Source organism: Semicossyphus pulcher, unplaced genomic scaffold, assembly GCF_022749685.1.
Source record: "Semicossyphus pulcher isolate SPU_LCO1_2020_fin unplaced genomic scaffold, fSemPul1.0.p SCAF_5, whole genome shotgun sequence".
Lineage (NCBI taxonomy): Eukaryota > Metazoa > Chordata > Actinopteri > Labriformes > Labridae > Semicossyphus > Semicossyphus pulcher.
In genome coordinates this window covers 6,262,387-6,832,523 of record NW_027211726.1, presented here as the reverse complement: position 1 = coordinate 6,832,523, position 570,137 = coordinate 6,262,387, and the positions used below count along the sequence as shown (strand labels likewise).

At 43.3% G+C, this 570,137-nt stretch overlaps 12 protein-coding genes across 25 annotated transcripts; 5 read left to right on the top strand and 7 right to left on the bottom strand.

Annotated features, from left to right (window-relative positions):
• Positions 1 to 2,019: 2,019 nt before the first annotated feature.
• LOC138608773 (C-type lectin domain family 4 member E-like) lies at positions 2,020 to 9,940 on the bottom strand. 2 transcript variants are annotated; one of them, XM_069681335.1, is made up of 8 exons: positions 9,877 to 9,940; positions 9,541 to 9,630; positions 7,208 to 7,321; positions 5,297 to 5,374; positions 5,042 to 5,095; positions 4,705 to 4,856; positions 4,471 to 4,595; positions 2,020 to 4,379 (listed from the first exon to the last, which is right to left on the bottom strand). In XM_069681335.1, exons 1-8 carry the CDS (start codon positions 9,938 to 9,940, stop codon positions 4,190 to 4,192), a joined length of 867 nt encoding a protein of 288 aa, XP_069537436.1. In that variant the 3' UTR covers positions 2,020 to 4,189. The 2 variants fall into 2 exon arrangements, with proteins under 2 accessions (XP_069537436.1, XP_069537437.1); XM_069681336.1 differs by lacking the exon at positions 7,208 to 7,321.
• A 1,043-nt stretch (positions 9,941 to 10,983) lies between these two features.
• On the top strand, positions 10,984 to 25,867 carry ak2 (adenylate kinase 2). Of its 2 annotated transcripts, XM_069681906.1 has the most exons (7): positions 10,984 to 11,156; positions 13,135 to 13,260; positions 13,995 to 14,105; positions 15,877 to 15,971; positions 19,163 to 19,235; positions 22,047 to 22,266; positions 25,656 to 25,867. In XM_069681906.1, the coding sequence occupies exons 1-7, from the start codon at positions 11,058 to 11,060 to the stop codon at positions 25,661 to 25,663; spliced, it is 732 nt and encodes a 243-aa protein (XP_069538007.1). In that variant the 5' UTR covers positions 10,984 to 11,057; the 3' UTR covers positions 25,664 to 25,867. The 2 variants fall into 2 exon arrangements, with proteins under 2 accessions (XP_069538007.1, XP_069538006.1); XM_069681905.1 differs by lacking the exon at positions 25,656 to 25,867 and having other exon boundaries at positions 22,047 to 22,307.
• A 1,145-nt stretch (positions 25,868 to 27,012) lies between these two features.
• Positions 27,013 to 71,787, top strand: rnf19b (ring finger protein 19B). Its single transcript, XM_069681238.1, has 10 exons — positions 27,013 to 27,267; positions 47,080 to 48,372; positions 59,873 to 60,072; positions 63,670 to 63,814; positions 63,932 to 64,094; positions 66,268 to 66,382; positions 66,813 to 66,953; positions 67,174 to 67,363; positions 67,684 to 67,818; positions 68,360 to 71,787. Exons 2-10 carry the CDS (start codon positions 47,708 to 47,710, stop codon positions 68,802 to 68,804), a joined length of 2,199 nt encoding a protein of 732 aa, XP_069537339.1. The 5' UTR covers positions 27,013 to 27,267; positions 47,080 to 47,707; the 3' UTR covers positions 68,805 to 71,787.
• A 1,176-nt stretch (positions 71,788 to 72,963) lies between these two features.
• On the top strand, positions 72,964 to 77,010 carry ndufs5 (NADH:ubiquinone oxidoreductase subunit S5). Its single transcript, XM_069681769.1, has 3 exons — positions 72,964 to 73,048; positions 74,287 to 74,506; positions 76,808 to 77,010. Exons 2-3 carry the CDS (start codon positions 74,291 to 74,293, stop codon positions 76,910 to 76,912), a joined length of 321 nt encoding a protein of 106 aa, XP_069537870.1. The 5' UTR covers positions 72,964 to 73,048; positions 74,287 to 74,290; the 3' UTR covers positions 76,913 to 77,010.
• A 15,071-nt stretch (positions 77,011 to 92,081) lies between these two features.
• Positions 92,082 to 320,662, top strand: macf1a (microtubule actin crosslinking factor 1a). Of its 8 annotated transcripts, XM_069681889.1 has the most exons (101): positions 92,082 to 92,304; positions 183,816 to 183,877; positions 190,324 to 190,413; positions 191,026 to 191,127; positions 193,207 to 193,284; positions 194,851 to 194,943; positions 210,889 to 211,055; positions 211,478 to 211,590; positions 212,920 to 213,026; positions 214,346 to 214,465; positions 215,180 to 215,275; positions 215,738 to 215,865; positions 217,056 to 217,149; positions 217,611 to 217,765; positions 218,971 to 219,274; positions 219,409 to 219,537; positions 219,649 to 219,726; positions 220,655 to 220,816; positions 221,111 to 221,215; positions 221,615 to 221,710; positions 222,109 to 222,234; positions 223,916 to 224,068; positions 227,796 to 227,950; positions 228,058 to 228,184; positions 228,272 to 228,455; positions 228,666 to 228,832; positions 229,035 to 229,213; positions 229,303 to 229,441; positions 229,547 to 229,740; positions 229,878 to 230,037; positions 230,161 to 230,244; positions 230,517 to 230,624; positions 230,746 to 230,844; positions 230,986 to 231,108; positions 231,299 to 231,390; positions 231,615 to 231,750; positions 242,490 to 242,639; positions 242,753 to 242,986; positions 243,091 to 243,270; positions 243,367 to 243,540; positions 243,636 to 243,803; positions 244,750 to 244,941; positions 245,051 to 245,224; positions 245,506 to 245,629; positions 245,721 to 245,920; positions 246,069 to 246,386; positions 246,498 to 246,664; positions 247,853 to 248,009; positions 248,158 to 248,269; positions 249,690 to 249,752; positions 250,184 to 250,422; positions 250,627 to 250,756; positions 252,659 to 252,858; positions 253,184 to 253,411; positions 253,537 to 253,813; positions 254,029 to 254,627; positions 254,790 to 254,978; positions 255,097 to 255,303; positions 257,107 to 257,424; positions 257,547 to 257,729; positions 286,903 to 287,064; positions 287,702 to 287,872; positions 289,264 to 289,430; positions 290,378 to 290,537; positions 291,270 to 291,596; positions 291,934 to 292,018; positions 293,137 to 293,363; positions 294,194 to 294,400; positions 294,929 to 295,156; positions 295,290 to 295,508; positions 295,599 to 295,802; positions 297,650 to 297,875; positions 299,528 to 299,754; positions 299,898 to 300,020; positions 300,161 to 300,262; positions 300,381 to 300,482; positions 301,669 to 301,842; positions 302,088 to 302,243; positions 302,439 to 302,636; positions 302,979 to 303,107; positions 303,550 to 303,732; positions 303,826 to 303,981; positions 304,083 to 304,289; positions 304,446 to 304,565; positions 304,656 to 304,825; positions 304,930 to 305,089; positions 305,186 to 305,380; positions 305,500 to 305,772; positions 306,014 to 306,202; positions 306,322 to 306,433; positions 306,593 to 306,747; positions 306,878 to 307,040; positions 307,127 to 307,281; positions 307,380 to 307,454; positions 309,363 to 309,380; positions 310,125 to 310,242; positions 311,829 to 311,891; positions 314,829 to 315,046; positions 316,643 to 316,765; positions 317,636 to 317,741; positions 318,393 to 320,662. In XM_069681889.1, exons 1-101 carry the CDS (start codon positions 92,082 to 92,084, stop codon positions 318,638 to 318,640), a joined length of 16,512 nt encoding a protein of 5,503 aa, XP_069537990.1. In that variant the 3' UTR covers positions 318,641 to 320,662. The 8 variants fall into 8 exon arrangements, with proteins under 8 accessions (XP_069537990.1, XP_069537992.1, XP_069537985.1 ...); XM_069681891.1 differs by lacking the exons at positions 314,829 to 315,046; positions 316,643 to 316,765; positions 317,636 to 317,741; positions 318,393 to 320,662 and adding an exon at positions 312,352 to 313,023; XM_069681884.1 differs by lacking the exons at positions 92,082 to 92,304; positions 183,816 to 183,877; positions 190,324 to 190,413; ... (1 more) ...; positions 193,207 to 193,284; positions 194,851 to 194,943 and adding an exon at positions 203,162 to 204,411.
• A 4,020-nt stretch (positions 320,663 to 324,682) lies between these two features.
• On the top strand, positions 324,683 to 335,322 carry bmp8a (bone morphogenetic protein 8a). The gene is made up of 7 exons (XM_069681375.1): positions 324,683 to 326,088; positions 330,732 to 330,924; positions 331,845 to 331,993; positions 332,518 to 332,697; positions 333,143 to 333,222; positions 333,357 to 333,467; positions 334,507 to 335,322. The coding sequence occupies exons 1-7, from the start codon at positions 325,560 to 325,562 to the stop codon at positions 334,654 to 334,656; spliced, it is 1,392 nt and encodes a 463-aa protein (XP_069537476.1). The 5' UTR covers positions 324,683 to 325,559; the 3' UTR covers positions 334,657 to 335,322.
• A 1,033-nt stretch (positions 335,323 to 336,355) lies between these two features.
• LOC138608755 (zinc finger protein 706) lies at positions 336,356 to 340,573 on the bottom strand. Its single transcript, XM_069681318.1, has 4 exons — positions 340,542 to 340,573; positions 338,880 to 339,030; positions 338,146 to 338,279; positions 336,356 to 337,966 (listed from the first exon to the last, which is right to left on the bottom strand). Exons 2-3 carry the CDS (start codon positions 339,012 to 339,014, stop codon positions 338,184 to 338,186), a joined length of 231 nt encoding a protein of 76 aa, XP_069537419.1. The 5' UTR covers positions 339,015 to 339,030; positions 340,542 to 340,573; the 3' UTR covers positions 336,356 to 337,966; positions 338,146 to 338,183.
• Positions 340,574 to 341,253: 680 nt separating this feature from the next.
• LOC138609550 (snaclec purpureotin subunit beta-like) lies at positions 341,254 to 343,526 on the bottom strand. The gene is made up of 6 exons (XM_069682178.1): positions 343,465 to 343,526; positions 342,498 to 342,563; positions 342,217 to 342,368; positions 341,831 to 341,950; positions 341,550 to 341,664; positions 341,254 to 341,463 (listed from the first exon to the last, which is right to left on the bottom strand). Exons 1-6 carry the CDS (start codon positions 343,496 to 343,498, stop codon positions 341,390 to 341,392), a joined length of 561 nt encoding a protein of 186 aa, XP_069538279.1. The 5' UTR covers positions 343,499 to 343,526; the 3' UTR covers positions 341,254 to 341,389.
• Positions 343,527 to 346,258: 2,732 nt separating this feature from the next.
• On the bottom strand, positions 346,259 to 363,775 carry gsk3aa (glycogen synthase kinase 3 alpha a). Its single transcript, XM_069681567.1, has 11 exons — positions 363,481 to 363,775; positions 358,270 to 358,355; positions 356,434 to 356,535; positions 355,777 to 355,860; positions 355,268 to 355,378; positions 355,012 to 355,142; positions 354,574 to 354,778; positions 354,294 to 354,389; positions 352,565 to 352,751; positions 352,181 to 352,258; positions 346,259 to 350,245 (listed from the first exon to the last, which is right to left on the bottom strand). Exons 1-11 carry the CDS (start codon positions 363,653 to 363,655, stop codon positions 350,184 to 350,186), a joined length of 1,317 nt encoding a protein of 438 aa, XP_069537668.1. The 5' UTR covers positions 363,656 to 363,775; the 3' UTR covers positions 346,259 to 350,183.
• A 960-nt stretch (positions 363,776 to 364,735) lies between these two features.
• cica (capicua transcriptional repressor a) lies at positions 364,736 to 410,452 on the bottom strand. Of its 5 annotated transcripts, none has more exons than XM_069681562.1 (22): positions 410,284 to 410,452; positions 401,909 to 405,598; positions 400,978 to 401,254; positions 392,163 to 392,294; positions 389,319 to 389,472; positions 383,399 to 383,498; positions 383,117 to 383,299; positions 382,796 to 382,922; positions 382,314 to 382,486; positions 381,427 to 381,559; positions 380,906 to 380,988; positions 378,434 to 379,322; positions 377,819 to 377,961; positions 376,135 to 376,295; positions 375,482 to 375,725; positions 373,801 to 374,107; positions 372,067 to 372,236; positions 371,508 to 371,650; positions 370,029 to 370,180; positions 368,330 to 368,473; positions 368,124 to 368,249; positions 364,736 to 367,978 (listed from the first exon to the last, which is right to left on the bottom strand). In XM_069681562.1, exons 2-22 carry the CDS (start codon positions 405,386 to 405,388, stop codon positions 367,716 to 367,718), a joined length of 7,584 nt encoding a protein of 2,527 aa, XP_069537663.1. In that variant the 5' UTR covers positions 405,389 to 405,598; positions 410,284 to 410,452; the 3' UTR covers positions 364,736 to 367,715. The 5 variants fall into 5 exon arrangements, with proteins under 5 accessions (XP_069537663.1, XP_069537666.1, XP_069537667.1 ...); XM_069681565.1 differs by having other exon boundaries at positions 368,339 to 368,473; XM_069681566.1 differs by having other exon boundaries at positions 378,827 to 379,322.
• Positions 410,453 to 426,785: 16,333 nt separating this feature from the next.
• Positions 426,786 to 463,141, bottom strand: erf (Ets2 repressor factor). The gene is made up of 5 exons (XM_069681557.1): positions 462,494 to 463,141; positions 438,285 to 438,519; positions 430,693 to 430,805; positions 428,020 to 428,903; positions 426,786 to 427,762 (listed from the first exon to the last, which is right to left on the bottom strand). Exons 1-5 carry the CDS (start codon positions 462,513 to 462,515, stop codon positions 427,160 to 427,162), a joined length of 1,857 nt encoding a protein of 618 aa, XP_069537658.1. The 5' UTR covers positions 462,516 to 463,141; the 3' UTR covers positions 426,786 to 427,159.
• A 32,675-nt stretch (positions 463,142 to 495,816) lies between these two features.
• Positions 495,817 to 556,259, bottom strand: pou2f2a (POU class 2 homeobox 2a). The gene is made up of 16 exons (XM_069681458.1): positions 554,900 to 556,259; positions 508,642 to 508,704; positions 508,448 to 508,476; positions 508,119 to 508,178; positions 506,855 to 506,989; positions 505,661 to 505,927; positions 505,430 to 505,544; positions 505,168 to 505,259; positions 503,406 to 503,660; positions 503,165 to 503,306; positions 502,840 to 502,988; positions 501,531 to 501,728; positions 501,372 to 501,420; positions 500,670 to 500,817; positions 499,367 to 499,440; positions 495,817 to 497,068 (listed from the first exon to the last, which is right to left on the bottom strand). The coding sequence occupies exons 1-16, from the start codon at positions 554,997 to 554,999 to the stop codon at positions 496,686 to 496,688; spliced, it is 2,259 nt and encodes a 752-aa protein (XP_069537559.1). The 5' UTR covers positions 555,000 to 556,259; the 3' UTR covers positions 495,817 to 496,685.
• Positions 556,260 to 570,137: the final 13,878 nt, after the last annotated feature.

Here is a 570,137-nt window from a genome sequence, read left to right as displayed (position 1 = left end):
GCTTTCCTTTTCAGACTGTTTGTCTTCATCTGAGCATCGAGTTTGTTTCTTTTTCTTTGGATTTTGACTTATTGTTGAAGTTGTATCTGTAGTCATCCATCTTTTCTTTGTTTGTTCAGCCATAGTAGATTACTGTTTACTCGCAACACTTGCAGAGAGCGGAAAAGCAGCCGCTTAGCTCCGCCTACCCTCTCTGGCAGACCAACCACTGCTGGGTGATGGAAAACGCGTCACTAACTTGGCGCCGCTTGTGATTTTTTTTCCGGGAATTTTGCCGCAGACACCCAGTCCGGTTATTACTATAAGAAGGAGGTTCAAATCTAGAGGTCTACTATGGGCACAGAATCAACCAGGAAACTTCAGGTAAGTTTAACAAGGTTTATTTCTTGAAATTAAAGTAATGGAGATCAATAAAGGAGGAACCAAACCCTCGTGATGTCGTATATCTGGGCTTTGACTTTCTATCTTTTACTTTCTGATTTTCTGTTGCATTACTAAAAACATGGGGATGGCGTCAAATGTTGACGTTGGGATGACATCATAGCCTGACATTAGGATGACGGCAAATCTCGACGTTGGGATGACGGCAAATCTCGACGTTGGGCTGACGTCATAGCCTGATGGGATGACGTCATAACAAAACAACAGAATGAACCTTGTTATTTTTTAAACTTTAGCCAGCCGCCCAGTTTTGCATTTTGCTGTGTGTGTTGCATAAAGTTTGCCATTGCAGTTTTGTTATCTCCTAAAGACAGGAAGTGGTTTTCTCGCCTCAAGTTCCTGCTACAGATAACAAGAGTTATGACCATTTTTAACTCGTCATCATCCATTGATTTTCACTTTACCTTGACTTGACTTCTTGACTTAACTTGAACTTTACTCTTGTATCTCTCCTTGGTGACTGAGCAGTAGCAGTTATGAGACAGAATAAAAAGCTTAAATAACAATCAAACATGAGGTATCTCATACCAAGTTTAAAACCAACGATATGCACACATGCAGTGTACAAATAATAATTAATATGTAAATCATTTGATAAACACAACTGTCGTGTTTTCCCCTCATTTGTCACTAATTTAAACTTCAATTTATTTTTGATGAAAGAATCGTGTTTGTAGATGCTCACCCAAAGTATTCCTGTCCCAGATGTCAAGACTTAAGAGCTTCAGAACAATCTTTTTTCATTTTTCATACCAGATTAAGTCTTTTGGCAGAAATGCATTCGTGTCAACATAAATATGTTTTTGTGCCGTGATAAAGTAAGAAACTGCACCCTGATGAAAGTCGCTGATACCCTCGAGGGAGTCATGGAAACATACGTCATAAAAATATATGACACCTTCTTTCTTACAGAGTCTTAAATTTAAAAGATCCTGAACCATTTAAAACAGGGGTTTTATTTTGTCTTTGTAGCTGCTCAAACAATATGGAGGTATAAAATGCTTGAAGGGTCCTTTAAACCCTTCGGACAATCGTCACATATTGGATTAAAGGTATTTGGTGGTTTATATTCTCACAGATTTTAAGTGCATTTTATGTACTTCATTAAGTCCTAGATTAAAATAACTCAGTTCCACTGCATCACTGGTTTGCATCAACTGTGGACGGCTCATTATGCAGCCTTTCAAGATCCTGACTCCAGAAGAAGTTGTTTCAGTTAATTAGGAAACTTTCTCTGTAACAAAAAAACAAAACCAAAATGCAAAGCGTGCATATTCTCTTCCAGATAATAAACATTTTATAGTTAAAACAAATAAAAACAACTTGTGGATGTATAAGATAACTACACTGAAACATTGAGCATATTAAAAACTCACCGCTGCTCTTTTAGGCTTTGAATAACAGCTTTAACTAGAAAGTGACGCTTTGATGTGGGACTTGAAGTTGAGGAGGAGACTTGTATATCTATATATATGTATTGATCATTATCTTATTCTCTGAAATCATTTGTCAGGTATTTCCTGAATTCTTACCTTTAAATTAGATTTAAAAAATATGAGACCGCAGACGAGAGGATGCCACATCTGATCATCTATTTGAGGAAATACGTCAACAGGTGCAGACAAGTCTTACTCAAATTCAAATTAACCAACATCAGTTTGATTCTTTGGAGTTCACATTAAAACATAACACAGGAAAAATGGGCCCACAAGTGAAGCCAAACCCTCTCTATCGCCCCCTGCTGACTGGCTGCAGTATCGGTCATAAAGCCCGCCTCCTCCATGTTAACAGATGGGACATGAGTCAAACTATAAAATCAAAATACACATCAAATACATTTTTCTCAAACATGGTTTCTGTCATTATAGTTAATTCTTATCATGCTGATTTATGTCCAAGTGTAAATTTTTCTGACAAGTTTATTTTGAATTAGTAATTTGATGCTATAAAAAGGGGGTGTGACCTCATGATTGACAGCTCTGTTGACAAATCAGTAGAGGAGTAGAGGAGGAAGGGCACTAACACGACAGTCATTGAACCTTCCATAACTGTGAATATCTGAATATCTGCTTCAGACCAACACAAGAAGCTGTTCTGCTGCAGACTGAGCCCACCGGAGGGATCTTTGGAAATGTTTTCAAGTAACAACAAAAATGTAGAGCACAAAAGACAGAAACCAGTTTGATACTTTTTTACAGATGATTGTAGCACAAATTAACAAGAGCAGGAAAAGGTTACAAACATTTGTGACTGAATAAAATAACATTCATAGAACTCTGATGTACACGTGCTACGCTCTGCTTCGACTGGAGTACATTTCAGATGGAAATATTCTACAATTTACTACACTGCAATTATTTCACACGCTAAACCTGTAAAGAACTTAAAGAATATGATGTGTTGTTATACATTACACTTTCAGACAGTATATACAAGGACAGCTCGCACCATATGTAAACAGTCTTTTAAACAGTCACAGGGTTTGTCACACATATTTCTGCATGACTGAAGTTTTTCTTAGAAACTTTTACACATACAACTTATTAGAATGTGAAATGGAGAAGAAGTTAAAGAGGAACTGACCATGAAGAATAGTTATAATCACAAAGAAAGTGTCAAACTTCTCGTTTACTGTATGAACTGTACTGATGAAGAGAAAACCCAAACAGTTTTCTTTGTTGTAAATAGAAGTCTGGTTTTATGTCATCTCTATTTACAGATTCTACATAGAAATGTAGGACGGGGATTTTAGGGAAAGCGGGTGTTCTGGTTTCCGTTTGTAGTACGCTTGTCGTCCGAGTAATGGTGCGTTCCATTTGTACTCGGAAGTAGGAATTTCCGAGTTCCCAGTCGGAAATTTCAACTGGAAAGCCCCCTGAGGTCGGATTTCCAACATGGAAAGTGGGGGGACCTCACCAACCTCGACCTCATATCTCCGTACATCAACAGTAAATGAAAGCTGTAGTATGAACTGTTTATTATCACTTCTCTCTTATTTGTGTCTCATAAAATCAGCCGTACTCACAGTACTGTCCAACTTCTATCTGTGGACATGTTGTTAACTCATATTTGCTCTGTAGTTGACTTGTTGTATTAGACTGTACTGAAACGCGGTCAACTCGGGTGTGACGTCATTCGCAGTTCCGATTTCCAAGGTAAATGGAACGCACCATGATATTGGCCAATCACGTGTCAGCAGGCTGCGGCGTATGCAGGAAAAACTGTCCGTGTGGAGAGCAAAAGCAGGCGGCATGTAATGCGTCGTAATGACATGCCGGCTCCCATCAGGGGTGGCCTGACAACGATTTAGCTTCTTATTAATCTCTATGAAAAGACATCTGCATGCTAACAGCTAACAATCCGTTCTAGATCTAAAATTCAACTTGAGATACATTCCCTTGACGCTGTGTTGCGAAAGTCGTTCAGATTTCCTGACTTCCTCGAATGCATCAGAAACAATCGATCCCCTCCGTTCAACAAACGAGCATTTTTAAAGTTTTCTTCTCCTCTTGAGGACAGACCTGACAAAGCTTCATTTTTACATTTTAATAATCTGCATCACGATATTGAAATTTCAGCAAAGGTAAAACCCGTTAGTTAAAGTCAATCACAAGAAAAAACCTTTATTTTTTCTGTAAACAACGCAGCACGCGGAAAAGGAAGTGATATTCAGCTGTATTAATAAGTAACATTGCTTTTCATTCTGCACTGAGATGTTTAACAAGCTGAGCGAGACTTAAGCTGCACGTCAGGCACACTTTGTTTGTCCAATGTCTGCGTCTCTCTCACAAATATGTTTGTGACGTATTTTACAGGATTTAGTAAACCAATTCTTCAAGTCCTTTGCGCCTCCTTTCTCCCCCATCCTCACACAGTCCTCTCCATCATCATCTTCACCCGTCCAGTCGTCCGGCTCGTTGCCCGACCAAAATGTCAAACTATGGGACAGAGAAGAGAAAGAGCCTCGTCTATAACTCTGTTAACTTTGATTTGGGTTATTTACAAACAAAACATGTACAACAGTCAAACCTTTTATTTAGTGGAGATCCGTCTGCCCACAACCATGTGCCCTCGTCCTTTGCATCTGTCAGTCCGATCCAGAACTTGTCCTCAGCGTTATCCATTTTGTCTCTCAGCTTCAGCTCCAGGAATGCCTGAACAGATAAAAAACACAGTTTAAATCGTGAGGAGCCCAGCAGCACATGTGAGGGAACAAATGAGAACAAAGCCAGAGAGCTTCATGAACCCACAGCAGTGTTATACCTGCTCATTTCTGCTGTCTATCTTTACCAGGTGTCCTCCTTGATGTTCACATTCAGCTCGGCTTTGACTCCAGAGAAACTTTTTGGTGGAGAAATTATAACACTTTGTTTCAAATTTCTCCCATCCTGTCTCACACTTCAGACACGTCTTACCTTTGGAGAGATCACAGAAAGAGACTTCAGTCAGATTCAACAAACACTGTTTATGTTTGTGTGATAAGGAGGCAGGTAGATTTCATCTGAGAGTAGCTGAGGCGATCAGAGAGGGGCGAGTGCTTTTCACAGGTACAGTTTGTTTAGAATGCAAACGTGTAAGAAAAGCAGAAACCATCACTCACCGTCGGAGTAGCATGATTGATTCAGGATGATTGGGTTTGCATGACAATTTCTTTCTGTTATAAAGGTGAATACAATTATTTCACTTTCACGCCTGAACAGAGTAAAATATTACAGTCTTTTAAGTGGGAACATAAAGAGGTTATAATTGTAAAAGTGTGATATCAATAAATAAATGGAATCTGAATGAAACTAAGTGTAATCATGAACCATAACTTCCAGACAGTTTCCCCAAATCAAACTCGTGACGAGCTTACCTGTGAGGTTTTTTTTCACAGCTTCGTACTTGGCTGTCAGCTTTCGAAGGTCTTCTGTGGTTTGAACGTTTTTATAAGCTGTTTGAAGAAAAGGAAAGTTTAAAGATGGAACACCCATTAACAAAAGTCTGTTTATCAGAAGAGAATAGAGATGAACTTTGAATGATGATTATTAATACATCAAAATCTCTCCTCCTCTCTCCTCTAGATATTTATCAAGCCCATTTTTATTCACTCCTTTGTCCGGTTGTCCTAGAGACCTTGTTTGTTTCTTGTTTTGTACTTTTTTGTTCAAAAGGGTGTGTCCACTACAACGTTTTTTGCGCTGGCAGAGCCTATTTTCTGTACGAATCCACTGCAGTTCAGCGTCCTCAGCCCAAAAGAACGCCTGCAGTGCTCTCAGTTGAAAATAACTTTTGGAACACCGCTGCACTCGTCAGTGTCACTTCTCCCTCACCGACCAATCAAAATCAAGAAGGGGCGGGACTTCAGATTTCAACAACTATAGCAGCTGTGTCCCAATCCACGGGCTGCAGCCTTCAAAGGAGGCGGTCCACGGAGGATGCTCCATTCATAGCCTGCGTAGAGCGTTAAAGCCGGATTGAAATGAGCCGGTCTGGTCTACACTTGCGTCACCAAACGCCACTCCTGTCGCCTAGCAGGTCTGCTAGCTAGCAGGCTAACTAGCTAGCATAACTAACGTTGCCTAAGGTAACTATTATTTTAAAGATAATTTGTTTCAAGGGCCCTTTAGTTTTCTTAAACATGTGTGACACTAGCTATTCGACCTAGTTGAAACCGAAAACGTTTACATTTTAAAGTGTATTCCTCGGCCATTTAAAAGTCCGCCATCTCGTTTGAATTGCCGCGCAATGCATCTCAGGATACGATGGGCCACGAAGGATGCACCCGATGTGTCCTTCACGGCCGGGGTTAATGGAGGACGCATTTGTCGGCCACATCTGAAGGAGCCTTCGAATTGGGACAGCCTTCGACGCGCGACGAGCCCCTGGATTGGGACACAGCTAATGGCAGAGATGAGGCTAATCCTTATGTTTTTTCGAGGGTACAATTTCCAGGTGTAGAGCTAATGCTAATGCTCGAACACGATTCCTTTACATTGTTTTTATGTTTTCTTTGTACATTTTTTGTGAGTATAAGCAAATATTAAGCATAAAGAGCAATTTAAAACAGACTCAAGGATTATACCAAGGGACACGGAATTACAGCCAGAATACTTTCGTAACCTAGCAACAGTGAGTGTCGATGAGCAGTGCAATAAAATTGAGGTTAACGGACACAGGCCCTTAAACAACTGAAATCCTCCTGCCATCTCAACTGTCTGCATTATGGTCCTAATTTTCTAGAATCCTGTGCATCTCTTATTGTTCATGTTGCTAAATAACAAAGGGAGACGGGGGTTTAAAATGCAGTTTGAAGTGTAAGAATCAGTACAGCCAATGTGCAGATATTAACGTCCAAAGTCAAGAAAATGTCTTTGAGGGCACAAGTTTTAAGGAGAATACTGTTAGCAGGCTAATGTAAATGTGTGGTTTTTATATATTGACCACAGCAAACTGCATTTAACATTTGACATAGGGAAAAAACATTTCAAGGAAAAGGGCCCCTAGATTTGATAAAATGAGACTACAAGTTGGGGGAACAAAGGACATTAGGAGGGACTTAAATACACTCATCCCATCTGCATTTGGGTCCTTCCCCTTTTGCAACTCTCCTGCAAGCTTCATATTTAGATCAAATCTGGATTGCTAAAAGTCTGAAATTGTGAGGTCACATTTGTCTGTCAGTGTAAAGTGAAAGCCCTGCATTGGTTGATATGATACAACAACTCTGAGAACCATTAAGTCTTAAGTTCACAAATTAACTTTTAAAACAATCGTACAAACTCACTGGTATATGCCAGAGCGACGACAGCAACTGCGAGAAGAACAGAAAGAACTGCCATCGCCACTTTCTCTGATGTGTTCGTCGAGCGTCCATTTGACACCACTTGTTGCTGGGGAACTGTCGAACAGCAGCAGACAGAGAGGAGACGTAACAAACGCTAATACCAAGTCACTGAAGGAATATCTGCTTCAGACCAACACAAGAAGCTGTTCTGCTGCTGACTGAGCTAGCTGGGAAATTAGCCTCCGTGTGCACAGACTCTGGCTCCAAATGACGTCACCAGTGAGTCGGATAGCACATAGATATAATCTTCAGCAACTTTTTTCATTTAACTCATAACAGCCTGGGGAATGATTTTTTTATGTAAAGAACTTGTGACAATTTAGTTTCTGAAGGTGCTTTTCTTTCGTCAGCTAACCTGCAGCCCCAACAGTGTGCACAACAAGCTAATGTTAGCTTAAACCAGAAATTTTGTCAAAAAGTAAATGCAATCCACCACTACAAATCTGAAGAAGTTTTATCTTGTAAGCCTCACTGGCCAAACAAAAAAATGTGACCGGTGTGTTAGGTCTAGGTTCAACTGGGTACTCAACTTAAGGGAGCACTTTTGTTTAGTTCTGTTAGCTACTGTTAGCTTTCGTGCCAATGTGATGTTGATATTAACTAGCTAACAAAGAAAAAACTGTGTTGAGTGGATGTCAGTTAATTCATGTAGACTCCCGGGCTGGTTAAATTAACTAGCTTGCTGTTTCTAAATTAGCCTACTTATGTGGCTAACATTACGATCAATGTAGCGAGGCTAAGTTACAGCTAGTTAGCTACTCTTGGCTTTCTTTCTAGCCAACGTTATTAACAGCAAACTACTATCTAAGTTGATATGTTCCATGGCTAACTGGCAAATTAACTTAATTTTAAGTTTTCCATTATACTAATTTATTTATGATTAAAAACAAGCATTAATTCAAGGCAATAGATAATGTAGCTAACGGTAAAAAGCAAATTTGTTAGGCTAAGCTAACATTATGTCAATGCAGGAAAATGTCTCCTAACTGTTTTATACATTCAATTATTAGACTAGTATCATGCATTTAAACAAAAGTAGGATTTTACTGTCAGAATTGGTTGAGGTGAAGCTCATGAGCTATTTTCATATAGGACTGCAACTAATGATTATTTTCATTATGGATAAATGTGCTGGTTTTTCTTCATTGTTATTTAATTTAATGTTTTTTAAATAATCTCAAAATGGTGAGAAGAGCTGTTATAAAGACCCAGAGCGCAAAATGTTCTTGCTGTGGTAAGCCTTTTTGCCTTTTTAAGGAACATATGAAAACACTCGTGCAATGGAACATGCATTTCACACTTCAGACACATTGCAGCATTTCCTCACACACTTGCTAAGCTGTGCTGTTCCTGTCTATCGCATAACGATCAGCAAGTCTCTTCACACCTCACCAATAAGATGTAGCATCTGAAACACAAAATCCTCACACATACACGTACATATGCAAACTGTTAAACTGGTTGAGTGTTTACACAGCCAGTGAAGAAAGGGAAGGGCCACAGCAGATATAAAAAAGACTAAGAGGAAACATGAAGCATGATTAAGGAGGACTAAAAGTTAACTTTTATGGTCAGTTCCTTATTTTCTCGTCCTTGACTTCTCCCTCCGTTTTTTTCTTTTTGCAGACAAAAGCCAACAAATCTTCACACTATGGTTGCTGTTAACAGTTGGGAGACATAGACACAGACATTATTTAAAGCTTTGGATGCTGTCATAACTTTATTTACACCAGTAATGTTTGCAATTGTATGAGATTTTCAGAGAAAAACACATAAATTACCTCAAATCTCTCAATATACCTTAAAATTACATCTAAGGGTTTTTAAAGTGTCGGCTTTGGCCTTTTAATTAACATTTAAAATGTTACTTTCCTTTTTGTTTGAACTATAAGTATTACATCATATTTTTAGTTGGGTATCTGTAGTTGCATCAGGTTACAGCACTTCAAAGGAAAAACACACATCTTTTTAGTTTAGGTACAAGAAGTTAAAGGGATTAATTCTCTTTATTTAGGATACTTAAATCAATGTTGTCATACACAATATACATTTAACTGTGTAAAGTTCACTCAATAAGATTTAAAGCGGCTGTTGTGAACTTTTTGTGTTTAAATAAAGTTCTGTTCTTCATCTGTTAAGGAAAGCTCAGTATGTTTGAAGAATGCACCTTTTTACTCTGTAAAAACGCTGATAAATACTAAGACTGGTGTCTGATTGTGCCATAATGAGGTAAAAGTTCCTCCCTATGTTGATTTGACACAGTTTTTGCTCACCTGGGAGCTCTGTGGACGGCGTTGGAAGCTTCGCAGTCTTTGCACTCTTCACTTCAGAGTATGTGGTGTCATCCGAATGGGTAGCTGTACCTGCAACTCAAAACCAGAAACCAAACTGCGGCTAAATGTGTCAAAAAGATGCGATAACCACACTGGTAATTTTAGAGATTCAACAAATGTAACTTTTTTACACTTTGGTAAGCCAAAAAAAATCAGAGGAATTTCTTCAAATGTCTGGTAGTAAGAAGATGGCACAGAAAACTGAAAGATTGATAAATATAAATACACAGATAAACAGATGCAGATGGAAAGATGAAGTATATTTTTAGGACTTACCATTGGCTTCATCTCTTGATTTTGTGAACTTCACATCAGAGTACAACACATCAGCTTCAGGCATTTTGTCTTAGTGACAATCAGCGAGTTTGAAACAGAACTGAAGTGAGGTTTCACCACATGCGTTTAAAAAAAATCCTTCCTGTTGGACGTGACTGGTGGGGAGGGCTTGATGAAATATTTTGTTCTGCAAATCAACCCTAATTTACTCTTGAGTTCAGTTGAGTACAGTTTTACTTCCCTTTTGTTTCGACAAAATCAATGTTATATATTTTATAACAGTGAGGTGACAGACAGGTGATGTTGTGGCAGTGGTGAGATTTCCTTTACAACTCAAAACTGACTGGGTCAGAAAAAGTTTGTTTCAGTGAAAAACTATTAATTATGCTAAAAAAAACTAATTCCCCTCTGTCCTCATCTGCATCTTCCCTGACTGAATTTGCACTGTCACTACAAAACTAAGATAATTTTAAAATGAACAAAATACATTTTCATTCACTTTAGATATTTACATTTATTTTTTTTAATGTCTGTATTTATTTTGTTTTATTGAAAACTTTTAAGTTTAAATGCATCTCATCGGTTTCACCAGTGGATGGAGATTGTTTCGATGATAAGTGACCCTTGAGTTAGGATTTTTTTTTTCTTTTTCTTATTTCCTGCATCAAGAATACACTTTTTTGCTCAAAAAATACTTTAATTTTAAACTTTGAAGCCATGATGTGATGACCTCTATATTTTTTTATTTGTGACTTTTTTTTTTGTTCTTCACCCCAAAATCCCCTGGGATAGTAAAACAATACAGGTAATAAATAAGCCAAAGGGAAAATAATAATAAAGTAACATAAAAAGCGAAAAGCTTATGTTCAAAAACACCAAAACAGATTTTTAAAAAGTGTGTGCATTTCTTTACCTACTCAGTCTTCCGGGTTGAAACCTTTTACGGATGTTACACAATAAGGCGTTGTAGAATTTTATCCAATCAACGCACGTAATAGTTGATGGAAAAGTTTGGCGACCAATCAAACGGCGTATTTTCCAGTAGTGGGTGGGGCTTAATCGTCATAGCAAAAAAGGGGGCGGTGGCTTTTCCTTTCCTGGCCAACTTGGCTGAAGTGTCACCAAGACGACGCAGACAGACTTTATTAAAGTTTCTGCCCTGCTGGTGTCCCGGTCTAGAAATGGCCCCCAGCACGCAACTCAAGGAGGCTATAGCCGATGTGCAAGATGGTATCCGTGCCATTCTGCTCGGACCCCCCGGAGCCGGGAAGGGCACTCAGGTGAGTGAGAGAAACCCTGGAGAGCTAACTCAGCTAGCTGTTAGCCGTTAGCTTAGTCAAACAGTAGCGTTCACAGCGCATGGTCGGTACAAGTGCTAGCTAATGCTAACGCTAACCTACCTGGATACATCTCTCAGAAAAACAAAGCATATCTCTTTGAACATCAAGGTTGTATTGTTCTTAAAAATGTTCAGTTTTATGATGAAGTTAACTGCTTTTATCAGAAATATTAAGACATTTGTATGCAGCATGGACGCATTATTTTCTTATTTGATAGTGAAGTTATTATTAAAACCCCTGTTTAAAAAAAGTTAGCATTTGTAGCCTATTTCCATTATACCATTGTGCCACCTACAGAGATATAGATTTAAAGGTAATTTGCTAGCCTGTTTGTACTTTCGATTTTATTTATTGCCAATTTCTAAACGGATTTCATCAGTATATAAAAATGTAACGTCACATGTTTATAAAGATTATAACTATTTTCTAATTTGGCAAACTACCAGAAAAACCCCATCCCAAGTGTGCAAATACTCAACAACAACAAGGTTTCACTGGAAATCTTTTTGTGTGTGTGTTTTGCATCACACGTCGATTAATTATCAATCAAAAGAAAATCAGGCTACAATTTTTATAATCTGTTATTTTTCCATATGATTTATATCAATATCCTGCTGAAGAAACACGAGGATTTGCTAGTTTCTTTCATTCTGTCTATCATTGGAAATTAACATGTTAGGGTTAAAGATTGTTGGTCTCAACAGAAAACCACTTAAAGATCCTTTCAAATTGTAATGGGTGTTTTTATGGATGCACGATATTAGATTTTTTGCCGATATTTTCCAACCCTTTTTGCTGATTGCCGATTTCAATACTGATATATTCGGTACATGTATTTTTCCAACTAATTGCAGAGAACATCATGTCTCCCCTGTTATGGAATTGATATCATGCCTACTCTTATAGTAGTGGCCAGAAACTGCCATACCGCAGACATCTTGCACCCTTCTTCATGCTTGACAGAGAGGCGTGGTGCAGGCTTGCGCCGAGTTAATATTGTAGCATTACGTCGAGCTTTTAAGGAATCATCGCGCATCACCAACACCACATGTAACATCAACAGCATCAAACAGCAACCATAGGTGTTTTCACAATTTTTGACATTTGATCGACTGTATGATTTATGAGTATTAGGAAAGGTAAATTATCATCAATTGCTCCCATGTTCATCATAATGAGGTATTTCTAGGCTGATGATCATTTAAGGGTGATGTTATGAAGGATTTATTCTCGTCAAGCCAGTGGGTCAGCTAGTCGTCTTCTGTGGGCCAAAGGGGATTCACTAGTATGTGTTTTTAATGCTGGTAAACATGTAGTGTAATTTTCTGAATATTGCCTAATTTTTGGATGATCTTTTCAACTAATAATCTATCCAGAAATCTGGGAGAACAGTTGCAGTGTAGTTGTAAAGATGAGTTTAGACTGCAAGCGTTTAAGGTGATCGAATCCTTCTTAAAAGAACAGATTTTTTGTTGTCTGTAAAAACACTGTTGCACAATTATTCAGATAATCAGACCCACTCAAGTTTGACAGTTCAAGAGCAGGCATTCAGGGTGAAGAGTGTGGATAAAAGAGGCACCATTCTCCTTATGTCCATATTGTTTCTTTAAGGTAAGGGCTGATGAAACCAATGAAAGTTTGTACCTGACTTTCTGTGAGTTTTGTGTATAACTGCAACCTAATAATAATCTCTTCCTCTGAAAAGTCTTTGGTCTCACCGACAAAATAAACAAAGCTCTTTCATGCTTTTAGCAGTCAGCTGTGCAGGTGGTTGGCTCTCTGACAGAGCAGTGGGTAGAATACAGTTACAATCCACAGCCAAACTTTATCTTCATCTGTCTGGTAGGAGGTGATAATGTTACACTTTATTAATCTATTAATGACTTTTAACAGCAGTGAGCTCTCCTTCTCCCTGCAGGCCCCTCGGCTAGCAGAGAAGTACTGCGTTTGCCACCTGGCCACCGGAGACATGCTGAGGGCCATGGTGGCTTCAGGCTCAGAGCTCGGGAAGAGGCTCAAAGAGACCATGGATGCTGGCAAACTGGTAACGTTTAACGCTCATCTTCTGCTTCTCAAGATCTCAGTGTGTGATTTTCTTCCTCTGACCCTCTGTCTTCTCTGAGGCTCCATGTTGACATTACAGGCATTCATGTTCACTCACACATGACTACATGTCTTATGTTTCTTTGTCTTCAATGACATTCACTGCTCAAATGACTCCCATTCATGCTGTGAAGGTTTTTCACTTACAACTTTCCATTCTGTCTTTAACCATATATAGAGAAAAGTAAACTATGTTAAGGAGGGAACATGAGATGTTAAATATTCAAACTAATGTTAGCTCTAGCTTGTTTATTGACTCGTACTCTTGGCAGCAAAGAATGTTTCCTTCTGCACCACTTGATTCTTAAATTGAGTGTGTCGCTCTGTATCATAGTGTGAACATACAGTGCTGTGTGTGTTTATGCACCTGTTGCATAACCTTTTAGCTCTGCAGTCTTGTCAGGCTCTCAGCATGTGACTGATTTCTCCTTGAGATTCCCCCACAGCTATTTGCTGTTGTTGTAGCCGATACTTAAGATCCGCTGTATTATCGAACCTGTTTTCAGTCCCTTAGACATTCCTCCGTTTACTGTGTATTTAATGTTTCAGAATCACCTGAGCTCTACCGACATGTTTCTCTTCATGTGGCTCGTTAACAGAGCCTTGCTGTGCAGGATGTAGCAGATTACAGATTGTGAATAGCTGGATTAGAGAATTATCTCCGTTTACCTGCAGGTCAGTGATGAGATGGTCGTGGAGCTCATAGAGAAGAATCTGGACACGTCGGCCTGCAGGAACGGCTTCCTGTTGGACGGATTCCCTCGCACAGTCAGACAAGCAGAGATGGTGAGGATTACATTGTGTTCTGTTGCTTTTTGCTTAGTTTTTCTGACAGATTAAATAAAGTTAAACTGTACAGGAATAACGTGTAGCTCACAATAGAAATTAACAGAATAGTAAGTTAGCAGGAGAGCTTTCACTCTACTTTACTGTTTCTTGTCTGTGTGCTAAGCTAAGTCCTGACTCTTCAAACTTCATCCCCATTAGTGTCTTACTAAATGACCCTATTACCCAAACATATCAAACTATTCCTTTTGGTTTATTGGTGGAAGGTGTAGTTTTGATGAATCACAATCCACTTGAAATCGTGAATCCAATGTGCAGAGGCCACAGTCCACGATGCAGGCATGGGCTCGACTACCACCCTCAGCCCTTTGCCACATTTCATCCCCAACACTCTCTTCCCCTGTTTCCAGCACTGTCCACTGTCCTCTCTTTCTCAACAAAGGGATAAAAAGGCCAAAATAATCCTTAGAAAAGTACACGTTATAGAAAGAAAGGCTGTAAAACTAGCTGTACACACTGTTGACATTTCAGTTTGTATATTCTTGCTGTTATTTTAATTAAAAAGAGGGTCAAAGAGTCTTTGCATAACATAACCGACTCTTGACTAATAAAATGCATGAAGGTAAAATTATGTTACTTCTCAAACAAAAGTGGAGCTCAAATTAATTTCCAAGACAGAATGAATACATCTACAAATAATGTGTAAAAATGTGAAAACAAAGCTCCATGAAATATAATTAAAGGAGTGGTGAAGTATAATCAAATGTACTTACTGAAACAGGAAATTAGCATGGGGAAAACCATGGCTCCAATAGTAAGTTGCCTATTCAATCATATACAAATAAAATGTATTATTATTATTATTATTATTATTATTATTATGATATGCCATGTCTACACGTATGCAGGTATTCCAAAAAAACCGTCTGCACAAGCATTGTTATTAAAAAAAAAAAAAAAAAATCCTGTCCAAACAAAAACACAACAGAGCCGCTGTCATGAGACTGCCACACCAACAGGCGGTGATATAACCCAGTCATGCAAAGAAGAAAAAGAAAATCACAGCCAATCAAAAGTCTGAAAAAAATCTATTGCCATAAGACTACCTGGTGGGCTGCAATGGCGCATTGCGGAAGGGGGGGCGATATATCAATATAGTGGATGAGTAACTGTAGGCATATGTGTAAACATGTTAAAAGTCCTGTTAGCAAGGTCAGAAGCATCACTGTTTTTGTTACGTCCGTCATTTTGCAAGGAATGTCGCCTCTTTTGTGACGCATCGCAAAAGAGATCTAACGTCTTCCCCGTGGCTGGAGTTTCTAAAGGATCCGTTTTCTAAACTAAAATGGCGTTCGTGTGTGGACCAAAGACCAAAACGCAGAGAGAAAGCTACATTTTGAAAAATATCCGTGTACGTGAAGACACGGCCATTTTATTTCAATCGAGAAAGTAAAGAGAGCTCCTGTCACCGTCATGTGAGGGCCGCTGTAGCTCAGGTGGTGGAGTGGGTTCTTGCTCCTGAAGGTCAGGTCAGCACAAGAAGCACAGGGTTAAGTGCTTATGAGGAAAGTCCTTTATAAATGCAGCTATTTACTACTTGAGACTTTACATAAAAACATCAGCTGAAGGTCTAAAATGTTATAAGACATAAAAAAAGAATTGCTGAAATGTAGTTTGAGTCGTCATACTGGAGAAAGATGGTCGAGAGGTTTCTTTACAGGACGATAGAGTCGGGTGTTGTTGTTTGAGCCTATCTGTGTTTCTCTTCCAGCTGGACAACTTGTTGGACAAGAGACACGAGAAGCTGGACTCTGTGATCGAGTTTGCTGTTGACGATTCCCTGTTGGTGCGCAGGATCTGTGGCAGGTAGGAGAGAGGATTAATTATTCAAGACCAGAGAGAAAGTATTCCACCTGTTGTATTCCCCTGTGGTTTAAGGTTTCCTAGGACGCTGTGTTTCCTTTTGTCAGAGATTCTCCTCATTCTGTCTGCGCGTTGAATCCGCCCGTGCAGGTAGATTGATTCATGTGAACAGAAGAGTCTGGGACAGTGAGATAATGCTGGAGAGAAGTGGAGCGTGAAAGCATGCGGCGAAGAGAGATTGTGGCCTGAAGGGGCTTGAGAGCGTCGTGCAGCTCGAAGGTCGCAGGTTGAGTCCTTAAAGAAGTCTGCTTGTTAGGCCCTGATGAAAAGTACCAGAGCTGCTCAGAGCACCAGTAGATGGAGCTCAAAAGGGACAAGGGAGTTTGAACATCAGGATCAGGCTACAGCTCATCAGTGATACTAAATTTACAAGTGAAAACACATGATTTTATAGTGGTAAACTAACAACTGTAGCTTTTGAGTAGGGCTGCACGATATATCGTTTAACAATCGCAATTGTGATGTGCACATGTGCAATAATCACCGTGCAGGACGTGCAATAGTGAAGCAAATTAAGTGAAACGCGTCAAGCTGTTACTTTGTTGCTCGGTGCAAAACTAAAACTCACCAGTTTCATGTTTTCCATCACTAATCTACAACAAGAGTCTGTCTGATATCACAGCTCTTCAGCAGAGCACAGAGTGAACTGACCGCTGTGCTGCAGAGTCTGTAGCCCTTTTCCCACTGGTCAAAAAACCCGCCAACACCCGGCTTTTTTGCTTAATGAGAACGGTTACAATCGGCATTCAGACACGGGTCAAATGACTTTGCAGTAGACCCGGGTAATTATCGCCTCGGCTCTGATCGTCATTGATGAGAACAAGGGATAGACCGATTATCGGCGCCGATAACTTTGTTTTATTTACTTAATAAAACTTCAGGAGGCTATTTATTTAAATTTTCAGTTAACTTTATAAGAGATGCTGCTGACCCTGGGAACTCCCTGTGCTTTTTGTTTGTTTGTTTAATAAACATATGCTTAAAGGCATTTAAACAAAGTTAAGTGTTGGAGTTTGTATTATTCAAAATTTTGACGCCAATATTTTCACTTTTACTGCAAATGAATATCGGCTCCAAATATCGGTTATCGGCCTCCTTGACTACTAATAATCGGTATCGGTATCGGCCCTGAAAAAACCATATCGGTCTATCTCTCATGAGAACACATAACTCGGATCGACACTCTAATCTCCGCCCTCTTTCCTGACGCGATGCTATGCTCCGTCGGTAACTTCGGTGACTCCTTGTCATCTCAGCTACAAATTCTGCCCGTCTCCATCCGAGCAGCGCTCGAACATCCTTACAAATTTGTCGGCACCGAGTTTCATACACAGACTGAATGCGTAACAGATACAATAAAGACCTAACCACCACATCATCTTCACTGTTTACTAACCCTGTTTTGGGTGCATTTGTGACATCAGAAGACACCAACAGGCGTATACTCCACTGGCAATGAAAGAGACAATCGGCATCTATAAGCAGGTCTTCCCGGGTCTGAAAAACCTGCATCATTGCGCTAGTTTTTGGGGGGCAAAGGGATATGTGAATCGCCTACCTGTAAACTGTAAACGAGCATGCGCTGCTGCTGCCTTCACAGATCCTGTCGGTGGGATGATCGTGGCTGACGCCCCGCTACGTGCGGTGGCTTATAAGTGAGAGTGGTCTCGTTAACAGCGGCGCCTCGTCCCAGTGCTGGTTAACACTGTGGCCACATACACGGACCGTTCACAGAGCGGACGTGCTGCAGAGCGTTTACTTTTAGGAACTACGCCTGCAGCGCTCACACGGCGTGAGGATGTGTGTGTCGACAGGAAGGAGACGCGAGCTGTCGTTTCAAAAAGTTACCCTCACCGAGCTGATCACACTGATTAAACATACATGTAAACACTGTGAGAAAAGGTAGATGACATATCCTTTCAGTAGGCTAACACAGCTGCAGCCCACAGGTCTGTTTATATTTACTTTATTAAGAAACGTGTCGCTCCTCCTGAACTCTGTATACTTTTTCTTAAGGCTCTCAGAATCGCTAACCCTCGTGTGGTGAAAGAAGGAGGGGTTGTTTTGTTAGAAGAAAGGAGACTTAAGTGTTAATTGTTTAGGTGTACATGAAAACAGACAGCATTTATCCTTTCCTGTATTTCAAATCACAATAAATATCACAGAACAAAATGTAATCGCTTTTTTCCAACATCTTGCAGCCCTGTGTTTTAAAAGCTGTCCTGTGTGAGGTTTTCGTAAAGCAGTCACATGTTTTATGGCTGATGTGCAGGTTTGACAACATGACGCCTCTTCAGCTACGTGGTTGGTTAACTTCTGCCTTTACGTGGTTTTCAGCCTTAATAAAGCTCTGCTGAATGAGAAGTAAATCCACCTTCCTCTTTGTTTCTACTTAAAAACGATTTCTGCCTAAAAACGAGCCACAACCAACAGTTGCCTCTGCACCACCTGTAGGTAGTCACAACATCCGTAAGCTCTGATCATTTCTCTGTTCCACTTTTTGTGACCTGGCACTGGTTCTCTTATGTAAGCTCTGCAGGTTGAGATTAAAGCGAGAACTGAAGAGAAAGTTAAAAACCTTATAACAACTTAATTGGCAGCGTCTGGTTGTTTTCTGGTCCATTTCCATGTTCCCAGTTCTTCTGCCCCCACTGTGCACCAAATCATTATTTACATAACTGTTTTGAAACCGTTAAATGTAACACGCTGTGCTCTCATTTTGAGCTGACCCACACATAAAACAGGCGGACCTGAACCATCTGAACACACTGCAGCTCTTTTAGAAAATGTGTGTTTGTTGGTGTTTGTCATTTCAGCACGGTGCCTCTCCTCTTTCTTCACAATAAACACGACATTATTCGTACGCCACGCCGCATGAAAGGCACGGTTAGGTTGGAAAGAGCCATCTCTCTGTTCACAGGGGTCCTTTGTGAGGAGGAGGAGGCCTGCTGCTGCCTTTTCAGGCCCAAGTAGGACAAGGGCAGCGTGTGGGATGTGAAAAAGGACAGTTAAGTAGTTAGTGAGTCACCGCGGCTGTCTAACCCTCATCTGTCCTCCTCCTCTCATGCTCTCACTCCTGATTTCTTTTCCGTCCTTGTCCCGCCCCCCTCACCGTCTCCCCTTCGTTTCCCCAGACTAATTCATCAGCCGAGTGGCCGCTCCTACCACGAGGAGTTCAACCCCCCCAAAGAGCCCATGAAGGATGACGTAAGTAGTTTCACTATCAACCCACTTAGAAACCACTTCTGGCTAAACCGCCTCCTACCTAAAATCGTTTCCAGGCTGGAAATCGGTGACAATCAGCCGTTTCAGACAAAGTGCTCTGACGCATTCTGGAAGTATAAAATATCTGGGACATTAACTCTTAATGAAACACTTGGAGATATTTCTGCTTAAAGACGTCATTCTTTGATTCATCTCATTAAATGGAGAGTAGATGTGCTCGACGGGACTCGGAGAGAGAAGAGGTTTTAATTTTCAATCCGAGAAAACATCTTTGGAAAACATCTAGAAGATTTCTGCGTTCTGGTGGCACCCAGCAGAGTTAATTTGGCCTCAAAGTGGAAGGGTCATTAATTTATTGATGTGGCTAACAGAGGAAATCAGTGCACTTGTATTAAATAAAGAGTGAGGCCATTGTGTAGATGATCATCAGCTGGATTTATAGCTGAATGCGTCTATCACTAATGGCACTGTGTTCTGGTGCGCTACGTCACCAATCACCGGCTGCAGATTTATCAGCGTGTGTGTCTGCTGCTTTCAGATTTAATTGGAAGCAGAAGCTTTTCATGCAGCATGAAGCCACTATGAAAGACAGATGCTCTGAGAATTGCCCATTTTAGATGCATGTAGATAGACGGTTCTGCTTTAATGTTATAATCTCATTCGATCACCAGTTAATATAATGTCTGTTAAGAGTTAAAACTGATTTAGCGTTTAGCCTACTGATCAAAGACCTTGCATTTGCAGTCTTCTTTGTTTTAAAGAGATGGGTGTCGAGTAAAAACAATCAGAAGCAGTGGGTTGTCTGCTAGAGAGAGTGGGCGGAGGTGGTTTACTTTTTCGGTTACGGTTACTATGGCCAAACAAACAAAGAAAAGTTGCATGACTGAAGACGATTAACTTTTAAGCTGCTGTGAGGAGCTTTTCGTTTGTGTCGATTTTGGCGCCCCCTGTGGACAAAGCCGTACCTCTTATCTCTTTGCTGATTTTGTCCTGTTCATGCTTAAGTGGTGCTTTTTAACCAAAATCTCATCCTGCATTCTTTAACAGTCACATGTATCACTCACTTTAAATTTTAAAGCTGGAAAGTATAAACAAAGGCAGCGTGCAGTTAATCGCTTCGTCTGACGCCTTCCATCCCACCGGCAGTTCAAGGCATTAAAAATAACTATATAGAAATAATTTTGTCGCTGATGGATTGGTTTGCTTTTGTCGGCCGTAAAAGTTCAATTTAAACATGAACAGATTTGACCTTCAGATGATGATAAACAGTCAAAGTCAGCGAGGAAGCTGTTAAAATGTATCAAAAAGTGAAGTCCAAAAACCCCTTGCCATGTGTTCTCAACAGAGAGAGATTGCTTCTCTAATTACTGTAAACATCATTGTTTGATGTTAAAGCACATCTATTTGATGGAGAGAGATTAATTAAAATGTATCTACATTTGGTAAATATCTTTTTTTCTTTGCATTATCAGACTTGCAGCATAATGACGTTGCAACAGATGGGCATTTATTCTTAGTGCCAAATGTGTTCGACACCAAAATACCACAGTGTGCAGAGTTTATTGTTGGGGATAAAAAAAACCTATCAGTGCTGCTTACGCCTTTTGGTGGGCGAAACTATGGCCTTATATTTTAAAGAGCAGCTCCAGTCATGTTTTCAGACTTATAAATGCTCTGCTTGAAATAATAAATTGTGTCTGATCTGCAAAATCCGTTAATTACCTTCTAAAAATCCTCCCAAGGCATCTCCTTCTTCTTCCTCATTAAAAATTCATGAATCTGCATAGGCCCCGCCCACTATGTGCCACGTTTCTACTTTCAGAAAATTATATCCAAAAACAAAAAACACGTCTCTGCCATCGTTTAGTGCAATTTGTTTGAGCTTAGCTAGCTTGAAATTTAGTAATCGGAAAATTAATAGTCGGTAGTGAGTTTGCAAATATTAGGTTACAGCTGGCTCTCGCATCACCGAAGTGGTTGCCATAGGTTACACCTAATGATATGCATAGCGTCACCCCGTCCATTAACGCGATTGGCTCCTTAGGTTTGTGACGTCTCAAACCTGCCAATCTGAAAACGTGTTGTTCAGCCTGTCCTTGGTACACTGCAGTTTAAAAGCAGACAGGCCCAGCCATGGAGATGAATGCTGCATGAAGAACACCACATGGAGATGTTCACAAGGTTAAACACTTCATTTACACTGGAGGGACTCTTTAAGGAGATCTAACTCGTACACTACCCTCGGGGTAATTGTAATAACACCAGTAGCATGACACCAGGTTTTGCTGTGGTGCTGTCGTGACTAAATGAACAAAAATCATGGCAAATACACCTGATGTTTCAGTAATAATGAGGAGTAAATTGTATTTAATGTGAATGTTGTCTCATGTATACCAATACCTGATCTCCTGTAATCTAAAGTCTGGGTTTCCCTACCTAATGGGCTTCACTCTTCAGATGCACGTTTAACATATGAAGCCATGTTGTTCTTCTCCAAACAAAGCAACAAAAAAACGGCAACAAAAATCTCCTCCTTCAGAGAGAGGCTTTTATTGCCTGTTTTGTTGTCCAGTACAAAGACTGATCTCAGTAAAACACATGGAAAATGAAAGTGAGAGGGATACTGTGACAGCTGATCAGGTTGCAGTACGACAATAGGATGAGATCAGTGTGCAGAACTTGAAGAGGAGTACCCATTGTTGTTCAGGTTTAACCTTCTTATTCAGTTTCTTTTGTCCTTCGTTCTCTTTGTCCCCCTCCTCATGTGTTCTCTCCGCGCGTGTCTCCTCTCAGTTGACAGGTGAGCCGCTCATCCGCCGCAGCGACGACAACGAGAAGACTCTGCACTCCCGCCTGGACTCCTACCACCGTCAGACCCTCCCTCTGGTGGAGTACTACAAAGCTCAGGGCCTGCACATGGCCATCGACGCCGCCAAGAAGCCGGGTGTCGTCTTTGCCTCCATCGTTGCTGCCTTCACTGCCGCCACGGAAATCCCAGCACGCGCCACCGCCTGTAAAGACCAAGTGTTCTTCATTTAAAACCTTTCTCATCCTTCCTGTATCCCCTCCACCGGGTTCTTCCTCCTCTCAAGGGTGGAGATTATACAAGAGTTGATCGAGTCTCCCAGTGGCAACAAAATGTAACTTTGCGAGGTGTAAACGTGGAAGATGGAGCCTCAATGTTCCACCTGTGTGATCCCTGTTGTAGAAACAGAAAGGATTCAAAGTCGCATTTTTGTTCCTCTTCATCACAAAAGTCTGACAGACAACAAGCCGAAGTAGAACTGATCAATAACCACAGAACAAACTGGCTCTTAGCACCCTGCGGCTGCTTCTGCCTTTTGTGTTTATAGAAAAATGACATTTAAGGTTCTGACATTTAGAGGAGCAGAATGCCGCGCACGTTTTTATAGAGAAGCTTTTCGAAATATTGACATTTGTTGCATATTGTTTGCCTTCGCTGGACAGGTTTGCTCTTGTTTAATCGATGACTTTACCCTTTTCTCTTCCTGATTCACATTCACATACAGCAGATCTCCTGTTTGTTCTTTCAGCTTCATTTCTTCTACCGTTTCACCCTTTTAAAGGTAGAATCACATTAGAAGCATAAGACGAGCATCATCCAACCTGACTGTCACTTTCAGTAGGCTTTAACATTTTCAACTTGGTTTCTATTTGTAGCTTTGAGAAGGAAGCAAAGCTGTTGGTCTTCATTAGACGTCATATATGGAAGCCCTAAGCGGACATGCATCCATACATTTTATCCTAGTTTCCCCGTGATAACGAGTTATTTCCGGTTGTTTTCTCGAGATTTCGACTTATTAATCTCGATAACAACACTGCACCACTGTAACATCAGATGATCATAACTGATCCCCAAAACAAACATAGAAACAGGCTTAACTTGCCTCACTAGTGTGTTAATACTAGTTAATACTAGTGTATCAAAGTGACCGGTCTGTTCTGTTTTCTAGATCACCAGAAAACTATTGTGTTATCACGAGAAAACCAGCTTTATGATCTTGAGAAAACAACCAGAAATTACTCATCATCACGGGAAAACTGTGTCCCAATCCAGGAGCTGCAACCTTCGAAGGAAGCGGACTACGGAGGATGAGTCATTCATAGCCTGTGTCGACAGTTGAAGCCGAACTTTAATGAGACGGTCTGGTCTACAGAGGTTTGCGTCACCAGCTGTTCCTGGCCCTACCCTTGCGTCACCAAGCACCAATCCTGTCGCCTAGCAACAGGTTGCTAGCGGGCTAATTAGCTAGCATAACCAATCACCAAAGATGATTTGTTTCAAGGGCCCTTTGGTTTTTTTAAACGTGTAACGCTAGCTATTCGACTGAGTTGTAACCAAAAACGTATATTTATAAGTGAATTATTTCGCGTAAGAGTCGGCCATCTTGTTTGAATTGGTGCGCTATGAATTTTAGGATACGTTGGGACGTGAAGGATGAACCCAATGGATCCTTCATGGCCCGGGAAAAGAAGGATGCATTTGTTGGCTGCATCTGAAGGAGCCTTTGTATTAGGACAGCCTTCGACGCGAGCGACGCTGTGACACAATCGGCCTTGGAAGGCTGCAGCCCCTGGAATGGGACACAGCTATAAAGTATTGATGCATCTCCGTCTGCTTAGGGCTTCCGTAGTCATGGAACTGCTCTTACCATTTATGTTTTGAGGAGTAAGAAAATGATGCTTAATGTTATTGGAGAAAGGTTATTTGTTGAAAGGACACATCATGTGTTTCATGAAACAGGTGAATAGGAAAGGGTAGTGTGGATCAAAAGTAGCAAAAAATATCCTGCACACTTTATGTCTTGCATGCACTAATACATTTATTTGCATATATAAAAGTTAGCTAAAAGATCCGACCAGAACCCAAAATGTATCATTCCAGTGGCATTTAATTATTTAGAAATCTGGAATGTGACTTTTTTAATTGTAGTTTTCAAACTGTGAGAGAGTTGGGTTAGAAACAGACATTTCATGAAATGCTTTGGACATGAAAACAATGGGCTGTTAGTGATCATAGTTTGGCAGTAGTAGTCGCCTTCATCGCAGAGACGCAGAACTTGTGGAGCAATATGGTACTTAATCCCACCTTAATAACACCTTAATAGCACCTTAATACTACTCTTAGTGCCCTTAGGCTGCATTTTGCACTAAATACATAACACTTTGTTTCAGTGTCATAACTCACTGAATTCTGAACACACAGACATGATAGACACATTTTTAAACTCGGTGTGGCTTACAGTATCACACGGTGTTGTTTAAGAAAGAGGGCATGCTGGTAATTGTAGTCTTATGTGTAAATGTTGAGCACCTTTTTTGAAGCACTTTTGAAGTCTCCTGTATCTAATGTGAAGTTTGTGTTTCTGTAAAATAATAAGATGTGTTCACATCAGTGTCCAGTGTTCAGTGGCCGGTTGGATAAACATCCTTCAGACAGGAGTAAATAACGGTTTCTTTAATCTGTGACATTGAAAGTTAAAGATGGAGTCTCTCAGCAGCAACACAGACGTCACAGACTGTGTGAAGTGAGCTGGATCAAAGAGACGAGCTGAAGGATGTTGGTCTCCCAAACCTGCAGAAAAATTCCCCCTCGGAAATGTTGTTCTTTGAGGCTTTTGTCTCTGCAGCTCCCAAAGGTGTCCTCTTGTGACCTTGACCTAATTTCCCCTTTTTATATATTCCTTATTTATACTCACAAGCACCATGGGAGTCATGTGAAACAATCTTAAATTACCAACATAAGTCATGCTTATTTCCTCCTGTACTTAACCGACATACTGGAGATGTTAAACTCCACCTCTGATCGATGTGTGACATCGATCTTTGAATGTTTGTCCTTGAATCCTTTCTTCCTCCTCGACCTGTTATTTCCCCCTCAGCTCGGCAGTCACCTGGTGTTTGTGTTTAGTGGGAACATCTTGCATGCAGACTGTGTCACCTGCACGTTTCCCTGAATACTGATGTGTTTCTATGCTCTCGGGGGTTGTTGTGATGAAAAACAATAGCAGATGTTCAGCAGTCCCAGTAGGCAGATTTCAGTCTTTTATTCAGCTCAACTGGAGGATTTCATGCTACATGTCCTTTAATGTTCTCTCCTGTGTTCGATGGTGCATGTGTTCCTTTTTTATTTCTCTTTTTGAATGTAAAGAACTCGACTTGAATCCTGTTTGTTTTATTGACAACTAAATGAATGTAACTGTTGAATGTGCACTTTAAAATGAACGCTGGCTCTGGCCTAATTGCACTCAGATGGACAGGAAAATGTTCGTGTCCATCGCTCTTGACATTTCCAGCATTTAAATCACCAAATGAGCATTATCAGTCACTGCTGCTTGTTCACACGAAACCTTTCTTTCCCCTCTCTCCCTTCTCTTCCAGCTGGTTGAATCCTGAGCTGCTCTGTTCCGACCGGGGCGAAGGATAGGAGCTGGGGGAAAGATCTCGGGTGGGTGGACAGATGGAGGGGAGGGGGATCAGAAAACCTTAACTATAAGTTGAGGTTAATTTTGCGGAGCTGTGGGGCTCTTAATTGTCAGCACTTACTGTCATATGTTTCCCCTTCTAATAAATCCCCTGCTTTCTTACAGTCATCTTCTTGTGCACATTGTGGGTTTTTTTGTTGGCGATTTTGATGTTTTCGGCATCTAGATGAGATGTATGCAGAGATCCTGTAATGTTAAGAAGAAAGGAAGTCAAGAGGAATCTTAATACAGTTTGGGCAAATCATCTTGGATTGGTAAAGAAAGTGTTTGTATATCAAAGCCTGACTGGTGTGGTACTTCTGAGACTGATACTAATATTAAAGGCCACAAATTATAACGTTAACTGATTTGATGACGGATAAAGTGATTTTTTTTTTTGTTGCTAAAATTAAATGAGAATTGTAATTAAGCAATATCACATGAGAGGGAGTGATGTTTTACTGAATATAGGCCTCGTGCCGCAGATAATCTCAGCAGTGCTGATATTCACAGTACAACATCACGCCCTAGAGTTTGATATATTTTTTATGCAACAGTGACACAATAGAATTAAAAAGGAACAATCAACACAATTACTTTTTCCTCCACCATCTCAACTACTTCCACAACTTAACTGAAACTGGACTGTTGTTGCCAAGCAACCCAAACATTCTCCTGCACTCTTTGTCTACAGGTTATCACAGATTAGCTGTTTTAAATGATGTACAAATATCTATGTTTTAATTTATCATCAATACATTTGTCATGTAAATAAAGTGTGTAATCTATAGTTACCATTGACTTATAACAGATTTTTAAATTATAATTCAAAATGAAGCCGTTTTCTATTACTATTTCTACAGTAGCTTATGTAATGTTTCAAATGTTATTATTATTTTGATACTAAAAAACAGAAATGTGACCAAAAAATGTAGAGACTTTCAGATGTTTGAAGATGCAGGTTATAGGAGCTAACTTCCTGGTGTTCCATTTTTGTTCTGTGACCTTTTAAAGTAGCCGTTTGACCTCAATTTTGAGCGTTCACTGTGTTTATTTCACCACACGTCGCAGTTGGTTTCATTTTGACTCTTATGCAAACACACGTTCACTTGGTTTTTACAGTAAACCCTTGTTGAAGTTGCTGAGGGGAGGAGGTGTAGCCGTTGGGGTGGGGTTTACCGTACTGTTGACGGCGTGACATCACCAAACCGGGGCTTTCCTCAATGACGTCAGAGGGCAGCAGCGACGGCGGCGGCGGTGGAGCGGCAGTTGGAGAAGCGGAGCGAGCTGCGGAGATTACACAGAGTTTCAGCGCTGCCTTCCCGGGCAGCAGAAAGACCAGAGGCCGTCTGTCAGTCAACTGGAGAGGAAGATAGAGGCGGGCTCGGTAACGGAGGACTGTCTCTACCGAGCAGCTTATCGGTAAATAGCAAGGCGACAGACCGAGGGAGGGAGCCAGGATTTGAGCCGAAGCTGCCGCCGCATCGCTCCCCAGCCTCTCCTGTCGAAGAAATCCGCTCCTGAGCAGGGTGAGTGCTGTGTGAGCTGCTTGTTTCATATAGCCTTAACATTTATACAGCTGTCCTGGATATAACGAAAAAGAGGATGTAGCATTTTGCCACTATTTACCCTAAAATTGCTGCTTTTTTGTGTGATTATTCACAGTATGAAAGGAACATTGCGCATCTGCCAGTCAGGAGGGTCAACTCAAACCAAAACCACCCAAAATGTAATGACAGGGGGGAAAATCTCCCTAAAAAATAGAAGCTATAGGAGGTTTTTACAGTTAAAAATCAGTGTCCAGTCTCAGAGCTGCTGCAGGTCTTGATTTAATCTTAAACTATGGAAACAAAATGTCTTCAGCTTCAGTACAGTCATTGTCCAATTCCTCCAGGATGCCTGAGACTTAAAGTGCTCCCTGGTTTCCCTTCAAAACATTCCTCTCTGCTCCGCCACTCCCTGCTCGCTGTTCAGGCTGAGGACATGCTGTGGACATGCTGTATGTTCCTGTGAGGCGAACAAAATAATACAGGATACTAAATGTCATTTTTAAAAAGAGAGCTCAGGACAGAAGAGATGTGACAAAGCAGGCTGTTAGAGGAGGTGTTATAAAGACCCAGAGCTGCACAAACACTCCTCACAGGAATATTATATGAATATTTTAGGGGTTTATGGGTCTTGGAGGACGAATTTTATGATCCTACTTACTCAGGATGGAAAAGGTGAGGGGAAATTTTCCGGTAATGTAACATTTTGGTTACCCTGTTGAAAGAACTGGCTTTGTGTGCCTAAAATTATTGACTTTCTGGGTAAAAGCCATTAAACTCTGAATCCAAAGGCAAACTAAATCAGCCAACATTTGTCTACTGAGCTGAGGCTGTTGTATGTCTTTAATAAGGTTATTAGATGTAATCAGCTTTGTGATCTTTTGGATAAGGGTATAATGAGCTATTCTTTGTGTCAGTGTGTACAGTTTACTGTTGTTGCATAGATATTTGGCAGTCAGTCTGAAGTGGTGGGTTTGTTCAGGTTTGACAGATGACAGGTGTGTAATTTTCCAGCAGAAGCAAATAATTATAACGTTTGTTTTGGGTGGAAATGAGCTGCACAAAGAGGCAGGAAGTCTCAACTACAAGAGAAAAGAAAAAGCAAATGCTGCGTCTTACATCTCGATCAGTCTGAAGAGTTGGACGCCGTAAAATCCATCCAGCTGGTGATGATTTTGGGTTACAATAATGGCAGCTAGGGTTTAAGTCACATGTATAGCTCTAATGATATATTGATATTTCTTAAAACAATGCCCAACATGAAGCCCAGATTAATGATATTGCCGTCTTTTACTTATCTTTATTCTAGCTGTGTTGTCATTTTTATAATTTTTCTGCACCTAAACACCAAGTCAAATTCCTTGTATGTGTACTTGGCAATAAACCAGAAAATATTCAAGTTTGATTTGCCTGAATCAGAGAATTCTGACTTTTTTAAATTGTCCTTTTTGCCGTACAGCACATTGGCTAATGAGAAAGAAACTGCGCAACAGGAAGTAATTAAGTTATTTTAGTTAGTTAGAAATTAAGTGAGATCACTCACATGCAGGGGCAGAGCCAGAGGGGGGTGGACACGGGTAGCCTGGGGCCCCCTTGAAACCGGCTCAGCAACCCCAAAATAATTAACTATGATTGGCTGTTTGCCTGGTCAGATGGGGGAATTATTTTAAAATCAACAATTTGAGCTGTGTTGCAACAGGCTGCTCGCAGCTTTCAGTGTGCTACATTTCCTTTTGTTTGTACTTAAATTGTAACTCTGGACAAACATCTTTTTGAGTCCTTACAGAATTGAGCTTAGAACATTCATATGTTGCCACTCTGTTGTGTTCCTTTGAAAGTTAAACATTATGTAAAGAATAAAACAACTTTAGATACTTAACGTTGGTAGTCAAAGTAGATATGATTAGTGGGGATAGAAAGAGTTCGTGTGTGTGTATGCGTGTGTGTCTGCATAACTCAGTGCCCCAGTTGGGCCACCACAGTCGAAAAAATTCAGTATCCGCCCCTGCTCACATGTGGTTGGTTTCACATCTGTTTCATAAGGTCGGTATTGCTGCTTATTCAACCTTTGTGTTAGTACATCACTGAAAATGTAGGCAATGTTGAATGTCTGAAAAAGTTACTTAGAGGAGCTCTAGTTTACCAGCAGCACTCTCATGTAGGCTTGAACTCTGGACATCTTTATCTAAACCCTGTTTCCTTTTATTGGTTCAATTCTGCCTTAAAGTGCAGTTAAATATAATTGTAGAGGAAACCAAAAAAAGCTGGTTCCAGACTGGTACAGCAATTGTCGTGGCTTGTACCATGCATAACTTTTGGAATCAATTATAGCGATAGAGCTGCAACTTTTAGACAGCTAATTGTATATTCAAAAAATAGGAAAATAACTGGCAGGAAATAACAGCAAATTCTTATTACAGCATCTAAATATTGAGATTGTTGTTAATCATAATAAACTGCACATCTTTGGGTTTTTGGACTGACAAAACAAGACATCTAAAGACACCACTTTGGACATTTTACAGATCAAACGACTTAACAATAAAGCTAGAAAATTGATAATTAAAGTATTCATTAGTTGCAGCCTTAAATAGCCCAATACATGGCAGTACTCTATTCAGTGAACCAGCCATCTTAACAGGCTTATTCCAAGTAATTAATTTACAAACTCCTAACTTTTAACTTATTTTATTTTGTGTGTTATCCTTAAGACGGTTGTTGTAAAACGTGCACTTTATTGCAAAGTAACCCCAACCAGACGACATTTAAAAAACAGCTATTTTAAGAGCGATGTCAGTTCAGACTGTGCTCTCATTCCATGTTGGGAGCAGTCCCTCTTCCCGGTCTGATGTGTTGGACCATTACCTCACCCAGAGGAGGTTTGGGTTCCCAGGTCATTACGTAGTTCAGGTTACAGACAATAGCTGGGAAATTACACGCTCAGTTGTCACGTGTGCTGTGTTTCTGTGTCCGTGTATTGTGCTGCTCTTTCCTCTCTGAAATCTGAATCCAGTCATCCCGCTTACTACTGTTACTGCTGCTCGCCTCATTGTGTGTGTGTGTGTAAAAGTGGTGGTGTAAAGAGGCTCAGAGGTTTGCTCTTTGCGACTCTAACGCCTGCAGGCCCGACATTAAACATTCAGCAACTCAGCAGTACGGCTCCTGAACGCTCCTCTAATTATAGAAGCTCCCTGCCTGACTCTCTCTACCTCCACCTTCCAGTGCAGCGCTCTGGACTCTGGATCTACGATATGTTAATATATGTGTGTTTCTGTGTGTGTGTTTGTAGGAGGGATAGAAATGTGTTAATGAGAGTCAGTGGGAAGGAGAGAAACTGCTCGAACGCTCCATTTGTGTACCCATCTGCCTACCACTGCATTTATTCCTCAAAATTATAAAGTTCGCTTTCTACACTTTTTGAAAATCATACAACCTATTAATCGGTTAACAGATAAGGCAATTAATATATTTATAATAAAATGTATTAAAGAATGAGGGAAGCATCTTCCTAAGTTACAAGACAGAAAATAATTGATGATAATGTCAACTAGCGGCACAAGTGTTCAAGTTCAGATATTGTCACGTTATAAAGATGATAAGGCTAAACTTTAGGCGAAGTAGTTAATCAAAATTGTGCTTATTGCTCTCGGCACAGAGAAGACATTGAACAAATTGGTATTCATTTGGAGTCATAGTTCTTTCCACATTATTAACGCCACTCCAGCATTCACTTTTTTAAGCTCTGTTTTTGGTCTCCACCATCTCCTGATGGAGTATCTGTCTCTTTAAATGCTAAATGTTCCACTGTTTCCACCAGCTAATAGCTAACTTCTCTGTTTGGTGAAGGGGCGGGTGGTTTACAGTGAGTTTAAGAGCTTTTTTCGACTGATTAAACTAAACTAAAACAATAAAGTTTTGGGTGAGACGAGATATAGAGTCCAATCATTCCCATCTTTTGAGCCATATAAAAATATTTAATATAGCAGCTTTATTGTAGCGACAAATGCTACGTTTGTTGTCTGAAAACTTATCTTGAAAGGGCAGATTCTCAGTTGTTCCTGACTTGTTGTAACTGATCTGCCCGGTTAATGGAAAACACATGGCAGAACAATGCTGTGAATCATCTGGTATAACTGCTTAAATTGTTTATCTTGTTCTGTTCAAGTTTCTGTTTTATTCTTATGTTTTGTTCAATCTCTGTAAATGTAACTCAACAGAGTTTGAGTCAAATCAAAGTTCACGTCAGTTAGAGTCTTAACAGATACACAGGAAGAACAGTCACGTCTGCAACAGCGAAGTGCTGATGTGGAAACTGGCCAGCTATGAAGTCAGTTTCCACTGAAAACGGGGTGTGTTTACATCAGCAGATAACACATAGTCTACCACACAATATTTTATTCTATTCAAATACATTTGCACTTCACTGTAGGGCATTAAGAAAAGCGCAAATGTTAGGGTGAGGCTCGTTTTGCCAGATGTTTGGCTGGTTTTCTAGGGGAGAGGGTTATGCTCTGTCACACAAGTGTGTGTGAGCTGAATTCCATAGAACAGGCCGTTGTGTGGTTGTCAGGGAGTTTTTTTCCACAGAAGGGAGAACTGCTTCCATTATCGCTCATGTAACTCCATCAACTCGCCCCCACGTGAACACGCCAAAAAAAAACCTGATCACTTTGCTTATAAAATAACACGGTGTGTGCGGCTTTGTTATGTGGGTGTGTGGCCCTGCTGTTTCTGTGGAAAGTGTTTGTTGTAGACAAGTGAAACATTGACAGTAAACAATTAGTACTTTCAGGCTGTATTCTTAGTGCCTTAAAATCGTTTACTGGAAGTGATAATTTTCTCATGAACGTAAACCGTTAATGATAGTGAAACAGCTTCCTTTGTGTGTTTGTAGAAGTCCACACTGACTTTAAAATGACCAGGAAATAACAAGGTGTAAATTTATCCACATCATTCAATCTTTTTGATGACAGATCTGTTCCAACAGGAGACATTTCTTCTTCTATATAGAGATACAATTGATTAGTGATCCTTTAGTATTTTGCCCAAATTGAATTAAACTAGCTTTGAAGTTGCGTCGTTTTTTGACACTATCTTTAAGATTAAGTTGAACATTTGTTGTGTAATCATGGAAAAATATAGTCACAAAGAGACACGTTGTAGGCTTGTGGCTGTACATGTGTTTATTAATGTTTAAATTCAAAGTGAGGTGAGGTTATTGTGTTAACTTTAGCCATAACACTTGATCCAACCAGCTAGCTAGCTCACCAAGCTAAGACGCTAATAAATTTGACATGCTAACAGTATAAACATTATCAAAGTGTCCTTCAACAAGACCCTCTGGTGACCTGTTCTTTTAAGAAATAGTTTTGGGATAGTTTTTTTCTTACTTGCAGAGAGTCGGATGGGAAAATTGATAGCCCTCTTATGTCCTACAGATATGAAGCTAGAGCCTGTAGCCGTCTGTCGGCTTCTTTTAGCATAAACACTGGACTGTTTACACTTTGTTCTTTTATGGATTCAACAAAAGAGATGTAACGTGTTAATCAATTAGTTTTAGATCTGCTTGTAGGTTGTTTTTAATACTTCTGGACATAGCTTGGCTAGCTGTTTCCCACTGTTCAAAGTCTTTGTGCTAAACTAAGCTAGCCGCCTACTAGCTGTAGCTTCATTGTTGGCATATAGACATGAGAGTAGTATCTTCTTATTCAACTCTTGGCAAGAAAGCAAATAAATATCAAAATCATGAAACAAGATATGAGGATGTCAGCTTGTGATTTATGTGATGTTTTTGCTTGTCTGTTTGGGTTTGAATGTCGGTTTTGTGTGTTAATAAATACTCAAGACTTCAGCAACTGGCAACTCTGAGAACCCAATTTTCTGCTTACTCATAGTTCTTTCAGGGATAGCTAAGTTACTCCTTTGAGGGTGAGAAATAGAACAGTTTTTGGTGAAGCTTAGTGAGTGAGCCTTTTTGTCCTATCTGCTATATTTAATATTTGATGTATGCCAATTAATGTCCTTTGGGTTTTGTGCTTTTTGGAAAATGTTAGCATGCTAACACGCTACATTTTTCATTGTCATGATGAAATGCTAGCTATAGCATTTATCAAAGAGGTTAAACACTGTAAAAAAAAAAAAAACAACAACAACTAGTTGGTAAAAAATCTATTTTTTTTAAAAATTAGATGAACCAGGGTTGTTTCAGTTTTTACCTTACACAGTTTCCAACCAGGTCCCATGAACAGTAGAGGATTGCAGGTGTTCAAAGCAGGTCTTAGGGGTCAGTGTAAATGCATCTGTGTATGACTGGTCTGTTGTAAGAGGGCACGGCCTTTCTGAATCATTAATTAAATAACGATAAGGTCTCCTTTTTTTGGTCTTGTGGTGAAAGCAGCTGTGTAGGAGGAGGCTGCAGTGAGGTCACACGGTGCATCGTGAATCAACTCTGAGGTCTGCACTTTCGTCTTTCTGCTCTAATGTGTCATTATAACCTCGTTAATCAGCCGTGATATCTAATCTGCGTGACTCAGCCGCTCTTTCTGCTCACTGGAAGTCGCCCTGACTTATGTGTGACTGATTTTTTTTTCCTATGTGGACCGAATGTTCCCACAAAGATGCAGAAATCCTGTAAAGTGAGGACGTTTCGCTTGACCTCGCTGCTTTAAAAGGAACACTTAGCCTCTAATAATGAGGATGTGCAGTCTGTGCCCGGGGATCTATGAGGTCCATAAAACTACCAAAAGGCTGGACGATGCCTAACAACGGAACAACGGCTACTTTACTGCTGTTAGGTTAAGTGCAGCTGAAACAATATAATAACTCTGCTCACCAGCTTTTATTAGCGACACTAACCTTTCACATGTGGGTCCCACTTTAGTTACAGTCCGTCTCAACTTTTTCAGCTAGCTTACTTTTGCTTTTGCTTATGTTACTAAAATAGAAGAGTGATAAATGGATTGTCACTTCATAGTTGAGTTGTTAGCGTTAAGAAGTATCCCACAGTGTCAAACAGTAGGATGTATGTTACATCTTGAGACATCCAGCTTGGATTTTCACATTGTCAAAACAGTTTAAAGTTATGATCACAAGAGTTTGATTGAATCAATATTTGTTCATATAACCTTTCATTTATTTAACCTCAAATGTAAAATGTTGATGGGATTAATTTACAAAGCGGGAAACAAATGTTAAGAACAGGTGAGAGGTGTATCCGTGGGGCTCGAGCGTGGGAACCCGACAGATCTTTGAGCTTATGTTTTATTTGCTTTGGCAGATTTCCTTCAGGCCACATTTAGGTTGTGCCAATCACATCTCTGTATCTAATTTGGAGCAGGTTCAAGCAGCATGAAGATTTCTTTAAAAACCAAGATGACTGCCGCTGATTTGGAACATTCTGAATCTGCTATTGCATTAGGGCGCTAAGTTCGTGTGTTTGAGCCAAATCAAAGACCAAAGTTTTAATGTGCGAGGAAACTGCTCTCTGATTGGTCGGAATTTCCACGTCAGAAAATTCCCTGAAGTACACAAAGAGAGAAGAGAGAGAATCGCAGATTTAAATGTTTTTTTCTTTTAACTGACAGTGCTCCACAGTTCGATCAATTCCACTCTCCTTTAGTTTTTCACTGAACAGTTTGAATACCTCCGTGTTCCTGTGCATATGGCTGCCTGGCTGTGTGGCTGTCTCTGCAAGTGTCAACATCCGATAACAACCCACAAAGCACTGTTTTTAGTTTGCATCCTTTTTTAGGCCCTACTTTAAGTCTGATATGTTCTCACCTGAATCGAACCGGACAGTTTGTTCATTGATCTGCAGCAGAGTTCGAGTGCACCTGTCCAAACGAACCGGACTGTCGGAGTAAAGTCAAACCTGTCAGGTCTGAGTGCACCTTTAGTTTTTAGCTTACTGGATGGCAGTTCATGTAAAAATTATGCAGTGGCAAATGTCTGTATATGATGTTGAACTAGATCCATGTGAATTTGATGCTGGAACTAGCTACCTAGCCTAGCAGCCCATCGCTACATCCCAAGTCTTATGGCTCTGGCTGGTTGTAGTGTTTAGGGGCATTTTGGTCTGAGGCATTAATAACACCCCCCTTATAAAGTAAGTCATAGGCAGTAATCTTGATCATTCTCTTAACTACCACAATGTTGAATCTTTATTTGCAACAGATTATATTGTGGTATTGTTAATATGAATCAGAATACTCCTTAGACTACTGGTTGCTAACTAAGCAGCCTGTTAGCACAAGTTAGCTATTGGTTGATATTTCCCTGCAGAAACATAAGAAGCAGACAAAGATGCGTCTTTACAGCAGGTAAGCTAGTGAGGGTTTACTTTGTTACTCCAGAGTCGTCTAGCTGATGCTCTCTAATTAGCTGTCCTCACACACAAAGACGCACATTCACATAATGCATTATTAGCTCCTGGTTGAGAAGAGGGCCTCCTGTTCTGTTCGGAGACTGTGAACCCCCAGCTCTCAGATTAGCGGGGTTTTAGTCAGTATCACTGCTAACAGGCTGAGCTGAGCCGTCTGCGGATCTGTCCGCTCATGTTAAAAACAATGTCATCAGTCACTTTAGACTCCAGGCTTTTAGCTCAGGCTCTTATCCTAAGTGATAAAACGCTCACTGAGTGCAACAACAGGATCATCAGTTCAGGGAACCATTCGAAACAGAAACGCTCCCAGATCCGTGTTTGTGCTTTTGATTGAGGAATTAAAAAGTTCAATATTATTTTGCGACAAATAGACTCGGTTAAACTAGTTTTTCTGAGGCATGTTTTGTTTGTTGCTACTGGTTACATGAGATCACAAATGCACTGTATACGAGCCAAGTATGTGCATGTTTGTTTACAGTAGGTCAGGGTGGAGCTGCATGTTTCTGCTTCAGTGTGGGTGAACAATATACACTTTAGATTTTGAGATGATGCACTCGTAAGATTTCTGGCAGACGTTCAGCTTCGCGAGTATTAAAAGTAGCTTCAGCAGTGAAAGTTCAGAGGTGCAGCGGCCTCATACATTTCCTGGGAATCAGCAGAGACAATAAACAGCACAGAGGTTCTTTGGAAAAACACACCACATGACATTTAATGATAATGCGTTTGGCAGAAATACAGATGAGGGAGAAGCAAAGTATGCCATCGTGATGTGATTATGTGTCCGTAAAAGGCACGGTAAAAGCAAGTACGAAATCAAGAACTGCACTTATGCTCAACATCGAGGTGCTTGTGTTGTTCTTTTCAGTCCAGTAATGGCAGATTTATTTTAATGAATGTACTTTTTTTTAAGTATAAACATGTGATTAGCTTATGAAATAGGATGTATTGTTAAACTACCTAAGTAAGAAGTAGTTAATTATTTCCTCCTCGATCAGTTACAGCAATTAAATGCTTCTTAGATGATAATGTATCAGTAGTAATAATCCAATACTGCAATATGACTACAAAGGGATATTAGTCATAAGGGAAATTTATAGGATATTGTGCAGCTTTTGATCGCATGACTTAATCTTTATGAGTTTGCACAAGGTAATCAAACCCATTACCGTGTCCTCAGATTGTTTTCTCAACTAATATTAAAAAATATATTCACATTATAGGATTTTGGACATTATAAAAAGGAAAAAATGCTGATACACATTTTGCCAAGGTACTTTAAATCAAGACTTTTACTTATAAGCTCTTAGTATTAAACATTGTTATTAGCCTGCCATCACCAGACCTATAGGCAAATGAAAATGAGTCTGGAACGTCTCAGTTGATCCTGAATTTCAAACATTATGAAAAGACGCAAGCCAAAATGCCTCTGGATGCCTCGGGCGCCTGTGGCTGGTCTTTCAGTCGGAAGGTCGGAGGTTCGATCCCCAGCTCCCTCAGGCTACATGTCAAAGTGTCCTTGGGTAAGACACTGAACCCCAAGTTGCTCCCGGTGGCATAGCCAACAGGTATGAATGTGATAACTGATTGACAGTTGGGCACTTTATGTACCAGCCTCTGCCATCAGTGTGTGAATGGGTGAATGTGACATGTAGAGTAAAAGCAGCTTTGAGTGGTCGCAGACTAGAAAAGCGCTGTATAAGTACAGTCCATTTACCATTTAGTCCATTTACCACCAATAAAACCTATGATAAGTGTGACGTAGTATGAGGCTACTAAGCTAGTTCCAACATCGAGTACATATGACATCTACTTCAGCCTAATACACAGACATTTTGAGTGACATGATTCAGTAGCCAGAGTAGCTTAGCAAAAACACTGGTGCTCTGTGCAGGCCCTCATATGAGGGAAACCCCGCCCCTGTCAGTCCACTTTCTTCTGATTGGCCAGCTCTCCGAAGCCTGCTTTGGCTGCACTTTGTGACGTCACAAAATGCAGTGTGTAGAAAAAACTGTGAAACCTGGTGTTCACAGCAGCCTGCAGACTGAGCTGAGAAGCCTGGGGATTACTCCAACATACTTTGACCTTCAGATCTGAAACTTAACCCACGTTTAGTCTGAACATCCAACATTGTAACAATATATATATGTGTTAAAATGTGAAACAGCATAATACCCCCTCTGACGTAATTGTGAATTCAAAACGTTTCATATCAGCAGCAGCCATCTTGGTTAGCTACAAAATGTGCCCACAGCAACACCACTCAAACCTGCCCTGTAATGGCTTATTGGTTGTGATTGGCCCGACTTCAATCAGGTAGGATGTAAATCTGTCTAAACTGCAGGGGGAACAGGTGCGCCTGCCAGAGCAAATAAAACAACAGCGTGCAAATCAAATTGCTGCCTAACCTGAAGCAAACTATTTACTGAAACTTAGATGTTTCAGAACATAAAGACGTTAACAGGTTGAGTATCTGTCATCGTCACATAAATTAAATTTGTTATGTTAACATGTTGAAACCTCTGACGTGTGTTTGATGTGAATCCTGTGCAGACGTGTGAGCACTGAATCATGTTCTTGCATAACAGCAATCAGCTCACTGCAGCACACCTGAAGTAGCAGATGATTACTCTGAAGCCTGTGTATTGTGTGTGTGTGTGTGTGTGTGTGTGTGTGTGTGTGTGTGTGTGTGTGTCTGTGTGTGTGTGTGTGTGTGTGTGTGTGTGTGTGTGGCCAATCATGCTTAATTACAGCCTCTCTAATGTAGATGAACCTGCCAGAGGAGACCATGCAAGCTGAATCGCTTTAGTCTTATAAACAGCTTTATTAATGTGATATATTTTATAGCATAAACTTTGTATTATTATTATTATTTATGTTGTATACGTCCAATAGTAAGAGGTTTCATCAACTCCCATGATCCCACACAACTTCACAGCATCATCAAAACTATCCATCCATCCATCCATCCATTTTCTTCTGCTTATCCGGGGTCCGGTCTTGGTGTCAGCAGGCTAAGCAAGTTCGCCCAGACGTCCCTCTCCATAGCAACGCTATCCAGCTCCTCCTGGAGGATCCCGAGGTGTTCTCGGGCCAGGTGGGATATATAATCCCGCCAGCAAGCTCTGGGTCCACCCAGGGGTCTCCTCCCAGTTGGAAGCACCCGGACACCTCCATATGGAGGCAACCTAATGAGATGCCCATCATGAAAACTCATCTTTTATTATTTTGTCAATTGAGACACTTAACTGCAAGAGTTTGCATGTTCTCACCGTGCATGTGTGTGTTCCCTCCGGGTACTCCGGCTGCCTCCCACAGTCCAAAGACATGCTCATTAGGTTCATCGCTGACTCTAAATTGCCCGTAGGTGTGAGTGTGAGTGTGAAAGGTTGTCGGTCTCTGTGTGTCAGCCCTGTGATTGACTGGAGATCAGTCCAGGGTGTGACCCCGCCTCTCGCCAAATGACAGCTGGGATCGGCTCCAGCAACCCCAGCCAACCCTGAACAGAATGAGCGGTATAGATAATGGATGGATGGTTTATTGTTTTATGTAATATAAAATAATCCATCATATTCTATAATTTCATCACATGGTGTGTAAAACTACAGCAGTCACATAAATAAAGTGGAGTGAAAAGTTAAAGTAGCCTCTGAGTCACATGTTAGTAAAGATGTGTTTGATTTGTAATCTGTAACTACTTAAATATAACCTGTTATTACTAAGTTTGTTTCTGAGAACACAGAGCAGCTTCTCTGTCCTGAGAACCAGTCTGAGAACTGGAGTTCTAACACAAGATAATCTGTGCATCATGGCGTTCACACGGACCAGATGACAGCAGCTCTGACGTCTTCAGTCACCAGTTTAATAATCTGGATCTCTGTGAGCGGTTGCATAACGTTTATCTCCAAACCACAGAGCACAGAGTCATGCACACGATCATGAACGTCAGGATGTTTTTATTGAACTTTCGGTCTGCCAAGCTCAAAACAAAAACATCATGTTCTACATTTAATTAAGTAACAAACCCGCAATTTTTTCATGTATTACTGCTATATATTTCTCCTCTACTACAAATAAAAACTTCAGATACTCATTGAATAGAGATTAATATAAAAAAAGTATAATTATAGGCTTATAACATAAGATTAGACTTTGTTAAACACAAGGGGAAGATTTACAAGCTACTTAAGAGTATGTAATGTAGTTAAAATTAGCTCCAACTTTAGCAGCTGCAACATTAAAGTGATGAACGCATTGATGCATTTCTACTTATACTATAAAAACATGCAGTAACATTATGAATGCATGACTTGCAACAGAGTATTTTTCCCTGCAGTATTACTACTTTTATTGAGGTAAACGTCGGAGGATTCCTCCACTGATGTGAGTTTCCTGAAGCCTTGATGTTAAAAGAAGTAGGAGAGAAAAAGATGATGTACTGCACGAGGGCAGCCCGAAAAAAAGAGAGCAGAGGAAAGAAAAGGAATCAAAGACTGAAACAACAAGTGAAACCATAGAAGAAGAAAGAGAGAGAGGCTTTGTCGGTGCAGCGAGAGTGTGAGAAGAGGAGGTTTTACTGTGTGCGTGTGTGTGTGTGTGTGTGTGTGTGATAGCTGAATTGAGCAGCAGTGGAGTAGGAGGACAAGTGTGGTACAAAGTGTGTGTGAGCATGTTGATAACAAATCAGGTCCAGATTGTGAAGTTCTCAGGCTGTTCAGACCGATCTGCCAAACTACCACACACACACACACACACGCACACACACACACACACACACACACACACACTGAGAGCATAAGCATCATTATTTAATCATCGGTTCACATTTTGTGAACATGTGAACGTCTTTACAGAACAAATCAAATCTCTTGTTATCTAACAGGAACACTGACATAATTTCTCTACAAATGTCTGAATTTGATTCACTTTTGTTCCTTCGACATATTTTTGCAATTTTCCAAATGACAGATGTAAACAAAGGAGAGCTTTCACAAGAAAACGAAGAGAAATCAAAACTTAAATAGTGTCAGGTGCATAAAAGGTTGAGGAATGACACCTCTTATAAGTACTTTGTTTCACTCTCTTAAAGGGACAGTTTGGGTTTTTTGCAGTGGGGTTGTTTGTAATGTATAGTGAGCAGGTTGTTATAGCGGAGTGGAACCCCAACATTTCTTTTTGCAACGGTCTGTTCTTCATAATCAATGGTCTGTTCTTCATGGCATCGGTCTGTTCTCCATAGCAACAGTCTGTTCTTCATAGCAATGGTCTGTTCTTCATAATCAATGGTCTGTTCTTCATAGCAACGGTCTGCTATGAAGAAATAGCAGACCTCGGAATGCCATGATTAACCAATCAAAATCAAGTATTTAACAAAGCAGCGTAATAAATATATAAATGAATAAATGAACTTATCAATAGTGAGTATATTACATACAGTAGATAACGGTCAGCCCGGCCTTCGTTTGAGAAAGCTGGCCAGAGTGCCAACATGGAAGCTAAGCTATGTACTGCTGTAGACGGGGTCATGAGAAGCACGTATTTTAGCCACTCTAAAAACCAAGTTGGCGCTGTGTTAGGTGGCAGCCTGTTGCAGTAGCTCCCGCCGTGTCTGTCTATCTATCTATCTATCTATCTATCTATGACTTTACTCTATGTATAATTTTATAAGTACCTCATACAACCCCACTTAAAAAAAACCTGAACTATCCCTTTAAAGTGCTCATAATTTTCATTCTAATTTTGTGAGGCTGTTAGCGCTGGTGTCTCTAAATTGCGCTGCAAAGCATAGAAAAGAACCAGAGCACAGAAACACAGAGCGCTAGCTTGGCAGTTGATGGTTTGTTGTTGTTTAATTTCTGCAGGATAAAAAGCTGCCCAGTGCTTTAGTGAAAGTCCCCCTGGGATTCCTATGAGAAAATAATCAAACTACAACAGGAAATCAGAAGTGAGTGTTCAATTAGAAATGTGAGAGACGAGTGTGAAGAGATCCGACACAAGAAGAAGAAATCGGCTCCGTCTGATCTCCCGTCCTTTGATGGGAGCTCCTCGGAAAAGCAGGAAATCTTTTCAGCGCTACTCGAGAATCTCGCCTCCACGTTCTCTGAAAACAAACAAAAGCAAGTTTGTGGAGGACTGTGTATGTGTGTGTATGTGTGTGTTTGTGGGCCGCTATCAGAGACGTCTGCGAGAGAGAAAAAGGTGTTTGTTCATCAGGTAACTTGTTGTTGGGAAGCAACATCAGAGAATTGACGCACAAAGAAAGGTTTCACCAGTTTGATTCCAGTACAAGGATCACTGGGCCAAATGGGAGTCCTGTGTGGTACAAGGATGAAAGCTGTTCACACACACACACAAGCATACAAGCACACACAAGCACAGATCTGCTGTTCAAGTTTCTAAAATGGTGTCGAAATCAAACATCTAATCCCACAAAGCATTGAGCGCTCAGGGCTCTATCACAAACACACACAAACACACAAGCTGCCATCTGTGACTGTGTGTGTGTGTGCATGCGTGCGTGTGATGCTCAGGGTGCAGCAGAGGAGAGGGCTATTACACACTCGGCCTGTGGGAGGGTATATTTAGGAGCTGCGGGCTTTTTATACACTTACACACATTTCAGAGGAGACCCAGTTTGACCCTGAGAGGAAGGCGAGTGCTGGCTGCCATGGCAACCGATGGATGGATGTATGAGTATGTGTTGGTATAGAGTGAAGTTGTGTGTAAAACGGTTTCACCATTTTCTGTTTAACTGTGGAAATCCTCCTCCTTTATTGATTTGTGACTGAGGCTCTGAAGTGTTTTTTCCTTCCTCTTCCTGCTACATGTTCGCACTGAAGTGTAGGTTATCAATAACTCACATCTGGTATCAAGCACGACAGAGAGTTTCTACTTTCTGGTGTCTCTTCTTTGTTTCATAATGAACTGTTTAGGAGAATTAAGTTAACCAACAAGAGGGATAGAGGCTTCTTAGACGGCAAATGCATGCATGTTAATCAAAGACTGTATGTAAGAAGTGGATGTAGCCTCCTGGAATGCAGAAGTGCCTTAAACCTGCATTCTTTCTAATGGCCAGCAGGGGGCGACTCAACTGCTTGCATAATTCTCACTTGATTTATTACCTCAGTAAACATTTCCCTGATAGTTTTATGGTCTCAGTCTCTAGTTTTGAGTTGTCTTTATTACAGCATGATGTACATTAAGTAAATTCTGCTCCCATTAAGAGTAAAAATGTCGATAAAGCAGGGGATGCTTTAGGGCGTGGCTACCTGTGATCGACAGGACGCAACCTGAGAAATGCCTTGTTCAACTATCTGTGTACTAAAGACTAAATTCCTGTGCATCTATTTAATAGATACATTTTTTAAGCCTATTTTTTTGCTGGCCAAAACTTTGCTAGCATCCCAGATACTTGCAGAGGTTATCTGAATTACGCTTGCGCCTTACCAATCTCGGATACCATCAGTTTTGGTCTGACGACAACATAGCCTCTGGGAACATGCCGGTCGAGTAGCCAATGGTTGGCGATAAACGACTTCAAGTCTAGACTTCTTCCTTCCTCCACGTGCTGCATTGTTTACAGAAAAAAACCCTGTTTTTCTTGTGATTGACTTTGATTAGCGGGTCTTACCTTTGTCGAAATGTTAACATCATGCAGATTAGTAAAAGGTCAAAATGAAGCTTTCTCAGGTCTGTCCTCAAGAGGAGAAGAAATCTACTTTTAATGCTCATTTGTTGAACGGAGGTCAGGTCGATCATATCTGATACATTCAAGGAAGTCGGGAAATCTGAATGCTGAACGGCTTTCCTGTCACGGCATCAGGGGAATTTATCTCAAGTTGAATTTTAGATCTAGAACAGATTGTTAGCTGTTAGCATGCAGGTGTCTGTTTATAGAGACTGATAAGAAGAGAAATCATCGTCAGATCAGCCACAGCCGGCTGATACGTGATTGGCCAATACTACTCGGACGACAAGCATACTTCAAATGGAAACCAGAACACTTGCCGTTCCTTAAAATCCACACCCCATTTCTATGTAGAATCTGTAAATGGAGATTAGCGCCTTACTAACCAAGCTTGTGCTAGCATTAGCTGATAACTTAGTGTTTGCTAACTCCTTGCTGCTCTCCAGCTCCATCCTCTTCTCCAAACATGGTCACTTCTGGCCTTAAAAAACAACAACAAGCAACAAGATGGCTTTGACCAAAATAACAAAAGTACTTTTACTTAGTGAAGGATCTGAATAACTTTGCCGACACTGCTTTTCATGATACTACCACTAGGGGGCGCAGACGACAGACATTTTTAAATTGTAGTCATTAAAGCACTGTATATTGATTAAAGCACATTGGAATAGACCACAAACACACCAAAATAATGTTTGTTCTGCTTCTGTTATGACCTGGAAATTATAACTGTGACTGTTCAGACTGAAGCCCACCCTGTCTGCCTGCTCCTCACTGATTGGTCAGCTAACCTGTCAATCATCATAAGACTCCCCAGACAAACGCACAGACGGGATCACAATTTCCTGAATGGCCTGACGTTTGCTGAGTCAACACTACCCGTGTATGTGTGTTTGCTTGTGTGTGTGTGTGTGTGTGTGTGGCCTTTAGACTTCAGCTATAATCAGATTTGTGAACAGGAGGCCGGTCAGTGTTTTGTTGGTCAGAGAGACGAAACCAGGAAAATGTTTGATTTTTAAATCTCTTTTAATTCAGTTGATTTATTTTAATTTCTCTTTTTTGAAATAATGTCAGAAATGACTCGTGAGACTGTTTTTTCAACCTTTAAAGCATTTAATCCTTCGGATGAATTTTAAACTCACAATGACCCAAAGTAGCCGTGTAGACTTAACACACAACATGTAACTTATAACACAGGAAAGCTTCACACACGTTCCTTAACACAGCTCACACAGCCTGTAATCGTAGTGGGAACACAGGATGTAATTATCAGGCACACGTGTGAGTGTGTGGCTATCACTTTCCAGCTTATGTGTGTGTGTGTGTGTGTGTGTGTGTATATGTAGCTGATGATTTTCACCATGTGTATGTGTGAGAGTATATTTCCATGTATAATAAACAATAGACATATGTGTGTAAGTATGAGTGTATACTTGTCAGTGTATGGAGTGTGTGTGTGTGTGGCTGAGTTATATGTGTTAAATCTTTTTTTTTTGTGTGTCTGTGTTTTAAAAGTGTGTTCACCTTTCTGTAATATATATATATGCTTTTGTGTGTGTGTGTGTGTGTGTGTGTGTGTGTGTGTGTGTGTGTGTGTGTGTGTTGTGTATGTGTGTGCATGTCTGTGCAATTGGGACATGTATCCGTGTGTGTTCATTCACTTTGGCAAAATGTGCATGTGTGTAATCGTGCATGGATAATTATCCCTTTCCACATCTGTGTGTTTGTTCAGAGATCTGCGTGTGTGTGCACACATATGGTGCGAGTGTGTGTGTGTTTTTGTGTGTGTGTGTGTGTGTCTGATGATTTTCAGCTTTGAACACCCCTGTGAGTGTATTTATGATTGTTAGTGGAGTCTGCGTGTATATTTTTGTGTGTCTGAGGTTAGCAAGTCTTTCTTATGTTATATGTCTGTGTGTATTTTTATGTGTAGTAATTTCCATACAATTATAACATGCTTTTGTGTGTATGTGTGAGCATGTTTGTGCAATACGGACATGTATCTGTGTGTATTCATTTACCCGTGTGTAATTGTGCATACTTTACAAACTTTACTTTGCACTTGTGTGTTTTTGTTCAGAGATGTGTGTGTGTGTGTGTGTTTGTTTGTGTGTGTCTGTGTGTGTGTGCGTGTGTGTGGCTGATGATTTTCAGCTTGTGTTTTTTATTAAGAAGTTTGAACGTGTCTATGTGAGTGAATATATGTGTGTTTTTATGTAGTTTACATGTGTGTGTAAATGAAGTGTGTGTGTGTGTGTGTGTGTGTGTGTGTGTCTGAGGTTTGAGCTGGTTAACTGGTTGGCGTTTGTGTGCAAAATGGACACGTATCGCTGCTTGGTTATTTACCCATGTTACTCAGGCAAAATGTGCTTCTGTGTGTAAGTGTAATTGTGCATACATAATCATCCCTTTCCACATCTTTCTGTTTGTTCAGAGATGTGCGTATGTTTGCACACATATTAAACCTGTGTGTGTGTGTGTGTGTTTATTTAGATGATTATTGTTAGCTTGTGTGTTTCTATTAACAGGTTTGAACTTGACTTCTTATGAGTGTGAGTCTTAGTCTACACTTCTCTGGAGTGTGTGTGCTTGAAGTTTGAACATGTTTTTGTGTGTTTTGTCTATTTTTTATTTATTTATTTTGAGGCGAGCAGATCGTGTCAGAAACAGGGGAAGAGAGTTGGGATGTCATGTGGCAAAGGGCGGAGGGCGGGAGTTGAACCGCCGCATCGAGGACGACAGCTTCTGCATATGTCCGCCGATTTAACCGCTGAGCTAAACCGATGCCCTTTGCAAAAAATCACTTCTGTGATTCTGTGTGCGAGTGTGTTGTTTGTGTGTATGAGCAGGTTTGTGCAGTTTGAATGAGTGTGTATTCCTGCACCACTGCGCGGCCAAATGTGCATGTGTGTGTATGAGTAAATGTGCATGCATAATTACAGCTTTCCACAGCTTCAGCAGTGTGTGTGTGCACATGTAAGGATGTGTGTGTGTCTAGTCGCGTTGCTGACAATTGTGTGTTCAATTACAGGTATTAACGTGTTGTTTTAAGTGGGTGTGTTTCGTATGCCTGTGCATTTAGATATGTGTGTATTTCTTAGTATATATAAGTATGTGTGTATACTTGTGTGCGCGTGTGTGTGTGCATTTAAGGAGTGTATATTTACATGCATATAATTGTTTATTCATGTACTGGTATATGTTTAACCGTGGTCATGGCTGTGTGTGTGTGTGTGTGTAGAGTCACAGAGTGGGTCGCTGTTTGCCTCGCTCATAGTGAGCGTCACCATGGCAACGGCACTAGCAGCGCAGTGTGAAGTGGAGGAAGAGCTCAGCGTGATGGAGAGAGAGAGAGAGAGAGAGAGACAGAGAGAGAGAGAGGGAGACTGGTTTCTCATGAACACACCATTGGTCAGACTGGTTGATGATGTCATCATTTGATAGATGGCTTAAACATGTTGTCGTGTATTAACCTTTTAATTATGGTCAGTTAACACCTATGATGTAACATTTTCCTGCATGTCTGAGTCTGCGTGTGTGTTTAAATGTAATTAGCAGATACAGATCAGCAGTTCAGGGTCACAAGAGTTAATGATTGAATTAAAACTCAGGAAGAGAAAAGCAGAGTGAGAGAGAGACAGAGAGAGAGAGAGCGAGAGAGGGGAAGAGAGGTGTGTGTCATACTGAGCATGCTCTTTGTGCTGACTTCCTGCTCTCTTCTTCCTGACAGAAAAGACCGTTCAGAGAGACCGGCGCTCAACAAGAAGGAGAGGAAGGCGAGCAGAGGAGAGGCTCTGAATGCAGCCGAGGAGAATCAACCCGAACTGAGGATTTATAACTGCTCCGTGGATCTTTCAGCCGCTCTGTTTTTTAAAGCAGGACTGACAGAAATCTTTTTGTTTGACAGAGAGAAAGAGAGAGAGAGAGAGTCACAGAAATGTTTGACCTCGACATCTGCCTGCTAGATGAAAGACTTGGTATTTTTTCTTCTTTGTAAACCTTTTGACCGCCGAGTTTGAGAGGAACTTGAAAGGCCGAAGGGGAATTCAGTTTCTCCTTTGAATTTGCACAATCGCTTTCATTTCAGTCGTTTTCAGTTTTGCCTCTCTGTTATCTCTCTCTGCCTTTTCCTGATAACGTTTTTGTTTCTCATAAAAGGAAGAAGAGGAGGTGACTCACTCAAGTTTCTCTAACAGGAACTTGAGAAGCATTTGCATTCCACTTTGGCTCTCACAAAGGGACAAGTCCTCCCTTGTGTGTGCGACAGAGTGTGTGTTTGTGTAGCTGATTGTCCCTCTGCGATACATTGACGTGTATCAGGGGACAGTTATCGGCCCTGTTTGTGTCTTCTTGGAAAAATGGGATCAGAGAAGGACTCAGAGTCGCCTCACTCCTCGGTGAGTGGCGTCCCAAACCCTAAGTGCCGTGCGGCAGGCAAACGCCAGGGCCGCATCTCCTTTCACAGCCTGTTCCACAGCAAGCGAGGCTCCAGGGGCACCAGGGGCCCCAAAGGAGGAGGGGCGGCCCCCCCTTTAGCCCATCATCACCACACACAGCAACAGCTGCTCCCTTCTGCCTTGAGCTCAGCGCCCGCCGCAGCCTCTGCTACACCAACGACCACCACCACCACAGCCGCCACGACGCCCCAGGACGCCGCGTCCAGCACGCCCTCAAAGCCCCTCTCGTCCAGCCAGGCGTCCCTGGGTGGAGCCCCTTCCTCCGGGGAGAACAACCTCCTGGAGTGCCCCCTGTGCCTGGTGCGCCAGCCGCCCGAGCAGCTCCCCGAGCTGCTAGGCTGCAGCCACCGCTCCTGCCTGTGCTGCCTGCGACAGTACCTCCGCATCGAGATCACAGAGAGCCGAGTCCAGCTCAGCTGCCCCGAGTGCGCCGAGAGACTCGCCCCCCAACAGGTGGCGGATATCTTGGATGATGTGGCTCTGCTGGAGAAGTACGAGGAGTTCCTGCTGCGGAGGTGCCTCGCCTCCGATCCAGACTGCCGATGGTGCCCGGCGCCGGACTGCGGGTAAGAAACCTGATCATGATGTTTACAGGCCTGCCATCACTGCTGAGCTCTGTGTTTAAGCCGCTGAGGTTTCATCCTCAGCCGGCTCGTCTGTGCTCCCTTCTTTTTGTTTCCATCTTCATGTTAACATAATATCATCTGGTGTATTTAAATGATTTTCAGTGTAGTATAAGCAGTGTAATAAGTGTTACGAATATTTCTCTGATCTGTTTGTAGTCTTAAAAAATCACTTGACAAGCTCTGAAGGCCTCAGCTGACATCTTGAATTGCTTGTTTTAAAGGTCTGACAATGAAATGTACCAAATCTGATCTGATCTGAGAAGCTGTTTACAATTTCTTGGATCTATTTAATGTTTCAGCTCGAGGTCAGTGGACTGTGTATGTTCGCTGAGGACATTTTCGCCAGTACTTATGGGGAAAAAAAGGCTAATTTAAGGGATGGTAGTTATGTGGCGAGTGAACGCTATAGAAGTTAAGTAAGTAAACTCTTAAGGCACAGGTCTGAGCGGTTTGTTTCCAACTTCCTGTTTCTGTGATATTATCAGATCACAGATTAGGATGACTAATTCAAAAAAAAGCTGTAGAGCACTTATCCCTCAAAGGTTTGTCCGGATGTCCAATTTTGCTCTGCAATCTTGCTCTTGTGAAACACCGTGTGCACTTACTAGAAAAACTGAGTGAGAAAAATAGAAACTGAAAGAAAAGAATGAAGCTAAACTTTAGGTACTATTAGTTTTATGCGAAGTGTTTTTGAGTTGTTGGACGTAGTTTAAAACGAGCCTGGACTGGTTTAGAGTAAGATCAAAATGGAGATTGGTTATTAGCTCACAGTCATGCTAGCTTTGCTAATAAGAGCATGGCTCTTATATCTACCTCTTTTCTCTCCTTCTGTCTTCCTGCAGCTTCCTATTTCTCTGTGTGGTTGTCTTATTTCAGAGGAACACTGTTGCTGCAGATTCCACTTAAATGGCTGTAGTCAGGGTGAGAGGAAACAGGTTTGATCTGCTCTGTAGGAGAAAGAAAGAAGAGGTGTGAAAGTTGTGAAACTGTAGGCTGCAGAGAGACTGTAAGTGGGTCAGAGGGCCATAAAGTCACCCCGCGGTCGGAGGAGGGGAGAGTCAGATGGGTTTGGAGGTGCAGCAGCTCTCGACAGGTTTCTGGAACAAATGAGAGGCGTTTGTTTCATCACAGAAAGCAGGAGTGATTCATTGTGTTTGTGTTTGGGTGTTTTTGTGAGTGTGTGGGAAGGAGGAGCACAGATTTTAGTGATATGTTTCTGCTGCGGTTTGGTAAGTACAGGTACTGTTATAGGGGAAGGCCGTAGAGTCTGTGCGGTATCTCTGCATAAATCTGTATTCATGTGCGTGTGTTCGTTGATGTGTGCGTCATATACCTACATGAAAGCTCTATTGTCTTGACACATTTCATGGCAAAGATACTTACAGATTGTTAGATATGGTGTCTTGCTCTGAAAGTGTGTCAAATGGGAGTATTTCATCGTATAAGGAGGTTTAAATTGAGATTAACGAGGCACATTCGTGTATTCATAAAGGCTGGCACACACTAAAAAAATCTTAACAGATGTTGAAATGAGACCCCACACATGACGACTGATAGATTCAGAACAGATTCATTCATAGGAGTCTGACTCGCACAGCTGGAAATCTCGTGAAATCTCTCGCTGTCAAAACAAGACTTCAGAGTAAACAAACATGGCGGACGACGGGCGGGAAGAATTAGCGATAATAGTTTTTAGACTTTTTACTGAAGAAAGAAGAACAAACTGTGGATGAAGTGGTGGAGACGGCGTGACCATGGCTGCGGTTGTTGTGCTTCCTTCTTCAGCCAGCTTGCTTCCCCGTTGGCTAATGTTTGGTTCCATGTGACGATCCACAGAGCGCGTGCTCGGCTGTCATCGGGGTTCCCCCCACACAACAGGATATAAGATTATAAATATACAGATAAAGGATACAAGATTATAAAACTTTCCCGCAGATCGGAGGAAGTAAAATCACTCGCTCACACCACAGGCTCAATCACCATTGTGTTACCTCATTCGGCGATAGATAGTGACTTAACAGACATTTATTTACATGGAAATGTTCCAGATTAAATCTTTAAGTCATAAACACCCTTCAGTCAGTGCAACTACAGCCGACTGTTACAGCCGCAGACGTTCTTGAGCGGCCGGTAGCTAATGATGGCTAATGTTAGCAACTGTTAGCAAACTTACAACAACAACTACTGTGGCTGAAAATCAATCTGATGTGACTCAGGCAGGAATCATTTTCACAGACATTTTATGAACAATAAGTTTAGTCACCTTTACTCATGTTTTGTCAAAATAGTAATGATCTATAATTCTCTAAAAAGTAATGTTCGCTAACACATCATCACTTTCTGGCTTATCACCTGGTGATTCCCCGGAAGAAAAGCCCAAACGAGATGCATCGTTACCTTAAATCAATAATAATGACTTTATTTATATAGCACCTTTAAAAACAAAAGTTTACAAAGTGCTTTGACAACCAAGCAAAACAAGCAAATCATAAAACCAGCAAATGATCACAAAAAGAAGCAAGCGCAAAACCAGCAGATCAGAAAACAAGCTCGGCGCAAAAACAGGCAAAGCACAAGAACCATCAGGAGAACCCACACGACATGGTCGGACACAAGACCGAGGGGACAAAGCAGGAAGAAGGGGAGACGGTAAATAGAAGTAAAATAACTGAGAGATAAAAGTGATAAGAGAACTAGTGAAGGCAACACAAGCAATAAAAGAGCTAAAGCAATAAAAGCAATAGAAGGAAGTAAAGGCACTAAAGCAACGGAGATTAAAGTAATAGAAGCAATAAAATGACATAAAGGAATTAAAAGCAATAAAAGATGGAAAAGTAAGAATAAAGTGGAATAAACATTTTTTTAGAAAGACTCTCAACTTTCTCAACTCAACTTTATTTATATAGCAAACAAAGTGCTGAACACAAATAGACAAAATAAAATGAAATAAAACAAGAATAAACACTAAAATAGTCGTTTCATTGTTTTTAAAACAATCAAAAACAATAAAACAATAAATAAAAACAAACCATAAAACAATAAAACAAGAGCAGAGTCTCATGCGGGGTTGAAAGCCAAGGAGTAAAAAAGGGTTTTAAGACGAGTTTTAAAAATGGACAGTGAGGAGGCTTAAGACAATTAATAGCCAATAAGAAGACGCCGAGAAGATGACATCACATAAAAGCAAGTCTATAAAGGTGAGTTTTAAGAAGAGATTTAAAAATACAATACAAGACTTTAAATACAATTGTGGATTTCCCCGGTTTTAGACATTTTAATGATACGATATAAAAACACCTTAGTTCATTCATAAATAATCTAACTCTTCTCTACTTGTGCTACAGTAATATACTGTAGATCACAGATAAAACTTTGAATGGGTTTTTTTTAAAGTAAAACAGGAAGTAGCAAACTTAAGCTCACAGTTACAAAGTCTGTGGCCGTCTCGTAGAAGTTGACATTTTGGCTTTCTGGCAATCGCCCGGGGAAACAGCAGCGGTGACCAAAATCCTTCCTTCTATGATAATCTGGCGTCTGTACATTTCACAAACTGTTGCTTTTCATATGAATTTCAGTCTTCCTTATTTCAGTGTTACTAGATCTGGTGTTTTACTGTATGTCCTCAACACACTCGACCACAGAGTTACAGTGAGCATCCATTTCTGTTTTTACAGTTCCTTGTTTTCTGTACGAGAGTGTTCAGCTGAAGACTGAGAATAAATGTGTGAGTGGGATCCTCTTAACTCCCAGTGGGGCTGAAAATCTACATCTAGAGGGGTGTTTAAGTTGTATTATAACTATTGTTTTAAGAGGTTTAGCGTGATTTCATGTCTTTGTGTTACTTCCTGTCTGCACTGAGGGGACAGTGTGATCCTGCTCTGTACATCCGGACCAAACCCCACTGACAAAAGGAAGGATTTAAGGGTTAGAGTTCAAGCAACGGTTGCAGATGAATGTAGGTCAATACGTTTCCCTTACAAAATATAACCCCTACGGAAAGTGTGTGCGTGTGTGTGTCTGTGTGTTTATGTGTGTTTACATCAGCGGTGTCAGAGGAGGAGAGGTTGACCACCGCCGCTGACCTACATTTTCACCGGGAATGATCCTTTTGTCTGACGCCAGCAGCAGTGACTCACCTCCTCTTTAAATCACACAAGTCGACTAAGTCCAAATTATTATTCACCACAAACAGCTTGGCCCCCGCACACACACACACACACACACACACACACACACACGCACACACACACCTGGCAGCTACAGCTTCAGACAGTTGGTCACTCTCCTTCGCAGAGGTGACTTTTCCACAGAAACAGTTTAATAGGTGTGAATTTTTCTTCTATATAACTGTGAATTGAGTGTTTAAAGCCGAGAATAGTCCCACTGTCTGTCTGTCTGTCTGTCTGCGTGTGTGTGTGTGCGTGCGTGTGTCTGTCTGAGTGCTTCGTATTGACCCATTTGTGGGAAACTTATGTAAATGTGACCTGGTTCCTGTGTCTTATCCATATAACAGTAACTGACAAATGAAGCGTAAGCATGAAAAGAGTAGTCACGTATTTACATCCTAGTTATACATCCTGTTAGATCAATGACATAACTATACATAAAAACAAGCCTTTTTCTCAATAAACAGGGATTTATCTGAATCATATTGTAAAAGTACAATCTTCCCTTCATGCAGACGTCGTGCACATTGTGAAAAATAAAGGATAAATGCTTTTTAAAGGGAACAAACACCGGTGAATCTCAGAATTATGATTAAAAGACGTCTACTAAAGAGGTAACGCAGATTTAACTTGCCTTAACTTAGTAAAGTTATAAAAATAAGCATTTCATGGGTTTAAAACGGCTCGACACGTTGTCTCCTGTTCTTAGCGCTGAACTTTTGCCAGGCCAGTGCTGACGCAGACTCGACCAGTTGGGACCTGTCTTTGTCATGAAATTTGCAGCAAAAAACACCAAATGTTACGCACTCTAATCAATGTCTCTGAGTTACTCCTGAACATAGCGGAGCCTTTAGCTGCTAAAGAGGAGCTGAGGGGCTAAAAGCAGACTATATGTTGGACTTAAAGCCCCCCTCCAGTGAAATCCAGTGTTTAACCTTGTGAACATCTCCATGTGGTGTTCTTCATGTTCTACAAGACATATCAGGGACAACATCAGCAGTCATCTCCATGGCTGGGCCTGTCTGCTTTTAAACTGCAGTGCACCAAGGACAGGCTGAACAACACGTTTTCAGATTGGCAGGTTTGAGGCGTCACAAACTTAAGGAGCCAATCCCGTTAATGGACGGGGTGACGCTGCGCATATCATTATGCGTAACCTGTGGCAACCACTTCAGGGATGCGCGAGCCAGCTGCAACTGTCGTTGTTTTAATGAGGGAGAAGGAGGAGATGCCTCGGGAGGTCGGCTAATTAAAAATACTTTGCAGAAAGAACACATCAGACACAGTTTCTTATTTCAAGCAGAGCATTCTAAAAACATGACTGGTGCTCAGCTTTAAGATTCATGTCAGTAAATAGAAACACGCCCCGAATGACTGCTCATGTTTGCATTGTGTCTGCTGGATATGTCAATAACTACTGTGTGCTTACTTATTTCCTACATCAAATCTATAAGGAGATAATATATTAATGTTTCTTTTTATTTAAAAGATAATTTTTTAAACCGTTTTGCCGTCATGAGATAGCACAGCTCCCCACATTTCCTGTCTCTCTTCAGCTGTCCTGTAAATAAAGGCAAAAAGCCAAATAAATAAGTAAAAATAACAAAACAAAAATATATAAAATCTTGAAAAAAGTAGTTTTCTTAAGGCTACCAAACAATTCCTCGTTTATTTGTCAGACCTCATAAAAGATGTTCATGTTATCCAGAGCTTTCCTCAAAACAAGCCCTTCAAATATACAAATATAACCTAATATAACCTTTAAATATAATTACCTACAAACCCTGATAGGCATCAGAAAAGCTCAAACTGCAAAATACAATCAATGTGAAAGCTTTTGTTTTCTGGGCGGCTCAGCTTCAGATGGATATCTACAACCAACACAGTGACGCATTACACTAAACAGACAAACAGTGAGGTCCTCTGTCTTCCTGTTTCAATGTTTTTTCCACTGCTAAAATAATAAATAATCCACTTTGGCTCTGGAAAAGCTACACAGCTGTTTACCTTTCACCTGCCCAGCCAATCAGCTCTCATCCTGTGTGATTGTCACGTCTGAGCATCCACACAGTGCCTCCCCTCTGCCTGTCAGTTGCCGCTTAATTAAACAGATCGATGCGTGTTTGCTGGACTCGCTGTGTGTGTGTACGTGTGTGTTGTCCTGGATTTTGTGCCTTTGTTCCTGACTGACTCGTAATGTTTGCTTGTGGCTGTGTGTGAGTCAGTCTGGTTCGTCCTGGTGTTAGAAACCAGCTGCTGTTGTGTGCGTCTGTGTCGTAACGTTGCATTTAGAGGCTCAGCAGGAATCCCAGGTGGCTGCCGGCGGAGCTGAACACTGACAGGACTGTCTGTGCATGTTCCCCCTGCACACGCAGCATGTCAGCGCTCATAAAACTCCTCCGCCTCTTCTCCCCTGACTCTTGTCTCGTTGTACTGCACATTTACATCTTCATTATCACACCGTCCTTGTATTTCCGTCACTCTCTGTTTGTCTCTCCGTTTCCTCTCTCATCCTGGAAATTTCTGCACAAATTGCTCTCGGCGCCGCATCAAAACCCACCAATCGTGAGACAGCGCTGACGTGTGATGCTCTCCCAGGGAAAAGCTGTCGTGGCAACCTGCGCTTTGTTTTGCAACAAGATGAAGAGGAGAAACACACACATATACTCCATCTCTGTCTCCTTCTCATGTTGTTTTTTTGGTATGCTAGCAGCACGGCTGTAGGGAAGGCAGTACCTGTGTCTGACTAGAATATCTCAGCAACTATTGGATAGATTGCCATTAAATGTTGTACAAATATCCACAGCTGCGAGAAGATCACTGCAAATGTCGTTGGTGATTCCATGTTTTCTCCTTTTTTGAATGAAAAGTCTGGACAACTTTAGGACACATTAGCAACACATCAACTGATCGTTTAGTCGTAATAATTTATTTCCTTTCAAACACTTGTGCTGTGTTTTTGAGCAGTTGCTGCTGCAAGTATTTTGTTTCCTCTGGTGAACGAAATCCTAAAGTTAACAGCAGATGGATCATTTAAATAATACTTATAATACCTATTTCTCTATATTTCATAAAACATGATGCTCATCTCCCAAACAGTTTACAGAGGTTGCAGATCCTCTGATTTCACTTTATATCTTCCAGTGACCTCAAGAGACCTGCTCTTGTTCAGAGTAAAATTACAAATTACCTGGCTAGACGTTCGAGGCTGGACAAAGAACGGGAGACCACACTTGAGTTTAAGTAATTGCGGAAGCACACTTCCCAGATATCCAGACAGTGCTGCATGTGTGACGTCCACGGTTGGCTCCAGTTGTAACTCTTGATTTTCCTCGCTGACGGTCGCTTTCCTTTTTAGACTGTTTGCCTTCATCTGAGCGTCGAGTTTGTTTCTTTTTATTGTTGAAGTTGTATCTGTAGTCATCCATCTTTTCTTTGTTTGTTCAGCCATAGTAGATTACAGTTTACTCGCAACACTCACAGAGACCGGAAAGGCAGCCGCTTAGCTCCGCCTACCCTCTCTGGCAGACCAACCACTGCTGGGTGATGAGAAACGCGTCACTAACTGGGCGCCGTTTGTGATGTTTTCCACAGACATCCAGTCATACTGCAAATGCAAAGGCTTTCATCAGTGGGCCACAGGCTCAATCACCATTGTGTTACCTCATTCAGCGATAGATAGAGACTTAACAGACATTTATTTATATGAAAATCTTTGAGATTATTACTTTAAGTTCAACTAGATTCAGTATCTCTTCTGTCAGTGAATCCAGGGCAGCAAACACATCATTAGGTATCATAAAGGTACAGATAGGAATACATCACTTTGAAATACCACACAGGGGAGCAAAACCACCTACAAGTTAGGGGAAATACCAAACAATGACCAACATGGGTTTTTTTGAACATGGGAAAGTTGGGTTTTCACATGGTGGTCAGAGTCCGTTATAAAAAAGGAAATGGTTGAGAAGTCGGCTTTCATTACTCATCTGAAGCTCTGCTGCTCTGTTTCTGTTTAGGCGAGCTCGAAGCAGAGCGCTGACGCTGCAGGAAAAAATGCCAAACTGGCATCTCTGTGTTTTTGTTTCCCTCAGTCCAATTGAAAGTTTGTAATTTAAAAGTTGAGTCAGTTTGGTGACCAGTTGACCTCCGAGGATCACATTTGCTTCATCATTAGAGAAAAAGCTGCTCTCTGCAGATGTTCAGCGACAGAGTGTAAACCCTCACAGAGGAATGTCGGGTCGTGTCTCATCTTGTCCTGAGAGAGCGACCTCGCGTCTCTTCTGATTTCTGTTAATTTATTCCGTCCTGACAGCGGGCCGTCACTCTGTTTGAAGAGGTGGAAATGAGGGACGTGTTGGTGGCGGCGTGTTGGAGGCGCGGCAAAACAATTACAAGTTTACTAAATCACTTTTTCCACGCTCTTGTTGCTTTATAATGTAACTTGAGCATCCGACTAATGCGCCGAAAACTGGCATCGCCTTTTTTGTGAGCAAAAAAAAGAAGTAAATCCCTGCCAGCTTTTGTTTCCTCTCCTCCACACTAAGACAATATTTGATGACTGGCATCCTTTGTGATTTCTGCAGTGACTGACAGCCCTCTCTCCCTCTTTTTAATTGCCTTTTTTGTCCTTATTGTTGTAAAACGCCACAGTTTTTGCTATATTTAACTTTATTTATGTTTGATGGCCTCACTTCAATAGAAGACAAAAGAGTGTTTAGTTTGTTTTAGCTGCATTAAGAAGCTGCCAGACAAAAAAAGTCCACAGAGGAAGTTGTGTCTGTTTTATTGTTAACAGGATTTTTTAAAATCATCAGAAATTTCCCTGTAATTTGGTGGAAACCAAACCAAACCAGAGGCCACAGAAACACCGGCTATTTCTGCTTTCTGACGATTTATGGAAATGTTTTCTTCTGATTCATTCACTTCCTGTGTTACAAAAGGAACCATAATCGTCATGTTTTGTTTCCTCTCTGTGACACGGTCCTCGGTTAGTTTCACTTTAACCTGCTGGCTCGACCTTTCTAATGTATCATCTCTAAACACAGCGTTTGTGTCAGGCGGCTCAGAATAACTCACCTCTGCTTTATTTACCCTCCTCGCCGCAGTGAACACTCTGCTCCCGTCTCCTCTCTCAGTATTGGACTTTGTGAATCCACATTGATTGACCTCATCCCGTCTCCTCTCTCAATGTTGTTACTAAGTGATTACTCCATTGATCACATCTCTCCTCTCTCCTCTCAGAGTACAGGGAGCTCTCAGGCTTTGTAAAGTGTCCATTAGTGTCCATATTGGAGATCTTTACTTCTTAGGAGCTGATGGAGTTCACAGTTAGCTGTTTTTCTAAAGTTACAGCTCAGTTTGTATGTCGTCTGACGTGGTGACTTGGGCTTGAATATCTCTCTCTTGATATGGTGTGGAAAATGGTTAAAGTAAACGATATCAGCACAGCACTGAGCCATATCATCAGTAAATCATCAAACTAGCATGCTAACATGCTAAATTAAGATGGTAAATATGGTAACTGTTAAATATCATCTTGAACAATTATTGTACTTAAGCTAGCAGCCGTTTTAGCATTAGCATTTTCCTCAAAGCAAGTCTCACACAGCAGTTAGCATTAGCATAGCTCTTTGTTAGGAAACTGTGGACCAGAGAGACTCTCTAGAAAAACTGTGGGCAGCAGACCATAACATTTTATATTATATTGTCACGTTCTTGTTGCTAACTTGGTAGCAAAAGATGCTAGCAAAGTGCCTGGTCATGTTTGTTGTAATATTTGAACCACTGACTCATGACTACTACTTTGATGTATCTCTTGTTTGTTTTGGGAGAGTTCATACTATGGCAAGTAATTTTAATTTTGTTTCTGCGATATAGCAAATACATCAGCCTTCCTTTTTTAAATCTGAAAGTCAAGATTAGCACGGTCATGACTGTTTGCAATTAGTCAGTGGTTAGTCGGTCATCATTTGTGGTCATGATTCATTTTGAATCTTCTGCTTGTGGCTGTTAAACTGAAGTGCTTTTAGTTTGGTCCAAAATGTTGCTGTTATAAATTCAGATGTGATGAGGCTTTCCTCATCCTTTAAAATCATTTTACCACCCACTAAATGTCAGCCAAGAATTTACAAACTGTAATATCTTTGGCTTGCTAGAGATTTTCATTCTCAATGGGCGGGCTTTTTGCGCGCTGCTTTTGCTTTGAAGAGCGCCTCGCATTTTCCCGCTCAGTGCGCTCCTCACGTTTTTGAGGAAACGCTCTGAGCGCCTCGAGTTGAACTTCAAACTCAAAGTTCAACTCAAATCAGAAAAGCGGCGGAGGTCATTTTTTTCTGATTATCCAATCAGATGAAAGGAGAGGCGGGCCTTTCGTCAGTTTACAATATAATGGTTAGACAGCTATGAGTCGGTGGTTGCCTTAACAACAGTAGAAAAAAAGGCGCAGTTTGTTGCTGTTTTTAATCTGTTGTTTGTGTGTAACTTTTTATACCGTCGTCTTGGCCAGGACTCCCTTGCAAAAGAGGTCTTGTATCTCAATGGGATTATTTCCTGGTAAAATAAAAAAATTAATTATTGCCAAGTAGGTTTACACTTACAAGGAATTTGTTTTGGCACAGAGCAGAACAGTTATAACAGCTAGAATAAAAATAAGTAAAAGATTTTTTTAACTTTTACTTATTTTTGTTGTAGACTTAGAATATGCTAGTTGCATTTTTCTCCGTTTCCGAATTTCACAGCGCTACACCCGCTTTATCGGCACCTTGTGCTAACGCTTTCTTCTTCTTTTATTATTTGATAGCGGCTAGCAATCAGCGCTACAGCCACCGTCCGCGGTAGTACCGCATTACAACCAGGCGCCGGTAAAAACAATGGAAGAAAAATATTTTAATAATCACTTGAACTTTGTGATTTTTTATAAATAACAGACGGTTTGAATATTCCAAATTCATGACCCATCCCTAGCCGTTAGTGTAGCAGCAACTTAGTGAAGCTCGCATGCTTTTGGATGTTGGCGTCTGGCAGATGTTTGGACTCAAAACTATGAAGAAGCCAACTGCTTATTGTTGATTGTTGTCAAATTATACTGTCTTTTCATTCAATGTCAGTGTCAAACATTCTGCTCAATGAGGCTTTAATGAGCTGGATGATTGTCAATTATATCCTCATAATAATCAACATATGTTCTCTTTGTTCTGACTTTATAATTTGACTTCCTCAGTCACCACATTGTAAATTATTAACTCTTCTCTGTGTCTGTCTCTTCCTGTCAGATTTGCCGTCATCGCCTCGGGCTGTGCCAGCTGTCCCAGGTTGGTGTGCCGCAGAGAAGGCTGCGGCGCTGAGTTCTGCTACCACTGCAAACAGGCCTGGCATCCCAACCAGACCTGCGACTCGGCCCGCCAGCAGAGGGCGCAATCCCTGCACACACACAGCAACCACTCGCCCAGCTACACACAGGAGCAGGGACCCGGTGAGTGCCCTGAAAACACACACACATACACACCTCTCAGCCTCTCTCAGCCTCCCCGGAGAGCTACAACATCAAAAGTAACCACAGTCTGACACAAATACCACACTGTCTAACACACACACACATTGCGCAGGTGTGTGTGTGTGCTCTGTGCAGACAGATAAAACCGTCTCCCCCAGCATTTCCTTCTTGAAAGTATTTTCACACCTCTGAGAGCTCTGTGCCGCTCCGTCTCTGTGTCTCTGTCCGTCTTCATCACATGTCAGTCACCTCGGTCTGTCGGAGCGCTGACTCACACTCGTCTGTGTCTGTCGAAGCGGCTCCCTGGTGTTCTCACTGCTGGGTGATGCATGAAGCATTCAGCCGAGCACGAGACACTATTTATATCACAGTTTGTCCTCCCGATAGTTTTATGACATCTTGTCATACTGCTTTTTACAATGTCACTCTTACAGTTATACAATCACACTGAGTTACCGGTAAGTCATATAGATGAAAGTGTTTTTTGTTTCCACCTCAGCAGATCAACCTCAGAATAACATTTAGAAAACAATGGTGCCCCTGTGTCTGTGCAGACCACATTATAACACCCAAATCTGCCCCCTCTTTTTGGGTTTTTATTAAATGTTTTCTGCAGTTTTCTGAGTAATCAGATAAAGATATGCTCCTAAAACTCTCACCAACTTGTGACCCGCTCAAGCTGCTCTGTTTTCCTCTCAGAAAATCAACCCGGACCTAAAGGAAATATTGTTTTTGATAAGTGCATTTTACATATTTATAGTGAACAGATTTTGGGATGTGGTGCAGTGGTCTGTCGCCCTGGTTCAAACCCCGGTTTGGATGTAGTGGGCCTTTCTGTGTGGAGTTTGCATGTTCTCCCCGTGCATGCGTGGGTTCCCTCTGGCTTCTTCCCACAGTCCAAAGACATGCTCGTTAGCTTCATTGGCGACTCTAAAATTGCCCGTAGGTGTGAGCGTGAAAGGTTGACAGACAACCTGTGATTGGCTGGCGACCAGTCCAGGGTGTAACCCCGCCTCTCGCCCAATGACAGCTGGGATAGACTCCAGCCCCTCCGCGACCCTGAACAGGATAAGCGGTTAAGATGATGGATGGACAGTTGTTTTTTTACTGCAGGGAAACAAATTTATGCAACTTTATTCTTCTCAGCTTAATTTTAGAGGTAAATATTGAACATTTTACGAGACACAAGATTTAATCAACAAATATATTCTGATATTTTAATATAAACTGAGCTACCTTGCTTGCATCAATAATTCTATTCATTAAATCTATTTAAACAATACAGTATTATCACGTAATTTGACTCTTTAGGTGCATTTTGCTGCTGGTGGTTTGTATTTATACTCAAGAACGTACTTGTAACAGAGGAATTTGCGGTGTTGCACTGTGCAGCCAGGATATGGTTAGCTTAGCATAAAGACTGAAAGCATAAACAAATAAACATTTAACATGTTGATTAGAGTGCTTGAGAGGAGCTGGTGGGTGGATTTAGTTACATTTAGACAGTCTGGCTCTTTCCCCCTGTATACAGTCTTTAAGCTAAGCTAAGCTAAGCTAACTGGCTGTTGGACATAGCCTCATATTTGACTAAAGACGTGAGACTTTTATCAGTCTTCACATTTAATGCTCTGCAAGAAAACAACACAGTATATTCCCCGACATTTTAGAGTCGTACTATAGTCATGAGAGAAACAAACATGCATCCTCGTGCGTGCAAACATCCTCTCATGTGTGTGCGCGTCTTTAATTCCATTTTGATTAAAAATCTATTAGCTAAATCCCTGCAGCTGTCCCCCGTCACTCTGTCTGTCTTTGCCTTAATTCACCACTTCCATTCTGCGCCTCTCTGCCAAGACTTCTGAAGAACTGACATCAATCCAGGAGACCGAAAGTGACTCATAAAAACATGCCAGCCGCTCCCTCTTTATCTGTCTGTCTGAATGTTTAACACCTGCTGCTTAGTCAACTGTTTGTAGACAGAGGAAGAAACAGGAGGCAAGGGAAGATGAGAGGAGGGATGGAAAAAATGAGAGGAGAGGAAGAGAGCGAGGGCGAAAGTGAGACAAGAGTTGAGTCGTGTCAGCAGAATAGCAAACAATAACAAGTACTCCTACACACACACACACACACACACAAACATCTGCCAGAGTCTCTTCAAGTTGAAATGCCAAAATGCCCTTTAAAGAGCAGAGACTGTTCGCAGAATCCAGATATCAAACACACAGTAAACTGACTGTTTTTGTGCTTCCTGGATTTCTCTCCTTTAAAATGCATCAGAGGACACACTGCTGCATGTGTCTGATCCATTACGCTGATGAGCTTTGATTTCTTTGCCAACAGAAGGGAAACTTAATAGGAGCATGTAGTACTTTTAATTCAACAGTTTTTTGACTTATTCTCTTATTTTTTTAAATTGATTTTGCAGCTACTTTTAGTTTTGACTACGTTAAAACGTGTAAAATCAGATGAAGTTTAAATTGTGTTTGCATTTTGACGAGCCCCAGGTAAGAACACAACAAAAAGCTTGGTGTTCTGAGAGTCTGATATTACTTTTGGATCACCCGAGGGATTTAGAGAAATGCTATTATTTTGAAGTTGAAGCTGTAAAACCCAAATTTCTGAGTTTCTGAGTCATTGCTCGGGGTTTAAAAATGCAGCTGAATTTCAAAACAAAACCGAGCTGGAACAAAACTCTGGCATTTGAGGGGGATGTTTGAGGCTTTTAGGGGCTTTTGAAAATTTGGGAAACACTCTCTTTTACTTTTTTTCTGTGCGTTTGAAGCAATGAGAAGGGAAATACCACAATTATATATTTGTCTGATAAATATGAAGCCTCAGCCTGCAGCTGGTTAGCTTAGCTTAGACTGGAAATAGAGGGGGAAAGAGATAGCCTGGGTGACCTCTGAAGCTCCTTTATTAGCACATTATATCTGGAGAGAACTATATTACTTTAAAAGGTATAATAAGTAGGATTTTTCTTTGCATTTTGTCAACAACACATTCAAACTGGGCCCCTCCTCCTGGGCTCTTCGTCACCAGAAGCTCACCCTCACTCTCTCTCTCCCAGAACACGCCCACCCAGCCGAGCCAACACCGACAGCATCGGGGTTACCTTTGCGCTAGCATGCTAACCGCCGCTTAGCTTGTCCTACCCGGTTTGAGGCACCTACCTGCCCAACAGAAAGAAGGCCAACTCTGCATTGCTCTTTCGCTATGTATGCCGGTCTGAATGGGGCCCAGTTGCTAATTCGAACCACTCTCACACTCACCTATACCCTGTGATGGGCTCAGGGAACCACAACAGCGCCCCTCCTGAAAATGTCCCGTGCAAAGCGAAACAACAGAATAGATGCAGAGGGAAGGGTGTCACAAGGGTCTGCACACACACTCACTAACACACATGTATAGAGGCCCATAAGTGATGATTTATAATTGTAAAAGTCTATATTTTATTTTTCTAGGAAAATCCTACTTATTATACTTTAACAACTTTTTATACACATGCAATAAAAAGGAGATAAAAGAAAACATATTGCTTAAACCAATGAGCTAAGCTTTTCCTTCCTCTGTCCCCAGCTGATGACATCAAGCCGTGCCCTCGCTGTGGTGCTTACATCATCAAGATGAACGATGGGAGCTGCAATCACATGACCTGCGCCGTGTGCGGCTGTGAGTTCTGCTGGCTCTGCATGAAGGAGATCTCTGACCTGCACTACCTCAGGTACAGACAGTTTTTATTTCACCGTTTATATCAGCTGGATGTTTTCAGATTCTTCAGACGTGTAGCTGTCAATACTAACTTTTCCCTTCTTCCCTCCCTCTGTGTTCCCTCCATCAGTCCATCCGGCTGCACGTTCTGGGGGAAGAAGCCATGGAGCAGGAAGAAGAAGATTTTGTGGCAGCTGGGCACTCTGATCGGAGCTCCGGTCGGCATCACCCTCATCGCAGGCATCGCCGTCCCCGCCATGGTCATCGGTATCCCCGTCTACGTCGGCCGCAAGGTGAGAAACCTGCAGAGAGGAAGTGCTTTAGCTTTCAACAAGATAACGACCTGAACCTGTCTTTTCTTCTCTAAGTGGTTGTTGTTTGCTTTTTTTGTTTTCCTCCTAGTTTGTGCTAAACTCTGCTGTAAAGTGACTTTATTAGCAAACATTAAGTACATAGTGATTAAGGTCCACAGCTGAAAGCAAAATAGCCCAAAGAAACATTTTAAATCTCGCCTACATGCAACTCCATGTTTGAACCTAACCTGATCAAGGGTTTTAAGCTTCGGTAACTTAATCGTTTTATACTAATGTATATATTATATTATATTAATGTTTGTGAAAGAGTTATTTTAGAGTGCGACGGCCATTTCCAGACAAATATTCACAAACACTCACCTTCAAAATAAAAGCAGGATTGAGGTTGAAAAAGCTGTGAAGATAAAATAAGAGACTCTGAGAGGATTTATTTTTTTTATCAGTGTTCATTATTATTTCATCATTATCACTTAATTTGACACTTTATCTTTACACAATCCTATAAGCACTCGAAGATCACGTCTAGATCAAACATTCACTTTCATTTTCCCCCTGTTTGCTAAGCGAGACGTCTTTCACTCTGTGTAACACTTTTTTTAATCTTGACGTCCGTTCACGTCCGACGTGTCTCTGAGTCCGCTCTGCTGCTGAAACCAGACGCGGAAACCACAGAGTTGACAGTTAAGCCACGGCCTTATGAAATCCTCCTCAGTGGTGATTATCTGGAAATTACAACACTGCAGAACAAAATTATTCGTCCTCATTTTGAGGTGGGTTTTACTAGAAATGTCAGAAAGTACTTTCACTTCTTTTGAGCTCCGCAGAGTTTCCAGCCACGTCACAAAGACGGGTCAGAATTAGATGCAGGATGGACTTTTGGTAAAGTTTGGGTGCTTACAGATTCTTGAAGATATTTTACTGTGTTACATTATTAAATGTATATATAATGTATGAAGAGAAAGTTTTAAGTGTTATGTTGAAGTTCCTATAAAAGAGTAAGTTCGGGTGCCGGTTTGGCTTAGTGGTTAAATCGGCGACCATATACAGAGGCTATCATCCCCAATGCGGCGGCCCCAGGCTCAACCCCTGCCCCCTGCCCCTGCTGCGTGTCATCCCCACTCTCTCTTCCCCTGCCTCCGGCTCTATCCGCTATCCTCAAATAAAGGCATAAAAAGCCAAAAAAATTATCAAAAAAAAAAAAAAGTTCAGTTTAGAGGATTCTGCTTTGGGTTTTTTTGAGCACATCACGATAAACAGAGTCAGAAAAGAAAAGTAAACAAAGTACCGCAAGTTAAGAATGTTAAATAAATAATTTCAAAGAAACTAAAATAAGAAAAACTTCCAGTAACAAAATATGGACAATATAGCTGTTAAAACAATTAAAAAGCTGTATGAACAAAGAAGATGAAATGATTGAAAATCTGACGGAGCGAGCAAATGTTTACACGATAAAGAAAATATGCAATAATGTAACCAGAGACACTGAGAGCTGTTTAAGTGTCACTGACATTAAATTGAGGCAAAGCTGGAGTTTAAAAGCAGCTGAAATAAAGCAAATTATATTAATTTATTGACATGATTTGAGTGTCTATTTTTGCTCATCTCCTATTTGTTTAATGCATTATTTGTTTGGGTCAAATATATCGATCTAATGCTACTACAGAAAGATTTTTCAGATCTGATAGCGGGGCTTTCAACCTGCAGATGTATTTAAATGACTCGTCGTGGCTTCGTAATGTTTCTACAGTGAATTCTGCTGTTGTCTTGTTACAGACAGAACAACTAGTGACACAACAGTGTGTTCTAAAGGCCACTGGTCTTTGACATAACTACAAGAGGAAGGAAATTATGTGACAATAGGTGGTTGGAAGATCTGCACATTTAGATGCTGCAGCACCCCCTAATGGAGAACAGCAACACTGCACATTTGAGTTTAAGACCGTTGCAGCCCCTGCAAACTCTGAAGTGGTTACTCACTGTGAATTAACTGGAGCTTTAAATATCATTTGTAATTCAAATAAAGTCTGATCAGCCTAAAACTGTACCAACCTTTAACCTCCGCCTTAACCCTCCACCCCTGCCCACGCCCAGCTTTAATCAGAAGCCTTCTCGACTGTGTGTTAACCGTCTCTCTCCCGCTCCTCTGCTGCAGATCCACGCCCACTACGAGCTGAAGAAGTCGTCTCGTCACAGGAGGAACCTGGCCATCACGGGAGGCGTGGCCCTGTCCATCGTCACCGCCCCGGTCATCGCAGCTGTCAGCGTGGGTAAGAAACCCGTCAGGATGATCAGCGATTATTATTCACCGTGAATCTGTCAGGCTGCAGGCCAAGAACAAACCCAGCACAGTGTGTTAATCAGCATTTAGACGCTGCTGTTCGTCACGTAGACGAGACGAAGGAAGAAAAATACATCATGTTTTTGTTTATCTTTTCATGCACTGAGGAGACATTAGAGATTCATTAGGGATGGAATAGTCTCATATTTTATCTCTTACAAATGTGTCTGCAGATTAATTTCTCTGCTCTGTCTTGCATACTTTGTTACTTAATTCCTGAAATTAACTGCAGAAAAAGAAAGGACCATTATTCACTCTTAGTTCTGCTTATAGTTCCCTCCAAAGCTCCCAAAAAAATTGTACAAATAGACGTGAAATTTGTCTCATTTGATTTGTATTTCTGTTTCTGTCTCTTCCAGGTATCGGCGTTCCCATCATGCTGGCCTACGTGTACGGTGTGGTGCCCATCTCTCTGTGTCGAGGAGGAGGCTGCGGTGTCAGCAGAGGGAAGGGACGAGGAGTGCGGATTGACTTTGACGAGGACGATGGTCCGATCACAGGTGAGAAGATCAGCACATCAGATCTTTAAATTACACCTTCTCTGCGGCAGTTTAGCTCAGCAGTTGAATCAGTGGCCCATGTACAAAGCTATAGTCTTCGATGGGGCGGCCCCGAGTTCATCCCCCATTCTCTCTTCCCAACACTATCCTCTCTATAAATAAAAAATCATCTTAAACTACACCTCCTCATGTAAAGGATATTCTTGATCTTATTCTGCAGTGGCAGACGCGTGGCGAGCCCTGAAGTCCCCGAGCCTGGGTGAGAGCAGTCTGGACGGAGCGGTCAGCGGTATGAGCACCACCTCCCCCAGCGAGGGCCTCTCTGTGGCCCCGGGGACTCTGGGGGACACTCCACACTTTAACACGCTGGCAGGCGGCGCCCTGGGAACTCGCACCGGAAAGTACAGCAGGTGAGGAAGAGCTCAGGACAGAGGGCGCGTGCTACTGCTTTTAAGTTCTTCCTGTTCTGCTCTGTCCTGTCTGTTCTGAGCAAAGTTATCTAAAGACAATTACTTTTGATTTGTTCCATAAAGGTATTTAAGGGTTTTACCTTGTTTAAGAAATGGATTGAACTTTGGTATAGGCATGTTTCTCTTCTGACTATGTTCCGTCTGCAGACATTTTAATTATCCAGCCAGCTTTTTCACTCAAAACACATTTACATTTAAATCAAATTATAGGTTGTCTTTAATGTCATAGCTTTTTACTGATGCTGTTCGTTATCCTTCAGGTTGGAGGTGCAGGCGGGCGAACTGGCTAAAGAATCAGCCCAGAGGGAGACAGGCAGCCTGGGAGCGGGGAGCGACTGCGCCAGCACCAGAGGCATGGCCGGATCCATCATCTCCTCCTACACACTACCTGACAGGTGAGAGAGAAGGCCTCTTATTTCATCATACACTCTTCGTGAGAGTCTCATGAGCTGTCAGGCTGCTGATTCGTCTGTCGCTCTGTCAGATTTGATGTGATGTGAGATTACAGAATTAGTAAAAATCTGATGATTGGCAGGATGATGCTCTGATTTGTCTCATTTGTAGCAAAGCCTAAAGCTGCATAAATCCCTCTCTACATTACTGGCAGCTTTACGAACCAGATACATTATAAACCACATAACAACGCTGGATCAGAGCTAGATGTACGGTGCTTTTTTAACCGATAAATATGGTATTGGTTACAGACATGAGGATATTTATTTCTTACCTTCGTCAGTATGCTGTCTGAGGTTTCAAGTTCCATTCACTACAACCAAAATATTCTTTAGCAAATCTAAGCTCAGTCTAAGCATGCCTTTTTAAAATTGTGCCTTAAAAGTTATAAGAACAAAATAATAACAATAAAGTTTTAGGAAATGCAGAACATTCAAATCATCTCTCTGTGACTGACTTGCTGTGATTCTCGTGTTCCTACAGGGACTGCACCAACCTGGAGATCCAGGTGGACATCGAGACCAAACCCAGCCATCTCTGCCTGACCAGTGAAGAGGACCTAACCCCGCCCCCTGGCTCTGCCGCCATGGCGACCGTCTCAGGAGGGGAGGAGCCTCAGGACTGCAGCTCCAGAAGGGGCGGGGCTTTGTGTGGCTCTGCGTTGGGACTGTCGCCGGGCGCGTCAATCAGGGAGGGGCTCCGAGACGTCACGCTGGCTCAGCCGGAGAGCATCCGCAGCGACCTGGAGATGTCGGACACTCAGTCAGACGACATCGCGGAGCTGACGTCCGACGACTGTGACTCCCCTCACCCGAAAAGCTGCCACCTGGCAGCCGGCCAGCAGCCACAGCCCCCCTCCTGCCGAGCCCTGAACCCCCCCGAAGGCCTTCACTGTCCCGCAGACAGCAACGTCATCCTCTACGTCTGAGAGAAGCCGCTCTCAGGATTGCACAAAAGAACTAACTAATCCCTCCAACAGTTACATTTTTTCTCTCTGTTCTTCACAGCTTTTTCATTTCTGTTTTCATCCCTCGTTTGCTGCTTCTGCGACTCACAGACACCGTCTTAAACACGGACACTTTGTTTACTTTTCTCCGTCTGTCTTATCTTTCTACCTGTCAATCTCCTCACTGAGTAAATTGTCAGGGTTCTACCTCTGAGATTTCTAACATGATGATTTATGTTTACTCCTCGGTGCAAAATGCCTTGGCTACTTAAGCAAAAAAAGAAAAGACAAAAGAGGTACAAATTTTCCATGAGAAATATTGAAATCAAAAACACGGTGAAAAGTCACCAAGCACAGCAGAAGGAGAAGGATTGTCTGCAGGGGACAGATGGGATGTTTTCAACAACGTGCGGATGAATGTGGACTCGACTATTGTGGCTTTATTTTCTTCTTTTTTCTTCTATTTATATTCAGATGAGATTGTATCATTTGCTGTGTGCATGAGTCTGCATGAGCCATGCCTTGTGTGAGAGGATGAAAACGACAGCGATGTTTTGTTACACTGGCGGTGAAAGCTAAAGTTTACTGAAGAGGATGAAGCTGCACTTGATGTTACTTTCCCTGCACAGAAGAAGAGGAGGAGGAGGAGGAGGACTGGGAGGCGGCACACGGGGACAAATAGGAGTTACAGATATAAGGGATCGAGTTCTGACAATGACGAGCAGTTTTATTCTGTTAGTCTAATCTATGGGACTCACTCTGGATAGGTTTGTCCTTCTGCACTGAGATGATTGAACAGACATCTGTCTGGTTTAGAGCCCTCGATTATTCAGATCTGTTTGTAGGTATCAGTTCCTCTAAAATGACATATTTTTACCTCAAACTTTTTACGTGATTTCTTCAGAAGTCGTAGTTTGTGGCACTAAAAGAAAGGCAAAGACTGGTCACTGAATATCTAAATATTAGGGATGCACGATATTGGATTTTATGCCGATATTTTCCAACCCTTTCTGCCGATTGTCGATTTTGATACTGATATATTAGGCACTTTTTTTTCCACCTCTTTGCAGAGAACATCAAGTCTCCCCTGTAGTAGAGTCGATATCATGCCTACTCTCATTGCACTGGCCCACGAGCAGATGCAGAAACATAATAATAATACAGTGCTTTTTAAAATGTACACAATCACTGGGCAATATAAGAAAACTACTTAAACTTAGGTCATCCACAAAATGCCATATTTATTTGTATGCAATATTTCAAATCAAACTGTAATATTCATCAAGCTTTTTAAGGAATCATTGAGCACTTAGGCAGAATTAAAGCGTTGTTTTATCGGCGAAACATATCGGCAGAAAAATGACATCTCTGCTGATGCTGAGATGTCATTTTCAAGCCATAATCTGCAGATATTGATAACGTGCCGGTAATATCGTGCATCCCTACTAAATATATATTTTTTCTCTGGTAGGAATGTAACGCAGTGGTTAGCGCTGTTTCCTCACAGCTAGAAGGTTCCTAGTTCGACCCCCAGTTCGGACGTTGGGGGCCTTTCTGTGTGGAGTTTGCATCTTCTCCCCGTGCATGCGTGGGTTCCCTGCGGGTTCTTCCCACAGTCCAAAGACATGCTCGTTAGGTTCATTGGTGACTCTAAATTGCCCGTAGGTGTGGAAGAATGAAAGGTTGTCCGTCTGTGTGTGTCAGCCCTCAGTCCATCTATCAGTCCAGGGTGTAACCCCGCCTCTTGCTAAACGACAGCTGAGATAGGCTCCATCCCCTCGACCCTGAGATAATGGATGGATGAACGGATAGGAATGTAACCATTAGACGTTGAATGTTTGAGTTTTACCTTCCTCTAACTCCTTAACCCGCTACTGCTCCCTGATCATTGTCAGAACTCTCTCTCTCTGATTGGTTCTGGTGTGTGTCATGTGACTTCACCTGGAGCCACGCTGGTTTCGGTCCCTTACGTGTTACCTGGCTCGACCCACTTGAATGTTGTGTGTGTGTCTATATGTGTGTGTGTGTGTGTGTGCGTGTGTATGAACTCCTGATGAATGTATTTGTTTGTCCCACTGTGTTTCTGAATGAGCACTCGTGCACTTTATCTGAATTGATCTTATTTATCTTTTTGTTATGCTTTTCATTATCTGTTGCTCTGAGTGAGTTTGCTTCAGTTGCATACTAAAGTCTGTGGTACAACCAAAATAAATCACCTACCAGAAGGCCTTTTATGTTGGATGTAACTCAAGAAGAGTTTGGCTCTAAAATCTTATATAATCATGTTTTACAAGAAACGCTTTGTCATGTTAATCATTCAGTATTTTAAAGATCAACCAGCTTGTTTTTTATATTTGTGATCTGAGGATGGTAATTATCCTGTTTTTTTATCTCTATCTTTATCAGTTTATGTTTTACTAATCATCTTTATAAGTCAGTTTCACTTTTGGAGCCAAACTCTTCAACTATCGATGCCGAAAAAGCTCTTTTAATCATACTCACCTGCCTGAACTGTTTCTTAGCTTTGTATCACCTCTGTGCTTCAGTTTAAAAAAGGTTTCCTGCAGGTTTTCCTTTCATCAGAAAAGGAATCGACTCAGAACCTTTTTCATCTCAGAGTAGCTTTATGGATTTAGCTGCTTATATAACTTGGCAGTGCTTTGTTTGGTCTGCACTTATCACTTGTTTCCGCCTGCCTGCCTGTGAGAAAACACACGAATGTACCACGGACGGAGCGTGAGTGTTAATGGAGATCTTCCATTAAGCCCACAGGTGGTCCTGTCCTTATTTGAAAAGGTTTTAGAGTATATAGATAGCAATATTTAAGTGTTATTATATTGTTTGTGTATTTCCTGTCACTGTTAAAGCCCCGCCCACTGTGGGGTTCTACATGCAGGACTGTGAAAGACGACTTGTGGACCTTTGGGGAAAAAATAAATAAACACAATCTGATGTTGCACCAAAACACTGAGTGTTTGTTGCTTTTGCTGTGGAGGAGAAACACTTGTTAAAACTCTGTCAGACACACTTTGAATAAGTGTGTTGTAAGCAAAACATGTAACTAAATATTAGTCTTTTACTTATCGAATAGAAGTCATGAAAATGTGCTTATAATTTGTAAGAAAATTAAACTGATTCCATAAAATCATCATTTTGAGTTGCTTTGCATTGATTTTCATTCAAATGTACGGTTTGTTGAGGGAAAAATAAATGTCATTAATGGTTGTTTTTTTTGGTGTTAACATGAATCTCAAATGTGCACACATTTCTCCACAAAACACACATACCTAGTAAGATATCTCTCTCATGGCTTAAGTTTGAGCAGAACTCAATCAATAAATGCTGATTAAGATAAAGATGAAGATAATATAACAATTGGTTCTGATAGTTTATCTTATTAGCAACATCTCTGGAAAAACATTCTGTACAGAAAACATTTTATTTGAAATATTTCACATATTATACATAATAAAGGTTTGAATCTTTTCTTTTATTGTGAAAAGCAGCACAGAGGTGAATATAAGAGACAACCAGTCATGAAATTCCATGTCATTGACTTAAAAGTCCAAATAAGTACAGCTAAGGGTAAGAGTTTCATTTAAAAAATAGGCAAAAATTATGGAGACTATTATTATATGTTTTATATATATTAATATAGATAATAAAATTAAAATAAACACCCAGCAGGGCTGTGTGCATCTTGTAATCAGTACGAATCAGATATACTTCATTGAATTCTTGGGGGAAATTTGGCTGTGTTACAGTTTCCAAGTTACAGTTTAAGTTAAGAAATAAGAAGCATGTAAAACAAATCAATGTATTATACTCCAATACACAACAATCATAAGTGTAGAAAAGACATAAAATACTAGACCTACATATGTTAAAAGATGTGCATCATTTGATCTATAAATGGTATAAAACATATCACAGTTAAAATACTGCATTAAAAACCTAACTCTAACTAAGAAGGATCATCTCAACATGTGTTACATTAGAGAATATTATTGGGGGGGAAACAAAACACTAACAATGTTAATGTTAATGAACTCTTTTGGTTATCCTCACAGCCAGCTCCAGTAGGCGGCGGTAATGCAGCAGAACTCTTTACTGTACTGTTGCGTCTCTTTACGACACATCCCGTCATTTTACGGCCGTGTTGTGATCAGCCGTAAAGCGAAACGCGTGGAGTCGGAGGAAGGTTAAAGCAAGACCTGCAAAACTCGGTAAATACGGATGTTATGTGTATTTTTTTGGCCCGTAAACGACTCTGTATTTAGTATGAAACCATTCAGGGTTAAATTATTGTCTGAAAAAAAGGACACGTTTGTAAATTGTGTGAAATGACAGCGGCCTGTGGTTAGCATGAACGGGCTGTCATTGAAGGAGACTTTTAACGGTGCATGATAACAAAGATATGACCAGGGAGCACGTTTAGTTAATGTGCACTTATATTGACCTAAATGTAAAATACAAAGCTTTAATATTGTGGTATTTTTACACAGAAGGTAGGCCAGTTAGCTGTTGTAGTTTGCTAAGCTTTGGCTAGCTATCTACGGTTAGCTAGCTGGCTAATCTTATAGTGTTCTTTATTGTACCGTCCTCCCTTATAACTTTATTTCGGATATTATTTACTCCGTTCACAGTGGATCAAGATCTGTAGAAGGAAAAAAAATGAAATTCCAACAATACAGTAAAATTAATTTACTCCCATTTAAGTCTGAATGTGGCAGAGACCGGCCATCTTCTTGGCATGCCAGGACACCTATCATAATGATGCATGTTAGGATTTAGTTTCTGGGTTTTCACAAGTTATGAATATACAAGTTTTATACCTCTTGATGTGATTAAATAAGCCAGAGTCAGATTATCGTGAAGGGTGGAACTGTTTTGCTTCTTCTGTTTTATTTGTAATAGTTGACAATAATTGCTATGCTAGTTAATTGTTTTGATATGCATACACCTCTATCTGCTAAAACTGTTTGGCTGCCAGACCTTCCTATATTTGTCTCTCTTACAAATAATAACAGATTTCAGAGCAGTGGTTTTCAACGTGGATTCAGCATTTGGTAGTTACCCATTACATGTTGTCTTTCCTATCAACAAAGACCAGTCTTGAAAACAATCAAGACTTTGAGGATAGTTATTCTAAAGTAAATAAAGTCTAAATACTGACAGATAAAATTTCCTAAAAACATTTAAACTGCAGTTCGTGTTTTCCGTCGTCTAAAACTACATTATTGATGAAGGCTGTGTCTAAGGCACTCACTGGTCATATATAACAACTATGCAGTGCTGGCATTTATTCTGCAAAAAATGTTGAAGGAGAATACAATATTTTTCTCAACTGTTTCCTTTTACATCTCTGGTGTTAGTTTTATTGTTGTGGCTAATGTGTCTCTATTCCACTTCCCTCTTATCTGTGTGTTTTCCTCTCTGTCCCTTCCTGCTCCTCCTCCGTCAGCATCATGCCATTTGTGGACGTTCAGTCGCGGCTCGGCATCGACGTTGACCGCTGGCTGCTGCTGCAGAGCGGACCGCAGCCCAACAATAGGGCGGCGCGCTGCCACGCCTTTGAGAAGGAGTGGGTTGAATGTTCTCACGGCATCGGGCAGACCCGCGCTAAGAGGGAGTGCAAGCTGGAGTTTGAGGACTTCTACGAGTGCATGCACAGGCAGAAGACCGTAAGTGTGAAAACTCCATCACTACTATGTGTACATAGTGTCTAATGTGCATTTGAGGTTTAGTGTTGTCTACTGGGTCTGCTCAGGGTGCATATATTGCAGAGCCATGATCATATTAGGTTTGGTATCATTTATCACGACTGTAGAAAATAGAATCAGTACTGCAGTGGACACGCACGTACTGTGAACACAAGGATGGCAGCAGCCTGGAGCTTAGAAAAATGAACACTATGACTTTTTGCCTCAGCTGTTCTTAGCAGCATTTACTAATGAATATTATTCATTAGGTATATTAGGTAATGAAACAGACTGAAATTAATAGTGATGCCTCGAAATGACCTACGAAAGCAAACAAGACCACCAGGAAGAAAACTGATTATTTCTATACAGTAAATTTGAGGTGCCTGTCACCGCTGCCACCAGGTCGGTGTCAGACGAGGGGATTTACCCTCTCCACAGCAAAGATTCACAGTAGCCCTTTCTACACTGCAGTTCTGCCTCAGCGCCTAACGAAGCTCTGCCGTCATGCCGTCTCTGCCATTTTACACTGAACCAAGCAACGCCGGCAGTTTGTGTTTTTACAAAGCGTTCCGTTGTTGTGGAAGCAAAACGTGTGCGAGGTGTAAACAAACAGCATGTGCTTAAGATACACACACGGCGCTGTTCTGCCCTGCCGTATCGCCTCTGTTACTACCTCCAATGCCGGCTCAGAGGTGTAACGGCTGCGCTCCACCATTCAGCCTCAGTGCATTTTATATAGATGACGGAACGTAACAGAGGCGTTATAATCCCACCTTGAACTGGCAGTGTAAAAAGGGGCCAGTGAGTGATGTGTTTGACAGTTAAAGGACAGCGGGAGGATTTATTCTGTTACAGATTACTACTTACACAAGGTCAGCAAAAGGATAAGATGTACTTCTTTGTCCACAGGGGGTCCCCAAGATTGTCATAATTTTGTTCTGTTTTTGTGATCAAGTTTTGCCCCTCTATCTGCCAGCACATTTAATAATTTATTTTTTTTGCAAGTTTCTCCAAAAACTCAAAAACAAAGTCTAAGCTGTAGTTGTCTCCCAATGGCCTCAAGGTTTTATTTGGCCTTAACATCTAACATATAAGCAGTCCTGTTTTCCTACGCATTAAACACGTGAATTAAACTGATTCTTGTATAGTTGTATAGAGTTTGGTGTGATGGACAGGATGGATGTATAAAGCAGGAATAAAAACCAGTTGAAAATGACTTGAAATTAATAACAAAAGTGTATTCAGACAGATAAAACTGCACCCACATCTAATCCTTTAAATAGTGTCGGAGTTATCTGAGGTCAGGCTGGGTGGCTGCGTGAGTCAGCAGAGCAGAGATTGACAGATGCTCTGCCGGCTCTCTGTGAATGTGCTGCAGCAGCACAAACTTTTTGCCTGCATCCAGACATTCAGATTTGCTCGTTAGCCACGTCTCAATCTTTCACAACATGATGGAGATGATGCAGGATGACGCGCTGGTTTTAGATGATAGAAAGTTAAGGCAGCTTTAATGTCTGACATGACTCTCACATCATGTTTATCTGCAGACTCGTGCTCCAGAATTTAGAAGCTTGATTTATTTAGCCTGGATTTTTCAAATATATAATTATCTTTACAGTGTGTGACTGCCCATGCCTTTAACTTAAAATACCTTTTAAGACATCAGCAAAACCAAATAGTCAGTCCTCTTTTCCAGTAAAGGCCCGCAGGTTTAGAATACCCTGCCCTCAGAAATACAACCATAAACTGATTTTAAAGCTTTCAATACTAATGTAAAATTATGGTCAAACAGAAGCAACTGTGAACACTGAGGATCAGGTCTTTTTTATAGGAAAATACACACTTTCTTTTCCCTCTGTTGTTTGTAATTTTTGTTTTTGACATGTCCTAAATGTTTGTATTACCGGTAGTTGTTTCAGTTTCTATTGGTAGTGTTTTTTATGTCTGTTATATTCTTCGTCTTTAGAGTATTTCTGTGTTTTATCACATAAAAGCCTTAACAGGGAAAAGGACTGCAAGTTATCTCTGCTACGACTTCATCTCTGCTGGATTAATCATCATTGTCAGCTATGCCTAAATGATCTTGATGAAAGTCTGGAGTAAAAAGGCAATTTAAAATCTCTGACTTTTTCTCCCTGTGTTCGCAAAGAGAAGCATAACGGTGGGGAGGGCTGTAGAACATGACTTTCTTTGCCCATTCCCTCTGTGTCTCTGCATCCTGTTCTGCCTCAGCACTAACCTCCTCTCCTCCTCCTCCTCCTCCTCCTCCTCCTCCTGCAGCACGAGAGGCTGTATGCGATCCGTAAGCAGCGAGACAAGATGGTGAAGGAGGGGACCTACACACCACCGGCCTGCCACACAGGCAAGGGAGAGCAGTCACCCTGAGGGAACACACAACTGCTGTTCTTGTTTATAGTAAATGAGAGATCAATATTTCCTGTTCACCTGTACAAGTTTGCAAATAAATGTTATCATCCACTGTCTTCTTCTTCTCTTGTCTTTTCTACGCAGTTGTCTTTTTTTCTCTCTTTTTAGTGTGAAACTATTTAAAGGTATAATAAGTAGGATATTTCCTTTCATTCTGTCAACGACACATTCAAACTGGGAACCTCCTCCTGGGCTCTTCGTCACCAGAAGCTCGCTCTCACTCTCTCGTGTGAGAACACGCCACCCCGCCGAGCTAACACCGGCAGCATCACAGTTACCTTTGCGCTAGCATGCTAACCGCCGGTTAGCTTGTCCTACCCGCTAGGTGCACCTGTCCAACAGAAAGAAGGCCAACTCCGCATCGCTCTGTCACCATGTTCGCCGCTCTGAACGGGTCCCAGTCGCTAATTTAAACCACTCCCACACTCACCTATACGCTGTGATGGGCTCAGGGAACCACAACAGCGCCCCTCCTGAAAACGTCCTGTGCAAAGCAAAACAACAGAATAGATGCAGAGGGAAGGGTCTCACAAGGGTCTGCTCACAAACTCACTAACACACTCACTCACTTTTATTATTTTAATTTGTCTATATTTTCGTCCTACTTATTATACCTTTAAAAATAATTGATTAAAACTATTGTTTGTTGCAGTCAGCTGTTAGTAATCGGCCTGATTCATGAAGCAGTACATTTAAAAAGCCACAAAATGCTTCATGCTTTGATTATTAAAAGGCAGCAAATAATTCAAACCAGTGATGTGAGTGATGACATACAGTTAACCAACAGTTTTACTCCATAGCTTCACCACAGCTGCCTGAGAATGATTTAATGTGACTCCTCCAGCTGTGGTCATCTTATCTTGTGTTGAGCTGCTGTAAGTAGAAGTTTAACTGCAGTCCATTTTCTTAACCCACACTGACCCAATTGTAGAAAATCATTGAATGGATTAGCGAGTAAGCGCTCTGTTGGGACCTCTCCGGTGACGGGCTGATATGAATGGATGTTGTTTGACGTCCTAATTCAATTTGGAGAGTTTAACTCTGACTGATGGGATTAGGAGGGACCGAGGGCCGCCACAAGATGGAGCCAAGAGCACAGATAACACAGGAGGGTAAACTCAGCATGAAAACGCTCTGGAGCTGACAAAGTTTCTTCTTCTTCTAGTTCTTCTAGTCTTTATCTGCAGCTCAACAATTTTACAGTTTCAGGGCTGCAATTATTTTTGTCATAAGTCCTTATGTTTGCAGGTTCTTTTATTTCCAGAGACCTCAGCCTGAGATTAATTGGCACGCCCAGAGCTACCATTGAGGCCTTAGAGGTAATTACACTCTACAATACACATATTTTACATATCTTGTCCACCAGAATTACATGATGGCAGGTTTGTGTGTAAGGTTTTCTAAGCTAGATTGAGGGCACAACTTTTTTCTGTTCTGCTTAGCATTTGGTGTAAACCAATTGCGGCTGAGAATGACCATGTAAACCTTATTTTTCACAACTACAATTACATAGGGCTGCACAGGGTGCAGTGGTTAGTGCCGTTTCCTCATATCTAGAAGGTTCCTGGTTCGAAACCCGGTTAGAACGTAGCGGGCCTTTCTGTGTGGAGTCTGCATGTTCTCCCCGTGCACGCGAGGGTACCCTCTGGGTACTCTTTGTCTCTCTCGATGTGTCCGCCCTGTGATTGACTGGTGATCAGCCCAGGGTGTAGCCCGCCTCTCGCCCAATGACAGCTGGGATTGGCTCCAGCCCCCCCTGCGACCCTGAACAGGGTAAGTGTTATAGATGATGGATGAATGGACATATATAGTTACAAATTGGTACCTTGAAATTGCAAAGCAGCTCTTAAAAAGTTAGCAGAGTTTGTTTGCACTAAATTGCCTTGGTTTGATGAGGTCTTAAAGCCTCCAGATTTATATCATCCTTGTTACGAACTTGTTTATCTATGACATTAATTTGAGCGGTAATTATTTGATAAGACTTGGAAGCTGAAAACTAATTATTAATAAGTAATTTATTTCTACGCATTTTGTACAAAACAAAGAAGTGTTTTACTGCGACAGAAACCATATTGTAACCTTACATGTTCCTCCAGATCCCTCGAAGAACAAGTACTGAACAGCAGGTTCTTCCCTTCAGCTCACACAGGTGCAAATAGCAGCTAAATGCCCAGACTGTTAACACCAGGCCAAACTGGAGGTTAAAGATGTTTGACTGTCAGAAACTGGTGATAAAGTAGCCTCACAATCTAAACTGTCATTGCATGTCTCATCCATTAAACACAATAGAGCTTAGTGTCTTTATGCCCTTGTGGAAATGAAGAAGTGTTTCCCTGAAAAACAACAGATAATCACGGCTGCATAGAAGAACACAGCGCAGCACCTGGAGCCACGACTCTCTGCATCACAAGGTTTCAATTGTGTAAATTGAATTTAGTCTGAGATTACAGCCAGAGACATCAGATTCATGTCAGGAGCTTCAGGTTTACAGCCCGGATAGTACTGAAGGATAATCAGTGCAGCATTGTTCAATAATTAACTGATAATGAAAACTGAGCAGTGGTAGTGGTGAACTTTACCCTTTGTTTGTGGTCACAGCGGCCCTCGGATCATGTGGCCGCTCGGTCCATTAGCTGCTGTTTGATTAAAGCGGCAGCAGCTCAGATAATCCAGCACGACTTCTCTCCCTCTGACCGGCTCCGATGGAGGATGAGAGAGTCTGGATTATCGTGCAACAGAGACGTGCGCCGCCACCCCCAACAAACACAAAGCAATCCCAGTGATAGCTTCCAGTTTGACCCAGTGTCTTATCAATCAAAGAGCCAGACAGGCAGACACATCTAATACAAGGACGTTTACATGAATCACTCTAATCCTGACGACTAAAACCGTCTCGCCTGCATAGTCAGACTCTGGTGTGGTGTTCTGCACAGCACACTTCACCCCCCCATAATGTGGTATGACAGGAAGCCACTTTTTTGGTCACTAGGTGGCAGTGTGGATAAACCTTTTCACATAATAAGACAGAGTTATGGATGGCTGTAGCATACTGTTTCTGTTCTGTGGAGCACTAACATCCTCACCTCATCGTGTTCGGTTGACACTTTATCAGCTATCAACGTTCGTGAACCCACCAACATACATTGTTTGGGAACACCCCAGCTAACACGTCCAGGTGGGGCAGAATTAGCTGAAATATTTTGCTCATGTAGGATACAAAACAAGGGTTCAGCTAATGTCCTCAGTTTTTATAGAGGCTGCACGTTGGTTAGCCCAGGTGGTTGCTTAAAGTTTCCGTGTTTTTCTCCATGAAGGCCAAATTCAAGTTTGGACCCCTCCAGTACCCATGTTTGCTGTCTTAATATAATCATTAACCACACTTGGACATGTTGAATTGGACCTCTAAAAATCATGGACTGTGTAAAAGAAGTATAAGTAGCTACTGTAACATCACCAGTTGGTTTGTGAACCTTCTTTATGAAGCCTCAAATCTGTCATTTTGGCAGTCGCCATCTTTGTTTTTTTTGATCCAGAAGTGACCATATTTGGATGATGGGAGTGGATACGCATGACGACATCTTTATCCAGTGTTGTGGTACTTGAGTTCAGGACTTGGACTCGACTTGGACTCGAGCACTGATGACTAGGATTCAGACTCGGGTAATGGGGACTCTACTTGGACTCAACTTGGATTCTTCTTTCTTGGCTCGGACTCGGGCTTGGACTTGAAAACAGGGGACTCGAGACTCGACTTGGACTTTTAAGTTTAGTGACTCGACTACAACACTGTCACTATCCTGGTTGATAAACCAAAATTCAATAAGATTTATTGTTTCATACAAGCAGACTTCTGCAGACATTGCCCCCTGCTGGCCATTAGAAAGAATGCAGGTTTAAGGTGCTAGCATTGTTCTAGCAAGTCTTTTTCTTATATATAGTCTATGGTGACAAAACAGCATGTGATGTTTGTTTTTTTAGAACATCGGAGGTGGCAATATAGCTGAAATTCCTTATTAGGTTTCACTGGCAGAAAACCAAACTATGAGTTTGTAGTTTTTGTCACTAAAATTGATTTAATCCATTGGTTAATAAATTGACTTTGCAGACAAGATATGCAAATTTTTCACATCCAGGGTTTGCCAGTGTTTCCGTTTCGGCCCCCAAAACACCAAATCAGTTTAATCAAACTGCAACAATGCCTTGGAGTTAAATGATTAAGGATTGCAAGAAGAACATGGATTCCGCATTAGAATTACATGCGGATTCTAAAGTCTAGTCTATGAACCCTCAGTGGTTTGGGAGGTTACATACTCAAGGTCAACCCAAACTGTGAGGACATTTCCCCTGCAGCCCAAACACAGCTCCCAACCACTCCTCTCCATCTGTAATCAATCGCTTTGGAGCTACTCCCTTTCTTCCTCCAGCTGTTTGGAGAGGGAGGAGGGAGCTAGTGTGTGTATTTGTGTGTGTGTGTGTGTGTGTAGGGATTATAAAAACCCAGATTAATGCTATCTCATGTGATGTGAAAGTTCCAGCAGGCAGCTCCACTTCCACTCTGTAATCCTGAAATACATATGAATGGAAATGCCAAAGTGAACGCCCTTTTTCCCTCTGTGTCCACCCTAAATTGGGAGAAAGTGTGTGTGGGTGCGTGTGTGAGTGTGTGTGTGTGTTTCGGCCTGGGTTTGGCGGTGCTGCCGAGCCACAGATGACGCAGGACTACAATCCAAATTTCAATTTCCGCGACACTTAACGGACTCAATAGACATGGGTTAAGTGTCAGAGCCGTGAAAACAGGCTATTGAAGAGAAAGAGAGAGAGAGAGTGTGTGAGTGACCAGAAGAGGAGGGCTGGTGGGGGGTTGTGGAGAGGAGACAGAGGAGAGAGAGAGAGGGGGAAAGCCAGGAGGAGGAATCGGACAGCCATTTCTATCAGGATTACGTTGCCTGCTCCTCTTCCTCACAGCCTCTTCCTCCCGTGGCTGTGTGTCGGCTCGGTTCAGGAGGAAGCGTTGGTAACAGGACGCCCGATAATCGGAGCGGAAAACGTCCAATCTTTCATACATTATTCCATCCATACTCCCGGGGAGGAGAGCGGAGCAGCGGCGGCAGCATCCCCGGCCTCCCTCGCTCTGTGCTCGGATTCGAGGAGCGCTGCTGCCCGGTGAAGGTAAGCGGCTCCGGAGCTCTCGTGGAGCATGCTGGTTTTTCGATTCCTGCTAACCCGTGAATCATTACATCATCAAAATCATGTGTTTTCAGGAGCTGTCGAGTCTGGTGATGATATAAAATGATCATTAATATTGATACCAATCAACGCTATCAGCTCAAGAGGCTATATTATGGCCACGACAGCCTGAAAACAAACGATTTATGGCATTTTATTGGGTTGTAACCTGATTCTAAACCGTGTATATTGAAATATATGGCTTGATAAGGTGTTGTCCTCATGCTCTTCTCGCTCCTTTATCAATAACGTGTTGATCACCTCTATAATGATGCACACTCATTAAAATAGGTGTTTTGTGTGTATTTTCATCACAATAACCACACAATAACAGCCAGCCAGTGCCTGAAACGGTGCATTTTCTAACCACGCTGCTCGTGATGTGTGCTCTGTTGGGCTGGGGCTGAAAGAACCAGCGGACAGTCAGTCTGAGAGGGTTTCTGGGTCGTGAGAAGCCTACCGAGGTTGTTCCCATAATGACAGACTCAGCAGCACACGGCACACAAGCAGCCACAAATGGATAAATGTAATTAGTTGGTGTTATGGACGCAAACAGAGGCGGTGTGTTGGACAAAGAGGCTTCCAGTCTGCAGCCCTGCGTGCATGGTCTCCATGTCTGATGTCCATTCATGCAAACACATTCCCCTCTTCACATCCACAGACAGAGAGACAGGGAGAGGACGGCATGCGTGCAGAACTGGTGACACCAGCTGCAGCAATGACTCTCTTCTATATGCAGAAGAGGCTGCTTGTATTGATCCATCTTCTAGAGAAACCCTCATTATCACACCTCCACCTCCACCTGCTGTAGGACTCCCATAGGACTCCACCACTGCAGGCAGTCTGTCTGTCTGGAAACGCTCAGTGATATTATGGAAGGTGCAGTCAGAGAGAGAAGGAGAGGAGATAAATAGAAAAAGCAGCATTCAGGGCTTTCCCTCCTGCAGCTTTGTAGCAGATGGTCACTCGCTGCCTTCTGCTGGACCCTCAATAGCAGGCGACTGTTCTCTTCAGCCAGATCGGAGAGGACAAGCAAGAAACAACATATCCCATTGTATTCAGGTGAAATTATATAAATAACTCTGTCTTTTCCATCCATTTTGTCCTCTGCGCTAGCCGTAGACACACCCCCTTACTACTGTGTGTTAGGGGAAAGCAGCAATATGTCTGTGAGGCAGGGGATAACGAGGTGCACTTCTTTAGTATGTGACATGAATGTAGTTCAGGTAGCATCATGACTCATTCGTCACTAGGAAAGAGACATACAGTGGATCTGTCTTTATTGTTTTCAAGTATGGTGGAAACTAATGATCTGATTCGGCTGCCCATCACACATTCAGAGCTCACTGTGGCATCTTCAAATGGCTTGTTTTCAATTCAGTTCACTTTATTTGTCACAAAGGAGTTATTGTAGGAACATGGAGAGTAGTACAATAACCAAGAAACATGATATATAAGAAGAAAATCCAAAAATGTATGTAAAAAAAGCACCGTATTGTATTATAAGGGCAGCAAATTGGCCTTATTATAATGTTATTGCCTAGAATACTGATAATTTCTACAGTAATATTGTCGTGCAGTCGAAGTATTGATGGGTAATCACAGTGACACTAAACAAAAACATATTCAGTTTGGAATAAAATTAAAGAGAAAATAAGTTTACATTAAATTTAAATAATTGTGAAAAGTGGAAACTGTAAGAAGAAGTACTTGAACAACACAGGTCCAGGGTGTCACATCCATATTCCTTCTTTCACCAACTGACAGCCCAAAAGTTGACAAGACTAGTTGACTTAACTTGAGAAGATGAGCTAAGATACATTTGTATCACCTCAAAACAAAAACACATTCCTAGTTAAATCCACGTGTTATCTTTCAGTTAACTCAACTTTAACTACAGTTTAGTTGTTTTGTCGTCACAGTCTTTCATATTCACTCGGCCACACCGGGGTGCGAAGCGGTAACCTTCTGGCTGTGAGGCAACGGCACTAACCTCTCAAATGATATGAACTTAATTATGTTTTTATAGTGAGTTAAATTTATTGTGAGGTTAATCCTTTTCACTTACATTCTTAAGTTCAATTAAATCATTTTTGTAAGTTGGAAAACTTAACTTCAATTTAATGACATAAACACAACATATTTAAACTAACTGCTAGTTAAACTGACTGATTGTTTTTACAGTGTCTGAACATACTCAGTGTACATCGATCTAAAACAAAGACCCTCATATTTGAGACAGTTATGACAGCAAAGGTTTGATATCTTTGCTTGATAAATGATAAACTGCTTATTAAAATCAATCATCAGTTTTTCTTCTCACGTGTAACTCCCAACCGCTGCAGCTTTTTGGTCAGTTCGACAAATGAGTGATTTTTTATTCTTAGATTTAGAGAACGTGCAAGTTCTGTGCTTTACTCTGTAATTGTTTTGTCAGCCATCAGATGTGTCTCGACATCTAGTTTGGGAATTAATCTGTGAACATAATTGACACCATATATCATCCTTCTTCTGTTTGTTAAATGCTTCACTGGCACTCCCTCAGTCTCTCTGTCTGTCCGTGTGTCTATTAGTCTAAGTGACAGTCTCTGTTGTGGTTTGCAGCTCTTTGCTTTGCACAGAGCATCTCAGCATGAGTGAAAGAAGAAGAGAATGATAGTGATAATAAAGACAAAGAGAAACAGAAAGAGTTTCGTCTTAATGATGCTCATGAAGCTGTAAATATTGATCTGTGTGTACGACGGCAGTAAAGGGAAGATCCATACCTCATTCTGCCTGTTTCTCTTTCTATATTCGTCGCTTGTTAACCTCCACACACGTTTCACTCTGCTGTTCGATGGTCCTTCTTTCACTTTCATGAACTCTCTCTGTCCAGTCATGCTGAGTAGTAAGCTACAGCATCGTACGCTTATGTACGCTTCACTGTGATGCACGTGTATCAATGTATGTATGTGTGTGTGTGTGTGTGTGTACGTGTGTGTGTGTGGGAGCTGAGTCTAGACGCTCATTTATCCTCTCAGTCAGTGTGTTACTCATCATGGCCGGCGGCTGTGTTTTAAGGGGAACTGTTGCTCATTCATCCTCTTACTCAACTTAAAAACACGCGTGCTTTAATGTGTCGTTAAAGATGAGAAAACAAATGTGATGAGGCAGGAAAGTTTAGAGTTTAAAGTCAAAGAGAAGGTGTTGTGGAATCATTCTGAAGCAGCTACGAGCAGCTTTAATGTGGACTACAGGACACCTGTGGATGGAAAGATGAGTGAGGGCTTTTGTTTTGAAAGTTAGTGAACTTATTTAGTGAAAAACTTTAAACTTTAGCTGTTTGCAGGTTGCATAGTGATGAAGTCATGTATCTATTTTTGTATAAGACTAATAATTATAGTATGACGATTGTTGACCAAAGTTTGTTTTTGTACCGCTCATATGCCACTTTTAGCATCAAGCTAACAGATTAGTTTGCTCTGTAATAGTTATTTTGTTGAGAAAGCTAAATGTTTTTAGGACTCATGTTGAAATAATCAGAATCCAACAGCAAGATAAAGCTCGGTCTCCACCAACATGAATGTAACATTATAATCCTGTTGTCCACTGTGACCTCCATGCACTGTACACAGCACATCTTACAATATATTTCATACATTAAATAGACGTACAAAAGACCGAAAAGCCGTGCAGAAGGAAGGACACATGAAGAATAAGTTATGGATCCTTTCTAATCCCGCAATTCTCTCCATCTGTTAATGACCAACCAGGATTGACTTGTGTTTTCACCCGTGATCTTAAACTGTCCCTTTAAACTTTTTTCTTCTTCAGTATGTCGAGTCGAGTCTCGAGTCCGCAGTGTTCGAGTCCGAGTCTCAGTCTACAGAAGAATGTGAGACTGAGTCCTCAAGGTTGAGTTTGAGCCGAGTTCTAAGATGGGTTTCAGTCCTCCACTTTAGCCCAGCCTAAGAGATGACAAACAAACAACAAACAAACAAATCAAAAAGGTCTACATTTAACAAAAAGGACACGGCACACTTTATCAATAAATAAGTCCCAGACCTCCTGTCCATCTTCCAAGTCTGGATGTAGTTAAAGGAGCAGTTCGCCCCTGGAAAAGCCACTGTCAGTCAAAGCTGGTGTTCTCTGTAATCGATAGAAGCAATGATATTTGAAATTGGCTCCATAGCTGTGGAGAAAGTTGTACAAACAGCTCGTGGTTTTACCCATTCTACATTCCTACAACACCCAGCGTGCATTGCGCCCCTCCCTCTGAAAGGAACGGCCCAGCGAGAGACGCTGGAGTGAAATACTACCGTTTTCACTGCAGGCAACGGCTCAGAGCGGCACAGAATCCGAAATACGACGAGAATATACCGGTGGAACATCTAAAACATCTTCAGGTCTGCAGTCTACATGTCAAACCTGACGATTTTGAACGAGACATGACATCAGAGGCGGGCGTCCTAGATTCAGGAAGTGTAGTTTAGCTAGCTCCCTGGCCTCCGTCAGAGGTTTCCAGGGCCCGTTGGAGAAGCGGATAGCGTCCTCCAGAGGCACAGAGCGTAATTGCATTTTTTTCCTACTATAATGACATTAGCTCCCCATGATAGCACGATAGGTGATTGAAAATCAGCAAACTGGCCCTTTAATGCTCAAGTCCAAGTCAAGCCACCGGTCCTGAAAAGTCTGAAGGGTCACTGAGTTCACTGTAACATTTGCTTTTCAGCAAAAACTTCAATGAATGATTGGTAACACTCCCATAACTGTATTAAGTATTGAACTCCTGCAGCTCCGTGTGCGCACTATAAATCACATGTGTAGGTCAGATGTGTTTCTGCTCAGGTGGCTCTGTGTTTGAGAGTCTGTCAGGCAGAATGGAGCAGCATGTCCGTCTGTTGAACATTAATGTGAGTGAAAGTCCTTCAGTGACGGTTAGAGAGGAATGCTGTCTGGAGGACGAGCAGTGACCGTTACAGCCGTTACTCCGCTCATCTGCTTTTCTTTCTCAGTCTCCCTCTTTCTTCTCTCTGTCTCCCTCTTTTCTTTCTCAGTCTCCCTCTTTCCTCTCTCTGTCTCAGTCTCCCTCTTTTCTCTCTCAGTCTCCCTCTTTTCCCTCTTTATCTCCCTCTATTCTCTCTCAGTCTCCCTCTTTCCTCTCTCTGTCTCCCTCTTTCCTCTCTCAGTCTCCCTTTTTTCTCTCTCAGTCTCCCTTTTTTCTCAGATTCCAACCGCTACTTTTTACATCTCCCTCCCTCCAGAGTCTCCCTCATCTCTGTTTTATGTCACCTCTGCTCTATTTCAATGTCTTTTTTTCATGCACACACACACAAACACTCATACACACACACAGACACACACAAACACTCACAGGGCTGAGCTGTGGGAACAGAGCGTGTCCATGTAAATCCTGGTCGTGGTTATAAATCAGACGAGTCAGACGTCCAGCATCTCTGCTCGCTCTGATTCAGCTGCTGCTCGCTGTCACAGGAAGAGACACGATCTCTGCATGCACACGTGTGTCAAACTTTAGTGCATGTATACTTACACTATGTGTCTGTACAGTTTTACTGTAAGTACACTAGTTTTTAGAGGATAAGTATATTATTGACTGACAGAAAATCACATCAACAAGACTTTTGTTAGTTGTTTAATCCTCCGATTCTTGATCAGGTCAAAAGGTCAAACGGTCACTGGTGTTGAGCGTTTACATGAATGTTCATGGAATATATCTGAGTTTAGGAGTGTTGATTACATAACAATATAAAAAAGATGTGACTTTAGTTTGAGGGAACTTTAATCCACATTATGTGATTTTATCACACAGTATAGAATAAATAATCAGTGGATTTATGGTAAAACACCAGCTGACAATGAAGAAGTCTGTTTTCAGGACACTTCAGAAGTTCAGAGTTTTTCTTTGTTTTGTTTCTAAACCCCAAAGAGTCTGACAAATGTATAACACCAAAATAGAACAGATTAATGAAGAACTGAAACAATGAGCCAAATAAATAATGGCAGAAAATCTGCCTCAATTTAATCTTTTACTTTTCATGGCAGAAAATAAAAACTCAAATTCACCTTCTCATTTCTGTAAACACTCACGAGTCTCCTTTGTTTGTGATAATAAGCTGGACTGAATACGTCATGGGCTGCACGGTGGTGCAGTGGTTGTCCCTTCATATCTAGAAGGTTCCTGGTTTGAATCCCAGTTCGGACGAAGGGGGCCTTTCTGTGTGGAGTTCGCATGTTCTCCACGTCCATGCGTGGGTTTCCTCCGGGTACTCCGGCTTCCTCCCACAGTCCAAAGACATGCTGGTCAGGTTCATCGCTGACTCTAAAGCTGCCTGTAGACTGTAAAAACTAACAGTCGATCTTAATTAACTCAATCCTCAAAGAATCTTGTCGTAACTCATCCTAATGAATTAGTAGTAAGATTATTGTGGTGCTCATTCATTTTGAGTGATACTAATTTTTGGAACACTTTAAGTTGTAATAATTGATCACATTTTGTTACATTAATTTATTCAGTCTAACGAGTGCGGTAGCTAGCGGCAGCCTAGGGTAATGTTGATTGTTGTAAGGGTGGCTGCAATGGCAAGATGATGAAAAAACATTTTACATAAAAATATAAGCAGCAATAAAATCCAATGTAACCAGGTGTGTCTTATTTGTCCAAGTGAGTGTTAACATCTGACATTGATTTGAGGACACTGGGTCACATGACCTGGAAGCTATGGAACAAAAACTACAAATGTTTTTATAAATAGATGAAAAAAAAGTGTGTCTTATACACCAGATTTTACGGTATTTATTTTGTGTTAATGCAACTTAAAAGGTTTAGGGTAATCGGTAGTCGACACAGGAGAGTTTTAAGTTGAGATAAAGTACTTCACTAAGTTCATCTTACATCACTGATAAGTTCAAAATACTCACTCATGTTAAGTTCAGTCACTGAATGGAATAGGTATTGTTTACTTAATTTATTTAACTTACTTTAACATTAAATAAAAGAGTTGAGTGATTTCCTCAAATGGTTTGAGATGAACTAACTCATCATGTTTTACAGTGTACTTGGAGACATTGAGTTCTCACATTTTTGAAACAGTACAGCTTCTTTTACTTACTTTTCCAAAGGTAATCAGTGTCCTAATTTGTTTTAAGTAAACTTGACTTGTTAGAGATTACAGTAGGAGTGACTGCGAGTGTGAAAGGTCGTATGTGTCAGCGCTGTGACTGATATCACTTCCTGATTTTCACATCTTTGACATGTTTCACTTTGTTTTAAGACAATTTTAAAAAGACAGTTCAGCGAAAGATATAAAATCTGTTTCAGTCATAATGTAAAGCTGTGAAACATCTGCGTGTGTGTGTGTGTGTGTGATAGTAAATGCCTCACTGGGGTTTCATCAGGCAGGAAGCAATCTCTCTCCCTCTCTCTCTCTCCCTCCCTCCCTCCCTCCCTCCCTCTCTCTCTCTCTCTCTCCCTCTCTCTCTCTCGTCCAGAGTTTCTCTCTTTCCTCCTCAAACATCTTTTTCATTTCACGGAGCTCTAATGACACGTTTTGGCTTTGAAGCTCCATTCTGCTCTATTTATAAAACCACTAGTTTCAGTGGCACTGACTCACTGTCAGCAGGCGGCAGGGAAGCTGACTTTACACACACACACACACACACACACACACACACACACACACACACACACACACACAAAGAAACAGCAGCACCAGTACTGAGAGACTCTCAACCATACACCAGAGAACTGCAGGGGATTCTGGGAAGGTTTTAACCTCTTCCTGGCTGTGTTACCGTGGAGACGGGGGTTCAGGAAGTGGGGTTTTGCCAGCGGTCCAGCCAGGGGCCAGCAGCGGGAGGAGGAGGAGGAGGAGGGATTTTGGCAGCAGCAGCTCAGATGGAAATCGCAGCCGTTGTGTTGGACTCACACGTCGCTCACAGAAACATTCCCACCCTGTGACCAGCGCTTGGGTCACCACGCTGTTAATCTGCTGTCAGGGAGGCAGCAGAAGTTAGTCGGTCTGGGTAAATGCTCACAGTTCGGGGAGTTAAACTGGACGTTTGTTGACAGAAGTTTCTGAGATGCTGGAGAGACCGTTTTATAACGGTTAAAGCAAACTGGACCACTTGTGAGACTTTTATTTTGAAAGACTAACATCCCTTTTGAGGAAACAAAGACGGATAGAAAGATTATTAAAGAATTCTTCATATATGTTTTTTTTTTCATTTTAACTTGTACATGGTTTCATCTTATTTTCAACTTGCTTAGCAAAGAGTAAAACCACCTAACCTGTTGTTTATGGACACCAGAGGGTGAGACAGGTGAAGAGGTAGTGAGCAAAGTTACATAATAACAGTTTTATTGCAGGGGAAACTCTTGCAGAATGTTTTTGCTCCTTATTTTAAAAATGCATTTATATTACTACCGGCCATTAAAAACAGATGATTTGTCTTTAAGCTGTAATCAAACTTAAATGTGCGACCGAACTCCCAGCAGACGATCGCTAACCTGTCTGAACGGCCCACAGCCTCTGAATGTAAGAGCAGTAACAGCCAATTCATCCTGTCTGGACTCATATTGATTCAATGAAGCAGTGATGGACAGATCAGAACATCAGGTCCCCAGAGTCCACACACACACACACACACACACTCATACAGCCAGGATCTACCATCACAAAGCTCCCTTCATCATAATAAATATGATATTAACATCAGTGCAATTAACAGTGATAGTGCAGAGAGGGGCGAGCAACAGATAGAGAGAATGAAAAGAGAGAAAGGACAGAGAGTGAGAAAGAGATGAAGAAGCTCCCTCCTGTCTTCACAGAGTATTGACTTTTCTTTAAAAATAGCATCACTAGACGAGCTTTGAAACCTCTTCTCTCGCTCTCTCTCTCTCTCAGTCGCTCCTTGTCTCAGTCTGCTGAATAGCCTCTGCTAAAGAATTCACTCTTTTCCATCCCTCCATCGAAGAGAGGACAGCGTCAGAAACAGGGGGAGGGAAAGTGACGGGCGGCAGGGGGCAGAGGGTGGGAGCCGGACCTGAGGCTACCCGGCGCCTCATGTTGTGCGTCATCAGTCATGTTAGCGTCCCTATGAATTAGGCACAGCGATGCTTTAAGCTACATGCTAATTACAGCATGCTAATATGCTTGAGAGCAAAGTGTAATCATGGCGATGATTAGCAGGTGTTTTGACCTCGTGATGGTGCAACAGGAAAAGTCAGAGACTCTGAGCAAGAAGAATGTCAATGTGCAAAATGTCGCGACACTTGGGGTATTTCAGTCGTCATTCATTTGCGCACATGGAGTCACAACGCTGGCATGGCTAAAAATGAGGTCAGGAGGAAAAGGAGGTCTGCACATACAACTGATTGATTAAGTGCAGAGATGGGAAGAAATGGAAGTAAGGAAGATCAGTGATGCTAAAATATTCATAAATCACTCATATTTTTTGGCATGAATCTCCCTTAATGTTCTTCATCTGAAAGTGACTCCACGCCCGCTGCTCCTCCGCTCCTCCGCTCAGGCCTCAGTGATCTGTCTCATCATCTCTGCTGTCATGTGCTTTCCTCCTCTTTCATCACCTCCCTGGAACCCTTCGGTCGCTTCTCGTAGGTCTGCAGCCTCAGCCGTCCAGACCCGATGACTAACCCTGCTGTTTCTGATTATTGCATTATGACTGCTGCGCTTTTACTTCGAAACTTTGCATCATTCATGCCTCTGTGTGATCCCACTGAACGAGGCAATGAATTATACAGTCTCCTTCTTCTCTCTTTCCTCCTCCCTTCTTCTGACCTTCTTTCTCTCCCCTCCCCCTTTGCTCTACATCTTTTTCTCCTCCCTCCATCTATCCTAACTTCCTCGCTCCTCTCCTCTCCTCCCTGCAGCCCTGAATAAGGATGGAGTCGTCGGATGATGATACTCTGAGCGAGCGCTCCTGCGTCAGCGAGCCGTCCTTCCGTAGCGAGCGTTCAGGGGGGTCGCTGTCCCCTTGCCCGTCGGGACCTGTGGGGCCTCCGGGGGACACTTTACCCTGGAACCTGTCCAAACACGAGAGGAGGAAGAGGAAGAGTCAGGACTCGGTGCTGGACCCGGCGGAGAGGGCGGTGGTCCGTGTCGCAGGTAAGGAAACACTCACACTGGTAATGCTGTCTGTTTGTATGTTGCTGTTTGTTGTGTTTGGTGAGCAGATTTACAACCCTGTGGACAATAAGGACTCTATTCTTTTCTATTCTATCAGTCTGCCTTAAGAGTCTCAGTGTGCCTTTACAGCAAGCAGCTGATCCTGCATCTGCGGATTGTTAAGAGGTCAAACTTTAGAAGACCGTGGTTGTTGTGGGAAGCTTTCAGTGGAGGATGTGTTTAAAAGTTTGCATCGTGAAGCAGGAAGTTGCAGTAAGACTGAGCATGCTCAGTTGAAAACACATGAGGTAATGAATAAACGACTTTAAATCCACTGTGGGGAGAAAAAAACTGGCAAGCGCCGAGAAAAGTAACGTCTGCTGAACTTCTCCTGTAAAACGAAGGAAAGGAATTTGAACCCCCTCCCTGTGATTTACAGAAGACTTGTTGCTGATAATGAATGTGAGATGTGCAACAAAGTATGCTTTATGTATCGATAGAGAGGACAGTGTCAGGCAAAGAGAGTGGGGATGAGGGGCCGAGGGTGGAAGTCGAACCTGGAACCACCACATGGAGGACTGTGTGTGGCCTCTGTATGTGGGACGGACGATTTAACCTCTGAGCTAAACCGGCGCCCACCTTTTGTTTGGTTGTTTTAATTATGTATTTTTCAGTATCTGGGCATCATTGCAAATAAGAGAAACTTCAATGATTTTTGAGGCTTAAATAGAGCTTTGAATGAATGAAGTGATAAGAGATGAAGAGGAGGTGCACGTCCTGCCTAAATGTACAAAAATCTACAGTAACCTTTCCTGTAACTAAAATAAAGCACATTTCAAAAACAAGGCTGCACGGTGGTGCAGAGGTTAGCGCTGTTGCCTCACACCGAGAAGGTTCCCGTGGATTTTGCATGTTCTCCCCGTGCATTCGTGGGTTCCCTCCGGGGTCTCCGGCTTCCTCCCACAGTCCAAAGACATGCTCGTAAGGTTCATTGCTGACTCTGAATTGCCCGTAGGTGTGAATGTGAGGTTGTTTCTGTGTGTCAGCCCTGTGATTCGCTGGCGGTCAGTCCAGGGTATACACCACCTCTTGCCCAATGACAGCTGGGATAAGCTCCAGCCCCAAGCTACATGCGACAAAGTGCTTTACTGAGACATAAAAACAAGATAAATCACAAGAATTCATTGCAGTAAATATGACACAGTAAAACCATTCAAACAAAACAGCTTCCTGATAGTTCTGCCTCCTCGGTTTGTAGCCTCGACCTTTGAACTAACAGACCTCTGCTGGAGGATCTCAGGCTGCATGCAGGATGGTTAAGGATTGTTAAAACAGTGATATAACGATGAGCCATAGTTATGAAGTCTAGTTACAGAACAGACATTAGTAGGCTTTTTATCATCGGATGACTGGGTAGAAAAGTTTGCTTCCTGCACTGAGGCAAAGCTGCAGGATGCGTCTGCTTTATTCTCATTTGCATGCTAACATTTCTTGGACGGTCATGTCTGATCGCCGGGCTTCCTCTTGGCTTTGATTTAAGGCCCACACACTTCGTAAAAGCCCCGTCTCCTGAGAAATCCAAGGTCATTAAATGTCACACAGATGGAAGGATAATCATGATGCTATCTTGCATTTACACTCAGGATAAAAGCATCTACAGGATGATATAAGACATGTGATCTTGCTCTTATTGAGATTCTTTTAGTGATGTTTGTTCAGCATGCAGGGATGATTTGTGTTTCCTCTCTTTGTTCCACCTTCAGGGCTCACATGAGAGCCAGCAAATGCCATGCAAATGTTTTAATTACATAACACATGCTTGTCATTTAAACAGACAGTGGAGCTTTTATTGTCTGAATCCTTGATCCTTCAGATGTCAAAGGTAAAGGTCAGACATGCTGTTTTATCACCTCCCTGACTCGTCTGTGCAGCTCTCCTGCCACATATACAAGTGTCCTCCCTCATTCTTTATCTCTCTCCTCCCCTGTTACTCGCTGTAACAGAAGATGGAGGAGAGATGTAGGTTACTCAGTCCTCTGGAGAAGCCCGGGTTCCCCTGCTCGTGTAATGAGACACTGCTCGCAGGCTAATGGCTTCCCCGCTTTCCCTCCCTCTGGTAGTGGAGCGAGGGAAGACTTGCAGAGCTGCTCCTTTTGTGGCATTTTCCCACTAATGTCATCTCAGAATCGTGCTGATTATTTACTGTGAGGCTCACATGTATGTTAGCGGCTGGACGTCTCTGTCTGCAGGCCCCTCAGTGTGTCTGTTTGAGAGCAGCTACACTGTAAAACAGGCTATGTTAATAAAAGAAGTAAGTATAAACACTCAATCCTCAAAGAAATTTGATGTAACTCATCCCAATCAATTAGCGAAACTCCAAAATGTTACAGTGCGGTAGCTAAATCTAAATTAAATGGCTGTACTGTGATGAAACACATCAATGGTGATGTAGAGTCACGGAATCATGAAATTTATATTTAAAAAAAGAATGTTAACGCCTGTCAATCACAAACTCCCTCTGCTGCGGTGAGCGGGCCGCCCGATTGGCCGCTGTCCTCTTCCTTGCTGCTGCCCCAGGCCAGCCCCGCCCGCCCCCTGACTGCCTGAGGAGAGAGAACAGAGAGCAACTCAGAGCTGTTGGCAGAGGAGCCGTGAGCTGCGATCACTCTGAGCAAGAAACATGGGAATGAATTACAATACGATATATTTCACTGCTCACTAAATTTGTCGCAAGTCGCTTTTTAGAAATAAAGTCGCCAAGCGGGTCTGAAAAATCTAACAAGAAAGTTCTGGTCAGACCTGGAGGTGAAGATACGCTTTAAAAATGTGTCTTATAGTTTCCTCAAATGGTTTGAGTTGAACGAACTGATCATATTTTACAGTGTACTTGGAGACATTAAGCGCTCACAGCTTTAAAAAAGTACAGCTTACTCAAGTAACGCATGTTCATTCTAAACACAATCATTTCACATGACTCGACACAGTTAAGTTCTTTTACTTACTTTTCCAAAGGTAATCGGTTTTAAGTAAACTTAACTTGTTAGAGTTTACAGTGTAACAGTCGATGCACTAGTCGACTGAAGTCACCACTTTTACTGACGTTACAGCAGAAAACCCCTCATGGTGATGTAGGGTCTTAAATACAGGACAATCATCATCTAAAACATATTGTTGTACAGCGACAGGTGTGAGGAGAAAGAGATAAAACTCACCTGCTTTAGAATAAATGCACTGCAGAGAAATTAAATCTGATATGTTTTTGGTTGTATTATCAGGATTGTTGCATCAATATTATAACTTTCACGTTGTTTTTTTAACAAAAAGAGACATGCAGATAATTAGTTTCAACACAAAAGACAAGATGCAAAAACAAAAGGCTCACTGTAAGGATCTGGGCGAACAAATATCCAAAGGCAGAACAGCGACAAGGTCCGGAAGAAGCTGAAGACTCGGGGAGCCATGAGAGAACAAGGAGCAGGGTTAAATGTTGGACGAACTGGCACAGAAAGGAAGGAACAGAGATATACTTAGATATTTTGATATAATATTACATTTATCGATAGAAGAGATTTGAGCCGTAATATGAGACTACATGCAGAAAATATCCGTATCAGGAAGCAGCCATGGAAATGATCCGTTACTGGCAAAGCATTCAGTATCATGCATCCTTAACTCCTCCTGTCCTGGAGTGTTTTTGTCCTGCTCTGACTCTTCTCCCTTTTTTATGTGAGAAATAAACTGTTACAAACTGGCAGCCTTGTAAAAGGCTCTTTGATGGGAAGTGAGGGGGGTGTAGAGTATAAGGAGTGAAAGGAGGCGATGACGAGACAGTAAAGGCCGACACGGAAAGAGCATGTAGGTCAGGCGTGAAGGGATGATGTCATCGCCTACATCACGGTGAGGAGAGTTTCTTTCAGAGGGTGTCTGGGCTCAGCCTTAGAGAGAGGGTAAGGAGCTCGGAGATCCAGGGGGAGCTCGGAGTAGAGCCGCTTCTCCTTCACGTTGAAAGGAGCCAGTTGAGGTGGTTTGGGCATCTGGTTAGGATGCCTCCTTGGCGCCTCCCTTTTGAGGTTTTCCAGACACGTCCGACTGGGAGAAGACCCCTTGCTAATGCCTCGGAATCCCCCAGGAGGAACTGGAAAATGTTGCCGGGGAGAGGGACGCCTGGGTCAACCTGCTGAGCCTGCTGCCACCGCGACCCGGCCGATGGATGGATGGACATAAAAACAATGGAAAGGAAATTTTACTCTCGAAAAAAACATTTGTTTTACTGTCAAAACTTAAATCTGACAATGAAATCTAAAATTATATGAATTTCTCTCACCCAGGGGATCTAAAAGGAAACTTTGGTTGCTAAAAAAACTTGTCAATGTTTTAGAAATAAAACTACAACATAAAAACGACGTTAAAAAGGCTTCAAGCTGACTAAATTGCCTTCAACTCTCTTGCCTACACCAACAAGGGATGGCTCGTTACTGTTTAGATGTGGAAAAGTAATTACTTCCAGCGCTGAGCAGAGATGTTGCTGCACTGCTGCAACACTCTTATGTCCTGTGGTCGTCTTTTCCAGACAGCACAAGTTCAACCTGTGTGGACCAAGTCAGTCTCTCTAAGCAGAGACGGGGAATAAATAAACCAGAAATGTTTAGTTTCAATATGATCTATTGCCGCTGAAATAATGATTAATTTCTGCTTATTTTTGTGTTGAATTAAAATTTCAAGGCCTTCCTCAGTTGATCCTAACGTGCTGCCGGCAGATGTGAGAAGGTAAACACGGATGATCTCATACGACATGTTTTTAATGAAAGCTCAGCGTCGTGTAAGGCTGATTTTTTTTTTCCACTCGTCTGCTGGATGAACATGCGGCATGTCGTGGAAACTTGCAGCTGCGCTAAAGTTTCAACGCCAACAGTTTGTGTGCGTGAGAGTGTGTGGGAGGGAAACACATAATAAAGGACAGTTCTGAGGGAGGGAGAAGTCATTGAAGGCGTGTTGCGTAAGACTCGGGCAGAGTCAGCGGGTCCGACTTGTTTGTGTGTGGATCATCCGGCTGACAGCAGCAGCGGAGTCACAAACCAGCCAAGGGTTTCAAATCAAACGACACCTTTGCCACAAGTGCTCATACTCTGCAGCGTGACTTCTCCTCTCCCCCTGCAAACATCTGTTAAAGCTGCATGATGCTGCTTAAGTAGATACATGATGCAACAAGACCCACAACTCCACTTCAGTAACATGACTTTTTCCCAGACTGAATTTGGGTTACTGTTCAAGGTTAATATGGAATACTGGGTTTTCCGACCTGATAATGTGACCCTCGTAAATCCAAGAATCCACGAGGATGTTAACCTGTGTTCACTTTGAGCTCGACCTGCCTATTTCAAAGTGCAACGTCTTTGGCGATTAGACTCCATCGCTACGTCTTCATGAATTCAAAAGCGGTAGTAAGGTCGAGAGCAGGATAAGACCCCCCCAGGATGAAGTCTAGATGCTGGTAGTGGTGATGAAGGAAGGATGGATGCAGCATGTCCTGAAGAGCTGAACCTTGCCATTAAAGAACTGGATTGGAGGTGTGGGATGGAGGAGGGTCGCCGTGGTCCACAATAAAATGACAAACTGACGGCAGCAGAGAGGAGAATAGAGAGTGATGAGAGATAGAGAGTGATACGAATGATGAGTGAATGAATGAATGGATGATCTGACGCTGAGCTTCATTTGAAAGTGTTTCTTGTCTGTTTGGGCTCCACACTACAAGAAGCCGTAGGTCACCACTTTAAACACCTTCTTGGCATTGATTTGTGTTTGTATCCTGTGGTAAATATATTCAACAGATTAATTAAGGACTATGAACCATGTGAACACATTATCATATAAATAAAGTGTGTAAAATCAGGTGATCTTAGAGGCTACAGTCTTCGATTGATCCCCATTCTCTCTTCCCCTATGCACTGTCCTTTCTCTCTCAATAAAGTTGTAAAAGACCAACAAATAAATAACTTGTGTGATCCGGTTTCAGGCTCTTGTCAGTTCAGATAATATTGTTATTAGGATTTGCATTTGGAATTCATAATATATCTAAACAAGACGAGATCAAAACCTAGTATGTGGCTGACCGCATCAGGTCAGTGTGCGCTTTTGTGGGCAATGTGTTACAAGGACTGTCCTTAAGAGGCCGATGACAGCGTGCTTGAAAGCAGGTGCGCGCTGCGGACGTTGGTGAAGACAGCGGAGGAGCAGCGGAGAAGCAGCCCATTGTGATGTTGCGACTCTCTCTCTCTATGGCTCTGAAAGTACTGTCACTCACTCACTCAGTCAGTCAGTCACATACGGACCCATGTGTAGGGCTAACCTCGGCGGTCAGCCAAAAAGTCGACCTACCAACACTGCTAAAACTCACAAGTTATATGTTCTTTGTTAAATCTGTTTAAAATCTAAAGTATAAAAATGACAAGTTGTGGTTTTCTTGGAGGTTTTGTGGTGGAATATTTCCTGGCAGGGATCAATGATGTCCTAAAGTCTGTGCCTGTTACTTTTGGACAGAGCCAAGTCAGCAGTTCTGCAGGACAGACTCTCATATAAAGAGTCACCTGAGCAGAAACACATCTGTTCTACACATGTGATTTACATCTACCATGCAGATCTGCACAGCTTGAACACCAACGTTAGCTAGCTGTTTCCCCTATCTTCCAGTCTTTACGCTAAGCTAAGCTAACCAGCTGCACGGTTTGTTTGGTTTGACTGTTTTGAGAGCATCTTTCCACCAGTGAAACCAGTAAAGCAGCAGGAGTCTCTCTGTGACCGTGATGTTGCTCTGTGAGCTCGCAGTGACCTGAGCTCGTGTTTCTGGTGACGTCCAGCGTTTCCCAGGCGAGTCCGCAGCGCTCACTCGGGCGTGAGGAGCTATTGTGATGATATTACATTTTACATAATGTGAGACTGTGTGTTTACATTGACCCCGATTTCCATTCAGGCAGAGGCTGGAATGTGGAAACGAATACATTAGCCTGCTTGTACCAACACGATGCCATGTTTACTGTCCTGTTAGCAGTGTTGAAAGTTTATTGAGTGTTTATTGAACGTTTGTACAAGGCGGAGAAACTTAGGAAGTACATGTACGTGAAGAGGAAAGAAAGTGGAGGCTGCAGTAATAGAAGGAGAGAGTACAAACACAGGGTCTTTGTGAACACATGAGTTTGAGTCCACACTGGAGGGGATAAAGAGACTCTGCTGTCCTGGCTGGACTCTGTTATTCAGCCTCTCTGCAGCTCTGCCTGCTGAGCATGAATGTCAATGAAACCTCCCAACAGCTGCTCCTTCTTCTGTTTATGTGAAGGAGAGTTTGACGATTTAACTCTTGGTTTGCAAATTATTGCAGAGTCAGAGTGAGCACGAGATGTACGGAAAGAAACAAAAGTGTCAAAATTGGTGACTTATTGTGAGTGATTTATAGTGACAGCATTTTTCAAACCATGAAACAAATACAGCTCTCAACAAATTTGAAAAAAGTAACAATGTTACAACTTATACAACCCAACATTAAATATCACTGATGTATTTCTAACTAAAAGTTCAAACACTTTTTAAAGTGCTTTAATGTCTGCAGATCGATTCCTTTGCTTTGATTTACAGATCGATGAATGTTGTTGCACGGATCATCTTACAAGTGTGGACGAGATAATGTGCTGAGACTCGTTCACAGCCTCAAATCCACTTATGCATGGTGCGTTTAAGTGCTGGTGGAAAGTATTTGTTTTTATATTATATTACATTAGCTCCACTGGCTTATATTTAAAATGATCACTGAGTTTATTAGATTTACATACTTAAAGATGGAAATATAAAAGGATACTGATGTTTATTCAAGCAGGATTCTTTATTTTTATTTTTATTTAACCAGGAAAAGAATCTCTTTTTCAAGAGTGTCCTGGTCGAGACAGGCAGCAGCACATGAACAAACAGTGAGCAGCCGTACATACAAAGATAACACGTGATACATGTCTATAATACATAAAAGACATGAAATAACGAGACCAGTCAAACTGTGTCCAAACAACCACAATCATAAATACATGAAGCAGAACATCTGCAGCCGGGTGTGTCTGCCTCCAAGTTTTTCAAGATCACCTCAAAAGCGTCCAATGAAGTTCCAGGTCTTTTGTAATTCGTTCCAGGTAAAGGGAGCAGCAAACATCTTTTCCCCCAGTTTAGTTCTGACCTTTGGGACACACATTAAGAAAAGGTCCTGGGATTGTACTCGTCTGATGTAGGATAGAAGGTACGAGGGAAGCATACCGAAAATAAAAATAAATAAATAAGAATAAGCCAGTGTTTTAGTCTACATGTGGACACGGCAGAACATCCAACACGTGCATCATCATCAGTATGACTCTGTTTTCTTTCCATTCATTGACACTGATATTGACACTTATTTATATATATTGACACTAATTTCTTTCCATACAAGGGCTCACTCTTATTTAGTATCTATAAATCTTTTTATTATTGGATCATGAAACACATTTGTCACAAGTACTGAGACTAATTTTGCTTTATAAAGATGATCTGTAAGTAAAGACGTTGACTTTTAAAGCACATTAAGACATTTATGTCGTGTTTTGGACGTGTGACTATATTTTTATGTTTGTGTGTATATATTTTGGTCGGTGTAGTTTTGGTAAAAAACGAGCAGGAAAACTGAAAAATATGATATAAATTATTAAAAGTGACCACAAAGATATTTTGCTAATCCATTTCACTTGGAAAATGAAACAATACATGACACATAAAGTGTGTGTGATGCATCATCCCCGTCTGTGCGTGGCAGCAGTGTAAATCTCTGCATGTGAACATCAGGACCCCACACGCCTCTGCCTGCATGTAACTTAGGCGTCCTCCGTCCCGCCTGCTGCTCCTCTTTCCACATTTCTTTCTCCGCAGGCGGCCGAGAGGAAGCCTCAGCCCAGGCTATTCCCCTGTTGCCATGGTGACGTGGTCTCCTCTGTTTCCATGGCTATAAAAGGCGAGGAGAAGCAATGGCGACGGGGGTGAGAGAGACTGACATGGAGCATAAAAGGAGGGGAAAACAAATAGTGAAAGAGGGAGAGAGTGTACGAATTTTAATTTGGAGCGGGAGAAAAGAGGCAAGAGTTCGTGAAAGAGAAGAGAGAGAGAGAGGGAGGAGTGAATGATGGAGTCAGTGTAAAAGGTAATGAAGAGAGGAAAGAAAGAGAGGGAGGAGGCGTAGAGATAGAGGGAGTGGAGGAAAAAGAGGGCAAAGTTTAAAGAGGAGAAAGAAATGACTTTTGAATAAAGACAGGGGTGAGCGAGGTTGTTCAACAGAAAGAAGAAAGAATTTTTAAGAGAAAGAGGGATTGAGATGAAGAAAGAAAAAGAAAAGAAAAGTCTGCCTCAGAGGAAAATAACAGGAGAAGGAGAATTAAAAAGGATAAAATAAGATGGATGAAAAGAAGATTAAAAAATGTTTTAAATGTGAGGAAAAAAGGCAAAAAGAGAGGTGAGAGACTGTGAACCACTCAAACAAAGGGAGAGACAAGATGTAGAGGAAGAGAGAGAGCGACCTCGAGTGAACTTTAAAAAAGAGAAACAGGAAGTGAGACAAAGAAAGGTGTGTTATTTAGGCGTCAACTTTAGGTCAATTATATTTGATATTTTAACAGAACAACCAACAAAGAGTTCAAAACTTCTTCAGGATGTGCAAAGAAGTGACAAGTGAATACCTACATCAGTGTTTAAGGCACATATGATTTCTTTATAGAGATTTGTAAGTGCACATCCATTTCACTAACAAGACTGCTCCATTAGACGGTTTCAAAGTATTTGATTTGTAATATGTTGAAAAGAGAGAGGGGGTCGGGGTGATTCAAGATCAAAGATCTTTATTTGTCACATGCTCATACAGATGGGCAGTGAAATGCAAAGACTGCACCGCAAGTCCATGCAATAAGAATAAAAAATAAGCACTTAAGCATATAAAGACACATGAATTTAATAAGAATATAAAAATAAAAGTGTGCCAAAGTGCAATGTGCAGTGTGTGTGTGTGCATGAGAGGGGATAGCGGGGAGGACGAGGTAGCTGGAGCTATTGGAAACCTGGGGGTCAAGATTTCAGGTGGGGGCGCTTTCTCATTCAGTATCTCCGGTGGTTCCTGACAGGAGAGGACTGAGGTTTGGCAGGGAGGGTCTTGAATGAATGAGACCATACTCCCTATACAGATGTTTTATTGTACTTCACATCTTCTATCAGCAGTTCTGAATCATTATTCTGCAGCATTTGAATCTACATTGAGTTTACAGTTATTTAAGGTGAAGGTCCGACTTTGCTAAAAATAAACCGACACATAATCCAAGTCACACACATTTTACAGTCACTGCATTCAATCTCCTGCTCATGCCTGCTTATTTGGAGCACTGAGCTGCTTTGTTGGCCTGTAATTCAAAGAAAAATGCAGGATAATCCGACCATGTTGCTTTATGTTAAAGATATGTCCCGTTTTTTTTGGTTGTTGAAGTGATTCCGGCAACATCTGTGGCAGCAACAGAAAGGGTACACCGGATGTTAAAAGTTTTGAGGTGACCGCCAAGGAGGTTCTTGTTTTGAAGCTGATGTCAGAAGTCATGTTGAAGCTCTGATGCTGAGGCGTTGCTCACGCTGATGTGATGAGGACTGTTTGTCCTTTTGGCTCAAAGAGCAACATTCATTGTGCAGCTGGACTCTGCATGACAGCACAGGCACACAACAACACACACGCATATACGTGCACACAAACAGGAGGACACAATGGGAGTGACGGATAGAGGCAGAGACAAGAGGAGGAGATGAGTCAAAACGCTCTCTGCTTTGCTTTATTGTTTACAGCCTCTTTAATAATACACATGGACACACATCTTACTGCTTTGAGGATTTTATTTACCATTAATACTTATTATAAGGTGGCTAAAACAAAAGAAACCACACAAATGGAAGAACATAAATAAAAAATGACCCACATTTTTACTGTGACTTCCATTGTTGACCACTAGGGGGGGTATAAAGGTCTCATACATTTTCTCAGAGGGACCTTGTGCCCTGAATCTAAACCGTGTGCTGCGTAATTATAGAAGTTAACTAATGAAAGGCGTTTAAAATCTCAGTCTTAACTGCAGTCTTAAGGTGCATGTTTATACAGAATAAAAAAGTGTTTTTATCCAAATGTTGCATGGGCTGCATTTTACTGGAAATTAAATGTTGCTGGGACCTCGAGACCAAGGTCCCAGCAACCTCCTTGTTGACTTGTGCGTTTGTGTCTGGAGGTTGCAGATCGACAACAACCCTCATCCACCGGCTTGTTTTATTTTCATTATATGTGTGTGTATATGGACTGCTCTTGATTTTTTACATCTGTAAATAATGTGGCCACTGACTGTTTAAAGAACTGTTTTAAACTTGACGTGTGGCTTTCATTGTCGAAAAACAGATGAGCAGGAAGTGTTGGAAGCAGGGGACAAACCCCAGCCACACAGACAGGATCCAAAAGTCAACGCATTGATTTGAAAGTTGTGGAGCCGGTCATTAATCTTTTATTTGTATTTCAATCCAATATTGATTTCAACCTGACTGAAATACACAACTGATTCAATCCTTGTCAAAAAGGGTGCAGACAAGAAGTTTCCTGCTCCTTCGTCTCTATAGTCTCAGTCTATAGTAATCCAGTACATCTGCTGGAAGCCTTATGGGCCTGACATTGTGCTTCACTTTAAGGTCATCTTTATGTCTCTATGGAATTAAATGAGGTAATCTCTAGACCATTTCAATGAGGCTGCTTTGTGGGCTTTGACCTCAGGATGATCGCACGCTGAGATTATCCACTGATGGCTCTGTTTTACCCAGTGTGATAGGACAGACTTCGGCAGATCTCCGGAGTCAAACACAGAGACCAACTTGACCTTTGGCAGGGAGTATATTTTTTAGTCACTGGTCAGAAGAATTAGCATATTCTTTTTAGTAAATTAAACATATTGCCGGTACTTTGCCTGTGTTCTTTTGGTTGAACTCATTCAGGTTCCAGGTCTGTGGGATTGCAAGCCTGTTACCAACGTTTCACTTGGATTTAAACAATTTAGAATTTACATCCTTTTTCCTTTTTGGTCTTTAGTTTTACCCTTTCTATGCTGAGTTTTTCCTTATCTCAATTGAGGCTCAATTGAGAGTGTTGTATATTGTGGATTGTAAAGTGTTATTTTTAAGCTGCACAAAAACACTGGTAATATTTCACTTGATTTTTGCTACAGTTCTCTGTATTACAGATGCAGGTAGCCTTTAGATGGCAGTGTAGGCTACTCCATATATTCTGTTGTACCACAGCAAAAACATCCTACAAAGACAGTGTTGAACAAATTCCAGTTGTAAAGATCCCTGTTAGGTTTTTATCAGGTATAATTTATGTAAGGCATGAAATTAATTGCTCTGTTGTTTTCAATTTGCATCGATATTTCTTAAGTAGTAGGTTAAGATGTTTGTATACTACTTTTTGGTGATATGCTGCGTTTTTTTAGTTGTATATGGCAACTTTAGTTCCAAACACAGTTAACCTGGTTTTAAGGAGGTACCTGCTATTAGCTACGTAATCATGGTATATTTTGAACACTGAGAATACTATATTCCTTTGAAGTCACTCTCTTTTTGATTAAACAAGTGGACCCAAACTCAAAATAAAAATGCTACACATTTTTATATATATTTATTTAGTCAGCTTTTCCTGTAATATTCACATGTAATTTATTGTGTACTCGTTTCAACAAATAGGCTACAGACATGAAGTCGCAACTAACTGTCATCACCTCCACCTTAAACAATTCCAAATGTAACCGTTACATCCGCCATGTTGCTTTTCAACGTCATTTATCAACTTTCTCTGCAACTGTTTTGGTGACTAAATGATTTATAGCAGCCTTTATGAAAACTTTCCTCGAAATATTATTTAAAAGCTAAATACAATGAAGTCAAAAAGATTAAAAGACAGATTTCAGTCAACGACAGTCAACCAGAGGAATGATGAAATTACACTTTTGGATGTCTGAGCTGGATTCCAACCGCCATTTTTGGAAATGTCAGCTAACGGAAATCGTTATTTTAAATGTAGCATAAATTAACGATTAGTTTTGTGACTAATAGGTTGCAGGTGTACTGATTTAGTTAATTGCCTGCCTGAACAAATTGACACCACTGTTAATAGCCTTTTTTGGGGGCCTTGTGAGGGGTCTGTCACCGAGCTGTGCCAACCATCAGGGGGCGCCCCAGCTCCATTTTAGCCATGTAACGTTAAGCTAGCTAGCTCTTCCCCACCGGCTCCTCAGATTCCTGTGGCGGAGCTTCCTGGCGTGGCCGGTAGAGAGGGATGGAAGACAGCCACTGCAGGAAGAGTCGAGAAACCTGAGCAGAGGAGGGTGCGAGAGGGAGAGAAACATACACATACACATTCACACGGTGACATATACCTCAAAGCCTTGGATAGAAGCGGCCATTACGGCTGGGAAGCATGCTGGGAGCTCGGGCGGCTCGCCTCAGATCCACAGGACGCCGACACAGCCTGGGATAGGAAGCCCGAGCCCGGATACGGTTTCGCCTAGAGCTCCAGCGATTTGAGGACGGAAACGGACACCCTAGCCCCCCTTTGCGGACACTCATCTGGGGTGTGTAGGATATACTCCCTCCCTCACACACTCACAGGAGGCACAAAAAGCACCAGTCGCCGGGTGGAAGCCGATATCCAAGGAGGGACTGGTCGGAGACAACACACCGAGCGATGCGCCTGTGTGTTCCCGCACACATACACAGACGGCGATAATGGATAGATAGCGTTTATGTAACCTTCATTCAAGAGGATACTCGCATCTTTACCGTCCTATATTTTCACAAGTACTCGTTAACTAGAGGCTTTTGTTGTCCTTTTTTATTCTCTTAAGTATCCCTAAGGATTATCTAACCCTGCTTGGAAGTGAGCTGCTGGGCTTTTCAGTGTGCGCCAATGCATCAGATCCACTAGTTTCACACAGGCTGGTGTTGAACAGGACGTGGACAAGAAGAAGGAGGCAGAGCTGGGGGCTTGACGCGCAGCAGCGGACCGGGTCACTGCGGTAGTCTGCAGGCCGACCCCTCTGTTCTCTCTAGCGGGGTTGCAGAGCCACAATGGCCGGGTTTATACCGGGTCTGCTGCCGACAAACCATTCCCAGGAAAAGGAATTCGCCCAGGCGTACGAGGATGTGCTGGAGAGATATAAAGGTAAAGAAAAATGGATCCATGATGCACTCAAATGTGACAGTGAAGTATCAGATATCATAGCTAAACCCAGAATAAACATATCTACTAAAATAACAGGATGAGCATTTTCTGTTGCGACACACTGATATGTCCCAGTGGGAATAATGTAGGAATGTTGGTGTTTTTTGTCAGGGGATGAAAGGAATCAGGGGAAAAGACCTCAAACATGGGACACACTGTGTGTCTGAAAGTTGATCTTGTGGGCAGACAGCCAGCCAAGTCTGCCAGTTTCATAATCTGGGTTGTTTCATTGTTTATATTTTGGATAAACAACGCAGGGTTTCTTGTTCTGCCATCATTGCACTTGGTATGGGGCACATTGCCTCCCTTGTAATCACTTTTGGGCTTTAAGAGGAAGCACTGTTATGAAGTCCCCTTGCCTGCCAGCTTCAGGGAATTTTCCCCTTATGGCTTCATGTTTCGCCTTGTGTTTGCCTGTTTGTTCTGTAAATATCAAAGCTGCTGCCCTGCCAGTCAGTGGAAAGGTTGAGTGTGTCTTGGATGTGGCTTTAAAACAAACTAAGATGAGAACACAAACCGTTTAAAACACAGTTATGCTTGTTGGGCTGCTGCAGATCTCTTTCTATGTCTGTGTTGCTCTTATTGTTACCCCCTGCAGCAGTGGCGGTACCACCAGCATTGAGACTAGCTGTTTTATAATCCCAGTGACAGGGGTGCTTTAAAAATGAATGCCTCCACTGAAATTGACTGGTAGGGAGGGGGGAGGAGTGTGTGTGTGTGTTTGTGTGTGAGGGAGAGGATGGGGGTGCTGACAGCTAGTAGACTCAGGTCACATCTGTGACGCTGGCACTGATGAAAAGGAGGTGGGTTTTAATTATTGATTATTATAATGAAACTAAACTCCTTGGGGTTAGAACTTAGCTTGTGTGTGTTGCAAGTCAACATGTGCATGTGTGTGTGTTGGGGAGACAGGTGGAGAAAGAGAAGGTGGTTTATGACGCGCTTTATATTGTCAACAGTTCTTTAGTAATCCTCCAACATTTAATGTTTGTACAAAACAACAGTCTAACCACAGAAGAAGAAGCCCCTTGGGAGATGCTTTCAGTGACAGTTTGTAGCATCTTTGCTATGGCAACGCTTTGCCCGGCTCATGTGATTTTCAGAATAAGCTCTCTGTTATAGGAAAGTGAAAACAAGTGGCTTTGAATCGTATCAGTTATATCTGGATTAGATCTGTGCCAAAGTATGCAGACGTTTTCTAAGTAGCTCCAGCATAGCACATCAGTCAAGTCTTTTTGGTCTGAATATAAGTCGCCTTTTGCTGCATGAGCCGGTTTGCTTGGGGTTAGCAAGGTATAAATAAAAGGAAAAATGTGTTAAATGTAGTTTTGCGACACGATGATATAAGTATAAACACTTAGTTTATTGTTTCATGTAAAAAAAATCCCCATCATCTGACATCAGTCTCGCCTGGCATCAATTGCTCGTCTGATATAAATAATATAGATATAATATAAATAAATCTCTCTATCTCTCTAACACACTTCAGACAGAGCACAGTAAATTCAGCATGGCTTTCCTTCAGCGCACAGGCAGAGATGCAGTCCATCTCTCAGCGTGTAGCGAGTGATTGCTCTCCATTAAAGTGCCATTTGTCGATCGCAATCACGGTGCAATTTTATCTGCGAGCTTTACTTTGATAAATAAAACGAGGCATTACATGTGGTGTTCCCCGTGAGAGGCGCGATTAAAGGAAGGGAACATAAGCACATTGATTTAACTAGAGCTGGACATGGCTCTCTTGGGCCTTTTGGACTATTTGGAATTTCAACACGTAACAGCTTCAAAGTCCCAAACTGATCATAGGTCAGTGATTAAACTCTGGCCTTGTTGATGGAAACACACCCACTGCTCGTCTCATTATTTGACAGGTGCATCGGTTAACCTATGGAGCAATAGACTCACTTTGTAGCTGGTTCAGTCATACACAGGGCCTCTATATTCTTTATGCATTCAACTTCTGTAAAACATTAGTTGTATATTGTATATCTACTTAAAAATGTCTTTTTTTTGGTACATTTAATAGGACAAGTGGTGTTTATAAGTACCGTAAAATCCGGAATATAAATCACACCGGATTATACGTCTGTTTTTGGGGGTATCCCAGAGGGAAAAAGGTTTTCTATAGCTATTTATGAATAAAAACGTGTATACAAGTTATTTCAACACTATTTCAATTTATTTTTATTTAAAGCACATTCAGAACACACACAAATTACAGCCTACCATCTGTTTTTCACCATGTCCAGTTTGCAATCCTGCTAGCTACCGGTGCTGTAGCTGGCAGCCTACGGTAACGTTGATTGTTGTGAGGGTGGCGGCTGCATTGACGGTACATGTCTGGGATGAAGCGCTGAAACAGTGAGGAAAACAGCACTGGGGCACATTGTAAATAGGAAATGTTGTAGCGGCTGCGACCTGGAAAATGCGAAGATGTACCGTAACACAATAAAATACCTCTCTCTGCATTTTATGCTGGTATATTGGTCGCACTGGTATTTAGGACGCAGTCCACTTTTTAGATGGAAAACAAAGTATTAAAAGTGCGTCGTATACACCGAATTTTACGGTCGGTACATTTTTTATTTGTAGAGTTGAAACATATTGGACATATTCCTGTTCTCCAACAGTTGCAGAGAGGGAATGTGTCAGTTACTTGACCTACTAACTTAAATCCTCCAGCTGTGTCTGTTACAGTATGATGTCCTCAGATTGATGCGTGTTTTCAGGCTCTGTAAGGCTGGACAGTTCAGACGTGTCCCTCCATGATCTCCCAACATCACACCGGCTGTAACCCTATAGGACCTGTCCTGTGTCCTCTGGAGTCACACCACTACAAAAGGACTTGTGCTGCTGTGTGTCACTGTCTAATCGCGTTTTGAGGAGTGTTAGCGACAATCGCACGCCTTCTGTCTTGGGTGATATCAAGTTCGCTCCTGTCATTCTGTCATCCATTATTCCAAATCCTTCTTTCCCTGCCTCCCCCGTTAGTCCGGATTGCAGCTATTTTCATGCTGCAGTGAACTCGACCCCATAAACCACAATCCTGTGTGTATTTGTGTGTGATTTTTCACTACTCTGTCAGCTGTGTGTAAGTCACTTGTAGCAGTTGTCAGGAAGAAAAGCCGGAGAAATGTGAACTTGGCGTCCTGCTTGCGGCGTCACTTGACTGAAACCGGAGCGGGGACATTGGATACGGCTTAAATCATTCACAAGGGTGGTGGGCTGTTTGTCTGTGTTCCCGCTTGTGTGTGTGTTTGTGCGTGTGTGTAACTGCTGCGTAACAATGACAGGATGTCCAAAGCTATAGAGACAGGGTCATTTGTGGAAAAACACTGGGACCTGACTCAGAAAACACACACACACACACTCTGAGTCAGTGGAAAACCAGATGGTTGAGGGCAGATTGACAGCAGCATTCACATTAACATTTTCTTTACTCAAGTAGCTCCGTAATTAGTTTGCGTTAGATCAGCTCAAGAGCAGCTTAAAAGTTCAGCATCTTCCTTTAAACATGACAGACACACAAGAGTCCATGAAAATCTTTTGAGAGCTAAAAATAAGTCCGGAAACGTGAGGAGGAAACGGAACAGTGGGACATTTAGAAGAACAAGACGGTCAGGAAACCACTGGCCTTTGCCCTATACAGATATACAGTAGATACCAGTAACTGTGTGCATCTGTGCTCTTCAGATGCAGGCAAGCAGTATTAATCACTGGTAAAATGTCAGAGTACGTTTATTTTGTTTTTGCACAGCTAAAATCTCTTCAATAATTTGATTCAGATTTGCGATACGTAATCTTTATCTCAGTCTGGATGAAGTCGATTTGTTGGGGAAACTCTGTACGAGTGTGTGTGTGTGCTCTTGATTGAGTGTGTGTGTGTGTGTAGTGAGCAGGGTTAAAATTATGGTGGATCTTTGGCTGAGGATGGCATCACGCCGTCCTCTCTGTATACTTAACACCTCTAACTCATCAGTCTGCAGGCAGAGGCAGCTGCTGGCTGCTCTGTCCTCCTGCTGCCGTGTGTGTGTGTGTGTGTGTGTGTGTGTGTGTGTGTGTGTGTGTGTGTGTGTGTGTGTGTGTGTGTGTGTGTGTGTGTGTGTGTGTGTGTGTGTGTGTGTGTGTGTGTGTGTGTGTGTGTTGACCCTCTAAGCTGGTATGCAGCAGAAATATTTTCTGTAGCTCTTTCCTGTCTATCAAGATTAATGTTTTACTGTACTGTCTGTAAGTCACACAAAGTCACACATTAGTTCACACTTACTCTTTTAACGTGAATCGGCAGCGACGTGCACAGTCACACATGCTCACGCAGATGCTGTAACACTGACAGACACAGTTGGGCTTATGATCACAAAATATGCAACCGGCAAATGCTTGTCTTTTGTACTTGAAGAGTAGGCACTTAGGGCTGGGCCATTTTCCAATATAGGTATTTAGTAGGGCTAAATCACAAGTGTCATTGCGATACAATATTGTATAGATTCTTTGGACAACGATACAATATTTGCTGATATCACAAAGTTTGCCATGACAGGATTTACTTTTGGCTTCGGCTTGTGATCGATGTTGGAATGTATCACATGCACATTTTATACAATAAGCTAATTGTATATCTACTGACAAAAAAACAACTTAAACTGTATGGTTGATAAGCTATCACTAGGCATGACCATATGACCCATATACAGTTAAAAGTACTGAACTCGCAGAGGTCAGTGACCCGGCAGGAGAGACAGGAAGTGCATTGAGCATCAGGAAGGGTTTGCTGACGTTCTGCATTTTCATGGGATACAGGAAGTGTCAGAAGCAGTGCTGGACAGCTGTTCTTGTCTCTGTAGATCGTCTGTGTTTGTAGCTGCCTCTCTGATTGTCCACACTCTGTGGACGTACAGTGAAAAGGACGCCTGTTCTTTTCTGTCTACCTCATGAATCCTGTTAAAGTTTGCTGCTTTGAATATGCCATCTTTATGTGAGCCTCTCTGTTATGTTTCCTGTCTTTGTGCCTCTGCCTGAGATGTGTCACGCTGGACTAATGTGACCCCATTAGAGTTAAAATTAGACCTTGAAATGTCGAGATTAGATGATGGGCCAGGCGTTCCATAACTGCTTATTGGTATAGTGATCTCTGATGCTGGAGGAAATAAGCGGGGGAGGATGAAGAGATGAAAATACAAAACTGCTTAACTGAATATTAGAAAGAAGCAAAGATGCGGAGGGAAAGATATGAAGACATGCGAGCTATCGCCCGGTCTATGAGTCGGATCATTACAGCTGGATTTTTCCACGTGGCCTACTTTTTCTCTCCCAACTCCCTTGCTCCTGCTCTCCTCTCACGGTAGATTTCTTCCCGCAAGAACACAACCACCTCCTCCACCTCCTCCTCCTCCTCCTCCTCCTGCTTCTCTTCCAGCACAATCCCTCTGTGTTTCACAGATCACGCCCTTGTCTAACCTTTGTCACTTTTTTTCATCTGCAGATGTTATGCTGTCACTCGCAGATCTGCAAAGGAAGCTTTATAATGCCTTTTTACTATTATGTGGAAAGCAGCTGTTACAACATGTTGGGCAAAAGTTGCTTATAGCTCAGAAGTATTTCTGATGCTCATCATGTAGCAAAATAACTGTTTTTCATAAGGTGGATGTTGCTAATGAAACTCTCGATATAAACGGTCTCATTGTTGGCAGCTGATTCAATTGCTGTTCTCTCTTCGCTCTTGCCATGGCCCAGTTTTCCCTCTTAGTATCGATTCCTCCATTGCCTCCCTCCCTCCCTCCCTCACGTCTGCATTTTCCTCACATTCTCACCTGCTTATTTTATTATCTCTTAATTCTTTCTCTCCCTCTCTTTATCTCTCTCTCTCTCTTTGCCTGCTCCCTCCTCCTCTCCCTGGTTGCTTCCTGGTTAGTCACATTCTCCGGCAGCACCTGACTGTGTCGGCAGGAAAACCAAACGCTGTCAGAGAGCTGCGGCAGGGAAAACCAAATGCTGACCGAGCTTGAAGACTTGCACTGACGTTCACAGCAGAAGAGGGAAAGAGAGGGGGAAGCCTTTAGGGAAATCAAACGCTTGGGGCTCTGCTGGGAGGCATCTCCACCCTTATGGGACACAGTGCTTGTTATAGATGCATTCGAAATGTATATTCGAAGCCTCTTTAACACAAGATATATACCAAGATAGAAATGAAACAATTTCAACAGCCTTTCGAAAGCTTTTCAAGAGGAAAATATGGAGAAGGATGATTAAAAGGATCCTGTCATTGAGGGCATGAAAGCATTTCTTTCTTTAAATGAACAAACAAAAAACAGAAGGACATGTTTAATGCTGATCAGATGTATTTACAGTGAATGCATGTAAAATAGTAAACAGAGAAAGAACTCTGCTGTCAGCTGGTAAGAAAACCCATCCTGCAGCATCCGAACGAGCTCCCTCTGTCTCTCTTGCATTCCCCACATTTCTTCTCCAGAATGCAGTAAATCTGTCACTGTGACGTCTTTCCTCCCAGCCCCCCCTTTTCCTCCCCTTTCTCCCCCCTCCAACTGTTCGCAGCAGTTCTCCCCGCTTTAACCCTCAGGGTCCTTACATAACCAGCACCCAGCTGATTTTGAGTAAAATAATCAATGAGCTGCATTGTGTGTGTGCGTGTGTTTGTGTGTCGGAGGAGTTGAATGGTGGAGCGGGCTGCAGCCAGGCAGCGAGTGTGAAATATTTGCTCCAGTGTATAAATGTGGCCCTCTCTTCTGTCAGCAGCACACAGGGCCTGTATTCACGACAGACTGTAACAGTGGAGGCTGTGTGGTCGACCCACATCTTTTCAAACCTCTCTCCAGTGTTGCGTGGCGGTTGTCAGAGCTCCCAGAGTTCTGCACCGATACAGCAGAGGGACGTTTGTCCCGGCTCTGTTGGTGCATCCTGCATGTTTAATGTAATCACTGGAAAGAGGGGGGAGGAAGCTCCGGCTGTGTGTTTGTGTGTCAGTGTCTGCATTCATTTGAGAGAAATAGAAATAGGTCAAGAAAATGAGTAGATGTTGCCATGCATTATATCACTGTGCATGTGTGTGTGTGTGTGTGCACCCTCTGCAGGGTCTGTGGGAGCTGCGCCACGGCTTGAATCGATAATAAGGCTCCACATGAGGAATGCACCGCTGCTGCTGTGACCTCTGTGACATAAAAACACACACAGTCACTGTGGCTGGGTACCAATACCAGTACTTCATTACATCCCTCTCATGAGAATGGAAGCTATCAGTTATGTAAAATACTATAGCGCCAACTCTTTCAAATGCACCATGCTGGACGTTACCTCACCACCGACTGCAGGGGTTGTAGCTCCTGCAGTGGCGGGCAAATCAAATGTTACTCACAGTAATTAACCTCTCAGTGATTTGCTGCGATAAAAACCTACAAATAGAAAGTTATTTTAGATGTGGGTACAGAAAGGAGTGAATGCAAGCATTGTTTGACTTCAGCCGCTTTAGTACGACTTGGAACTGTGTTATTTGGGTTGATTCCCCGAACGGTCACATCCTCAGGCTCAGATCGTGTCCAAACTACATATATTGTTTTAAACTCTTTAACCTTTATTTATCTCGGATGTCCCTTAATAAAGTCACACATTTCCTCGCCGCCTGTCCACACTAAGCCTGGATTTTAAAATGATGCCGTCCACAGTGGTTACGTTTGAAAACGCTGCCACTGCTTTGTTCAGATTGGAGAGTAAAACTGAGCTTTTGGAAAATAATGACATGAGCCTGCTTGGATCTGAGTAGGAGGGGTAATGTAGCAGTAAAGTGAATGAGCCAACTTTCTGCTGCCGCTAACCCGCTTTGTGAAATGTCAATAAAGCCAATTACATCACATTGTAGGTGATCAAAGAGAGCCGGAACATCGGTTTAACCAGCTTAGACTGAGCAGAAGTACTGGGCGGCGTGTGTCCCACTTCATACCAGATGTTTTGTTGTTTACCCGGCGAAGAGGCCGAAAGAGAAGACGATTCAGCTGTGTCTCAGTCTTTCTGGATGCATGTTATTTTCCGCTATTAACTTGAGTTTTCAATTTTAGCAGGCTTATTGTGAACGGCGTGTTGACAATTAGACTTGCCATCTCTCACATCTCTGTTGCAGAATGTTAGCTGTGTGTGTGTGTGTGTGTGTGTGTGTGTGTGTGTGTGTGTGTGTGTGTGTGTGTGTGTGTGTGTGCGTGTGTGTGTGCGTGTATGTGTGTGTGAGGGGTGTAAAATGCAATAGAGTAGAGCTGTCAAGATAGAGTAGGATAGGGGAGAAGGATGGTTAATGAATTAATCATGGACGCTGCTGTAAAAGCAATATAGGAGACAGTGGTTAGTCTGCAGAGAGCATCGATTGCACACTGCTGGAATGGCACACACACACACACACACACACACACACACACACACACACACACCCAGTGTCCCCTATAGGGCATCGTCTGTCTGAAGGGTATACTGCACCCTCTCTCCCTCTTTTTTCCCCCTCTGTAATCCTTTGCTCGCTCTCCCATTTTTCTTTCCTCCGCCTCCACAATGAGAAATTCTCAAAGATTCTTTCATTGCTAATTCACAGATTAGCTCATTTTCTCTTCTGTCTCGTTGGCCTTCACTGTGAGGGGAGGTTAAGCTGCTGATGCCGAATCTATCTTTCAGGATTGATGATGCTCTCTGACTTTTCTTCATGTCTGGCATTCTCGCTTGCTGGAATCTCCCTTTCTGTCTTCCTACCTCTGCTTGTTCATATCCTTTATCCTGAATAGAAGAGCTTTTTCTCCTTTATACTCTCCTTGTTAATTTCCTCATGAAGGCAGGAAGCTGAGGAAGGTACATTTATACCCCTCTTGCCTCACCACCATCCTGATCCTGATAGATGTTATTGAATCAGCCTCTATCCCAAAGAGATTGAAGGCCGAGGGATGGGATGCTCTTACAGGGGGAGAGTGATGTGATTCACACCTCCTTAGATGCTGGACTATTCTTTAAATGTGCATCAAAGCTATTCCACATTGCTGGAAACCTGATATTCTAATGTCTCCAGATTTATTCAGGGGTTAAAACAATCGTGACAAATCCTGACAGAGAAGGAAAGAATACACAAACAAGAACATAACAAAGATGGTAAAGACAACAGCACATTTTAAAGCTCAATAGAAGAAAAAGGGATGAACTAGATCCTATAATATCTTATTTTGCTCTGCTTCTGTCTCTTTTCTTCATGGAAGAATTGCCTGTTGACGCCCGGGGCACCTGATGCTGCAGTTTTGGCTTCTTTTGAGTCTCGCTGAGTTGTGTAAAAAGTTAGAACACATCCGACTTTTAGCAAGAAAAAGCAGAGGAGCGGAGAGCAGTCATTGATCATTGCAGGTGCAAGAATTGATACTGTAAAGAGCCAAGCCTCAGATGCTCACTCAGAGGCTCGATGAACGTTATATTTGCTTTGTTAACCATTTAAGTCGCAGCATAAAGAGGGTAGGGGGTGCACATACTATGTTCAAAAGCCCCTCTTTGTGCGGGCCCCCTAATAACTGTGTGAACTGTCAGTCCCATCTGATCGGACGTGTGTTCCACCTTTAAATCCCGTCAGATGAAAGGACGTGCTGAGTGGCTGTGAGTGTCGACCCCGGCTTGTGACTGTGCGGAGGCAGGGTGACTTTTAATCTGCTCCAATTCCTTCAGCCTGTGACTCTCAGCTGACTGCACACTCACTGTAGGTCACACACCAGAGCCGGGCCACCGGCAGGTACACAGACGCGGGAGAGACACAACAAGGAAGCTGTGTGTGTAATAGAAATACATGTGTGTATAAACGGTAAACATGGCTTTCTTCCCTAATCAAATTTCTAGCATTAAAATTTGTGCTGAACATCTGAAGTGGTCACAAGATAAATCTGAGTGGTCACAAGAAACTTGTAGGAAAGCTAAAATCAGCCCCTTTGATCTTTGCTTCTTGTCATGATTAGCTTCATAATACGGCCTATAAAAAATGACTCCAACAAAAGCTGCCTTCAAATACAAATTGTTAGCTTGTGGTCCTGACATTGTGGATAATGCATGCCATATCCTTCGAGGTGACATTTTGGGAACACTGCTGCTAAGTAAGGACAACATGGACGCCGAAAGAGTCAGTAGCGAAATGTTAACATAATGCAGGATTACTCTGTAAAAACAGGCAGCAAACTTGTCACAGCTTGTGAAATTGATGCTTTTGGAATATTTCTTACGCATAACGTTAGTTTGGTTAGTTTAGATGGTTTAAAGTAATGTATTTAATGTAAGCCAGATTGCCAAGCATTCACTTATTGTTGTGTTTTCAAATTTGCTGCTCTTTTCTATTTCCTGGCATTTTCGCTTAAACATAGGTTTTCACCTTTTTGTAGGAATAAACATCAATTTGAAGAATTTTTCGGCTTAACCGGCACGTTGAGCTGAGCACTTTTTTAGACAAAGTTTTCTATTAGAATGAACAGTTTAAAGCCCCCCTGTGTTTAAACCTGAAAACATCTCCATGTGGTGTTTTTCATGTCGTCTGGGACAACATCAGCAGTCATCTCCATGGCTGGGCCTGTCTGCTTTTAAACTGCAGTGTACCAAGGACAGGCTGAACAACACGTTTTCAGATTGGCAGGTTTGAGACGTCACAAACCTAAGGAGCCAATCCCGTTAATGGACAGGATGACGCTATGCGCATCATTATGTGTAACCTATGGCAACCACTTCGGCGATGCGCGAGCCAGCTGTAACCAAACTCACTACTGACTACTAACGTTAACGTTACTACTACTAATTACTACATTTCAAGCTAGCTAAGTTTCAACAAGTTGCCACTAAACGATGACAGAGACGTGTTTTGTTTTCAGCTGTAATTTTACGAAGGAGAAACGTAGCACATAGTGGGCGGGGCCAATGCAGATTTATGAATTTTTAATGAGGGAGAAGGAGGAGATGCCTCGGGAGGATTTTTACAAGGTAATTAACGGATTTTGCAGAAAAACATATCAGACACAAATTATTATTTCAAGCAGAGCACTTTATAAGTCTTAAAACATGACTGGAGCTGCTCTTTAACAACCCTTGAATTGAACATTTATTTAGCAATGGTTTGAAGTCGTTTATTCCAGCAAGCGAGAATGGCAAGCATTCACTTCTTTGTGTTTTTTCAAATATGATTTGCTGCTCTTTTCTATATTTCATAACATTTTTTGCTTTTTGATTAGAAAGAACAATTTAAAAAATACTCATTGATTGGTAATAGGCATATAGTTATAAACCCTAACTGTCATATAATCTGTGCTGAGTGCGTCTGCTGTCATGCCCTTTCCACTGTTATTGCCTACACTCCAGACTGCATAAGCCTTGTGGGTTATTGTGTTTATTTGCACGTGTGCGTGCGTGCTCGTGCGTGCTCGTGCGTGTGAGGATTTGCCATTCAAATCAGGCTGTGAGGGTAATCTGGTCTATCCTGGCAGGACGTCACACAGACAGACCCCCAGCAGGGGCCGAGCCCTAATCCCATTCATCCACTTTACTACACCAACGCCATCGTGGCGAGGAGCCGGGACACCCCCGTCAGAATGGACCGGTCCGTTCTCTGTTACATGTCTGCGGTGTGGGGCCTGTACCACTGATGCTTCTACTACAGGGATTTACTGTGGCTCTTATGTAATTCAGCGTGGCTCTGATGACATGGAGTAGTAGGAAGCATGGCCTCTGGCTGAGTGTGAAGCTGATTGTACTTTAGAGAAATAAAGTTAAATAGATATAAAAAGAAGTAAGTTGAGACATATTGCTAGAGTTGAATATATAGTTCATTATGTGCTGTTAGTCTCCTGACCTTACTGTAGTCACAGATCATTCTGCACCTGCAGCCATCGTTAAACAAACACTGCGCCGCTGTGCTACACTCCCTCACAACTGCTGCAATCAGGTTGCTGTATTTTTAATGTCTTTCTTTTTAGTGCGGAGCCCTTTAAACCCAACAATCCCCCCCTGTAAGCCTCTTGCCCTGTCGCTGTCAGCAATAATGTCCTCCTCCCACCTCCTCACAGAACATCAGGGGTTTTATTAGGTGGTCGATAACAACTTGGTGACAGGGAGGAAGGCCTCTCTTAAATCTTGGCTAAACAGACTCACTTAAAGGGATTTGAGTTTGTTTATTTATATATTGTGTATATATATTAATTAAATAGTCAAAGAATCCAAACAGTTACTGCAGTAGCATTACAAACAGACCACGAACAACAGTTTTTTAGACTTTGTTAGTGGTGTGATGCTAATATTGACTGTCCTCTTTGACCCTCTACAGTACCGCCTGTGTGCTCTTGTCTTCTGATTCATCCACCTACTTTTATCCGTCCTTGATGAAACCCCTATCATACCATTCTCATGAGATACATTCCTGCTTCTATCCTTCACTCCCTCTCTCTCTCTTTTTGTTTCATTCCCTCTGCTCATTCATGTGCTACTGTTTCTAAGACCAAATACGGTGAGCAGAGGCAGGTTTCTGTTGTGCATATTTGTCATATTTGATGATTTAAGTCATTCTTTAGTCTCCATATATGGTTACCATCATCTCGGCCTTGTGTTTTATATGAATCAGTCTTTTCTTGCTGTTTCTATTTCATTTTGTTCATTTTATCATCCTTTTTCTCATTTCCTCCTCCTCTCTATCTTTACTAGGTCAGTAGTCAGAGCTGCTGTTAATCTCGTACAGCTCCAGCTACTCCTCTTAACAGGATTTGTGCCTAATTGAGAAACTCTAAAATTACCATCCCGCAGGCAGCGCTGTCTGTATGAGCATGAATATCGCTCGGGGAGTCAGTGAATGTGTGTGTTGTCATTTTCTGTCTCTCTTCATTAGCACTAAAGTGAGCTAATATGCTGCTCTGCCGGTGAGGGACCCATCCCTGTTGAGATCAATCTGAAACATTCCTGTATATCATCATTTGCTTCGTCATCAGCCTGTGCAGGAGTTCAGAATGAATACAACTCTTATGCGCTTTGTTAGCATCGAGCAGAAGAACATTATCATCACGCTGACCCCGTTGACGCCATGCTGTAATTTGCTATTCACATCCAAGCTAGGATCAGATCACACGTGTATTGATTCTGCTGAGTGTGTGTGCCTCGCACAGTTTGAAGTCAGAGATCAGACCTGATTGCTCCAGGGCCTCGTGGAGTCTGATCAATATGCATGTCAAAGTGATGAGACGGCGGGTGAGAGGCTTGAATAATGTCAGGTTCATCAGGCTAACAGCTAACTCTTCTGATAGAAAAGAATGGGAATTCAATTGAGTTGGTAGCAATAAAAATGTAAGAATATTGATTTCTGCTTTGTTGGTCAGGATATTGATCGGGAGCGTCGCCTTAAATCAGTTAAAAACGCTGTTTCACCATGCTCCCAATATATCTCTTTTTCAGTACACCAAGGAAGTCACATCTTTCATATTATTAACCGTCATTTCAGCTAATACAGCCATCTCTTCTGTCTTCCACAAAACAGCCTTCTTTTTTAGCTGACATCCAATTAGTTCAAATATTTCAATAATCTTTTGCTTAGTCTTCCACCCTGGTCGAATAAAAGCTGTGTCCCAATCCAGGGCCGCAGCCTTCGAAGGTCTATTGTGTCACAGCGGCGCCTCAGAGGATGTCCCATTTCCAAGGCCGACAAATGCGTCCTCCTTTTCCCGGGCCATGAAGGATCCATCGGGTGCATCCTTAGCGGCCCAACATATCTTGAGATGCATTACACGCCAAATCAAACAAAGGAACACACTTTTAAATGTCAAAGTTTTTGGTTTCAACTCATTCAAATAGCTAGAGATACAAACGTTAAATAAACGATATGGGCCTTGAGACAAATGACCTTTAAAAATAATCGGTTAACTTGCGTGACGTTCATTATGCTAGCTAGTTAGCCTGCTAGCTACCTTTTGCTAGGCGACAGGAGTGGCGTTGGGTGATGCAAGGGTCGCGGCGGGAAAAGCTCATTTCAGTCCGGCTTTAGCGTTCATCCAAAATCATCAAATTTCAAGAAGGATATTACCGACACCCTGTATCTGTCTAGCATTGTATTACATTTCAACAGCATGTCTGTCAAAATAGGAAGACAAGGTGCCTAATAAATGCCATTTTAGTTTTAAGCCGATAGCAGTAACAGATGACTGTCTTCTTCTCTTAGCCAATACTGAAAAAAAGAACCAATAACTTTACATTTTTTGTACACTAAGAGAAAGTTCTAAACCTGTAGCTTATGCATAAATCAGGTTTAAGAAAGGCTAATTAAGGGGAATGCTAAGATGTGGTTAGTAAGGATGGATGATTTAATTATCCATAGCTCTCTTGTGAAACTTGTTGTGTTTTCTCCCTCTGAAATGATAAACATCCACACCATGACGACATGCTGTCCTTTGTAGACAGCCTGTAAGCTGACACTGATATATACCATTGTAACTGTGATGGGCTAACAATACTGCGCATCACTTGCATTTAAACACCAGATTTAGGAAGCTGATATCTGACATGTGATAGTTATCGTTTCTAAGGATTCAGAATAACCAGTTTGCCTGGAAATGTTTGTGATGGACTGAGAAAGCTAGCAGGACAAACACTGAGATGGATGGGTGACAGCGGGACACTGCACATCTGTTTATGATTCATAGACAAGTTTAAACCTTAACTGAAGGATCAGATGCAGATCTAAACTAGCTACCTTTGTGTGTCTGCGTTTCATAGTCTGACTTTATGACTGCCCTCGCTCACTGGTCATCTTGCCCTTGGTCTCCTGATTTTCACGCAGCCACCTGCTCACATACACATTACGTGTCTGCATGCATAAGTAGAGGATATACATTATGGCTGTGTCTGTGATTATGTATGTAAATGCACACATCATTTCGTGCTGTTGTAAAGCGTGTCAGTGTGTGCGTGTGTGTGCGTGTGTGTGTGTGTGTGTGTGTGTGAGAGACCTGGCACTCGCTGTGACCTGCTCCATCTGTCAGAAGGTCTTTGCACTCTATAATCACTCCAGAGCGCTGCGGCCTGCAAGGCTGGAGACCTCTGCTCTGCAAGACAGCCAGCTCTGAAATCTTAATCTCCTCTTTAATGTCCAGTTTATGTGTTTGCCAAAGTTATATCTCGGCTTCGTTGAGTTTTTCTCCCTTTTTTTCAGCACGTTTCAGGTATCATCATCAGCTCATGTCACAAAGATGCTCATGTGCTGTGTTTGGTAATTTAAGTCAAAGCGCTTACTCAGTCTTAAATCTTTTTACCACTATTATATTTATGTAGCATCACAAAACATGCCACCGTTCAGAGAGGAGGGATAATAGCACAAGAGCAGGAGGGGGGTGGTGCTCTCCTGCACGTTAGCAGGTCCCCCGGATTTCCCGTCTGTCACCCCTCTTTTGCTAATCCTCACCCCTCCCTCCCTCACTCCCAGCCTCACGTTCCCTCACTCTACCTCCTCTCCTCTTTTTTTTTTTTTTTAATCTAAGTCAGACAATGACATTCCTCGGGGGGATGGATGGATGGATGTATGGATGGATGACAGGGTGGAGTCGGGCAGGGATGATGGCGACCAGCTCTTAGAGGTGTGAAGGGGATTCAGAGGAGGGGGAGGGGAGAGAGAGGGGGAGGTAGATGGAGATTTGGAGCAGTCGTGGATATTATAGGTCATCTCTGTGCACATTGGAGGTGCTGAATTTGGCATTTTGTCAACATATTGAAAATGTATCTCGAACTATTTTATTCGGCAAAGTGAAAAAGAAAACATTCAGACGCCAGAGGTTGGAGGAGAAGCAATATCCTCTCTGCACCACAAAGTTAAAGTGTCGCTGGGAAACAGAAGTCATGGCAATAACACTGGTGTGACAGATGCTCCCAGTTATCTCCACCACAGCATTGTTTATTGTTTATAAGGAATGCACCGAGGCCTGAAAAACGTTATTGATTTTTGACGCTTAAAAATGCCGGCGATAGCGCTCCAAATTAGATTTTTGCGGCGCACGCCGTCAGTTGGACTTGTCACATTGTTGGCGAAAGATTTGTCGAGGCATTTGCGAGCTTGTCAGACATTTAGGTGAGCGAGTCGCGACTGGTTGCGGCCTGGCGAAGAAAAAAAATGTTTGTTAAGCCGGATTAGTTCTGCAGACAACACAAACAAAGGTTCTGTCGGTAGGAAGACGTCGCCTTGGGGGATAGAAAATATAACAGTTGACTAAAGGAATGATGCATTAATTAAGTATGAATTGAAATCACTGTAATGTAAGTGTGGTTGAGACTTTGGCTCATGAGTGAAATCCTTGAACAGCATTTGATAGTGAGTAAAACGTTATTTCCTAGTCTAACAAGTAAAACAGGATGAGGGAGAGAAAACGTGTTAACAGCCCTCATTGTTGCTGAATTACGGCCCGAGGAGACAACTGTTATCACTCGTCTGCTTTACATTATGGCTGAAGGCTGCTCTGTCTGCGTGTGTGTGTGTCGTAGAGCTTGAGGAGCCACTCTCCCTGAAGAGAGCACACAATTAGGTCATGATTTGTGTTTATTTTAGTGTAAACGCACCTCTACACACACTCACATAACACTAACTTACTTTCATACAACTTCCCGAGAGTGTATGGGGAGCTTGTCTGCGTGTGTGTGTGTGTGTGTGTGTGTAAGCCGGCAGTGACACAGCAGAACGGAGTGCGACCGAGGCTGCAGAACATTCCTGAAATAACAAACATGATGAAGGGAGGAGAGCGGAAGTAGGGGCTGTTTTCTTCTACCGTTCTTAAAGAGGCAGAACAAAGTCTGGGGCGGGAAAAGAGACACACACACTTTGCTATTGCATGCACATGTTTTATAAGAACACTTGTGAGGACATTCAGTGAACCTCTTACCTTAACCTTGACCAGAGGCATGGCCCCAAACTATCCCCTGGATGAGTTCAGACTGAGGACTTAACATTGCTTATACCTCAGTTTTCTGTTAACGCAAGGACATTTCGAACTCTTAAATTGAGCAGTGCACTCAAAAAGTCTGCCAAAGCTCTGCTTCTGTTTCTCATTTATGCTTAATGTTTCGAGACTCCAGTTGTTACCACACAGGCCCTGCTCTGCGTCTGTCTGCTGGCTGGAGCCCACGTCAACATACTGAAGCCTGTGTTGGTTTTTCCCGACGAGTTGACATTTGTGCTCCTGACATGCATCCCTTCCTTTTACATGTCAGTTAAATGAAGTCAAATAGCATCATCTGATTCCAGATTATTCCGTCAATGGTACTAAAAAAGCAGTAGAACTATAACTGCTGTGCATCTTACTTAACGCTCTACCTAGAAGGACAATTATCTTTTGATTTACATTTCTTTACCATTTTCCGCCACTTCCTGTCTTTTGTTCCTCCTTCGTCACAACATATGCATTCACATATACACATCTGTTTTATTCTCTCCTGCTTTGACCCACTTTCTAGTCTTCCCTCGGAAAGCGTGGTTTTCTTTTCATAATAATGATGTAGCTGTGCTTTATAGCAGCTGGAGCAGGCGGGAGCGTCTGTCAGTCATCAGCTCTTTCACAATTTTAACATCTGCTGACGCTGCTTTTTCCTGGTATCATGTACAGAAGAATTGTTATTGCTTTGGTAGGCAAAGAATACCAATTAAAACTGACTCGAGATTAAATATTATAAGTAGAATTTTGAATAATACAAACTCCAACACTTAACTTTGTTTAAATGCCTTTAAGCATATGTTTATTAAACAAACAAACAAAAAGCGCAGGGAGTTCCCAGGGTCAGCAGCATCTCTTATAAAGTTAACTGAAAATTTAAATAAATAAATAAATAACTTCCTGAAGTTTTATTAAGTAAATAAAACAAAGTTAAATAAAATTTGCAAAGAAATGAACTTTTTCTCCTCTCCGCCATGTGTGAGCACTCTGCACTCTTATCGGCCGTCGGATAAAATAAATAAATAAATAAATAAATACATTTAAAAAAAAAAAAAGGCAGATGCCGATATGCGTCAAAATGCCGATAATCGGTCGATCCCTAATTATAAGGATATTGAATGAGCTGTGGTCCCTGTGTTCATGTTGAGCTCTACACCTGTTCATCTATGATACTATAAATGTTTGGCCTTTCTTCACTAAATTACAAAAACAGTATTCAATGCAAATTTTGATGCAATTTAAAGTAAAATTTTTAAATTATGCAACTTTTTTGAAAATGACAGCACCGTCACGCCCAAGACTTTTGGAGAGCGTTGTGTACTTTGCACTGATGCTGAAACTGAGTCTGTAAATGAGCTACTTTAAATTTCTCTAAACATTTAGCGACAGATATTAAGCATTTTTTTAAGTCAAGCCTTGTAAACCTGATGTCAGAATTTGTTAGTATCCTGGTTAAAACGACTGGCTTTATGCTGCTATCAGGTGTACCAGTGGTCGGCCTTGCTGTTGTACTGGAGTGATTAATTTTGCATGTTGTCCACAAAAGATAAAGGAAGATAGAGTCACATGAGGACCAGTCAGGGCTAATGTCACCAGACTGGAAAAGGATGAGCTGAGTGTATTGAAAGTAAAAATCTATTTACGTTTGAGTTCGATCTCCACAATCTGGTTCCTTCCTTTTAAAATGATCGGCAGGTCATTTCTTCTGTTGCTGTTTGCTTGTCAGGAGCCAGATGGCAGTCGTCGTCCGTTTTCTTAAAGTGTGGATATTTTTAAATAAAGTTATGAATATTGAATAAGCGCGGCAGAAAGCACAGACTGTCCCTTTTTTTTTTATTGTGGGTGTCTGCACATCTTGTTGGTTCCTCCGAAATCAGGTCAGTCTGTGGGTGAATGGGTGCTCACATCCTGCAGCCTGCAGAGTTTATTCAGCCATAGATGCAGTTCATGTGTATTCGAGTGGCATCGATAGGCGGTTAGTCGCGTGACATCTTCAGTTTCTGCGGTTTCTCTCGGTAAGAGAGGCGACTTTGCCAGTTTGGGCTTCGTGAAGGTGTCAGGGTTTTTTCCCCAGAGTCGCACGCCAGCTGTGGCTAACACCAACACCTTAAAACCACAGGCTGTCACTGAATGAGAAATGATAACTATTTATTCTGTGGTATTTCATGGTAACGCTTAAACAGTTACTGACACCATAACAACACATTTGTTATTAAAACTAAAGAAAAGATGTGGCACTTTTATATTTATGAGCATAAGGCTGTTTGGTTTTAGCTTTAGGGTTACAATGACAGAGTCCTCAGAATTATACAAGTACAATTGTGGGTGTTAGTGAGTGATCATTACACTGTGTTGGTGCCACCTGCTTCTACCTGCAGCAGTAAGTCAGACATCCAGCGGGAGCACAGGTCCAGTTGTGGCACGTCTGTTTACATTTTTCTAACAGATAGGGCACGTCTGTGTTCTGAGAGCACATACCAGGATCCATAAGTACAACACACACTCACACATACTGCATGTTTAAGTGCTGCGTGTCTGTTCACAGCCACGTCTCTGTTTGACAATCTGCTTGTTCAGCTGAGAGGACATCTTCAGCAGTGTGAGCTGCTCACTTTGTCTACCTGCCGGTCCAATGATTTGATAACACGACATGTAAATCCAGCTTCCATATCTGCTCCACATTTACCTTCCAGGTACACAAACTGCCCTGCTGTGAGCAGTGAGACAGAAGGTAACACATTCACAGAACTGGGGCTTTAAGATACTCAAGAGATTACCTCTTATTTTGCTTTTTAACACCAACTATAGCATTCAATCCCACAATGCTGCCTCAGGCCAGGTCTTCATGTAGGCAATGTTTGGGTTTGTCCGACACTTAACTGAGGTCATTGAACTTCTCTGTCTTCCCCGGGGAGAGTGAGATAACATCTTAAAATGTTCTTAGGAAATGTCTCTTTAAGCATCAGATAACTCACATGACAGAGGCTGACAACTGATCTCTGTTTGTCCGTCTGTGACAGAGCCCGATGAAATCTGTTTTAACCTTTTCAGATTTCTTCTTATTCTTTCCAAACTTCTGAATTTTGTCTTTTAATTTTCTGACTTCTGTGTTTTTTGAGATTGTCTAATGCCCCTTTCCCACCGAATTTAGCGCGTTAACTCAGGTTTTTCCGACTCAGGAAGACCTGCTTATAGATTGTCTCTTTTCCCATTGCCAGTGAAGTATACTCCTGTCGGTCTCTTTTCTGCTGCGTCACCGTCTGACATCACAAACGCGCCCGAAACAGGGTTAGTAAATGCAGAGTCATTTGACCCGGGTCTGAATACCGATTGTAACCTTTCCCACTAAGCAAAAAAGGCGGGTGTTAGTGTGTGTTTTTGACCAGTATGAAAGGGGCTTCATTCTGTGGTGGATTAATCAAATTTTAACAATTCAACGAGAAAATGTTCAAAATTTTATGACTATGAATGATTTTTTTGTAGCACAATATCGCCCCATTGTTTTGTGTCAAATAAAGTAAATGTATAAAACAAAACATCATCATCATCTGCTGCTCACACTCGGAGTAAGTGGGTCTGATGGAGGCGGGCAGAAAGTTCTCCTTGTTTAAAATACTTGACCAGAAACGGATGTTGATGCTGCTCTTTCAGTTTTCTGCCTCCGCGCTGGCAACATCTGTGGCTGGAGGCATCATGCTTTATGTTTTTGGGTCATCCGTCCGTTGTCATGAACACGACATCTCAGGAACGCCAGGAACGCACAAATGTCCTCTTGGACTCGAGGATAGACTGATACGAATGTTGCTGTCAGAGATCAAAAGTCATTAAAAAATGATTGTGGTGCACCTCTCCTATTTTGTGTAGGCCTACGTGTGCCGTTGTTATTGCCGTTGCCGTTATGTAATCCTTCCAGTATTTTCAATGAACGACTGTATCCCCAATCCTGTCATTCCATGAGAAACTCTGAAATACTTCGCTGGAGATTTTGCTGCTTTTTCTTTTATTAAATTCCAGCATTCTGTCACTTTTTTCAGCATCTCCTGTTGGATATTTATCTCGGGCTTTTTAGCTTTCGTGCACCAACGCGTGCCCAGTGTGTCACTTCAGTATGTTTTGTGCTACTGTTCTTGGTGATGGTGGAAAGTCCTGATGTCTCTGTAGTTTCAGAAGTGCCAACCGGCACTTCTGTAATGAGCTGTCAGTGCCACACAAGTTTCCCTCTCTCTCTTCACCGTTTACATGCAATCTATTTAGCCTCTCTGTTACTCACCTTCCCTCTCTTGAGTTCTCTCGCTCTCCTTGAGGATTATATAATGCTCTCTCTGAATTTCTCCCCCAGTCATTACTCACTGCCTCCTCTCTGGTATTTCCCAGCAGACTCATCTCTCTCTCTCTCCCTCCCTTTTCCCCTCCAAAATGTTCTCCATCTACACATCCCATGCATCTCTCTGTGGTTGGCTTCATTCTATCTGATTGGTAATGGCTTCCCCTTTGGGAGCAGAAAATATTGTTAATTAGCATGATAGCATTTAATTGTGCAATACATTTTAAGAGCCTCTAAACATTTTAAACATTTGATTTGAGTCGTTTAAAAAATGAAGAGAATTTACAGCTGTGTGTAAAAATGATCTCTTATTCATTGAAATAAAACAGTTGTTAACATGTGGTGTTAATAATGACCACCTCTGCTAACTGAAGAAATTAATAACTATAATAAAATAATAATAATAAAAACTAATAAAAGATTTTTTTTTTTCTCACACACAGAAGCTAATGTTTACACCGTCGCTTAGTAACCAGATTGATCACAAAGATGAAACGCTGCAGATATGCTAACCACCTCGGCTACAAGCTTCCTGGGGGGAATCAGCGTCTCGTATGTATGTTGGCAGATTGTGGTTAGACATCTGCAGCAGAATAGTGTCTTAAACAAGAATGACTTTAGTCCATGTTGTGCCTTTTTTAAAAAAAACTTAAAATAACTCAAATATATGGAGCCGTTATGCAAAAACCTGGAACATTTCCGAGAGTGTTACTGTCATAAAATAATGTTTCGAAAAGCTTATTAAAATGTGAAATCATCTTCTTGTCATGCAGGTGTTGAGTAACCAGAACAGTTTGCACTGCAAGAAAACTCATTTCTAACATTGTTTTCTTAATTTCAATATGAAGCTCACAGAATGTAATATGCTGTAGGATTTCCCCCCCACAGCTGAGCCACATTGTGCTCAGTAGCGCCACTGCTGGTCAGAAACTAAATTACAAAACTGCAGGATAACAGAATTGTCCTTTTTGGGTACAACTTAAAGCTCCTGTGAGGAGTTTTTTGGTGGTTATTAAACACACTGAAATGAGTCCTGATGCATCTATATGACCTCCAAAAGTATGTAAGACCAATAGTGACAGGATTGATTGTTTCTTTGTGGATATTTTTAATGCCTGCAACTGCTGCGGCGTGTCTGTGTCATACGAGGAGATTGACAGCACGTTGGCGAAACAGCCTTTGTTTACATTTTTCACGGCAAAGATTCTCGATTAGTGACGTGTTTAAATGATAAAAGAAGGCAGGCGAAGATTTTTCAACAGAAAACACAGCTTACACATGTACAGGACAAGATCAGGAAAGAGATAATAGGTACTTCTTTGTCCACAGGGGGCGCCAAAATCGTCTTACAGGAGCTTTACCAAAGCTGCCTTGAAATCTCTGTTTACGTGTTCAGTTGTTGTAAAGGCTGCAGCTGTGACACACCACACGTTCTGTGGCGTGGAGGTTTATTTTGAGAGAAATACACACAAGATCTATTTTTGTCGGAGAAAACAGAAAAGGGTTTATTTGTAATCAGGGTTGCCCTTCCCGTCCTCTGACTGCTGCACCACAGCTCTGTAGGATCAACAGGGGCATTATGGGATAAAGAAAGCAGCAAGTACTTCAGTAGCAAAAGGGCTTCTGTCTATTTCCTTACACTAGAAAAGGAGATGATGATTAGAATGTGTTGATATAGAAATCTTCATACTTTTCAGGCCTGTATCAAAATGATACCTAATGCGCTATGCATTGAAAGTTACACTGACATTTCACCGAACTTCATGACGTGATTACGTCCTCAAACAAAAATGCTTTGTTCCAGATAATTTGCTCCACGGTGTTAAAATTGGCAGGACACTTATCTGTGTTTAGTTCACATGCCAGGCCTTATATTGTCAGATTAAGCTGAAGTAATGGATTGTTCGTATCCCGAGAAGCTCTGCTGACATCTTTAGATCAGGACAGCGTGACTCCATGAACCAACCGCTTTCAATATATGATAACACCATTACTACCGTTGCGTGCACATCACACACCCTTTCTATATGCATACCAGAGACACTATTTATATCAACACATAACTCCAATCTGTTTATGGATCCCTCTCTTCTGTTGCAGCCTGATGGGGAGGTCAGAGGTCAGACTCGGCTGCAGAACAGCTGGTAAAGATTCAGTGTAGAGCTTGAGGACGTTTCAGCAAAGCGGCAGCTCGATGAATCAGAGGCTTGAACATAAGTTGAGGGAGGTTGTCTCAGCTCGCCCTGCAATCCTGCTGTCACACCCACATACATGCAGAGCTCGCTCCTCTAAAAATGTTTCCCTGATTCATTCAGAAGTTTGGTGTCAGGTTTTCAGCAGTTCTTCGTTTCTACACATTGGCTTTAGTAGAGTGTCTTTTTTCCCCTGCTGACAGTGGAGTATTCTCGCTCCACTGGTCTCAGGGATGAGTGAGCACCAGTCCCTTATTCTGAATCAAGAGACTGGTCAGTGTGACGTTACGAGAGCCGTTTACATCACCCCGTGGCTCATCCAGAGACCCAGTTCTGCCAGTCAGAACCTTATCTGGTCTGCAGGTTGGCGCTGCAGGGATTATTTCACTCCCATTGGCTCTCTGAAGGAGAGGGGGGAGGGGAGGGGGGGGGGGGGACTGGTCTGGTCTGCATTCTGGCTCCAGTGTGGCTCTTCTCTCTCTCTGCTGGCTCCCTCTGAGCGCTTTGGAGTGGGTGGGTGTGAGCAGAGCTAGATCACAGCCCTTGCACCAGGCGATTTCCCCTTTCACTTTGTTCACATCAATAGGGGAGGCAAAGCAGGGCGAAAGAGAGAGAGGGAAGGAGAGAGAAAAGCGGGGAAGATGGGGAGGTGAGAGCAACAAAGGCCAAGAGAAAGGAACAGAGGGGAGAGGAGGAGGGGAGGAGGAGGGCACAGAGTGGTGGTGTTTGTCCGAGGCCAATGAATGAAATCTTTATCTGTGACGCAGAGGAGACAAGGCGGCTCTCACATAACTTCTCACTTTGCTTTTATTACTCTTTTACTCCTCTTTATTCTGCCCTGGCACTTTCTCTCTCTTTTAAGCCTTTACTGCATTTTCTCCCTCTCCTCCTACTCTCTTCCTGTATCTCTGTTCTCCTCCCCTCTTCTCTTTCTATGTTTCCATCCTCTCTGCATTCAGCCCCCTGGTGGAGGAAAGGAAATCTCTCTCTCCATCCTGCCTCTTTGCCTCAGGAGCGAACAGGAAATCACAATATAATAACTTCTTGTTTGTTTTTTGCGCGCGCAAAACTTCAGAGCTCAGCTGTTTTTATTTTAGAGCTGAATGTCGAGTTAAAGTGCTGCAAAAGAGATACACTGCTGCTGCTGCTGAAGTGTGAGGGCTAAAACAGCGTTTGCACCAGACGAGTTTCGACATTAAAGGATGCTTGAAAAATGGCAAAAAGTTAATCCTGCTTACGTCAGCACTCTTCTGATAAGATAAGCTTCACCTGAGGAAGTCCTGTCCTCAAGTGGCTAATTGCAGTGGGTGACTATGATCTGATAACAGTCCTGTTTTTCTTTTGTGTGTATGTTTCCTTCCTTTTGACAAAATCTTCATGGAATAGCAGCGGAAAGTGAGAGATTACAAGATTGACAGGTCCGCCAGATGAATGATGCATTCATGCGCTCTGAGGAAGCTTGTGAATTCATGTGTTTTCTTTTCTCGCAACTATTGCTGCTGAATGCAGTCTGCAGGGCGCCTCCGTCCTCGACGTGGACCTCTAAATACACTTTGACCCTGTGGGAACACTCGAACTGATGTCTGAATGACTCTTGGCATCAAGACCGCGTAAGAGCAAGTTAATTAGTGTTACATAATGCACACTCTACGCACTCCACTGTGTCTGAACCTGGGAAAAGAACAGTCTGGCTGTACTGAATGCAAGCAGGCCAGGTATGTGCCAAAGCTCTTTAGAATCAGTGTGCTTTCCTCTCTTTGTTTTGCAGCACACCTCTTCTGTACCTGTACCTCTGAAGGTGTTTAATCAGCCTGAAGACAAAGCTGTGCATTAGAGTTATTGCAGGAATGCTGGGAGGTGTATACGTTTGTGTAGTGAGAGCTGCTGACAGGAGGAGAAAGTAATGTAGAGGAATGCTGCTTTGCCAGAGGTATTCTGCCTAATCGCTTTACCTTGTACTGTAAATAAACTCTGTGATCCAGGGGAAATAGCTCGAGCAACTGGAATGAAAGAGGAAAAGGAGAGGATGAGAGCGGTGCAGAGATGAGACTGAAAGAGGATTTATGAACGAGGGGATAGAGAGAGTAAGAGATTGATTGACATTTAGAAAGAGGCCGTAGGGAAAGAAGGAGGCATGTAGGTGAAGTAGAAGAGGAGAAATATGGATAAGAAAAAGAGTACCAACAAGAGTGAGGCGGAGAAAATGGAGCGACAGGGAGGAGCAGATCAGAGGAGGGCGGCAGGGCGCAGGAAGGGCGCAGGGGACGAGCGAGGAGTTGAACAAAGGCCTATTTTTGTACCATCCGTTTGCAGCCACATGTAGATTCCTCCTCCAGCAGTCGTCTTTGTTATGTCTGAGTGTGTGAAAACCCTCCCTCATGACTTTACACAAATGTGTCTGCCTCACAGGCACGCTGACAGTGTGCTTATACATAACTTTAGCATGCTAGATTAGCATGGAATAAGTAGCTGTGTCACTGTTTCAGGTCACCTGACATGCTCGAATGTATGCTGACTTTCTCTCATTCGGTCTCCAGGCAGACTAGAATTCCTTGTACGCTCTGAAAGATGAAACCAAAGCGGCTGAAAGGCTCCCGAGGCGCTCCGCATATGAACACAATTTCCTGTATGCCACATACTGTATATTAATAGTGGCCTCTGCCTCTCCGAGCGTGGAGCTGCATACTGTTCATTCTCTAAACTGTACAGTGAAGAAATTACATGGACGGCGGGATGCTGCACATAAATATGACCACAGCAATTGCCATTTAAAACGCTGCAATTGTATCTTTAATGGAAGCACTAAAGACACATTTTATGGTCCAAATGGTTGCAGCACTTTAGATCACAGCTGGAGGCCCGTGTAGCATATGCTCTTTCAGACTCCATACCCCTACCCCTAAGGTTGTACAAACAGCTCGTGGTTTCTCCCATTCTATGCTTCCTTGTGCTTAAATCAATGATGACAACCTGTTTACTTATTTCCAAAGACATCAGACAGGGGAGCTGAAGTGAGAGAGGTTTAAACAGGTGTATGACGAGCCTTAATTCTCCCTCCCGCCTGGAACCAGGCCACCAGAACAACTGACGATGCTCAGCCCATCCTGAAACTGTGTCTGATAGCGCTGAGTGAAGGCCGCTGTGAAGGGGGAAAGATGGATGTGAATGATTGATGAAGAGGGTGTGAGGTGAATGTGATATGGATGTCATATGTTTCCCAGTTGTTGTGCCCTCTTGTAGCCCACCTGTCTCTCTTGGCACACCCAGTCTGGGTTATTCCTGCTGTGGGGGTTTCCTCCCAGAGGTCTCAGCCTTCAGACATTCTGTACGTCTGCTCTTAAACAACTCCTTTCAACAACCTTTTCCCTCGGTCTGACCAAAATGAGAAATGACAGCGTGTACTCCAGACAGCTTATCAGTGCAAATTAGGAAGTGGGCTTGCACTACAAATTGAGTTCCGCCCCCTTTAGTCGAGATGATTCACACATTTTACAGTTCAGTAAAGTATGCTGCCGGCATCTCCAACCACAGGAAGCGATGAATCAGGATGTAATCCAAAACTGCCCCCTGAACAGCAGCAAGTGTGTGATGAATTCATATCAAGCTGAGCCCACCAGTGAAGCATGTGCTTTTTTTTTGCTTGTTCCATTTTTCTGCGTCCACAAATAGGCAAGATGGCAGCTGTAGCTTTTAAGTAATGCAGTCTGCCTCTTTTCACTAACCCACATACTGATACACAGCCTGACTCCCTGCTGACACCCTCACACACCCCCGCACCCCCCAGCTGTTTGCGGTTACAGGGTGTGTCGGGGGGGTCCGCAGGGTGCAGTCACATCGGTATTTACATGTTGTGCTTTATGTCTGACTGCTGTCACATTGCAGGGTATGGACGCCTGCTGACGCCCAACTCATATAGAGAGGAATGACCTGATATAATGAATGTTATTGTTTTATATGAATAGATTTGGATTAAACAAAGAGATATACTGTAGCTAAATATAGAGTACCAGGTTTAAAATGCATCATGTTGCCCCCTTAAAGGAGCAATATGTAGCATTGACAGTTAGCGTCTAAAAAGGGTACTGCAGTCCAAATTCAACATAGTGGAGAGCGTTGTCTCCCCCTGCCCCCTTCTCCACGGATACAAATGTGAGCCTTTCCTGCTTCAGCGTTCCGACCGTGGTCAGAAGGCACAGGGGAGACTTATCTGTCTGCCCCAGGGCCGAAGCTGCCGCTAGCTTCGGGGCTAACTCCCGTCACTTTACGCCCACAGCAGCGAGCGGGAAGCAAGACGAGTACGTGGCTTTATTACACACACAGCCTTACTGTACAGTCGTTCTGTTACTTTCAGTTACCGATAACGCGCTCCGCCGATCCGCTCCGATCCTCGTTCACTTTCGTAAGTCAAGCGCACATACTCGCATCCTGTCTCTCTCACTCACTTGCTCCACCACCCACACTCACACACTCAGCCTTTCCCAAACAGAGCTACGCTTCCAGTACAACACGAAGCTCACGCGGGTTGCCAGGTTGAGGACACTGAATCTACTCGAGCACAAGACGTGACTACAGCAATTTGTTTCATATCTGGCAACCAGGGGTGACGAAATGGGCAGTGGGAAGGCCAAACACGCACAGACTTTCCGCACTGGATTGGAAATGTCAGGAGGAGAACATACCGGCATTGCTATCGGAGGAGCCAGTATTTCAACTTAGCATGTTTCCTTAATCTCTGATGACATACCATGGCCATTTTATGATACATTAAATATATTTCTTAATTTTCCACTAACACAGCTGGCTTTCTTTAACACAAAGGTGGGAGAGGAGAGTGGTGGTTGAAGCAAAGGTTAGTAGTTGCAGTTGCTCTGTGGAAGCTGCTAAATCAAACTGCATGATGACACAGTCTCTTTTTGTTCTCACACTCTGGAAATAGCTGCTTTTTAAGGCGACAAGTCAGAGACTTTTTTAACAGAGGGGACTTCCAGCCTGAGAATGACGAGATGCTATCACCATCCTGTAACTTGAATTTAAACACTGCTGCAGGGTGTGACCAGGGCGGCAGATTACAACCTACCAAATGTGGATATCTTATTGGCTGGTGGTAACTTTATCTTCTTGGCCAGCTACTCTCCTCTATTCTAGAGCCCAGCGTTTGGCAGTGGAAGAGTGAGAATGGCTGAATGTTGGCCAGTGGAACAAAAATGTTGGCTTTCTTTCCTGGGTGCGACTGGGCCGGTTTTGAAACGATAGTTTAGGGAAGGAGAGACAAATGGTGTAAAACAGACGGAGAGAGGAAAGGGAGGATATTTCAAAATAAAAGGTCAAGTTTAAAAGTGTCACACAGCTCTCCAGAATCTGGTGCTTCTCCTCTGTCATGCGTTTACTGTAAATGTGGCTCATCAAAGTGTGACTTCATAGATGATACATATTCTCATCCCTGGGGTCAGCTGCCATCCTCTCCTCCACAACCATCAAATCAATCCTCCTTCCATCCTGTCCATCCTGTCTTTTGTTCCTCGTCTCTAATCCTCGCGTCCTCCTGCCTTCGTTCGCTCCAGCTGCTTCGTCAGGCCTTTAAGCGAGTGCTTATTAATTACACTCTGTAATGAAATGAAGAGCTTACAGCTGGCCACTTGGTGACGGTGCAGGCTCCGTGTGTGTATTCATGTTGCAGAAATCCTCTTAAAGCATGACCACACTTGATGGCGTCTTTAGGAAGTCATGTTTTGAGCCTCCTGTCCGGTCCTGGCTCGTTCCATGATGTGAATCGAGCTGGTGTTTATTCCGTCACATGCAGTCACACTGACCTCCCAGCCGGATTAAAGGTGATGTTTAGACCATACCACCTCCATAACTGTACTAAAGAGGAATTGTTCTAAAGAGGAAACACTTGCAATTTCAGTTTGTTTACTATGAGCAGGTTCTTCCTGCAACTGTTTGATGTAAAGATCCCTGGTGCCTCCTTTGATCGTAACTAATAAATAGCTGGATGTGTGACAGACAAAATCTGTGAAAAAGTAGGCCCACACAGGTTTTATTATTCAGGCAACAGTTTTTTATTCATTATTGGATGAATGAGAAAATATTTGTCTAGCGTTTGTTTTCATTTAGGCTTTCAAATAAGTCTGTAAGGTTCTGCTCGGTGGTGCAGTGGTAAAGCGCTGTCGCCTCACAGCGAGAAGGTTCCTGATTCAAACCCCGGTTCAGACAAAGATGGGCCTTTCTGTGTGGAGTTGCATGTTCTCCCCGTGCATGCATGGGTTCCCTCCGGGTACTCTGCAGTCCAAAGACGTGCTCGTTAGGTTCATCGGTGACTCTAAAACTGCCCATGAATGTGAGCGTGAAAGGTTGTCTGTCTCTGTGTGTTAGCCCTGTGATTGACCGGCGATCAGTCCAGGATGTACTCCACCTCTCGCCCAATGACAGCTGGGATAGGCTCCAGCCCCCTGCGACCCCGAACAGGACAAGCGGTATAGATAATGGATGGATGACTGGATAAGTCTGTGAGGCATTAATGTTATAACAACAGGATTTATAGCTTTAGTACAAATGTGCTGCTCTGTTAGGAAACAGTGGCACTCTGAGTGTTCTTGGACTTCTAGTTCATGTTGCGTAGAAAAGCTCTTTCCCCATATTGCTGGCGTTTACCTTACCTCACCTTCATCATCACTTACATCCCCCCTCCCTGTCATAAACCATATTGATTTTTTTTTTAAACATAACCTTACATAATGCAACATCAAAGTGCACATCATGATTCCCCTCAGCGATCACTTTATGCTGACCATGCTCCTTTGAAGTGGACCCGTCTCTTCTAAATATGAATGTGTGAATATTTAATAACTCGGCTGTCACAGCTCGAGACCTCCCAGAGACGGGAGAGTCTCAGGACACAGCATCACTGCAGTTTAATCTCATGCACACTTAGGCTACTGTTACTGTACCTTTGTGTCAGACACGCGACCTGCTGTGTGCGATCAGCTCGTCAGATTATAATGCCAAGGAGTGTAGGTTTATCAACAAAACTTATAGCACTACTTCAGTGTACTGAAAGGTAAATTAGCAATTCAACATTTTGACCACAGTCATTTCTCACATTAGACATGATCACTGTCTCAGTTATGCTTGAGTGGGTTGTTTCTCTCTCAGGGGGGAATACAAGTGTTACTGCAGGTTTCTTTAGATACAAGAAGCTGTTTAATTGAATGCATTTAAGTGCAGTGGGGTTCTTAATTAGCTCACTACTCTTGGTATTAGCAGAATGCTGACTTAGACTCTTGTGGAAGGAGTCATCCCAGTGCAGTGTACTGATGATAGCGCGTCTCTTATTAGCAACGTGCTGCTCTTTATTAACACTATCAAAAGGAGAACGTGACAATGTGAGGCGGCATCATGGGTTCTGTGACGCACAAAGGCTTACTACTATATCGAGATGTGACTGATTGTGTTTAAATTAACGTGCGTGTGTGTGAAGGACAAGTTTGTCCGTTCTGTCTCCAAGTCTCTCAAACAGCTGTGTAATTTAATCTGAAGTGGGGCAGCTGAACTATGTACATCAGACAGGTGTTGGAACATGTGTGCATGTAGGTTTAGTGTAGTGTGTGTGTGTGTGTAGTAGCCATTTTATTATCATTTATTTTTTGATACATTTATTTAAAGAGGACTTTGTGAAACATCAAAGTCGAGCTGAAACGGCATTTCGAGAGTATCTAGCTTCCGTAACGTGACGTGTTTCCGAGTGAAACAGGACGTGCAGGCGGGACGTATCATTAGAGGGATTTGATTTGACCGTTGAGAAGTGGGCGTAGACAGACGTTCTCCACAGCGCAGTAGCTAGCTAACTGACCGAGCGTCCTTGGTGCTCTGCGGCTAAATGTGTCAGATTGATTGGTTGAAATTGGTTGGTGCTAACTTAAGTAAGCACGCGTGAAATTTAGTTTTACCAGAAGAAAAAATGATCAGATTTTGATATAAGAATACGAAGATATGGATTTTCTGTATTGTCAAATAGATGCACAATATTACTTGGGATGTGATTTAAAGGATTATAATGACTGAATGATTCACCTCGACTTTAAGCACATATATTATTAGCCATTTAACAAGTGTTTAGTGGGAGTGATCTTTCTTTGCATGTGTTTTACTTACACAGGAAGTTGTGACATTTGTTGGGGTCCTTACCGATCAAACATGTTCGTACATAGAGAAGAAGATTAGTCCTTTAGCACTGTGGTACTTCATGATCGAGCTGTTCTCGCACACATTTTACCTTTATCAAGAAATTGCAATTACTGTGCTTTGGATGTGGCTCTTGGCTACATTGGGATTTTGGTAATATTTCATTTTAATATGCAGTCCTAGTCTGATTAAATTAAGTACTATAATAATGCTTAGAATCAGGTTAGGGCTCTTTTCTCACCGCTGTCTCTGAGCAGGTAACAATTAAATACCTGCAGACATGAAACACGTCTGCACACGTCTGTTTTCTATTAAACGCTTCTTCAACCTTCTGTCCGTCTTCTGATGCCATTATCTCCTCTGTCGTTGCTTTTCCCTCCCACTCAGCCCTCCTCCTCATTCATTCCCGCTCTCTGTCTCTGGTCCACATTATCAGCTCCATTTTAACTCTCTCGCCCACCTTCTCATCTCTCCCGCTCTGCACTGATTCAGACCTGCATGTGTGTGTGTGTGTGTGTGTGTGTGTGTGTGTGGTTTTATTTTAGAGCCACCTCTGTTCTGCCGCCCACCTCTGGTCTGCTTGTCTGCACAGCTGCATCACACACAGCGCACTTCACAACAATATGGCCATGCTATTCTTACAGTTAGAGTGTGAAATCAAACGTTATTAATATTCTAACATTGGATGTAAGCAGTCAGATGGAAGACAGCAGCTTCGTTACCTCAGAAGAGTTTATGTTTCCTGCTTTTCCCTCATGTTTTTTCTCTTTGGCTTGAGTGGATATTTGAGCCTCTTTGGCGTTCTCTCATTTATGTGTTCAGTTATTTGTGGTTTGCTTCTCATGCTTGGTAGTCTATTTGTTCTGTTCGCAAACTGCTGTTGCTTTAAACCGCAAAGACGTGGATCAGTTACATTAACCCTTTCACTGGCCAAATATTGCATCCTGCCTTCTTCCTGTCTCCCCTCCAGTCTCCTCTGTTGTTGTTTTAGAGAAAAAACAATGGCCGGCAGCTGACCTGAAACAAGCTACAGGAAAATGATGGAAACCTTTGACTGCAGGTGATCGGCCAGGCACAAAATGTTCCTCCTTGATGTTTTGCCCCTGTGCTGTATGTATAAGAGCCTGGGGCAGTTTGGCACTGATCAATCTGATTGGTTAATAAATTCAAACAACCCACGGCTGCATCTAAGAAGTTTAACTAAATCAGAACGAGAAGCAGAAGTACTAAAACATTCGTTCTGATGAAATGTCAAAGTTCATCTCTGAGCACAGATTGCTTCAGCGTGCAGCTGCTGCCGCGTCGTCGCTCATGTAATGGTTTGTGGGTGGACGTGTTGAGGCGTGCAGCGAGCGTCCGGGTTATTATGGCTCTCACCTCCAGCCCCTCCCTGCCATTGTGTTCACGGCTCCACAGGCATTTGAGAAAATCAGGGAGTAGAGTTTAAGATGCACACAAACATTTACATTATATATCATTATATTACAGGAAAAGATTAAAGTACAACACAAATGTTAAAATTAGTTTAGTCTGCAGAACCTTAAAGGCAAACAAAGAGAGTAAAAGTGTTTCTAAAAGCTAGTTTGGGCAGGACTCGGTGTGAACTCTCATGAGAAGTTATGAGATTTCGAGCTCTGATTTCTTCCTTGTGACCCCTCCTCACCACTGTGACAGCTTATGTCTGTATTTCCCTCCCCTGTAAGTCCTCCACCTCGCTCTGCATCCCTTCGCTGCTTCCTGTCTTTTCATCTCTTCTGTCACAGATGCAGAAAATAAATCCCTTCTTTCTCTCACATAACGCTCTGCTACCTCTGTCTTTCTATGATTTTTGTTTTGAGGAGAATTAAGAATAAAAATGTGTCTCACACGTGATCTTGCGTCAGTGCTACAACAAGGAACTGATGTACTGTGATGCAGCAGAACAGTGGGAACGTTTTCTGCGTAGCACACCGTGAGAGCGTGCATATTAATGATACACAGGCAGCCTCTCCCACAGCGAGTGTTTCATAACAACCTTCCTGACTGGGCTCAATATGAGTTTGAATCTTACACCGGCGAATGGGCAACAGCATGCAGACAGGCCTGAGATATTATGTAAGCTGTCAGTCACAGAAATAAGAAGAAAAGGTGAGAATAATGTGAACTCAACCAGAAGTCAGAAACACTACACATGGTGAAACAAAGGCCTCCAGTGCTTGTTATGATTTGACAAATCAGGTGACATGGCTTGAAAACACACACACACACACACACACACACACACACACACTCTCTCACACACTTCGTAAGAGAGAGGGAGAGTGTAAGAGAGGGAGTCGGCTCAGCGTCAGACATGAAAGGGCAAGAAGTTCCTCTTAATTACCCTCAAAAGATTGCAGGAGATCAACAGGCTTGTAAGGGAGCCTGTGTGTGAGTGTGTGTGTTTATTTAGTGCAGCCTTTACATAATAAATATGTGTGATTATATGTCCCCCCTCACTATTCTGCTGCCAGTGATTCTAACATATTTATATATATATTTATTTTTTTTCAATTAATTTTGAACAACAAGACCCTGAGCAACTTTCTGTTTGTAGTTTCTTTCAGGCAGACACAAACAGGAACACAAATACTGACTGAAGTGTTCAAGGACTCTCATATTCTTGTTCTTATCATACACCAAACTCTGCACCGTGAATACTCTACACTTCATAATTTCTGCTTTACAGAACGCAAATTCTGTCTTTGTCCCTCTTCTGACTTCCCATTAGTCACACCTGTCCTTGCATATAATTATTAAGTCTATGTTTTTAACTTTATAGCATTATTTTGACCTTTTAAAAGTCAATTCACGCCACGATCGAGGGTCTGGATTGACTTTGCAGATATCCTGACTAAACCAGCCGAACTCCAAATTTGGTTTCGCGAGTCTTCCTTCTCTCCTGTTCATTTCCGTCTACTGTAAACACATTGTCTCTGCCCTAGCTGACCTCTGCAGATATCTGCGTCTCCTTCTCCCCCTCGGCCCCTTCATTCTCTGAAGAGATGAGATATGTCGAGCAGAAAGAACGCTGGTTAGCTTTGTAGGAGATTCTGGAATCTTCACCTTCTGACATGACTAGCTGTTTATTTCTCTCTCCTACTTCTCCCTCTCTCTCTGTTGTAACAGCGCTCAGAACAAACCCCACCAGTTGCTTATTTTTGGTTCCCCCCTCTGATGAATACTCCTTTGTTTCCTGTGTGCGTCTCTGTATACATCCAGCTACCTGAGGCCCAAAGTTGTTTCACCTCCTCACCCTCCGACACGTCACGCTGTCTACACTTCCATCCAAGCCACTTGCCAGACACGGACACTTTAAAGAGAGAAGAGAGACTATACTTAGATTGAGACTTCACCTCCCCCAGAGAGCCAATTTGTGTTTCTCAGAGCACATCAAACACTGATGTTTGTCCTCCTGCTGCTGCAACTCCTCCTGAGTTAGACAGAAAGAAAACACAGACCCAGAAATATGTGGGAAGAAAAAGCTCCATGACATTTGGTGTTACCATGAGTATGAGCTGAGTGCTCTCAAGAATATGTGCAGCGCTACACTGCTTTGACGGTCATCACACCATTGATGTGCATCTGCTCATCAACACTCTGCCTTTATGGGCTTATAGAGCTCTTGTTAAACTAGAACAACCCTTCTGTTTTAATTCTTTCAAAGGTCATTGTAACTGAAAATAATATGAATAATAATAATTGTGTAATACCATCTATGATACTTTCTTTTTTAAGGGTTTATATGGAGGTTGTAGCGTATGTGTCAAATGTCTTCAAAGTATTAATACAACCCTTAAAAAAATCATGCTTTTGTTTTTAACGTTGTTTTTTTAAGAAGTTCAAACACTGAAAGCTGATTGGTTGCAGCTCACACAGTCACAGTACATATAACATTGACTCTATTAGTTGCTACATTGCTGCGTTTTTTAATGTGCTGCGTTGGGTGAGAGTCATTCATCTTACAGACTCAGGAGCGACTTGTCTCACATCGTTTGGAGTGTGTGTGTGTGTTTGTGTGTGTGCGCCTCATCAGCCTCCAGACAGAGCTGACTGAACAGCCTGATTGGAGCTGCACGTGGTTTCACTTCAGCTGCAGAGACGGAAGAAAGAGAGAGCCTAACACAACATGCATGCACACAGGAAAATAATAACGACACACACATATTTACACACATTAACTTAAACTATACACAGCAGATACACATACAAAACTCACACAGATAATCAATTTCGATTCAGGTGCTGTAATAGACCTTATGTATCGGCTCCCAGACTTTCTCCTATAGCAGAGAGCTGCTGAATACTAAACAGCACAGAGAGACTGAGGCTGGGTACAGAACCCGTCTGTATCCATTTATTTTAACCACAAACCTGACAACATTAACCAGCTAGTGAGAGTTTGTAGCCGTGTCCCAATCCAGGAGCTGCAGCCTTCGAAGGTCATGTTTGAAGGCTGATTGTGTCGCATATAAACTTTAAATGTGTTTTGGTTTTAACTTCAATCAGATAGCTAGTGTTACACATATAAAAAAAAATCGAAAGGACCCTTGTAACAAATGTTTATCTTTAAACCAATAGTTAGGTTACGTTAGTTATACTAGCTAGTTAGCCCGCTAGCTACCGGTTGCTAAGCGGCAGGAGCGGCGTTTGGTGGCGCAAGGGTAAGGTGCGGGAACAGCTGGTGACGCAAACAGGAAATCCTCCGTAAACCTTTACTTTTACAGTCTACGCTGGCTATGAACGCCGCCTCCTCCGTAGACCGCCTCCTTCGAAGGCTGCAGCCCCTGGATTGGGACACAGCTTGTGTTTAACATTTATCGCACATGCTCCGTGTTGCTTGTGTATATATTTTGTCAGTGGAAGCTAGTTAATAGCTCTTAGGTGGAACTTGAGTTGAGATAACTTTGACATAAATAACTTTACTATGACGCACCAGTGACTTTTACTTTGTAGGGGCAGAACTTAGCATTTAGCAATGATTGGATCCTCTAATAACTGACTGCCTTTCCTCTTCGACAAGTAGCTCCCCATCTCTGTTATAGTTACATAATTACCTCAACCTTGACGTCAAGCTGACTTTATTACATGTGTATGTCTGAGTTTATTTGTATGCTTTTTTCCTGTGTTCCTGTACTTACAGTGTAACCAGATAATCTAACCAGACTCTCTTTTTCTTTTTTCTCTTCCATGTTGCTGCTGCTGTGTCCACTGAATTCCTCCAACAAAGGTAAATACATCTTCCTCTCACTGCATTCTTCTTTGCTGAAACCTTTGGCTGTTTGGCGTGTTGAGGCCACATGTCCTTCTTTATTTCCTCTGTAAAAATCTGTGTCCCTGTTGCTATTGTCCTCATTTTCCATGGGTCTATCTTTTGATTTAGAAGCGAGAATTTCTGTCGTCTTGAGTGGACACATTTACTTCTGTGTGATTTTAATGGACAACAGGGATTTTCCCTGTACCTCCGCAGTTGTGTTTCTCCAGTCTGGATGGTGTGTGGCAAATATTTGACTGAGAAACCGCAACAAGTGTGTGGTGGACAGTTTGTTTTAGTTGTTTGAGAGTAAACCGTTACCACCTCTGGACCAGTTTACAGCGTGTTGCTAGGCCCTGACCGTTTTAAATGCAGAGGAACGTGTGTGAAAAGGTGCATAAACACACAGCAGCTAGTGCTACGTCACTTTGGTTACCACTCGCCACCACCGTCCTGTGGCGCGGCCTGAGGAGAAGAGTGTGTGTGTGTGTGTGTCTCTGTGTGTGTTCAGTCCGTGTGTCCAGTTCTGCCTTTGATGAAGCGGGCTGCTGTTGACAGGGTCATGTGAAAGAGGAGAGTCCCAGGGGAGCGTTCAGGATCGCTGAACACTTTTCAACATTTCAGGATTTCTCTACTTAAAGAGTTTTTGAGCCGAGCGTGTCGGCTTTGAACTTCACCTTCTTTGTCTTCGGAGGATTTTTGAGGTGTGTGTGTGGAAGATGTTTTCATACGATGCAGTAGCTTTTATATAGAAGCTGTTTTCATATTGATTCGTGCAGTGAGACAACAAGAAACTGATTGCGTTTGTGTCCGTTGAATCCCCCTGGGTGTTTTTCTTTCCTCTACGATGTCATTGGCGCGTGAGGAAGCAAATTAATGGAGGCAAATTGGCAGCCATCGCCCTTTGAACTTTGTGGGTCAAGTCATTATCTGAGGTCATCTCAACCCCCCCTAGAAATCACACACACACTCACACACACGCGATGTATCTGTCATCCTATTGATCGGTAATTGCTCTCCTGTTAAACAGAGATGCTGTAAGCTCTCCTGGCCTCTTCTTCTGCATTTCTGGGTGTTTTTGTACCAGCACTGACTGAGACATGTTTGAATGTGTGCCAGGCTGTGTTTGGGTGTGAAACCGTGTTTGTTATGTCTGTGACAAAGAGCGAGAGAGAGGGAGAGATAAAATAGGAACAACTGAAATTTGAGAGCTTCACTTCGAGGAAAGCGACCTTCCATAACAACACGTTGATTCCCGTCACAGTTTGTATTTATGTAGCGTTTCAGATCTGCTCTAATCATTTTATGTTGAACACAAAACTGCAGCTTTATATAATAGAATAGAATGGAAGAAGAATGCATGGATTGAATGCATTGAAGATTAATTCCCAACTGTGCAGAACTGAGAGAAATCAGATGCCTTTATTGAGAGAGAGGACGGTGGACAGTGTGGGAAACAGGGGAGGAGAGAGTGAGGAGCTAACGGCGGAAGCCTGGGCAGCCGCATCGAGGACTGTAGCCTCTGTATGTGGGACGCATGATTCAACCAGTGAGCTAAACCGGCGCTCCTGGGTCATTTTAAAACTATATTTAAGAGCCAGTAAACAGCAGAGATGGTTTAGATGATATATAAATAATAAGCCTCAGGGGAAAAGTTGTACATCCTGCTTTTATTTGTTTTAAGACTGAATTAGTGTGAAAGTGATAATCTCAAAGATTTTCATCTAAATAAATCTTAAGTTAAGTCGCCGAATGAGGTAACACAATGGTGACTGAGCCTATGGCCCACTGATGAAAGCCTTCGCATCTGCAGTATTGCAGACTGGGTGTCTGTGGCGCCCAGTTAGAGACATGTTTTCCATCAGCCAGCAGTGGTTGGTCTGCCAGAGAGGGTAGGCGGAGCTAAGCGGCTGCTTTGCGAGTAAACAGTAATCTACTATGGCTGAACAAACAAAGAAAAGATGGATGATGACAGATACAACTTCAAAAATAAGAGAAAATCCAAAGAAACAGAAACAAACTCGACGCTCAGATGAAGCAAACAGTCTGAAAAGGAAAGCGACCGTCAGCCAGGAAAATCAAGAGTTACAACCGGAGCCGACCGTGGACGTCACACATGCAGCACTGTCTGGATATCTGGGAAGTGTGCTCCTGCAATTACTGTTTATCACCACAGGTGCCGCCAAAGAGAACGAAACTGAGATTATAACTTTAAGTAATATTGTTAAAGATTTTATAGTTTTCATTTAAGTTAAATTTGCAGTTTTTTAATCATCAAGTCATTTAAATGATTCAGCTATGAATACACTTCAGTTTACTGTATTTAAAAATGTGATGGGATGATGAAGAGCAGCAGATGTCGTGTCATCATAGAGACAGCCCTACATGATTCATCTTGGTTGCTTAGCTGGCAAATACTTTTAGTCGATTTCCTGTTTATCAGTTTCTGTCTCTCATGAACCACCTCAAGCTGAGACGCTGGTACAGGTCGGAAACACCCAGCTTCTCTTCTCTCAGATTTTAGCCACAGTTTCCTGATGTAACTCCAGCAGCAGTCTGTTTTAGTCTCCAAACCCTTCACCATCATTAGACTCCTGATGAAAGCACGCTTATTATATGGAGAGACACATTCGCTGTCACTGCCCTCCTTCCACATTTACTCTTACATTTCTCACAAGCGGCTCTGACGCCCTGAGATGAAGGAAGTCATTACAAGTATCTGGAGCCAACCTGCTGGTTGCCATGGTGCTAGACCTCATGTGGCCTAATCTGCCCTCTGTTCTGTGTGTTGTGTGTGTAGTTGTGTTGTGTGTCTCTGTGACATGTTTAAAGCAGGTAATTATTTACAAAGTTGTGTTCATCTTTGCTTCAGGTAGAATACAAGAGAGAGGACAGAGCTGATACAGACAGAGGGAGCGTAACAAATGTTACATTTGAATATGAAAAGTCTGACACGGTTATAACCAGTCAACATGAAACATAACCAACCTCTTTTACCACCTGAAGAATCATAACAAACCAAGAGAGCATTTAAATATTCAAATTTTTGCACTAAGTTTATTTATAGGTGAAGAAATTGTAGAATAAGGCCCTGTGTCCACATAGGGCCTGTTTCTGAGCGCCAGCGTCTTTTTTCAGTTGTTCCCAGTGAGGACAGAGCGTATGCAGCCACATGCAGCCGCCCAGAGAGGAAACGCTGCACCCAGCTCCTTTTTTAAGAGCGCTCCGCCTTTTTTGTGCGGCCGCTCCGAGCGCTTCGAGTTGAAAATCTCTGAACTTTTCAGAAAGGTGAACTTTTCAGCACAGCTGCTTTTTTCAGGCAAACAATCAGATGGGGCTCCACTCGTCACCCTGGTTACCACCAAACATGGAGGAGCAACTTGTTTTGCCCGTTTCTGTCTAGCTAGGGATGATATTATCGGCGCGTTATCGGTATTTGCCGATTATGGCTTGAAAATGACATATCGGTATCAGCAGATACACTACCAGTCAAAAGTTTGGACGCATTTTCTCATACAAGTGAATGGGAAAGTGCGTCCAAACTTTTGACTGGTCGTGTATGTCATTTTTCTGCTGATATTTCTGTTTTAATTTTGCCTAAATGCTCGATGATTCCCTTAAAAGCTGGACGTAATGCAGCGGAGCGAGTGTGCACGTGCACTGCCTGCACCACGCTTCTTCCGTCAAGCATGAAGGAGGGTGCAGGATGTCTGCTGTATGACAGTTTTTGGCCACTACAATAAGAGTAGGCATGACATCAATTCCACTACAGGGGAGACTTGATGTTCTCTGCAATTAGATGGAGAAAAACATGTGTCTAATATATCGTGTATTGAAATCGGCAAAAAGGGTTGGATAATATCGGATATGCATCCCTACACCACCACTAGATACCTTCTATACATAATAGGTGTACTTATCTATTTGATCTGATATTAAGCCGCTGCAGAAGTCTCATGATGATTAAATTGTCGATTGCAAAGGCGTACTGTCAGCCAGAATACTGACATCAGAGGAGGAACACGTGCACGAGCTGATGAGGAGAGGAAGACGCAGCTGTAGATTTAGAGAAAGAGAGGACAGTGCGTGTTGGAGAGGCCTCTTCTCGTCTGATCTGCTGCAGTGTGTGCGTCCAGCAGGCAGCTCAAAGTCACACATGAAGAAGGCAAAGAGAAGCTGCCTGAGTGACAAATGTGTGACAGTCAAACATTCATGCATAAACTCCTGCTTCGACATACCACGCGGCTTTGGAAAAGAAAAAAAAAGCACAGCTGAGCGATGAAAACACGCCCACTTTTTTTTCTTATTTCCTTCACACACACACACACACACACACACACACACACACACACACACACACACACACACACACACACCCTCTCGTCGCAAGTGAAACACATGCTTCTGGCTCCGGCAGTGACATCACCCGCCTTGTGGTCAAAGTCCAGTTCCTCTATCCGGCTTAGAGCTGCTAACACACACACACTGCCACACTTGGAGCTGCCGCAACCACCGACACACACACGCGCGCGCGCTCGGCACAGAGAAAACGAGAGTGTTAGAAGAAGAAAACAAGCGAGTAGGAGATGAGGGATTATCTCCGTGATTAAGGATGACTCTTCTTTGACAGCGTGGATCCTCCGGGCCGTACAGATCAACTGCTGCCTCCACGCTCTCCCCCCTCCTCTTCTTCTCCTCTTTCTCGTTTCTGTTCTGTTTTCACTCAACTTTTCTTAACACCTCACTAATATAAATTTCCTTAGAGTTTCACTCTCCGCCTCCTTTTTACCACCAGTTTCCTGTACTTACCCTCAGCTTTTTTTTAATCATTTATCCGTATTGTAGTTACTCCCTGCCCCTCTCTGCCTTCTCTCTTTCTGTCTTTACTCTGGGAGGGAGAGATGAGCTCCATGGCAGCTTACCGACAGTTCCTCCTGGATCTGGAGGAGAAAAGAGGTCGGTGTCCACTTCAACTCTGTCAGCTGCCATTTAAAAGCCACTGTTAAGCCTGTGAGATGATAAAAACAACAATTAGAGACTTTTATGGCGTCTTTTATTGATGTTGCATGTTTTATTGAAGCTATCATGTGGTTATAATGATCTAATGGGAGCAGTATGTTATCTTGTGTTATTGCTCGAGGAGTGACATGCACGAGGGGATTGCTCACCAGTGCTGTGAATCAGCGTGAACTGTGGGTTGGGCCTTAGATAGATGTCATACCTGCTTTTTCAGGGATACTTGTGCAACTAGAAAGACTGACGAGTGTCTCACAAAGTCCACAGATGAGGCAGTCTTTACTACGTTTTGTGGCTTCTGATGAAACACGTGCTTTATATTGTGCATAACTTTTATGGGAGGAAGTTGTTGTGTGGCCAGGCTCTGTACTTTCCTGTGTGCTTCTGTCTGTTTACACACTCAGCTTCTGAACCGCGTCCAGATAACATGTGGGTCAGTAGAAGGACAAGCTGACCCCTTTCATATCAGCTTAAACACACGGGTGCCTGCCATCTCTCGTAATGCATTATGAACACTCTTTTACCTGTTCGCTCGAAGCTCTTAATTAACATCAGCAGCTAAGTGTCAAATGTTGTTAATTGCTTATATTAGCGTGGGTTGTGGTGTCACTGGGCAAGACGCATCCCTGCTCTTGATCCTCATAGGTACATGCAAGAAATCTGACATGTGCATGAAACACACACAGAAGAGAGAAAAGACAACAGCAGGGTGGTTTGTCGAGGTGTCGGGTGACGTGCAGGAGCAGGGACGGATGCTTCGTTTCAGCAGCTGTTATCACAGCAGTTAGCCGAGCGTAGCAGAAACCGAGCACGAGCCAAGTTCCTTTTGAAATATTTATTCTTTTTATACTCTGAATAGGTTTTACATCCTCACACATGTTGTATGGACAGAGTGTTTTAGGTGTTCCAGTCATTTTCACAACCTGAGTTCTGCAGACACACTGGATATAGAGTGAAACCCCCAGAAGAAATAGCAGAGTGAGGCTAGACGATGGATGGTAACAACACTGCAATTTATGATTATTTCCTCATAATTGCTCAATTATGTTTTGTCATTGTGGCACCAGATTTCGTGTAGTAACATATTTGCTGAAGTAAAGGCTATTATCGAATCAATTGCCTCTTGCTGAAGTATTAGCAGAGTTTCAGACATGATTGAGAGCTTATCCTCTTTCACAGCCAACTCTGTCTGCGGGCCATTAGCTCCAAATTTAACAACAGCTGCTTAAGAAACTTAAGGATTTAGTTTTTAGGTAAGATGTTTGCAACTTGGAAGCACTGGTTTAACCTTTGTCATGGGCTGCATCCAAAACTGCGTACTGTAGACACCACAGGCCGAGCAAAGTGAAGGACAATTACTTTAAAGCATTTGAAGCACCTTGGTCATTTATAATGTTGTAGATGTTGTCTTTATAACAGCATTGCATTGTGGGATACTTCTGCTGTTGTTGCTGATGTTTCTTGTTGTGTTTCACGTACTCTTGGCTTTGACATTAAAGCTCTCAACCTGGATTTACAGCAGTCTACTTACATGCACAGTTATGGCGTCCTTCCATATCTGTCTCTTTAATCATAAGGACAGTGTTGGTCAGTTTCTTTTTAGGGTTCACTTCTACATCTGTTACAGGAAAGCTGGAGGGCACCTTTAAGGGAAAGCTGTCTACTTACTGTATTCCTTTGCTTTATAGTTTAAAGGAGCAGTTCGCCCCTGGAAAAAAACAGTCAAAGCTGGTGTTCTCTGTAAACGATAGGAGCAGTAATATTTGAAATTGGCGCCATAGCTGTGGAGAAAGTTGTACAAACAGCTTGTGGTTTCGCCCATTCTACATTCCTACAACACCCAGCATGCATTGCGCCCCTCCCTCTGAAAGGAACGGCCCAGCGAGAGACGCTGGAGTGAAATACCGTTTTCATTGAGACATTGATCGTCCTCCAGGCATAGAGCGCAGTTGCATTTTTTTCCTACCATAATGGCATTAGCTCGTAATAGCATGATAGGACTGAGGTTGAAAATTGGCAAACGGGCCCTTTGACTCTCTTTAACAAACAGCTGCTGCATCCGTCCGTCTTGCATTTGCGGCGCTGCCTGCTTTTCACCTGCCTTCACTCGTTATGCAAAGTGCATTGTTTTAGCATAAATGAGAAGGTGCACACGCAGCGAGTCGAGGTGGACGGCTTGATGCACTTAATGTAACAAGATGATTAAAACGTGGACACACAAAGCAGCTGAACCCGTATCATAGCACGCCGCCCGCTCCTGTAAGAGATGTTAAGAACATGAAACCTTTTGTCCGTGCTCCTCAACAACGCTTCTCTCAGATTGAGCGCCTCTCTGCAGTTGTCCCACTGTCAAGGCTACATTCACATTTAAAGCTGCTTCCCTCTCAGTCTTTTGTCTGTAGTTTTTTATGGCCATGGCCACACCTGCTGCTACTTGTGGTTCGGTGATATTATGTGGCACAGACCCCCCAGCAGCTGCTGCGTCTCAGGCCTTACAGCAGTAGGTGTCAGGCTGGGTTAGAATCACCTACAATCTCCTTTAACCCCTGTGCGTGAGTTTAACCTTCTTAACCACTTTTGAAGCCAGCGGGGGACTGCGATGATCACAAATGTAATTAATTTATTGAACACTGGATCGCACGAGCTTAGGTACAAACTTCCCTGCAAAGGCATTAAGCCACTTTTGTGATTTGACGTGTTGCATCAGCAGGTAGTGGAGGCTAAAAGGAAGGATTTCAAACGAAGAGTTGTGAAGTTTTCAAATTGGATTAATCCGATTTAGATTGTACAAAACGTTTAATCTTCCCAGGAATCGGGATAAACTTTTAAAGGTGTAATTGGCTTGAATATTGTTTCTCCTTTTTGTTTAGTTCCATCTGTATCCCCTCCTCTCTCCTCTTTAGTGCCCTTAACCTCAGCGAGAGCCCTGCGACCATGCTTAGATACGAGTGCTCTTCTCTGGGCCGCCCATTGTGCCCGACTGTGTTTATCTGCCGTCAGCTGCCAGCGGAGACTAATGGTGTGAGGAATATTTGTGTGACAGAGAAAGAGAGCGTGTGTGAATGGTTTGAAGCCGTGGCTTTCGGAGGAGTTTGGTCATAGTTTGTTTAAGGCGGAGTGGCTGTCAACTTCTAATCTTATCTCTCATACGGCGTCACTCTCCCTACCTGTTCACTGCGCTCACATGACGCGAGCTGCAGTGTTTACCTGCGTGTTTGGGCTTTCCCTCTTTTCTTCTCTCTCTGAGGTTTCTGACCAGATGTGTGTCACTGACCCCCGTGCTAACAGCAGGGTTGTGTTTTCAGGTTCATGAACTAAGGAGTAAGGAATAAAATCCCTCTGTTTCCTGCCTTTAAACACTCCTGAATAACCGCTGAGTCAATCACTAGAACGATGACGGTTATTTGATTGTTAAAAACTTGTTGATTAACTATCACAGCTCTTTTTGTAAGTGATTCATTTATTTGAGTAATTTTCTAAATAAAAACATTTAACTTCTTTGGTTCCAGGTCCTAAAATGTCTTATAAACATTTGTAAATATGACCTAAATATGTTCTGGTTTTCTTTCTCCTCTGTGACTGTTACCTGAATATATTTGGGTTGTGAACAAACAGGACTTGATGACGTCATTTAAGGCTTTTGGGAACACTTATCGACATTGCTCACATATTTCTGTTATTGTATACACCAGTGGTTCTCACCTGGTCTAGCCTCAGGACCCACCACCACCTCCATGATGACAAATCGCCACCCACAAATTTTCCAACCGCTTAAATGTATTTGATGAAAAATGGTGCAGTTTGGACCTGAGATGGAATGACATATCACAGTATGTCAACAAGAAAATGGTTCCTCTAAATTTCATTCAGTTAGCAGCCTTTTTCCAACAGACATGAACTAAAAACTAAAACTACTATACGTCTCATGAAGTTTCAAGAATGTACTACTACTGCAGGCACGGCATAGGAAAGCCATGCCCTTCAAACTAAAAGCGCAGCATCGACTTTTTACCACACCTTTTTTTTTTCCAAGCACACTTCTGCGATCCAGTGAAAACAGCTCCGGGACCCACTAGTTAAAAAAACCACGAGTATAGACCAACCATATAATCAATAAATCAAGAAAATGATTGACAGATGAATAAGCGATGAAAACAATTATTAGTTGCTGCCCTGTAGAAGAAAAATGTCAGTAAGTCACTGGTCGGCTTTTATATCATTATAAATGTTTGTTTTTGTTTTGGACTGTTGATTGGTCCAAACGAGATGTGTGAAGTGTCTCCTTCAATCTATGAACTACTTCTGAATGTTTATTTACACAATTCTTAAGCATTTTATAGACTAATCAATTAATCAAATGTGTAATTAATCCTTAAACACTGTTATTAAATTTATTCTTTGACTTTATGAATGGGGAAGATGGTGTGTATACATAGATGTGTGTTTACACTACGTCACGCACTAAGGAGTGTGTATTTGCATGTTATGTGCGTGTTTCCTTTGCGGCTCTGTGTTCCCCTTACTGCTTATAGCCACTGTGACAAAGTCCTGCTTTGGATCATTCCTCCCTTACTGACTCATACACTGACGTTAACTTGTGCAAATAAATAAGATATTTTAGTTTGAGTACAATACACCCACACATTTAAAGGGGAAGGTGTCTGTAGTAGAAAAGTTTGGGCCTTTTCTTCCTTAATGTTTTTTTTTCTTCCTCTTTTGTTTCTATTTCGGTGAATTCCAAACAGCCTGACTCAAGTTAACCGAAAACATACGGTCAATGTTTCCCTTTCTGGAGTGTAATTCGGCAGCCATGTGATTCAGGTGACTGACAAGAGGCTATTTGAGTCCACGCAGGAGTGTGTCTCTGGGAGGGGACTGAACCCTCGGCCATCCTCACAGTCACATACAAGAGAGCTTTGTTTCAGCTCGGCCGCTCCCAGGCGGGGAGAACGGTGCGAACAGTAAGCTGTCGTGTGCCTCAGTTTATATTAATCCAGTCATATGAGTGTTTTTGACTTTGTAGTGATCTTAACATTAGCTCCATTGTTGTCTCCGCTGTCATGAGTTGGTCTTTTGCCCACAAAGTCATGTAAAGTTGTTTTGGATTAACTTTGCTGGGATGAATGTGTGGATTATACAGATTCCTTATTGGCTGCGTCTTTATGCAAAACATCTCGAGGTCTGAAAACATGTTTGCCAAACGTCTGACGTGATCGTGGCGACTGAAGCGATGCCGTGCCGTGCTGTGAGAATCACCTTAATGAGAGGGGAGGTGTCTGTACATGTGTGTGTTTCTAGGGAGGGGACGAGTGTGTTTGGACGATTCAGACGTCGAGTGCAAAGTGTGTAGAGTAATTAGCCTGTTTGGATGGTGGGGTGCACCTGTGAGGCAGGGCGGGACAGCTGGCTGATGAGCAAATGTTTCTGGAGACGATCAAGAGCGGCACAGCAGGTAGATGAAGCCAGTGTGAGTGGGTGTAAGACCACTGTGTGTGTGTGTGTCTGAAAAGTTAATGTGGGTCACTTAGCCTTGACTTCTCCCGTTCCCCACAGACATTTTAATCCACAAGGCTAACCCTGCTCAGTGACAATCCCTAACAACAAACCCACGCTGTTACACAATGAGGCACCACATGCAGCATGGACGTGGATACGTGTTTTGTCTACAACCAAACGTTATGTCTTTCTTCCTGTTGCATAAACACACTAAACTGTTATTTTATGCGTGCCTTTGGGCTGTAACTACAAATGATTTTCATTAACGGCAGGTAGATTTGTAAGATTTCACTTCATTGTTTTGAACATAAAATCTCAGATAAAAATAGAACAATGGTTTCCAGTGCACTCGGGGAAGTCTTAGAGAAGCAGTTCACCTGGAAGAAGCCACTGTGAGTCAAAGCTGGTGTTCTTTGAAATCGATAGAAGCAAATGTATTTGAAATTGGTGCCATAGCTGTGGAGAAAGTTGTACTAACAGCTCGTGGTTTTGCCCATTCTACATTCCTACAACACCCAGCATGCCTTGCCTCTGCAAGAACGGCCCAGTGAGAGACGCTGGAGTGAAATACTAGTGTTTTCGCTGCAGGCAACGGGTCAGAGCGATAAAGAATCTAAAATAGAATTTACCTTGGGATTGTCTAAAACATCTTCAGGTCTGCAGTCTACATTTCAAACCTGACGATTTTGAACAAGGCATGACATCGGAGGTGGCGTCCTGGACTGAGGAAGTGTAGTTTAGCGAGCTCCCTGGCCAGGTTTTCCCGGGCCCACTGTGCCATAATGGCATGAGCTCCCCGTAATAGCATGATAGGACTGAGGTTGAAAATCGGCGAACTGGCCCTTTACGATTGCATCTTTGTTCCGCTGACAGTCTACAACAAAAACAAGATCAATTAATCATGATGTATACAGAGAAAAGAAGCAAATATTCACACTTTTTAGACTCTTGAACCAGCATGTTTGGCATTTTGCTTTCTAAATATTTTAAAACATTTTGATCACTTCATCAGCTCCTATGTCGGCCCGGGTTTAAGCCCTCCTACACACACACACACACACACACACACAAAGACACAGGAGGAACACACACAGCCAAACACTCACCTCCCACTCACACATCATGGACCTCGTCTGCCACCTCTTTCTGAGGCCGGCAGCATTTAAAGGTGATTTCCCCAAACGGCCTGAATGAGCTCATTTCAGACTTCCTCCTAAATAATCGGTCAAAGCTGACTGCTGGTCTGAGTGGTTACCGCCTGCATCTGATCCAATGTGTAACCACAACACCCTATAGTCTGAAATCACTCAAATCTGCCCGCTCTCTGTGTCTGACAGCACTCTGTGGTTTGTGTGGATCATCTGTCGGCTGCGTTCTGTGTTTTATATGAAGTCATTCATGCAGGAATAATATTATCTTAGCTTCAATGCTCCTCTTACGACTAATGTCTTTCCCAGACTGTAGAGGTGAAGCCACCGTACCCTGCTGGAGGCTCCAACGTCTCCAAAACTCTCATTGTATGTCTGAGTCAGCTTTTTGAAACCATTATTTAAGACACGGTCTTTCTGGGACCATGTGTTTGTGGTCGGGGAGGCCAAGCCGCGTCGAATGTCTCTTTCAATTATTATTAGGTAATTAAATCTGACTTAGTGTTGGCTTAAAGCTCCAAAAGTCAGTCGGATTTCACAGTTACGGAGCTTGACCACAAGCCACAACTTGTATTAGAGTAACTAAAACCCTTTAGTCACTGTGAGCTCTAAAGAACCATTTCACCTCAGATTTTTATAACTTACATTAACCTGTGAAATCAAACTTTTTACAATAAATCCAGACTTCCCGAATATTTGATTGTAAAAGGACAAACTGTTACTTAACCGTTCATTAGATCCTTTACGTTGTTTCGCGTTGCCAGCCAACACGTTGCCCGTTTGAACTTGAAAGCCCGTTGATCAGGTTACATAAACGTCTGGAGGCTGTTTGTTTCCTCGCCGATATCAGACCGGCCCAGGTGCCAGAATTAGTCGGAGGAAGAGTCTCTGTAGTAGCTGCAGCTTAACCTGAAAGGACAGCACACGTATAGCCTTTCACCTCTCTCATGGTGCCGCAGGCGGGGGTGATTAACAAACTGAAGAGGGTTAAAGTAATACATTTATTTAACTTACAAGTAACATCGTAGCCTTAAAATCAGTGGGACTCACCTGGATAAATGAAGGTGAAAATAATAGAAAAATATAGCAACCTTATTGTGTCTTACATTAGAGGAAGAGTAAGCTTGCTGTAAGGCAATAATATGGAAGTGCTGTCAGACCTGTGGAACATTATGTGTTATCAGGTGTTTAAGGTCGCATTAACCATCAATCATCGTGACAGATTTAAAGGTGACGTTGGGAGATGAGGCAGATCCTTTATGTGACACTAACACACCTGTTCTCATGCGTGTTAATGCTAAAGAAGCAGCAGTCACACACCCAGTCATCCAATCATATCCATCAACCAGTGACACTTGATTAGCCGTCCTTTACAATAGCTTTCAGTAGATGTGACCTGAATGACAATTAGAGGAATACTTCTGAATGAATAAAGCCGCTCTAATGATAATAACGTCTAGCTTAAGGGAGGTTATTATAGTGGCTGAGTGAAGTTATATCAGGAAGATAAATGGAGGAGAGGTGTCAGTGCAGAAGCATACAAAAGATTGAGGTTTTTCTAACATTATCTTTAAAACAGATAAACTTAAACTGTCCTTATTTTCTTATTCCCATTAAACTGTCCTCCAGGTTTGTGCAGCATAAACCTACTACTACTAAACTATTTGTAACTGTCAGAAACTGTGCAAGTAAACTCCCGCACATTGTCCAACTCACAGAAATACATTTATTTGCATGCAACGTTTCGGTGGTCGACCATCATCAGGTTTTTCCTGTTGGACAATGAGCTGGAGTTTACTTGCATGTTTGACGGATTTGTCCTATGAAACAGATGTGCAAAGTTTTTCTCTTCTTCGACTTCTAATTTTAAGATTTTTTGCACTTCCATGTGATTTTAGTTGCTATTTAAGGCTTATTTTTCTCACTTCTACGAACATGACGAATGACATGATGAAATGTCAGGTTCAGCTGTAGATAAGTGATGTGTTGTGATAATACTGCCAGAGCATACGAGCGTACATCTCCTCTGCTTTGCTTGATTTAATATCACGATAATTTCCCCCTTTAGCCGAGAGCCTCTCACAAAATCAGACACTGCGCCTCAAAGCTGGTAACAACAGCTTTACCAGGCCAGAAGCAGGTTGGAGGTTTTACTCGCTGTTGTCTTTAAATTCTTGGTCACCGTGTTTCCCCGATGTCGCAAACACCCGCGCTCTGTCATGTTTCCAGTAGCAGCACCCAGATGTGTTGAGGGTGATAAGCGTTTTTGCGTGTTTATCAGCTGCAGGTCAGCTGGGTGGGGCCCCACAGACGCCTCACTGAGAGCGCTGAAGTGGAGACCTGTGCAAGTACATTTGAGTCACACTCAGAGCCCCTGCATGATGCTGCTGTAGAGCTGTAGCACCCTCCATAACTGATCTGTTTTAGTGTTAGCCTTCAGATTAAAAGAGATGTAGCTCAACATATTCACATCTCTCAGGTTTTTATCAAAGGAGGCATTCATGGGGTTTTGTTGCTCCCTCATGTGGCTGTTGTACATTTTGTTCACACTTTAACACCACCTCTCTCCCCCATAACTTACATGCTCTATCCTTCCAGCTTTGAGTCTCTAACCGCCACCTCTCCTCCTGACTGACTGTGTGGGCTATAATCACACAGGATAGAGCACATTTTGTGCATGTAATTACAGCGTTGGGGTGGTATAGATACAAGCTGTGTGACGGTGTGACTGTGGGTGTAAGCGGGGGGACAAGGCGGGGAGAAGGCCGAGGTGGAAAAGGAGAGGAGGAGCAGAGGGGAGGAAGATGAAGTAGCACAGCAGTGTTGTTCTTTAAAGGAGACACAGAGTGAGAAGAGAAAATAGATGCCCCTCACTTCAGTTTGTGCAATGTAAAGTGAAACTACAGCCATGCCCTGGGTAGCTGTGCTTAGCATAAAGATTAGTGTCTGGGAGGAAAGGCCACCCAGGCTAACCCTCTGTGAAACCACAACCTGTAATTTTTGCACATAGATTTGTTTTCAAATTACACAAAATAAATAGAAATTAAAAATGTAAGTCAGGGACCCAAAATGAGCTGGTAGGCAGATTTTGTTATTTCCAGATGCAGGCTGTTTCCAATCTGTTTGCTGAGCTCAGCGAAGGTGCTGTCTGTTGCTCCATATTTACCTGAAAGATGTGAGAGTCGACAGATCTTCACATTTAACTCTCAAGAGAAGTGAATGAGTTTGCCTTAAAGGAGCAATTCACCTGGAAAAAGCCACTGTCAGTCAAAGCCGGTGTTCTCTGTAATCGATAGAAGCAATAATATTTGAAATTGGCGTTGTACAAACAGCTCGTGGTTTCGCCCATTCTACATTCCTACAACTCCCAGCATGCCTTGCGCCCCTCCCTCTGAAAGGAACGGCCCAGCGAGAGACGCTGGAGTGAAATACTACTGTTTTGCTGCAGGCGATGGCTCAGAGCGGTACAGAATCTAAAATACGACGAGAATATTCCGGTGGAATCGTCTAAAAAGTCTTCAGGTCTGCAGTCTACATTTCACGTTTTACGTAGTCTGGCGAAGGTTTTCCAGGGCGCATTGGAGGAGCGGATAGCGTCCTCCAGAGGCACAGAGCCGAATTGCATTTTTTCCTACCATAATGACATTAGCTCCCCGTAATAGCATGATAGGCAAACTGGCCCTTTTAAGTGTCAAACTATTCCTCAAGCCTAAGTAAAGCTACATCCCTGACATCCACTTTCCAGTTAAACTTTCTCCTCTTGTCTTTGAACTACATTACCTTTTTCTTTTTTTGCCCTGTTCGACTGAAGCTTGATTCTGGTGTTTTTCCACTTCGAGACTCGACGTGAGAGAACAATGTTCCTTAGTTTACCAGGACTCCATCAACACTTCCTACTTTCACCTGTTGTTCATTCATTGCCTGAAATCCCCCGGAGCGCTGCCACGATGGAGGACTTAAAGGTCAAGACACAATGGAGAGTGACTGGAAATGTCACAGCACTGCTGCACGGTTCACTGTGGCACTCGTGACTCTCAGGTTGTTCTCTCGCCGTGCTGTTTGCTGGCATCGCTGTGGCTCACAGTTTACATGTTTGTGTCCAACTCTAATATTCTAGCTCAGGGGTCAAATTGTTCCACTGATTAAGGATGGAAATTTCATTAGCTCAGGAGCCTGGAGTAAATAAGGTTTTTAGGTTGACTGCTGCCTCATTGTGTTGTCTTTTTTTCCCTGATTCAGATGCTTTTGGGAAGTGTTGCATAGGTCAGCGATTCTCTTTGGGTCTCTTGTCGGCAGTGATTGTGTTTACATACAGTTTGCTTCCCTGAATTAGCAGAGGCTGGATTTTATTTTTAAGTTCGATTCTCTGCGGCCATCCTTTGTCCTGCTTCACTGCAGGGCCCTTTACATTGACCTGTTACTTTTGTTGTAATCTCGAAAGTTTTGTTCTATTTGGCGACACCTTATGGTAATATAAGGCAATTGCAGGCGTATACGTCCCAGACGTCCATGGTTGGCTCCCTTTGTTACAGTTGAAACTCTTGATTTTCCTGGCTGATGGTCGCTTTCCTTTTCAGACTGTTTGCTTCATCTGAGCATCGAGTTTGTTTCTTCTTCTTTGGATTTTCACTTATTTTTGAAGTTGTATCTGTAGTCATCCGTCTTTTCTTTGTTTGTTCAGCCATAGTAGATTACTGTTTACTCGCAACACTTGCAGAGACCGGAAAAGCAGCCGCTTAGCTCCGCCTACCCTCTCTGGCAGACCAACCACTGCTGGCTGATGAAAAACGCGTCACTAAGTCGCCACAGACACCCAGTCCATGAAAATAATATATACTGCAAATGCAAAGGCTTTCATCAGTGGTCCATAGGCTCAATCACCAGTGTGTTACCTCATTCAGCGATAGATAGCGACTTAACAGACATTTATTTACATGAAAATCTTGCTGATTATATCTTTAACCAGCTTTAACAAAGTTTCCAGCCAGTACTGACCACCTGTCTGTTCTCCAGCCACTCACAGGGACATTTAAGTGCTGTTATGGCTCAATATTTGATTTGATTTTGAGGATACATGCATCTTAGCAGCACAAGTGTCAGATGATCTTACACATAATGACGTAAAGCAGCTGTAGGTCAAAGCTTTGAGGCATAAGATAAACTTTGTATTCCCTAAATGAACGGTCTAATATTTAGCGGGTCATTTTACTAATGTGCTGTGATTTCTGTCTGAACAACAGCAGCTTCTTTTGATCCTGCCCTCAGTGAGTGGACCGTCAGTCAGTGAACTTCTTGATAAGACTCACTTTTGCTCGTCACAACAGTTTGTCGTGTTAATGATTTACGACAGCTGGAATCAGAAACGAGAGGCGGAATAGATGAGGGTTTATTTTTAGATCCTGAGCCTAAAACAACCGGTGGACGTCTGAGGGCCAAAATGATTTGACTGCCATTAAATGAAATGGTAATTGGATGCTGTCTGTGTTCAGGAAGTCGTTATTTAAACAGACAATTCTAAACTAGTGTTACAAAGAAAACCGTTTAAAGTAGACAGATTTAGGTGCAGGAACGATCTGTTTTCTCTGATGGCCTGGATCCAGATTTGTGACTCTCGGGTCACTGATTGGGACAGAAGCATAATCGTTGCTTGTTAAAGCTTATAAAACTGTAATATTTGAATAAATTGGTATCCTTGTTTTCTCAGGGACCCCGAGGGGAAGTATTACTCAGCTTATCTGCCAACTCAGTTGTCAGAGCTAAAATCCTAATTGTAATGACACAGCTGGGATATTTTAACATCTCTCATGATTCACATTCAAATATTATGTTCCTTGAGGTCTGTCAGGATATAGAAATGTCTTAGATTATGTTTTGGTTTAAGACAAATGTTTAAACTTATAACCATCACAGAGGCTCAGAACTCCGCTGGTGTCTCTCCGTGTCATGGGAAGGATCTGCGTCTGCTTCCTGTTTGCTTCCTGTTGTCCCCAGGCTCCGTCAGGCCCCGCAGGCTCCACCTTGAAGAGCTCTACTGGTTCCACTTCCTGGAGACAGGGGGGCAGCGTGGGAAATGTAGTGTTATCTCTGTGTGAGACGGAGCCGTCTGCTCTGACGTCCGTAATTCACACCCTGTCAGCTTTAGGTATCCGTGTGTGCGCCGAGCAGAGAAAACGGGCTGTTTATTTGATGACGTTCTGTCTTACCGCCTGGAAGAATCCAAACCTTGTCTGCCATCGTTGCTTCGGCCCTCAGGTTTATTTCCAGAATGAAACGGTTTTATTTGGATTTATTTTAAGAGCTTTGAAGTTCGAGAAACATGCTGCGATGCTGCCAGGGCGGCATCGACACTGGAAATGGGACATGGGGATTTCTCTTCATCCTCTGTGTGTTTGTTTGGTTATGGACAAGCAGATAATCTTTACAGAGTTTACATAGGCTGTGTTTGTGTAGGGTGTGTGTGTGTGTATGGAGCGAGCTTTTGTTTGTGGTTGTGTGTGTGGATATAGGTAAATAACTGCGTGCATCTGTACATCATTATTGTTGACTTGACTCTGCATATGATCATTTCAGCTTCATGCCTGCACCAGCTGTGTGTTTCTTTTATTCACATTAATCTCACTCTCACAGACTGACTGCTTCGATCCCTGTTAGTCTTTTAAAGGTGTCGTCATGTTTATTCAAAGTGTTTATCGAAGGTCTTCGGTCCACTGTACAGTAGTTGTGTTGTTGAAGCCCAGAGGGGGAAGCCAGCAGTCAATAGAGACACTAACAGCAGGTGCAGATCTCTCAGCTCATCGATAGAGTCAGCTCTCCTCTGCTATTAAATCTTCCTCTCTCTTCTCTGACACCTTAATGGAATCTCTGCCGCCAAGTCAGTTCTGTGAACACAGATCATTTCATCTTAACACAGACAGAAAACTGTGAATATTTAGCTCCTATTAAAAAGAATACTGTCTTGTTTTGTTTTCGGAAAAAATAGTTTCTTTAAACAGTCAGTTTCATATCATAAAAATACACATAAAATGGTTACATTTCTAATGCACACAGGATCCGTGTGCCTCTTTCCGTGTGTGCTGCAGTTCTGGTCCGTCAGACGGCACGCGCCCTACCCCACAGAAGGCGTTTCTTGGCCGCAGGGAAGCGGAGCGCTGGCCCAAGCAGTTGGATTCACAAGATCACGAGAGAACTGCATTGTCGCGTGGGAATTGCAAAATCACGCGATAACATCGATGTTAAAACAGCGCAACACACAAACAGTTCAGTTTGCACATCCGAGATAAACTTCTCGTCTTCCATGGCGTAGAATAACCATAGTAACCGAGCCACCGGTTATGACATAATGTTGATAAGCTGACAGGATATAAAAACGGGAGTCTTTTATTTTGAAATGACCGGACGCTCTATGCTGTTTTCGTGTCTGACTTCCAGTTTTGAACGATCTGTTCAGCTTGATGCATTCTTGAAGTGGCCTCCGTCAAAAATTGACTTGGCGCGTATATTTAGCGGAGCTGAGCGGAGAGACGCTTCTGGGACGCGGCAATGCTGTGGAAACACGAGGAAGCCTAGAGTGGGCACGATGAGCTCTGGGGGCCGCAGCGCACACGGAACGCGGCGGACAATGATCCTGTGGAATTTAGTTTTTATCTTAAAAGTCGACTTGATCTCGTTTCTCTTTGGGGTTCAGGTCTTCTTCTTTCATCCTACCCTTCTTCCTTTTCCCACAGTCGTCTGACCTCCTGTCTTCTGTTTTTCATTCCCTCATCTCACACCTTAGCTCTCCTCACCCACCTCACCCCTCTGTCTGTTACGTGCCCAATAACTGAACCCCACTTTTCCACCGAATGCTCCCATGCCGGTCTTGAACTCATCTCCCTATGAGCTCATTAAAAAAGGATTACTGTCCCTCGATGTAACAGGACTAAGTCTTAACATACCTGACTTTCTAATGAACCTGTGCAATGTGGAGCAATTAACGCTGCCATTGATCACTTTCCAAGTTGTTTTGCCCGTCGGGCACAATTTTCATCCCCGCTGCCTCAGGGCTAACCGAGATACGCTCGTTCATTTCCTGCTCCGCCTCATAGTGAAGAGAGCTGTGGTATATGCGTGTGTGTGTGATGGTATGTGTGCGTGATTACAGAGTGTGAACACAATGAAAAAGGTGGTGGAGAACAGAGAGAGAGGCTTCCTCTGTGATGTACGATCAGTCCTCCCCTCTCCTCATGCTTTATGGTCGGCCTCGGTGGTCTTTGGCTCTCGCTCTGCCTTTTCATCACTCAGATTCACACACAAACACAATAGTCTCTCAATTACACTCTCTATTACACACATGAGCCTTAACTGGCTCCCTGACAGCTCCAGTGACTGTGAAACAGCCTGGCTTCCACACGCAGACTCACACCTGCCTGTGTACAACACACATAGTGCTGTTTTGTACGGACACACAAGTGTTAGAACTCGTAAAGCAAAAGTTCTTCCATGAGTGAGAGGGATGTTTTATAGCTCACAGAGGGAACCTGATACATTTAACAAGCTGCTCTCAGGACGGTTTTACCAGCAAACCCATGAAGACATCAGACTGAATCAAAGGCAGACCTGCTGACACACATGTAGGATTTATTAGAGGTTACATCCAGTAAAGAAGCTATACAGGATATGTCATTACTCATGGCCTATACATCAAGCTATGTATATGTCCTTACAGTATCTACAGTGTCTTATAAGGTAATTTGTTTCATGTCATATCCCTCTCTCTCTCCCCCCTAGTTTCTTGTCTGTCTCTTTACAATCAAAATGTCCAATAAAAGCAAAAAATGCCAAAAAAAGATGATTTAAAGCTCCTGTGAGGAGTTTTTTGGTGGTTATAAAACAGACTGAAATTAATAACGATGCATCTTTATGACCTCCAAACGTAAGCAAGACCAATAGTGACAGGATTGATTGTTTCTTTGTGGATATTTTTAATGCCTGCGGGGTAGGTGTCCGACAAGGAGATTGACAGCACGTTGGCGAAACAGCCTTTGTTTACATTTTTCACGGCAAAGATTAGTGACGTGTTTAAATGATACAAGAAAGCAGGAGAAGATTTTTCACCAGAAAACACAACTTACACATGTACAGGACAAGATCAGCAAAGAGATAATAGATACTTCTTTGTCCACAGGGGGCGCCAAAAGCCTTATAGTAGCTTTAAAAAGTTCATCTTTTGTTTTATTATTTACTTCATTAAATAATGGAAAACAGTTAAACGGTCTAACCAACAAAAGATTTATAACTTATGAGTCAATCATTATTTATGCATCTCTGGCTTTAGTCTTCATTTTAACAGTTTATATGTGTTTTCCATATTAAATACAATCCGAAAAAATCGTATACGTCCACTTTTTAATGCATCACATTTTTAAAAAAAAAGCTCTATAAATATATGAAAGTTTGGGCCATTTATACCAGACATGTTGATATTTATTGCTTAGATCTAGCGTTGTGTTCAAGTGCTGTAAAAATAGTGCTTCCTGCATTCTAGTCAAACAAACATGGACAAAAAATGACTGAATCTCTGAGTGGGCATGTGTCATCTTGAGCTGTCAGGTAAAGAAAAAGAAAGCTAAATAAAAAGAGGCCTTTGGTGCCGAGACCTTTGAGCACCCTGAATGTAAATGTTGACGTCATGGCAGCAGCGACAGCCTGATAATTACGGCTTTTTCAGGAGCTCAGGTCAAGTGGCTCAATGAAAGGCCAGAGGATGGGAGGGGTGAGGCTGCTAATTGAGAGGTGTCCATGGTAACGAGAACAGCTGGGGTTAAAATTAAGGGCCTGGTTACTGTGGTTATGTGTTGGGGTCCCCTGTATTTGTGTACACTCTTCACATTCTTCGCCCCTGCGCCTTTCACTGCCTCTCTCGCTCCCGGCCTCGTCTTTTCCCATCCACTGACCTCATCGTCTAAGTGTTTTTCTTCCTCTTCATCTTCGTCTCTCTCTCACGACCCTATACATGTCTGGCTCTTTCTCCCCGGCTCACACAAACACACCTCCTCCTTACCCTCTTTACCATCACGCATTCATTCTCTGCCCTGTACATGTGAAGCAAAGCTGGGCCTTAACACAGCCAGGGTTTGGGGCTCTGTGCCCTCAGAGGTGCACTCCAGGCAGGAAAAGTCAGTGAATTTGAGCCAATCACTCAATCACACAGCTATAAAATAGCACTTTTAGCCTTAGTAGCTGCTAATTGCCTCCTTTAAGGAGGTTATGTTTTAGGTGCCATTTGTCTCTTTACGAGCAGTTATAAGAAAAGTACTGGCCAGTTATTCGTGTTCCTTTTTAAAGGATGTAGTTCGGACTAAAGGAGGCTCCTATTAAATGTTGGAGCGGATTCAGATCAGACTCACAAACAGCAGTTAAACGCACATCCAGTTTGCTTGCATATTATACAAGACTAGACTAATGGCCTGAGTGGAGGTCAGCTCTCTCTGAGTCACCACCTCATTTTCTCTGTTTTTGACTGGCGATCAGTCCAGGGTGTAACCCCGCCTCTCGCCCAATGACAGCTGTGGTAGGCTCCAGCCACTCGCAACCCTGAACAGGATAAGCAGTGTAGATAATGGATTGGATTGATGGGTGGATATATTGACATGCAGAGGCTTTATTTAAGTAACTGGTAAACTGACTTATATAGCCGACCACTCCAAGCGCTTTTACACTACATGTCATGTCAAGTGCCAATCTCCAATCAGATCGATACACATTCATAACCGATGGCGACGCCTTCAGGAGCTATTTGGGGTTCATTGTCTTGCCCAAGGACACTTCGACATGTGACTGTAGCAGTCAGGGATCGAACCAGCAACCTTCCAGTTAAGAGACTCTACCAATAAGTCACAGCCGCTCCAAGTAGTAAACACTTAGACCCCACTTCGACACATTGCTCTGTGGACTTTCATTTTAAAGCCTTGAGTTTGGCATTTTGGCCGTCAGCATCTTGTTTTATTGGAACCAGAAGTGACCATATTTGGATGAGAGCGGATACACATTGCAGCGCATCTATCCTGGTTGAGAGGTTGCAAATGGTCAATAACAGGTAGCAACACCTCGAACTTACCATGATTTATTTGCACCACAATTATGAGGAAGTCTTGAAACAAGCCGATTTCTTTTCTCTATTCCTTTTTGCAAACTGTCGAGTCGCCTCCTGCTGGTCTGGAATGCAGCTTTTTGTCACTTCCCCATTGCCGTACTTTTACAAACCAAGAGGCTACATCCTCTTCTTATATACAGTTTATGGTCAATGCCGACTAGACAAATTTATTTCAATATTACTCTGAACCAAATGTCTGGTACTAAAAATTCAAGAAAACAGGAACGGAGGACGTCTCTATGTTCCTAAAGTTATGCAACACAGCTTCATTGGAAATTCTGTGTTCTTTTTTTTATGTCTTCTTCTCCTAATTGCTGTTTCCCTCGTCTCGACATGTTGTTATTCTTTCACTTTCATCTCTCATTTATCTCATGCTGTTGTTCCTCTTGCGCTTTGAACTTTTATCTCTTCCTTATCTCCCCCTCTTGTGCACTCACATGTAACCCTCACCTCAACTGCCTTTTGCCCCATTTGCTGTCCTTTAGTGTCAATCCATCTCAATTAAAATAAAACTTTTCTCCTCTCTCATTCATCCTCAAGTCCTTTTTTGTCTCTTTCTTCTGCTCTCTGTGTCCTTCCCTCTCCTGCCCATTAACTTGTGTTTAATGAAGGCCTGAAAACTAAAAGAGTTTGGATGAAGCTTCTGTTTCTCACGGGGTCATAAATCCATCGCTCTTTCTCCCTCTCTCTTTCTAAGTCCATCCCCTCCCTCCTTTCCCACCATCCATTAATGCAGAGCTTCCCTGTGCCATTCTGGGTGACTGCTCTTACACTCTCCTTCCTCTTTTTCTCCTCCTAGTTTCTGTGACGTATCAGGGAAACATTTGTTTGCTTAGATTTTCTGTTGGATCAAATTTAAGCAGCGATTTCAGGGTGACAACTTGAGAAGTGTGTCTTCAAATCGCAGGATAAGATTACCTAAGTGACCTCCTCGCGCTGATGTCAACACACACACACCAACATGACCTTTGCCCTTTACCCTGAGGAGGGCTCTGACCGGGCAGTTAATGCTCTAGAGGTCAACACCGCTGTTTTCATGCTGCTGTTGAGCCTGATGGCTCAGAGTGAGGGAGCGTCGGGGTCAGGTCACAGAGGTCATGGTTGTTTCCTGCCTCCAACCAGGCGTGGTGTGTTTATGCAGCATTCAGATGAAACCAAACTTCATCATCCATCATTAAATAAATTAGTTATGACAAGGAGCACGACAGCAATGTGGTGGTTTAAAGCATGTGACTTTGACATTGTCCTGTTAACAGTCAGTGTTTGTTTTCTTTAACCATGGGGGCGATATTTCTTCTTATCTTTATTGTGAAGTATATATTGCATAACTTAACTCTCACCTCACCTGTTTACTTGGAACTAAAACAAACACTTCCATTTAATAAATGTCATTGAATATAGGAGGGTCAAACTATACCATGATCTCTATTAGAGGTCTTTGCAGTGTTTTCACTTCACCCATTTAAACACTATTAAAGATCCCCTCCAGTGAAAATCAAGTGTTTGACCTTGTGAACATCTCCATGTGGTGTTCTTCATGTGCTCCAAGACATATCAGGGACAACATAAGCAGGCGTCTCTATGGCTGCTTTTAAACTGCAGTGTACCAAGGACAGGCTGAACAACACGTTTTCAGATTGGCAGGTTTGTGATGTCACAAACCTAAGGAGCCAATCCCGTTAATAAAGATGCATATCATTATGTGCAACCTACGGCAACCACTTCGGCGATGCGCGAGCCAGTTGCAACAGTCAGTGTAATTTTTGCAAACTCACTACTGACTACTAACGTTAACGTTACTACTACATTTCAAGCTAGCTAAGTTTCAACATGTTGCCGCTTAACATTGGCAGAGACGTGTTTTGTTTTCAGCTGTAATTTTACGAAAGGAAAAACGTAGCACATCGTGGGCGGGGCCTGTGCAGATTGGGAAGTTTTAAATGAGGGAGAAGGAGGAGATGCCTCGGGAGAATTTTGCAGAAAAAAAACCACATCAGACACAATTTATTATTTCAAGCAGAGCATTTTATGTCTTAAAACATGAGTGGAGCTGCTCTTTGAGCATAATATATAGTAAGATTGGCTAGAATGGTGTGTTGTGAGTGGGTCTTTAACTCTTAGCTTTCTTCTCTCAGACGTGCAACGGGTTGGATCTGATATCTCTGACCAATACAGTTTTGTTTGTTTTTTTGTTGGATTTGGGATCAAATTTCCCCAGAAGTTCCTTCACTTTGGTCACCGGGAGACCTCTGATCTGTATGCAAATGCACAGTATGTTACTTTCGATGCTATGGGTAACTCAATCAAAACAATAACAAGTAGTATAGTAGCATTCAAAAGCACTTGTGAGTATTCACAGCTGTTGTTGCGCTGTAACATCTCAAAGTATAAGGCATCTTTATGTAATGTGGAATGCCTAAGTAAATGGAGACACCCAGATGGAATAAAGCAGAGATGTTAACTCTTTGTCTTTCTTCCTCACTTTTCATTCTTGCAGGGTGAGAGAGAGGACAGGGGTAATTAGGCTTTGTTTCCTGAAAACAAAAGCTTTGCCACTGCTGTGCGTGCGTTTCTGTGGGCTCACAAACTTCTGCTGTTTTCTCAGCCAAGTGATTTAATTTCACAAAGCAGGAATTGAGGCTAACAGAGGCACAGCTTCTCTTTTGACATGACTGGACTCAGCTGCAGCAGCGGGGCAGCGTGACCCACTTTGACTCCCAACATTTAAAATGACTAGCCCGAAGAGTTTTTCCTCATCTCTATTATTTCTCTGTCACTGCTTCCTCCCTCTGCAACGCGGCTCACTAGAAAACAGCTTTGAATGCTGTTTGATGACTGTTTACGTGGTGAGAGCGACCGTAAATGTGACTTGTTTTCACACAGTCGACCTCTGTTTAATGTTTAATGAACACAGATTAGAGCTGTTGTTAGAGAAATATCATCTCTTTGAGCAACCAGTCGAAGCAGTGGGAAACAAAAGCTCCAAGCTGACCTCAAGTCTGTCTCCAGATGGGTCATCTTCCCGCTTTTCATCACTGGTATTAACATCTCCTAAGTAATTAGCTGGGGCTCTGTATTTTGTGTCTATATATGTGTGCGTATCCTCAAGTCAACTCCTGCTAATCCACTCTTGTATTTGGGGGCACAGGCCTCCTCCTCTCCCCTCGTCTCCTCTCCTTTAATCTCTTAATGGCATGTCGGGGTATCGTTGTCTGTGTGTCTGAGTCCTGGCTCTGTCTGCTCTCTGGAGCAGGTGTAGTGATCCACTTAGTTCTTCTGTCATAACATAACTTACTTCACTGTCAGCGGTTCGAGCAACGGGAGCTTTTAATGTGTTCATCATCGCACGGAGAGCTCACAGTGAGGAATAGAGTGGACGTGGTGTCTGCCAAACTGCCCAGAAAAGTTACCCACTTATTCCTGGAAATGTGTTCCCTCGAGGATTCACTTGATTTAAACAAATATGTAACAGAAATGACTCATATTTAAAAGTCTCATCCTTGTCTGATACAATTTCTGCTGCACCGTTAACTGGCTCGTCAGCGAAGCCTCGATCAGGTCCGCTGATCACGATGTCCAGCCCCTCGCTGTGCGATTAGCCATGCCTGAACAACCAACAGTCTGAGGTTGATTGCTTATGCGTGTTTGACCCGGCCATGCCAAATCCATTCGTCTTGATGGAGCTAAACTGTGCATGTGTGTAAATGTTTGACCGACTATCTTCTCATCTTATAATGAACACTACACAGCAGTTTAATCATTCTCACTCGCTTCGATGCTGGGAAAATCTCCTTCCTGTAGCTCCGGTTGCTTATAAAACCAGAAAAGTTAAGAGACTAAGAAGTCACAGAAAGCATTAAGGAAAGAGAGCTGGATCCAAGTCTGGGACTGAACTTTATTTGGGACTTTTAAGCTGAATAAGATGTTTTAAAATCAATGCTGCAGCACTGGAGCTCTTTGCTTCTGTGTATCTGGACCCAGTCTGCCCCCTAACTGCAGAGTCTGATACTGCAGGGGAACTCTCTCTCTGTGTCTCTGTGGCTCCATCTTTCCCTGCAGTGTTTGCTCCCTCTTAACTGTATCCACCTTCTGCATGTTGTGATGTGTCTGAAACATCCTGGCACTTTGGTCTGAATGCTTCAGCCACAGGATGTCAGGTCAGGACTCCGGCGGCCGGCTCGTTTTCCAGACAGGAAGTGTTTCTGCTGTATTTCACCGATGGGGAGGTCGGAGGTCACGCAGCTGCCGAGGGAACGGTGTGGGAGGCTGGCAGGCAGTAGTGATGCGTCACGGTCAGACACCACATGCAGCTGTGTGGTGACCGGAGTCTCAGAATAGCTGTTTTATTCACATACAAAAGCATCGAGTTACAGCATCACTGCAACTTAAAACCTCACGCTCCAATTCAGTGGACTTAAACTGTAGTATCCTTTCATCACGGCAGACAACATGAAATATTGAGGCATTAGGTATTTTCGATTGTGTACCTTTTCTCAACACAAAACTATCCCAGCTTTGTCAGTTTCTGTGCTTTGATAAAAAAACATGGTTGATACTTCCAGGTAAAGGCTGGTGTTACCATCAGAGGTGGCTGAGTTCAGTGTGACAGATGGGAACTGAAGAGAGGAGGAGGAGGAAAGGCCTAATTTGTGTTGTTGCTACGCGGACGTGACAGTCCAAGGTCGGAGGATTCATCACTCTGATGTTGCCGTCCTTTTCCTCATCCTGCTCTCGCTGCTCTTCCTCCCTTCTGCCCTTCATCAAGGGTTTTATGTGTTTCCTGCTGCAGGTCACATCCTTACACAGCTGCAGAACGTCTCATGCTAAAAAGAGCAAAGCATTGATGGAACACTTTTGATTCAGGGGCCAGCACGACGAAGCGAGTGTGAGCCAAAACAAGATACAAAATTGGCAAAAATTATTATTCAAATTGAGGAAATATCAGATACAAGAAGCTGAAAGTGCGAGCTTTAAGTTTAATTCACTGTTTTTCAATAACTTGCAATGATTATAGAAGTGATTTATCTGATAAATATAGAAGAAGAATATGAAGATATATGTTATTATTATTAGAAACATGCTACACACACACACACAGGCCCAAAATACACACATGCACAAACAGGATCCTATTGACATGCATAAATGGAGAGATGTCAGAGTGAGGGGGCTGCACATGGACTGGGACTTGAACAGGCCACCTTCTGGTTACCAAGTCACGTCCTCAAAGACTGAGCCACCGTCTACGCCAAATATTGTCTGAATTAAATGACTAATGGTTTGGTCTTTTCTTGCTCGACTTAAAGGACAAATTGAGAATCTGAAATACTGTCATGGTGTCATGATCATAAAGTGTCTGCAGCTTGTGTTCCTCCTTTGTGTGCACAGCCTGCAGTTTATTTCCATATGCTGATACAGTTTATGGCTCTGCCTGCAGTCATTTGTGTGTTACAGTAATATCATGAGAAAGCACAGGGCAGCAGTTCTGAATGTTCAAGTACAGTGTGTTTGTGTGTGTGTGTGTGTTGGCACACTTCTTTGTGTGTCAGGGTGACCTTGCTGGCTGTCTTTGTAAAGGATGCTGACCGGGAGCTTTACAAGGGGGAGGCAGAGACAGGAGACATGACACGCTGCTGCATTAAGCACACACGCAAATGAAAGCATGTCCTCCTCTGGCTATAGAGGCTAATTTAGTTGTTTTGTTAGCACTGGATTAATGATATTATGCTAATATAGTGTTAGCAGAGACACTGCTGAGACTGAGTCATATAACAGGCTGTGTGTGTTACTGTGTGAGTCTTTGTGTGTGTGTGTGGCAGTGAGTGTGAGATTTCTCCCTCTGATATCTGAATGAAAAGCGTCATTCACATCCGAACACAAGCAGCCGATACACCACCGATCCTAACAATAACTCCCTCTCTTCTTCTCCCGTGATGCTTCCCACAGTCTCGTCTTTTTCTCCATCTGTCTTCCTCTCCTCCCTCTCTTGTCGATCCCGTTCTGTAGTCTGACATCATCCCCAGGATCTGTTACACCACGGTTGCATGTTTATGTGTGTGTTTGTATGTGTGTTTGTGTGTGTGTTTGTGTGTGTGTGTGTGGCTAAAGTCAAGACGCAGCACTTTCTGCAGAGAGGGGGACATGAGAGTTAACCTCTGACCTCTTTACCCGGAAAGCTGACGTACACACACATGCGCCGGCACATACATGCACACTGTCTTTAATTAAACAAGTGCGCCATGCGAGGGTCAATAATGTAGGAGAATTAAACATATTATAAAACGTCCTCATGCTTTGAATAATGTGTGTTTTACTGAACATGTAAATTCAGAGTCAGCGCAGGTCATCTGAGTTCACTGATGTTTGTTAGCTACTGTTTGAGCTCGAAGGAGGAGTCTTATGTGCGAGAGGCGATGAAACACTCGATAATGATGTGACACACATGAGAAGCTGTTTTAGTTAGAGAGTAAACACGGATGTAACTGAAACCAGACAGTTATGAAAACATGCAAATTAAATGAATAATAATAAATTAATTATATTAAAACAGCTTCAAAAGTGCTAAAATAGATAATAAATGTTTGTGTTCTGTCAGTGTGAAATCAGTTATAACAAAAGGTGTCACTGTGGTCAGAGATGGTTGGTAAATTGGACGCCGGTCCTGCTGTCAGTGGTTACAGTGTGAAACACACACATGTTGGTCTCTTCTGCCCCACAGTGGCTGCTTCACACTCTTTACCACGAGACACACGTGGCTGCTAGATTTCCTCTTCAGCTCACTTCACTCCCCCTCCCACCTCCTCTCTCTCAATCAGTTTGTCATTCTGAGTTTCAGCTTTTTAAATGATCTTTTTATTGTCTTATTCTTATTTAATAGTGCAATAAAAGAAGGCCTACAGTAATCACAACTGTTGCAGATGCATCTTATGCAGATCACCATCTAGTTGTCATCAGAATCAGAATCAGGTTTATTGCCAAGAAGGTTCTCACATACAAGGAATTTGACTTCGTGTTTTGGTGCAAAAACAATAAAAAAGTAGGTAGCTAGAATAATATAAGAATATAAAAACTATATAATACAAAATATGTACAGTAAGTCATATGTATATTTGTTACCTGAATATAAAGTAATCATATAAACAACTTGTCATTGTAATGTAAGCACCTCCAGACTTTACCCTAACAAGAGCTCACTCAGGGGGACATTATGTACCGGGCATTATCGATTCCCTTTATGAAGGTGCCCTCAACCGCAGGTGCTTTCCCCCTTAAAGTTCGTTTTCTGTTTAAGTAACTAAATCAGCCGTGACTGTTTCTGGTTGTTTGAGTCAAACACACGAGGTAGCCTGAGAAACAAGAAGTCACGCTATACTGCATCTTGTTGGCACGCAGTTGGCAGTGGACCATAACCTGGAAGGACTTTTTCATAGAGAGAGAGAATGACGTTTATTCTAGTCGGGATTTTAGTTTGCAAGCAGACACGTTACAACAAGGCAAAGATATATTATTTTGAATTATTCATCATTTATAAAGAGGTTTAAAGATGCTTTCATATTTAAAAGACCAAATATGAAACAATAAACAGACTCTTTGATGACTGTAAGCTTATTATTTAAAGAGCCTTTGTATGTGAGTGATCCATGTAAGCGGATAATCACTGAATCCATGAGGTTGTTTCCATTTTACAGAGAAACACTGTTTTTGTTTGTGGAGATATTTGCTCATTTTAGGTCACACTGCACTCTGGGTAACGTAGTTCTGCCACCTGCTTCTCCAGGCGCTGTGACACCGTAGAATGCTCCCTTAAAATCCCTTAAAATTAGCTAATAAGTTTTGGGCAGAAAAGGACGCTGGGTAATGTAGTTATGTTGTCTATAAGTGAGCCTCAGTGTGTCTCAGCGATGGAAAGCACCGGACACACAGCTGGCATGAGGATCACGTCTCCATTACCTCATGTTATCTGGTGATTGCGGTGATTAGGAAGTGAGTAATAGGAAAGAAACACATTACTGCCCTCTCCATTTCCGCCATGATGACATTTATTAATTCTTATGCTTTTATTGTTGTTGTTCTCTGGTGAAAACCGGGCATTTATAAAATGACAAACTTGATTTTAGATAAACACATTAATGTTGTAAATGAACTCAAAACAAAGAAATGTTTTAAATTAAAATCTAACACAACGCTGAGCGAAATTCGGAGCCGAGTTTTTCCCCTGACGGATATGAAATGTCGCCAGGTTGATTGTGCTTGTGTATTGTTTGTTCTGGACGTTGCTAGGACTGAAATGTCAGCGGCTTTTCAGAGCGGAGTTGATAACTTGCCCACACATGCACACACACACACACACACACACACACACACACATGCACACACACACACACACACTCTGACTAACAACTGAGTACAAGGTGAGAATAACTCTACGACCCCCTGCCTTCCAGTCTGCAGCCTGAATCATGCTGAATCACATTGTAAAGTCTCTACTGTAATGTGTCTCACATGCACACACACACGCGCACACACACACACACACACACACACACACACACACACACACTGTGATCACCTTGGTTTGATTGCCCTCTCTGTCTGAAGCCTTTGAACGCGCCGTCACAGTCAGCAGACATCATTCAAAGATAGCCGTCAATAAATATCACAGCCAGGATGCATCGCTCACTCTTAGCAACGGAGGTAAACAAACACACACTCCTCCCTAACACACAAATACGCACACCCTCCACAAACCGCTGCCGACATGTGTGCAAATTGAGAGAAAGGACGATCACATGTGAATGCATTATGTGTGTAATACATGCATAAAAAGAAGTTTTGTTTTCGGCTCATATATATAATCATTTAACATGCTGGAATAGAGACAAAACAGGAAGACGAGCATGTGGGTATCTCCCATGTGGTTTCCTTCATAGAGTATGAGACAACCACACACACACACACACACACACACACACAAATACACGTTTCCGTCTGGTTAGTCCCATTTCATCTCTTTACCCGTTTTCTAACGGTGCACTGAGCAACAGCTTCAGTCTGGTCGCTTGTTTCAGGGGAATGGAATTCACTGTTAGAGTGTCAGAGGGCGAGCGAGATTGAGAGAGAGAGTGAGAAAAGAAGGGAGAGAGAGAGAGAGAGAGAGAGAGAGGCATTGGGAGTAGAGAGGGGAGGGCATCTGAATGGACAGAGGAGAAGTTATTAGCTGCAGTAGTTATGTGCTGAAAGATGCTGGAGGAGGACGGGAGAAGTTTGTCATGATTCTGACTGACTTTTAGAAAACTTTCATTTGGAGCTACCTTTAATTTTACTTACAAGTTTGGGAACCCGAGCGACTTTTGTGTGAAGATGGAATTCCTCACAGACCATACAGTCATTTTGCCCATCCTGGTGGTGACTTTTCACTTCCTCACAGCAGCTGGAGTTTGGTTTTACCGTCGCCTCTCTCGTCGTCCTCGGACTCCCACTTTTCAAGAAGGTAACGGTTTCACGGCTTCTGTCTTGCTGCTGCTGAACGGACGGATAAGCAAAACATTTTGCTTCCTGTTTGCCATTTTTTCACTGCTCATCTCTCCCTCTGCTCCAGCTATAATTTATCTCTTCTTTGGAGAGGGAGAGCTTCCTGTTTAGGCCCCACCCCTTTTGCTGTGTCATTTATTGTGATGGAGAACTTCACTTATCTGTCGGCGTGTCGGCGTCTTCATTCAAACCATTACCTATAGCATTTAGCTCAGGCTTTAAATAGGCTGTTGAAGTAGTTTGCACAGCAGTTAGCATGATGCTAAAGCTCTTCCAGCTTGCATGACACCTCATGTTTTCTATTTTAGTTGAGGACTGTAAAGCGGCTTGTGCTGTAAAGAGTACGAACGTTTCTCCTGCGAGACTGTTCTCATGCCTTTGTCTCTGCAGGACTCGGTCGCTGCATCTCATCTGCATGAGTCAGTGCAGCCGAGTCTTCCATATTTGGCTCTTTTTCGAGAGAGTCTGTGATATTTCATGGATTATTTAATCACAAAGTTATATCCGTGTAATTCAACTTGCAGACTGCTGTCCGTGTGTGTGTTTTTGGCCGCCTGCGTGGCGTGCAATGTTGTGTTCGACTGCATGCTCAACGGGGAACAAGGAGCTGCTGTGCTGCTGTAAGCTGCTCAGTCTCATTATGAGTCTAATTATTCATCACTAACAGTAAACACTGATGTAGCACCACGTGTCTGCAGCATTAAACACATTCCATCGGCTTTTGTAGTTCAGCCTTACAGCTAATGCTCAGTGAAGTCCCATACAAATATTTATTATATAAAAAGCCTTTTGTGTCTGAACTGTTTTCACCGGATGTTTGGGCCTTTTCTAAAAAGCTTTGGGTACCGTACTTTGTCCGAGTGAAAACTGAGCAGGACTGGAGGTTTGTCCTGACTGGTGGATGAGAAATCTTGTTAGCGAGACGCGTCTTATTTTGTCTGACCGCAACGAGTGGCTCGCATCCACCAGGGGAGAAATATGTTGCATGATGTAACTGGGCGGATCAATGAGGGTGATCAATTTTTAGAGGGCAGTCGATGCGATAAAATGCACAAGAGGTAAAGAGCCCCAAAGAAAATACAACAGCTTATTAGAGAGTGAAGCAAGGAGACGGGGTGGAGACGGGATTTATTTTTAAGGGAGAAAAATAAGAAACAAAAATTATTGAAATTGAATTACTTTTTTTCTGATACTTGGCCCCGAATAATTTCTCTGCACCGACTCGAGGCCTGATGACCCAATTACTCCTAAAACCACTTCTTCTGTTTAACTCTCTCACCATCTCTCAAGCACCAAACCTCTGCAGGAAGCAGCATTTAGCTAAATGTTGCTAATATTATTATAGCATTATATTGTGTGCGAATACTCAATAGGAGCCGTACATGTTGTCTAGTTTCTGTGTATGGTCAGATGAGGGTGCTGTGCTCATTAAGCTTCACTTACAGACTTATGAAGCTGCACCGCTGTGGCTGCCTGTCCAGCTGCCTGTTTCTGAGACAGTCTGTGTATGTTCCTAATTTTTTAATTGAAACTCTTTGACTTCTTTAATGTAAGGTAGATTTAGATAGACCTTCATACAGTTGATTAGAAAGAGTTTGTGTGTGTGTGTGTGTGTGTGTGTGTGTCATGAGTCATTACTATTATGACTAAAAGGTTTCAGGTTCTTGTCCATCTGAGTGAATCCAGACTTCAATCAACCGTCTAACTTAACTTTCATGTTTACTGGCTTGTTTGATCTCGTAACTATGTTCTAGATGAGCTGCTGAAGTGTGACAGAAGCAGTGTGTGTGTGTGTGTGTGTGTGTGTGTGTGTGTGTGTGTGTGTGTGTGTGTGTGTGTGTGTGTGTGTGTGTGTGTGTGTGTGTGTGTGTGTGTGTGTGTGTGTGGTCGGTCACATTGCGTTATGCTGTGGTCCCTACCTTATGTTCCTCATCACAGGAAACTGAGCCTGTCAGAGTGGTAGGCCAAGCGTAGTAGGGCGTGTGTGGCTGTGCAGAGTAGTGTATGCGGTTTGACAGTTTACGGTGGTTTACACTTTCTTCAATATTGCTAAACTTTCTACTCCTAACCGAGCCCACTGTGTTGAACAGTTATCCTTAATTCAACCCTGTAGGGTAAGATTTGTTCTCTGTGTTTAACCCATTGTAAGAATGAGGAGCAGTGGGGCAGCCGCTGTGCAGCACCTAGTGACCAACTCCGGTGTAAAGCTAGAGCCCTGATCAACATCCCTGACAGGAGGGATTAACCTGAAAGGTTTTTGGTGGCGGGAAAAAACCGGAGCACCTGTAGGGAACTGTTACGGCCGCATTAACTTCGGCTCGCACTTTGTGTAGAATATAAAAAAGAACATGCGTGCAAAACAAATGTTTGTTAACAAAACGATATCAGAATGCAAACAACTGAAGGAGACTGGAGTCTGTTAAGGATGAAAAGAAAAAGAAAAAGGAAGCCTGGGCCAACTAGCAATGGGCCGTCAGACCCAGAACAACCTTACCGAACTAATAAACAAATAAATCCATAACTAATAACATAACGAAAAGCTACCTTTCCTCCAGCCTCCATGAAGGAGACACAAAATAAACAAAGTGTGCCAGAGCACAAACAGTCAGAAACAGAGTCAGGTGGACAGAGAGCGAGAGACCTCCTCCTCCTCCTGAAGTACACCACCAGCTGATCACCCGACCGGCTGCACCTGCAGCGAGGAGGAGAGAGCACGAGAGAGGCCGCGTCACAGAAACCTACGAAAAGGTTGGCCTGGCTCCACACAGAAAGGCTCGGCCCCAGCTGAAAAAACACAAACCAGAGCAATCCGCTGATTAAGATAATAACCGGCTTATGAAACAGTGCACCTTTTAAGATGCATGTTGTAATAAACTTGTGGATTAAAAAAACCCACAAACGACCAAACTGGGCAGAAACATTGAGATGATTCTGTGGCTGTTAGATGCTGTTTGATTTAGGATCACTGAGCAGGATAGATGATGTCTTTATTTACATGTGGGTCAGCAATAAAACCCTGCTGACCCCCAGTCACTTTAAATCATTAACATGGACTTTGGATTTAGCAGCGTGAGTTTTTGTGTGTTATATTTTTATGTTGTGAGTGTCACTGTGACGTGCAGACTGGTGGAGTTTATGTGAGATAGTTTGCTTTATTTAAGCGCTCAGGTGTCTCTCGTCTGCGGCCACAGGAGGGCAGATTGCATCTGATGTTACTCTGGTGACAGGGCTTGTGGCTAACTGGCCAACTGTGAAGCTGGTGAGTGTGTAATTTGGATACATTAGTTTCAAAGCAGGGAGAGAAAAAGTTTGGATATTTAAGATTAGTTACCCTTGTTAATAAATCCTCCTAAAACCGCCTAAATCTTGCGCAAAAACTTTGTCTCCCTCGGTCAGCTGATTTGCAGATTTGCTTGTTCACAAACATTTAGCATTCAATGTTCGCTGCTCTGAGAGAGAGAAAAAAAGCAGGATAAATAGCGGAAGGAAAAGCAGAATGAAATGGAAAAAAAGGAGGAGTGGAGGCTGCTGCCAGCCTTTGAGTGTCTGGAGGAGGATAAATGAACCATGGGAGCCAGCCTGGCTGAGAAACACACGGAGTAGAGAAAGGGAAGGGTGAAAGAAGGGAACATAGCATGATGGACTAACAGAGGGAGACCACTTGGAAGCATCCCTCCCACTTTAAATGTTGATTGAATTACAAGAGGAGAAAGCCGGAAGACGAGGCAACAGCGATGGAGAGAGAGAGAGAGATTAGCGGTGATAACGGGAGAGAAGGAGGGAGCGAGGGATAAGCACGCTGCGTGGTATTAGAGGCGTAAGCTCCGTCTGGTATTTTTAGTGTGGACGGTCCCTTAGAGACAGAAAGAGGAGAGAGTCATGTGAAGGCACGGAGGAGTGGGAGAATCTGATGGCAGGAGGGAGCAAAGAAGAAGAGGACCTAAAAGAAGGAGGGATGGAGATTACTGATTGACGTCGCTGGAGGAGGATACAGAGGAGGAGGAGGAGGAGCTTGTGTTACTCTGTCTGAGCTTGTTGTGACTGTAAGAGTGTGTGAGTCACTGTCTCGCCTGCACAGGTGTGTGTGTGTCTGTACTCTGTGTACTGTCACTACACCTGCTTTAAGAGTCAGGCCCTGCTGCTATATCAGCCGTATGACGTACGTCTCTACTTCCTGACTCCTGGCCAGGTCACATGACCCACTGAGGGATGCTGTTGGACTGGAGGCCGCAGCAGAGCGTGTGCAGACTCATTGCTCCCACACTGCTGATTCTTGACTCTGCTCTGCTGTGTGTGGGTTTGTTTTCTAAACGTGACAGAGCAGAATTTATTCTGAACTGCGTCCGCGTTGCCTGAGATGACTGAGCTATTTTAAGAAGCAGCGCTGAAGAAGAAAGAAGGAATAAGAGGATGGTTTCATAAAGATGCGAGTCCAGGCTGTGAGCTGTGAGAGGAAGCAGATCTGGAGAGTGAATTGTTAGTGGATGTTCAGAAAGGCTGCCAGAGGCCTCTTGTTCTCTGCTTTTTGTGCACAAATCTGGACCAAGGCCAGAAACATAACCAAGGCCTCTTCTTCGTTATATTAAACCTCATCATCTCTGTTTTACACACACACAACACACCCGCTTCAATGAGCTGAACGACTGCTCGCTCTGGTTTTAATATTAAATTAAAAGACGTCACAAGGCCTCTCCTGAGACCAAAGTCCGTCTCAGCTCCAGCCTCTCCCACACCTTTCTTCCAAAAGCTGCACGGCTCACTGTGACGGGAGCAGGAAACACTCACAGCTGTTGATTATTCTACAAAAGGAAAGGAAACTTTCCTGAGAAATTAGGAAACGGAGCCGTCAGGGAGCTGCTGCATCTGGCATCCATCAGCTTCAACAAGAAGAGTGCATGTTTGCATAGTTTTGCAGAACAAGCCGTGCTTGTGTATTTTTGAGCTCCTTTTTGTTTCTCCGGCTTGAGTGGATTACATCATCTCAAATGGACTCGTCTTGGAAATAACATCTTTCAGAGTTGGCTTTTAAGACCCTTTCTGCAGGATAAAAAAACACTGCCTCCGTCAGTATACTTGCTTCAGTTCTGCTCTGTGACAACAACAGAAAAAAGCATATATAAGTTGAATTACGCAACATCTACAGTCCTTAACAGGCATGCATTGACTTCAAGAGAAATAGTCCCTTTGGATCGTACATGTCAGCAAAGAGAGCTGCTTACCTAAGCTGAGAGAAAACGCAGGAAAGACAAACATAGCGAGCACCCCTGCAGCTCTGCAGAGCCAGCGTCAGCTGCAGCCTGAGCACAGACCGTCTGTTGTGGCCTGGAAACAGAGGGCGAACGAGCAAGAGAACAAGTGAGAGGTGGAGAGAGAGAGAGCGAGAGAGAGTGCCACTGCCTGGTGAGGAAGTAGAAGTGAGTCGAGTGAGTAAACAGGGAGGGAGGGAGGGAGGGAGGGAGGCCGTCCTTTTCGAAGCGCAGGCGAGGAGCTGACTTTCAAACACACGTGTGAGAGCAACTGCTGCCGGGAAGAGGGAGCGAGGGACGGAGGGAGAAGGCCTGCAGAGAGAGGAGGACATGGCAGCTGCTTCAGGAGAGCAGGAGAGAGAGGGCGGCTGAACCACAGGGACATTTAAACCAGGAGGAGAGACTCGTGTGGAGAAAGTGGTGGCACCTTCCCGTGCTCTCCTGGTGGCTCAGCCGGTTGGCTTTCACTTTTGGATACGTGGCGGCAGCTTGTGGACGTTTTGCTGCTATAATTATCTGACTTGTATCTGGATTATGTACTGTTGGCATCCATGAGGCTCTGATTAGCAGAGGAGGGAGCTGTGGACAATGTGGCCCGACTACAGGAATGAATGTCATCTCAACGCTCACCTGTACTCGCTCATGTGCTGTGCAGGTCAGTGTGTCCCTGTGTGTGTGTGTGCGTGCGCACAGTGTAGCAGCACAGTGTTGGCAGTTGTTGTTTACATGCTGTCAGCTCGCTCAGCGGCTCCTGTCAGCACGTGTTTCACTGGGTGTTTGAACAGTTCCTATTTGTGCACACACCAATGACAACAGTAAGTCTGAATGTGGTCTCTATAGATCATTGTGTGTGTCAGGGCAAAGGGTGAGACATCAGTGTGTGTGTGTGAGTGTGAGTGTAAGGGGGTGTGTGCATCCTAACAAAGCCCTCCTCTGTGGATGAATGAGAGTCTCTCGGTGCTGTCACTCGCATACCTCGATTCTTCTCATGTCAGTTTTACGTGTATAAATCCAGTACTGTATTTATCACCCTGATTACCACACCTACATGAGCCTAATAGGTCTTTACAGGTGTGTGTTTAGCCGGTGTGTGTGTGTGTGTGTGTGTGACCTACTAACATGTAAAAGCCTGAGTGTTTCTCTGGGCTAACTAGCTCGGCTTCCCCAGCAGGTTTGGGGAGCGAGGGCGTGTTGCAGAGGCTGAAGCTATTTTGCAAGAGCATGTTGAAATATGTGTTATGTGCCGGCAGGCTAGCCCTCTTTGTAAACTCGTCAATGCATCACCCTGAGTGCATGTGTGTGTGTGAACAGTGTGTGTGTGTTTCGAAGGGTTGAGATTGACCCAGAGTTTTATCCAGCTGAGATATTTGACCTTCTAAATCAAATCAAATTTCCACTTGGGGAATCCTTTCTACTATCGGAGCTCAACGGTTGAAGGTGTCGGAGCTGTTAAGAGGCTCAGTGGATGTGTGTGCATGTGTGTGTGTTTATATAGGTGTGTGTGAGAAAGAGAGACATAAAGATAACAAGAGCTTTGAAGGAGGAAGTGATACCGTCTATCTCCTCTCATGGCTGATCCCCATGGTAGCTGATAAACAGCTGTGAGGAGGGGAAGTACCTGCAGCCGGCCGTCTTCTGATTGGCTGTCTGACTTGGAGGGAAATTCTCTCCTGTCACTGAGCTGTTGCATGTGTTCTTAGACTTGCATTCATTGCATTTTTACACCCTTTTTTGCCCTAAGCAGTTGTAAGAACATGCACCGTCGCTTTACAGGATGTTTTAGTATCTGTTAGCAGGAAGTCAGATATTTAGCTGAATGGCGGGAAGGGAAAAGGAGAGAGGGTCTGTGTTTTCTCCCAGACAGATTGATAGGATCAGAGAGCGGCTGGATAGGAAGACAGGCTCCGTTAGCATGGAGGACGAGGAGGTGGTGTTGGGTTGAGATAACACAGTTGTGGCTCAGCATCAGGCTCTATTCCTGGCCTGGCTGCCTCACTCCTCTGGGATGTGGAGGACGCAGTGCTGGAGCTCCGCCTGTCTGCAGATCACACTTCAGGGAGAGACAGAGGTTAGAGCTTTGGAGAGTTAACCGAACCGGAGAAGGAGGGATCGGACAGTCATAAACATGCAGGAAGATCTTTTCAAGTCAAGTGACAAGTGAAAAACAAGAAAACCAACATTTTGAGCTTCATTGCCGAACCCTCAGTCCACTCAGGACGATGTCATCTCAGTAAAACATGACAAAGACGGCTGTTAGCTGTCCGGGTTCTTATCAACACGACCCTGAGCTGTTCTCCATGAACTCAAGGAAACTTCAGAGTCATTTCTCTTTACATCAGCTCTGATGTTGCTTTACATTTTCTGTTAAGTAAGATAAGAAATGTGGAGTAACTGAGTCATCTTAGAGGTGTTGCTGAGCATTATCTTGTTTGAGTTTTAGAGTCTTTTATTGAAGTTTATGGACATAAATTATGGCTGGTAATAGTAAGTCTGTGCGTGCGTGTCTGTGTGTAAGAAAAGCTCCTTTTAATTATTCACAAATCAATATCAATCATCAATAACTCTCCTTTCCATCGGGGCTGTTAATCCCGGTGTATATGTGCATCGCTTCATCCTCCTCCTATGTGACTCAGAGGTTTTTTGCAGAAAGCATTATGTAATTAACCGCCCCCCTCCTCTCTCTGTGTTTCTTTCAGATGAGCGGGACAGAGTGCAGAAGAAAACCTTCACAAAATGGGTCAACAAGCATCTCATCAAGGTATGTGTCACTGAGCTCAGCTGCTTCGCAATGTCCTTTTTTATATGTGGAAATGCTTGTTGGGTTTTTTTAGAGATTAATTTTCCTGGCTGTTTCAGACTGTTTGCTTCATCAGAGCGTCGAGTTTGTTTCTTTTTCTTTGGATTTTCACTTCTTGTTGAAGTTGTATCTGTAGTCATCCATCTTTTCTTTGTTTGTTCAGCCATAGTAGATTACTGTTTACTCGCAACACTTGCAGAGACCGGAAAAGCAGCCGCTTAGCTCCGACTACCCTCTCTGGCAGACCAACCACTGCTGGCTGATGGAAAACGCGTCACTAACTGGGCGCCGCTTGTGATTTTGTCCTCCAAAGTCACAGCAGACAGCCAGTCTGTAACACTGCAAATGTGAAGGCTTTCATCAGTGGGCCATAGGCTCAATCACCTTTTTGTTACCTCATTTGGCGACAGATAGAGACTTTACAGACATCCATGTGTCAAGGGGCTCAAGCATGAAATAAAACTGACCCTTGATACCGTCTCTATAACAGCAATAAAGTGCAAACTCTCAGGTTGTAAAGGAGCTGGTCCTCGTGTATCACACGAGAATGTCTCACTGTGAATGTGTAACCAGATCATAATAATAGCTTCATAAAAAGACACTCTGGATCTCCTGTTAACCTGGTTATGAGTTATTACTCTTTTATTTCCCTACTGCTGCTAAATAATAAGGCAACAAACTGAGCCCCCCAAAAAATAATAATAACTTTGAGAAGATTACATTTTCTGCAACCCTCCATCTCCATCTGCCTCAGCTGTTTCTACAGGTAACGTTTAGCATCATTTTCAGCAGCACATTAGCTTCAATTGTGATATAAACCCCCGTCTGAATACCTCTCCTGCTTTCTGCTATAAATATGTAAACTCTGAGCTGTGACAGCGTCGCTTCATCAGTCACGTGTGTTAATGCGTGGTCGTCTGAGCAGCAGACTGTTGAATCTGTCAGGATCACTCTGCCTGTTAGCGCCTCTGAAGTTACAGCTATGTGTTAACTCTTTAGTCGTGTTTAGCAGTGAAAGCAAAGACATAAATGAAAGCCTTAAATTAAGTTTAGAGAAATGTTTACTCAAATGGAGACATTCAATTACTGATCTGCAGACTGTCTTTTGTGTGGCTGTGATCCTGACATGATTGATCAGCTCTAAATGTCTCAGATTCTCAGTGATGGAGATCAGGCCTGCACTCTAATCAAAACATTGTTTAAAATGCTGCAAGCTGACTCACTTGAAGAGACAGATTGTTTTTCCTGCAGGTGATGAATGAGAGGAGATATATTAGTTTATTATTCTGCTATAACCTTTAGCTGTTTGCAGACAGTGTCTCCTTTGTACGACACAGACAGCTGCCTTCGCTGCTTACATGTATGCATGCTGTCACATCTGCACACACACCATGTCCATCACGTCCATAAAGTACAGCATGTATACCATGTGTCGCACACACGGGCAGTTTGGACTGTCAATGGAGAGAATTTCTGTCACATGACCCGGGAACGAAGCGTCCGTCTGACCCCATAACTCTGGAGCGCCTGTCGTCACAGCTCCCCGCCTGTAGATGTAACTCTATATCAGCTGGCAGTGCCGACACAGCCACTGAGTGTGAATGTAGGTCAGAGATGGAGACTGAGGGCAGCAGCAGGAGACAAGGGAGGATTTTACACTGCTGGGAACGTAACGCCCATTATTTATAATGGGATGTAATTTGTTTTACTGCTTTTTTTGTGCTTTTTGTTACAGAACACGAGAGTAGAGGTTGAATAAGCTTAAAAAATTGTATAGATTTTTGATTATAGCGTGAATTATCAAGGACTTTCCTGTAATGAAACATGGCAAATATACGCCTTTATTACACGGCTGTGTTAAATACTTGATTTGGATTGGTTAATCACGGCATTCCCAGGTCTGCTATTTCTGTATAACAGACCGTTGCTATGAAGAACAGACCGTTGCTAGGGATGCGGCTCTGGCGGAGAAGTGCGGTATATTTGACGCCATTCTGTTTACAGAGGAAAAAAAGAAAAGAGATGAAAACAGTGGAGAGAAAGTGATAGCCTAAAGGTTAAAAGATGCAACAACTGAAGGCTACGACAAAAGATTTACAAAACTGAAGACGCAGAGGGTGACAAGACTGCTCACTAGACATTATCCTGGCACCTGCCTAAGCAGACCTGGCACTGCCATGTTCCTTTTTGTCAAGCATGTCTTACCTAGAAACAGTAACTTAGGAAGGCTGAAACGAGTGTGAAAAATATGATAGTTAAATCAGAAAATGTAAAAATAACACGCATGAAAGAGAGATTTAAAAAAAGCCCGAGAAATTGTGAACGAAGGACGGCTCGCACTCCGTCTCCAGGCAACATCATGTCCATGAATGACTGCTGTTTTCTTACACTCCGTCTCTTTTCCAATTCTGCAACCATACACTCATTCATTCACGCAGAGGCTCATGCATGAACACAGAGACCATCCAGAGATGTGGAGTTGTATTTATGAAAGAGAGGAAGTGAAGGTGATGAGAGGACAGATGGAGGATGACATGGACGGCATATGAAAGAGGACAAACCGTTCTTGTGTAGGCGGATAAAAAAGTGTGATTTAAAAAAAAAAAGAAAAAAAAAAGCAATTGTGTCCAAACATTTCTGCTCTTGAACAGGGAGTGGGGTGAAATAGTTCAGTGTTCTACATCATCTATTGACTGTTAGCCAGGACTGTTGATTGTGCAAACCTCCACCCTATCAGCTGGGGCTCATAGACAAACACAGACAGAGAGAGCAGGACTAAAGAGGGGAGAGACCGATTGAGACACAAAGATGGAAAAGAGTCAAAGAGGGGGACGTTAATGAAAAGAAAAGAGTCAGACAGGTGACCTCTGCCCTCAGCTTCCTTAATAGTGACATCATCCCTCCTTGTTTCCTGTTTCCTCTGTGTGTGTCATGCATGGGATGTGTTTGGCTGCTCAGGTGTGCAGGCTATTTGCAGGTATGAGGTTGTGGGTGTGCGTGTGTGTACAGTGTAAACACAGTCTAATATAAACAGTGGCCTCAGACCTGCTGGCATGCAGTGACACACGAGTGTTGACACAGTGAGCGCAAATCCGGTAGTGCGGATTAAGAAGTCAGGAGGAGGCTAGAGATGAAGAACTGTTAGCCGCGCTGTAGCTAGGTGGGCTAACACGATCTTTAAACTCATGCAGAGAAGGAATCTTAAACCTCCAAACTGTCAAACTAAAAGACTAAACAACGCTGCAAATCCTCACAACTGAGCGTCTGTAACCGTCCAACAAATGACTCAGCTTATCAATATTCTTGCTGATTAATCTTCTTCCTTTACTGCCAGATGGTTTCAGCTAAACTTGATCTTGGAATATTACATAAATGAAGAACATTTTAGCTGTGAACATGAAGGCTAATTTTGACCTCAGAAGTGGGTACCCTCATCCTGCTGTCAGAGCTTGATGAAATGTTGCATTAATCCTTCATGACTCCGTGTAGTACCTGATACAGTATGTGGAGTTTACCAGATCATGCATATCACATTACATTAAGCAGCATGTCAATCATGTATCTTAATTGGGATAAAAATACATGCCATAATTCACTTTGCTCCAGTGTTCAAACCCTGTTTATCTAATATGTGAATCATTTTGAAGCTATTTGAGCTGATACAAGGTGTTACATTTATCCCCATGTTCAGTCCAACCCGAGTCGGAGTTCGGAGTGTCCTTGCAGTGCTGTCAGCGAGCCTGCGCTCCTTAACATTTGCTGCACATGACAGTCTGCTTCAGAGCCAAAGGCATCTGACAGCTGCCGTCGATACACATCAGAGGCAGCTGGCTGTGTGAGCAACATCCCCTCAGACACGATAAAACAACAACCCAAAGATACATCTGGGTTTGTTGTTGTTTTTGAGCACGTTTGTGAAGATGTCCCGAGGCGGGACTTCAGTGAGCATCGTACACTAATGTCTACTGTAGACTTGGTTTTTGACATGCTGTGTGTCATGCAGGGGGATTTCTAATGAACCATCTTTGTATGGCAAAGACAAAATGAACACAAAATATCGTAAAACATTAAAATCTTTTATCTTTTTTATACTTAATGCAGCTTCAAGCATCATCATTAATTAAAATAAGTGTGCTTATGTTAAAGAAGGAAGTTGTTCACTCTGATGTTGTTCTTACTTCTGCAAAAAGAGAAGTTATTACAGCAAAATCTCACAATCAGTGGTGTCTAATGGGTCCAATAAAAGTTTAGAAATCAGCAGAGTAACTTTAGCAGCATTTGACATCACAGAATGGGCTTCCTGTAAACTGTAAACACGTCATGAACAGAGAGGCATCCGATCATTCCTGGACTGACTTGGAACCGCGAGCCGGCTCTGACACATTCAGGCGCAATAAGACAAAAGCAGCATCATTTCCAGTCAGTGTTTAACACACCCCTTCTTCCTGCAGTCTAATTAACACTTGTTCCATCAGCTCCCCTATAAAACAGCTGATGTCAACCTCCCATTGAGGGAACGAGTCAGTAACAGGAGGGTGAGAGGGTGACACAGACGAGAGAGGAGGAGGGAAAGAGATGGGGAAAGAAAGAGGGTTGATTGAGGACAAGTGAGGCAATGTTGTTGCTTTACAGCTGCAGTTTGAAGACTATTTTCGAGGCCTCGTGTCCGTCTTTAAAAAGAATGAAACTTCTTAAAAGAGGTGAGAGTTTCATTTAAGTTAGCACTTTGTAATGCATGACTCTCCTGGAGGATGAAGACCTTTCCACCTTATTCTTTCAGACTCTCGTGGCTGTCTTGCCCTCTTCTGGTGAAATGTGGTATTACACGTTCTTGTCCTGAGGCCAGGACTGCAGCAAAACAGTGCAGGTGCAGAGTGAAACAGCCAGCAAGATCACTGTAATGCAGGTAGACCTGTGCCCTTGGCGGCCTGGGAGGATCTGAATATCTAAAAGCAGCAGTTTTGAAGCACTTTGGGGAGAAATGTTTGACCTCCCTCCATCCATGAAGAAATATAAGTCTGAAAGGCTTTATTTACAGAAGCAAAGCTGTGCCTTTGCTGTTGACTGAAGTGCTTTTCTGCAACTATTTTCCGTCTTTATAGTTCTTCTTCCAACAACTGATGATTTGGGAAGTAGTCTAGATAGATAGGAGAAGCACTAGCGACCCAGAAACATGCTCCTTTCAGTCGTATCTTATGCAGTTGCTCTCAACTCTCTTACATTACTTTAACATATTTTCTTTCTTTCTAAACATGCAATCTTTTATTCAACTCTCCGTTCGTGTGTTTATGCTGTCAGTTCAGTATCCTGAGGCATAAATCATTTACATTGCCTCAACTTTTTAGATAATGTTTGGGGCATTTTTTCCTTTACTTATAGGGAATATTGGGAGTAGAGAGTGGGCGGTGACATGCAGCAAAGGGCCAAGGACGGGAGTCTAACCTGCGGCTGCTGCGCCGAGGACTGTAGCCTCTGTATATAAGGGAGCCTGCTCTACCAACTGAGCTAAACCAGCGCCTCTTATCACCCCATCTTTATATGCAAGAGAGCATGTCTTGAAGAAAATAAGATCTTATCAGCAAAATATAACCACCGCTCGCAGTAAATCTTTATGATCATGAGATTGTTATAAGATTAGAAAGGTTTTAAAAACTGAACACCAGTATTGGCCCCAACAGAAACCGACACGATGCTTTATTTATTCTTTCACGCACTTTGATATAGTAGGTGGTGTTATGCACCTATTGGTTGAAATAATTTTACACGTAACAGAAGTTGAACTTAATTTGTCCTGTGATTGTTTACACTTTAAAAAGCGTTGTATTCTATGTCAGCATCTGTCCGTTCTGTGCTGTTATCATTTGCATTCGGCTGAATCGGGTTGGAATATATCAGCATATTAGAAATCTGCAAACTCCAAATGTTGCACACCCCTTTAATAAATATAAATAAATCATAAGCAAAGTTATCTCAAGACACTAGAGAGCAGGTCTAGACCGTCTAGACCGTAGCACTTAACATTTGGCACAAAGTAAAACTTGGCTCTTCCGTCACAGCTCGACTCATGCTTTATTCCCCCACTTAGCCACGAGCAGTCTCTGTCTGTCTGTCCCACTTTCCAACACAAGCACTGAAGCTGACCGGGCTGCTGAGTCACCCTGCCACCAGCATCAACCAACCCCCCACGGCGCTCATTGTGGAGGCGGTGTCATGGCAACAGAGACAAGAGGCCACAGCTGGTGCCTGGTCTCTGTTGGCCCTGTCAGCTGAGCGGCAATCAGCCTGGCAGATGTCAATAGTGTTGAGTCAACAGAGAGATGATTGGATGCTGGTATTAACTTTTTTTTTTCTCTCCTCTTTTTCCTCCCTTTCCTTCCCTCATTCCCTTTCCTGCCTCCTTTTCCCAGGTGAGGAAGCACATCACAGACCTTTACGAGGACCTGCGGGATGGACACAACCTGATTTCCTTGCTGGAGGTCCTCTCTGGAGTCACCCTGGTATGGAAACGCGCCTGCACAGACGCATGATTATTTTCTCGTTTATTACCTCACTGCGATTTCTTCCATCACGTACTCCTCCTCCGCTTCATCACGCTGCACCCCGTCACCCCCCGTTAAACACATCACACTCCTTAAAGTCGTTAAATCACTATTGGAGTTCACCTTTCCAGCTCGAGGGTGACGTTCTGCTCCAGGCAGACACACTTTTAATGACACTGTTAGTTCATCAGTGTGTCACATAAACAGACATGCAGTGGCTTGAATATTTTTAGCACGATGATGTAAGAGCTTTGGTCCTAATGCTCACAGACAGACAGACCACAACATGGCTCATGCTGGGTAAGTAGCAGACAGGTAGGCTAACAGGAGGAGACTGCTGACTCTGGTCTGCTGAGGTGCACACACAAACACACAGAGGACACTCTGCTCCTCTCTGACACCTTTAGAAACATTTGTTTGTGTTGTTTATGTTGCAGTTTCCGTACTCCTGTCCCTTTTCCATTTGACCCTGCTGTCTTTCATTTTGTCCTCTTTCTCATACAACAACTCCTCTCTCTCTTTTTCTTTCTTTCTCCCATAATCCCCCTCTTCTGTTCTCTGTTACAATAGCAACCGAAAAGCGGCCCTCCATTGAAAAGGGCATATGCCTCACGGGCCCCCCCTCTCATCTTGCTCGGAGGGGAGGATGAGGAGGAGGAAGGAGCTCAGGGAGTATGTCACAATCAAACCCTCTTCTCCCTGCCCCCCTCCACTGCCACCGCTCACTCTTTCACTTATGACCTTTGACCCTTCAGCATCACCCTCCGCCCCACAGGTGGAGCTGTGAGGCTGCATGAGAGTGCTGTGCCACTGATTTCTGACCAACAAACCGGGCTGCACATGGCACCATTCAATGCTGTGTCACTGAATGACACATGTTGGCCATCATTTCTGTTGGGTGACAGCATCATAACGTGTATTTTGATGGTTTTAAGTATGTGTTCCTCTGCAGACAGAAAGATTAATCAGCCTCCAAAAACATGGCTGCTAGTTTTCTGAAGATGTGAAGTTTTCACCCAACAATGCTCTACAAGTTCTTTGCATGGATTTTGCACAATTATATGTAGAAAGGGTTTAGTAATATATATGTAGAAAGTTTTGTTTGAGGTATTAAGGGGACTTTCCTCCACTTTTTATGTAAAGAACCATTAGTGTTAATCAATGACTGCATATATAGATAGACGACATGTCTCCATCTGCTCTCATTGTATGGAATTGAAGCCAAAATAGCCCTCCGTGACGGGTGCTGCCATCTTGCGATGGTGACGTCATTTAGAGCCAGAGAGGTAGAGCAGTCGTAGCCACTTCTGCTAACCAAAACACACATTTAACTTACCCAAAAAAACCCAGCAAGGATCCCACACGTCAGCGTATTTACCCGGCAGAACAGCTTCTTGTGTTGGTCTGAGGTTAACGTTCACAGATATGGAAACTTCACTGACTGTAGTGATTGTTTTAGTTACGTCTCCTCTCGCTGTTCCTCCTCCACTCTGCTAATCCAGAACAGATAGCTGCTGGAGCCGTATTTGTCAACAGAGCTGTCAATCATGAGGTCACACCCCCTTTTTACAGCATCAAATAACTAATTAAGAGTAAACTTGTCAAAAAAATGAACACTTGGACGTAAATCAGCATTATAAGAACTAACTATAATGACAGAAACCATGTTTGATTTTGATTTTATAGTTTGACTCATGTCCCATCTGTTAACATGGAGGAGGCGGGCTTTATGACCTATACTGCAGCCAGTCAGCAGGGGGCGATAGAGAGGCTTTGGCTTCACTTTTAGGGAGCTGTCATGTCGTCCATCTTTTTATACAGTCTATGATGTTGACAGTGAATGCAGTCGGTTCAAGCAATACATTTCCCAATGCCAGCTACACTAACGGCCTAAACAGAGTTGTCCTGCTTGCAGAGCCATGCTAGCAATGCCTACACTTACCCGGATACATTGTGTGCAAGCAGCTGCAGCCTGCCTCAACTACATTTACTTGGCGTGAATAAATATGGCTGCATATCAGAGTCAGCCAAAGATGTTTATTACATCCAGTATAATGGAGCAGAAAGTAATTGACAATCACAGGAGAAAAACATGAGATGGCACCTTTGAGTTGACTTAATATAACCAAATTAAAAGCTTATACTTAAAAACACAAAAACCACCCTCCCTCTCCTCTCCTCTCCTCTCCTCTCCTCTCCTCTCCTCTCCTCTCCTCTCCTCTCTTCTCTTCTCTTCTCTTCTCTTCTCTTCTCTTCTCTTCTCTCCCCTCTTGTCCTCTCCTCCATTATCTCAGTTTTGCTGAAGTGATAACTAATCCTGAGTGAACCTTCTCTTTACCAGCACATTGTGAACCCACTGTGTGTTCGTCATGTTTGTGCGTGTGTGTGGTTTTCTATCTGTCTTTCTCTTAAACAAAATCTTTCCTCGCTCTAAACTGAAAGTCTGTTTGTGAAAGGTTTGATGTTGAAGGAGAAAAAGTTTGCATCGTTCATTTTGAAGCAGCATGGTTTGGGTCCTGAGCTCTGGCATGTCTTTAACAGCTCCTGTTGAAGACAGCGCCCCCCTGAGGACCATTTCATGTCAATATACCTCTGCTGAGTTTTTCCTTTTTACTCACTGCAATGTGGATTGTATTCAGCTTTATTTGCTCTCACAGCTGCCTGCTGCGTTTGTGTCACTAAAAGATAACTGAGTTAAAATGCATTTGTTCACCGTCCTCATTATTTTCTTCTCCTTTCTTTTCGTTCCAGCCGAGAGAAAAGGGGCGAATGAGATTTCATCGACTACAGAATGTCCAAATAGCGCTGGACTTCCTCAAACAGAGACAGGTATGTGCTCAAACAAACACTACATGGATATTCATATGATAGACCTTAGTGTGCAGTATGGTGTGTACAGTGTAAACAACAGAGTAGTAAGAGGCAGTGTTAGGTCCCAGCTCGAGTGGGAAAGGACATGACATCAAACCAGATGTTAAAGGGTTAAACAGAGTTGTTTTATTCAACAAAGGAGGTTTTTTTTAGGCAAACTATAACGGAAAGGGCGGGAAAAAAGAAACTCTCTAAAACAACTGAGAGCTATGCTACCTGGAGTAAAACCTCACTGTCTAATCTATCCTAACTAAGTTGCAGAGACCAAAAATCCACTTAAAACAGCACCCCTAAACCTGTTGTGTCTAAACATAACAGTCAAGCTACGTGGTGCAAATCTGTATTTTAAGTACTTCACCTAAAAGCCCGAACCGAGTATAGTCTACAGCCTCTGTATCGCTCACAAGAGAGCAGGTTGTCGAACCTGCACGCACACAGGCAAAGGGTCAAAGAAGAATTCCTCTCCCTGCTGATCGGAGGACGTAGATTCGTCGGGAGATCCAACGCCGCACCAATGAGACGAGCAGCAGCCGACGGCCAGCCAATCATAGAGCCGCACTGGCACCTGTATTTGCATAAATGCGTTTACACACAGACACAGCGACTGCATACAACAAAGTATATGTCAGTGGTATTTGTATTAGTCCAGTCTTGAGTGAGCCCAGGATTAAGTTCATACTGCTGACGAGGCAGTATCCTTTTTCGTGTAGCCATACAGTCTTGCATCATTTGTGTAAAAGTTAAACTTCTCCAAACACGCCGTGCCTGAATCAACAACTTTTACATTAAAGCTTAAAGTTCCTGATTATTACTTATTTGGAAGTTTGCTAAAGCAAGTGACTGCACATATTTTTATCCTGGGACTCTGCAGCGTAGGTCTTTTGGTGCAGAGCTGCATGTTATGCTTTAAAGTTTCTCCTCCAATCCCACAAAACTGCACATTCCACTGATACTGTTTAATATTAAGAGACAGCCGTGACTCTCACTTCACTCTTAATCCAGTCGGCATCTGCAGTTCAGGGCTTCATTATACAGCACCTCCGGGCTTATCTGCCCCTCTCTCATGCTGCGTCTCTCATTGCTCCCTCTCGCCCTCTCCTGCTATAATAAATCTGTTTCTCACTTACGCTGCATCTCGTCCTTTACTGTCAAACTGCAGCTCCTTCTCTCACGCTCTGAGTCCTCGTCTTTCTTAAATTGCATCTGTCTCGTTCCCTGGAGTCAGCAGCGGTGGAAGACTAACCTTTTACCTCTGAATCCTCTCTGAGTCTCACTGCGGGTCTAATTATACACCGGGGTGGCTTGACTTAGAGCGGAGACACACGATTTAACAAGGTCTCAGAGAGCCTGTTACACGTAATGGGCCTGATAGCTGGAGCAGAGCTCATTTTTATTCCATAACATGCAGAAACTAAGACGAGTTATGTGTCGGCTTCCTATTGGTCCAAAGTAGTGTATTTTTTCAGCAGATCTTCTCATTTTGACTTGTTTTACGAAACCAAACTTCTGTTCTCCCGTTTTCAGGTCAAACTTGTGAACATCAGGAACGACGACATCACCGATGGAAACCCCAAACTGACGCTAGGTCTCATCTGGACCATCATCCTTCACTTCCAGGTCTGTTTCCTGTGTTTCACTCAATTAACGGTTATTTCAGTTCAATCAGCTTCTTGAAATCTTCACTGGAGAAGCTTAATGGTTGGCTAAAGATTCTTATAGCCAACTGATAATGGAATAATGCTTCTAATTGATTATGTAATAATTGAGTTTCGGCCCACATCATTACTGCTGTGATTCAATCTGGATTTAAATGAAAGCAAATTGCTCCAAAAGTGGACTTTAGTTCTGTGCTGTCCAGCTGCCGGGATTTCACTTTTTATCAGTGCCAGGATGAGATTAGCTCAGTGTGTGTGTGTGTGTGTGTGTGTGTGTGTGTGTGTGCTGGCAAACCAGTGTCAACTTATGCAACAGAAGGGCTGTGTGCATGTTCATGCTCTGTTGAAGACGTGATCTTTGTCTTAAGTGTGTCCTGCTAATATTATGGTTCATTTCACCGTCATATTTAGAGCTGAATAGAAAAACTCAAGAGTGTACAGTGTGACTCTCAGGAAGTGGTTGTCAGCTGGTCTCGCCTCAGGACCCACCACCACCCCATTAATGACAAATCGCCACCCACATTTCTGAAATGTATTGAATGAAAAATTGTGCAGTTTGGACCTGAGACGGAACGAACCATCACAATATGTCAGCATCACAAAACACACAACAGTACAATGGTCTACCGAAATGACCAGCAGGTAGCAGTGCAAGGAAAATATTCCCTCTACAATTAATTCTGTTGGCAGCCTTTTTTCAACAGAAATAAACTAGAAAAGTGCAACATAAGTCCAACTACTGTCGGACTGTGTGAATAAACTACATTTCTACTGCACACAAGTCAGAGGAAACCCGTGTCTTTCAAAATAAAAGCGCAGCATCCACTTTTTTTTTTTTCAAGCACACTTCTGAACGGCTTTGCGACCCACCAGTTGAGAACCATGGCTCTAAGGCGTGATGGTGTTATATCTGAGTTTTATTTTAGTTGTTGTCCCGGTCTGCGTTATACATCCAGCTCTTCGCCAGCACTTGCAGGAAGTTGTCCTCCAAAACGTCACACAAGGACAGTTTTTGGCTTCAGCTTGGCTGCTGGACAGCTCCAGGCATAAAGGAAGAACAGAGTGTTCAGTCTGATCCAGGATTTACAGAGCGTCCCTGTAAACCAGACGTGCCATGTTTACTGTCACCAGCGGGCTTTTTTGTACTTCATCAGTGTGCAGAATAAACCTCTGTGATCCAATGATGCTGTTCAAGGAGTGGCTGTTCAGGAAATGAAAAATGAATGAGCCTCAGTATGTGACTGCACTTGTATACTCAGATTAAATATATACTGTACTGTGTTATTTACCTCGACAAGGCCCTGAACTCCACTTGTAAAGAGGTGAAGGCAGGTTTAAGGCCGGTTAGCTGTCTTACATGCAGTGTGTCACAAAATGTTCCTCCAGCTCTGCAGCCAGCAGACTGGGTTGTAAATCATTACAGCTGGACTCGCTCAAGACCCCAGGGTCCAAGTCATGCACGGCAACAGGACAAACAGAAGCTAATAAGAACAAGAGCTGATGAAACCGAATAAAATCATTTCCAGCAGCTGAAGTTTTTGTTGCTGGAACAGACGGCAGTTTTTTTGTCCTGTTGATGTTCAGACGAGGTGTTTCCTCCTTGTAGTTGCCACAGTTGACCACTAGTCTGTGCTGCGATGTGACCCTCAGCAAGGTGACACTGCAAGTCGGTTACCATGGAAACAGTAGTGCATGACACCCTGCAACTGTTTCAATGAGCATGAGCATGAGTCAGCAGAACATGGTGTAACAGAGGGAGAGGTAGAGGTGGAGGGATGAAGTAATGCAGGAGGAGGGCCGGAGGACTTACCCGGAGATGATGGACAGGCTGAAACAGGCTGCAAGAGTTCTGGAGGGGAAGTAATGAAAAAAAAGATAAGTGGAAAAAAAGGGAACTGGCCTGCAAAAGGGTTTCAGAGTTTCCAAAGTTCAGCGAGTTCAGGAGATGACGACAGATTTGCATTAGAGCGGCAGTGAGAAACTCCAGAGCTCTGAGTCCCCGCTGTGTGGTGTAGTTGGATGATTACATGCACGGTGTTAGTTAGCAAATAGTGTGTGTCATCCCTTCTTCATGTAAATGTCCTCATATCCACTTTATAATTACACTGGAAAAATACAATATAAAGAGGACAATCTGGACTTTTGATTGCTTTCAAATAGGGAACATCCTCCTCTTATTGCTCAAACTCTGCAAAAACATCCTTTTTGTCCAATGCACAAGTTATAAGTTGAACAGTCTATTACAGCAGACTACAGCCACTGCAGTTTCCTGCGTTACGCTCAGAGTCAACATCTTCCCTGTTACTAAGTTATGTGACCCAAATCAGGAGAGAAATCTATATTTTCCACTTGATTCCCACCGGCTGCTTTGGTCTGATGATGATGAAGGAGTAATTTCTGGAAACGAGCCTCCAGGTCTCTGTGACCAGGACGTGTATGTGCGAACGCGTGACTCAGCACACGAGCTAATTATAGGAACCCGCTCAGTGTGCTTTCATTTTTCATTTGGGTCATGACTGTTGTTTGTCATTATTTCATTCACACATCCAGTTACAGATGAGGTGGCGTCTCTGTCTTAGCTCAGTGTGTCAGCCGGCTCAAACGAGCCACTTCCTCAGCGTTCCTTCTGAAGTCAAACGCAGATGTTTTACATGACATCTTCTCCGTGTATCTGTCAGACACCCTGCAGAACAAAAGCATCAATCACTTCTGCACTACACTGGCAAAAGCTTCCACTTTAATGTTGCATGTGAAAGCTACTTTCAAGTATCATTTCCAAGATTCACAGATCACTATATAAAGATGTTAAAAAACATGAATAAAAACATTGTTTCATCGTCACAGGGAATCAAACCGGCTAACGAGGTGAAAGTCAAACACTGCCAGAACAATCTAGAATCAGTTTTCACCAACTACCTTTGAATGAAATCCATCAATCTTAGAACTTCATCTTTTTCAAACCACTCCCTTTTAAGCCTGGATGTAGCTCCCTTGTCAGACCACTAGGTGACACCAGTTAGCTCATTATTACCGGCTTGTAGAGAGTCCTCAACCAAACCGAGGCGGCCCTGTCTGTGGACCCTCCTCCTGCTGCACTGTGTCTGCCTGTGATTGGTTGAGCTACCCGCACTTTATGTCGACGCTTATTCCTGGAGAGTTAATTTCTGAGCCGGTGAAGAAATTCATCACTGTTTCTGTGAGCTGCTCCGAGGCAGAATCACTTTACTAGTGCTGTTCCTTGGTACTAATTTATGACTGTATTGCATCAATTAATCAGCGGTCTGTCAGGTTCAAACTGCCTTCACTGTACACTATTAAAGATGCCCACCCGAAGTAGCAGAAACCATTGAGCTGCTGTATGTAGCATGAAGTACAAAAGCAAAATGAATACTACCTTTGGACACATTAGGAGCAGACACAGAGGCAACACTAATCAAACAACACAAACTTAGTTAAAGGAATTAGTTGGAGGAGTCTATCCTTCTTCTATATAAATTGACATGTTAGTTGGGGGCAGTAATACTTTGACAAATATCTTGCATTCTGTAAAGTACTAGGACACAGCAATGCACATCTTAAGTGCTTGCAAAGACAGTAATAAATACATACAACAAATTAGTTTGGTGGCGTTTGTCAAAGTACATATTTCCTCACGTCGGTCGAGGTGTGTAGCTTAACTTACATTTCTCAAATTAGCTTTCCAGAGCAGCTTTGTGCTGTACGAACGTAAAGACTCAGCATTTCAAAGCTTCTCTAAGCGCACATGGAGCCTGCATTATGATAATTAAACTCTCGCAGATCAGTCACTCTGCTTCGGTGCACATTATTGACCAAAAAAACCTGCTAAATATATGATCACAGGAGCCTCTGAGAGTCCGACACGCGGCGGTTGTGTCTTGTTAGAAGCTGACAGTGGGTTCAGAGGAAGGTCTGATTGCGACAGCTCATGATGCCATGTAGCCGCAGAGAAGGGATGAATGCCTCGGGGACTTGATTAGTGCTCTTCTCCTATTGGTCCATGCCTTCTCCGTGTGTGTTGTTCTCCCATGCTTTCGGTGCTTTGGGTTAATGAGAGAAGATGAATTACCATCGCTTTCACCACTTGAGAGTACCGCCTGTTAGTGGCCTCCATCCATATCTGTCTCGGTGAAAACACTCACTAAGGCGCTCACTGTTTCTGCATTATGCGATCATACATGTGCCGTGCTGGTGCCAGTGTTTGCAGAATCTCCTGCTGTGTTTCTGCCATGCTGCACTGTGCAGGATCACATGCATGTAGGAGCTGTGCTATTCAGCTTACGTGCAGGGATGGTGGGTGGAGGCCTATAGAGGCTTAAAGACTGTACATGGCAACGGGCTATTTAATGTGATCAGGTGTAGGAGTGGAGTTAGATATGTGCCGTGTGTTATTAGGTGTTCCGCTCTAATTAGGATGCTACTTACTTTTTATTCTTGGATATATATTTCCTACTTCAACATCTGTGCTGCAACTAATGTTTGTATCCATTATTGATTCATCTTTGAATTCTTTTTTGGTGTTCACTAAACTGATAATAATCAAGATTTCCATTTGTTTTGTCTGCTGAACCCCAAAGATATAGCTTCAGATGCAGAAACTAGTCACATTTTTTAGCTGGAGCAAGAAAATGTTTGACATTTCTGCATCAAATAAATGTGTAAAAATGTAATCCATGCATTTATAGTAAATTCAGTGGAGCACAAACTATTCAGACGTCAAAAATCAGATTGAAAAGAGCTTTTTCTGCTAATCCAGTGGATTAAATGCCTATAAAATCCAGGTTACATCATCACTTTGATGCAAAAACCCTGCAAATTCCATGCTGTAATTTAACACTGCTTCTCACTGAATGCTTCCTGCAAACGCCTTCTGTAGTGTATTAAAGGCGTAGCTACTTCTGGGTAAAAAGTACAGAACAATATCGACTTTTTATTGACTCACAGGACATTTCCCAGACCCAATCACTATGATGTGTGCCCCCTGTTTCCCCCCGCCGTCTCAGCTTTGATCCTTTCGCAGCCTCCATCATCCCCTCCTGTTTTTCATCTGTCCTTTTCAACTTTCTCTTAATTCCCTCAAATCTCTTCCCTCACTCCCTCCGTCTCCCCGCGCCCCTCCTTTTCAACCCAGAGCCATTCATAACCTGTAGCTTGATGGACAGATTGAAGATTGAAGGGAGAAGATGGAAATGGAGTGAGAGGGAAACAGACTGAGGTGCTTACCCGCCTCTCATTATTGTCGCTGAGACGCAACAGTCTGACTTAGATTTGATTCCTCTCGGTCTCGCTGTTTTTTTTCTGTGTCCCTGTTGCAGCCTGTCATTCAGGAAAGCTTTTGGGTCAAGTGTGTGTGCATGTGTGTGTTTGTGGCATAGAAAACTGCTCACTAACAGCCAAGAGAGAGAGCTAGAGACAGCAGGAGAGAGAGGGAGAGAGAGAGAGAGAGGCAGGGGTAACGAGGAAGCGGATAGGAGGACGAGAGCCAAGGAGGGAGGGGTGGATTGTGAGAGTGAGAGATCGAGCAGAAGAGAGTGTGAAGCTGCAGCAGTCGGGAGATAAAAGCTTTCCTCTCCCTCTGCCGGCGTCTGCGAGCGAGGGATAAAGCAGGAGAGCGAAGCCAGCCGAGGGAGAGACAGATCCAGGCTGCCTGCTGTCACCGGAGCTCCTGGCTTCTCTCGATCAGCAGGCCTCAAACCACAAATTCACTGCCGGACAAGACACACTCGTGGACACGTATGCAGAAGGGCTCGCACAGCTGACCAGGGGACCGCCCAACCTCGCAGGCACAAACACACACTCGCACTCTCCCCAGGACTGCCACACACTTGCTGTTTTTCCACGAGCCTCCGCCGTATCAATCGGATCAGTCCAGCCATGCTTGTCAGACGGAGCCTCGGTTTGCTTTCAGCTGGAGACGCCCTGTGTTCCTGTTTTTGCTCCCTGCTCGTCTGGGTTTTTTAAGGGGACATGGAGTGCGGACCCTCATGTCCTAACCTTTGCTGCTGCGCTGCGTGGAGTTCGGGAATACCCTTCACTGGACACTGAATCCCTTTGACTCTGTTCCAGATACACATCTCTACCTGGCCAAGATAACTGGATCTTCCAAACACCTTAACTAATCAACAGGGGACCTGTTTCTTCCTCCTGCCTCAGCGTCCAGCTCCGGCTCTTACCCCAGATGCCTCCTCCTAATTAGATCCAATGAATGTGAGGAGTTATTAACAGACAAGAGGGCTTAAGAGAGGAGAACGAGAGCTTTTTTGTCCTAGCCCTCTCTTTTTATTTCTTGGAATAAGACATGGTCTGAATACCCCCCCTGCAAACTGTGGATTTTGTCAGGGCTGTTGCATCGTCGCACTGCACCACCTGATGAAGGGGGAAGCTTGCCTGAGTAACTGGCAGACTGACAGCAGGACACAGGAGGTTTATTATTGGACAGTACTGGAATAAAATTCCCAGCTCAGTCTGGTGCTCAGGGAGTTTGACATCGAGGTGTGTGGAATCTTAGACTGGTATCCAGGGGAGAAGCATGTGATGCTGTGTCTGTCTGGGGATCTTAAGGTGGAGTCTGTCTTCAGCTGGATTTGTACGCTGAGTTAATTCCACAGGTACCCAGATTATCATTGTACAAACTTTCCTGTCATTCTCGTCAATGGAAGAAAGTAATTGCAGCGATTCTGGATTCCAACATATTGACAACGACAGTCCCTTAAGAAGAGGAACACACACAAGCCAGAAGGATTGACAAGTCACATGGGACTCCAGCTCAATGAGGAGGATAAATCGTGGGAGGATGACGAGGAGACGCATCGGGGCGGGATGCCGATGCTCTGATTGAGTATTTAACAAGCTGTCAGGGTATTGGCTGAATCTCCCAGCAATCTGTGGCAGCATTGGCTGACTGCACACTATATCTCACCCACAACCAATCTGGAGACGGTGCTGCCTCTGCAGAATGGGACACCCAGTTCGCCTTTACTACAGGGGATATCAATACCATCACCATTAATGCGACTTCCACTACGAGTACAATGACGGATAGGATTCCAAAGGATTCCCGTTGTGTTGCTGGCTTGCGTTACAGGTTGTAGTTTTCCCTTCTTGCCCTGCAATAACATTACCTCAGTAGGAAAGACACATCATTAATTCATGACCTGAGATAGATGCTAGGTCTGAGTGTTGGTAGAGCTCTTGGATTACGTTGGCATCTGGAACAGACAACAAATCTCAACATCACTTTGTTTGGTGGTTTATCGAGGAGGGAATAAGGACATAGGGCGACGGTGTTGTTTTTCTCACTTCCCTGGGCAGCATTCACCTTCCATATTTCAAGGAATTAATCAAGAAGTGAGATAAGTCTACTACGGGTTCCATCACTCCCAGAAAAACCTGCCGTTGGACTTTCACACTTCGTTCTCTCGTCACAGAAAGACATGTGGTTTTTGTGAAGCAGCCGGAGCCTCATTAATGGGTTGAATAGCACTGGACTGCACTGCATCTTCCTCTCTCCCACACTCATCATCCTTCCTGACACCTGCCTTACTCCAGGTAACAGCCCACCTGTCAAAAGCCGGATGATAAATCCGAAGCCTGACCCTAACCAAATTTATTTTCCTCCCTCGTGTGGCTCTGCTGACATATCTGTGTTCTCATGTCCTTGACTGCGACCACAAGTCTTCTGGGATTGAGAAAACAGACCAAGTAAAGCAGCCGGCTGCCTGAGCACATACAGACATTCAGCAGCAGGGCCCTTATAGAGAGAGCAGGGCTGGCTACCGCATGAATCCAAGTCAGGTGAGGTGAAGGAAAAAGGAAGGACATGGGAGAGCTGGGACACGTCAGCCTGCAGCTGCTTGTCCGTGACTGAACCAATAAACTGCCTGAGGAAAAGACAGACTTTCCCTCTCTCCTTCAGTGACAGCTCATACCATCCATCCTCTCATTCACCAGGCTACATCTGAAATTGTGCCATGGAAAATTGAGCCAAACCTGCCCTTCCTAACTATCATTACTCACAGGTGTCAGATTATTGAGGAAGGTCGTTTGCCAACCTATCTGGACATTTACACCCCTTTCTGAGTTGGGGTTTTGCTCTCAAACAACTGGAATACATGTCCAAACCTAAATGAACAATAATTTGGGCACTCTGATGGATTAACTGCCTGTATTTGTTGTATTCATTTTTTTCTCTCTCGACTTAAAAGACATGGGGAACTCTATGGGTTGTGTCAGGCCTCCTCAGGAGGGGCAGATTGGTGGAGCACCCCCTCTTTCACCAAAGAAGCGTCGGCGTTTCAGACGTAAGCACAAGGGCAAGAAAAACAAGAAGGGAGAGTCGGGACCAGAGGGCTTTGAGCGACAAAGAACTCATGAGCCCGATGAAAGAGATGAAGATGACATGGATGATGACGAAAAGGCTTCCGTTGTAGAAACAGTGGACTCAGACTTCAGCAGCAGAGCTAGGACTCTTTTATCAGTGCCTGACACCCAGTCAACTCATTCCAAAACTAATCTGCACAGCAATACCCTTTCCCCTGGCTCTGTTAGTGCCAATATAGGGGGTGTTTTAGGAAACCGATTACTTGAAGTATCCCCCAAGCCAAGCCCTGCCTGGAGAGGAGTTTTCTGCTTTCCAGGGGAGGAAGACACTGTTAGCGCAATCATAGATGTCTCCAGCATCCCAAGCCAAACCACAACCACAACCCCAGTCAACACAGCCCCAGCCCTCGGAAGTACCACTCCAGGAGGAGGGAGGGTCTGTCGCGTAAAGGAGAAGGTCCAAGGGGTCTTGGAGAAACCTTGGATACTCCGCCAAAAGAGGGAGAAAAAAGATAAGGGGAGGGTGGAGGGAGAGGATAAGGACGATGTGGGGCTTAAAGGAGACCAAGAAGGAACACAAGGAGTGATTCGAACTCCTTCAGGGAGGGAGCACAAAGGTGTGGTCCATATACGTGAGGTGGATGGAAAACTGTGTGTGGTGAGGACAGTGTACCCCAGTGATTTTGGCTCTCCGGTATGGAGAGGCGATAGTGACAGTGGGGTAGATGTGCGCAAAGAGCCCCTTGCCTTGTCTCCAGACACAGGAAATGTCCTCAAAGTCCACTTGTTGGAGGAGGACGAACAGAGAGCCAGGATGTCTACAGGGGATCTCCCCATGCCCTCTTACCAAATTCGGATTCAGGAAAGTGTCAAGGGATTTAGCTTGGACACACCAGTTCGTGCACAGGAGCACTCCTCTCTGTTGGAGTCAGGCTACGCCAGCGACCTGCCGCTGACATCCCCAGAAACAGCGGGCACCACTCCTAGTCAGACGGACTGGGGAGGGCTGACCAGTAGCTCCTCAGAGAGACTGGACTCCATGATGGAGAGTCCTCTGTCACTTCAGCAACAGGCTGTGAAATCCCTACCACAGGTTTGCTTCTATGCATCTCTACTTTTAGATGAATTCATCTCTCTCTTGAAGAGTGCTTTGACATTTAGTTGATTTATCCAGTGGTTCCCAACCTGACCTGTGCGAGGCGTTAGTCATAAGCTACCTGGTTGTAGTTTTTATGTGTTTGTTCCCAGGTGTAAAGGGATGTTTCTGTTAACCAGAATGAAGCAATGAGAACTTAAATTCATCCACTCAACCAATTTGGTGAATTGCAGTGAATATAGCTTCAAGGACAAAGAGGTCCTCAGGGTTTTTGCGCAACCTGTTAACGAGGAGTCTCGGGATCCCATCTTTGGAAATCAGTAGCCTATAGTGCTAAATCCACAGGGCTTAACATGTATGACTTTTGGATTTTGAAAGCTGCCTTTGTTGTCATTTGTTCCCCATGTTTATGGCGATGACGAGCGTGTTTGTGTGTATGTGTTGTTATCAGCCCTTGAGAAACACGATGCCTCTTCCCATTCTTTCCACCTCTGTCCCCAGAGTCTAATCAACGCAGCACAGGCTGTCTCTCCGTCCCTCTCTCCCAGTATCCTTCCTCCCTCCCTCTCTTTCTTGCCCTTAGTCTCCTTCCATTGCTTGTTATCTTCCCAACACAACCCAAACTCGCCCACTACGGATGTCTGTCAGACCGTGTGAGAGGCAGACAGGGCGGGCTGTTGTCTTGTCTGAGAGAAGGGTCATTGCTTCAAATGACAGGGTTGCTCTTTCTCCTAACTGAGACTTGTTGTTTCCCGCCAGTTCAGTTTCACACAACATAGCTTTGTCTGCATGTCCGTCTCGCTGTGGTAGCTCTAGGTCAGATCAGTTCATATTCTCTTGGTGATTTGTATTGTTGTCTTTTTACACTGTCAGCCAGTAGAGCGATACTGGTGTGGTGTTTGATTTGTGATACCTGGGTTATGGTACTAATTTGGATACTTCAAAAACATATTTTATTAACATATTAAATGCCCCTGCTACATATAAACATTTTGAACGATAGAATAGTTGTATTTTAATGCCGTTTATCTTTATTTGCGTGCCACAGGAACGGGCACTTTGTTAGCTAACAAAAAGCACTGAATTCAAAAGCCCTTCCTGCAAGGACATAACTTCATCAAGTCTCAAAGAAATCTATCTTTAAACCTCTTTGTATTTTCAAGTAGCAGCTCTGGTGCAGTGCCTCATCCCGGCTCTGTTTGATAAAGACAGCTTCCTGATGATATCTGATGAATCACATGCACAATGTTCTTGGTCCTACATCTCTGTTAGGATCACTTTACAAAAAACTAACCATTGAGAAATTCATCAGTGCTAAGTCAAAGATGATTCACCCACAGAGTGTGATGTTAAGTTAAGGCTGTGTCTTTACATTAAGCTTGTAAAACACATTTGGGTCCCACTTGCAGGAATGATTTAAGAGTGAGAGTGTGTCTGTGTGAGCTTACAGCCGTTCAGCTCTCCTTCACCTTGAAAATGAAAAGGCTGCTGCAGCCACTGCAGTGTTAAAGCATGTGATGGGTGGTTTTCATACATAGTTTTCCTGCACAGTGCAACGGCACAACAGTATAGCTGTGGAGCATGTCAGCCTGTGTTTAGTGCACAGTTGCTGAGTCATGAGAAGCTTCCACAGTGTTGCCTCTTTAAGAGGGTTTTTTCACTGGCCAGCAATAATCAATACGCCTGTCTTGTGTGTGTTCCTGTGTCATGGAGAGAGTGTGTGGATATGTCAGGATGCCTCTGTGCTCAAGTGCAGCTGCCCTTTGTATGGGGGTTTGTGTGACGCCCTTTTCTGCATAAAAAGGGATTTGAAATGCGCATTCATCAGAGACGCTGCTTTGTCGAAGCTCCAGGGGATTCTTACCATGCATTAAAACCACCACTAAAATGTATCCCTACTGTGTCTGAAGCTATCCAGCCATCCATCCATCATCTGTCTGTCTATCCTTCATCAACCCATCCATCCATCCTTTCTTCCTAAGAATTTAAAGCCAGGGTTTTAAAGAGGCACTTACTATCTAAGTGCCAATAAAACAATGAAACCCTCTCTTCCTGTCCACCCTCCACTTACCCCTCGTTGTTATCTCCTCCCTCCATCCCTCTCTCCCTCCTCCTCCCCCCACAAACTTCAAAGAGAACATGTTTCAAAAAGAGGGCTGGCCCTGAGCCCCGGGGGGCTTCTGGTGGATCTTTGGTGTATGTGATGGATCATGGCTGCACTGTACGCTGCTGCAACCTTTAATCTTAAACTCAGACCGTGCAGAAGTGGATGAGACTGAAGCCTTAACACCAGGACATGCCACACAGCTGCTCTCATTCATTCACTCCTTGTGATGATAGAACGCACACAGAGTCTTAAAGATGTATGTTAACTCCAGCATATCATGTGACCAGTGCTGAGATCTAGTATAGCATGTGTAGCCTCTACTTACTGTAAACTATACTTGGTAGAAATTAGCATGCATCATGTTTACATGTATATTATTATTGTAGTGTTTTATGTCTGAACGGCCTCCCCTTAATCGTTTTGGTGTGAGGCATTTTACCTCAAATATAGGTGTAAGTAAATGCTCTACAGGTGAAGGTGGTTATAGGAAGAGTGGGTTACTGTTATAGGGGGTAGTCTTGTCATTAGCATTTCAGCTAAACATTAGCGCTTTAGAGGAGTCAATTAAGTTAAACAGTTGCTTTTCTCACGTTTCTCGGCTGATTACCCAGTTGGCAAAATTAGCAAAGCCACCAGGCACGTTGGGGTGCAGGTGGTGCGACAGCACTCATCTATCGACATCACCTGTTTGTCCGGGATTGTCCCAGTTTCAAGCTGGGTGTCCAGAGTCCTAGCAAATATTTGTAAAACACTAAATTGTCCCAGTTTTCACCACAATTAAAATAATAATAATAATATACTAGTTTTCATACTTTGAATCCTTCAGTGCTTACAGAAGGGTTTATCATGTTCTGTCCTTCTCATTATTACCTAACCCAATCAAAAAACACCACACGTCATAGTTTAACACGGATTTGTCTGTGTAAACGCTTTTAATGCTCCTTTAATGGGAGTGGAAGTATTTTTGCCAACACGTGAAAGTGCAATGCGGGGTGTTTGCCAGCAAGGCCTCATAGTGTCTGTGCAGTACTGCATTTGAGTTACATAAACCGTGCGCACACGTGACAGCTCATTTTGGTCAATGCAGGCAAAAGGCATAGTATAACAGAGTACTTGTCGAGTGCGAGATGTGCGTGTGCATACAGTTGATCGGGCAGTGACAGTGTGTACAGTTTAGGCTATTTGTCAGATGATTTTAATTGTTTACAAAAGCACAAAGTTCTTCATAATCTTAATTTTGCAGTCAGAGTGCACCACATCGATGCGTTTAACACAGCACCCCCTCCCAGGAAATAGTATCAACGTCCCTGAAAGCCACCGACGTGATCCAATGCCTGCACAGATTATCTTAACAAACTGTTCCTGTAAGATGTGTTTACAACAAGGCAGTGATAGTTAGCATTCTAACAGCATAGCTTTCTCGCTAACAGCTTCTCAATGTGTCTCTGCATCAATGGCTGACATGTACACATGGATGAAGTATTAAAGACTCAAGGTTCACTTACTTTTTCAGGAGCTTTTGACCATCCATCACAGCCCGCTTCTTCCCAAAAAGTTCAGTACTTCAGTCACTTATAAAACGAGTGTCAATCTTTGAAGGAGGCAGTGAAATACAGTCAGAAGATCCTGAGAAAGCCAGCGAACCTTGACTATTTTGCTGCAGTTCTTTGCTCTCTGTATAAATCACCAAAGAAGAAACTCTCTTCATATATATATATATCATGAATAAAAGCATGGCTGACATGCACATCAGTAAGTGGTGGATGAAATGCTGTTGCAGTGGGAGTGCAGGCTCTCTGTGCAGATGCAGCCCTCACACAGAGTGCTGTATCAATATTCAGATGGAGGATTAGATGCTCTGTGTTTCTCTGCACAGGAGCTTCTGGTTGCATACAGAGAGACGGAGCTCTGCAGGAAAACACAGAGCAGGATCCACATTTGTCGATTACCATTCAAGTCACAAATTCCATTATGTGTTTTTTATTTGCTTGTCGTGTATACTTAAGGAGTTGGGCGAGCTGAGCTAACACGTTTTTGGTGGATGGATGTATAGATTAAAGGCTGTTTAACTTCTTCACGTCTGTGCAGATAAATGTATTTTCCTTACAAAGAGCACATATTGTACTTTATGTGAAACTATATGCAGTGTGCAAGTCTCCCCTCTTCTCCATCGCTGGCCTTGCAGCTCTTCCTCATCCCTCTCATCCCCCCCTCCCTCCCTCCATGTCTTTTTGGCTGTTGCTGCTGCAGTCTCCTGGCACACACTGAACTTTCATACTGCTCTATATGAGCAGCGGGGAGGGAGACAGTGAGACAGTGAGGGAGGGAGGAGTGCAGGACAATGACTGAGGCAGGGAGGGATGACAGAAGAATACTGATGATAGTAACAGCAGCCAGGCTCTGACAGTAACTGCATATACATCACTCTGCTTTTGTCATCGCGGACAGTTGGACATAAAGAGAGCAAATTGAGAGAAAGGGACGACTAAAAGGGAAAATGGCTGATATGTTCGTGGAGCTCAGTGGGCAGAAACACAGATAAAGAAGCTGTCTGTCTCCATGGAAGCCTAGCTTCTCTCCAGGCCGTTAGTAAACATGTCTTATGTCCTTAAAGTGCTCTTGTGAGCTGCTGTGCAAAATAGCGTGTACCAAAATGCATCTTTCAAGTTTTTGTCCTGTTTGAAATTGTTGAGTTGGATTTATGAAGCGAAATCAAAACAAAGTTAAAGTTGGAATCTTGAAGATCTCAGTTTCGTTCTCTTTGGCGGCACCTGTGGCGATAAACGTAATTGCAGGAGCACACTTCCCAGACAGTGCTGCATGTGAGACGTCCACGGTTGGCTCCGGTTGTGACTCTTGATTTTCCTCGCTGACGGTGGCTTTCCTTTTCAGACCGTTTGCTTCATCTGAGCGTCGAGTTTACTTTTGGATTTTCACTTCTTGTTGAAGTTGTATCTGTAGTCATCCATCTTTTCTTTTTTTGTTCAGCCATAGTAGATTACATTTTACTCGCAACGCTTGCAGAGACCGGAAAAGCAGCCGCTTAGCTCCGCCTACCCTCTCTGGCAGACCAACCACTGCTGGCTGATGGAAAACGTGTCACTAACTGGGCGCCGCTTGTGATATTACAGACACCCAGTCTGTAATACTGCTTTCATCAGTGGACCATAGGTTCAATCACCACTGTGTTACCCCATTCAGCGATAGCTGGAGACTTAACCGACATTTTTTTAAATGAAAATCTTCGAGGTTATTACTTTAAGGATGGCTGATTAATCCAGTTCTATTTCCACACACAATTTTGGCTTCCATCAATTATTAACACAAGACAAAGGAGATAAAACAATCATTATGCCCCACTCCATTTACAAAGATACTCTCGTTTCGTCTTATACACATCCAGCACACCTCATTCTTTAACAGCAAGGCGCTTTAAACCCTTCAGTCAGACAGACAACAACTTCTTGACCACAAAGGGAAACAAACAAACAGCCCGATAGAATAACAGAAGTCTCCATATGTGAGACCTATACAACATCAGATTGTAACTTCTGTGGCTGTGAGGACAACAAATTGTTAACCCATTGTTGCCGGTTTTCTCTGCCAGCTCCACCTAATTTTACCGTCCTGCTCTCATCCACTAAAATGGATTTGTGCATATGGATCCTGTATATCTGACTCGGTCTCTATTTGATAAAACATGAGTGAAAAAAACAAAGTAGAAATTATCGCGTGTAGAAGAGGCAGAGGACGAGACGGCTGAGCAGATTGATCGGCAGCATCTGATGCAGAACAGATGAAAGAACATGACAATCTGAAGAGACAGATCGAGGCTGGGGAGGAGGAGGAGGAGGAGGCACGAGACAGAAGGAGACGAAGGAGAGGAGGCAAAGTGTTGGCTGTGTGCTGGGAAGGAGCTGATAAGCAGACTAGATGAAGTTAAATTAATGCAGAAATATATGAAACTCATTCAGATACGAGTTCTCTAAGACGCTGAAGGTTGTTGATTATCAGAAAGATGAAAGAGGGTTTTAACAGGAGACGACCCACAGGTGTTGGTTGTTTCCGCTGACTCATTGTGTCTGTGTGTTATGGGAAGTTATGTCAACATAATGCTCACTATGTCGACTGTTTCATGCTGCAGTGCGAGCCCGCTTCAGAGTCAGTGCTTCAAGATAGAACATAAAAAATGCAGCTTGATCTTGAAAGCACGCGCTGACTTCCTCTGATTTTTCTCACATGGGCGTGTCGTGTTTCTTTTCCTGCAAAATTACCATTTTGTGTGTGTGATCTCATTTCTGCAGACAGACAAACGGTGGATCCCAGTAGTAACCGTCAATCTGTCCTTTCTCCTCCTTTCCCTCCAGATTTCAGAGATCTATGTGAGCGGCGAGTCCGGCGACCTCACAGCCAAAGAGAAGCTGTTATTATGGAGCCAGCAGGCGACGGAAGGCTACCCCGGCCTCCGCTGCGTCAACTTCACCTCATCCTGGAGCGACGGACGCATGTTCAACGCTCTGCTGCACAGATACAGGTAAGAGGGCGGACCGCAAGATAGTGTTTCTTTCCTTTTGTAGCAGTTAGTGGTTGCAAATTGTCTGACTACAGAGCGGATTGAAGACACCTGCATGTTGTAAGATGTTTCACAAGTTCACCCAGACATAATTCAACTCAAGATACTTTAAAAATATTGGCTGTTTTATATGTTTCAAAAGGGATATTTAAGACAATCATTGTCTCTAAATTTGCACATAAATGAATGGATGAAATGTGTCTCTGAATTCAGCAAAATACATAAAAGTTTAGTGTGTACAAAACTTTCTGTAAGCACTGTAGGCACACTATAAACAACTAGAGATACTTGTGTTTAACAGGCGTATAAACAGATTAGAGGTTCGGGTAGACAGGCATAAACATAAAGACCACTAACACGCCCCCTTTGCGTCCGCTTTCCAGGCCAGACCTGATCGACATGGAGGTGGTGTCGCGGCAGAGCAACCGGGAGAACCTCGAGCAGGCCTTCGAGATCGCTGAGTCGCTAGGGGTGACCAGACTGCTGGACGCTGAGGGTAAGACCGTTAATCTGAAGGAATAAACTCACCCACTGACTCCCTGCGCCTGCAGGGAAGAACACAGGCTGATTTCCTGACCACATTTTTAGAGTCTTTTCCAAGAAGCTCATGTTCAGAGACGTATCACAAAAAGCCCAAACAGTAGAGAACTATAACTTCACTGGTAAATACTTCTGTCTTTGTTTCTTCCCTGCTTTTATTTTTGAAGTATGTCAACATTAAAGAATTGATTCCAGCCCTTACAAAGACTAACCAGTAAACATCTGTATGTTTACATCTCTAGCCTCCATATATTCCACATATCTGTACACACGTTCTCACAAACACTTAAAATGATCTCACTAGAGATGGAAGGTTTGACTCATTTTACTAACTCGAGTTTATATGACTCACTCACTAAAGAGAGTTGGGTTTTTGGAGTAACATGAGTCAGTTACCCAGAGCTTAAACCCCTCACCGGCCCAAGCACCTGGGCCCAAGCAATCTAGCATGTACACTAGAGACCTTCGTCGCTAACTTCTGGTTTAATTTAATCGTGCAGCTCTTCTACACCTTCTGATTGTTTTTGGAGCTAGCGAGTCATTTCATGGAGTCTGTGACACTCGTTTTCTCATTATTGTGTGCAGAAGACGTGCTCTTTGTGGCCTGCCGTGTTGGTAGAGCGGGTACTGAGTGAGTGAGTGAGTCGTGTAACTCGAGTCAGACCTTCAGCTCAGGGCAGGGAGCGAGTTAGTGGAGACGCGACTCCCGAGTCAGTAAAAAGAGTCGTTCGTTTTGAGCGGATGACTCATGACTCGCACATCACCAGATCTCACCACATGGCATTTATATCAGGGAAACAAATAGATACAGTAATACAGTCCTCTGAGCCTAGTTTGTCAGCTGGAAGAGTGACGTGACTGATTTTGCTGTTTATTGCCTGCCAATCAAACATTAAACATCACTGTTTGTGTGCTCTGTTGCGACAAGGTTCAATGTTGCTCAAACTGGCCAATTAAATATTAAGTGGATGATTTGATTTGGGTGACTATCACACCTCTTTGCTCAACGTTTTCAAAGCCGTTAATATCACTGATTTTTGTGATAGTCTATCTATGTGGTTCCGCTGCTCCTTTAATTGAGGTCGTTAACTCGCCTTACAGTTTGCCTAGTTGATAAAGTTTGACATTTTACCCTTTGAATATGGTGTAATTAAGAGGAAAAGGTTATCTTTAAATTAAAATGTCATGATATTTCACGGCTGCTCCTGTTTAAATACCAATCTGTCTGAATGTTTTACAGTTTTTGAAGGCTCCTTTCTCTCTGCGTCTTTCTCTTTCTCTACAGACGTTGATGTTCCATCTCCAGACGAGAAGTCAGTCATCACCTACGTCTCCTCCATCTATGATGCCTTCCCTAAAATCCCCGAGGGAGGAGAGGGCATCTCTGCAAACGTACGTCACGTTAGGACCACTTTGCACCGTGCAGCCACGTCTTCCTTTCATCTCATATGTGGATAGTTGATCATTGGAAACAACATGGTTTTAATTGGATTCTTTCATCCTGCACACATTCTCAATTCTGTTTTTTACACTGCTGCGTTTACTCTATTCTCAGGGTAGTTCTCAGCATGCATGAACCACACTTTATAATAAGTCATGCTACATTAGCTTCAGTTGTTACATGTCCTGTTACATTTTAAAGAACTACTTAATGTACATGTTTGCATCATGTTCATTCTTCACGCCATCCTCAGCAGACATGTTATTCCATTTTGTCTGCTCGTCATCTGCACAGCTTCATGAGTAATGACCTGCAACTTTCAAATAATGATGCAATTAATGAAAAAGTGCTGCAGTCATTTATTATGAATCACTTTCAGGAGATCTGAGAATTTATAATGAGAGAAATCACGTCCCTCATCTCTGCCTCTTTCTCCTCCTCCATCCCTTCCCTCGTCTCTGCCTCTTTCTCTTTCTCTTTCTCTTTCTCTTTCTCCTCCTCCTCCTCCATCCCTTCCCTCATCTCTGCCTCTTTCTCCTCCATCCCTTCCCTCATCTCTGCCTCTTTCTCCTCCTCTATCCCTTCCCTCATCTCTTTCTCTTTCTCTTTCTCCTCCTCCATCCCTTCCCTCATCTCTGCCTCTGCCTCTTTCTCTTTCTCTTTCTCTTTCTCCTCCTCCATCCCTTCCCTCATCTCTGCCTCTTTCTCTTTCTCTCTCTCCTCCTCTATCCCTTCCCTCATCTCTTTCTCTTTCTCTTTCTCCTCCTCCATCCCTTCCCTCATCTCTGCCTCTTTCTCTTTCTCTTTCTCTTTCTCCTCCTCCATCCCTTCCCTCATCTCTGCCTCTTTCTCTTTCTCTTTCTCTCTCTCCTCCTCTATCCCTTCTCTCATCTCTTTCTCTTTCTCTTTCTCTTTCTCTCTCTCCTCCTCTATCCCTTCCCTCATCTCTGCCTCTTTCTCTTTCTCTACCTCTTTCTCCTCCTCCATCCCTTCCCTCATCTCTGCCTCTTTCTCTTTCTCTTTCTCTTTCTCCTCCTCCATCCCTTCCCTCATCTCTGCCTCTTTCTCTTTCTCTTTCTCTCTCTCCTCCTCTATCCCTTCTCTCATCTCTTTCTCTTTCTCTTTCTCTTTCTCTCTCTCCTCCTCTATCCCTTCCCTCATCTCTGCCTCTTTCTCTTTCTCTACCTCTTTCTCCTCCTCTATCCCTTCCCTCATCTCTACCTCTTTCTCCTCCTCCATCCCTTCCCTCTCTCCTCTCCTCCATCATCAGGAGGTGGACCAGCGCTGGTCAGAGTACCAGTCGAGGTTCTCCTCTCTGCTCCAGTGGAGCCGCCAGCATACAGCCCTCATGGCCAACAAGAACTTCCCACAAAACCCTGTGGAACTCAAGGTGAGCAGCAAACATTTGAGCTCTGCGGTTTCTTGTTCTGCTCCTCTGTTTGTGTTCTCATAAGCACGGAGAGATTTAAGACAAAGCAGCAAGAATGTGCTGGTAAAGCTTGCATATAGATGTTATTATCTTTTGTGTTGTGATCTAATTTCACAGTGAAAGCATATTTCCCTTTAAATTTTCTTAACATCATCTGTTCAATTCCGCCAACATGCAGGCAGGAAGAAAGGAAGCAGCCAGGCAATTTCTTTAAAACCTTGAGAGAACAAATAAAGGCAGAGAGAGAGAGAGAGAGAGAGAGGGAAGGGGAGGGGAGGGACGGGGTTTAATAAAGACTACAGCAGCAGACGGAGGTGTAAGGTGAGCCAGAAGGATTGAAGAATTCATATTTAAAGGAGTTAATTTGCAGAACAGAGGCGTGATGTGGAAAAAGGATGAGGACATTAAATGAAAAGGGATGAGCGTGATAGTGGTTGACAAGATGTCTGCAGAATGAGAGAAAATAGAGACCGAGGGAAAATTAAACTGTCAAACACGTAGCTTGAGAAGACAATTGAGAAACTGGCTAATGACTACCCAGAGAGAGGCTGTGATTACACAGCTTCTCGCTCTGATAACAGGTATGGACTCTGTGTTTGACCTTAAACAAAGCCTTTGCTAATATTGTCCCCACAGCGCACAACAGTAACTTGTGTTTTTCTCACCCTCCTCCAGGCACTTTACAACGAGTACGTCCATTTCAAAGAGACGGAGATCCCTGCAAAGGAGATGGAGAAAGGTCACATCGAACACCTCTACAAACTGCTGGAGGTGAGAATGAACTGTGGGACGAAGCAGCAGAGGCACGTATGACTTTGAGTGCAGAGGCAGAGGAAAAGGTGACCAGCATTCGGCACCATGTGCAGAGCTCGCTGTGCATCACGGGGTTGAGCTCAGGGGGGTTAGGAGTGTGTCAATGAGAGATACAGCGTTTGGTTATGAATGTGATTGTGCGAGTCCTGAAGCCAAGTCCTTTCCACCGTTTTGCTGTATCAATGCAGCAGATTGTCTGATAGCACACGAACACATGATCCTTTATAATAGTTCCTCCTTTATTCTCACTCAGCTGATGTTACCAGAGTGTTTGTCTGTGCTGGGACTAATTTAGAACATTACCTCTGATGTAATGGAAACTTTAAGTGGCGATCCCTTGTGTCTTAGGGCTTTTACAGTGTGTGCACTTGCAGTGAAGCATGATGGGAAGTCAAGTGTACGCTCGATGTGTGTTTCCAGGTGTGGATAGAGTTCGGTCGTATTAAGCTTCCTCAGGGCCTCCATCCCAATGACCTCGAGGAGGAGTGGGGCAAGCTCATCCTGGAGATGCTGGAAAGAGAGAAGGCTCTGAGGCCGGCGGTGGAGAGGTACACACAGATACACAAACACACACATGCACACAAATGTATTCAGATATCTACTTTCATGCTTGAAGTTAAAGCCCAGCTCCAGTCATGTCTTCAGACATATGAAATAATAAATTGTGTCTGATATGTTTTTTTTCTGCAAAATACGTTTAATTACTTTTAAAAAATCCTCCCGAGGCATCTCCTCCTTCTGCCTCATTAAAAATGCATAGGCCCCGCCCACTATGCAAATTTCCAACCACCCCCTCTGTCGCAAAAACAAAACACGCCTCTGCCGTCATTTAGTGGCAACTTATTGAAACTTAGCTAGCTTGAAATTTAGTGTTGACCGTAAAATCTGTAATATAAGTCGCACTGAGGCAGTCTGTTTTTGGGGGGTATCCCAGAGGGAAAAAAGTTATCCATAGCTATTTATTAACAGAAACATAGTATATACAAGTTATTTCAAAACTATTTCAATGTATTTTCATTTGACAAATTATTGTCCACCAACTGTTATCGCCATGTTGAGTTTGCAATCCTACTAGCTAGCAGTGTGGTAGTTGAGCTCAGCCGACAGTAACGTTGATTGTTGTGAGGATGGCAGCTGCACTGGCGTGATCACGACTGCGCATGTCCGTGACAAAACTTTGGCTAAATTTCAACACCATCGTAACGCAATAAAATACCTCTCTCTATGTTATACTGGTATATTGGTCGCAACGGTATAAAGGACGCAGCCCACTTTTTATATGGAAAAAAAAAAGATTAAAAGTGCGTCTTCTACACCGAATTTTACGGTAGATGGAGTAACGTTAACAGAAATAGTCAGTAGCGAGTTTACAAAAATTACGATGATGGTTACAGCTGGCTCCTGCATTGTCGAAGTGGTTGATATAAGAATATATGCATAGCATCACCCCGTCCATTAACAGGATTGGCTCCTTAGGTTTGTGACATCACAAACATGCCAATGTGAAAACGTGTTGTTCAGCCTGTCCTTGGTACACTGCAGTTTAAAAGCAGACAGGCCCAGCCATGGAGATGACTGCTGATGTTGTCCCTGATATGTCTTGTAGCACATAAAGAACACCACATTACAAGGTTAAACACTTGATTTACACTGGAGGGGGGCTTTAAATGAAGAACGCTGATGCGACTACCTGTTGATGGAGGGTGGTACCCCGTTTAAACTTAATGTGTGTTTTCAGGCTAGAACTGCTGCTTCAAAGGGCCAACAAGATCCAGAACATGGCTCTGGACTGTGAGGAGAAGCTCACTCTCGCTAAGAACACACTCCAGGCTGTGAGTACCAAACATCTCATACTTACATTTGCAGGTTCCTGGGGTTTACACTAGGTGAATGTTGGATAATTTGGCGTGGTAATTAAGAATGTGTTAATGTGCACGGGCTGTAAAATAAAGTGCCCCTCTGGAACAATAAATAGTTACCACTTGCACATCTTTCTGTAAACACAGTTGCTCTTCATGCTGCGAGTCTATTAGCGTGGACAAAGTCACAATACCACCAGTAACAATTTCCACATTTTATTTTGTCCACACTGTTTTATTTGAATATCTACTTTAGAGATCCTGCTGGGGTTTGCTGCTGTTGTTCTCATGAGGCTTACTTTGGTTTCATTGTATTGTTTACTAATTCTATGGCTGGGGAAAACTAAAAGACAAAAGAGCTCATAAGAATGAACCTAAAGATTTAGCTAATTAACAAAAAAGCAAAGCCTCATCTGACCTCCTGTGGTGTGCAGGACATGTCTCGAGTGGAGAGCGGCGAGGCGGTGCAGTGTGAGAGAGAGCTGGCCTGCTACCTGCAGGACTGCGAGTCTCTCATCAGACAGCTCAACCAGGAGCTCAAAGTCCTGCGAGATGAGAAATACTACCAGGTGGAGCAGCTGGCGTTCAGGTGAGTGAATGGTTCAACTCTATCAAAGTGGTCCCTGTGTGTTTAATTAGTGTAATAAAGCCAATAGACAATTACCGGGACAACAGCAGCTCATTATGTTTCATAATTGGTCGACATGTTTCATTGTGTCTTGAAATTTAATCCTCAAATTATCTGATACAGTAAACGTTTTCCTTCTTCCACTCTGTATCAAGTGAACGAAGATGCTTTGATGTATCAGTGGTGTTAAAAAATGATGAAAAAGAAATCAGTATGCCGGGCCATGAGTTCTACTCTGCTGTTATGAAACTTAATGAAACGACCATTTTGTAGAAATGCAATCTGCCTTCCATTTTAGTTTTTTTCCCCACAAACTTCACAAGAAAGTTGCATTCTTGTCTTTGTTCATTTTCCCTTGATTTAACCTTAAAGTCAAAGTTTATTTATAAAGACCATCTAAAACAAACACGGTTGACCGAAGGGCTGTACAGGCTCAAAGCACAGTATGAAATAAATGAACCAATACATGTAAAATGAACAATAAAAACACAATAAATAAGAGTAAAATATGGTTACATGATAAAATGTCATGGTCAACTGGAATTAAAAGCCAACGCAAGGAAGGATTTCAAACTTTCAAGGGTCTGGGCGCTTCTGATATTCGGTTCTGATATTCTGCAGCCACCGTAACGGCTCTGTCTCCTCTGGTTTTGAGTGCTCTGACGCAACAACTCTGATAAGTAGGATGGTGCCAGCCCATTTAAAAACAAGTAATTAAATCTTAAACTGGATCCTGAAACTGACCGGAAGCCAGCGAAGAGAAGCCAGCGCTGGTGTGATGTGATCATGACGTCTCTTCTCAGTCAGAAGAGAGAGACAGCACAAATAGTAAGGCAGTTCTTTTAAAAGCAGAGTGTTAAGTTGAACCACTGCACGTACAGAGTGCTGCATGGATAAAGTATTTTGGTAGGCAAACCCTGAAATTAGCATGAACCAGGATTTTGGATCATAGAAAATAAACTCAGTTGCATCAAAATGATGTAACTCTGACTTGTCTTTTTAAAAACAATATATTATATAAACCAACACCTTTCCCCTTAGTCTCATTAAGCTACTTGTTAGCCACTGTCTCTATTAAGACACGTAAAATCTCAGCAGGACTCAGCAGGAATAAAAACGTAGATGTCGGCCTTCCATTAATTATATATTTATTCTTCAATCACCAGAGTTTCCTGCCTTCAAGAGGAGCTGGTCTCCCTCAGACTGCAGTGCTCCAGCGTCTACAGGAAAGGCCACTTCACCCAGTCGCTGGGCAGCACGGGGGCCGAGCACACCACCCACAGAACCACGGACAGCGGCCTCTCGTTGGGGCAGACACTGCTGGGAGCCGTGGGCGCCGTGGGAGCAGTCGGTGCTGCGCTCCTGCGAAGACCGATGGCTCGCTCCCAGCTGGTGGCCATGTCTTCATCGGAGGACGAAGGGAGCCTGAGGTTCATCTACGAGCTGCTCGGATGGGTGGAGGAGACGCAGGTCAGTCTCTCTAACAATGCTTTTTTTTTTTTATTCATTCATTATTCATTCGATTATTTGATAAGTTTTCAGATTAGTATTAAATGATAAATATTTGGTCTGCTAAGAACTGTGTTGATCTTTGTGTGTTTCAGGAGCTCTTGGAGCGTGCTGAATGGGGCGCAGACCTTCCCTCTGTAGAAAACAACCTGCAAGAGCACAACAACATCCACACTGCAGTGGAAGATCTAATGAGCAGCCTACAGGAGGCACGCAGCTATGAGGTACACACACACACACACACACACACATGCATCACTTATACATGACTTCAGAGGTGGTTCTGCTGAGGGAGGTGGTTGGCTGTAACGAAGCTTCGCCTTCTTCTCCTTCAGGCTAAAGTTACTCCCAACTTCAAGAGCAGTTACTCTGAAACGCTGGCCAAGCTGGAGCATCAATACTGCAAACTACTGGTCAGTCAGTCACTGTGTGTTTTGTGTGTTTTTGTAGTAACACAACTCTTTGTCTTCCAGTTCACCCCCTTCCTCATTTAATCCCATTAAAGCGTGACAGCACATGCTAATAACACAGTTCTGCATCTGCTCTCCTCCTCTCCCCCTTTCTCTCATTGAATTTCTTTGTCTCCTCCCGTCTCTTAATATGTTTTTAATTTATTTTTTATTCCTTACACTGTATTATGCACACTTACTTAAATTGTACTTATAAATGTAAGTAAAAATAAAGTTAGTGACATATTTTTTGAATTAGAAGACCCTGTACTTCATCTCTTTTTGGTTGAATATTCCCTCCTGAAGCCTTACGTTTTCCTCTCACAGTTTTATGTGCTTACAGAAGCACTTTTAACGCATCATCTTATGAAAATATTATACAGAGGACTCTTGGAAGTAGCCTATAACTACTATACTACTAATTAATACATCCAATTAGAATGAAATAAACTCAAAGAGAACATGATCAAGGATGCATACAGTATAACGGTTGAAGAAGAGGAGGAGACGTATGAGGGATTTGCATATAAATATCCAAGCAATATCATGAAACGATATTTATTATGTAAAGTTATGCTGCAGATAGAAAACAAAAATCACTGTGCTTGCATTGTGCTATACTTTAAAGACATTAGAAAATCTATAGCTATTGTTATAGGACCTTAAATGGTTCAATAAATGCCCGTTTTGCACATTCAGAGGACTCTTTGCTTTCTGATGGTCGTCAAGGAAACTTATTATCTTCATATTTCTTCTTTCTCGTGAACACTGTCCCTAAAAATCCCCGATAATGAACCAAAGCCAACAAAACACAGAGAATAGAGCTGTTCGCTTTCTGTCCCTGCAGTACTGATCAGCATGACGATGATGTTTGTTTGTGTGGTTTCCATAGGAACATTCGTCATGGCGCCTGAGGAGCTTGGAGAGCTTGCATGCATTTGTGTCGCACTGCACCGAGGAGCTGATCTGGCTCAACGAGAGGGAGGAGGAGGAGATCGCCTTCGACTGGAGCGACAACAACCCCAACATGAACGCCAAGAGAGAATTATACAGCGTGAGTGCAGGAAGGGGGCACGCGGATGCACTGATGGATCTCTCTGTCACAAAACAGTCACAAAACACAAACTATAGACCACAAACATCTGGAAATATACAGAAACATTTATGTTATTTGATCTCTTATTGGAAGGAAAAACCTTAGATAAAACAAGCTCCCATTATAGTTTCTGCAGAACACAATCATGTCCAAATAAGTTTTCCATGAGCTCAAAACAAAAGCATTGCTTACATGCACAGAAACATGAAGCCTGTAATTTACAATCCTCTTTTTTTTCTGTTCTGTTTACAGGAAATGAGGTTGGAGCTGGAGGAGAAACAAGAAATGATGCGGTCACTCCAGGAAACGGCGAACCGCCTGTGCCTGGAGAACCATCCAGCCAAGCAGACCGTAGAGGTGAAGCTTTGATTTAATGCAGTTTGACTGAATGACCTTTAAAATGTTTTTTTTCTCTGTGTAGAAACAGTTGAACGGAAATGCTTTCTGTTTAAATTCATTCAGCTGTGCGATTATTTTCTTTCATCTGTGGATGTAAATAAGATTTAAAAGGGCAGGAGGTGAACTTTGACCTTTTCTAAACGCTGAAAGAGAACTTGTGTTTACTGTATCAACATCACCGATATGGGATTTGGTTTTCATACTGATCTCATGCTTACGCCTCCATACAGGAAAAAGATACTGATCAACATCCCTGTGAATGCCTCGGAGCTACCCTGCAAAGCTTGAACTCTATGTAACTGCAGTGTGACATGTGCTTTCTCCTCTCTTTGTCTGCCTCTCTCTGCGTGTTAACAGGCTTACAGTGCAGCCCTGCAGACGCAGTGGCAGTGGGTGAACCAGCTGTGTGTGTGTGTAGAGCAGCACCTCAAAGACAACACGGCATACTTCCAGGTGAGGCAACTACCAAAAACAGTTTTTCACAAGAGCAGAAACTGTGAATTTAAAGACAGACATGAATCTGTAGATTTATGTTTTGTGATATAAATAAAGTTAAGTTAAGTCACAATTTCACAGTATATTCCATCAAAACCACATGATGACCTTAGAGCAGGATTGGTTTTGTAAATATCCTCCTTGTCTTATGTAGACAACTACATAAAGTGAGGTCTGTTTAAGTGTGTCTGTATTATGATAAAAAAGGACATGTTTACTTAACTGCCTCGCGTCCCCGGGCCTCTCACTGCAAACACATGATGCTCATTGAATATTGAACTAACCTAATGGGATGGAATAGCTCTTAAACATATTCCCGTCAGAATCATTTGATGTTTTATTTCTGTCCCTGTCAGTTTATGAGCGACGCCCGGGACTGTGAGTCGTACCTGCGCCAGCTCCAGGAGACCATTAAGAGACAGTACACCTGTGACAAGAACAGCAGACTGAGCAAACTGGAAGACCTGCTGCAGGACTCGATGGTATCTACCCCTGAGCTCAGTTTTTATCTCCCGTTTTTACATGAGGAAATTTCATGGGCAACTATGTTAACAATAATATCTCAATTGCAAAGTTTAATGTTGTACACTGTTAGCAAAACTCACCCCCCAACCTTTGAACTGTACGATCTGGAATATAAATCGCACCAGAATATAAAAGTCGTGGGGGTATTCCAGTGGGAAAAAAGGTTTTCTAAAGCTATTTATTAATAAAAACATGTATAAAAGTTTAATATGTTTTCATTCAAAACACACACAAATTATATCCTACTGTTTTCACCATGTCGAGTTTGCAATCCTGCTAGCTACCGGTGCAGTGGTTGAGCTCGGGCTACGGTAACGTTGATTGTTGTGAGGGTGGCGGCTGCACTGGTCATCACGACGGCGCATGTCCGTGTTGAAGCTTTAGCTAGAGTATAGCGCCATCATCTGGGTAGAATACTGTAACACAATATTAACCTCCCTCTGCATTTTATACTGGTGTATTGGTCGCAGCGGTATATAAGAGGCAGCCCACTTATTAGATGTAAAAAAATGTATTAAAAGTGCGTCTTATACACCCAATTTTACAATACTTTTATTGTAAAACAAAGATACAAACAGTTTTTAAACTCAATATGGATTTATAGAATATATGTATATAAATGAATGATTTTAGTGATCAATTTCAGTATTTCTTAACTTAACTTACTAGGTTCCTTCAAGTTTAGAAGCCATGCTGCCACCTTGTTAGATCAACGACACAGGCTAGAACAGGAAGGATTTCAATATGTCGTAGCACCGGAGCAGCAGAGAGCGGTACAGTAGCTGGTGTGTTAACATACTGGTGCCGTCCTGGTTGTTGTGCTTCTTCAGGCAGCTGCAGCACGCAACACGACAGGGTGAAGTAATCTGTTAGAAAGTGCCTTCGCTGAATCATCCCCCCCTGTGGCACATTTGTGAGAGTGCCATCTTCACACCTACCTTACACACACACACACACAAACACACACAAACCTCTGACTTCAGACAGATGGCAGAGTTAGTGTGGGCATCGCTCCAAAGGCCAGAGCAGTGGGCATATCCTCTTAATATGAAGGTGTGTTCTTTTGTCACACTCAGCTGCTCTTGTCACTGACATGTGCGCAGTTAGCTTTGGTTATTAATGGTTGGTTAATAAAGTTACTTCTTCATACATGGTTCCATTTTATAAGCACCTGCTTTTAATAATAAACAAACATCCCCTTAAAAGTGATAGTAAGGTCTCCTCACCTAAACTGACTAAGTTGTTTATTGGTCGGACTCTTTATCCAAGATTGATTTGAGAATACATTCGAGTAATGCTTCAGCGATAATCTAATTATTCTCATTGCGATGGTCGTACATCTTCTCGTGATCATTTGTAATTCTGCACCCACATTTTAATTGATCTCCGTGTTGTGTTGATTCCCAGCTTGTCATTTAATTTGTTATGGAAGTGATTACTGCAGCAAACACCACCTCAGTGTGACATTCATTTCAGGGGGTGTAATGTATAAAGTTATTAACACAGACCTCAGTCCCCTCATCTCAGGGGCTACAGGCTAATACTCTTATTATATTTTTGTAAGACCTGAACTTTATTCTTTACACAAATAGAGTTGTAAATATTCAGTTAAAATGAATTCTGATCTCTGTCCTGCAGGAGGAGAAGGAGCAGCTGATTGAGTACAAGAGCACGCTGGCGAGCCTGGTGGGCCGGGCCAAAACGGTGGTGAAGCTCCGCCCCCGCAGCGCAGAGAGCACCCTGGGAACTACAACACCAATCAAAGCTATCTGCGACTACAGGCAGATAGAGGTATAGGACCCACTGGATACGCTATTCTTAATGGACATGTTGGTGTGCATGTTGTCTTTCTCTTAGAAAAAACTTACTCCCTGTTAAAGTAGTAATCTCGAAGATCTCAGTTTTGTTCTCTTCAGCGGCGATAAACGGTAATTACGGGAGCACACTTCCCAGATATCCAGACAGTGCTGCATGTGTGACGTCCACGGTCGGCTCCGGTTGTAACTCTTGATTTTCCTGGCTGACGGTCGCTTTCCTTTTCAGACTGTTTGCTTCATCTAAGCGTCGACTTTGTGTCTTTTTTCTTTGGATTTTCACTTATTTTTGAATCTGTAGTCATCGATCTTTGCTTTGTTTGTTCAGCCGTAGTAGATTACTGTTTACTCGCAACACTTGCAGAGAGCGGAAAAGCAGCCGCTAAGCTCCGCCTACCCTCTCTGGCAGACCAACCACTGCTGGCTGATGGAAAACGCGTCACTAACTGGGCGCCGTTTGTGGTTTTTTCCACGAATGTCGCACTAGACACCCAGTCTGTAAGGCTTTCATCACCATTGTGTTACCTCATTCGGCGACAGATAGTGACTTAACAGACATTTATTTAAATGAAAATCTTCGAGATTATTTCTTTAATCTAGTTTAGCTCTCATGTTTATAAAGGTGTATGAAAGTAACACCTTATATTTGCAGAATCAGCTCACCACAGACCTCACCACGTTGTTGTTTTAACCCTGATCACCAACTGTCTCCTCTCTGCCCTGCACTTCCTTCCTGAGGCTCTTCTGAGACCACTTTGTGGGCCGTTCTTTTAGAGCTGCGTCCTCCATGCTGTTTACTTTATGAAGTTATTTTTTAGATTGATGAGTAAGTGTACACGAACGCTCTCCCTGCCTAGGCGGTCCATATTGATGAGCAGACTGCAGCAGTGGTGCTTTTTGTTTTTGGTAACAGCTCCAACTGTTTTCACTTTATTTCCCTGGCAAGGACAAATATCAGCGTGCAATTTGGAAGCTGAAGAAGCAAAATAATTAGCATCTAGAATTTCTCATGAACACAATAGATTATCTTTGCCTTTTTATTTTTGTAAAAGCCCCAAAATAGCTAAAAGACTTTTGGAAGTAGAGAAGTGATTAATGAGAAGATAACTTTTATATAACACACACACAAACAGTCCGCCTCTCTGCCGCTCACTCTCTGCTGTGATGTCCTCAGGGAAGCTAAAAGCCGATCAATTATACATCTGGCTCGTCCCCTTTGCGGACTCTGGTGGAAAAACAGCACCTCGCGCTCCAGCAGGGTGGACATGCTGCTGCCCCTTCTGCTGCTATTTTTAGTTTGCTGTGTTAGATTCCTCACGGTCAATTTGTCCAGTGAAGCATACTCTGTGTGAGGTGCTGTATCCAGGTGAAGGAGGACGCTGGTTTGTTGCTGAAGCTCTTAAAAAAAAAGAAGATGCCTGAAATGGAAACTTAAAACCAAACGTGCACATGACCTAAAATAATCTTTCTCTCCTTCACTTTCCTGTGTCTCCTCCTCTCTCTCCATACCCACATGTACCTTTTTTGCCTCTCCCTTCTCTCACTCCCTGCTCCTCCTTCTCCTTCTCCTCCTCCTCCTCCTTCCTCCTCCTCATCCTCTTCCCTTCCTCTCGTCTGTCGGCTGGGCTGGCAAGACAAACGTTCAGGTATAGCTGCCTATATTCTCCCTCTCTCACCTCAGATTCTTACACTGCACACACCGCACTGCGCTGGTTGCTCCTCTCTTATCAGCTCATTTCAGGTTTTACAGAGTAAAGTGTAACATGAGGAGGTGTTAGTCCTGCCCTGGTAGGTTTCATACACAGTAGATGTGTATGAATTTGCTCTCTGTACATCTCATTAAAATTTGTAAACAAATTCTAAACAAAGAATGAGTAGGATTTTTTAAACGTTGTGGTTTGTGAACACGACATTCATAAGGTGCTTTTCGACAGCAGGAACTTTCCCCGGGAACAAGGAACCTTTTAAGGAACTCAAATAGCAGTAACCAGTGATTAATTTACCCCCTGCTTGAGGGTAGTACTTTCCAAAGGTCCAGCAACCTTCAGGGCGGGGCCTGCAGAGCGTTTCTGATTGGTCGAGTACTCACAGCATTTCATTTCACCTGCCATGTTTTAAAGACTGTTGTCATCGTGCTTTGAGATGGAGTCAGAGAAGAAAGCTAATGACAGATGATGATACTGACCCCTTGTTGTTTGTCATCTTCTTCTTACCGCCACCTACTGGACTGGCGGTGTAGTGCTCTGTAGTTACTTTTATTGCTTCTCCATTCGTCATCGGCCTGATTTGCGTAATCTTCCCGGGACTTTAGGGCGCTGTGGAAACGCAGAAAACAATGGGCCACAGGAACCATTAAGTTCCTTGAAGAGAAGTTCCTACTTTTAGTCGAAAAGCACCTGTAGTTGGCCCTTCCTCCTTGGCTCAGTGATACCAGAAGCTTGGTATCAGTTGGTATAAGTGTTTCGGATGGTTTATTATGTTTGAGATCATCAGTATAGAATACACGATTTAAAACATGACAGAGTAAGCACGGATGCTAATTTACACCTATAGTCCCAAAGCAGGTAACAATAACAGAAAGTTAAATAAGTTTATTGAGAGGAGTTAATTTGTGTTTTAAGAAAATCCTGCTCATTCTGCCTTTAAATATTTTAGCTTAGCCGGTCAGATTTGATGGTTTATGAAAAATGTAACCAGATGGATTAATTTTCTATGTGCACTCTGCAACCTGTTGTGTCCTAATGGGGCAGACGTGCACTCAGAATCTAAGGGTAGTAGTGACACACATGCAACATTAGCAGAAAATGTCTGGTATTCTTTCAAAGCAAGACAATAGGAACATCTGACTGATTATCACTAATAATACTAATAATAATCGTTGAGGATAAAACTGACATGAGCGTGGATAAGAGCGAGAGGCAACCAGTGAGCCGAGCTGAACTGAACTGAATCTGAAACGTACCGTGCCGCTGAGGCTCATTCAGTCAGTCAGACATTAAAAAGTTAAAGCTTAAAGCTTTGATCTGCATCTCATGTATTTACTGTACGTGCATAGCTTTGCATTATTGATGTATTGATGTGTGTGTGCAGGGAAGGGGTGAGAGAGGGTGGTGGGTGGGGGAGGCAGTGCAGCAGTAGCCTCTTATGTGCGGCCCTAAAACTCTTCCCCTCATGGCTTCGCCTTATTCTTATCAAACAGCTGGATTTTCAGATTTTGAACTCCAAACTGTTTTCGTCCTGTTCTGGGTTTCTTAACATTTCTGAAATCCAGCGCAGGTGTCATTAAACGTTACTAAGTCTGGAGGATATTTGCTGCTTTCACAGTAAAAGTTTAGATGTGCAAAGCTGCTTTCAGTCCTCACGTGTCAAGCTCTCTAATGTCATTTCATTTTAGGGCTTCTGCTAACATCACGAAATTCATGAATGTTTGCATTTTCTGTTGCATTATGAGTTTGTTGCTTTCAGTTTTTGGTTTACATGTTTTCTCTTATCTCCTCCCTCCTTTGCTTTCTCCATCTCTTTCATCTAACCTCCATCCATCCATCCATTGTCGTCACTCCCAACCTCTCTTCTTCCATAATCTCCATTCTCCTGTTTTTTTTCTGTTGTCCTCCAACTTCTCTTTCCCCTCCCACGTGTTCTCCATCTCTCCCTCTCGACTGTTCTGTTCTTGCATCCATCCCACGACCCGTTCCTCCTCTCAGATCACAATAAGCCGAGGCGAGGAGTGCGTGCTGGAGGACAACTCTCAGCGGACAAAGTGGAAGGTGATCAGTCCGTCAGGGAATGAGGCCATGGTCCCCTCAGTGTGTTTCACCGTCCCGCCTCCGAACCAGGAGGCCATTGACACAGCCAGCAGGTGAGAAACATGAGCAGTAAGCCACCGTTCAGAACAGTGGAGACTTCACTCAGAATCAAAAGCTCCGAGTCTTGCATTCATGTTTTCTGGTGTGTCTGTGCGTACAGGACAGAGCAGCTGTACCAGAAGGTCATGTCTCTGTGGCATCAGCTGCATGTGAACATGAAGAGCGTCGTTTCGTGGCACTACCTGCTGAAAGACATCAGGACTGTCTCTGGATGGAACCTGGACACGGTGAGACTCAAGAGTTTCTGTCAGGTCCGCTACTGTCCTCATCTGCTCTGTCGTACTTAACCTCTCCTGCTGTCCTTCACCTGTCAGGTTCGTTGCCAGTCTCCGTCAGAGCGGGAGCAGGTCCTGGGTCACCTGGAGTCCCAGCTGACTGACTTCCTGTCTGACAGCAAAGAGAGCTCCCTGTTCACGCCGGGGGAAAGACGAGAGCTGGAGAAGGACGTTCAGGCGGCCCAGCAGCACTGCCAGGACCTCCTTCTTAACATGGAGACAGGTGAGACGGGATGGACAAATATACCAACACCACCAATGTTTTCATACAGTAGTTTAATATCTCCATCACATATGTTTTAAACCGTGTCCCTGCTGAACCTCGAAAGGGTAGCATCCTGAAATCTCCCATCTTACAAACTGCTAAAGTCTCACTGTTCAGGCCTAAAATAACTTTCCTTTCTTCGCGTGTCTCTCTCTTCTTATTCTCCAGTGGAGAAGGATGAGTCAGTCTCTCGTTCGTACCTGTCGGAGCTGCAGAACATCACCCTCCGTCTAAATGAGGCGGAGCAGAGACTGATGAGTGGGATTCAGACTCCGCCCCCGAGCCGGCTGTCAGGTGACAGTGCTGACAACGCTGTCCAGATAGCAGAGCAAGAGGTCAGTTTGAGCTCCATCTACTGGTTGGAGTGAGCAATACAACATGTATATCTACTGGATATTGAGTTTTATAAGTTAATATTTTTTACATATGAACTTCAGAGTTTATGTTTCACAGTGCTGTGAGAGTTTTCCTGCAGTGTTATATATAATAAGGGCTTAGAGATTGTTTTTTTTTAATTTTGATCACCTTCTTGTGTAGAAGCTGCAGGCGGAGCTGGATACCCTACGGTCCAGTTTGGGCGACGTGTCTCGCCGCTGCGTCAGTTTCTTCGAGGAGAAGCCGACGTCCTCCAGCGTCCCCGTCCTCCGGTCTGAACTCAACCACGCCGTGGAGAAGATAGACAAACTGCACAACCTCTCGTCTGTCTACCTAGAGAAGTTAGTGAGCCTTTCGTTTTTGGTTAACTCCAAATTATACGTACTTAATGTATGATGTATTAACTTCTCTTCACCGTGTGCCTCCTCAGATTAAAAACTGTAGACCTCCTGATACGCAGCCTGGATGATGCAGAGAGCCAGGTCAGGAAGTACGAGAGCAGACTGAGTGAAGAAGACATCGTTCCTGCTGACACAACAGCCATTCAGAACCTCAGAGATCAGCTCGGGGTAAGGAACACTTTATCACATAAACTCCTCTTATTGCTGAATGCTGTGAAACTGTTTGACTCTAACTGTTCTTCTGCACTGTCTTTGTTTTGTTTGTGTCTCCAGAAGTGGCAGGCTGAGCTCACAGAGCAGGAGGGCATCTTCAAGTCTCTGCAGTCGGAGGTCGGTCGGGCCAAAGAGGCGGGGTCTCAGCTCAGCAGGCTCCACCCAGACCGCAGCCCCGAGCTGGAGCGCTACCAGGAGAGAGCCAATCAGATGACGGAGAGGTGGAGCGGAATCAAGAGGCAGATGGAGACACGGTGAGCAAAGTAGAACAGGAATGACAAAACAACAAAAAAACACGGTTATGCGCGTACTGGATACTAAACATAAGCTGTACTTACAATATATAATTTGTGTCTTAAATGTTCTGAGAGTCTTTTCTGTTTCATTGCAGACGGAGTGATCTCGATGTTCTGGGCTCAGCCCTGCAGCAGTACAGAGACGGTCATTCTTCTTTAATCAAATGGATCGAAGAAACGACGGAGCGACAAGAAAACACACAACCTGGACAAACGGACAGCAAAGCACTGTCTGAACAACTGGCCCAGCAGACGGTGAGGAACAACGAGCTCATGGACTCACTTTGTGATAGAACAGTGAAATATCAAAATAGAACCTAACGTTTGTATGATGTCTTATAGAAAGTAGATGCATTATATGTATGATTCCCTTTTCAGGCATTAGTAGCTGAGATTGAACAGAACCAGACCAAACTAGACGAGTGCCAGACTCACTCCAAACAGTACTGTACCTCAGTGAAGGTAAGAGACTGTTTCAGCTTGTCTTTCATTTACATTAAGTGTTATACATGAAGTTATCTCTGCGTATTTTTACAGTGTAGTTTGTCCATCTTTTACTACAACTGTCACCGTATTGTTCTGCAATGCAAAAAGTCAAGAATATGTGTAAATGCATTTGAAACATGTCAGTTTGCAAAGTAGAATTACAAATTAATTCTACAAATTTATTAGGTTAGGTAACTACTACCTCCTTTCTTTACTTACTTGTGTCCCTTCATGGCTTCATTCTGCAGGATTATGAACTTCAGCTGATGACCTACAGAGCCTTTGTAGAATCTACGCACAAGTCACCTGTCAAGAGGAGGAGGATGCTCTCTTCCTCTGACGCCATCACTCAGGAGGTGAGGATAGAACATCTCATCTACTCTTTGGATTCATATTAATAAGATCATAACTTGTGGGATAAATCATATTCAAGCTGTTTCTAGGTGTGAAGATATCATTTACTTCTTGTCTCTGCAGTTTATGGACTTGCGCACACGCTACACGGCCTTGGTCACCTTGACAACCCAGCATGTAAAGTACATCAGTGATGCACTGAGAAGACTGGAAGAAGAAGAGGTGGGACTTTGTGTCTCTATACAACGCTTTATAGATTGAAATAAGAATATGTGGAAGGATGAGAAGAATTTGTGCATTTTGAAAAAAGAGTTCTCGTATTGTTGGTCAACAGTTTGAGCCTTTTTTTAACTGTCTGTGCAGAAAGAGGTGGAGGAGGAGAAGCAGGCCAGGGTGGGCCAGGTTTCAGACCTGCTCGGCTGGGTCAAAGGCCTCCAACGGCGGACCGGTGGGCCCAACGCTGAGTCTTCGCTTGCTGCTCAACAGGTACACTCTAATATATTTGTTGTGTACATTATTAAAGCAAGGCATTTATGTTGTGCAGTTGTCTGTTGAAGTGAAAAATAACATGATTCCTCATAGATTAAATGTCATCTTTGGTTTAATTGAAGCAATGAAATGATAGTTGATGGTGGTTGTACTGTACTAAGGAGATCCTGCATGTATCTCTCTAAAGGCCATCAGTGAACAGCTAGCAGCCAAGAAAGATGAAGTGGCTGAAGCCATAAGGAGCACACAGGTCTTCCTGCTGTCAAAACAGGCCAGCAAGTAAGTACAAATCAGCTGTTTCTACATGTGTACACAGTTGTGAAAATTATTTATCCTCCTGGAAAAACTATAAAAGCAAACGATTCAGGGTTCAGACCCGGGTCAAATGACTCTGCAGTGGACCCGGGTGATTATCGCCTCTGCTCCAATCAGCATTGATGGGAACATAAAACCTGTGTTGACGCGCTAAACTCCGCCCCCTTTTCCCCTTGTGTCCTCTCCAGGTTGTCCCCAGAGGAGCGTGCTCAAGTAGAGGCTCAGCTGGACGAGCTAACGGCCACCTACAACCAGCTGTGTGACAGCTCCACCCAGCAGCTGCAGCAGCTGGAGCAGCAACTGGCCAAAGAGGAGGAGAGAAAGGTAGATTGGTTGGAGGAACGGGCCGTGATGGAGAGGGGGTCCTGCAGACTCATGACAAAGAAATGTATTCTCAGCTTTTGCAGGCTTGACAAAATGTTATTGTTGCTATGAGTGTGAAAACGCTTGCGAGCTAAGCGTGAGTTCATGTGTGGGCCAGCAAGAGCGCGTGTGTGTCGTAAAGCATGTTGTGTGTTCACAGAGTGTGCATTCTTGACCAAAATCATCACTATTGAGTCTCACCCATGGTTTAACAAACATCACAAACCCTGCTCAGACATGTATTCAGATGATCTAATACTTTGTATTTTTAGCACTTTTGTTAGACCAAAGTCTTCGTTGTTGAAGGAGAAGCTACAAATAAGAGAATAATATATGAGTCTAAAAGACGCCTTAGAAGTAAAGTAACGCTCACTGGATTACATTGTCTGAACTGGGCTTTAGCATGGAGTGTTCCACTCTCACATCATAAATGCCTGCAGTCATTTCATTAACTATCCACACTAGTTTTTGTCATCTTCATCATCATTGTCATCATCAGTAAATACATCTGCTGAACTGCTAACATGGTTAATACATGGCCTTAGTGGTGCGGCATTAGAGCGGCGCTGCGCAAGTCATGCGAGCAGTTAGGCAAAGAAAAAGTAGAGCTCTGCTTTTTGTGGATCCATTCTTAGAAACATTCATGTTTAAGGTAGATGCACCTCCACGTTCAACTGTCATCTCTGTAGCTACATAAGAGTTTCATGTCGATACATTACACTTCAATATTTATTTTGTGATTGCATCAACTTTACTCAGTACATGTTCAGTCGACCAATGGGAATCACACATTCACTGTCACTACCCTCCCATGGCACACGCATCATGGAACATCAGTCAAAAATGAATTGAATGTGTGGGAGATTTTCAGGTTACAAACGACCCTCATGTTTCGACAGCTGCACCTAATTGATTCCTATGTGAATGTCTGTTTTTACAGGGTACTTTCATTTGACTAAAACAAATAATCACTGACGTGTAGATGTTTTTTAAAAGTCACTTTTGGTTTAGAGTGTAAGTGCACCAGAGGCCAGCTATGCAAAAAAAACACTTCACCATTTGAGCATGTTGTGTCCAGATCACAAGAGAGTGTGTGTGTGAATGAGAATTCTTGTGTCTGTTCTAATGCATACTGTTAATGTGTGAAACTTTAAACCAGCGTTTTGCTTGGAAACCACTAACAGCTGCCAAAGGAGAGTTGTGGACATCCGAGCTCTGAGCCGAGGATCAGAATGAGAGATGGGAAACAAAGCAGGGCATAGTAAAGATTTTTAACTTAGTAAAGAGTTAGCTCAGTTAATGGTTCAGTTATTTAATGGATATCTTAAATTGCTCACAGTACAATACTGTCACAATGCTTGGTCAGATATTTAGTTTATGATATTTGCTCAACTGAAGACATAAACCATGCCTTTGAAATGGTGTGTATTTTGAACTGCCGTTTTTCCAGTTTGAATTAATGTCACTGTAAGGATTTAGAGTCAGTGCAGGGTAAGAGGTCAGAACAAAGAGTGGCATGCAGAATGCTAACAATCAGCTTCTCACCTGTTGCGCCTCGCTCTGCCGAGCCAAATGCTGGCCCATTAGTGTGTGTTCCACAGAACGAGCCCGTGTGGTAAGTAGCGCTCGCTTTCTCTCTTACTGTAGCCTGTAAGTTGTTTTTTTTTCACCCAGAAATTTGATCTCTTCTTTTTCTGAACACTTTTCTTTTACGTGTCTGTGCTTACCTTTATGGAGAGCTTTTTCTGCATTATATGTTCCGAGTTGCTTTGTTGCATGCTTAGTGCTTGTTAGAATAGCAGTGGTAAGTATGAAGCGCTTATTTAAATGAAAAATAAATTATTGATTTTTTTTAACTTACAGCCAGTATTATGTATTTGTTGCAACTGGTTTTGGGTTTCTTCCTTTTCTTACTCTACCATCTGATAATGCTCGTAATACCCTTCAATAGTATAATAATGTTGCATGACATAATATGTTTACTTGCTCAAAGTGATGCACAATTAATCTTTAATGTTACCAGACTGAATACCGAATAAAATTGTATTCTCTTCATTTTTGCAGAAACAAACTGCCATTGCTGGAGTCATCGACCTGGGAACAGTGGAAACATTCCCAGTATTCCAGGCAGCCCAACGTGGTCTGATTGACCAGGACACCTGCCATGTTCTACTGGAGGCCCAGCTCATTAATGGTGGGCTCCTCCAACCTGACTCGCCACTCAGTCTTTCTCTGGAACAAGCCCTAGTTCAAGGGCTGATTGACATCCATACCAGAGAGGCCCTTTCTGAGCTAGAGAATGCTCTACTTTTAGTGGACAATACTATTTCTACAGATGAGCAACAAAATGTGTTGCCAGTAGCCACAGCCATGGAGTTCGGTCTCATCAGAGAGGCGGTGGGTCTGCATATTCTAGAGCTCCAGATGAACACTGGAGGCCTGAAAAACTCAACAGGAACACTTTTGAGTTTGGAGCAAGCAAAAGACATGAAACTTTTAACATCCAGAACCCTCACCAAGCTCCAGTCAAGGCTGCAACAACGAGAGCTGATCGATCCAAACACGGCTGAAAAATTAAACCTAAATGAGCTGCAGCAGCGCTGTGTCCTTGGAGACGACTCGGGCCTTCTTCTCCTCCCTGTCAAACAGCAACCTGGAGGAACCGTCTGCCTCAGATCTGGGAGAAAAGTCGGCATCTTCCGTGCAGTCCAGGAAGGCCTGATTGATCGGAAAGTTACCGTACGACTTCTCGAGGCTCAGCTCTTTGCTGGTGGAATTGCTGACCCACGCTCAGGTCACCGGCTAACAATTGATGAAGCTGTTCGTCATGGGCTTATGGACCAGGATTTAGCCTGCGCCATGTTAGCAAGACAGCTGCAAAATGGGGGAATTCTTGACCCTTTCAGTGGAGAACGCCTGGATTTAGAAGAAAGTATTCGGAGGGAACTTCTCTCCTCTCGTATGGCTCTGTTGGTGCTTGAGTCTCTTTGGGCTTTCATGGGAGTACTCTGGCCTGAGTCGGGAGAACTTCTGCCAATTGTTGAGGCTCTTCAACAAGGTGTGATCTCAGGAGAGCTATCAAGGAACATCCTAAGGCAGCGACATGCCATTGGGGCTCTGTACAACCCAGAAACGCTCCAGGTGCTTCCCTTAAACCAGTGTGCTGAAGAAGCCCTTGAGCCCAGTGTCGTCAGTTTCCTCAAAGACATCCACATCCCAGATGTTCTTTCCAGTATGAACCAGTCAGGTACCCCATCACTAAACCGCTTGAGCTGGGGTTCCACCAGCTCCACTCCACCTCCATCCTCTCCAATGACTTCATCATCTCCCGAAAGCCTTGCCTGGGATGCTACGCCAACACATGGAATGGATCCTGAAGAACAAGCAAAACACAAGCTGCTGTTTCACCTCATGACTCACAGCTATGTGGATGCTCATTCTGGAAAACGGTTGGTGCTGCTAGACCCTGAGTTGGTGGAGCTGGTCAAAGCTACTAAACTTGTTCCTGGGGACTCTGTGTATAGAAGTCAAGTTGAGTCACAGAGCAGAAGTTTGGCCACAGATGAGCAGGGGAAGTTGGACTTGGTGGGAGAGTATAGTTTTACGGATGAAGAGGGGAATGGCAAACAACCTGTGATGAAAGAAGAAAGTTCCAAAGAAGCTGCACCAACCAAAAGATATGTTAAAAGCAGTCATGAAGAAAGCAGAATACATGACGACAACTTGCTGCACCAACCATCAGCAGTTGCAGAGAGTGATGTAGCCATAGCAGCTAAAAATTTAATCAGCGTAGATAAAGACGCAAAAGTAAAAGCCCAAAAGAAAGAGATTTTGGAAAGTGTGGCCTCTTCTAAAAATCTTGAAAAGGAATTAACAAAAGGCCTAGATGACTTTGTGTCAACTGAATCCAAAGCCAGGGATAGTGATGGTCACAAGACTAAAAGTACAACCACAACAGTAGATAGAGACGCTGTGAGGGCGCCCCTCAGCTCTGAAGGAGATTTTAAAGTGTTGGAGGAACCCATCCCACTTGGAGCAGAGAGAAATAAACGTGTTATTTTAACACAATTTGATGATAAGAAAGATTCCCAGACTAAATCCCAAAAGATCAAACAAGATGTGCCGATAACAGACACTGACTCAAAGCAAGCTAAACCTCACATTGATACCCATGAGTCAGCAGTGGAGAAGGAAGGAGAGGATGCTGAATTGGCAAGGCTAGTCTTGGAGCTAAAACAAGGAGGTCTGATGACAGAAGGAGGGGAGAAGCTGCTCCCAGATGAGGCAGTAGCCCAGGGTGTCCTTCCTGGTCACACAGCAGTTAAATTAATGGCAGAGGCAGGTCTGTTTGGGGGTTTCCTTGATGCCAACAACTGTGAGTCACTCAGCATGGAGGATGTTATGCAGGAGGGTTTACTAGATGAAGATCTCATGTGGAGTGTGCTGAAGTCAGATAAAACCCTTGCAGGGGTTGTGGATGTAGAGAAAAAGCAGATCTGTGGGGTGAGGGAGGCAGCTCAGGCAGGGTTGATTGACCCCAACACTGCTGCTCGACTTCTGGAAGCCCAGGTGGTGTCTGGGGGAATTGTTGACCTACGCAGGGATAAGAAAGTCTCTGTCACTCTAGCGGCAAACCTGGGACTGATTGAGGAGGACCAAAGAGAAGAATTGGTGGCATTAGAGAAGGCATACAAAGGAAAGGATGCAGATTCAGGGACGTCCTTCACTAAAGCAAGTTTACAGCTACAGATGAAAGGTGTTATCGACCCTGAGTCAAAGTCTCCGGTTCCTCTTGAGCAAGCAATTCAGAAAGGGTTCATTAGTTCTGCAGAGGCTTATCAGGTATTGGCACGGCAGGTGGCTGAGGGCGGTATAATACATCATGCTTCAGGGATAAGGCTGTCAGTTGCCGATGCTGTAGAAAGAGGTCTAGTGGATCGGTCCATTGCTCCGGGGCTGGAGGAACAGGAATGGGTCCACCAAGGAAAAGTCAGCCCTTCATCTCCCCCAAAAGCTGTCGTTTGCCAGGCATCGACAGGGGCCATTGTAGACCCTGACACTGGATGTAAACTGACATTGACAGAAGCAGTTTCCAAGGGTCTTCTTGATGAGGATATTGCAAGTGAAGCCATGGCGTCTTCTAGTGTAACACACGGAACGCTTGACCCCCAGACTGCACGCATCGTGCCTTATTCCGATCTGGTAAATCAGGGTAAGATAGATATTGAAACAGGTAAACGCTTCTTAGAGGTGAAACCCTTCAGAGGAGTTCAGGACGAACAAACTGGAGACAACTTGACCCTTCTGGAGGCAGTTGTGTCAATGAAAGCTGACCCAGTCCCAGCACTGAGGCTGCTCCAGAGCCAGGCAGACAGTGGAGGAATCATTGATATTAATACTGGAGAAAAGCTCTCCCTATCTGAAGCCAGTGAAAGAGGTTTAGTTGAAGATGATATGGTCAGGGAAATAGCCATCAACCAGTTTTTGAAAGGAGGCTTAGTTGATCCCTCCACAGGACAGCAAGTGTTTAATCTTGATGACGCCGTTGCAAAAGGACTCATCTCGAGTGACATAGCTTCAGAGATTCAGGAGGAGTTGTCTTCTATGGAGATGGAGTGTGTTGAAGGTAGCATTACACCTGTTGCCTCATCAAATGGTACATACAGCCCTGCTGTTATATCGTCAGTGTCGAGCCCAGACAGTCTAGCAAACTGGGCAGATGTAAACACTGAGGTGCCTTCAACATCTCCACTTTCAAAGAAAGATTCCACAATTACTCAGGACAATGAAAAGACATCTGTAGCAGCAGATCAGTCTCTGCTTTTAGACCTCACTACAAAAGAGGACGAAGTGGAACCAGTGTCAGTAGAAGAACAGGCTGAACCAGATCAATCCATTGACCTCTTGTGTAACTTTGCTACTAATGTTGGGAAAAGAATTCAGGATGCAATAGAAGAGATAATACCACAGACAGGCATCAGTAAAACAAAACCTCCTCCTAAGCAGGAAGTTGATAAGAGGCAGCAAATGGGTGTGAGTGAGACTGAGGATCAACAAAAGGTTCACATTTCCAGAGAGTCTGTTGGGGAATCCAGTCAGACACGCACCTTTGATGTTGACAAAGATTCACAGAAAGATGTTAGAAAAAGTCCTACTATTCTGATGTCAGATGGAGAGTCTGTGAAGGTGTTGGAAAAGGAGAGTAGACCTCGTACTGAGAGCACATCAGTGGTTCACCATGATTCTGAAGATGGAGACCCGACAGGTTTTCAAGTGGCAGAGATTAGAGATGAGCGAGAAAGCAAAGACGGCGTTGAGTTCTCAGTATCGAGTGAGGAGGAATATAAAAAGAGTGACGTGGCAGCACAGAGAGATGTTAAGGTTAAAAGTGTGGCAAAAGAGGAACCTTCAAAGATTGAGTTCAAATCTAGCGCTGACCTTGAGCAGTCAGAGCAGTTATTGGCCTCTCAATCCAAAGAGACAGAAAGCAAACGCAAGAAAAAGAAGAGGAATAAGAAGAGTGGGAAAGGTAGAGAAGCAGAGAGTGAGACACAACCACTCCACATAAAAGATCCGTCTCAAACTGATCAAGCTGATGCACCAATCGAAGGGCACCTTGAGGCTTCTGTTGCAGTTACAGATGAGCTTGCATCACACGTTACCATTCATGGTCAGGCAGCATCCACTGGGCTTTCTGATGGAGAAAGTGGAGCAAAGATTGACATGAAAACTGAGGCTAAAAAGGATGTGGTTAAACAGGGACAGGAAACATTCCCAGCCAGTCTGGACTTCCCAGAACAAACCACTGAGCAAGAGAAAGATGCAATGAAAATAGTGTTATCAAAGGATACAGAAAAGGGTGATGAGAGAGAGGAGATGAAGAGGAAGGAGCAGGAGAATGAAGTGGAAGAGACGGCTTCTGTCTCTCAGCAACCAGAACAACCAGAGGACAATCAGGAGGTAGAAAAGGAGAAGAAAAGGAAGGAGCAAGAATTGCCTCAGAAATCTACCCTGCCAGACAGTGAGAAAGCAGCTCTGTTACTGAAAGCCAAAGAGAGCATTCTGAAAAAGGTGTTTGAAGAAGGAGTGAGCGACAAACAGGCAGCTGAGGAGCTGCAGGCACTGCGAAAGGGGCCAGGGAAGAAGGACAGTCAAATCACAACTGATGTAAAGGCACAAACTCTGCCAGCTAAGGTTGATGGAACGAGGAGTCGCGATGTCAAAGATGATGGTATCACGAGACCCAGTGGTTCACCCAAAGAGAGTGAGGAAGAGATGAGTGTCAAAGAAGACAAACTGACACTGACGAGGGTCAAAGAACACGTGACTGCGGTGAAGCTTTCTGTGAAGGAGGACGTCGAGACCAAACTATTGGAGACTTCTCCGGATGAGGGAGAGAGGAGGATGAGTTCTGAAAAGGAAGACGCACAAAAAGAAACGGAAACAGCTTCATTGGCCCAGCCCAAAGAAACTCAGCAAAGTAAACGAAGTAAGAAGAACAAGAAGTCCAAGAGTCCAAAAGTGACTGACAAAGCTGAGCCTGATTCTGAGAAGTTACTGACTGCTGAAAAAGCGGATTCTGAGGTGACGACAACAAAAATTATCGCAAAATCTACAACAGAAGAATCAGATTCAGATATCTCAGATTTGACTAAGGAGCAGACAGCGGACAAACAAACTGATTATCAGGCATCCAGTGAGGTTATCAGACCTTCAGCTGGGGATAAGGCAAATGAAGAGGAGACCTCAGTCATAGTTGATAGAGTCCTAAGTCCTCCATCTTTACATCAGACAGAAGAACCCAGATCTCACATTGAGGAACACATACAATCGATAGCTATTGGAAAAGAAGTATCCCAACAATCTCATCCAGAAACCAGAAATGCTGGAGAGTCCACTGACATTTCACATGAGTCTGTCGCATGCAAAGCTGACGTCCAACCCGCAGCTCAATCTGTGGCTTCTGACACACAACCAGATAAAACGGCAAGGAAAAGTAAGAAGAAGAAAAAGCAAAAACAACCTGAAGTCGAAAGCGCAAATGTCCCCGAATCAAAGCCTTCAAAAGACAAACAGCAACACCAGGAGTCTCCAGAATCAGCAGAAGATGCATCAACTGAGTCTGAGTCAGCTGGAGTCTCTGAGTCTGATGCAGCCAGTCAGAGCTGGGAGGAGAGAGAGGATGATGTCAGAGAGAGCCGAGGAGTTGTGTCACACCAAGAGGTGACGGCATCCAGGACTGGGAAGGTAGGCTGTAGTAGATTTAAATTGACGTCTTCAGAATAAACTTTCCTTTGCATAACCCATACACACATTGAAATAATACATAACCTTGTATTTTCTCATGTTTTTGTATTTTAACAGTCATCATTGGTGCGTCAGGAATGCTTGGAGCATGACCAGCGAATCGTTGCCCTGGTCTCCATGGTGAGACATATTGAGGTCCGACTCAAACAGCAGCAACAGCAGTCTGTTGGCCGCAGCCTCATCGCCTTGGATGACATCATCAGACAGACTGAGGTGAAAGAGCATGCTTACTTACCTGAAAGAAGAATGTTATGTACATATACACACATGGATGTTCCTTTTATTTGGAACTTCAGATATTAAGCAGTGCATTTTGGTTTAAAGTGTGAGACGATAAAAGTGTACTTTCACCAAACAGCATCAAGAAAACTTTTGCTTTCTTCTCCCAAACTGCCTTTTAGACTCTGGACCTTGAACTGCGTGACTTGGAGCCTGCAATCAACAATGAAGTGGAAGCCGCTGAGCAGTTGTTGAAGCCCCAACCTAAAGATGTTCCTCCTCAGCTCCTGTTAGCCCTGGAAAAGGACGTCCAGAGCTTGGCTCGAGGGTATGAGGCTGCCAGAGCACTCTCTGAGGGCATTCTGCGAGACCTACAAGACCATAGAGACTCGTATAAGGTAAAAGAAGACCTGGAATCAGAATTCTTACTGGAGGATTTGAATATATTTTACAATTGTTGTATTTGGGTGCAGATAATTCCATGTTTTATGTGTGTGGGTGTTTGAATGTTCTACATTTCTTGGCAGCGATATTTAATCACGCTGATGTTTGTCTCAGGAGGCCGTAACAGCTGAGCAGAAGTCACTGGGAGGACAAGTGGAGAGTCTGCTCTCTTGGTTGAGGGAGACGGAGGCTCAGACGAATGGAGGGATGGCAGGGATGGAAAAGCTGGAGAAGGCAGAGAAAGATGAAAATGGTGATCAGCTCACACAACAGCTGAAACTCTGCAAGGCAAGTTCAGACTGAAGGCGCGCTTATTGATGACGCTTCTTTTTGAATGAATGTATAAAAGTATATTATGGTACAGTATAAACACACAGTTTGAATGCATAGGTACATTTGAGAACATTGTTCTTTAGTGCTAATTAAATAAGGATTATGTGACCTTATTAATATTATTAAATCTAGTTAATATGTGCTGCCACAGAGGCAGTGTACATCCCTTTGAGCAATGTGGAAATAACACTTTCCTCCACTAATTTACACCTTTTTCTTTGTCTTCCCTTTAAGGAGCTCCAGTCCTCTCTGGTGGCTCGCTCAAACGAGGTCAACAACACGGTCCTTGACATTCAGGTGTTCATCTCTGAGCGCGCTCAGGACCTGGCCCCTGAGCAGAGCAGGCGGCTGCTTGGGCAGCTCCAGCAGCTCCAGAGGGCCTTCCACCAAGCATCTGGCAAGGCCCAGGCCTGGGCTGATGCCCTCTCCGCCCAAAGAGAGAGAGAGGAGGAGTGGAAGCGCAGGGAGAGAGTGAAAGACGAGGAGAAGGACAGAGAGAGGCAGAGTGCGAGGGAGAGAGAGGTTTGGAAAACAATGATTGAGTCGGTTTGGTTTGAAATGCGGCGCTTATTTCTAACTAATACATTTAAAATGCAGTTAACGTTCATATGCTTTATATGTCATGCTTTAAATTGTTGCCTTGCTTTCTTACATAAGACTTTAGTAGATTTTAGTTCAATACAAACTCACATTTTACAAAATCACATCCAGACTGAGTAAATGTAAAGTAGCTAACCTCCACACTAACCTGTAGCACCATTCTACATCATGTTAAACCTCTTCTCATCGTTTCATACCTTGATAGAAACCCACTGCAAATGCTTTGCCACTTGACATGGACAGTATCACCATCCTCACTCCTTCTACACAGTCTTTTCTGCAAGTGTGTTTGCTACTCCGCACGTCTCTGTAACGTGCATTATTAACCTGTTTGCCTTGCTGTTCCAGATTGCCACTGAAGAAAATCGCTTGTGTCACGGCGGTAAAGGCTAAAGATTTGATAGCAGAAAGCCTCGCTGGCTACAATGCTTCACTGTTTTTCCTCCTGTCTCCCCTGAATACAGAGGAGAAAGAGGAAATACACAAACATATGTTTGATTTCTCTCTGTGTTGTTTGTTGTTGCTCGTTCAACATGTCGAAGATACTATATGTGTGTCTGCCTGTGTGAGTGTGTGTGAACTCTGGACACGATCTGCTCAAAGCTTGGCATAGTGTGCACAACACAAGATTATCCTTAAAATAAGTGTGTTGGATCAGAAATGTAACCTGGTTTATTTTCGTTCAATAGTTTATGATTCGTCCACCGATTCATGTCACTATCAGACGTACTCACATATTCTTTCTTTGTGGGTCTCGCTCTTTTTTTCCTCCCTCTCTCCTCGTTGTTTTCTCTCAGGTGGTTCAACAGCAGAAAGCCGAATGCTCTCAGAAACTAGAAGGCCTTACCATGTGGCTGGCTGGAGCTGCCAGCTTGCTGGCCAGTCAGAAAGCTGGAGCGGAGTCAGCTGATGTGAACGCCCTGCAAGAGAAGCAGAAAAAACTGAAGGTATGAAACCTCCTGCAGAATGTAAAGGCGACAGGAAACCAGGCCCGCGCATAGCTTTGGATGCTAAAATATGTTATATGGTGTGTTAACATGTTGCCCGATTTCCCCTCCAGGAAGTACAGCAGGACCTCCAGACCAAACGAGAAGGCATATCTGAGGCGATAAGATCTGTGGAGGAGCTACTGACAGAGCGAGGAGAAAGTCTGAGCCCAGAGGAGAGGAAGAACCTCCAGGGGGCGCTAACAAAAATGAAGGAGCAGTACAGTGCCCTTACAGATTCAGCAAACACATCTCTGTCAGAGCTGGACACTGCCATCAACACCACTGTACAGCAGAACACACAAAGGGTGAGAAGAGAAGAGTGGATATCGATGTGCATACATATTGTACAAACAAGTTTATTTTTGTTTAGCTTTTCTTATATTCATCCTCTTCCTGTTTTCTCTTCCAGGCGAAGGCTGAGGAGGAGCTCCAGGAGACCCAAGGCCAGATAGACTCTCTGCTGAACCAGTTGTCCTCCCTGAATCAGCCAGGCGGGAGAGGAGCTGTGTCTGGAGTAACTCAAGATGTTGCTGATACCATGTTCTCACAGCCAGAGGGCGCTGTGATGTCACACACAGAGATGCTGCAGGTCAGAGTCATTAATATATCAAACGTGTGGCCCATTTTGACTTATACATCTTACAGCCTTTCTAACTTATGCCCTAACCTTTGACCTCCTTCCCAGGGGGAGCTTCAGCAGCTTCAGTCTCAGCAGGCACAGCTTCTCCAGATCACACAGTCGACGCGCTCCCTTCTGGAGCAGCCTGACTCCACTGTTCCTCCTGAGGAGAAGCAGCGTCTCCGGGCTGCCCTGGATCAGCTGCAGGCTCAGCACCAGGACAAGCTGCAGAGCTGCCAGGTACATGAAACAATTAGTAATATATACTGTATATATTTTATATATTTTCTTAACAAACTAGTCACTTTTAATAACCTCATTACTGTTTTTTCCAGGACCGTCTGAGGAAGTCTGAGGCTCTGAAGGATGAGCTGACGAAGTTCCTCCAGGAACATGGAAGTCTCGGCGCCTGGCTGGAACAAAGCGAACAGGAGCTCCGTTCCCTGGGGGAAGGGGAAACTGATGCGCAAGGACTGAAGGGCAGGCTGGAGGAGCACAGAAAGGTACACAAGATATACACTTTAAAAACATCTCTATGCATTGTTTTATTTTGTAAATATTAACACAAGCTCATATTTCACTCACAAACATGAGTGTTGGAGTGCTTTTCGTTCTCACTCAACAGGTTGCTGATTCTATCACGTCAGACTAATGATACAGGACAATAAGCCGCACTTTGACCTGCACATAGAGACATGTCAGTGTTGTGACCTGTTTTAACCCAGGAATAGAAGTTTATAACCACAAGCTTTTCAAATCTAATAAGACCCCTGACCTTAAATTCCCTCTCTGAAAAAGCCAGGAGCGCACACCTGGAGTAGTGATCTCTTCAATCGTAACGGTATCGAGAAATGCTCCCAGAGACAAAAGTTACATGTTGTGGGTTTTAACATATATGCATGTTCAGTTGCACAAAATCTTTCTTTCTCGGTGTCCGAAGTATCAAGCTGCTGCTGCTGTTGCTTGTCCAGGTTGCGCTGTAACTCCAGTGGCTCTGTAGTTGGATTATACTGGCCGAGTCTGGGTTTCGGTATTTTGAAGTGAAGTTAACTCGCTGAGAAATATCACCAACTGCATCTGGGCCAAGTGTAGCTGAGGAAAACACATGCTGACCTTTAATTATCCGTGGAAGACTGAGTTTCCACGCTCAGTTTCCATCCATCCATAAACCCGTACAAGCCCTGATTTACACTCACACACTCACACATTCTGAATCTGGGAACCAGTGAGAAACTCCACTGAAGCCGTTTGGGATAATTTAATAATAAGTCCTTTGATGTGACATTTTCAATGTTTTATATCCTTCTCTCACACATTTTTCCCAGCCATTATGGAAATTTATACCTCTGAACTGCTGCACATGGTTATGCTTTCCATCCCCAAATTTATTGTACATTCCTGCATTCATTCTTTTCCCGGAATGACCTTTAAGGATGTCTGTATTTCCAGGTTGCCGAGGACGTGATTTGCCACAAGGCAGACCTGCGCTTCGTCTCCATCTCGGGTCAGAAGGTTCTGGACTCTGTTCAAGGAGCTCTGGAGCAAGTCGGCGGTTCAGACCAAGCTCTGGACGGCACCAAGGAGGTGGTGACCGATAAGCTGCACGATGCTAACCACAGATATACAACCCTACACACCAAGGTGAGGGATACAAGAATTCATTCTGCAACTTGTTGGTGCTTAATTTCTTAGTCTTTCCACTTTGTCCTGAAAATACAATGACATTGAAATTCCTTGTTGGTGTGTTCAGTCAACAGAGTTGGGCGGCCGTTTGTCCGGCCTCTTGGAGAGGTACCAGCAGTACCAGGATGAGGTGGTCTCCCTCCACTCCTGGCTCAGCTCTCAGGAGCAGAACCAAAGCATATCAAAGCCCAGTGGGGAGACAGACCCCCAGAACCTGCAGAACACACTCCGACAAGTACAGGTGAAGCACAGAATACAAACATTAACACACACAACGAACAAAGAGCAGAAAAAAGTGCAAGAGGATTTTTAGACACTGGAAAAATGTTCTTCATGATCTGGGTTTGTATTTCACAGCGGCTACATCAATTTGAGTACCGTCCAAAAATGTTAAATTAGGTCAAGAAATGACACTCTGGAAAAGGGAATACTAAAATGGAAAGTAGATGGGAACCTTGTCTTCCTGTCAACCATAGGAATAAATGATTTAATGTTGACTGTACTTGTGACCTCTGTCCTCAGCTGCTGCAGGACGAGCTGGCCGAGCGTTCAGTGCAGCTGGAGAAGGTGAAGAGAGCAGGAAGAGATCTGGTCAGCACGGACGAGTCTCCTTCCCTGAAAGCTGTTGACATCCTCTGTGCTGCAGGTAACTTAAAGCACTCAATCTGCCCCCTTCTGTCATGTGTGAATTCAATTTAAATAAGACTCATCGTAACTTTGACCCCTCCTCTTTTCAGATGGTTTAGAGAAGAGGTTTGGTTCCCTCTCTGCGTCCGTGTCAGAACGGGCCGAGCAGCTTCAGACAGCAGTGGCTCAGTCGGTCAGCGTGCAGGAGGGCCTGAAGGGTCTGCTGAGCTGGCTGGACAAACTGGTTCTGAATCCTGGACCAGTAGAGCCCACTGCCAAGGCTGTACAAGACGCTCTGAAGCAGAACCAGGTCAGCATTAATCAAGATGAGACATTCAAAAATCTTTTGCATTAAATCATTCGAATAAAATCAATCAGAGTCCTAGTCCAGGAAATGAGTAATCATGTAAATAATTGCACCGTTTTAAATGTCTTTCTTCTTCTTCCTCTTTCTCTAGAAACTTCGCCAGGAGCTGCTCTCCAGGCAGGGCAGCGTGGAAGCAACGCGGGACTCCATTTCCAAACTCCTCCAGAGCTCTGACGCCTCCACAGCCTCGGGCCTTCAGGCCTCTTTGGATGAACTCACTCAGCGCTACGCTGCAGCGCAGGCTAGCCAGGCCGAGAGGGAGACTGAGCTCAAAGGTCTGTTGCCCAGGCTGGAGAGCTACGAGCGGCTGGGGACCGACCTCCAGGTCTTTACTCAGAGCCGGCTGAAGGCTCTGAGCCCGGCAGGCCAGCCAGACCGCAGCGTGGACGACTACAGACAGACTATTGAGGTCAGCAGAGGGGTCAAATTTTATAATTAGGTCTCAGTGTATTAAAGCCTCTGAAGGTATCAGTGCATCATTTCTATTCTAAGTCTTCTCAACACTTCTGTTGTTTCTCAGGAGGTCAAGTCCGAGCTGGAGCAGGAAGCTGGCCAGCTGAAATCCTTCTGCAACCTCGGCAGCGAGCTCAGCCAATCAAAAGAGTTCAGTAACACTCAAAGCCTATTGGATAACGTCAAAGGGGTGTCTGATGAGTTCACCCAGCTGGAAGCTAATGTCAACGAAAGGTAAAGATGTCGCAATGTTTATCGCAAATTACAGATAATTTTCTGTTTTTATACATTTGCATCAGTGGGACGTATTTATGCACTTTCCTATAAAGTACACAAGGGGGCACCACATACAAAGCTGCTAGGAATCTGTCAATCATTCAGCTGTATAGTTTTGATGTTGAAATATGACAAGGTATATTGCAGCGTGACTGAACACAAACCCAGACAGTCAAACTTTAAAATTCAGATCTGAGTAGAGGACAGTCTCATGACAGACACAGAACAGACTCTGCCACTGGCATTTCCAAAACCCTGTCTTCTAAATTTGTAGCCTTCACGGAGAACCAGTTGCTATGCCGACCCTGTTTGACGTCGTATCAGTGAGCAGCCACACATGAAGCCTGTCATATCTGAGGGCTGGCAGTTTATAAATACCATCATACTGGCACAGATTTATTAGGTTATACTTCAGATTAAAGCCAGTTACATAAAAACAAGGATGGCTGATATAAAGAAATAAACAATGTGAATCACTTCTCTTTAATCTGCGTGTCAGTAGGTTGTTATTGTAGTAATCTCACTGGTGCGAGCACTCATAGTGTACATGATGTTGGGGATTATTTACTGGGTGCATGTAGCTTCACAGCTGTTGCTTTCCCAGAACTGTACAGTGTTTGTGTATGTGTCTAATGTATGTGTGTACTGTATCTGTGTGTCCAGTGTAAGCCGATGATCAGGCCTGGGTGCTAATATAAGCAGAGTGGACACGGCTCATTGTCCGTCCTATAAACGGCCTACTCGGATGACTCCCAGCCTCGAGTCCCGAGGGGGCAGAAAATAGCAGCATGATAATGATACTGTTCCATGCCAGGCGGCCTCTCAGCGCTGTTTTGTCTACAGGCAGTCAGCACTTTTTCTGCCATAGCTTGAGAGCAGATCACATAAAGAGAGAGAGGTCAAGGCTGTGTGAATGCTGCCCTGTGTGGGCTTTGAATAATATGTGTCGGTAGTGCTTAATGTCTTCTGTTTTGCTGTTTTTAGAGAATATGTTGTATTAAAAGCGAGTAAAAAAAGAGACTTTGAGTTGAGTTTCTTCTGTCTTAATCTCTTCTTCTTCTGTTCCTTTTCCCCTCTCCTGTCACATCCTCTCCATCACCCCCATTTGCTGCTCTTCCTCCTCTGTCCTCTGCTTTGCTCCCGCAGGTTTGCTGCCATCCAGGCCTGCGAGCAGCAGCTGCACGGGTTCCGCGGCCTCTCTGGCTCCCTCCTCAGGTGGCTTCAGACAGCACAGGACCAGCTGCCGACCAAAGAGGCCAACCTCAACACAGAGGGCCTGCAGAGAAGAGTGCAGCAGCTTAAGGTGTGTGTGTGTGGAATCATTTTTAAACAAATATACAAATGTAAACCCAGCGTGCAATGCTTTTTAAGGAAAAACCAAATTCAGCAAAGAAAGGGAACATGCCTCCTATATCTTGCTCTTAAAGCTCAATGACTCTTGTCCCTTTCAGGACTTGTTGAACGACTGGGAGTCACAGGGATCAAGGGTTCAGGAGCTGAACAAGACAGGCTCCGAGCTTGAGTCCCTCATCATCGACATCACGGCTCCTCAGACCAAAACTGGTAAGCACAAGCATGGAGCCTCTTCCAAACATATCAGTTCTCCCACTCTTCCTGTGATGACTTATTATTCTCAGTAGAGCATTTTTGGTAGTAATTTTTGTGAAATGAAAACACATCATAAACAGAGGGAAGAAAGAAGGATAGAGCAGAACAGAAGGCAATAAATTAGCATTTTTAATCAGTTATGTTATGGTTATTTGTTTTGGTACAGCTAGCTCTGATAGTGGATTAAAAATGTCACAGAGATTAGGATCTGCTTCAGATATCTAAAACAGTCTCCCTGTTACTGAAGCCTAGCAACACAAAGCTTTCAACTACAACAAAACTACAAACCAAGACCTCAAGAACATGTCTGTAGTTATTTCTTTCAAACTTTCTAGCCGTCGACCTCCTCTGATGGAAGAATGTCACACTCTCTAAGTTTATAATTACTCATTCTTCTATGCAAAATTCACGAAAAGTAATCTTTTTAAAGAGGCGGTATTATGCTGTTTAACATTTTAAGACATTTATATAACGTTACAATCTTGGATGTTCAGACTAAACGTGGGTGAAGTTTCAAATCGTTAGCTAAAAGTATGTTGCAGTAATCCCCTGCTAAAAATGTCTCAGTCTGTGAACGCTTGCTTTCAGACAGACTTCTCCAGACTCTTCACTTTGTGATGTCACAAAGTGGAGGAAAGACATCAGTAGAGCAGCAGACGTTCATTTCAAATCGAAAAAGCAAAGTTTCCTCTTTGGCGACAACTCTGTTACACGGCCACAGGGTAGGAGGCGTGCCTCAAACACTGAGTTCTGTCCCTCGACAGGCTTCGGAGAGCTGGCCAATCAGAAGAAAGTAGGCTTGTAGGGGGCGGGGCTTCTACAGGGACAGAGCTGAGTCGTTTCAGGCAGAGGCTGTATGAGGGCCTGCACAGAGCACCAGTGTGAGAAACATGAGGAGTTTTTTAAACTGTAAATTATGCTAAGCTACTCCACAGGTATAACAGAGTGACATATGAAGCTTGACATTAGCGTAATACCCCCCCTTTAAGGTAGCAGAAAATTATTGGTTGTTCGGAGGTTAGGTTGAATATTGGAGATTACACAATTGTATGCAACTATCTATGTTGGATCCATCCATTAGATTTGTTGTGTTATATAAAGGCTCTGGGTATCCTCCATGTCTCTCTCACTACTGTTCTGTGTCACCATGGCTTTCGTACAATGTTCTCAGTCTCCTGCTGAGCTCTGTGTGTGTGCTGAAGTATTTATAAGCTAGCAGGACTTTGTGCTGTTTGGAGCTCGTGTTAGAACTTTAAATGTTCCCACAGTTTCTTTCACATCGATACATGTACATCCCTGGTTCTGTTTCATGTATGTGAACATGCTTGAATGTTGTAGTGGCACTGTCTCAGTCAGGTGTATGTCTCTCTCCCAGGTGCTCCTCAAATCAATGGCTCATCAGGTCCCAGCAGTGTCAATGGCATTCACACCTGTAAAGGTGAGCTCTCCCTCCAGCTCTCTCTCTATTTTCTATCCTCTTTTTTCTTATATATTGTCTCCTGAAGATATAATTTAACACCAACAAGATGTGCTCCTGCTATATTGGAGTTTATAGTACGGTCACTTTGAGAGATCACAGCACTGTTTCCTGTTTGACTGTTTCCAGTGTCCCCTCTGTCCCGTCTCTGTCCGCTGTCTGTCCACACAAAACATCCGTCACTGGCCAATTTGTTTGATAAAAAAAATCTGATTATAATTTCAAAATTGGGAACAGGACTCCTTTAATCTATGCTGCACTGCATGCAGGAAGGCTGATAAAACATGTAGTTATATCAGCCTTTGCTAGTTGACTTTATACTCCTAAGATTTCCTTGTGTGTATTTATTTCCTGTGTCTCTTATTCCCTCCCTTCTCTTCTCGTCCCCTCAGACCTGACAGAGCTCCAGGTAGCCGTGTCTGATGTGAACGGTCGATACGAGACGCTGGGCGGGGAGTTGAAGGAGCGCCTCGGTCGCCAGCAGGCCTCATTGGAGCTGAGGCAGAAGGCCAGGCAGGGCACCGAGGATCTCAAGAGCTGGCTGACGAACAGAGAGCAGAGCCTGAAACAGGGACAGACCGCCTCGCCCTCCAAGCCTGAGGCGGTACGCGCACAGGCCCAGGAGAACAAGGTAAACACTGGAACCATCTATTGTTTGAGCCTTTACAATTTGTAGACCTTTTCCTAGATTAGCACTGAACGCCATGTGGTTAAATCATTTGCTATTAAGAATGACCTTTGCCCTTTCTTCAAACTGATTAATATGTTAAAAAATCAGCTTTTTAACCAACATTTTTACTGAAAATTTAATGTAAATTTTCCCTCTATTCTTCAGGCCCTACTTTCGGAGCTGTCGGAGCACTCTGGGAAGGTAGAGGAGCTGAAGAGCACGCTGAGGAAGCTGATAGCCGACAATCCTGATTCTCCTGAGGCAGACACGTGGAGACAGCAGCTCCAAGAGATAGGTATGTGCTGCAGATGAGCAAAATATGACAAGATGATGGGCCAGACATGTAATACAGACTGAAAGGTTAGAACTTTGTCTCGACTAATTTAGATGCCCTAAGGCAAAACCTAAAGTAGAATGAAGGGTGTAACATGATGTTTATAGAGCTGAGACAACAGCTACTGAATAGACTACAGTGTAGCACAGAGTTTAGAGCTGTTAGAATAAAGTGTGTTGTGTCAGAACCTGAGACAGTCATGCAGAGGTAACACTTACAGGATGATGATGATGAACACTGCCGCCAGGACTGAAAGAGTCATCCATTTAAATTGATTATAATCTGTGAGGACAGTCAGTGAGTTCATGTTACCTTAAGGCTTTTTATATATAAATGGGACAATAAGAGAATAGGGGTATAGATAGAGGTGAACATTAGCTGGAAAAGAACCTTTAATATATTAACATTAAAGGGGCTCAGAACTTAAAGAGGGGGTATTATGCTGTTTCACATTTTAAGACATATATATAATGTTACAGTGTTGGATGTTCAGACTAAACTTGGGTTTCAAATCTGTAGGTAAGAGTATGTTGGAGTAATCCCCAGGCTTTTCAGCTCAGTCTGCAGGCTGCTGTGCACGCCAGGTTTCACACAGTTTTTTCTAAATGCAAAGTGACGTCACAAAGTGCAGCCTCGGAGAGCTGGCCAATCAGAAAAAAAGCGGGCTTGTAGGGGCGGGGTTTCTTAAAGGGACAGAGCTGACTGATGCGTTTCAGGCAGAGGCTGTATGAGGGCCTGCACAGAGCACCAGTGTGAGAAAAATGAGGAGTTTTTTTAGCTATAAATTATGCTAAGCTACTCCACAGGTATCATAGAGCTTGAAATTAGCATAATACCCCCCCTTAATAGAAATGGCAAAGGTAGTTTAGAGAATAATACATAGAAAAACCAGGCTAAGTCTGGTTCTTTAGATCAACTGAAAGCTGGACACTGTGGTTATAAAATGTCTTCTGGCCTCTCTGTTAATGTTTTAATTTTGGCAAGAGCTCGCTCAACAGATAATAAAAATGTTTGCACTAGAAGGCCATTGTTCGTTTGTTGCATTATTACTGGGCTGACTCCTTGGATGAACCCTGATCAAACTTTTGGCTTTGAGCAGGAAAGCCATCGTGCTGAAGTGGTTTCCAACAGAGGATGACTGGACTGTGACTGACAATTAAAAAAACATGTTAAACACTAAGATGAAGGACGTCGCCCGTCACTTACATCTGATGCTGCTTTAAATTAATGAATAGAAGAAAGACGCAGGATTAGGTGCTTTTACTGTGGTGTGTCTCTGAAAGCCATTCAATACAAAGTGGCACTGTGCCTCTGAATTTGCAATATTTTTTTCTGAGAGATGGAGAGATCAGTATTATCCAGGGAGAGAGTGGGAAGTGTTCTGTCAAAGCGATTTGTTCACTTGCGTACTTGATATTTTTAACAGAGCCTCCTGTGAGGTAACCGAGACAGAAATATTTAAGGTGAAATCAAAGAATGGAGCCTTTATGTTTTATATTTCATAATGCCTTTTCAAAGGCATCTGGACTGAATCTAGACACACACACACACACACACACACACACACACCTAGATGCCCAGAATATGAGTCAGAGACGGAGAGAGAGACAGGAGAGGTAGGAGGAGAGACGGAGGAAAAACATGTCTTATTGTCTGATTGTCAGTGTTCTTCATGTTGAGTAAGAATTAAATAAAGATTAGTTCCATCACGATCACTCATATAATTTTAATTTCTGTTTAGTGTCACACTGTACTCGAATAGAGATATTATGCTGTCCAACAATGGCATTATGCTGCTGTGAAGTGTATACAAAACCTTCGTAAGCGTTCTTCAAATCCTGCCTCGATTCGTCTTTCCCCCAGACTCTCGCTGGCAGACGGCCAATCAGACGGCAGCCCAGAGGCAGACCGAGCTGGAGACGTGCGCCGATAGGCTGGGCAGCTTCGCCTCAGCGGCCAATCAGCTGGGCCCGTGGCTGAGGGAGAAGGAGCTGATGATGAGCGTGCTGGGACCGCTGAGCATCGACCCCAACATGCTCAACACGCAGAAACAACAAGTACAGGTGTGTGACAGAAGAATGTAGAGACATCACAGAGACGCTGGTTCAACATTAATAATGCGGTCACCCAGCTGAGAAGCACACAGAGTAATGAAACCCCCAATATGTGTGAATAATGTATGAATGAATAATGAACATTGCGCTTCTAAAAGTCCTTGATTAGGTTTTTTTGATATATATTTTTGATAAGATATTATGAACAGATTATGAAGATAATTTAAAAGATTTTCAAACTTTCATTTTTTTATTCTAAGACACAAAATGTGTTACTTCAAGATATTTTGGTTCCTCATCATGTGACTAAATAATGTTCTCTTACTTCTTCCAGTTTATGCTGCGTGAGTTCGAGACCAGGCGGCCCCAGTTTGACCAGCTGACCCAGTCCGCCGAGGGAATCCTCTCCCAGACTGGAGACTCTGCTCAGGACCCTAAAGACCTGGCAGAGGTGCGGGCTGAGCTGGGCTCAGTCACCCAGCAGTGGGAGGACCTAACGAACCGACTGAGTCAGAGGTCAAACCACATCGACCAAGCCCAGGGAACCAGTGAACGATACCAGGTTAGTTCGTGTTACTTGTGTGGTTTATACTGTCACCGTGAGGGCATGATTTTTTCCCCCAGAGAATTAATAAAGTATTTCTGATTCTGATTCTGATTTTCTAACCCCTCTCCTGCTCTCCCCAGACGTTGCTAAGAGAGCTCTCTTCCAGTGCTTCTGCTCTGAGCGAGAGGTTGGATGCTCAGGCCTCCCTGAGCGCCCAGCCGGAGGCGCTGAAACGTCGCCTGCAGGAGACCGGAGAGATCCGCTCGGAGCTCGAGAGACGGCGGACCGAGCTGGCCGAGGCTGAGAGGCTCTGCCAAGAGCTGAGCACCATCGTGGCCGAACCCTACCTGAAGGAAGAGCTGAGTAAACGACTGGAGAGCGTGAGCGGGCCGCTGAGGAGTTTAGAGGAGCGCGCAGGTTTGTGGAGTTCATGTGCTTCATATAGTGACTGTGTGTTTGTGTTCTGGTATGTCTTTACATAGTTTATTTGCTGATTTTTATAGATAAAAAAGTAGTAGAAACTTAGTTTTGATAATAAAGCCCTCTTATATCAAAGCTGTCCTTTTTGGTTGAATCTTCTTTTCGATGTTACAGTGTTTGTAATCCCCTGTGTTCTGCTTTCTTTCCTCCAGCTGACGGACTGTCTCAGCTTCAGACCGCTCTGTCGTCCACGCAGCAGTTCCAGCAGATGTTTGACGAGCTGCGTTCCTGGTTGGATAAGCAGGCAGATCCCAGAGAATCATCCACCGAGGCTCTGCCCTGTCAGCCTGCAGCCATCCGCTCCCTGCTGGCACAGACAGACGAACTCCAGCGCGGGATCGCCAGTCAGCGAGGATCTTACGAGCTGATTCAAGCTGAGGGAGCTTCCCTGCTCGCCACACTCCCCGCGGGCGGAGACGAGCGCTCTGCCCTGCAGTCTCGCCTGAGTTCCTTGAGGCAGGACTGGGAGAGGCTGAACCAGAGGATCTCGGATCGAGAGAGCAGACTGAAGGGCACGCTGAGCAAAGCAGACACCTACCAGCAGCACAAGACCGAGCTGACACCGTGGTTAGCGGACTGTGAACAGAAAGATGGAGAGATTCAGCCATCACTCGACACGCCATCCCTGGACGAAGCTTTGCAGAAAGCTCGAGGTCTGTCTCTGGATCTCGAGAGACGACAACCTCTCCTGGAGTCCTTCAACACTGCAGCGGATCAGCTGCTGGAACAGTGCTGCATCGGGGATGACGAGGTACATAATTAATAATTAATTAAGCTTGTGGAATTTGGACGTTCTTTAGCTCATTTGGGTGTGTTTCGCTCTTCCAACAACAAGTATTGTTAGTGCTTTAAAACCCATAAATTTAGTACATGAAGAAAGTAAACTGACGTAATGTAAACTCATCTTCTGAAGGTACGAGATGAGAAGGCCCAGCTGAACCGCAGGGTGGACAGACTGGGCGAGAGGCTTCATGACCACACCTCCCAGCTGGAGGAGCTGGCCGGCCGCCTGAAGGAGTTTGAAGAAGGCAGGCAGGCTGTAGAGAGAAGGCTGGAGGCGGCCAAGCACCAGATTGAAGTCCAGGAGGCTTTGGGAGCACAGGTACTGAAAAAACATTCTTCATAGTCCTCTGAGAAAAGAGCTCTGGTGAGGTGGAAATCACATGGTCAGTTTATAATTCATAAATAAAGCATCTCGTGTTTGCTTCTCTCCCGCTCAGGCGTGCAGTGCCAAGAGCCTGGAGCGGCTAAGAAGTCAGCAGGAGAGTCTCAAGTCCCTGAAGCCTCAGGTGGTCTACCTCAGAGACCTGGCCCAGGGGCTGGTACAGGACTCGCCGCAAACACCGGGAGGCAGCACCGAGGGGGCGCAGAAGCTTCAGGAGCAGGCCAGAGACACAGAGAAAGAGTATGATGGCGTTACCGACAAGGTGAGGAGCAGAGTCATCGTCAAAAGACATCAAACACGCCTCAAACAATTACTTCTGCCAGAATTATAAGCGTATAAGATTTCCACCCTTGAAAATAATCTAAATCTATTTTGAGTGACTTGATGTTCAGTTTGACCTCCTCCCAAACCCGTTCAGAGATCGCCAGTGAAAGCTAGTAAACGTCCAAAATACACTTGACCTACATTATAAGGTAGTGCATTTCTAAGTCGTGCAGAGTCCTCCTCCCAGCAGGTATCTGTGGAAAACACGGCAGAACATGCAGCGAAGCGAGCGATGAAAGGAGTCACAGGGGTTGTGAATTAATGCCGTCTGGAGTGAAAAGAAGTCTTAAAAGCACAGGGAACTATTTATACGACTGTGCGAGAGGGTGTTAGATCTACTGTATGTGCATGTGGGTGCTTAGCAGACGAGTGTCAGCGAGCTGAGAGAGAGCAGAACAACTATAGCTGTCAGAAGAGTTTGGCTATTTGAGTTGCAGAAGTCTTATATGGCCATTGTGGACATTCGGCACTTTGTCAGAGTTTGAAATGTAAACCAGCGCTCGGAGAATTCAGCAGACACGGTGTTGCATCTGTTTTCTGCAATCCAGCCTCCAAATATTCCATTTAAGGTCACAACCACACAGGATCTCCAGCTGTAAATATAACTGCACTCTTAGGCACTGGCATGTTCTTTGTAAAGTATTGATCGGATTCGGATCTCAGTGTTGCTGAGAAAAGCGTTCCAGTGCTTTTGGAGGTGATGCAGATCAGCCTGCTCTTAGATAATGCTCCCATTGTCTCTTTCCTGCACCTACACAGACTACATCTATTTTTACACGCTGTTGTGTTGCATCATTTTATGGTGTGTGGGGGTTACACATTATTCTGTTCCGTTCAGTTTTAACTGGGGAAGCTTATACCACTCAGGCACATTTGGCACTTCATCATTCAGGCCTTTTTTCAGAGGAAATTTCTGGTTTTGTGCAAATTTTGTGACAAATTGCGACGAAAAAATAAAAAATAAAATTCTAAAAAGTCGATCTGCTCATTCGTGATTATAAATGTATGTTCTGTTCTGTGCTCTAAATACACAACAACTAAAAAAAATCACCTCCAACCTCACGCCAGTGTTAATTTTGGCAGCTATTTTAGATTTACTAAAAACTTTTACACATTTTAGTCATTTTTACCCTTTATAGTTTTAGTCAACGAAAACTCAAAACATTTGAGTCCAGCTTAATCAATAAAAAGTCATTACTTTTAGTCAAAACGTTTTCTCTCTTCTCGTTTTTACCTGTTTGCGTCAGCTAAAATTAACGCTTAAAATTTCCGCAGATCATCCAAACAGTAAAAGAACGATGAGGACACAGCATGTAAACATTACTCTTCATCATCGCTTCATTTAAACAGTCTGACTGAAGCAGAGAGCCGGTGATCGCTCCTTTATAGGTGGAAGATGTGAGCGCGCACAGAGCCTGAAGCAGAGAGCCTGAGTTACCAGAGAAAGTTAATAACCTCTTTCCTGACACCTGTTATCTCTAACTGGTGCTTGAGGCTATTTTTAGCTCGTTAACGTCTCGTCTTCGTCATGGAAAATGATCGTTGGCAAAATGATCGCTGCCTCACACACCTTTTATATTTTGCATTATTTATTCTGCTGAACACCTTGAATAAAAGGTATTTTATTCTTTACAGCTGTAAGCTGTATCACATATGTATTGTGTATTGTTTTATTGTAATGCACGTGATGATAGAATTCAATTTAAAAAGGCCTACTCTAACGTCTTGTGTCTTGTCTCAGATCGAGCACTGCTGCTCCTCCCTTGAGTCCCGGCTGCAGGGTGTCGGCGAGGTCCAGTCTCACGTGCGCGACGTCTTCTCGCGCCTTGCCGACCTTGATGATGAGCTGGACTCCCTCAGTCCCGTCGGCCGTGACGCCGACTCCCTGGCCTCGCAGACAGACGCCTTGAAAGGCTTCTTGTCCCGTCTGTCGAACCTCAAGAACGAGCTGGAGGGTCATCAGTCGGACTGCACCACCATGCTGCGGCGAGAGGGCTCTTCCCCCGACCTCCTGGCTCTCAGGAGGGAGACGGAGGCACTGAACCGTCAGGCCGGCAAGGTGAGGGAGAGGAAGATGATGATGGTGGTGGTTACACCGTCCAGTGCAGTTATTGGCTCTGGTGTGATGTAAAAGTAGAAATGATTCTATCTCATCACAATTCTTTTATTATTGCTCCCCAGCTGAGTGAGCGAGGCCAGGCCAGGTTGGACCAGATCGAGGACGCTGCCGAGAAAGTTCGAGAGTTCTACAGGCTGGTCGGCGAGCTGCAAGGCCTGCTGGGAAGAGCCGAAGATGGGCTGAACGCGCAGGGCATTGTGGGCACAGAAGTGGAGATGATCAAACAGCAGCTGCAGGAGTTCAAGGTAGGATGGACTTCCTCTTGCTGGTATGGATATGAGTGTGCAGAAGTCCCATAGAAAAGCTGTTCACTGTGTGTGTGGAGGATGAATGGAGAAGCTGATTGGAGTCTGACTTGCTTTAGTTTCTTTTATTCCTTATCTCCTCTTTCCTCACTATTCCCTTTCATTCGACACGGCAGTGCATAGTTGGAATTGTTAATGAGTACACGTTTCTTTATGCAATGCCTCGGCGGTTATAATATCCGTTTGATTGTGTGGGAAAAAGCACGAGAGAATCTCAGTGAATCAGACTGAAAAGATTGTATGTGTTCACAGTCTCCTCATTTCCCATCATGCAACTGAAGCTAATCAGCAGAGATAAACAGCAAATCTTCAGCGCAACATTAGCTTAGGTTTACAGCCCCGCTCTGTGTGTGTGTGTGTGTGTGTGTGTGTGTGTGTGTGTGTGTGTGTGTGTGTGTGTGTGGTTGTGTGTGGGTGTCATGAATAGTGACATTCAATATTTCGCGAGCCTCAGAGGTGGTCCGTATCCATCCTGTCCTCTTGCTCATACCTCTAGAGAGCATGAGGTAAGGGTGTATGCGCGTGTGTGTGTGTGTGTGTGAGGAACTCGTGTGGAGTGTCAGGACACATAGACGGCGATTAGTTGAGTCACACATCTGCTTGAAATGCCTGACACGCTGCTGAATCACGCAGCTCTCTTTACAGGACGGTTTTGCTGCTCGTTCAGAGTTCGTTTAACATTTACCACAAACACACTCCCTCTGGTTTAAAGCTGTCGTCCCTGTGGTGACTGATGCTGGTCTAGAGTCCATTACTTTCCTAATCTTGGTGTTAAACAACACTTGGTACTGTAGCATCCTGCTGTGTGCACGACATCTCTGTTGCTGTTGCTTTTACCTCAAGTCTTACTTACTTACTGTAACGTTTGTGGACGCACGACCATGTAAGAAAGTCCACAGTGGTCTTTTTGCATAATCTGTTAAGATTATATGTTCTTGCTTATTATCACGACTTGATTTTTTTAACCAATCATTATTTGCACTGTCAGAGTGTGCTTCTAAACAATGAAATGACCAGAACTAGATCAAGAGGTAAAAAAAAAAAGGGGTGGGAATCACAGGGTAACTCACGATACGATAGATGGCTGTTAACAAATATTCTAAATTTGTAATAAAAAATTAAGATTTAATGTGAAAAGATCAGCACTACCACAGCTGTCTCTCAAGTTCTTGCATGTTCTCGCATGTTTGTCATATGTCCTTGCGCGCACTCTCATGGTTACGGATCATCTTTGAATGCATCTCAAGGTCGCTCTATACGTTAATAATTAACTTTAGTCGAGCTGAAGCGAGCTTCTACAACAACCGTGTGGTGTGTGGTAATGATGGCGGAGAATTTAAATCCCAGCCCGGCAGGGTAGAGGGAGATTCTTAACCCAAGCATAACAGACAAGTGTAGGTATGTTCATTCTTTTTAAAGACATGTTTATGCTAAAATAGATATACCTGTCACAGCACAGATCGCTCAGAGCGCTGAATGTCCATTCTACCGTAACCAAATTATTTAATTTGTTTATTTTGCAAGGTGTCGATCTTTTAAAAAGCATGTTTACGCTTAAATAAATATATATTTGCAAGTTAGTTTGTCTCTCGTTGTATCGGTGTGCCCTCTTGTGGACGTATTGCGCAAAAATAGATATTCGAATAGATCGAACCTCTGTTTTTTTTAAAGGAATAATCGAATCATCTGTGGCCAATTTGACAGCGCTAATAGGACACGCAATATCTGGCCAACGATAATATCACGATACAACGATTCTGCGATAATTGATATATTGCAAGACAATAATGACACGTCACCATATCTGATTAACTTCTTCGCAATTAATTTCCGTTCACGCTACCCTCATAAGCGCCCCTGTGAGTCATGAAGCAGGAAGTCATTTATTTTAGAATAACATGATGTAGCTCCTTTCTGCATTAAGACAGACATCCGACTTTACTGTCTAAAACGCCACAGAGGAGCTGACCTCAGGAATGTGCTTTACTGGCACCTCCGTGGTCTTTTACAGCGTTTCTCCGCTGCTCGTTTTACGGGTATAGACTCCTCTTTCAGCCCGACTATTATCATCGAAGAGCACATTTTCTGGCCGTGATGTAATATCCTGTCCAGTGCAGAGAAACTATGTAGGCGTGTGAGAGCTCAGGAGAAGTATGCACACATGCATCAACACTCACATTTTCTGCCACCTGCTTTTAAAGTGACGCTCAGAGAAGGTTATGCTTTGTGCGAATGACGGATGATTCATGTGAGATATGTATTAGGACTCTGATCGCTCCCTGGAGAGTTACCGGCTCCTCTGTTCTCAAGACGTGTGGGAGGATCAAAGAACATTTTTCCTCCTGTCTTCTCTTCTCTCTTTCTATTTAATCTTCTTTTAATTTGATTATTTTTGATATTAGTTTAAACATCTTTATTAAATTCCCTTACATCTCTCTCTCGACCCACTAACCTCTCTTTGGCTGCTTGTTTTTTTCTATCCCTTCACCTGTTTCTTGGTCTCTCTCTCTCTCTCTCTCTCCGTCTCTCCTTCCCTCCCTCCCCGCTCTCTTAATGAGAGCAGGCCGAGTGAATGTTTTGCATAGAGCAAACAGACAGAGCAGCAGATAAAGAGGTGTTGAGGGAAGGATGAGGGGAGGGAGGGAGAGAGAGAGAGAGAGATGGCTAAAAAGGCTGCACTTGAAAAGGAGAGCCAGATCAGACAAAGACTGTGAAGCTTTATTCTGTCTCATGTACGGTTAAACGAATGGCGTCAGTGAGCCGGAGGAATATTTCACTTCACATGTTACATGATTGAAAGAGACGAGGTTTGGTCTGATATAACTTCATATATATTAATGTCAAACCAAAGGAACTCATTAGGAATATTTTTGATCTCTGCATTAAATGTAAATAAATAAGCATTTTGTTTTATATTCGTTTACCTAAACAAGCTAGAAAGACTTCAATAGATAAAGACAGAAATAATTACTGAGAATACGATTAATCTTTCTCTCTCTTTAAAAATCCTTAAAGAGCCGCTCCAGTGAAAATCAAGTTGTGATGTCACAAACCTAAGGAGCCAATCCCGTTAATGGACGGGGTGACGCTTTGCATATCATTATGTGTAACCTATGGCAACCACTTCAGCGATGCGCGAGCCAAACTCACTACTAACATTAACGTTACCACTAATTGCTACATTTCAAGCTAGCTACGTTTCAACAAGTTGCCACTAAACTACGGCAGAGACGTGTTTTGTTTTTGCGACGGAGGGGGCAGTTGGAAATTGGCGTAGTGGGCGGGGCCTATTCAGATTCACAACTTTTTAATGAGGGAGAAGGAGGAGAGGCCTTTGGAGGATTTTTAGAAGGTAATTAAACGTATTGTGCTAAAAAGACATATCAGACACAAGTTATTATTTCAAGCAGAGCATTTTATATGTCTGAAAACATGACTGGAGCTGGTCCTTAACACAAAAAAGGCAAATTTTAAATCAAGAATTTTGTTAGATGAAACTCATTACTTTTTTTTCCTCTTTGATATTTTATTCATGATATTTTTCTCTCGGCTGCAAAATTCTTTTTTGTTCATTTGGCCTTTTTAATTGAATTATTTATGCATCTTTTCTAAAGATCATTTAAAAATCGCAAAAAAGATGAATAAAAATAGCCCCCATAAATCAGCCGGAGCGTAGGTGTAAATCATGTTAATCATGTCACTCGTGCACCGATTCAGATTTTCCTCCGTTAAAGCTGTGAACTGTGAGCAGAGCTGCAGACGCACTGGGTGCAAAAGCAATAGCAGGGGCAGGATGTCTAATAGCACGCCGTCTGCGGGGTATCTAGAGCACGGAGAGCGAGTCTGTCGCTCTTATCTGGGGGTATTTGTAGGAGGGCAACAAAGGGAGGCTAGCAGAGAGAAGACGAGTCAAACAGAGAACGACTGTAGATCATCACGGAGAGCAGGATCACCACACGGGCTTACAGATGCACACACACAGATAAGGAATAATAGGATAGAGGTCTTTGTCCGTCTGACCCTTTTCTGACTCTATTTCATGTTAACTGCTCTCTTTAATGTAGCTGCAGTGTACTGTAGAATATGATAGCAGGAAAGGGACAATTAAAGAGGGATCGAGGAGGAAAAGTGAGAGTCTTTGGTCCTGTCTTTGAAGCCGCCCCCTGCCCTGCTTTGTTTCTACCTCTCTCTCTCTCTTCCTCTCACTCTCTCCCTCCCTCTCTCCTCTCTGTAACTGATCCAGCTCGGCTCATTTCAAACCTAAACATGTCTGTCTGGCTCCCCAACAGACCGGGCCACCCCTCTCTCCCCACTCCTCGCCCTCTTCCTCCTCCTTCCCCTCCCCCACCAGACCCCATTTCCAATCCAGAGGGATGATGTCATGCCGATGCTTAGAAAGACGAGGGGGCTCAGTCAGGACGTGCTGTGTGGATGTGTGTGGGTGTGTGTGTGGGTGTGGGTATGGTTGGAGGGCAGCCATGGGAGAAGGGGTCATGGGAGTAGGAGACGATGTTGTCAGATTATTTTTTAAACCCCCCTAACGGTGATCTCACAGATAATTACTGGGTCAATGAGAGAGAGACACTGTGAAAGACTTCCTCTGCCTGCCCTCTCTTTATTACGAAAGTAGCTCTTAGCTGTTATATCGTCTGTAAAACACTTAAGGTGTAAAACCTGCCAAGCCCCAGGAATTAAGACCTGGCATTAGAAGTCTGGTCAGGCTGCTGGTCTTTGTTTCCTAATAATATAATTCTTTAACTTTTTCTTTAATCGGCTGCTTTAGTTCAGATAACACCTTCGAACTTTGTCTTTTGTAGAACATTTCCCTGAGGAATAAAAAACAAGGTGGAAGCAGCATGTAAGCATTGCAGAGGTCACCAGTTTATTTTTCTTACATTGAATTATGTAGAATGAAAGAAAATATATATGAGGCATAAAAATGGGGGCTTGAAAATGAAAGGTCAATATCAAGCCTCTAAGCAGCCTCTATAGACAGATGTAAATGCCGGCTGTATTGCGATGCACATAAGCTCGGCAACCAGAGAGGTTCCAGTAAAGCGGCCCTCATAAAGTGTATGTATTCTTTGTCTTTTTTCTATGAGTGTCCAAATTCTGTAGGTAACTTTTTAACTTTATATCGCCCCCCAAAAATCCTCCAGTGGAGCAATTGAAGTAATGTCCATGTACGGTCACTTTCTCTTAAAGTTGTGATCTCCAAGGTCTCAGTTTCGGTCTCTTTGGCAGCACCTGTGGCGATAAACGGTAATTGCAGGAGCACACTTCCCAGATATCCAGACAGTGTTGCGTGTGTGACGTCCACGGTTGGCTCCGGTTGTAACTCTTGATTTTCCTGGCTGACGGTTTGCCTTCATCTGAGCGTCCAATTTGTTTCTTTTTCTTTGGATTTTCACTTGTTTTTGAAGTTATATCTGAAGTCATCGATCTTTTCTTTGTTTGTTCAGCCATAGTAGATTACTGTTTCCTCCAGAGACCGGAAAAACAGCTGCTGTACATACAAGTAAAGTCGCCACAGACACCCAGTCTGTAATACTGCAAATGCAAAGGCTTTCATCAGTGGGCCATAGGCTCAATCACCATTGTGTTACCTCATGCAACGATAAATAGATAGTGACATTTATTTAATAAAAATCTTCGAGATTATCACTTTAACGTCTTCAAGGTGGCTGTCAAGATAAGTCTCTAAAAACTCGATTAACTGCTCACCAACATAAGAAAAAAACTACCGCCTCTCTGTTGTGTAGCAAATAGAGAATGAGTGGACGAGGGCGTGATTTGTACCAAACAGGCCAGTTTTGTGTGAGAAAGATCATAAAGTTGTCGTCTGTCTCTGTTCCCAGTCAGAGTAGTGCTATCTATCATGTGCATGTTTCTACATGGCTGTCCTGTCTGCACATATGTGCTACTGTGGAATCTGTGTTTGTATTTAGGGTCGCTCTGTGGGCCGATGAGAGGTGTGTGTGTGTGTGTGTGTGTGTGCTTGCACTCTGTATCAGAGGATGCTTCTAATTCCAGTCTTTTTCTGGGTGCAATCTGGAATCTCAGCTGTCTCCTCACCCCACCCTCACACACAAATACACAAATACACACACATTAGGGTGTGGCATCAACATCCCACTGCATGCCCCTGGCTCACTCCGTCCCTAAGCAGCTGACACAGTCTCTGGGTGGGATGACAACACACACACACACACACACACACACACACTCTGGTGTTTTAGCAGAGGGGCGTTACGAGGCTCTAAAGTCCAGGCTGCAGATGGACATTCCTGTGATGGGCTGGTTAGTCTGGGTGACAGCAGAACTGCAGGCATGTGTGTGTCTTTGTGCAGATGTGTTTGTGGAAATCCCTGTCCTAAATCACGACTGCACGCCTCCTCTGTCCGCACCCCCCTCCCACCCATCTCCTCCTCCCTCCTCGCACCTTTCACCTCCTCCTCTCTTTTTATTTTATCCTCCTCTCCACCTCATCATCCTCAGAGGATCTTAACGCCCGTGACTCACTGTCCTTCCCCACACCGACTGTGTCAGCAACTATTTAATGATGGGAGTAGAAGTGGAGCCAAACTGGGCCAGCAGCTCACTGGTTGTCTTTGGGCTCGTGCTGTGCAGCTGGAACGTGTCCTAATTTTCACCTATAAAGCTGCTTACACATTTAAAATTCACTTTTAGTAATTAGCACTTAGTAAGTCAGAAATAGGCATTTGGGATACTTCAGGGTCCAAGATGCTGCTGTGCTGCTTGTAAAATACCTTATTTTTCTATCAGTGACCTGATTTAAAGACGCCGTGTGTTAAAACAGACCCATGCTGTGCAGCACGTGATGTGTTGTAGAGAGGCCGTATTTAATATGGCTGAGTAAGAGGCCCTCAGCAACATTTCTATTCAGGTCTGGAAACCATAAATCATTAGTGACAGGTTAAATCCGCGAGTAAAACTGCATGTCCAGCGTCTACAAGTTTTAAAGAGGCTCAGAAAACATCACGGCTTTCAATGGCGTCTCATTTGATGCTTAAAATCCATCAACAAAGGCTCTGGTTACCCCACTGAACATAGAGTTATATTTATGTAAATCCTGAAAACCACATGATGAAACATTACAACCAGAAAATGTATTAAACAAGCTGGAAAACAAACCAACTGGAGCAGGTTAAGTTTTACGCTGTCCCTGTCTCCTAGCTTTCAGCAGCACCCGGAGCTACATCCTGTTTGTGGCTTTTAGCAGCCATGTCGGCTCGCCTAATTCAAACCAAAGGTGGTGTGCACACAGTCAGAAGAGTTCAGTGTGTCAGCACCCAGTAACCCTCTCATGACTCCCCAGCTAATCCAAATCATACGTCATCTGGACGGCGGCGCTATTTACTGGCTCGTTCCGTCTTCTTATTCCTGTCTGTTTGTGCGTCTTAATGTGTGTGTTTGTGTTTCATCAGCGTGTCAGAGTGCGTGACTCTTATTCCTGTCGTTTCCAAGCGGCTGATTGAATCACGCTAGCATCATTTCTGTAATCATATAACCTGATTGTACCGGCCAAACTTTCCTATAGCTGCTCGCTCACACACACACACACACGTCAGCTCTCTGTGTGTTCACGAGTGATTGATCTGCCTTGGCATTGTGCGATCTAAATAAGTCTGGCTCGGTGTGTGCGTATGTGTAACATCTTAGCCTCTCCGCTCTCAGGTCCTGTATTGTTTCAGCTGTTGTGAATTAGAAAGGCATGTCATGGCTCGGCCCGGCCCTCTCGCTCTCCGTCTTTTTCCTCTTTCCTTCTCTCAGTTCAGTGAAATCCAATCTTCTCTCCTGTGATGAGTCCAGGCAGATATTTACAAGACTTTACCAAAGATTCAAAATGTCTAGTTCACCTTATTTTGGTACAAAGGCAAACCAAGATGCTATTTTTTTAACACATATTAATGGAAGCCCAGAGAGACGAGGGAGAGAACAACATGCCTGCATAACCTTTCTTTGTTGTTTCTTTTAAACATGTGAAAAGGTGGGAGAAAAAGGTTTCACCAGGAGGGGAAAAAATCTGGAGAAAAAAAAACTTTCCGGAAAAATAATCCTTGCAAAAACAAGACTTCACCCACCCTGTTCTCACAGTTGAGCAAGAAAATAAGGAAGTATCCACGACAAGCACAACGATCACGTAACTGATATATTTTTTGATATTTTCACTGTACATCACAAAGAGAAGGAGACATCTGATTAAAGGCATGCTGTAAAAACTGTTGCAGGACAAATAAAACATATCATTCATGTTTCCTCTAGATTTAGTCGACCAAAAAGTCTGCAGTGGCTTTAAACTTGATCGTATACATCATGTCGGACTACTCCACATTACAGCGGCTGACACTAGCCCCTTATACACGGCCAGTTCAAGCGGGATTATTACGCCTCTGTTACGATCTGTCTTCTGTGTAAAACGCACCGAGGCGGAATGATGGGGCGAAGTCGTTCCGCCTCTGAGTCGGCATCGGAGGTAGTAACAGAGGCGAAACGGCGTCTGTGTAGACAGCAGCGTGTGTGTTTGCTTGTTTACACCTCGCGGACGTTTTGCTTCCAAATAACTAACTCCAGAGCCGTTGTTGCTTGGTCCAAAGTAAAATGACAAAGGAGGCATAACGGCGGAGCTTCATTATGAAAGGATCACTATTACGAACAGTGCTGTTTTAGCATCAGGTGCTGTTGCCGAGCTCAGAATCGCAGACTTCTGAAGCTGCTTTGTGGTGTAGATGTGTTCCATGATGCTGATGAGAAGGAGAACCAGGTGGGTGTTTGGCTGTGTGGGAGATGTAGGAGGCTGAAGGGAAAAGAAAAGAACAGGTTGTGTGTGTGCGTGCTAGAGAAAAAAAACAGATGACCTCTAGCGGTGACCCCCCAGCAGGCGGCCTCACAGGTGTTGTTTGGTGTGTGTTTGTGTGGGAGAGAGAGAGAAAGAGGAGGTCTGCGAAAGAAAGGAGAGAGGATGAGTCTATTTATACCACATTTAAACTCCCCAAATGGTGTAAAACCACCGCAGAGAATTGACCTCCAACGTGTTTATAATGTGGAAAGTCTTTCCTGCATTAATCGCACATGCACGTTAAAATCTGTGACATGGACCGCTGTCTGCCAGCGGAGTGAAAACAAGCCGCCTCACAAGCCAGGCCGGGAGACGTGTGAAGTTTTTATTTGACTGAGAGAATGTGTGTGCGCACATGCAGGCCTAACTTACCGTTAAACTGTAAAGCACACACATAGTTAGCTGCACACCTGCGCACGCCTGCACACACACACACACACACTATCAGCCACAAAATCTGCAAGTCTTTAACTACCATTATGACCAGCAGCTGTGTGTGTAGACGACCGACAGGCGGGTTTATTGAAGTTATTGAGCATGATGGTGGAGGTGCATGCCTTATTTGCTTAGAGGTGTGTGTGTGTGCGTGCATCATTGTCTTTGTGTGACTTTGAGTGTGTGTGTGTGTGCGTGCAGCGTCCAGGTCTCTTTGTGTGTCTCTCTCTTTGCCTGAAGGTTGAGAACAATAAATGCTTTCACACACACACACACACACACACACACACACACACGGGCAGGTGAACTGCTCTGCTAGTTAATATAAAACTACCCCAGAGAGTTGGAGAGGAGGAGGGTGGGTTAGGAGAGAGAAAGCGAAATGGCAGCTCCATTTTTCCTGCTGCCAGGTTACCACAGAGGGGGGACGGCGAGTGGGACAGATGGAGCGATTGAAAAACAAGACGTCGAGGAAGAAAATGACATTAAACCACCGTGTTTTCGTAGAGATGGATTACAGATTTTCTCCGGCTTGCGAGGGAGAGAACGGAATGAGAGGAGAGAGAAGGATAAAAGTATATTTTCCTGTCGACAGGTGTTCCCCCATGAGCAAATAAACGACCCAGAAAAGTCAATAATACACCCTTCATGCCCTCCACCTGTGTTTGTGTTTATGTCACTTAGCGGCACTAAGTGGTTCCAAGCCTCTAGACACACAAAATGCCAGTGTGAGCCTGCAGTTTAGGCAAAACACCATTACATGTGAATAACAGGCCATTTAGCGGACGCTGTGATCCAGAGTGGAGCAAAGTTTTGCACCGCGGTGTGACCCCGAGGGAGCACTAAACCACCTAATCCTCTCGTCCCTTCGCTCCTCTCCCAACACCCTCCTCCTCCTCCTCTTTCCGTCTGCGCTGTGACTCTTTAACCAGCCGTGACGACTCAGGAATGAATGAAAATTACAGGAGAGGAGGGGAGAACGGTCAGAGCCGCAGAGGCTAATCAAGTTAAATCCTAAACAGATCATGGGGGGTCATGGGTGGAGGCATAGACTCTGCTTCTGTCAATAGTCAATGAGGCGGAGGAAGAAGGGGTCATTTAAATGAGCTTAATCTGTTTTCAGTCCCTCTTTGTCCCGTATGCCTTTACTCTGTCGTTTCTCCCCACCGCCCGTCCTCCTGGTAGCTGGCCCACATCTGTGAATGCTCAGATTTAAATCTTGTTGTGGTCTGTGTTGAGGGGATTGTCGGTTAGGCGTGGGTCGCGCGAGAGTTTGCGAGCTCTGCATGCGTGTGGGTGTGTGTAGCAAACCAGCGACAAACCCCTTTTGTTTCTATGAAGACGTTTGCCTTGGACGCGGCAATGACAGCTGCAGCGCAACTGACAGAGAGGGGGAGGGAGTTAAAAAGAAAGAGTGGAGTATTTAGCATATTTGACATGCAGGCCACGGGCTGCTCTGTGCAACAGTTGAGACTGAGTGAGTGCCGCTTGCAAGTGTTGGAAATGTGTTTTAAGGTGAAAGAATGAGAGCAGGCGTGCTGTGGTCCAGATCAGCTGAGCTCTGCCAGGCTGCTTTAAACAAACAGACTCACAGAAGAAGAAAGGAGGAGGAGGAACACCACAACTGGCTCTGAGAAGTCTGTAACTTTGTGTAACGAGAGAAAAACAAAGTGGCTTTAGGTTCCCTGCCTCCGGTCTGGAGCTGCAGGTTGCCATATCTGCTGGTATCCCCCTTCTGACTGACTGGGTGGCTGCTCTGAGGTTTTGTGTGGCATCCTGAAGAAACAGACAGCACCCCCCTCCTCCCCTGTTTTTTTGTGCACAGCCCCTTTTCCTCCTGGCCCCTCGGCCTCTGACACACACACACACACTCGCACACACTCCCCAGCCGGATTGGGTTTCAGTGAGGGCGCAGACGGGAATGCACAAGTGGAGTCTGTGAATATCACAGACTTTTGTGTGGCTGTATATCTTTTCCATATTTATTTTTTACACTGGCAGCTTTTTGCTTCAGCTCTACTTGTACAAAGCTCTGACAAAGGATTGAACACACACGCACTGGACTTACCTCCTTGTATGCCTACAGCCTGGACAATTACTTTGGGGGAAAAAAAGACAGCTCATTACTGATAAGCCTTTTTTTTCCCCAGTCGCCCAACAGTCCCACCCCCTCCCTCTCTCTCCGTACCTCCACTCCGCCCTCCTTTCTACTTTCTTTTTTCCTCTTTGACTCCGTATCGTTTCACTCTGAGGACAGTTTTTTGTGTCGCAAAAAGGGGGTGGAAGTTTCACCCCTGGAGAATTAAGAGTGGATTACAAAGCCGTGATGAATGTAGCCATCTCTCGTCACTCGCCCCCTTTTCCTCTTGCTCTTGCCACACCAGATCTGGCAGCAGTGGCAGGAAGAGTAAGCGAGATACTGAACGACATGCTGCCTGCGGACAACCCTCGTGGGTTTTCATTACATTATATTAAAGCACTTTTTATTTTTCCTCCTGTTTTTATTTGCTTGGTACAGTTTTAATAGCAGAATTGTTTGCTGCTCGTGAGCTCATCAGCTGCATCCCGGTATTCAGCAGAACCCTCCTCTGCACAACTCTTTCTCTGTGGCTCCACGCCCCCTCCGAGCACGCTACCTCCCTCTCTATCGCTACTTAACTCCCCTTGCCTCAGTCTCTCCCTCTCACCCTCTGTCTGGTGTTTTTTTTCCCCCCTTTTTTTTGTGAGAGAGGAAACCAGCATGATTGGAGCACTTCCTGTGTTTTAATACCAGTGCAGGAAACAGAACAAACGGAGCTGAATTCAAACACAAACAGCGAGAGAGCAGGGAGGGAGGTAGGGAGAGAGCAAGCCAGGGAGAGAGAGAGAGAGAGAGAGAAAAGGGACATGTGAGTGAGTGAGTGAGAGGAGACGAGGGGGGAGCGGCAAGCGAGCGAGAGTGAGTGAGAGGAAAAGAGGGAGATTTTTTTAGCAGCTGCAAACCATTTCAGCTGTGTAGTGGCCTGAGAACAGAGACCGGGAGAGAAAGAAAGAAGGAGCAAAGCTCGGGAGCCCACACGTCTCACAGAGAGAAGGGAAGAAAAAGAGAGAAGAGGAACTGGGATTGCGTGGCACTTTGTTTCATTCTCAGTACGGAGTCGGGAGCAGGAGAAAGAAGACAGTGAAGAAAAGAGCAGGAAGGGAAGGGAGCGTGTCCTGGGATTGTCTGCTGGTGGAGAGGGGGAAGACGCTGCCTGCAAAGCAGAGCTTGGACTGAAGCTGGGAGGGCTGTCTGGGTCTATGCCCTCTGGATACAGTCCCACGACTCGCTGCTCTGCCCTGCTTGCCTTGCTGGTCCTGGATCCAGCCCCCAGCCCCCCTTTTCTATCTACCCCCAGATGCCCTCTTTCACTCCAGCCTCACCCCCTGCAAGATCCTGCCGGCTTTCGATCTACTGTACCACCTCTCCCCTGGAGCTGTAGAGGATCTGAGGATGAGAGGGAAAGAAAGCAAGATAAAAGAAAAGAACTGAAACACTGACGGGGATTTCTTCACCCACAAGCGGACTGGTTTTCTCTTTGTTCTGGATTTAGCAGAGGATTTTCTTCAAATGATACACTGTTGTATGGATAATGGGGCTGATTTCCATTCAGTGGTGATGACTGTTATGATGGTGATGAGATGTCTTAGACAAAATTAGGGTTTGTCATGCAGGCACAAAGCTCTGATTCTTTGTGATGGAAGCTGAGCACAGGAAAAGAAAATGAAAAGCTGTGGACTGCTTGAACACTCACCGGACCACAAAGTGGCAGTGACCTGGTAAAGGGATTTATTTTGTTATACATTCTTTTAAGTTGCCTCAAAAAGCTCTAAAGGACATATACTTTATATAGTTTTGAGTCTTTCATATACTGGATTTCATTTTCTCATTCATTTTTGTCCTGCAAGTTTAATTTTTTAACACGAGAAGATAAAAGAGAAACATATCCGTGGAGTATTTTACTTTCCTATTCGTCGCACCCCACGCAGCCTTTCTTTTATATAACAGAGAGTGGGTTTTCTCACCTTAAAAGGAGACTTTTACACTTCCCTGCCTGCCTCTCAGTGAGACTGTTGAAGTTGTCCAAGCCCCCTCTGCCTTTTCCTGTTGTGCCACAAAGAGGAGAGGAGACCGAAGAGGAAGGAGGCAGGAGCTTTGTGAGAGTAAAAAAAGGGGGTCAAGGAATGAGTTGCTTTACATGAATATGGAGGAGCGAGCTGTACTTTGTGTTTCTGACAGCAACACAAAGGGCTGTTATCTGCGTGGTCCTCACCTCACCTTGGACTTTGTACTTCGCAGAGAGGGAGATGATGACTGTTTCTTTCCCTCCCTCCCTCTGTTCATCCCTCCACCTCTCCCTCATTCCTAACAGTCTTTCAAATAAACAGTGCTGGTGATTAATATGGTGCCGAGGGGGAGGGCTGACTCTCTCACTCCCTCGCTGATGCCACACAGCATCTCAAAGAGACCAAGGAAATGCACTAATGTTGAAGTGACATAGACAGGATCGCGACATACGCCGGTGGAATGACTGTGGATGGTTATATTTTGAATATTTTTTAGAATGTGAACCTGAAGGATTTCTTAGAAGCAGCCACATGGACTGTCTCGTTTTGTGGATTATTGCACTGGGGACAATTGAAGATTTTGTTTAATATCTCTCAGTGCCGTGCCACACCTGCACCTTAAACTATAGGGTTTCTGTGGCAGCCCAACAGGAGTGAAAAGGACAGAATGGGGAAGCCTCTGAGCCGTCCGGACTGCCTGAGGCAGAACCCTCGCTGCCTTGGAAAAGGTGATGAAGAAGAAGCATACATAGAGGACTGCTACGTCCCCCAGCGATCCATATATGATACTATGCGCATCAATGAACAAATTGACCAAGGGACCAAACTGTGTCAGCCTTCCAGGAGCACTCTAGGCTCTGGTGGGGAGGTCAGAGGAGAGGGAAGTACACTGTCCAGCAATGGCACCATTGGAGCTGAATTGGGAGGCGTTTTTGTCTCCAGGAGTGCAGATAACGCCGGTGGAGTGAAGAAACTAGATGAGAGAGTGATATTTGATGCCTTAAAGCTAACCGGTGATGCTCAGATAATGTCACCACCAGTTGCCATTCTAGGTCCAGGTTTGCCCATTGCCCCTTCCTCATCTAGCTCTGGTGTAGTAGCTGCAGTGGCCAAGAGGCGGCATCAAGGTGGCGATAGGAGAGATAACCCGAACCGTCGCTCTTGGAAAGCCTTTATGCCTCCAAGTTATCCAGAGTTTGCCGAGAGACTTGAGTTCTCATCAGTTGAAGGAGCAGAAAAGCGTTCGTCTGGGGCAGGTATGCCTCTCTCTCCTCTTCAGTCCATTCCTTCTCACCTTCCCCCAACCACCCCTACCTCGTCCACTCCTTCCTTACCTCCTTACACGCCCTCCCCTCTATCATCCGCTCCCCACACTCCTCCTGTCTCTTCCACCTCCACACCAACAGTTAGCCCCGTGCCTCCTCTCCAGCAGCATCCCCTCAGCAGGCAAAGGCAGGTTCATCCTTTGCTACAAAAGCAACAAAAGCAGACTCATGCGGTGCCGTCGCCTTCCAAAGAACAGCTACCTGCCTTTGGCCAGACTCAGGCACCCCAGGTATCTGGAAATACACCACAGCACAGCCCCAGTGTTTCCAGACAGGTAGAGAGAATAAAGGAGGGGCACAGACGGACTACTAGCTCTTCCAAAGCTGGAATTAGGCAGATCCCTGAGGAGCCTGTTGAGTCAGTTAAGACCTCAGATTCAGAGAGGGACTCTCCTCTTTTGGACCAGGATCAGGGGGACAATGCTCCTCTCATCCCACCAAAACCAGTCTTCTGCCCTCCTACAAAGGCCCGCACTTGGCCCCGCAGCATAACAACAGGGAAGAAGACCCCAGTTGGCCTGAGACACAACTTCCCTGTACTCCCACCTTTGCCTCCTCTATTGGGTGAGGATTGTAACACGGATGAAGAGTCACTTTATCTACTAGACCCCCCATCTCCATTCCTGATAGAGGAGGAGGGGTTAGTATATGGAGGTCTGCCTCTATCCCCCTGTATCAGTCAGGAGGGAGGTGAAGAGGGGCTCCTTGGCTGGGATGCTCAGGGTAGTGAGCTCAGAGAACGCACAGCCTCTGAGCTCAAATTTGAGGAGGATGAGCTCAGGATACTTCAGGAGCTTGACGAACATGAGCAGGCGGAGTGCAGAAAAATGATTGAGGAGGAGGAGGAGTGGAAAAAGGAAAGGGATAAAGCAGAGGAGGAGAGAGCTCAGAGAGAGGAAAGAGAGTGGGAGGCTGTTCTTAAATTAGAGAACAGGGAGATAATTGACCAGTCTTGGGATAGAGAAACACTGGAATCAGAGGGATGGGATTTAACGGGCTCTTCTGGACACTGGCCTGTTTTGTCTCCACCTTCAGGGTTTGGAGGCCCTGGGGCCACTAGTGCCTCACCCTGCCCCAGCTCAGGGGAGGAGTCAGATGACCTCTTCCTAGAACTGGAGAGGCAATGTCAAGAGGATGAAGGAGTGGAGGGAGTGGAGATGAGTGTAGACCCCGAGCCTTTTGATCCCTACAACCTTCCTTGTTTAGAGGAAGAGGAAGAGGAAAGAGAGGAAGAAGATAAGGATGCCTGGGTAGATTTTGAAGGAACTCTTCCTGTAGATGCAATTAACTCTGTCGAGCCTGATAGTGCTGCACAAGACTTAGAGAATATTATGAGTGACTCAACTGCAAATCTCTCTGAGCCCATTGGACAGATGAACTTTAATTTGGTGCGAGCACAAGACTGTGAAAAGGAACATGGTTTTATTGATGAAGAGTGTGATGTTGACTACAATCAGGATAAGGTAGAGGTAGAGGAAGAAGAGATGAGTTATCCAACAGACTCTGCTCTTGGTCAACAACTGGAGTCAGACTCCAGTGGGGTCCATATGTCTCAGCCGGACAGAACCGGTATTAGTGACATTACCAAGACAGAATGTGAACAGTGGAAACCTGCACGGACTGAAACCGACCCAGATAGTGGGGCATCATCAGAGCATGATGGAGAGGACTGTGAGGAGAGAGCGTCCTCTCCATCGTGTAGCCTTCTGAACCCTTACGCTGAGGAGGTGGAAAATGTGGAGGAGGAGATTGAACAGGATGATCGAGAATTGAAAGAGGAAGAGGAGTTAGGAACAGAGTGGGATGTGTATGACCAATCTGAGCCAAGTTTGGACAGCAGCGAGGGAGTTCTCATGGATCACTCCCTTGAGGCTGCGCAGACAGTTGAACAAGAAATCAACAATGAATGTACACAGGATGTTGACGTTGAAACTTCCTGTCAAGAAGATCCAGTCCCTTCAGAGATTGGCAATTCTGCCATGGACATAACTTGTGACACAGCAGAGGCATGCTTAGCATTAGACATTTCTGTTGTCCCCACAGATGTAGTATCGGATATGGACATGCCTGGGCAAGACCCAGATCTGGAAACTACAACAGAAGTGACAGCTAGCACCCCAAAATCAGACTCTGTTCCTATAGCACACCTACAACATGCAGACTCAGCATCCCGTTCCTCTTTACCTCAGTCACCTTCCCACTTGGATTCTTGTGGTGCTGGGTTGGACACTAAAGAATCAGAGGCCTTTGTTATATCAGATAGCTTTGTTTACCTGGCTGTGTCTGCGCCTCCTCAATACCCCAATGACTGTCCCCCATCTCCACTTGAGGACTCAATTCCCCCAAGTCCGATCCTCAAACCTTCCTCCTGCCCAGACCCCGAGGAAGAGGGAGCCTTCCTTTCCCCTGACAGCTTTGTTTACATGGCAGCACCTGAACGTCCCCAACCTGGGCCCTCGGATATCAGCTCAGCCTGTGAGGATACTCAGGAAGTGGACTTGGACTCATACTCCGAAGGGACCCAGTCTGGAATGGATGGGGTAGAGTTTGTCCTTGGCTCAATGACAGGGGACAGCGACTGGGAGTCTGATGGCTCCGTGCTGGACTTTCCTCCATTAATGTCGACAGACCAGGCCTGGGACCAGCTTGAGCCAGGTCTGCTACAGAGCCTATTTACACAGACAGAGATGAGCCAGGCTCAGGCCTGCAGACTCCAGGAAGACGGGTCTCAGGCAGGATCCACGGCTTGTCACACAGACCCTCTCTTAGAATCAGGACGAGGCTCTGACGAAGAGAATGAAACACCTACTATATTACCAGCTTCAGACGCTGACATACAGGAAGAGGTATGCACGCATTTTAAGTAATATGATTGATTTCCCCGAAAGACTTCATACAGAACTTCATAATGGTGCTGTGAGCTGATGTATTTAGTCTAGACCTTTGTGCGGTCGGTATGGTATGATAACACAAATGAGTCGTGGTGACATGGGAAAAAGCTCGCATCTGGAAAGTGGTTTACTTACCATTTTTATTCTTACTTAATCCAGTGTGAATTAAACAGATTTTAAACTAGAGTGCGGTGTTCATAAATACTGAGCCTGGTTTATTTGTCTGTTTAGCCTAATAAAAGAGGATTGGCAGGTAAGAAAAGTAAGAGCTGTTTTTAGCAATGAATCCATTTGATGTGGACACACTGAGGCGTAGCATGGACAAAGAATTGGGTCAGGTAGCTCAGCGTAGAGTATAACTGATTCTAGACATAGCATGGAAAATGTATGTGGGGGGGGGTTGAAGTTATGTAGACGCCATAATTAGCCAGTTGTGTTTGAGTAGTAGGGCTTTAAATGATTGCAATATGATGCTCAGAGGGGGGCCTGCTTCTTATGGGAAACTACCCTCACGGTCGCTCAGCGTGTGTGTGTGCATATGGTGTGTGTGTGTGGGGGTCAGCGCTAATCTACAGTGCATGCACATGTTTGAGATTGATCACATGTTTATTTGTGTGAAGCTAAAAGAGCAGTGTGTGCCTGTGGCCTACTTATGATGCTAATCTCAAGTGCAGAGTTTACAACATTTATCTTGAGGGCATGCTATTGTTGTGTTTACACTGTCTGTATATAGAGTACAGAATGCTGCGTTTCCATACAAAGTCATGGGTGTTCGGCGAATCCCAGCTGTGTATTCGCATGAAGTGATTCAGGACTAAGTTTTCCGTCTTGTTTAGATAATTTTGAAAATCGTCGGTGTTTGAAGAGGTTGTGTGTTTGTATATGAAGCCAGACTTCTGGATGACTTTCACTGTTTGTGCTGGTTTGCTTTCAGAGAATGTAATCAGTGTCACAGTACACACAGTGTAACTGCTGTGTACAGACATGGAGCTGAAATGGATGTTCTATACATGCGAGATTAGGTTGGCCTGGAACCGACATAGAGGCCTTTCAGTGCGACTGTGTCGGACGAGTCTCTCTGCATTCATCTGCATTCAGTGTACCACTTGTTTTGTTTGTGTAATGTCACTCCTCTCTCCTATCTACCTCTGTGTTTGACTGTGTGGGCTGCATGTAAAGGTGTGTGTTTATGCAGAGTGTCTCTCAATGTGGCGGTGTGTTTGACAAGCTGTCGTGCTTTCTAGGAGCTCTGGCATGACTCAGTGTCTGGCCCGGATTTTTTTCTGATCTGAACACCGTTTTTCGTCGCGTACAGAATTTGGATTTAGCTTTTCTTGTTGGGAAAATTTGGTATGGAAGTTGACAGGAGGTTTCATTTTGTGTGGTGTTATGGCTTAAACCATTTTCTGATCTTCTGCATATCACTGCCAAGATTGAACCAAATTATATCTTCATGAACCAGAGCTTTAACATTAAACATGATGTCGAAAACAGCACAAACCTGATGGTAGAGGTTAAACATCAGACAAAGAAACTTAATTATTTCTCATCGCTTCACATCATGAAGAAGCAGAGTGTTATTTTTGAGGCCACTGATGCGTCTTATCCCATGCTGACGATGCAAACCGCTGTTCCCCTTTATTACATTACAGTTCCAATCAGGCACCAGTTGTCTGCTCGGGTCAGTCACAACTCATTTACTTCCCTATGTGACTATATTTGTGAGAATGTGTGTCTGTTTGTTTGCTGTACTGATTTTTGTGTCTCAATGTGATGCATCAGACCAAGTTTGTTTGCTCTCTCTGCAGCCACAGGCTCTCTGGCTTCAGTTTAATTCAATCAAATGTCGAGTCCGCTCAGGCTCACATCTGACGGAGGAGAATTACTGCTGGGCAGTCTGTTGTTGTGCAGATGAACTGTAGCAACATAACAATGATTATGGGAAAAGTAGAATGAGGAAGTCTTAAAAGAGTACAAACAAGGAACATGGCTTCCACCAGTCTGAGCGGCCTATATGCATCAAAAGCGTATATAAAGTATGCTGTAGGTTTGGAGACACGATGTCTTTGGTCTTGATTTTGCAGGTAACATTTTGCTTCCCAGTTCAGACCAGAACTTGGACAGCTTTTGTTTTGGTTGCACTGAGGGACTTTTTAGACGCAATACCTGTGTTTGAGTAAGTGTTTTGTCCCAAGGTGAAATTCTCTAAAAAAAAAACCTGACTTTAAAAACACTGATGTGGACCTCAAGCTTGTTACGCATATCCTGCTGCCACAGAAACACTGGCTCCTTTATTTCTTAAAATGAATGATGGATGACGATTTGGAAATTCGACTCCAGTTTTTGTTCGCATTTCTGACAGGTGACACATGAACTTTTGTTGTGTTATGAAATCCCCTTTATTCAGCCGTGCTCCCTCTCCTCAACTGACTCTCCTTTCCCCCCCTTCTCCTCCATGCTTGGGGGGTTTTGTGGCTGAGATAAGGAGGTGAGAGGTAAATACTGTGTCTCTCTGTGAGGAGAGCTGCCTCTGCCAACATAGATACACAAACAGTGTGTGAAGTTGTTCGGGGAATATAAACCCAGATATCAGATAAGAACGTGCCAGGGCTAACACTGGAACAGTGGGCTGGACTCTGCTGCCTGGTGACCGCCAAATCTTTTGCTCTCTGTTTTGTTTCTGCCTGTTACACAAACTCGTCTTCCTGTTCCTCTGTTTTGATATCCTCAAATACAAAACCAAAATATACAATAAAACAAACACCAGGCACCATTTCTGTGCTGGTAGAAATAAATTGAAACTGCATGTTGTGAAGAACAGATAGACACACGGAGTTTGGAAAGACAAAGAAGCAGACACAAAAAGCATTATGACAGGCGACTGGGAGGTTGGGTTAGGAGGCTTTTGTTTGCACGAGGGAGCACCTTTTAGCGCTACATGGGGCTTTAGTAGGCTGATAAGAGAGCGACGCTGGCAGGCGGACACAAGCAGAAGGTCTATTGGATTAATATGCTGCTAATTTTAAGGCCCAGTGAATGTATGTATGCCCTACAAACAGACAGACAGATGGACTAGCTTTGCATGCTGTTTGATGTACTGGGACGGACAGACTGAAGGCAGCTACACACAGACTTAGAGGAAGGCAGTTCTGAAACGGCATGTTTCACTCGTAGCCCGTTAGCATTCTTTGTCTGTTGTTTCTCTCTGCAGACAGAAGATTTATAAGGTCCCTAAAACTCCTTTAATTTATGTGCAACAAAGGCTCAACTCGATTAAAGCTGCATCCACATGAACGACCATGACCGGAGTCGGCTTTCCCGACAGATTTTACTGCATATTGTGTTTTTTGTTAAACCACATATTTATACTGCAAGTTTCATAACCTGTGTTACTGGAAGCTGACTTCTTTTGCCAGCTTTATGTCTCACATTTAAAAGTTTGGAAAATCCACTCAGTCGTAAAATAAAGACCTGCTGTGACTGCGGTTTTCTGAAATCTGCACATATTTTATTCCGTTTTGTCCCAAATCTTTTTCACTACAAGCTGAAAACAGATTTTTTTTTTTAAAAAGAGGGCTGGAAGGAGAGGAGCAAATTGCAGAAGACAGATGTTGAAGCAGAAAGAGAGACAAGCGGGTGCACAGAGAACCAGGTGGCTGCAGGTCCGCGGCTCGCACATTTGTGTTTTGATTGATGTGATAATTCTGGTTCTGAACAACCGCCTCCGGGATAAACCTGCGAAACAAAGAGAGAGAGGAGAGCGGGACGTGTTCGGGAACACAGCAAAGCATGAAAGCAAAAGCAGGAGCACATTGATCTCCCGCTGGAATTGAACGTACTGTAGGTGCACTTAAAATGTAAAAAGTAGATCAAATATTTGAACGATTTTACATATTTCTGTCCCTGTGCCTGCCTCCACATCGCTCCCGCTCTCTCGCTGTGATATCAGCACAATAACAAAGCTCTTGAAAACGGCGGAGCAGTGCTCTCCTGTTAGACACAAACAGGAAAAAGCTCAACTCTCCCCTAAAAACAGAAATCATGTGTTACTCTCTCTTTGTCTGTCTCTCAGGGAGATGATTAGCATCGCAGATAAAGCATAAAGAAACAAAAGAAAAAGGACGTGTGTGTTTAAAATACGTGTATCCCTAAAGATAAAAAGAAAAGCTGTCTGGACAGCAAAGAGGATGAAAAACAGGATAGTAAGGTTTGAGCCGACGTGCTTTGAATGCAGGCCACATTTGCATGAGATTTGTATCTGTGTTTGTTGATGTTCAAATAAGGACTCTGGTGTCAAATGGGATTCATTAACCCATTAACCCTCTTATCCCTGTGTCAGAGGTCGCTCAGGCCGAGGCTTAAAGCAAAGTCTCTCTGTCAACATTATTTTCTGACATCGAGGTCAGTTTGGAAACAGATTTCTACCCTTTCCTTCCTCCCCTCATTCCTCATTCCATTAAAAGAGAAAGGGGGGAGCGAGGAAGGATGAGGGCTGAAAGACAGGAAGAGAGTGTGAGAGAGACGAGGGCAGAGGCGGGAATAGAGGGCGAGGGAGGAGGTGTGTGGGAGGAGGCATGATAGCGGTGGTGCTGTTGCTGGCTGCCATGTTGCTTTCAGGAGAAACACTCGGTGCAGGATATCCAGGCTGCTCGTTTATCGCTCCGGTTTCATTTTAACTCTCAAACACAAAAACGTCCTTTAAGTTTAAATTGAATCTCAGCATTAATATCTGTTCAATTGCATCCCAGTTTGATTTCATCATCTCTTCATTTGTTGCTTCAGAGGCTTTAAAGATGCTCACGTCTATGATGTGACCACTGATACTTTTCATAAAGTAGACACATTACGTATTTATGGGAATCTGAATACTGAAGGGAAAGGGAGATGAAAGGAAAGAAACACTTTAAAGCCTTCATAACACATGGGGAAACTGTGCAGGGCGACATCCTGTATGCGCTTAAACTCTAAAGCTGTGGTTCTCAACTGGTGGTTTGGGACCCAAAAGTGGGTCACAGAGCTGTTTTCAGGGGGTCGTGGATGTGTGCTTGGAAAAAAAATAGTTGGGAGAACAAAGTTGATGCTGCGCTTTTATTTTGAAGGACATAGGTGTCCTTTGACGTGCGTGCAGCAGTGATGTTGTTATTCACACTGACTGGGTAATCCCAGCTGCAGTTACATTCTTGAAAATTAATGACCACTATAGTAGTTGCGTTTATGTTGCAGTTTTCCAAAGGGAATATTTTCCTCTTATGCACTGCTGGTCATTTTGCTTGACTATTCTACTGCTGAGTTCTGTGATGCTGACATACTGCGATGTTTCGTTCCGTCTCAGGTTCAAATTGCTCCATTTATCATTAAAGTAAATTTGAGTGGCTGAAAAAATCTGACATTGGGGTGGCAATTTATCATTAAGGAGGTGGTGGGTCCTGAGGCGACACCAGTCGAGAACCACTGCTCTGCAGCATGTTTTATGTTTAATATATTTCAGCTGTAGCCATTCATGAAAAGGTGGTGTGCTGTCGTAAGTTAATGTCGAGTTAATTATGGTGCGAGTTACACGTCCCTCATGGTTTCGATAAATAAATTGAGTGAGGTTTTGGACACAAATTATTAGCTCGACAGTAGACGGCTACATGTAGAGCACAGAACACTAACAGAGTAACAGTTAAACTCACTGCTCAATGACTTACTATGAAGGTTTTTTTAATATTGTTTAATCCTCCAGAGTGAGAACATGTGAGAGATGATTCTGATAATACATTTGATTCACATCGTGTCACACTATCTGCTCGTAATTCGTTACGCAGAAGCTTCACAGTCATGTGCTTTCACACTCATACCAAGTATTTGAGCTGATTTGCAACAAGTGAGAGAACTGAGAACACTGTCACACAAAGTGATCTTTGTGGGGGCTCAGTGGTAGGCTTTCAATCGGGAGGTTGGTGGTTCGATCCCCGGCTCCCTCAGTCTACATGTTGAAGACACTGAGCCCCAAATCGCTCGCGGTGGCGTGGCCATCAAAGTGTGAATGCGACGACTGACTGACAAAGCCGTAGCATGCCGTAGCAGCCTCTGCCATCGGTGTGTGAATGTGTATGAATGTGTGATTGTGACATGTAGTGAAAAAGCACTTTGAGTGGTCGCAATACTAGAAAAGCGCCATATAAGTTCAGTGTGTTACCATTTAATCTGCCAAAGTAAGAGAGATATTGTTATTTAACAGCGATGAGCATGTGACGTTCAAAAAGTATTTCCAGCGCTGTTTTTATTTTAACCAAACCGCAAAAACATTTAGTTTAAAATCACATTTCTCAAAGAAAATCAACAAATGCTTCCTGTTTTAGAAACTCAAATATGGGAGCATTTGAATTCATTGATGTAAAAAAGACAAAAACAATCATCAAACTAGTTTTCTGTCTGTAAATGATTGTATCTAGAATAGTTGCCGCTGTACTTAAAAGGTTTAACTTGATGGTTCTTCTTTTATCTGCCTTTTTTTATCTACTAGCTAAATTCTCTTATCTTTACTACGTTTGGGAACGCTGTAAATAATAAATCATCCACATGTGAAGCTTGTGGATTCTTAGACTAAAACTAGCACAGAATGTAACTGGTAAAGCTAATTTAAGTTTTATTCAAGCATAAACCTGTAAAAATGACACAAACTTCAGTTTTCTTGTAAATGTCTGCACAACTAATTAGTCTACGATTTAATTTCTTCAGCATTCAGCAGCTCAGACTGACGTGATGAGACACATCAGTACAAACAGTGTTTAGCGGATGTCAGCCTGTCACGTCCGCTCCTCAGCTTTAGTCACATCTACTTTCCTCTCAGTGTTTTTATCGCCCGTCCTCACTGAACTGTGGCTGAAGTGAGAAAGCCGGTGCGGTCCAGATGGTAGAAAACTGAGTGGGACGCAGAGAAGGACGAGAGAAAGGAGGAGGCCGCTGTGGTCGGGGGAGCAAAGGGAAGAGAAGAGGCAGAGGGATGAGTGCTGACATGATGAGAGGAAGAGGAGGAGTAGGAGGGAGAAGGATGACAAGTACAGTGGCGATAGTTCAGTTAGCTCAGTAAAGAGCGTGTGCTGCTGCGTGCTGGCTGAGGCAGGGAAGAATGACAAGTATGTGGGACATTTTCCAGAGCTCTGGTTTAGTGGAGTCAACCACTCGGAGCTGGTGAGGGAGAGAAAGAGCAGAGAGGGCGGCTGAAATAGAGACAGAGAGAAGAAACACAAAGAGAGCGACAGAAGAAGAACGGACAGAAATATAAGCACACAACCTATAACGCGTTTTTATATACACCACAGTGTATGTTTAGATGATGAATGGGTGCACTGCCCTGTTTTTTCCTTCTCTGTTCCCCTCTATCTATGACACACAAACACACACACACTTACACAAACACACACGAGCACACACACCGGGATAAGGCGCAGGGTGGAGCAGGTCATGGCTGCAGTCATTGTTGTTCTGCCTGACAGACTTCCTGTTCCAAGCAGCTATGACGCCCATCACCACAACACAGCTGCGTCCAAAGTGGGCAGGAAAAATCGTTCTCTCCCACACACACACACACACACACACACACACACGCAAAACTGCTCATTCATATTTAATCGTGCGTAGAGATTCATACCTGAAGAACGTTTAATCTTTTCTTTTCACACAGTCGTCCACTGTACACACTCACCTAAACACAAGCACACTTTAGGAACTGTATGCACACAAAAGCAAACACACACACGCACACACACAAAGCCTTGGCATGGAGAACCTGTAGTTTGATGCCGTATTTAAACCAGATGAGCATAAACCTGTAAACCCTTTGATTATGACCCACTGCAGAGGCTCAGAAACACGTTCCAGCCTGACTGCTCACAGCAGAGCTCGAGCCCGGCTCAGTGTTGTGTCTGCAGGTCTGCAAACATCCAACTCCACATGTCATAAATCCAAATCAACGGCTGTGAAAGCTTTTAAATACAGGTGAATATGCTCTAAGGAGTGATGAATGGAAGTACCTCAAAGTTGAAAACAAGCAAACCTTTTATGTTTCTGTTTGTTCGGCTTTATCTCACCTTTTCATTTAAAATCACCCGAGTGACTCAATCGTCATTCTGGACTCAAGTAAAACCTCAGATACGTCCTTGTGTTTCTCAAGAGTTGAGAATGAGTTCTGAAAAATAAGATTGCCTCACAAAAATATCAGTTTTATGGTGAAAGAAGAGGAAAAAGTTATAAAGTTATAATCTCGAAGATCTCAGTTTCGTTCTCTTTGGCGACACCTGTGGCGATAAACGGTAATTGCGGGAGCACACTTAACAGATATCCAGACAGTGTTGCATGTGTGACGTCCACGGTTGGCTCCGGTTGTAACTCTTGATTTTCCTCGCTTTCCTTTTTAGTTTGCCTTCATCTAAGCGTTAAATTTCTTTTTCTTTGGATTTTCACTTCTTGTTGAAGTTGTATCTGTAGTCATCCATCTTTTCTTTGTTTGTTCAGCTATAGTAGATTACTGTTTACTCGCAACACTTGCAGAGAGCGTAAAAGCAGCCGCTTAGCTCCGCCTACCCTCTTTGGCAGACCAACCACTGCTGGCTGATGGGAAACGCGTCACTAACTGGGCGCCGCTTGTGATTTTTTTCGAGAAATTCGCCACAGACAGCCGTCTGTAATACTGCAAACTGCAATAAGGCTTTCATAGGCTCAATCAATCACCATTGTGTTACTTCATTCACATAACAGACGTTTATTTAAATGAAAATCTTTGAGATTATCACTTGAAGCTGTAGTTGGTTCACTCGTGTGCGGTAGTTTATTATTTGACTACTGGACACCCACGTCTGTCGTAGCGTCTTCCAGGCCTCAGCGGTAAATCACTGAAACCTACATTTTCCTTCACTTTAGCTGCACCCCCTTTATGTATTGTCACAACAGCTATTTTACCCCAGGCTTTGGATTTACCAATATCTGCTGTGTGTGTCTGGGCGTGCATGTCTGGTTATTTGTGTCTGTCTGTCTGTCTCTTTGTGTGGCCATCGGGGTTTGGCAGCCTCAGCGTTATAAACCACCAGGCTTAATTCTCCCTCTGTGGGCTGATTCTGAATGTCAGGACTTCTCAGACGTTTTCATGACAGCGACCCCCCCGAATAAATGCCTCCAACCCATTTGACGGGATTTTCTCCCAGAGATGATGGTTTACAGCGGTGGTTTACAGTCTTCCCACTGGTTAGGGATTTGGTGGAATACCGTGAATATGGAAAGTTGTTTTGTGGATTTGGCAAATTGTCGGGTGAAGAAGGTTGGTTTTTCAGGAATTTTGCAGTATTTTTATTCCCACATTCACAGCATTAGAGTTTGGTGTCGGGTTGTTTTTCTCCACAGTGAGTCGAGCCGCAGAAGAAGCCAGACTGTTTACAGCCTTTTCCACGAAACAACATAAACAAACCTGGCAGGAAGTAAATGTTATCAGGTCAGGGATGTGCTCAGAAAGATGCATTTAGAAATGAAATATACAAAAGGTCATTGAGAAGTCATATTTTTCTGTAATGGTGCAGAGTGGGGCCTCTTCTTGTTGAAGGGCTGCAACCAATGATAGTTTTCATTATCAGCGAGCTCCTTCATCTTGGCCTATGGAATAATAGAATAGAGGCAATGAGGCACAAATTACAACAACCATGAGCATGTTTTAAAATATGTTTAATTACCTTGTAAAAATCCCTCCAAAGCATCTCCTCCTTCTCCCTCATTAAAAATTCCACAATCTGCATAGGCCCCGCCCACTATGCAAATTTACAACCCCCTCCATCGCAAAAACAAAACTCGTCTCTGCCATCGTTTAGTGGCAACTTGTTGAAACTTAGCTAGCTTAAAATTTTGTAATTAGTAGTAGTAACAGTTACAGCTGGCTCGAGCATCGCTGAAGTGGTTGCCATAGGTTACACATAATGATATGCATAGCGTCAGCTCGTCCATTTACAGGATTGGCTCCTTAGGTTTGTGACGTCTCAAACCTGCCAATCAGAAAACGTGTTGTTCAGCCTGTCCTCGGTACACTGCAGTTTAAAAGCAGTTGAAAAGCTGCTGATGTCGTCCCTGATATGTCTTGTAGCACATGAAGAACACCACATGGAGATGTTCACAAGGTTAAAGTTGATTTTCACTGGAGGGCGTCTTTAGGTAGTGTCACAAACTGCATTTTTTTGTCCGACCACTAATTCAAAGTTCAAATATATTCCATTAGATTGGTTTAAAAGAGGGCTGCACGGTGGTGTAGTGGTTAGCGCTGTTGCCTCACAGCTAGAAGGTGCCTCGTTCGACTCCCAGTTTGGACGTAGTGGGCCTTTCTGTGCGGAGTTTGCATGTTCTCCCCGTGCATGCGTGGGTTCCCTCCGGGTACTCCAGCTTCCTCCCACAGTCCAAAGACATTCTCGTTAGGTTCATTGGTGACTCTAAATTGCTCATAGGTGTGAATGTGAGTGAAAGGTTGTCTGTCTCTATGTGTCAGCCCTGTGATTGACAGGCAAATAGTCCAACGTGTAACCCCGAACAGGATAAGCAGTATAGATAATGGTTGGATGGATGGAATCAAATAGAGACCATTGTATATGTGGCATGTTTGCCTGATAAAATACTTGAATTATTTACTGATTCACAGCATAAATAGTTGTACTCTTTATTGCTTGGGACCTCCACATTCCTCCCAGTGACCCAAACTGGAGCCAGCACTGAGCTTTGACAGCCTCTGCTGAATGTACAGTATGTGTCTGATACAGTACTAATGGTGGGACAGATTTACTGTGACAGAGGAGCTGTACTGGCTGTTGCTGTGTCTTTTTTGGCCAGGGAAGTCAAGTCTGGTAGTCTTTAGTGTCGGGTGGCTGCTTCTATTGTCATCACAAGATGGCTCCAGCCTTCCACTGTGACACGTGTGTGTGTGTGTGTGTGCCTCTGTGTGTGTGAGTAATGTGGCTAGACAGGCAAGGTTGTGTGTGTATTTTCTGTAAATGTGTGTGTCTGCTGTGTGTGAATTTGGGTGTGTGATTAAGTGAAGGTTGTGTGCACTCATGCAAGTGTGTTAGTGTATCCCAAAATGTGTGTGTCTGAGTATGTGTGTGTGTGTGTTGTCGACTCAGCCTTTTCCAACCAGCCCCTTACTCGTCTAACTCGCTAATCCCCATAATCCCCCTCTCCCCCTCCTCTTTTTTCTCCTCCCTCCACCCTCATTTCTCCTGTCTCCCACTCCTCTCTTATCTCAGCACGTCCCTCTCTCTGTCTTTCATCTGCTAATATACAGTCACTTCTAAATATACATAATGTAGTAAAGTTAACGTCCGTTTGTCGTCACGCAGATTGAATGTGCCGTGTATTTTCAACGACTGACTCAACCACTTCTGCTTTCAAATAAAGTGTTTAAACTTAGGCCTTCTATTCAGACTGCCTACGTGCTTTCTTTCTGTCATTCATTCATTCGTGATTAAATTAATTAATCATAACCCTTTTCTCACTTCCTCTTCCAGGCTGTGGAGAGAGAGCAGGTGGACAGCATTCAACCCAAGCTGCAGCACGTCAACGCGGTGGGTCAGGGGCTGATTCAGAGCGCAGCAAAACACACCGACACCCAGGCACTGGAGCACGACCTGGAGAGCACGAACCTGCGATGGAACTCACTCAACAAGCGGGTAAGACTCAAAACTCATATAAAAACACATTTCTTTAAAGTTGTAATCTCGAAGGTCTCTGTTTCGTTCTCTTTGGCGGCACCTGTGGTGATAAACGGAAATCGCGGGAGCACACTTCCCAGATATCCAGACAGTGCTGCATGTGTGACGTCCACGGTTGGCTCCAGTTCTAACTCTTGATTTTCCTGGCTGACGGTCGCTTTCCTTTTTAGACTGTTTGTCTTCATCTGAGCGTCAAATTTCTTTTTGGATTTTCACTTCTTGTTGAAGTTGTATCTGTAGTCATCCATCTTTTCTTTGTTTGTTCAGCCATAGTAGATTACTGTTTACTCGCAACACTTGCAGAGAGCGGAAAAGCAGCCGCTTAGCTCCGCCTACCCTCTCTGCAAATGTAAAAGCTTTCATCAGTGGGCCATAGGCTCAATCACCATTGTGTTACCTCACTCGGCGATAGATAGAGACTTAACAGACATTTATTTAAAAGAAAATCTTCGAGGTTATTACTTTAAAACCAAATTCAGGATCAGGTAGAGGTGTGTTTCTGTCACTGTTCATGCATGACCTTCTGACATCCTTTATAAACAATCTATAACAACAACTTTCCTCCTAAGCTCACAACCTACTCTCCTGTCTTCAGGTGGCAGAGCGAATCGCCCAGCTCCAGGAGGCCCTGTTGCATTGTGGGAAATTCCAGGATGCTCTGGAGCCCCTGCTAAGCTGGCTGAGCGACACAGAGGAGCTGGTGGCCAATCAGAAGCCTCCGTCTGCAGAGTACCGCGTGGTCAAAGCCCAGATCCAAGAACAAAAGGTACGAGGAAATCACATCTTTGAACATGAAACAGCTCGAGCGATCAGAAGGGTTTTCATGTTTCATAAGCAGCAGCAGAACAGAAGAGAGAGATGTGACGCGTTAGCAGCTGAAGTGTCTTTAGGTCAGGGGGAGGTCGTTTTGATGAGAAGTGTTCCTCATTCAGAGTGATCATCAAGCAGAGATGTCTGAACTCTTTGTACGGCCCACGCGTCCTCCTTTCTTTGAAGTGTCCTGCCAGTAAATCTGTCTGTAGATTTAAGTGGATTTGATTCTCCCTTCCAACTCTTCAAGATTTATTTATCAAACATTATCGTAATAAAATCAGTTCTTATGTTTATGAGGTTGAATTGAGACTTTATTGACACAAACATGTCCGCAGTGTCCTTCAAACACAAACAATAGATATTTGAATGAGAAGCGCTCACACAAACACACAGTCAATGATCCGTCTGCCTGGCATCCAAACAGCCCCAGTTGACTGTCTGCCAGTCAGACTGGCATGAAAACAAACGCACACACATGCATGGCGGACTTCTATTGTTGTCGGGCGCACACTCGCGCACGCACACTTTTCCCTGTTTATCCGACATGCACTTCCTGTGTTTGTGCACATAAGAGTGCTGCAGTCTCGACCGGCGATCAATCACACGTGTTTACATCCGTGACGGAGAGCGGTGTCGCCGTTTGGCTGAGAAACAGAGTAAACTGTAGAAAAAGTGCGTTCCAGGGGCTGAACCGAGCTGCGAGGCCTCGTTCAAAGCAGACGGAGAGGAAGAGCAGGAAGGAAGTACGTTCATGGATGTTGTTTGTTTATCTTAAAACAGAAGGATCCCCAGTGGGGCTTGTTATGTAGCCATCTTTGAAAACTTCCTTCATTAAATGATTAATAAACCAACCCATAAACTTTGTGGAAAGAGCTTTAAGAGCTAATAATTGATGAGCTTTGTAGGTGGCTTACCTGCAACTATTTTCTTAAGTAAAGATTCTTGTATCTCTGGAAAACATGGCGTCTTATGATGTGGAAAACAGACAAATCCGGCCCTCAAACCCAAATATTTACCCCTTAAAAAGCCTAACAAAGTTTTCTACTCTCATAGCTTCATGATTATTCACACTCTATCACCTGTAGATAACGATGTAAATACAAAGCTTGCGTAAATCCTGAATATGACCTTGTTACTTCTAAACATGCAGTGTAATAAGAAGATCAATCAGTAAATCAGTTTTTTATTCCTAATGAATCATAAAGTAATAAACAAACTTTGAGGATGTAAAGGCGTGTGCGTCCAGAGCACAATGCTGAACGAATTAGCCCATGACCGCACCTAATTGCTCCCCTGCTGTAAAGAGTACCCTGTTAATGATTTGTACCACTTTTTCACCTCTAGCTGCTCCAGAGGTTGTTAGACGACCGCCGGCCGACTGTGGAGATGATCCGCGCTGAAGGAGAGAGGATCGCAGCCACGGCAGACACGGCGGACCGAGAGAAGATTCAGACCCAGCTCCAGAGTCTGGCAGAGAGATGGACCGACCTGCTGGACAAGGCCGATGCCAGGTACGTCTCCTCTGGAGTACAGGGGGGAGCGTTAGGCCATGTATACACGTACATGGGTATTTTTCAAAGCGTAGCTCTCTCTCTGCGTTCTGGCCCTTTGTCCACTCACAAACTGAAACTGAAAATGGATCTTTTATAAAACTCCGGCCAGGGAGAAGACTTTTAGAAACTCCGTTTCCACGGAGACCTGTAGACGGGGTAAACGTTTTCGGCTCGTGAGGTCAGGCTGTGCGCCGTTATTTTTGCCGTGTGAGGCGTCACAAAGGAGGCGATATTCCTTGTTCAAAGGAACCAAAACAAAAGTCAAGTACAAACTCACAGGAAGCAAAAAGATACAGATTCATCTTGCTGTAAATATGTGGTTTGTGGAGGTAATTGGTGGTGTTCTTCAACACCATGTTATCTTGTGGTTATTTCCTGTTTCATCTCTGTGTGGCTCTGTCGAGCACCACTGTACTTAAGAGAGAATAGTGTCATTACTGCTGGTTTCTGTGGTTTACAAGTAATTCATGCAGCTCTTCTGCTCTCGAAGGAAAGTAATGATTGTTTGGGGGAAACTTGGCGCACACATGCAGGACACGATTGCAAACACAGTGAAGAGTTTTATCACTCGCAGCCAGATAAATAGATAATAGAAACACCTGCTATGAACACTCAAATAAGAGCTGTAAATCTTTGCACAAACTATTGCTTTCTTTTTTCTGTTTATGAAATTCTTAAACATGTAATAATACATCATTAAAATTTCATAAACATTTAATAAACTGTTTTTAAAAAGGACGACAGCTGTTCAACACAGAATCAGGTCCAAGCTGAGGAGTGAAGCATCGCAAAACAAATCAGTGAAAGCAATAAAATACCAATAAAAACTCTCCTCCTCCTCTTCTCCTCCTCTTCTCCTCCTCTTCTCCTCCTCATCTCTCGGTATCTTTGTCTCCCGCCCTCAGGCAGAGGCAGCTGGAAGAGCTGCAGGTTTTGGCTCTCCAGTTCCACGAAGCTCTGGAGCCGCTCGGAGAGTGGCTGAGTGCCACCGAGAGGCGCCTGAGCTCTGCGGAGCCCATGGGAACCCAGACAGCCAAGATCACCCAGCAGATCACCAAGCACAAGGTACTGTGTGGCCCCATTGTTACAGAGGCCTTCCCTTTATGAGAGGTCACAAAGGTCAATTTTATGTGTGTCAATGAGCAGGAGAATGAATCTGCGCTTTTTGCCCTGGATTGTGTCTTCTAAATAACAAAAGGGTCCGCTCAATGCCGCACACTGCTATCTAAGAATATACGGGGAGGAGCTTTTAATAGTTGACATGTTTGGCAAAGGGAAGGCCGAACATGTGAGATTGCTCAATTGATAGATTAACTGTTGTTGCAGACACGAGAGATACTTGCTGACCTAATTTATAACTATTGAATATAGTTAGATTTTGAGTTTGCAGCCTCTGTTTGAACTGGCAATCAACAGAGAGAATAATTCATAATGCCAAACACACACACACACACACACACACACACACATATTTAATAGATGCTGGAAGAGGAAGCATGAGGCAGAAGTTACACGAAGACATCAATTACAAGCCAAACATGACCTCATACAAGTCCACTTCTTACTGCTCATGTTGAGTTTTTAGTTTCCTTTCAGTTGTGTTTTAAGTTCTCTTTGAGTTTCTGTATCGCTCATTCATACATCAATGTTCATGAGTTTCTGTTGATCTATGATTTGTCATTTGCATGCTCATATTTTAAGTTTTCATTCATTTGTTTTTCTGTTGTTTTGCTGTTCTTTTCTCACTTTCCCTTTTCAACACAAACACACGCACACACTCACACACACACTTCCCAGGCGTTCCAAGATGACGTCACCTCGCACGAAGCGGAGGTAGACCACCTCGAGTCCCTCAGCCAATCGCTGACCCCGCTCAGCTGCGCGGCCGATCGCGATTGGTTACGCGAGCGGGTGGGGGCGGTGAGGTCGGGTCACTCGGATCTTGCCGAGTGGTGCAGGAGGCGGGCGGGCATGCTGGAGCAGGCGCATGCTAACGCTCAGCTGTTTGGGGAGGAGGAGGTAGAGGTGCTGAACTGGCTGGCGGAGGTGGCTCAGAGGCTGGGTCAGGTCTCCGTGCAGAACTACCAGCCTGAGCTGCTGGCCGAGCAGCACAAGCACACTCTGGTACGACTTCATGGACACACTGAATGCAGATGTAGTTGTTCTTTACAAAACATTAAAACAGTAGAAGACACATCTTTATAATATTATATTTTAAAATAAATGAATGCTATATTTATATAGATCGCTGAAATAGTCTGACTGCTCCACATGGGACTTCAGTACCACTGTTATATTAGGTCTTGCATCACGAGTATAAAGAGCAAATGTGTTGCTGTTTAAGTTTTATTTATCTAACTTGAAAAGTTGAAGAAAGGATGCACCGTGTTCTTGTTCTTGAAGCAAAGGGAAAACTGTTTCTCTTCCGCTGGAGATTAACTTCAGCTTTTTCTCCCGTCAGTCTCTGAACGAAGAGATCGTGAGCAGGAAGAAGACGGTGGACCAGGCCATCAAAAATGGACAAGCTTTACTCAAACAGACCACAGGTAATCCTAAACTCTGCCTTTATCTCCTTTATCTGAAAATCTGCTCTTATCAGCTGCAGTCTGTCGGTGTTCTTTATGTTATGGAGTTAATGTTGTGAAGCTGAGTGAGAGAAACGGGTCAGAAATGCAAACAAAAGGAAGTAAAACACTGCTTCCCCGCTCGTTCTCATCCAAACCACACATTTTTACACGAGCTGTAAACCAAACATTAACATCTGGTTTGTGTCTCTGTTCTTGTGATATTAGCCATGCTGACTGCTAACACTATTATCGAGTTGAATGTTGGTCTACCTCAAACCTACAGTGCATGTTCTCTCATATTTACTTGGTTGGACAAATGTTGTAGTCACGAGAGGTATGCAGGACTGTCAGCTCGAGGGTTCTCTGAGGGTTTACAGAACATGTTGGAACTGTGAATTTTAAGAGATAACATAAGAAGTCACAAATATTCAATATGCAAGTTTAAAGGAATTTCACTCTGTGTTTTGTTTCAATTAAACATAACACAACATCCCCCAAATTAACATACATTCAGAAGTAGACCATGTTGTACACACTCAGCTGATTGATCACACTGATGAGACCTAAGCCATTTTCCCACTGGTCAAAAAAAACGCCATCACTCTGCTTTTTTGCTGAGTGGGAAAGGTTACAATTGACATTCAGACCCGGGTCAAATGACTCAGCAGTAGACCCGGGTAGTTATCGCCTTGGCTACAATCGGCATTGGCGGGAACACAAAACCCGGGTCGACGGACTTTCCGGCGTGATGGCGAGCAGCGCTCAAACATCGTTCCAAATTTGTCAGCACCGAGTTTGATAAACAGACCGAATGAGTAATAGATACAATAAAGACCTAACCACCGTAACATCTTCACTGGCCTCCATGCTGCTTACCAAAGAGTATAAAGTAAGTTCTTTGTGCGTACTGTTGTTTACTAACCCGGCGCGCTTGTAACGTCAGACGGTGACGCAGCAGAAAACAGCCTGAAAGGAGTATACTCCACAAGTCGTCCCGGGTCTGAGAAACCTGCGTCAGCGTGCTATAATTGGTGGGAAAGTTGTATTTATAAAAGCATCAGGACAGTCCCTGACCTCCCCTGTGTGTCCTCCTGCAGGTGAGGAGGTCCTCCTCATCCAGGAGAAGCTGGACGGCATCAAGTCTCGCTACGCTGAGATGACGGCCGGCAGCAGCAAGGCCCTCCGCACCCTGGAGCAGGCCCTGCAGCTGTCCACGCGATTCGCCAGCGCGCACGTTGACCTCAACCAGTGGCTCGACGGCGTGGAGGCGGAGCTGAACAACTCGGAGCCCGACGCCACACCGGCCTACCAGGAGAGACAGAAGGTGGGTGTTTTGATGCATCACCCCTTTAAATCATTCAGGTTATTGCAGGCAGTTTAATTACAATAGTTAACATTATGTAGATGTGAAGGTGTTTTATTATTCCACATGACACTCATAGCTTCCATGTATATTTACTCCAGCTTTGAGTCACTTGGTTTAAATTGAAGGTGTGGAACAAGACTCCAAATCCGTCCCTTACATCCGATCTCTTGTACACGCCACATTTCATGGTGTTGTTTTATTAGGAGGCTATTTTTGCTCTGTTTAATTTAGTTTCAGCCTTTGAAACTAGTGACTCATACGATCAGAGTCCCCACCGGAGGAAATTTATACTTTTCTTAATGAGCGAAAGGGAAGTTGAGTCATAAATCAAAGGGGTTAAGTTTATAACATTCTTCAGACCTGATCATTCACAGTTTTAAAGATGATGTTTCCCGTAATAGAAATGATTGTAAATCATATTGTTTGAAATGAACAAATGATTCAATGACAGCTCCTCTCTGTAATGACATTTTCAGCCGTTCCAGTATCAACCCACTCACAGCTGAGTTACCATGGCAACATTGATTTCCTGGGACTCAATAACAGTTTGTCAAAGCTATAAAAAAAAAAAGATTGCCATTTAATTTGTTGCTGCTATCGAGTTATTTCACTGTGTAATGATATTTTCAGCTTTTACCATTTAGTATGCGTCTTCTACCAGAACATGAAAACTAATGCAACCTCGGGCAGCAGATGTGAAACCCTGGATTCCTTTTAATCAATTGAATTTCAGCTTCACGTTTGTTTTTTTTAAGTTTATATTTATGCTTATTTTTCTAATTTTGCAGGAGCTGAAGAAAGTGTCGGCAGAGAAGCGTCTGGTGTTGGACACGGTGAACGAGGTTGGCAGCGCCCTGCTGGATCTGGTGCCGTGGCGAGCTCGCGAAGGCCTGGACCGGCTGGTCGCTGATGGCAACCAGCGATACCGCCAGGCCGATGAAACCATCACTCAGCGAGTGCAGCTGGTACAAGCCGCCATCCAGAGGTCACAACAGGTACTGCAAGCTGTTTAATTAATTGTTAAAGGGGTATTATGCTGATTTCATGCTTCATATTTCTCTCTGTGATACCTGTGGAGTAGCTTAGCATTATTTACAGTTAAAAAAAACTCATGTTTCTCACACTGGTGCTCTGTGCAGGCCCTCATACAGCCTCTGCCCGAAACGACTCAGTCAGCTCTGTCCCTTTAAGAAACCCTGCCCCCACAAGCCCTCTTTCTTCTGATTGGCCAGCTCTCCGAAGCCTGCTGAGGCTGCACTTTGTGACATCACAAAGTAGAAAAAACAGTGTGATACCTGGCGTTCACAGCTGAGAAGCCTGGGGATTACTCCAACATACTTTGACCTACAGATCTGAAACTTCACCCACGTCTAGTCTGGACATCCAACATTCTAACATTATATATATGTGTATTAAAATGTGAAACAGCATAATACCCCCTCTTTAAGCTTATTTAAATTACATTATATACGTCTGTTTTGCTGCGAGTGGTCAACCTGCTAAACACTAACTCCTCCTTTCAGTATGAGGAGGCGGTGGATGCAGAGCTGGCCTGGGTCGGGGAGACGGAGCGCAAACTGGCGTCTCTGGGGCCCCTGAGCCTGGAGCCTGACGTGACAGTGGCCCAGCTGCAGGTGCAGAGGGCCTTCAACATCGACATCATCCGACACAAAGACACTGTGGATCAGCTCCTCAGCACGAGAGACGACATCCTGGAAACCTGCAGCGACGCCCAGAAGGACGCACTGATAGTGAGTGACTGATGGATAAAAGGAGAACAATGAGGAAGACACTGAACATGTGAAAAGTTTTTGTGCATTAGTCAAGTAAGGGATGGATCCAAACTCTAATATCTTCATCATTTTCATCTTTCTTCTTCTTCAGGTGAAAACAGATTCTCTGAGTGCTCGTTATGATGCGGTGAGTCAGAGCCACAGTGAACGGTTCTCAGCTCTGGAGCAGGCCCAGGTTTTGGTCGCTCGGTTCTGGGAGACCTATGAGGAACTGGACCCGTGGTTGGGAGAGACAGAAACCCTCATCACTCAGCTGCCTCCTCCGGCCATCGACACAGACGCTCTCCGCCTGCAACAGGACCAGATGAGGGTATGAGGGGACATTTAATCTTTTCTGTTGCTTTTCATCGTTGACAGCAACTAAAATGTGAATATTTCATTTCAATGTTCTTAATTTCAGCTCCTTCGGGAATCCATCGCAGAGCACAAGCCCCACATCGACAAGCTGCTGAAGATTGGGCCCCAGCTGGCCGAGCTCAGCTTCCAGGAGGGGGCGACAGTGACGCAGCGCTACACCGAGGCCGAGAGACGCTACATGGCCATCAAAGAGGGGGTCAAAGGTCGTGCGTCATCCCTAGACGAGGCAGTTTCCCAGTCTTCACAGGTACGCCTCAGAGGACAAAACTGTTTATTGCTCGATTTGTTTAACTGAATGTAAACTGCAGACCTGGGTCTGATGTGTTTTATGATCTGGTTAAGTTTGGAACCAGAAAGTCTGCAAGTTGTTTAAAAGTCATTTCAGTAAATTAAAGAATGTCAGAGCTAATGTGATAATTACACACCGACTTCTCTCAATGCAGCGTCAGCCTGCAGCTAGTTGAATTAAATTGATTTAATACATTTTAATTAGTAAATGTTGTTTGGCCCAGGTCTGTTTATAGCTTGTTAGATAGCGTCTGCAGCCCCAGACACAACAACCTGACATGATTACTAAGCAGCATGCGGTCTGTGTGTGTGTGTGTGTCTGCTATTTGCTTGAACCTAAACGTTAACAAGGACTTATTGTGCAAAGACACGAGTTCAGTGAGAGCTACTTTTGATATTTCTTCAGTTTCTACATTGTGTATGTTCCCTCTTTAAATACTGTTACAAAGAGCGTTTACATCCTGCTGTGTTTAGATTTGCTTTACGGTAAAAACGTACCTAACATGTATTATTCAGACGTTTCTCATATCACATCATGTCTTCTTTTAGTGCGAGTCTCATGAGTATTTCACTCTCTTTGCACATCACCTCATGAGACATCATTGTATCGCCTGTGTGGCGAGCTGTGCGCTGCTGCTGTACAGTTTGTACTGTATGCATGGCTCTGATTTAACTCATTGTATTATTTCTCCACCCTCCGCCCCCCCCTTTTCAAACCAACTCATGTATCGCTCCCTCTCTTCCTCCACCTGCTCCTCCACACTGTCCTCATCCCCACATCCGAAACCACCCACCTCCTTGTCTCTTGTCTCTCCTCCCTCATCCTTAACCTTAATCTCCATCATCATGTCCACCCCTCATCCCTGCATCCTGTTCTCCTCCTCCATCCCATCCCTCGTTCATTGTGGATATGCTGTGTGTGTGTCACGCCCCCACACCGTCATTTTCTGCATCGTCATGCTCACTGCAATCACCCAGCTGGTAGAGGTAAGACCACTTACTGACATCATACTAAGCACTCAGGCTGCGGGTACAACACATGATTCGGTCGACTAATCTAATATGAATCGATGCACTAGTCCATCACTTATTGAGTTCTTCTCTCCGCAGACTGTATGGATTATTAACTAACTCCTGTGCTCTGAAAAACCACAGCTTTGTTTGATTTATATAGTGGTCCGAATCATGTGTCTGCGAACCCTGAGTGACGATAAAACTGATTAAAATCTGTTTGAAAATGTTTGTGTGTGTTTCAGACTTAAATTAAGCCTTGCATAAAAGTGAGACTTGCTTTCCGGTAACGATTGTTTCAGTCTCAGACGAGGCTTGATTTAGGTTCCTGAAACCAGACGTTACTGTCCTTTCATAACCCCAAAATCTTTCCCTCGTATCTAGATGAGATTTGTCTGTAGTGATTATGAGATTTGATTTCCCACAAATGCCTTAAAAACTCTAAAAATAAGCCAATCCTTCCTCTCTCTTCCGTCGTGAGCCTTTAGAGCAGATCGTTGTTTGTGGATTAGCAGCTCCCTCTTGTGTTTGATCGAGTCCAGCTTTGTCAGAGTTACACAACCTGGGTGACATGCTGAAGGTGCTTCACTGAGATATTAAATCTGCTGCTGAAATCAGATTTAACATTCATAATAAAAAAGTGAATGCAGTGCGCCACAGATGGCTCACCACCCACATCATATCTCAGTAACTTCCCACTTACAAAATGTCACCCAGCTATCAAGCCCCCTCAACACTCCTCCTCCTCCTCCTCCTCCTTACTAAACCTTTTTCTAACTCTACTTCCGTCCCCAGTTTCACGACAAGATGGACCCCCTGTTGGAGACCCTGGAGGGGGCGGTACAGCGGCTGCGGCAGCCTCCCTCCGTGGCGGCGGAGGTGGAGAAGATCAGGGAGCAGCTGGCAGAGCACCGAGCCCAGGGCCTGGAGCTGGACAAGCTGCTGCCAAGCTTCTCCGCCCTGTGTGCCCGCGGAGAGGAGCTGATCGGACGGGCTGCCCACGACGATCCGGCAGCTCAGGGTGAGTGTCTGACAATGAATGACAGCCATGAAATATTAGGAATGACAGACGTGAAGGGCTTTACAAACACCCTGAGTTCAGGTCAATCACAAAGCAGTTAAAAGTACAAGCACATCACATAAGACTGCAGGGTCGGCACGGTTCCTTTAAACATATACAGTCACTAATGACCTGTTAAACAATGTAAGCAGTAACATAATCCAAGTCTCACTATTTTAAAGCAGCTGATTGCTTTCAGTTACTTTTGGATTATTTCAATATTAAATCTGCAAATAAAGACAAGAGAAAAGAAGTGTCAATACTTTGGTAATGCGTGAATGCCTGTGTAGATTAATATGCACATTTAAATGTACTTTGTTAAGTCTGCTGTTCACACGACTTCACACTCAAACTTCAAGTAAACTATAAACTTATTCCAGTCTGGGGCTTGTGTTTTTACCACCACCATCCCGGCCGCGGCCGTCACCAGAGTCACAGACTATTTTTCAGTAGTACCAGAAGATGACAGGTTAGCTAACATCTTTAACTGGAATCATGTGCGGCTAACATTAGCGGTTGGTCTTACCTGTAAATGCCGACTGTTGATGGCCACTTTGAGGAGCGGTGTTGTGAGACGCGTGTGTCGTGAAGTGTCGTAACGTGCGCGTGCAGGTGCCTGGTATCAGCAGAAACGGCAGATGTTATACAGCATCTTTGGTTTTATATCGTCTTCATTTTAAAATTGTAGCTCAGACGCTTTAGAAAACAGACCCAAACAATGAGCAGAAAGTATTTAAATATATGTTTTATAGCACATTGTCTGAAAGTACAATTTAAACATTTTGTAAACATACAACTTATTTAACCCCTGATTTAAAGGTACTTATATGGGGGGGGTAATTTATGCCTTTAATCTTGCATTATTGGACTTCATACATATTTTCAGCAGTAAAAATGGCTGCCAACGACACAGCTAAAGTAAAAAGTGATGCCAACTCTTAATGTATTCATTCACTGTGTGGCTACAATAGTTCCTTTTTTTATGTATAAAGCTCGCTATAAATGCAACGAGGCATTACACAATCCAACATCGGAACAGATTTTGAGATTCAAAAAAAGAGCATTACAAACTGGAGTGGATTAGAGCGGGGAGGCAAACATAACCGCCTTCTGTAATCTGCGTGAAACATATTTAAATCTTATTTTGGGCTCCAGTCCAACTAGTTCACTGACTGAACAATCGACTGGCCAAAGTAAGCCACTCTTTCCCCTGGCCCTGAGCCAGTGGACGGACTCTAATCTTGACGTTGAACAGATTCATGCATATTCCTCCCAATGCCACCACGTGGTTGGACAAAACACACACATGCGTCTTTGTTAAATTGCCCTCTGGAGAGCTCTGTGCTTTGATGCCCTCCAGCCCTCCACGCTTCATTAAATGAAAGGCCTCAGTGTGCAGCCATAGTGGGAGTGGACTGATGAAAGACTGAACTCACCAGGACTGGATGCTAGACGGCAAAAAAACAAACCATTGATATTATTCCTGAAGTAATCTGAAGTTTCAGATTGGGCTAAATTACTAGAAGGGGCGTTTCCAAGTATGCCCAGTGAGATCCCAGCTGCCTTTCCCTCCCAGCCTGTTTAAACTCTTTCCTCTCTCCTCTCTCCTCCAGCCGTTCGTTCCCGTCTCCTGCGTCTGCGCTCCCTGTGGGATGAGATCCGGCAGCGAGCTGAGGAGAGGGAGGGGAAGCTGAACGACGTCTTGGACCTGGCCGGAAAGTTCTGGGCTGACGTGGCGGCGCTGCTGAGCACGCTCAGAGACTCGCAAGACATTGTGAAAGAGCTGGAGGACCCCGGTGTGGACCCGTCACTCATCAAACAACAGATTGAAGCTGCTGAGGTACGGAGGATGTGAGGGAGTGAGTGGATAGAGATCAATGGAAGGCAGAGGAGAGAGAGAGAAGAGCTATTAGATTTGATTCTGGCAGAATTGCATTACTTATCTTGTGTTTTTTATTCTCAACTACTTTCTATGTTCACTAGGCCATTAAGGCAGAGACTGATGGTCTGAGGGAGGAGCTGGAGTTTGTCAGGACCCTCGGAGCTGACCTCATCTTTGCCTGCGGAGAAACTGAGAAACCTGAAGTGAAGAAGACCATTGATGAAGTGAGAAATTGATTACGTGTTCTTGTAGAAAGCCCATCATTTGCCTTTGAAAATATGAATACATATCTTTGTAATCTTTGTAGCTCCTGGAGATATGAACCCACTAACATAATCCCTCTGTCTTCCTGTCTTTCTCCCAGATGAATGCTGCCTGGGAGGGCCTGAACCGGACGTGGAGAGAGAGGATGGAGAGACTGGAGGAGGCCATGACAGCGTCTGTGCAGTATCAGGACGCACTGCAGGTTTGTAATTCAGTCTTTGTTTGTAGTTAGCAGGGCCTTTACTTATCAAGGGTTACTGCACTGATTATTATACTTTTCTAAGTAAAGCTTTTAATTTTCCTTTCTGTTTAATTTCCAGTCTATGTTTGACTACCTGGACAACGCAGTGATCAAGCTGTGTGAAATGTCGACTGTGGGAACTGACCTGGGAACTGTCAAACAGCAGATTGAAGAGCTCAAGGTTGGTATAAGTCTACACTCCTAAATGCAAGGGCGTAGTTTTCATTGTAACATTGGCGGGGACAACAGCTTTTTTAATTCAATTAAAAATGTTTCCAGCATTATTTAAAATATGATCATGATGATGATGATGGTCATTATATCTGCTCGTAGTCTGGAGTAGTTTAGTTGACAGAGAGTGAGGACAGAAGGATTTCTCTGCTTCGCCTGCGCTGTCTCTGCTCTCTCTGCTTTATGAAGGAATTATGAACTCACAAACAAATTATTATTGATTCATCATTGCTGGAAACTGAAAAGAAGAAATTACTTTAGTCTATGACCTCCAGTCTCTGTGTCCTTATCTCCACCTCAGTAACTGGTATTTGTAGCATTAAATAGGTTTTATCCATTAATTGTAATGGATAAACTTAACTTTTGATACCGCACGCTTTGATGATGAGCTGTTTTCATTTCAAATGTCCCACTGTGACTAAAAACATTTGTGCAGCGATATTAGTTAATATTAGTATGTTTAATATTTAAACGAACTGCACTCCGTCAGGGAGAGAGAGAAGCCCTTTTTACACTGCGGTTCTGCCACAGCGCCGTTACGAAGCTCCGCCGTCATGCAGCATTTACCATTTCACATTGGACCAAGCAACACCAGCGTAAAGCCTCCCCAGTGTGTGTTTGTAAATAGCGTTCCAGCGTAGCAGAAGCAAAACGTGCACTAGGTGTAAACAAACAGCACATGCTTCAAATACACACACACAGCTGCGGGCTTCGCTGTTCAAACAGTTGTGTTTCGCCTCTGTTACTACCTCTGATGTCGGCTCAGACGTGGAACAACTTCGGCCCACTATTCCGGCCCCGTGCGTTCTACATAGAAGATGGAATGTAACAGAGGCGTAATAATCCTGCCTTGAACTGGCCGTGTAAAAAGGGCTAGAGAGAGCGCATGCATATGGACAATATCCAACCTCAGTTTTATCTATCTATCTATCGATCTATCTATGAGTCACTGAATATCTCAAGTCAATGAAAATCTTTGTGCTGAAAAGGTATAACAGGATTTGTTGTAAAATCTCTTATCTGTATGAATCTAATGTTGAATTCCTAAATCGTCAGTCTAGGTTCATAAATGTATCAAGAGCTAACAGTCTTCTCCCTCTCTGTCCGCTCCCTCTCTCCCGATTCACCCCGAGCAGCAGTACAAGGTGGAGGTGTACCAGCAGCAGATCGACATGGAGAAGCTCTGCCACCAGGGGGAGCTCCTGCTGAAGAAGGTGTCAGACCAGACGGACAGGGACATGATCCAGGAGCCTCTGACCGAGCTGCGACACCTTTGGGAGAACCTGGGGGATAAAATCACCCAGAGACAGGTAATGAGACATTTGGCAGGAGTGTGGCTGAAGATCTACATCCCTGCGACACAAACTGCTTAAGGGAGACGTTATTCTGGAGCTGACCTCGAGATCTCACTCCCCTGTTTCCCACGGGAGTTGACGATGTTGGTCTTTGTCAGCATTCTGGAGGATTTCATGTGTTTGACAGCTTCCTTTCATTACAGCCCAAATATCTGAGTTCCTTTTTTTAAACCAGGACTTCTGTCTTTCTTCCACCACAGCACAAGCTGGAGGCTGCCCTGCTGGCCCTGGGTCAGTTCCAGCACGCCCTGTCGGAGCTGCAGGCCTGGCTGAACCACACACACGCCACTCTGGACACACAGCGACCGGTCAGCTCTGACCCCAAGGCCATTGAAATCGAGCTGGCTAAACACCACGTACGTCTGTTTTATCTTGTGGCTCATTCTACTTGGTCAGGTTGACGTTAGTTTGTTTGAACTGAGGCTGCAAATTTGCTCTCACGTTCTCCACCTATCTTAATATGACCTCCATCTTCTGTGCTCCTGCATGCACTACAACATTCAAATCTAATACAGCCTAATTAATTCCTCCCTCCCTCCTCTCTGTCCCAGGTTTTGCGTAATGATGTGCTATCCCATCACGCCACGGTGGAGACGGTGAAGAGCGCCGGCACCGAGCTGCTGGAGTCCTCTCCTGGCGACGAGGCGAGCCACCTGAGGGACCAACTGGATCACCTCAACCAGAGCTGGGAGAGTCTGCTGCTCAAGACCAAGGAGCGGCAGAAGCTGCTGGAAGCCGCCCTGCAGCAGGTAATGCGAAGAAACTGTCCCACAAACCTCTGAGAAGTTTATACTGTTGATTAACCGCAGCACAGTTTTTTTGTTGAAATTTAAACGTGTGAATTGGGATTAAGAGATCACTCTTCTCACCAGAAAGTCCACTTGTGAGCAGATGTAGTTTGCCTAGCGGTCGTTGCTTATTGCCAACTCCGTCTGCTTAGGCATCAATACAGGGGTATTATGATTAATGCATTATTTACAGCATCAGTTGTGGCACACAAAACCTCTTGTGGTAATAAATCCATGATATCTGAACGTGCAGCAGAAATATTGAACGTTCTACATGTCTCTCCCTCGTCTGTCTCTGTGCAGGCTGAAGGTTTTCACGGCGAGCTGGAGGAGTTCCTGCAGTGGCTGAGGAGAACGGAGAGCCAGCTGTCTGCCGCCAAGCCAACAGGCGGTCTCCCTGAAACAGCCAGAGAGCAGCTACAGCAACACCTGGTAACTGAGAATGACATTTATGCTATTAAGTCTCTCTTGCTCTTGTGCTTCATTTAGCATTGAGCTTAAAATAAGGACCGTTTGGAAATCCCACAAAGTTTAATGAAGACCAGGTGGAAGTGGAGGAGTTATTGTACGAGGTGTGACTGTGTTTACTGCTGTTAAAAAGGACTTCAAACAAAACTAATAAATTATCAAGGCAGAGCAGCTACTTGTGCAATGTCAAAAAGGTATTTTATAAGAACATAAACACCAGCACCGTTTAGAGCAGATGCTCAGAGTATTATCTTACACATGCTCTTCTATTTACACAGAGAGACACTTGGCATACGGTGCTCATGAAACTTTAATGTCCTCCATTGTTCTGAACCCGCCAGTGAGGAACAACAACCCTCACCTTTTAGCCCGCGCGTCAGTTCACATTTGTGTCTTCTTCCTGCAGGAGCTTCAGACTCAGCTGGCCCAGCGAGCGGAGCAGTACCACCGCCTGCTGGATCAGGGAGAGTCCATGCTGCTGGCTCGAGGAGGAGAGGAAGCGGGACCGGGCGCCACGCAGACCCAGCAGAACCTGGCCATGCTGCAGAACAAGTGGGCCAGTCTCAACACCAAGATGGACGACCGCAGGGTAAGGCTGAGTGTTTTTTTACTCTGTCCTGTTCTGCTCTTGACTTGTGTTATTCTTAGCGATGTTAACTTTGAACTCTTTTGAACTTTCCAGGCAAAGCTGGATGAGGCCGTTTCCTTAGCAACAGGTTTCCAGACCTCTCTCCAGGACACCATCAACTGGCTGACCCAGGCTGAGCAGACCCTGAACATGGCCCAGCCCCCAAGCCTCATTCTTGACACTGTCCTGTTTCAGATCGATGAGCATAAGGTACTTAACCCTTTAATACTGAGATAATATGTTCTCTATTACCTAAACCTTTTCATACTAACCCCCTAACTCATTCTGCGCTCATGTCCTTGTCTGTTCAGGTGTTTGTGAATGAGGTGAACACTCACAGGGAGCAGGTCTTGGCTCTGGAGAAAGCCGGATCTCAGCTTCGCTTCGCCAGCCTGAAGCAGGACGTCGTTCTCATCAAGAACCTGCTGCTGAGCGTCCAGGCCCGCTGGGACAAGCTGGTGCAGAGATCACTAGACCGCGGGCGACACCTCGACGAGGCCCGCAAACGCGCCAAACAGGTACTGAACTTGTAGCTTTACTTAAGTGTCATTGTGTGTGTCTGTAGGTCAGTTTTGTTTTAGCAGTTTAAATGATCATAAACCCATAAAGCGAAATCCTTATTTCCTTTTTTGAAGAACTGAATCGTTATTGATGCTTTAATTCTCTTTCTTCAGTTCCACGAGGCCTGGAGGAAGCTGACAGACTGGCTGGAAGAAGCCGAGAAAAGACTGGACTCAGAGCTGGAGATCTCCAACGAGCCAGACAAGATCAAAATACAGCTGGCCAAACACAAGGTAGCTTTTTCGACACCTAATACATGCAAGTGTTTTAAAAATTCCCTGAGTTCAGTATTTCTAATTTTCCCTTTTTGTTCGCCTGTGCAGGAGTTTCAGAAAGCGTTGGGTTCAAAGCAGCCGGTTTATGACACCACAGTGAGGTCTGGGAGGGCCATGAGGGACAAAGCTCAGCTGCCTGATGACACCCAGAAACTGGACCACCTGGTGGGAGAGGTCCGCGACAAGTGGGACACCGTCTGTGGGAAGAGTGTAGAGAGGTAAAGATGATGGCATCTTTTTATTAAGGATGTGAATTGTCTTATGTAAGATGAATGAACATGAATATTTATTGACAGCTGGTTCTCTTCTCTCCTCCACACAGACAACACAAGCTGGAGGAGGCTCTGCTGTTCTCAGGTCAGTTTGCAGAGGCTCTCCAGGCTCTGGTGGACTGGTTGTACCGGGTGGAGCCCCAGCTGGCTGAAGATCAGCCCGTCCATGGAGACCTGGATCTGGTGTCCAACCTCATGGACACACATAAGGTGTTTACTCTCAACAGAACTGTCCTCATTAAATATGTATGAGAAGATGATAAAGACCCTTTCAAACACCTTCATAACTAATGTCTAAACCTGCAGGCTTTCCAAAAAGAGCTGGGGAAGAGAACCGGCAGTGTCCAGGCTCTGAAGCGCTCAGCTCGGGACCTGATGGATACCGGACGCGATGACACAGCGTGGGTCAAAGTTCAGCTTCAGGAGCTCAGCAACCGCTGGGATACAGTGTGCGCCCTGTCAGTCACAAAGCAGACCCGCCTCCAGCAGGCCGTCAAACAGGTCAGAACAGGAGCTCAGTCAAAGTTTAATTTCAGTCCTTCTTTCTGAAGTTTCAAACAATTAATGCACAGGACTTGATTAACCTCTGACTTTCTCTCCAACTTCCTTTTCTCCATCAGGCGGAGGAGTTTCGTACATCGGTGCAGGTGATCCTGGAGTGGCTCTCCGAGGCAGAGCAGACGCTTCGTTTCCGCGGCGTCCTTCCCGAAGAGGCCGAGACTCTGCAGGCGCTGCTGCACACGCATCGAGACTTCATGGGCACCGTGGAGGAGAAGAGGACTGATGTCAACAAGGCCGCCGGCATGGGAGAGGGCATCCTGACTGTGTGCCACCCTGACTCCATCACCACCATCAAACACTGGATCACCATCATCCGGGCACGCTTCGAGGAGGTCAGCAATACTTTCCTTTTATTTGTATATTTTTTTAGAAGATAGACATACTTCTCTGCCCTCCAGATAAAGTTGTTTTTTTATTGATTGATTAATTAAACTTGTTCAATATGTTTAGATTGTTTTCTTTCAGTTATTTTAGCTTCTGGGTTCAGAGTGATGTGAGTTTATCGATCAAATGGGGGACACATTAGAAATGACACAAAAAAAAACAAGATTAAAATGTCTCTTTGCTCTACAGGTGCTGACGTGGGCCAAACAGCACGAGCAGCGGCTGGAAACAGCTCTGACCGAGGTGCTCAACAACGCCAACCTGCTGGAGGAGCTGTTGTCATGGCTACAGTGGGCTGAGACCACATTGGTCCAGAGAGACACAGAGCCGCTTCCTCAGGACATCCCACAACTCAAAAACCTCATCACAGAACACCAGGTGGGTTACCTCATCGCCTCCACTGACTCATCGCAGCTGAACGTAGTTTGCCCATGTTTGTGTCGATTAACAGCTGTGTTGTCGGACTTTGCCCGCTCACTGCCTGTGTTTGTTCTCAGATGTTTATGGAGGAGATGACGAGGAAGCAGCCAGATGTTGACAAAGTGACGAAGACCTACAAAAGGAAACCGGCCGAGGCTACGAGCAGCCTGGCTGAGAGGAGAGGAAATCGTAAGTCATCTGTGTTTACATTCTGATGCACAAATATTTTCTCCCCCTCTGTGACGACAGCAGCACTGCATGTGTTACAAACATACAGATTACTCCAGCAAGAACATTCACGGAGAGTTTCTTAGAAGTGGATTTATTAACTCCTTTCTTCCTCTACAGGCAAAAACCAGCAGCAGCAGCAGCAGCAGGCGGCCATGCAGGTCTCTGGGGGAAACCCGCGACTCAACCAGCTCTGTGCCAGGTGGCAGCAGGTTTGGCTGCTGGCTCTCGACCGCCAGCGCAAACTCAACGACGGGCTGGACAGACTGGAGGAGGTATTTTTTTCTACTCAGCATTTAAAGGCCCAAATTTTGAAATGAGTCCGTCTAATACATTCTAATACAGACAGTTGAACAGTCAAGTGGCAACAAAATGACTTCGTCTCTTCTTCTTATCCGTCCTCAGCTCAAAGAGTTTGCCAACTTCGACTTTGACGTGTGGAGGAAGAAGTACATGCGCTGGATGAACCACAAGAAGTCTCGAGTCATGGACTTCTTCAGACGCATCGACAAGGACCAGGATGGAAAGATCACCCGACAGGAGTTTATCGACGGCATCCTGGCATCCAGTAGGTTATGGTTTGATCTCATGCTTGGCTGGGTATTATTGTGTTTGACATAAAATTATATGAATTCCTGTTGTCCGTCTGTGCAGAGTTCCCCACCAGTAAGCTGGAGATGACAGCCGTGGCAGACATCTTCGACAGAGACGGAGACGGTTACATCGACTACTACGAGTTCGTCGCTGCTCTGCACCCCAACAAGGACGCTTACAGACCGACCACCGACGCCGATAAGATCGAGGATGAGGTGTGATATCAGGGCCAACTGCTGATTAAATGAGCTACAAGCTACAGGGGAACCAGTAGCTAGATGAAAACACTGACTGACATGTTGTCGTTGTGCAGGTGACGCGGCAGGTGGCCCAGTGTAAATGTGCAAAGAGGTTCCAGGTGGAGCAGATAGGAGAGAACAAATACCGGGTAAGTTCAGCTCAGTTTAAGTCGGATATTATTTATTGATTAGGCTGCAAACTGTGATGTTTAGGCTACTTAGGCTGCTGTAGAAGAGCTAATATTATGTTCATTAGAATATTTGATTTATTAATTGTTATGAGACTTGGGTCAAAGGGGATTTGCAAATAACTTTTGGCAATATTTTCCATTTTATTTTCATTAGATTAACAGAAGCAAACGTCACGTACAGCAGTCTGTAACTCCTTGTTGCTTAGATTGACTTATCGATACTATATCAAAGAAAAAACTGTGATTATTAGTCCATAAAAGTTACTTTCCAAACACACTTTGACCCAGGTCTGATTATTAACAGTTTATCTTTAACTCTCTGTGTCCTCACTCGTCCAGCAAGGCACCAATTAACTTCTTATCACAACTTCACAGCATCTCCCCCGCGTGTCCATCTCACATCATGATCTCATGGTGTATTCATGAGAGTATTAACTGTCTTTTTCATAACATAGTGTCATTGTAACATTGATGTAACATGTTAACATCTCACAGCCCTGCAGGATTGTCAGCTGAGACTTCTTTGTCATCAGCACACAACACTAATACGACCATGTAAATGTGACTGCACACACTGAGCTGCTGGGTAATGAAGTTGTAATCTCAAAGGTCTCAGGTTTGTTCTCTTTGGCGGCACCTATAGCGGTAAACGGTAAAACAATGTCTCGTGTGACGTCCACGGTTGGCTCCGGTTGTAACTCTTGATTTTCCTGGCTGGCGGTCGCTTTCCTTTTCAGACTGTTTGCTTCATCTGAGCGTCGAGTTTGTTTCTTTTTCTTTGGATTTTCACTTCTTGTTGAAGTTGTATCTGTAGTCATCCATCTTTTCTTTGTTTGTTCAGCCATAGTAGATTACTTTTTACTCGCAACACTTGCAAAGAGCAGAAAAGCAGCCGCTTAGCTCCGCCTACCCTCTCTGGCAGACCAACCACTGCTGGCTGATGGAAAACACGTCACTAACTGGGCGCCGCTTCAGAATTTTTTCGCCAAAGTCCCCACAAACACCCAGTCTGTAATAATGCAAATGCAAAGGCTTTCATCAGTGGGCCACAGGCTCATCACCAATCACTCATTCAGCGATAGATACTGACTTAACAGACATTTATTTAAATGAAAATCTTTGAGATTATCGCTTGAAACAAGTTTAATACAAACGTACAAGTTCCCTTGTTCGTCATTGGGAGGCAGAAGAAAACAAATGGAGACACAGTAAACTTTTGTTTTGTTTTGAGACAAAGAAACGTGTTATTAAGAGACTGAATTAAGGGTCATCGTGGTTTGGACACGGTATGTTTAAAGATACAACAACATAAATGAGAGGCTGAGACCTTGTTGTCAAAAAGACGTCCTCATCAAACACAGCTCGGGCCTTCGGTTTGTCGGAGTGATTTCGGTCGTCTCTCAGCAGTCTGTGTGTGTACATGAAGCATTTTACACTGGTCACTTATCAGCTGCACTCACTGGATCCCCCCCATCACTGTATCTGTGTCCACTCCATCATTATCACTGGGTAATGATCTCCAGTGTCTGCAGGATACTGAGGAAACTAACACGTGTCTCTGTATCGTCTTTGTTCGTGCTCGTGTTCGTGTCTGGCTTCACTTTCCTCCGCTCTAACTTCCACCTTATCTTCATCGTCCAGGCACTCTTATAACATCCACACCATCTGTTTCCTCACACAACTAATGAGCTAAAACACACACAGGTTAACTGTTTATTAGAAGCAGCTTTGAGGAGATATTGTTCACAGATAAACAGTTTCCATGCATACATCAGAAGCCTCAGTTATTAGTACGTGTTGTTTCACTCCTGCTCTGTTTCTTTCTCCTTGTGTTCCCGTGCTCCGTGTCTACTGGATTTATTGTAGTTCTTCCTCGGAAACCAGGTAAAGTGACCGTGGCTGCTGTGGCTGGAAGAGTGAAACCTGCTTCCTGATCCCCCCCACCAATGGAGTGCTGTTCTTTCTGCATTTAGTCTCTTTTTGTAGATTTAATTCCTTAATTTCAACTGATTTTTAAACAGATGAAGCGCTCCATTGTGGCGGTGCAACGTGTAAGCAGGTTCCACCCTCCAGCTCTGATTTGTTTGGTGTTGAGAGTGACAAATTGCACAATGTGACGCTGGCGACAGTGACATGGCTGCAGTGGTAATTAGTGGTTAGGTGATATATAGTGTGCTTTGGACTGAATCTGGGAAGCAAATCATGCTGCTTGGACGGATCCAGAAGATTTCCTCTGTGCTGCAGAGTTCTGCTTTTCTGGGTGGCTTGAACAATTTCTGAATATTTAAAGACTGAATGCAGACGAAAGATTTCAGTGATTGTTATTAGATTGGGGTGGCTGAACCGGGCTGTGAATCTGTAGTCTAGCCAGTGCATGTTTTATCTCTTACTGCATGGAGTCGAACGGATCATCTGCTCTGATTTGGTACATGGGCTGCTCTGTGTGGTGCTGTGAATCATTTAAAACTCATCAATCAATATTAAACTGACTTCTCTCTTCTTCTCACCCTTTGTCTTACTTTTTTTCTACTCTTGTAATCTCTTCACTCTCTTCTTCTACTCTCTCCTCTCTCCCTCTTTTCTCCTCGGTTCTCGCCGTCTGTGTCGTGTTTTTTTTCCTCTCCTCAGTTCGGCGACTCTCAGCAGCTGCGTCTGGTGAGGATCCTGCGCAGCACGGTGATGGTGCGAGTCGGAGGAGGTTGGATGGCTCTGGACGAGTTTCTGGTGAAGAACGATCCATGCAGAGGTGAGCGATGTTAACGTTCATACACACATACAGATTCCCCCAACACACTGAAACGCACATAATCAAACCGTCTCTCTCCTCTGTCTCACATTCTGTGATTCACATCATTTTGTGGAGCTGGAGCGATCATGGATTTTACTCATTTTGGTGCAGATAAGCACTTCGTTAGCTCTGGCATTTTAAATGCAAATTAATGTCACTTATCAGCCATCAAATACAACAACACTGTCATTTGTCATATTTTTAAGTATGTGTCCCTGCAGCTCTTGAGTGCAGGATGGTTTGGGCGAAGTCGATACAGTAGGACTGCTCCAAAAACATACCATACACAAACAGAAGTTTCTATATTACTACATTTTGAGCTGTTAACTCCAATAAAGAACAAAATAATCAGCAAAATATTCAAGCCCTTTTTACACGGCCAGTTCAAGGCTGGATTATAACGCCTCTGATACATTTCGTCTTCTATGTAAAACACACGGAGGTGGAATGATTGGGTGAAGTCATTCCGCCTCTGCGCCGGCAGCAGAGGTAGTAACAAAGGCGAAATGCCAGCAGGGCAGAACAGCGCTGTGTGTGTGTGTATTTTAAGCACGTGCTGTTAGTTTGCACCTTGTGCATGTTTTGCTTCCGCTACACCGGAACGCTGTGAAAACACACACTGGGGCGGCTTTACGCCGGCCTTGCATGGTCCAATGTGAAATGGCAACGGCTGCATGACTGCGGAGCTTTGTTACGGCGCTGAGGCGGAACCGCAGTGTAATAAGTGCATATTATTGTATGCAGGGAGTCACTCAATTCCTGGCTTTATAGACCTGCAACCAACACAAATACAGACAGCCAGACAAAACAAAAATAAAAAGTTACAGGGGACAGCCATCCTAACATCTGCAAAGCTTGATACACCTTGCACGTCAACATCATACAAAGCAATAGTTCTATATCCTTTATTCCAGGCCAGTTCTTTCAGTCCTGACCTCATCCTTTGAGATTTACTGGCTCCCAGGTATTCAGATCCCTCATCCACCCTCCCAAATCTGTGGAGAAACCTTCAAAGGGAATGATAGTTGTCTGAGTATGCAGCCACTGATTTCAAAGTGCAACAGGATTTATAACGAGGTCTGCGGTTGCTTTGCCAGGTGCAGCTTTAATTATAACGTTGGGAAGGTCGGACATCATGCAACACACTCTCACACTCCTCTTTGTGAAAGCAAGAACACATGGAAAGGTACTTTGACAGATTTAAAACACCACCACCAAACACCACTGGAGTCTGGACTCCAGTCTGTGGAGGTGTCTGTCAGCAGGTGAAGCGGTCTCTCCCACGTTTCCTCCCAGTGCCGTCTCCAGTCGGTGTCTTTGTTTCTCTCTCTGTTCCCCCTTCCTCTGTCGGTCCTCGAGGAGTTCATCATCTTATCGTACACACACGGTCGATCCTGTCTCTCCTCGGCCTCTGTCCTCTGTCTTAATTTTCTTCCATTCTCTTTTAATTAAAACAGTAGTATTGCATGATGCATGATCCTCAGTTCTCTCCCTCTTCCTCCCCCTCTCTTCTTCCCTCCCTCCCCCTTTTTCTCTTTTCCCAGTGCAACATCCAGGACTTAAGATTCTCCGCTCCGATTCCAGTAGCTCCATCTCATCTCGTATAGGTTGGACTTCTCCTCTATCTCTTACGCCCTCCTAACTGCCTGTCTCTTCTCCGTCCCCCCTCCGTCTGCTCTTTTCTCTCCTCTTCCTGGACTCTCTCTTCCAGATTTCTTTTGTTGGTTTGGTCTTGTTGCTGTGCCTTGCTGACTGTGACCACCTGACTAACGTTGATGTGTCCCCACTGTTCTGCTCTTCCTCTCTCCTGACCCCTGCTCCCGGCTGTTGCCCCGATATCCTGACCTGCTTTTATCTTAAACATGTTTCAGCGGTCTCTGACGCCCGTCTGGACCCTGATGTGTCAGCTGTGTGTGTGTTTATGATTGTGTCCAGGATTATGGCATTAAGGAGTATTTTTTGGCGTGTGTTGAGCCCATGAAGTGATATCTTTCTGTGTGTGTGTGAGACTCTTTTCATTCCACCTCGAGCATGCTGTTATTTCACATTGTCTCTTGTGTCTCTCAGTGACAGTCACTCCTGGCTATTTCTGCTGCCGAGGTATCTACCCTTCCTCTCTCTGCTCCTCTGTCACTCCACCTCTCACTCTCAACCCATCCATCCATGCGTCTGTCCGGCTGTCAGCCTCCATCTTTAACCATAGATGTCTATAAAAATACACATAAGTGTGTGTGTGTGTGCGTGTGTGCGTTCTAACAGATCTGTGTGTTTAGGCATTGATGTCAGTCTTGTCTGTGTGCCACATGTTTGCGTCATGCTTTCCTCACTCACACTAAAGCAGGATTTGGCCAACCCCTGGTCTCTATAGTTTAATCTACTTTTTATTTAAACTCTGAATCCAAGATGGCCGAATTTGACACGATGAGCAAATGAAACATGGGTGGAGATGCTCAGCAGAAAACAAATGATGTCGTGTTTTCATGTTACAATGAACACTGTTTAATCGTCTGTTTTAGATGTTTTTCAAGTGTAAATATAAAATCAGTGTAAAGAGACCGTGAGTGTGTCAGACCCGGGCGTGGCCAGCCTGGGTTTCTAATAACGCTGGCTTCCAACGCGGCTCCTTGAAATGTGATGGCTGGTTGGTGGGAGACACAATTACAGGGTGCACCTGGCTGGCTGGTGGTGAGGGGGGACGTAATTGCAGGGTGCACCCGTTTAATTGACTGGCCTCGCTGTCCGGTTGCCGGGGACGATGGCCGCGAGGCTAAGAGTTGCACTGCTGCTACGGCTAGCTGCAGCCCTCTTCTTCTTTTTTTGTCACTCTTTTCATTTTGTTCCATTCTTACTCTCTGATCTCTGTATTTTTTTGTTCCTACTTCAACCATCTCGCTGTACTCTTTCTCTCCACCTCTGTCTCCTCTTCTCTCTCTGCGGCTGGCTTCTCCAGGCTTGTTGTTGTCTGCTGGGGCTGCTGCACTACTTTCTGTCTAAGAATGCTGCTGAGTGTCTTTTGAAGACGGGAGAAGCCCTGAATCTCTGGGTTGTCTCCTGCTGAAGCATAAACCAGGCATGACCCCCCCCACGTATATATTTATACACGCACTGTGTATACACAGCAGAGCTGAGATGCTCCTTTGCAGCAAGAAAAGTGATTTAACTCAACTGGGAGCGAGATGAGAGAGGCTGTGCTTTTGCTCCAGCCACCCTCGGATGTTTTCGAAGCAAATATGCAATGAAAGTGCGTCACTCAGTGAAAACCAGAGGCACTTGCCATTGCTTAAAGGAATGCTTCGACATTTTGGGAGATACGCTTACACAGAGCCAAAGTTAAGACTCCAAGTCTGAGTTAGCATCTCTGATCAGTTCGATCTGAGCAGGAAAATCTCTTGTTCTGCGTTTCTTTCATTATTTTGAAGCGGAAAAATCAAGTTTCCTCCTGAGGTTTAGTTTCCATACTTACATAAAATCTACAACTAATTAAAGGTCCATGGTGTAAGACTGGGGGAACTATTGGCTAAGCAGAATATCAAGTTCATAAGTATGTTTTTATTAATTTACAATCACATGAAAGTCATATCTGCTTTGTTTCCACTGCCCTAGAACGTACTCTTTCTGTCTACCGAGGGCTCGAGGCTCGTCCACAGAGTCTGTCATGTTTTACCACCACGTTTCTACAGCAGCTCAGCAGGGACAAAACAACACTGCGTTAAGAAGAGAGTGCCTCCAGTGTTTGTCACCACCAACATAGGATCACGCTTGTGGGAGGGGGCAGTGGTCTTCAGTCTCACCGCTAGATGCCACTAAGTCGCACACACAGCTCATTAAAGATGACAGAAAATAATGCAGCCCCCGTGCGTTGCCAGCGTAGCAGCGTGGTTATCAACATCATCGTAACTTTGTTTCTCTTATGTGAAAGAGTTTCTTAAAGGCCACTAAAGAATATTAGCTGTATGAAGTAAGCTCGGGCTCTGTGTATTTGTTATACGTTCAGTAATGTTATAATGTCAGTGGGATTTTAAATGACTTCTGGAACAGAACTCGGTATTTCTGCTTTCACTTCAGCCCTTTATATTTTCCTCATGGAGACGTTTTGTGCTTGACGATGTCGCAGTGTTAGTGAGCTTTAATTTGCAGCAAGACGAGGAATAAGCAGATTTCCCAAAATGTTGAAGTGCTCCTTTAAAGATATAAGCTGCACTCTGTTTGCACTCTGTGCAGCACACTGCCTGAATTGGCCTTGCTGATTTTCGTTGCGTATCACTTAGATTAGTTTACTCCTCCTTCTGCACTGAAACCAAACACACTCACTCACCTCACCTCTTACAAACAACCAAAGTGCACTTACGACCTCCTGAAACACCCGCTCTGCTCACATGCACTCTTTAAAGAAACATGCATCGACTCTGATGTCTGCAGCCAAGGAAGCACCGACTCTCTCCCTCACTCTGCTCGCTGCCTCTGCCGCCCCCTGCTGGAGGAAGGACTGTGAGCCGACACAAACAGACAAGCTCACCTCTCTTTGCTCCTCTGTTTCTCTTCAGCTCGCGGTCGCACCAACCTGGAGCTGAGGGAGAAGTTCATCCTGCCCGAAGGAGCGTCTCAGGGTCTGGCTGCCTTCCGATCCCGAGGTCGACGCTCTAAACCGGGCTCCCGCAACGCCTCGCCCACACGCTCCTCCTCCTCGGCCTCCCACAGCGGGGCCTCCCTCCCATCTGCTCCCTCCGCTCCCGCCACACCGACAGCCTCTGCATCATCCAGGGTAAGAGCTGACATCAGGACATCATGATTTCAGTCGACACAAAGTCTAATTTTATTTGTCTCAGAAGGATTCAGATTGTTTCTTTCCCTCTTCATGTACACTGATTACACCGCATCAATAAATAGGAGGAATCACAGAAGAGAAGAACTGTAAGAATCATGTGTTGTTTTATTTCTAAAAACAGCAGGTACCTCGTTTATACTCGTAAACAACAAGACTCAAGACCCTTTACCTTATTTAACACTGAGACAAAACATGACTGCAGAAAGAATTGTAGATCACTGGATCAGTCTTCCATCAATGTAACATTAAGTTTTCTTAAAGGGCCAGTTCGCCTGTCATGCTGTTATGTTGAGCTAATGCCATTATGGTAGGAAATAAATGCAGTTTTCCTCTGTGCCTCTGGAGGACGCTATCCGCTTCTCCAATGGGCCCTGGAAAACCTCCACCAGACTATCTCAAACGCGTCATCTTGCAGAGGCCAGGTAGCTCGCTAAACTACACTTCCTCAATCTAGGACGCCCGTCTCCGATGTCATGTCTCGTTTAAAATCGTCAGGTTTGAAATGTAGACTGCAGACCTGAAGAGTTTTTAGACGATCCACCGGTATATTCTCGTCGTATTTTGGATTCTGTACCGCTTCAATGCCTGCAGCGAAAACGGTAGTATTTCACTCCAGCGTCTCTTGCTGGGCCGTTCCTTTCAGAGGGAGGGGCGCAATGCACGCTGGGAGTCGTAGGAATGTTGAATGGGTGAAACCACGAGCTGTTTGTAACTTTCTCCACAGCTATGGCGCCAATTTAAAATATTATTGCTTCTATCGACTACAGAGAACACCAGCTTTGACTGACAGCGGCTTTGTCCAGGGGTGAACTGCTCCTTTAAAGGCATCAGAGCGCATACTTACAGAGACACTTGCATCTGAGCGAGCCTGAACGATCTCCTCTGTCTGTAGAAAACTCTCTGTCACTCTGTGATGTCACATAGAAACATTATCAGTCAACCAGAGCACGTGGAGTCATCAGTGTTGTAGTCCTCATCTGATGTTAGTGATGTTTTCATTTGTCAGCCCTGTTTGTCATCTGAATACTGTGTGAACGCATTACAGTCTGTTATCTGTGTGTGTGTGTGTGTGTGCGTGTGTGTGTGTGTGTGTGTGTGTGTGCGTGTGTGTGAGAGACTGAATGAGACTGGATGCACACAGGTGACTTTATTTGTGTGTTTTATGGGTTTATGTTACACATTGTTTACTTGTTGTCATCCTCATGTTGTTGTTGTCAGAAATCACCACATCCTTAACTGTGAATTTTTATTTTCTGTTCTTGTTTCTTTGTTTTGTCTTTCATCTTTCCCCTCGCTGACATCACACCCCCGCTGACCTGGCTTTAAAAACTCCCTGCTGCTCTGTTGGGTTCAAACATCATGTGCTCTGACACAAAAACACACTGCGCTACACTTCCTCGCTATCCAACCGCTCCTCCCCTTCCCTGCATAACTCCTCCCTCCCTACTCCATTCGCTTCTCTCCTTTGCTGCTTCGCTGTCCTTCTCCTCCACCCTTCCATCCTTCCTTGCTCCCTTCCCTTCCTCCCTTCAGTCCTCCATTACTCACTCGCGCGACTATGCCAAGCCCTGGCTGGCACACAGTAAAACTCCGACGCCAACCAAGTGCCACTGCTGCCCAGATCTCGGTCACAGCCACACCGCTCCTGGGCACGAGGTAACACACTCACCTACCCACCCACCCACCCACCTACCTACCTGTCCACCTGTCCCTGTCCCACCCGACCCCCACCCCACTGAACGCGCTAAAGCACTAACGCACACTTCCTGGGTGATCTCACGCCAACACACAGAAACGTTTGCTGCTGTCATGTGAAAACTTTGAGTGACTTTCAGCTGTTTTCATGTTTGAATAAAAGATCTGCTAAAGGTTGAGAAATGTTCCGACCTTTAATTTGAAAAGCAACAGGATGTGGTCAAGCTTAACCCTGAAAGACACGCTTTTAATTTGACATGTTTTTAAAAACAATTGCAAAAAAACTCCTTAAATTCAATTTGTTTTTTGTTGTTTTTTCGATTTTTTGCCACTTTTTTTATGAGATTTGTAACAATTAGTGGATGAATGAATTATTTAATTGACTTAATTACCAACCTATTTTAAGAAAATACTCAGTTATTCGTTATCTTTATGTTAATGTATTAAAAGGTGTCACTCGCAGTGTTGAACCTCCAGAAATTTAAATGTTCTCTGTTAATTTGCTGCGTGATATTTTTCATATATCCGAGCGCACCAAGTCTGTTTTGTTTCTAGCCTGCTCATCAGATAAACTTCTGTATGAAGTTTATTTAAAGCAAGTTAATAGAAAACCTTTTAGTTTAAATCTGATGTTCACAGCTTGTAGAAATGTGTGTTTGTGTGTTTAGTTAGAAAATAGTTCTTAGGTTTATTCTTGTCCATGTGTTTGTTTGTTATGATCATGTCGTGTTTAAAGTACCGATGTGAATCTAACGTGATGCACATCAGTCACATGATCTCACCTCCGCCGTCGAGTTATCCTCAGCTGATGTTTCTGGTTCGCTCCTGCAGGGGGCAGCGTCGGGATCTAAACTGAAGAGGCCGACGTTCCACTCGAGCCGAGGATCGCTGACCGGAGAGAACGGAGGAACGCCGCACAGCAAACCATCGCGGACAGGTGAGACAACGGTCACGAGTTTACTGATGACACATTTTCTGTTCAATGGATATGAGTCGATTTGAAAATAGTTTTTTTACTTTATGAGCTCATTCTTCATCCCAACAACAGAACGTTTACAGCTATGCTAGGACATCTTTGAAGGTGTGCTTTGAATTGACAGCAATGTTAGCATGCTATCAATGACAATGCTAAAATGCTGATGTTTACTCGGTATAATTTAGCATTCTTATCATCTTAGTTTAAGAGCTTAAATTTAATCTAATAGTTGTAAATAGATTTCACTTAAAACCAACAGTGTGAACTTTATGGTGGTGCTAGAACACGTCTGTAAAAAAATGTGTGACATTTTATCAGGTAGATTTTCACATACTTCACTACCAGTACATGTAAAGAATTCAGCAATCCATGTGCACTAGATTAAATCCCATGTTGCATCGTTCATCTGGAAGTTTTTTTTATCAAACTGGCCGACAGAACATTTGTGTTCATTAAGATTGCTGATAGCATGGCTAAAAACTGATTATGAATGATTAAACAACCTCAAACCTTAGTTGGGTTTATTATAAACAAGAGCTTTACTTTTGACAAAGCTGAGACTTTTTTGCACTTGAAACGATTTTCTCTTCCCCGTGTTCCCTCCACCTGTAGATCCAAAGCGAGGGGCATCCACAGCCAGCGGTCCGACCAGCCGAGCCGGCAGCAGGGCGGGCAGCAGAGCCAGCAGTCGCCGCGGCAGCGATGCCTCAGACGCATCAGAGCTACAGGACGCTCGCTCCGTCTGCTCTGACGCCTCAGACACCCCACGACGCCCGGGGGGCGGGGCCAAACCCTCCAAGATTCCCACCATCTCCAAAAAGGCCCCCAGCCCAAAGACCCCGGGGTCTGCGAAGAAATAACAGACGCCACAGAGGAACAGGAGCCGAACTGTTACTCCCCAGTTTCACAGAGAGTGGCCATGTTTGGTGCACCAGCTCTTTAATCCGACGTCCATCCACAGGGTGAAGAATCTGTGCACTATGACTGACAGTTTCCAGCGGAAAGAAGGAGACGGATACGATGAGTGAATCTCCTTCTCACTCTTTCCCCGGTCTCATACACGGACTGAAACATGCACAAGAGGAGTAAAGTTCTGGTCTGTGGGGTCCAAAGCGACTCTTCCCCTTTAAGAAGCGACCCCAGTTTGCCTTCCAGTCTCCTGCTTTGATTTCAAAAGTTCCCCACCAGCGCGGAACCAAAAACCCAGACTGACTTGACGTGATGCTGCCTTACTTTGTGTTACACTCTTTTGTCCCGATGACACGGAGCAACAGAGAGAGTCTTTAAACTGCTTTATACCGCACTGAAACACAGACACACACATCTTAACACAGAGGCGGGGAAGGGAGTGGGACTCAGCCACCACGACTAAAAATAACTACAAAAAAAGCTCAAATGACATTCAGGAAAAAAAAAGAACAGAAAGAGAATTATTTTGGCTTGTGGGCCTCAAGGATGAGTTTAAAAAGAAAATATGCAACGACTGCCATGTCGCTTCCTCCGGACTGGTTGGCGAGAAAAAGTGTCACCTCAGCAGATCTGTAGGAGCGGAAACCGCGTGTGGAGAGCTCGGGAGGCGGGAAAAATGCTGCCCGACCCACACACACACACACACACACCGGCTGACCTCGGACTCAGAGGGTCGGTGGTGGTGACGGTGGCGGTTGGCGGTGCTGCTGCAGCCGAGGGCAAACACTCACACACTCGACACCGCAGAGCAGACTCCTCCCGACCGCTGGAACGTTAAGATCAGCCTCGTGTGTGCGTTTCAGTAAAAGGCGGTGTGGTTTTGTCACATGTTACAATCGGACACACAATAATCACAAACCGGCAATAGAAGGGACTATTTTTACGGTGACACCCACAACTAACAGCACATTACTGACAATATACGACATGTGTAACCTAACCCCATGTTCGACAACCAGCATGCACTAATTGTCTCTTCCTCTGCAGTTCAATCTTAATGTCTACACTGTGTTGCCCTCAACACAGCAGCACACACACTCTCACACACACGAGGAGGTGTGTCCTACGTGTGTCACTGTTACAGGAAACGAAAGAGGTCATTGACATGAGTCACTGTATGCAAAAATTTTTGATTTGCGAATGTCATTTTGTTTTTCTTCTCGTTGTTTTCTGGTTAATTTATAATCCAGTTGTACTTTTGTTATCTAGCCTGAAAGGAGAATCTATTTATTTTTCAGTTCATGTCATATCATCATCGGCGGAGAGTGATTTAGTATTATGGTTAAAGACATTGTGAGTTTTTTGTACCGAGGAAATGTCCGCTCCGCTCTCTGACATTATCTGTGTGTAAAGTGTTTCTACTTCATTGTAACATTTCTCACTAGGTCGCTGATTCTAGCGGCAGCCTTTTCTTCATTTTTCTCTTTCGCTAATGACTACAATTCCCAGACCATGACCAAAGGGGTTTGCCCTTCATATGTAGAGAGAACTACAAAAATGAATGACAGGAGACCGAGACGGAGTGGACCAATGAGAGCGGCTTTCCTCCCTCATGTCCCTCCCAAGTGTCTCTTCTTCTAGGCTTTTTTTTCTAATGTCCCGTCGTCGACGGGGCCGAGTCGTCTGTGTGTTATCTCCGCGTAAGAGATGAAGTTTATGGAGAAACTAATGAAATTACAGTAAGAAGACATCTTAAGGTGATTTTTATTTATTTATTGTCTCTCTGAGGGGAGGGGGATTCAGGGCGCAGGAGACGAGTCCTCCACCTTTTGATGCTGTGCTACTCTCAGTGTGATGACGAGAACATGGAGGGAGCGAGGGGTGTTACTAGGAGTCAATTGTGTAAAACAAAAAACTAAAATTATAAACAATTTTTTGTTCTGTTTTTGTATTAAAAATATGCTTGCAGTAAATCTGTCTCCTGTCTTTCACTTGACTGGATTATTTTTAGAGTCAAGCTTGTGTGTCGAAGGTACGTGTGCTTACGTGTGTAAAGATGAATAATAAAACCTGTGCCATTTGTCCTGATATTTTGTAGACATTAGATGAATTGATTGAGCAAAAAGAACTGTAAAATAACTGCTGCATGTTGATGCTTTTACCATGAAGTGTTTGTTTTGTCAGTTTTGACTTTGATAGAATCTTTTATAATATTTGTGTGTATTTTTAAAAAGTGTACACACATTATGTACAGTTTATTATTCTGCATATATGTAAACATTTTTAGTGTGTAGTTTTAGTTTTCTTTTCCTTGGTGGTGATTGTTAAATATCACGTTTCATTTCAGCTCGTAATGTTTTTTGTAAAACTGCCAGTTGTTGTGTTTGTTTGCGTGCATCACTATCATTCCTTCTTTTTAGGTCTATGTTCATGCATGACATTACTATTAGGTTTTTTGGTCATTGTGGAGTTGTATTTAAAGTTATAATCTCAAAGATCTCGTTTCGTTCTCTTTGGCGGCACCTGTGGTGATAAACAGTAATTGCGGGAGCACACTTCCCAGATATCCAGACAGTGCTGCATGTGTGGCGTCCACGGTTGGCTCCGGTTGTAACTCTTGATTTTCCTGGCTGACGGTCGCTTTCCTTTTCAGACTGTTTGCTTCATCTGAGCGTCGAGTTTGTTTCTTTTTCTTTGGATTTTCACTTATTGTTGAAGTTGTATCTGTAGTCATCCATCTTTTCTTTGTTTGTTCAGCCATAGTAGATTACTGTTTACTCGCAACACTTGCAGAGAGCGGAAAAGCAGCCGCTTAGCTCCGCCTACCCTCTCTGGCAGACCAACCACTGCTGGCTGATGGAAAACGCGTCACTAACTGGGCGCTGCTTGTGATTTTTTACGCCAAAGTCGCCACAGACAGCCAGTCTGTAATTCTGCAAATGCAAAGGCTTTCATCAGTGGGCCATAGGCTCAATCACCAGTGTGTTACCTCATTCAGCGATAGATAGAGACTTAACAGACATTTATTTACATGAAAAACTTCGACATTATCGCTTTAATGAATTTTTAGTGTTCACATGCAAACATTTTTACACAAGATTTTTTAAGTATTGTTTATGTATGGATACATTTATATTTTCTGCATGGGTTGGACTGAGCTGAACAGATGCAAATTGTGTTTCTTCTCTCTTGTGTGCATGTGCGTGCCGACAGCAGTCACGTCTGAGAGCAGACCACAGACTCTGAGGAAGTGACCGGACATTTCTAGGTAATTATCCTGTAACAGATAAGGACACACCCGACTGGATCTTCTCTTCTGCAGACGGAGAGGTAAACACAGGGGACACGGTGGTGATGGTCAGAAGTCCAGTTCTGTCCCAGTTTACGTGTCAGCGCTCAACGTAGAGGGAGAACTTGAAAATAACTTTGTCCTGTTTATTTGGTGGTTCCACCGGAGATGATGAGGTCCAGTCCTCCCTGTGCAGCTGTGTGTACACACACACACACACACTCCTCTCATTTTCTGTATACTCTCAATCCATCTACGCCAGTCCTTCCTGCAGTCCATCTGTCATCCCAGACTTCTCCTCTGATGACAGTCCTCGCTCTGTTCCACCACTCCTGTCTCTCAGGAATGTCATTTTTCATTTAACTTTGGTTTTATGGTTTTAAGGGCACTCAGCTGTCTTTCAATTCCTCTTTTTTCTCACTCCTCCGTTCTTCACTCCCTCTTTGTTCTTTCACCTCCTCCTCTTCATCCTTTCTCACTCCTCACCGCTATCTCTCCAGACAAAACCCCCTAAAGTTTCAGATGTGCCGAATAAAAGAAAAACAAACCGGGCACAGCGTTAATTCCTGGCATTTGGGACTCGCCCTTTCAGCCAGGACGAAATGAACTGCGGTCAGTTTGGTTTGGTCAGTGTTATTCATGCCTTTCAAAGTGACCACAAGTACCAGGCCGCTTTGAAGAAAAGAGTACACAAACACAGGCTGGCACAGGGCTGAACCTCACTACTATATTTGAGTCATTTCTTCCCTCTGAATCCTTCTGGTTCGAGCTCACATACGCACAGTGTGTTCGCATTCGCCTCGCTGCAGGGCAAGCTCGGTTAACTGATGAACGTCTCGACGGGAAAAAGGGTTAAACAGCGTAACTCGAAACCTGGCACTTCACAGAAGAAGTGTTAAAATGTTTTCTTTAAAGTTCGCGTGACGGCAGACTGTCTTTGGAGTTTAGCTCTGTGGTTTGTCGGCTCTAAGCCACAGCTATGGCAGTGATGTTTGAGACTTTAGCTTAACCTCTGTAAGGAATGAAAACATCTCAGCCAAAAGTCATAAATAGCAGCCATTGTTCAGAACACTGCAAGTGACTAAAGAGAACCATATGATTCAAAAAAATCATAAACTTAATGAACAGACAACTAACACTGTAAGTGGAGCAATTTAACCGGCAAGCTAATGCTAACAACTTAAGCTAGTAATGCAGGTAACTATGCTAATATCTAAGTCTTCAAGTTACTTTAACTTTGGAAGTAAGTTTTGGACTTAACGCTGTCACGTCTACATTTTCTGTATTTGTGTGATTTCATGTTTATTTACCAAACATGTAAAAAAACTTAAGTTGTGTACGTCGTGTTAGCTAGCTAACTTCTCTTGTGTTAGCTTTCCAGCTCAACTGCTTTAGCTTAAGCTACTGTTACAAGAGTTCCCAAAGTGATCCTATATTAGTATAAAATATAGAGATTATTAACATTATTCGACTGGCTGGTGTATTTACATTTAAAAAAGGAGATTTTAACAAGAAAGCTAGTTTAAAGTAATAATCTTGAAGATTTTCATTTAAATAAATGTCTGTTAAGTCTCTATCTATCGATGAATGAGGTAACACAATGGTGACTGAGCCTATGGCCCACTGATGAAAGCCTTTGCATTTGCAGTATTACAGACTGGCTGTCTGTGGCGACTTTTACGGAAAAAATCCCAAGCGGCGCCCAGTTAGTGACACGTTTTCCATCACCCAGCAGTGGTTGGTCTGCCAGAGAGGGTAGGCGGAGCTAAGCGGCTGATTTTCCGCTCTCTGCAAGTGTTGCGAGTAAACAGTAATCTACTATGGCTGAACAAACAAAGAAAAGATGGATGACTACAGATACAACTTCAACAAGAAGTGAAAATCCAAAGAAAAAGAAACAAACTCGACGCTCAGATGAAGCAAACAGTCTGAAAAGGAAAGCGACCGTCAGCCAGGAAAATCAAGAGTTACAACCGGAGCCAACCGTGGACGTCACACATGCAGCACTGTCTGGATATCTGGGAAGTGTGCTCCCGCAATTACCGTTTATCGCCAAAGAGAACTGAAATGAAATCTTTGAGATTACAACTTTAAAAAGCTGTTTTTTCAGGTGGTTTCAGGTAGAATAGCTGGCTAGCCACACAGTTCTTTCAGTCGGCTATCAAGCTGGAAATAAATGTATCAACTTACCTTATATTTAGTACTTTAGTACTTATTAAGAAACTTTTTTACTAACTGACTGAAGGTTGAAGGAAAAGTATAGAGATTTACATTTCTTGCATCACTTCACTGAAATCGTTTGACTAACAGAAGTATTTTTTGCCGGCTTTCGTCAGGTTCGGCTTTCCAAACACGGTGCCACTTTCTTCAAAACCTTCACGCTAGTTGTGAGCAGAGTTGCTATTAAACACGGCATCAGGCCACTTGACGTCCTTCCTGCTGAGCAGCCTGAGACTTAAACCTTGAGTAGCTATGAAAGCAGGCAGTCATGAGGAGATGAAAAGACAGAAGGGTGGAGGTAAGAGGGAGAGAGAGATGAGGTCTCCCAAAGAGACCACTGGGAGGGGTGGTGATGAGATGTAAGCAGCAGAGAGAACTTTAAAGACTTGAAAGAGGTGGAGAGGCGGAGGCTGGGAGGGAAACTCCCTCCTGGTTATGAACAACTGTTACACTCTGTAAGCTTCACACACAGGATACACTCTCACCGCTGCACACGTCTGGTCGCAGACGCTCACACACTCCCAACAGAGTGTGAGAGAGAGAGAGATCTGAGGACTGTAGGAGAAACGCTCTCTGAAGGATTACAATCAGAAAACAATTTCCTGGAGTTCTCGTTTCTATAAATTGGATTAAGAAAGACATCTGGAACCCCAGAGACGTGTGGGTGGGGAGCCGTCGTGAATGGATGAATAAGCACTCGAGGATGACTGGATAAAAGCTTCCAGCAGTGGTTTCTCCACAGCAGAGGATTCTCTGGAGGTATCTGGTTGACCCGCAGCAGGTGTGAGCGTCATTTCTTGGTGAGGTCGAGGAGGACTGGGACCAAACTAATAACACAGCTCTCACATTTCACTCCAGTTTCTGCAGCACCTGCTCATCACTGAAATTGCTTTCCATCCTCCAAGTTTACGACTTCAAAGAGCAGACCGATCTTCTATAGAGGCATTGTTTGTCTATATTCAAAACACATTGCAGGCTTGTAATTATGCCCTCACTCTCATTATCTCTGTTTCTTCTGCTGCACGACTAAGAGGTGAGGGAGACGTGGATCACAGGGCGAAGATATTTTTCTTCTTCCTCTAGATTAGAGAAGTTAGACGAGGGAGAGAGGAAGGCAAAGGCGGGAGGGAGAGATAAACAGAGGCAGTTAAGGCGGTAAACACGTCCCGTCCACAGGCTGCTCTCCTCTAAACACATCAGGCATAAATCAGTGCTGAGACTGGAGGACGGACCGTCAGGGGAGCGAGTAGAAACACTGTGGTTTTCAGTCTGGAAACACTGGAGGAAGATAAACTGATTATTTGTGAGATATAAAAATCTTGATTTGCAAACAGGAGAAGAAACAGGAGCAGACCGCAGCCATGGCCTCAGACGTCTCCCACAGCTTCTCTTGTGTCTGCTGCAACATGAAACAACAGGACACAAGCAAAAGCGGCAGATCCACCGCCAGACCCCACCGGCCTCTCCTCCACATGAGGACCCTGCTCCTCCTGCCCCTGCTGCTCCTGCTCTTCCTCTCCCTGTGGAGCCAGCAGGCCGAGGCCGTGGTGCACTCCAGCTTCAGGCGGCTCAGCGGCCGCGAGAAGAAGGAGATGCAGAAGGAGATCCTCTCCATCCTGGGGCTGCCGGGGAGACCCAGACCCCACCCGCCGCTACGCCCTCCCTCCTCTGCTCCCCTCTTCATGCTGGACCTGTACCACGCCATGTCTGTTGACGGGGAGGATGATGGGAATGAGATTATTGTGAACGGACCCGGCATGGGGAGGTTTGGCGGGGCGGAGAGGTTGACTCAGGTCAGCTACGCGGCCCCGCCGACCCTCAGCACGCACACACCTCCGCTGGGCACAGTGGTCAGCGAGGCCGACACCGTGATGAGCTTCGTCAACCTGGGTGAGTTAACGAGTGCAGGAAGACGCTGCTGCTGGTGCTGTAGGGAAGCTGTGTGGGAACATACGCACAGGAAATGATGAAGTTTACATTTGCCACATGGTGTGTTTGGATGTTTGGATGAGAGCATGAGCAGTGAAAGCAGGACTGAGCTGCACATACAGGAACTCTTAGTCATGCTTAGATTCAAAGCATGCATAGAGAGGAACTTGAGTTGCGCCGTTATGTAAATTCTTCTGACGCGTCAAAACAGGCAGAGACTTAGTGACAATGAACCCTTTTGTCAGACTGCTGACCATAGAATGGAGCTGAATCATGACAACAAGATCAAAATCTGTGCAGTCGTGCACCTTGATCACTTTAAAGGTATCCCCACCTGTGTGCTCATTTGTTGGCTGCAAACAGACGCGTCCTTCATCTTCTGACGGCACTGTGCGTTTGCACAGATATGACAGCTTCATTTAGGTCGTTCGACACGCCGATCGCATCTTGTTTCAAAACAAAATAGTCCCCAAAAAGATGTTATTTGTTCTTTTAGCAACTAGCTCATGATTGCAATCACTCAAAATTTTAAGTAGGAGTGGGACCTCCTTTGTCCAACCTTTGTCAGTTGCTTGATTGACAGGCTAATGGTGGCTGGTTGGAAAGTTTTAGCATGGCAGGCTCTGGTAGAGTAAAAGACACAGATGCCGGTCGACTATTGTAAAGGCATGTTTTGACTTTATGGCAAACATCTTTTTTCTTGCTCTCTGAGAGTTAAATTAACACATTGATTAAAATCTCACATCTATGTGTGTAATATGAAGCGTGCTATTAGCTTAGCTTAGCATAAAGACTGGAAACAGCTAGTCTGGCGCTGTCCTAAGCTAACAAAACACCTACCAGCACCTCACAGCTCACTAACAGATAGTACCTCATTTCTAATGGGTACAAAATCTGCCTGAAAACAGTTTGATGTTTTACCAGGAGGTCATGTGTACCAGGCTTAATGTCATATTAATACTTTTCTTATCACTAAACAATGATTTTAAGATTTTAAGGTGTTTTTTTTTTTACCTTGGGCTTAACGTCTTCACGTAACCCAAAGTAAAACTGCCATATTTCCAAACATTCAGCACACATAAACGGGATGGTTGTAGGCACTTTCCAGTCCTCATGCTAAGCTAAGCTAAGCTAAGCTTAACAGCTACTTTTTAAAGATGTATATCAATCTTCTCACCTCACTCTTGGAAGTAACTAAATAAGAGTATTTCCCAAATTGTCCCAAGTCCAAACTTCTCATTAAGCCTTGAATATAGACAGAGCAGGTTTTGACATTTAGGCTGTTTAGCCACAAAATGTAAACACTGAAATTGAGAGGATTCAAACCAGCATGTCTAAAATATATTTGTAGGTTTTCACTACAACCCGGTGTTCCCGAACTCAGCGGCCTCATTTACTGCAGCTACAGGATCCTAAAAACGCTCCAGCATTGAGAAGATTTCTTATATACGGAAGCCCTTAGCGGACATGCATCCATACATTTTATTTACTATGTTTTCCCGTGATAACGAGTCATTTCCGGTTGTTTTCTCGTTATCTGGACTTATTTATAACGACAAGATAACAACGCTGCAGCACCGTAAAGCCAGATGTTTATCACTTGTAGTGTGGGCAACGGCAGCATGGCACGTCCTGCTCTGTGATATCAAAGTGACCAACCTGTTGTTTTGTTTTCTAGATCGCTGGAAACGTAACCCGTTATCACAATGAAACAAGCGTTGTTATCTCGAGATAATAATTTATTATTATTTATTTATCACGGGAGAACGGAGTAAATAAATGTATGGATGCATGTCCGCTTAGGGCTTCCGTACTGGTACGATGTTTGATAGATGATAGACCGAACCGCAACAGTTTCGATTTTGTCATCGATGTTTAAAGCTGAAAGTTTTCTGTCTCAGAAACACGACTAAAAAAGAACTTTATTAAATCTTTGTTGAACATTTTTTGCACAGAGGGAGGAATCCATTCTCTAAATGTCCTTTAATGTCAATATTCAGGTAATTTTACTAATGTAGTGAAGTAACTGGATATATTAGGTAGTACTTTGAAGCGTCAAAATCGTAATTTATGAAGAGCTGAAGCTAAAAGTTGATTAATCTTTTGGATCATTGACAGAAACATGATGATTTATTGTGTGAATCATTTTTCAAGCAAAATTTAGCTTCTAAAATTAGAAGATTTCACACTTTTTTGTTGTGTGTGATGCAAACATATCAGTGTCTTTTCTTTTTAGACAGTTTGTTCAACTAAACGAGCCTTTTAGAATGTATGATGGCAGGAAAATAATCCAGAAAATAACCAGATTATTTGATGATAAAAATGTCTCCCATAAATATAAAAGAAGTTCTGTTGAGCACTGCCACCCAGACTGTGTGAATGTTTGTCCTCCCGTCCACAGCAGCCTGACTGATGCCTATCTGTCCGAGCATAAAAATTAAACATCCTCCTCTGAATGGCTTCCTTCCTCCTCTGGACGGTGATCTGCAGCCGCTTTACCGTGGGAAACATCACCTCCTCCCGCTGCACGCGCTCTCTAATGAACTCGTGTAAAATGAGTGGTTTCCTTTTCGAGATTCGGTTCAGTTCTGGAGGAGAAAAATGCACCCTGAAATTTATCAGTCAGCACAGCAGAAACACAGCAAACCCTCCTTCAAACAGCCACGTTTAGTAAACAAAGGCGACTCACGGCTTTAATCGTGACCCACAATGCACGGCGGTGTTTCCTTTGAAAAAGAGAGGCTTTTATTTTGACGTCAAACTCTGAACTCCGTCAAATCTACACGAAAGTATAAGGACTCCTTGAGAAAGGTATCTGTTACAGCACATAATAACTAAAGGATAATAGTGCATTTTTATGTTTCTTGCTTGTAACAGAAGTTTTCAGCATGACCTGTTCTTGCATCTGTCACCTGACCCACAGCAGATCCGCTAAATGCAGCTTCTATTTCTATGACTAATCTAATCAACGTGTGCAGTTCATGCAAGTTCAATCAAACATGGGTGTGTGTCCCTACGCATGTGTAATGGGAAGACACAGCTGGTTAGAATTAAAGGCCCCACTGACACACAGCGAAGAAAAAGCAAACGGTCGAGTCGAGATGAAAATACTGCTGTGGAGGAGAGACTCTAAAAATACCAGCAAGGCTGCAATTAGTGGTGTGTGTGCTGAGCAGCTGCTGTGGTTCAGGGCACTAAGTGTCTCTAATTACTGCTGTGTGTGTGTGTGTGTGTGTGTGTGTGTGTGTGTGCTGATATGAGCACGCCCAGTCCATCAGGGGTGTCCCGTCCCCAGTATCTTTATTTTCCATGTAGTTATTGTGAATGTGCCAAAACCTCGGTGACCGGAGCTGTTTCGAGTCTCTGCAGGGTTCCACGAGGACACACACACACACACACACACGCACGCACGCACTGCGCTGGTGATTCAGGTTTAATTTGGTGTCAGACATTTGTGTGTAAGTCGCTCACCTTGTCTTTAACAGGAAGTTGACCTGGAGGCGTTCTGCTTAATAAGTGCTTTGAGCTGGTTATTATGGTCGTACAAAAAACTCCCAAGTTTACTCCCAAAATAAAACTTATTTTTAGTGTTCACAAAAATGTATTTCTATATTTGTGCTCTCAGTTTAACTCAATCAAAAATGAAGACACACATCTGCTTTAAAAGTACAAGTCCTGCTTTTAAATCCTCCTTTATTCACACTACAGGACTTTAGTGTTACTGAAGTATTAAAAGAACTGTTCTGCAGTAAAGTGACTCCTGTGCCTGAAATGTTTTGCTCTTCTTTCTTATTAGATTATTCTTTGTTGGACGGTTAACAAGGCAGGAAATTAGTTTGCAGTTTTTGGACTTTAATCGTGTTTCTGTGAAATATTAGATCATTTGACCTCTTTGGGCTTCACAGTTATTTAAATGATCCTTCGGTGAATGTTAGAGAGGAACGGCAAACAACTCAAACATCAGAGGTCAGAGAAGACGCCCAAAGATACCGCTGGGGTCAGCCCTACGCACGGGTCTGTATGTGACTGACTGACTGAGTGGCGGTACTTTCAGAGCCGTATAGAGAGAGAGTTGCGACATTGCAATGGCGGATCATGGAGCATATTGAACCTCCACTGACGCGACTCTCTCTCTATACGGCTCTGGATACTTTGTTCGGGGGAGTAGGTGGGGCTGCTCCTCCGCTGCCTTCACATACGTCCGCAGCGCGCACCTGCTGTCAAACACATCGTCATAAGGACAGTCCTTGTAACACATTGCCATTGAACCACTGATTTAATATTTGACAATGTGTTTTGTTTTTTAAGCTTCTGCGATGTTTAAATGATGGTAAAATTTTGAACTGAAAAGTAACCAGTAGCTACGGCTGTTCTCTGTATTTAACAAGACTGAATATTTCCCTCTAAAATGAGGAAGCATTAAAGTGTAAAGTAGAATGAAAGTAAAATACTCGTATAAACTACAAGACCCTCAAACTTGTACTTACAGAAGTTTATTAACCAAAATCTTTTTGCTGCCAGTGATATTTGTGAACACCTGAAGCCCTTCTTTTATCGTCTCTCTGTGAAATATCAGTAATGTTTAAATCTCTGTCTCTCTGCAGTGGAGCAGGAGCGAGACCTCCTGCAGCCTCGTCCGTACTGGAAGGAGTTTCGGTTCGACCTGACGCCCCTCCCTCAGGGTGAGACGGTGACGGCGGCGGAGTTTCGCATCTATAAAACTCTAACGATGGGACAGAGGGCCAACCGAACGCTGCACATCTCCGTCTACGAGATCCAACGAGAGAACAGACACAGGTTACCTCAAACTCACCTCTTTCCTTTTTATAGTTGTACTTATTTATTCTTTATTTCTTTCAAGTTTTATTATCATCGCAACAACTCTTTTCTATGATTAGCTTATGATCTTGAGAAAACGGCATTAAACACAGTAATTGCAAGATAAATTGCAGTAACTGTGTATCGTTAAACAAACAGAAGCCTTGAAGCCACACTTGCAAGTATTTCGTTTTATATCGGAGAAAACAAGTAAATCATTTTGTTATCTTGAGATAACGACCCAATTTTTTGTGTGCAAACAACACAAGGCAGATATGTGAGCATTTATAAAGGTGTCCATAACTGAACAGTAAGAAAGTGATGCCTACATTTGTAGTTTTGTTTTGTCTGTTTTAAAGTAGCCAAGAAAAGATTGTGAGATTTGAAGCTCACATCAGTTACTATCAGAAAGGCAACAGCAAAGCATTACATTAAATATGTGTGGTATGGACTTCCTCTGGGTTTTGTTTGTTTGTTTGTTTGTTTGTTTGTTTTCTATTTCATCTTGTCTGCCTTTTTGTGAGACTTTCTGTTCGGTCTGTCTGGCTCTGAACCGACTTTGTTTTTCCTTATTTCCCCCGTTTGTATTTTTCTAATGAAAAAATGTTTAAAACTAAGAAATTCATCAGCAGGCTGTGTTGGAAGATATGTTTTGTGTCGTGCATGCTAATTTAGATGTGCAGATACTGTTTGAATGTAATGGTGTGTTCAAAAATAACCCAGTGAAGCTTTCTCTTTATATCAAGATAACAATATAATAAAATATAATCCAATACTAATTTTTAAAGAATAATAATGGTGAGCCTGGCTGCTCTTAGCTTCCGTATGAAAGTGAAACATTTGCTCTTTCTTTCTTAAATTGGACGTTTGTCGTCCCTCGTGTTCTGTCTCCTCTCCAGAGAGCCGGAGCTGGTGCTGCTGGACATGCAGTCTGTGCCTGCAGGACAGGAGGGCTGGCTGGCCTTCGACGTCACCTCAGCCTCCAACCACTGGCTCCTCCACCCCCGCAGCAACCTGGGCATCCGTCTCTACGTGGAGACGGAGGAGGGTGGGTGCATTGATTCAATGTGTCGTTTAAAAGAAGCAGAACTTACGGAAGCCCATAGTGGACATGCATCCATACATTTTATTCTACTCTTCCAGTTTTCCCGTGATACCGAGTCATTTCCGTTTGTTTTCTCGAGATCTCAACTTATTTATCTCTTTATCTGAGATAACAAAGCTGCACCACCACAACTCGTATCCCCAGAGTTGAAAAAGCACCAAACAAACATACAAACAGGATGAGCTTACCTTGTAAGTGTGGCCAACAGCAGCATGGCATGTCCTGGTCTGAAAATTACCCCGTAAATACGAGAAAACAAGCTTTGTTATCTCAAGATACCGAGATAAATGAATACATTATAAGAGGAAAAACAGCGTTTTTATTCCGAGATTACAAGAAAAATAAGTCAATATCTCAAGAAAACAACCGTTAATGACTCGTTATCACAGGAAAACTGAGTACATAAAATGTGTGGATGCTTCCACATGAACTGGAGCTACCACTGACTGATCTCTGTCCTCCCTCAGACCGCTCCCTGTCTGCAGGCTGGATCGGGCTGGTGGGACGCCGGGGTCCTCGCTCCAAACAGCCGTTCATGGTGACCTTCTTCAGGGAGAGTCAGATCCCCTGTCGACCGCCACGAGCCGTCAAACCGCATCCCCGCAGGAAGAAGCCCAAATACGACCTCCCCGTCCCCAGCATCCACAGTGAGGCTCCACACATATATTTATTCATATTCATACATCAATACACCTGAGTTCTCACTGTTTGTTTGAGTCTTACAGTGTTTTAAATAAATGTATCTAATAACCTGCTCACTTTAAGCTTGTAGGTGTCTCAGCCTTGAAAGACTTTAACATGTCTTTAAGCTTGTTTCTTAAGTTAAAATTGTTAATTCTCCTTTTAAAATCTGCAAAGAATTGAAGAAATATATAAATAACTTTTGAATAGTTACTAGTTAGTTTTAAATGAAGCTAAATTAAAGGAAACCCAGTCCTGCTGAGACATGATGTCATGATTGTGCTCCATAAAGATATAAAGAAATTATTCTCTGAATGTTTTTATTGTTTTCACTTTTGAAACCTTTAACTTTGACCAAAGTTCATCATTCAGTGACTTTGATCTTACATCATGTTTTCGCTCTCTCTTCAGATCGCAGTCCTGCAAACAATGGAGGTCAGCCGTGTAAGAAACATGAACTGTACGTCAGCTTCAGCGACCTGGGGTGGAAGGTCAGCGCTCACTTTACGTCTCTCCCGCTCCTTATTTTATAATCATGTTTTTATTCTTGCAGCTCTTTGTATTATTCTGCATGCCCAGTTACTTGTTGCGTAATAGATGAGTATCGTTGTGTGGTTGTGTTCAGGACTGGGTTTTGGCTCCCACTGGATATTCAGCTTATTACTGTGATGGAGAGTGTTTTTATCCTCTGGGCTCCTGCATGAACGCCACCAACCACGCCCTCATCCAGCAAGTGGTACGTACTGCATGACACACACACACACACACACACACACACACGCGCGCGCATTACCCTTCTCACTGTGGTCTTGCATCACAAAATGGTCCAAAGTATATTTATAATAACCACTAAGCTTTAATACTTGTTAAGAAGTGAAGGCCTTTTCCTTTGAGCTTTTAGTTATTAAGTGTGTCCTACAGCTTCGTTTCTGGGACAACAATATTTGCTGGATCTTCTTCACTTCTGTTTGTTCATCCTAACTTTAGCAACTGTTTTCTTGAAAATGTTATGTACAAATTTAAATGGTGGAATGAGTCTAAGTACATTTACTGTCCACATTTCATTCTGCTTTACACAGCTGCTGCTGCTGCAGCACATAACAGACTGAAATGATTCACTTTTTCTAATTAAATCTATTTGATAGCTGTAGTTACACGTTACTTTGCTGATTAAGATTGTCTGCTGTTGTCTCCAGTCCGGCTTGTGACCTCTCTTCCAATTCGTCATGTTTCAGATGTTCATGACTTATCAGCAAACTCTTCAAGAGCCATTTCCACTTCAAATATGTCAAAGGTTTTAATGCAATAACTGTTCAGGGCCCAAAGAATTTACATTTTCCAATACATCACACAGCACCAAACATTACAGGAAAATCTGAATAATGTGCACACACATTTGTGAGGGAGAATTTCTGTTTCTTTCTCACCCTAAAGATCATCCTGTAACATCCTGTAAGATTTATAAAAGTGACCCTTAAAGGACCTGACCCCCAGGCTGGGAACCGCTGAGCTGAACTACCAGACTGTATACATATAGTTAAATAACAGCTCCATCTCGAGGCATCATTATTAACAATCTAATGCATTCACAGGAGACATTTTCCTGCAGAATCAGTTCTTTTACTTTTGATACTTGAAGCAGATTTTGATAAGATCAAATTTTTTTTGTTGTATTAAACATTCACTAAAGAAATTGATCTGAATACTCGCTCTAATGAGAGTAGGGCTTTACTTAAACACCTGAATATTAACTGTCTCTCTCTGTGCTGTGGCAGGTCCACCTCCTGAAGCCTGACGAGGTTCCTAAGGCGTGCTGCGCCCCCACCAAGCTTAGCCCCATCTCCGTCCTCTTCTACGACGACAACAACAACGTCATCCTCAAGAAGCACCGCAACATGGTGGTGAAGACCTGCGGGTGTCTATGAGAGTCCAAACAGCTCCAGTTCACAGCCCAGACACCAAGAAGAGTCCAGCTCAAATAATCAGGATGGTTTTTAATCTAAACATGAACTCTGCTGATGTTGAAGATCTTTGCAAACAGATTGGAAAACAAAATCCGACAGCTCTGTGCTGATTTAGGATCAGAAACCTAAGAGTCAAAGTTCACAGATACCTAATCAGCACTTTAACTCAGAGGTTTTTAAAACGTTGATCCGTCTGCGTCTTTGGTATATCTGTGTCCATATCATCAGCAGGGCTCTCAGCTTATCCTGCATAAATCTGACTCTTTGCAGATATACCTCTGACCCGCTTCATACAAGTCATTAGTAAGAACATTTTTTTTTCATAAACACAGTTCATATTTTCCAACTGTTCAAGAGTACAAATGTTCTTTCAAATCAACTTTCCTAAAGCAGATATTTGTGTCTCTCTGAGCAGCGACGGACGACGTGGAATTATACAAGTTACTTTACGTTTAGTGTTCAGACAGCTTTGAAAGGCAGATGATTTTGGATGGCAGAAGATGCCGTTAGTGATGCCTGGTTGGTTTATTCTACAAAACAGAAATTTATTGACAGTACTATTTTTGTTGTGACACAAAGTCTATATAAAGAGAAAACGTCAAATTGTATTAAATTAATAAATAATATTCACCATCTGTTGACGTGGCTCTGTGAAGATTTCTATTCCTACACGTTTCATTCTTCACTCTCACACACAGCTCATTATTTTCACCTACTTCTGGAGTTATGAAAAAAGTATTTCATTAACATTTGCTGCAAATATTTTTTAAAAGTGATTGTCTTGAAAAGGTTGTGGAAAGATAGAAAAATAATCTGACTTCTTTGGTTATCATTTGAGTCACTTTCATGCAACACTAACACATCACACTGTCCCTCTGTGAGGAGTGTTTGCTTTGTCTCTGTCAGGGTGAATGTCTCTCTGCTGGGTTTTGGACCACTGCTCAAACAAATCAAAACATACGAAGACGGACGTCACCCTGCGTTTGTCGACTATGGTAACTAGGGATTGGCTATTCGACTATTATTGGAATCAACCCTCCACCCTATATAACACACAGACATGGATCATTTCTCTTACTGTGCATCGTTTTTGGAGTCTTATGATATAGTAGTTTAACCTTTGCACTTGACCTAATTTTTTCTTTCTTTTATGACTTCCACACAGAACTCTCTGACGCTGCAAAAGTCTCTGCATTTTTCTCCGGTTCCGAATCTCACCAATGCTTTCTTCTTCTCTTGTTATTTAATAGCGGTTAGCAAACAGCTTTCAGTTGCGCTACAGCCACCGTCTGGCGGCAGTACTGCATTACAACAGGTAAAACAGTCAAAAAGATGGAACAAATAGATTTTTAAGATTAAATAAAAGTCAGTTGTTTATAAATCAATGACTATTGGAAATTCATCACCCATCCCTCATTGTAACAGCTTTTTTTCCACTATTATCAGACATTTTATAGACCCAACAATTACTCTCATGAAAGTGATTAGTGCTCTGACGATTATTTAATTACAGATTATTTTCACCATTCACTTTTTGTTCCATAACATGTCAAAATTATGTGAATGATTGCAATTTCCAGGAGCCAAATGTGCCATCTTCAGATGTAACACCTGCGTGCATGTGGACACCATGGACAGAGAATCAGCGGAGAAGATCGGCGACATTAAATACATTGTTCAATTTATTGAAAAGGGTAAAAAAAAAAAAAAAAGTACAGTGAAAGAAAATTAGTGACAATTTTCCTGCTAGAGAATAAATGAGGAACCAAAAAGAACAGGGAATAAATCATTTTGGCAGTTAGTGAATTAAATTCTTCAACTCCCGGTCGCTGGGGCTACTTACAATTTCTTTACACGATGGAAAACCAAACAACAGCTGAGAGCATAAATGAACACAGAGTGCGTGTGTTAGAGGGGTTACTGTGTCTTTCAAAATAAATCCTGTTCTGGGTTAACTGAAGGGAGGTAAAGGTGGTGTTATTGCCAAGATTACGTTGGGAGACGAGCCCGAGGAGGACAACACTAAAATGAGCAGACGAGGGATTTAGGAGAGAAAAATAAAACATACTATGAGACCTGTGTGGTTTTAACGTGAGGTACTGTTGTATGGTGTTTTAGGCGTTTTCAGACCGGACAGTGTCAGGGAGCTCCCCTGAGAGCCACAGACCTTCAAGGACTTTTTTCTCTTTGCATTCGTACAGCCAAAAGAAACTCAAGTGACATAAGCTGGCAGGCAGTTAGAAACACCCCGTATTCAAACAGCTAGATGGGTGCAGCGTGTGTTTGTAATGCGTCAGTGGTTTCATGATAATTGAAAGGTAGACGTCAGACTTTAATTGTGCTCCATTTGCTCTTTATTAAGCTACTGCTACGAGCTGTAACACTGTTTTCTTAAGGATGCAAAGGTTCCTACGCGCTTGCTCTGGAGGACGAGCTTAGCGGCTCCTGCTGACACAGGGTTCTAAGAAGAGTGATCATCTCCAGTTCTTGCAGTGCAAGCACAAGAAAAGGGAGTGAGCTCTTCAAACTGATCTTAAAGAAGTTCCTCCGGTCCAAAAACGCCTGTTGAGTGCAGACTCCTGTGGAGCAGCACGGAGGAGGCTTAGCTGCAGAGTTTGTTTCTCTCTTGTTGGACAAAACCTTTGAATCCCCTAAAATATTTCACTGATCTAATTTTATGCATTTCAACTTAAACAAACATAAACTCTGACATCACACAAGTTTAGTCATGATGAATTTTGGTCTTTTTAATCTTGAATGGAGGCTGAGCACCGATGTGAAAACTCTTTGCTCATGTGAGAGGGCAAATAAAAAGCAGTGCCACAGCCGCTGTGGATGAGCAATCTACAGTCTGGGCCTTTAATGTGCCATCTATCCCTGTCAGTACAGCGAGCTGTTAGTGAGCCGTACATTGAAAATAAAGGTTTTTTATTCCCCATTGTAGCTTTTTCAGACTTCTCACATCTAAAAGTCATGGGTTGTAATTTTGTTCAGTGTTAGCAGGTAATCTTGCAGGTCCCCAGATCCAAATGTGGAATAGTCAGGTAGTTTTACATAATAAATATAAAAAGTGGGTGCTGGTGTACTTCTGCCTCTTTGTTATTGTTTCTCTGACACAAACACACATGTACGTACACAGCACATACACACACACATCCATTCCCTCCCTCCAGCTCAACCCGCTGCCCATGAATACTGACGGGTCCCAGTGTTCATCTTCATCGTCCTTCATCCTCCGTGATTCAATGTTCAGTCCGTGGTCTTTGTGTATCTGTAAGCAACAGTTTGGTTGTTTTTAGTGTTGTTGAAAATAAATGTGACCTGGTGAGTCGAGTCGTTTGTTGGTGCACCTTGATAAATCTACAAGGTCTTTTTAAGAGTTTTCTTAAAATAGAAGTCTAAGAGGAGAAACTCCCTACAGCTTAAAGAGAGCACTACACTCAGTCTTACCCATGTTCAGGTTCAGGTCCAGTCCAGTCAGCAGAGCTCTATGCCTGAACGTCTGCCAGCTCAGGAGGCATGGGGGATTTGGGATGTTTGCTCTCAAAGTGCTGCTTGAAGGTCTTGGGGTCGGGCATCTGTGTCTGAAAAACAAAAGGAGAATCATTGAAATGTATTTTAACTTGTAGTAAGAAAAAAGACTTCATTGTATCAGTCGTCACTGAAATCTGACAATTTTTAGCTTTTCTCCTTTAGATAGAAAACTGATTATCGGTGGATTGTTCAGATAAAACAAGCACATTTTATGAAGCCATCTTCAGTTTTCGTTTAATAAAGAAAATACTCAGTGGGTAAGGAAAATAGCTTACAAAGCAGCCCTTGAGAAAATAGTAAATTTGAAATGTCAAATATCAACTGGAGCTTTCTGGTGTTAAATTGTTCTGCATTTCAAAATTCAGCCCCTTTTAATTTCCTTCATTTTATGTGATTTAACCTCGTAAACAACTCAACAAAATGTCCTTTTAATTCAGCATACTTTTGATGTTTTCCAATTTCTGGACATGTGACAAGTATTTGATTACAATTCAGAACAATCAAATTAACACAGACCTGGTAAATACGATTGGCTGTCATATGAATAAGCCTTGTAGATAGAGTAAGTGTCACTCATTTACTAAAGACAAAATAAACTTAAAATAAACAAAAGCTGAATATATTTAGCTGCAGGTTATCAAACCACTTACCCGACACACAGGACAGGTGTGCACCAGTGCTGCCTTAGCTGCAGTCTTCTGGTCAGCGCCCTGGCCTTTCTTCTTATCTGCTGCCTTCTTGGCGTTCTTCTGCTGGGACTGAATCTTCTGCTGCCCACGAGCCATGGCCTTCAACTTTGACCTGCAGGAATAACAAAAGAAGATCACAGTCTGTCCACCAGGGCAACTTTTTGCAGTTCACAGCTTTGTTTGCTCACACAAAAAGATAGAAAGGTTACATCTCAATAGTAGGTGAAACATCAGCAACATCCGGTACTTTTAGGATGTGATAAACCTAAAGCAAAATGTAGTGTAGATTTTGTTTGGTTCAGTAGACACGGACTGTTTATTGAACAATAGCAGCTTACAGGGTTCAGCAGATTATATAACTTCCCTGTAACACAGCCATTAATACCAGGAATAAAAAACAAAACTCCAGATTAAATCTAATCTATAATATTACAAGGGACCTGGTCCATTAATGTTGACTTAAAATGTAATAAAGCATGGATGCACTAAATCCTACCTGAGGCAATGTTGTTATTAATATATTATGATCTGAGACTGTTTAGAGACCTAACAATACTAATTATTTTTTAGATAACCAAAACATATATTTTCTGCCGATAACAATTCAACAGTATCAGTTGAAGTATTGTTACAATAAATTGCTCTATATACTGATGTTTTTATGGAAAGTTTGTCCACCCAATTATTATGAGAACAGATTAGAAACACTGTAGTACATTTATCTATTATTTATTTGTGTCTTTCTTTCCCTATTTGATCGCCATGCCGTTCCCAGCCAGTAATTATTTCAATGTATATAATGAGAATTTATTTGTCTTTTTTGTGTTTGAGGACAAAAGAGCATCTATTCCTATTCCAGAGAACTAAACACAGACATGAAAGGATGCCAAAATTGTCGGACAGCCCCCCAAAATCATGTACCTGTGCCATGTTCTGAACAATTGACTGTACTGTATATCTTAAAAGAAGTTAAAACGATGAATAAAAACAGTCGTTATTATCTCACAGCATTACAGGCTTTATTTTAAATTATGACTTAGTTTCTGCTTGAGATCACACAAAGTTTTAGCAAAAATAAGCTAAGCTAACGGTACCATTTAACGCTTTTACTAAACCGATTAACTTCATAAAGCTTAATGACATGCATTATCAATAAACACAGCTCTTTAGACATCTTTGCCTAGATTACTTTTTAAATAGTTAAACTCGATTCACAACACGACAGCAGCGACTTTAACGTCAGCTAACATGATGATTATCATGTTAAAACACTGTTTGTCAACTGGTCTAACAGTAACTCTTGATCAGTGACTAACGTAAAAATTTCAAGATATACGTAACCATAGTAACAAGTCTGACGTTCACTCTAAACAGAGATGACATAAAACAACCGGCTTTAACGTCAGCATTACAGGCCTGTAGTCAACCGGCGCCGCCTAGCTAACACTGTTAGCTAAGCTAGCTAGAGAAACTGAGATTACATGTGACTCCGTGTTACACCGCAATACAATGCTGTTGGGGCATAAAGGATACACTTTCCAGTACAAATCACTCTTAGATAACATCTTATTTAGCTATAAGTGTCAACTAGTAACATATAGGTTCGTTTTTAGGCGGCTTTACCTTCGAGGTTTGTCTCTCTCTTCGCTCTTTCGTCGGTCTTTTTTTTGAATGCCAGAGGAAAGTTCAGAGAAGGATTTTAACCGTCGCAGTGAGCCTGCAGAATCATGAGCAGCGCCGCAGCTGGCCTGGAGCGGAACTGTAGCTTGAGCAGTAGTAAGTAGGATTTTGCGCTTTTTCTGGCAATTTATGTATTTTTGTAAATATTTTTTATTACAATATATATAATTTTTTTCTGACTCATTAGGTTTATATGTAAATTCTAGATCTTCTGACATACCGGTAAATAAAAGATCTAAAATATATCCACCAAAACTATGTACCTTAAATCTATATGTATTAAATGTTCATGTCATGTTCACATTATTGAGCATTTTACTGAATGAGAATATAGAAATAAAACTATTGGAGATTGTAGCTTAAACTTTTAATAACTAAGGTACACTAAATCTAACACAAACTCACAAATTAATATCTTAACTGCTCTGAAAGACACATGGGTTGACCCATGTAAGTCAGGGTCAGGGCTGCGCTTGTCTATATCCCTATACTGTGGAGGGTCATGTGGGCTTTCAATCTTTGCTTCATGACACACCAAAAACCCAATACTGATGGAATTAACTGGTGAAAGATCTAAGACACCTGTAATTAAAAAAAGACAGTATCTTGGGTATTCAGAGAAACTGCTTTTATTTTTCCAATAATGATCACAGAATGTTATAAATGTATACCTTGCATCTAAAGGGTTTTATGTGATTTAAAAACAGTTTTCATGTGGGCTGTTAAAGACTGCACACTCTTTATCTCTTGAATTGATGAGGATGTTTTTCCCATATCCTGCACTTCGGATTCTACATCCGTGGTCTTGTGCCACAGACGAAGGGAAGGTTTTCTTCACAGTACCACTCAGTCAGGAACTGTGGCTCTAACAAGAAAACAAGAGATAAAAGTTTAATCCAAAAGTTTCTGTAATCATTTTTAAAAAATGGTAATTTTATTCAGTAACTCTACCTCTCTGACTTATTGATTGACATCTTTTAGGCTTCTCCCATGGCATTTGACGGCTCCAGCTCTCCCAGCTTCCGCCATCATACGCTGAACCGTCACTCCATAACCACTCGTTGGCCTGTTCAAACACAAAAAGAGCATGTAAATAATGGTATGCAGATACTTTAAAGACTCACTGAAACAATCAAAAACGGTCTGAATTAGCATAATGGAAAATTTACAAATACATTCATACTATACAGAAGAATCTGTTCTGTTATACAAATAAAGTGTGTGAACGTTACCCTAACAGCATCACTGCCACCGATCCAAGCTCTGCCGTTCCGAATCATCATCGCGATGAAATATTGCTCCTCTCGGTTATGGATAGATGCGAGGTTGGTGCCGTAACTCCAACAATGCTTCTGTAAAGAGCACACATAAACAGCCCATGAGACCAACATTTTGACTTCAATTAAACACCCATTCGTCACTTTTAAAAAAGTGTTTACACTGTTTTATTTGTACATATGTAACAAAGCTTTTGGAGGTGAGATTTTGAGGTAGATGTGAGGCCAAAGTTTCTATAACTGTAATTTAGGGGTTACATATGAAACATAGTTAAAAACCTCCAGTTAAAACACTTTGAATTTAATGGCTTTCAGTGTAAGATGGTGTGATGTAAGAGTACCTCAGCATCTACCCAGGCCATCGGTTGGTTGAAGACCTTGAAACATCTCTGCCCAGTTGTCTGCCAGTCATACGGACAGTTGTTGCCCTCAAAGTAATAGTCACGAAGTGGAAACACTGTAGGTCGTTCAAACCATACACTCATCCTTCCTGCTGTCGTATGAAAGACAGAAGAAATGATTTATTAACTGGGTCAGAGAGTTTAACTGTTGTACAAACATACAGTGATTTTTGACATGATTTATAACAAACTACCAGACAGAAGGACAAAGTCTGTCTTACCTCTGGTGTTATGTTGAACTGACTCAGTCTCCTCCCCTGGCTTGTCACCTGGCTCCTTCACTGGCTCTGCAGAGAGTTAAGAACATCATTGTTGTAGAACTACTTTATTAAGTATTCATGTTTTTTTTGTGCATGTTTAAGGGTTTAAACAGTTTTTCTCCTTTATCTCACAGGTGTCATTTTATGTTAATAATTGTACATTTAAGCAATATCACATGAGAGGGAGTGGGGTTGTCCTGAATATCATCACGGCTGTGATTCGGTCGTAGGCACGAGGCCGCAGATAGTCACATCTGTGATGATATTCAGGACAACATCACAACCTCCAGTGTGATATTGCTTTTATACAACAGTTACACAAGCGGAAAATAGTAGTAAACAGTAACAATCAACAACAGATTATTTTTTGCTCCACTAGCTCAACTGGTTCCACAATTAAACTGAAACTGGACTGTTGTTGCCGAGCAACCCAAACATTCTCCTGCACTCTGTGTCTACAGGTAACCACAGATCAGCTACTTTGTATGATGTGAGTCTGCTCTGTGATAGCAGCTTGTAGACATACACAGTCTGCTGTCATGTTAACTAACAGTATTCAGAACACCTGGCTGAGGCGGAGTGATACACAGAGTGAAAAGTCCCAGTGATGTTGATCTCTATATCGCCACTCATCGAATGCCTCCTCAGATTACTTAGTCAGAACTAACTGTTGGATAAACTGGCATATCTAGCTGCATGGTGAATGTTTGCAAAAATAATCATCCTTTTATTATTTGCTGCTAAAAGACAATTACCATTCTAGCTGTAGTGTAACACAGCTTTCGGCATCTACACAAACACCCACAGATTAGTGCCACATAAATGTTGCAGAAGGGCATCGTGTTGAGCAGAAAGCTTGCCATAATGTTTAAACTGTAATTTTAGTAAACAATAAAAACAGTACAAAGATGCATCACGAGCTCTTTACCGTGTAGTTGAGTCTCATTTGGCTTCATCTCCATCACTGGATTTGCTGTGGGAGAGAATTCAGACATCAGTTATCCACCTTCAGAAACAACAAGTACGGTATGGGTAAAGTTGAGTCTCACCTGATGCAACGGCCAACGCAAAGGCGGCACAGAGAAGAAAAAAGAGCCTCATTGTTCCTCTTCAGGAGCGGTGACGGACTGCTAATCTAATGATCAGAAAAACACACACATAAGAGAACAGACTTGAGTTAGTGGTTATATTATGGGCTTTTCAATGCAGTCATCCATAAACTGTGATGGAAAGCGTGCAGATAAAGATGCATATTAGTCTCACCTGTTTTGGTCCAGTTGAACCTTTCAGCCGAGTCTGCAGGTTCTGAAAACTGCTGACAAAGAACACTTATATACAAGAAGCTACAAGGAAACACTCTTTGAACTGACATTCATTTTAAGGTGATTTATTTACTTGTGTAAGATGAATCAGTAACTGTTTTCAGGTTTTGGCAAGAACACAAGGATGCTTTGGTGTTTTCCCCACAAGCATCAGTGCAGGCTGATATTCCGCCCGTGCACAACCTCAGGTGGGTATTAACACCGACAGCTGACAAAACGGAGGGAAAATTGTGGCCTCAGATAAAGTTATAAAACCTCAGAGTGCGTCCTCTGCAGATACCTTCAGCATGACTTAACACTTCAGTAAAATAATATACAGTTCGCACCGAGGAGCCACTTATTTTAAATCCGTGTAAAAGGTCACAAACCCCTCCTCATCAGGGACAGACATGCAGTTGTGTCATTTTTAGGCATTTTCTTTCTTTTAGTGAGTTCTTTTGTTCGGTTGTTTTCAATCTCAACGTGGTTGTTATGCCCCTCTGCTTATTTATTCTGTGTCTGGTTGATTCCACGTCTTTGTTGTTTACTTTCACACCTCTTTATCGTCGTCTCGTCTCTTTGCAGTCATTTCCTTTACTTTGTGGTCATTCTGCATCACTTTTTGGTTGTTTTGTGTCTCTTTGTTGTCTTGTGTGTGTCTGTAGTCTTTTTGTGTCTCTGTGGTTGTTTTTTTTTCATTTAGTTCATTTAGACATTTCGGGTCACTTTGTGGTGATCTACACTTCTATGTTATTTTGCATCTCCTTAAAGTTGTTTTGGTATCTTGTACTCCTTTTGTTTTGCACCTCTTTGTTGGGGTTTTGTTTCTTTGTGGTCATTTCTCTTTTCTTTGAAGTGAACTTGTGTTCCTTTGTATTTGTTTAGCATCTCTCTGTGATGTGTCGTGTAAAAGCTGCACTATTTATTTCAAAGTCTAGAATCCTAACAATTGTTCTAGACTTCATAGGCTGCTAAAAACATCCTGACAATGTAATGTGACGTGGCTAAACAGAGCTAAAAGGGAAGTAATCTCTACCCATCATCACAACAACTTTAAGAGAAAAATCTACAACATAGGAAAGAGATATTCGTACACGGAAATAATGCACAACTTAATTGGTCAGCCTTTAATCCGGGGGACGTGACCATGTTGTCGTTTATAAAATCATACTCTGCCAAAATAAACCTCAGCTGACAGGTTTTGACTAAGTGAACATGATGTTCGTGGATGTGCTCACAGAAATCGACCAACTCATCCATGTGGAGATGAGTTGTCTGATTTAACCGCACACACAGGATCGAGCAGGAATTTAATCTAAATAACTGACAGAGTAAGACACAATGTGAACACAGTTTCATCACTTTATTACAGTAAATGAGTCCATATGATACACACACAGAACAGAGACAGACAGGTTTGTGTTTCTTTCTCTCTCTCTCTCCCTCCATAACTCCACATCAGCTCACCGGGGCAGAGCGACACCAGAGTTAACGACATCGCAGGAAAAGTATGAAATAAGACTAAAGAGTGACGTCACTCAGTTGCAGTAAAGGTTGAAGTATGAACAGAAAAATGAGTTTTCAGAGAATTGAAAAGCAAACAGAAGAACATCCTCTGAAAAAGATGTACATCAACACTTCTGCATGTCTCCTGGCCCCACACACACAGACTCACAGCTGATAGGAGGCCCCGCCTGCAGTCAAAACACAAACGTCAATTTCTGACTTGTTGTGATCTTTAGCAGCAATCCTGAATGCCATTCAGCACATAATACAAAATGCCCATGTCGAGTAGCCGGACATAATGTGATTTAAAGTCCGACTAAACACACAGCTCAGACATTTCTCTCAATACTGCACAGTAATAATATGATGCAATCTGACAGTTCTGTTCCAAAATGAAACCAACTGTGTGGAAGAGAAGACACTCGACACCTGCAGTCTCACCTGTGTCAAATACAGGCAAGAAAAACAACAGGGACAACGGAGCAAAGATTGTACACATCAAAGGACATTGTGAGGTTTTGGATAGAGCGACTAAACGTGTGAATAAAAGTTGAATGAAGCGTCTCGTTGCTGCGTGAAAAAACTAAAGTTACCTCCAGATTCTTCAGATATAAAGGCAAGTCTGACAATTAAACTAATGTGGGGACGAGAAGAGGTACCATCATCTCTGCTTGAGACTGAGCTGAATCAGTCTAGTTGCATTGTGGGTAACGTAGGCATCTTGTCAAGGTAAAAGAGCATGCTTCTGGTTCTGCTTTTCAGTCAGGCCGACACTGTTACAGAAGTGCAATATTAACTTGTGGAACACTTTAAAGAGGAAGTTGTCGGCATGTCAATGACTGCCATCTAGAGGCAAGGAAGGGAACAGCTCCTGTGGTTACTTCTGCCTCCTGTAGGAACCGAGTCTTACAACTACAGTTTCTTTCTGTGTGTCTATGAGCTCTTAAATGTACAAACTGTTAGACTTCAGTCGACTATAACACAGTTTTTAGCATCTGTTTACTTTAATCTTAGTATGATGTTGTGTCTTATGTCCTCCTGGCTTCTGGAGAATTGTTTTCCATCCGCAGACCGAGCTCTGGGTTGTTTTTATTCCTATAAACCATCTTTGGCTGTGCTAAGCTCACAATGCAGCAACTGTGACCTTTCAAAATAATGTTGGGCGGGAGCCTGTTTCTGTGGAGCATTTGCATGGCAAATGAAATGGCTAAATTCCTGCAAAAGTACGTGCCACAAACACATTAAAAGACGTACAGACGTAAGGATAAAGGATGCAAGGCCAGGCCTTATTAGATCTTGAATGTGTTCTACTTTAATTGGCATGGGTACGCTTCTGTGGATTGTTTTCACATGAGTAAACAGCTCTCTCTTGTGGAGAATCTGCCGTCCTTGAAAAGGGATTTAAAGTCTTTACAGGCTGCTTCAATACAAGGTGCTTTAAGGGGCGCTGGTTTAGCTCAGTGGGTAGAGCAGCTGCCCCATGTACAGAGGCAACAGTCCTCGACGCACTGATCTCAGGTTTGACTCCCGGTCTGCAGATCATGTGGTGCATGTCAACCCCCACTCTTTACTCCCCACTTTTCCTGTCTCTCTGAAGCTGTCATACAAATAAAGGCAAAAGCCAAAAAAAATAATAGTTTCAAAACAAGATAAAAGAGGTAAACAAACATGATTGTTTCAAACATTGTGGCATTTATTATACTGTATAGACGGACAGAAGACATCTTTAGCAGGTTGGCCAGACTCAAACTCAGGATGCTACTCAAATGGCTTTAAGAGGCGAACACGACATGCCTCTGTCCTCAAGATTTGTAGGCCTTTGTAGTGAACAGAAAAGGGGCATTTTGGAACAGAACATGTGAAATATTCACTCAACAGTCAGAGGACCTAGCGGGGACGACAGCGGAGCAACAATGCTGTTAACAGCGACTGTACGATTCTCACTGGACCACGAGAAAGAGAGAGAGAGAGAGAGAGATAGAACGATCACCAACAAACATGAGCAGTAGGCTGAGTTTTTTCCTTTGCAGTATTTACATTTTGAATTGTGAAAAAAGAAACTTATTTACAAAAAAAAAAATGCACAAACTAAGACTGCTTTCATCAACAGGATGAGGGGAATAAGATATAAACAACTCTGTAATAAAAAGTAAAAAGAGGAAAAATAAAAATCAGTGATATTTACATGTGCGATAAGAGAAGGAGAGTGAGGGGGAAAATGGCTTCTGAGATTGGAGAAGAGACAAATCAGACGTGTTTGATTCCTCTTGTTGGCTTGTTTCACACCTTTTCATAGCCACAGGAAGTCTGACAGCTCTGAGCGTGACGCCCGCAGATCGATCGAACACACCGGGTTTGTCTCCTCAGAGCAAAGAAAGCAGAAATGTGCCCGCGGGACTGAGGGAGTAGCAGTTTGAACCCAGGACAGCTGGGCCACAAAGAGAATGAAAAATGCTCTCCACTCTCCTCATATAAAATGAACGTGAGTGTGCCGAGGGTGGTGGAAGTCGAGAAGCATCGAGGCTCGTCGGAGCTCTTGTATTAAAAAAAACAAACATGGCTGCAGTTAAAAACAGCAGGTGGAGGCATGGTACAATAGTATCAAATATACTATCCTACAAACTTTCAAGTGGTCTGTACTGCTCGCTAAAGATCTGTATTGTTGACAGCTCTAATCCCTACAACACTGTTAGACTGCAGGTTGGGAAATGGTCAGACACACACACACACACACACGTTTGTAGTTCTATTCTTGAGAGGATGCCGACTGTGATAATACATTCTCTGACCTATGACCTTTAAATGAGCCTATCTGTGACCAAAAACCTAAAAGCTGTTTTCTCACTCTTGTGGGGTAAAAAGAATCGAATCGGTCCTCACAAAGAGAGAAGCGCACAAACACACCGAACACAAACTTCCTCGCTCGGACTTTATTTTCTACTCTACTCACACGAAGCCTCCCAGCAAACGTCCTTTTATTTATTTTTGCTTCTACAGTTCGCCAAAGAAGCTGCGGCGGCATTTTCAAAGCCCTCGTCACATCCAGCTCTCATCTTAAAAACAAATAAATAAATAAATTCAGAACGTTTAATAAACATTAAACCTTCTTCTTAGCATACTTAAGCTTGTCTGCTGCAGAGCATCAACAGGATGACTAACGTTCAAAAGCATTTTTTCTACACTAACATCGGGACAGGAAGCATTTTTCAACGGTAAAGGGATTTTTTGGGATTATATAGCAACATGTCAGTTTTCTGCATGGGATCAAACAGGTTTTAGAGACACACCTTCGTAATTTCCCGAAGATAAAACTGATTTTCAGCTGGTGGAACTGGCAAAGTGTTTTCACAAGAAAAGGCAACGACAAATTGTAAAGGGGAGCCACCAAGTTTAAATAGGAGCTTAAAAATGAATAATTCATCTTAAAACTATTTCATTATTCTTTTTAAAAGCACCCACACATAACCTCAAAAAAGGTCTGATATCTCTTATCATTAGCGGTGTAATCCTCCCTCATCGTGATGTCATCCTAAACAGCAACATTTAAGTTTATTTTTTCAGATTGAAGACTCAAAATCCATCCAGCCATCCATCATCTATACCGCTTACCCTGTTCAGGCAGCCTATCACAGCTGTCACTGGGCGAGAGGCGGGGTTACACCTGGACTGATCACCAGTCAATCAAAGGGCTGACACATAAAGACACCTCACATTCACACCTACAGGCAATTTTAGAGTCACCAATGAACCTAACGAGCATGTCTTTGGACTGTGGGAGGAAGCCGGAGCACCCGATGGGAACCCACGCATGCACGGGGAGAACATGCAAACTCCACACAGAAAGGCCGCCTACGTCTGACCCGGGACTTTAACCAGGAACCTTCCAGCTGAGAGGGGACAGCGCGAACCACTGCAGCACCGTGCAACCCTGTTTTGTAGACTCAAAATGAAAAACAAAAGTAAATTTAGAACTTTTTTAAAACTAAAATTCCAGAGGGAGTCTCATCCGGAGGAGGACGTATCATTTACTAAGGCGGAGACCTGCCCTGTCTGTCTTTTTTACCTGTTTCCATCCAACTAAAGGGGAAGATTCTCCAAAATTTCAAGCCAGTTCTAGTGGAACACATCGTAACACACGTCACTAAAGTGAAACCAGTGAGGCTGCAAGAAATAAAACACCAAACCCTGATATCTGCTACTTGGTTCTGATGACTTTCTCTCCTCTACCCACCGCTTGAGCAGGTAAATGAACAACACTTGGAGGTCTATCTCCGACACACACATCAGGCAGGACTGGAAAGACATGAGGCTCCCTACATCTGCTCTCTCGCCTGAGTGAAAGAAGTTTGACTTTACCCTGATTTCACTTATTTGGGGTGAGTTCTGGTCGCCCTGTCAGGCAGCGTACAGTTCACTTACAGGGACGCAGGAACACTGAAGAATATAAAAAAATAATCTGAGGTGGAAAAAAATGTCGTGAAATCACATGATTCTCTCGATTAGTCAAATAAATAAAAGACAAATATAAAGAATAAATGCTGATTAAAAAAAGGTTATCTTACAGAGGACCAGCCCCCACTATTGAACCTTCACAAACCACCCGAGCAGCAGCCGAACTCTGAGGGTGTGTAACAATCTCCTGCTGTAGTTTCAACACTGGCAGCGACAGAACTAATGTTTGTTTGTGTTCACTGTACAAAACGGGTCATCTAAGAGGAGAGCAAGCAGCATGGAGGAAAGCGGTACAGTGTGTGTGTGTGTGTGTGTGTGTGTGTGTGTGTGTGTGTGTGTGTGTCTGAGGTAAGGGTGAGGCTGACTGGCAGGCAGGTGAGAAGCTGCTTCAGATGCTGTTAAGAGATCCAGGTACTGAACTGTGTTGAGATGAATCGGAACCGGTACCATCTGCAGGACAGAAGAGGAAACAGGGAATAGAGGTGTAAATAAACATTTAGAGACACAAAGAGCCTGAGAAACAGGTATACTCTGATATTAGAGGGGAAAAGTCAGACAATTACATATCACACTATTCACTTCTATAAAGAGAAAGGGCTTCAGATACGAGAACTATGTTATATTTAGACAAAAAACTGTGAAGGTTATTTGGCATCTTAAAAAAGTATTTTTCTAATGTGCATTTTCAGGGTCTCCAAATATTCAAGGCAACATTTAATACTTGATTTTATAAAGGGTAAAAGCAATTGGCCCCTGAATCAATAGAAGCAATAACATTTGAAATTGGCGCCATAGCTGTGGAGAAAGTTGTACAAACAGCTCGTGGTTTCAGCCATTCTACATTCCTACAACACCCAGCATGCATTGCTCCCCTCCCTCTAAAAGGAACAGCCCAGCGAGAGACGCTGGAGTGAAATACTACCGTTTCTCAGAGCGGTACAGAATCTGAACTACAACGAGAATATACCGTTGGATCGTCTAAAAAGTCTTCAGGTCTGCAGTCTACATTTCTAACCTGACGACTTTGAACGAGACATGACATCGGAGGCGGGCGTCCTAGATTAAGGAAGTCTAGTTTAGCGAGCTCCCTGGCCTCCGTCAGATGACGCATTTTATGTAGTCTGGTGGAGGTTTTCTAGGGCCCATTGGAGAAGCGGATAGCTTCCTTAAAAGGCACAGAGTGAAATTACATTTTCCCCGTAATAGCATGATAGGACTGAAGTTGAAAATCGGCAAACTGGGTCTTAAACAACGGGTTAACAATTCTTATTACACGGCTGTGTTCCGGGGTCTGCTATTTCTCAATAACAGACTGTTGCTATGAAGAACAAACCGTTGCTAGGGATGCGGCTCTAATCACACATCCGGAGGACTAACTGTAATCATATCAATCCGCCAAAAGAAGTCGGGTAAATTTGACTTCGGTCTCTTTACAGACAGAAAAAGGAAAAGAGACGAGAACAGCGGAGAGAAAACAATAAAGAAAAAACTGAAGCTACGACAGAGAGATCGACAGACCTGAAGACGGCACATTAAGTAAAGATTAAACAGAACTCAGCTCGGGATACGCCTGTGTTTAAAGACGGTGAATGGAAAAGAAAATTCTAACAGACTCACTGACAGTGACGAGACAGAAAACCTCCATCAGACGCTGATTCATGTCCTGTTCACTGTGTTTTACTAATGTTTCCATTTAATGTGAGTAAAAAGCTTGGCTCATTTTAAAAAGGCTACAGAGTTAACCGTTGAGTTAACCAGCTCTCGCTGTGAGTGGACTTTTTTTAAACAGAACATTTTAAATTAATAAATATGTGTCAAATTATTGATTTCGTAAGTAAAAAGCCATCCCACGATAACAACCTGCTCACTGTACATGATCTCTTACTTAAATCTGTAGTGAACCTGAGTAAAAGACTCAGTTCTTGAGTATTTTTCTGATGTCATGTCTAATGCTGCCATCTTGTGTCAAACAGCACACATTACTCTGGTTTCAGCAAAGAAGCACCAGACTGGACACATTAAACCATCTTGGTTGCAGAACTTAACATTTCTCTAATGCCAGATGATTCATTGTATTTTGGTCAAAGTTGAAGAACGTAAAGGGATTGAATCATAATGCAAACTCAAGGCAACTTTTAAACAGCCGATGGGAGAGCGAGCATTAAATATTTACTATTAACTATATATTTTGAATCCCAGAATTCCCTGCTTTGACACAATCCATCACCAGGTGAGATCGATAAAACAACACAACAAAATCTTAAAAATGTGTTAAAATGGAATTCATTTAGTATCAAATCTTAACACATATTTTTATGCACCACAAGACCCATATTATAAAATCAACATTAAAACGATAGTAAGATTAACATAAGAGTTTCCCACCGTGGGCGGAAGCAGCTGTGTGAGAGCGAGCGTGAGGAGGGATGAGGGTCGAGTTCAGCTGGGGCTGGATCGACAGCTCTGCAGAGAATCAAACAGAGTTTGTATTTCATGATGAGTCATTTATCAAGAGGACAGTGTCACACAACAATGAGATCATATACACTGCATTAATTGCGCCTCCTTGGAGGCCACAGTGTTGGCCCAAAACAAACCAAGAAACACCAGCTCATTGTATTAAGCAGATGGTGATGAGTCAATCGAGAACACGTTGCACAAAACTGAATCTGACAACCAAATGAGAAGGAGGTTTGACTTCCTCACTAACTTATAAAGAATTAAATATTTAGACAGATACATAAAAAGTGTGCTTGATTCTGTTTGTACCTGTGGGGCTGAAGTTGAAGAGCATGGGCAGGTCTCGGCCGCTGGGCAGTCGCGTGTTGGGCTGGCGCAGCTCGTCGAAGAAGGCGTGCGAACAGGCCTCTAGTGGGGAGAGCCGAGAGGCCGGCGTGTACTCCAGCAGCCGGGAGCAGAGAGCGATGGCTTCTGGAGGGGTGCGAGGTTTAAACACCTGAGGAACAGGAAGAGTTAAGGTCAAGTTTAAAGCTGGTTATGAAACAGACTGAAATTAATTCTGATGACTCTACATGACCTACAAAAGCAAACCAGACCATCAGAGACAAGATTGATTATTTTTATATAGTTATTTTTAAGGCCTGAAACCGCCTGTGGGGGGTAGGTGTCAGACGAAGCGATTCTCTGCACGCTTTAAAGTGAGTGATACATACGATTAAAGAAAGCAGGATGAGATTTTTTGGTAAAAAACACCACTTAATCTGACAATCTCAAAGATTTCAGGTTCATCTCATGGGTGCCCCCTAATGTCGCTTCCCTTTTTAGACTGTTTACCCTCTCTGGCAGACCAACCGCTGCTGGGTGATGGAAAACACGTCACTAACTGGGCGCTGCTTGTGATTTGTGTATTCGAAGACTCACTATGATGTCGGTGGTGGTGGTGGTTTGTTTTATGTTTAACACCGTGCCGTGTATTATCATGCTGTTCCAAAATCGAACACCAGGTGGAGCATCATGTATAGGCATGCATATAGGTAATGCCCCGGTGCAGGTGTGTGTATGCAAAGGCAAACAGTTTTTGACCGGTTCGGTTCAGCTCGCTTTATATTTAAGGGATGGAAACATCGCTGCGATATAACGGACATTGAAATCAGCCTTGATGAACTTAATAAATGGATCACAGACTTGAAAGATGAACAGTGCATGGACATCGATTTATTTTCATCCCAGAACACACATCCTAAACTTGTTCACCCGTCCACAACTCAGTGGCTTATTTAGATATATTGGTTTGTCTAAAAGTCACTACAATGATTATTATTATTATTTCAATAAGCTAATTCTTATTTTTGAGGGGTTAAAAAGGAAAAAAAAAATGTGAATACTGATTTTTGCCATTGATCACCGTGGTAACGATTCAAGCTTCGAAGCGTCGAAGCATTTGGGTCAGTCCTAAGAAAAACATGAATGTAGGACCGATAGGAAGAACCCAAAAAAGGACAGCGCTGTCTCAGTTTAAAGCTAAATAGTTGTAAACTGTTTTAGTAATTATTTATAGCTGCAGGTTAGCATGACTCTGATGTTCCAGGACTGTAAATGGGAACTGCGTGCTTTTTTTGGAGTAGAAACGATGCGCTTTGTAGTAAATACTGAAGAGCCACTTCTGTTGGTTTGACGTAGTTTCGGAGCTCTTTAGGTGTCAGGGTTAACCGACTTTCAGAAGGAGGACACAAAAAGCACTTCAACTTCGCAGATTTAAATAGACTGTGTGGGCAACAACAGGTCTCTTCTGTTGTTCTGGTGTAAGGTATGGCAATTTTTGGAGCAAACGCATTGGGAATAAATGAAGGAATTCAAAACACTTGCAGAAAATGTACAAAATCTGTCTCAAAACATGCATTAAATTGCATTAAAATAGTATTAATAAACTGCTTTTATACATATATGTTTACATTTTCTTTCTCCCTTCATCAGGACTTTGACACATACATTTATTCACTCATTCCCTGCTGGTGTTTGACCTCAGGTATTCTCTTACCTTGGTCCATGGATGAGCTTTGATCTGGGGGAACTTGAATTCTGTGTAGTTTGGGTTCATCTCTCGGATTTGTTCCCTCGTTGGGGTCCCCAGCACCTGAAAGCAGATGTAGGAAGAGTATGAGCAGCTTTCTGCAGACACACAGGTGTGTGGTTAGACTTATACTGCTGTCTTTTATGTTATCAATGCAAAATAATGAACCCCAGAAACACAAACCAACTTAACATCTCCACTGAAAACAGCCCCTTTAGCAGCACAGATACCTGAGAAGCACTCTCACCTTGATAATCTCTACTAGTTGGTCTACTCCACTGTCACCGGGGAATATGGGCTGACCAAGCAGCAACTCAGCCAGCACGCAGCCTGCTGACCAGATGTCAATGTTTGCCGTGTAGTCTGTGGCACCAAAGATGAGCTCGGGGGCGCGATAATACCGGGAGCAGATATACGACACGTTGGGTTCACCGCGGACCAGCTGCTTGGCGCTGCAAAACACAAGAAATCAAACTTAATGATAAAGATGCAGAATGGCTTGACTGGCTAATTCATGCATGACCCTTTGCATGTTATTTGCAATGACACACGAGCTGAATACCCCACTGGAGAATAGATAAAGTTCAGTTTAATTCTCTCTTTTCGACACATATAAACATTTATTTCGCTGTTGATAAATCCTCTGTCTCTGTGTGGGAGAAATCCATCTGTTCCTGCAGCTCACCTGCCAAAGTCACACAGCTTGAGGATGGCAGTTTCTGGGTCAACAAGCAGGTTTTGGGGCTTGATGTCTCTGTGACAAACACCCTGGGAATGGATATAAGCCAGACTGCGAAACAACTGGTACATGTACACCTGAGGACAATAAAATAAACAACAGATGAGATAAGCTCTCCAAACTGTCAAACAAATACACAAACATGGCGATAAAAGAAGACGCTGTAAAGACGCCCTCTTGGTAGGAAAAAGGAGAAGTTTACCTTCACATAAATGATGGGAATGATGCTCTTGGCCTTGTTAAAATGCCTGGCAACCCTGTAGACCGTCTCAGGGACAAAGTCCAGCACCAGGTTGAGATACACTTCATCTTTCTGTACAGCACAGCGCAGAGCAGAGAGAGATCACAGTGTTTAAAATATGTATGACTTCATAAAAGATCCTGTTTTGTGTCGTGTAAAAAAGCAACTTTCATGACTGTTGATCTTTAGGTCAAATCCTGATTTCAGAAATGTAGATTATTCAGAAGAGTTTCTATATTTGTCAGCAAAAAATGCATTGCTTCCTTTTTATTGTTGGGGTTTTTCCTTTAAGCTGCATATGAGTAATCTTATCCTTAATGTGTTGACATCACTTCCTCTGATTTACTGTAATCTCCAGAAACTGTGGTTTGTGAGGTAAGGGTGTGTGATTACAATGACTCAGCTACATTTTGTATGACCACATTAGATTATTCTTCCACTGCTCAGGAGAAGAGAACATGAGCGGTTACCTTCTCGCCACTGGAGTAGAAGAAGTAACGTAGTCTGACGATGTTGCAGTGGTCCAGCTTCCTCATGATCTGTAGTTCTCGATTCTGCAGAAAACACGAGTGCGGATGGGAGATCAAGATCAAGACAGAGAAACCTTTAAAGAGGGGGTATTATGCTGATTCACATTTTAAGACGTATTTATAAAGTTAAACTGTTGGATGTCCAGACTAGACGTGGGTGAAGTTTCAGATCTGTAGGTCAAAGTATGTTGGTGTAATCCCCAGGCTTCTCAGCTCAGTCTGCTGTGAACGCCAGCTTTCACACAGTTTTTTCTACATGCTGCACTTTGTGACGTCACAGCAGGCTTCGGAGAGCTGGCCAATCAGAAGAAAGCTGGCTCGTAGGGGCGGGGTTTCTTAAAGGGACAGAGCTAACTCAGTCGTTTCAGGCAGAGGCTGTATGAGGGCCTGCACAGAGCACCAGTGTGAGAAAAATGTTTTTTTTTAAACTGTAAATTATGCTAAGCTACTCCACAGGTATCACAGAGTGAAATATGAAGCTTGTATCTAGCTTATAGTTTATATCTAGACCTACCATAAAGCCTGCAAGACTGTTGGTGACCCAAGGAAAGGTAACAAGTTTAGATCACACTGGAATAATTAATACAACAGTCCTACCTTGAACCTCTTGTCCTGCAGAACCTTCTTAATGGCCACCATCTCTTGGCTGTCGATGAGGCGAGCTTGGTACACCACACCAAACGACCCATTTCCAATCACCTGCAAGATTGTCACAGAAAAAGAAAGAGTCAGACACTCGACTGAAGAAGTCAATGACAGCACAAGAGGAACCCTGAGGACTGGAATGTTGTTGAAATTGGAAATAACGTCGTCCTTAGAAAGCTTTCAGAGGGACTCTCATAGATCAGAGTAGGTACTGTTCTGCCATGCCAGCTCTGACCATGATGATTTCAAAAATCACCATTATTTGGATCTACACTGAGATCAAAATTATTCATTAATTCTAAGGACAACTTCACTTGCACAAAACCCGAAATACCTCCATACAACCGATGACGAGCCGTTTCCGGGGACCGGTGTTTGGTTTAACGCACGACTCGCTCTCTTCCTGTTCTAGCGTAACAACAAGCAGCGTTCTAAATGTGGCCGAGCGTTAGCAGCCTTCATGACACGTTCGCACAAACACTTCAAAGACGTAACAGATAAGTATATCAACAACAACAAAGAGGCACTCTCGAGGACGGCTGCATATTCTCTTCAAGTTCTATCAGCTGCTGTAACCACGACAACCACAGATGCATTCGGATGAAAGCCGCCAGTTAACGTCGTCACTCGTTGAACCGAGACACCGCTCTCTTACTCTTCCACTCTAGGTTTAGAGAAGGTAGGCGCTCATGACATGACATGACAGCTCCCTCAAAAGTGAAGCGACAACCCAAAAGTAAGCAGTCGCCCATAACTGGATTTGTCAGAAAAATAAATGGCAAAAAACTTCTAGAAAAATGCATGAAAACAAAGATCATTTGAAGATGGTTATATAACAAGTTAATAACCTTTGACTGAGCAGACACTGGAAAGGTGTCAATGTTTCCGATGAGCCAGATTTGTCAGACTATTGACTCTGAGATAAAACATGTGATAAACACTATCACAGAAGTATTCAGCAATCTTGGAAAAGAGACAGAAAGAAGCCACTTCTCTGCTTTAACACCCATCTCTTCCAAAGTAATTTCATCAGCCTGAAACTGACACAATTATGTCACATTTACAGATCAGAGGCAAGGCACGACGGCTTAAAGAAAGTAGGCTATAAAGGCAATACACATAAAAAGCACTTGGCAGAAATATTAAGGAGCTACTGGTATTGATAAACAACGTTATCAGTTTCAGCCAGACAGATTGCAGACCTCTTATACCCCTTTCCCACCTAAATTTAGTGCTGACACAGGTTTGTCAGAGCCGGGAAGACCTGCTTATAGATGCCGATTGTCTCTGTTCCCACTGCCAGTGGATTATTCTCCTGTCTGTCTCTTTTCTGCTGCGTCACTGTCTGACGTCACAAACGCGCCCGCAACAGGGTGAGCAAACAGCGATGTTACGGTGGTTAGGTCTTTATAGTCTATTAATTTATTAAACTAGGTGCGACAAATTGATGATGCTCGAGCGCTGCTTGGACGGAGACGGGAGGAATTTGTAGCGGAGATGACGAGGAGTCGCAGAAGTTACCAATGGATCATCACGCCGGAAAGGGGGCGGAGATTAGCGTGGTTTTGGGTTCCCATCAATACCAATCGGAGCCGAGGAGATAATTACCCGGGACTACTGCAGAGTCATTTGACCCACTAACACCTGCGAACGTATGGCTGGGTGTTTTTTGACTAGTGGGAAAACAGCTTCAGTTACAGTAGCGGCAGATGAGGTTATACAGTTGTACTTCTACATGTAAGGAGAGAGCTTCTCATGATGACGCTGTTCGGTCCCGGTTTCACTCACCTTGATGTCAGTGTATGAGACTTCCTGTGGGCGGTCCGGTCCCTGACCTGGTGTGGCCACAACGGTCGTCACCTTCCCGCTGTCTCCTGGAAAACAAGCAGAAACGGGGTCAACGTGAGGTCAGGGGGAATACAGAGTTATGATTCAGCACATATCACATCCCCTTTATAGACCGCTGAAGTGCGGCTCTACAGTTATGAGTCATAGCAGGTTCCTATAAGTTGCTTAATTATGCTAAAGCTGCTCATTTTAATAAAAGGGATAAAAATGGACTCTGGTGCCTGTGAAGTATTTTTACACAAGAGGTAGTGATGTGAAACAGCTCTACCACTTTACCTACACAACACTGACATTCAGCACAGGATGCTTGCTGCAGCCAGCTTATACGTCCCCGCGCGTTTCTCAGCTGGCCGTGTGAATATTTAGGTTAATGACAGTCAAGTGAATGGATTTCAACTTAACACAGCCTCCAAGGAAGAAGGAAGGAACCGAAGAGTTCATGTGCAAGACACTGTGACTAATTAAACTGGGAATGCACCCAGAAATAGGCCGGCGACTCTCTCTGTCCTGATAAACTGTTAAGTGATAACAGCTCTCCATAGACTGGTTATTTTGTATCGTTTAGTGGTGCTAATGCTCTGCACTAGTCACAAATTGTGTGCACAGAAACTCATGTCAGGTATAAAACCTTGTAGCCTGTAGCTTTGTAGCATTGTACTTACCAGAGAGAGAAAGAAAATGTGTCATGAGGGCTTTCACAAGTTTAAAAAACCTGCCTCAAATGAGGATAAAACACCTTGAGGTGGCTTGGTGTTACGTTTTAAAATTGACTTTACGGTTTATGTGACATCATCTAACGTCATCTCATGTGTGTAACCATCATCTCTTGTGTGTGTGTGTGTTCAAGGCCTTCATTTGTCCGAAGACGTTTCTTAGGCTTTTGCTTTTTGGACAGCTGAAGAGAGACGGGGAATGTGTGGAGTAGAGAGTGGTAAGGACATGCACCAAGTGATCGGCAGACCGGGAGTGGAACCCGCGATCAGAGAGTCTCACATTCTTTTAGTACTACTTTCTGGCCTTTTATTCCTTTACTGATAGTGGATAGTGTTGGAAAAGAGAGTGGGGGATGACAGGGCGCAAAGGGCAGAGGGTGGGAGTCAAACCCAGGGCCGCTGAATTACCCGCTGAGCTAACACGATGCCAGTCTCACATTCTTCAACAATTTTGTTTAACATCTGTGATGTAAAAAAGCATCAGACTTCTACACATTCATGAGAAAGTGATAGTGACTTTCTCAGCTATCTGTTTCCAGGACCCTCATCTACTCGTCTCATTCAATTTAGTGGTTAGTAATTTTTACAGCCTGCATTGTTCTGTGTACAATAATGCAGCTCAAAAAAGATGGTAATGGCTGAATTTTCTGTGGAGAATTAACATCTGCTTGCAGCTGTTGAATCAAAGAAAACACAAATGTACAAATCAGGTCAGTCACGTGTTTCAGACGAGATCAGGTGTGTCCCTAGTTAAAGAAGTAGTCCACATACAATTACTGAAAGGAGGTAAAACAGTTAAAATGTAAGTGCTGAAAAGAGTTAAATGTGTTATGTGCCAGCAGCAGTAAAGAAAATAAAACAGTTGGAGTACATTATAAGACAAAATAAGAGGTTGTTTTGCAAAAGATGAAGACCATAGATCTGAAAGGGTTGGGAGAGTGTTAAAGTGCGTGAACTAAAGGGAGAAGTTTGAGTTAAAAAAGAAAGAGGATAACGAAGCCATGAAAAATCTGGTTCATTTAAGCTTCTACAAATTGACCATTAGGCTACATGATGCATTTCTGAGACTTAAATACTTAAAGAAGCTCCACACATCTGGATCCCTTTATTTATAATCATGTATACTGTAGATATATGACACTTAATAATGGAGCAGCCTTTTGTCATCTCTGTCATTGAGCTGGGTCACTGTCACACTGACCCTGTCCCCATACTTACTGCTTTGTTTACCAAACAACACAATGCACTTATTGATACGGCTCTCTTACAGACACAACTGCATGTCCTGGTGTTACTGTACGTCCATATCACACACACTCTGTGAACTGTCTTCAGCGACTAAAGCGTGTTGGTGGTCATCCAATACTGTATGCAGGCTGGTGATATCTGTTACAGCTGAAACTGCAGAGTGACCGGGTCACTGGGTTCACCCTTTGGACAGGAGTGAACACAAGCTGCAGGTTAAAAGTAGGACAGTTGGTTAAAGGATACGTTTACACCAACTGTCCATGTTGCTCCTCTTACATCGTTTCTTGCTGATGTGTCGGTACAAGCGAAGATACGAGGGCTGTTTTCATTCATTTTTTACCTTCCCCGAGGTGAACAATCCATCAAAATAAAACATGATGAACAACTGAGGCTGTGTCAGTGTGTCTGTTGTATCATTGTTTCATTGTGTCGGTGTTTTCATATCAGCGTTGCACTTTGTCACACACCGCTTCCTGCCATTCAGCTCACATTCACAGAAGGAAACTCAAGTCTCCGGCAGGAAATAATCCCATAAAACATGCAATAAATCAAACTTTGTCACATCCATATATATTTAAACGGTGTTTTTAAACTCCAACGACAATATGAAATGTGAATTGAAAAACTTTTTCCATTAAAGCATAAACCAGCAGCTTCTCTATGCTTTCCTTTATACACAAAAAACCCACTGTACTCACATGAACCCCAAATCTTAAAGCAATGTAGCTTCAAGTGCATTAAGTTTACCTGATTAATATGCAGTTTAATGCAGCAGTGTTTCAGAAATCTAACCAGGCCATCTACTCTATGGGGAGAGCCTCTGGTGTGAGTGTGAGGTTTCTATCAAGTATCTGTTGTTTTACAGTCATTGTGCTCATGTGACAGGACCACAAAAAAATTCAATACAACATCCCAGGTTATCATGGTTATGTTGTTCAGTCAACAGAAAGCTGGTTTACATAAAATTTACATGAAGTAATCGTGGCCAGAAACAGCCTTGTGTTACAACCGCTCCTGTGCTGCTCACATGATTTCCTTTATCACAACTAACTGTGTGGTAAGAGGTAGCTATTATTCACCACACTGTTAAAGAGAAAATCGACCCAGAAAATCTGTGTGTAAATGTTATTTAGAGGTCAACTGAATTTGTGTATAAAGCTACAGACGATGATGATGTCACCACAGACAAATCCTGGAGATGCTCCACTGACAGTGAATAATGGAACAAGTGCTCGGACACTGTCACAGCAGCCATTGTAATTACACTGGGATGTGGAAAAGTGTTCTGATTTAAAACCCTATTTCCTAATCCCCTTGATTATGCTCTCCTAGTTGTAATATGTCAAAAACTCTATTTGTGGATCAACTCCAAAAGAGTTATCTCATGACATCATCAGGTCTATAGTTGATATGCTATGTTCTAGGAATCTGATACCCTTGTAGAAAAAAATGGCAACTATTTTTTGATATTAAATCAGTGGGAGATTTTCTACATCAGTAAAACATGCCATCACATTGTAATTGTTCGATACGCCTCACTACAGAAGACTGCCTTCTCTTTATTTGCTCTTTATCACAAACAAGTCTGGGCTTGTCTGTTTCTCCTTGGGACATTTGCAACAGCTGCTTTGAAGTGTCAAATACTTTATATCTACTGTGTCTGTCCATTGCTACCTGCTAAGCATGCACTGGTAAAACACTGAAATAGTATACTGGTTAAATACCAACTCCATTAGCTGGATTGGGCACCTCAAGTATTATAGGGCATATACTGGGCAGATCAATTTGATCTGTTTGCGTGTGCATAATATTTCATGTGTCTGCAGGATGCCATGCGGCTGGAGCTACCCTGCCTGCATGGAGGGAAAATATTAACCTTCTTGTTTATGTCGACACTTTGTAGAAGACAAAAGACAACTACATCTGCAAATTTAAAGTTTGATCCCCAAAGTTTCTGGATGGACTATAAGTGCCAAGATACTACACTCTGGGGCAAAAAACACTGGACTGCTAGTATGAGGGGTAATTCATTCAAGCGAGAGTACTTAGAGTCATCAAATATTTTCCACTGTTGTTCGTAATGACAGAACACTGGTTGGTATGGCAACACAACATCCTTAATGCTCCATGTCCAAGTTTAATTTCCCCAGTAATTTAAAATGTCAAATCATATCATTCTCTCCCAGAAATATCGGGCTAACTGGGTTAATCCGGCCTCTTCAAATAGCCTCCAGGACTCCCAAACCTGGCAACATTTCCATCAGTCATCCAAAAGAGAATCTTTACCAGCTGAAGGCAACATTAGGGCTTTTAAGGGCCTCTGGCAGTGCTGCTCTGCTGCTGCTGAGGGAGAGCAAAGGGTCACAGTGCTTTGAACTGGAGATGACCCCCCCCCATTCGGCCTCTAATATCAAAGTCACACACCGCTGCCTGCTAATGGATGATAAGGTTTGGATTAACACACACATACACACATATCTGCTTACACCCGTCACTACGTTGATAAGGGTGCATGCGATAACTCCATCTCAGACTGAGGAAACATACTCCTTGGCATCCCTGCAGACAGCCGGCTCGTGTGCTGGACGTGCATCACTTGCATCCTCCAGGCGTCGGCCACCTGCTGCTAAGCCTTTGCCCCACAGGTGACCTTGGTGAAAGGCAACTTTCCGTCCTGACCCCTTCCAGACGAGCCAGACTGATAGCTGATGCCGCACTCTCAACAACACCCCTAAAAAGAACCGTGAATGCAGCACTCAAGCTTAGGTATTTGGGTCCTGCTTGACCACAAAGAACAACAGAGCCCGTTTTACTGCTCACTCCCGTTGACCACAGTTAAATCAAATAGATCATCATCTTGTAAATAACATCAATAAATCACATTATTCATATATTTGTCTGACGTTACACTGGGTTAAAGATATGACCAGCCAGCTGATATTTTGACATCAGTTGAGCTGAATTCATCCATCGGCCGGACTGGGAACAAGTAACATACAAAACAAGTGGCTAACGTTAGCTAGCTAGCGAGTTAGCATGATAGCAAGTTAGTTAGCACTACACCGGAGCAATAATCACTTCCCTTTTGGTTGTGACACATAACATTGGCAGGTATAGAGGTAAAAGCACACCTTTTAATGTATTGGATAGATAGACTCCGACAAAGAGCTGGCAGCTAATTAGAACTTACTGGCTAGCTTGAGGTTCGAGCATCCCGACGAGCTGCTGCCGGAGGCCTGCGGGACCCCGGACTTTCCTGTGCTGCTCCCCACGGCAGCGGCTGATCCGGTGGACGCAGCGGCGGTTCCTGGAACACCTGGCGGCTCAGCAAACGAGCTGGTCCTGGGCCGCCCGCTGCCGCTCATATCTCTGTGCAGGGGTCAGGGTTGTTGTTTCACTATTTTCAGCCAACTGACTATTATTTATGAAGACCCGGCAGCGAATAATCGTGGAAAGACACACCGAGAAATAGCGCTCCCGTTGCCGCCGGCTGTCTGGGCTGGTAGCTGTTGCTAGACACCTAGAAACAGACCGCTCGCAATGCCACCTGGGAGATGAAGTTCGAGGGATTTGTTGCTCAGGTTGGCTGCTCAGGATTCCACAAATCAAAACAACTACAAATTTAGAATGACTTAACGGTAGCTGTAGGCCGCACAATTAGCAGAAGTAATAGTGTATATTACCATAAAAAATTACAGGTCTAATATTCTAGAATTTCTATTAAAATCACCTAAAAATTACTGAATTTTTCCCGCTGGTGGCAAGTTGCCCAACACCTAATTCTAATAATACACAGACTATTTTTTACATTACAAATTTGTTATGCTGGACCATAAAGCAATGTTTTGACATCTTCTGATTAGTCTATGAAAATATAATCTTAGTAACAATTTCAATATCAGTGAAAAAAAGAATGAAAATACTTTTAAAAAAATACTATGATTGACATATTGGAGATTCAACATTGTGATATTATTTGAATCTTCTTCAAGATTTCTTCTGTAATATTATATAACAGTCATAGGATGAAAATAAGAGTGTCATGTCCAGTTTCCCACATTGTTTTTGCCAATATGGAAGGCTCTTTGTCCAGGTCCTCTTACCTTAGCCCACCTCTCACCCAATATGACCTGACATGAAAGGCTATTCTAATCCAATAAGCACTCTTAGCACTGATATGCTTGATAAAGGCCAGCTGGAGAAGTACACACTGAACGTTCCAGGGATTTGGGGGACTTGCCTGGTGGATCCAGTTGGCTGCATCTGTAGATCCTGTTCATAATTCAACCGCCACATTTTTAAATTTAATTTAAGGATGAATTTGGAAAAAGCAAAGTACAACTTGCGATAAATGTATTATCAAAGCAATCTGACCCCTTCTGTACGTTGATAAATGCATAAGGAATACAGTTTGGTATGTGAAATAACTTCAACGACATACAATGTTGTGTTAGATCTTTAATATTTTCAATATTTAGTTTTTTGTTGTTTAGAAATATTGCACATGGTCAACATGCCTGCTTATGAGATAACACTCACATCGCTCATCCTAAAATTCCTTCTCCAAAGTAAGGACAGTTTATTTTTAAGCACAATCATACAGTGTACACGCATACATGTGTGTGTATGCACAAATGTCTGTGTGGGTGTGTGTGCATGTGTGCATGTGATTGCACATGCATGCAGATGGACACTTAACAGCCCTAACCCCAAAGAGATGTGAATTGATAGTCTTCTATTACCTGTGTGTATTTATATATATTTATATAATATATATCCTGAATATATATTTCATATATATCCTGAATCAACGGGGTTCAATAACAGTCAAGATGGCAGACAAAATAGTCATGGTGACTATAAAAATACTGTCTCTAGAGTAGAATATAGAATGTAGAATACAATGAAAAATATACTATTGATTATGTTGCTGTGTGGAGAAAGACAAGAGGTTGTTTGTGTTCACGCACTACCTGCATGTGCCAAAACATTCACACACACCCAATGACAGACCTAAATGCACATATATGGAAATACCGGTATATATATTTTTTCACACATCCAACTGTATACAGAGAAACAAAAGAGATACCCATAATAATAACTACCCCCACTCTTCACCAAGGAAGCAAAGAGCCAAAAAGTGCTATTCAAAAGTTGTCTTTGACTTTTAGTTAGTTAAACCCTCTATCTCTTCAACAAGAACAATAATTGTGTGATTCTTTTTTGTTTTATACCATAGTTAAAGATAGTATCACAACAGCTCATTCCTCTCACTGACTGACTGCACTGGATTCAATATCTATGGCACAGAGCCTTCCCCCGGAAACAAAATAACCCACCCACTTTCAAAAAAATAAATGTCCTATTGCACCATTTGACGGGAAAGGATAAAGTGTCGAGAAGAGAGGGAAGAGGGGAGGGCTCCAGAGACTGCCCTCCAGGGCTGGTCTAGGATCTGCTTTCCCTGAACTAACCCTAACCAGAGCCATCCTGAGCTACATAGCGCTTGACCCGGGACCAGTGCTTAAGGGCACTTTCTAACAACACTTGAGGGGGGTCAAGGGAGACCCGAGGAAAGAGGGAGGTGAAAAGGGGAGGAAGGACTGAGGAGAAATGGGTTAAAAGGAGAGAAGGGAGGACAAGGGGAGGAAAAAAGGAGGTTGATAACATACAGAACAAGGTTATTATTTTTTCTACTAAAACAATCTCTAAAAACAATACTTTCCTGATTTAACTTGCGGCGGTCCCAGATGAGAGGGGCCGCACAAATTGTGCAAACACCTGATTTCTGCGTTTTTTAACAAAACGACAAACGCCCCTGCTCCCCCACTTCTGTGTCTGGTGAGAAATAGTAGCGGAGGAAAGGGGGCAGGGCAGGTGGAGAACTGCCCCAGGTATGATTAAAAGTAGGGGCTTCCACCGACCGATTTCCTCCCCTTCTTTGTCCAAAGTTTTTTTTTTGTTGTGATTTTTTTATGCTGGAGAAGAAACACAATAGAGCCACGAGAGAAAAACAGGCCACGGTAAAACTGGTTATTTCCACGGCAACAATAACGAGAGAAAGCAACATTATATCCACTGGGAGATTCAGAGAAGTTTGGTTAAAATTCTACGTTTTCGCTCTGTTGTTGTTGTTGTTGTTGTCCTTATTCAGGGTTATTATCTGTCTTCCTATAGTTGGAATATGAATCTTCCTTTCATCGAACATCATCCGGTTTCTTCTTCAGCGTTTCCCTGCGCTCTGTTGGGAGCCAGTCAGTGTCCAACTCATCGTTGAATCTTCAAAGCCTCACAACCATTAGTCTCTTTACATAATCTCTTTATGGTGCCTGTTCACACAGGTTTCGGGGAGGGCACCCCGACAGACATACAGACATATATAATCAGCTCCCACCAATGAGGACTCAGTCTTTCATAATGGCAAATAACTGAAGGTGCAAATATTGGTCACACTACATCCCAACTCCTGCTTCCTTTTTGTTTTCCAGGAGCGAATAGATTTCATGCTTTCAGCTTCTCTTCTCACTACAATCACTAAAAACTGTGCAGGCCGATGGCTTGGTCAGACCAGGGTTGACTATGTTTGTGTACAAGTGCTCACACTGCACAGATGTGTCCATGTTGGTGTGTGTAATGTACAGTATATATAAGTGTGTGTGTGCTGTCTGTCTTGCAGCATCGAGGGGCTGTGGAATATAAGTGGAGGTCGTTGGGGTTGTGTTTGTGTCCCGATCCACTGTGCTGAGGAGTGGAGGGGCGAGTAGGAGGTCAAGTCAATGGCATCTGAGGGCTGGCTGGCTGGCTGGCAACAGCAAACTGCATCTGCACAATAAGTGACAAAGTGCCTTTGTGTGTCATGGTCCTTGGTGGCGGTCCCTGAGGACTGCCAACCAAGAGTAACAGTCTGATTTGGTAAGGGTGTGTGTGTGTGTGTGTTTATGTGGGGACGTGCATGCTGGAGATTACATATGCACCATGTTTTGTGTGTGTGTGTGTGCCAGAGATAGAGAGTGTGTACCACAGAGTTTGTGTGTCAAACTACAAACTACTGTACAAATGTGCTGAGAGCAGACCTGGGCAAAATGTTCACTGAGAATGTTCTGGATACTTTGAAGAGAAGGGAAAACTACCAGAAGCACTCGACTCATCAGGACTTGCATGTGATTCATCCACTTTTGAGGCTTTTCTTTTTTTTTTTTGAATGTCTGATTAGACAAATCAAGCGCACCTTAAGTAGTTTGAATATATGTGACCATATTCAAATGTTTTTTTTGCCCAGGTCTGGTGGAGGTTTAGTGCCAGTAGATCGGATCCCGCTGGAGTACTGCTGCAACACATACAAGAACATTCTGCGGGGATGACACACTCCTCTCTCTCTCTTCTTCTCTTCCTTGATTTTCCCACATCGTCATCCTCTCCAGCTTATGATCCTTCGCTTTTCGGCTCCTCGGGGCTCCGGCCTTTGTCTCCTTGCTGCTCCGCCCCTGCGTCCTCCCGGGATGATTGATTGAAAGAGGAGCTGTGGGACGGGGCAGGGCTGCTTTCGGCTGAGCCTCCGAGCTCGAGGGTTCCGGGTGTGGCCGTCTGCATGATCTTCTGACGAACCTCGCGGATCTTCAGCTGCAGACACACCTTGGTGGGGAAGGTGTCCGAGTAGCGTGCCTGAAAGGCAGCGGTGGCCTGAGCTGCAGGTGAAGAGAGAAAGAAAGAATAATGCATGTGCAGTTTTCTGTATTTATTGACCAGTTATGTGCAATATGTGAGGAATACTTTTGAAACTGTAGGAAGGTTTGTCTGTGCAGTTTAAAAGTTGTTCTACTGGTGTTTTACCTGAGGGAAAGAAGCCATGTTCCTGAAACAGCTGCATGACCAGGGCTCGGCGCTGATCCAGAGTTCTACGCAGAGACGAGTAAGGGACCCGGTCTATATCTCCGAGAAGGTCTTCTCCTTCTGTACCTGGTTAAAGAAAGGAAAAACATTGTATCACTTTCTTTACACCTTTTGGAGCAGAAATTCAGCTGTTGCACCTGATGTACCTGTCGGACCTGCTCTGTCGAAGGTGAAGATCTCTCCCTCACACTTGGCGGCGCTCTTGGGGGTGTTGGGCTCCGAGCTGCAGCTGGAGAGACGGCGAGTCTTCCTCCTCGGGGAGCTGGGGTCTTCTGCAGTCGGCTCCAGCTCTACATAAAGTAAAGATGGTGAAGAAAGGGGGGACAAACCGCAAGAGAGGACAGAGGGTAGAGGAGTAGGAAGTTATTAAATGCAATAAAGGAGAGGACAGTGGTGTTTAAAAGATCAAGGAGAAAGAAGAAGAAAAGAAAAGGGGGAATTAGAACTATGCCCTATTTCAGGAACTAGTTTTACCAAGGAACCTGTAGTGCACGGTTATGATTGAGGACGTCATTAGAGATGGGCTTTTCAAGCAAAAATACTATTCGAAATTCACTGGGAACTATTCGACTATTATTGGAAGATCAGCCCGCGTGCGTTATAACACGCTAACAGAGAGAGAGAGGGACCATTTCTCTTACGGTGAGAGTCAGCCTGTCATACTGTGCAAAGTTGCTGCAAACTAATGGACTGTACTTGGTAGTGGACTGTACTTATATAGCGCTTTTCTAGTCTTTGCGACCACTCAAAGCTGCTTTACACTACATGTCACATTCACCCATTCACACACTGATGGCAGAGCACAGTAAAGTGCCCAACTGTCAATCAGATATGCCACCAGGAGCAATTTGGGGGTTCAGTGTCTTGCCCAAGGACACTTCGACATGTAGCCTGAAGGAGCTGGGGATCGAACCTCTGACCTTCCGATTGAAAGACGACCGACTCTACCACTGAGCACACAGCCGCCCCACATAATGATATGCTAGTTTTACTGTTTGCACTTGACCTCATTTTTGTTCACACAGAACATTTTGACGGCTGCAGACGACGCTGCATTTTTCTCTGTTTCTGAATCTCTCAGCGCCACACCCACTTTATCGTCACCTGGCGCTAATGCTTTCTTCTTCTTTTGTTATCTAATGGAGGTTAGCAAACAGCTTTCAGATGCACTACAGCCACCGCCTGGCGGTCGTACCGCATTACAACCAGGCACCGGTAAAATTGATAGAAAAAAAAAATGTTTTTATGAATATTGGAAATTCATGACCCATCCCTAGACGTCATCTCTAATCTTTGTACTGTGCACATCTGCCACGTCTGCTATTTGTGATGCAGAAAGTGATTCGTTCATCTAAATTGTTTCAGCAGACTATAATCACCAGAGGTTGATGATATTAGTCCAGTGAAATTAGGAAAGTGTGTCACTTGGAGTTCTATTTTCCCCCCAGTGCCTTTTATCTGCCTCTCTCCCTGTCGAGGAATTTTGGAGGCTGTGCCGGCAATTAAAAATGAAAGTTTCACCCTGTTTTGCTACACTGCATAGAGACCGTTTGCAGAAAGAGCAAGCTAATATCCCTCTGAAAATCTTAATCCTGAAAGATGATGAGGTGGATGACGGCGGCATGTGTAAGGAACATTCTTCTTTCAAAAGGTGAAACAGATATTCTGTAAGGTTACGAAGCGAATCATATCCGGGCTAAATGTCAGAAAGCTTGAGTTGAATACAGACTTGTGCTCCCCCGGTTATATTAGTCCCCTGCTAAAAGGGGGCCATTAATCCTCTGTGTGTTATATCACTTTAGGTATTTCTCTGGATCAAAGTCAGTGACTCTTTCTGCTTCTCACCGGTGGAGTTGCGTCTCTTCCTGCGGTAGCTTCCCAGGATGGCTCTCGGCGAGGTGGCCAGACTCTGCAGAGTGGGCGAAGGAAGGACCTCCTCGGGGTTAAACTCTGGAAGCTCAGCAAAACGCTCCTCGAAGTAGGACTCCGACAAGACCCTGCACACAGAGAACACAGCGGTCATGTCAATACAAACTCAAGTAATCGGATGGTTGAAATACCCAGGGATGTCCTCTGAGTGCGTACACATTTCTCATGCCTGAGGGCTGAGATCTGCCAGGGCTTTCTCTTCCCTGTGGCCTCACCACCACTCTCCTGCTGTCTAAATAAAGAATATAAAGAATGAGCACTCTGCCCACTCACGTCCAGTAAACACAGCTTCCACAAGGATTTTACGAAGATGGGAGGTTTGGTCACCAACTAAAAATGGAGCTCGATGTCACCATGTGTGAAAATCAGTGTTAAATAAAGTCAACAAATGGAAATGTCTCCAGATTTCTGAATCTCATCTTCAAGCTGCTTGGCGCCGTAATGACAGAAGACAAACTACTGTTATATGAGCTCTCTCAGCTTGAGAAATGTAAACTGTTAAAGTAGAGAGAACATTGTCTTACAGTGACCAAGAAGACAGAAGGAGCAGGCAGACTTGTTTTATTTGGGTTTGGCAAAGATTCTTCAACAGTGATAACTAAAGTCTGATCACTTACAATGACTCTGTTCTTAAATAAAAGCTTCTCTTTGATGCAAAGAGAAGATGGGGATTAAATTATAACAAAACACTTTGCACCAGTTGCACTTCTCATTTTACCAATTTCAATGTCCCTTAAAAACTTTTGCGTTCATTCAGACACAGAATCCACTCTTATTTATAAAGCTGGTGTTCTCTGTAATCGATAGAGACAATAATATTTGAAATTGACGCCATAGCTGTGGAGAAAGTTGTACAAACAGCTTTAGGTTTCGCCTATTCTACATTCCTACAACACCCAGTGTGCATTGCGCCCCTCCCTCTGAAAGGAACGGCCCAGCGAGAGACGCTGGAGTGAAATACTTCTGTTTCACTGCAGGCGATGGCTCAGAGTGATACAGAATCTGAAATACGACGAGAATATACCGGTGGATCGTCTAAAAATCTTCAGGTCTGCAGTCTACATTTCAAACCTGACGAATTTGAACGAGATATGACATCGGAGGCGGGCGTCCTAGATTTAAGAAGTGTAGTTTAGCGAGCTCCCTGGCCTCCACCAGATGGCGCATTTTACGTAGTCTGGAGGAGGTTTTCCAAGGCACAATGAAGAAGCGGATAGCGTCCTCCAAAGGCACTGAGCAAAATTGCATTTTTTTCTACCATAATGGCATTAGCTCCCCATAATAGCGTGATAGGACTGAGGTTGAAAATCAGGAAACTGGCCCTTTAAGAACTGTTAAAAAAGTCAGCTCAGCTTGTGATCAGCGCCTGTCTTGTGATGATAATGTCCTGCTTACTTTTCAAGAGAGTCAGGTGTCTTTTTGAGCGGTGGGGGTCTGAACTTGGTCTTCTTTGAGGAAGAGGGGGGCTCTCTTTCCGCAGGTGGTGGAGGAGGGGGGTCCAAACACGAGGGTGGTGGAGGAGTGGAACGAGGTCCAGCCTGGGAAGAGAGAGAGGTGATTATTCCTTTGGTTCTTTTGCTATTCCCCCATATTTCCTGCAGAACATCTTTTTTTGGATATGGATGAATGTGAGCTTGTGTTTATTGTTTAACAAAAAAGTTCTACATGATAGAACGGACCGGTTTAATGTTGGGAAAAACTGTCCAAAACCACCTTTGGTAAAATATCAAAGTGTGAAAACAGGAAACAAGAAAAACATAGATCCTGGTATATTCCTGTAAAGTTGTGCATCTTTAAAATATACAGACATGCCCTGATTCCTTTTTAAAGTTTCTTGAGGAGAAGAGATAAAAAACTGGAGTGAGGCCTTCAAAGGTTCCTAATCACAGCTTCAACAATGTGCGGTTAGATGAGAAATGCCTGAATGAATGGAGCAGATATTCAGTTTTCTCACCTCTTTGCTGCTGTCTGTGTCTCTGTCTGTGTCTCTGTCTCCCTTCTTTTCACTGTTTTCCTTCATCCCTCTCTCTCGCTCTCTGTCCGTCTCGCTCTGCATCTCTCTGCTGTGTCCGTCTCTCAGATTTTCTTCTTTGATGTGCAGACCGAAGTCCTCCTCTTTTTTGACTGGAAAGGATAAAGATAATTTCCAACGTTTCAATCTCATTGGCATCTCTTGTTTAAAAACCTGCACACTGAAAATTATCACAAGTTCACAGTGTGAATTTGAAGTAATAGTCTGGAAGATTTTCATTCATTATTTATCGCCGAATGAGGTAACACAACGGTGATTGAGCCGATGGCCCGCTGATGAAAGTCTTCGCATTTGCAGTATCACAGACTGGGTGTCTGTGGCGACTTTAGTGGAAAAAAAATCACATGCGGCGCCCAGTTAGTGACGCGTTTCTCATCACCCAGCAGTGTTTGGTCTGTCAGAGAGGGAAGGCGGAGCTAAGCGGCTGCTTTTCCGCTCCCTGCAAGTGTTGCGAGTAAACAGTAATCTACTATGGCTGAACAAACAAAGAAAAGATGGATGACTACAGATACAACTTCAACAAGAAGTAAAAATCCAAAGAAAAAGAAACAAACTCGACGCTCAGATGAAGCAAACAGTCTGAAAAGGAAAGCGACCGTCAGCCAGGAAAATCAAGAGTTACAACCGGAGCCAACCGTGGACGTCACACATGCAACACTGTCTGGATATCTGGGAAGTGTGCACCTGTAATTACTGTTTATGGCCATAGGTGCCACCAAAGAGAACGAAACAGCGATCTTCAACATAAGCTCTTTAAAAAAAATCTTTTTCATTTGCTAAAAACAGACAGAATCAATGTGGCCACATTTTATTTCTTTTAAGATTATCTTTTTGGCCTTTTTGGCTTTATTTTTATAGGACCGCTGAAGATAGACAGGAAATGTTGGGAGTAGAGAGTGGGGGATGACATGCACAAACGATCGGCAGACCGGGAGTCGAGCCTGCGATCAGTGCGACGAGGACTGTAGCCTCTGTACATGGGGCGCCTGCTCTACTGACTGAGCTAAACAGCGCCCCCACATTTTATTTCTTAAAGGTAAAAAGAAACAAATTCCAACAGTGGACAATTTAGAAAATATCTGATGGTTCTGCAACAAATGTAAAGTTCAGGTTCGGGCTGCACAATTAATCGAATATTAATCCGGATCACGATTATGGCTTCCCATGATTAAATAATTGATATTGATTTTGACGTTTAAAATACACGCTCCGCCCATAGAAAACGCTGCTGCATATCAAATCAAGCGCCTCCTTAACTAACAGCCACTCCCCACGGCGGGGATCGAGAGGGCATGCAACAGAGCCTGGTGTTTCCGTTTAATGAGTGACCATGTTAACTGCCATCTTTTTAGCCGAATGCGTCTGCGGTTGTCGTAGTAACAGCAGCAATTGAATATGGGACGAGAATACGTAGATGTCCTTGTATATGCCTCTTTGTTGTTTTCATTATGATATCAAAATATACTTCAATATACTTAAGCTAAAACAGGAAGAGAGCAAGTGACGTTAAAAAAGATAAAATATGCAAAGCATGCATTAAACCTGTGTCTGCGCCGCAAAGCAACACAACTAACTGGAGATTCAAGATATTTTAAAGAGAGAGAGAGAGCTTAAACTAGGCCTAAACTAAACTAGAGAGAACCAGAGGAGCTTTACCTGCTGTGGCGTTACTCATACACGAGGCAAATGAGAAGCTGGGAGCACAGCTCGACAACCCGTGTCCTCCATCCTCAAACTGACCATCTGACAGGCTCTCCATCTTCACCTCCACCTTTGACTCAAACTCTACTGCCACATTAGGCTGAGAGGTCGCCACTGGTGAACCAGCGACTCCTGTTGCCAACGGAGAGGAGGGTTTCATCATGTCCTGGGCTGGAGCGGCCACTGCAGGCGGCACAGTTGTAACGGAGACCACACCAGTAGGCAGTGCAACGGTTGGTGCGGGGTAGATGGCAGTTAGTACCTGATGAGGAAAGCAGAATAGAAAGCACGTCAGGAAACAGGAGTGATGTGTGTTTAAGGCTTTCCTTTAGTTTGCTCTTTAGTGTGAGAAAAAGAGGATAGTAGGTGTTAAATTTCAGGAGCATTTTACAGAATGCAAGCTTAGGTAGAGGGGATTAGTTAAAATTAATTATCCATGCATCCATTATCTATACCGCTTATCCTGTTTAGGGTCGTGGGGGGAGCTGGAGCCTATCCCAGCTTGTTATTGGGTGAGAGGTGGGGTACTAAAATTGAATAATTGTGCTATAAATCGACCCAGCTGTTTTAAAAAAACTGGTGCAACAAAATGTAAAATGTAGAGACCATAGGCTGTATAAAAAGATGGACGATATGACAGCTCCCTGAAAGTGAAGCCAAACCCTCTCTATCGCCCCCTGCTGTTTTGCTGTTAAATACGTGAAGGTGGGGGATCTTTGCCATTTTATGTTAAACTTACGTTCGTCTAATGGCTATAAAAATATCACAGGAGCACACTTCCCAATTTATCCAGACGTCTATGGTCGGCTCCCTTTGTCACGGTTGTAACTCTTTATTTTCCTTGCTGACGGTCGCTTTCCTTTTCAGACTGTTTGCCTTCATCTGAGCATCCAATTTGTTTCTTTTTCTTTGGATTTTAACTTATTTTTGAAGTTGTATGTCTGTATCTGCTACGGCGGCCTCTACCACAAAGCTCTGGCTCCAAATGACGTCACCAGCGCAAGATGGCAGCGACCGTCATGGAGGGTATTTTGGCTTCAATTTCGTACCATGAGAGTAGATGGAGACACAACGTCCATCTTTATATACAGTCATTGGTAAAGACAAAAAGTGCTGCCCATATTTTCTCTTGTTTGTTTACAGAAATTTCCAGAATGTTTCAAAACAAATGTTGTGATGATTTATTGATACCAGAACTCTGCATCCAGCATCGTTCAGCCTGCTGCCTCTGGAGCTGCGTGAGCGTCAAGCTTTTCAAATCAAGCTTTCTTCTTTTTTTTTAAAACTATGAACTCTTTATATGAAGATACTTTTGATGAGGTTTAATTAATTTAGACACCATTATAAAAAAACACGGACACTTTGTGAAATCAGGAAATTAAATCTCCACTTAATTAAAACTGAAAACTGAAAAAAGGCTCATAAATTAATCAACGCTCAGCACAGACTTCAGTAACCTTCACATGTCTAGAAATGATCCTTTGAAGCAAATAAAAAGGCAGACTGCTTTTAATATGCCACTCGTTAAACGCTGTTTACTTCTTCTGACATTTAAGTTTCCTCATGTCGAAACACCCACACACCACGGCTTAAAGTCTGTGGTACTGACACTGTACAGCTCTCTGCTCCTCCTTACCTGACGACCAGCGGCTCCCGAGGCCTGACCTGGAGGAGTCTGTGATTGACAGCTCAGGGGCGGGGCTTGAGCTAACAACGGAGGTTGCCCGACGATTGGCTGCACCAGGGTTTGGCCGGCCGGGGCGATGGCTGCAAAGCCGAGTGCTGTCAGAGATGATGGGAGAAACGCAGGGCCTTGTGCGGGTGTGGCCTGCTGGGGTGCTGATGTGGGACCTCCTGGTCCAGACTGGACGTAGGTGATCCTAAAGGAGAGAAGAGTCAGGAGTGTCAAAACTGAATAATTAAATTAAGCAGTAAGTAATGCAAATAGATGCTTATTTACATATATGGCTCATTAAGCAAAAAGACAATACAATACAATAAAGCTTTGATGTAAACTAGGAGTCATTTCTCTCTCAATGATGCGGCCAAGCTGAGCTTTATTTTCTCACAGTTCAAATCGCTCCAAGGGAAGATAGAGTATCAAACTGATTTAGAAGTTTTGACCTTCTTTACGTACATTCACCACACATAAAGAATAATTTATGTTTAAATCTGACAGAATGTTTAACTGAGCTGAAGGACCTCAGAAGGATCTCTGACCAGCTGACTGAGGGAAATACAGGCGTGTACATGCTGCTGTCTTTCAGGTGTTCGGCCTGTGTGAGCGACCTGGTGGGTGGAGAGGTCAGGAGAACGGTCTGTGGAGGCGCGGCACCGGGAGCCATCACAGTTGCCACGGAAACAGGAAAGGGGCTCCCAGGATGCACCGCTGCGGCGGCGCTAGGGTGAACATTGGTCTGGACCACAGGCATGGGAGCGATCTGGATGATCTTAAGGGGACAATAAAAAACATAAAATCAAATGGATTTTCTCACAAAAAAAAAACTAAAAATAGACTAAAATTTTCCAGTTGCTTCAGAGAACATGAATCTGATTGTTAAATGTGATTTTATGATTCCAGGAAGACAAACTTATAAATATAAAATGTGGTTTTATGCTCCTCAGAACAATTCACACACTTAGTTAAAATGCAGAACAGAAGCAGGGCAGCAAATATCAAGTATTTAGATTCGGTTTTTAATTCATTTCACTGTTTGATTATCAATTAAATGTTAAGTTAATAAATTACAGTGAAAAATTATACGGGCTACAACAATAATTATTAATCCATGTTCCTGTTATTATTAAAATTAATTGATAGTATTTCAAATGTCAAAAAGTTGTCAAAAATGCTTCTGTACAAGAAACAATCACAAAGACCCTTTATTTACTTTTAAGGATCAATTGATTATCAAGAATGACAAATAAAGGAACCAAATCCTTAAATTTAAGAAGCTGGAACCAGCAAAGGTTTGAAATTGTTGCCAAATAAAAACAAAAAAGATTTATTGATTGTAAAAATTGTGGGCAATATATTTTCTTCCAACAAATAATTCGTTAATTGGTTAATTGGAAGTTCAGAAAGCTGAGAAAATCTTCGAGAAATGTTCTACTTTGTCCAACCAACATATTAAAGAGAAAGATGCAGCAGCAGCAACCAGCTTTGTAGTTTAATTATTACTCGATTCTAAACTAATTATCTGTCCATCGACTGATCGCTAAGCTGTTTTAGTACCAGAGCGAGGCAATATATTGCAATTTCATTGTTATTGCAAAATGCACATTCACAATATACACATCACAGAAGTCTGAATGTATCACAATGAAGAAGAAAAAATACTCTATGTAAACAAGCCAAACTTTCTCACTAAGCATGTGAAAATTATATCTATTGACTGGAGCCCTGGGAATGATGGCTGGGCTTGAACACTAATTTTAGTGGTGAAAAAAGCAACAACAGCTTTTTGGATGTATTTTGTATTCAGGAGGGACGTGTTACAAACACAGGTATCGTGTAAAAGAATCAGAACAGCAGACAGACACAAACTAAGAGTTATAGCTAATATGCACTCTTTAATTTTAGTGTATTTAGTGCATTTTATGTTGATATCGCAATATTGAATTATGTAGTCCACATCACAGAGTTTTCTCATCTCATGCAGACCTATTAAGTTCTACATAATAGATTAAATGACAATGTGTGACGGTACTTTTAAGAGTGAAAGCCGTTTTTTGTCAGAGTCGGACGAGTCAAAGATGAATAAAGATTGTCACACAGAGCATAGAGCAGATTTCCTCCCCACCCCGACCCTCTGTAATCTTTACTCCTGTGTGTCGTCTCTGTCTGCTGTGAGCGCCGCTGATGCTGTTTGTGATTTAACTACTTTGTCACCTGTCAGCAGAGAGAGGGGGGCGTCTGTTTATCTTTCACACTGTTGACACTTGTTTTAGGTACCCTGTTGACATTTCTTACCTTGTTTCCTGTCGCGGAGCCGTTCTGCACAGGAAGAGGCGGAGCGACCAGGGAAATGGAAGGATGAGGAGGAGTAGACCCTGTTCTGACTGTTGCCATGGGAACCAACATCTTGCTCTGCAAGACGGGCGACTGGGTTTGGACTAAATGAGTGAGAGGGAAAGAGAGCGAGAGCGAGAGAGAGAGAGAGACAGAATTAAAACACTTAGCGTGAGAAACAGATGAATCGAGCCAAAATAAGGGAGGTGAGGACGGAGCAGGACGACGGGTGGGCGGAGACACACTGAGATGGAGAGGACATTTCAGATACTGATAATAGTGAAATTCCTGCTGATAACAAGGTGGAACAATGTTCTGTTGCTTCTGACTCTTATGAATAGAGTGATTAAGGCATGGGTGGGTGGCGGGCGCTCATACTCGTGTCAACAGTGTTTCTCCTGTCAATCATTTATCTCCTTTATGTAAGCCAATCAAAGCTATTTTCAGTGCTTCCTGTGGAGATGATTAATAGGAAAGGGGAACTACAGTAAAAAAAATAATAAAAGAAGTCAGTAAAACTTATATGAAGCTCTGATTTGCTCGTTTTGGTTAGCCAATGGTTGCTCTCTGTCTCACCTCTGGTCCCGGGGCTGACTGACGCGACTCTGATTCCCGCCCCCGAGTGCACGCCATTGGCCAGGGCAGTATTAGCGGGCAGGGAGAGAATTTGCTGGTGGGTGAGTTGAGGGGAGGCGGGGCTCTCGGTTGGCAGGATGTACTGGACCTGAGCTAGCGGCTTGAGGCTGGCGGGAGGTGTGTGAGAGGAGGTGGCGGCAGAGGGGTGGAGCTGGGGTTGGAGGACAGGAAGCGGGGGTTGTGCGTGCGGCTGCGGGGGTTGCGGGGTGAGGAGCTGCATTGGTTGGGCGGCAGGAAAGGACCCTCCCAGAACTAGGCTAGTGACCAGGCCGCTGCCCCCCAATGGGGTGACACTGACTGGACCAGGGGAGGAGGATGAGGACAGGTACCCACCCCCTGCGTTGATTGGCAGCTGCTGAGGTCCGCCTCCTCCCATCAGGAGAGCGGCCTTCTTGTCCTGGGGCAGGGAGCTGAGGGGGACGGCTCCTTCTGCTGGCTTGCTGGCGATGGGGATGGACGTGCTGGCGATGGGTCGTACCACGTTGGTCACCATAGTTGGAGCCATGCGGACAGCGCCGAGGACCTGCGTCAAACCCTGCTGGGCCAAAGAGAGGGGAGCCTGGCTGCCGGACGTGGAGCCTGCGATGGACAGAGAGGAGACACCCAGCCCACCTTCTCCTCCAACTGCTGCTGTTTCCGCTCTCTTGGATCCTCCCTCGCTCCCCTCCTCTCCTCCGTCTGTACCTCTCTTTCTCTTCCCCTCTTCACCACCACCACCACCACCACCTCCTCCTCCTCCGCTGTTCCCTTTAGACGAGGTGGAGTCAGAGTGAGGGATGGAGGGAGAGGAAGAGGGGAGAGAGGAGCGAGCCACTGGCTGGAAGCCATGCTGCAGGGAAGAGAGAGACGGAGAGAGGGAAAGACGGAGAGAGGGAGAGATCAAAGCGAGAAAGTTACTATGTAAAGTTCTTCTCATCTTCATGAACACACAACTTTCTCAACTTATAGTAACTCTTTGGGTTTTTAAAGTTTGATGGGAAAAAATGAATTCAGAAAGAAAAAAGCTTAAATCAAAACCACCGACGATACGAAGCCTTACAAGCAGAATTAAGTGAAACTCTTCAAGGCTCTACATTGAAAATCCAGCTACATCAAAACCCAACTCCGACCGCTGTTGAATACACAGTTTATTTTTTTGCAGCGCAGCTACATGGTCAGACTATAAACAGGTCATAAAGATCCTTTATATCAACATCCTTTATATGTTCTTTATAAGATGGAGGAAGGTAGAGACACATCTGCCAACAAAAAGCAAGCTTAAAGTAAATTCCACTCAAGATTGCACGGATATATTATTAAGACCAGGATTCAGCAGGCCACTTATCTTTAAGGTTAACCTGAAAGCTAGAAACTTTTTGGCTAATGCACCATGAGAGCAATTTCACTGAACAACACCATCTTAGGTACTGTATTCCAGGTCTTCATAATTCATCCATGGTGGATAGTAACCACGGCTGCACGATATATCGTTGAACAATCGCAACTGTGATGTCCGCATGTGCCACTGTCACATCGTAGAACGTGTCACAGTGAAGCAAATGAAGTAACAGCAGAACAGCTTCTTGTGTTGGTCTGAAGCAGACGTTCACCGTTATGGGAACTTCAATGACTGTAGTGATTGTTTTAGTTACGTCTCCTCTCGCCGTTCCTCCTCTACTCTGCTAATCTGGAACAGATCGGCTGTAGGAGCCGGATTGGTCAACAGAGCTGTCAATCATCATTTTTACAACATCAAATAACTAATTAAAAATGAACACATGGACATGAATCAGCATGATAAGAACTAACTACAATGACAGAAACCATGTTCGAGAAAAATGTATTTGATGTGTATTTTGATTTTATAGTTTGACTCGTGTCCCATCTGTTAACATGGAGGAGGCGGGCTTTATGACCGATACTGCAGCCAGTCAGCAGGGGGCGATAGAGAGGGTTTAGCTTCACTTTTAGGGAGCTGTCATGTCGTTTATCTTTTTATACAGTCTATGGTGCCGACAGGAAGTAGGAGACTTGAGGCGTGTATGGGGCTGCTCAAGATAATTACACATACATTTGAAGACCGTTAGAAATGGTTGATGACATACCGTATAAGTAACACACCTGCAGCCCACAAGTCTGTTTGTAACTTTTGTAACATTTCGCTCCGTCTGTACTCTCTCTACTTTTTGTCAGTGTGATAAAAGTAGGAGAGGGTTTTTCTTTTGTTCAGTGAAAATAGACTTAAAAGTCCCAAATAATAAAACATGATTGTTAATTGCTAATATGGACAAGAAACCACACTGTGTTTATCTTTTCCTGTATTTTTTAAAATTGCAATGAATATTGCAGAACAAAAAGATATTGCAATGTTCGTTTTTCCAATATGGTGCAAGCCTAACAGTAACTCAAGATATTTGATGATTATGCAGCTACCTGTCCATCTGGTTCATCCTCGTCACTGTCCGTCACTCTCTCTTTGCACTTGAGGTCAATGGAGCCTTCAGGACAGGAATCTTCTGATGGTGAGACGCAGATATCACATGTTAGCGTTTAAACAAATCAGCAAACACACAATAAACTTTTAAATGTTTCCTGTGTGATTTAGTTTGAATTTAGAGCTAAGAGAGAGAAGAAAAACTGATGGTGCTTGGGTGTACATTTGAAAAATGCTGCATTCAAACCATCTAATCACCATCAGACAGCCAATCATGTGCTTTTGTTTCTGCTTTATTTCAACAGTAGTGATTAACAGTCCAGGGCTGGCGCTCAGCAGATGACACGGCATCTTTTTTTAGCTTAGCTAGTGTTTTGCTGACATTGTCATTCTCACTAAGAAGGCTGAAGCTTTTTAAAGACACACTGATTGTTTTGGGAACTGAAACTATGACCTTGTGGTTACGCAACGGTCTCTTTAACCACCACTAGACCACGATGCTGCTGATCATCTCACTCACCCATGACATCATCATCCCCCTCTTCCTCACAGATGACCATACGCTCCTCGTCGCTGGTCACGTCCTCGCTGGCCCCGCCCTGGTACAGGGACTGAGGCATGGGCCGATGGCGGAACAAATTCGACCCCTCCTCCTGAGGGGAGAAAAGAAAGACCAAAGACTTTGTACAATTTCCAAACAGAATGTCTGAGTAGTTTCTGCACACTTGTTTTTTTGGAAGGACACAGATTATAAACTTCAAGCTAAAAGAAAAACCTCACATACTTGGCAACAACACTTCAGACAGCAGTAACACAGCATTTATCAGAGCATGCATACACATACAGCATAACCTTCAAAACAAAAGAGCTCACATGCAGGCCTATCCCTCTGTGATTAGGAGCGAAGCAGCAAACACCAGTCTCGCACCTTCAAAGGCTCCGAAAAAGTAGAAAGTGAAACCTTTGAAGTTGGAGGCTGAGCTCCCCCAGAGCTTTCAGTGGGTTTTTCAGCAGCAACAACTCAAGCCCTCACACAAAGAACAAAGAGCGTCCATTTGAACTGTTTTTCAACAGCGTGCTTTCAGTTGAAGAGTTCAACCAAAATGCTCTGCAGTGTGAAGGACACACGTCTGCTGTGTGTGTACACACACACGTGTGTTCTGATACGTAGGCGCTCACACACTCACAAATATCCACGTTTTTATTTTCTTAACTTTTATTTGTTTCACTTTTGTCTTTGTTCTCTAAGATGCAACAGACTTGTTAAAGTGCTTTAATAATACTCTCGACAGCACTGAAAGCACATGATTTAAGCTTTAAGATTAAACCAGCTCCTGATCTGTAACAGTTTCTTTAATCTCCTGAGTCTGTTGCCTGCCTTTGAGCTACAGATTAACAACCTCATACCTTCTCCAGGTCTCTCTCCCTCTCCCTCTGCTCCAGGGTGTGCACGGCACTCTGGGAAAAGGCTCGGGGACGGGGGTGCTGCCCCACAAACAGCCCCCCTCGACGCTCCGATCCCCCTGGCCAGCCCGAGCCTCCTCCCTTCCCCTCCAGCACCTGAGAATCCCCATGAGGATCTAGAGAAGAGAGGAGAAAGAGCAAAAATATCTCGTTGAATCATCACAGAACTGAGCAATAAAACTTAAAACCACTTCTATAAAAAACACCAATGTTTGGTCTAAAAGCACCAACAAAATAGACACAATAGAAATCAGCTCACTTTACATAATTACAGTCATTGTTTTTTAAATGGTTCCATACGACTGAATGCATTTCAGGGTCTCAAATAGATAGAAGACATTCAAAGCAGGAGATTAAGTTCCTCTTACTAATCAAAGAAATATTCCTTCTTTCTAATCAGTGCTCAAACCACACATCACACACACCTATGCTCTCTGACATGCTCCTCTCCCGCTGCTCCTTTGGAGTCCCGCGGCCCTCTGACAGCGACTTCCTGCGGTCCTTGTTGCACCACTTCCAATCCGGATGGGCTCTGAAGTGTGCCTCTTTCACCTGCAGGAGGAGGAGGAGGAGGAGAGAGTCTTTAATGTTCTTCTGTTGATGCAGTTTGAGATTATGTTATTTAACCATGCCTCTCACGGCTTATGTCAGTATTTTACCAACTAATTCCGTACAATTATGATCTAAACTATAAAATACTTCGTCAAAATAACAGCAAATTAAAGAACATAAGAGGACATCCGTACCTGGAAGGCCAGATCATGGTACTGCTGCTTCTCGTTGGGCCCCAGAGCGTACCACCACTCCCCCAGGATCTTGCTGACTGTCCGGTTGTCCTGGTTGGGATGTCGCTGGTGCACCAGGGCCCGGTGGCGTTTACTGAAGATCATGAATGCGTTCATGGGACGGCGGATGTGGTCCTTCTCCCTCTGGATGATGTTGAGAAGGACAGAAAGTTTAGACATTTAAATCTTGTATTTTAATTTGCCTTCCCGACTGATTGACTGTCTTCTGCATGATGGACTGACCTTCCTGTCTCCGTCCTTTGGCAGGGCGCTGAGGGACTGTGTGCGTCTCTTGATGGGGCCAGAGGAGGGCGCTGGATCATTGGCCACACCCGGAGAGAACCTGCATTTACAAATAGAATAAAAGTGAAACAATGAGTCAACTAAAGACGGGAAATCAAGGGACATTCCTCACTGTGAGGGACTTTCGGGAAAGGAACTAGGCGGAAGGATTTCATGAGAAATTCAAGACACGCTCTCATCTACCAGGATGCTGTGTAAAAGCCTCGATTCTTTCAGAAAGTCACATCTTTGTGGTTTGATGTAAAGGTTTCATGAAGTTCCAGTTTCAGCACATTAACTATGACATGCTATCAGAGTTATTTTAGTTACCGAAAACTAAAACTAACAGTGAAAAAATAATTTCAGTAACTGAAATAAAAATAAAAACTAAATAAAACTACAATGAACAATGCAACACGAACTAAAACTAAAAAGAATTGCAGGCAAAATCCGCTTAGTTTTCGTTTCCCCCCTCGATTCACACTGTGGTTGCTATGGCTACCACTTTGTCCTGCTCTGTCTGACTTCTTGAGAGACATTGGCCAAATAAAAAGGACTAAAATCATGTCATGCATTCTTACAGCCTACCCTTTTCAGCTTCTTTAAATCAAGGCTTTCCTCTTAATACCTGAAAAACGAACACGAAAACTAAACTCAAACTAGTCAATTCCTCTAAATAAAAATAAAAAACTAAGTAAAACTAAACTGAAATCAAAAACCAAAATAAAAGACTCATGCTTGCTATGCTGTGTAAACCGCAAAAAAAGCCTTTAGATTAAAGCGGTTCCCTGTTTTCTGTCTTCTTCCTACAGACTTTCAGTTCCTTTAATGTACTGCTCTTGCAATGAACACACTTTTAGATATCTTTTCGGCCGGATCTTATCACCACACATCCCAAATACTGCGTATTTGTTCAGGTGATTCCAAAGAAACTGCTGTTTCCAGTTAAACTGCAGTACACTTTTCATTTGGGCCAAAAGACCGGAGCAGACAGAGCAAATAGAAAAAGCAAATAAAAACTGGGTTAGGTTTGAATTTCTCTGATGTTACAACGGTTAGAGAAACAGAGGAGTAACACACTCATTAGTCTGAATAGAAATTATTATTAATGGTTTAACAATAGGAGAGTTTTATTGGTGATGACACTTGCAGAGAGCCAAAAAGAGAACATGAATAATAAAACATAAGCAAAGACAGACACTGAAAAAGGAAGAAGGTCAACAAAACAAGCTGATCCATCCATTCATCATCTATACCGCTTATCCTGTTCAAGATCGGGACAGACAACCTTTTGCACTCAAACTCAACCTCATACCTACGGGCAATTTAAAGTAACCAGTGAACCTAGCGAGCATGTCTTTGGACTGTGGGAGGAAGCCGGAGTACCCGGAGGGCACCCACGTATGCACAGGGAGAACATGCAAACTCCACACAGAAAGGCCGACTACGTCAGAACCAGGATTCGATTAGGAACCTTCTAGCTGTGTGGCACTAACCACTGCACCACCATGCAGCCCAAAACAAGCTAATCAGTAGTTCTTTATTCTGCTTCTCATAAAAAAACACAGATTTCTAAATGATAGACCTATAGATAAGTGCTGAATGAACAACGATGAAAGATTTCAGTGGTTGAGACCACTCAATAAGTCTTTTGTGTGAGCCGGCAGAAACAAATGTCTACCTCTCTGATAGAGCGACCTCAGTCTGAAGAGGAGCCTACACGGGTATTTTTCTGCCGTTTTGTTCAGTTTTACAGAAGCACTTTTATTATATACAGCAAACACACAATACAGCTAAAGATTCAGAGAGACACAGTGTCCATGAAGGTAGAAATTAAGCTGTGGGAGACGAGACAAAAAATAAATAAATACTACCACTACTTCATAATTACCAGAGCAATCACAAGGTTTCAGGGAGATTGGGGTTATGTAATAATTTGGTTGGGGTTAAGTCAGATGTGCTATTTCTGTGCGTGTTTAAAGGCATATGGCTGAATGTGCGCGTGGGCGGTGTAAAAGCTTTCTTTGTATTGCAAACATCAGGAACCATAATGGGAGACACAGGAGGTGACAGGAGGCTGGCGGAAGTTCTGCAGTGAGTTACTGCTGACAACTTGTGAACATAACTAACACATTTCAGTCAACAGGACGACACCACAGCACTATAGCATACTTCAGCTAGGTGACATCATACACTTAAAGTGTCATTATAAACCACAAGAGGTTTCAGTTATACTTTTTCCGTTACCTAGACTTGAGCATTGGTCGAAGCAGAGTACCGCTCCGATAAATGTGTGACAAAACATAAAGTATACCTAGTATCATCATTTAAAGCTGCAGGCCAAACTACTAAGCCTGATTTGATTGCGATCATTGTTGTCTGGCCTTGCTGAGTTCACTGGAGGAATCGTGACAAGCTAAGCTAAGCTAATGTTAGCCCCAGTCTCTCCTGACGTCCTGTAACCCCCAAAGAGAGTCAAAGCAACCCTGATATCTAAAGTAATAATCTTGAAGATTTTCATTTAAATAAATGCCTGTTAAGTCACTGTCTATCGCTGAATGAGGTAACACAATGGTGATTGAGCCTGTGGCCCGCTGATGAAAGCCTTTGCATGTGCAGTATTGCAGACTGGGTGTCTGTGGCGACTTTCGCAGAAGAAATCACAAGCAGCGCCCAGTTAGTGACGCGTTTTCCATCAACAGCAGGGTAGGCAGAGCTAAGCGGCTGCTTTTCCGGTCTCTGCAAGTGTTGCGAGTAAACAGTAATCTACTATGGCTGAACAAACAAAGAAAAGATGGATGACTACAGATACAACTTCAACAATAAGTGAAAATCCAAAGAAAAAGAAACAAACTTGACGCTCTAAAAAGGAAAGCGACCGTCAGCGAGGAAAATCAAGGGTTATCTGGGAAGTGTGCTCCTGCAATTACCGTTTATCGCCATAGATGCCGCCAACCAGAACGAAACTGAGATCTTCGAGATTACAACTTTAACAAGAAACTGCTATATTTTGTCCTTACTCTGATGAAGGCGTCAATGGCTGAAACATGCATGTTTTTACTGTGAGTCTGTAGCCCTAAAGAATTAAAGGCTTTTATTAATAACCCCTCTGAGTACCGAAGATCTTTTCAGTAACTTGAATCTTGGATCCCAACACCAAAGAGCACCAGAGAAACAACTTTTTTCACACCCATGCAGCACTCCTTGCATCTGCTTTTTTTTTTGTTGCTATATTTTGTATTTTTGTGATTTGATTATCTTAACGTAAAATAAAAAAGCACAGCCTTAAAATGTATGATTGAAAACACTAAAAACATCTCTCACTGTGCTTAAACAGTAACAGTTTTTCGTAGCATCCATTATTTATATTATTGCTCTGTAGGCGTTTTTTTAAGAAGAAACAAACTGATCTTTGGGGGAGCTGAGATATTATGTTATCCAATTGGTGCTTTGACTTGCTCCCTGCATTTTAGGAATATTGGAGGCATTTTATATGTTGGTGTTGGACTTGGAAAAACTTCAGAGCAAAGAAGGTGGTTAAAGGATGGATGAGAAGCGGTAGAAATAAAAGAAGCAAATTAAATAAATGTAATAAATAAATATTTTTAAGACTCATTTTTGCTAGTAATTCTGTGAACTAGGGAATGTGTACAAGAAGAGTAAAACAGCTCATAAATGATGTGAAAAGCATCAGCTTTGTTTCCATTAATGTCATTAGTCTCTCCATTCAGATGTAGCCGGATATCAGGAGTAACTACTGCAACACTTAGAGAACGCTGAAGCATTTCTTTTTTGTCCTCTCAATGATGGCGGCTGTGTTTGGAGCCGCCATTGCTGAGAGCACAGTGACCCTGAAACATTCAAAACCACACTACCAGCCAGACAGCCACGCAGCCGTCTGAGTCACTCTGAAAGAGCAATAACCGAGCCAGACGCAGAGACGCAGCCTGAGACTGAGTGGAATGAGCGAGCACAGACTGTACAACTCTTGCCAGACACACACACACGCACACACACACACACACACACACACACACAGCTGGTAGAAAAGTTGTTTGTTGTTGTTTGTTTCTTTTGAATTTCGCTGTCACAGGTGGATTTCAGTGCACCTGTTCTGAGCTCAGCGTCCTCGAGAGTTTTAAAGCCAGCGATTCAAATTACGCCGACAAACTGTGCATATTATAATCTTCCGTTACTATCTGCTTTCAAGTGAGTCATAGCCAGAGTTTCACAGAGGAAACACATAATAAGGTGTGCTCTCAAAATGAGTCGACACCATTTAAATGTTGCTCCAAAACAAGATGAAACTTTTTAAAGGCCAGAGGGTAAACTTTTTTTTATCTTCATTTTTAAGTAAATTTAAGAATAAAATGAAGCTATGAAGACTTTTGTTTTATAAAAGTACCACATTTTTTACTAGAGTTTACAAACAGTGTTAATTTTGTTAAAAATAATAACGATAAATGTTCGTAAACAACCTTTTTTTTCCATCACAAGATGAGACGTTGACGGGCTAAAAATAGGTCGCTGATAATAACAACTCTGACGACACGTATGTTTTGTTTTCATTAACTGTCAGACATTTAAAATTCATATTTTCCCCCGCTGTGCGTCGAATCTGTCTGTCAAAACACAAACAACTCATTCCTGAAAGTGGATTGGTTGAATCCGACCCAGTCATACAGGTGATGATGTCCCAAAGCAGCAGCTGGTATCACAAAGGACGTTACGAACTTTCTCTGTTAACCCACAGAAGCTTTCTGCTTCAGGCTCTGTGCACGCTCACAGAAAAAAGGGCGTTTTACGCGTCATTTGACGCTTCTTCCGCAATAAAAAGGAACGATCATCGGCCGTCTGCTTCAGTCAGACTGTGTAAATGAGAAGTAATGACGATTATATAAAAACTTTTTACAGTAAAACCAACACAGCTGCTGCAAATGAGGCAAGAGAGGGATGTGCAGTATGTGTCACTGTACGGCTTCGTTCTGTGGCTTTACATGCGTAACAGTAGCGGTACAGAATCCAAAATACAACAACAATATACCGGTGGATCGTCTAAAAAATCTCAAGGTCTGCAGTCTACATTTCAAACCTGACGATTTTGAACGAGACATGACATCAGCGGGCGTCCTAGATTGAGGATGTGTAGTTTAGCAAGCGGAGGTTTTCCAGGACCCATTGGAGAAGCGGATAACATTGTCAAAAGGCACAGAGTGAAATTGTTTTTTTTCAACCATAATGGCATTAGCTCCCCGTAATAGCTTGATAGGACTGAGATTGAAAATAGGTGAATTGGCCCTTTAAGACTAAGAATAAAACAGCTGCCAAAATAACACTGTTTACAAAAAGGGACAAAAAGTAGGATTAAACAGGAATATTTTGCTCCCTAATGATATTTCACAAAAGTACAAACTCCTAAATGTTATGTCAATAAAACCGTATCTATGCTCCAAAATAAACTGTTTGGGGGACATTTGGCAGACGTAAATTACTGCACTTTGCATGTAAACAAGAGCTAAATTGGACCAGAGCTTGTCTGGCTGTTTCCTCAGTCTGACTGGCAGACTGGCCTTGTTTCACAAAGTGGTCAATGTGCCACAACGCGACTCTACACCTGAATATAAATCTAATCTTTTGTCTTCTCTGCCTCTTCCCTCTTCTTCTCTTGATTCTGTTTGCCAGCCGTAGCGTTTGCTGGACTCTGACATGCGAGAGAAAATGCACGGCTGTGCACTTTGTTGTCTACAAGTTTAACAAAATGTGTTACTTTTTCGTGCCAAAAATTATATTTGCAAGAAACATTCACAACACACGCCTTATATAAGGTTTGAACCTGATGATACCAGGGAGGAGGAAAAATCAGCTCTTTCTTTGTACTTACGGGTCATCTGTATCGCTCTCTGTCTCGCTGTCAGCCCCGCCCCTGTCTGAGGGAGGATTGTCATTGGTCGGGGGAGGGCATGACGGTGATCCCCTCTCTAGGTCTGGAGGGCCGGTCCGTCCGTCGCTAACCAGGGCCACACCGCATCGAGGCTCTGAAAAAATGAAAAGCCATTTATTTGCCAATTAGAGAAAAGCTTTATGGGAGTAAGTAACAGTGCCATGTGTGTAAACGCAGGGCGTGCAGCTCGTTGATGGATGGCTCTATTCTGGCCAACTGACTGTGGGAGGTGTGAAGAGCTCTGACTATGTTATAATCTGTTCTAGTAGTAAGAAGAAAGCTTCATGTAAGACGGAGCTGAAGACTATTCACAGATAAAGAAACCGTTCCTTCAAGGGTTCAGTTAACACACATGAATACTACAGTACGATTTGTCATTTAATCTAATAATTCAAATATATTTAATATTTACTTTAAGTTATGGCAGCCATTTAGTAAGCTTGCTTTCTTTTACTCTGCTTATACAGACAAGCTTTCACTTTCGAGGTCATTGTAACTAAGTAGATTTCTGTTTAGAAAAATGCTTAGAAGACTCGATATAGGCTCTATAAGTAGTGGTGATTTCTTACAGCAAATCCCCCAAATTTAAGGTCAGTGTGAAATATTTGGAGATCTGTTAGCAGAGTTGGAATATGATTTTCATAAGTATGTTAAAGAGCAGCTCCAGTCACGTTTTAAGACATATAAAATGCTCTGCTCGAAATAATAAATTGTCTGATATGTTTGTAAAAATTCTCCCAAGGCATCTCCGCCTTCTCCCTCATTAAAAAATCCTGAATCTGCATAGGCCCCGCCCACTATGCACATTTGCAACCGTCCCCTCCATCGCGAACTTTTCAACTTCAGCCTCAAATTGGACTTCCGGCTGCGGTCCTCCATCTTTGAGGTGAGCTCCTCTCCCTGAAGTTGAAGGTCGTTAGCTTGTTGTTTGTTAGCTCTCACTGTAGTTTGAAGCGTATCAAATTTAGCCGAGTTGCTTTTAATGGCTTGGTGGGAGAGCTCAATATCTTTTGCCAGCGCAGCCACACTAGCCGCAGTCTGTTGAATTTGATGCTGCAGTTCAGTTAGCTGGGGAGTGAGGATATTGTTAGCTGCTTCCCTCACCGCTGATTGGATTAAGGAGTTGAGGTCGCGTTGTCGCTCTAGCAACGCTGTCATCGCAGCTTTAGCAATGGCGTTATCAAGCTCGTCTTTCGGCATCGTAACCATGGGTTTTTTCTTCAATGGTGTCGCTCTCCCGTTTGTTCCCAGGTTTTCCTTGAGACATTATGTCGTTGTAGGTGTAAAATTAGTGCTGGTAAAACAAACTAAGAAACTCCACCTGGAAGCCCCTCAAACCTGCCAATCTGAAAACGTGTTGTTCAGCCTGTCCTTGGTACACTGCAGTCTAAAAGCAGACAGGCCCAGCCATGGAGAGGACTGCTCATGTTGTCCCTGATATGTCTTGTAGTGCATGGAGATGTTTACAAGGTTAAATACTTGATTTTCACTGGAGTGGGTATTTAATACAAGTGTATAATCACCTGACAGTAATATTCGTTGAGCTTTCCCTACCTTAGAAGGAGCTTTTTAAATCTAGAAAGGGAGTACATCCTCTCCCAGGGCTCACAATGTTGCAAAGCCATGTTTCTACAGTAGCCCAGAATGGACAAACTAAACACTGGCTCTAGAGTTAGTCTTTCATATTTTTCCATATTTACAGTTAGTTGTATCTATTTCTAACCGTCTGTGTCCTTCATGTAATATGACACAGCCATGAATGGGATGTAAGTAAGAGTAATAAGGGGGCCCCATATTCAGAGGCTACAGTTCTCGATGCACTGATCGCAGGTTCGACTCCCGGTCTGTGATCATTTGGTGCATGGCACCCCCCACTCTCTGCTCCCCACATTTCCCATCTCTCTTCAGCTGTCTTGTCCAATAAAGGCAAAAAAAGCCAAAAAATAATCTTAAATAAGAGTCATAATTTCCCCAACAGTAATCTTGTCTATTAAACCGTTTAAAGCTAAGTTTATGTGACAGTTATTCATCAGCTGAAAATTAAACATCAGCATTTTTTGATGGTTAATTAATGCTTTTAGTCATTTACAAGGAATACCAGCAGATACTGTTTCCAATTTTATGAAGTGTAAGGGTTTGCTGCTCGTCTTTGTCATACAATTAGGGAAATCTAATACCTTTGTGTTTACGATTGCTGCTCAGACAGATCAAGCACTATAAGATCTTCGACTCCTTGGTGACGTTATACTAACTAAACAATGAATCAACACTTCCAGCCCTACAACAGACAGACAAAGACGTATAAGTTAAACCCTTAAATAAGGCCTCAGGAAGCTCTGAAGAAAAGAAAATGTCGTCCTGTAGTTGCATTTAGAATATTCAAGCTCCCCATCCGGTCAAAATGAGTGTCAGAATAAATTAAATTAAAAAATTTAGCACTCCAGTCCATAAATATTGTTATCAACGTTGTTGCTGGAACTATATTAGTGTGAACACCAACTGTGCTGATTCAGACGTAACTGTTTTGGGAAACACTGACTTGGCTGCTGGTATCTCTACCAACATTTGTACTGGCTTTGTAATGGAGTGTTTTGGCAGTCTGCGTTCGTGAAACACGGCCCTGGATAGTGTTTCCTTTTATGATTATTGTGGGAAATACTTGTTTATAATGTACAGTCACATATATATTTGTATACAAGCTGTGAAATTAGCCTTCTGCGTCCCTCGCCCGAGTAAAAAGTCACGATGACATGTCCGGAGGAACAGAGCGGGGTCATTCGTTACCTTTGCTCTGATTGACAAGCTGTTGGCCATCAGCAGGCTGGGCAGCCGCTCCTGATTGGCTGGGCTCCAGGAAAGGGACGAGTGAATGCCAAGGGAACACTGGCACCGACCGAGGCTCCACGTTGGTCCAAACTGTGGGAACACGAAGGCAGAGAGAGGAGAGAGTGAGGAAGGAAAAGTAGAAATGTCATCATGTTTATCCACTTCAGTGTCTTGGTCTGCAGACAGAAGGTAGCGCTCTGCCCTCTGGCAGCATGTGAAATCCTCTATGATCACGAGCCAGCGATGAGCCAAAGTGTTACTAAAAACTAGACTTTTCAAAGAAACTGCCAGAGACTGAAGACCATGAATGGAGTTGTGTATTCAGTCACCCACTCTGCCCCCATCTCCAGCACACGCTCAGAGACCATCCCTCAGGGTAATGAGTGTTGAGGGGTCATGTGGTGTGAGATGGGATGAGGGAACCTGTTATTTTATCCACACAGATTCCAGGCTCCAGACTACCCACTGTCTAGACTGCTGCAACGCTGCTGTCGAGCACTGTTTGGAGATGGCTCTTATGCCAACAAGAAACAACAATAAGTATTAGGTAACAGTTTCAGATCACAAAATACTTGCACAAATAAATTCATAAAGCCTATTACAAACTGAGGACTGTTTGCTTTACATGAGACAAAACTTCAGTTAGTTGCCGTCCAATGAAAACCAGCTTTCTTTAATTTGGTGATTTTGCTCCCAATATGGCGGGACGATGGTTTACCATTTCTGTCCTGACTGATTATCTCAACAACTATTTAATATATTGCTATGAAAACTTGCAAAGACATTCTTGATCCAAGAAGATGGCGCCTTAAAGGGGCCGTATCTTTTAAATGGATTTTCCCATATTTTGCACGGATTTCACAAGTGAAACCTGCATAATTCCGTGTTTTTCCAGAATCACATTTTTAAAAAAGGTCGCCTCTGAAATGGGCCGTTCAGAACAGCTGCAGGTTTCTAAGTAGAACCTTGCTCTCGCTGAAATCGACCAATCGTCATTCACTGTCATGAACCTCAGGCCGCCTTCTTGCTCTAGCTTGTAGTCAAGTTAAGATTTTAGCTTATCATTCCGATACCTCCTGGCGATTCTGGCACGTACATATAAGGCCGAATAACCGATCCAAGTGCAGCCATGTTTTCTACAACTTTGGAGTGACAGTGCAGTGCAGCCGCTCCCCCACGTGGGATCACGAACATGGGGGAGGGGCTATGGAAGAAAATGGATGGATTCGGTTATACCTGCAGAACTACTTTCACATCATCCTCAGCTGTACTTTATGTTTAGAGATCAGTAGCAAATGTTAGCAAGTTAGCATTGCCATTTTGAACAATTTTCCATGTGTATTTTAGCATCAAGCTCAAAGCACCACTGCGCCTGAATATAAGCAGAGCTGAACACAATAAAGAGTCAGTTACATTAAAGAGTTAGATGTCAGGAGAATACTTCAACTTCTTAAGCTGAATTAATCCTTTAAAAAATGTAGAGCAAAAATTGTCACAAAGCAGAAAACAGGTGCCATTTTTCTGGCTGGTGAATAATTGGCATTTTGGAGCGACGTGGTTTTCACAGGACATCAAGTATGTGTGAAAACAAAAGCTTCTGCAACAGATTTTGTTTTTCACTAATGAATATTTCCTCAGAATCATTCATTTGGATGACTGATAACACATTATGTTCATATCATCGTAATATAATTCCACTGCAAGCTCTACTACTTACTACTACTACTAACACTACCCTATTACTGTACGTATAACATCACTACTGCTGCCAAAACTAACACTACACCTTCATATTCAACAACAACGATTAATGCAATCATGGCTGCACTCCTGTCCTCTCAGATCTCAGTGGCGCATTTGACACCACATCCTGTTACAGATACTGGAACACTTAATTGGTATTAAAGGAGCCGGTTTAAATCCTATTTACTAGATTAATCGCAGTCTGTACACGTTAATAACCAATTCTTTATTTATGCCAAAGGTAGTCAAGGGGTTCCACAAGATTCTGTGCTTGGACTGATTCTTTTCACCTTACGCTGTATACGTATGAGTTCTCTAGGTGATATATTATCAGGAAAATGCATGACTTATATCGTTTTTCTAGTTGATTATACTTATCAATAAAACCAACCAGAAAACTAAATTCCAACATGCCTTAAGGACATAAAGATCTATAACTAAACTCAGTGAAGTTATGGTGCTTGGCACCTTAAAAACATATTATCTAATGGAATAGATTTCACAGTAGTGACCACATTACCCTGGTAATGAATCCAGGCGTCATCTTTTATCACAGTATGTTCTTTAACTCTAAGATAAAACTAATTTTAAGGATATCGATCTTTTCTCAGGCACATCCTGACTCAAAAAGAAGCAGAAAAAGTAGCCCATGAATTTGTTAATTGTAGGTGACTTCTAAGTTTTTATGAGGCTGCACAAACAATTTTCTAAAGACTCTCCAGCTGGTCCAAAAAAGCTGCTGCACACGTCCTGAAAACTAAAAATAGCTACTTTCACTTCCCCTATAAATCTACAATATAATTTATAATCTATGTTTTCATCAACAAGGTTCTTAATGGTATCATAAAGAGCTCATAGCTATTAGCCCTCCAGAGCAGCCGTTCCCAAACTTATGAATAAAGCAGCCCAGTTTTTAAATCTAAAAATATTCCAGGGCCCGAAATCTTAACCATAACCAAGCCTTAAATCCCAAGACACATCCGAAACACTTTGAGCGTTTGTTGTTATATTTTTATCATTATAATTTGTCATTAACAGAGAAGTTCTGTGTCAAAGCCTAAGGCGATGCAGTGCATATCCAGCATTTTTAAGCGTCAAAATGAATGCATATAGTACATTTTAAAAGTGAAAATAAATAAATACATTGTATTTTTTAAATGTAAATGTCCCCCACGGCCCAACTGAAGTTTCTTTAAGGTTCACTTGTGGTCCACGACGCACACTTTGGGAATCATTGTAATCAAGTACTAACCATATATCTATGGTAGTAGTAGTAGTATGGGAGGTAGAGCCTTAAATTATCAGGCACCCCTGCTGTGGAATCATCTACTTGTTTGGGTCGTGGTGGCAGACAATCTCTCTTCTTTTACGAGTACAAAACTTGAAATTGAAATCCTTAATTTTTTTGATAAAGCCTACAGTTAGCCCTGGCTAATGCTTGCCCTGGACCAGCCCCTTGTTTTGCTGTTACAGGCTTAGGCTAATAAACCGAGGTCCTCTCTCCTCCTCTCTCTGTCCATTCATGTCCCATTAATGTATCTTACTAAATTTGTATCGTCCCCAGAGTTTTGTGCTTTCTCGTCTCACAGGTGTGTGTCGATCGTTGTTGCTGACCGCCTTTGCTATTATTAGTCTCTATTCTTATAATAGTTGTAGAACAGTTGTAATTGTTGCTGTCTGTTCGTCTCTCTCTCTCTCTCTCACTCTCTAAACCCAGTCGGTCGAGGAAGATAATGCGTCTGGTTCTGCTCATTTAACTTTTTTCTTGCCACTGTTTCAGAGTGCTTGCTGATAGTGGATTCAGTCTGGTCTATGAGAATAACATTACATCTATGAAAAAGCTTTGCAGCCTCAACTGATGCAAGTCTGAACCGTCTCAGCCTCCACTCCTCCACCACCTGCAGTAATCCACACACAGGTCTAGCCTGGTGGAAATAAACTGGCTGTGAACTCTGCTGCAGCTCTGCAATGTCCAGTTTCCATTTCCATTTATAATTTTATAATACAGTATAAAAGTGGTCTATTTATAGCTCACCATTCGCTGGCTATAACTCATCTAAAATGGAGATAAAGATTCTGCTAAGCTAGATATCAAACTGAATGTACAAGTTGTGTCGCTGCTGTTGGTTACACAAGCTGTTCAAGACGTTCTCTTCTGAGTGATTCTGCTGCACATGACAATTATCACTGTGCTCTGACCTTTGATCTCCTTACTATTAACTGCCAGTTCATGCTGCAGTTTGCATGAGGAACTTCAGCTGAGGAAGTGAGGCTTTTACACACCAGACGCTGCCTTCTTAAGATGGGAAAGACCAGGAATAATATAAAGTATGACATACTGCAGCAGCTCTTCAGCTTGAACAGATTAATAACATCAGAATGTAACTGTTTTACATTCCAAATAATTTTGCTTTGACTTATTAAACGGAGAATGGTGCACATTTTATTCTACCGTGGGCCCTGAATGCCTCTTCTTGCACTATGTAACTTGGGTTGGGTGGGTATTATTTTCAGCGAGAAGTACAGCCCGAAGACAAACACTGCCTGTTACAAGTCCTGGCTTGGTATTCTCAGTACGGACATCATGCCAGAGGCTACGAGACCAAAGAGGACGTTGACGTAGAAGAAAAAAAAAGAGACAGCGATCGAGCAAAAGGGCCGGACAAGAGCGAATCTCAAACTGGTTTTAACAGCGCTGATACTGACAATGGGGCGGTCTGTGTGGAGTCCCTGATGTTGGGCAGCTACACACATTACATTACACATTACACAAAAATGCTACCTGGAGGATGTGCCAGACTATTAGTAAAAAAAACAGATTAAGAAATTTCAATATTCTGTTTAATACCCCATAGGAGGTCACTGGCAGGTTGGAGGCCAATTCACCAACAAAATAAAAAAACAACCCTGTAAGAAAAGATGATCCCGACCGAATGCAGCAAATGACAGTTGTGGGACTGGTTTAAATGAGCGGCACAACAGGAAACGTTTAAAGGGTCAATACTGTTTTAACCTTGTCACGCAATATTGTAACAGTGAATTATCATGAGAGAATGTCACCCAGTGGAAATGCAAAATCAACACTCACTGCTCTGTTTCCACCCACAGCTGTGGTCAAATTATGCAGACTTACTACTTGGCCTGCCTTACTTTCCAGCTCTGTCTCAACCAAACATCACTGTGTAAGAATGGATTTAACATCAACATATAGTAGGCGACATTATTAAAGAATAAATTAGGCTAAATTCTACATTATACAAGAGTTAGTCAAACCAAGGAATCTGATTGGACGGGAGACATTCCATGAGTGCTGATATAGAGAACAACAGCACTGGGACTTTTAACTGTATGCATCACCCCGCCTCGGCCTGGTAGTCTGAATACTTCTAAATAACATTACTGTCTATTTTTAGATTGATGAATCACACATGCCGACAGAGGAACTCTTTACAAACCCTCATTTAAGTGGTTGTATAATAAGTGGAAACTAACAGATAAATGTACATTATATAAAGAAGCTGTTCTGTGGTGACGTTTAGTGTAATAATTATCTGTTTTTGTTATTAAGTTTGGCGACTTTATGCTGCCTGTAGAACTTTTGTATAACAGCAATATCACATTCAAGCTTGAGATGTACTGAATACAAGCACACTGTGATTCGGCCCTCGACCTGCGGCCTTAGTTTTTCTCTTTGTAAATGTTAAATGGACTGCACTTATATAGCACCACACAAAGCGCTTTTACACTACATGTCACAATTACCCTTTCACACACATGTCCCATCATCCATTTCACACGGACTAATTATGCCACTGAGAACAATTGGTTCAGTGTCTTGCACAAGGACACTTCGATATGTAGACTGTAGCAGTCAGGGATCGAACCGCTAACCTTCCGATTGAGAAAGGACCGGCTCTACCACTGAGCCCCAGCCGCCCCAACAAATCAAATGAAAGACAAAAACTAAATGTAATTCTCTCTTTCAGCCAAAGCCTGAAATATCTTATTTCTCAGTTCAATATAGATACATTGTTCTACAAATACTATAACATCAGTGAGCCACACTGACATTTTGTTTACTTGCAATGAACATGGGCGCTGTAATTAACTTAAACCAACATACACCATCCTACTTCTTCAATTACCTGCAAGAACAACAAATATATTAATGCACCGCTGAAAATAGTCCCAAACAAATGCAGTATTTAAAGCCCTGCTTGAGGAACGTTTGCTTAAAGCTACAGTACCAAGCTTAAAAAAATAAATCTTTCTTAAAAAAGATGCAGAAATATTTAGATAACTGAATGTCTTTTAAAATGAACAAATTGTCTCAAGGCTGAGAGCCACAGTCAGGGGAAGAGAGATTATCACTTTGTTGGTTTTGGACTTATCTTGAAATATGTTGACAGTGAGGAATATATAGAATGACACAACCTCATCCTTTAAGGTGCTAAATAAATCTGAGTTGAGGGTCTTTAAACTTTTAGAGGACCTGCTGACACCCTGAAGAGGCGAGGCATGAATATTGCAGGTGAGCACCGACGGCGGTGAGTTGAGAAAAATATCAGAGACAGAAACACTGCTCAGATATCCGTCTGTCTTTATAGTGCTGACAGTGATAGCTAGTGAGAGGCAGCAGTGATAATGACCAGGTGAACAGCGCTCTTCATGCTATTAAGGAGGGAAAATGATGCTACTCAATCTAGATATCCACCTACACTACGACTAGAGTACACATTACTACTGCCAGAGAAAGTTCCAGATAATTTCTCCTGTGAGTGCAAAACTAATAATATAGTTCTTGAGCTGTGTAACAAGATGGGACCCCAGCTACATCAGAGCTCTTATCTCTTCTCCACCGACGGCTGCAGATGTACTCAAAGAGAGCAGTAATGAAACTTGTGATGCTAATGCAGCTGCACTTGAGCTGGGCTATATATAGAAGAGATCTCAGCCGTGGGGCCTCCACTGCCTTCTGCCTGTGTTTGTTTCTGGGCCCACTGTGGCTCTAGGTGTTTTTAAAAATGTATGGTGGAGGAAACTACAGAGGCAGGTGGCTGTTAGCAGCAGTGCGAGGGATGTGAGAGGGAGAGAGAAATAAAAGCGCGCTTCGGTAATCAGCTCAGGGCTCAACGCTTTACTGCGCTAATTCTACCGGTGGAAACAGTGTATCCATGACAACACGCCAGCAATACAATTACTCCTTTTACTGCTGAGAGTGATGAAACACATTCACATCACGCTGGACCTGCCCTTGATGCCCTGTCTGAGGTTGTTGATTGTCTAGAACATCGGGATGAGTGTGCGTGAGAGTATGTGTGCGTGTAGGGTGGAGGAGGAGGTGTGAATGTCCTTGCTGAACTCCAGCTCTCAGTGTTGCATGTCTAGACATGTCAATATCCTTTTAAAGTTTCAGTGAAACACCCCTTATCTCTCTCTCACACACACACACACACATAGCGTACACATAAAATGGGTGACACCCCCTGCACACGCACACTCAATAACTCTGACACTACACACACTGAGTCACAAATTACACAGAGTGAGCAGCAGGTCTGGGAGGCTGCCTGAGCTGCTGATATATCAAACCTTTTCTGATTTTCACGCCTCAGAAGATGAAGGTTTCATCTTTACCACTTGATCCAAGTTGAGAAATTATTCAACAGAAAAGAGTTACGAATAACAAATATTAAAGCTCGAACTTTTGACACTTGTGTTCCTGGTTTAAAACTCATCTTCATTTTCTGTATCTGCAACCCTGCCACGCTTCCTGAACGTACATCTTAATTAAAAACTCACAGCTTGAGTATCATTATCTGTGCGACTTGCCAAGTTTGCTTTTAACAAATTTCAGCACGAACTGTGAAACTGCAAAAACCTGTAAATTGCCCTAAGATAAATTCCTGTACATTTATCTCACTTTCAGTTTGCAGATTTTTGGAAGTGTGGTGTTAAAATGAAACAACGTGAGACATTGTGCATTTTAAATAGAAACCGACTTTCTTATTCATATATTCAAAGTAACATTTTGGAGTTTTGGCTGTAATTTTGCAAGGTTGGCATGGAAACAAGCATACAGTATATGATTAACCCGACACCTCTGTTTCTCGGCGGCCAATCTTCTTATATCCAACTGTGTGCTCACAAAGCCGACAAAATAGTTTCACAACAGATTTCTGCCAAAATGTATACTTGGACACGGATGCACAAGCTGCTGATCAGGGTAACATCACCCATTTAATTCTCCCTCAAACAACACATTGCTCCTTCGGACATCTGCAGTAAGTGCTGATTGTATTTCAGAGAGAAAGCAATATATAAACACACTCCAACTAAACTCCTGAGAACATGAAAATCTACAAGCAGGACCTGAAACTGACTCAAGCTTGTGTCAAAAATGAATGCATAGAAATGGCCAACAACTTCATCTATTATTTATTAGTCTGTGCCTTTTCTTTGTTTGTCGTCTGTATAATATGCATGACTGATATTGCTTTCCTCTGTTTGGCTACGGCTGAGTTTATGGAAGCCAGTGTTAAGCAAATGTTCAATGTGTGCTATGAGGAAAAAAAGAGGCTTTCTGAGAAAACAATAGAATATGCAGCCCAGAGCAGAAGAAAATATTCAAATTATCGTATTCTTGGGTGGACTATAATTAAAAACAGAAACGTTTGGTATTTGCCACATACCTGTCTTATAAATATTCTTAAATAACTCCTTTGAAACACTAAAAAAGGTCAAAAAGCCAAATCAAGGGGGCAAAAAAATTCTTTGAATATGGGAACTGTCTCACACAGCAAGCAAACAATAGTAATGTGTACATGAGTCATAGCCATAGCACTCAGATGACACTCCTGTAACCCTAGAGAGATAATGAAAGCAAGAAGTACTAGGCTAGAGTACATAAGCTTCAGCATATCACTTCCTACTGTACAGGGAAAGTGTGGCTCGGCAGACTTTGTATCTGACGCCAACAAAGTCTGAATGCTATTATGATTTCTCCCTCCTTCCCCCCGTCCTTCCTTACCAGTCCCTGGGCGTCCCATGATGATTTGCTTGCGTGGAGCAGGGTGGGGCGACTCAGCTGGCAGTATGAGTGGCAGAAGGGCAGTCGGCGTTGGGTGACAGGCTACCGGCTGTGGCAGAGCCCCTCCAGAGGCATCCTGGTGTCCCTCAGGTTTCCTCTCCCTCTCCCTGCCTCCAGAACCAGAGGAGGACAGGATAGAGCCTGATGACATGGGCATCGACCCAATGCCGGAGGGGCTAGACAGGGCAGCGTTGCCCGCTGTGGCTGGAGTCAGGGACTGGAGGGGGACATCAAAGGCGTTTTTGTGTATTTTCTTTCAACCAAAACTCTAAATTTTAAGAATAAATGTGTAAAAGATAGTAGCAACTGGATTACATCAGCAGCATAATCCACTTCGCTGCTGATAATCCATTTGTCTCAGATTCTTCACAACATAGTTAATGGCAGTACTTCTATGTCACACTGTGTCCTCAAGTGCGGGATTGGTTTCAATGTTTATTAAGGTCATTTTGATGCACTTTCTGCTATGACTTTGAGTCATTGGACTTCATTATAACTGTGGCGAATCCAAGGAGCCATAGAGCAAGCTACAAACTTTTTAGGGCTACCTTGTGACTCAAATTACAAATTCCATGAGGTATTCTTTTACAATCAAACTTTGACTAAGAGCCAATATCTATCAACAAAAAGTATGTTAGAAATTTCAACAAGTATTCTTAAATTCTAATCACTTTCAGACTCACACAAGCCACTTAATCATACTGTACTAGGGTTTGATGAGCATATAAAGATGCTATATAGATAGATATAAAACACTGCTTTTGAAATATCAAACTCAAAATTTCCATTCCAAAAAGGTTTTATCCACATGCCCCATACATATACTGCACATGACCATATAGCACAGAGACAAAAGAATAGGGTTCCTTACCGAGCTTGAGGTGACCAGGACAAGTGTGGATGTTGGGTTGCGCAGGAGAACTGCACCGTTGGTGGTGGCCCCGTTGATGGGGACCGGGACCTGAAGGCCAGGGGGAGGCGCGTGTGGGGGCTGGCTGTGCTCTCTGGACCTGCTTCTTTCTCTCCTTCCTAACGGGCCATCAGAGAACTTGGCCAGGGGGACATCTGGGTTGCGGACAATGACTGGGGAATCACGAAGGGGCACAATGCGACGTGGGGAAGGTTCCTGGGGCAGCGGGGAGGGTGGAGTGGGAGAGACCAGCATGGGTGGAGGTGTGGAGGCAGCAGAGGATGGTGGCCTGCTGGTGGCGCTTCGGGGGCGGGGGAAGGAGAGTGAGGAAGGGGTTGTGGGCTGACTCAGGGGTGAGAGTACTCTGAATGCTGCAGGGCTGTGGCCCATGGTTGGGTCTCCCACCATCCCTCCACCAATGCCCATCAGCTGCGGTTGCTCAGGTTTGGTCTGGTAGTCCTGGATAGCTGGCAGTGGGGGAGGGGGGTGGGAATCGAGCTTCCTCTTGCTGGGGCTCATGGGGACGGTGAATGTTAGGTTGGTCTGAAAAGTGGGCACAATTCCAGAGAGGTGGCGCTCTCGCTCAACACCCGGTGTGCCCATCTTAGTGCCACTAAGCTGGCGATGGCGGCGTGGGGTAAGTGGGGGAGGAGCAGTAATGGGACTAAAATTGGCAGGGCGAAAGCCAAATAGTGGAGAGGGTGATGGTGATGGGGTAGGGGAGAAGGGTGATTGGTTTGAGATAGGGGAGAATGATGGCGTGCCTGAGCGGGATCCACCCAGGGAAACCAGCATTGTTGCTGCCTCACACTCATCAAAGTCAAAACGAGAGAGGTCCTGGGGAAGCAAAGAGGGAAGGACCAAGCGAGGGCGGGAGTCTCCTCCACGGCTGCTGGCCTCGCTACTTTCCCGAGATGTCTCATCCCAGTCAAACTCTGAGCTAGCTCTTCCGCCGCTCAGTCGAAGGTCAGACGGGGTCAGGGTCCCTGTACTGCTGGCTCCACCCCGTTCCCGGCTGCCTCCACTGGCTTCCATCTCCTTGGTCCTCATTGAGAGGTGTCTGGAGCAGTATCCTCGGCGCTGGGACTCTTTAGAGCAGCCCTCTCGGGAGCACAGTCTCCTCCACTGCTTCCCATTGAACTTCTTACGGATGCCTGTTGGCGTGCACACCACATCTCCCTTCTTGTATTTCTGCTGGGCAGCTGTCAGTGGGGTGCGGGAACGTGATGAGGAGGAGGAGGTTGAACCTGATCCTGATCCCCCACCACCAACTCCTCCACTGGAAGAACCTCCTCCTGAGGCCTTCTCTATTCTGGAGGAGGATGCGGTGGAAGAGGAGATGGGAGGAAGAGGAGGGAGCTGAGGGTTGGTAATGACAGCACCAGCTGCAGCAGCTGCTGCTGTTGCTGGGTCAAGTCCTAAAAGGACAGGTGAAGGAGGGGGATGGGGGTTCAAGGCCAGGTGCGCTGGGGGTATCCCGATCCCCCGCACCACAGACAGGTGGGGATTGAGGTAGCCAGGCGGGGGCTTAGAGACAATGTGGCGGTGTTGGGGAATTGCCATTGGTTTGGCCCCAGGTATGATTGCCCCCATTGGGACCATGTTAAAGCGGGACACCTCCATGTCTTCATCAGGGGTAAGTGGCATGTATGGGTGGTGTTGCTGTTGTTGTGGCTGCTGCTTTGCACTGTTCTCCCTTTCTCGCTCTCTTTCCCTCTCTCTATCCTGTTTTCTTTGGAGGTCTCTCTCCCCCTCCCAGTCTCGCCCTGGAGCTAGGCTGAGAACTGAAGCTGGAGTCACTGGAGAAGTTATGTTGTGGCCCGATGTAGAGGACACAGGGACCATGCCTGGGTAGGGCATTCCTCTCCCTAACACTGACCCCATGCCAGGTGTCATCCCTTGGCTTAAACGACACACCTCCCTCTCCACATCTATCTCCTCCCTGTCTTCTCGCTCCCTTTCTTTGTCCCTTAACCCTTCTTCTCCATCTCGGCCTGCTCCAGCTGGAAGATCCAGGTCCCAAGGTGGTACCAGAAGCCTGAGTGTTTGTCGGGAGACCCATACTGCCTGGGTAGCAGCTCTGCCAACCTCTTCCTCATCCATAGATAGAGATCTTTCCTCAGACAGAAGGACACGGTAGCGGTTGGCCACTGCAGGGTGTGTGTCCACCTGGGTCACCACACCTTCTCGGTACCACTGCCACTGGCCCTCACTGCCCTCATCATTGCCAAATGGTACACATACACGGGTGCCAATAGGTATTGGATGAACACCAGGCGGCGGGGCATCAAGGATGATGTCCACCACCCCTGGGGGGCTGTCATGTCGATATGGATAACGGCACAGTGTCTTTTCTCCATTCAGTTGGACCTCTAGGCTTCCATATTCGCCACTGACCTTACGGACCACCCCAGCCCGAAATACCAAATCTGAACTCCCATCGTCATTCCTCCTTTCACCTCCTCCCTCTTCGTCACTTCTTCTTCTGATCTGGCGGGCGAGGACACGCTGATTCTTCAGCCCTTTGGCGAGGGCGTCAGATAGTGCATCGGGGAGACTGGGTGGTGCAAGTATGAGGGTATGTGAGTCGCTGACTACTTCCAGGTCTGCTGAGTGCTCACTTGCAGTGTCTGTTGAGGAACAGCGGGGCAGGGGGCTAGGTGACACTCGTTCTGCATCTCTAACCCCCTCTCCTCTTCCAGGCCTTTCCCTCTCCACTCCTAGTGACAGGGTAGGGGGTCCTGGGGAGCTGTCCTGAGGCCCCTCCCTGCCAGTAGTCCTGCTGTGGAAGTCGTCCATCAGGCTCCTACTCTGACTGTTACCATCAGAGTGCGAGACACAGATGTCACTTCCTGAACCCGTTGAACCATGGTTGATGACCCCACCACTAAGAGGAAGAGGAGGGGGTGTGCTGGAGGAAGGGTTGCTATGGATTCCAGTAGTAGACGAGCAGTGTTCAGAGGTATACTTCTTCTTGGGAACTCGAGCCTTAAAGGTTGCTGTTTTTCGGCTGGAGGCGGGGTTTGGGCTGTTGTTGGCGCTTGGTGTACTACTGTTACTGCAACTGCTACCACCACTGTCACTGTGGCTGCTACCGCTCACAGCTGACCTCCCTGATCTATCATCCGGGGATGTCAACAATTTCCCAGAATCCATCACAAGGGATACCGTTGTATCCGACAGCCCTTCTCTGTGAAACCCCTCCACCTCTGAAGTGCCACGTGCTCTGATTGTGTCCACCTGTGGGGACTCTGAGTGTGAATTAGAAGAATAAGAGGAGGAGGAGGATGCTCTGTTTTGTGGGGATCTACTTCTGTCTCTGTTCTCGTCTGAGTCCCTCTTCTCCCCTCCTTCTGAGGTATCCCCCGCACCTCGACGCTTCCCTCCTTTGGCCCGGGTTGAGGGAGGAGAGCGCCGGCCCTGCTTTTTTATCGGCTTCATCTTTTCATCTAGCTAGCCTTTTCTCCAAACAAGTCTTTTTATTTATTTATCCCAGAGATTCTCTTTGGCGTTCCTCTTTTGCTTTTGCTTGTTTTTTCCTTCTTCCCCCTCTTTCCTCTCTATTTTCCTCCTCTGCCGGGGCCTCTCTCCCTCATCCTTTCTTGTCTTCGTTGCGCGACTTCGGCACTTGCCCACCTTATTCCACAGACTCTGGAAGAAAGGGAAGAGGGAGTGTGGGTTACTCATGTGGCAAACACATTCAGACATGCACAAAGCCTATTCACCACGCAAGATAGCTACTTACTACATAGCTTTGAGAGAAAAAGTGACTGAATTGAAATTAAAAAAAATTAATAACATCAAAGAAATTCCAAACAAAAGCACATCAAAGAGGGACTCATGATCCCTGGCATCTCCAAAAATAAGACAAAAAACTGTTAAACATTAATTTGAGGAAAGGTATTCCCTACTAAATGATGCACCATCGTACTAGAGTAGTAACGAAAATGACTCATCTACAAAGTCATTACACATTAATTCATTACATAAGAGGTTCTACTCACATTACACAAGGCCTGCATCCATACCAGGTACATATTGAAAACAGAAGGCCATATTGTAGGGTAAACACGATTTAGCCTAACAACACAGTATGGAAATAGTGAGAGGCACTTTGCAATTTGCCCAGACAAGCCTTTCTGCATACACTCCTCTCACACACGCTCTCTCACACACTACTTCTTGGCCGGGGCAGTAGAGGCGGGGGAATTCCTTCTTTGCTCGCATACTGAAACCCTCCCTTTCTCTCTCTCTCTCTCTCTCTCTCTCTCTCTCGCTCACTCGCTCCTTCTCTCTCGCTCTCTCTGTGGCGACCTTTATCTATGTATTTCAAAGCAGAGTCAATCCGCCCCTACAAACTCCATTTCCTGTGGAAGACCATTACCTAACTTCCCGTTACTTTATTCCTCCCTCTCTCTCTTTGCTACTATAACACTTTCATACTTATCCCCTGCTTGCAATCTCTCTTCTATTGATTTGTACCTCACACCTCTCTTGTTTTCTCCTATCATTCCACTTAGTCTCTATCTTCATTTTCTCCTGCAGTCATCCAAAAAAAGCTGAGATGTTCCAAATTATTTTTATTCCACACCAGAGTCATTCAGTATCGCTCTTAGCCATGCCAGAGCCATTCAGAATATCTCCTATTCCACACCGGACTCATTCACAGTTCTGCCTCCGTTTAGAAAGTAAAACAGATTGATTTTGCTGACTTGTTGAACGGGGGACTGTTGTCATTTAAGTGGTTTGTTTGCTGTGTGGCTGATACGCGCGGGACTTGCCTCGGGTCCTTGCTGCTGTGCGCTATGCCTCATTTCTTCCAACATAAGATTCTCTGCACAGCTACGAGTGCCAGAAAGATGTTAACAACAAGTGTATAAGAGGGAGAATGAAAACACCCCCTATATGTTCTTGCCATTTTTTTTTTAAATTTCTCACTCCATCTGTCAAAATGTTCTGGATTGATGTCTATCAACCACCACTAGGCATGTCTACTTGTCAGCGAATGTCTGTCAATTTACATGTCTGCGTGTCTGTCCCTGTTTCTACATCCTTCCTCCCACCAGTCTCTTTCTTTCTCTCTGTCTGCCTGTCTCTTTTCCCTTTTGCTGCCTTCCTGTTTGTCTGTGAAGGCTCGCATTCATTCAGGTCCTTTTAATATCTGCCACATCATATCGTCTAGAGAGAAATCCATTTTCAGAGATGAGTGCCGCCTGTCTCAAGGCCACACACACACAGCAAACATCTATGTGATGATAGTTGATAGTGCACACAGCGCGTTAGAGAGCTCACAGCCATCACTGTGCTCTATGTAAATCCCTATTTAGGACAGACAGCCGTAGAGCAGCCACCATAAAATTATTTGGCAGCGGGCCTTACTTGGTCACGATAGAGGTATGCTACGTGTGTTTACTCAGTAGTGCACTGTGTACAACAGCTGGTGTCAGAGTCATGGGCCTAATGATAACGGCTTATATACTAACTGATGCAACTCACACTGCACTCTGTGAAATATGGAGCAAGGAAGCCCGTATAGAAGCTATAGGAAGACTGTGTCTCAGTTATCCATAAAGTACACGCTAACAAGTTCAATCGAGTATTATTTGCTTAAAAGTGTTTACCCGTTTCATAGGTTGACATGAATACATAATAAACATGACTGTAGGCAGAATTCAGCTGATCCAAGTCATGTGAGGTGACATAAATACGCATAATTTAGTTTATCTAAGCGATTATCAGGGTTTAGTTCGTGGGTTAATCACTTCTTCAACCACTAAAATAACAGCTTCAGCCACATGCAATTTATTATATCAAGTATAAAAGTTAGTTGATCCTATTTAAGCTTAAACATAGAGCCTGACATATATTGGATTTTTGAGACTGATAATCAATTTTAAATGTAGATTTCACAGATTACCACTATGACGGCGGATATAGTGAATTTTCACGCTGGAATGAAAATGGATATTTCTAAGTTAATTGGGCACAGGTATGAATATGCCACAGTACTCCAAAGGCTACTTCCTTATAATTATATCAACATTATTATTTACAAAGTCATCCAATTCTAGTGCTGACATAAGTCTGCTCAGCTTTGATGCTCTGCTGCATGTGATGCCAGTTAGAGTTAGAGCGTGTTCTGCTTGAATAACACCTTATGACACAAGTGCCTCATCACCCCAAACACAGTTTTGTAGCCGAGCGATATCCACCAGGCTCTAGTATTATTTGCTTTAAAGTGTTTACCTTCTTATATATGTTGACATGAATACATAGTTGACATGACATGTAGTCAGAAATCAGCTGATGTCATGCGAGGTGACAAAGGCATGAACTGCTACCTCTCTTGGTGGATAATTTAGTTTAGCGTAGCGATTGTTTTGGCTAAACGAACTAACAACACCTTCAGCCAAATGCAAATGACTTTGTTTTAATTAAGTCTAAAGGAAAGGAGTCTAAAATTGATAATGTTTATGACATCAGAATCAGAATCAGGGTTTATTGCCAAGTAGGTTTACACAAGGAATTTGTTTTGGTGATTTTGGTGCAGAACAATTAACACAGAACTAGAATAAAAATAAGTAAAAGACTTAAATGGAATAAGAACATGAACATTTGTGTTATACATATTAGGCATGCACGATGTTGGATTTTTTGCCAATATCCGATATGCCGATATTTTCCAACAATTTTTGCCGACTGCCGATTCTGATACCGATATATTAGGCACGTTTTTTCCCACCTCATTGCAGAGAACATCAAGTCTCCCCTGTAGTGGAATTGATATCATGCCTACTCTTATTATAGTGGTCCACTGGCGGATGCAGAAATAACATAATACAGTGCTTTTTAAAAATGTACACATTCACTGGGCAATATAAAAAGTCATGTACAAAATGCCATATTTATTTGTACGTAACATTTTCTTTCAAATAAAACTAGTATTCATCAAGCTTTTTAGGGCATCATCAAGCATTTAGGCATAATTAAAGCGTTGTTTTATCAGTGGAAAATATCGGCAGAAAAATGACATTTTCAAGCCATAATCGGCAGATAGCGATAATGTGCCGATAATATCATGCATCCCTGATACATATAAAACTCCATGCCCTCCTCAATTTATGCCACACATTCACAATAATTCACCATGAATCACCATAGCGTGTCCAATGGTGAACTTTGAGACCTTTCAGTCCATTACTGCTTATTTTAACCTCCTGCTGTGTTGCTAAATCATTTTAAATGTTATATTTTGACAATAAAAAGTTTTGTCACTAGCAGATCAGCTATAACAGGATTACTACAGAGAGACAGGTCAGCATGTATAAATAAACTGTCATAATCATAATCATAATCCAGAGTAGATAACAGCTGTTAACTTTATCTAGACAAGGCCCAAAGCACAAAATGCAAACTACAGGAGGTGATGTCGTCACCTCGGGTTTAGCTGGATAGTACCGTGTATGTGTCAAGCCCTCGTAGTACACCGATTACTACCAGTTTTACTCCACAACACAGCAGGCCGTGGCGTGCAGCGACCAGGCCTCAGCTACACACAAGGCCGCTTGGAAATCCTCTACTCACTGTCACCGGGAAATAACCGGTTTAACGCACATATTGACCCTTAATACCATGTAATACGGCCCATATTCTCTGTGCTGCATGACTGTGAGAAATGTCCCAAGCAGATGAACACGCTAACTTTGTCAATCCACAACAACACAACGACAAACAGCGGATAAAGTGGGTTTTTTGGCCCATCCGAAAGTGACAGTCGTCATAAAATATAGCTTAAGCTGTCCGGGTAACTTTGTCTCAACCCTCGTCGTCATTTGCATTATTGCAACCGTGATACAAGGTGGGAGAAAGTATCAATATGTGGCAACAAAGTAGTCCACGGAGCAGGCCTTCAAGCCCTTAAAAACACATTAATTCAAGCAGCCACGTTGATTCATGAAAAAGAGGAAGAAAATATGTCAATGTAAGAAAGAGGTGGAGGACTGACAGGCGAGGAGTTTTCGATACAACGCACTAAAAAATAACAGTTGTTCTAGGAAGTCCAGCGGCAGTTATGGCGTTGAATTTATTTCTAGTGGAAAAGTTTCTAGCTCACTATGTCTAACCGCACCGCTCCCTTTTTTTCACAGAAGACACCCAATCCGCCCTCTACTCCTCTCCGTAGGCCACCCAGATATCGGAAAATATACTGATCAGCTCAACTGCTAATACTGTTTATGGCCACAGTAAACATGAACAACGTTAGCAGCTCGGCAAAAAGCACAACAAGCCCCACTGCAGTGCTGCAGGAGAAAGATTTGTGGGCAGCTTATACTCACCAGAGCTAATATAGTACCCCAGAGTGATTTTCTGTTGAGTCCGCCGGGTAAAATAGGGCAGGTTGGCCAGTCGTCCGCAGCTGCCAGTTAGCGGCCGTTCATGTTTCTCCGGCAAAGCAACTTAAAAGGAGGAAAAACTACTGCCCTGTACATTCTACACTACAGTCGCAAAATGGTGAATGAAGCCCCAAAGCCTTGACAACCAGCCCGGGCGGCCAATTGCAGAGCACGAACGCGTACAGTAGCCTATAGAATCCCGCGGAAGGGGAGCAGGGGCGGAGCCACGCGTCAAAGTAAATTTGACGGACGGCGTGCCGCGGCCAATCACAGTGTGGGAAAACACAGAACAGCTGTTGGGAGAGCGAGGCTGCGGTGGCCAATAAGGCTCCTCTGTGGGCATGTCTGTGACTTCCACAGGCACGCAGGACAGGAATGAAATCTTTCTCTCTTTCTGTCTTCTTCTATTCATCCCTTCTTCATTTGTCTGCAAATATGAAAACAGGCGCAGACAGAGTAGAGACTGTCTGACTGTGTTTCAAACGGATTGGACTCGTTTCAGCAGACCAAAAAACACTTGCATGCCAAATCAAATTTAATTTAGATCAATATGTCACGTCCCAAGCTGTCTCGTGTTTTATAACTTCAACTCACGCGAGTAAATCGGCTTTAACAAGCCTGGTTAACGATCTTTGTACTATTTATATATGTGTAATGCCTTTGTAGTGTCTCCCCACTGTGATCCCCGTGAGCCACAGGTTGAGTGTAGTTTCAAAGGAGTCCCTAAAAACACCAACTCCCAAATTCTCAAGCTCCCTCTCTCTCCATCCCTCTCAAAACTCTCTCATTCCCTCCCAGCCAATCAGAGGTGCCCTAAACGGCACAGTATCTTTAAGTCCCGCCTCAGCAGCCAATCAGGACAGCCGCTGGATGCTATACGTCACCAGAGCAGCGTGCGATTGGCTGAGAGGCTCGGGGTCTGCAGGCCAATGACCGAGTGATGTGGTGAGGTCATTATGCTTGTTGCCATCAGCTTGGCCAAACAGGAAGAGTGAAACCCCAGAGAGTAAGTTGGTCCAAACGTGGGATTATGGTTCCTGAGAGAGTGACCCATATACACTTTGGGCCTCCCTGCGCGCGCACACAAATACACACACACCCACACATACACACACATGTGTAGCATGGAGGCGTGTGTGCAAGCAGGTACAGGCTGTAATACACTAAAGAATACTTGACAACATGCAAACAGGCTGTTGAACACGCATGAGTGCACACACACAAACACATACGCAAAGACATGTTCCTGTGCAACAAACACACACAAGCAACAAAGTGACATCCCGCTGCGATTTCATCAGACTCGAAGTGTGTGTGCATTGCTGTGTAGCAGTGCGACTTGCTGTTTCTATAGCTTACAGGCACAGATGGCGAGTTTGGTCAATGATGATACAGAGCTGGCTGGTTGCGGCATTGCAGTCTGCTTGCACACACACACATACACACACACATGCACACAGGCGAGCGGGTACACTTCCCATAGCTACACACAAGCGGGCGCACGCGTACTAGCAGGCACCTACACACACATAGCAGACGCAGTGGAGTTAGAACATGCCTGGGCGTTACATAAGCTGTACGTGTACTGGAGCACACACACACACACTGCGCCTAGCCCTGCGCAAACACACACACTTGTGTATATTGTGTACATTATTATAGAGCCTCTCTAAGCATGCAAACATACACATGCACTGTTGCATATACAACAAAGTAAAGTACAGCTTTTTTAGTTTGCACATGCATGTTCAGACAATCCTCTGCACAGGCTCCGCTTTTATGCGTTTACTGTACACATGTCATTGCTGTAACACGTACAACCTGTGACTCATAAATCTGTAAAAATGTGCTACAAATACACGCAGACACACACGCATGTAGGTTGCAGAGTGAGTGGGATCTCCAGACATCTCCCACACCCCTCATATTGAAGCACTGCAGTGTCTGTCTCCCTCTAACTGACTGCTCATTCAGCGTAGACGAGTGTGTATTCAGAAATGTAGGGCGAGTACAGCGAGCACGCAACTTTGAGGGGTGGCTGGTTTCGTAAGGCGCCGTCGAGAGACATTAGAGAGAGGAAGAGACCCGAGATTTAACACTCAGAGAAGCTTTGGAAGGTGGAGTGTGGAGGAGACTTTAGTGGTAAAAGGTGGAAGAGAGACAGACAGTGAAGAGAACCGTGAGAGACGGGTTTTTGCAACAAAGAGACAGACATGAATCAAGCAGGAAACAGAAACAGCAGAGAGACAGGCAGAAAACGAGATAAAATGGACAGAGAGGGAGACTGAGAGTGACTCTGTGCTGCAGGAGTCGAGCTGTTTGTGAATGAGCGCCACAAATCCGGCTGGTATTAGCACCTACAGGCACTTTTCTAAGAATGAGGCGGCGAGCTGGGCTAAGCCCCCCAATCCCAGTCACTTTACACTAAATGCATTACGGCCACTTAACTGCTAAACAGCTCCAGGGACCTTGCACTGTACCTGACCCAACACTCTAACGCTCTCTGATTCAAGTGAGTGTGTTTAAAAAAGAACAAATGGAGAGTGGGCCAGATGAGTCCGACTCCACTCTTCTCCACCCTGAACAACAGTTTCAGGTTGAGTAGATGTACAGTAGATTTAACCGCCTGCACCTGCTGTGAATAATGAAATACGAGATGAGTGTGCAGTCACCCACAGCTGCTACCTGTGAAGTTTTCAGGGTAGTTTTAGAACATTTTAATTTCTTTCTGATGTAAGACGAATGTATGGTATAAATATTTACAGAAAAAAAGGCAGCTGTAGTGGAAATTTGTCCTTGAATCAACGATATAAAAACCTAAACTCAAACCGCCACAAAGGAAGTGGCTCTTACTAAGGATCAAAAATGTCACTGTCAAAGGAATAATTCAGTTCTCTGACGTTCATTCAAACATTATGCAGCAAACAAAGAATGGTGGCGTCGTCCTACTACTTGTTACCTGTTGCCCGCCTATCCTATCTTACCTACCGATATACTGTATTTACGTCACCCGGTGCCCAAACGGCCCAGTTCTTTCAAAACAAAAACACAAATAAATACTGACAAAGTAATAATACTAGTGTTATAGCTTTTATAGTAAGAGCTTCACAGTTTTGGAACATCCTCCCTTTAAAACAAACGCCATAGTGAGTCTTGCCGTTCTTTTGTACATAATATGGCTGAAAAACAACCAGGCCTGCCACCATACTGAGCCACTGCATGCTCGCCCTGTCTGCTCTCGCTCTCTGTTCCTGCCTGTCTTCTGTAATGTATTGTGATTTTATAGTCATGTCTTAATCATCTCTGCTGATTGTTTGCTGGTGCAACGTCCTTAGCAGTGTGATTTTGTGTCATGTTTATGCTGCTTGTCTGCTTATGCCATGTCTTTTGTAATGTGATCTTATGTGTCATGTTTTAACTGCTTGTGCTGCTTGTCTGCTAAATATTGTCTTGTATTTATTGTTGCTTATATGTCCTACTGGGCATGATGCTGCCTTACTCTCCCAAGCTTTTTTAGCCTGTTTAGCTGTTCACGTTTTGCCTTTTCCTGTTCTGTTCTTTTTATATGCACTTTGTGTTGCATTCTTTTTGCATGAAAGTTACTATATAAATAAAGTTTGATTTGATTTGATTTATGTTGTGTGTTTTATTTGTTGTTTTAAAAGTCAACTTTACATCAGGCCGAGGGACAGCAGTTGAAGAGGAGCCTTTTGGCTAACACTGGCACATTTACAGTGATGCTGATGAATGTGCACTGTCCCTGAGAATATACCAATAAATAAATATTAATCCATCTTAATCACATGACTTCTGTATACATAACTTAATGTTAAATAAACAAACATTACTAAACAATGTAAATGTAAACAATGTAATAGTCATATTATTGGTCTGAATTAAATTTGATAAATTTGATTTATCTACTGCAGTAGAGACGTAAAGAGAATTTCAGCTGATGCCTCAAACAAAAAAATGCTTCTTAATTAAAGATACAATGTTGACAATTTCATCTTTTGGGCTCTTGAACGCCTCCCACTGGCAATAAACAGTTACAAAGAGAGGACTCTTCCCCATTTAACCAGGCATCTACAGCTGGCTCCCTTTGTCATGGTTCAAACTCTTGCTTTCCTCGCTTTCCTTTGTAGACTGTTTGCCTTAATCTGAGCGTCGAGTTTGTTTCTTTTTCTTTGGATTTTCACTGATTTTCGAAGTTGTATCTGTAGTCATCCATCTTTTCTTTGTTTGTTCAGCCATAGATTTCCGTTTCCTTGCAATGCTTACAGAAACCGGAAAAGCAGACGCTTAGCTCCGCCTACCTTCTCTGGCAGACCAACCACTGCTGGCTGATGGAAAACGTGTCACTAACTGGGCGCCGCTTGTGATTATTTCTGCAAATGTCGCCACAGACACCCAGTCCATAAAAATACAATATACTGCAAATGCAGAGGCTTTCATCAGTGGGCCATAGGCTCAATCACCATTGTTACCTCATTCTGTGATAGTTACCCAAAAGACATTTATTTAAATGGAAAAGACAGAGACTGTTACTTTTAAGTGCATACCCTAGCTTTAAGTACAGTGCCTGATTAAATGTTCTTCATTATGTTCCATGTCTGTAAATCAGTAAATGGACCTTCAGGTGTGGTCGAGTTCTGTTTCTTAAGTCCAGATTTAGCTTTCATGCTCAAATTTATACATGTCTTCTTTTCGTTTCCTGTCACTGTTTTTTCTTTTACCAAACAAAGGATGTCTCCACAGACCCAGACCCAGATAAAACTCTGACATACTGCGAGATACTAAGAAATGTGGCCGTTATAGTCTTATTCAGCATATGCTTTTGCTCCTTCAGCTTGGTCTGAGCTACAGGGTCAACTTAAAGTGGAACAATTCATTATCTTGGAAGATTATAAAAGCAGAGCTAAGGATCATTTGATTAGTGAATGCGCCTGTCATATTGTTGAATGCTGTTGTTGTTGAAGTTATTGTTAAATTAATTTCCTGCTGGTCTTAATCTGATGTCTGTTCTGTGAAACTTTTAATGCTGCTGTCTTGGCCAGGACTCCCTTGTAAAAGATATTGCATCTCAATGGGATTACTTCCTGGTAAAATAGAAATAAATAAAATTGTGTGAACATGTTCAGCAAGGGCCTGAATGTAACAGCTCTTAATTCAAATGTAACAGTCCTGCCACTCGTGCTTCAGAGGTGTACCCACTTTTGTACCCTTTGAGATCACTTTACGTCCTTGATATTCCCTGATATTTCTTCACCACAGTGTCCTGCATGCAGTCCAGTTAATGAACTCTGATTCTTTGATTTCAATTTGCCTTTTCCTTCTTGTTCTTCCCAACATGACTGAAAAACAAGCCATTGTAAGACACTGAGAGGCCCCTTAGGAATCATTAAAATGTAAATGTTATGTTTGTACTCACCTGGATGAATGTTGAACTTTCCATCGTGCTGCACATTTTCAAATGGCTGCAGGGAGAAAGCGACGTGTTTACTCCTCTTATTGTCCCCACCTGACATGAACTCTTTAGTTTAGATTGTTAAGGCAATTTAAATGCATAATTATATGTCACTGTTTATAACTGTCATTGCTTTTTGTTTTCTTTGTTTTATTTTATTTTCTATATGTAAAACATTTGTATCATCCTTAATCAGTTTTACTGTTTATATTTGTATATTTATAATTGTACTAACTTGTATTAAAGGTGCTTTATAAATAAGGTTTTAAATAACAACCCTGTAATCCTGCAGCACCTTTATTAACTACAGTTTAAACATATTTATGAGCCAAATACTTCCCAATAAAGACGTGAATCAGCAACATAAACCTTATAGGTTAATAACCTTAACAGGGTTTTTACCACCAGATCTGTGTGCTGACACCTTTTCCATTCATTCTGGATGATCAGTTCAGTTTTCTCCACTTTGACAACATCTGTAGCAGTGACATCTATAATTCAGTAGATGGCGCCGTTTCCTGTGACTAATACACACTGAGCTTCAAGAAAGGCATCTTTAATGTTCCTTTATTTCTGGTTGTGTGCCTTAATGCCTTCATCTATTAGGAGTTGTTAGTACAATTGATGTGTTTCATACATGCACATCTTTCAGATTCATCGACAAATAAGGAGGGCACTAGAAAAAAGAACTGTTATTTTTCTGTTGGTATTTTAGCAGTTAGTCTAACTGCATTTATTTGTAAGCATAAAGAGGATATATGTTTTCTATACCTAGAAAAAACAGCATCACTCCTCAGTACCTCCTCCTCCTCCTCATGTTGAGTTCTTGGCTTGAGGGCTTTTTAGATTGACCAGTCTGATCTATTAAAGGCAGAGTTATGCGTTATTGAAATTAACTTGAAGTCGATCCCTCTAGTGTTTCTGCCGATCTCTCAGGGTTTCCAGACCTTCAGGTTGCAGATGAGAACATGTTGGCGAGGCAGCAGATCTGAGCAGCAGCGAGCGGACGTTCTCTAGTCGTGACTCCCACAGATAATGAATCCTTATTACTGAGGAGGCTGCACTGCCGGCTCACTGAACCACGAGGACAATCTGGATCCAGAAATACACTCACACGCCTGCTGCTGCTGCTGCTGCTGCTGCTGCACAGGTACTCAACTGTCAGGGTGTAATCTTCCCCACACACACTGACTGACTGGCTAACTGCACTCAGTCAAGCAGGCTTCAGTGAGTCTGCTTTAGTGACACTTTCACTCTGGTGTCTTTGTCAACAATGGCATGGACTGGTGAAGTAAAGACTGTATGTAACTGATGCTGTCATGCACTAATGATGCCCAGTACATTAATGTAACCGAGTAACTGCTGCTCTTCTGTTTGCTTTTTCTGTTTTTTAGTTTTTACTTGTTTGTTGCTGCATATTTATGTTACAATAAATCAATTATATTTGTAATTATGTCACAAAAAACACAATGAAAAAAGAGTCATATATTTGTTTTTTTAACATATATAAGCTAAATAATAATAAAATAATAATAATAATAATAATAATAATAATAATAATAAAATTAATATAATAATATAAGCTACATCTAAAACCTAAAGAATTTATAACAGACACATATCTTCCCAAAAGAGGGCAAAAATCTGATGAAATTCCAAATAAATTATTATTTTTATTTCAACCTTAAAACTGATTTTCAAAACAATTTCAATAAACAATTATGCATGTTGTAACTTTTATCTGATTTAGTCTTTAAATGAATCAAAAAGAGGAACACACAGGTGACTCACCTGGAGGAGAAGTACCATCAAAGCCGAAATCCTCATCGCAGCGTCTCAGCTTTGAATCTGACCCGGTCCCTCCTCTCTCTCTCCACCATCTTTCCCTTCATAATAGATCAAAATAAGTGCATTATTTATTATATGATATCATTATTTCATACATTTTAAATACATATTAATTTATTTAATAGATTAATTTTGTAATTCACATAAAATAAATATCTTTCAAGTACAATTTATTTAGATTGAAAATATTAAACTATTGAAATGTGATTGCATAGTACTAAACATAGAGTGAAGAGGACTAAATAACTGATACCAAGGTTATTTAATAACAAGAGAATAAGCTAACACACTAGGGATAAGATGAGAAGGAGTCAAAGCAAGACGTTTGGGCTATTTCAGGCTGACTGGAGTGTTTGGAAAACTTGAAACTGATACTTAAGTGTTAAAAAGTGTGCCTGGGGTAGCACATACTGTTGTAGTGTTCTGAGCGGACCTGAATTGATATTTTAATATATTTAGCTTTTTTTGTTTTTGTTTTGCTTTGTGTCACATTTCTTTTAACTGTGTTCAGCACTTTGAGTTGCTTAATGTATGAATGGTGCTCTATAAATAAACTTGCCTTGCCTTTCCTATCTGGTATAAGTATTTTTTTAGTTATTATAATACTTAAACTGCCTCTATATTCTTAAGCAAATTACCTGGAGAATAATGTGTTGCTTATTGTGCCATTCCATCACACTCTCATACACACACACTTAAAGTTAGTGTTTCACTCAGCAGGATGGGATGTGACCAATAGAATGAGAAATGTTATATTACCAGGTTTGAAATGCTGGAGGTCCCGTGCTTTCACTGTGACCTGCCTGTGAAAGTGGAGGCGGAGTCCCAGCAGGAGTCCTGCTACAATGCATGATAATTAGCCTTCTGTTGTGATCTGGTTTCTGTCGCGGGCTCTCTGGACTGTGACCTCTGACCTCGTCCCACAGCCAGACAACAATCCCTCTCGGCTGGAGGCCAAACAGCCCGTCAATCAGCCTCCTTTTAATACGGCCTGGTCCCCTGTAAAGATCAGTGGCCAGTGAATGCTTCAAACAGATTGTAGGGGAGAGGGGAGAGACGGAGAGATGGAGGGGATGATGAAACAAGAAATGATTTACAGGATTTTAAAAATACAAAGAGGCTGTGAAAGTGAGGATTGTATTACGTATTAAGTAGAGGTGTAAGTACGGAGAGAGGTGGTGTTGTCCCACCACCAACTACCACAGAAATGCAACTGATAGTCACTTTAGCATGACACTATACAATTGGCACATAACCTGCAGATGCCTCATGATGCAAATTCAAACAAAGTAAAAGAAACATTTTAAACTGACCTATAAAGTTCGCCAATATTATAAAAAGGTTTATAACCAAGTTAAAAACAAAATGGACCAACAGTTTTTGAAAGACAAAGTTAGCATAGATGAGAAAATTGATCTCCCACTGTTTGTAAAGGCTGTAACCGTTACAGCCAGCAGACGGTTAGCTTAGCTTAGCATATAGACTGGAAACAGAGGAAACAGCTAGCCAGGTTCTGACAAGTGTAACGAAATCAGTCTTCCAGCACTCCTAATCTTTTATAAACTCACTCCAACGTTCAGACATTATATCTGGATTGTTTAATTAAAAGAATATATAATTGAAATAATACTTAGCCTAACCGTTTTACGCAATTTAATTAATAAGGTGGTTTATTACGAGGCAAGGCCTATGAGCTGTAAATGGGAACCGCTCATCTTTACATACAGACTGGTTTTTGAGTGGATTATACAACAAGTTTTAACATTAAAAAAAGCTTGAAAATCACACTACGTTGATTTTCATATCATAAAACTTAGTCAGGTAATAGCTGTTTCTCCGTGGTTTTAAGCTAAGTTACATTTACAGGGTATAAATGTATATTTAGCAAATATAAGTGAAACCAACCCACTTCCAAGTTGAGTGTTGTTGAATAATGTGCTTATATGAGTTTGTTTACTGTATCATATTGTTTGTATTTTTTTCCTTGCTTATCTTATGCACAGTTCAACTACCAAACTGTCATATATGTCAATGAAACAGCTACGGAGCAAACTGAAATGCTTAAAAAAGTATTAAACTGCTTTTTTCTATTTAATTACCTTCCAAAAGACTGGAGACTTTCTCCAGTTCAAGTTCCCAGTCGTGCTGACTGACGGGCTGTCTAGACATAACTGTGTGCTTACATTTTTAAGTCAACAATCTTCAGGCAAACACCCAATTACCCAGCCAGTATGATCTCGCCTGCCATCCCGCGTCTTTCTCTGGAAAATCTCGCGAGAGTTTGCAGAAAAGGGTACCGCGCTGAAGTTGAACTTCTTAAAGCTGTCAGCAGGTGGAGCCAGAGTTTAAGTCAGACACCAGGAGAGATCAACTGCAGGCGTTTGCTCTAGCAGTCTTAAAAGTTTAACTAATACACAAACAGGAGGGGGAAAAAAATGTTTTATGTGTTTTAATGAGCTTTATATTCCAAAATTAAGAGGGTTTGTTAAAGTTCTTTGGTCAGACAAGGTCCAGAATCTGCACATGTGACTAATGAAGAAGATTTGGGTAAAAAAAAAAGTCAGAAAAGAGCAGAAATTTATTTAGACTTTTTTTTAACGTGTAAAAACAACAGGCTGTTTCAGAGACTTGTCCCAGAACAAACTGGGAACTTGTGATGTTTTGGTTGGAGCCAGCAGCTTTTTACATAAGAGATTAACCGTTCAAGTGATTAAAAAAACATTAATTCACTGGTCCTCGCTTCCCTTAAATGTAAATTTGGTGTTTTTCTTCGTCATCTGTGATTGTAAACTGAGTTTGTTGAACAAAAAAAGCTTTGTGAAGACATTTGCCTTGAAGTAAGTCGTGTTATCAGAATTTCACAATTTTCTGGCCTTTTTACTGAGCTAATATTTGGCTGTTTTTTGTTTTGCAACAATCTTTAAAGGCAGCCATGTAAAAAAAAACAAGATAATTAATAAAATACCTCATCAGTATCAGCAACTTTTGTCTTGAAAAAACAAACCCCAGAGCACAAATTCTGCTCTGCTAATCAAACCCAAAGCAGGACCAGAGAGAGTTTGTGAGGGGGCACAAACATGAGTCTGATTCAAACCATGAGATGAAGCAGAAGATAAACCCACAGCGTGTATGGAAGAGATTTGCCAGTCTGGTGAGTAATTAAAACTTCCATGTCGAGCTGAAGTAAAAACATGAGGTGGGTGGATCTCTGAGGTTTCATGTTGGAGACAATTAGCATCACAATTAGTAAAGTTCACAGGGTAACAATGACTAATAATGGCTGCAGCACTCACGGACTTGAGATACTCTTATAAAACCTGGTATAAAAGGTTAAAAAACCCCAGCTAATTTAAAAGTCTGACACTACTCTTTATAGACGTACTAACCCAAAGCCTTTCACTGATCGCTTTTTTTTAATGTGCGCAAAAGAAAAAGCAGAAATAAGACACAAACTCACAAATACTTTTCTGCACCTGAGCCGCTCACAGAAGGTCGACACACACGTCTCTCCCTCCTCCTGAATTATCCCCATTGTCATAACCGAATCTGTTCCATCAAGGTCTTTTAGCTGCAGATGAGGACATAAAAAAAAAAACACATGACGGGCTTATTGTGAGCAGAAGTGAGAATGCTTGTCCCGTGACGGCTTTTCTTTCATAAAATGTGGCAGGACTTCGACAAGTACACAACACTTGACTGGCTGTTGACATGATTTGAGTCATGAAACTTTCAGGAGAGGCGGCAGGTTGTTGAGTACAGAACAAAACAACCGGCACTGAAGAACACAGACGTGACTCAGTGATAGTTTGTTTTTTTCTACAAATGATGACTAAATCTAAATTCTCCTCTGGGTTACTAAAAAGGGATGCATTGTTAGTGATTCATCTCTTGCATTTACTCTTCCTATCAAGTGTTTGGAATATAAAATGTCAAACGGTCAAGGTCGCATCTTAAAATAGTCGACAAAAAGCAACTACCCACCATCACATAAGACCTAAAAGCACCAAATTCTTCAGCAAAGAGAGGCTGGAAAAAGGGAGTGATTGTTTTTCTATCTATCGCCGAATGAGGTAACACAAAGGTGACTGAGCCTATGGCCCACTGATGAAAGCCTTTGCATTTGCAGTATGACTGGGTGTCTGTCACGGAAAAAATCACAAGCGGCACCAGAGTTAGTGATGTGTTTTCCATCAGCCAGCAGTGGTCGGTCTGCCAGAGAGGGTAGGCGGAGCTAAGCGGCTGCTTTTCCAGGATCAGCAAGTGTTCTGCTTAAACAGTAATCTACTATGGCTGAACAAAGAAAAGATGGATGACTACAGATACAACTTCAACAATAAGTGAAAATCCAAAGAATAAGAAACAATTTCAACGCTCAGATGAAGGCAAACATGCAACACTGTGTGGCTATCTGGGAAGTGTGCTCCCACAATTTCTGTTTATCGCCATAAGTGGCGCCAAAGAGAACAAACCCGAGATCTACAAGATTACAACTTCAAGTTCCTTTCAGAACATCTGAGGGCTTACTGACCTCTGCAAGGGACTGGCAGCTATTGGGGGACCTCGAGAGACAGCTGAAGTTCCTTAACCACACTGTGGCCACCACCCTGCGACCTGACATTGTTATTCTATCAGAGTCCACCACGCAGGCTGGAGCTGAGAGCGAAGTGTCTTCCAGTTGAGGTTGGTTGCAGGGGATTTGCAGCCCGCTCTTTGGTCAGAGCCTTCAGAGACTTGGGCATAGAGATAGAGGATGAAGAAAGCCATCTGAAGCAGCAGAGAAAGCCTCAAGATGGCAATGCATGAAGAACCATGGAGTCAGAGGTAGCTAGCCATCCCAGGCACAGGCTGGGGTCTGATCAGCCCCAGCTGGGTCACCTGGAGGAGGGTGTATGATGTCGCTGAAGATGTGTCCAGATGCATCAGAAGATGTATGTTTGTAGTTCCACACAAAAATAGCAAAATAAGTAGTTTTCAGCCTCTCACGTACAGTCATTTCTTAGTTTTTTTTGTTTTGTTTTATATCATATCAAACTTGATTTTTTGGGGGGGTTTGAAAACAAGAAATTGTACTTGGACTTGAGAAACTTAGATGTGCATTTGTCGCCATTTAAAAAAAAATAACCAGTAAAACTAACCAACAGATTAAATAGATAGTGAAAACATAGTTCGTTGCAGCCTATTATGTTATCACATTGTACAATTAAGTCTTCAACTCAGAGTAACATCCAAAGGAAAGGAGGATAACTTAGTCACATTCAGACTCCTTCATTTCAAACGAAGCCTGAATGAAGGAACGAAAGTGATGAAATAAAGACAAAGACACTGATATCCATTTTACCTTTTTTAATGAACCCTGATTATTGTTTAATTACAAATGAAGATGAACAGATAGAAGAGAAACAGAAGTACAGGTGGTTCCTCCATGATAAAAACAGAAAGTCTCCGTCCCTCCTCTGGAGTGACAGCTCACCGCGGAGGCGGACGAGAGAGGAGAGGCCGAAGCGACCAGAGAGAGGACAAATAATACAATGGTTAAACAGTACAAAGCTCTTTTTTCTTACAGAATCCTCCAAAATGGAAAAAATATATATACACAACATCAAAAAATGAAAACAATTGTTTCGTCCCCTGCTGCTTATCATGTGGGGACTATGTGACCCTCCTCTTGGCCATGGTAACATGGTGATAAAATCAGCGTGAGTACAAAATAAAATAAAAGACTGCACTGGAGCCAACTAGCTGAAGTTCATGGGAAAGAGTGCAAAGTGGAACAAAAACTCACAGAAAACCAGGAATTTATGAAGAAGAGAGCGGGCCATGGCAAGAGGGTACAAAAGAATCAAAAAATACTCGTGTTAATAAGATAATAATTACAAGAGTAACAGTAATATGTCTGAAAAAATACAGAAGAAAATGATAAGAACAACGTCGAGGGGTGAAAATATCAACCCGAGGGGAAACAGTTTTTCTCTTGTGTTTTTCTTTTTGAAGCCACGACAGGTAAGGAGGCGCAGGTGCAACGGCTCAGGTCCTAAAGTCCTTTCTGCTGACACTTTAAGCAACTTCTACTGAGAATAAATGAGAAAGAAAGTAGGACATTTTGTCGACTCTCTTTTTAAACCAGGAAGGAGTCAATTAAGAGGACAGATGTTTGGTTGTTTTTGTGCCTAGGGAAGAAAAGTTAAACTACAAGCTGCAACAGATCAGCTACAGCTCTGTGTTTCTATTTTTATTCACAAGACTTCATCTGACCTTAAAAGTTTCCTAAACTGCTTTTCCTCCCTGGAACTTTTTGCAACCTCCATTAAAAATAAATGACAAAAGTAGGAGGTTTTACCGCTTTTTTAAAACGCTAATTATATTAACGAGACAATCAGAAGGACAGATGTAAAGTGTCTTTCTGTCTGGTCTAGAAAAAGGAGCAGCACGTGTTTAAGTTAGGGACTAAGAAACCCAAGCGGGGACTGTATCTGGCCTGGATTTATTTGAAATGTATTGAATAATTGTGTGTGTGTGTGGAAGGCTCTAACCATAGAAACCACCGCACACACGGAGCAAAATGAGCGAGTCAGATTATGGGAAGTCCCTCTCTCTCCACTGAGGTTTTGTGATGTCATTTCCTCTGCGCTCGTGTGTGTTTAATAGTGCGTGTGTGCAGTTACGATGGTTTGCCGTCTACTCCTGAGAGACTGCGGGGGCGTCTGATGTCACGTGTGATGTCATGTTTCCCTTTTATTCTAGCCACAGTAAAGCCTCACTCTAACCAGGACGGCGTGTGTGTGTGTGTGTGTGTGTGTGTGGGCAGGGTTCAGAGACACTCTGTTCACATGAAGTCCAGAGTCCACGCTCGAACTGAAGACCAGCCGTATCAGCAGCTCCGGTCCTGCTTGAAACCTGCTGCGCGTGTCGTCCAATCAGAATCGGTCTCCTCTGAACACAAGCACCAGAGCGTCGTTACGACCTGCGCCTCCTTGTGTTTTTAAGCAGATCGGGGTCAAACTGTTGCAGACGGGTGGGGTTAATAATTTTCTGTAATTTACCCGTCTGTGACTCTATCCCCATGTGGTTAACCCCACCCGGCTGCTGCTCCAGGTATGTTAAAACAAACACACCCACACACAAGGTAAATACGATTTGAGCCCGGCCTGTTTAAACCCTTCTTCTCGCTCTTTTATCCTCCATCCCCTGATCACACAATAACTGTTTTTTCAGTTTTACAATATAAATATAAAACTCTGATAACTGTTGGCCTTTTGTCACTGCAGCTCAACGGTCAAGAGAAGGCAAGGGTGAGAAGGCAAAGGCTGAGTTATACTGGTAATAATATGCCCATTAGAATATATACACATCTTTACCATTAAAAATAGTAGGATTTTCCTGATTTGTATCAAATGACCATATTGAAATATAATATTTGAATTCAATATATATTTGAATAAAATATATATGTGTAGATTTACTTATTCTGTATCTCTTTTACAAAAAGCTGAAGGCATGGTGGTTCTGTGTGAGAGTGGGGCTGTTTGATAAAACTCATGTTGGCTTAAAAAAGGCACGATCTTATCTTTTCTTTGTTCATTAAAATGGGCTTTTTTCTTCTTAAACTATATGAATAAAACGTCATAGTAAAAAATAAGCTGTTTCTTGATATCTCAGTGAATGTTTGCCTGAGTTAACATTGATGCTCGACATTCATTACATGGTTCCCTGTTCTCCCGCCTCACCAATCGTCTCGCTTCAATCGTCTCTTCCTGGAAACATCACATGAACAGATGAGAGGTCCTCAGATCACTGCAAATGCCCTAAAATACTGTCCATGTCTTCGTGAAGCGCGAGCATCCTGTTACAGAAAGTCTTTCAAAATAAAACAAAACAGGGGAATGCAGAAGAGAGCCGTCGATCTGTCTGAGGGAGAAAAATCATCAAACCTCCAAACCCCTCGAAGATTGTGCGAAGTCAAGCGGGGACGCCCTCTGCATCCTCGAGGCTTTGGGTCCACGCACACACACACATCCAGAGGCAAGCGTGTGTGTAATTACAGCCTTGCAAGAAGCTGCTTCCTCTTTTCCTCAACGAGTGACGAGAAAACGAGGGAAAGATCCGGCGCTTCCCTCAGAGAGCCAGGTGCTTTTTTTCCTTTCTGTACAGTGGAAACCATGTCCGATTCGCTGGCTAACAAACGTCCAAAGATGCTGTTTTTTAAAAGGTCAGAGTTCATCTTCCTCTCCTACTCAGACTTTCACTGTTCTCAGGATTCTAAGTCTTTTTACACTGTAGTGATGAGCTGAGGTTGAAGGGACCACTCACAATGCAGTCTCAAAGTGTCCGAGCCGTCTCCTGGAGAAAAGACGGTGATTGGAGAGTTCTGTCTAATCCTCCGTTGAAAGGAAAGAAATATCTCTCTTTAGTCTTTAAGATCCATCCAAGAACGGTTTTTCTCCTTTTCTCCCTGCCCTCCATCTTGTAAACGACTGCACGGTGATGGGTGCAGACAGAGAGGCACTTCTGTAATCTCTATCAGGGCTGTTAAAAGTGTTTTTTAGTAACGTTAGGATCTGTCGGTTATGTTCGGTACAAATGAGGAAAAAGAAGTGAGGCGGAGGAGGAGGAGGAGGATGTGGGGGAGAGATTCATTAAATCTACTGCTGTACAAGTCAGACCGCCGGTTCACTCTGTAGGGTGATTCTCCAGATAAACAAATGGAGCCGTTAAAGACCTAATCAGGTGTGATGTGAGGAGGTCCCTGGCAGATTTATGTTGCAACTGGCACAATGAGAGCGAGGAGACGCTGAAAAGGCGATGTGGGGATTCCTCCTCTCTGTAGGGGTCTAATGTTGAAGAAATGATACTCTGCTGCTGCGTTTGTTTGAGAGGGAAACAGGGGCACAAAGGTGTCTTGCCTCGCAGTACATGAGAGGCGACACAGGCACATCTGTTTTATGGTTTTACGTTGGCCATAATGTCAAGTGGCTGCTTGCTGACATACGAAAAAAGGTGTTCATGCTGCAGGTTTTTATAAGAGAGGTAAAACACTCATCTTGTTCTTTAGTACCTCAAATGTAACGTATGTAGGGAACAGATTTAGTTTTGAATTAATTTAAAGGAGCTGCAGGTTTCCACCAGTAAGTTTAGAGCAGGTGGCACCCAGGTCTAAACTCATCTCCCACAGAGCCTACATATCAGGCTTTCTTTTATAATGTAGTTTAAAGTCTTATGAACTTTTTGTGCAATATTTAAAAGGAGCTGTTGGGCGCTTTTACTCACATTGCCAGCAAAAAACATAATTTCCTTCATGTAATACATGAAAAAACTAGATATACGTCATATTTAACGGTATTTTTGTAATCAGTTCCTGTCTCAATCTTAGTAATGAACCTGTTGTGTTACTATCACCAGCAAGAAACCACAAGGCATTATGGTCTATGTAGAACTATGAAGTACACGTGCAGGACTCAGGAGGTGTGTGATTTGTATCTTAGTACGATCCCCTGCGTATGTGTTAACTCAGCAGCCGGTGTTTTCCAGGGACAGCTGCGCCGTAGCTCGCTGCAGCTCCGAGCTCGCTCTGCGCTGGGTGGGAGGCGGCGGCAGCATCAACCCCAAAATAACACCTCCTCCTCTCCCTCCGTTCTCCATCTTCCCCTCGATCTCCTCCTCTCCGTCAGCCCTCACTTTCTTGTCCTCCGCCTCGTCCCTCTCTCCGTCCGCCTCCATCTTCTGGTCCTCGCTCCAGCGGCGCTTGAAGCGCAGTTTGAGCGGGATGCAGCGCGTGCCTCCGGGGCTGATGGGGGCAGCCTGACCCGGCTCGCTCTTCAGGCCGAGCAGAGGGAAGGCCGGGCCGCTGCTGCCGATGGGAGGAGTGGCGGGAGTCTTGAAGACGTCCTCGTCATCATCAGGGTCGTCGTCAGGTTGAGTGTGTGAAGGGGCAGAGTGGCTGCTCCCGTTTCCGTTAGCTCGGTGATGGTTGTTGAGCTGATGATGATTGTGGCGAGCTGTCGGGGTGAAGATGTCACCTTCGTCATTCTCGTCATGGTGATTGAGCTCTTCCTCGCTGATGTCAGTCACCTCCACCTCTTCTTCTGACTCGATGTCTGATATGGGCTCCACCTGCAGAGAGACATTTCATTTGTATAATTTAATATTTATCTATATGACACATTATTTATGACTCTAGCTTGATTTGATTCATGTTTTTAAATGGTTGAAAAGAAAAAGTGAGCTGATTTTAAGAGCAATATTTGTCAAGAACATGCTGTAAAAATATAATGAAAATATCAGACGAACATGTAAAATCACATAGAAAGTATTCTGCTCTAAGTGAGCTCACTTAAACAAGACCTTTGGTTGTTTCTCGTGTGTCTCACCTTGATCTTCGGAGGCCCTGCGTTGTTTATGTGAGCAGACCCTGTGTATGAGGAGGACTGGCTGGAGGAGGAAGTAGAAGCAGCCAATGAGCTCCCTGAATCTCTCTGTTTGCGCCCAAGCGGAGGCGGCTGCAGCTTGAACTTGAACGGTGACGGGTGCTGCTGCGCCTCCTCCCCGCCTCCCGGATGCTGGCTGAGCGAATGAGAGAGCGGCAGGGGCGGCCCGTGAAGATGATGGGCGGCCGGCTTCTCCAGGGTGGGGCGGTGGGGCTGAGGGATGACGATGTTGGGGTAGTGGAGGAAGGCTCGGGGGCTGAGGTGGTAGTTGTAGACGGACTGGGTGTGGGCCTGCAGGTAGTGCTTCATGTCCTCCGGGTTGAAGGAGAAGTGAGAACCCAGCATGGGGGAGGACAGGGAGGGGGAGGGGGTGTAGGAGAGGTGGGGGGTGGGGGTCATGGACAGGGCTGGAGACAGAGTAGGGGCCAGAAGACCTCCGGGGCCAGGCAGGGGGGAGACGGGGAATGGAGACAGAGACTCTGGGTGGACTCTGGGGGCAGGTCTGGCGAGCCCTGCTGGGTTGGGGCCGCCGTAGACCCTGAAGAGAGAATCATGCGGCAGGCGGGGAGGAAGCAGACCCCTGAAAGCCCTATCAGGCCCCACTCCTCGCTCGTCGGCCCCTACAGCTTCCTCGAGCTCAGAGTTGGTGGAGGTGCCGTCGCTGCAGTCGCTCACAGAGCCGCGGGCCATGCGGCGAGCCACGCTGCTGAACATGCCGGGGCTGCGCAGCTCCTCGCTGGAGGAGAGGACGTCTGACGGCGTGGAGGGGGGGAAACGGAAGTGGGTGCCTCCGGATGGCACTGGAGGGGCGCTCTGAGGGACTCGACCTGTGAGGAAGACAAGAGGTGAGGGATGAGTGAGAAAGAATGGAACACAAAGACATGCTATAATCTTTAGAGTTAATCGATGAAACTTTGGACAGTGCATGAACATTTATAAATGCTATCTGTGATCATTTAATGTTCCTGCAGATTTATATGAGCGATGCTGCAGAGCTGCCTCTGAAAATGAAACACAAGTGTGCAAAACTATGCAGAAATGTTGCTCAGCCTGCTTGCTGACACACGGTGTAGGTTAGTGCAAGTTCATTGTGAAAGACCAAAACTATCTGATCACTCGCTCACTCGCTCACTCCCACAGCTTCCAGTTAGGAATAAGTGACTTAAGTTTTTGAGTTGCGTCTTAAAAGTGAATCGATTGATGTTTAGGTTTTCACTTGTATTAATGGATGCTAATTATCTTCATGGGGCTTTTAACATTTCAGAGAGAGTGATAAAAGTGTGTTTCGAGTCCCAAAAGCTGGTGGAGCAGCGACGACTGCGGAGGTGATGTTATGACTTCTGCTCTCTGGGAATTGTTATAAAGAACAAACAGTGTTTCTGCTTTATCTGAAATTGTGTCTTTGTATGAAGTTGGTTTTGGTTTGGTTGAAGATATAAGTTTCTGAGATGTTCAAGAGACGTAGAGAATGGATCTTATAACTGCTGACAACATGTGTTACGGATTATCCACACGTTTGCTTGTGGAAGGAGATGCTACTGTTCTTTTTTTAAAGCTAAAACCATCAGAAAAGTAATTCCATCAACTAACTAAAAACCAACAATGTGCTGTCTAGATAAAACCTCGGCGAAGCAAGAAATATGTTTTTATATTTTTTGAGAAATCAGCCTTTTAAACTGAAGAGAAAGGGGAAAAGTAGCTAATGAGAGTAGGTCACATGTCTCCCATAACTCCAACTATTTTACCCAGAGGGTCACAGGCATCCAGAAAGAAAACACTGGGTTACACAAAGCCACAAGCTCCCTCCTCCGTCAGCCCCTCCTCTCCCTCGCTCTCCTGCCAGGGAGACTGTGGCACTGCAATAAATTCTTGGCATCCGCGCACGTGCCAGAATTAAATATTGGAAAAGTCGCTCTTACTGCCATCACAAACATGGGTTGGGTTCCTCTGTTTTTTCCAGTGTGTGTGTGTGTGTGTGTGTGTGTGTCTGTTTAAAGAAGCACACATCTAACAGCCATGTGTGTCAGAGGACACAAACTTTGTGTGTGTGTGTGTGTGTGAGGGTCTCTGCTTGCGCATCAATCCAGATTGACGTGGGCTTGTGTGTGTGTGTGTGTGTGACCATCGTATGAAACCATCATATCACAACATGTCAGTGTGTGGGCCACATCACACGGAGGCTATAATTAAAGTTTCGTGCTGCACTTATGTCACCCAGTATCCAACGCTCCATATGGGCTGTGTTTACACTGGGTGGCCGGGACCAGAATGAGAGACGACTTCAGAGGAGGGAGGAGAGGGAGAAACCGGGACGTGGCACACTGATGTCTTAGTGCACACACACACACACACACACACACACTGCACCCATTGGTACATTATTTCTACTTCTGCAAGGATGGCATCTTATTAAGATTGCTTGCACAAATATGGGTGGAAATCCTGGATGTGAATATTAATCCACAACATCATGCTTTCAAAATCTTACAAGCTCAATGCTCCAGTTTAGTTCATTCATACAACCTCTTCTAACAACTTCATCTGACACTTTGACCAATAATACTCTGATGCTCCTGAATGTGTGCTAACTTTTATAACATGTGAGCGTGTTCGTACCAGAGCCCATGTCGATGAAGGGGTAGTTGACCAGCACCAGTTTGTTGAAGTTGAACTTGTAGGTGAATCTCTTCCCTTTGGTCTTGTGCAGGATCCTCTTGTTGTAGTAGTATCTGAAGAGGAAAAGACAGACAGTGTGTTTACTCCCATTTTTGAACACTCATCATCGATATCATGTGGTAAACCTCTGATTATAACCACATTCTGGTTGAGCCAAAACCTTAAAGTGTGAAACCATGAATAACTACAACTATTATTCACATTTTTCCAGCTGACTCACAGCTGAGGAAGCAGCCAGTGATTATTCATGCTGCAACCAAAATGATCAACAAATCACCACAGTCATTATTTTCCCATAGACCTGTGGGCTCACTGTATGTGGACGTTAAGCAAGCTTGTTAGCTGGGCTGACCACAGGGTTTCTAGTAATCAAAAGCCAATTAAATTGTGTCCTTACCGACGTGAAGCCGTTACCGTACATGAGTTCTGCATACATGGTCGGAGAGAATCAGTGGAGGGTTTTTACCACTGAGCTCTGAACTTTGATTCGATTTGATTTGTATCTTCTACAAATTTTATTTGATCCACAAGGGCCAAAAATGGAAACGCTGGTTAATAAGATTGTAGAGAGAGCTGGGATGGAAAGAAGCTCAGACCCGTGTTTGGTTATATTTTGAATTGATTGACTTAGAGACTAAGTTTTGGGGCCTTTTATTGGGCCGTTATTTAAAACGAGGACAGCGGATCGCTGGAAAACAGGGGAAGAGAGAAAGGGGGATGACACACGGCAAAGGGCCGAAAGAGGGGGTTGAGCCATGGGCTGCTGCACAAAGGACTGCAGCCTCCGCACACAGGCCACCAATTCAACCACTGAGCTAAACCGACGCCCCAGACTTTGAGACTAAGTTTACAAGACTATGGTGAAGTATGGTGTCGATATTTTGTACCCCATCACCGACATACTAACCTTAACAGAGCAGAGAAACAAACTCCAGCTTAATGTACAAAACTTTAACCGAGTCTTTGAGGAAAAGCGATACAGACTGTTTTTGGACAATGATGGCTTTTCCCTGTACTTGCATTGTAGCAAAGGGGCTGTTCTCCAATGCTGGACACAACATTAAAGGCAACACACTTTCCTTCCCTTTACTCCACATTCACCAACTTAATTTGTGATTCTTGTCTGAAAATTACACTTCATTTTTCATTCTTTCTTTTTCTTTTTACAAATGAAGAAGACTCATATAAGGTGAGAATCTTGAAGATTTTCATTTTAATAAATGTCTGTTAAGTCTATCGCCGAATGAGGTAACACAAAGGTGATTAAGCCTTTGCATTTGCAGTATGACAGACTGGCTGTCTGCGGCGACTTTAGTGGAAAAAAATCACAAGCTGCGCCCAGTTAGTGACGCGTTTTCCATCAGCCAGCAGTGGTTGGTCTGCCAGAGAGGGTAGGCGGAGCTAAGCGGCTGCTTTTCCGCTCTCTGCAAGTGTTGTGAGTAAACAGTAATCTACTATGGCTGAACAAACAAAGAAAAGATGGATGACTACAGATACAACTTCAACAAGAAGTGAAAATCCAAAGAAGAAGAAACAAACTCGACGCTCAGATGAAGCAAACAGTCTAAAAAGGAAAGCGACCGTCAGCGAGGAAAATCAAGAGTTACAACCGGAGCCAACCGTGGACGCCACACATGCAGCACTGTCTGGATATCTGGGAAGTGTGCTCCTGCAATTACCGTTTATCGCCATATGTGCCGCCAAAGAGAACTGAGATCTTTGAGTTTACCACTCTAAATAAAAAGGGCTGCATCATCTCAGACACACCTTTCTCTGCTTTTTTCTGTACGTCAGACCAATACTCATGACTCTTATCAGAACAGTAAGCATAACCATCAGTTCTGTTTAATATGCAGCTCAGAGGGCAGAGTTAAAGGTTTGGTACAAAGCGCACTTAAGAGGAAAAATATGGAGACCTCTTTTATTTTAATGGATCAAGAATTTGTTCTAAATCAAATCAAGATACATATATATCAAGATATATCAAGAATCATGAGACTGCAAAAGATTCTTACCCCGACTGAACACACTCACATTTTTGTTTAAACATTTTTGTCCACAACACAATATTACATAAGACTGAAGCATGAACATTTACATTAGCACACAGTTAAACAACCTGCTGAAATCATGAGCACACGGTTAGATTCAAACTCGGAGTGTGATTACTTAAGGATGCGAGCGAGCCGCTCTGATTGAGTCTTACACAGGCCGCTCCATTAGTTAGAGTGCATTAGTCACCGTCAGCACACAGAGCGGTGTCGAGGGGTGAATAGCGAGCCGCTGACAGCTCATCTAAAAGATAAAATGGCTCCCTGTGACTCACCGATCGCCTCGGGACAAAACAGCATTCATATTTTGTTACATAAAAACTCTCATTCAACCGAGACTGGCCACTTCATTCTGGAGATGTAATATGTTATTCATCATTTCCAGTAGAATCGAGCGGCGAGGAGCTCAGGGGCTAAATCTGAACATGAAAATACAGATTTCCTGGAATAAGAAGTTGTAAACATGTCTCTCGCTGCCAGTAAGCTGACAATCCTGCAGCAGTGTGTAAAATCAAGACAGGTAATGAGTGAGTATTCTAGTTTAGGTAACATCCATCTTACAGGATCAATATCACATATACAACGTATCTGATATGACACCAACACTGTGAGGTGATTAATGTTCACACAAACCCAGTAACCCGACATTAAAGCCCACTCTTTTTCAACAAATTGGATTAAACTAATTCTAGGAAACAATTGCAAAATGTTAACCAACTGTGCCAGGTTGAAATCCTTCCTGCTGGACCTCTCCGTGCCTTTCCACTGAGCGCAAATTGAATGCGAGAGACTAAAACAATGATGCTGAAACTTTGAATACTGTGCGTAAATTCAGCTCTAGAAAGCAGCTGCCATGTAAATAATAAGATAATAAATAATCCCCACAGCAGAGTAAAATATTCTTTTCCCAAAATGAGTCATGAGAGTAGTGACAGTTAAAAAACACAATAATGGTGGATGTAATATTTGTCACAATGATGGAGCCAGGCCCAGATGTCTCTCTGCTTCAGTGTGATCACACGATTAGTCACTGCTGTTTGGTTCAATGCAGAACAATGCAGAGCAGGAGTGAGTGGACCAGGAGCTCATCCAGCCCCTTAATGACTCAATGAGTGAAGGGCCTCTTCTGATGGAGACAAATACTACGCACACCCACACCGTCACATGTAACGCAGGCACGCACGCAGACGCACAAAGGCAGATACACAGCAGGCACACGAGCACAAACATACAACACACGCAGGACAACACTACTGTTTGTACAACAATTGGAGCAGTTATTCAGCTCTTATGTTCTCTGTTTATTGATTTAGGCAAAGAAAACATACTTCTAAGTGTTCTCAGACTCCGGTACAGGAAACAGTCCTGCAATAGGAATGTATGTGTCAAAGTATTTGTCCTGCTATTTCAAAAGTTCATGTCGTATTGTTTATTTTGCTTCAAGGTGGAAGCAAATTGGGCTGAAAAGAGGGGGAGATGTGGGTATAATCTAAAGATAAAACATTAGATACAAGGAAGCGCAATTAAAACAGACACAAAAATGACATGCGAGTTAAAAACCAACAAAATCAAACAATTAGGACCTGCAGACAAGTAAAATAAGACCATAAGGACCATAAGCTTTGTATATTTAAAACTTTATTCTGCAAAGTAAGACTAACTTGTCGCCTGAGGACAACGTTAGCAAACGTAACTAGGCGCGGGAGGCCTGTCAAGCTTTCAGAACAAGGATAAATCCCGAAACGGTGTGCATATGGAATCTGCAAGTCCGACAGCAGAGATCCTCAAAGTTAAGAGGGGGTTTTCACTTTTCCAAAGCCAAAAACTGGACAGGAGAGAAGTCGGACATGAGTTATTATGAGGTTAACTACTTACTCTGAGTTTACTTAACCCGGTTGTCCTTAACATGAATTGCCAAGGCGTGGGGTGCCTGACGCTTGCATTGGGACCGGTGAACTTTGCCACAATTTTTAAGTCCTCTTCCTTCTCAACACTCTGCTGACAAATCATATTCTGGATGTAGCTTTCAAATGTGTATTGACGCCTTTTCTGTTGATTTCTCTCTGATATTTGGGAACTATGTTTCCAGAAATTTCCCTTGGGACATTTCTCACTCTTACAGCTGGGAACACCATAACATTTACATGCCGGTGAGAAAGCTTGACAGGCGTAGCAACAGTAACCAAGGGGGGCGGGACTTAGCGAAGGGTCAATTAGAATATTATCTATGATTTATAGTTGACGAAAAGCATTAAAGGTCTTTGAATGTGTGCTCATGCTCAGCACTTTGACAGTTTTGTAAGGTGGAAATGAACAAGTGAGCAGGCAACCATGCAAAACACACTGCAAACAAAAGAGACAAGGAAAAAAGCAATCTATACTGCACAGCCACACACGCACACACACACGCACACTGTGGGAGGTATTTGTAAGCAGGTGTTAACAATATCAGGCCTGTATGTGCAGTAAAAGCAGGAGGGACATTATGTTCACAGGCAGGTGGATAAATGAATCGCACTTTGAATGAGTCGGGGAAAAAGCACATACATGTGAAAGACACACACACACACACGCACACACAATCAATCACTATGGAGTCAATATGGGGGACACATACCGGGCCCAGGCTCGCTGCACACCTCCTGCTCTTTGAAGACCATTTGAACTTCCTTCAAATGAACTAGAAAGGACTCTGACTGTACAGACTCGACCTCTTATGTATTGAACACATACGTAGATAGATGTGTGTTTCTCAGCACACATGTGCCGTGTACACAAGAATGAACGCACATCTGCACTTCAAAGATGCAGAGAAGCATCAGTCAGAGATCTGACAGAGATAATAAACTAACAGCCCTTCATTCATATAAAAGGTTAAACCACATTAAAGACGCTAACTGCAGCTGGCTCCAGCTGCTCGAGGATGTAAAGCACTGAGAGCAGAGAGAAAGTAACTGTTGTCTAATTAAACTGAGTATTAATTTACTGATAAACCTTTGTGGGGTTACTTTCTTCTTAAGAATACAAGCTGTTAAAGGTTCACGTATAATATGGAGTAGGGCTGGGCGATATGGCCAAAATCCTTTATCATGATATGGAATTTTTTACATCTCGATAACGATATATATCACGATATATCATGTTTTCTCGTAATTTAACAGCCTGTGTTATTTGGAGTATAAAATCTATGTTATATGACATTCTTCAGCTTTTGATGTTAGTGATCGAACAAGACGAGGTCAAAACCGAGTATGTGGCTGACCGCATCAGGTCAATGTGCGCTTCTGTGGGTAATGTGTAACAAGGGCTGTCCTTCTGAGGCCGATGACAACGTGCTTGAAAGCAGAGAGTCGCGTCAGTGGAGGTCCAATATGCTCCATGATCCGCCATTGCGATGTCGCAACTCTCTCTCTCTACGGCTCTGAAAGTACCATCAGTCAGTCAGTCAGTCAGTCAGTCAGATACAGACCCATGAGTAGGGCTGACCCCGGCGGTCAGTCAAAAAGTTATTAACGGATGGAACAACATTTAGGTTAAAGGTCAGGTAGGTCCAAAGAAAGAAAGAAAGAAAATGATGGGCTTTGCAGCATCTGACCCAGAGCGAACCCTTGTCTCTGTCCACTGTGAAGTTTAGTCAAAGTCTGTGGCAACAAAAAGCTGCTGCACCACTTCTGTATTCGAGAAACTCCAAGAGAGGAATGCAACATTTTTAAATCGATTCCAATTGTAAAAGGGATGTCGCGAGTTAAAAACTGAGACCACATTTTGTCCTGCATTCGTTGGATATACTCCCAAATTCTTAAAAATGATATGAACATTTAAATCTTGGCAGCAGATCTGGTAGACGTTCCTGCAGCCATGCCAAGTGCTCACGCTGTCATAACTTTTGATATGTGTGGCAACAAGGGCTCAATAACTGATTAGAAAAATCAAGGGAGCAAATTTTGAGAGAAAGAAGCTTCATGTGCAAAGAAAAGGTCGGATCTTACATTTAAACTCATGAAAAATGGGGTGAAAGAGTTTGTATCTTTGTTCAGTTTACATTCCATCTGTTGCATAATTCGTCCTTATGTAACAATGTTTTTCTATACTGTCCGTGTGAAGTTAACGATATAAATAATACTGCAATAATGTTACATCAGCATCATATATAACTCTCTGAATTCATGATCACAGTCGGATCGATACATGAAACATATTCCTCCGCAAGTTGTTGTGTTTTTAAATAAGCAGTCAAAGACAAAAAAAGCGTAAAGCAACAAACAAGCCACAGATGGGCTGGAGGAGGGCTGACATATAACAAGGTGTTAAGTGTATGTGTGTGTGTATCTGAGTGTGTGTGTGTGTGTGGTGATGAGGCAGTGTAACTAGTCATCACCATGGCAAACTATAACCCACACCAACCTACAACACAGGAGGCGACACTGATGACTACCAGTGTGTGTGTGTGTGTGTGTGTGTGTGTGTGTTTTTGTGTGGATGATTATGGGAGAACAGACTGGCAGCTAAATAAAACTCTGCAGCATCCCACATGTGCTCTGTGCAGGGTGAAGGTGTGTGTTTCTATATCTGCCATCACCCTGGAGTATAAGCACGCAGCGCAGATGCACAACTCACGACAAAACAACAACAATGATTTTCTTCTTACACACTGGACGTCCTTTTTAACAAAGCACCAACAACAAGTTCCAAAAAGTCTCCTGCTTTACATGCACGAGGACAGTTTGTCACCCTCTTACATCTAAAGATATTACGGTCACGGTCTATAAAGACTAAGTATCATGCATGGTCAATATTTCCAAGACCACATCTAGATTCCTGTTGAGATTATTTCTCCAGCTGGAAAAATAAACAAAATTAAAAATAAGGAGCAGAAACAGAAGCCGCTTTTGGCCATTGCTGCACCTGTGTGTGTGTGTGCACACGTGTTTTTGCACTACTAGCAGTGATTGAGGCATTTCCTTTATCCCTACTTTCACCTCTCTGCCAGAGCTAACCGCTGTCGTGCTAACATCTTGTGCAAATGTGTGCAGTAGCAACATTATTAAACATGTTTGATTTTATTGGAACATCATTGGAAGTACCTTTAATATATCATACCCATACTTTATTTAACCTATCTGCTTCTCTGTCTCCCCTGGAAAACCTCCGCCAGACTACATAAAACGCTTTTTGAAATGTGGACTGCAGACACGACGATATTTTAGACGTTCCACCGTTAAATTCTCGTTGTATTGCGGATTCTGTACCGCTCTGAGCCGTACCTGAACACGACTGCAGAGCTAAAGTTGTGTAGCTTTTACTTTTCAGAGGATGGTGAAAAAAGTACAATTCTAAAATCCTACGGTGGCATCACCCAACATGCTGAATCTTTTAGTTTATACATGACAAAAAACGTGTGGTTTAGACAGTGTCATATTGGTTTTAATGACCGACTATCTTGAGACATCATTCATGTTTTCTATCACCCAGTTGTCTCACCTTAGTGCTCGGCTGAGCTTGTCATAGTTCATCTGCGGTTTACACTTCCTCGCCCCCCACAGGCGGGCCACCTCGTCTGGGTCCTTGATGACAAACTCTCCATAGTCTCCCTGCCAGGCGATGACGTCGTGGTACTCCTCCTTCCTCAGCAGCTCCAGGATGAAGTGCCACAGCTGGATCTGTCTGGAGCCCGGGCTCGACTCGGGCTTGTACGCCCAATCCGGGAAGGCAAACCCTGGGGAGAAAGAAGAGGGGGGTGTTCAGCTGGGTGATCATGAACAGAGGCTAAATCAAAGAAAGTTTGTCTGGGTTCCGTCCAACTCTTTGAACCTGTCTGGTCTTTTTTTGTCTTTAGTTGTCAGTGCGCTGCATGTGATTAACAGCTACCCCTCTGAAGCTGTTAGTTGTCTACTTCAGTGCAGCTGTTTACCCGCGCAACATCTCATAACAGTTAGGACATATAGTTTGTGTCTTGCTACAAAAACATGTATTCTATTTTAACTTTAGCCTCCATTTTTTGTGCTTAAAGGATATTTTTTTTGGCTTTCTGGAGAAAACAAATAAGACAAAAAAGGATGCAAAATGTTCCAATTTTTAAAAGAAAGAAAAGAGACTTTTGAAACGAACAATAGACACGATGGGAGGAGGGGAAATAGAATATAAGACACGAAGCTGCGTGGAATCACAGACTCAAGGATGAAACATGTACGCTGAAATCTTTAACACATTTCTGTCCATGGCTCCGAGCATTTCTGCTTAATCCGTTCCCACAAACTGCCGCCATATCAAAACTTCACAGCTATCGCCTTCAAAGCCTGAAAATCAGCGCTGTTTAAACAGATTAACAGGCCTTGAGATATGTGCAGACAAAATATAAGCTGCGGTTTTATAACTACTATCAGAGCACACACTCGCACAAGCACACACACTATTATCCAACAGTTAAAAGTATAGGGTCTGAGTTGTAAAGCAGTGGGTGGCAGTAAAAGACTCAACACCACTTCAACACAAGGCCATGTTGAAAGGCTGAATAGCAAAGGCATGGTGACACACACAAACACACACTCTCACACACGCACCTCATTAGGACCAGATGTGCCTTGGCAATCAGGCTGAGAAAGCTGAGGGTGGGAAACATATGGACACAATATAACAATGCTGAATTGTGTGTGTGTGTGTGTGTGTGTGTGTGTGTGTGTGTGTGTGTGTGTGTGTGTGTGTGTTTATGTAACTGTAAAGAAACACACTACGCTAAATACCAAGGTTACCATCAGTTTCCCACACTCCAGAGTCTGTAATATCTATACAGCTGAGGCATTAAATTGTTAATGATATGCTCGAGTATGACGGACTGTAACACTGTAATGTGGCTCACCGACCCGAGGTGTAACGCATTATATAATATGAAATTTGTTGCAACAAACTGTATACAATCAGGGTCCAAGAACACCTGATGCATCTGTATATGAGTGCACGTAACTGACAACTTAAACACAGCTCTTATACAGCTTTTAAAGAGAAAAATCCAAGCACTTTCAAGGAACTAAACCAAATGGTTCCAGGCTCTCAAACATGTAGCAGCAAATCTGATTTGAAGTTAATGTTAAAAATAAGTGTACGTGGCCTTATGGTATGTTCACTGTCATGTTGTGGGTTTAGACCAGGCACGAAGGGGATGGAAAAACATCCTTCTTATTACAGTATTTTATTTAATTAAAGTTATAATCTCAAAGATCTCAGTTTCGTTCTCTTTGGCGGCACCTGTGGCGATAAACAGTAATTGCGGGAGCACACTTCCCAGATATCCAGACAGTGCTGCATGTGTGACGTCCACGGTTGGCTCCGGTTGTAACTCTTGATTTTCCTGGCTGACGGTCGCTTTCCTTTTTAGACTGTTTGCTTCATCTGAGCGTCGAGTTTGTTTCTTTTTCTTTGGATTTTCACTTCTTGTTGAAGTTGTATCTGTAGTCATCCATCTTTTCTTTGTTTGTTCAGCCATAGTAGATTACTGTTTACTCGCAACACTTGCAGAGAGCGGAAAAGCAGCCGCTTAGCTCCGCCTACCCTCTCTGGCAGACCAACCACTACTGGGTGAAAACGCGTCACTAACTGGGCGCCGCTTGTGATTTTTTCCAGGAATGTCGCCACAGACAGCCAGTCTGTAATACTGCAAATGCAAAGGCTTTATCAGTGGGCCATAGGCTCAATCACCATTGTGTTATCTCATTAGGCGATAGTGACTTAACAGACACTTATTTACATGAAAATCTTCTAGATTATCACTTACATGAGTGATTGGGTAGAAGATACAAAATCAAACATTTTGCAAAGAGTATATTCAAGCATTGTCCTACTTTGGGTAAAGGTTAAATTTGAGCATTTTCCAAAAATGTTTAGACTTTTTATGAACTGTGTAAATGGGGAGTTGTTCAGTGTTTTCTGATCATTTGTTAGAAAGACCTCCTTTTGGGGTGCTTCGAAAAGCAAACAAAACGACCTGACAAAAGAACAGATAAGACAACATAAATGCAGAAAAGAAGGAGTTGTAAAAGGAGGAGGACATACCTGGCAACCCTAATCCCAGGGTAAAGTAAGCTATAACTACATATGGAGCCCAGATGGTAATTAAAACAATTATGACTTTTCCACGTGCACAAAATGTGCTCTTAATGTCTGGGAAACAGTAAAGTTAAAGAAACATGTATTAAAAATCATACAGTGAGCCAGAAAGTGACTTCTCAACAGAGGATATTTTTATAGTTCTTTATAGTCTAAAAGTACGCAAACACCTCCTGGTCGTGTGTGTGCAGCTCCTTCACAGTGGATCAGTTTAAGGAGCAACATCTGGTGGAAACACATCGTGCCAGTCTCTCTGCGAAGGTGAGGAGTCGACACCAGAGTGAGTCATGACATTCCTGCCCACATGGGTGGTTCTTTCTCAGAAAGAGGAACCAGCAACACTCAGGGACTTTTACGAATAGCCGACTCTGCTGATATCAATGCACTGATACGTTTGATCAGATTCTGAGCGCAGTGATTAATGCAATTACAGCCAGCCTCAACATGTGTCTCTCCTTATCCAGATCAGTTTAATAGCAGGTGTAAAAAGGAGTCAAGATGAGTCATGGAAAATGTAATGAAGTCGGACACGATGAAAACAAAGTCCACTATCAGGCGTGCAGCTGTGTGTCAGTATGGAAGTAATCTGGTCGAGGAGGAAGTGGCAGCAGAAGGAGGGGTGGTGGTTGTTGTTCCAGAAATACATAAGTGACTAAAAATGGGAAATCTTACCACAACAAATGACTACACTCAGACCTTTGAGAGGCCACTCATACAGAGAGAGGAAGCCACAGAGATGCACTTTCGAATGTTGTACCTTCACAATACAGTTCCGCCTCAGTGCAACTAAAGGCCAAGTGCACTGGAGGCACATTTTTAATTGATTTTTAGTGCATTAAAACAGTCAATAGTGTAACTCCAAGCACTGCACATGCATGTTGCCTTGAGATACACACAGAAAAAATGCAGTCTGCTTCTTCCTTTAGGATAGATTTAAGAGATGTGACGTTTAGTGCCCACAAAGGCCCAAACTTTGCAATAGTTCCTGTGGCGCTGAGTGGCATCCTTTACTTTTCCAGTTCTCTTACCATTTCCATCACTTGTCCCCAATAAAAGAAGTACCGATTCCTTCATTCGATGATCACTCACAATTGAGGGGATGTTTTTAGAGACGAACAAATAAGGTCTAAATGTATCTTTCCTTTTTATGAAATTTAAGATGTTTCCTGATATAAATCTGGTTGATTACGTAGCTAACATTGTGTTCTTTGATCTATACAATAATGCATTCTCACATATAATGTGTGTGCTGGGAAACGTGTCTTTCATTGAGCATAAATGGATCATGCTTTGTTTTTCCCAGTGGGAGGTCTGTGTGTTATAAATGATCAAAGTGACTACTCAGGAGTGTGTGTGTCTTCACGTGCTTTATAGCACATCTATGATCAGGGAAATATCTCTTCTACAAACTGAACTTCAAACATTTAATATATAAGAAAGTTATGTGCAGCATTCACTCCTGATTCTGCAGATACTGTGGCGCTGCAGTTTCACGACCTTGCGCTTCTAAACACTATAAAAATATCTCATAAAAGTATGAACTGTTTGAACTCCTCAATAGAAACAGCCAGCCAGTGCCTACACTGGGATTTTTGCTTCATGTAATGAATGGAGTATCTTCAAATTCTTCATATTCCAACAATGTGTACAACCTCATCCGGAGATATATTTTAATAAAGGACTCAAAATACTTTATGATGTAATGAAAAAAATTATTATCAAAAAATCTGACATGGTTTTTGTGACCAAAACATTTCTTAACTCTCTAAAAAGTTCACTGGTCACTCACTTTTTGAGTTTGAGAAATCTTCATCTTTAGGAGCACGATGAAAAGGTGTAGTTACATGTGTATCAAATGTAACCAACAAAGGAACATATGACATGATGGCACTTAAGAGGGAAGCCTTCGCTTCCTCAGCAAAAGTAAATGAGCGATCATGTTTTATACTACAGATCATTTTAAACAGGAATACGCAAACAACAATCCCCCGGGGATGTTTGTGCTGCTGCCTGCAGGAGGTCTGTTTTCAAAGGGTTAAGAAACAGAATAAAATATCCTCAAAAACAGACCGACTCCTGGTGACTAACTAACCACATGCTGCTATCTGATCTCCCATGGTGCTCTGAGAACGAGCCAGAAGACAGACAAGCTGCCTGTGAGCGTCGATAATAACCATTTGGAGGCAGATTACTAATGGGGTTCGAGCATATGATTCATACAGCAGACAATAAGGCTCTTGTCGCTGGGGACAGGTTATGCGTTGTGACACAGACACAACACGCTGCTGTATAATGGGGTACACTGCTGATTGCCGGAAAGAGAAATACACATGTGAACATGCAGAACACTCGCACAGACGCACGCTGACGCATACACCACACAGCAGGAGCGGATTAAATCAAAGTGGGCGAGCTAATATCTCTCTCTCTCTATCACACACACACACACAACACAGGTTAGTGGGGAGAGGTAAGTGGGTTCATGCGTGGGTGCACAGAGCACACAGACAAAGAACACAGGAATAGCAACCATGCCCACTGCATGTGTTTGTGTGTGTGTGTTGCAGATGTCCCTGCTGACTCATAGCCTGTGCGTTCGTCGTTCACAGATTCCGCCTTTCTCCCCCTCAACACCACTGCCATCTCTTTCTTCCTCTTCTCTTTCATTCTGTCCCTCCCTCGCTCAGCCTCTCCTAAGACACAACGTCTCCTAGCAACAAAAGCTTTTAGCGCTAAAAATAAATGGTCGAGTCACGACAGACAAGACAAAATATGATTCAATAACAGAAACTTGCCAAAAGAGTTTAGAGTTTGGGCTCGGATCCAGAGAGCTGCAGTGTGAGGGTGTGATCTGTCTAAGGCTGTACGGACAGTAGAGACCTCTCTCTGCAGCTTTACTGTCGCACTGTGTTTACAACAGAAAGGACACGATGCCCTGTCCTGTACGCCCAGGAAAAAGAAACTTTCCACCTCCACCTGGAGTCTTAAATCCTGTACATTCATTACATTTTGATCCCGAGGCTAAACATTGATAGACATGCAGAAAGTCAGACATCACAGCTGATGGTGCATTTTGATAGATGCACAGCTGCGGGTCCAGTTGGAGATGCATCTGCTGCAGCTGGTGGTTAATGTACTGCGAGTAAAAACAGATACAGAGAGGCTGAGACACAAAGCGAGAGAGAGTGGGAGAGGGACGAGGACAGCAAAAGAAAGAACAAAAACTACCACAATTAGGCTACAAGAAACCTGCAACGTTTAGCTTAGCCCTTAGGGAAGGAGGAAAGGACACCAACCTGACTGAGCCTGAATTGTACGATGTGTTTACACAGCAATATACTCGCTGCCTATGGCCAACGTTTTTTGCACAACCTGAGGGATAAGTTGTCTTAAAAGAAGGTGGGGAGAGTTGGGAGAGGTCTCCTCAAGTGTCAGGGAGATGGATGATGGTGTCATTTTTTTGAGGGGGTGGGGTACACGTTTGTTTTGACCTGAGTGGTTTTACACTGAGCAATGCAGGAACAACAGCAAGACAGGCTGCAAACTCCGTAAACCTTTGAGGATCAAAATGACAACAAACCACAGAATTAACTGTGATGAAGCAGAGAAAGGCGAGAGTAAGGGAGGGCAGAGTGTGAGGCTGTGCCGACACTCTCTGCTTACTGTCAGTGCAGTCCGCTAAACCACTTCAATCAGATGGTGGTAACATTATGTGGCAACCACTCTGCTGCCAACTGAGAAGCAGTGGTGCTCTGGGATTTTATAGCTGGATATAAGCAGGACGCACAGTTTTACTTTATGTGACTGTGTGGAAATCTGACCGCAGACAATGAAGGAAGGTAATAAAACAGCACAGGTAAGAATCATGTAGGCTGTGGAAGAGGGGGGAAAAGGACCAACATTAAGCAGCAGACTTGGACACGGCTCCAAAATGTTAAAGGGCCAGTTTGCTGATTTTCAACCTCAGTCCTATCATGCTGTTACAGGGAGCTAATGCCATTATGGCAGAAAACAAAAAAGCAGTTTTGCTCTGTGCCTTTGGAGGACGGTATCCGCTTCTCCAATGGGCCCTGGAAAACCTCCGGCAGACTACATAAAACTCATCATCTGGCAGAGGCCAGGGAGCTCGCAAAACTACACTTCCTCAATCCAGGGCGCCCGCCTCCGATGTCATGTCTCGTTCAAAATCATCAGGTTTCAAATGTAGACTGCAGACCTGAAGGTTTTTTAGACGATCCACCGGTATATTCTCGTCGGGTTTTGGATTCTGTACCGCTCTGAGCCGTTGCCTTCAGCGAAGCGGTAGTATTTCCCTCCAGCGTCCTTTCAGCTGCTTGTACAACTTTCTCCACAGCTATGGCGCCAATTTAATATATTAATGCTTCTATTGATTACAGAGAACACCAGCTTTGACTGACAGCGGCTTTTTCCAGGGGCGAACTGCTCCTTTAAGATGGTAGATGTCTTTAAAAGATGGAGGACGGCAACGTCAATTGGCCAAACTCTTGTAGAGGAAGTTTAATTTTGGGTCTTGAACTATTTACCAACCTCTTTTACACATGGAGTGAAACATCAGTGGCCGCCACAAAATCAAATCTAAGATTAAAGAACAGATGAAACTAATAATTTTTTTGTGCTCACAGGGAACGTGAGAAACGTGTAACTGGAACACAACCTTTCAGGGTAACTCCTAAAGAGCTTTTACAGTGTACAGTACGTGTAAGTTCAAAGAGTCCATATACGTTGCCGGGTTAACCATTAGTGCTGACCAATGTGAGCTAAATTACACCGATTGCTTTACAGCTACGTTCAATTGGTATATGGCACTTATCAAAAGATACAAGTCCGGGAAGTAGACAAATGAACCCAAAGCCCTCTGTACTCCAGACAGGAGGAATTTTTGATTGTCAGGCGGACGTGAAACACACCATTTCAGGCCTCATTGGATTCTAAATATAGCAAAGTACAGGCTAGAAAAACTCATTTACTATTAGCCTGCAGTCCCAAGCCACCTGCGTTCTCCTTTCCAAGAAAAACACGCAGGCTTTAAACACGCAGGTCTGCTTTTCTTAGGGTCTCTGACGTCACCGCAGTTGGATTCGTGCTCCTAATAAGCGATAGCCATCATTGGGGTATTGTCCAGGAGGCCTGCAGCGGCTGAGCGTAAACACAAATGGCCTCCTACTCTCTTACTCTATGTTAAGTTTCCTTAACGTGCTTTTCTATCCATCCATCTATCCCCCCGTTTATTTTTCCCTCCCTTCCTCCCATTCTTTGTTGGGTCTATATTTAGCCACTGGAAAGGTCGGTGTGTGTCTGTCTGCAGGGTAATGATTCAGGGGCACGAAGAGCAACGCACAGAGGTAACAGGCCGAGCTAAATGGCCGGGGGGCTGGCTGACTACTGAAATCTGGATGGTGTTTATCAGGGATGGGATCAGGACGGCACAGAAAGGCAGGAAATAAAGGGGTAGAGAGCAGGAAAAGGGGCATCTCTGTTGGGCGTTAAAGGTATATGCATGTGCAGAAAGTCACAATCTGCAGGAAAATTATTGTAAAAGTTTTCCACACTCGTGTTTGAACCTTTTCACGTAGCGAAATCTAAGGTCTGATGTAAAATGAGAAGCCCTGTTTGTCTTGGTTACCATTTTTGTTTTGCTGTGTAAACTACCTGTCTACAACACTGGGATCACAACAGACAATAACAGACAATCTAACAGTGCTTTATCGAGGACTCCTGAGCCTCAAACTAGTGTTTAAAAACCCCGTGCTCCTCATTCAGCTGATCTCATAATTACCCTTAAAGGATGGGAGTTTAGATTCGAGGAGCCAGTGGGCTTAAAGCCAGGGAGGAGTCGCAGGAACAGACGGGACGAGGAGGAAATCAGGTGGAAAGGTAGAGGAGGAGAGAAAGAAAGGGAATCCAGCAGAGATCAAAGTGAAAGCAGGATGGTCATCCGCAGGTGCACGATGTGAACCCTCACCTCGGCTCTCACATGATGCCTCCATTACATAAGGCTCACAGAGAGACAGACGGACGCACAGGCTGATAGAGGAAGGAGGGGAGACGGGGTCAGCGATAGGTGGGAGAGACTAAAAAGAAATACTGACAGAAATAGTAGCTGCACAGAAATGGAGAGAATGACAGAAAATAGGTAAAACAAGAGGTTATAAATGACTTAAAATTGCCTGGACAATGAGTGATGCTAGGATGCTGGAGCTTTAAGTAGCCATCAATGAAGTGGCATGATGTGGCTTAAATCAGCCCACTGGTTTTCTTTGGGATGATGCGGTTGCTTTCCTCCTCAGTAATCTATCATCCAAATAGCTTGTGCTGTGAAAGATGCTTCCCGGAGACTGTGAGCGGTCCAAACTAAACAAATCCTCCCCGAGTTGGGTGAGCGCTTTAAGAGCACAGACAGCTGCAATGCAGAAATAAAAGGGTGAAGAGTTTGACCGTTTGCAACAAAGATAAAGCAAAGAGAAGCCTTTAAGAGTTCAAACCATCGCTGCTATAACTGAGACGGATGAACCACTCTAATCGGTGACACAGCGACCGCCTGAACCTCGCCAGACAGAAACCTGTCACGTCCTGGAGAACTCCGCAGCACCTTGGAGGCAGCCAAGGCGGTGATTAAGTCAGTCCCGGCAGTGTGTGCGTGTGTGTGTGTGTGTGTGGCATTCAACAGTCACTTATCATACTCTGACATGTCGGGAAGCTCCGGTAACATTCAGCAGGGAGCCAGCTGTTTTATGATGTAAAAACCTTGTTGCCGTTGTCATTTGATGGCTGCACCTTTCCATCTCCTTAAGACGGATAATTAAAGAACTGGTGGCCCCGAAGGGAAGACGAAAAGGCAGATTAAACTCAGGAATGCAAAAGAGCGAGAAGCAAACATAAGTGATGATCTCAGAGCTCAAACTTCTATCTTCTTCATGTCTGTGTTCCTGGAGAAGAAAGAAAACATACATGCATGCACACGTGGTTTTGTAACTCGTCTGAGCTTGCTTTCCTTCCAGAAAATGACAACCCCATAAAACATTCAGCTGTAATGAGCTCCTGGCTACCTGACTGCATTGCTGGAGACTTGTTTCCTATTGTCAGGGTCGGACAGAACTGTGTGTGTTTGTGTGCAGAAAAGTGTGAGTAAGGAATGACAGACAGACAGAGATATGACTGTATTGTGTCTATGCAGAGGTGCACTGAGGCAGCACTGATTCAGATCACCTGTTGCACGGAAACACACATTGTTGAGCGCACACAAAAACACCTAACTAGATGTTTATTACACACTGTCTGTCTGCAGGAAATAAGGCAGGCTGGCACCCTGCAGAGTGAAGTCAACCAACGTGATGCCCAACAAACCAGCCGGCTCCACAGTCAGGCCGCTGCTTTGCTGGTAATTACATCAAACTGGGCAGTCAGCTGGGAGATTGAACAATTAGACCTCCCTTTAACCGGAAGGCTTTGGATGAAATCACTGCAATCAGACGCGTCACGCTTCCTAAAGGTTCATCAAGCCAGATATTAAGGCTCTTGTAAATAAAGACACATATATGTGGGAAAGAGGAAACGTAACGTCGGCTGCTCTGCTCTTTTCTAAGCACATACATAAAGACTAAACGCCCTGAATTCTGCAATCGATAGATAAACGTTGAATGTGTCAGAAATGTAGAGGGTGTATACTATCAAACTTGAGTGATCTGAAGAGCGGAGGTTAATTGGAAGGGACTTCAGAGCAGGAGAGAAAGAGAGAAGATAAATATCAGCATTTGAATCTGGCTTCTGTGTTGTGGTTTGGTTGCCAGACTACTTTCATTTTCCTCCAACACACACACACACACACACACACACACACACACACACACACACACACACACACACACACACACACACACACACACACACACACACACACACACACACACACACACACACACACACACACACACACACACACACACACACACACACACACACACACACACACACGCTTGCAGTGGTTAAGCCAGCAAGTAAAATTTGGTGACTTCAGCTGTTGGATTGAGCGATGTGAACACACACACACGTGCGCGCACACACACGCACACACACACACACACGTGTCACCACAGCCCAGAATAGGCCCGCAGCTCCAAATCCAGGGAGCTGGATGAGTGACTCACTCTCGTACTCCCTGCCAATCAAATTCATCTCCTCCTCTCGCCTACCCCTCCACTTCTTTCCCATAATGCCGCTTTCCTTTCAGCATCTTTCCACACAGACAAAGAGGCTCCACTGTCGATTATCACTAGCAGGACGACCAGCGCGACAATGCTGGAGGTTCAGTTTATGGACGTGACTGTAACATAAAGACTTCACAGTTCGTTCAAATTTAAATAACGTTTCAATTGTATCTCAAGACTCCTGAAGTCATAAAAGTCCAGACAAGCCAGCGCCACATGGCGACGTTTACTATCAGAGAGCGTCAAGAGCAAACATCAGGCAGGAGGGTGCATATTTGCGGAGTGATTAACACTCCTGGCTGGTAGAAGTACATTTTATTCATAGTGTATATTTTAAAATCGCACATCTGCCTCAGAGGACTCAACAAGCTGCACGTATTATATCCCCCAGCATTAAACCATGAATTTGGATTTATGGAGCAACAGAGGATAAAAACCTTTTTAAAGGCTTACAGACGGACTATAGGTGTTGTGTGCACAGAGTAGGCCAAATTAACAGTAGCTGAGTAACAATATGGTAAAAACTCTGCTTATTATACCTTCTATTAGGTCTAGATCAGTGCCCGAAGAACAAACAGTAAGCTAATTCTTTGCTCCTAAAGATTAAAATCTGATTAACCATATTTACAATGTCTAACGTCCTTGTTAATCTCCGTTAGTCTCATTTTAAAACAGTGGTATAAATGGAAATTATCTTAGTTCACATGAGTGTTTTAGCACACTTTCAGACGCCTGAAAACCCATTTCATGTGACCATCATCGTACCTGACACAGGGCGTGTGTGCACGGTTTTAAAACAGGAAGCAGATTATCTACTCTGCTGTTCATTGCCTGGTTGCAGAAAATACTACGAGAAGTTATACCAGAGATTTCTGTTATTTGTTATTCACATTGAAATGCTGGTAGTCAAAACTCACGTGAGTGATCAGTGATTGGGGTGTGATAAGACCCAATAAGGAAGTGAACGTGAGCATGTGGGTGATGGTTTTAAAAAGCCTCTATATGGGCCCGTGGTCTCCACATTAGGGATTTTGAATATGCCAGATTAGTGGGGACATTAGGGTTAAGGGTGGTAAAAGTTATCCATTTTCAAAATGAGAACACACTGGTGCATATGTAGCTTCAAACTGAAACCTCAAACCACTCCTGAAAATCAGGTACAGCTTCTACAATCCCACCCTCATCCCTTAATCTGTGTACAAGTCCTGAAGGTTCACTGACAGGAATGAAGACATTTTCTTCTCAACTTGAACATGAATTCTTGTTATTACAGGCAGAACACTGCGCGCGCTGTGGTTCTAAACTAAGCTGTCACTCTTTAATATTGGCTCGTAGCGTTGTTGATCTAACACTTGTAGCTTATAGCCGAATCACAGTGACAGTAATTCGCTCTGGATGAACGTGTCCGTGAATTCCTTAAAATGTAAAACAGCCTGCGAGGGGACTTTCTACATGTGTGATGTCTGGGCGCGTTAGTCAGCCTTTCCTCATTGGCAGAGCCACCGCAGTCTTAATTCCTCAGTCTATTGCATTAAAGCTGGATCTTTTAGTCTCTAGACTGAGCGGCTCGCTGCCTGTGTTAAAACATTAAAGACAGAGGCACAACGGCGTCACCGCAGGGAGATGGCAGCCCAAATGAGCAAGCCCCGCTCGCTAGCTGTAGTGAGAAAATTAAAAGAGCGTGTCTGTGTGTGTGTGTGTCCTAATGCAAGACAGACATCACCCATTTTCATGGCATGTGGGGGGTCCAGGTCCCCTAATAAAGTGTGCATGCTGTGAGTGGGCGAGATGAGTGAGTGAGTGTCTGAGGGACTAACCGACTTGTGCATTTCAATAAAACAGAGACCAGAGTCATTCATCACTGCTGCTGGGTTTAGAGAACAGCGGGGAAAGAAACGGGTCACAAATCTTTGTCTCATGAGTTAACAAATGAACGAGGGCAGTGCTTTCAACTTAATAAATTCAACATGTAAAGCCATATTCCTGCTCTCTGGTTAATGATTCAGCATTCTTTCTCATTTAGGTCATTTGTTTCAATTAGCTGAATCGTAATCAATCAAGCGAGTTTGTATGAGACGTTTAGATCGCCGAGATTTAAAGCTTTATGTTTTAATGAACAACAACAGTTGAGTTTGTGTGTGTTGGGCGATAAAGAAAGGACAGACGGGGAGAAGCGGTACGCTCAGCTTTATGGCCGAGTGACAGCGCTGACCTGATCAAACGGTGCCACTCTTATCACTGATGTAATTTATGGTTTTCTTTGAAGGAGCTAACAAGACAAGCCCTAACCATACATTCCCTTCAACAGGACTGGCTTGAAGTTGCACTAGCAAATACCCTGACATGTAGCATGAACATCTGATTCGTCTCTCCCTCCTATGACAACTTATTGTGAGTTAATAATGATTATTATTTCTCTGCCTATTTGGCTACTATTGGTGTGGAATATAGCTGGGAATAAATACAACTAATTTTGACGTTTGAGCCGGCAAAATGTTGGATTCTAGTCCAGATTAAAGAGCCAGGTTTTAATGGGATTATTATCATTATCATCATATAAATTTCAAAGCTCAATGTGTAGAGGGAAATTGTTATTCTCTTTTACTTTCACACACTGAGCCTAATCAGCCCCCTGGGCAGTGATTGTAAAGTTATTTTACCAATCCTTAGGTGGTTGTTGGAATGAAATCTTTGGTGTGAGGATCGGTCTGGTTGCAGCAAGAGCATTGAGTCTCTCCGATGAGGACTGCACATGTGATGGCATCAAAACATTTCGAAGGCCCCCTGCTCACTGGCTGCAGTATAGCTCATAAACCCGCCTCCTCCATGTTAACAGGTGGGACATGGGTCTATAAACTATAAAATCTAAATACACGCCAAGTTTAGTTATTATCATGCTGATTCATGTCCACATGTTCAAGTTTATTTTTAATTAGTTATTTGATGCGGTCAAAACGATGATTGACAGCTCTGTTGACAAATCTGGCTCCTGCAGCCGATCTGTTCCGGATTAAGGGAGTGCAGGACGAATGGCGAGAGGAAACGTAACTAAAACAATCATTACAGTCATTGAAGTTTCCATACCTGTGAACGTTAACCTCAGACCAGCACAAGAAGCTGCTCTGCTGTTAAACACGCAGACGTGCGGGATATTTGCTGCTTTGGTAAGTGCGTTTTGGTTAGCGGAAGAGGCTACGGCAGCGCCACCCGCCGATCTCTACTGCACAGTCTCTGGCTCCATTTGACGTCACCATCGCAAGATTGGCAGCGCCTATCACAGGGGCTATTTTGGCATCAATTCCGTACAATGGGAGCAGATGGATACGTGTCGTCCATCTATATATACAGTCATGGGTCTTAATGTGGGTGTGTAACCAGGCAAAGGCGTGTGTGAGAAACAGAGAGGGTGTGAGCGTTATTCTGACTATTTGCATTTAGGTGGTTTGGGGTGTCAAGCCAGTTTTTAGGCATTTAGCCTTGAACTAACAAAAACCCACATATAATTTAGATATGAAAATCCTCACACGCAGTCACATCAAACATAAACACACCACACACAGATAACCACAGAGTCCCAGGACAAGTTGTGACAGCCATAAAGAGAGAGATAAAAACCGCAGGGTTCCCAACAGGCTGGTGACTGGAGCAAACTCTCTGTGAATCACTTTCTCTCACTTCTTTTCCCTCCGCAGACTTTGACTCGTGTAACGACTCCGGAGGGCCAAAGACAAGATAACTGCCGGTAAAGTCAGCGATGAACAACCAACCCTGCTAACTTTATTTAGACAAAACATGACATCATTCACCTTTACTTTATTTTCGTAACATTTTGGACTGAGCATCGTGTCGTGACACAGATTTAAAGATTTAGTAAGAAGTATCCTTTCAAATGAAGTCTGGGTGCTGTAAAAAAAAGACATTTTGGTTGCACACCGACATCAGTGAAGATCAGCTGCAGGAAACATGTTTCATAATATCAGAAATATGCCTTTCAGAGCCAGCTACAATGAGTCTTGGATACAAGGACGTTTTTACAAGTCTTGATCTTTCCCTTCAACCCGTGGACAGCATCCACTCTGACACTTGAGTCTTTTCAGTCGTGCACATGCATTGTTGTAAAAATTCCTTTAATAATCCCCTTTTTACGCGAGTCCATTTCAATTCTTTCTTCAGAGGGAATCTAGAGGTCTTTACCCAGCTTCTTCACTGTTAAACCCCGATTGCAGAGGCTGTAAATGTAAACAATCCGAGTGTACATTCAGAGGAGGAAAGTATTTGGTGATATATGAAGCATGGTGTCGTTTGAAGAAAAACAGAACTGAGATTCGTTGACACACTTACAGTCCATGAAGGCTTAAACAGTTTTTATTTACACTGTTAGGTCGACTTTGTGCTGCCTTTTAAAAAAGGTTAAAGGAGCAATTGGCCCCTGGACAAAGCCACCGTCAGTCAAAGCTGGTGTTCTCTGTAATCGATAGAAGCAATAATGTTTGAAATTGGCACCATAGCTGTGGAGAAAGTTGTACAAACAGCTCGTGGATTCACCCATTCTACATTCCTACAACACCCAGCATGCATTGCTCCCCTCCCTCTGGAAGGAATGGCTCAGCGAGAGACGCTGGAGTGAAATACTACCGTTTTCCAGTCAAGGACATTGATCGGTTCAGGCAATGACCCTGAGAAGAATCTGAAATACGACGAGAATATAGCGGTGGATCGTCTAAAAAATCTTCAGGTCTGCAGTCTACATTTCAAACCTGACAATTTTAAGCGAGACATGACGTCGGAGGCGGGCGTTTTGATTGAGGAAGTGAAGTTTAGCAAACTCCCTTGCCTCCGCCAGACGACGCACTTTGCGTCGTCTGGCGGAGGTTTTCCAGGGCCCACTGGAGAAGCGGATAGCGTCCTCCAAAGGCACACAGCAAAATTACATCTTTTTTCAACCATAATGGCATTAGCTCCCCAAATAGCATGATAGGACAGACGTTGAAAATCAGCAAACTGGCCCTTTAAGGGGGCAACATATCCAACAGAGTGTGGTCTGTAGAATGTAGTTTTTAGATGTGTACCAAATGCTTTCAGTGAGTAATTTGTGGCATGATACAGCATGTCTTTATGCACAACATTTAACATTTTCAATCAAGCAGTGTGGGCTTAAAACGCAGGTGCAACACCAACAAGTGTCTGAGTTGGATCGGCCTCCTTTAAACAAGCACAAAAACCACACTGTGCTCTTTTTCCCCTGTGCGACCTGCTGGCAGGGTCTCCCCTCAGCGGCTCGCGAGGTGGTCCCTTTTGAATAAATGCATCCAATTTATTCCTATAATTTTACGACTGGTTTCTACATCATGTGAGCTTTTTCTTACTGATGACTTTCCACTGGATTGCCAGTGAATGCCACAGTCACATTTTATTTTGTGTCAATGCTCCCATTTCATTGTAAAAGACATTACAACATGGGTTTTTACCACCTACTGTAGGCCTCACTAATTGCAAGAACATAACCTGGCAGGCTCCCTTTAACCACTCCTCACAGCTAAAACAAACTCCCTAAAAACATATGGCATTAGGCTATTTTTGCTCTGACAGCAACTTGGTTGTAACTACTTTAAAACTGGCAGAAGTAATACAGAGTCATACAGGACCACACCTAGTCTGTCCCCTCATCCTTTCTGCAGAGTGCAGAAGGCAGACTCGCGTGTTGGTGGAGGCTTGGCTCAATCTTTCGGGCCATAAACGAAGCCAAACCGACCAGAGCGCCCTCCCTCCCTCCTGTCAGACTCCACGAACCACAGATGATAGCCATAACACACAGGCCAGCCCTCCACACCTCTTTGAGTAAGGATGACTCCAGCCAAAACACACCAGACAAAGACAGATCTACCTCTCACTCTCACACAGCCTTGGTTTGATTCGAAGACCTCCAAGAGCTACAAGGGCAAACTGGCGTCTGCCTGCAATGTCAAGGATCAGTGTCAGCATTCAGATTAGCTGCACATATCTCCTGCATATTAATAAATCTGTTTTTCTCTTGAGTTTCAGACTTTAACCTTGTCTTGGAGCATGTTTTACTTTCCCTACGCAGATCATTTAAGCATTACAGGAAATGATAGATGACGTGATCGCAACTCTTCGCATATATCTCTCCCTGGTCCCTCTTAACTCTTGATAACTGGTTTCAGAGGGGCTGGCAAAGGGCTGAACCAAGTGCGGTAGAAGTAGGAAGGGGTTTATGTTTCAAAAGAGGAAAACAGGTTTTTTTAAGCACCCAAATTATGATTGTAAATTATATATATGTACATGCTTAATCTCTACTTGATGCAAAAAGATATTGCCGTGTTATTTTCCCCCTATCGAGCACAGAGCTTTATCCACATTTGACACTCAAATACGCTCTCGAGACGCCTCGTTGAAGAAGTATTTTCAACAGTTTATAAACGATACCGGTGTTACTGATCGCACCAGACAGTTTGCAGAAGATATCCACAGATGGCGCCCAATATTCGCACGACACTTAATTTGATCTTAACTTTAGAACCTCTGTCACCGTCCTGTTGATCGACTGTGCCTAAAATCGCCACTTGATGAGTGAAGTCTGGCTCGTGCCACTCTCCTGCTGCACAGAGGAGACACTCAGTTTGTAATTGTAGATTCTGTATCAAAACAACCATGGGGGCAGTGGGCAACTTATCTTTGTATGCCTATACACAAGACACGTTGACTAAGGAAGCAAGTCTAATAGCTGTAAATGTCATTTAGACGACATACAGTAAGTGGGCAGGTTAATGCAAAAGAGTTGTGGCGATGGGGCAAGTCGTATGCAGGAAACCTCAGTATCCTGTCAGGTGTTTCAGAGATATGTGCCCTGCTGCAGACGCCTTCCTTATCTGCTCAGCGAAGCGAGCCTTTGGTTCCACTTGACCCGCTCTGTCCTTTCATCTGCCCTGCTGGGGGCCGACTGTCACGGAGCCAACAGATTCACTCAATCATAAACACTTACAGATACCGACCGAGCAAGCACGGCTGTGTGACAGAGACGTTTAACACATGTACTATACAAATGACACTACACAGATAAAGACTTTATCCAAGCCAAGTATGCATTTCCTCTTTTATAGAGCTGCAAATTCCTCAGACAGACATGACATGTAAAGAGACTGCAGAGGAACACCTAGGCGTAACAATATTCCTAACTCAGATTCTCTCTATCACGGCAAAGGAAGGAGTTAGGGTATTAAATCAAATAGAAAAATAGCTATCAAATGAAGTACTCAGTTGCTTTACAGGTACAAATATTTGTACTTGTTTATAATTTCCTAAATGACACCCAGCCAGTCTTTAAACCCTCAAAAGAGCCAGAAACAGTTATTGGATGTGTTCCCTTCTTTTTGAAAGCGTATTTTTATCATCCCTATGAGTAACTGGCCAAATGTAGACAATGTGGTGCCAAAATAAAACATGATTCAGCCATCTGTAATATCATCATAAATGTCAGGTGTTTGTGTCAGCCTCTTGATCAAAGAGTAAAGGCTTCAACAACCATCAAGAGAGACATTTATCATAAAAGAGACAGGGACCCACTCCTCCTCAAACAGCTGCCTCGAAAGACCAAAACTCAGTAAGAGTGAAGAGTGTAAGAAAAGAGTGCCTCATATTTATTCTCCATCGGAAACGGTTTCTCTGTTGTTATTGCTTTTCCACCTGCATGTACAGCCCACAGCTGAAGTTTACGAGCCCAATCAGTCTGTGGGTTTAGTTAACAGTCATCCTGGGAAATGTAGGAGTTCGCTAATTGCAGTCGGAGCAGATGAGGCAGGCAGATGTAGAAGTGTAGTTTGTAAAGGGAAATTACCACATTTTATCAAAAGAAACTACTGTAGCTGTCTGATCTGTCGCATCACACGCATCACAGTGCCCTTAAATCTTACAGGCTCCCACTGTGCATCCTTAAATAGATGTTAGCTTAAATTACATACTTGTGTAACTCCGTATACAGCAAGTCATGATTGTGTTGTATGATGCAAAACCTGATTGTAAACAAGTTGGTCTACATTTTTTTAAAGTAAATACAAAGTCCAGAAAAAACTTAAAGAGCCAAAAAACGGAGTTGTAACTCAGCTTGAGACTTTGAAGCTGCTACACAAACCGTGTCATCTTGCACTTGCCTTAACTTGTGTGCGAATTATTCCAAAATTAGATGTTTGTACACAACGCCAATCAAAAAAGTATGAATAGCACCAAATTGAAACCACTCTTTGAAGCATAATCGCCAGAAAAACGTCTCTCCAATGTTTTAAAGCTAGAAAAACCAGCAGGCCATCGACAGCCAACCTGCACACTGACTGTCAGGCTTTCCTGTGCGTGAGGCCCCCGTGTTTGTTTGGCCAGCATGTCCCAGCTCGCGCAAACCTGTTGTCTATTCTCTCTGCTTTGTATGGGTCACCAGAGCCACTGTACACACACACTTCCAGGAAGAGAGGCCTGCCGTAACATCGAGAGACGATCACAGCGGCACTGACCTGAGCCGCCGCTCCACAACACACCAGAGAAATGCTGTCGTCACCGCGCGGGGGCTTTTTCCAGGGTCTGCGTGCCCGGGCTCGGCTCAGGAGTAATCAGGAATGTGATCGGGTCAACCTTTGCGCTGACCTGATCGCTCACAGTAACCACATAATGAGAGGAAAGCCAGGGAAAAGGTATTTCCTGTGAGGAACGATGGCAATCTAGGGGTTTTTTTGGTAATGACATTTTCCTCCTTAATGGATTTTGTCTGCGTGTGATTATTTCAGTTGTTGATTACTCAGCTGATTTTTATGCGACAAGCTGCTTAGTCTACAAAATGTCAGAAAATTCCAAAAGCCTAAAATACTGCAGTCAAATGGCTGAGTGTGTCCACTATTAAAACATGTTCAGTTTAATGTTAGACAGGAGTAAAGACACCAGAGAATATGCAGCTGGAATCACAATATTATCACCTGTTTTTACTATTTAAAAACCACTCTAACGAATAGTTGGGGGTTAATTTACTGGTTGACAGCTCATGGATTAATCATCACTGCTCAATTTACCAACTTCTTTTGGAATCCATTAAACTTTTCAGACATTTTTCCAGCCAAAATGTCAAATATTTGCTTGTTCCAGCTTCTTACATTTAAGGACTTCCTGCCTTTGTGCCATTTTTGACAGCAAATGATGAGTCGTTAGCTTCTGAACCGTTGGATGGACAAAAGAATGAGTCAATGAGTCAATGAGTCAATTACTCAATTTTTTGACATTTAACAGGATAAAGGATTGGGGTTTGTGAAAATAATGGGCAGGTTAATGAATGGCGAAAGTACATGTCAGTTGACGCCCTACAATAATCCATTCTTCTTCAAAATTTGGTGAATAAACACAAAACAAATTTCAGCCCGACACCACAGCTTGTCCACTAAAGGGCAGAGAGACAGGGTGTCCCAGAAACCCAAGACAGCACGACCACATCACCGGCACCTCTTCCAAATGTTCCCTGGGAAAAACAGCTTGGCCTCGACTCGTGGTGTAATTGTGTCCTCTCTGCTGCAGCCGGTGCCAACAGCAAAACTCGGTATAATGTTGAGACGGTAACACAACAGAGTCCTTCCCAAAGGAAACTCACAGCGTCATATTTTTTAGCAAATGAGCCCCTGGTTCTTCAGCCTAGTGTTATTAAAACTACTTGAATCTGCATGAAGTTAACGTCTAATTGTTCTTCCTGTAATTACAACAGACTGACTCAGCTGCCCACAACCAAATGGTCTTCCTCAAGGGCAATTTGGTCTGGCTAGTAAAAGTCAAACACTCACTTTGTTGTGACCACATCAATGTCAGGTAGAGCCGCACACCGAGCACACCGACAGACATATGGGCGCACACGTTCAGACAGGTTTGCACTGCGCACACACACATTTACACTCACAAACACATAAATACACTCACAGTCGTAAACAGCAGCCCAGCACTCCCCAGACTTAACACCAGCTAATTGCTCATGTATGGCTCCTTTCACTCCACACACATGCACAAAACACACACACACACACACACACACACACACGGTGCAACAAAGCATGCCTGGGCCGTCTACAGCTGTGACGTCTCACATGTGGCTGTGTGTTGATATAAGGAGTAACACAAGTGGAAAATTGGAGCTGGTGGGGCCAGACTGCTGACTTCCTGATAGGAAGAGAGTGGAGGTTGACCCATATATACATAAAGTCGTCAACAGGCTCCAACACAGAGGGAAACACAAAGAGGACAGACAAAGGGTCCGTGTTGCTCCATGCATAATGTGATGTGGTAACACATCAGGTATACCCAGGGGGATCCTTTCATGTAAGCGAGGGTCTTAAGTGATGAAAATGATGATTTTTTTCTTTATATATCAATAGACAGTAAAGTAGTTAATCTTTTGGATATAGTTTGTTAATTGGTGTTTGCGTTTTTTACAAGTAAAGATAACTATAACCACTTAAAACACTGAATAAAGTGTCTTAAATGCGCTCTTTGAGACAGTCAGGAGGAGCTGCAAGCTGAGATGCTGCTTACATTAGCTCAGCTTTTTCGCAGGACCTCGGCTTGTTCTTAGGTCTTTAAAGTTCATCATTCACAAGGTTTTTAACTAATTATCCAAAGAGGTGTCTTCTGGATGCAGTAACAAAGCAGGTAAATCTCCAAATAAAGCGGTTTCATGATTAAAATGAGTTCAACCATCAGTGGACACAGGATGTCCTGTGAGGGGGCTGCTAGCCGAGCTGCCATATAATGAACATTATGTGAATATTTTTGCCAACTGTTTCTCATCCTTAGGAAACAACTGGGGTCACTTTCACAGTCTCTTTAGGCTACTTGTTTCCACTATGTTGTTTTTCTCTCTCTTACAGAAGATATCCGCGTCCTTCACCTGCAGCTCAAACACTGCTTTGCAGTCAGAAGTGGGCAAGTGCTTCATGTGCAAGCGAATACGAGAGACTAACTGGCTGTTTATGCTATTTGTGCTTTGTAACAGGCTGTTTTATCTTCCTCTACAAGTTAAAGTTAATCATCATCACTGGTGTTAGTTTTATCCTGATCCTCCATGGAGGTAATTTAATCACATAGCCCTAATGGGTCTCAGTACCAAAAAAAACGTAACTAAAATGACCTACAGTACGTCATACTGATGTCATTGCAAAAGCTTCATTTAGACGTGTGACTCACTCAAAAGCAACATGGGAAGTTGGTATGAATCACTCTGTAAAAGCTGAAAAATAGGAACTATTGGAAACCTAAAACCCAAGTTGTCTGTCATTAAAAAGCCGAGCGGACGCACCAACAACAGCTTAAACTACTTTCTGCTGCGGCCAAGCAGCAAAACCAAACAAGAACATCACTTATAAATAGACAAAAGGAGCAGTCCTCTAATGCACGTCTAAAAAAGGGTGTCTACTTTTAAAACTAAAAAGGAAGTCCGCAGCATAACCTTGCTAATCCGAGCCTCTGGATAATGGAAGTCATTAGAAGAGAATACAATGTTCAGACGTCCTAAATAGACCACAATGACACGTTAGACAGAGCCTTGATCTAAAAATGCACTGGCTGTTTCGCATATTCAAAGTATTAGTCAATTTGAGTTGTTATGGTCAGACTGTACGTTATGAAACCGTTTCCTAAAATGAAGAACTTATATTTGAACGTTTATGATTCAACATTACCCAACGCCTTCTAAGAATTTTATGCATGAAGGCCATAACAGTTATGATCTAAAATAAAGTTGTTTCATGGTTGACACACTCAGCTGGGTTGCTTCAGCTCAAGTTTTCTCATAATTCTTTTGTGATATAAAAAGTCATCTAAAGCAGTGCAGAGACTTGAAAGTCATATCTCTAATTATAATGTTGTGTTGTGCTGCGGCTTTCCCCTCTTAAACATCCATTATGTGCACTGGATCTTTGTCTGCCCAAGATTGCCATGCAAGACTTCTGACTAAACTGAATTTAGGCGCACCTTAAATGCACAATGGAGGAGAAATTACAGAAGCAAAATCATAATCATTTCTACGACCATAAAAGTGTAGGAAAAAATGAGTGGAATTTGAAACAGTAGCTCTGAAGAATTCTGAGTTGAAATGTGTTTCAATTCCTGAAGCAGCTTTAGTAAAGCTGTTAATTATACTTGCCATGTCAAAGGTGAAACTTGCAAAGAGTCTTACAGAATGCTGAACCTTGTAAACAAAGAGACAATCTATGTTTCCTTGTTTATTTTTAGAGTGTCACACAATACGTTATCTAGCACGTTATCTCGGTTAACCTTCTCTACAACCCAAAACTTATCAACTGATATCGCAGCTGGGTTCCCAATCCAATCATGCAACCAGTTTGTATCTTCCTCTGCAGGCTGTGGTGTAATGATACAGGGAAATTGTAAAATAATGAAGATGCAAACAACACATATATGAGCATAAATCGTGTACTTTGCTCTGACATTCATTTAAAAGAAATATCTGCTGAGTAAACTTATCATTTAACTGGTTTTACATAACCCACACACCTCTTCACACTCTGCCTTTATTCTTTAGATTGAAGAGGAAACATTGTGGGTGCACTATCAAGGCTGTGAAACTTACAGTCACTCACTTGCTGTTACAAGCAGTTTTTGTTTTAATCTTTTGTTCCACTTAATTTAAAGTCAGCTAATTAGGGTCCACTTTATGAAATCTTTGATAATATGTTAATGTTTGTTTTTATCAAGTTGATTTGGTTGTTTTGTTTTTGCTTTGTTTGGTCTTTTTTTCATGTATTATTATTTTTGTTTTAAATTGCTAATGTATGATTCTGATCCTGTTTTGTTAAGCACATTGGGTTGGATCTAGCACGAAATGTGCTATACAAATAAAGTTATTATTGTAATTATTATCAAACCTGTAATGCAAAGCTATCCCAGTCAGGGTAAGTGCACTTTGACTCTTTTACCAGCGATCCGGGAAATTATGCTACCTTCATTGCCCTCACTGTAAATCGTGCATGTTAGCTTCAGACATCAGATTTAAGCTAAATCTCAAGGAAATAAGTTAAAAATAAACTTTGATGTTGCTGGATTTACTTGAACTGGAAAGCAACGCGGTCCTTGTGAGTTGGAGAAGCTTTTTTTAAGTTTTGTTGAAACAATAACAAGAGGCTGGGATGGATCCACCCCAGCCTAGCGCCATAATTTTGTCACACTTTCCCCTGGAGCGGAGAGTTTGTTAGCGTGCTAACCAGCTAGCCGCGAAAGCTAAGCGCTGCTGTTGTTTTCATTTGAAGAAAAGCAGCAGCTCCGTCTGAAGAAATAAAGGGCTAATGTATTAAAAAACTGTTGCCATTGACTTACCCGTGTCTCCCGGGGTTTTCATCTTTGTTGTCGTCTTCGAGGTCCTCCTTCAGGCACTTTCTCCGTCGACTTGTAACTTTAGACGCTAGCCAGCCGTTTAGACTTCAGTTAGCCAGCCGTTAGCCAAGTTAGCTCGCGAAGTTAGCAGTGACACCCCACTCCTTCCTCCGGTGTTGTTCTCACAAGTGGCTTCTTAGAAAGAGCCAGCCCCGGCTTTAGAGTTCAAAAAAAGCCCCGCTAACTTCGCATAAGCTTCAGGGTTTTATCTCGAGACATTCGCGTTTGCTGAAAAAGTTTAAAGCCGAAGAAGTACAGGGGGGACGTGATGAAAAGTTGCCCCGACTCTCTGGGGGGAAATCCAGCCGCCCGGGTCTGAATGGCGCAGGTCGAAGTTTGCTGCCGTTTGTCGGTGCTGGAGCAACGGAATGCGACGAGTCTAAATCTTCGTCCCGTTTGTTGAAACGATGTCGCATGGTCGATTCTTCCTCCACATCATCATCCTCACCAACACTCTGAGAACAGCAGCGCTTCTGAAAGCAACAAAAAAACAAAAGCCAACTCTTTCTCCTCTTTCTCTGCGCCTCTCTTTCTCCGGCACGGACTTTTTCTTTTTCCACTCACTCACTTCGTGTTCTCTCAACCCCCCCTCCTCACTCCGTCGGGGTGTCGTGTTTCGCTCTACTCCTGCCACACGGGGCCGCCCACGCTGACCCACGGAGGGAGGGAGGGGGAGAGGAACTGAACGCCCACTTGTTGCCAAAGATCGTCTATGTTTTTTCGGAAGATTGTTTTTCCCTCACAGTTCAATGCTGAGCTGGGAGGAAATTTATGAGTTGTTGGAGCTAAAACAGCATCATTGAGCGAAAAACGGTGCACAGCTAGTTTGATTTTGACCATTATAAACTTACAGTAACTTGTATTATATTTTTGTTTAATTATGGACATGTACATCAACAATCACAACTCTGATAGTCTAATACATATTGTTTAATTTAATGGTAACTAAACAAGGACACAAAATAAACAACAACATAACACAAAGATAAAAACACAAAAATGATTAAAGTGATTGTTGTGCGATTTCAAAATAACATTTTGCATTTGTAGACATAATGCTTAACTAATTGCTGATCGATCCTAGGCTAAATTAGCCTTGACTATTCCAGGTAATGTGCTAGATATGTTCATTTTCTGGCAATTTAGTGGCTTTTGCAACCCATAGGACGTTGAAAACTCTCAGACCAACAAAAATAAGTGAATAACAAAGGATTCCTGAAATTTGAAACAGCATTTATACCTTTATGCTGAGGAATTACATTTACTGAGTAAATACAGTGATAAAATTAGAAATATATATTTTTGTCAGAAACTTCTATTTTGGCCTTCACGTTCATGTTAAATATGTTGATACTAATTTAACAAACAATATATTCAATGTATGTATAACAAGGGGTTTATGAGAATATCTGCTGCAGTCAGTTGAGTTTCGGATGCAAACAAACAAACAAGTAAACAAAACTTTTTATTATATTTTATTTTCATGGTGACTCATCATCTCAATATACGATCTTCGAAGAGGACTAGCCGTTGCCGCTGCTGCCCGGAGCCTCCGCCGCTGCCTCCAGTATTTGTCGCCCCGCTCACTCCCGGTTGCCGCGTCACGGCGTTGCTGTGGAGACCCGTTACCGCCGCGGGTGATGAGAGGCGCCGTGTTTACCTGTAAACTGCGACAGCGAGGCAGCCAGGGAGCCAGCAGCCGCCATTTTTACACGGGGAAGAAAGGAAAGGCCAATCAACAGGTGTTTTGTCCCAGAGGAATGGACGGTGGCACTCTAACATCACACAGAAACACACACAGCTCTTTTCTCCCACAATCCTCCTCTTCCTCTCTAATGAAGGGCCCTTCAGCTCTTACATCAGCTCCGAGGAGGCAGCAGAGGGAGAAAGAAAGGAGCAGTAATTACTCAAGAGCCTGAGCAGGAGAGCGGATGGAGGGAAATGAAGTGGAGAGCACAAGTGTGTGGAGTGAAGGTAGCCTCTTTTTTCTTCCTCCTTTCTCTCCATCCAATCAGTCATCCCACCTTTCTCTCTGTCCGTTCATCCATCCGTCTCCTCTTCGTCCCTCCTCTGCGCTCCTCATTTACTCTGAGTGGCAGCGTGTGGGAAGTGAAGGCCAGCGGGCGGGTGAAGTATTTCGTACGACTGTCACACTGTCACAACCACACACACATCAACAATACACAGAAAACATCTCATCATGGACCTCTGCTGTCTGCTGTCACATCGCTCCTTCGCCTCCTCCTCCTCGTCTGTGGGTTCCTCTCCTCCACGCTTGCCTCCTCCTAACATTTCCCACATACATTACACTCCTACTCCTCTTGTCTGTGTGCTCCCTTCATCCTCCTCAGTTTTGTGACTTCATCTCCTACTATCCTTTTGCCTCCTCCTTGCCTACGTGACTGCCTCCTCTCTGTACCTCCTCTCTTCTACAAACATGACCACAGGTGAAGCTATAACTTAAATGTATCCTAAATTCATCTGTTTAGTCATTTCTAGATAGTTTGACATGTTCAGAAATAAGCCTTTTTTTGTTTTTATTCCTGTCCAATAGTTACATGTCTGTCTATTAAATTTAAGGCTTCCTACACTGGTTAGCTTAGCTTAGCTGGGAGAAGTTGGAAACAGTGTAAAGTACACCAACCAGCACCTTTAAAGCTCCCTATTTAACATGATGTATCTCTTTCTGTGTGCTTATGCTGATATTGACAGATTTTTGTTGCCTTAGGACAGAGCAAAGCTAGCTGTTTCCCCACATTTGTAGTCTTTAAGCTAAGCTAAGTGGCTGCTAGCAGCAGTATCATGCTCAACAAACATATACGAGTAAGATATCAATCCTCTCACCAAACTCTCGGAAAGACAGCACAGATACACAGATAGAGCCTTCCCTTTTTGGTGGACCCAATGGGATCTTCGTTTGGGAAAAATATGTATGGTGTATTGACAAATTCTATTTTTAATAAGAATTACATATATGATGTTTATTAATTTATAGCACAGCAAACAGGTTCCAGTTTTAAAATAAAATAAAAAGCATAAAAAGTACCACTAAGTTCTGTTTGAAACAGTTCAGTGGACTTGATCTCTTTTCTATTTTAGCACAATACGTCTCCAAAACCAACATGGCTGCCATCTTGGCACATTCCATCTTCTTCTTTTACAATAAAACAAGTAGAGCTGAAAAAATCACCAAGTACGACCGTGTAGTAAGTTTTTCAAAAGGAGAGTCTGTTGGTTTCATAAGAGCTAACGTGTGGCTCTAAAAGGTTTTGTTGAGTGTTTAACTCACTCCACTTTTAGGTGTGTAGTCTTGGGTGTGTGCATGTTTAATACTTCAACAGTCGTAAATCAAACTGCACAATATTGCAACATCATATGTGTAATTTGTGGCACACTTCAAACAGGATTGAAATATCATTTGTCTCTTGCTGCTGACTAACACACGTACACATTTTTCCCCAAAATACGATCCCACAGCGGTTAACCGTAAGATCGCACGGTGTATTTTCCTGAATGTCAAACTATTCCTTAAATTGTTCAATCATGTGATCAATTATCGGTCTGAAAAAAGGTCAAAGGTGACATCATTAACTTGCATTTTAGTACAAAGAGAGAAAACAACCACTTTTTTTCCCGGTAGAAATTTTGTCCTGTCACAGAAGGAGACACACAAGTGTAAATAATATCAAAATCATGGCTGAATTCCATTTAGCTTGTATGGTTTATACTGGTTGTAGTATACAGAGACACTTGAACGGCTTATTAAAGGTCGCCCTGTGAAAAAGGCCCACTGGCTGTTGGTTGTTGTGCATATTTGGAGTTTCCTCTCTCTGCTCTGCCGCTGACCTTTTGCTCCACCTGAGGACATGTCAAGACAAGCACCTGGGAAAGTGAAGTGCGACGCTCCTGCTGTGTTTGATCTGCTCAGCATGACGGCATCAGAGAGTAGGATGTGTTTGTGGGATCAAGAGAAAGATGTTTACTGTTTGGACAGAGAAGCTTGACTCACCAGAGATTCATCAAACATTTTCATGTACAGTGCACCCAAACAGGAATAAATACTGACTAAGAGAGAGTTGGTTCATATTGTGCACACTGCTCTGCAAGTGCAAAGCTGAAGGAAGGAAAGTTGTCTGGTGAGAAAAATCTTCAGCACCTACAGACACATGTAGGTGGGGAGGTGTCATTGCAAGGAAATAAACGTGAATCAAAAAAATCTTCCCACCAAACCTGCATTGAAAATTTTTTATTTTAAGCCCAATGTAATTGTTAGGTTCTTAATGTGCATGCTAATATGGAGGACACTTTATTTCCCAGTGAATCAGATGTGTGCCCTTTTCTTTCCACGCTCATGGTGCTTTTCTGTATTTCTAAAAGTGTGTGTCACTTTATTCCCAGGGATAACACACAACACAAATACTGTTATATTCTACCAGGTGAAGTTAAAAGCCAGACGGGACAAAGTGTCCAATTATCAGGACGCTTAACTTAAACCAAAGCCCTTTTCACAAATGCACACTTGACAATTTCCAGAAAATTTGCCCTTTCAGACACGTCCCTCACAGCGGCAGATTTTCCCTGTCTCATGAGGCGGGACATGACGTGAAAAGTACGCTGCGGTCCCTGCAACTGGCGGACAATTTCAGCGTCGGCCCTCACAGCCAGAAGCTCCCAAATCTCTTCATCTCTCTGCAGACATCTTTGCTATTGTCGTCTTGTACTTTATCCTTCTTCATCAACCACAGATTTTTTTTAATCGTCCTGTTACGTGCCGCTCTTTTGGTTACTAACCGGTCACATGATACATTGTTCACTCCGCCCACTCGCACGCGGTAGATGTTCCTGACAATATTCCGCAGCGTTCACAGACTGCTCACCCCGGCTTCTTGCTGACATTTTACCAGGAAGCTGGCAGGAAAAGGTCTGCATAAAGTCGGGGTGAATAATTCGGCCGTTTGCGCTCACACATGCAGCCCACCCACCTGGACAACGTCAGGGAAGTTTTTAGGAGTGCAGTGCATGTGTGAAAGGGGCTTAAGAGAGCTCAGAACTTAACACCCCTGTCATTGGATCATTTGTCAAAGCCTTATGGTTTGGGCTGGAAATCAATAAAGGATGATGCTTCCATAAGTGAACATATTTCTGTTAATAAGTTTTGGGTTGGTGTATTTATAGAAGTCAATTACTGCTGTGACAAAATTTTGTATTAAAGCTGATTCGGTACCTTGTATTATAGTATTATAATGTTGTATGCTCATTGTTCTCAGCAAATAAGAGAGGAAAAACTGTCTTCTTAACAAATATGTTTTCCTTTTGTCGTGAGTTTTCTGATCGAGACTGAAAAGAAGATTTAGATTTTGTACTTTTTGATTTGTCTTCTGTATCTGAAATTGGTCCCTGTTTTACTGTTGGATTTTAATTAGTAAAAAAAGAAGTCTTAAAAATGTTGCAGAAACTTTTGCAAAGACAAAACACAGATTTGGGCAGGAAGGCACCATAAATACAACACCTTGTGCCTCTCAGCAAGACCTCTTCTCCTGATGACCTCTGATGACCTCTGAGATGAAATATGTTGCTCAGTAACTTCTAATATTTGACCAATTACTTCCCTCAAAACACAACAACTCTAACCAGAGCTGTGTCCCCAAATTGTGCTCAGAAACCAACAGTGGAAATACAGTTAGCAGATGCAACAGGAGGGACGCAGATCACAGAGTGTCTGCAGAGGTGATGGCCCGGTCGGGGGATGCAGACGTTAGCGTCTGCATGTGAAAGCAGCACGAACAGAAGCCCAGCAGGAGATGTGACGGCTGCATACGTGTGAATTGGGGGGCTGATTGGGACTAATTGATCACCAGAGTCACTTTCGGTTCATTACTGGGGCGGTAATGACCCTCATCAGCAAACAGGAGCCATCAATCACCACTGATTGGTGAATGATGAAGCAATGCAACAAGTGGAGGATTAATGATTGAGGGTATTTAAATGACCGGTTCGAGTGGGCAATACAGGGCCGACTTTACGCAACATCAGTGGCATGTTTTCACTCTGTTCAAGTGTTACTTTTTACATCAATGCTGGGCTATAAACTCAAACTTTTAGGACCCATTCTTGGACACCATCGCTCAGGCTTCACTATAATTTAGAATAAATCCCTTTGTTATAGTGGTATGTAAGTTTTAAAAGAGCAGGAGTAGATTTGATTAGATTCGATCAGGGTATCTAATTGGCTACACCTCCCAGTATCTCCCATTGTTACACGGCTGTGTTTAATACTTGATTCTTATTTGTTAATGTCTGCTTTTTGAGGTCTGTTATTCCTCGATAGCAGACCGTTGCTATGAAGAACAGATGGTTGCTAGGGATGCGGCTCTAATCACACAATCCAGAGGAACTGTAATCATATCATTTCGCCGAAAGAAGTCCGGTATAGTTTGCAGAAATATGTGGAAGTAAGGAAATGTGAATATAAAATAGAAAAATTAAGTGGAATTCTAATAAAATACTTTGAATCATACGAAGCAAATATCTGTTTTTAAAGGGAAAATATGAGCATTAATGAACACGTGCAAAATATAGATTAGCGACTGCACTGCTAAAAGGAAATGTCCAATAGATGTGTGTTAATGTAACGCAACATTTACCCTCGTATGCTTGCATAAAAAGTATATTGAGTTATTTCTCTATATTTGTCGAGCACATTCCTGGAGGGGAATCAAAGATACTTTGAGTGTTTGACGAAGAAGAGTTGAAACGTATGCCTTGTATATGTTGTAGGACTAGTATATTTCTGAACTTATAACCCAAAATTCTGCAGCAAACACTCTTTAGATGAGATATTCTGCTATAGATATAACTGCTTTGAAACATATCTCTGTGAAGAGCGAAAACGAAGCGGGAATATGCTTTTACTGTTTCAGCTGCAGCAGCATAAATGTGCCTCCCTCTCACCGTCAGGTCAGCTGAGTCTGTGCCACTTTGTTTCTTAAAAACCTGTAAAAGAAAACTCTTAAATAGGCCGGCGTTTTTATAAGTTTGTTCTATGCTTTTATTGTTGACTGTTTTCATTAAATAAACTGCAGTTTTACTTGCTTGTAGTCATGCAGTTTACTTTTTTGCATAGTAGTGTTTGTTTTGTTCCGTTTTTGCATCTTTATCACGTTCGAACGGCTGTTTTCAAAAGTACTGCATAAAAAACACAATCATTAAAGCGCCAAACTGAGCGACGTACGTGTCTTTGTTTTTGTAGGTAAGTGTTTTCTATCCGAGGAAATCTGGCGTGTTTTAAAATGGAAAACAGGCCTGAGGGGGCAAATGGTAACAGAGCCACACCCAGAGTGAGCCGCACTAACGCTCCACAACACCACTGTAATGGGAGAGGCCTTTTCACACCAGCCCCATCTGTATGCATAAGAAAACACACACACACACACACACTCGCAAAACGAGGCGGCTACATGACAGCAGAACGTGTCCGGAGGGAAAGTGTTCGTGCTTCGAGCTAAAGATGAGTGATGAAGACATTTTCCATGTTGCGTTCCTCGGCTCTTGTAGCATGACTGTGTGTTTGTGGAATAAGGAGGCCCTTGTCTGTGTGTCTGTGCGTGCGCCTGTCTGTCTCTCTGCCCCCTGGCTGGTCAGATGGTCAGATGATGTGTGTCTCTCTGTGTTCGCCTGTCTCTCTGTCCTTCAGCCAGAGCTCGGGGACAGTTTTGGTTTGGAGATAAGATGGTAAACAAAGTGTAAAATGGAGGGAAGAGAGACTCGTGGAGAGGCTTCTTATAAAATAGAGGTCAGGAGAGGAGAGCTGAGGAGAAACTACCAAGGATAAGTGGAGGGGGGAGGGGGGAGGGGGGAGAGAAAGAAAGAGAGTGAGAGGCAGAGGGAGAGAGAGTGAATGGGCCCTTTGTGATCAAAAGGCTTGTTTATTTTCTTGGCGCTTGAACCCTTCAGGAGCCACATTGGGCCTGTCTGCACTGTCTCGCTCGCAGCCTCATCGCCTCCCCGACATCCCAGCGACCCGCTCTGAATCACAAAGAGGAGCCGGGCTCAGGTCAGAACCAAAACAAGCACCGCCTGAAACATGGAAAATGTCACTTTAAAATGCCTGTTAACATCCCGGGCTGCTTTAAAGCTGCTGGAAAGAGGAAAAAAAACAGTTAAAACAAGTGTTTCTTATGTGTGACTCACTTTTATTTCTTCCTCTTTAAACTCCAGCAGGTGGAAACAAAGTATTTCTCCACTACTGCACTTTAGTACAAGTGTTAACTTGAGTATTTAATCCCACTTCATGCTTCTACTTCTCTACATTCTGAGGGTAATGTGTTCGACTTTTTAGTCCACTTCCTCTTAAAGCTACAGAATATCAGTATTTACCTGCACAACTTTCCCCCTCTGCCATCACTCCTGTTGTTCATACTTTTTATTCTTTATTGTTTATCTTTCATTACATTTAAGTCCCCCGATAGGAGGAGTACTTTTTACTTGTTTTTTATTTTACTTCGTGTTCACTGTTTTACATCAAAACACCAAGTCCTTAAATGTGTAAACCTACTTGGCAATAAAGCCGAGTCTGATTCTGATATAAAGCAGCTTAAAACAGCTGCACACTGACCAAAATACAATAAATCAACATTTAATTTCTGCATTAATCCATTAATATTAATGTAATTAAAATCTCACAGAGGTCGTCTTTCTGAACTACATATATGCACCTTTACTTTTCATACTGTGCGTATCTATAAAACATAAATTTCTGATGCTGACTTTGTTCACTGTTTTATTTTGTTACTGAAGAAATGGACGGGCCGGATCTTCCCCAAGTGTCCCACAGCTCACATGGGTCAAAGATGCACACACATGTAACTGGTCTCCCATATTAGTGATTAAATGTCTGTTGCACTTTGCTCTCACTCAATGAAAATTCAGCCTTTCTACAAACCCGTGAAGAAGAGCACATAAAGAGATGGTGCATGCAGACAAAGTCAAAACAAGCTCTACTGATGCTAAAAGCTTTAAAATCCACTCATTTTATGGTTTAAAAAATAAAGATTTCCATATAATCCAAAAAAAAATAAAAATAAATATTATATAAGTTCTTTTATATGTCGTTCAAATTTTAATAAACGATGTTGACACTGAGTGAAATATTGCAAACACAAGAGACTCGAATCTTGACTTTGCACCGGTTTAGCTCAGCAGTTAAATCATGCGTCCCACATACAGAGGCTGCAGTCCTCGATGCAACGGCCCACCTTCGGCCCCTTGCAGCGTGTCATCCACTCTCTCTTCCCTTGTTTCCGACACCATCCACGGTCCTCTCTCTCAATGATGGCATAAAAGGCCAAACAAACAAACACAAATTGTACCTCCAGTTAAAAGTTGGAGATTAAGATCTTTGGATGCAGTTAAAAGTGTCTCGTTAGATGTTTTGTCAAACTAAATATCCATCTCTGTCATGTAACTGAAATGTTTGCGATGTCATGTACAGTATTTCATACATGTTTCCCCTTCAAAATAATATATTGTAAGAGAGACAGGAAGCAGGTTTTCAGCTCGGTCAACACTTTCAGGGAAATAACATGAAGAACCCTCTCATCAGAGATGTTTCGGCCACGAACAATTCGTTCAAAAAGAACTGAATGATCTGTTCACTTCCATGCACTGACTCGTTCCTGACGTTCATTCTGCTCGCAGCTTCCCAACCCCTTCCTTCTTCCTTTGAGGAAACCAGACTGATGTTAACCTTTTGGAGGAGAGCTGTATTTATCAATCGACCATGTCACTGGTCGAACTACGGAGTGTATCAGCTGACTGAATGTGTCTCTCTCTCACTCGTTCACTGAACGAAAATGGATCGTGAACGATACGACCTGATTACAAATGAAAGTGGGGCGTGCATACGAAGCCAATTCACAGACGTTTAAACAACTGACACATGAACACAAACTAAACTGTGTTTATTTATTAAGACATTATAACGTCAGAAGGTTTTCTAATGGACAAGTTGGGCCAAGTAACTGTTACATTGTGATGATTTGAAGGAAGACCAGTGAACGCAACAGGAGCTGTCATCGTTCATGAACGAGTAAGAGTGAGGAAGGAGCGAGTGAGTTGTTTCTTTGTGGTTACGGGTAAACCTGGAATGTCACTGAGCGACTTGGTGAACGAGTCTTATGAACTAATCTCGCAGCTGAACGAGAGTTGAAGATCTGCAGCGACCGGTAATGCCATCTCTAATGCTCAGAAAGTACAGCTGGTTTTATAAAATGCAAGGTCGCCCTCGGTCATGGTGCAAACTAGAAATTCAGTCCAGCACAAAGCATGATGGGACGCGAGGTATGATGGGCATTGGCTACAATATAATCGTGACATATTCAGTGTTCAATAGAAATGCAGGGGTCACTAACAGAGGTTAAAGTGTAGTTTGAGTGGGAGGAGCTTAAGAGGTTTTAAACACTATTAAGATATTAAACAATAGAGTATAATCTGTGTCATCAGGCCGACACAGACACTGCTCGCAAATTACAAAATGTATTTACTATTTCAGAGTAAACACTTGTTCTTGTGCCTGCATGGTAGAGTCCTCCTCTGCACGAGCACAGCCACACACAGAAAACCTCCCACACTTCATTACAATGCATTACATTATTTTACCATCAACTACATAACATCAGGGGATTTTCTGTGATCTGACTCCGGTGTAGAGCAGACTCACAAACACTCTCTGTTCCCGTCTCCCCCTCTCCTCCCCTCTCTCTCCGTTCTCTGTCTGCCTCTCTCTCTCTCCTGCTCTCCTCCAGCTGGTATTCACACATGTGTAATGGGATTAACACGCTCCTGCGCCGGCGAGGAGAGAGAGAGACAGAAAAAGAGGAAAAGAGAGGAGGATGAGGCCATGGAAGAAATGGGGGAGGAGAAAAAGTGAGAGAGAAAGAGGGGGCAAAAGAGGGGAAGATTGAGGGGGAGGAGAGAGCGGGGTTCCTGAAAAGGAAAGCAAATGTATACAGGAAAGAGAGAGAGAGAGAGGTGTCAGAGCGCTTTCCATGAGGCTACGGGAGGTCACAGGGGACATTTTAGCCTCATTTGAATTTCGGGGAGGACAGCCCCGTCAGAGCTTTATCTGCATACAGTCAGAGCAGCGACTATCTGAAGTAAGAACAGCAGTTATTAAACAAAGCCATCTCGTAGTATGAAATGATCAACCATCTGAGGATGGAAATCTCTATGTTAGAGTGAGGAACAGGGCTGACACTGACAGTACTTAGTTACGCCACTTTTTGGAGTGTTATGCCAGGCTTAAAGGTCTACTTCACCTCTTTTTATATACGTATTTTTGGGCCTTTTATGCCTTTAATGACAGAGAGTGGACAGTGGATAGTGTTGGAAACAGGGAAAGAGAGAGTGGGGGTGACAGGCAGCAAAGGGCCGAGGATGGGAGTCGAACTCGGGGAGGACCGCAGCCTCTGTTTATGGGACGAGGCTGAGCTAAACCAGCCCTCCAGGAGCACTTCACCTCTCATGGTTTCAGGCTTTGCAGTTCAGGTTTTGAAACATTAATATCAAGATGACCAACTCAAAACAGTAGAGGTGAATGGAAGTTGTATCGTAGCACTCGAAGCCTTGATGAATACAACGAAACATTTAGGTGTCCTCGTGGTCGCAGGTTTTCAGTTTATAATCACAACTTCCCTGATTTGAGTGCAGCTGGGGACCCGAGTCGCCATTAACAACCACTTTCATGTCTTATATCCTGTCCTGTCTTTCCTGCCTTCTTCTTTCTTGAACTCATCAGACTCAGAGACAAGTCTGTCTGGAAACAGTGTCTTCTTTACGCCCCAGAAACACCAAACAGACGTCAAAGAACGTGTCCACAAAACACGGGCTCCGCTGCCGATTCAACGTGCTGCATCGGCTAAAAAGTCACAGACTGGATCCAACTTTTAGGGACACATTGCAAAAAAATATGGCCACCGAGGCTAACGCACATCCTGACACTTGCTGACTGTTGGCTCTGTGTGTCAGGGCCCTGAAGTGTTTACCATGCAAGCAGTGATGGAGGTAATTTTCCATCTCTTTCGCTTCCGTAATTTCTCTTTAATCTGCAAAATCCATGAAACAATGTTTCAACATGTTGAATGTTTCCAACACTCTTTGGAAACTTCACAGGACTCGACGTCAGCAGTTTTTCAGTGGAACTAATTCCTACTGAAGACAGTCGAGGCGTTTAGTCTGTGCATAAACAAATACAGGTCAAATGGGAAACACAGACTAACGCCACCTGCTTGTATGGAGACAGATTTACTGTCACACAGGTGCAGAACGTACAGTATTGGCTCTGCGGTGTGTTCAAGTGCAACGTGTCGTCCCAGACAGACCACATGAGGCAGCACAGCAGTCGGCCTTTGTCGCCTTTGATGGTGGTTTGATGTGTTTGGGGTTTAAAGGCTTTAACGTACCACTGAAGTGACGGCAGTCAGAATGATGTGCTGTGTTATTTTGCTGTCAAACAACTAAAGTACGTTTGAAGTGTGTTAAAAACAAGAGGACAAAGAACATGCTCGACCTGAACTCACAAAGGGAAACAAATCAGCCAGTTGATTCATGATCTCCACCTCTGAGAAGTAGTCCCTTGTTCATACGTTTGATGGAGAAACCTCAGTGACGATTATCTTACAATCTGTGCAAATAAAAGCAACAGAAGTGGCTTTCCTGACGCCTGAAAATAGAGCATGAAGATCGTCAGCACTGTAAAAAAACGCTTTAGAGCAGGGAAGTAAAATGGGACTCTTGGAAAATAACTACGCAACGGCTTTGTGTCGCTTATAACTCTACTTTTAATCACTTCTTATAGACAATACAGCCAATCGCACAGTGCAGGTGTCAGCTTGAAGATGCATTTGTGGTCACAGAGAGGAAGAGGGGGCAGAGTGGAGTTAAAGTAGAGTTTCAGTGGAGTCGGAGATCTTTACCAAAACAACATTAAATGCAATTAAACTGTTTTTAACATGTACGTTGCATTTCAAAACTCGCTGATTGAATCTGGACGTTGTTTAAGAAAGGGTGCACTTGTGTGCAATTATAAACTCTGCGTAATGAATTGCACAGGAGATCCTCAAACACTCTGCTCTGGGACAGAGCTGTGGGAAAAAAGTGAGCATTTAATTAGGTGCAGGTCGACTCTTCTGCAGAGACACGGCGGAGTCACATTCAATAAAGCTTTAATGTGGAGGCCGACGCAGCGATAGAGGCCACATTCAGTCCTTGAGGAGGAAGAGGGACTGCGGGGAGGAATGTGAGAGTTATATTTGACCTATTTGCGGCCTTGTGCCAAGTCTGTAACGGAGAGGAGAAGAAGAACATGAGTAAGGGAAACCCGAGAGAGGCAGAGTACACAGACGGGAGGAATCGGCGGGTGAAGGAGAGAAGTGTGAGTTGGCAGAAAGGGGAAAGGGGGGGAAAGAGAGCGGAGGGGGGATTAGAGAGTCGAGCAGCCAGCAGTCGTTCAGAGCGAGAGCGAGGTATGTGTGGAACGGTGTCAGTCTATATAGAGCTCAGTGTGTATGTGTTAACAGCCTCCTCTGTCTATCTCTGGAGGAACTCCCTCTTCCTATTCCTATTGGCACTGTGCACCGCTTCCTCCCATAATACACTCCCCGAATACTCAGACTGCTCCGTCAACTGTCAATATAGAAACACACTGCTCTCATGTCACATACACATCCACTGTGGGTATAAAGACTAAATATCATCAGACATGTTCCGACAATCTGCTGCATGTAAGTTTACTTTCATCATTTACATTTTCTAAAATGACCACCATTCCAAAGAACACGTTCAGACTTACTGAGTTCAATCAGGTGGTTATATTGGGCATGTAGAGTTTATATTTAAGTCTGCTTAGGCAACTAGATTGTTAACACTATGGGGGAAGCCATTGATGGATTATTTAACAGGCCTAAAGGCCACAAGCCTAGAGGCCCAAGGAGTCTGTGTGACCGCAGAGCCTCAGATTATAGTTGTTGGAAAATCAATAAAACAACAAACAAACAACCACAAAGAGACTCATAAACGACCACATGGAGACAAAACGACTACAAAGAGACACAAGTTACTCTAAAGTGACTCTAAAGACTACAAACAGACTTTTAACAACAAAGATAAAACACTACAATGACTCTAAATGAGGGACACAATGACAGCAAAAACACAGAAAGTGACACAGACAACTACTGCTCACACTGACTTCACAGAGATACAGAGCAGCAAGAGGAGACTTATAATGACCACAAAGAGACAAAAAACAACTTGAAAGAAATGCAAAAATCGAAAAAAAGACTGAGTACAAAGTGAGACAACTACAAAGAGAGGGATACAGAACAACTACGAAGGGGCGGTAACGGCCACAAAGAGACACAAACAACTTCATAAAGGTACAATCTCAAAACAAAGACACAAAACTACTAAGAGATACAGAACAGCTACACTGTAAACTCTAACAAGTTTAAACAACTTAACTGTGTCAAGTCATGTGAAATGAGACACACCTCATTAGAGTGGATTTAATTGATGCTTATATTTTATATTAATATTTTTATTTAAAATTGTATGTTTTTTTCAATTTATGTTAACAGACATGCACCGTCATCTTTTCCAGCTGCCACCCTTACAACAATCAGCGTTACCGTAGGCTGCCAGCTAACGCTAGCTACCGCACTTCTTACTTTGCGTTCACGACGAACGCGAATAGATGCAAATTCAAGATGGGCGGTGCGAATGATGCAAATGATTGCAGAAAAAATTTTCTTGATGCCGTTGGTAACCATGGAGATAAGCCCCGCTTCCTCTCCTCCATTCCGGAAGCGAAGGGCGAATATTCGCCTGTTATTTAAATTCGAAATTTGGTCCGGCTGTCAAACTCGCGCAAGTAATGCCGGGCGAATATTCGCTTATTCGCTAAATCGATCAAAAAATTAGTATCACTCAAAATGAACGAGTCAGTGCCACAATAATCATTTTTGAGTTACTGCTAATTCATTGGGATGAGTTACGTCAGATTTCTTTGAGGATTGAGTTAACTTTCTTCTTTTATCATAGGTTTGACAGATGCTAACGGCCACAAAGAGACACAAACAACTTCACAAGGGAAACAGACGACAACAAAAACAAACAAAACAACTGCAAAGAAATAGTAACGGCCACAAATGGACAAAAATGACTACAAAGATACAGATGAGACTATAAAGACACACTCAAGAAACAACATTGAGATGCAAACAATGACAAAGAGAAGAGATGAAATAAAAAGAGACAAAAAATTAGGACAAAAAAGTACAAATTGACAAAGAGATGAGAAAAAGGCACCATGTAGTCAGAGTCCTCCAACATCCTGGGGAGATAAACTTCACCACTCGGACGGCTGATCTACGTTCAAACAGTGAATCATTCAGCAAACTGAATTAGACATCAAAATCTAATTTAGCGGTGATAGCGATGCTAACAGGCTCTTTGGCCTCTCCGAGTCTCACAGAGGTTCATTCATACATTTTACTGTTTGTTGACAGCAGAGACAGAAGTATGTAAACGTCTACAGCGGCAACACAGAGAGGCCAAAGAAAATACTGACCAGGTGCTTAGATCGGGTTCAGTGTGGATCTAAACGTCTGTGGCTTTGGTGCAAAGCTGCAGGACCGGGAGCGACACAGTTTTTCTGCACCATCTTCCTCCTTCTCCGCGCGTCCTGTTCTTCATCTTTCGGCTCTGTTTCCTTCTCGACACGTGTTGCTGACAGGAAAACAGATCCCAGATTCAGCTGCTCTCCTTCCCCCTCAATCCACTGCGTCTTTAGTGTTTGAATTTAATGTATATATTAAGAAAGACATGTATAGTCTACTGTCTTGTGCTGCACAGGCATGTGAGGCCCTGTTGTGTGTCAACACTCGCCTGTACCTGCGTGTCTCTGAGACAAGTTATAGTTACTGTACGGAGACTTTAAGCAGACTGTGACTCAGATTGCTTTTAAATCCTGGGTGTGATGGTGTCTTTTTGTCTGTTTTCTGCTCAATAAAACCTGAAATAAAACCAGATAAACTGCATCACTAGGAAGGCTTGGCCGCGTAGTTTTCCCCTCAGCTCAAACACTAAAGCCTCTCCATCATTTTCTAGTTATTTGCATAAAATTATTGTCTTTTGCGCTTCTTTTATACTCTGCGGTTTCAGCTCTTTGCTTCTACTTTTTCCAGAGTAACTCAGACTGACTGGTTAGTGGTTTAGAGTCTTGTGAAGCCACTTTGACGTGAGACAAATCGGTGGTCGATACAACAAAGAGTTTGACCTTCAAGCTTCGAGACGCTCCCTCGTCCTGCCATCGAAAACAAGGAGATCTCTTCCACTGTCTGCACCTATAAGTCACAGAGGAGGAGAGTGTTGGCCTAATGATGCCTCCAGTATTAAATATCAGGAGTTGGGTTAGGGCAGGGTGGAGTGTGGTGGGCTTGGCTGCACACAGCTACGCTCGGATGGCTTTGGATTGAGGCTGAGTTTGTCTGAGGCGGGTTGAGATTGGCTGGCACTGTGTTTGTGTAGGTTTGGCCGGGCTGGCGGGGTCTGTCGGCCTGGCGGGAAGCAGCCTATAGACCCAGCAACATGTGAGAGTCCCGCTCCTTCTTGGCTGGAGCAGAGAGAGCGTGATGGCAACAGACATCACACCAGAGCTGCGGTGAATAGCCAGCCCGACAACGCGCCAACCCAACCAGCCATCCAGCCAACCGCGAGCAGCCGGCCACCTACCACACACCCGGGGCGCACAGTTGTGTTTCTATAGCTACAGAGGGAATGTGTGCATCACAGCGGTTACAGGGGACGTTGTGTCTGGAGGTGTCTGGATTGTGGAGCCTCAGAGAGACAGTCGAACGTCAGAGGCAGATGTGGTGTCGCGTTGGCTCGCGTGTTTACATTTTAGGGCGTGTAGCCATCAGGCAGAGACGTGACGGCTGAGGGGGAATCAGGAGGAAAGTTCACACCAGATTCATCCATCATGTCAGTCAGGAGGGAAATCCTGATCTGAAGGCTCAGAGACGCACTGATGGAGTCTGAGGAAACATATAACACATCTTTACGACGCAGTCTGCTCCTGTTGATCTGTGCAACTCTGATTTCATCTCACATGACCAGCAGACAAAAATACATTTACTCACGTCCTGGACTTTAGTACAACTAAATTTATTCACATTTATGGAACTTTATAGTTTCACTCCACTACACTTTAAAGTTGTAATCTTGAAGATCTCAGTTTCGTTCTCTTTGGCGGCATCTATGGCGATAAACAGTAATTGCGGGAGCACACTTCCCAGATATCCAGACAGTGTCGCATGTGTGACGTCCACGGTTGGCTCCGGTTGTAACTCATGATTTTCCTGGCTGACGGTCGCTTTCCTTTTCAGACTGTTTGCTTCATCTGAGCGTCGAGTTTGTTTCTTTGTCTTTGGATTTTCACTTCTTGTTGAAGTTGTATCTGTAGTCATCCATCTTTTCTTTGTTTGTTCAGCCATAGTAGATTACTTTTTACTCGCAACACTCGCAGAGAGTGGAAAAGCAGCCGCTTAGCTCCGCCTACCCTCTCTGGCAAACCAATCACTGCTGGCTGATGGAAACGCGTCACTAACTGGGCGCTGCTTGTGATGTTTTCCGTCAAAGTCACCGCAGACACCCAGTCTGTAATACTGCAAATGCAAAGGCTTTCATCAGTGGGCCATAAGCTCAATCACTGTTGTGTTGCCTCATTTATCTTAACAGACATTTATTTTAATTTGAACTTTAAAGGGAAATATTGCTTCTTTTTTAACAATGCTACATTATTTTACTAGCTGTAGTTACTTTTTAATTAACACATTTGCATGAAAGTTATCAGATAAAGATTCAACATTTAAACTCGATTTGAAGCTCCTTGTCATGCTCACCAACGAGAAACCACCTTCGCTTCTAAATGTAGTCGTTTTCTTCCTTTTTTGTCCAAAATGATGCAACAAAAGTCCGAGGAATTCATTCTTTGTGTCTCAGATATACATTCATAATCTCTCAACCTAACAAATTTATCTTGTGACCCCTTGGAGGGCCCGGTGCCTCGGTCTGAAACCACTTGCCCAAACAACCTCACTGCTTTATCAAGGGTTTAATTCTAGGGTCACTTTAGGAGGACAGTAAAATGCTGCTTACACACACTGACGACTAACAGTCTTATAATGTCATATATGGTACAACTACAGGGTCAGATTTTCTCCTACTACTTAAAGTACATTGAGCTGATACTTTAACTTCATGTTGATTCCAGGCGCTTCCTGCACACGAGTCAGCACGATCTGAATAACTGGATGAGTGACATCCAATGGAGCAGAAATAATGTGAGGGTTACCATAAACAAACATCATTACCTAAACAAATAGAGAATCAACAGTCCAGCAGTGCAGACGCATTCAGCGCGAGCTGTTTGCAAAGTCATTTTCATATTTATTTTAAATGGCTCAAACCAGTGTGACATGTTTGTACCGGTTCTACGACACAGACAGTTTAACTGCTGACACACAATTTACATGTGAAATGTGGCAAAGCACGCCAACTGCTCTGGTGTGACCCTGCATTCAAAACAAGGAAACACTCATTAACATGTATTATAGCAGAGACGCAGAGCAGATAGAGTAGACTGTGTGTTAACAGTCGCATTCATACAGCAGGAAGCAACCAGGAACCTTTGCAGGAACTCATTGCATTTCCACCACACGGACAAGGGTCGAAATCATGTTGTTACCCTCTAAAGTCCCTGCTAGTACTTACAGGAACTTTCAGGGAGGGGAACGCTGGTTTAACATTTCTGATTGGCCGATCACTTGCAGCAGTTAAACAGCAGTGGGGCGCTGGTTTAGCTCAGTGGGCAGAGCAGGCGCCCCGTATTCAGAGGCTATAGTCCTGGACGCAGCAGCGGCAGGTTCGCCTCCTGCCCTCAGCCCTTTGCTGGATGTCATTACCCACTCTCTTCTCCCCGTATTTCCTATCTATCTTCAGCTGTCCTATCTAATACAGGGACAAATAATCTTTAAAAAATGCAGCTGTGAATGTGTCTTCAAAATGCTTCGACACGCTAAGGTCCCGATCAAACAGAGCGCGTTATAGCAGCGTGGGGCGACTTGTTTGTAGTTGTTTTCAATGAGAGGGATGCTTTTTACGCGCTGCTTTTGCGCTCGTGTTTCTCGCTCTGCGCGCCTTGTGTTTTTGGGGAAACGCTCAGAGCGCCTTGAGTTGAAAAAACTTCAACTTAAAGCAGAAAAGTGCCCGACGTCATTGCTGTTTTTTTCTCATTGTCCAATCAGATGAATGGCGAGGTGGGCCTTCTGTCAGTTCACAAAATAACGGTTAGGTTAATGACAGCTAATGAGTCGGTGGTTGCCTTAACAACAGAAAAAAAGAGGTAGGCTTACAGCTTGCAAAACTGGTTCTGTCCGATCGGGACCTCTTGGTGTTACAGAAGAATCGGGTGGATCAAAAAGTTGATTTAAACAGACATGATGGTGTGTTGAAAAACCTTCCTGCCTTTTGAAACATTGCTGCTGATTGGGTACAACCACTGACAAAACCATCAGGCGAGAGAGGACGTACCTCAAAGTCTGTCGCACACGGTTTTGGGGAAACATGACGCTTGACTCGGAAACTTTGGCAAAACCCCACACGCCCTGTTTAGATGAATGTGCTGTTTCCACTCGATACAAGCGACCGAATGCAACATCACATTATCTTGACTAACACGATGTCTCCCTGGGTTAAAGACGGCTGGAAACATGTAGTTAACAACACGACTCATTTTAATGCAGAGAGGATGCATGTTAAACCAAACTTTCACCACCTCTGAATGGTTATGACAGTGTGTGAAATGTAAAAGTCTGTTTAACTCAAGGTATTTTGTTTTCACAGAAAAACCCTGAACACAGCAGGGGTGACCCTCCCTGACGCTCTAACCTGATTTTAAATTAACAAGAGAGGCAGAAACTTTAGTCATTTCCTTGAACATGACACGCTGCCATCAGTTTTCAGAAGATTCTTCAGGCATCAGATCGAGTTTAATAGCCGTGATGAGAGCTGAGGATGCACTTTCAGAAAGCAGTTTTTATCTACAGGAGGAAAATGTTTGAGCAGACATGTGTTGGAAGGAAATTGTCTTCAGATGAGATGAAGTGATTCTGTTTTTCTGTCTAACTTGCAAAAACATCCACAGACTTCAGATCCTGACACAAACAAAGCACGTCTGTTTGAGCTTTGGCATTGTTGTGAATCCCTGTTACTAAACAAACAGCCTTTCTGTTGTCTCGCTGCGGTGAGTCGAGCTTCTTTCAGGACGTTTTTCCTATTTTTATTTTCAAGTTCATTTGTATTCAAAGTCTCAAATGAGACACAGAGTACCAAGTCAACATTGCACTTCACTTCACGCAGCTCCCTGTGCGCCCTGACTGACGTTTGGCGGCAGGAATTATATATATTATAACATTTAATAATGTTTACCAGAGACATTAATAACTCAACATGAAGAGCCTCAAACGTTCTTCGGCAGCAGAGACAGCTCTCTTGTCTGTGTCTCGTGATCTTTATCTGGTGAGTTGGCGCCATCTGGTGGATTATTTAATACTGCAACTCAACATGCGGCTCAAACAGTTTTTCTCTCACGTTATAAGGGTATGTGTAAAATTACATATCAGTCAATTGAATAAAATATAACACCATGAAATCTAAAAATACAGGTGGAAATTTAAATAAAGGCAGTTCTGAGCTGTTTTTCTGCAGACAGGCGTCCGTCTCTGTATCAGTGTGGTGAACCAATTTCTTCCATAAGAAATCAACACGGACATTTAAGGTAAACCCCCAAAAGTTTGGGTGATGTCATGGAAAAAAAACTAATCCAGTTGCGGAAAGGGTGCCAGAAAAACCCCCCACAATTTGGTGTTTTATTCTTTATACTGTCTGTATTTATTTATCTTTTTTACTGTTGTTGACGTAAACTGTGTTTTGCACCTCAACATTAAAGCCCCCCTCCAGTGTAAATCCAGTGTTTAACCTTGTGCACATCTCCATGTGGTGTTCTTCATGTGCTACAAGACATATCAGGGACATGATCAGCAGTCATCTCCATGGCTGGGCCTGTCTGCTTTTAACCTGTTGTGTACAAAGGACAGGCTGAACAACACGTTTCTAGATTGCCAGGTTTGTGATGTCATGAACCTAAGGAGCCAATCCTGTTAATGGACGGGGTGACGCTATGCATATCATTATGTGTAACCTATGGCAACCACTTCAGCGATGCCCGAGCCAGCTGTAACCATCAACGTAATGTTTGCAAACTCACTGCTGACTACTAACGTTAACGTTACTGCTAATTACTACATTTTAAGCTAGCTAAGTGTCAACAAGTTGCCACTAAATGATGGCAGAGACGTGTTTTGTTTCCACGACGGAGGGGGCTGTAAATTTTCATAGTGGGCGGGGCCTACGCAGATTCAGGGATTTTTAATAAGGGAGGAGGAGGAGAGGCCTCGGGAGGCTTTTTACAAGGTAATTAAACATATTTTGCAGACACAATTGATTATTTCTAGCAGAGCATTTTATATGTCTTAAAACATGACTGGAGCTGCTCTTTAACGCTTCCACATGTTATCTTATTGTGTCATTGCAATGGAATTAAAAGATTTATTTACCTTTTTCTTGGGAAAGGCTTTAGACTTTCTGCAAAAGCAAAACAATGCGATACGAAAAGGATTCCTTCAGTAAAAGACGCAGTAAGAATGGTGTTGCTAACAAAATGTATTTGACTGTATTATGCCCTTTTCACAAATGCACTCCTCATAATTTCCAGAAAATTTCAAGACACTTGGAGACATTCGGAGTTGCTCCCTCACAGTGGGAGATTTTCCCTGTCGGACGGGGAAAACATGAGGTAAAAAAACTACACTGCAGTCATCGCAACTGGCCAACAATTTCATCCTGTTATGTGTCGCTCTTTTGGTTTCACACTGGTCACATGATATAAACGTCATCGACCCGTTCACTCGCTCACAGTGAATGTTTCTGACTATTACCTGCTGTGTTCACACTAGGGATGGGGACGAATACTCGAGTTGTTGATGTCATTATTCAAGTAACATTACACTACTCACGCACCCGGGCATGCGTTGTTTTCGGCTTAAGTAGTCCAACTCAGTTACATGCACGTCAGCCGTGACCGGGAAAAGTGATGTCTGTAAGTACTTTGACAAGAAACACGACGATAACGTGCTGTGCAAGATATGTGGTTTTAAACTTGTATATCAGAGAAATACTAGTTCGATGCTTAACCACATGCGCTTAAAGCACAAGGAGAAGTCAGCGGAGAAAGACAGTCGGGCAGTCTCGCATCACATCATTGGCTAGCCCTGTTAGCACACATCGTTGTGATGATACCAGAGCGGAGGAGATTAGCCTGCTAATAACGAACATGGTGACTGGAGATATGCTCCCGTTAAGTGTGGAAGGAGAAGGCTTCCATGAGCTGATAGTGTTTGTTGAGCTGGAGTACAAGACACCATCACACCGGACAACAGCTACGAGAGAAAAATGTGTGAAAAATGAAGCCGTTTGCGTTCACACATGCAGCCCACCCAGACAACGTCGGGGAACTTTCAGGAGTGCAGTGCACGTGTGACAGGACTCTAAAGATGCTATAGGTTTATCTTATGAAATGGCCAGTGAGCGACCTGCGACCTTTACATCCCTGCGTTCAGCATCTGTGCAGAGCTCAAACTAAAGCGGCACACTTCACGGCTGCTTCACACCTGGTATTCAAACACGGTTCCTAAACATTTGGCTCTTTCACATCTGGCGCGCAGAGTGTGTGAAGGTGCAAACACAGACGTTCATTCATGCTAACAGACAAACACAGAGCCGAGGCGGCGTTAGGACCCTGCGAGACCGAGCTGGTTTCTTCCCTGCAGCAGGCGAAGCTGCTCCTCGGGGACCTGTGGGTTACAACATGTTGGTTCCCAGAAGAGAGACTGGGACTGACTGGAAACACACACACGCACACACACACACATATGCTGACAGACCAGGCCACCCAGATCTGAACCACCCAGCACCAATAGCAGCATCAGTATTTCATGAGATCAGTTCATGAGGGAGGCGGCTGAATGTCGACACTACACATCATCAGTCTCGCACAGAAGCCTCCAATCTGACGCCCTAACTCTGCTTTTTATTTCACCACAGGCGGCTGCCGAGGGTAGAGAATGTGTCATACGAGTGGGACAGAGTTTAACTAAACCCGGTCAAACACAGCAGAGGTTTACGGCTTCTGAGGGAGGGAGCGGAGAAGGAAAACAAGCTCCCAGATAAAACAGCTTTTTAGGCTACTGGTGCAAATTGTCCACCATGGCTTAAACACACAGATCTGACTCTACGTCTCAGCACTCTGTAATTTGCTGGACAGAAATCTGAGAGAAGAAAGTTCTCATTTTCACCCTGCAGCTCTCTGAATGTGGCGTTGGATGCGCCGCGTGATTTACTGGAGATGGCAGGAGCTGTGGGGGATTTTGGTTTGGCTGATCCGCGACTTTACAAAGCTGCAAACCAGTCCTGATCCAACTCATGAAAAAAAGAGTGAGGAAGAGGGAGAGGGAGGAGGAAGCATGTACAAACTGGCTGAGAAGATGTAGCAGTTGGAAAGCAAACAAGTTCGATCCTCTCTCCCCAAACAACAACAACAACAACACACTGCTGGGCAGAGAGAAGTTGTGAACGTGTGCTGGGACTCGGAGCTCAACAGGAACACTGACACATGAAATATCTATAATCCCCGGCAGGTTTCAGGGCTCCTGTCCCGCTCCGGGCGCCCTGAATGATTCAGGGGTTTTCCCTCAACATGTGTAGCTGTAGGAATGTAAAGAAAAGTGCACACGTGAGCTAAAAACACACCTGCTGCTATGTCAGCGACTCTCGACAAACCAGAACAGTGAGAGAGACGGAGCAGACAGCGGAACATGTGTAACAAAAGTTCAAGACTGAGCAAAGGTGTTAAGCACAATGTTTAGAAAAAGGTGTCATTGTTTTTGGTAAATTTGGGCGTTTTTGCTTCATAGATAAAATGACAGCTTGAAGGAGGCAGGAAGGGCAGAGAGGAGAGCGAGTGGGCATGCATCACAGGGCCTTGGTTGGAGTCAAACCAAGGCTGCTAATGTTAGCACTCGGCCTTGATACATGGGAGCACACGCTCCAGCAGAAGATCGACCAGGCAGTGTAGCAGTCGAGTGATCACACCTCAGTCTCTAGTCCGAAGTGTTTCAGTCAAAGTCCGAGTCACCAAATAGAATAATCTGAGTAAAGTCTGAGTCGAGTCCTTGTTACCCGAGTCCAGGCTAAAGTTAGCTAGCAGCATCGAGATGTCTGTTACAGTTTGAGGTTGTCCCTGTCTTCTCATCGTTGGCTCTTTTACACATCGAACATGTTGCTCTGCTCCATTTGCTCGAAACTGAATAAATTATTATGGTCTTATACAATAAATAAGTCCTCCTCTCCATTTTCTGAGTCTGAATGCAGTCAACGCTCGAGTCCAAGTCAAGTTACGACTACTTAAAATTAGGACTCGAGTACGACAACACTGTAACCAGGGCTCCAAGGAAGACAAAATGAACCCGGAAAAAGTGGGTTCAAAAGTAAGTTCAAAAGTGGGCAGCTGTGACTCAAGAGGTAGAGCGGGTCATACCACAGGCGACTGGGCGTTTTCTGTTTAAGCCCCACAGCTGCCCGACCAGAAGAACCTCGGTCTGCCTTCCTTTAAATCCCTCCTTAAAACCCACTTTTATAGGAAGGCTTTTTTATAGTAAACCTGTTGCTTACCAATTTTATTTTATTATATATTTGTATTTTGATCTTTTTTCATTATTCACCTTGTAATATCGTGACTAATTGTTGTTTTGATGGGTTTTATCCTGACTGCTTTATCTTGCCTTATAAAGCAGATAGCGTCGTTGCTCAATGTCTTAAGTCCTCCTCTTTTGATTTGATTGTGTGTATTATTTTATCATGTTTCTGTAAAGCACTTTGTAACTCTGTTTTGAAAGGTGCTATACAAATAAAGTTTTTTATTATTATAGCATTATGCACTAATCAGACGGCTGGTTGTGTGATCCCTGGCTCCTGGAGTCTGCCGAGCAGGCCGAAGCGCCCTTGTGTCTCCGGAGTGTAATCGGTGTAAATGTGTGTTTGAATGTCTGTGAGTGTTGAGAAGTCTATAAAGGCGCTTTATATAAATGCAGTCCATTATCCAAACACTGTGCTGCATTCAAAAGGAAAGAGCTCTTACTCTTTCATTTCACTTGAACATTTCCAATGTCTGCACTGGCGTATCAGCGACTACAGCAACAAAAGCTTTTCTAAAATGTTAAACTGTTAAATGTGCGACTGTCGGCTTAAACTGTATATCTTTATATTTGCACACAGGTCTCTGTTGAAAAGGATCCAAATGACAGGAAGACTGTTTAAGTAAAGGAACCCATCGAGGGCTTGAGAATGACGTTGTCTTTCAGCACAGTCTCTTGACTGTGCCGGTGTAGTTTACCTGAAATGAGACGATACTCAGAATATCTACTTCAGTATAGAAATAAATGACATATTGACATATATTGTTAAAAGAGAGGAAAGTTTGGTGTAAAACTTCTGTACTTACATTTAACTTTCCATTTTATTGTCTGGATGTTCAAAAGAAACATTCAGACACCTCAAGGAGAAAAAGTTTAATAAAACCGAATCAGGAATGACTTGTTTAAATCAGACTTCTATCGACCACAGAGCGTCTTCATCAGGGTCAGAGCTTTACATAATGAAGACTTCTCAACAACCAAAGGTTTTTAACGTTTCTTTTGTCCTCGCGCTGAAAGAATGCCTCCAAGAGCACCCTGACATTCCTCTGCTTGAGTCAATGTGACCGAGTGCTTTGCTTTTGATTTTCTTGTGTTATGTTTTCTGCTTAACTTGAGTTCGACTATTTTGAAACTAAAATCCTTCAAATTCCTGTTTCTCTGAGAACATATTTAAAGAGGCATTACGTGTATTTTGGCCACTTGTGGGCAGCTGGAACACAAAATTGACTTTCCTACCTTATACCTCAAAACAAGAAGCTGAAAGGGGCTAAAACGAGCCATAGCTGAGGGAAACTGAGACCAAGGTTCCTGTCCTGTGTCACCATAAAAGTGAAATCTCAAATCATGATCTTCTCCTTCACCTAACGGTGCCATTTTGAAACCTGTGCCTAACTGAACAGTGACACTTACATTGTTTTTGTGTAGGCATTAAAACTACTTCATGAGGTGTCGGTAAAGAGCGTGGTTTGGATAAAATATTATGCTGACATTAAATGATTTATAAGATTCAGACCTTCGTCTCCTTGGACATATTTGTGTATTTGATCCATTTATCTCTCTTGACCTGCTACTTTTTATACAACAGTACACAATTACAAACACTGTGCACAATGACGACACAATGGGGATAAATCTAGGAAGGATTTGGCTAATCGAGGGTTATGTAGCATTAATCAGGAAGCACAGAGTCAGGTGATAATCCTCCTTTTGTTTATCTAACAAATGTCCAATTAACATCATAAAGTTTAAATATGAACATGAAGTATTGACACAGAAATCTAACAGTCTTTAAATGATGCTTACGTCCTTTTCAAAGTTATATTTTCTTTTCTTTTGACTAAAATGTACTTTAAAACTTTATTTAAACCTTCCTAAATTCATGTACAAACACTACAAATCTGTGTGACGTATTCTGTACATCTGGTTGGATTTTTTCTTTAAAGTTTTGACATGGGAATCTTTGAATACTCCAGGTTCGAAATCCCGGATCGCGCGTAGTGGGCCTTTCTGTTCTCCCTGTGCATGCGTGGGTTCCCTCCAGCTTCCTCCCAAAGACATGCTCTTATGTGTGAGTGTGAAAGGTTGTCTGTCAGCCCTGTGATTGACTGGCGATCAGCCCAGGTGTAACCCCGCCTCTCGCCCAGCTGAGATCCAGCCCCCTGCGATCCTGAACAGGATGAGCGGTTTAGATAACAGATGGATGGAATTCTTGAATACACTAAAAACAATTAAAAACCAACAAAGACACGGGAGATGACTTTGGTCTAAATTCGCACTTTATTCCTAACACTTACAGGTTTGTTTTGTCCCCGTTTCCCTGGCCCCCAAAACAACAGGCACACAGATAGCGATGAGTTCAGGGACAGTAGAGAACAGTTTCAAACCCAAACGTTTCCAACAGAATCAGGTTATAGAATCAACTCAGACAGAGAGAGCCTCGAGGTCAAAAAACAGCGTATTGTAAGCATACTTCAAACAGAAAAAGGACCCAAAAAACAGATACTAAAGCTTAGAGAGCAGTGAGCCTCTTCTTTTATGTTCATCACCACCATCAGCATCATTAGGCTATATTCAAGAATACTTTTGGAGTTTACAGCCATCATAAAAACGCGGGAGTTGTACAATGCGGAGAAATAAAAAAGAAAATCAAGGTGAGAAGATACAGTGGAGCTCTTTGGTTTTCACTATTGAGGTTTTTTTCTTTAGCAGTAAAATCTATCTTTGCTGTCCTCGTAACCTTTGGATTTAAGCTGCATTGTAGAAAAAATAGAAAGGAAAACGTTTCTTTTTCAATTTCTCCTTAAAGAAATGATAACACGGGGCGAACAAATATCCACTGAAGTTATTCTCTCCTCTTAAGTTTTACATTTTGTGTTCTCAAGGCCAAAAAAAGAGTCTTCGACGTGTCACGGTGACGTGGAAAGTTGAGCATAGTAGTAAAATTAACATTCACAGCCACAGAAGAACTACAGTAGAAAAACCGCCAAGGCCTGAAGTGCTCTTATTATCCGACAGTGTTTTTATATCAACGACAGGCGCTGGAGACCTTTTATTTTAGCAGTTACAGTCCCTAACAAGAATCCTGAATGTCTATATACACATGGAATGACTGCGAGTGTGTGTGTGTTGTGTTTGTAGTGTAGTGTCTCTCTGTGGTAGTTTTAACTTTGGTATTATTCTCTGTTCGCCACAGTCGAGTCGGACTACACAGGCGCACATACAGACGGAGCTGCACTGCTGTCGGAGGGAAACAACCTTTGAAAATACAAAATGCTTTCACGTTTAATTTAACATCCACGCAGCTCTGCAGTGGATTCTTAACAGCCAAATGGTTGAGAAACACACTAAAAACATAAAGCACATGTATTTTAATAAAAAGTTTGGAGTTTAAATGTTTTCCCTCGACAGCAGTGATGAATCTACACACACCTTCCTCTCTACAAACACCAGCCACATCCTCAGCGCTTCATTGAACTCCACACACGTTGGTGTATCCTGTAGTTAAAGCCATAAGAACTGGTTAATGGAAATCTTTGTGTCTCCTTTCGTCAAACTACCGTGCTAGGGCCAGTTTCACATCCCTCACTCCTGAGTTCAGACAAGTCACGTCTTTGTTATTTGTATTTTTTTTTGTTTGTCATTAAAGCTTGAATGTCTATTTGGTTTTTTCATCAGAGTATCAAGAGGTATGAAGTTAAAGCCCCTCGTCCTGAAGCGGGACGGAGGGCGTTCAGAAAGCTTTTCAGAGAGCAGAGGAGGAGACGTGAGCGGAGGAAAGGACCGACTTTAAACACAAACATGGAGCAAGAAATGTGTCAACCCGCGACCAGTTTAACCAGTTTGGAGTGTGTGAAACTGAGCTGGGTCAAACAGTTATGTTTGACTACTCTGAGTATAAAATACTGTTAAAAGTCATTAACCAGCAAATAAGTTCGACCTGGACTGTGTTGCACGAGCTATTGCTAGCTATAGCATGCTAAGTGTGTGTGTTAGCCAAAGTCCTTCCTTAGTTTTTGAACACTTTACATTAAAGCTCTGTTTTCTTGCTAGATCACCTTGAAAAAAGACATTTCTGAGTAGTGAAGATTTTAGTAATAAAAACTAAAGTAATGTCTAAAACGGCTGTGAGAAAACATCTGTTGCAAAGTCTAGCCAGGAAGTCCGTGTTAGCATCACGTTAGCATCACATTTAAAGAAGAATTATCTATAAATTAACCTTTAACCTTTAACGCTGAATATTTGCAAGACTTCTTTAACTTTAATTTTATCTGCAAAGTGTTTCAAATTTTGTAGCATTCATGTTCAGTTAAGCTAATCTAACCAACGCCATTTAACTAGCCATTTAGCCGAGCTAGACATTGCTAGCATCGTGTTATGTAAAGAGAATTTGCTATATTGTTTTAATTCAGTAAAATTTTGTTTTAAATCTTCAAGTGTAAATTGTTAAAGACATTAAGTAGCATCTTTTTATCAACTGTCAGGTCAGCTATGTCGACCATATTGTACATTAGCTTACTTACTTGACAATTTGAACAGGTCAGATGTTAGCAAGCTAACGTTAGCTTTGGCAGTTAACAGTTGTTCCGTTAGCTTTGTAACAGCTACACCTGGGACTAACTGGTGGTAAACATTTAGAAACTACTTCTCTCTAAGAACTAGAATGTGAAGTGCTGTAGTTATATGTAAATCCCCTCTTAGGAAACACTAAGTTGTAAGTAATGAATACCTTGTGCAACAGGCTCTGTACAAACATGGATGAAGACTATTCTCCACATAAGTCCAATCAGTCATTTAACGCTGCTTTTTTCTTTTTAAATGAGAATCATTGAGTGGTAAGCATCAGTTGTTGAAGGTTATAGAACAGTAACACACACTCCATGAACTCCGTGATATTTAACACATCGCACAGTGAACTGGAAAGACACAATTTTCCCCTTGTAGCAACTTAAAAAATCTGCCTTGTCCTCCGTCACAGCCTCCCTGCTACTTCCTCTCTGTGTCTCAGGTTACAACAGTCTCTAGGTTTGGTTTTGCTTTGAAACATTCGTTTTGGCATCTTCTCTTCTTGTCTTGATCTCAAGAACACCCCTCTCTGCAGATACAAGCCTCACAACAACCCCTGAAAAAACTATTACAAAGATCCAGAAAGACATAAATAGAATCCAATAAATACATAAATAAAGAATCAATAAATAAACAAGGTGAGAGACAAAGAAGTTCATAAAATACAAACGGACCGTTTTCCCCATCCCCGAAAAAGCACACACCTCCCTCGTACAATAAATACAAATATTTTTTTCCAACAAAGAGCCCGTGAGAGATAAAAGGTTTAAAGCTTTTGGTTCATCGTCTTCGGTCGTCATCATCAAAGGAAAATAGTCCCAGCCTTTTTATACATCAGCAACAAGTAAGAGCAGTTGAACATAGATTATTTCCCCCTACAAAAACCTAGAAGAGCTAATGGATACATTCCCTCTAAAAGTGGACGCTAACGCACGTCAGCACCCCCCTCTGCCCGCCCCCATATCATCTTCATCATTGGTTGCCTTCAGTCCCCGTGTCTGTGGCATTAAAGCTCCACTCCGTTTTCAACCTGGGCCTCGTTTTTCACAAACATATGATGAGCTGCTTCACTGTGGAGCTAGGACGTAAGGTGGATTTACATGTTTGAGCCCATTAAATTAAAGATTTTTGACAGTAATAAAATCAACTTTACTTTGCCTTTAGTTTTAGAAACGTATCAAGTTAACGTGTTCTTTTTATTCTGGAAAGTTTTGCTATCGTGTTGATAAACTTGTAATAGAGACTGTTTCTTAAATGTAGCACTTAAAGCTTAAATAATGTTAATGTACTTTCCTGTAATTTACTGGTTGAAAGCACATATTATAACTGGCTTTAGATAAAAGCATCAGTCATACATATGCACGTTAAACATCTGCAATGCAACCTCCTTCTTGATGATGCATTCAAGCACAATTGTAAATAGAAATTAATACAGTATTTGCTTGTTTATCGTGCCTACAGTCAAATTGCTAGCTAACTGTGTCACCCGAACAATAACATGATTGATTTTCAGGTGATGGATTAAGAATCTTAAGTGTGTTTTAAGCCAATAGAAGGCAAAACAACACGAGGCTTACTCTGGAAGATAGTCTGCAGTTTGTTGATTCATGTATGTTACTTGTAAGCGATTATTAGTTAATGGGCTTAAACGTGTGAAACAACCAGTGCAGTCGTTTCCCTCTCTGGTTGCTCTAAAAGTCAGCTTTAAGTGGCCAAAAGTTTTGCACAACTGTAAAGGAAGCATGTCGTTGCTTTAAGTTCTCCATCTGCAAAGAAATGTCCTCTTAAATCTGTGGAAAAATTAAAACTGCAAACTAATGTATGACTTTAACGAGGTGACTAACATCTGGTTTGTGTCTTTGGAATCTGCATGTTTGAGACGATAACTGTGACGGGTAAACCGTTTGAAACCGGGTCCAGGTTGAAAATGATCAGAGTTTTGCTTTTAAACGTATAAAACAAGTATTAAACGATATTTTTTCTTCTAACATGTTTATGTGAAAGACAGAGAGTGTTTTATATTTTGGTTTGTATGCAAGAGAATTATCTTTATACCGACATATGCTCACACAAGCCCCACACACACACATGCACATACAGCCACTCAGTCACTCACCTCACCTGCACACGCGCTTCAGCTGAGCCAGTGTAAAACTTGTGCATTGGTTTGGTTGTTCTATTTGGTTGTACGTCTAAAAAGTTTTGCTTTTGGTTTTCAGTTTTGGCTTTTTCACGACATTCTGGATAAATTAAAAAACTTTTTTTTTTTTTAAATCTTGGAAGCTACATTTTCACAGCAATTTCCAACCGTAAAGAAAAATAAAAACCCAGAGCACAACCGAAGAGACAAGAAGATATGAAACCCACCACCTCCCCTCCCCGCCCCGCCCTCCCCTCCTTCTTCCCGCCGCATAATAAGTAGAAAGCAATGAGACAAATCCATACATCATTAACAGACACACTATGGAAAGCAAAAACAAAAATATATATATTCTCAAAGTCAGTTTGTTGAGGTTATTCCATATTTTATCCATCCAGGAAAAAGAAAGTGAGAACAAAGCCGAGGTCGCTGGCAGAGGGCGGGAGGGAACGATTTCTGTCTGTCGATACAAGAACGGCAATCACAGCTAAAAGACGAACAGACAGACAGGGCCTTCCTCCCCCCGTTTCTCCCCTCGTCCTCCCCCTCTTTGTTTGTATTTGGTTTAGTTACAGTTCAGTCACTCATACATAACTAGTAGCAGTAGTAGTAGCTTTTGGTTTTGGGTTACTTTTTGGTTTTTTGGTCCGCCGCTTCGAGCGCACCTCCTCCTGCACCTCTTCCTTCTTCTTCTCCTCCTCCTCCTCTTCTTCTTTATTTCCCCCTGCAGCTTCTCATACCTTTGGCTCCTCCGCTCCTGACCGCTTCTCCTCCTCTTCTTCTTCTCCTCTTTTTTCTTTTGGCCCTTTGATGTGATCTTTGGAGACAAAGGAGAGGGGCAGATGGGAGGGAGGGATGGAGGGCAGGGGTTTGGGGGCAGTTAAGGGGAACGCCGGTGCTTCACCTCTTTCTTTTGTTCTTTTTTTTTTTTTGGTTTGGACTCTCTTATGCTTCTAGTGTGTGTATATGTGTGTGTGTGTGTGTGTTTTTCCTTTGACACTACTGAGGTTTTGTCTGGACACTCGTCTCCCGGGCGAAATCCAGAGACAACGCTGCCAGAGGCGATGCTTTGGTATCTGAGAGTGACTGTCTGTGGTCGATGAGCAGTCTGGAGGATGACATGATGAAGGTGTGGGTGTGTATGGGGTGATAATAAATAAAAGAAGGCAAATATTGCTGAAATAAATCCCAAGAGTATTCATATCTGCCTGTGGTGAGTGTGTGTAGACTCTTTGTAGGCAGTATATGTGCTGCTGAGCGTGTTAAAGCGGATATTAAAGATGATAATGGTGGTTTAAATATAAAGAGATGTAGATAATTCCTTAAAAGAACACTGAGAATCTTTTACATTAACAGCCAAAAACCTAAAAAACTGATCAATATATTAATTTGTACTTTGGTTCAATGGGATTTTCCAACATGTAGGTTTGTTTTTAACCTCTTCATGTGCCAGACGGGTGGAGTTTGACTGAAAATAGGACTTAATAAAGACCAGAAGTCTCAGGCATTCACAGGGAAGCTTTAAAAAAGGTCTTTTATATTTGGATTGGCATCCTACCTGATGCTACAATAACAACAGTAATAAACTCCACCCGTGTGCCACTCCGAATTGGGTAAAACAAACACCGCCTGTTGTAATGTAAGGTAGCTTCACTCTGTGGAGCTGTAAAGAGAGAGGTAGGTAGACGTCCTGCATGTGGGATCAGCTGTAAAACATTAAACTGAAGTATTTGGCAAGAATCACATTAAAGAGCGATGAGTAGAAACTAATATAAAAATAGACGTTCTGTCGAGTCTCGAAAGGAAAAAGAGAATAATGGAAACCCTGACTGAAATGGAAAATGTTTGTCATGAAGGAGGATGGAGTACTGGACTGATCCTGGACCGATCAGAATGCAAAAGTCTTTTTGAACTAAAGCTTTTCTCTCCGTTTGTTGTTTTTTTGTCTTTTTGGTTTTCAGTTTTTGGTATTTGGAGATTTTGGTTTTCATCTTTGTGAGTGTGTGTTTCTCTTCTAGCATCTTCTCTTTTTGTTTTTTTAAATATGGTTGAAACCACTTGGCCTTCCACGCTTGTTAAACAAGTCTTTTCTCTTTGCCTCCCATCTCTCACACACAGTTTGGCTTCTCATCCCTGCCCTCAGTCTCAGTGTCTTTTTTCTCCAGCCGATAAAAAGCATGGTGCTCAAACACTCCTCAGTGCCACCTCTCCAGCTGTAGATCATTATTTGGTTTCAAATGTCCCCCCTCCGTTCTGCAGTTCTCTCTATCCTCTCCACCCTTCCTCTCTCTTCGCTTCCTCCCCTCATCCGTCTGTGTATATTTTTGGCTTCAGAAGACTTCAGCGGGGAGACGCAGAAAGAGAGAGACGAATCAGAGATGGATCAGACAGAGAGATGGCTTTGGTTGAAAGGCGAGGTTGTAAATTTGGATTTTTAAAGCTCTGCGTCCTCCTCTTCCTCCTCCTCGTCCTCCTCTGATAGGATACTTTGGCTGTCAGTCAGGGATCACTCGGCCATGGCCCCTCCCAGGGGCGGCGGCGAGGCTTCGCTGAAGGAACAGAAAGAGGCGGGACTTGAACAGGGAGATGCGGACTCCTCGGGGCAGGAGGTCGGGCTCATGAGGTCGCTGGCACCAGGGGGCGGAGTTTGGGAGAAGGAGAGCCTCGGGCCACACGCACCAATGCCGCTGCCGCTGACCATTCCGATGGTGTGCGTGGAGGCTGTCGCCATCGAGCCGGTCACCATGGGGAGGAGAGTGGGGCGGTTGAGGAAGAGGGACTGGCAGAGGGAAGGAGGGACAGCGGGACCCCCGTGTCCACCAAGAAGCATGTGACCCGCTCCCGCCTCCAGGCCGGAGATGGGCAGCTGACCACCGCTGGCTGCCAGGGCTGGGAGGGATGGAAGAAAGGAAGAGGAGGGGAAGATGGAGGACAGCGATGGAGAAGGGACAGGAAGACGAGGGTGAAGAGAGAAGAAGAAAGATGGAAAGTGAAAAGAAAGCAGAGGGATTAAAGACAGAGAGATGAATGGATGTGTAGGCATTGAAGAGGGTAAAGAAGGAAGCAAAAATGGAGACAGGATTGACGAGGAGGTGAAGATAAAGATGGAGAGAGGGATAAAAGAAGGCAGAGAAGAAAAAGAAGAGTGGATGAAAAAAGACAGGAAGTAAGGAGACGTCAGTGAACACTTCAGAACCAGAGGGATGTTTAAACCTGGATGGTGGAGTCACAGAGGATGGAGGCAGACAGCAGAGTGAACTCTAACAACTATAATCATGCTCTTTAAATCGCATAGAAATAAATCACTGATGATGACGTGTGAATGATTGAACAGTCAGATCAGCCAGGGAACAAGAAAACACTCTTCAAACTGATATCAGAAAAGTTTCAGCAGTTTAAAAAAGTTACGAACAAACTGCTGATGACTTCCTGCATGCTGAAATGACGTTTCTCGTCCAACATTTGTTTTTGTTTGTAATTTGGATGAACTGACCCCGAATAATGAAAATGTTCTGTTTAGAGTTGGAGGCGATGAGAATCGACTCTGCGACGCAACGAGACAAATGATGTGAGCTAAGGATGAAGATGGAGTTGATCATTTACTACACATGTAGATGCACAAAACAAACACACTCTTCTACACAGTGATGCAATGGATTGTACCAAGTTTGGCCACATAAACACTATAATGTAAAATCATCTAAAGTAAGTGAAAGGTTTACTTTAGATAATATAGATTTAGATGTTTTTCAAGGCTTTGGCATCAGTATTTACAGACGAACAGTATCGCTCTTAAGGTATCATTATTTACTCTTTTAGCTCCTTATTCCTGTACGCTTTATATGTTAGATTTCTAATGTCTCTGTATTGTAACGCTGGGTATAAGTTCCTGTTTATGTTTGCTGTTGTTTTGCAGTTGTTTATAGACCGTAGGGGGTAATTGGCTGAGACGTATTAACTGGGGAGGGACGAGGGAGTTATTGATAAAAGCTACTTTTAAGCGGGAGTTTGGCGTGAGCTGAGGAGAAAAGCAGTTAGCCAACCTGTTTGTTGTTCTGCTTGGTTCGCTGTTGCTGCAACAAAGACTTAAACCTGGGCTCTGCTGAGCTAGCTCGCTCTTCCTCCATCCGTCTAGCTTTAGTTGTGGAAAGATCAGGAGAGCTTACTGTCTTTCTTTTTAATTCTCTTATTCTGGTATTTTTGACTATAAAAACAGTTTGCTATCATCCTTCTTATTATATAAAGCAGTATATATATATATATATATATAAATATAAAGGTATTATTATTATTATGTTGTATTACAATGAAAAGTTACGCCCTGACTCTGAGAATAATCTTGCACCTCTCTGCAAACTGACGGCAGCAAACATGGCGGATTATCAGGTGCAGCTAAGAGCGAGACTCCTGCCGGGTTTTGAATTCTGCTGTAATAGTCGACACTTTTATCCATTACAGCACCATGAGTGTAAACATACGCTCATAGTGTGTGTTTGGCCCCAAGAGGGATCCACGTCAACACTTCATTTCAGCCTCCCCTCTTTTCACTCTTTCTTCTCCCCTTCAGCCTCTAACTCCATCGGAGCCGGCAGTGCCAGAGCGGCAGTTTCCATAACAGACTGTATCCTTCTCATCAGCACATGGCCTGGAGGAGGACGCCTCTGAATGACGCCGGACAGAGCGCGAGAAAGGAGGGGGGGGAAGACTGAATTGACGCTATAGGGAGATGGAGCACGTGACGGATTCAAAGCAAGACGCTATTTGTGATGCTTAATTGATTTGACAGCAGATCATCTCCTTCTAAAAGAGTGAGTGGAAACTAGTTATTTAGCCAACAGGGTGCTGATATTGAGAGGGAGGGAGGGGATTGTGCCTGTTAGACTGTTTACTGTAAGCTGACTTAAGCTTTGCCATAAGGGGCTCTTGTCACTTTGGGATAATAGAAGACTATTGTATGAGAATCAAATTGAATCTTTCACCATACTGAGCGAGTCAGAAAGTTTGAAGCCGAGGAGGACGAGGAGGAGGAGTGTGGCTGCAAGGAAATGGATGAAGGGTGAAATGGGAAGTGGTCTTTAGAAATGAGACTCATGAAGATTTGTTGGGACCGGAGGGGACGGTCTGCATGCACTGACACACACACACACGTGCTCTCAAGTACACACACACACACACACACACACACACCTTGCATGGTAGCCAGGGGATTGCTGCCAATGAGTGCCGGGTTCATCCCTGTGCTTACTCCCATCATTGTGTTCCTGAAATGTGGATGGACCGCAAATTCACACACACACACACACACACACACACACACATGAACATTCACACATGTGGAGAAAAAGTTGGCAGGTTAAAGGATATAATCACAACGTAGAGACGCAGACCTAAAGGATCTGGTCTCTGAGAACACATGTCTCAGTGTGTGTGAACATGCAGAGTAGTTGTCAAGCTGGTCTGACGTGCCTTCAACAGCTGAATGCCACAGATTTCTCTACATGCAATTCAGGTGCTGTGAAGTTCAACATGTTTTTCCTACAGGCTTTGGAGTGTTGAAAGTTTCACACCCTTTCAAATAGAAATGGACCTTAATTAATAACCCTTAAAAGTACCTTAGCATGCATATTTATGATCTCGTTTAAGGACGGAAAAAGACTTTAAAGTGATAATCCCAAAGATTTTCATTTAAATAAATGTCAAATGAGGTAACACAATGGTGATTGAGCCTATGGCCCACTGACTGATATTGCATTTGCAGTATTACAGACTGGCTGTCTGTGGCGACATTCGCCGCAAAAAGCGGCGCCCAGTAAGTGATGCGTTTTCCATCAGCCAGCAGTGGTTGGTCTGCCAGAGAGGGTAGGCGGAGCTAAGCGGCTGCTTTTCCGCTCTCTGCAAGTGTTGCGAGTAAACAGTAATCTACTATGGCTGAACAAACAAAGAAAAGATGGATGACTACAGATACAACTTCAAATATAAGTGAAGATCCAAAAACAAGCTCAGATGAAGCAAACAGTCTAAAAAGGAAAGCGACCGCGAGGAAAATCAAGAGTTACAACAGTGACAAAGGGAGCCAGCCGCAGACGCCTAGTTATCTGGGAAGTATGCTCCCACAAATGCAGTTAATCGCTATAAGGTGCCGAAACTGAGACCTTCGAGATTATCACTTTAGATAAAGAGTTTAAATTTCCCTCTTTCATCTGTGGCTGCAAAGATAATCTATCATAAAGATTCTCTTATTAGAGATGCTGGAACGAGAGACTGTTTTGCATTTCCTTTCATGTCTTCAAAGATGAACAAAAACTACAATAGTTGTGGACATATTTTCTGTTGATGTATTTATTGTTGCTGCTGTCCTTTAACGTGTTGTCGTACTACAATCGCCACAAGGAAATAAGCACAAGTCTGATTCTAAGTGCCCACCTTCCTGGATAGAAACTTCACGGACTAAGGATAAGCTGACACCCCCCCAAAACATAAATAAACTCACCCAGTGTTGAGCCCGTGTACCCCGAGGCTTTGAGGGGTGGGGCTGGCTGTGCTATGAGGAGGCGGAGTCACAGCAGAAGAGGTGGAGCCAACTGCAGCCGAGCTGACAGGAGTCATGGGGCAGGATGCTGAAGGAGAGGAGCTGGCAGCTGAGGGGACGAGAAGAAGACAGACATTGATGCTAAATAAACACTCAGGTGACACAGACAGCTTTTATAGTGTCTCCTTTAACCCAATTCAACTGCAGACTGGAGAGTGAAGTTTGCCACTGGAAAGTATGACCCTCGGCTCAACAGGCCAATAAATTTCCAGCTGTGTTTGTGACCTGTCGGGCCATCTGTCATATCAGTGAAACCCGGGATGGCTCACGCTGAAGCAGAGCTCTATAAATCCCGAGGACGAGGCATGACTCATGGAGGTAAACAACTCAAGATGGGACCAGTGCTTCCATGTTGTTGTCAACAAAACATCATCGTTTTCTATTTCAATCTCTCTCACAGAGAAATAGTTTTTTTAAAGTGATGATTCTTCAGTGTTTCATCAAAACGCTCAGACAGAACCGAAATATCAACTTCCTCCAAATAATGTCAGGTCCACTTTAATCTTCCTGTGGCCGACCTCGGGGTTCCAGGAACACAATGTTGAAGCTCTACCCTTTAATTATTTATTGACCAAACAGGCACAAACTGTAATTACAGCTCACCTGTTGTGCTGAGGCTGGTGGTGACCTGGGACAGACCCTGACTCGATATCTGGAGAGAGAGAGAGAAGTCAGGAAATGCATCCATCCATCTGTGAAACAAATATCACTTCTTGAATTACACAGAAAAAGTGGTAAAGTATGACGCTTGGTGGACGGTACCATGTGCGGGCTGTAGCAGGGGGCTCTGTGCGTCACAACGGGCGAGGTCTGGCTGGGCAGGGGAGGGGTGGTGCTGCTGGAGGGGTTGATGCGTTTCTCTTTCTGCCTGCGGTTGCAGAACCAAACGCGAATCACCTCCTTCTCCATGTTGAGCTGCTCCGCCATGAGCAGGATCTCCTCCGAGGTAGGCTTCTGGTTCTGAGGAGGGAACATCAGACTCATGAGTAAACAGATGAGTAGATACACACACTAATGTTCTGTCAGAAGATGATACTTGCTTAACCCTTAAATATACCCCTTTCCCACCAAAATTAGCGCGTTGACGCAGGTTTTTCAGACCTGAGAAGACACGCTAATAAATGCAGATTGTCTCTGTTCCCATTGCCAGTGAAGTATACTCCTTTTGGTCTCTTTTCTGCTGCGTCACCATCTGACGTCACAAACGCGCCGGACACAGGATTAGTAAACAATTGTACGCACAGAATAAATTACATTATACTCTTTGCTAAGCGGCATGGAGGCCAGTGAAGGCGGCAACAAATTTGGAACGTTGTTCGCGCACTGCTTTGATGGAGATGGGCGGATAAGACGTCCGGAAAGGGGGCGGAGATTAGTGTGTCGACACGGCTTTTGTGTTCCCATCATTGCTGATACCCGGGTCTACTGAAGAGTCATTTGAGCCGGGTCTGAATGCCGATTGTAGCCTTTCCCACTCAGCAAAAAAAGCCAAGTGTTAGCGAGTTTTTTGACCAGTGGGAAAAGGGCTTTGGATACTTTTGGGTTTAGAGAGCAGGACAAGGGCTGTTTTCGAAATGCCGTACTACATACTTCATACTATATACTACGTGCTATATACTGCATACTGCGTTCGGCGGTAGTATGTAGTATGGAGGAGCTTTTCAAATTCATTTTGCAGTATGCTACACCAGGCAGAAGTAAATAATAACCGCCGCTTCTTTAGCTATAGCGCCCCCTTCTGCTGGAATGCTGCTGCTGACCGTCATTCAACTGCCGCTGTGATGTTACAGCGCTTTGCATTGTGGGATACATTAAGCGAGGTAGACTGGTCCGATGCATACTGGAGATTTTTTCCGAATCAGAACAACATCCGTGTATTTTTGGCATACTGCACATTTAGCTTTTGTTTGCATACAACATGCTACATTTTGGCCGAATCAGTACCTACTGCTAGTATAGTACGGCATTTCGAACACAGCGTATATTACACTACGTCTAATTCAGTCACTGACTTCAAGAAGTCTGGAAATAAAGATGACTACAGGCAGGAACTTGTAATTCAATCTCATACCGCGTTGAAGTTGCGCTCTAAGGCCACTCGCACGTTGGTCTCGATGCTGGTGCGTTTCTTCCTGCGTCGGCCGGGCAGACCCTCGATGCCCAACATGGGGGAGGAGAGAGAAGAGGGGCTGGGCAGCATGCTGTCTACTGCCATGGTTTCTGTCAAAGAGGAAGAGTTAGAGAGACAGGGGAAAGAGAGAGAGAATAAAACGAGACAGAGACGTGAAGACGTGCAGGCCGGTGAAGACAAGAATGGTTTGTTCAAAGCAAAAAGAGCTACAACAGCGCTTTTCCTCAATGATCGCCGATAACAAAGATCTGTTTTGGATGTTTACCTGCGTCACTCAGCCACTTCTCCAGCAGAGGTTTCAGCTTGCACATGTTCTTAAAGCTCAGGTTGAGGGCTTCAAATCGAGAGATGGTGGTCTGGCTGAAGTCGTTGCCGTACAGTTTGCCCATAGCCACGCCGACGTCTCCCTGATAGAGACAAAAAACGGTGTCAGAAACGAACCAGAGACGTCCACAAAAAAAAAACACACATTCTTTTTTCCACCTTCTTCTTCTCTCTTCTTTTACCTGGGTGAATCCCAGCTTGATGCGTCGTTGTTTGAAGGTGCGGGCGAACTGCTCCAGCTCCTCCAGGTCGCTGGGCTCTTCCCCCATGTGACCCCCGTGACCTCCAGGAGTCAAGCCGGACGCCAGCGAGGAGGTCATGGAGCTGCTGGACGCCGATGTACCTCCGACAGACGTCACAACACCGACACCACTGCTGCCGGTGGCAACTATGGAGCTGCTGCTTCCACCGACCACGACATCGCCGCTCTTCTCCCTCTGTAACATCAGGAAGAAAGGAGACATAAATAAACATATGTGCTTTATTTAAATGGTTTTAAACTATATTTGATGTGAAGGTTGAGGTCCAGGAACTGGAATAAACTGTTCAGTGAATACATATGAGGTAATCAGCTGGGAAACATGCATACAAACAACAATGTGACCCCCAAATTATACAGCAACACAAAAAACATGCCCCTCTTTTATTTTAAACACGCAACTAATTCTATTATTTAAATATTTGGGAACAGAGTTTAACCTCGGCCTGCCACGGGGTCAGCTGACACAGGTCTGCCTGAGCAGGAATTTGACCTGCGAGCTTTGGGAGTATCAACTAATTGAGCAGACATCATGCATGACATCAGCTGCCTCACGTCTCATTTACATTCATCGTCTCCGTGCATACAAATCAAGAACAAGCAGGAGCCAGCTCCCGCTGTGTTTGACACGAGTTCATCACAGCTTAATGAAAAATCTATAACAGGCCCTGGATGTGTGCGGACGCATTCATACATTATGTTATAGGAGATATAGACTGAGGACACGAGGTGGGAGGTTTGATTTATGCGTGAATATATCAGCGAGATTTAGGATCCTCATTGGACTGAAACGGCGCTTATTATGGAAAATCCTGCTGTGGAATATTTTTTGTATTAAGCAGCTTTTTCTTTGCCAAAAAAGGCAAGAAGATTGTTGCAGCAGAAACCTTTTATAATATCGATCAAGCTGATTTGTTGCATGTGTCCTCTGGGGCTGAGAAGCCAAGTTGTTTTTTAGATTCTGCAGGTGGTTTGCATCAGAGGAAAATGGTTAAAGTGATGATCTTGAAGATTTTCATGTAAATAAATGGCTGTTAAGTCTCTATCTATCGCAGAATGAGGTAACACAATGGTGACTGAGCCGATGGCCCACTGATGAAAGCCTTCGCATTTGCAGTATTACTGACTGGGCGTCTGTTCGTGACTTTCGCGGAAAAAATCCCAAGCGGCGCCCAGTTAGTGACGCGTTTTCCATCAGCCAGCAGTGGTTGGTCTGCCAGAGAGGATAGGCGGAGCTAAGCGGCTGCTTTGCGAGTAAACAGTAATCTACTATGGCTGAACAAACAAATAAAAGATGGATGACTACAGGTATAACTTCAAAAATAAGTGAAAATCCAAAGACAAAGAAACAAACTCGACGCCAGATGAAGACAAACAGTCTGAAAAGGAAAGCGACCGTCAGCCAGGAAAATCAAGAGTTACAACCGGAGCCAACCGAGGACGTCACACATGCAGCACTGTCTTGATATCTGGGAAGTGTGCTCCTGCAATTACAGTTTATCGCCACAGGTGGCACCAAAGAGAACGAAACTGAGCCCTTCGAGATTATAACTTTAATGTCAGTCGGAGAGATGCCGTGTGGTTGCGCAGATTCATCATCTAATCCATTTGCATGTATTTTCCCAAACACACTCTCTTTATCTCTCCCTACCGCCCTTCTTCTCACACACAAACAGATTTTCTACCTGTGCTTGGAGTCCCAGGCGAGGTGGGGTTGTCAGTAGTCCCCCTGGGCTTTGCTGAGGTAGCTGGATCAGATTTGGTGTCGAGAGCAAACCTGTAAAAGGAAGAGCAAACGATTAACAAAACAAATATCAAATGATTCTATTATTTGGCCTTTAAAGTGATCAGGTAAGGAACAAAGACAATGCTTAAAGATGAATGCTTCAATGCATTAAATGTATTTTGTCAAAAAAGAAGACCAGAAGTTTCCAAAGGTATCCTCACCCTGCTGCGGCTGCTGCGCCTGTGCTGGCTGAGACAGGAGGAACTGGGCAGGAGACTGGAGAGGATGACCCGGCATCAGAACCAGCTGCTGGAGCTGCAACAGCTGCTGGATGTCCTGCAACAAATACACAAACTTGTTTCAATGCAGAGCACAAATAAAAGTGTCAAAAGTGCAAAAGCTTCACTTAACATAAACCCAACTTTAAACGAAATCACATTGGCAGTTCCTACCTGGGCAGTGAGCTGGATTGGCTGCGACAGGGCCAGCTGCGGCGGAGGCGGGGCTTGGACACTTTGCTCCTGTTTGGTTTGCTGCTGCTGCTGGGATTGTGATTGGATCTGCTGTTGTTGTTGCTGCTGGTTGGCTTGATGTTGCGCGGCGGCGTGGGCAGCGTGAGCAGCGTGGGCGGCGTTCGACTGCTGGACGGCGGCCGCCAGGAGCTGAGCCTGAGCCTGTTGGAGGAGGAGCTGCTGCTGAGCCGGGAGGAGAGCGGCAAGCTGCGGGAGAGCAGGAGGAGGAGGACAAGGCAAAGGAGACAAAGATGTAAACATGCAGAGAAAAGAGGAGAGGGCAAGGACGAGGTGAAGTATGACAAAAGAGAATTAAAAGAATAATATGAAGGCATAAAGAAAGCGAGGACAGAAAACAAAGAGCAGTGTCAGCTTAGCATACCAGACACGGAGTCGTAGGTGAACCTGTTAGCGGACAGTAAAAGCATGCCAGAGCAAGACAAGCAAGAAAAGCCATCCACTTAACTTACAGAACATTTATGTCAGGTATTTCACTCTGCTGCAAACACTGGCAATGCAAGGTTTACCTGCACATTCTGCAGGTGTTTGTCCTTCAGGGCAGTTTAGTCTGACACTGAATGTTTTACTGTTGTCTGAACTTAGCATTATCAAAAAAATACAGCCATCTTTACACAAAACCATGTTGGAGCTGCTCATTTAACTCTTAACTCGGGCGAGAGCAAACTGCCGATACAAACTTAAAGGACCACAAATGCAAGACTTTAGACGCAGAGGTGGACACATCGGAGCCAGCTGTTCGTCACTTTTGAAACCCTTAAGCAGAAAAACTACTGAGTCCACAGTGCTTAGCTTAAACTTCAAGTCAGAGTGGGGCTGTGTTGGCATATCAGCAAAACTGTCTGTCAAACAATGCAGCTACATGCAGCTTTCTTTAACAGCTGTGCTTTGTTTGCAATTGCGTTGAACAGAAAGAAACTTTTTTACTTCAAATCATATAAAAAATGCCTTGTGGAGGTGTTCAACCTTTGAAAAGTGTGCAGGTGTTTACATGCAAAGTCTTTAAAATCATCATAGACACTGAAAGGAAGGAACTTAGGGGAACTTTGAAATCAACAATCATCTCTAAACACAATCTAAGGCATGTTTGTGTGTGTGTCTGTGTGTGTGTCTCACCCCTGCAAGCTGACTGCCGGCCAGCATCAGCTGGTGGTGGTGGGTCTGCTGCTGCTGCTGCTGCTGCTGTTGGGAGGGCGGTGCAGGAGGAGCGATGGTGCTGTGGGTCATCTCAGAGCTCTCCTCACTCTTTATCTGAACAGGATCACATGAGGACACGAGCTGTTAGCAGGTATCTTTCGTTTTTTAACTGCATTTATCCAAGAAAGGCAACATGCAGACATTCATACAGTAACACACACACACACACACACACACACACACACACACACACACACACACAAACTTAAGATCTCAGAGCTGTTGTTGGTTACTTGTGAATCTGTTTTGGTTGTTGTTGTGCTGTTGCTCACAGCCAGAGAAAAGCTTCCTCTTCTCTTACATGGGGTGAGAACATGTGAAAAATGATACCAAACTTGCACAAAATCAAACTGCTGTTTGCAAAAATGTCATTTAACTGCAGATTTGAGAGTTTGAAAATTGTAGGGTTAAATCCTCCTGAAAATCTGCAAGTTTGACTGGATTGTTGCAAATGGCAGTAAACTTGTCTGGAGTTTTACTGTAAGACAATGTCAGTCAACTTCAGGTGAGCCGGTTTCTCAGACTGCAGAAACACGACAAGACAAACTAGGAAGCACAAAATCAGAGCTGCTTCATTAGTCCTCCTTCCCCTGACTCTGACTTGAACTCGAGCCTCCTCTTCCTGCTGACTCACAGGCTGAAGTGTCCGCCGGTCATCTGTCCAGAAGGATGAGTCAATCGTCCTCGTTTTCAGGGTGTCAGAAACATTCCCAGGCTGCTGACCTCTGACCCCCAGCTGTCGTTACCTGCTCACAGCCCTGTCATTACCCATCAATCACCGCTGGCACCGGGCCGCGTCTTTACTGTACATCTATCACTCACCATCGGCTCGCTCACCTCTTTTCCTCTGCCTGCTCTTTCTCTCGGAGCGTGAGGGGGGTGTGGACAGAGATGCATGATTTGCATATTCACTGGTGCTTAAGGGAGTTTCACCCGAGGGTTTAAGCAGACGCATTAACGTCCACACGCACGTAAATACATGCTCCCACACTAATGCATCTGTGAGTGCAGGGATTTACACAAAGCTACGCCTGTTTATGCTTTGTTATTGTCGTTGTGACACCCACAAAAAATAAAAGCCAGCAGAATTATAAGCAAACATCTTAAGATGACAACAAATATTTAAGAGGTTAAGAGCTGGAGCTGACGAAAACAACACACACACTCTCACACACACACACACGCCATGTCTCACCTTGCTGCCAGGAGAGATGCTGAAGGGGCTGGTTTTCATCGGCTGCACCTGAAGCAGAACATACACAAGTAGGAAAGATCAGATCACACGCATCACCAGAGCCAAATTCTGATTGGCACGTTTCAGGTAACAGGTGGATGTTATTCCCCTGCTCTGAAAGTGATCCCAACGAAATGCTGTAGACTTGACATCCACTTGAGTTTATTAGCAAAGGATTTTCCTCATTATAACTCTTGCAATGACTACAGCTGAAGTTAATACAGTAATACGCTTAGTACAACAAGTGCCAGTGTTAAGCACAGAAGTAAAGAACTCACCTGGTGATCAGGGCTGTTTCTGTCAGAGTCTGAAACACACAGGGTTAGAGGCATTACAGAGAGTGTGTTTTACTGTGTAGTATAAATTGCAGCATTATCATAACTAACATTCGCTCAAACAACTGCTCTCACACACAGATTTATTCACTCTAAAATATGCTGATTGAACATGTGTAAATACAGTCTGTGTGTACCTGAACTGTCCCCTGGATAGTCAGCCCCAGGCTTCTCCTCCTCTGCTTTAGACATCCTGATATCTGCAAGAAACAAACACAAGCGCACAAACATCAGAAGGATGCGTGGAACATACAAAGAGGTACGCGGGGCTGTGCGTGGTCAGAAGAGCAGAGAGGAGTGGGTTCAAAATCCTGACTAAGTAATAAAAACCTTTGATCACCATGCTGTACAGTATCCGATCCAATCCACATGTATTTATAAAGCACGTTTAAAAAGTGCTGTACAATCAAACATAAGACCCATAAAAACAAGACAATAAACACTGAGACCAATTAAAAAGACAACAGGACAATAAAATAGTAAAACGTGTTCAGACCAACAGGCAAGGAATAAAAAGGTAACTCTCATGCAGTCTGATTTAAAAACAGGCAGAGTGGGGGACAGCCGGACATGAGAGGGCAGAGCGTTCCAGTGCGACTGAAAAGGCTCGGTCACCCCCGAGCTTCAACTTCGACCTTGGGACAATCAGAAGATCTGAGTGTCTCTGACAGAAGATTTAAAAGGTCTGAGAGGTTGGAGGAAGCCCATCAAACAATTAGTTAATAAAATAGTTAACAAGTTAATAATAAAATAACATAAAATAATAACGACATAGTATGTCAGTGTGGACACCCTGCATCATTTTATCATGAAAGCAGTGACATCACTGCTTGTGTTACAGACCTGAAATTATGAATATAGAACAAAATGCAAATAATGAAACCATGTTTTTAACTAAGTTTAGGGTCAAACTACAACTGTATTACAATTCTTATTCCCTTTAATGAGAATGTAATCAACTGTAAATTACAGATATTTAATATTGTAGTTCTATGCCGTGATTGCAGAGTTGTCAAAGAAGTAGAAGCACACGACAGAGAGCTGAAGCACTATAAGAGCACACAAATGTAAAGGGACACAGGCTGAACCATCTATGGAAGATTCACTTCCTCTGTTGTGACTAATATGAGCACAAAACAAGAATATTGTTTAATTTAATAACGTGTTTCTCTGCTCATCTAAAATGCCTTTCTTCTGCTGAGACTGTGTAAAGAACCCCGTCGTAATTCCATAACATTAATTGTATGTTATCTGGATGTTGTTGTTCTGAGCTGTTGTAATAAAAAGTGTATAAGAGGGAAAAGAAAATGGATTAAATAGATACATTTTCAGCAGAGACCTTGCACAAACATAAACACACATCTTTTCACGCTCATTGTGCTCGCACTCTCCTTGACCCTGCAATCATTACGTCCACACGACTCTGCTGCTTATTTCCTGCCGTCATTCAGAAACACAAACAAGGAGACAAACAATCACGTTTCTGAATGAGAGGTCAGTCCTGCTTTCTCTCTGTCTGAGACGTGATTCTGGCTATCCTGCAGGTCAAAGTTCAACCTAATCATCGCCGTAAGAAGGAAGTGGAATTCAAACAATGAGGAAGTAGTTGTAAGTGTGCTCATCCTCAGTTAAAGATGTGTCTACAGCTTCAGATTTGGCACACACAGGTCAGTGTTTCACTCTGCAGCGATGATCTGAGACTATAATTTCACCCTGTTTTCATTGAACACGACCCACAAACAGCCAAGAAGAAAACCTTGCTAAGCAAAAACTTGAACAAGCAACAAAACTGATGACGCCGTGCTCTTAATGAGCTCTTTAGATGTAAACTTTATTGGCTCGGGATGAGGCGCTGGGATTAAGAATCAGCTTCTCACGGCAGATATCTGGACTCCCCTCCTCTGTTTGTGGCGACCTCTGGGAACGCAGAAGTAATTGGTCCAGGAGGAACGACGCCAGAGGAAGTGCTTACCTGAGCACCAGACATTACTCAGCACCACAGCCGCCGCCATCTTGGATAAAACTCCACTAGACTCCTGCGCACCATACGCTCTTAACTTCTGTCTGTCTTCTGCTTTTGTAACGTATTTTCTCTTTTCATCGGCTCCTCTGTGGCACAGACCCAACGGAAATGTAAAACTGAGCTTAAAATTTAAGTTTTATGTGATTTAGCGCACAATTTCTGTCTGCATTAGATTCACATGTCTGACAGCGAGATAAGAATAAAAGAACACTTGATAAAACCACAGCGAACATCCTCCTCTCTTCCTCTCTTCTTACTTGCTTTAACTACAACTACGTCTCCTTCACCGCCTCCTTTACGCCTCATGGAACGTGCACAAAGCCCACATCTGGTGTATGATATGGGAAATATGAGACATGGAAATAATGATGATAATTAAAAAATAAGATATCTCACTGAAAATAACAGATAAGCCTGCTGTGTGTGTGTAAGTGTGTGTTTGTGCGTGCAGATATCTTCATCAGGGTTACAGACAAGTTCAGGGTGTGATGAGAGGAGGTGGAAAGGAAGGAAGGAAGGAAAGAAGGAGCAAGAGAAAGAAAGAAAAAGAGAAAAGGAAGAAATTAAGGAAGATTAAAAAAACAGATGAAGATAAAAATGAAAGAACAATTTGGAAACTTTTGCCTTCTTTTACTTCTCTACATTTCCCACCAAACTCAGGCATTAAAGAGGAAGAAAAAAATGTTATACTGTCTTCAATTATTAAGAGTAACTATTTATTTATTTGCATGTTAAAAAAAAAAATCATAAACAATTCAAAATTCTTCGAGGACTCAGTGAGGCCTTAGCGTCAAAGAGAGATGCAGTTACTCAACACAACCAGATGGTGGCAGCACCCTCCTGGAAATGCCGAGCCAGAGTAACGTGTGTGTTTCCTGAGTGTGTGCGCTGTACGAAGCACCTTACACAGTAGGAAGTCCTCTGAATCATTGCGGAAATTTAAATATTTTGTCATGAGAAAAATAAAATGGCTTTAGGATCGTAAAGTCTGCAGTCAAAGGGCCTGAAAGATGATCTTAAACTGGAGTTAAACTCTCAAAAGTCAAATTGATCAGAGAGTAAAGATGCCTTCAGGTGACTTTAACTTGCACTCACTGCATCAGATCATCTTTGGCTGCAAAAACAATTAAATCCTGTGGCCTTAAGAAACTAAACTTCCCTCTTATTAGGACTGTTTCTCACCAGCAGCAAGTTAATGTTACAAAATATTTAGTTATTCACGTCCCGACTTATCAAGCTGCATTTTAACACAACTCAATGCCTATGTACAGATTCACCGGCCCTATAAATGTGCTTAAATAATAATAATCACATTTCTATTATAACTGCTCAAGCCGACATTGTAATGCTTGTACTATTAGCAGCAACATCAGATCTACTGTCAGCTGTACTGCTGCCAAATTAGTCCCTACGATAAGAAAGAACTTTATTCATCCCGAAGGAAATTATAGCTCCAGATAGCTCCAGAAATACAAAGAACTGCTTAAATAAAAGTGAAAATATGAAGTGTATGTGTTAATGCAAAAGAGACAGTGCCTATAGAATAACAATAAAACAGTAGTTACCAACAAAAGAAGCAGATAGTAATGATGGAAATTCAGCTGACAGTTAAGTAGTAAAAACGTCTATTGCACAAGATCATGAATGAATTAAAGATAGATATGGTCCCTGATAGAAAAGTATTATTGCACGCAGTGAACATAATATAGACATACTTGTAATAGAAGCTGCAAAAGAACTGATATATAGCTGATACAACAAATACCACACCCGTCAGTGCACTGCAACCAGTGCAGCTAATATACTATGAACACTTTTAAAAATACAATTTACTAAAATGCTGGATCCATTTCATTCAAACATGTAATACACTCCCCCTCACACACACACATTTATTATAACAGGCTTCTTCATCCTCTCAGCATATGACGGGAGGGACCCCATAAAACCATTCTATCATCCCACTCCCCCCTCCATCTTTACCCTCCCTATGACTGCCCCTAACCCCTCTGGCCATGGGGCCTTTCAACCCCCTCTTCCCCTCCATCCATCCATCCCCAACACCTCATATAATATGGTAACAAACCAAACACACCAGCACCCTAAATGTCCACAACTTATAAGGCTATATGTCGACTAATCTTTAACACGCATCTCTGCATCTTTATGTGTGTTCCTCCCAAAACAACCTTCTGAATTTCTCAGAAAAAAATCATAATTTTTATATTTTCATCGTCCATTTACAGTGACCACTGTCCCAGCACACTCCTCCACCCCGAGGGCAAAGTTGACAGCAGCCGCTCGTACTCAAGGCAGACCCCCAAACCCACCCCACCTGTCCTTACTCATCCTATCAGTGCTAATAACATCGAGAGGGAGAAAGGGAGAGAGAGAGAGAGAGAGGGGCCACTGGGCAGATGATGTATCTGTCTTCTGGGGTTGACATGGCCAGCCTGCCTGTGTGTGTGTGTGTGTGTGTGTGTGTGTGTGTGAGGAGGGGGTGCAGGGTCACTGTCAGGGAATTAGAAAAGGGGGAATAAGTGAGAGAGAGAAAGGGGGGTAAAAAGGGGATAGGATGGCTGGAGGGGTCCTAAACTCACCCCCTTTTCCTCCCCCTTTTTGCCCACCCACCCCGCCTCGGTCACGCCTGTCAGGGGCCGGTGACAGACGGCGCGTGGGTCTGCGTGTGTGTGTGTGTTTGAAGGAGTGGGGGGGGGTTGCCCTGCTGCTGTTTGGCGTGTGGATGTCAGAGGTCAGGCACATGGTCTCAGCCACCTCGTGCCTCGCAGTGACACACACACACATACACACACACACACACACGCACGCACACACACACACACACACACAAGCTGCCTGCCGCCTGCCTTTCCACCTGTCCCCTGTCACATTCACTCCCAAACAAACACCCGAAGCGTCAGCGAGCAGATCTGCTGCAGCTGGGATGAGAAGATATTTAAAATGTGAGCTCTTTATTGTTTAATAAATAAACATTTGTCACATTTACACCCTAAAAACACAAACGTTCTTTTAACAGTTGATCAGCTTTATATTTATCATATATTTAAGCTTAGTTTCTCATGTATTTTATTGATGGTGGCAACTAACAAACACAGATTACATCAATATCTGACTTTTTTTCTTTATATAATTAAAATGATTTATATTAAAATGTTCTCTTTAAATCGGTTGTTTATCCGGCCAACATATTCACGTTATATATGACAAGTAAAAGCAGGATATCCTCCCACTTGAGGAGCTGAAACCAGAGAATGTTTGACGTATTTGTTTAAGAAATTAAACATTATTTCTTTCACACTCGTTTTCTTACCGTATCTACCTCTTTTTAATAAGTATTACGGATTTGTATGTGCGTGTGGCTGAATGCATGTGTAGTGAATGTTATTCTTTTTGTTCTAGAGACGCACAGCAAATTACACTGCAGATGTGCAATGACAAAAAGGGCATTCTTTCCTAGTCGATTAATCTTGTTTCGATGGACTAACCTTGAAGCTCTTAATTAAAAATGACAAATAAGCTGTAAAGAAGGAAGAATAATGTGAATCTGTTGCATGTTGAATATCATACGATTCGTACACGGTCTCAGTTCCACTATGATTCTGATTACATGTTTTTGAGCACTTGTTTGCACTTTAAGTTGCATAAACATGACGGGACTTTTTGGAGAGTTAAGATGCTTTAAAATAACATAAAGTCAAAGTTAAATAAGAAAAGAGCGATCAGTTATCAGCTCTTTAACAGCAGTTTTGTGCCTGAATGCTATAAAAAGTTATAAAATATAAATCTATTATTAAAAGTCTGAAGCTCAACTCAACATGTAAAAGCAGAGCTGCCGTCACACACGCAAGGCGCATGCTGTTACCATCAGCAGCACTGCTTCTTCAGCCGGTTAAATTCAACATGTGATCGCCCACAATACATCTCAAAAAGTACAATGTGTGTGGCGTCTCATTTTAATGACCATCACAGCAGCTGAAAACAAACCCCACACAACAGAGCTGCGTGTGTGTGTTTACATGTGGGCTCTTCTAACGGGAATATATTCTGTTTAAATGAGCGGAGACGCTGCTGCTTACATACACCACACACATTAAGTAAGTGCAGCGTGCGCTCCGTAATGAATGCTTAAACAGAGCCATTATACTACCAAATGATGTCACCCCACTGGGTGTACTTTCATATTCTACATTATATACTGTAGGTTGACACAGCCGTAGTGGGTATAAATAGGGTTCACATGTTTTTTTGATGCGTTTGTGTTGAGTAGCATATTCTTAGCCTTGGAAATAAACCGGTTTTATAGCACAGAAAGAGAGATTTAAAATATTGTAAGAATGTTTTCAGCTTTTGTAAGTTTAGGCAGGCTGTGACCTTTGCACACATGAATATTTTCATCTCTTAAATGGCACAATGATGAAAAAATAAGACTGCTGTTTGTAGTTTCTACAAGGTGAAACTGGGGATGGTAGAGCTACCGTTGCCACCTTCACCTCTGACCCTGGTTTTAATAAGCCCTGCAGCAGAGAAGCACACCAACGTAAACCAGGTATTTTTGCATTATTTGACAGCATATTTGTCTATTCAGCGCTCAAATGGCAAAAAAGGAAGGACAGATTTGTGCCAACAGGTAGTTTGCTGCCTCTTAGCATTCATGCTAGTCGACCTGCTCCAGTGTACCACTCTGTGTTCACCTTCACTCCTCCTATTAGCACCCCTCCTCCTTCACTTTGTCCCTCACCTCGCTCCGCTCCTTCTCCTCCACTTGGACCATTTCTTGATTTATTCTGATCTCTCTTCATTTCCTCTCTTCTCCCTTCAGCTTTAATGCGACCATCTCTCTTGTACTTCTCCCTAACCCCCCTCTACCTGCTTTCCTGCCCTAATTCCTCCATCACACACCCCGTCTGTCTCTCACATCGCATCACATCCTAAACTACTACACTTTATTGTTTTCTCTTACGTACACACTCGCTGATCGGCTCTTGGTGGAGATACTTCTTACTGGGGGGAAACATATTTCCTGTGCAGGAGAGCGGGTTAGCTCAGCAGACTGCTAACTGGTGTATGTATACAACACAGCACAGGTTCAGAAATAATGAGGCCTTCAGACACAATTAGCTCAGCCTGTGCAAAAAAGAGGATTATAAATGTTTTGAGGTCGGGCTCGTCGTGTTCACATTTTCAGTAAAAGTTCTTTTTTAATAACCCCAAGCTAAATAAAAAGATTGTTTACATGCAGAACAACAAGTTCACGTTTTGTTTACTATTTTATATAAAATCTGCAGACTAAATCTAACAGATAATCTTAACGGCACTCTTTTTTCTCTTGACTCTGCCTGCATTAACCTCATCTTTCAGCCTTCATTGCATCAGCCTGATGTGAGATTAACTGTGCATCACTTGTATGTTTGTGTAACTAAAACTATAATGCGTCTCCTCCTGTGTCTTTATCTCCCCTTCACCTCCTCTTCCTCTCCCTGTCTCTCCCTTCCTCCCCCTCTCCTCTCCTTCAGTAGTGGTCAGCCGCAGCGGTCATGGCACCGCTGGACAGCGCTCTGCTAGCACAGGACACACAGACCCGTTGCCAGGCAACAGCAATGAAAGATCAGTGTGTGCGCGTGTGTCCACATGTGTGTGTGTGTGTGTGTGTGTGTGTGTGTGGCTGCCTCTCGTATGTTTGTGTGTGTACCTGCGAGAGTGTTAATCATTAAAAATAAACATGTTTCCCCGGCTGCAGCCGCGGCTCCAGTGTGAGGCAAACAAAGTGCTGCATGCTAATGTCTGCCTGATGTTTACACTTTAACGACCGCGATTAAAGGACGATTCCGCCTTTTTTTCAGCTGATTTTTACATCAGAGTTACCTGATAAGAAAAAGGAGAAACCAGGATGGAATTACATTAAATCAAAATTGCCTCAAGTTGCAGTTTAGCAGCTGCTAACGCTCACAGCTAACGATGAAGTTTAGCTTCTAAAGGCTGTAAAGAATGCGCTTCATTGTTACATGTTCCACTTTAATGCATAAAGAAAAACAGTTTGCAGTGTTTTCTACAGAAATACAAACAACTTCCTGTTTGAAAAAAGGCCAAATATCTCCAGGACAAACACATTTCAGTGCGCCCACGCAGGTTTACAGACGCTGATGTGTAAGATAATACTCTCGCCGAGGAGTCGATACTTTTCATAAGTGACTTGTTTCATGCATCTACAGTATTCACAGAGGACGCTGCTTTGTAGCCGCCTCTCGAGAGTGAATGAGTAACACAGCGTCGGTTCTTTGTTGATTTGTGTAAGGGAGTGTTTGTATGAGTTTATGCACACCTTGTGTTTGTGTGAGTCAGAGACAGAGAGTGATTATAAGAGTGTGTGTGTGCGCAGCTTATGAGAACGTGCGCGCGGGCGAGCGCTTTCCGAATATGTCTCTAGAGTGTTTATTATATCCGATACAGTACCTCTTTCTCGCACCACATATTTCTGTGCCGATCGATTCTTCTGACTCCCGACAAGACAATAATCGCACCTCCCTCCCTCTCTCCTTCTCTCCACCATTATTACTGCCCTCCCCGAGGAGCACGACGCGGGGATGGAGGGATGGAAACAGAGAAATAAAGGGAGGAAGGACAAGGGGGGAGGAGGGAAATGGCCACTGTGTGTTACTTCCTTTTCCAAAAATCTCGGCGCTAGGGTGTAAAAAAATGGAGGGAGACAATGAGTTTAATAAGGGAGGAATGGGTGGAGGATGCTGGGAGACGGAAACAAATGAGCAAAAGAAATAAAACCAGAAATTGCTAAAATTTTAAGGGAATTTTGGGGGATAATGGCGGAAGCTGGGAGACGTGACAGAGACGGTTTCAAAGGGAGAAAACAAGGGGAGCTAAGAGACAGAAAATGGCAGGAAACGGAGATAGGGATGGTGATGGGACAGTCAGGAAGACACATGAGACGAGGGGGCAAATACAAATGAGGAGAGGAAAGGGAAAATAAACACACCTGCAAATGACAAACTGAAAAATTAGGAATGTGGGGATAATGGCTGAAGGTGGGAAAAATAACGAGGTGTGCCGAAAGAGAGAATTAGAGGGTAAAAAGGAGGAAGAGGACTGAACGGATGCTCGGACGGTAAGTGAGGAAATAAATGAGCAAGAATTGACAAAAAGAGAAACGAGCGGACAAAAATTTTGAACATAAATGATGACGGCGATGAGAGAATAAAAACCGAACAGGGATGGAGTGAAATACAGAAAAAGAATCGACTAAAAAAAAAAAAGGGCATAAAATGAGTCCACTGCAGTGTGACAGAGCATCCTCACAGGAAGGGAAAAGCTAGTGACAATTTGGACTAACAAAGACACACAGCCTCGCCTTGATGGGGTGTGTGAGTGATTGGATGAGGGAGGGAGGGGGGGGGGGCAGATTGTGAGCAACAGAGTCGATGACAAAATGAACGGACAGAGTGGACAGAAAGATGGCCGAAAAATGAGACCGGGGCGCGGGGAGGGAGTCTTCAAGACAGAGAAGGAGGAAGAAAAAAGGTCGGATGAAAGCCTTCGAGACACGAGACGAGCTTTGTGAAATCCCAGTTTCGTGTCCGGACGAACCTGAATGCATCGTCACTGTTAGCGCTGACTGATGGGAGCAAAATGTAGCAGAAAAGTCAAATAATGCCTCCTTAACTTAAGTTAGAAAATGCATATTGTTCTCCAGAAAGAGACTCAATTATAATATACTTATTGAATGATCTGTGGACTGGACGTGTGCATTATTATTGTCTAAAAACATGCAAGAAAAACGTCAATAAAATGTGGATCAAAAGCTTCAGATAGGAGCAGAAATAGAGCTCGGTTCCTCAGAGTCCTAATCCTGCAGCCTCTTTGCAGCTTGACCACCACATTTATTCAATGGGGGCTGAGAGGATCTCATAAGTCCAGGGAAGGCAGAATTTTCTCCCCCGCAGAAGATCATATTATCCTCCAATTTGGAGTTATGAGGTTGTCGTGTGACCGCAGGGATATTTATGTTGAGACAATTTGGATCGAGGGTGAAAATCCCTCTCGTGCGCCCTCCCTGATCGAAAACTAAGGCCTTTCTTTGTTTTTTAAGACACATTTTATTCCGATTCAGGAGCTGATTTTATAGCTTTCCTTCTGACAGCGGATTCGATCACTTCGTAGCTCCACAAGTGCACACAAATGAATGAATGAATGAGTGAATGAGGCGTGTGTATCCCCTCTCCTCCTGCCGGGCATGCTCGGTGATCTATGGTGCGTGCTGCGCGCCGTTAGATGGTTAGGTTTACAGGTTTATCGATTGGACCCGACTTAAATTGGCTCCCAATTAAACAGAGCGCTTATTTGACCTCTTTACCCCTTCCTGTCCTCTCCTTTCCTGTCCCGTTAAACACCCCCCCCCCCCACCCCCCCCACCATCACCACCTCCATATTCTCCACACCGAGCTCCTCTCCATCGACACATCCATCTCTCGCACAGCGTAATACCTCCACTCCCTTCCCCCCTCCGTCTACGGCCGTCACCCCATCCCCATCCTCTGTTACAGGCACCTACCCCCCTCTATTTAAGCCCCTTACTCCCTATCTATCCTTCCACAGCGCTGCTCTCGCCTTCGTTTCCCACCTTGCCTCCACACCTGATCTTTGCTCTGTTTTCTCTCTCACTCCTTCTCTCAGTCAATCCATCAATCTCTCCTTAAATAACAACGATGAATTATTAAGTGTATTTATTCAAACAGCATTAATTATAAAATACAGGCAGCTTGTCGGGGTATTCGCTTTGGCTGAGGCCGCCGGCAGCAAGATGGGAGAAGAAGGAGAAGAGGAAGAAGAAGAAGAGGGAGAGGAGAGGTGGAGGTTGAGGTGGTTAGGGTTGGAAATGGAGGAGAGAAAAAGAAGAAGAGGGGAGGTGAAAAAAAAGGGGGGTTAGGAAATTGGTGTGGCTAGCGGAACAACTCCCCCCCTCCCTCCCCACCACCCTATCCCTCCTCACCCTCCCTCCCCCCCTTCCCTTCCCCGCTCTGCTTTGTATTCTGCGGAGATGACAGGGGGAAAGCTTTATTGCTCTGAGTTTGTATCGATCGGGGCCCCTCAGAGGGGGTAGCCAGACCCGCGGACACTGGAGGCCCTTTTGCAGAGGCCGCTGACTGCTGCCTGTAGCCCCCCGCTCGCCCCACCCTCCAAAACACACCCTTCCTCTTTCTTCCTTTCATTTTCTAAAAATGGTTCTCTTTTTCTTGCTTTTGCGACGTCAAGACGCGAAGTTTGGCGCCTTTTCTTTACCTGCGTGCATCATCAACGCACCGGAAAGAGCCGACACAGATGAGAGTGCATGCAAACACGACCCCTCGCTCTCTCTCTCTTTCGCAACAGACTTTCTACCCACACACACAAGCAGAGGAGAAACACTTTTCCAGGAGCATCATATGCAAAAAGTAGTACACACACACACACACACACACACACATTGCCCAAACACAATCCCGGGCTGCAGGGCTGAGCTGCTGTCCTGACCAGAGTTGCATCAGAAATCCCTAATCTGGGAGCGTGACCGCCCTCAGTTCCAGCAGGCAGGGATCAGGACGCTCCGGGCAGATTCCGAATTTGGGGATAAGATGGGGATGGGGATGCAGGTTCTGAAATCACCCCGAGGGACGGAGGGATGGGATGGAGTAGAAAGAAGGGGTGGAGGATGAGGGGGCAAGGTGGGTGATATGATTTACCCCCCCTGTGCCTCCTCGCTTGTGCACCGAACTTCCCAGCATTCCTAGGAAAAGGACCAATACCCTGTTTTCTTCTACAAAGCAGTAACACACATTTAGTTTAAAGGGAGGATGTTTTACTTGCACCTCCTTAGTCAAGAGTTACACTTTGACCTGATGCCGTAGTCGCCCAACATGGAAGACATTAAGTCATCTTTGTTCCCCATTTATTTTCTGAGGTGATAATATGATGTTCAAAAATGTTATTTTTATAGATTTTTTTTGTTTGCCATTTTGCCTTTATGATGAAGGACAGCTGAAGAGAGACAGGAGACATGAGTGGGGGGATGACATGCTGGAGTCGGACCTGCGGCTGCTGTGTCGAGGACTGGAGCCTGTATGTGGGGCGCCTGCTCTACCCACCGAGCAAAACCAGCGCCCCCATGCTGTTTAACATTTAAAATAAATGTAATATTTGCAATGTTTTAAATGCATGAAGTTACTGAAAGAGATCTAAAGGCACTCAGAGGGGTCTTTAATAAAGATTCATAGTAAAAACACCTTTTTACACACCCATGCAGCACTTTAGAGGTGTTGTGTTTGAGGCCCTGTGCATGTGAAACAAAGATGTCCTTTTACGTCTTAATTTATTGAACCGTCTCTGTTAAGAAAGGTTCTGTTCAGTAGCATTAAACTGCCTTTTTGTGTTGTTTTCACATGTAAAGTTCAGATTTGAACTACAAAATAAATCTACTTCAGCCACCAAATGTAGGGTCTTGGTTGCCTGTGGGTTCGGTGCTTAAATAAAGCACCTGCTTCTGCTTTATTTGATAAAAAAAAAAGAGTGATATAAAAGGATGGGGACACCTTTTCTCAGGCATGGATGGAGGAGGGGAGAGGATGTGTTTGAGGAATCTTTGAGTCTTACATTAATATTCTTTTTATGTCTGAATATATTGAACTGTCTGTGTTCAGGAAGGCTGTGTTTAGTTGCAGCCCTTTTTGTGTTGTTTTTACAAGTTAATTTCAGACTTGGGCAACAAAATAAATCTATTTAGCAACTAAATTTAGGGTCTTAGTGGCCTGTGGGTCCAGTGCTTGAATAAAGCATCTACCCCTGCTTAATTTAAAAAAGAAAAGGTTGCTCTGTGAAACTTTTTAAACCTGCTAGAATAAGCTTCAGCAAATCGCCTCTTCTGAATGCTGAATAATGATCCTCAAAGCGGCCGATTACAAACAGAAAGAGCAACAAACATCACGACAAAAAATAAAAAAACAAGACGTATTTTCCGTCACGGCCTTTCCAGATTATCTGCTATCTCAGCCTTCCAACTTCCCAGCCCTCCGTCTGAATCAGAAACCTCCTGGCCGCCGTCGCTGCCTTCCACTTAACAAACTCCATTTTGTTGAGGTGAGCCGAACGAATCGGCGAGCCGTGGAGAGACAGACAGAGAGACATATAGATAAAGAGAGAGGGAGAGAGATGGACGAATAGACGGCTGGAGGGAAGAAAGGGTCCTCAAGGCCACCCTGCTCTGACCCCCCTCCTCCTTCAACTCTTTGGCTGCAGAGTGGCTGTTATCTCTCTATTTTTACACTCCTTCCATCAACAGACCGCCCCAGACCCACTTATGTTCACTCACCAAATGACACATGGACACACACACACACACACAGAGAAAAATACTCAATTACGGATGTAGACAATGACCGCGGTGCTTCTAAGCCACTGTGAGTCATTAAGCGAGTGTGAGTGTATTTTTGCGTGTTTGTATGTGGAGCGCGTAACCTTTTACAGACGCTGCCCTGCTGTTTGACCACAGGTTTGATCAGGAGAGGCTTTCCGGCCGCATTAGAAATGTTTCTCTGAAACGTTGCGCTTCAATGTGCTTTATTTTTTTAAAGGAAATGTTTGTAAGGCAGGCGATTTAAAATGTGGCTTCCTTGGAAAAACAAAACGAGGATAAAAGCTGGAATAAATCAAGGTTGTTTCATTCAAATGCGACTTTTTTCATCAGAGTAATTTCATAAGTGAGATTTTCCGCATAAAAAGCACATATTTAGGATCAAAAACATGCGATAGAGGCGACATTTTAAGTTCCTTATAGCCTTAAAATAAAGACTAAAAGAAGAAAGACACCAAAGATAATCGCATCAGTGAGGTTAAGGTAGCAAACGTCCATCACACACAGATACACACACAAAAACTAACAATTACAGGCTTCCAGCGCAGAGATAATTATAACAACAATGGAGAGAATAGGTGTGTGTATGTGTCATTGTATGGATCAGATCCATAGGGGGTAGACTATACAATAACGACCAATTTAATGGAAAAGTCTCTCTTTTCGTGGGAGGAATGTGTGTGCGTGTGCGCCTGTAACACACAACAGGGATGCCAGCGTGATGCCATTATACTTTTCACTATAATATCGAGCCTTACACCATGTGTCTTTATTATTTCTGCCATAATCACGTCCTCTTTTCGGTGTGTGTGCGCATTCAGTGTAGATGAAAGCACGCTGGCACATGCTGGACTACCACGGGGTTATGTGCAACTAAGACCACTAACACACACACACACACACACACACACTGCCTGGCTGACTGACCTACCGCCATTTCACACTACTGACCAGTACAAATTGGATAAGGGTCCATTCTCTCTGCACCAGCACACTTTTCGACACGCAGACACAACGCGCACATGTACACGCATACAAACACACACACGCACACGCGCGCACAAACACGCTCTGCACAACAGGCTCAAAATGGCCGAGATGCTGCGGTTATAGGGTCGGTGTCTCCGCGGCGAGGAAAGTTACAGAGCAGAGAGGGAAGGAGAGGAGAGATAAGGAAGGCGAGCGTGAGCGCCTTCTTCTTCTTCTCATTAACACTCTGTTCTGTTTTACCTTTAATAAAAGAAATGTTACATTTACGCTGATTATGAGCAAAAATAAAACTGCGAGTTTTCCCTCCGTCCAACTTAAAGCCAACATATTAAAAAGCCCACATGATGAGCAAACATGTTGTTGTTGTTTCTGTGTGTCCCGGCCTTGGTTGCGTTCTATACATTCCTTTCTTGCTGCTTTATCGTCCCGGTTTGTCGTTTCTTCTCAATTTTCTTGAAGGCTGTTTTTTTTTTCATCCTCTCCTTTCTCTTCCTTTTGTTAAACCTTCACATCTACAGTGTGTGCGTTTGATCAAATGTGCGCGTCTACACTTTATGAACAGTGCAAACCGTACGTTTTCTACAGTATAAATACAGACAAATTACAAAGTACAAGCCTGAATAACAGAGTGAAGAATACAACTCTAAAGCCTTTAGAGTCACCAGATATCCACCCACATGAACATCTGCAGGAGCGTTTGGGCTCCACCACTTTCTTTATGCTAAATCCATATCATACCACACTTACAACATTCACTTCATGAGGGGGCAGCCTTATTTGCTAGCCTACTAGCTAAAGACTATTTCACACATGCACGCTTGACACTTTCCAAACTTTGTCACATCTTCGCTGTTGTCGTCTTGTTACTCATCCTTCTTCTTCAATCTCAGATGTTTTCATTCATCCTGTCGGCCTGAAACATTTGGCTGTCGTGCAGCCCCACCCGGACAATGTCGGGAAATTTTGTTCGCAGTGCATGTGTGAAAGGGGCTTCAGCTTCTTGTCGTATAAGCTTACCAAGCTGTGTATAGAGAATACATGATATTCCTGTAAGCTCATATTTGTCTCTCTCGTGTTTTTCTCCTCCTCATCCTCTCTTTTCACTCCAACTTTCTCTCGCTCTCCTGGCTGTTTGTGCCTCTTTCCTGATGTTTTGGCTTGTCTCTCTCTTTATTCTCTCTCCCTTGTATTTGTGAAGTCCCCGTCTCTCTCTCTCTCTTCCTCTGTGTCTTACACTTCCTTTCTCTAATCAGTGTGAGTGCTCTGATTGAGCTCTTCTTTGTGCGTGTTTTTGTAGTCCATCTGGTCGTGTGACACCTAGAAGTTTCTACACTTCCCCGGGGATCAATAATCTTTTTATTTATCTAAAATTTAAGTCTGTTTTTCATTTGTTGATTTTTTTCTGACAAAAAAAACATATTTTTTTCTTGCCGCTCTCCGCAGGTTTACTCCATTTTCCCTGTCATGTTCTGTAGATTGTACATGTATATTTTTCATATACGTTTCTGTATATTGATACACTTCGCTCAATGTTCACCCCCCTCTATTCACTAACACGATCGATTGTAAGGCAGGTTTCCAGTGCAGCAGCTCGGGTCACAAAGCAGCACAGTATACAGTGCACCCACCCTTTGCCTCCGCCGTCCCCACCCCTCTCAGCTTCATATAGAGCTATGTAATTACAGCGCGGCCTTGCCATACCCCCTATAGCCTCTAATTGTGTGGATGCCGGGACCGCATGCTGTTGGGGAGCGGCTGCATTGTGTACGTTTCAGATGTTTGCCTTCATGTGCAGGTCTGGTGAACTATAATGTCCACGCGAGGAAGGGCGAGAAAAACATTCATGTGTGTCGCCGTCTCCGGTTCGTCTCGCTGACTCCTGCCTTTAAATGCTCGGTGATATAAGGAAGAAAAAACATGGCTTATTGTTTTTAAGTTTAAAATACGGTCTGCAAAGTGTGGTGTCGTTCATCCTACAAACGGTACTTTTTTAGCACGTTAAATGTACATAAAATGACACATTAATGTGACTGATAAAGGTCAAGAATGAACTAAATCTCAGGGTGTGGCAGCCAACTTAAAAGAGAACAATGAGTAATGTCTAAGTTTTTGGATTCTATGGACTCTGCTGTTGAATTTGTACCTCACAAATCAGGACAGAAATCGCACAAATGACCAACACTTGGTCAAACAGAGGGCAGGTGAAATATTAGTCCTGTGCAAATCCGTCATTTGAGATTGTTTCATTTATTTTGCACATTTTTTACATTTTCTGCACCTTTTTATTTCACCTCTTTCTCAGTAGAGAATAATCAAGGCCGTAGTGTTCGTATTAATAACGGTGTTCACAGGAAAATCCCCTTGTAATACTTTTTCTGTACTAATAAAGTTTCAGGTAACATCATCATAACCTTATTGAATGTATTATAATGTCCTAGTTTTAGTGAGGTGTACCGAATAAGCGTGTGTAGATTGGGGATATAAATAAGATATAAAATAGATGAATCAAAATCATAAAAGTCCTTGTAGTCGGTTGATTTAATTTTGCTACAATTATCCTCTTACAACACACACACAATATGAAACCTCAGAGCTCATAAAGTGTGTCGTCTTTCATATGTTACAATGTTACAATTTCATTCAGCAGACGCTTTTGTCCAAAGCGACGTACATCGGAGAGTTAACGATCTATGCCTTCATACGCGATGGCGACGCCACCGGGAGCCATCTGGGGTTCAGTGTCTTGCCCAAGGACACTTCGACATGTGACTGTAGCAGTCAGGGATCAAACCGCCTACCTTCCGATTGAGAGACGACGACTCTCCCACTGAGCCACAGCCACCTACGTATGTATGTATGCACCAGGTGGCTGCAGTTTTGCTTCTAACTAATGGGGGAAAGAGCCCATATAGATATATGAATTAAACTGTTTTGGCACCTCATACAAGATATGTTCTTTTGTACGGTGGCCGAGAGGTTTCAAACGAACTCCACATCCGAAGAGCTTTGCTAATTAGAAAAACACAAGTGCAAAAGCGGCAACACAAACAGTGAAAACGGGCAGAAAAGTGTCTCCGGACTGTTATTGTTGCTGCACAACCTCACACATGCGGGAGAGAGAAGCACCTGCCCGTCTGACAAGTAAGTGAAACCTTGTTAGCTGGATAATTATTATTGCTATGTATTTGTTACAAGTCTGCAATGTTAGCCAACAGACCAGAGACACTTTTCTGACCGTTTTTTCGCTCACTTCTGTCGCAAACTTTGCACTTGGTTGCACAAGCATTGGTTTGAAACCTCTCAGCCACCGTACTTTTGTGATTTTTCTTTGTCCTTTATCAGTAAACCAAAGCTGCTCGAAACACTAAGCTGCTGCAGGTAATGTGTTGCACAGGAAGTGATGAAATAAGAGGGTTTATTTCATCCTTTGATTGCAGTCAAATGGAAGAAAATGGAGTAATATTTGTCGCAGTGGTTCAGATTCACAGATAGAACTCAAATACTCCAAGTCTGGTTAAAATGTCATATCAGGGTGTCTCTGGTGGCTCCCGCCTGGCCGTGCGTTGTCGAGTGTTAGTCTACTCAGTGTACATTTGTCAATCTGAATATTTGTATATCTGCGCGTGTTTGTACTCACAGAGGAGCCACGTGGCCCCGTGTGTTTACATTTGTTGACGGGGGCACGCGGGGCGATATCTCACGGTAATCGATGAACAAGGGAACGAGAGGGGGGGGGAGGGAGGGGGGGTGAAAAAAATCGGTAAGGAAAGCAGGTTATCTCCTGTCATTAACGGAGGGATTCCCGCACAGAGGGAAGGAGGGGAGGGGCAGGGGAAAGACCTGGATTCATTGAGAAAAAACACAGCGTGTTTGGCATGAAGAGAAAGCAGACAATTATCTATATTGATTAAAGCCAGCCAGCCAGCACAGGGAAGACAGAAAACTATGGCTGGATCAATAGCAAGGGAGGGAGGGAGGGAGGGAGGGAGGGAGGGAGGGATGTAGGGCAGAGGAAAGAGGGATAGTTGGAGACTGACGAGACGGTGAGGGTTTGAAGAGAGAGGCGAGGCCCCGGACTCGACAGATGAAAAAGCGAGCGGAGAGAGACGGAGTATTACGAGCGAATAAAAAGAGAAAATGAATTAAAGCAGGATGAGGGAGGAGGGAGGAGGGAGGAGGGAGGAGGGAGAGAGAGATCTCAGCGCGAGGGACGAGGTCGATGATAGTCAAAGTGTTAATGAAAATGACGTGCGGCCGTTTGATGACTTAGCATGTAATGTACTTGAGGAAGAGAGTGTAAGGAGATCAATAAGGAGACAGATCAACGGTTCTGGATGTGCAGACGGAGGAAGAGGAGGAGGATGAGGACAAGCTAAAAAGAAGAAGAAGGAAAAAAATGGAGATGAGGAGGAGAAGACGGAAATGGATGAGCAGAGCGCTGGAACGAGGACAGATGTTTGGTTGCTTGAGGGGAACATCATCCTCAGATGCTCCCTGGGGGACCGGAAACCATCTCAAGGGAAGTAACGCTTGTGTGAAAGCAGCACGTGTTTGTGCATACAGGAAAACACATCTGGATCAGAGAGACGCCTAAAAACAGGCTTACATTTAAGCAAGTTTGCTTGACATATGTATAGAAACATATCCTTACTTTCTTCTCCATACATCTCCCTTACAATCACTCCCTTCTTTCTTCTCTCCTCTACAATCTCTCCTCCCTCCCTCTCCCACTTTCATTCACAATTTCTCCATCTCAGTCTGTCCCTCTCTTCACTCCTGCCTCTGCCTATTCATCGCCTTCTCCCCTCTTCATCTCCCTCTCCGTCTATCTCTCCCTCCGCAGGGTCAGCCTGATGGTCACCGAGGTGCTGTAGTGAGCAGTATGGAGGATTGTAGGTCTGGGGCGAAATGGCCCTTAAATGGCTCTCAAACTCACACTGGCTTTATTGATGCTCTGGCCCGACGCCAGCTAGCCTCAACGCTGTGTGTGTGTGTGTGTGTGTGTGCGTGTGTGTGTGTGTGTGTGTGTGTGTCAGGGGGAGAGTGGTGCTGATTGCTATGTTGATTATACAGAATAGTTACACCTCGCTGAAAGCTTCTTAGCACAGATGGTGAGGAGAGACAAGACGGGGACAGGTGGGAGCACAACACTGGATCGGGTTTAAACGCACTGAGCTGCTTATTTTTAAATATATTGTATATCAGTGAAATAAAATACAAGTAAAGAAGGCTTCCTTAAACTATGAACTCCTTTCCTATTATATTATGTATTATGTTTTTGGCCTTTTGCCTGTATTGGACAGGACAGTGAAGAGTGACAGGAAGTACAGGGGAAGAGAGAGACAGAGGGGATGACGTGCCCCAAAGGGCCGCCAGTCGGAGTCCAACCTGCGGCCGCTGCGACGAGGCCTTTGCCTCTGTACATGTGACACCCGCTCTACCTGCTTTTAAACGCCACCTCATCTGATCTCTCACAAGCACTTATAGAAGAAGTAGGTGCACAATGATAAGTTTGGATTTGACGTCTCTTAGCAGCTCCATTTCTCAAAATGCTACGAATACATAATGTGGCAATTCACTGCAAATGTTGCCTGCACTGATTGTTTTTACGTCTGCTTTGAGTATCTGCTTTATAATCAATTGAGACTGCTGCTTGAACACAGTCACAGTTTTGACAGTAAAACGGAAAAAGAAAACACTGATGATCTTGAAGAAAGTTATAATACCCTGACAGGGAGCCACGTTTGTTTGGGGTCATAAATCCTGATCGAAGAGATTTATCGACCTCTAGTGACCCAACTTCTCAAGTCTTGCAGCATTTTAATTTACCCAAACAATAAAATGTCTTTAAATGATCACATACACTTTGTTTTTAAGGGACAAAATAGTCATACAAGTAAGGTCAAGATGGCTCAGTACATTTAGTAAATAATTTCCCAGCAAAATTAGCGTGTTTCAGAATCAGAATCAGAAATACTTTATCAATCCCCGGGGCGGAAATTCAGGCGTTACCGTTGCTCTGACACAGAGAGAAGCATTGAGAAATATGTGGCATAAAATAGAAGTAAGAAAAAAATTCAAATATGTGCATTCTACAATAAAATAGGAGATAACGTGGGTTTTTGAGACCCGGGAAGACCTGCTAATAAATGCAGATTGTCTCTGTTCCCATTGCCAGTGAAGTATCCTCCTGTCGGTCTCTTTGCTGCTGCGTCTGACGTCACAAACGTGCTTGAAACAGGGTCAGTAAACAGTGAAGATGTTACGGTGGTTAGGTCTTGATTGTATCTATCAAACATTCAGTCTGTTTATCAATCAGACTGAACGATGTTCGAGCGCTGCTCGGACGGAGTCGGCTGAATCTGTAGCTGAGATGACAAGGAGTCGCAGAAGTTACCGACGGAGCATCGCGCAAGCCGAGGAGATAATTACCCGGGTCTGCTGCAGAGTCATCTGACCCGGGTCTGAATGCCGACTGTAACCTTTCCCATGAAGAAAAAAAGCAGAGTGTTAGCAGGTTTTTTGACCAGTGGGAAAGCGGCTTAAGGCACGGTGAACTTGAGAAGAGTTGTGGGAAAGTTCTAGAGAAATATAAAGGAATAACAAATGCTCATATAGTGGTTTCTAAATGCTTAAAAGGAATATAAATGAATTACACTGCTTAAGATGGTCCTGTTAAAGAATAAAACATCCATCTTTCAGTGAGGCGTCATCTGTAATGTAATGTAATCAGGGATGATGCATTTACGTGACGTTCTATCTAAATCCTCCGATGGTCACAATCCTTTAAAAACATGACTGCAGCTGATAACCGTGTTTGTGTAAAAAAGTCTAATCGCTGTGCAGAAAAACCACGGCGCTGGCCTTATCTCTCTCTCTCCTGCTCCACACCCTCTCCTCACACACACACACACACACACACACACACACACACACAAAGGCTACCTATGAGTGGCCTCAGTCAGTCATATACAGTTAGGAGTCTCATCCACAATCTGCCTGAATGTTTGGCTTCTTTTTCTTCAGCTGACGTTGGCATGTTACCGTGGACACAGCGCAACACTACAGAGTGTGTAAGCTCACATGCGCACACATAAACACATACAGAAACGCACACACACAACCCGGTCTGTCGCTCTCACACAAACAGAGGAGAGGTGTGATCAAAAGTGCAAAAAATCTGACCCTCCAGTTTCAAAAGAGGAATGAAAATGAACTCCAGAGTGTCAGCGACTTTAAATAGAAAGTGCAGCTTTAATACCTCGCACATAAACATTATGCAGATCGGTTATTACCAAATCAAATTTTCCTCCCACTGAGGAAAAAGATTAAATATTCTGATAAATCTCTGAGAAGATGCCTCAGTTACTCCCCTGGCTTTGATATTGCCTCTGACGTGCGATTGATGAACGACTGAATTCAATAAAATACAATCTACTCTGGCAGACGTGATGAAATTTGGAATGCAAACGTATGTTAAGGTATGTTGTCTGCGCGGGACGGGGGTGTTTATGAGGAGCAATGTGTGTGTGATTGGGGGGAGGTTGGAGGGTTGGGGGAGATCACGCTTATGAAAAATAAATTTCAAAAAGCCAGCATTACCTCTGCTCAGGCCCGAGCTCCAGCCTTTGCATTTCAATGTGAGGTGCAGCCTCCATTATTTATGATGCTTTACACCTCAAAACCACGGCCTGCCTCCCTCTACCTCACTCACTCCGACTCCCTCTCTCTCCCCTTATCCCCATAGTAACAGCTAGCCCTGGGTCTCTCCAGAAACACTGTCTGTGTGTGCAGAGAGAGAGAGAGAGACAGCGGCCTGTGGGACGGGTCGGTACCAGCGGGGATTTGATGGGTGACAACATGCAGGAAGTTCAAAACCAACTCCTACGATCGCTGAATTATCCCGACATGATATTAAACATCTCTGGAGACGGATACTGATGCAGACAACAGCTACGAATGATGTTTTATATCTACAGTTTTGTTGAGTGATAGTACCGGCTGTCATATCGGCATCTATTCAGCGTCAAAGCGTTTTCTCTTTGATGCACGCCTTTCTGTCTTCCTGTCGGTCTCTCTGCCTGAGAGGAAGCAGAGTTTTATCTTGACATGCAAGAAGCTACACTGCCAGAAACCGCGGATCCACACTGAACTAAAAAGAAAGTTCTCAATGAAAATACCTGTAGTATCTCTAGGAAGTAAAAAAAATGGCACAATAGTGTCAGATATTTGAGTATTTTCAAGAAGCAGCAGCTAAAAACATCTACATTATATCTCAGCTCAGTGCTCAGGCAGCATCCCCGTCACACCGCGATGTTACAGGGTTCATGGGAAATACAACAACACTGCTATCAAGGGCATGAACTGCAGGCTGGAAAATAGCAACAAAGCCATCAGTAAATTGGTTTCACCTTCAGTTGCATTGGTCTTGTTCCAACGGATAAATCAGAGAGGAGAAAGCGAGCGATTGGTTTAGTGTAATTGTTGTGCATTCGACAAATAAACAACTTGAATATATGAAATAAACTACCACCTTCTGTGTCAGCTCAAAGCAACTGTTCACTCTCAGGTTTTTTCAGATGGTGGACTCTATTTCAAATAAATCAGGAGACTTATTCATGACAAAAGCAGACTTCCCCGGCTGTGGAGTCCCTGAAACCTTTCTGACAGGAGACGGGATTGTTGATGAAAACCAGCGTGAAAATACCACCAAGTTTCTCAAGTTCAGACTGCGTTTGATCTGAAATTGCTGCACCAGAAAATCTGGTTCATTTGTATTTTAATTTTTTTCAAAGTGTTAAAACCATGTGCCTACATTACCGATAATGCAATACTACATACAGGCAACGTGGAGATTTGTATCATGTGGTATTATAGCCATGGTTAAAGTAGTCTTGTAGCCAAGGAGCAGGCAGCAGAGGTCTGGTTAACTCTACACCTCCAGATTCTTTCAGCTCTGCAACTCTCGGTGTTCAGACCCAATGATGCAAACTCAAGTGACATCTCTTAAGGCATTTTATATAGATTGCAAGCTGTTAGTTTCATCATATCTAACAGTATTTCCAAAGAACTGTGAAAAGACTTCGATGTGTAAAATCAGTCCCGTTCCCCCTCAGCTTGTTTTGTGACTATTGAACTGGGCCAACCCTAACCCTGACTCATGGCCATGGTAATAGTACAATTGCAACCTTGTAAAGCCATAGGGATAAAACACATTTCCATATAAGGAATGAAATGTATAAGAATAGTTGGAGGAAGCCGCCAATGTTTCTTGTGTTGGCACAGCAGGAACAATCGTCTTCAACCGCCTTTCAGGGAGCTATTGTAGAGAACGTACTCTTTTGGCACAAAAGGAACCTTGAGTGACCTTCATCTCACCTGGTGTCGATGTATACGCGCACATGAAGTAGTCACTGACGGCACTTCTGAAGCAGTACAAGCGACCAGGTGTCTTTTGGCCAAGGAGCTGTTTAGGAAACTGAGCCAATGCAGCAACGGCAACTGCCATCTTTAAGAACCTGCGTAACAGCTCGTACAGATCGCCTTAAAATTAAACCAAAACACGGACATTATACTAACAGTAAAATCCAAATTAATATATCTCCTTTCAAACATCGGGCCGTGGGGTTCGCACAGTTGGTAGAGCAGGCGCCCCATGTACAGAGGCTACAGTCCTCGACTCCCGGTCTGCCGATCATTTGGTGCATGTCATCCCCCACTCTTTACTCCCCACGTTTCCTGTCTCTCTTAAGCTGTCCTATCAATAAAGGCAGAAGAAATTAAAAAAACATAACAAAACTGAACACAACTCTGACTACAGCATCATCGATATTGTTGGTGGCACTGCTACACCAACTGCCAGTCGACTATTGGCTGTGCAAATGCAAATGGAAAAGAAGAACTTAAAGGTATGTAGTTCTTTGCTTGGTCTTAAAACGCCTATTGTATATTCGGTGTATATGCAGAGTGTCCAAAAGCTTTAGATATAATTTTCACATAAATTCCGGTCAAACTGAAAGTAACAAAGAAAGTAGTTCCCTGAATGGATTGTCTTTGCACACAGATCTTACTACAGTAACTTCAGCAGGAACTGAATGAAAACCAGAATGCCCTTGAGAAACATCTTAACTGTGCTTACGGCTTCTTTGGCCAGCTGCTGCACAAACCTAATCGAGTAAAGAAGAAAACACGGGGAAAAAATTATTCTACTTTTTTTCATGCCTGTATGTCCATAAATTGACTAAGAGACAGGCTGCATGTCCTCCACATTGTTCAGAAGGTTGCCGTGCACAGTGCAGACTGGGTGGCTTCTGCATGCAGTTAAAGTGTAAAATGAAACTAATGTAATAAGCGCGGAGCCTCGAAGGGACGAGGCCTTTTCATGGGGGAAGATTTATAGTTTTTGAGCGCAGAAGAATCTCCATTTCCTGAATTAGAAGCGAACTGACCCCGGCCCTGCGACAATAGTTGGCGAGTAGCGTTAGAACATCTGCCAGACATTAGTCAAACACGGCAATGCTTGAATGATGGAGCTGGTGAGGGGGTTGTAAATTACAATAGAAAGAGGGGTAATATCCATCAGTCCATCCATCTGCGCGTGTGTGTGTGTGTGTTCGGACCCTCGGACAAAAGGCCTGCTGCTGCTGCTGCTGCTACGCCGGCCAAAAGCTCTGCTGGTCAGACTTAATGAACCTTACCCTACCCCCCGCTCCATCACGCACACACACACACACACACACATATATATAAACACACCGCCCATCCCCCTCGGTGTCTCTCTCTCCTCTCCAACTCTACCTTGGCCTGCAGTGGCTGTGTCACTGCTAATATTGACGACACCCCCCTCTCTCTCTCTCTCTCCCCTCTCCCTCCCTCTCTCCCTCCCTCCCTCCCCCCTGCTTTGGCCGGCAACCGCTGTTGTCCACATCTCACCTCATCCATAGTAGACAGTATTGATTTTCAGCACGGAAAATAAAAAAGGCCATGAATTTTAATGCCTCACTGTCTGTCTGTCTGTCTGTCGCCCGCCCACCCCTCTCTCTCTCTCCTTTTCTCTCCCCTATTCTCTTAGTACTCATCTTCACCTCCTCTCCTTTTATTCTTAGAGCCACCTCTCCCTCTCCTTTTCTCTGATGTACCCCTCCGTCCGTCCATCCCTTCCTCTCTCTCTCTCTCACCTTCTTTCTTCTCTGACCAATGCTCGCTCTACCCCTCTATATCTATCTCTCTTGTCCTTTCACCAACCCAGCCACCACCCCTCTCTCTCTCTCCATCTCCCTCTCTCTTTCTGTTTTTCTTTCTCCCATTTTTGTCCTGAGGGAAGAGGAAAAAGTGGGGAGGATGCACTGATATGTGTCTGTGTGTGTGTTTGGCCATTTCCAAGCTGATACACTCTTGTTAACTAATCTGAGCGTGTGAGGAACAGTGTGAGGAGATTTGGGAAAAATGCCAATATTTGAAGATAAAAAAATCTCTCTTATGTCTTATTTAAACATTAGCTCATTAAAAACCAAGAACAGACGGCGTGTGATCATTATTTTGTTGAACCACCTGAGAAAAATCGGATCTTTATCTGGATCACAAATTCCGGCTGTAACACCAGCGAGCCGTTTCACGCCGTCTTACCCTCGACCACGGCTGCTGCAGAGCCCTATTGGATTTCTTCCTGTTTTTCAGATGGTTATTAAGCCCGAGAGTAGCCACTGGTGACCACTACATTTGAGGCTGGCTAATGCTAACTGAAGTGAGGAAGACGCTGTAAAAAGAAATCCGGCTGGTTGCCACATCGGCTGGAATCTTTGGATCATGTTTGGACAAAGAGGTGTATTTTCCATTTTACACATATTTAAGAAAATGATCTATGTACTGTGTGTAATTTTATCAATATGGAGGTAAAACACGGTGCTGACAGGAGAAAACGGACAGGCTTGAACATAGTAATTTCACCACTCAGGAGCAGAAGAAGAAAGTGGCAATTGCCATCAATGACAGGTTGCACGCTCCTGTCAGCGCAGGCTGCATATCATCTTTGTCAGGTAAAAACTCTGCTTTCGCAAAAAAGCGCAATTTTCAGGGATGAAGAAAAAGATTTTCTGTTGAATTTTTCTCAAACTGTAATATCAGGTGTTCATGGTCTATATAACTCACTTCTACATAAATAACAAGCTAAATGCTGAAATTGACAGGTTCATGGAGCTGCCAGGACAGCAGTGCAATTTGTTTCCAAATACAGAAGCTGAATCCGCCAGGGTGAAATCAGTCTAAACCTCCAGCTTAGTCACATATGTTGCAAAATGACTGTACCCTGAAATCACACTTGGGATCAGATACATAAACATCTATGCAGGGTAGGACTGAGAAGATAAAAGCTTAACATTACAGACCTCAGTCAGTTTTACAGTCAGATATAAATGTAGAAAAATATCAGATTTGTGAAGCTTCATTTACAATTTCCTACTAGCCTACTTCTCTGTGTCATTTTGTCTAGACACCAGGTAGGGTTCACTCTCTTGAGTCCAGGCTTCTTTTATAGTGTCATATCAAAGACAATATAATAATGTTATAAGTTAAGTAGGTTAAGTCAGTGGTAAAAGTGAAGATTTTCTGCATTTAAATGTCACTTTTTCATCAGTGTGTGTTTTTTTATGATGTGTGTCATTTATAAGATACGTTTTATAGATCCCTCACAGGGGAGATTTTCTCGTTACAGCAGCTCACAAAAAAAATTAAATTACTCAAGTTATAAAATTAGACAAAAAGTCGGTGGCAATTAAAAGTAAAAAAAACTATGACAATATAAATAATAACAGTAGCAAAATAATTCAAAAACTATTCACACTATGTACAAATTTTTACTCGTCGAAAGATATGCAGTGGTTATAAAACTATGTTGATTTTTTGGGGGCTAATTTCAAATGTGCACACACAGTATGTTTTGTGTGTCTCATGTTACATGTTACCGACTATTACAGTTTACAACAATAGTGAATATTTGTGTTTTAGTTTCGGGAATAACCCTCTCCGTCTGCTTTGAACTCTTAATGGTATGTAGGTGAAGCCGAAACAGACAACATGTAAACAAGTGTAAACATAATGTCAGAGGGACTCACAGTCAGAAGCTTCACCTCGGATCAAAGTCAAACAAGCGATAAAGAAAGTGTCCAAATATATTCAAAGAAGTTCGGAGAGAATATTTCCTCTAACTTTGTAATTTTTGTAACATATGTTTGTTTAATAATCGTCTAAATGTGGATTTTCAAAGAATGCAATCCTCCAGCAAATTAGCTCTAGTTGTAGGTGTAAAAACAATCAGGGCAAAAAGACGTTTCGCCTTCACAAACTTCAGCTGAAGAGTTGCAAACAGACACAGATATGCATCGTACTTACACATATCCACACAGTGCTACACAAAAGACAGGCACAGTTATCTCTAATAAGAAACACAGTTGTATAAAATAAACCCTTCTTTTGTATGTGTAAGGCTACAGTCTCTTTGTAGCCTCAGCACACAGTTGTAGGCTCATCTGTAAACACAAAAAGACCATTGGGGAGTCGGTGCAGTGACCACATACTGTACGTCTCAGAAACAACCATTACCAGCTGGATGGATTCAGCTCTTAGAGGGCAGAAGTCGTTCTCCATCTGCTGGATAACCTTCAGGCCAGCTCAATCAGCTGTCAATTGGGATGCTTTCAAAACAAACTCCAGCCCATTATCTGCAAGAATGGCCCAAACACAAGCAGCGGGTTAAATGTCAGACGCCTAAAAAAATTGGTTTGGCACTTAACGCATCCTTGGACTTTGTGAGGCTCCGCGTCTCCTCAAGGACTGTTACTTTAAGCTTTTCCATGAGAGAAAGAAACAAAAGATGACTTATTGTGTATGTTTTCTGAGGTTAATGCCTGTGGTATGTGGAGTGTACAATGCAAAGATTTTTTTTTATTATTAAGCACTGAGTGGGTGTTTATTCATCTCAGTGTCCTCTGCAGGCTAGCAGTGCGGGACAATGGAGGTATTTTTCAGTTAAGTGAAAGCTTAGTTATTGTCAGTGGATGGCTCATTCATTGCATTCATTCACCGCTTTAAAAACAAATTGAAGGACAGTCTAGATGTTCATGTGTGTGTGTCTGCTCTCGTACACACTTCATTTGTTAGTGGATGTATTATAAGATGTGTCGGCCTCACAATAAAAAACAATAAATACAAAACGTAAGAGTCAGGAGAGCATTAACTTTGTGCTCTTAAAGGTCGCCTCCTGCACTACAGATGAAAAATGGATAAAAGACGTAATTAAGTTCTAGTGCTTTTAAAAACACACATGAATAAAAATCCTGTAACCGCACACACTTAAATCCTCAGCCCAACACAAACTAACACAACCCTTACCCGCCAAAAAAACCCTCACTTTCCTCGCTGACAATACACTTAAATACAAGGAGCCTCCCAATCCTGTTAATCCACTCATCCCCTCAATGTCAAGTCCACCGTCTGCGCGTCCGTCTGGCTAGCTGACCCGGGCCCCACCCACCTTGACCCTGACCCTGAGACCGAAGCATCAACCAACCCCCCCTCCCCATAAAGCAGGCCCCTCAGTGAAGCTACAATGGAGCCGCACGACAAAAAGGAACGATTTAAGATTGTAAAGGTGAAAGGCTGCACTGCTTTTAATTGGAGCCTCTGCAGAATCCAAAACCACGACTGAAATGAAAATAACAAAAATAAGCGAAAAAATATATAATTTAAAGCATGCAAAGTAGATTTTACCACCACATTAACAAATATAAGAAAGTAGCAACACAATCAGGGCTGCAGCTAAGGATTATTAATCTTTAATCTGCAGATCATTTTTTACAACTAATGAAAATATTTAAGTCCATAAAATGATTTTTTTTCAGTCCATTCAAAAATGCGACAACTTTAAATTAGAGTCCTTTTAATAGAGAAATTTAATTTAATGTTATAAATAACAAAATAAGCAGAAAATCACTACATTTAAGAAGCTGTGACTTGCTTGAAAAATCACTGAAAAAATGAGTTATTTATTAAATTAGTTGGCGATTCATTTACTTCCAAAGATTGTATGAGCTCTAAAGAAAATGTAACAGCAGCAGGAGCAACATCCTGAAAAATGACCACATATTTAATAAAAAAAACAACAAACATTTAAGCGTTTAATGAAGGTGGAATTTATATCAGGACGACTGTATCAGACTGCAGAGGTGTGCCTATAAAATACCAGCTGAGTGCATCATGTTAAAGCAAGAAGTTTATCACCAAATAAAGTTTCACTTGTGCTCTAAGTTAAACGACTTCCAGGCTTAACAGCAGATTAAATCCACAGTAAAAACAGACGTGACCCCAGCGTATGACCCCGGCCCATCCCCAGAACACCGGCCCTCCACTCTGTCTCTGACCCCCGATAAAAAATGAGCATCCAAACACTGGTTCCCCCCCCGCCCCTTCCCCCGCTCCCTGCTGCCTGCCAGGTCTGGTCTGTTGTGGCCCTGCGTGGCCCCGCACGACCTGGCCTGTCCCAGGACTTGAACTTGAGACGTGACACAACAGCCCGGCCAGGCGTGGACAGATGAAAGAGAAGAATAGGCGGGTGACGGGTCGCTTGCATATGAATCGCCCAAGTATGGCGAGGGGAGGGGTGGGGTTAGCAGGGTTAAGGGTAAAGGTCAACCCCCCGCATCCCGGGGTCCCGCACAGACCGCTCCCTAACTGACGAGCAGACAAAGGAGATGAGGAGGGGGCTTGGGATGACACGGGGCGCTGGGCGCTCGGACCCCTGCTGCCCCCACCAACCCCTCCCAACACCAGGAGGGAGAGTAGGGGGCTGGGAAATTAACGCACATAAACACATACATTCATGGACACACACACACACACACACACGCAGGCAGATGCACTATGCAAACACACTTAGCCTCACATGTGCCACAGCTGAAGGACAAAAACATTCGGACACACACACAGAGGCAAACAGACGCCCACACACACTTTAGTCCTTTTCATCTGGAAACACACACACACACACACACACACACACACACACACACACACACACACACACACACTCAGGCCCCAACTCACATGAGTGAACACACTGAGGACATTTGCATCAATATTTTATCACATCTAAATTCAAATGCTAACATTTGTGCACACTGCTGTGATGAGCAGGGAGCACTTTACATCATGACTGTATTCAAAACCACAAAACCATTATGTGACTACTTAAAGTATTTGACGTGCATTATCCAGGTACGTTAATTAAACATACGTGGAGGTGGCTAAATAAACCACCGTTAACCATGAAACCAACACAAACGTCAGAGAGCATCCTTGTCTTTATCTGTAGGTTACAGCTGATGATTTGTCGTCAGCTGATTAGAGAGACTGTCCGTCCACTCGGAGGTCACAGGATTGATTCCGCGTACGGGTCATGTGTCCTTGGGCAAGACACCAAATTTCTCTCTCCTTGCAGCCTGACCCTAATAAATGTTAATTTTACAGGCCTAGGTGATTAAGTTTTACACAAAGGCTGTATATTGCATGAACAACTTAATCACCTACAGAGTAGAATGAGGAGATACATCATTTTAATGGTGATATCTTGATGTAATGACTTTGTATCTGCTGGCACTGTGGTCATTGTAATCACAACCAGCGGAAACGTTCCTGCTCTTAAAGGATGCATTAGAGTAAAGCTGGAGGATGTTAAGCCACAGTACTCGCATTACTAACCCCTTAGAGATTTAGATCATTGGAAATAACATGTAATTGGTTAGGAGCCTCAGTGCAGTCGCAGACAACAAACAATCAGTAACATTGCTGCTTAAAAACAGTTTAAAATGTCTGTGTTATTATACTATATCAATTATTTTGACATTGATACAATATTTGTTACTATCATAAAACACAGCGGCCTGCGATTGATACAAGACAATATCATAGACTGATCAGGAATATTTATGACACAAAACAATATGATTTGACAATTTTAGATGAAGAATGATCGATACTTTTTGATATGAAGAAAGATATATCTCTGCATGTATCTGTCGGATGATATATCGGTCTGAATATCTTAAACACGACTATACATTTTGAGAATTAGAATTGATAATTGATCTATTTTTAAGTGCAGTTACTCCCCTGTTAATGATCCTGGTGGAAGAAGGCACATAAGATGAGAACAAATGCAAACCTATAGTTCCTCCTGATTGAGCTCCGACACATGTTGCCATCACAGCACCACTCCTTACATGTTTTTAGACTGAAAACTGTGAGGGACAATAATGATACCAAAGAGCGAGTCTTGATATTGCTGCTGAAGGAGTGAGTCAGAAACATGACACTGTTAAATGTGTCAGTATTTCCCAGCTCCTCTATGGAGGCCAACTAGGTGCAAATAAACTGAATGCTTTGTCTTCTCCAGTAATGGATGACTGACAGACTGTCTGAGTGAGCTGCCATCCGACCATGTTCTCTGACCCCGACAAGACTGGAGCTGCAGAGCTGGTAGCAGAAAACAACCCTGTGTGTGTCTGCGCGTGTGTGTGTGTGTGTGTGTGTGTGTAACCGAACATGACGATGGTCATCGGTGATCCCTCACCGCCTCAGGCGAACACTAGCTAAATGTACCTCACTCAGTCAGCAGCGAGACACTGACACGGATAGAGGCTCTGCATGTGTGTGTGTGTGTGTGTATGTGTGTGTGTGTAAAAGCCGTGCATCCAGATAGCGATAGCGGTGCAGCTCCAGCCTCCATGTTTAAGCCGAGCTGCTGTGTTGTGTGCTATCACTGCTGCTGCTGCGGTGCAGAGATAGATAGGAGGATTGGGGCAGGCCGGGGCCCTTTCAAACCCCCAGAGAGCAGAAAGGGAGTGAGTGCTGGGCCTAAATGCAGAATCTCCTTAGCTCATACCCCCGAGGGACACAGACACAGGGCCATTTTCTGGGAGAGAATCATGCCGCCAAGCGGACAGCGGATTTACCATATTCATACCACTCTTTAGAGGAGGAGGAGGAGGAGGAGGAGGAGGAGGGGGGAGAGGATCTTCACCTGTCCCATTTCGCTGCTATGACTGTATGTGGCTGCACCAGCTCGCACGGCCGCTAAAGCCCCTAGGGGGAACCATTAAGGAGAACCTAGCTCACTCCCCACATTTCTCTCCCTCATCCCCCCATTTCCCCTCCCTGCGTCTCCCTACCTCCCTTTTTCATATGAAGTATGAAGCCCCTCTCATTCATTCGATATCCCCACTAATAAGGCAGCGTGGTTCAGCCAAGGCCAAAGCTAAAATCCGGCAATAACGCCTGTCTCTATGTAGAAGTGGCAGAAAAAAGAGAAGGGGGTGGCGACGGCTGTAAACAGCTATTTTCCAGGCACAGGCCCTGATGAAAGATGTGAAGCTGCTAAAAAGTACAGCTGCTATATTACTGCAGCTGCCAGTATGGAGAAAACAGCCCAGATTCATATCAATGGCTTTGATTGAAGCACCGGGAGAAACCCGCCGGAGGACCGTTTGTCAGAGATGTCAACATGTGTGTGTGTGTGTGTGTGTGTGTGTGTGTGAGGATTGGGATTTGTCGTAAGATTTGTTTAGATACCTGTGTGGAATGAAGTGTGAGTGAGTACAAAGTGTGTGCATGCTTATGTTCACTTCTGCGTGTGTGTGTGTGCGTAAATAAGCGTGACAGAGGCTTTGTGTGTGTGTGTTTTTGTAAATGCACTTCCCTCAGTGTGTGTGTGTGTGTGTGTGTGTTTGCATGCATGTGTGTGTGTGTGTGTGTGTGTGTGTGAACTATGTGGATTGAGGTGGGGAGTGTTAGAGAGAGGGGCAGGCAGGCTAACAGATTCATATCCAATATGAAGAGGTTAAAGTGACGAGTCCAATCCTCCCCACAGAGCAAAGAGAGAATGAGATTGAGATGCGGGAGGAGGAGGGAAAGCAGGGAGGAAGAAGAGGAGGAGGATGAGGAGGATGAGGAGGGAGGGAGGGAGGAAGAGAGGGAGGAGGGAGGGGTGTAGTACAACAGATTAATTTCATTTCTGGACTGAGCGCTCCTCTGCTGAAGGGAAAAAAAGCAGGGGATAATAAAAGAGGATAAAAAGGAAGGGAGGAGGGGGCAGTGATAAGCAGGAGAGCTGGGAGGGGAGAAAAAGGGTGAAGAAAGAGAGTTTTTCGCTCCTTTATCTGATGTAGTAAATGTGTGTGTACTGTATGTGGGAGAGATTGGAGTCACGGAGTGTGAAGACGATTATGTGTTCAAAACTGCTCGTGAGTGTGTCTGGCCTCTGTGGGGGGACGCGTCGCAACTTCACAGGCTGACTAAGGTACTTTAAATCATGCAGAGCGGCTGGGAAAGAAACAACATTTAACTACAGCTCCCACTCTTCAAATCTGAGCTGGGTATTTTTAAAGGTTGGTTTGTTGCAGACGTAACTTTCACTCCTTTCAATCTTCTAACATTTTTCCTGCTCTTCCTTTTAGAGCCCGACCAATATATCTTATATCGTGTGGCTGATATGGGGCTATAATATCGGCGTTTATGTTTTCTTATATGTGCCGCAATGAAAACTTTTTTTACAGAACATATAATAAAAATGAAACTTGTGCCTGTTACGAGACTCAAGCTGCCAGGCATGCGTGATGTAGTGAGCTTGAGAGGTCCACGCATCGCAGGTAAGAGCTTTTCTGTGGGCGTTGGTCAGGGCTTCCCCCGTACATTACCGACGGCGTGAGCTAGCTAACGCAAGCAGCGCTGATGACCAGTCAAGACTGACACACCCCTCACTGGAACTGTGTACGACGGAAGCTGGAGATGTCGCACGGCAAACAATGCATGCAGCGGGTTTGTCGTGCGCAAACTGGCTGATGTTGAACATTTACTTAGGATGAAAAAACATTTATAAGAATTGATTATTTTAAAGTTTTAAATCGATTCAGAATTGTAGAAATTAAGAATTGCCATTCTGACATGAACCGATTTTTTTCAGCAGCCCTACTACACAGGTTACAATACTCTCAGCGCTGTCTGCAGCATGTTTCAGAGCATCACAGCCAATCTGCACTAAAGTTAATTGCCAATGAATAATCATTTCTTTGTATAGTAAAGTAGCTTTCTGAGTACATTTGCAAAGTTAAATCGGTGCACAATCTACATAGAAAAGTTCAATTTTGATTCAAGCTCAATCAGTCTCTTTATCAGCTGCAATATCGGTCGTCTATTTTTCTTAAATTGTTATCAGTATCGGCCTCAAAACTCTGATATCTGTCGGGCTTGACGTTCTATCAGTGTCTAAACACATAAAGAGATTTTAATGGTGGAAAAACAGCATCTCATGTAGGTTTGATTCTCCAGTTTAGGAGCTGTTAAGCATCTTAAAGTGTCAGTATAATGTCAGCAGCCCAAAATGAAACCGGCAACCTTTTGGTTGCTAGCAAACCCCTCGTACCAAAACAGTCAATATGTTTCTGTTATGTGCTGATTTACATGTAAAGATGCATGAGTGTATCGTTAAACCTGAATGTAATTGTAAACTCCTTGTCCTTCAACCAGCCTTTACATGCAGTGTGTGTTTAGAAACTAGTTTAAAGTGTCAGTTTCATCAACAGTCACACGTTGCCGACAGCGACAGTGTTTGCAGTCCAAAAAGACTTCAACCCCTCATGCAAAAAAAACACCACTTCACCTGTGAATACATATTATTATCTGCAGTGTCTGCACTCCGTTTGATTGTTAAACATTGGTACAAAACGTTGGGGCTCCAAAGGGGTCCTCTCTCTCCATCTGAGATCAAAACCTGATGTTTACAGTTGATGCATCAGACAAGTGAAAGATTTTCTCCCATTAGACTCCACTGTAGCTGCTGGAGATGTTTCAACCTGACATCGTGACATCTGTTGGCCGGTTATCTCTGACGAATAAGAAAATTACACCATCCAACAACAAAATGGACCCAGAAACGCACGGCACATAGCCGGCAGCAGCTGTTTTCGAGTGTGTTTGTGTGGATCTTTTTTTTTTTTTGCTTTAACTCACCAAGCACTCAAAGAGCATCCAAACTGGATTCATTGCGTGCATTAGATGCAGTACATACAGCCCATCCAGGTACTTGTGTGGGAATAGCTCGCTGTCTAGCATTGCTCTTAGTCTGTTACGCTTGTTGAAATTGCCCATCTAAGCACCACTTTTTACCTTTTTTTCTGCAGTATGTTGACAGCGGAGGCAGCGGAAAAAAGACTGTCAACAAAGAAAAGTTCAACAGAAGGAAAAAAAGAAATTCAAATTGATATTAAAACACAAAAAACGAATACTTCTGAGCCCGCATGTGGTGGACAGTTCAATTAGGAGCAGCATCAGCTGTACTGTCTGCCAGAAAACACCTTCTAAAAGCCCTTGAGCTTCTAGTCTGCTGATGGCATATGTGGGTGAAAATGAGTCACACAGAGTAAGTGCATGTATGTATTTGAGGGTGTGTGTGTGTGTGTGTGTTTGTGTGTAATGTGGGTAGGAGGTTAGTTGAGTACAGCAGATTGAAGCACTAACCAGAGCACTCAGATTTATTAAAAAGGGCCGGACCCAGCGCCTGTCCACCCCCCTGAACCCCTCCTCTCTCTCTCTCCATCCACCATTGTTGTCACTTTACTTCTGTCTCTGTGCATACATGCCCCCCCCCCCATCCTGCATGATATTACGTTTTTCTCTAAAAACCCGCTGCTCCCTCAATAAGAAGGGAAGGATGGGGGGGGGAGGAAGGAGAGGAAGGATGTGATGTTCCTGAGGTAAATGGAGGGGACCCCCAACCCCTCCTCCCTATCCATCCTCCCCTCTCCTCACACGCCCCCTTCTCCTCCTCCCTCACGTTCATTACCATAACTCCGGTCCGCTAAATTAAATTGGGGGGTCTAAATCTCCCGTCTTCCCCCCAAAACAGCGCTGACCACCAGCCAAGGGGACGGACGGAAGGAGAGAGGAGACAAAAGAGGTGGAATCCAATCTAACTAACCCCACTTTTGTCATCTGACTTTATTAGCTTAATGTATCAGCGGCGGGAAGAAGCGCATTGTTGGCTGCAGGGATTCATATTGCTCAGGAACACACACACACACACACAGTTTCAGACATGCAAAGGGCTGCACAAAGGACACGCGTTAGCTCTCTGTGTGGTTTATTCAATACAAACTATGTTGCGGAGCATAAAACGTCCCTGCGGCGCTGCAAACGGCGAGATTACATTACAGTAGCGCACATAAACATGCAAACACTCAGAGAGGAGAGCGTACTCAACCGCACACACTCGCACGAACACACGCCGTTCTGCTTATCCACGGCCTTGTCACATTTTAATCTCTATAAAAAAAGCCCTGAAGCTTTGAGGCGGCGGCAGCGCGCATCAAGACGAGCTTACTCACACTTGCACAGAAAGATCACACACTGGCTTCATTATGTCAGAGACCTGTGAAGGAGGACAGGAGCCTCGCTAAGCCCCGTTCTCTCTATTCATGCAAGCAGGGGAGCAAGATCACCGCCTTCAGGTGAGCACAAAGGACCAGCACTTCTGTATCGCACACACAGCAGCAGCAGGCGGGGATGGACGTTCAGCACACACACCTGCTGGAGATCACATGCATGCACTAAAGTAGGACCTCCAGGAGCGTACACTGAGAACCTCTGGCAAAAGTTTTATATGTATGATTTTTCCCTTTTGTTACATGTCTGTTTGTCTTCTGGCGGCAGAATTAGTTAAAAACAGGCCGACAGGCTTTGATGGAAGCTGGGGGACAAACAGACGTTGGGTCAAAGACATACAGAGTACATACTGGGTATGATCCGGGATAAAAAGAATAAGAGGATTATACAGTTTTTCACCATAACTTAGAGAGTCTTGATTCTTAATCCAGAGGTTATGTGTGGTCAAGAAGCCAATTTACCTGGAAACAGAAGCGTCTAAGCAGAGATGTCTCCACTCTATGTTTGGTTCTGTCCACCTTAAAAGTCTTGGTTGGTCATTTAATAGTGTAATCATTGTAATGGAATAACAAGGTTAAATTGTGTTACTGTTTCTACATCTCACACTTCTGTTTGCTCAGTTTTGTAATGAAATGTTTCATGTGACAGTTCTATAAGTATGTTTTTGATTTTCTTCAGTAATCATTGTTTAAAACAGTATTTCATACATTTTAATAGAAGTGCAACTCTGTCGGGTTAGAGCTGTCGCCTCAAAGCTAGAAGGTTCATAGTTCGAACCCCGGCTCGGACGAAGTGAGCTTTTCTGTGTGAAGTTTGCATGTTTTCTCCACGTACTCCGGCTTCCTCCCGCAGTCTAAAGACATGCTCATTAGGTTCACTCTAAATTGCCTGTAGGTGTGAGTGGGAACGGTTGTCTGTCTGTGTGTCAGCACGGTCATTGACTGGCAATCGCCTCTCACCCAATGACAGCTGGGATAGGCTCCAGCCCACCACGACCGTGAGCAGGATAAGGGGTAAAGATAAAGGATCGATGGATTGATGCAATTCTGTCTTTCCGTACCCATTTGCTTCCTCATTTACAGCCTCTTTGGCTAACATCTTTCACGTTTATTCTGCATATGTAGACAAAGATTCAAAGATTAATATTTTGACATGTTAAAAAACCCCATCACCAACACATTTAAGATCCATTTCATCTGCTCTTTCCGATTATGCTTTGCTAACTTCATGCACTTTGGGGAGTGAGGGGCAGAAGGAAACGCGTTGCGAGTTGAATAAAAGTGTTTAACCCCTATTATTGGGTTGCAATCGGCTGGGAGCCAAACAAACACAGTTTACATAAAGCACTCACTAAAGCAGGCGCTACAAAAAAGGAACATTTATTTGTTTAACCTTTCACTAACACACACACCTCTGATTCATGTAAAGTGTGAAACCTAATTATTCTGCTTACTTGGAAGCTAAGCAGCAGCCCTGACCTCAGAGCAGCCGCTAATCAGGCCTTTCTCTCTCTCTCTCGTGTTTCTTTTTCTCTCTACTCTCTCTTCTTTCTGGCCGAACACATCCTGTGGCATGCCGGGGCCAAGGCGGGGAATTAGAGTGATGTAGGGAGTGAAAGGCGGGATGGAGAGGAGCGTGAGGAGAAGGAATGTGAGCTATGAGACGAGTGAATAGGCACGGGGCTCTTTATGGCATTTCTGTGCGGCTGAGGAGAAAGCCCATCGATGGACACCTTGTCGGACAAAGGGGCCGCGCACGCTGAGTGCATTCGATTAGGGGTGTGCATTGGTGTTAAACCAAAAAAAGGTCCCCTGCTGTGGCCACGATTCATTATTTAGCGGGGGTGTAAAATGGACACTGGCCTGTATACACACACAAACACACACACAGAGATGAGCCATCAGGGAAACACCACACATCAGGAATAAGTACTCATTAAGTACTCTGTTACTCATGTTTACACGTACAGACATACCAGAAATGTCCTCACAAAGGGCCACAAACACAGAAACACACACACTTACATATGATTGGCGATTACGAACCCAAAGAGAGCGAGACAGTCAAATATAGCCTGAGTACAACCGATTTAGCCCCTAATGGTCTTTGTGACCATCAAGAGAGCAAGACGAAGATGACCGTCCAATGGAGGAAGCGTGTGTGTGTGTGTGTGTGTGTGTGTGTGTGTGTGTGTGTGTGTGGAGGAGGACAGTGTTTACCTGGGTTCCTTTTCTTCTATATATGTGTGTCTAATGGCCTATGAATGTTTCCACGGTAACAATGACAGTCTGAGCTGGTAGGATAGACGGACGTACGGACAGGAATCAGAGGGGAAGTAGAGTTCAGATGACCATATTTGGTCGTTGTTTCATATGTGCACAGCAGGAAGTGTTCATGGTGTGGAATGACTCAATCATCAACGTGTAACAAAGACAAAAGGTCTGTGTGTGTGTGTGTGTGTGTGTGTGTGTGTGTGTGTGTGTGTGTGTGTGCGCGTTCACTGCTGAATACACAGGTTGTATGTTAGACATGTATGTGTGTGAAGGTAGATAAAATGTATGATTATTTTGCTTCTGTACGTTGATATATCCGTACATCAAGTTATTCTAATTTATTTTTCTAGAAGAAATTATTGTTTTATTATAAATATTTGTTGTTAACTGTCTTTGTCAGCTGTGTTTTTATGTATTATTTCCTTCCTATAGGATACTATAATGCATCAATGCATAAGGCATCATGTATGATGGAGGGAAATAGCATTATTATTGGATTTCTTTATGGCTGGAAGTTGCTGTTTTTAACGTCTATATCGTGAGTAGCAGGGGGGTGCAACCGGCAGCAATGGAAATGTTGATCCAGTATTTTTGTTGTTGTTTTTCTGTTTGTTTTTGGTGCATTTGGTTGTCTATACACGCTGCATTGATTATGATCTTACAGAGTGAGGGTGTTGAATTGGATGATGGGAAACCAAAAAAGGATGTGGGGGAAAAGAAACTGTTATATTACACTTTGTCCTGATGAATAATGATAATAAAACATTTTATAATGACGCTTCTCATCACTATGTTGGAGCTCAGCTGAGCTCAAACTTCAGGAAACACAAGGAAGTAGATCTGAGCGTGTGTTCCCAAAGTAAACTGCAGGTAAGAAACAAATATTTTCATTTGCTTAAAGCTTGATAGCACTGAAGTCTTTTCCACTCACTGTATTCTGTGAACACTGTCTGAAGATGTGTGACGGTGAGGTGCACGTCAACAGAGTGTGCGCATGTGTAGCATCGTGTGTGACCTGGTTTGACAGCAGCACAAGTCAGTGTGCATGTTTATGATGTTAATACATTAAATATGCATGCAAATGTTTCAGACGACAGAGCAGATACAACCTCAGATAGAGTTTGTGTGTGTGCGTGTGTGTGTGTGTGCAGAGCCCAGGGTGGGGGCGAGGCAGCTTAACGCAATAAAGCATGTTGTATTGACATCTGTGTTGTGTCTATTGATTCCCCATTATGGAGCTAACAAACCCGCCTGGACGCTTTGTCATTCGCAATCACGTTAGCACCGGGACTCACCAACAACGCTGCCCCTTTTAAAATCTGATCCATACACACGCGCACGCACGCACACACACGCACATTCAGAAGCAGGTGTCACACCCTTACTTGCATTCCTACACATTCACTGCAATCGTTCATGTCAGCACACACTCAGCCCACACAAAAACACACACACAGGGTAGAACCACAAATTCTCATGCACACACATCAACAGTTCACACACACACACACACACACATAAACACACACACACAAACAAATAGTGTGGCAGGAGAGTAGTCAATGCTGGCTAATCAATAGCGGTGGAAGGTTAAAACCACTCACACAATGGGCAGCTATGAGCTGCTTGCGGTTTCCAGATAAACCACACATGCCGGACAGATCCATAACTGACCTCAACGTGCAATTATTGAATCGTCTACCTGTCTGCCTGCGCACACACATTCATGGTAGCTTCATACACACGCACAAACAAACACACACACTTAAAGAAAATAATGCATTCATGCTTATTTCTTTTCAAACCTAGAACGTTTGCACACTGCTGCATATATACCGTTATACCCTGATATACACACACCTCTCTTTCACAGGTGTGTTCTGTCAGATGCTCATACACACACGGAAAAAACACACACTGATGAAACACACCTCTACATATGCACAAAAAATGCTGCACAAACCTGAACAAGTTTTCCACCTTCTTGCTATTCCACACTATTGCACACAAGGTGATGCGCAAACACACACACACTCACAAACATGCTCAAAAAACAGCCAATTAATGCTGGTACAGGGGCCTTTGCTCGGGCCCAGTTTGGTGTGGCCCAGACAACACAACCCCCTCCTGGGCACCGCGAGGTGAGGATCCAGGGTGGGAGACGAGGTAGTTATCGAGCAGCACGGAGCAGCTTGTATGTGCGTGTGTGTGTGTGTGTGTTAGCTTGGCTGTGTGTGTGTGTGTGGGCAGGAGGTTTCACTTTGAAGTCTGCCTTAAAAGTTTTTCTGCACCGGTGTTAAACCAGAGAATAGAAAGGACTAGCACGCCTCATTGTCTCACTGTTTCACTACCTTTTACAATGGGGTTGCTGGTGTTAGATTTTATTGTTCTTTTGTTTTTCTTTCCTGTTGTCTTTGCAGGTGGTACGACTTTCATTACATAAAATATTATTCATACTGCTCTCATCTTCTTCTGCTTAGATTTTCTACTTCTGTGTAACGAGATAAACTAACAAGAAAAGCAGAATCAAAGCAGAGCAGGTTGGACTGGGGAATAAAATCCAAACTGTGCTGAATAACTACAGGTCGGGTAAGAGGCCTCTCAGAGTAGCCAACATAAATAAACCATCCCTCTCAGTCCAGACGCGTGCCGTCTCTCTGTGAATCTGACAGCTCTCAGTTTTATATGGGCCACAGTGGCCCTGGAGGATTTTACAGCAGTGTACATAAAATAAAAGAGCATTTAGATTTCCTTTGTTGTGGCGCAGAGCAGGGACGGAGCGGCAGCAGCTACAGGTCCCTCCTCGCCCTGCCAGCCCTCTGAAAAGCACACAGCACAGGAGACTGTCTGGTCAGATCTCTAAAAAAAGGGGGCTTCCTTTTGTCTTTGTGGTAAAGATCTGATTCTCAGAGTGAACTAAGAAACATCCGCTCCGTTCTTAGGAAGTAAATCTGTTCGGCTGCATGCCACAAGTAATGACCAGTAAACAAGGAGGAATACAGCGAGGGACGCGTTTGGTTTCTCCTCTACTTTCCTTTCAGCCGGTTTATGACACAGCCGGCACAGATGAGATGAAATGGTCCTCCTCATCCCCTCCCCGTCTCTTATTGCTGTTTGCTCAAGTTCAGTGACAGCATTTGTTGCATGTGGCATGTTTCCCGTCTGTTAACAAGCTTTCTTTGAAATCTAAAAATATGTATTCCCCAAAGGGTCATTTGATCATTATAATCAGGACAGACGTACTTGAGTTCTGTACTTAAGTACATCTGTTATAGTATCTGTACTTTGAGTATTATTTTTTGAGGAAACTTTTTACTTTTGACTCCACTACATTTCTATGAATGTTCTCCCTACTCGCTACTTTTGCTCTGAAGTCAGCCGATGAGTTTTCTTTGCTTTTCTAAATTCCAAAAGACAAACTGTGTTCGTGTAGTTCTGCGTGTGGTTTGTCCAAGTGGTGTTGCCGTACCTGTACCTCGCACGTCTCCATGGCTGAAAACGGTAATGATGGCTACGGCAGACGGATGACGATTCACCCGCGTATTCTTGACTGTGCTCATGCGTTGTGAGGAGGATCTGTACCTTGACTCAAGTAATGAAGTTGAGTACTTTGTCCATCACTTTGTGATCGTTGTTTATTGAATCAATACATCAACCCACATTAATGAGAACTTAAATCCCTAGAAACTACGAACCCGACAGGTTGAGGAATTAAAACCTGAAAATGAACACTTGTGAGGCGTTCTAGGTTACACGGTGTTAGCTAACTCAGCGGTGGATTTCATCAGCTTGACTTGTAGAAAACATTACAAAGTGCGTGATGCAACAATCAACATTAAAACAGAATGCCCGGGAAAATAACGCGCTTCAGTACGACTGGGCTTAAAAATCAATGCAAACACTTTTATATCTAAAGGTATCATTTATTCACTGAACTCATTTGAGTTTTAAACCTGAAGGTTTTTCCTGCATACTTAATGAGTTTGAGGATCTGCTAACTTTAATGTAGTTTGCAGTCACATGACATCACTTACAAGCTTACGGCTTCTGCAGATAATAAGCATTCTGAATCGTTTTCTATCTCTGTTCCAAAGACGGTAATGATATATTCAGCAGGAGCTTCTGACACTAGACAGTAAACAGTAAAACACCAAAACCTGAGCCTAAGAGACTTTCTTTAGCGTCAGCGGTTTATAAATGAATCAAACTGATGGAAGGTAAAACAGTTCACGTCTACAAATAAACTATTAACCATCAAAAATCTGTACAACTTGTACAAAACCCGGAAAGAAAATATCTCCAATCTCCGATTACAAATTCAATCCAGCGAGAGTTTCAAAGCGTTGCACTGTGGTGACGTGTCTGAGGCCCGGCTGAGCTGAGGCCAGCGGTCTCCACACTGTCGTGTTAAATAGTCGAGCTGACAAAAAACCCATAAGCCCTCAGTTTAGATCCACTGTAAAACCACTGTCTGCTAACGTCTGCTGTTTAGGACCGCTCTCTCCCTCCTTCTCCACTGAACCTCACTCACCTCATCTTACACTTCTGACACCCCCGTCTGTGCTCACACTAACACACCGAGATATGCACACACACACACACACACACACGCTCTCACAGGTGCAGGCAATCGCACAGCTGCACACATGCACACCTTGGTCAAAGGCGCAGATCAGAGAGAGACAGAGAATTGTGGGTAACAGACTTAGCTAAAGTGGCTTATGGGGGCCCCGGCCAAACCACACCAGGCAAATCCAATTCAACAACCTCCCCGTCCATGGGGAGCGACAGAGAGAAAGAGAGAGAGGGAGAGCGGCATAAAGAAAGAGAAGGAGAGGAGAGTTTGCATTTTCCTGAAAAGGCTTTCGTGTCAAGTGAATACTTCACAGAATGAGAGAATGAGAAGCAGCGGATTGTGAGTTTCTTTCTCTCCAGAGATTAGGGATGAAAGACGGAGGGAAGAGAAGGAAAAAACAGAGGAGGAAATGAGGGATGAGTGTTGGCCTTTGCTCTCCTACCAACTTTATTCCTCTGGTGTGTATTGGCTGCTTATCACACTAACATGTTTAAATAAAAAAGCAGCCCGTACCTGCACTTTGACCCTTTTTCACAGGATGAAAAAGCACAAGACTTGCTACAGAAGCTCATTTTTTCTCTCCTCGTTTATTAAATAAGTCACTCCCTCGTTTCTTTCCTTCTTAGACGGAGCGCTGTTTATGAAATGATTGATTTTTTCCAAGTGTTTTTGCATCCATTTGCTTATTATTCTTTCCCTCCTTCGCTCCGTCACTGCTTCTTTTATTAATTCCATTCACCTGCTAATTCTCCAACTGACACTTTCACCTTCTCACTCATTCATTATTCATGTATGCACTCGCTCATTCTGTTATTCATTCAATCATTCGCGCTCTCCCTCGGACCCAGCCTCCACCTCGTCTTCTTGTTCTCGCACTTTAATTTCTTAAAGGACCAACAGAGAGATTGACCCCACCCCCACCACCACCCCAAAACCAGTGGTTATATGTCGCCTGTCAGAGCTGCTCTCATTAAAACCTCAACCGTTTTTCTCCTCCTGACACCTACTTAAGGTGATAGCCTGAATTACCCCGGCCAACACGGCTCGGCATGCACACACCTACCACCCCCCACACCCCCATATGTCATTTGAAATTTCCGCCTGGATGGATTAAAGGAGGAGGGGAGAGGGGAGCTGCACCGGCGCTGTCACCCTCCAGCACGTAGACACACCTCAGTCCGCATATTTTTGATATTGAAACCAACAAGTTTTAAAACTCACACAGGTGGTAAGAAAAGCAGGCGAGTTTAAGCTGAACTTTGACCTCTAACACGCTCATAATCAGGAAAAAAATCTAATCTAATAACAGAAAAAACACGTTTTCTTTTCTGTAACTCGTTTCTGTTTTGTGCTGGAGATTATTTAACTCTTTAAATTCCACATATGTTTTAATTTCATGAAGATTTTCCTGCAGAAAATGCATTATAAATTTAATATGCAGCGCAAGCATCGCAGACGAGTGATACAGCTCTTTAGGAATATTAAAGGAAATGAAAAAAGTAGCATAAAAGTGCTGTCATTACTGAGCACACTGCTAGAGCAGTATCATTATGATAGACATAAAGCGGAGCATAAAGGCATGATAGTAAGAACTAAACTAACTGCATGTCCCTGTTTTGAAAGGCCAATCATAGTAATATTAAAATAAAAGGTTTTTCTGATGAATATGTGCACTTTATTTCATCAAAACATTTTTCATATCAGTCGTTTAGTTCTGTTTTCTCCTCCTTACATCATCTCGGTACAGCCAAACTTTCTCCCTCCGCTCAACTTCACTGTACTCCTGTTTTCCCAACGCGACCCCAGTCAGAGATCAATACCCTCTTGATCGATGGATGACCATGAATATTCCCCCCTAACCTGGCGCCGAGGACGAGCGAAGGAGAGGAGAGGAGCGAGGGGAAGAGAGAGGAGAGAGGAGACAGATGGGATGGAGGGCTGAGATGGATAAATTGCACATGAATGAAAGAGGAAAAGATGAGGGGGAGCGTGAGGCGCCTCTGCGAGACCGTGATGGATGCTAATGAGCCCGATATTCATGCATGCAATTTTGTGTGCGCCTTTTGGATTCATATGCAAGTAAGTGTTTTAATTTAACTGATATTTTAATTCTATTTGTGGATATAAAGAGGGAAGAAGGTTACCGGAAAATATGCACCAAGTCTTTAAATTCTTCTACAAACAAGTGAGTGAAATAATGCAGTTAGGACGCACTTTCTCTTGTTTTTGCAATTCAAAATGAAGCAAAATCACAAGACAGACATTAATAATTCATGAGACAAGTTAGTTTGAATTTTAGATAATGAAACAGGAAATGAGTTCCTTCAAGAAATGACATTTTAAGACTCTATAAAACATTAAGGTTAGGGAGAAATGCTTCCTGTGAGGTGTAATGTGTGTTTTATGTAGTGGAAGAAGAGAGTTAAAATTATGTAGATGTTATTAATTCATTAAATATCAAATCAGTGTATTTACAAGTTTATTGGAGCAATAATAACATTTGGAATGAAACTAAAGTAAGAAAAAAGTGTGTGTTCTTTATGTTCCTGTGGGTTACACACTAAAAGCAGCTGAAGCTAATATGCAGGTGTTATTCTTTGTGTAGGGGAACACTGGAGGTAGGAAAGCGTCTTACCGGGGCTGGACCGCGGAGCCAGCGAGGACTTGAGTCTCCAGGCGCTGAAGTCGGACGCTGTTCTCTGAAAGACGAAGGGGACCGGCAGGGGGACAAACATGGTCCTCTGTCGACCTGGGGGTCGTTGCTTTTTTTTTTTTTTTTTAGTTTAGTCTCACTTTTCTTCGTTTCTTATCCGTCGTGCTTCCGTCGTTCTTTGGCCTGTCTTCGTATGCTTTCCAGGTTTGTGGACAGTGAAGAAGCTTTGGATGGTTTGCGGAAAAAGAGACTCAGTATTTGGCTTTTTTTTGTCTTCCGTGGATCGAGCCTGTGCCTCAGCGGATTCGCATCTCTCGGTTCTTTTGGATTCGTGTAGCTCTGGGATACACACGGATGTTACGGTCCCCTTACTTGTGTCCTCTCGGAGTCAAGTAGTCCGGCACACACACACGTACACACGGCGATGTGCAGAGCGCGCGGAGACGACTGTAAAGCTTTGGGATACAATATAAAGCTAGCAGTGGTTATCCATACAGGCTAACACAGGCTGCAGGTGACTGGACAGTGGATGGGTTCTGTTATCGTCGCACCCATGTGGATCTAGTGCAGGTGGTGCTCTCCACTGGATGTAACACAGACACAATTAGACTCCATTTGTTGTCTCCAGACAGCTGTGCGTAAAGATCGCGGTGTCTCTCCGTCTCCGTGTCTCGTCCTCGGCTGGGTTTGCTTTGGTTTAGGTTTGGAAAAGATATTTTCCTCCTCCTGCTCTGTCATGAAAAGTCTCAAACAAACAGTCCACCGGTGAATCCTCGGTACACAGAAGCGAGGGGGAAACTGTCCGTGTAGCACTGGAGTTGCTTCTTTTTTGGTTCTCGTTAAGATTTGGTTATTAGCTGGCTGGTCTGCTGAAGAATACACGCACACAAAGCGACACAACAATAAAACGCTGAAGCATTATTTGGTAAAAAGATAGAAATAATCAAATAATAAAGTAAGGCTATGCAGGCACCTCCTGTCTGACTTTCGCTCCTCCCTCTCCTCTCCTCGTTGTTTCTCTCTCCCCCTCTTTCTCTACCGCGGGTCACTAATTAAAGCAAAATCGATACATAAATAAATGAATAAATCCATATCAATAAGTACACCTGTCCGCCGCTTTCCTGCTCCACTGATGCGCAAGCGAAAAAAAGAGGAGGGGAAAGCGATTCCCCCTTTTTTCTTTTCACGCTGTAGTGTCTTTTCTTTGGCTGTGCTCCGCCATCCGCCGGTGTGTATCTCTCCTCCTCTTCCTCTCTCTCCTCAGTCTTCCTCTGTGTGTATCCTGCGTGTGTGCGCGCGTGGATCTGCGTCCCCAGTTTATTTCGGGAACCCCGGTGGTTTCGGTCCGACACCGCGCAGGCTGAACGCACTCTGGCACGGCGAAGCGCTCCGACCGGGAGACAGACAGAGATACCCAACCCCCCTCCTCCTTTTTTTTTTTTTTTTTTTTTACCCCCCTTTCCTTCCCTTCCCTCCCCTCTCTACATGTATCCCCCTTTCTCCCTCTGCCCCCTCACCCCAACACACTCATACATATACACAAACATACACACAACCCCACTTTTCTGCCCGTTTTTTAACCCTTTTCACTTCTTGTATCTGACCTTTGTTGGTGTTACATATCTGGACTCTTGCATTAATATTATAGAAGCCCACGCACATGTGTAGAATCCATTTAATTAAAGGATTTATTCTCCAATAGCCCACGCTGAATTACGAGTATTTCAAAGCATGCACGCTCTCTCCTTCGCCCTCTTTCTGACCACCATAATCCCGTACAAGACGAGCACAGATCCAGCCAATTGATCTTCTGATTACTTCATTATAATGAAGCCAATAATCACATCATCGCCGGCCTCCGGGAAATCGATCGCCTCTTCACAATGTGCGGACACGAATTCAAAAGGGGGGGAACCTTTGATGTATATTTCAGCAGGAGGATCTCTCCCTCTCTCCCTCCTCACTCATATAAATTTACGTGGGTCCGTCCGGCGCAAGGTCACCTGCAGCACTCGGCTAATGTATGTTTTTCCACGCAGGGGTGAATAATAATCTCAGTCTGCAGAGGCGAGGGTGTTAAATTAGTCATTATGGAAGGCTACGTGCGTGCGTGCGTAAAATGTGCGTAAAATGTCAGTTGAGCTGCATCTAAATTGCATGATTTTCCTATTAAAGGGTCGGTCAGAATGTTTTAGTTGCCCTATATAGGTGTGTGTTTGTGTGTATGTGTGTATGTGTGTGTGTCCGGGGAAAGGTGCCTCCCGGCCATCAACTCTCTCCTCTCCTCACTACAGTCCACCCCGCCCGGCTGTCAGACGCACCGCCCCGGCCTGCGCTGTGCATTTACACTCCAGATTATCGCCAACATAGATTTTTTTAAATAGAAAAATCTATACGCTAAATATCGCAGTCAATAAAAGAAAATCGACCACAGCGCACACACACGCGCGCGCACGTCTCTCCCTCTCCGTATACACTCCGAGGTGGGACTGAGCTGTTAATAAGTTATCGATCAATTATGGCCCTCATATATGGAGAGGCCTCGGGCTCTTTGCCAATGCTAATGTCCATTCAGGGAGAGAAAGAAAACGTCAAACTGAAAGGAGTAAAACATCATCAGAGGCGTCCAGGTCCTCTGACTCTGCAGCTGCAGCTCTCTGTGTGCTGTGGCTACTAACTGACCAGTAATAAGAGTACTGCCGGGCCACTGCAGCTGATGCAGAATCTCTACAGCAGTGCTAAACTAAACACTTCTATCATCACTAATGTGTCCACGAAACAGCTGATTCTACTGCAGCTGCTGCTAATACATTCCAGATTACAGCTATTATAGTCTGTTTTCACCACTGCTGCTACGAGGGATGACCTGTCCACTCCTACTGCTGTAACTCTCTTCTGTTAGTGATTGTCCAGCTGATACTACAACTACATCATCCGATACCATTACTACTACTCCTACCTCTAACTCAAGTAGGATTATAAAGTACAGCTGATGTCATCACTATAACTCTTTTGGTTCTTGTAAGGCTGATGCTGCTACTCCCACTCCTAGTACTATAACACTCCTACTACTCGTACTACTGCAACTACTTCTGCTAGTGCATACCATTACTACTATTCCTACTACTTCTTCTTTAAGCATGTGTGCAGCTCATACTGCTACTCCTACTACTTAAAGTACAGCTGATGTCATCACTACTATAACCCTCTCAGTTCTTGTTGGGCTGATACTACTACGACTATTTGTAGAGCTGATGCAGTCATCCCTGTACACACCCAAGTACTGAAAATACAACCACTTATATAAGTTTGTGTTGATACTGCGACTGGTACTGATGCTGAGCCCTCCATCACTACTGCCATCAGGGACTGGGACTGCTGTGGCCTCGACTTTAACTACTCCAGTCAGTTTTACAACCTGTATTTCTTTTACTACTGCTTCTACCATTAACAGTAGTACTGATACAACTATTAATGCTTCTTTTCCTGTACTATTAGTAGCATTACTTTGACTAGTACTGCTGTTGTGGCGCCTACTACGACCACTTCTACACTTTTAGTAAAACTACAACCACTTTTCTAACATGCATTTCTATTACTGATGCTTGCAGTACTGTTATTATTACTAATACTACTCTCTATCACAACTGACTATTACTGTCCTAATAAGCCATTACATTACCACTCACTTCTTTTACTGCTTCTACCTTAAACAGAAGTACTTTCACTGCTACTAATGCTGCCCTACCTTTTGCCTACGACTACTGTAACTGTGGCCTTCACTGTAAGGCTTAAAGCCTATAACTATACTGCTTCTAGTATTAATAACAGAACTATATATTGCTGTTATTCCTTATATATATAGGGAATACTAATGCTACAGTCCCTGTTGCTACTACTAGAATACTTGTCGTTCCTCTGAAGCCTGTCCTACGATTCAGAGCATTTCCGTTACCCTCCGCGGCTTTTGATGTCATCAATGCATAGACACACGTCACATAACAAAGGACCCCCCTCCCCATAGAAAAACAGCCCACTCCCCATTGACAGATGACATCCGCGTGTCCAACGAGCGAGAGAGGGAGGAAAAGGCAGAGGGAGGAGGGAGAGGAGAGGCCATATAAAGAAGCGACCGGTTGTCCCTCAAGAGCCCCCCTCTGCAGATGAGGGCGAGCGCAGAGGAGCCCCGATCCAAACTCCTTCCAGACAAAAGCAATTATTTCTTGTAGAATATAGTGTGTTTTGTGCGTCCATCGCAGGAGGGGAGGGAGGTGTGCGTGGATTTTTGAAGGAGAGGTGAAGAATATGGCGCACGGCGGGCCTCATCAATAGCAATATGTTCTTTTCCCCCTCCTGTAATATCTATCCTTTAAGAACTGCTCTGCAACCTGCTGCGGCGGCTGCATTGTCTGAATCGTCGGCTTATAGAGGCCGTAGTGGACTTCTGATCAGTTACACACACGGACAACAAACAGCTGTTACTGTTGCTTAAAAATAAAGATCTTAAAGAGTCACATTGTGCTTCTAATAAGGTGATAGACAGCACTCTGCTTCCTACTGACACAGCTACACCCTTTGAAAGCTTAAAAACAAAAGATAAATGTTTGTGAGACTAAAGTAACAATATTTTTTAACTACATTAGTGTTATAATATCACACAAGGCTTTGCTATTTTTGCTACTAATACAAGCATTTCCCACGAAGTGAACGCGTCGTTTTCAGTACATGAAGTCGTTCGCAGAATTAGATCTTACAGCTCTCTCTCTGTCTGCTCTGTGTCTGCGCGTGTGTGTGTCTACGTGTGTGAGAGAGAGTTCACTGTTAAATGGCAGTGTCATGTTGACAAACGAGTTGGTTGAATTAAATTCTCCCTCATCAAAAACAAGAGGGGGCCAATCAATACCAGCTTACAATTATATCACCGCCTTCCCCCGCGCTACATCGCTGTAACCACACACACACACACACACACACACACACGTACGCACACACAGCATGAGACAACACAGAAGAGGGAAGAATCATTACCTCGCTGCAAGATGGGGCTTAATAAACACGGCAATAATCGCACACACACACTGAATAAGAGAGAATTATTACACGCTGCTGTAACGTGGATTATAGTAAACACACACACATTTAGTTGCACACATACACAGACAGAATCATGTGACACTGACCCTTATAAAAACACACATTATTTTTAGCTTCGGACATTTTATCTATTTTCAGCATCCCTCTCTCTCTCTCTGTCCCTCTGATTCTCCGTCTGCCTCTCTCTCTCTTTCCCTCTTACAGCCTGACTAAGTAATCAATGCTGACAGATTGTCAATAGGCCGGTGCGGGCCCTGCCAATACCTCTCCTACATATCCATTATTCCTCTTAAAGCCGCCGAGGACAAACACAGAAAAGAGTAAAACACGATGCTGTCGATACGCCGCCGTGATACGATCATTGAGGCAGATCAATGCTCTTGCTTACAGCTCATGAGCTCGAGCGGAGCGGGGAAATAACAGCGAGCGTGAAAATTGGTTTGTGATGTCTCCCCGTGTTCTTATCTTCATAGCATGAGGATTTTTTTATTTATGTATATTCTTTTTTATTTCACACATAATTCTATTTTGACTTTGAAGACATATTTCCGTCCCGGTGTTCGTATTTCACACATGTTCTGCATCCCATTTCATCCTGGATTGGTTGTAATGGATTTAAGATGTAAAACGCCAGACAGCACTGAAGTGAGGGAGGCGGGGGGAGCAATATCACCCTTTTTTTTTTTTTGTCATTCTTGCTATCGGGTTCACACACAATCCTGTATTCTGCGCACACACATAGATCCATGTTCTGGAACACGCAAAGACCCAAATTTATCTACACGCTTAGCAGCACACACATGCAAACGTACCGTAACATGCACGAAAGCACGAAAACAACAGACAAACACACTCATGCAAGATATTCACGTACATGCAAACACACCGTAACATGCATGAGCGCACGAAAAGTACTCACACACACACATACACACACATGCACTGAAGCCTCTGGTGCTCGTGCTCAGAGAGGCCCAAACAGCTTAGCTTAGCACAAATGCAGCATCAAGGCTCGAGGTAATGCCAATGACATGGATGGAGCTTTCCAGCCCGTGCAGCCTGGAGTGTGTGTGTGTGCATGTGTGTGTGTGTGTGTGTGTGTGAGGGTTGACATGTGTGTTGGCTGCAGACGTGGGGGGAGTTTAGAGCCTTAAACACTGAGAGGATCAGACCCAGCTCTCCTGGACACCATGGAATACGATCAAGGGGAAAGTGCGTGCGTGTGTCGGTGTGTGTGCAAGAATGATAACAAGACGTAGCTGCAAAAAATACCACGAATATAAGAAGTGAAACGTGTTTCAAATCTCAACAACTCCATAAACAATATTTTATATTTAAATTCATGTAAAATAGTTAAAGAATGTGACGGGAGTATCCGATGACGATGAGATATATCACTGTTCATATCAAACTTTTATGGCTGAGGTGTGTTTGTAGTCAGAAGAAGAGGAGAAGGTTCTTTTTGAAAAGATCGCCTAAATTATGGATGAAATCCACTTTTTCTGTCTCCTACACAAACCTTATTGTCCCCTTGATTTATATCTGTACAGTGAAGCTCTTACTTATACTTTATTTAGCTTTTCTTTGAACTCTCTGATCAATATTTAGATCTCTGCACAAATGCTCCTTCACTCCAAAAAGTGACGTTTTTTTACTTAAGTTTTCTTATATTTTTTTACTTTACAGTTTTTGCATTAATGCTGTCTTTTGTTATTTTTTTTCTAAGTGCAATGCATGTAAGTAGACCAAGGCGAATTCCTTGTATAATGTAAAAAAACCTTGGAATTCTGACTCTTTCTTACACTATAAAAACACCTCTGACTTAACTCTTAAATCTCTTTCTCCCTGCGTCCATCTCCTTTACTCATTCGCTCACACATGCCCAAACTGCACCAACACGTGCACACGCACTTGTTCATGCTCAGCCAGTGTCGGTTCATGGAGAAAAAGAGAGAGACAGAAACAGAGTGTGTGTGTGTGTGTGTGGGTAGATTTAGAAGCGGGGATCAATGAGAAATGTAGAAATCAATGCACTTAGCAGTGGGAAATCAATGGGGCCTAATCGGGATGCCAATGGCACAAGTCAAAACAATTAAGAAGGAAGAAAAATGTTTAACAACCCCCCGCCGCCGCCGCTGCCGCCACCACCCCACCCTGATGCTTACACAGAGGCCGAGGAGAGATGGAGGGAGCAGAGGGAGGGCTGAAATAATACGAGGGATGTTGGGAATGTCGAGAGGAGGATAACAGCGATGTTGGATGTGCTTATAGTTCAACACAATAGAAAGAAATTTACCCAGTAAATGGCCTGTGAAGCTGCAGGTCTGAATCCACGTCAGTTTCCACAGCTTCATCTTTGAGCTCACTCTCCAGATAACGTAATAATCTGTAAAAGAGGGACAAAAAGAGGGGAAGATGCAGAAGGAAGATAAACGTATTTTTCAGATATTAATCACATATTAAATTGTTGAACAATATAGGCCATACAGATTATAGATACAGCTAAAACAAAACAAAGACGCAAGTCAAAACAAGCTTATTAGAGGACTTAAACAAAAAGGAATGCTGGGAATAAAGGATGATAAGCTGATAAAAACAGAGACTTTGCAGCTTTGCATTAGAAAAGAGAATTACTTTGTCAATCATGCATCCATTTTTGTTTTTCTAATCAAAGTTGGTAGCATGCTTAGCTAGCAAACGAAGCATCCAGCTCTTTCTGGTGGATCATATTTAATCACCAGACCAGGTGGTAGCGAAGAACTTGTGTTATATTTTATCCCTCACTATCCCAGGTTACTTACAGCATCCCCTCACTCCCACCTTAGAGGGGACGCAATCCTGAGGTCACCAAACCGTACCACAGGATGCAGCAACCTCCCAATCATTCGAGAGTCCTCTGGATTAACCAAGGTCGAAAAAGGCACCGACAATCTTCTGGTCAAAACTCCAAGCAGGCAGAAATAGCTGCATTATATATTCCCACACTCAACTAGTGCCTCTCTCAGCAATGTTAAAAAAAAAGAAGAGTCCAGCTTCTATCCAGACGTTTGGTTCAAGGGCAGGTGGTGTGTTTGGAGACGAGCCCAACAACTTCAAGCTGAACAGCTCCTGCATTAGCCCCGACTACTTCACCAGCTAAGGGTTACTTCTTACATGCCAAAATACAGCTTTCGTCACTAGAGATCAATCCTGGACTTAAAAACTAGACTTTTATATAGACTGAGTGGGAGTTGGGTCTATTTAGTTGCGGCACCATACTGTGCCTGACCGAGCTCTTTTGATACGAGTGGGGCCATCAAGTGCTTGTCTGCAAGCACGCTGCCGAGGTCTGATTTCAGGCAGGGTTTCTGGGTTGGCTGATTGGGATGAGGTGCCATTATCTGGAAATGCTAATCTATTAGGGATCTCTGAATGGCTCTTTGTGACCTGAGCCTACATAAAGATTTGCTCTAGGAAACCTGACCAGGACTTAAACATTATGTCATAAGAATTAGGTTAAAACAAATTTTGATCATTGCATTTCCTGAACCATATTCAATTGAGAGAGCTCTGTGCAAGCTAGCATCATCCGGCTTCTTGTGTCGGCAACGCGCACGCAGATGTTGTGTCAATCAGGAGTTGTGGCAACTTGCGGTACATTTCCTGTACCTCCTTAACGGCATACACTGCTGAAGAAGCAAAAAGAAGGAAGAGCTTGGAGGAGAAAGAAGCGACAAAGAGGGCCCTAAATACAAAGAGGGATCAGACGAGTGGGAGTGTGAGGGGCTGCAGAGCGAAGCCATGCAGAGGTTGCCCTGTCCCTTCTTGATAGGTAGCGGTAGCTCTTACGGCTAACGGTAGCACTAAGCTCCAACACCTAGAGGTAAAAAGGTGGTCGACGCCAAGAATCATACCTATAATGATAACTTTAGTTGTATTTGAACATCTGGCCAGCAATAAAGTGTACTTTAAACAGCATCTCTCTCTCTCTCTCTTTGCCTCGGTGCTGCAGAGAGACGCACCGCACAACGGCTGCGTGGCACACACCAGTTGGAAAATGTTGCTTTAAACAACACAACTTCCAGGTGCAGGCAAACCACTCAAAAACACAACACACCTGCAGTTCTTGGAGGGGGACAAAGTGTGTCTTAATTTCTTTTGAGAATTAAATACTAAACTATGCAGGACTGAAAGGTTGTTGTACGGAGTTTGCACTTTCCGTCTTACAGAAAACATGACTTATATTAAATTATCGTAACGACAAAATTGTGAAACATGAAGCCATCATAAATCCTGACAATCTTAACAGACCGCAGCTGCGTTTCTCTGTGAAAAATAAAAACTACAAATGTTTGGCCCTCCACGTCTTCAGACAGTGAAGGATTTTAAAACTCAAAAGATTTCGGGAGGAGCAGCACTTTAATGTTGTGATAGAGATATGAAAGGATGTGGAAGTATTGGCAGAGGGGCAGAGCTGGTGGAGAGGGAGGCAGAGGAAGAGAGGCAGTTTTGTTAGATGCCTCCGACTACTCATAAAAAATCTGTCAATAAAAATATTTCACACACAAAAAAAGATTGACTGATGGAGATGACACCACAACATGACACAAATACACCCAACGGCACACTAGAAGAGAGACAGAAGGTGGACAGGCTGCAAGAGGAGAGTCATAGAGATGCAGGAAGAAACCAACTGAAGGTATGGTGAGGCTGCGTGCCGTAGCGCTGCAGCTAGGTTATGCGTGTGTGTGTGTGTGTGTGTGTGTGTGTTATGGGGAGGTGGTGGTGGGGTTGATCTGGGGCCAATCAATAGCGGCAGGCTCTCTTACGACCCCTGAGTTCCTCCTGGCTTGGCTGGCAGGCTGGAAATCAATGGGCCGGGCCAATAACTCAGGATGGTGTGTGGATTAGTGAACTGTCAACTAATCAGAGAGTTACTGAATCTGACACCGCAGCTATTAACCTATCGATATGACACTTGGCACTGACACACACTCGCACACGTGGATATATATATGTATTGATGAACACACAGGCGCATTGAAACACGTATGTGAATGCCTGAAGGCGGCTCACACGTGCTCACACACCTCTACAAATGTGGACTGACACACACTTATAGAAGAGTTGGTGCAGAAAAGCAGCACACGTTTACTTTGTGGTGGATATACAGCACATATACGCACACTCATGTAGAGACCTAGATACTATGTGTAAATACACACATACACACACATGTTTGGGAGGAAAAAATCTACATAATGCTCTCACAAATTAGAATTGCATTGTACATATACACATAGACACCGTAGTAAAACACAACAGTAAAATAATTTGAAATATAAGTGTTAGGCTGAGAAAAATCCATTAATTATTAAAAAGATTCAGTTAGTTATTAGACAACACGGTGCCACGTTTTGTATTTAGCATTTTTAAGAAGTATACCAACATTTAATAAATTGAAACATCAATCATGTTGTTGTGAACGAACAGAAGAGTCGTAGTTGTAATATAGAATACTAATCAAAGATGACACTTATGGAAGCTATAACATATAAAAACTTTAAAAATGTACTGTAAGATTCAAGTCTTAATTGTTATTGTGCAAAACAATGAAACAGTGAAGCATCTCCCCGAGCTGCGTAGTGCAGAATATTAATAGATTAAAAAATAAAATAAAACAAGAATAAATAGATATAAAATAGTCGGCAGAAATATACAAATAATTAGCTACTTGTTTACACATAGTGTAAAGAACAGTGATTTGCAATCTATATATGGTTATATAACGGCACACAGTTACATTATAGTGTTTTAAATACATAAATACATTTTAAACGTGTGTGTAGGGCTTATAAATCCCAAATAGGGGTACTTAAAGTAAAGTGCTATGACAACAGTATTACTCCCTGTCTGGGCGAATAGAAACAAGAGCAATCGTGTGCTTACAGATTTCAACTGGGTCATTGCACACAAACATAGAGGAGTAAATAAACTATGTAGCCGCAGTAAAAAGATTTGCATTAAATGAAGGAATTTATACTCCATCAATGGGACCGATGGAGGTGGAGAGGAGGACAGGAAATAGGGGGAGAGAAAGGGGCATGACATGAAACGAAGGTTGTAGTTATACTGCACAAGCTGTAACCGTTCAGTTACTAAGGTGCTACTGCTCTACTTCTCATTTCTGCTGCGTGGTTATTGAATGAATAATCAACACACACTTTTTCAGAGAGGTAGGTGTGGGATACAGACTGAGCTGTTTACAGTTTATAACTAACAGATAAGATAACAACACTGAACGGAAGACACAAAGAGACAATAATATATTAATATGTAATTCTGCTTCTATGACACTAATGTAGAATAAAGAGCCACTTCAAATGTGTGAATACACATTGATCCCTATTCAGTATTCACTGTTCATTTGATGATAATATGAAATCTTATTATGTATTGTCCAGGCGCCACTGCTTTGACCCTTGACCTCTGCGTCTACAGCTTTGAATATTGGGGAACCTTAAATGTAATGTATTCCAATGTTAAATGCTTTGTATCCTTCAATATCTCAATTACACTGTGAGTGTTGCTGATGACTACGCCTTGTGCTCTGCATACTTATTAGTTCATTAGTATGAAAATACATTTGTATGCAAGCAATAAAAAAACACTCTTTTCTAACTAACAGCTTCGTGCACCTTAAAGGTTAAAGCGTCTGTTAGCTGATAAAAGGGGAGTAGTCTCTGTTCTCCACATTATAAGTAGGGTAAGCTGAGTTAAGGTGGATTTACGCCGCACTACATCCCCGCTTTCATCCACAGTTCATATCCAGATTCCTCTGTGCTTCTTAAATATGTAGACTCTCTGATCTTTTCATATTCTCATGTTCCTCTAGTGTGCAACTACAGGCTTATTCTGTGTCAAGGGTGCTGGTTCGTTTTACATTATTCTCTTCTATTCTTCTGTCCTTTTCTACTTTTTTCAGAGTGGGAAGAAAAAGGAGATTATTTTGGGGGGTAATTCCATTGAAACCGCTCTGAAATAACTTGACTTGGCATGTGCCTATACAAGGCTCCACAAAGGGCTCCAGGAATACTATTCAGTAATGGGGTAAAGCAAGAGGAAGGAGCAGGACAAAAAGGCTGTGTGTGAGTGTGAGTGTGTGTCTGTTACTGTGTGTGTGTGTGAGTTGCAAGAGAGCAGCTGAAATGAGGGAGAGAAGAGAGAACGAAATCACCTGAGAGAAAATAAGACAGCTAGCAGGAGGAGAAAAGAAAGGATGAATGAGCAGCAAAGAAACTAGTGGAAAAGAATCAAGTGGAGAGAGAACGGCTAACTAGTTTGATATCCGTCCAATCTAACGTAATGTTACATCAATCATCGCATAATGGCCCCTTACATAAGCCTCGTAACAAATTCTTCTCAACATTAAGTTGTAGGTCTGCTTTCAGGTTGAAAGTGGGGCAAATGCTGTGTTTAAAAAAGCCAAGATCAATCCATATATTTTGATATTTTTGGGGTTCAAGCATGTTTAAGTGTAATTCTATTAAAATGTGGTAAAAACAGACAACATTACAATGAGAAAAATGCAAGAAATAAACAAAAAAAAAAGAGGCAAAAAGGCTCCAGATTTCAGAGGAGGGGAAAAGTAGGAAGGCGTTCGGTGGGGGCAGGATGGTTCACTCTGCTGTCCAACGATAAGAGCTGCAGAAAGACGGACAGAACAGGGCTAAAAGAAAGACGAATGGAGGCAGGTTACAGCACTACAGCCACCAAGAGAAAGGCGAGGGTGGAGGTGGGTGAGGAGAAGGGGAAGGAGGAGGGTGGGTTCATGGGCCTCCCACACACTCCGGATTAGGAAACATATGCAGTGGAGTAGCGAGGGATTAGGGGGTGAACGAGAGCTGGAAGAAGGAAAAGAATGTTTTTTTGGGGAGCAGAGGAGGGGTGAAAGGGAGGGATGGAAACACAAGTGCTCGGCCAGGCGTATTTCCACCCCGCTTTCATCCTACATCCCCTCCTCTACCGTCCACCTCCTCCTCCCCCTCCTCCTCCCACCCACTCACCTTCATCTTTGAACCTCTGGGATGACGAGATTGGTGTGTAAAGGACTCGGAGGGAGATGAGGGAGGAGGCCGCTTTCTGGCGCCATCCTTTGATTGTGGTTATTTGCTGCGAACACAAGAAGGAACACATCGAGAAAATGGTCAGAATGAGTAAAAACCTTGAACTTAATTCCTTTTAGTGTCCATACAACATGAGCAGTGTTGGTGTAAGTGCTGAGGGTCTTCATTCAAGAGAAAGAGACAGCTGAAGGAGAGCACTTTGGTTTTAAGTCATGGTTAAAGACACAGAACAAATTAGAAAATAAAGGGTGTAAAGACAAAAATAAAATCATCATTGTAAGTGTGACAAATCTTTATAACTCTTCAATGTCTCTCTGGCTTTTTCCCAAATCACTCACTCATTCAGGACTCTGCATTTTACTCTATGGTGAACAATTAGTTGAGATTGTGGGCACTTACGATCATTATCAGGGGTAGATTTACACAATGGTGTCAGCATCTATAAATGCAACATTGCATTGTGGGATTGTCTGCAGAAAGCACATGCAATACACATTACCTTTGTTTTCATAGTGAACATTTTAAACGTCACACTCACACTCAAGTAAATGTAGGGCAGTAAAAAGTAAGTATGGAGTGATTTTGGACACAGCAACTTTAAGAAAAATGGTGAAATGTGCAACAGCTACACAGTATGATGTCAAATTAGGTATAAATATGCCTATTGTTTTTAAAGTCTTAAATGGGCTCCCCCCCCCCCCCCCCCCCACCATTAAATGATTTTATAGAGAAAAAACAAAACAATAAATACCAGAGCACAAACTAGAGGAGACTGTAGGCGTAGAACAAAATTTAGCCAAACAGTGGTATCTGTTCTAGGCACACACTCCTGGAACAATTTACCAGCACGTATCAGAGACTGCGACAACTTTACCTTTTAAAAAACTCATTGGTTAAAAACCAACCAGTCATGCACTAATGCACAACATCTGTCTCCTCTGTTGCCCGTTCCTGGGGGTATTGGGATCATCTTGCATTTTAACCAACTCAGTGTATGTGGGTATGTTGTTTGTCATGTAACAAATGTGTCCATACTCTATGGAAAATTGTCTGTGTGCCGTCCACTGGGCTGTCTCGTGAGGTGTCCTGTAATTGTAATATTTGTTGTATGGGATTTTTTTTTAAGTACCTGCCTTAGGACTACAGATGAAATGTAGCTATTGTGCTAATTCTGGCATATTGACTTTGAAGCATTGCTGATAGGTTGATTAATGTGCACTGTCCTAATTCAATAAATAAATTAAATTAAATTAAATGTATAGGGACAAGTATGAAGCAAGTAAACTGATGCCACACATGCATTTATAGCCTTGGCTAATTTGCAATGCCCGTCCCTAGATGGGCCTTTAAGATACACAAAATCAACAGCACAAACAAAAGAGGCCGTACAAAACAGACTCAACAACAATAAAACACATATAACAAAACAGGATACAAAATATCCTACAATAAAACCAACTGTAAAACAGGAAGCACAGAATCAAACATGACTACATGACTGAGCTCTCTTTAGAAACGGTTTCAGTTTGAGTTCTGCAGAACCGAAGAGAGCAGGTTTACTAATAAATCTTTTCTGATTTTTATTTCTAATTTTGTTGTAGTTTCCTGTGGTCTGAGGTCTGGGCAGAGTGCAACAATCAAACAAATCATGCAAACCTATTGGGATCACATTATTTCCTTGCTCTAGTCACAGTACTTGAGTTGTTGTGAATTTAAAAATCCTGTTCTGAATGATACTTAACTATAAATAATTGAATAATGCTACTAAATTTCTACTTTACACTCAAATATATCTGACATCTCACAGGGAAGTTGCCACAACTGGCTACAATAGTATGAATGTGTTGTGGTCAACTTAAATGTGGGCTGCTGTACACAGGAGAGTCTGTAAGCCCGAATGTGTATCCCTGCGTGTCTGTGTGCATGTGTGTGTTTGGGGTGTTACACAGGGTCGCGAGTGAAGGTCAGGTGATAATTCGCCCGAAAAGCCGTGGAGAGATGAAGGAACAGTGAAGCAGAAG

Excerpts from the sequence above, each read along its gene's own strand:
- bmp8a (XM_069681375.1), top strand. The coding sequence starts at position 325,560 with ATGGCCTCAGACGTCTCCCACAGCTTCTCTTGTGTCTGCTGCAACATG. Across the intron at positions 333,223-333,356 it reads TCAGCGACCTGGGGTGGAAG|GACTGGGTTTTGGCTCCCAC; the intron begins GTCAGCGCTCAC and ends GGTTGTGTTCAG. Across the intron at positions 333,468-334,506 it reads ACGCCCTCATCCAGCAAGTG|GTCCACCTCCTGAAGCCTGA; the intron begins GTACGTACTGCA and ends GTGCTGTGGCAG.
- LOC138608773 (XM_069681335.1), bottom strand. The coding sequence starts at position 9,940 with ATGCCTGAAGCTGATGTGTTGTACTCTGATGTGAAGTTCACAAAATCA. Across the intron at positions 5,375-7,207 it reads CGTCGCTCTGGCATATACCA|CTTATAAAAACGTTCAAACC; the intron begins GTGAGTTTGTAC and ends TTCTTCAAACAG. Across the intron at positions 4,857-5,041 it reads TCAATCATGCTACTCCGACG|GTAAGACGTGTCTGAAGTGT; the intron begins GTGAGTGATGGT and ends ATCTCTCCAAAG.
- macf1a (XM_069681884.1), top strand. The coding sequence starts at position 203,206 with ATGGGGAACTCTATGGGTTGTGTCAGGCCTCCTCAGGAGGGGCAGATT. Across the intron at positions 297,876-299,527 it reads CGACGATCCGGCAGCTCAGG|CCGTTCGTTCCCGTCTCCTG; the intron begins GTGAGTGTCTGA and ends TCTCTCCTCCAG. Across the intron at positions 300,021-300,160 it reads TGAAGAAGACCATTGATGAA|ATGAATGCTGCCTGGGAGGG; the intron begins GTGAGAAATTGA and ends TCTTTCTCCCAG.
- erf (XM_069681557.1), bottom strand. The coding sequence starts at position 462,515 with ATGAAAACCCCGGGAGACACGG. Across the intron at positions 438,520-462,493 it reads GAAAACCCCGGGAGACACGG|GGTTTGCCTTCCCGGATTGG; the intron begins GTAAGTCAATGG and ends CTTTCTCCCCAG. Across the intron at positions 427,763-428,019 it reads CAGGGCCTCCGAAGATCAAG|GTGGAGCCCATATCAGACAT; the intron begins GTGAGACACACG and ends GTCTCTCTGCAG.
- rnf19b (XM_069681238.1), top strand. The coding sequence starts at position 47,708 with ATGGGATCAGAGAAGGACTCAGAGTCGCCTCACTCCTCGGTGAGTGGC. Across the intron at positions 48,373-59,872 it reads TGCCCGGCGCCGGACTGCGG|ATTTGCCGTCATCGCCTCGG; the intron begins GTAAGAAACCTG and ends TCTTCCTGTCAG. Across the intron at positions 60,073-63,669 it reads CACACAGGAGCAGGGACCCG|CTGATGACATCAAGCCGTGC; the intron begins GTGAGTGCCCTG and ends CTCTGTCCCCAG.
- gsk3aa (XM_069681567.1), bottom strand. The coding sequence starts at position 363,655 with ATGAGCGGCAGCGGGCGGCCCAGGACCAGCTCGTTTGCTGAGCCGCCA. Across the intron at positions 355,861-356,433 it reads TGCAGGACAAGAGGTTCAAG|AATCGAGAACTACAGATCAT; the intron begins GTAGGACTGTTG and ends TGTTTTCTGCAG. Across the intron at positions 352,752-354,293 it reads AAGCTCATCCATGGACCAAG|GTGTTTAAACCTCGCACCCC; the intron begins GTAAGAGAATAC and ends CCTGTTCCTCAG.
- ndufs5 (XM_069681769.1), top strand. The coding sequence starts at position 74,291 with ATGCCATTTGTGGACGTTCAGTCGCGGCTCGGCATCGACGTTGACCGC. Across the intron at positions 74,507-76,807 it reads GCATGCACAGGCAGAAGACC|CACGAGAGGCTGTATGCGAT; the intron begins GTAAGTGTGAAA and ends CTCCTCCTGCAG.
- pou2f2a (XM_069681458.1), bottom strand. The coding sequence starts at position 554,999 with ATGTTTGTCCCCCTGCCGGTCCCCTTCGTCTTTCAGAGAACAGCGTCC. Across the intron at positions 505,260-505,429 it reads GGCGCAGCAGCCGCAGCAGG|GTTTGCTCTCGACACCAAAT; the intron begins GTGAGGATACCT and ends TTCCTTTTACAG. Across the intron at positions 503,661-505,167 it reads GCCTGGGACTCCAAGCACAG|AGGGAGAAGAGCGGCGATGT; the intron begins GTAGAAAATCTG and ends CTGATGTTACAG.
- cica (XM_069681562.1), bottom strand. The coding sequence starts at position 405,388 with ATGAAGCCGATAAAAAAGCAGGGCCGGCGCTCTCCTCCCTCAACCCGG. Across the intron at positions 376,296-377,818 it reads GCTCCGCGACAGGAAACAAG|ATCATCCAGATCGCTCCCAT; the intron begins GTAAGAAATGTC and ends TGTCCCCTTAAG. Across the intron at positions 374,108-375,481 it reads CGGGAGCCGCTGGTCGTCAG|GTACTAACTGCCATCTACCC; the intron begins GTAAGGAGGAGC and ends TTTCCTCATCAG.
- LOC138609550 (XM_069682178.1), bottom strand. The coding sequence starts at position 343,498 with ATGGAGATGAAGCCAAATGAGACTCAACTACACG. Across the intron at positions 342,369-342,497 it reads AGTTCAACATAACACCAGAG|CAGGAAGGATGAGTGTATGG; the intron begins GTAAGACAGACT and ends TTCATACGACAG. Across the intron at positions 341,665-341,830 it reads GTGGCAGTGATGCTGTTAGG|GCCAACGAGTGGTTATGGAG; the intron begins GTAACGTTCACA and ends GTGTTTGAACAG.
- LOC138608755 (XM_069681318.1), bottom strand. The coding sequence starts at position 339,014 with ATGGCTCGTGGGCAGCAGAAGATTCAGTCCCAGCAGAAGAACGCCAAG. Across the intron at positions 338,280-338,879 it reads ACACCTGTCCTGTGTGTCGG|ACACAGATGCCCGACCCCAA; the intron begins GTAAGTGGTTTG and ends TTTGTTTTTCAG.
- ak2 (XM_069681905.1), top strand. The coding sequence starts at position 11,058 with ATGGCCCCCAGCACGCAACTCAAGGAGGCTATAGCCGATGTGCAAGAT. Across the intron at positions 11,157-13,134 it reads GAGCCGGGAAGGGCACTCAG|GCCCCTCGGCTAGCAGAGAA; the intron begins GTGAGTGAGAGA and ends TTCTCCCTGCAG. Across the intron at positions 15,972-19,162 it reads GTGCGCAGGATCTGTGGCAG|ACTAATTCATCAGCCGAGTG; the intron begins GTAGGAGAGAGG and ends TCGTTTCCCCAG.